The sequence below is a fragment of the Lycorma delicatula genome, chromosome 6 (assembly GCF_047948215.1).
Source record: "Lycorma delicatula isolate Av1 chromosome 6, ASM4794821v1, whole genome shotgun sequence".
NCBI lineage: Eukaryota > Metazoa > Arthropoda > Insecta > Hemiptera > Fulgoridae > Lycorma > Lycorma delicatula.
The window spans coordinates 15,775,254-16,262,840 of record NC_134460.1 but is presented as its reverse complement, the minus strand read 5'-3'; the positions used below and the strand labels follow the sequence as shown (position 1 = coordinate 16,262,840).

The 487,587-nt window shown below is 31.8% G+C and overlaps 5 protein-coding genes across 9 annotated transcripts; 1 reads left to right on the top strand and 4 right to left on the bottom strand.

Moving 5' to 3' along the window:
* Positions 1–207: 207 nt before the first annotated feature.
* Positions 208–29,431, bottom strand: LOC142326649 (uncharacterized). The gene is made up of 5 exons (XM_075369245.1): positions 29,292–29,431; positions 22,138–22,260; positions 17,511–17,765; positions 9,660–9,883; positions 208–660 (listed from the first exon to the last, which is right to left on the bottom strand). Exons 1-5 carry the CDS (start codon positions 29,292–29,294, stop codon positions 210–212), a joined length of 1,056 nt encoding a protein of 351 aa, XP_075225360.1. The 5' UTR covers positions 29,295–29,431; the 3' UTR covers positions 208–209.
* Positions 29,400–57,433, bottom strand: LOC142326648 (superkiller complex protein 3-like). The gene is made up of 8 exons (XM_075369244.1): positions 57,295–57,433; positions 51,072–51,385; positions 49,612–49,785; positions 46,250–46,401; positions 40,750–40,885; positions 38,143–38,327; positions 35,083–35,271; positions 29,400–29,513 (listed from the first exon to the last, which is right to left on the bottom strand). The coding sequence occupies exons 2-8, from the start codon at positions 51,345–51,347 to the stop codon at positions 29,495–29,497; spliced, it is 1,131 nt and encodes a 376-aa protein (XP_075225359.1). The 5' UTR covers positions 51,348–51,385; positions 57,295–57,433; the 3' UTR covers positions 29,400–29,494.
* A 7,048-nt stretch (positions 57,434–64,481) lies between these two features.
* On the bottom strand, positions 64,482–173,091 carry LOC142326651 (uncharacterized). Its single transcript, XM_075369249.1, has 8 exons — positions 172,968–173,091; positions 161,375–161,608; positions 140,598–140,729; positions 139,076–139,291; positions 79,525–79,782; positions 71,622–71,747; positions 69,186–69,386; positions 64,482–64,723 (listed from the first exon to the last, which is right to left on the bottom strand). The coding sequence occupies exons 5-8, from the start codon at positions 79,744–79,746 to the stop codon at positions 64,625–64,627; spliced, it is 648 nt and encodes a 215-aa protein (XP_075225364.1). The 5' UTR covers positions 79,747–79,782; positions 139,076–139,291; positions 140,598–140,729; positions 161,375–161,608; positions 172,968–173,091; the 3' UTR covers positions 64,482–64,624.
* Positions 173,092–173,435: 344 nt separating this feature from the next.
* LOC142326652 (WD repeat and FYVE domain-containing protein 2-like) lies at positions 173,436–217,734 on the top strand. 4 transcript variants are annotated; one of them, XR_012756825.1, is made up of 3 exons: positions 173,436–173,656; positions 174,207–174,338; positions 216,874–217,734. XR_012756825.1 is itself a non-coding variant. In XM_075369250.1 (2 exons), the coding sequence occupies exons 1-2, from the start codon at positions 173,496–173,498 to the stop codon at positions 174,259–174,261; spliced, it is 216 nt and encodes a 71-aa protein (XP_075225365.1). In that variant the 5' UTR covers positions 173,436–173,495; the 3' UTR covers positions 174,262–174,912. The 4 variants fall into 4 exon arrangements, 1 of the variants encoding a protein (XP_075225365.1); XR_012756824.1 differs by lacking the exon at positions 216,874–217,734 and adding an exon at positions 184,299–189,133; XR_012756823.1 differs by lacking the exon at positions 216,874–217,734 and adding an exon at positions 182,142–189,133.
* LOC142326650 (glutamate receptor ionotropic, kainate 2-like) lies at positions 212,231–283,066 on the bottom strand. 2 transcript variants are annotated; one of them, XM_075369246.1, is made up of 6 exons: positions 282,949–283,066; positions 280,522–280,745; positions 232,556–232,770; positions 225,632–225,796; positions 215,608–215,708; positions 212,231–212,764 (listed from the first exon to the last, which is right to left on the bottom strand). In XM_075369246.1, exons 2-6 carry the CDS (start codon positions 280,620–280,622, stop codon positions 212,669–212,671), a joined length of 678 nt encoding a protein of 225 aa, XP_075225361.1. In that variant the 5' UTR covers positions 280,623–280,745; positions 282,949–283,066; the 3' UTR covers positions 212,231–212,668. The 2 variants fall into 2 exon arrangements, with proteins under 2 accessions (XP_075225361.1, XP_075225363.1); XM_075369248.1 differs by lacking the exons at positions 280,522–280,745; positions 282,949–283,066 and adding an exon at positions 273,886–273,989.
* Positions 283,067–487,587: the final 204,521 nt, after the last annotated feature.

Genomic DNA, 487,587 nt, shown 5'->3' with positions numbered 1-487,587 from the left:
TTGTTCAACATTAGAAAAACCTGGCCCGGGCACTGGGTTCGGAAATCTTGGTCCTGCATTATTAGGACCACAAAACCTAGAGTTTGTGTTTGGAAACTTTGGTCCTGAACTATTATTTTGAGGTACAACATTTTCATCCTTTTTTGTAAGATGCTGTTCCGTTTTTAATTCAGGAACTCCTCTTTTATCATCTTCATTGGGGAGACGATTCACAGATTTCTGACTAGTGATTTTAACCCCGATGTTCCCTGGATGAATTTCTGGTTTAGTTGACATTTAGGAGGCAATGGAGGTGGCATTATTTCACTGAGTTCAATAATATTTTTTGGAGGAGAAGGATTCAACTTATGTAAAGGTAATTTCTTCTTAGGCTCTTCTTTTTCTTTCAAAGGAGACTCTGTTAATATTTTATTTGCTACAGATATATTAAACGATATGGACTGGCTCTGCCCACCAGTAAGAGGTTCCAGTAGACTACGTAAATCTGATTTATGAATTTTTCTGTTCAGCTGATTTTTCTGCAATGATGTCAACAATGTGGGAGGTGGTGGTTTTAATTTTACTGATGTAAAAGACCCTGGTAACTGAGGATCCTCTTCATCACTCATCTCCATATCAACACTTTCAACTATGTTTCTATTATCTGGCAATGGAATTTTCCTAAAACAGATAAAAAAATTTATAAATCACAGATTAATTTCAATAATCATGAAATCAGTTTAGAAATGAACACCTAATAAAACTGGCCAATAATATCATGCATACATGCAGTGACTTCTTTGACTTGAAAAACATTTGAGGTCAATTATCATACATCATACAACCTGCCATCTCAGCAATTATAAATATAAATAGTATATAATAATAATTTTTTAAATAATTTTCATTAACCTTCATTTCCAGTAAAACTTTTATATAGTAAACAGATCTTCAACAAGTCTTACTAAACTAATTTTATTAATTTAATTAATAAATTATAAATCTTCCTAAAACAGATGCCCATTTAAAACAAGCTTTTTTTATATGGTCCCAAAATAATTGTTACATATAACCAAATCTATGTTATTTGGTATAAAATGAAAAAACAGAATTTGCCAAAAGTCTGTCACAAAATTAAAGCCTACACTAAAATAGAATTTGGATCAAGATATTCAAGTTCCTCTCTTATCAATAATATAGCCCTTGATTATGGAAAGGTTTCAACTCTATATAGATTTCATAAAGACGGAGTAAACTTATTGTTTTAATGCTTCTAAAATGATGGTTTTTTTTTTTTTAATTTTACAAGTCAAAATACTGTTAAACAAAAACAAATTCCATTTTATAATTTGCACACTGAAACGGTTTTTTGTTATTATTATCAATAATAATAATAACTAGGAATTGACTTTGGTCATCAGTTTGTGTTTGCTACAATATAATCAGATTAAACAGCATTTAAGTAAAGGTACTTTTACATAAATTACACATATAAATACTATGAAGGCCAACCAGAAAATGGTACCAATTTTATGATAAAAAGAAAATCTATCAAATTTTCTGACCGGGGCAATCCTGTATCATATTCCTCTGTTCCCAGTTCACCAAGATAGTAGTCACTGTTTTAAGTCTTATCATTCTCTCCCAAACATTTTCCTCCAAAAAAGATCTTTCAGTTTGATAAACAAATGATAGCCACTAGGGGTCAGGTGAGGGGGTACAGGTTGGCTGGTTGAAAATTTCCTACTTCAGTTTTAAAAGCAACTGATGTATTTTCTTATTGGTATGAGACCATGAAATGTAACAGAGGAAACAAATGCTGCTAGACAACAGGCTTCTCTACAATTTCAAACAGTCTACCACAATTTTGTTACTGTTTTACAATGTGCATCAGTATTTACTTATGCTAAATGGACCATAAACTCAGCAAGGAAGGACGTTTTTGGTTCCAGAAGACAGTAGTCGTAACTATTCAAGTACAGACTCCTACTTAAATTTGTTTGGTTTGCATGGTGAACAAGGTAATCATATACTGAAGTTTACTCTCTGGTATAAAAATTCAGCTTTCATTCCCAAAAGGGTGATTGCACCCAAAATGAGCTAAATGTAGTATTTAGTTATTTCAGCAATTGAGAAGTTTTTCAAGGCAGCAGCTCAGAGGTAGAAAAGACAAAAACCAAAGGTTGTTCGCAAGATACAATGATAGGACCCTTACTCTAGTTTGTTGAATTCGATTCTTTGATGTGGTTCAGATTAATCAATGGGTTTGCATCATCACTTATACAGATGATGAGCTTTTGTTAGTTAAAGAAATTCATGGAGTGAGATTGAGTTCAGGGCTTCTCAGGCTTGTAACATATTCCAGTTGTGAAGATAACAGCATAAGATGGTGTTCAGCCCAGAGAAAACTATTATGATATTGCTCAAAGGGTGACTGGTTGCTACACAACAAGCTCGTGTATCAATGTCATGTCATCCAGTTAGGTATGTCCTGCTTCAGAAGTATCTACATGTTATCCTAGATGAGAATTTTCAATTCAAGAAGCTCTTTCAATATGTTGCCAAGAAAGTGTGATGCTGCTTTCTTTGGTATTTGTAGAGTAGCACAATTGGAGATAAAATTTTAGAACTAAGCATGATCTTTAAACAGTGTTTATGAGGCTATAATGCTGTATGCTGCACCTGTCTGGGCTCACCAAATGATGTCTGGGGAGCCCAGTGTCTCCTATAATTGTCAGTAATTGGTGGCTATACAACTGCCTCTTGCAAGGCAGTACTTGTTATTCCGGATGTTAAGACTACTGATATCCTTGCCACTGAGTGCTAACTACACTATGATGCCAAAAAAGATAGGCCCCACCTGACCTCCAAGCACAAATGAGAAATTGAGAACCAAGGTTTCTGTTTGAACAGAAACCCATTCCATCCTCAAGGTAGGTCAGATGGGATGAATCGTCTAATGGCTGTCACGTTCATGGTATTTTCCTGTAGAGTAGTCATCCTGTATATCTGTCCAAATTACAAGTCTGTATGTACTAGAGTAGTAAGGGAACTTGCAGGAATTAATGCTGATTTGCAAGTTATTTGGAAAACCTGATGGGAATCGAATATACTTACTTAGGTTTCTGACCCTGCAGAGGATGGCTGAAATTTGATGCTCTAATAGCTAGAGCAACCTGGGTGGCTAGGAACCTGCTTGGGTGCTTTCTTCGCCAAGATAAGCATTTTGGCATCAAACCCTGGTCAACTGAACTTATCATTTTTAGGATGAAGGTAGATTGTATTAGGAACTCTGTGAAGACATTTGACTCACTCTCAAAAGTAGACCAGCACAGAGAGAGATGGTAAATACGTTTTGTTAGAATTTCATGAATTTCTTGTCTGACAAATTAAGAGTTGGATTTGGGTATCTATCTGTAGGACAAAATTGTTGTTGCAATCAACACTTGTTTAAGGGATATGGAATTAGAAATTAGATGTTTCTAGTAGATTGAAATGAATAAATTTTTTTGATAGTACATCTAGTTTGAAATTTAGTTATGGGAAATGGTTGTTTTGTGTTCATGTTAGATATAGGCGCGGAGATCGCATTTCCATAAACAGTTAATCAGTTAGTTGAAAGTACTACAAATTAAAGCAAGTGAGAGAAATTGGAAGAAGCCTAATACAAAGATGAGAACAGAGTTGAGTAAACACACAGATGGAAATGTTTGCTGAGGCATTTGCATTTGCATCGGTGACATTCTGAGAGAGGCCAAACTGATGACAGTGTTATGTAATCAGATTTAGAAGCTCTAAACGATGACCTCCGGTAAAGCCCATCAGTGCTAGAAATAGAGAGAGTGGTGTGTGGCAACTGGGATTGTCATGGCAGGAATCTTCTCTTACAGGGGTCAAAATGTCATGATATGTGTAAAGAATTCATCTCCATCTTTTGCATAATGATTAAAAAATTACAATGCAGCATCTTAATGGGGATTTTTAAATGTTTAACACCAAGTCTGCAAGAAACCGCACCTTGCATAAATTTTTTTACAATTGAGATGAATAGTGACAATTCCATGGATAATGTTGGAAGAAGCAAATGAAAAATTTTCATTGATTTCATCAAATAAAATGCTGATCCTGTTAGAAGAATTCATCAACATAGTACAACAAATCATTTATAATGGTGTCTTCAGCATAAACTTCCTAGATTTAATGGCAAATACCATCAACCTTCAACAATACGGAAGGTATAGTAGAAGGAAAACCTTCTACATTAGCGATTTTACAGTCTTTTAGGACCTAAGATGTGCAATGCACTATCAAGAAATATTACAAACCTACAGAACAGAAAAAAGTTTTGGCATTATTTAAAATATGGGTAAAAATTTAGACAGTACATTTACAAAAACTGAATAAATAAATACATTGGATTATTGGACATCATTTTTTTGTTCTTATTAAAAAATAACTTAATTTTTTTTTAACCAACATAAAGAGGAATGTTCTGATAATTTAGCAAAATTACAATTATGTATTTTTTTTTCTGGATTAAATTTTATTATTATTATTATTGTATTTTTTTTTCTGTGAAAATAGATATATTGTGGATTACTTCTTGTACTAATTATATTTCCATACTTGGGGCTTAAAATCTAAACTGAAAGTTACTTCAAAATTTAATAATAATATTTACATTATGCATGTGAAAAATGAACATATCCACGTGTATATTTATTTATAAATCAATATTAATTGAATAGTGAATCCACCTAAGCGGTAAAATATACCAAAGTATTCAAATCTTAATAATCCAAAATATGAATCCAATTAAGCAATAAAATGCAACAAAATGTTCTTACCTTATTTTGATCCATTATTTAATTGTAAATTAATATGGATTAAATTATTAAATAGAAACAGAGCTATGAAATGTTAAATAAAGTCTGAATGCTATACACTTTTATTTGCATACATTATTGTTGTATACAATACAATAATAATCTATTACATATATTACTGATGTACACGATACATCAATAATAGCATCAATTACAAAAATGGAAAATGTATATGATTCAGACCTTTTTTTTAAATAATTTAGATTGAAATATATACAAAAAGTCGAAACTTTAAACCAAACTACACTATAAATCTTTTATTTTGTAAAAAAATTATAAAACAAAATTAACAATCCACAATAAGTAAAAGAAAAATAATTAAAAGCTTACTTAAAAGCAGTGAATTAAGTTAATCAAGTTACAAAATAATAAAAAATATAAAACTTTCATATTAATAACAGATTATAAAAATGAGATATTTAAACAAAATTTCATTTTATAAATTTGCCAATTAACTTGTAAAAATTATCTGGGTGTTTCAGAAAGTAACCTCCATTGTAGCTTAGCGCTACTAGTAATGTTAGTGGTGCCACTACTGAAACATCAGCGTACTCTCTGAATAAGTGCGCTTCCAGCTGTGTTAGTGTGAGCCGTGTACTTCAGCGCGTTTGCTTGTTATAACCTAAAAACATGAGCACTGCAATAAAAAATCCTATAAAATACAAGGTACATGCTACCATAAGATTTCTTTAGCACAAAATGTTTTGCATCAGACATCCATCATCAGTTATGTACTGTGAATGGCCCAAACGTTATGAATGACGCGATGTAGTGTGGCAATGGGTATGATTTTTTAAAAACTGTACCCTCTTTTTTGATACATGGATGTTTGTTTGAAAGACAAACATCCAGGAAGAAGAGAAGTGTGTTAGGCTTTCTATAATGTGAATGATGATCTTTTCAGTGAAACTGATGAAAAAATGCATCAAAATCGAAGATTTAACATCTCTGAACTTTCTGAACAATTCCCGCACATTTCTTGTATGGATTTGTACAAGATTGTCACCAATAAATTAGGCTACTGGAAGTTCTGTGCTTGGTTCCAAAAAATGCTCACAGAGATTCATCGAACCAAACAAATGGGCTCTGAATTAGACTTCCTTTCAAACTATGACATGGAAGGAGAAAGTTTTTTAAAGAGAACTGTGACCGGGGGCGAAACTTCAGTGGCCTACATGAACACCAAAACAAAACAATCGATGGCCTGCAGCCATTACCAGTTCTCCATGTATACCAAAAAAACCAGCCAAACTTTGCCAACGAGGAAGGTTACAGCTACGGTTTTTTGAAATGCCAAGAAAGTTCATCCAGTCCATTTTATAGAACATGGTATGACAATTACTGCAGCAGTCTACTGTGAAACTTGGAAAAAACTTAAGCAAGCCATTCAGAACAAATGTTGCAGTATGCTGTCATCCGATGTGTTGTTTTTCCATGACAACACTCGTCCTAAAAGCGCTCAAGAACTTCTGATCAATTCAAATGGGACATTTTTGTTCATTCCCCTAACAGCCCAAACTTGATATAAAGTGATTTTCTTCTCTTCACTCACATGAAGAAATGGCTTGCATCGCAGCACTTTGATAATGATGACGAATTTCAAAATGCCGTGAAAGGTTGGCTAGGTACTCAGGCGACTGAATTTTATGAAGGGAAGATATTTGTAAATTAGTGAAGCGCTATGACAAATTCTTGAGTCTAAATGGTGAGCATGTTGAAAAATGGTTAAAGTTGTAATTTTAAGTTGTATATAATAAAATATTTTTATTTATACAGGTTTTTTATATGTAGGTTACTTTCCAAATCATCCTCATACTTATAAAAGTAGGACGGTAATATTTTACCATTGGAGAAGAAATCAGAAAGAAATATTTGCTAACAATAACGCAAAAACAAAGCATTTCTGAAACTATATTTATAGAATAAGTAAACGACATGAATCCTTCCCATTATTCAGAGGCCTTAAGAACTTGCCACTGCGTCATATATATTTCTATAGAATACTAATGACATATTATTAAGGCTGTAAACAGGATAGGATCCTTGGTACTCTGGCTATGAGGCCTTTGCGGCAAGCAGTTAGACTAGTTCCTCCTAGGCCAAGAATTGAATTATTTAAACAATTTTATTCATAGGTCCAAAAACATTTAATCACTTACCCAGGGAATTTAAATCCATAGAAGACTCTAAAAGGTTTTCACTATCATTTTATGATTGGTTGTTGTCAAATGAAGATCTAGAGAGTTTTTTTAATTGATTGGCCTGTGATTGTGGGTGGAATCAATGACTCTAAAATTTTCATATTTTTATTAATTTTTATTTTTGTTATTATTTTTGTTTCAATTTTTTATCTAGGATTAATTTCATTTTCAATTTTATCAATGTATTCTTGTATTGTATTTATGGTTCTGATTTATTTAATCTGTATGCATGTACATTTATTTAATCTTATCACTAGCTGCAATTTTAGTACTGCAAGATCTGTATTGTGTAATTATTTTTTATATTCACTTGGAAATCCATACTTGACCATTATTCAATAAATGGTTAGTTTATTATTTTGCTCATTGAAAAATAATGGATGTTAACATACAATACAATTATTACTATAGGGAGTACCTAGTTCCACAAGATTATGTAAAAATTGTTTACTTTTATTATTTTATATTGTTTGGTTGTATGTCTACTAAGCTTATGTATTAAGAATTTATAACTAAATAATTTTATTTTCATTTGTAATCTGTTTATTTTGTGGAATAAAGATTATTATTATTATTAATTCTTTTCTTTACTCTCACCAGCCTAACATATCTTGGAATTATTTTTATTTCCTCATGAGCAATATAATAATATGAAAATCATAGAAATTTCAGATTTATTTGAAAATTAATAAGTTGTTCAAGCAGGAATATATTTTTAATTAGTTATAGAGAAAGTGACCAAGTCATCACAGAGGTATTCCTTTGATGACTCATACTTTTCAATTTTTTTAATTTTTTTAATTGAATTAAGGGTAAAATAATAATGTATTAAACGTAGTAACGTAAGTATTTTTGTAGAATAAAATTAACAAATTTATCATTAATGCAAAAAAAAAATGTTTATATCTTTTTATAATGTTACAAGCTGGTTTATGCTTTGATTTTATTGTTATTTCTTTCTTTTACTGTAAGTGAGCTAGAAAAGCTTTAAAACAAATACTATATGTTTTGTTTTAGAAATAAAATATAATTTACTTTACTACACTAAGCTGTTTAATTAATTATAGGAAAGCAAAAGAAGTAAATGGTAATAATTCAAATACAAGACGAGATAAACAATTTCTGATGTCATTCTATTTACAGCCTCTGAATCACCAACAATAAGTTAACAAAATTTTAAAGAATTGATTAGGTTATATACATAATAACCCAAGGACTTTCACTAATCAGATGAATAGCTCTTACAATATTCCAGTTAGTGATTTTTAATTTTATGTTTGTATGTTAAATGATTTCTTGGAATGTGTCCTCAGAAAAATTTCCAAGTCTTAAAATGTGATTTTGCATCCTACACCTTCTATACAATCTAGCAAAACTTTCTCTGTTCTATTTTGTTTTTGTTAAAAAAGTACATTAAAATTGTTTGTTTTTTTAGAAAGTAAGGTAAAAACTTGGGTTGTGACCTTATCTACTACTCCCAGATACTGAATTACATCTATTTGATTTCCTAGTAAAACTCCACTTTCAAGATTTGATTATTTTCCAGAATTTTCTTTTCTTCATGATTATAATCTATGTATAATATTATCATTTTTTTGTTGTAGAATAAAATATTGCAGCACAGTTATAAACTAAAATTGGACATTCTTCATTCTATTTCATTTCCTTCTGTATCTTTACAGGTCTAATGGAAGCTAGTGTTCTTATTTTTTTTCATTTGGTTTTAAAAAACTTGATAAAACATGAAAAAAAAATTACATACCATAACAATTTTAAACTTGTTTCATAAATATACATAGTAAGAAAACCCATGTCATTCAAACAAAGAATGATACACGCAATGAAAAAAGTTGGATCATGTAACATACACCATAAAAACACTGAAAAATATACAACAAAGTGAACAGAAACTAACAAGATGAACAGTTCCCTCACCAAAAACCCTGTTGGGTTAACAAAGTAAGAATTGGTCACAAAAGAAGATGAAAACATTAAAAAAAAGTAACAATAACAGCTCAGGGCTAGAAAGAGGTCACAGGGTAAAAGAAGAAGTCAAGGAAAAATGATCATTATAATAAAGTGTGAGCTTTAGTGCTTACAAAACATTTTGGTTTGTAAAATTGGCATACAATTTTGTATGCCAATTATAGTAAAACAATTTAGTCTAACGAATAAATGTAAGGAAAAGATGTATATTGGTAATTACTTAAAATAATTATTAAAAATATTTATTAACTTAAAAATATTAACTTACTATATTATAAATAATAAATAGTATTAAAATCACATTATTCTAAATTCATCGTAAACTTTTCACTATGATTCCCATTGCTAATCTCACCATAACTGCTGTGTAACAGCAATATTTTCTTCAAAAATTCATTAATTTTTTGATAAACTACAAAATTCTCTTACAATGAATGTAAATTTTGGAACTCACAGCAGAGTATCCAAATAAAAAAAATAACCCAAAAATCTAAAAATAAGACTACTGCTACTAAACAAGTTGTATTTAACCTCGTGCAAATATACTTCGTTCAGAGAAATTATTACTAAAGATAAAATTGTATTAAATTTTAAAATTAATTATTACCTATAATCAACATCAACAGGTTGTGGTTGCCATTGGTTATTGTCATTATTCAACGGAGAACCAGTCAGACTTATAAGATTTCTGTGGTCAATTTCAACTGCTGGTGGAGGCCTCAGCACATCGTCTTCACTACTATCTTCTGGTACTGGAATTTCATAGTCCAATGAGTTTCCAAAACCCTCTTTACAACCTGGTGGTGAATTAACACCTTCTCCCCAACTTGCCTAAACAAAAGTAATGGTAAGTTAATATGAAAAAAGAAACCTAAGAAAGGAAAAATAAAATATCTTAGCCATCTAAACAAACCTCATGTTACCAATTTGCTTTTCCATAATCTCACAGGCTAATATTTTAATATATCACATTTGCTATTTTATTATTCTATTAAACCAGATCACCAGTGGTGATACGTTATAAGCTGAACTCTCTAAAATGATTAAGCACAAAAAAGTAATAAAAAGTAAATTCTTATAAATTAGGATTAGCTACAGTGATTAGACAATAGCATATTGGTTATTTACTGTAAATAAAAATGGTAATACAATGTTATCTTTAATGATAAGACAATCTTTTATTTGAAAGCAGGCAAAAATTTATTTATTTTAAATAAAAAAATATATATATATAAAAACAGAAAAAATACCAACAGCAATGAAAATTTAATCTCAACTTGAAACTGCTTTGAAGTAGGGAAATAGTTATAATTAGAGGCTTTTCAGTAGGAAATCAAAAACATCCAATAACTGTAAATAAAAAAAGTACAGCTGCTAAATTAAGCTACGTTAATGGTCGAATAAGAAAATAAATAATAGCATTACCTTATTTACTTTTTTAAATTATGTAGATTATTTCATTTTCAAAATGTAAGTACAAATTTAATAAGCAAGTGAACTATTAATTTATACAATGAATTACTCTTTAATTTACTAATCAAGACATACACACAGGTACTTTTGATACCTGCTGCATGCTCTATTGGGGACTGCAAGTTCACACACTCGTATATAAAAACTATATATATATATATATAAAAATCCCCTACACTAATAAAATATTTGAATTTTCAGAAAATTTATATAAAATTCAATTTTTATATAAAGAATTAAATAATAATAAATTATAACATTTTTAATATTATTAAAAATAGTTATTATTAATATTATATATATATATATATATAAAATTTATAAATAAATATATATACATATAAAATATAAACAAATAAACATCTAAATCCACCAGTTACAGTTCAATAAAAGGTAAGAATACTTGCCTATTTGTCTGTAGCACTTACAGAGCTTAACTCCATCATTAGCAGACCAATTTTTGTAAAATTCAAAATTATAAATAAAATATATAGTTAAAAATAGTTTTTTTTTAAAAAAAAAAAAACCATAGTTAAAATGTGAGATAGTTTATTTAACCATGGTGTGAACATAAGTTTTAAATATGATAATAGTATATACCATCATACTAATAATAATTTTAAAATTTTAACTTTTTTTTTTACAAAAATAACTATATTTTATTTATAATTATGTGTATTCTTAAAAATGTCTCTGATGCTGATGGCACTGCAGACATATAAGTGAGTGTTCTTACCTTTTATTGAACTGTGCATTTAGATATTTATGAGGGTCATTGATATGTAAACCAGAATTGTTCTGTGTGGATTGAGGAACAGCAGTAAATGTGGTAGGGCACTGTGGGTAGTAAGGTGGATATGTGTGGAGGGGAACAACTGGCCAGCCACATTCGTAGGTAACATTCCTGTCAGTAGCAGAATATCTGAGCAGGAGGTATCATCATCAGTTGTGTAACGAATTAGCATCTTTTGAGCAAAACTTAGCATTTTTTGCCAACAAAGGTGTCAAATTCTCTGAAATTTTGACTCAACTCTAGGCACAGTTTGGAGATGCTACCCTGTCAAATGTTTAACCGAGCCAAAAAATTTTGAGGTGGCTGTGATGCAGTGGAGAACAAAAGTCACGAATATAATCTGCAGACCATTGTCAATGATTCAGGAAGTTTATGACCTTGTGGAAGATGACTGTCACTGAAATTACATCAGAGGCGGGTGTAAGTGTTGGGAGTGTGCATATAATGTTGTCAGACACTCTTGGATGCCCACTGGGCTGGTTTAGTGGTTAACTCATTGCAAATTAGTTGATGTCGAAGTTGAGAGTTCTAAGGTTCAAATCCTAGTAAAGGCAGTTACTTTTATACAGATTTGAATACAAGATTGTAGATACCAGTGTTATTTGGAGGTTGGGTTTCAATTAACCACACATCTCAGGAACTGTCGACCTGAGACTGTACAAGACTACCCTTCATTCACATTCATATATATCATCCTACGAAGTAATACATTACAGTGGTTCCAGAGGCTAAACAGAAAAAAGAGAGACACTCTTGGATACAAAAAAGTGTTGGCAAGGTAGGTTTCACGTATGGGTATGTGTGGGTTCCATGAGACATAGAGAAATGTCCGAAAAGATATCTGTCAACAGCTTATGAATTGCTTTGAGGTGAAGGGAGGCATTTAATGGCCGTACTGTGACCTGCGACGAAATGTGAGTTCACAACTGCACCCCATAAAACAAAAGAACAGTATGGAGTGTTGGAAAAGTGAGAGGAGCACTATCAAGGCCATAAAACACTTCTCAGCTGGAAAATTTCTGGTAACTGTCTTTTGGTAACTAAAAAGGTATGCTGCTGATTTACTAACTGCATGAACGAAGAACCGTAAATTCGGCATATTACTGCCAATTGTTAGATGATGTCAGGGCTGCTCATAGCAACAAACGGTGCCGGCAACAGATTCACAACATCCTCCTACTCCATGGCAACTCAAGACTCACGATAAACTCACTAAATTCATTGGACACTTCTTCAACACCCACAGAAAAGTCCAAACTTGTCACCAAGTGATTTCTACATGTTTGGTATGCTGAAAGAAGCTTTAGGAGAGGAAAGATTTAAAGACTATGCCGCAGTCGAGCATGCATGTGTGCAATTGGTTGCTGAGGCAGCCATCATGTTTTTTTGATGAAGGAATCAGGAAGTTACCTATCCAGTGGAGAAAATGTGTTCCTATTGAAGGAAACTATTTAGAAAAATAAGGTATTTATTTGTAATTTTATCTAATATTAATGAAGCTCTAAACTATATTTGAATGACCCTCGTATTACTAATTGTTTGATATAGTGTTATACAATGTTCAAAATACACACACACACATATATATATATACAAACACACACATACATATTATATATATATATATATATACACATATAAAAAAATTCTGTATTTTTTAAAAATTGGATAATAAATGAAATAAATAAATTCAGAGGATTAAATTCTATTTATTATTAGAAAATTAAGGCAGATTTGTGGGAGCAGGCATCCCATAGAGTTTTATCATAGGCCCCACTTTATATCTCACATATAGATCAATTAATTAGTAACTAGTTTAATTCAAGGTAATTCTACTTACTTTATATGAAAATAGATAATGTACAGACATAACTGAACAACGATACACCAATCATCTGTTCAGGTAAAGCTTTATATCTGCAGATCACGAACTGTCACCTTTTATAATGAGTCTACGAGCAATGTACATATAAGTAGAAATTGACTGAGCAAGAAAAATTTTCCTGAATTTTAAAATAAATATAACAAGAATACAATTTACAACATACACATCAACAATAACACACCAAATGAAAATGTTAGCAGTGAATTTCTGTGGATTACCACAGACAAATATTTTCACAGGATAGATACATTAATGACTTCTATGATGTGTATTTGATGTATATGAAACATAGGTTACACGGTGATGCAAAATAACAAACGATGTGATGATGCGGAATATAAAGATTGTCTAATTTTTACATTCCGAGCAGTGTTATTTCAACAATAATAAAGAAGGGTAACCTTAATACTAAAATAGAGGAAATAAAAATCAACTTTTCAAACTCAAATCTTCAACTGAAATTGTAGTAGCCAGAACAATCAATATAATAGTGGCTGAAGTTCTGTATTGTGATAAAAACTCTTTTAGTTATGCTAATTAGTATGGTATAAGCAGCTATCAAGTTTTATTTCATTAAAAATTATTAGTCAGAAAAATTAAATTTAAAAAAAATAACTTCTTTGACAAAATAAAAGATATTAAATATAATTTAAAAAAATTGTTTCCTTTTAAATTAACAAAAATTATTTAAATTTAACACACCCAATCCCTTGCACACGCACAGATAGCCCAAGTTTTTATATTTGGCCTTTAAATGACTGCAAGGCTACATTCACACAGGGTATTTCACACATTCCAATCTGTTTGGATTCGATGCTTGGTATCTTCTTCAGTATTTCTATGGCATTTTATTAGCAGTACTGGAATAAAGAATGTTCTTATTTGTTTGCCCACAGCTTAGGTGTAACATCAATGTAATTTTATCATTTGCTTTTAATTACATTATTTTTTTAATGTATTTAAGCGCTATTCATTATTTTCGATAAGTCATAATAATTCATTGTTTAGTTGCTTTTCAATATTTTGTTACTAAACAATGCAAGGACTATTTACATTCGCACGATTAGATTTTTGTATTTTATAAATAATCACAATTTTATTGTGAATAAAAAGATTGATGCAGAATATTCATGTCTGGTTAACAGTAATAGCACATTATGAGTTGGTACCTGATAGCATTCCTACGGGATCTATCCTTGGGCAAATATTATTTCTGATTTATGTAAATGACTCGCCGAACTCAATATGTCTGTTGAGGCCAATTACCTTTGCTGAAAATACTACAATGGCTTTTACAAATCTAAATTATTCCATTTTCTCCAATTTAGTTACTATTGATCTTATCAAAATGAATGAATGGTTTTTGGCTAATGGCTCGCTACTTAATTCCAATGAAACACAAGCAACAAGGTTTCAATTGAATCATGGAACAGTTACTGATACCCCATTGAAATTTTCAAGCTCTGCTTATTTTTTGGGTCTCACAACTGATGATGCCCTTACTTGGAAGGTCTAGGTCCAATCTCTGTCATCTAAATTAAACTGGACTTTTTCAGTTGTACTTACACTGTCATGTATAATGAACAAGAGAATTCTATTGATGGTGTATTAAAACATATGTATATTCCCTTTTAAATTATGTTGTTATTTCTTGGGGTAATTCTGTTAATAGCAAAAAAGATTTTATTATTCATAAAAAGATCATTCATGTGATTTGTCAACTATACTTGGCGATTCATGAGAGTTCTTTAAGATATTTTAGAACCCTCACTCTTCTATCATTTATATTTTCCAGGACTGTACTATTTACTGAAGATAAGCTATCATCAGAACTGAAACATAACTCCGACTTTCATACTTGTAACACCAGGCACAAAAATGTCCTGTCCTCTCCAAACAACAGGAAATTTTACGCATAAAAAAAGATGCTGGGTACTGATTTCACAGTATATCTTGAACAATATTACTGTATCTATTTTTTTCAAACATTAATAAACATATATGCTAAAAAATTACACTAATGAACTAATCTATATTTTCAATAAACAATGAATAAGTAAACAAGAAAATGTACTGCAGCTAAACAATTTTTAAAAACATCATCTGTAGTCGATTGCCTGCCGTCTTTTATTAGGTCATTAATAAATCTCAAATAGTCATAATGTTAATGAAAATCTCCAACGTTAAGTTGGAGTTTCATTTCTTAGGGCTTCTCATTCTTCCTATTTGATCTTACCGGTAGAATTTCTTAGCAAACACGTCTATTGTCTTCACTCGCTTCTTCTTATATAACTTTCGATGTAGAAGATGCTTCATAAGTATCTTTCTCCACGCGTTTTACACAACACTTCCACAATCATTTACTACCATCCATTTGCATGATAAAAGAAGTCATCTTTTTTTCATATCCAGAAGCTGTATACTTTTTCCAAAGATTCTTCTGCAATTATACCTTCTCAGCTTATAGCGGGAGAAAAATAATAATAGCAGTCAAGTGGGGATTCCAATAAACAGAATATTTTTAGATTATTTATACCGGTTGGTGAGGTCTTTGAAAAAATTATAAAATTAACCATTTTATACACGATTATAAAAAATGTGGCCATTGTATGTTTGTATAAAACAGCGACTGCTTTGACATACTAGAAAAAACGGACGGTTATGTACAAAAAACTTAATAGAAATTTCTTTTTGTAAGGTGTCAACAAATCAGCTGTATATAAGTAAGAAATTATATACTAATTGAATACCACAGAAACTTACCGGTTTACCAGCCCATAAGCTTGTTAAAGACCGGGGAAGTGAAACTGTTATTAAGAACAGTTCTTATTACAAAAATTACTTTTAAGAAGATTTAGAGACAAAGCGTTAAATTTTAAAATTACCAAAACTTTTATTCTGTGATTAGTTTTCAATATTTAGTTGAACTGTACTGAATGACTACATTAGTTCATTAAATTAAATTTATGAGGGATAGGGTGCCTGGGTTTACCCAGCAGCTATCTCAGCCTTGTTTGGTTTTTACACAATCCCTAATTAGGAAACAGTTCATAAACATGGAGTATCACGACCCCATAAAAAAGAGGCTCCTCTTCCAGAAATCTAGAAACCGCTAATATAATATCACAAATGGAACCGGCAAGAGAAGAATAAAGGAAATAATCAACTCACAGCAACTGTCTCTGATCACAATAGTTTACCTTCTTCCACAAGACTATTAAGAGGTTATACTTTTGTAATGGGATATTACATAGTTATAAAATATTTCTCATAATGTATGGAGCATTTCACATTTTTCTTGTTTTCACTCAACAATGTAGATATTCCATCATATCCCTGGAATGTTGAGCGGGTTAAATTATATAAAAATACACAAAAAAAAAAAGGACATAATATTTAGTAATTAATTTTTTTAAGATAGTGTAATCTGAACACATGTTTATCATTTGGAAGGGAAAACTTATAACTCATTCACTGTCAAAAAAAAAAAAAATCCCACATCAGCCATAAATGACAAAATATATAATTTTTAACAGTATACCTAACTTATTGACTACAAAGAACACTTTTAATCAAATTATTAAATCGTAAGTATTTTCTTTCGATGTAATATATTGTATTCTGTCAAAAAAAAATGTTATTTAAAGTCAAGTTACTATCTGACCACAGTCAAATTTGTTTTAGACCTATATCACAGTTTTGGTTGATGAATGAAGATATTTTCAAATTTTAAAAATAATTATTTTTTTTAATTTTAAATTAAATTTTTCATACAGGTTTGCAGTATTTACATTTTTCACATGTTAGAAAAGTAGGAGTCATTATTAATGGCAATACATACTGCTAAAACGGTACAATGAATCAAGCCTTGTCGCTCTCTTTGTTTACTGTATTTAGAACAGAATAGAAGCAATAGCATTATATATTCATAGCATTTGCTTAAAAAAGAAAAAAAAATTCATTTTACTAAAATCAATTTGATATATTAATAAGAGAAGGACTGATTAAAACCATTAAATTAGATAGTGCTAAAAGTTTGAATTACAAGTAGTATTTTTATATGTTCATGACAGTGAATGGGTTAATCAATCGGGACATAAAATATAGCTACTTGTGAACACTCGTGTAATAATAAACACATATAAAAGCTGTATTTAGTGGTAGTCATGTAATAATAGGAGATGGTATCAAAATTCAAGAAAAGAATCCACACTGACAGTGTTAAGTAAAAGTAATAAAAACTGATTAAAATGACTCGTGACTAAATAAAATAATCATTTTGTTAAATGAGTTCAAACAATAAATACCTGTGAATCACTCCACGAAGGAAATTTAGGAGGAAGGTTTGAATTCAAAAGTTTTTCTTGGAAATTTTCATCGATATTTGGTGGAGGTACTGAAGTATCAATTACAGGAGTGTCTATACCAGGCGGTTCAATTTCATTGGATGTAACTCTATTCGCTTGAGTGTTGTCTTGCGATGGCATTAAGGACTTTAAAAAATCAGCTAAACTGAATCCAGTATCATTCTTTGTAGATGATATCACCTCTATTGGTTTACCCTTCACAAAATAACATACAACAAAAATTAAAATTTAAAAAAATAAAAATACAAAACAATATGATTAATTTTCCAAAAATCTCAAAATATTAAACGTATGAAAGTGAATTAAATGACAAAAAAAAATCTTACTACTTATTATAATCCTGTTTTAATATATAGAATAAGAGTAATAACAATGTTATTTAATTTTTTTTACTACAGAATTACAGTAATCCCTTGATCTATACGAATTCAAATTTTCTATTAACACCATTGTTATATGCTTTAATTTTTTTTTTTATTATACATAATAAATTGTTTACAATTACAATAGTCAAATGAAAAGAAAAAATCTGGGAATTTTGGAAAATATTTAACATTAAATCCTCTGAAAATGTAATCACAATTACATTTGGCTATATACTGAATATTTTGAGGTAATTAAAAAACAACCATCAATTATTTCCTTAAAAACCATTTATATTTTATAAAACACCATTTTCTTGTTAACCAGAAAATGGTTAACCTAATTTCTAATGAAATTAATTAATGACAATTAATAAAATTGTTCTCCCACTATGAATCATAAGACCTTGCCGACAGTGAGGGAGCATGAGTGCTCAGTAATACAGATTAGCTGGACCGAAGGTGTAACCATATCAGAGAGGTGTTTGAGAGCCAGACTAAGGAAAGATTCCTGAAAGAGGGCAGCATCTCTTTCAGTAGTTGTTAATGGTGTACATCAGCAGCACTTAAACAGCCATATCGTCACTCAATCTTCTGATTACTGCATAGCTGAAGCTGTGCAGTACTCAGCTCAATGGAAAACTACAGCTGTTTTTTTTTTCAAGGAAATGCAGCTCTCTGCTTTTTCATTTAAAAGAGATGGAAGCGCCTTCCTTGGTAAAATATTCGGGAGGTAAATTAGTCCCCCATTCAGATCTTTGGGTGGGTACTACTAAAGTAGGGGTCATCAGAAAATTAAAAAATAACATTCTACGAGTCAGAGCATGGAATGTTAAGACGCCTAAAAAAGTATGGAAGGTAAGAAAATTTAAAGTAGGTTAAATGTAGATGTAGTAGGAATTAGCGAGGTTTGGTGGGAAGGGAAAAACGACTTTTACTCAGGTGATTTTAGAACAATTAACTCAGCGTCAAACAAAGGGCAGGCAAGAAGAGTATATTTCATAATGAAAAAGAATATACGGCAGACGGTAGAGTATCTCAAAAAATTTAGCAATAGAATCATTATAATCAGGATAAAATCAAAATCTACGCCGACAACAATTGTTAATGTCTATATCCCTACAAGTGCCCAAGATGACAATGAGTTAGAGTGCGTAGAGAAATTGATTAAACAATTAAACATATAGAAGGAGATGAAAATTTAATAATAACTGGAGATTGGAATGCAAGCATCGGAAAATGCAAGAAAGGAAATATTGTGGGCGAGTTTGGGTGGGCAAAAAAAAAAATTAGAGGGGACTGATTTATTGAGTTTTGCACAAAGTATAGTTTAGTAATTGCTAACACTCAGTCTAAAAGTCATAATAGAAGAATAGTGGAAAAAGCTGGGCGATATTGCAAGATATCACATAAATTATATGATGGTTAAGCAAAGTTTTAGAAATCAACTCGTCGACTGCAATGCATATCTCCAGGAGCAGACATTGATAGCTACCATAATTTAGTGGTAATAAAATGGAATGGGTTTAAAAACCTCAAGAAAAGGTGCCAGATGAATTGCTGGAATTTAGAGAAGCTTGAGGAAGAGGAAGTAAAGAAGATCTGTGAAGAGGACATTGCAACAGGTCTTAGTAAAAAAGATAAGGTAGAAAATACAGAAGAAGAATGGAAGAATGTTAAAAAGGAAATACTTTTTGAAATCTTTTGAATCTTGGAGAGCTGCAACAAAATTGATGACTAAAAAAAATTGTTACTCTTTTGAAGAGTATTGAGTTTTACAAATTAATGTGTAGAACATAAAACGCTTGTTAAGAATTTATGTTGATGCTTGTTCTGAATTATTGCTTAAAAGTTTTTTTTTGGATAGTGGACTGCATAAATAATGGTTATGAATACCAATTGTAAATATATAAGATTTGTATTTTAATCACAATTTGAAGTTTATAAGTATACACACACAAAGTCTAATAAAGTATACATTGAATGCGTAGGAATATAGACTAAAAAGAATGCACATTTCAATATATGACACAGGGAGTATAAAACACCAACACAATGATTCTCCAGACACATACTGCTGAAGACCAGCAACACTCACTTCCACATGAAACTAACCCTCCATCATGAGCGTGCACATACACACACACATGCACATGCACACACATACACAAACCCTAACATAACTGAACTTCTGCCCTCCTTAAAATGCTTAAGCCAAACACAGCACTGTGTTCGACTCATGCAGTCATCCTTGTATGATTGGTTAAGCATTTAGAATGTTTCCGTGAAAGTTTCCCCAGTTTTACGCAAAATTTCACGGAGGCGCATTGTTCCTCCAACTCCTTCATTTTTGCTTTCCACTAATCTGATGAGCAGCTTATGCATGACCTCACTCAACTGATAGTTCTCAATAACTAACGCATAGATCAGAACCCAGTAAAAGACAATATGTTAGCAAGATATGCAGCTAGGTATGCACGGTGGTCGGAGTATGCAATTTAAAAAGTTCAGCCAGTTTTTGAACAAACATCGTATATTCAGCTGCTAGAATGCAATTTGCTTACTATTTATTCATATAATATCGTATAAGTAAGAAACAGAATAACACAACTTTGAACACAAAAAATATTTTGAGACTTATGGTCAGTTTTATATTTATTAACAGTCAATTTATTTAGTTAAATAAATAATTAACAAATAATTAATTTAATAAAATTACATTAATTTTATTTATTTAATTCCATTTAAATAATGTAATTTAAATAATTATAATAATCATTACCATAAAACTATGAAAAGTTTTTTAATATTGAACTTGGTGACTTTTTCATTTCACAATATTCTCTTGAATTAAATAAAATTCAATTTACACAATAACACTGTAAATGTATTTATTCATGCAAGGTAAGGAATTTAGTTTACAAATGCAGTACAAAAAATGTTACTTTCACTAATTTCTCGTGCAAAGACATTTCTTGCACTACTAAGATCTTCATAACAGTTATCTTTCAACTTTTCACTAAATTCAATACACTACAACAGGAACTAAAACTAATGGAAAACCTTAATGTAAAATATATACTTAAAAGAGCTAATATTACTGGACTATTGTTAGAATGGTGATTTGTTTTTGTACCATCATAATAACAGAATGGCTGCTCTGATTTCTATTAGTAATCAATCATTTTTATAACAAATATATACAAGTGACCAAGGAAACAAAACACTCTGGAAAAATAGAACGTCAACCTATAACCTGTATTTCTCAAACTGAAAACCAAAATTATTCAACATACATCAAGCGGAGAATCAAATAAATCTTGAAAATAGAACCGAACGTTAAAATTATTAAAACAGAATTTAAATATAGATTGTAAAATATTATTTTGTTTAATTTTCATGAATATTTCCAGCACAAGTTGCTTTTGTTATCTATTTTGGTATAAGTCGTACTTCTTATTGGATTTTACTTAACAATTTTCTAAGATGAATTAGCTGATATTACTAAATTTTTATCTGTTAAAATATCAAAAGAGCATGTACGTTAAAAAAAAAAGACCACATTAGCAAAAAAAAAAATGTTGTTTCACCATGACAATGCACTAGCACATTTCATCAGTCATCACAATAGCTAATATCAATGAACTAAAGTTCAAATTGCTTGCTCATCTGTTGTATTCACCAGATTTAGCACCCAGAGACTTATTTCATAATCTCAAAAAATGCTTTCATGGACAACAATTTAAAAGAAATGAAAAAGATACAGATGCTGTTAAGTTGGTATTTTGAGGAGCTTGACAAATAGCATAATAAAAATGGTAAAACTAAATTAAAGCAGCGGTAGGAAAGATGTATTAGCTTTGTGGAGATTACATTGAAAAATAAAACCAAAAACATGCTGTTTTCTTCCCTCCCTTGTAGTTCTAATAGATCATTTAAAATGAATAAATTTCGTTACAGATATCTAGAGTACTGGTGCTTATAAAAAACTTAAACCAGAAACACATGGAACTATGTTTTGCTTCAACTCAACTATTTAAATGTTCAGAAAGAAATGTTTTAAAGTCTATAATTCACAAAAAAAAATAAAAACAAATCTTTTAATTTAATTAGTAACTGTTCAATTTTATAGTAACATATCATACTAAGCTTTTCTACATGCATTTAGGAAAGGAGATACAGATAATACTGTAATTGTAAATTACCTCTTTTGAGACGTAACTAGATGACAATTCATCAGAAAGGCTATCATCAGCTAGATTTTCAGGAGGTGGGGATGCTGGTGTATCAAGATCGTTTTTCCCTACATCATGTGGAGGATCATTTTTCTGTAACAAAAACAATACATTACTATTATTATTAACAGCACAAAAAATTTATATGATTAAAAAGTTTTATTCGAGTAGATAAATATTATGCCAATTGTCTAAAATTAACAAATCTTTTACAAGTTTTCACAAGGACTGAAACACTGACAGAACTTAAACTGGACGTCAACATTATTACGAATATTTGCAGTCCACCACTTGCCATATTAAATTATTTTTTTATAAATGCGCATTAGCTGTGATAAATACAGTTGTTTATGATAAATCTTGTCCGATCAACAAAGGATCACGATCATTCTATCATATATAATCTTTTGTTGTTATTCATGATATCTCATGCGGATTAGATATTATGCTGATAATAGACCTTTATATTGCTGTTATTTATTTTGATTCTACGCTACATCCAAGAAGTCCCACATCCCACCCAGCAATTAACATGTTGCTACTGTTTTGAAAGTAACACAGCATTTGGTTCCTAAGAAATAATTTGTTTGCTATGAATGGTATCCTTGCTCTCATGATTGTGATTGAAGCTCTCCAATCTTGAAGTTGTGCTGTGTGGAGCAGATTCATCCATTCTCGTGTTTCAGTTACAAATCGTGGCTGATGAACTTTCTCTTTGTTATAATTTCTAACTTGATCCTTTCTCATTTTGTCCATCCTCTTTTAGATGCTTTACTTATTTTGCTTTCCTATTTATTTCTCAAAGTCACACAGTACTTAAGAAGAAACAGACTGATTTTTTTCTAATAAATATACTTTTCATTATTAAATATATATATTATATAACTGTATAAATGTTACTCATTTTACAAATATAATATACAAACTTTAGTAGATTAAATTCTAACTTTTTTAATTCGATCATCTCCTCTTCTTTCAGTCTCTTCTTTTATTATACCATTTTCATGAATTATTATTCCTAAATACTAGTAACTTAAAATCTATTCTAGTGTTACATCTTTCTACTTTATAATCAATTCCTCATTCTCACATCCAATCCTGATTACTTTAATACTCCCAACGATAACTTTTATTCTTCTACGTTGTAACCCTACTCTAATACTGCTTCCTGAACATTGTTTAGTTTCTTCTTAAACAATATGATGTCATCTGCATAAAAAGAAATTGTATTACACTAGTTTTAAATTGCAATTTCCAATTGTATAACACTTAATTCCTCTTTTGCCATTAAATTCATGAAACTAAAAAAAGTGAGCTCAAAATGTCATCTTATATCATTCCTTTTTCCAATCAAAATTTTCTGTTTTCTTTACTATTAATTATGATTCTACAATTTTTAAATGAACCCTGGGAGCATATCCAGAAAAGGTTTTGGATCCGGCAAATAGAGTGATAATGTGCAAAGTTGTCTAATATTTGCATTGTAGCTAGTTGAAATCATTCAAGAAAACACATCAAAATACTCACACTTCAACTCTAAAACTTGATTTACAAAAAAGCCACACCTTACTCCTCCTAAGCCAAGTAGCCCAGCAAAAGGTTGGATAGCCAACCCTAGCACAAAACAGAGTCAAGGACTTTGTTAAAGGCTGTAAGATTTGTTCTTCAGATTTCTGTTATCATCAGAACTATGCTGGATAAAAAACCAGGTCAGCAAATTCTTGTCTTGACAGTTATAAAACAACCTGAATATCTCAGGTACATAAACAAGGATAAGTTGAAAAATTCAAAGTTATTCGGGAGAAATTATAAACTTTGGTATTATTATACATTTAGGATTGACTCATAAGTATATCAACAAGATCAATAACACAAATTAGGATTTATTGTTACAAATTCTGCTAATTTTTCCAAAATTGAAGTAATTATAACATTATTTAATTTTTTAATGAGAAGTAAACTACAAAATTTATTTATTTATAATCCTAATATAAATTACGAATAATTAAATAATTCAAAACAAAATGCTTTGGTATTTGAATTAAAGATATTATCTATCGCTGTACATAATTTTTCTGTTATTAAAGAAATGAATTTAATTTTCCACATTTTTATTTTATGAATAAATAAATCTTTAATCCTTTATTTTTTTTTATTATTATATTTTTATCTTGCACAACATAAGATGATAGCTTTTAATGAAAACGGTTCATACAGCAAACCAGGTGCCAATTAGCCCAGAAGCTCAAAATAAAATGAATTTTAATAAACATAAAGCTGAATTCAATGGTTTTATCAAAAAAATAATTAACACTATAAAGAAAAGAATTGACAAAACATTGAGCAAATACAGCAAAACAACTTTAGTTTCTCAAACATGGTACTGCTGATAAATTAAATGAATAAATTAACAATTAATATAATCCACCTTAACAGCATGTTGATATGTACTCTAGATCTTTCGGCTTACATGGAAGCCATCATCAGGATTTAAAATTAGTACATAAGTCAAAAGTTTAAAAAATCATAGTTAAAATTTAAAAACGGTCATGACTGTCCCTGTCCTAAAACAACTTTACTTAAAAATAATTGAGCAGCAGGATTGCAGAAAATGTGGACAAAAATTGCATATTAGCCCCGTTTATATGACAGCAAGGTAAAAAGATCTTTAAAAATCTCAACTTTAATGTTCGGCTAGGTCTATGAAATTAGCCTCTGTCCTTCAAAAGCACTAAGATAAATACAACCATGTCAAAAGAGCAGAGCATATACAAATTAATTTGTAAGGAAAATAATTTTAATTTGGTATATACAGAGCAAACTAAAAGAAAGACTGAGAATATAATAATAGATTGGCTTATTACTGATATAAGACCAGAGAGATTAGCTTAGTCCAGAATTTCCTAGAAACTGGTCACATAATTATTTATTATTATAAAATTAAATACTGAAAAATGCCTGCAATAAACTGGATGGGAAACTTACTTTATCCACAATGTTGTGAAAAATTCATTGCTGAATAACAACTGCCAACACCCTTTACTAATGTTAAATTTATAAAAAAAAATGTGAACGTTTCTTGTGATTAGTTGGTTATTTCTTACAAATTTTGTTCAAACAAGGTATATCTGTTTGACTAGCTTAAGGTTAATGGTTCTACTCTGTCATTCTTAAGGTACATTTTTATTTTATCCAACCTATATAAGAATTATGCATTATGGTGGATGATCTTAATTGGAAATTTCAGTACTTTAAATATTTTTAAGATGCGATTCCCTAAACTGACAACAGTTGGTTTTGTTTGTTCTTACTCTAAAATGATTGCCAAAACACTCTTTTTTATTGTTTTGTGTTATTCCAAATGTTGCCTGCTTGCACAATTTTTCCCTTCTACCTGTCTCTCCAATATTAAAACGACTATTACAGAATGCCTTAATATGTGGTAGTTTCTTCATCTACTTGCTTCAACACCTCTTCATTTTTCACTTTATCCACTCATCTGATTTTTAACATTCTCCTACAGCACCGCATTTCAAAAGTTTCTAATCTTGTCTTCTCAGGTACTTTAATCATCCAAGTTTCACTACCATATAAAGCTACACTCCATACATATACTTTCAAGAATTCTTTACTGACGTTTAAATTAATTTTTGATGTAAACAAATTATATATCTGAATGAAGACTAGTTTCGTCTGTGCCATTCAGCATTTTATATCACTCCTGCTTCATCCATCTTAGTAATTCTACTTCTGAAATAACAAAATTCTTCTACATCCATAATCTTTTCTTATTTTTATATTGTTCTTGTTTATTTTCATGTGGTAGTTCTTGTGTAGGACTTCATCCATGCCGTTCATTCCTCCTTCTAAATCTTTTTTACACTCAGCTGGAATTACTATATCATCAACAAATCGTAGCATCTTTATCTTTTCACCTTGTACTGTTACTCTGGATTTAAATTGTTCTTTAACTTCATTAATTGCTAGTTCTATGTAAAGATTAAAAAGATAACTAGGATTGAGAACATCCTTGTCAGACTCCCTATTTTATTACAGCTTCTTTCTTATATTCTTAAATTATTACTGTTGCTGTTTGGTTCCTGTAAATGTTAGCAAGTGTTCTTCTATCTCTGTACATGAACCCTAATTTTTTAAAAATTCTGAACATTTTATTCCAGTCTACATCATTGAATGCCTTTTCTAGGTCTATAAATGCCAAGTATGTTGGTTTGTTTTTCTTTAATCTTCCATCTACTATTAATCTGAGCCCTAAAATTGCTTCTCTTGTCCCTATAATTTCCCTGAAATCAAACTGGTCTTCTCCTAACACTTTTTCCACTCTTCTCTCAATTTTTCTGTACAGAATTCTAGTTAAGATTTTTGATGCATGATTAGTTAAGCTAATTATTCTGTATTCTACACATTTATCCGCTCCTGCCTTGGTATCATGACTATAATACACACCAGTTTGTATAATCTATCTATCGCTTCCTCTCCTGCACTGCGCAGTAATTCTGCAGATATTCGTCTACTACAGGAGTCTTTCTGCCGTTCAAATTTTTTAATGCTCTCTTAAATTCATATCTAAGTATTGTTTCTTCCCTTTCATCCTCTTCTTCCTCTATAACACCATTTACTAATTCATTTCCTCCGTATAACTCTTCAATATATTCCACCCAACTATCAATCTTTCCTTTCGTATTATAAATCGGTGTACCATCTTTGTTTAAGATATAACTGGATTTTAATTTACGTACCACAAAATTCTCCTTAATTTTCCTGTATCCTTCATCTATTTCGCCAATTATCATTTCTCTTCCCACTTCTCACAAATTCACTCTTCTTTCACTAGTTTGCTCTTCCTTTTTATAGTATTTCTTAATTGTCGATAGCTCCTTTTACTTTCTTCATCATTAGCATTCTTATATTTTCTACGTTCACCCATCAGCTGCAATATATCCTCTGATATCCAAGGTTTTCTACCAGTTCTCTTTGTTTTGCCTAAGTTCACTTCGGCTGATTTAAGAATTTACTTTTTAAGATTTTCCCATTCTTCTTCTACATTTTCAACCTTATCTTTTTTTACTCAAACCTCTTGCGATCAAAAAATTTCTTTACCTCCCCTTACTCAAGCTTCTCTAAATTCCAAAAATAGCAGCTGTAGTTTTTCCATTGCTTTCAGCTGTGCAGTACTCAGAAAATTGAGTGATATTGATATGTCCATTTTGAGTGATGTTTGATGTCCTGACCTACACCCATAACAAATACTGAAAGAGCTGCTGCCCTCTTTCAGGAATCATTCCTTAGTCTGGCTCTCAACAGATACCTCTCTGATATGGTTGCACCTTCGAACCAGCTACTTTGTATCATTGAGCATTCAAGCCCCCTCACCATCAGCAAGGTCTCATGATTCACAGAGGGAACTTGGTACTTTAAAGGAATTTATAGTTTGAGTGTACCTGTCCAAATTATGTACAGGTACAGATTATGTTTCAACACACATAATCACATTTTATTTCAAACTAAACATAATTTAGAAAAATTATAGTTTTTCTTTTTCTTTTAACCTTTTGTAAGCAGGAGCGCTCTTCTCAAAATTCATCTGCTCTAAATACATAGTTCTATAAAGTATTACTGTCACACTAGATTGATGTGACAAAGAACAACCAATCTGAAGAGATGTCAGTACTTTTAGAGTAACTAAAGTATTGGTAATGCACATTTTGATTCACGTCTACAATAGATGCTAAAATACTTTCTCTAAAATATGTATTAATACTATTAAATAATCCTCAATTTGAAAAACTGCTGCAGCCTTAGAGAGCAACCAATAAAGGTATGCTGTGAAGCTGTCCTGTATATTCTTATATCAGTCTGTTCATGAGTAATCAATAAACTAGTTGCTAATACCTCTCATTATAGAGAAGTCATATATATATATATATATATATATATATATATATATATATATATATATATATATATAAGATACCTGTATATTCCTATATCAGTCTGTTCATGAGTAATCAATAAACTAGTTGTTAATACCTCTCATTATAGAGAAGTCATATATATATAAGATACATTCAATAATTAATGAAACAAACTGATGTAGAGATAAAACTGTTCATTCAATGATAATGAGACTTTTTGAGGGTCAAGTTGGTAACCTTTAAAACACATTTAAAGGTTAAACACATTAATCTAAGCATAACCCCTTTTGTTGATTTCAGAATGTCAGCTCCACTTGAAATATGCATGCCATATCAGAGGTGTGGACCAGTGAAAATTTACTCATGAATGTTGAAACAGACTGTGAAAAGTATTTAAAACGCAGTAACATGTATAAGTGGGTGGAACAGTTTAATTTGGGCAGAACAAGTGTGATTGATCTTGTTCTGATCACTCATTGTTTGATCGTCTGGAATACCAGTTGAAGTTTTGACTACCATGCTTAAAATCGTATAAATGATCTTATTCATGAAGATAGGGGAGTCAAAATTTCCCAAATTGCTAGTTTATGTAATATTAGTGTTGGAACCACGCATTCAATCATTCATGATGTGCTGAATTATCACAAAACATGTTCAAGATGGGTTTGAAGACAGTTGACTTAAACCCATAAAGACCCAGATTTAGTTGGGAGGTGTTGCCACATCCTCCTTACAGCCCAGACCTTGCCCTGTCTGATTTTCATTTGTTCGACCTGCTCAGACGTTTTACACAACAGGAAGTTCGACGACAACGAACTGGTCAAAAAAGTGGTACATGAACGGTTCAAACAGCAAGGTTAAGACTTCTACACTGCAGGAATCACAAAGGTCACAGAATGGTGGGAGGACAAATGTCTAAATGTTCCTGGAGACTATGTAGAAAAGTAGTGTTTCATTGTCACTGAATAAATTGTTTTTTCTCTACATCAACTTGTTTCATTAATTATTTAATGTCCCTCGTATTATGCTAACATTATTAGTATCCTGAATAAAATCAGTACCATATAAAAAAATAAGAGAAAAGAGATAAAAATGTAAAAAGAACAGCTAATATATTACCAGACAGATTACACACTAACAAAAAAAACTATTAAAAACAATAATAAATACCAATAAATGTAATATTATTACCATTCAATTTTGCAATAACTCCAAGCAAATTCCAATTTTCCCAACCTTTTGGTTCAAGACTAATACTTTTTTTAGCCGCAAGAAATGCTGTTTGCATCAATTGTTTTTTATCTGTACTATCAAGACTTACTCTGGACTGTAAACAATAACTGGCTGCTAAATCATGCCATAAAAGGCTGCAATTGCCAATTTTTCCAGCAACTTTAAAGCTTGTGTAAATACCTGTTAAATGATTTTAAATACAAATTTAGATAAAAATGTTCATTCAATACATATCTACTTTATTTAAACTTATCTCAATACAGTTAATAACTATGTTTTTTTTTTTATAATTGACATAATAGATTAATTTGTGAGATGTGAATAATACTTCTATTCATCTATTTACAACAAAGTTAACTGAATTACAATATGCTGCCATCTTAAGAGTAAGACAGGAAGGCATCAGCAGCAAATTGCCTTTATATGAAGTTTAAAAAATCTACCAGAATGCTTGGATCATTAAATTCCACACTTATTTAATCTTGGAAATGTACCAGTTGGGTAGACAGTGATTTATGGTCATCATTTAAAAAAGTAGACCCCAAAAAGCTCAGCAACTAACATAGGTAATGCATTAACTAAGCTATTAACCTCTGCTCTACTTTGGCTGACAGAATAATGACATGGGCAGAGACTGAAAATGTACTTTTAGAAGAAAAAAATGGCTTTGAGGTAGAAAACATCTTTGTGTTATTCTCAACACTGAATATTATACCTTCTGAAGGGAACAACCTACATGATGTTTATAACTTTAAGAAAGCCTTCAACACCATTCACTGCTTGAAGCTATGATCAAAACTAAAGAGTATAGAGCTGAGTGTGAAAATAGTTGCACTAATTACCAATTTATATGATAAGAAATTTTATCATGCTGAATGAGAATTCCTTGAAATCAGCAAAGATTGATTACAGAGGGAGTTGTACGGAGCATCTCTTTAAGCCCTCTTCTCTTCTCTCTGTTCATTAGTGATATATATGCTTCAGAGATTTGAGCACCATTTTGCTATGAACGACCTGAGACGACTGAGAAATATTCTGTATGTGGAAGGTATTTCTAATAGCTTAATATTAAGGCAGTATTTTTTTTGTATTAAAAAAAATATATATATATAGCTGGGAACAAAACATATCAAATATGTAAATTAATCAAAAATAACAACCAAACAATTGTAAAAATGATAAAACACTGAAAATTTATATATTATATTATATATATATATATATATATATATAACCATCTATATTTTATATATATTTTATACCATATATATTTTAATATAAACCATCTAATATAGAATATTGAAATAAGACATAGCTATCTTAATTTTACCAAGAAAATTCTTTCATGGGACCTCCTGAATCTAATATCATGAAATAATTTAGTTAAACTGCATAATAAAAATACTGAAATAATTAAAATTGCATATTAATTTATTATACCAGCGCTGCTATCTATTGTAGGTTTTCTATAAGACTGTCTCCCCAAACACTGTCTGATAGTTTATCAAATTTAAATTTTGTTTATATTTATATATATGTAATATTTTACTAATTTAATTTTGATATCTTTATTAATTTCTAATATTTCTAAATTTGGTTTAATAACAGAAATAGAATGTTTATTGCTTATTGGATGCTCTGCCATATTACAAGAGGTTATCTCTAAAGTAAAGATCGTTTCATTGTAAAAAAAATTTAATCTGAAAACTTTATAAATATTTTTATTTCTCTTAAACTACATATCTTATACTACTTATCTATATAATTGCCACGTGAATTAAGACATTTATCATAGCAATACACCAGCTTCAATATACCCTCGTCACATTCTTCTGCCACCAGTCCATTTAGCTAGTGATTTTTAAGTTCATAGTCACCCGTGAATTGCTTACCACTCAAAAATTATTTCAATTTCCCAAAAAATTGATAATCAGAATGAGCTAAGTCCAAACTACATGGTGGGTGATCATAAATTTCCCATCCAAATATTCTCAGTAAATCATACGTCAGATCAACAACATGTAGACATACATTATTGTGCAGTAGGATGATGCCGTCGGTCAGCCAACCACATCGCCAATTTTGAATGGCACGTCGTAACTTATGTAGAGTTTTGCAGTAGGCTTCTACATTTATAGTTGTTCCATGTGGCATGAAATCAATCAGCAGTATGCCAAACTTAACCCAAAAGACTCTGGCTTTACGTCTATATCAGTTTACGTCCATATGGCTGTGGCTTGACCTTTGTTGGTCTGGTTGGTGATTGAGGATGGCGCTATTCACTTGACTACTATTTTCTCTCTGGTGTGTAATACAAAATCCATATTTCATTGCTGGTAACGATTGAATTAAGGAAGTCATCGCTATGTATCGTCAAAAATTACAAAGCAAATCCCATTCCGATTTTTTTGTGACGTTCCATTAAGGCAGCAGCACCCAACATGCACACAAACCTTTCTGAAGCCTAAATATTCATGAACAATGTGACCAATAACAGCTCTTGAAATATCAGGAAAAAGAAGGGCCAGGTTGGAAATCGTTAAGCGACAATCTTTTCTAATTTCATCATCAATGCATTTCAACAAGCCCTCATTGATTATTGAGAGCCTCCTCAAATGTTCTTCATCATACACATTAATTCTGTTACTTCTAAACCTTTCACATCATTTTCGGATGTTTCTTTCATTCATTAAATTATCACTGTACAAATCCCAACCCCGTAGGGGGAAGACAACCACCTTGTGACATTACCAGTCACCACACCACTCGCTCTGTTCCGAGCCCTGAGGGGCTTTACTGGAGGTCGTCTTTAGACCTGCCTTCTAACTGATTACATCTCACATATCAACCAGGTGTCGGTCAGGATGCCACCAATGTTGTGCCTCGGCAGACATTTGCATCAGTAAAAATACATATCAAATTTCACCTTCGCTTAGGCCTCAAACGAACATCTTCACATCCAACCTAACATGATTCCCTCAAACTAACTAACCAAAACTAACTAGGTACGAATCCCAAACCTAGTCCAGATTTGACAGCACCATTAGTGACTGTGAATGCCTCAGAAAACAAACGAGTTTAAAGTTAAATCATTGCTACACTCATACCAATCAAAATTATGTCTTACGCAACATAAATTCAGCCCTACACCCAAATAAATCGACCAATTTAGGTCACCTAACAAGGGGAACGTCACCTCATTCTGATCCATACAGGAGCCACGAACAAACCTCGCATCCCCACCCAGTCCCACCATGGTATCTTGCGTGGCATTACAGTCATGATCATGACTGCCACCGGTCATTGTACACAGCAACCAACTGCCTATAAATTTCAGCCGGCTTAACAGTTTGATGATTTAAAAAATGTATGACTTCAAGTATTCCAGTCGGCAACAACATCGATTTTCCTACTCACTTTATAACATAATAAGTTACATGTAATCTAAGATACTACAATGCAACAACTTACAGACAACAATGCAGTGTGTACATTACTAGCACGGCCATGAACGACACAGGTTCACCAACCTTAAGGAGAGAAATTTCCTTGCGGTCTTTACTTTAGAGATATCCCTTGTAGATAAAGCAAATTTATTATTTCTGTAACTTGTATCACGATCAAGAAATCTAGTTTTTAAGAACCAATTTGTTTCTTCTGTATAAGTACCATCACAATCATTACAATTAATTTTATAAAAATTGCAATAATTAATTCTACTAAAAAAATAATAAATTAGTTTTATATAATGGCAGACCGTCCAATAAACATTCTATTTCTGATATTAACACAAATTTAAAAATATTGGAAGTTAATAAAGATGATATAAAATTAAATTATCAGAAAAATATTTCACATATAAATACAAACAAAACTGAAATTTGATAAACCTTCACACAATGTTTGAGGGAGACTGTCTAATTACAACTGATAAAAAATGAATTATTAAGACTTCACTGAATAAATGAGGTGGTAGTGCTACCAGATGCAGGTTTTATGGAAAACAGGGTGTGGTATAGTGATACCAGAAGGAGGATACATTCCTCTCAGTGGCACAACTGTTTTTAGCTTCAGTATAATGAATGATAAAAATATGTGGAAAATGGATTAATTTTTGTAAGAATGAGCACACACGCATGCATGCATGGGTGTGACCTTTTCTTAGGTACAACATTCAATTTTAGTGGCACACATATTTAAGCTTTTTGAATTTGTTTTATCCAGAAAAGACAATTCACCACAATTCTTTTTCAATTTAATTTTATTTAACTTACTTGTTTTAAGTTTATAATTATATTAGAGTATAATATACTACACAAATTATGGCTTATCAAATTACCACATTGCTTCTAAGAATTTTAAAATTATAGAAAAATGTCATCAAACAGAAGCAGGTGAGTTATGTTTTATTTGATTTATTTATATAATCTGTTAATAAATTTTAAGAATTTCTAGTTTTATAATTGTCAAATGCGTAAATTCTCAAACACTGAATGATGAAATATTCATTCACAATGAATATATAAGAAATAAAAAGAAATGCCTGACTTTAGGAATATTTTAGATTGCATATAAAAATATATAGATTGCAGTATTACTATAAAATAATAAAAAAAAAGAATATCTTTTTTTTATTATTTTATTTCAATTATCAAAACAATTTATAAAAAAATTGATTGTGGTTACCAACTATTCCAACAATTTAAATAATTAATTATTCAAATACTATAGATGAAAGGTAAAATTAAGAGTTAAAAAGAGTTAAGTGGTAAAACTTCAACATAAAATCTGAGGCAAAAATTAATATGAAAATCAACCCGAGAAAATAATTAAACTTAACTAAAACCATAGACTAGTAACTTGAATCTAATAACACATATTTATACTATTTTTACAAGAAAAAATACATTATATTGTTATACTTAGATAGCAAAGGTGGTTATAAAACAAATTTTTTAAATATTTCTTTATTGTGATTTACACATGAGCATTTTTAATGATAGTTTTGGCTACTTGTTGCAAACCCAACATTCATATTTATGACGCATGTATCCGTTTTATTTATGTATATTAATTCTCCATCAAAATGTTTTTATGTGTTTTTATCATACATATTTATATGTTTTCATAATAGATCACATTTTCTTATCTTCAATTTTTTTAGCTGAGCCAATAAATTAGATACTTACTTTTAATAATTAACCATTTTTAAATGAACACATATTCACTAAATACATACAAATAAAACTTTCTTTTATTATTATATTTCTTTTTAAACTTCAAGCAACACATCTCGAAATACTATACATTTAAAAATTAAAAAGTAAACATAAATTACGAGCCATCAAATTAATTATGAGAGTGATGGATTTCTTAAGATGGTGACACTGTTAGAATAACGGCATCAATTTTTCTTCCACCTCACTGTTTCAGCATTAAGAAAATATATATAAGAAAACCATTTACACTTTCTGTCTTGGTGGTATCATTAATCTTGTTATTGAATATTTTAACAGAGCAAGGATGTTTAATATAAAATTTTATACATATAAAGTTAAAAGTTTTTCTACCTACCAAAAATATGTTGTGTATCCATTGAAGCATGTTATAATAAGTAACCACTGAAGAGATGTATGAACACCTACAGCACAGAATATGATATGACAGAGATATTACTTTCTAATTATTAATTAACTTAAGATAATAAATAGTTTACACTTATTAAAAAATTAATCAAATCATATCTTACGTAGAAGCAAATTTGTAACAAGAAAATTGTGACTTGATCGTTATCCTGTCACCAGTCTGATTCTGTTGTGGACTAAACCAACAAGGAATCAATAAAAATGCCCAAGTTGGAGGTAAATTACCAGCTAGTGTAAAAATATCCCCTAACAGTTTCCATAAACAAGAAACATCACTCCATTCTTTTAATGCACTGAAACATAATAAAAATCATTTAATAAAGTGTATAAAATACATAATGCGTACGGATATATAATCCAACTTGATCCACCTAAGTACAGAAATTATACCTTTTTTTTTTTATATCTTACAATAGTGCTTTCGTAGCAACCCACATCTTCAGTTATAATTTGCTTTTTAAGTGTTTATATCAAACTACATATTATACTCAATACAATTAAATATAAAAAAATTCTTTAATAATATATTTTTATAAATTTAAGGAGATTTTAAAATTTTTAATTTATATATTTTTTAAAAAAGCTTTTAACTTGTGATTTTTAAAAGAATTTTTATATTTTAATTTATAAAAAAAAAATTATACATTACAAAACAGTTTTTTATACAAATCGTATTGAGTAGAATACGTAATTTGATATAAACTAAACACTTAAAAAGTAAATTATAACTGAAGATGTGGGTTGCCACGAAAGCACCATTGCAAGATATAAAAAAAATAAGGTAAATTTCTGTACTTAGGTGGATCAAGTTGGATTATATATTCAATATATATATATATATATATATATATTATATTATAATATGTTATTATATATTATTTAATTTATGTTATTATATAATTAATTATGTTATAATATATATTATATTCTATATATATATAGAAGATGTGAATTGCCACAAAAACGCTATTGTAAGATATGAAAAAATAACATAAGTGTCATCTTATTTAATTTATAATTTCTGTATTTAGGTGAATCAAGTTGGATTATATATACAATATATATATTAGTACACAGGGATGTAGTATTGAAAAGATTGACTTTATAAAAATTATCATGAATGCTAACCAGACAAAAATTATCATTTAAGTTTTACAAATTACATATTCAACTTCACAATATAATACATTCAATAAATTTTAATAAAGTTTGCCTTAAATTAAACATAATTCTTTAAATATGCTAGGATTAACATTAAGAATTCTCAATTTAAGAAATGTATAATAAAAACAAAATACTTTGCAGAAAGATTTAGGATGAAGCAGGGAATCATATTATAAATTAGTTATATAACACACACTTTCAATTGGTGCAAGTTTTGGGCATTTAATATTTGATTATGTATTTAATTTGATTAAAACTAATATTGAAATTCAAAAAAATAAACTTAATGAATCTAACTATAATAAAATTAGTAATTAGATAAAAAGAGGAAATAATAGTAATAATAATAATAATAATAAAAGAGGAAATAATAGTAATAATAATAATAATAATAATAAAAGAGGAAATAATAGTAATAATAATAATTACAATTGTATTTGCATGAATTATAATAGTAATAAGGTTTTGGTTATTACAGATTACAAGGGGATTCTGTAGCGAATGGTGGTTTTGAAGATTTACATTTCAAAGATGTACAGGTGGATTCAGGTTCATTTACTGATCCTTGTTTTGATTTGATAAATTTGACAAATGTCAAGCTTGATGATAAGGAACAGTTTATTGGGGCTAATGCATTTAAATTAAATTTGAATGATAGTGATAAGAATAATATTAATAAAAATATAGCAGTTGATTCTGAAATAAATATTAATAAAGTAAATCCTAATGACAAAGAACAATTATGTAATTAATATCATTAGTAGTAAAATTCATGAAATTAAATGTGAAAATTTAGCTCGCAAACCAATTTTTAATAATAAAAAAGTAATTTACTATTTGAAAAACAAACTAAATAAAAATAATTGTACTATTTTAAAATCAGATAAAACTAATACACTTATCATGAATATCGAAAAATATAAATAATCTGATGAAACAATAAATATTAGAAAATAATTTCAAAGAAATAAATGATCCCTCTAATAAATTTTTAAAAATAACTAAGTTTAATAGCAAAATACCATAATATTTTTAATTATAACAATAACTTAAAATATCACTCCAGATTATACCCTTCTGAACAAATTGCACCAAAAATTAACTGGAACAAATTTCCAAAAATATATAAACCTGGTATCCCTATGCGACCTTTGATTAATTATACAACTGCTCCATATTATATATTTCCAAAATAACATATAAATTACTTAGGATAAAAATGAATTTAAATTATAATATAAATAATGAATTTGAATTTGTAAATAAGTTGAAAGACTTAACAATTGAAGAAATACTAGGATGGTTAGCTACGATATTAGTAATATGTATTCTAGCATACCCATAGACAAAACAGTTCACATAATAAAAAATAAATTAATATATAATCACAAAGACCCTTTGTTTGTTGATAACATTATTACTATAATTACAAATACGTGCCAACAAATCTACATTAAATTTGCTGACAAATATTATATTCAGGAAACTAGCTTACCAATGGGTTTTCTTTTGTCAGCCATCATGTCTGAAATTTATTTACATGATTTTGAAAATAAAATTATTTATGGCATTATTCATACTTATGATATTCTATTATGGACTCGGTATGTCGGTGATATGTTTGTTGTTTAGTACAAAAAAGACCATGAAATTTTTCTAGCAGATATTTATTTTTTAATTAATCCAAATTCTTGTTCTTATTAACTTATCAATGGTGAGGTCAGTTTAATTCTTATTTACTTTAAAAAAAAAAAACTTAAGCAAAGGAAAATAAGTAAGTTTATTTTTTCTAAATGAATATATAAAATACCTTCTTATATATTATACCTTCTATATATATTATATATAGAAGGAATTATATATACAAGGTATAATATATTATACCTTCTTTTCCATCTAAAAAAGGGCAGTATTTTGTGAAAAAATGTTGCTTTAGAATCTGCCATGTTTATGAGAAGAGTAACCCCTCCTTTTAAATTCAGAAAAATAAACAAAATTACCTGGTAACAGCATCTACGGCTTCCTGAAGGCTATCTCTCATACGACCTAATAATCTCTTTGAGTGAAAAATTTTTGCTGATTGTAGACAAGCTTCAGCAAGACCTTTAAGGACAGGAACATCCTGAGGATATTCTTCAGAAAGTTTTCTGAACTCAGGTATGACATCCTCTGGTTCTTCAGTAATCTAAACATTAACCCCTTAAATTACCAATCTTTTTTCAGCTAAATTTTAAAATATTACCATATGTATAACACTAAAACCAATGTTTTTATAATAAATCAAATTTGATTCAAAGTTAACAGACAGTTTAATAACAAATTTTCAATGATATTTGCAGTTTTGTTATAAATGACATTTTTGTTGTTGCACTGTTATAATTTTTCTGTTTCATTAATGATGTTTTTTTTTCAAGACACATATTTATGATACCACTAAAAAAATATATTTGTATTCTATTAATTGTAATTTTGTATTCAATTATGTTTCAGGATATTTAAATTTATTTCTTCAAACTTAGATATATAGTACTTCTAGCAGTCTAGCAGTAGAATGTTTTAGCAGGTTCATTTACAGATGCATTCTGTATTTTTTTTCTGGAAAAAATATCCCCAGAAGTAAAACCATGATTAAATTAAGAAAATGTTTCATTAATCCAATTTCTTACATCATCAACATCCCTGCCGAAGCAGCAGGCCTGGCCGGCCAGCCGAGGGAGCTGCTTGGTGCAGACGCTACCTTCCCAGCCCAACCACTGGGCTTCAATCGCTCTGGCCGTGGACTCACCAGCAGAAGCCAGCCCAGCATGGGATCGCTCCAGGAGAACCACCTCAGCTGCGCCGGCAGTAGATGACCAATGCCAACCCGACAGTACAGGGATCTGGGGGCCATCACTGCCACGTTATAGTGGGGACCCAACTGAACTGCCGCTAAAGATAACTCAATCTGATTTAAACGGACAAGCTGCAACTCCCTGAATACAGCCGAGTCAACATCACTGAAGACCAGCTTCTGCACCGAAGAGCTCTTCTCAGAGCTAATGCAAAATCGGCCCTTTTCAGAGCCACCAGTCCAGAAACCTCAAACAGTCCTTTTCAAGGCTACCACAAGGTTTCAAATGGCAACGTGCCGTTGAAGCCATACGGTGACAACAATAGCCCTTTTCTGGACTACCATAAGCTTTTAGATTTCCATGGGTCATAAAAGCCATTCGGGGACAACTACAACCCTTCTTGGGGCTACCATAAGGTTTTAAAGTGCCAAGTTCTGTCAAAGCCATACAGCGACAATGTCTACATAGAAAATAATTAGTAAAAATTAAAAATTAGTAAACATTCCACTCTCGATTGTAATTCTAAACAAACGAAAAATCAATCCTGAAATTCTAATTGAATTCAATGTTTCATAATTCTACTAACATACATCAGAATTTCATCTAAACCAAATCTTTATTAAATTGAAAGTTAATTTTATATTTGTGTAAAAACCTTTAAATTATATAGAAATGTTTACAAGGTATAATCAAATGTAAAATATACAATGAAAGAACTTGTTTTAATACTTTTAATGTATTTAACTCATTTAAAGATTTCATATGCATGATGGTAATTTCTGTCACAGACTGAGCAGGAAGATTAAGAAAAAATACTATACCATCACATTGAGTAATATTAAAAAAATAAACATTAAAAATGTTTATTTTTTTAAATATTAATTTCTGATAATGTCAGTCATTTTATTTTATTCTAGCTGTTATTCTGGTATGCATAATTAAATACTATGAAAGGTAAATAATTGATAAAAATTACTGCAAAGAGAAAAAATATGATGCGGACATGACATGACTTCCTTGTACGCTTATTAAATTACATATACACATTTTTTTTTTATTGAATTATTATTTACTGTAAATTTTTTTTTACAATCAGAGGTTCATAATTATTAGTAAATCAATATATTTCAATTAAAAAAAAAGTTGGAAAAAAGGGATAAAGTCTGATTCAAACCAATGTGCCTTGTATGATCCAAATATTTCATTAATTAAAATTTTATTTGGCAATAACTCTGGAACCAATGAAAATAAGTACCGCTTATGATATATTGTTGAAAAACTCTCAATGAGGGTTTATTACTGCAGTTAAGAAAAAGTCTAAAATCTACATTTTTTTTGGATTTTGGGCTTTTTTAGACACTTTTGGTTCAATCAATTGCAATCAAAAGGGAGGTGCACAACTAGATGTTACAACAGTCCTACATCTGAAATTTTAAAATCCTGCAGGTAATCGTTTCTGAGTTATGCGAGATACATAAGTACAGATGTCATGTCAAAACTAGTCAAAATGGACATTTCTGTTGAAATCTGAAAACCGAAACTTTTCGTGATCGCAATGCTTCATTTACTTTGTACGCTAAGTAAAAAAGAAATTACAAATAGAAACAAAAAGATATATAATGTAATGTAAAATATAATATAAAACTTCAAACAATACTGTATGATAAATGCAAAGAATGAAAGGCATAATAGAAAATAACTTATTAGTATTAACATTTTTAATCCCTTGTATGTGAAATAAATATGAAATATATATTTTTTAATCAAATTACAAACCAGTTTAATTCGAGCTATTTGAAGTTGTGGATACAAGGATCCTGGTGTTAACTGAACAACCTTCTGATAAGATTTCTGTGCAGCAGTATAAGCTTTTCTAACCAGGTATGCATCTCCTAAGACCTCCCAACAGTTACTAAAACAAAATAAATACTGTATGTATATAAACATAATACATTAACTAATAAATATTCGTTTTTAATGCATTAAGCAGAAAATACAACTGTATGAAATGAAGACATATTTATATTTTAGGATATTTTTACATCCAACAGATTCTTCAGCCATTATACTTGCTGGGCAGTCAGTGATCCTTCAAGAAGATCCACCCACAGGCTGTCACTGCCACCTGATTATAAAAAGAATATATATATATATATATATATATATATATATATATATATATCAACTATCTGATCTACAAGAACTACTTTATGAACTTGGCTTATGTTGCTGGCATTCTGTCTTTATAGTTAGCACTTTTTTTAGGATGGAAGAATATTTTAGATGAAAAAATTAATTTTAAGAGGGTTGCACCTCATCCTCATCATCAATATGATGATAGAAGTTATAAATAAGAGCCTAATGATAAATATATTTTGGTATATGCCAAGAAATTGGTTTGTCAAATTTTCCATCTCATAAAATTTAATCTAATAAGTCTCTGTATTGCAGAAAGAGATACTGACAGGCAGCATCAAGAAACAAGATATTAATTGCTGAATATTTACCTCAAATCACCGGTTCTTATTACTGAGTCTTTTGTCTTAATTTGTCATTTCATGAAACAAATTACCTGAACATACAAATAAAAGGTAAAAACTTACCTTTACAACTTGATTTTATATCATGCTGAAAACTGAATACATTTGTTCTTGTATGGTAAATTTCAAAACAGTTTTCTATATAATGGTATTTTGCATTTTTTACGCTGATAAATTGTTTCTTTTCTTAATCTTTGGCTGGAACACAGTTTACACCTCTTGGTAGGTTTAGACTTATTAGTTGAGGAAACCTTTTCTATAAAATGGGCCCAAAATTTTCCATTCAGCCAAAGAGTAGATATCCCTGAAGTTGACGGTCGACCACTGGTGTGTCCCTATCTTAGAGGTGAATTGAATTTGGGATCTGCTCACTTAAATTTCAATGAAAATCATTAAGTTTTATAGTTTTCCTGTTATATTTCTATAATAATAATGCTTGCATTATACAAGGTGACATCAAAAAGATAAAACAATAATTTTTTATACCCCTTTGCAAACCTCCTCATTACTGGGAGTGACACCAACCTTTATCTACCCCTCCTATATATATATTTGTTGTAATCAAACACTGCATTAGGTTTCAGGGTTTTTTAGGGTTGAGGTTTCTAATTTCTCGCTGGCTCACAACTTCTATAAAGTCGTATTGTCCATGAAAAGTAGAAAGCATAAAAAACAACTTGTATAAGATGTAAACACACAGCTGATCTAAAAGTAATGATAAAAATAAAACTATCGAAATAGAAATGATAGCAAATGACTGCAGTTGATATAAAACATCTAAACTTCTCTATAAGATAAAAAACCCGAAACTATATCTTGCAGTAGAATGTACATGCTCAAATATAGTGATAGGAAGAGTCCATCTTTCATAATTACGCAATAAAAAAAACACGATGCACTGTGTTCATCTTTTGTGATGAATGGGTTAATGCACCCTTCCAACATTACTAAGTAATAAAAAATTGTTACAGAAAAATAAAAAACTAATTTTTATTATCTTTCTTGATCCGAAACTTGTTCTTTCCATTTTAATGAATGGTGCTTACAGTTACCCATTTACTTTCAACCCAACACAACTTTTGTTGTATTTTATATCCCAACAATTTTAACATGAATGAAATTTTATAGTAGCGATTTAAAATGTTAAAAGTTTCTATTTTCTAATATTTCCTGGCCTGCTTGGAAACATTTTTTACAATATTTATCCAAACGTTTTAGTCAAACAACTCCATTATTGTGTTTCGGTATTTTTTATAAAGTATGAGGTTATTTTATGTTTTTATATTACTTAATGTCAATCATAGTTATGACATTTGTCAAATAATTACCAGCATAATTAATAAATTAAACATGTTAAGTTTTAGTGAATAGTAGAAAAAATGAAATATTTTTAATACTAACAGAATCAGATATGACAGTAGAAAATTACCACATAGTTGACTGGAATAACAATCAAAATCAAACAATTTATATTTTTCTTAATCAACAACTGTATTGTTAATATTTCACACATTAAAATAGTAATGGAAAAATAAGGAGGTATTTTTTATTATCTCTGCAGAGTACTGTTGACATCATGTCTATGACGTTACTCGATAACCTGGCATTACATAAATAAATAATCAAGGGTTACCTGATTTAGTAGAGTCCGGTTACATTAAATATAAATGAAACTACAAATACTTATGATTCTGTCACTTTAAAGAATCTTAATGCATTAGCTAAAGTAGCCTAAGAAGAACAATGCTCATTTGACATTAAATGTCAATGAAACTGGCTCTACTATAAACATTTTCATTACAAATGTGTACAGCCAAAGGAAAAAAAATTACATCTGCACATTTTTTAAAATAGAAGCAAATCATATTTGACAAATACAATGTTCAAACATCACGTTATACTGTTGCAGGATGTTCATATTTGTTATGTAGGTGCGTATTGTTGCCACATGCTGTGTTTACTATCGGCTAGCACAATATTACAATACTAGCAAGTAGATGTAGGGGGAGTTTGTAGTTCCCCTGCATGCCTGCACACAAGCTCCTTCTACCAAAATAGCAGACGACTGCACAATGACCCACCATGCGCCAGCAGCTTTATAAACAGCAGCATGGCAATACAAGAGCATTCACTCTCAGACCACCACCAGAAAAGATTACCCCAACAACGTAGGGGAAGACACCCACCTTGTGGTGATTCCGGTCACCACACCATCCCCTTCGTTCCTAGCCCTGAAGGCCTTTACCGGAGGTCATCTTCAGACCCTCTAACTGATTATATCTCATAGTCACCAGCCAAGTCTCAGTCAGGATGCCACCAACGCAAATGCCTCGGCAGACATTTACATCAGTAAAAACCAATAACTAGCCAACACTTTCACTTTAGGCTTCCTTCGAACATCTTCATTCACTTTTCCTATCCTACAGCATCACCCTCTGAACTAGTTAACTGAGTTCATGGAAGTATGAACCCCACTCCTAATTACAGTATAAACGCTTGTTACTGTAAGTGTTTATACTGCTAAACTATAATAATAATACTATTTACTATTATAATAAAATAATACTATAATAATAATAATAATAATACTATATACTATAATACTATAGTATACTGCGTCATACTATAAGCCTCAAACATTGACTAAGCAACAAGTTAAATACAAAGCCAAACTCACACCACTCAAATATTTGTTATACATACAACAAAATTCAGACCTACATTTCAGCACCCACTACAAAATACACAAATTAACTAATTTAAGAAAAATGGACTCCAATCTGGTCCACAAGAGAGTCTGGGACAGACCTCTTACTCCCATCCAGTTCTATCTCAAGAGTCCTGTGTGACATTTACTTTGTCACACTTGGAGACCACTCTCTGCAAGACAGCGCCACACCTCAAGGCTGCATGGACTACCATGCCCTCGGCATGGAGGTGACATGGACTACCATGTCACCTCCCCACCAACAGCAGCTCTGCCACTCAACTTTAACAATTACTGTTCTAACCTAACTAACTTGAGGCTCACTACCAAGACACCTACTTCCATCCAATCAAATGTCCCAATTTGATAATGGGCAACCGGTAACTTAGTCCATTTAAACACCTTCAGCCAACCTACGTAACGCAAGAAATGGAGGAAACTATACTGAGATAGGGACTCTCTATACTGGGGCATCCTATGGACAGGGTCTTCCCTACTTCTGAGCTGCCATCACAAAAAGCAAAAGAACCAGAACAAGAAGAAGAAGAAGAAGAAGAAGGAAGAAGTTTCTTGGCCAGCCCAATGTGGGATCTCTCAGCAGATGCAAACATTCCTGCCAGAGCAGAAGGCCTGGCTGGCCCAGCACAAAGCCTGCTAGCACCAGCAAGCACTCTGTCTTTACTGTAAAGACAGAGATAGACGAGAACCATCTCAGCTATGCTGGCATCAGATGATCTGGGGGTAATCCCCAACCATACTGTAGTGGGGACACACGTCTGATTCCAATAGATGAGCCATAACTCCTTGACTACAATCCATGAACCAAGGTGACATTGTCAAAGATCAGCAGCCAAGGCAACATTGCCAGAGACCAGCAGTTGTACTCAACAGCCCTACTCAGGGCTACCTCATCCAACATCAAACAGCCCTTTTCAGGGCCACTATAAAATCTCAAACAGCCCTATTCAGGGTTACCACAAGGTTCTAAAATGACATATGTTGCCAGGGAAATATGGCGACTGTTTGTCGAATGTGATTAAGTAGTGTACTGGATCTGAATTGTGTCTATTTATGAAGTAAACAGCTAGTTTTCTTATAAGGGTAACTAAAAATCTTATGAAATAAGCTATTAAAAAACACTGTATTTATCAAATTTGGTCCAGTTTGTCATTTCCAAATTTATGGTTTTAAATAAATTTTCACATAGAACTATAAAGGGCAAAACATAGCTAATGGAAAAAATTTTCACCAGGTTTTAAGTTTGCGACAGACCTCAATGCAACTCCGTCCAACTAAAATAAAGGAATTTTATATTCATCTACATATATACAGAAGGAATATCTTCCTGCAGTCAAGCCTGCACAATCCAAAGGGGTTGATTTACAACCACTTTTCAGGAACTGATAGTCACTGCAGCAGGGATGCAGTAAAGTTCCAAACACAGGAATATTCAGTGAATCAATCTTTATAGCACAATGCCTTTGCTAACACAAACTTAATAAGGTCCAGGTTAAGATAAAAGCTGCATTCCTTAAAAGCCAGAGTCTAAAATGACCTGGAATATTTTAAGGAATAGAGAATCCTGAAAAATGAACTTGAGAAATAAGGATAAATGCCAAAGCCAAAGCAAAGTTTAATAAATCATTTTCTACAGATAACGAATATTAAACAACAGTGAATACAGTTGCACTGCATGCTGCTGGCATTTATTACTGACTAATGAATATAACAATTGTTGATGCTGCATAATATTTGTATTGAAAATAAATATATTACGTCTATCAGCCATACATGATAGTCACTTATTTACTTATGAAACATTTTCTGATATTAATAAACATCATTCACCACATAACTGTATTTTTTAATAAAGAAATATCAAATTTTCATGACCTAACAGAATGTATGCATTTCAACAGAAAAACTAAGTACTGACAAATTAATAATTCAGCAAATTCTGTTATAACATAATAGTTTTAAAAAAACATAGTTATCTCTTATCTATAAAACTAAAAGAACATAAACATACAAGTCTTCCACATCAATACGAATAGCAGCTAGAAGGGATTTCACAGCAGCACCAACATCTTGAAGTTCAAAATGTTGAATACTTAATTGTAACCACGCCCATTTGCTTTGTGTTGTTTTTGTAACAGCAGTTAATAATTCAATATTTAAAGCCTGCAAAGAAAATAAAATAAAAAACATCAATAAATCCATTAATATGAGAGGTGGATCAAAAAATAAGTTACACCCTTACTGTGTTCTTGAACTGAAAAGGATATATTAATGTCTTACAGTGGCAGCACTGGTTGTGCTGTTGTCTTTAAGCTCCCCCAGCAGCAATTCTGTACTCAGTACATGCGTAGTGTCATTGTCAAATATAGGATGTCCTTTAGGGGTTTTGTCCAGATTAGAAGGGCATTCAGCAGTCCGATTTTTGTAGGCAAAAAATTACAATTGTGAAATTCATCGCCAAGTTTTTGAGGTATATGGTGGGACTGCAATGTCACATCCCATGATCACAAAATGGTGCCAAATGTTCAGAAACGGAAAAACAAATGTGAATGACAGACTGCGTGCTGGCGTCCTTCAACAGCAAACACAACGGGTAACACGGAACATGTGAATGAAATGATCTTGAGTGACTGGCATATTAAAATTAGAGAAATTGCAAGTGAACTTAACATCAGTTTGGTAGTTTGATTGTGATTATTCACGATCAGCTTGGTTACCGTAAGAAACCAAGCACGGTGGGTGCACGATGGGTGCCAAATCTGTTGACTGACAACCACAAACATAAACATTTTGCATCTGCTCTTTCTTTTTCTTCAACGTTATTCCAGGACTGGTCCACAGTTTTTGAAACAAATCATCACAGGGGATGACAGCTGGGTGCTTCATTACAGTCCTGAGACTAAACGAGCATCACATGAACGGAGATACTAAGATTTGCTCAAAAGGTTATGCTGACATCTTTTTCAATTCCGAGGGAGTTATTTACAGTGAATTTATGCCCCGAGGAACAATAATCAATGCTGAATCTTAACGTGAAGACTTTAAAAAAATTGCGTAAAGCCATTAAAGATCGAAGACCTGGAAGACTGAGCAATGGTATCGTTTTTCTTTGCGACAACACTACTCCTCATTCAGCTCATGTGACAAAGGAGTTACTGCAAAAATTCAAGTGGGAAGTGTAGTCTCATCCGCCTTACAGCCCTGACCTAGCACCCTGTGACTACCACCTGTTTGGTCCTCTCAAGCGAGACCTGGGAGGGGAGCGCTTCGCTAATGATGAACTGAAGGAAGCGGTAGTTAAATGGTTGAAGGAAATTGGACGAAATTTTTATGAGAGTGAAACTGAAAAACTTGTCACAAGGTATGAAAAGTGTTCAGAAAAACTTTGTGATTATGTCGAAAAATAGATGAAAATGTGTAGTTTTTTGTTCAATAAAAAAAAAATTGTCTTATAAATATGTGTTTGTTTCATAGAAGGGGTGTAACTTGCTTTCTGATCGTCTTTTAATTAAAAAAAAAAGTGGATAAAATATTGACTTATAAGTCAATAAAATAATAGAACCATCATAACTTTCAGAAATCATTCTTTTCAGAAATATCATTTTAAGAATACAGCAAATAATATTTATGACCATTAAAACCTAAATAAGTAACATAATATGTAATTAAAAGTAAAATCATTATATAAGTAATTAATATAATTGATTTGGATAAATAATCTTATTCTACATTAAAAAAATAGCATTATCCAATATCATAATAATTATTATTTTACAATAGAGAATTTACAGAGTTAAAATCATTATTTTATACAAAAACTTTTTTGTATTAAATTAATTCACTTACATAGGTAAAAAAAAAATTATATCTATGATAAAATTCACAAATAATATATTATCAGAATATTCAGAATAAAAAATAATAAGTTATCTCTTTTAAATCATTCATTGACTTATTTCAACTCGCATGCAATATAGAAAGAGCTCCTTGACAGAGCAAAAAGTTAGTGTATTAATGCTCAAAATCTGAACATTATAATAATTTATAATGAATTTGAAAGGATTCTTATTTAATATATATATATATATATATAAATATATATATATATATATATATATAAATTCTATTAAATAAACCACCTGGTGTAGAATAACATTTATTATGCAATAACAGAATTATTTCAATCCTGACTAAGGATGCGGGATCCCATGAAAGTATCTTAATATTCTATACTAGGTGGTTTGTTTAATATAATTTAACAGCACAGAGGAATAATATTAATTTTGAAAAGATTAATTTCAGTAATACACATATATATATATAAATAAATAACTTGATCCACCAAGTACAGAATAAGATTAAATTAGATAGGATGACAATTACCTTACACAAGAGTACTTTCACAATTTTCTCGCATCTTAAGTTGATCCAAACTTATGATTGTTCACGTAAAATTACATACCATAAATACACAATATTAACAAAATAAAATCTTGATAAATACAATAACACAAAATTTGTTAAAATTTTGGATATAAACTTTAAAATCAATTCAAATCAAAATGGAATTAAAATTTTTTTTCCTTTTATATTTAAGATTTAAAATCAAAATCAAAAGTTAAAATTAAAGTTAAAAATTCCATATATAAAAAATATGTTGTCAAATAATAAAAATATTAATTAAAAGTTAAAATTATAAATATGTTAAATAAGGAGTGTGTATGTGTGTGGTTTGGCTAGCCAATATTATGTTACTGTCTGGATAGTAATATAATATACAATGGACATGTAATGTTCATTGTATATTATATTACTATCATTTGATATTATATTACTATCATTTGATTCAAAACACTAGTGTTTTGAATCAAATGTAATACGTCAAACAATCGATAAAAACAACACTTTAACAAAGTATGATGTACATTTTAATAACCACAATCTCTTAGTAATGTGTGAAGTCAGTTGTTACAAATATACTTTCATCACTTCTACAACAAAATTACACATCACAAAACAATATACATAATAATCAATAATACTAAAAAAATTTGTGATTGGAATAAGCAACTAACTGTGTTAAAATATTTTTGTAATTATTACATTTGAAAAAATAGATATTACAATAAAAAGATATCTCAATCGCATTATAAATTATTGAAAAAAGGAAATGAGCAACAGTTTCAGTTTTTACAAGTAACAGTAGGAAAACATGAGTTCATATGTTGTTATAAACATAAGCAGAAAGGTGTCTTAATTTGATGTCAAAAAGTTAGATCACTCTTACATTTTCTTTTCATGAGCATTCTTTTAACAATTTAAAATAATAATTTTCAAGCACACAAGACATAAATATTAATTTAAAATACTTACTGTCTCTCCCTGAATCCTGTATATATCACTAAGAGCCATTGCCACTTCAGAAGACCGTTTATTAAGATACAAAGCTTTTTTGTAACAACATCTAGCTTTTACTAAATCATGAGTAACATAATAATTACCCAGTTCTAAGTAAACTTTATACCAGTAAGGCGCTAATTTTCCAGCCTATAAAAGTAGAACAAACCATAAACATATTAAATATCTACTAGTTAAAAAAACATCCTAAGTAATCAAATAAATATACCAGCACAGTGGCTGGCTGTCATCAGACCAAAATCCACATTTCATTTACAAAATATTTAATTTGATAAGGAAAATTTTCGACCGACTAAGAAATTGCAAATGACATCGGCATTAATGATAGTTCTGTAGAACTAATTACATGATTTTAATGAATGATTTGAGCATGCACAGCGGTTATGAAATTTAAGCCAAAACTGTTTTCATTTGAATAGAAGAAAGAAAGAAAGTCACCATCATCCTCAACACCAATGCAAACAAAACAAATGAAGAGCTAAGTGAAAGTAATGCTGACCAGTTATATTTTTTATTTTTATTATATTTTTTATGAAGTTGTGGATATGAATACCCACCATAAGGCCAAATTTCCAACAAACATACTACCTAGAGGTTCTGCATCATGATAATTACAGCCCTTTCTTCATATGTAATCCAGGATTTCTTGGTCAAGTATGGAACTCCTAAGATCACCAGACCCCTTACTTATTAGACATGGAATTTTGTGATTTCTGGTTGTTCTCCAACCCGAAAATGGGGGTAAAGGAGTTCCAATTTGACAGCAGTGAAGACAGCACTATGCTGTTGCATTGACCTATTATGAATGCTGTCACATTATGTTTCACTGTTGCAAATAATCTAATTAAAATGTTAATATAGATAACTTTCTAAAAAATTTTCTAGAAATATTTCTTACGGATGAGTTTATCACTCTTTTGAATAATCAGATATTTCAGTTGTTAAAAGTGATATCACCTAGTATCTTTTGGTTACATACACTTCTGCTCTCCAAACATTTATATAGAAACATGATAATGTTCATCTCTTGCAAATTACAAACTAATGAAATTTCAACTGATAAATTGGATAAATTTCTGCAATCTAATTCATGGCAAACAACATAACTGATATACAACAAAGAATGGATATTGAAATGACAATGGTGTATCACAAAGTTATTTCATCTTTCGCATACAATAACCTGAGTACAGTAATGGAGACAAATAGTGTAATATACAATTTACTCTTGGATAAATTATAAATCCACATTCAAAAAATTGGATCCTCTTCAAAACACTCGTTGTAATAATGCACTAAACCAAATAATAAAACTAAATCAAGGTTTGCACACTATATAAAACAATAAATTTCAATAAACAAAATGGAAAAAGTATATTTATCTTTAATATAAACATGAATAAACAATAAAGTACCTTAAATAATGCATTAATGCATTGTTGAATCTCATCTTCTTCTAAACAACGCATACCTAGATGATACCAAGCATCTGGTGAGTCAGGATGTTTAACAGTAATACCAAAAAGTATATCAAGAGGTGGCATAGCCTTATCGGCTAGCTCAGCTAATTGAACTCGAAGTAATATAGCAGTAACCTCATTATCACTACTGGTATACATAGTTTCCAGTTTTGCTAACAAGTTTTTGCTATATCCCACTTTTCTAAATGTATATGAGCTCTGCACATACATTCCAAAGCCATTGCATTATTTCTGTCTTCTATTAACAACTGTAACGTTTAAAATCATAACAATAAATTAGAATTATAAACTTGCCAACAATTTCTACCCAATAGTAAAATTAAAGTTACAATCAAAAAGTAATTGTGTTGCTCCCTGTTAATATTTCAGAACTTGATAAATAAATAGAGTAATTTGTTTACGTTTAATAAAAATCTTCATTAAATTTTTGTACGCCATAAAATACAAATTAATATCTTTCAGTTCTGGAAAATGTAATTTTGTTCAACAATATATTTACTATGATAGCTTAAGATGAGATATCAGTCTGCAACTCACCACACAGGAGAAGACACCTTCTATGTGATGGTTTCGGTCACCTCACCACCCCCTCTGTACTTTGCCCTTATGGGCTTTACCAGAGTTCATCTTCAGTACCTTGGCAATGACATCTTTCAGTCTAGCCTCATCATAGCCCTGTAGGGGAAGACATCCAACTTGTGATGTTTCCGGTCGCCACACCACCTCTCTGTTCCTAGCCCCGAGGGGCTTTACCAGAGGTCCCTCTAACTGATTACATCTCACAGTCATCAACCAGGCCTCAGTTGGGATGCCACCGATGTAAATGCCTCCGCAGACATTTACATTAGTAAAACACAAATCAAATTTTGCCTTCACGTAGGCCTCAAACAGACATCACGGTCAACCTAACATGATTTCCTCAAACTAACTAACTGAGACCGCAGAAGCGCGGACCCTGTGCCTAGTCTAAATTTGACAACACTGGTCGGCCTAGCCTTGTGACTGATGAACTGACGATGAAAATCAACAATAAAATTCATGAAAATTGCCATATTATGGAACATCGCTCTTTAACGTCAAACAATACTCTGCAAGCATTATTTCACTCCACTGTCACTGGTACCTGTTTGCCATGACTGAGATTTGATGGTGAAGATATTATCAAAGCTCATCACTGATGCCATCGAGATTGTCCAGAAAGAAATCCAGGTGTGAATCCAAAAAATGAATTTTTATTATAACCCATACATGTTTTAATTTTGTTAATTTACTGTAATAAATACACCCATAATGTCACAGTAGTTGGGGGATTTATGATTTTATAAAATTTTTTTTACAACTAAATGACATCCATGCTGACTTTTCAATTTACCTTATCAGTTCTTCCTTTTCTTTTTCCTTTCAAAAATGTATTACTTGATTTTAACTTTTTCTTTCAAATAATGAAACCCAGAACATTTTTCCCCATTGCCTTAAATAAGGTTTTGAAAAGCCCAAACTTTACATGTAGTTGAGGTATAAGAATTATTTCTTAAGTTAACTAGTGGGGAATGTACAAACAACATTGTTCTGTCCAGGCATAAGTGCTTCACCTTTCGCCCATTTCTTTCTGATAAAATGATTTGTTTTGTCCCTGGTGTCCCAATCACAAAAAAAGCAAAAACATTTAGTAGCAGAGATGGAAACCCATTAAATGCAACTTTTAAATTACAACATCTAGTCTAATGGTAATTGTTTACTGATTTATTTCTAACAGGATTATCATACTGTCATACTTTTTTTTCAAGTTAGTCGCATAAGATATTGGATCAGAAGAAAGTTTGTTGCCACTGTATTAAAGGACATCCTTTAAACTAGTTTTCAAACAATCAATGAACAGTTTCCATTCTCCAGCTATGTTCATGATGAAGTGCATCTATATCAACCCTAATATTGTTAAAATACACTAAATTATTTTCTTCAGAATATAAATCTTCCTGACAATTATGAAAGAAACAAACTTCAGTGTCAGTATGGAGAAGATTTCAGCTTTTCAGCCTAGATCACAAAAGCTCTGCTTGTTTCTCCTGAAAAAAGTTATTTAATTCAGTTTGAGTTATCAGATAAGATTTTTCGACTCTGTTTCAAAAGTAGGATTATCATACTCCTCATAACAAACTTTAGTGGCTACCTTGTATTCCAATTCATCTTCTAAAGTTACATGTATTGGAGGAGGATATGATAATGGCCTTGGAGACAGTACCAACCATAAGCCTTTTACCAGATGGCAAATTCTGGTACTGCACTGTGTTTGGAATTATTACTTATTTCTTTTATCTTTGTAATACAGAAATCTGACAAATGATCTTGTGTTCTGACACCACACATTCATCAATATGGCAAAACTCATGTGACAATTGCGCCTTGCAAAGTCTATCAGACATTTCACACAGATCAAACAGCAGGTGTAAGGGACCCAGTTCCTATCCTGAACCCCAAATTTAAAGCCAAAGTATAGTTCATAACATTTTTTTAACAAGTGGAGTCAAATTTCATCATTGTTTTTTAAAGTCAAATTCCCCACATACGATAACAGAAGCTATCCGGATCATTTACTTCCTTGGCATATTTATTCACTAACACAACACACTTGACACAGTAACTATAAATCACACAACTAAATGAAACCACAGGACATGCCTTCATAGTGAATTTTTAACATCACACTACATATTAAAGTACAATGCTGGTGTGTTAACTGTATAACTCAACAGACTCCTCAGCAATAACATATCAGAACCTGCAGTAAATTAATCATCATGCATTCATGCGTACAAAGCTATTGTCTTCATAATGACATGTTTATACCCCACCCACTGTTAGAAACCATTCATAGCAAAATCATCTTTGCAAAATCTGTGTTTCTGTGGATGTTGTTTACATATTTAAAAGTTATCTGTTGATTTTAGTAAGGCATGGTAGTTACATGATTTAAGACATCATCCAAATTTCAATATATTGCAATTTTAATGCTACAATTACATGTATGCAATTTTAACTAAATTAAAATTGTACTATTTACTTATGAAAGAGATTTAAAAATAAACAACTATTTTTACGCTCTGTTCTTATAATTTGGAACAAATCAACAGTAACTTAAAAAGTTTCTACACTACATATAGAAATAAAAGATATTGTCAAAGCTGCATACATACAACTCATTATATTTAATGCTGTCATCAATTATGACAAAAAAATACATGAATTTAACTTAAACTCTTATGTAATGTTTAGTGCATATATCCTCCTTTGCCAATAAAGTTTTTTGTGTTATGTAGTTAAAGTAAGAACACAAATTTAATTTTTTGTGAGAATATTTTCACGTCTATAACCAAGAAAACCAAAGTTTGGTGTAGTTCATGTACAATGCATAAAACTGTATATTGTATTGACTCATGTAAAACACACACCTTTTTTCTTAAAAAGGAACATGAAATTTATGGGTGCATGTGACAAGCTGGATTTCCAAATGAGGGTCCAATATTTGTATTTACTACTGTACTACGTATTGTAATATAATACACAATATATGGTAGTAACCAAAACAAATTGTAGCATATATTCTAATTACTTTTGATTTCACATCATTAATGCTGAGTCACATCTGTTATGTAGACTATATCATAATTGCCTGTTTATAAACAAACTTTTGTCATAAGCATTTTGTTTATCTCTGCATTTTCAGTTATTATAACATATGTTATTATTAATCATCTTGTAATTTTATATAAAACACAAGTCATTTCAGATAAACTTGTAACAGTATTCATTTTGTTTTAGTTGAATGAAGGAAGATTATATATTCAGTTATACTAAATTTTTTCAATTAGTAAACTTTAAGCAAACTAGTAAAAATGAATTTTATAAAAAATTTTAAATTATTTACAGTAGGCGAAAAATTAGTTATTCGCTTAGCTGAGGATGTCTGTAATTGTGCAGCAGGCTGTAACTATGATATTCCAGAATCATGTATAAGAAATCGGAGAAAGAAAAAGAGAAGCAGTATCTTTTTACAGTACTACTTTAGTATTATCTGACTGAATTTGGAACTTCCCTCAAGTAGAAGAGCAGTAGTTTTCTTACATTCAAGATATATGCGAGCAAGGATTTGCTGTTTCAATAGATGACCCGATTAAAAGCCGCACAAATTGTGAGGAAACTTCAAATACTGAATTTTAAAGCAAGTCTAGGATAGTTAAATTGTTTTATGTATAGGTATGAACTATAAATAACAAAACATACATCTGCATGTCAATGTTTGTCAAATACCTTTCAGGAAAAATTATTGGCCTTTTAGAGTTATTTAATTCAGCTATGACAAGAAAATAGCTTTCTAATGGGAGAGATAGCAAATGCCAATCAAACATCAGTTTACTTCCACACGGCAGCAGATTCAACAATTAACTCTGTCAGTGATAACACTGTTTGCAGTTTGACTTTGTAAAACAGTACTAGTGGTTATGTAAAACAGCAATGTACAATCATGTTGATGATACTTGTAGTTGGCAAAAATTTCTATCATTTATTGCAATTAAAGAAAAAACTTTCCAAAGAGTGTAAAATGACTTGTTGCTATGTCACTGACAGGTGCCAAGAAAAAGGATGGATGGCGAAAGCACTTGTTTTAAAGTGGGTAAAATGTGTGGGTGCAGGAACCTGGTGCTCTTTTAAAATTACCGTCTTGTTTCAAAAGAAAACTTGAACTATTGTTGGAGAAGTTTTTACTGTTTCAGTGAGTATTTTTTATTATGTAATATAACGACATAAAATTTAAACAAATCAATTTTAAACAAATTTCTAATTTTAATCAAATCATATTTTTATTTAAATACGCACTATTTTTTTTACTACTGCTTCTTAAGTATTCTGTAAACATAATTCTGTCTACAAAAATAAATAATTAAATTTATGTTAGATACTGATCATGCTCCTCCGTTGATGTAAGGTCCTGGAGTTTTGCCAGGTCACTGCAAAACCTCATTGCAGTGGATAGAAAAAGGTAGAACCTTACATAAGCAGGTCCTACCTAACAAAAAATGTAGACGACTATTCTCTGGTCAAATGGATGAGAATGTACAATAACCTAATAATAGTACAACTAAGTAAAAATATGCATTGTAATAAAAAACAGACCTCTCCAAATGATTGTAACATAAAATCATTCAAAACAACATGGCCTGTATCCCTCCATAATCAATGTAATGAGAAAAATCAAAAACTGCAGATTTGCAGTAGAAAAAGCGGAAAGAATTTATATTTCCTGTAGATCTACAGGCTTAATAGCAAAAGTGTTAATTTTAAGACTACCTATTTCAAGAAAGCATTCAAAATAAACAAATGCAGATACAAATGTTATGTATGTACCAAAGGACCTTTATTTTTACTTACATCAGATGGTATAAAAAGCTTATACCAGCTTTTTAATTATAAAAAGCTATCAAGTTACAAGACTTAACCAAAAAAAAATCATAAATTTAACTCCTAGATTATTTTTAAATAAACTGAAGAAAAACTTTCATCTGACTGAGAAAAAAACTAATAAAAAATACTTATAACCAAACCCTCCCCCCCCCCATGATCAGACTGCACTGCAATAAAACATAGACCTCTCAAGTACTATATTGTAATATATAAAATCATTCAAAATAACCTGCCCTGCATCTCTCCATAATTAATGCAATGAGAAATATCAAAGACTACAGAAATGGAGTAGAAAAAGTGGGAAGGATTCATATTCATGCTTTCCTGCAGATCTGCAGGCTTAGCAGCAAAAGTGGTAATTTAAAGACTACCTATTTCAAGAAAGTGTTAATAAAAAGATATCCATAAACATCAGTATTTAAAACAAAACAAGAGTAAAACCTACAAAACAAGTTTATTTATAAATTAATTAACAACAGATCTTTTACATCTATCTATTTCATCTTCTACCCTTTGTTCTAAAGCATTTGATTATAAATAAATTTAAGAAACAAGGCCAAATCTTAGGGAGTGCAAAAATGTGGTAAAACGCTCTAGCTTCAAGTAAAAAGTTTGAAATCATCTAAGATAAAATTTAACTATTTTTATATATGGTATATGTAGCAACCAAAATAAAATCTTAATTAATACTACATACTTGTTTACAGATGTCAATACTCTGATTCCATTTTTTTTCATCTCTTGAATGCACTTGAGCTTCAGCTAATAGCGTGTCAATAATACTCTTAAATTTTGGATCTGGATTATACTTCTTAGCATTTAGCACATATTTCAGCATCATAATAACAAAGTAATTTCAGATGAGCTTTGCTAAGCATACACTGAGCATGCCAAGAACTGCTGTCTTTAGTAATACCTGTTAATGTACAAAGAATAAATCAATATAAATCTATTTTTTGGTGAAAAACGGTCTTGTCAACAACATTCAAAATTTTTAAGTTATCGTGTACAAGAAATCTTTTTCATTTCATTTAATGCTTAAAGCTACAGGATAGAATAAAAAAAACAACTGTGTCGAAGATACAATTCCTATGCAGATTCTTGACAATACTACTGTCGATAGACTTATATTTTTATAGCTTTAACTTTTTTAATTTGAGACATATCAAATAAGCCTTTTGAATCTCCTGAATTTTTCTTTAGATAACAGCAGATAATGTATATTTTACAATTAAAAAGTATGCATTACATAAAAAAGATTTGTTTGCTAAATTACATCTTTTTAAAATACAATGTCATTAATGACTAATATAAGGACACAAAATTATGTTATGCTAAATTAAAATTTTGAAAGGCTGTAATTATTGAATAAAATTCTAGTATTGTTAATAGTTGCATTCGCGGAATTATAGCAAAATACATTTATAACTTTATAATGGTCTATTGCAGTGATTCTCAACCTTTATAAGGGGTAGATAAAAAAAAGATGGATTAGATAAAAAAACAACCTAAGTACAGGAAGATCTTATTTGCCCATAGGTTAACCATCAGAACCCAAGAAATAAAATAACTTATCACAAGCAATTGCCCGCCCAGAACCCCTTAGAGTTCGAGTTCTAATTACTGGAATATTACTCTCCCTGAAATAGTCACAGTACTTTGCTATTTCTGTGAGTTTCAAGCTAAATAATTCTCACTGTATTTGTGTAGCGAAAAAATAAAATATTAATAATAACAGATATCTTGAGACTGGACTTAATTTATCCCATAATCACTTTTAACGGTCTTAAGCAATTTCATTTCAACAAAATTATCTTAATTCCCTTATACCTGCCATCATAATAAGCCACATCTATACTGCTTTTGACTTTATGTTAACATAAAAAGCACAAAAAATTTTTTTTTTAAATATGGCTTATTAACTCTAATAACTAAACTAAAACCTTTTTAAAAATAAACTGAAATATCTATAAATGCACAACTTGTTTAGTTTGATCCATTTTATGTCTAGTTACAGGAATGTTCTTTTTTTTATATTTTGCTATTATTTCCCAAAACTGCTATTATATAGTGTATAATATTGTTACACTATGCTGTATTATGATAGAATAGTTTAAAAAAAAATAAATATGGATCTTCATTGCCTGTAGGCTGTATCATATTTTTTTTTTTTAAGCCAATTCTGTTACTATCTATTATATCAGTCACGAGCTTGGTTCTGATTCCTGATGAATAACATAGATTCCACTGTTGCTTACTTATTTTAAAATAACAGTAACAACGGCACATTAACAGTTAGTGATAAGCAATACATTCAGATCTAACTACTGCTTAGATTAGGTATTTATCTATTATTAATTAGACATTTGTCCATGTGAGATAATGCTCTTCAAGAGCATATTGTAAAAATTTTAAATCATAATTTTCATAAATATGAATACTTGCTTATTAACTTTTTTCATTTGCTTCCATCTACTGAAAATAATTGAATGTAATGAACAAATAACTGATACTCTACTAATATTTAATGCACCAGTTCTGCTGATACAGCCCTAAGTTTTACCATAAGTGCTACCAATTCTACCATATTTTGCAGTAACCTTGCTGCCACATAAGTTACGATCAATCATCAAATTTTGCAATGTCTACAAAAAATTTTCATAAAAACAATTTCTTTTTTCAGTTTTTAGATAAGAAATACATCATAAATGAAACAATGAAAGCTAAAACATATCCCAAAATAATATGATTTCCTTAGGAAATAAACAATGATTATTAAAAATATATATATCGCTTATAAATCTCAGAATCGATCAATTGAAACTTCCAAATGAGTTTTTGTTGAAAATTCCATATAATGTTATGGACTTTTTTAATTACATAAAAAATACAAGGTAAAATTTTTAAATTAAAATTTTGAAACAAAAACAAGAATGCTGCTTTGAAATTCCCTATATAATTTTTAAAAATGTTGTAAATTTATTTGATATTTTTATAATTTTAAAATTTGTGAGGGTTGAACATTCAACAGTGAGAATGGATTAATAACAACAAGTCATACAATTACTATGTGGATGTGACCACATTTCCTGTATGGCCACAGTTAACAGTGCCCATTTTAACATGGTTAACCAAGTAAAAAACCATGCATTAAATAAAAATTTTATGGGAATCAGTTTCTTAACATCAATTAAAGCGTACTCCAAATAAATCAAGTTTGGTTTATAACAACATGGAAAAACGGGAACACAAGCATAAAGCTGCAGACTACTACTGCACTACCACGATAACAGGAAAAAGAAATCTGGGTAACCAAGGAAACAATGTAGGGAATCTGAGAATACCACAAAAAGCCTCAAGTTTATCCTACAAATAAAAGAATACACTTAAGTAGAAAAATGAATAATAAGGAATATTCATCAACACATTTACTGATTTTTGTGGCAACTATATGAAATTTTTTCTTAAGTATCTGGGGTCGTCCAATTATATAAAGATGAAGAAGAAATGAGGCAACAAAATGGGATCAAAGGAGGAATCAAAAAACTTATTCTTATGAAAGATCCTTGATAAAATTTAGCAGATTATTCACCTTTTGAAATTAAAAGTAAATCAAAATAAAATGTGTATAAAGAATTTTATAGCAAATTTCTTGTTTATAAAAAAGGCAAAATGTAGCTACAACATCTAAGTATCTGTAATATGTTTCCTTTTATTTGATTTTTATATTTACACAAATAGTAGAAAAAATTCTCAATTTGTTTCAGTAACAAATCTCATGCTTAATGAAAAGAAAAATAAGTTTTCTACATGTAAAACAAAAGATTTAGGCTGATTTTTAGAAAGAAATGTTCTAATATTTAGCAATTCCATATTTTAATGCCTCAAAAAAAGTAACACATAATATGAGTCATGACTACTGTCCGTTTAAAAATTAAGTACTTTTCATGTTTAACAAAAAAGTCAGTGACATTATATTAACTTACTATTTTATTTTTATTTTTTAGCAAACTTAACCAACTATTACTCTGAGAAATGTAACTTTTGATTTCATCTTCTTCTTCTGCTGTTTTATTTTTGTTTACAATTTGATCATTATCTCATTTTGTTTCTTTCTTCTGTCCAAATGTATCCTGATTTATTTTAGGTTTTCTTATCCCTAAAAATTTGTTACTTTTTTAAAAGTTTTCCTATTCAGTATTTCTTCAATTTTATTTCCTTTCTTCCAGGTTTTGTTTGACATCTGTTTTCCATTTTGGTTTAGTTTTTTTTAGCGGTCAAAGATTCTTTTTATCAACCTTTATGGAATCATTCTAATGTAGTACCTATAAAAACAGATTCTCTTTTTCCTTACCGTATCTGATAATTTTTCTGTTTCCTTATAAGTTTGATGACTTTCCTGAGTTTTTCATTCATCTTCAATTTTTCTTAATTCAAGAATCCTTCTTTCTTTTTTCCATTTCTTCCAGAACCTTATTCAAAGTCAGGCATGCAGCTGCGTAGACTTTATAATCTGAGAGTTGTAATGCCAAATTTTGGATTTTACTGAAAGAGCTTCTGTTTTTTTTTAGATTATTAGTTACATTTCCATTTTTCTTGATCTTACTGTGTTCCCTTCTTTAATTAAACTTAATGGGCTAAATGATTTTGCTTAAATACTTATATTTCTTAACTGGATTTTTCCTTATTTGTTTGCTGTTTCCTGAGTTTTTAAAGTTAATCATGTTTTCTCAAAAGATATAAACTATCCTCTTTTTTGCCTCTACTTTTTTTAATGTGATCTTCTGAATTATCATATTTTTTTCATTTTCTGCCAGTAAAACCAAATCATCTACAAAGGCTAAATAGTCTACAGTTTAATTGTACTTTTGTAATCCAATCTTACTTGTAACCTAGGTTACAAGTAACCTTGGTTAAATTCTAGAATTTAACCAAGAATTTCTGACCTTTTCCTCCACTCCTTCATAATCTTCTTGAGAACACGAGTTTAAAAACATTGGTGAAAGTTCACCACCTTACTTCATTCCTGTTTTAATTCTGAATAATTTTGGATTTAGTTTCTATTAAAATTCATTTTATGATTTCCCTTATTCTCCTGTCAACACCAAATTCCTCTAGATCTTAAATAATATTTCCCCGTCAAGAGTCATGCTTTTTTAAAATTCACTGATGTTATTTAGTTTCAGACTTTCAAGTCTAAAAGTAATAATATTACTTTCAGATTGCAATTTGTTAAGCACGTTAACTTCCCTTTCTGAAATCCTCTACTTTCCAATTTTTAGTTCAACCTGTTGTTACAGTGTGTTCAAAAGAACTACATAGAGAACCTTGTAAGTTACAGGCAATCCTTCTTTAGATGTTAACCTCTTTCTTGTGTAAACTGAAGCAACAGATCTTTCCAATCTTCTGGAATCTTATCTTCAAACCAAATTTTTCTCAACTTCTCAATCAGTTTTTCTAATATCTCCCCATCCACATTCTAGCTATTAGCATGTTTTCACTTTGATTTCTTACTTTTTTAATTTTCTTACGATATATTGAATTTCCTGCTTGTCTGAAGGATTAGCCAGGTTAGTGGAAGTAGGTTTTATCTTATCAAATTCGTATTTTGGTTCTTCAGAGTTTAGTAGATTCTGAAACTTTCGATAATTCCACAGTTTTCTTCACTGTTTAGTACAATTTCTCCATTTTATTTCTTGAAGCACAGACTTGGTGGTTGGTATTTTGAAAGTCAATTTATAAGATTTAAAAAAGGTTTCTGGTGTTGTTTATTCTAGTCACTCTGTGTTAACTGATTTTGCCTGTACTTTTTGTATCTTACAACCTAGGCTGTTTTGCTTTCTCTGTCATCTGAGGTAATGTTCTTATTTTGCGATCAAATACTATTTTTTTCAAGTTTTAATTTATTTGTCAAGTTGATCTCCACAAACTTCATTCCAGCACCAATGATTTTTTGTTCGCCTGTTTGCCATGACTTCAATTTACTGGTTCTGTGATTTTGTCTTGTAAATTCTCTGAATTTAGGTTTTTCTATTCTAACCCACTGGGTTGATCTAGTGGTAAACGCGTCTTTACAAATCAGCTGATTTTGAAGTCGAAAGTTCCAGTGTTCAAGTCCTAGTAAAGACAGTTACTTTTATACGGATTTGAATACTAGATCATGGATACCAGTGTGGTATCTTTGGTGGTTGAGTTTCAATTAACCACACATCTCAGAAATAGTCGGTCAGAGACTGTACAAGACTTCACACTTCATTTACACTCATACATATCATCCTCTGAAGTAATACCTGATGGCAATTCCTGGAGGCTAAACAGGAAAAAATAAAGGTTTTCTATTCTATTGACTAGAGTAAAGAACTTCTCTGTTTTGTTTGAGTTTTCTTCAATCTGTTCTGAGAATTATGCTCTCTTTCTGTTTTGGAATGACTTTTATGATAGACCTTGCTCATATAATGTCTCGATATTTGTGAGTTTAATTACTTTTACCTTCATTATTCTTTCCTCCATTTGTAGGAAACTGTTAAGTGATCCATTTGAAATTCTTCAAGGTTTTGGTTGGGAGATCTCCTGGATCTTCGTTTGCATACAATGTTTTTGAAATTTCTGGAAAATAACTCAAAATTGAAGACACTGTACAGGCTAATCAACCTCACACCATTCTTGTCCATTCTAAAATGAGCTTGAAGGTTTTCTACAAGGTCTTTTCTTTTCTGACCTGCATTTTTAAGTCTCAAAAGTAGAATTTTAGCATTTTGTTCTAGAAATTTGTATATTTCTTGTTCAGGAAGTTTCCAGAATTCTTTGACCTTCTCTATGATTTTCTTTTGCTGGGCTGTTTGGGGTAAGGCAGTTGATCAGAGTGTAGTTTTTGTTTCACAACTATTGTCAGAAGAAAAAGCCTTTCAGAAGAGGAGAAGTTTTTGACTACGTTTAAATTTTTTAACGTTAAATTCCTTTTAAAATGCTGTAATTTTCTGATTCTATTGTATTTTCATCTGTAAATACAGTTTCCAAAATTGCTATAATTAGAATTTGTTCTTCATAAAAAATTTTAGTTAGTATTTTAATTTTCCTACTTTAAGAAGAGAGTTTGTGTTTAAAGTTTCAAAGAATTCTTGTGTTTTGATTAATTTAATTATTGTGTGTTTTCAAGAGGTTCCAATTTCTCTTTGCATGTGATCTGAGATCGCCAGAATCCACTGGCCTTGTTGCACCACTTATGAGATGGTGGATTTCAATTCTTGAGTTATTTTCTTATATATATTAGCAAATTTACCACCTGGCTAACTCCATTATCACAAATATCACAAGCATCTTGAGTTATTTTAAGCTGTTTTTCTTGTTTGGAAAAACAGAATTTATTCTACCTAAAGTTTACAAATAAAACTGAGTCCTACAGATTACTCTACTCTTGTTAAGTCAGAAATTTCTTTCTTTTTCAACCCAGGATCACCATATGAAGCCATTTTGGTTCTAGTCAGAAGATACTTGAAGAAAATTTTCCTCTACATTTTCCATGTCAGAGAATCAAACTCAATTATAAGAAAGATCCCTTATAAAATAAAAAAAAAGAACCAGGGAAGAGAGTCTTTTAAAATCTGACACTCTCACATAGTGGGAAAAGAATCTAAAAATTATAATTCTGTTTGGCCCCTCAAGATTTAACAAATTTTTTTTTTTAAATGAAACACAACACATTTATATTGTGTAAATATAAATAAATAATAATGAAAAAATAAGCAATATTAATGTAAGTTAAAAAATACAGCTAGATAACAAAAAAATACAATCACCTGTTTCTATTAGATCTCTGGCATCAGAATACAAAGAATTTCTTATTAATTGTGCAGCTTTAGCTAATAAACCAGAATAAGATGCAGGATTTCCTTTAAGAAGTTCATCACACCAAGGCGTAATATCACTCTCAACATTACGTATAATATTAGGTTCTTCAATGCTCAGTTCACCAAACATTTTGCAAGCTAATTCCTTTAAATTTAAATCAGATGTTTCAGCAGCACAATCTATGATTTCATTAATTTTTTTAAAACTGTAAAGTATTTCCAATAATTTCTTTTTAGCTTTAACAGGATCCCTTTCAGTGATGACCAAAGCTTCAATAACTAAAACATACGATTTAAAAAATAATCATACACAAGTACATAAAAATATAATTCTAAATTCTAAAACACTTAAAATTCACTTATCAAAACCTTTCCCTTTTTATCCTACTAACATTTTCTATAAACCACATTTATCATACAATAAAAAATAAACAGCAGGAAAATGTATACAAACATATTTTTTATGAAGCTATTTTAGCAAGTCAATAGTTAGGTGGGTTACATAACTTGGAACACAAGTGGGTTAGAATTGTTCTACAGTAGATATCTGAAGGGATCAAGCATCCCAGTAGAAGGCGACTATGTCATATAGGCCAGACTAAAGAAACATGTAAAGAAGTGAATAGGAGTTAATAGTTTAGTTTTATCCATAACCAATTTATTATTAGCAGTAAAAAAAAAAACTGCTTTATAAGAGTGATATCAGTTTTTCTATGTTCATTACAATAATAAGAGATAGTAACACAAAAAACATGAAATAGACAAAATTTTAATTGCAACTTCCTCTATTTCTATCCTGAGAAAGACTTATACAGACTAAAATAAAAAAAAAATTGCACTGCAGCAATAAAATCTTTTCAATTACTGTACTAAGCTCAACAAAAAGTTCATGAAAGTGTACAAAATTGGAAAAAATATAGAAAAGTTGAAGGACTAAAGACAACCACAGCGATTCATTTCCAATTTTAAGTTAAGTTGATTGGAATAACTCTGAAAGAAAATGAATGTGAATTCATTGTAATAATGAATGCAAATTGGAATAAGAATGTGTTATTAGAATTTATATAAGTTGAATTAGAATGTTCTGAACAATTAATTACACTTCATTATTACTAATAATAATTTATACAGAACTGATATAAATTTCCGGAATTTACAAAGTGTGTTCAAAAAGTAATGAGAATTTTGAAATTTCACTGGATGTATTAGTCAGATTCTCTGCATTTTTTCACTGTTGTATTAGTAAACACGTCTGAAAAGTATCTGTAAATTTTTAGCCATACTGGATGTTTAGTCTGTTGTAAGCTGTCAAAAGGATAACACATGTTTTGGTACAATCAAAGATTTTTTATTTTTATAGATAATTGATCAGAGAATTTGTGTTAAATTTTGCTATTAGAATGGATTAAAATGTAGCAATGTTTTAAAAATATTAAATATTACTTTTGGTGAGTCTGCTGTGAGTAAAGCAAGGGTTTATGAGTAGTATAAGCATTTCCAAGAAGATCGTGAGACCTTCCTTCAACTCAAAATGCTTATCCTTCAACTTAAAATGCTCTTTGAAGAAGAGCGTTTGAAGAAGACAAATGCCCTGGGTGCCCCAGAACATCAACAACCGATGAAAACATGGAAAAAGTAAAAGAAATGATTATGAATCATCACCGAATCACAATCAGAGAAGTAGCTGATGATGTTGGGATATCAACTGGCTCATGCCATGAAATTTTTTCAGATGTTTTGGGTATGAAACGTGACAGTGAAATTTGTTCCAAAATTGTTGAATTTTGAACCAAAACAATGGCGAATGGAAGTTGCTCAGGAGTTGCTAAATGAAGTCAACAACAATGAAGAACTACTGAAACGTGTCACAACAGGTAATGAAACATGGGTTTACAGATATCATGTCAAAACTAAGGCTCAATCATTCCAATGGAGGCTTTCTGGATCAAGACCGAAAAAAGCTCGACAAGTACGGTCGAATGTGAAGGTTATGCTCACAGTGTTCTTCGATTTTAACGGCATAGTGCATGATGAGTTCTTGTCACAAGTTCAAACAATCAACGAGTATTACATAATGCCGTTTGCATGAAGCAATCTGAAAAAAACACCCAGATGTGGCGAAACAATTCATGGCTTTTGCACCACAATAATGCGCCTGCTCACAATTCATGGTTTGTTCATCAATTTTTAGCAAAAACAACACTGTAATGATACCCCAGCCACCATATTTGCCAGACATGGCCCCGTATGACTTTTTTTCTATTTCCAAAGATAAAGAGAACCTTAAAGGGCCATCGTTTTACAAGCATAGATGAGATTGAAAGTAAATAGCTGAAAGAGCTAAACACTATTCCAAAGATTGAGTTCCAGGTTCCAGAAGTGTTTCGGGGATTGAAAAAAGCACTGGAATAAGTATATATCTAATGGGGATTATTTTGAAGGGGATAACATTATTGTAGACAAATAAATAAAATTCTTTCCAAAAAACAAAAATTCTCGTACTTTATGAACACACCTCATACACCAGTAAGGTGATCAACAGAGCAAGTTGATTATATTTTTATCAACACAGTAGTAAGTAGATATATATTTTTAACTTATATATGTACATTATATACACATTTTTATGACAAATTTATTTTTAAATTAAATTTCATAAAATTTTATTAAAATTAATTTTAATTCAAGCATTATTGCCAATAATTTATTTACATAAGCAATAAAGGTTAAAATTATAAAGAACATTTTGATATATAAACAATAAAATGCTTAGAGTGTAATGAAGTAATATGAGATTATATTACTTCGTTACGTATTACGTTGATGAAATATACAAATCTTTGATAAAATGTTTTAAGAGTTTAAAGTGATATTCTAGTAAAACTGTTACAAGGCAGGACCAATTTAGTCTGCCTGGTAGACTCAAGCAATTATGGGTCATAGCAGTAGGGATATTTTTATGCACGATATTTTTATTTAGTGTTTATGCACGCTTTTATTTTAACTAAATATTTTCATTACTTTTCATTTTAAAATTTAATAATTATTACATTTATTTATTGGTTATTTATTAGACATTTATATAACTCATTTTTTACTTTTCAGTGCATTTTTATATTTGTTAATATATTATATTTTTTTGTTTAAAATTCTCAATTTGATTTAATTCTTATTTTTTACTTTTTAGAGGGTTGTCTAATTTGTTTGCCTTTTTTTATTAATGTTAATATTAATATTAGTTAAATAAAAGCTTTTTTAAAAAATAATTTTTTATATGTAATCAAATATATTATTGTAATTTTTTTTTTTTATTTTTTACTTTTTAGTCTTAATGAACAAAAGCTTTTCATATCCAAAAAAAAATATTCTTAATAATATTTATATCTGAATATTATTGTTTGTTCAAGCTTGTTTGGTTTTAATATTTGAAAACATTACTCAAATATAAGACACATGATGTGAAGTTAATATAAAATTAAATATAATATTAAATATTAAATTAATATAAAAAAATTAAGTTAATATTAAATTTAATATAAAATTAAATATAAACTTGAAAAAAAAATGTTCAAGAAAAACACATTTAAACTTGTGATTTGGACAAAAGTCTCACTTGAGAACTTTACACAACTTTTTTACGCCAAATTTTCTGACTGCCATGGTTCAGGGCTTAAAATGTTCATAAACATACTCATCATATACTATAAACTACAGTAATATACAAATCTGCGTTTGAGGCAAACAAGGTAGAAATTCCCCGCCTTAAGTTGTAATATACAAAAATGAGAAAAATGTAACGTTAAATTATAAACATTAGAAAAATTTTGTCATACTAGTTTTAAATTATACACATATTAAAGAATGCTATTACTTTTTTCCTTAATCAATTTTCTTAAAAGGTCATAATGATTCTCTAATAAGGATATTGTTAAGATGTCTTTCCAAAATATAAATCTGATCAAAAGATTTTTGATAAATGTTACAAATATTAATTTTTTTCTTTAAGTGGAAATTAATATGTGTTTTAAAATCACAACTGCAATTAAAAGACTTTTGGGAAAATTTACATACATACTTTTCCTTTTGGGATGTAAATTAATACGCAGCTTTAAATTAGAAAAATGATTAAACATCTTCTGACAGAAGTTATAAATTAATTTTTCTCTTTTGTATGAATATTAAGATGTCTCACTAAATTGTATTTAGTATTAAAAGACTTCTGACAAAAGTTACAAATATAATTTTTCTCTTTTGTATGAATATTAATATGTTTGTTTAAAGCGCTTTTATTATTAAATGACTTTTGACAAAAGGTACAAATATAATTTTTCTCCTTAGTATGAATATTTAAATGTAATTTTAAAGTAAAACTATGATGAAAAGACTTCTGACAAAAGTTATAAATATATTTTTTCTCTTTTGAATGAATATTAATATGTCTGTTTAAAGAGCTTTTGCGATTAAATGACTTTTGACAAAACTTACAAATATAATTTTTCTCTTTTTTATGAATATTAAGATGTCTCATTAAACGGGATTTACTATTAAATGACTTTTGACAGAAGTTACAAACATAATTTTCCTCTGTTGTATTAATATTATTAAGATGTCTCTTTAAAACATTTTCAAAATTAAATGACTTTTGACAAAAGTTACTATTTTTTTTTTTTTTAGTATGAATGTTAATGTGTCTCTTTAAATAACAGTTACATCTGAATCTTTCATTGCAATATTCACAAACCAATTCTTTTCCTTTTTGCTCGAACAACTTGTTTTCACTACTTATATTCTCTATTAAATTTTCTATCGTTACATCACCGTATGCACAATTACATTCAATGGAGTTTTCATTTATAATTCCATCATTTAACGAATTATTTATGCTCTTATAAGTAATAAAATTCTTGGTACTTCCCTTGATGGTTCCTTTGTCCATAGCAACCTGTAAATTAAGTTATTTTTTATTATAATTATAAATTAATAAAAAATTATTTTAATTACAATAACATTAATAAGTGTTATCTTTCAAAAAACCACAAAATATGTATAAAAAATTGAATAATTTAAACATATATTCATAATCAACATGGTATTGAATATTAATTAATCAGAGTTAACTTCAGTATAATAAGGAACTTTACTTATTTTATAGTATGTTTATAATCTTGAGTGAAGCTTTATTATGAAATGCATGTTTTAAGAAAACCAACAAAACTAATTATTTAGCAAATTTATAACAGGTCAATATATTTATTACTTCTACATTCATATTGATTACATCTACAAACCCACACATTTTATATACACGATGTCTGGGGTGAAGGTATCTAAAACTAATGGCCCTATTCAGGAAACCAGTTCTTGAAATCTCTTACAACATAAGCTCAAACGACAGGATATATCCCCAAGATTTGTTCAGTATACTCTCAGATTCAGCAGAATACACAAATGCAGACAAGCCAACTCCAATGCAACTGTCAAGATACATGCTTTGGTTAGTAGTTTCAATTAGTTATGCATGTTCAACGGCTTGTACAAACTGAATTAAATATCAATTCTCCTACATCCAAGACATCATATTCCAAACATATGACTTCAAGAGAGACTGGAAGCTTGGTTTCACAAACTGGAAATCAAAAGGTTTTTTTAATTCCAAGAGACTGTGAATCAAGTAAGCAATGAGTTCACTGCCAGTCTAGGTAAGTCTATTAGGTGGTCTAGTTATGGACTGCAAATTCCTCCATTTGCAAGTGTACAAGTTACAAATACATCACATTAAACCAAACGTTCGTTGCCAATATCAGCTTGTAGCAGAGGCAATCATCATATTGAAAACAATCCTAATTATAATGATATTTTATTTAGAGATGAGGCAACTTTTCATACATTTGGGATAGTTAAAGACACAATTGTCAAATTTGGTATAGTGAAAACACCACACAGGAATAAAAAATTAATGAGACATACCGAAAGTCAGTATCTGTTATGATGAGAAAAGATGGCATCATTGGGCAGTTTCGTTCATGAAGTCTGAAAGGGAGCAAAGGTACCTGCCTTTCTAACGGTTTTCCCTGATTCTTGAACCAAAACCTTAACCTTTCCAGCCCAGGTCGATGGCTCAACTTGCGACTTATCCTCCCCAGAAGAGGAGGAAGAGCCAGCAAGCTGCAACACCTCACCAGGTTTAACCCACTTGGGCTTACCCTGTTTCTTAATGTCAACTGTGTCAGACATACCCTCGATCAACAATCCACTATACAGTGAACTAAATGGGTAAATCCACAAGTACAAGAAATTCACACCACTTAACCCGTGTTGGATTGACTACATGAAAATTCAGGTAAGAAAATTTTCACGTAAAATCTCAGATTAAAGTCTAATAGACATACAAACAGTCATTATCTTTTGCTAAACAAAGTGGGTGCACAATAATAAACACACAATACAAATAAAAACTATCAACACAAACAGTTGCCAATATGACAGCTGTTCAAATTAAACAAATGTATGAAATTTCAACAAATTCAAAATTAACAGACCACAAATTATTAAAGATAACAAAAACCAATAACAATAAATAAAAACTGACTAATAGACAGTCCCTGTGCCAATAGAGTAGTTCAATGAAAATAAACCCACCCACTCCCAAAAATTTGAAATAAAATACCCAAAGATAGAAACCAAAAACAAATGCCAAACCCTTACAAACAACCTAGTATAATAACTTCTGAATATTTTCAGAAACATAGCAAATAGTAACCAACTAGGTGGAACCCACACAAACCAGACTGTTTCCGCTGGCGTTGTGTGTTTCTCTCTGTGTCAGGTCCATTTTAAATTGCTTACCTGGTAAAATATTCAAATTTTACAACCGGAACAATTAAAAACAAATCACCTGGAGCTTATTGAAATGTGAATTGTATCAACAGATTATAATACATACATTTAGTTATCACCAAATTTTCAAACAAAAATTTACTCTCACACACTGATAATTTATCATTTACATATAGCATAAGTCAGTATTAATTAAATAGAACTAATAGAAATAAAAACATTTTTTTTTTATAACAGTAAAAGTAATAAAATATACATATATACAAATTACATACATATATTTATGAAATAAACAAGAGAGAAATCATGTTTATTACATGATCCAGTAATTAATACTTACATAACCTGGATAAAACCACATCTCTTCTTCTATCTTCATCATGCATAAATCATTTATTTGTTCATTGGTTCTCATATTAAGATTAGGTTGTGATGAAAGGTCATCATTCAACAAGTTCTCAGATTCCTTTAAAAAAAAGGATAATGAAAAACCTTAAAAAAAAATATGAAAACGAACTAATATTAAATCATTTTTTTTATTCTACCTGCAACTTAATAATACCATTATATACATCATAAGATTCAATTTAAAATAGATATTTTTGGTAACAAATACCATTAAAAATCTAAGTCTAATTGCTAAAAATGATACAAAAATCAAGAATTAAGACAGAAATAGACCAAAAAAAGGAAAAAAGTTGTTTTAATTAATTTTTATATAAATTTTAAACTAGTTATATACTAGTATATATACTAGTATATATAATACTAGTTATAATATAAATAGTTATAATATAATATAACTAGTTATTAAAAATGTATACAGGTTTTATTTTCTTAATGTGTAGGTTGCAATTTGTTTAACTACAGAACATAAAATCAACACCACCAAGGCCAAATGAAACGCGGATGATATATATGTAATGAAAAGATAAACAGTGAGGCCCCAAATTTCCAGACGTCAAACTAACTGGACTTTTTAAATTCAGACTCGGCAATTTAAAAAAAAAACAAATACATTATTTGAAAATTTTAACACTATTCAAATCGATCTTTGCTTCAATGGGAAGGTTTTTATCAATCTTTATTTTACTGGGTTTTTTAACAGACTTTTCTTCAATTCATTTGCATTTATTGTTGGGTAAAGTTAACAAAAATAAAAGAACACACAGCTCGTATTTGCCAAAAGAAATTGGACTTTAATTAGAAAGAAAACAACTGAACTTATGTTAAATCATAACCTTAAAAAATTAAAAGAAATTATGAAATAAACATAACTTAATTCTATATAAGAAATGTCAGCTGAATCAACATATGAATAATGATATTAAATGAGAAAATAGATGAATATGCATTTTTCAAATACACATTTTGAAAATCAACAATTTAACAAAGCCTGAAAACAAGAGAACATAAAACACCCTATTTACAATTATATACTTAGAAAAACATGACATCAATAAACATAGTATGACTGGAAAACTATTTGCATTACTGACATATGCTGTAATATTGAAAAATTAGCAATGAACAAATGTCATTAACTTAGAAAAATAAACTACAGTACATCTTATTATTGGCACTGGCCTTTTCTGAATTATGAACATCATCAAACTTAACATTAAATAATTAAAGCATGTAATTCTAGTTTAGTATAGAAAAAAGGCCACGATTATATTTCAGTATAAAAAAAGAGTTAATTACAATAATCAAATTGAAAAAAGTGAACATATAAATAGAGTTTATTTTAGTAAACAAGCTTACTTGAAAATATAAAATTACAAAGAAGTCCAAAAACGTAACTTCACATCAGGAGTTATTTTCTTTAGATTAATCTAAGAGAAGTAATATGAATTCAGTTCATGAATAGATAATAATTAATCTCTGCGATTAACGAATTACATTAAACTGAATGATAGAGTCAAGTACAAATATAAACAAATTGTAATAAGTAAGCACATAAAATATGTTTGCACATGACATAATAACATAACCTTATATAAGCCACCTGGGCTGCCTGTACTGAGTGCACTTAAGTGAATAAATGGGTTTTTAAACCCAACTTGAAAAACATAATGTACGATTTACTGAATGTTTCACAAATTTTACTAATAGCGTAACTGTTTACTATAATAAATAATGAAGGATTTGAACATCCCTTAATAACACACGAATATCGGTAAAAAATGAACTCGTGAAATTAAAGTGCACATATACATACATAGTTTTCCTTGGCGTAGTCTGTGATGGCGAATAAAAAATAACAGAGGTAACAATTTGTGATTAGAAGTTGAATTACGTAGCACCTCAGATATGTAGCAACGAATTTGGAGAGAATCTGCATCGATGAAAAAAGAAATCAGCAGCTGGAGAAGATTCGGCAGTTTGTAGCGATTGAAACACTTTCCGGAGAGACGTAATATACAGAATTTGAACTTAACAAAGAAACGAGGCAAAACAAAACATAGAGATCGGTGAAGTCACGAAACACTGACGAGTTGAACTACAGAATATTTCGACGGAGAAATACCACAACGTTTATGAGAGTACGAAGACGACAAACGTATTTAAAAACATGAAGTATGAGAGAGAAAGGTCACAGTCGATCGCACATGGTGAAAGTCTGATCTACTCTGCCGAAAAAATGGCGTAAGTGAAAAGAGGGGGAAACCAAACCTAGGCAGACCTAAGAGAGTGTGTGTTGGCAACAAGAATAGTGTCTAAGTGTTAGTATGAGAACGATTAGAGAAAACGTGTGGAATTCGGGAATTGAAGACATAACAAAAATTATTACATTATAAAACAACGTTTTAAATAGTTTAAAATAAAAAGAAGAAATGACAAAAAAAAATGTTTAGCCGACTTACCGGTACTGCTTAAATGTGTGGAAATATACTCACAGAAGACGTTATCGAAATTATCCACCTTTAAGAGATAACACAAGTTTTATATCTGTTAAAAGTTAAAAAACTCGACTGCAAAAAAAAAATGGCCCGGCCAGAGCAGATCATTAAACGAAAGTGTTATGCAGAATTCCAGAGCCCCTAAATTTATATATATATATATATATTTATTGACTTATATAGCCTATGACACTTCCAGTAACATAAGAATTCTAATGCGCTGTCATACATCTAAATCAGTTCAGCCTGATAAATATATACACTCACACACCCTAAATACATTACAATCCATTTTGAGCAGTCGTGTAAAAACTAAATTAGCATATGCTTAAATAATATTTTGTCAACTTTTCATTATTTTTAGTGGAGAAAGGTGATCATCCAGAGATTGTAACAGATTAGCTTTCAAAATAAATATAATGCTGTGGGTTCTTATAGATTGAACAATCCCATTGAAAAATCTTAAACTCGTAATATGAATTTTTTCATTATTTTTAATATTGTTAAATAAATATGTCTACTTATTTATTGTGGTGGCAATTTGGCAAATGTGTCAAACAGATAAGCATTCTTGGTTTTCACTTGCCGCTCTACCTGAACCAGACTATTGAGGTGCTATATAAGCGTACCTTAATTTTTATTTCTTTATGTGTGGTCGCCATATTTGCTTTTTATGCTGACTGTGGGTACCATCAGTTGGATCCGGCCATTTTTTTATCATAACTGGCGACCTACAGTTTGCAAGCACCCAGGCATTTTGAATTCATTTTATGGAAGGAACATGGTTCGATTAATCATTTAAATTACCCTCTTAATGTTTCAGTCAAGTCCTTTTCAAATGAATGCTTACTTAGTCTCTGACAGATTTTTCTGAAAACTCACTTGTGTAAAAAATGTCCAAAGTTTTATCTTTGCATTTTGCATGCATGATTTCATCAATCTTAACAAATTTATCCATACACCATACCATATTTTTAACATAATTACTGGTTCCAGGGCCAAAATAAAATTTCACTATGGTACATCGATACATTTCATAAATCCTATCAAGCTATGTTGATTTCCCACTCTAGATTAACAATTTCTTTGCTCCAGAAATATAGGAAACAAAGCATTGATAAGAATCTTGTCTTTCAGAACTATTTCCTACTTTAAAAACACTTCTGAAACATTTTTTCTTGCTGTATTGCCTAAACAGGTATAGCTTGAAGTAGTCTGCAAGGATGATTATTGCCATACATGATATTTGTGAAAACAATATACTGTTTTTGGAGAAACATAATAAGAACCGATGCCGCTCAACAATTTACTTATTTCTGGATTATAGATTATCAAGTGCCAAATAAAATCAAAATAAAGATAACAGTAAGTATGTCATTTTTTATTTTAGCTTGTTGTACTTGGGGATATGTTACACATGAATTTAACAAGATATGCGGTGATGAAATGTGAGGTGAAAAGAAATTTAATCTTTGCCAGGAATTGATTACAACACTAGTTTTTCTGTAACCTAATACTTTAACTACTACACTAAACCGGTAAGAGTGGACATCTGTCACTGAGGGCAGCATCTGGGAATGTCAAATCAATGTTACATAACTTCAGAATGGAATATTTTCCCTGCTTAAATGCACTTGCAGTTTCATTTTGAAATTAATGTTTGTCCATTCGTAGGTTAACATATGGAACAAATTTCAAATTATACTCGTTAAAAACATAATGAATAACAATAATTAAGTTCCAAAGTGAATCACAATTTTACTTGATCGGTTATTAATTTTATATTTCTATTTTTTACAGATATTCAATAAAATGAAATGAGCACAACAGAAAAAATAAAGTTGAGCAAAAGGAACCCAAGACAAAGAATATGTGACTTAAGCAAAATTCTGACAGCTTTTGAAAAAGAGGAAAAAATTCTTAATTATTGACCTCAAAATCAATAGGGGATGTAATGAGAAACACATATCTTGCTCTAATAAAAGCCTTGGAAGAGAGAGGTAGAGTAACGAGATTGATTCAAAACAGCCAGATTTAGATAAAACAGAATACCAAGGTTCATCAGAAGATTCTGAAGAAGATTTGGATGATGATTTACCTGATCCAGTTCAACAAGACAAGCCAAAATATACTAAAATTATAGATGATGTGATTCACCTACAAAATATTGGATATATGAAGTTTAACCAGGCATCAGGAAAAGCAATCATGTCAGAGAAATAGTACAAAGAGGGTAAATTTATTTTCAGAAATAAAAAATTAATTTTTGCTTATTTTAATAGTATTTATTAATAAATAAATAACTAAATATATATATAAATTACTATAATATAATATTATTATTATATATATAAGTTACCATTTACTGTGCTTAAAAAAAACTTTACTTTTTCTAATAATTATGAATTTCAGTGAACTTGTAATGAAGCCTGTTACAGAAAATTAGTAATTAAGAGCCTAGGTAATGAAAAGGATGAAATAATTAATTCATGTAATCATTTCTGCTAAACACTTATTTACAGAATAATACTACTTTTGTTAAAGGGAATCTTAATATAATTTTAAATAAATAGATCAGACGATCTTTTGCATTGTTATTTAATTTGTTAAAAATGAAAACTGGATTGTAATAAGCTCTTTTCTCATGACCTAATTTATATTTAATTTACTATTTCAGTGACTAAAGAAATATACCTAATCAAATTCAGTTTTTTACCTAGAGGATCAGTTGAATTTTCAGCAGGTACAAACAACATGTTCAGCTGGATTAGGATTTAAACTTTTTTTATTTTTTTTTTAATATGAATAAATTCCTATTTTTTTTCAGTGCATTTTAGTAACTGATAGTTAACTTTAGTTTACAATAATTATTCATACCAATAGGTAAAACATGTATCTTTTTTTTACTAAAAACAGAAATATAATAGAGAAATGACTTAAAGGACTTTACCAAACAGTTATGCAATTGCCATATTTTAGAAAGCACGGTGTTTTATAAATATTTATACAACACAGTGCTTTCTAAACTATGCAAAGTGCATTAAAAAAAACCTACGCTTTGAATATGTAAAGCACATTTTTAGGAGCAGTATCCTTCAAATAAGAGAAAAAATTTCCAAATAATAATTAATAAATCTGCTTTTTTCCACATGAGGTTATTTCTTTAACTTTATTATATGTACGAGTCAGAAATTCCCTCAACTGTACACAGTAACTAATATATGATATATCACATAATGGTAATTATTTAGGTAACTGAAATTTTGTTACTATGAAATGATGACATTTATAGCAATTTTAAATGTATAAGTTTAAAAATAAAAGTAGATTATGTACAACCAGATAACACTTGTAAATAATAAACTTTTACTTAAATTGCTGAAAATAATAAGATAAACTGTATTAAACAACTATCTGAAACCTCAAAATGCTTCTGTATTAAATGAGCTATGCATATCAAAACTTAAAGCTAAAATTTTGATAATTATAGCATACTATTTTTGATTGTTGGTATGACTATTAATAATAGTAATATTTTTGTTGCCAGTGAGTCTTAAATCAAAAAAGCTCCACTGGATATCAGAAGACTTATGTAATAAGTGGATAACAGTCAACCATATTAATAAATCATATTTTAAATAGAGATTTAAAACGTTATATGTATTCTATAGTTAAAAGAGAATACATTTATCTTATAGGGAATTTTTTAGTAGTATGGAAAATGCTTTTCTACATAATTAGTTATATGTTTGAATTTTCAATAATAAACTATTGAACTTATTTTCACTCATTGATGAAAGTGAATCAATTATTTTTTTATTAATTAGTTGAATTATCACTATATTAGCTGAATGCAAATACTTGTGAACTCCCCATGTGAATGAGTAAGGCAAACAAACAATAACTGAACCTGGACTTAACACTATGCGGTTCTATAAAGCCACATACAATCATGTAGCAAATTCAGTCTTGAGCATCCAGTTCTCTGATATGCAAATGAGGTTATACTATTATAAAAGAAAAAAAATTAATACAATTCAGATACATGAAATGTACTGTTAGAACTGTAATGCAGTTTCTTTCCACCATGATGTTACAAATTAGAAATAATACTAATTTTTGAGAAATCCATTTAGTATCATTCAAATAGTTGTATTTGATTTGTGTATGTCTAATAAAGACATTTTTCAATGCGTTTATAAATTTAAAGTAGTTCAAATGAATTGCAATTACACTTATTACATTAAGATGGTTCTAGAAATTATATACTCATATACATAAATGTGAAAGTTTATTGCGGTTCTGTTCGTTTGCAACAGGATCACATGAGAATCAATCGACCTTTGAGGATACATTTGTGTTTTCCCAGTTAAGCTTTTAAGCCATAGATTGAGCCCCGGCCTCCTTGGGGGTGAACTTGAGAATTTTCTTCTTGGAAGACGACCTAACACCATTTTTGATTTCATTTTTCCACATAAAAATAATAGACTATGCATTTTGAAGTATATTTGATTTTCAGCTCTCTATCTTGGTCCCTTCCCAAGAGATAGGAAATTCTAGGGTAAAGGAAAGGGGAATCAAAAGAAATATGTTCATCTACAGCAGGAGCACATCAGAACTTCTATGTCAAGAACCAGGGAAGTGTTAGAAGAAAGAGAAATTTTCAGGCTTTAAGTTATTTATCAGTATTATTTTCACAACCAAGAGGATTATGCAAACACATCAGAGGTCCAGGGGGTGGAGCCCTGACTTGCTAGTATATATATGTGTGACTTTAATGTGATACAAGTAAAATATTCAAGTTATGTTAGTATACAGATGCAGTTGATTCACTTGACTTTTTCTTTTGCTGATTAAACTTTTAATTAATTAAACCAGTTTTTATTTATTTTACTGTATCTGTGGGTAATCTTTAAAGTTTTCAATTCTTGCTTTCAAAGAAAGTGATCATATTTACATAAACATACACAAATACGACTATTTATAAAATATAATGTATAAATGGAAAAAAAAGTGTAGCAATCGCTTTAAAAAAAACCCCAGATACTAATCTCAGGAACATACAGGCAAATCTTCTGCTGTATATGGTTTTAAACACTGAAAACAATTTCAGTTCAGAAAAATATAACTAATAACAGCACATCTTACTGACATTTGACTGTTTAATAATTAATTGTTCTGTAATGATGTAATAAATTGTAACTATCTTTGCTAAATAAATAAACTTTGTTTTTTAATGTCAGAAAATAAAAATAATTTATAAGTAGTAGTATTTTGTTATAATTAATGCACATGTTTTATTGATAAGAAAGCACGACACAGCACATAAATAGTCATTACCTTAGGATTCAAATCAGACCCTTGTTGCATAATAGTTCCAATAGTAAACCAAAAGCTGTTGGCGAGAGAAAATGGATTTTCTATCAGGTCATTTTCAATATCGCATGGATGTGGATTTTGCCATTCATATGGAGAAAATCTGGCAACGATGAACATTGTTATGGAAACAAGTACGTAAGCCGCTAACACATACAACCAAATTTCAACAGCCAAAGGATTCATAAAAGAAAATAATCTTGTTGGCTGAGAAGTCGGCACCTAAAATAAATTTCATTAAATAAATTATAAAATAGTTTTAATGATAATTTTAAAACAATCAAGTACTTGATTTGCTCTAGGAACTCAGCATTTCCGTTTTTGAGTAGCTGAAGAAGACATAATTAGAGTTATAAAAATTTATAATTTATTCAGTTAGTAGAAAAGAAAATGCAGCAACAACTGTGTACATTGAATATAACTGAAATTAATATTGATAAAACCTTTGAGAAACACAAGAGTGTGACTAATATCATCAGTTAAGGATAAACTAGGAAAACAAAATAATCACTACAACTTTAAATGTTTATAATTTTCCTTGTATATTCATGGTAGATTAAAAGTGTTTTAACTTCTACAGTAATAACAGTTTAGCAGTTTAATTTGTTTTGTAAATTTTAGAACTGCTTTTAAGAATCAACATGTATGAAAGAATGATTACGTGGATTATAAATGATGAACAGTATATTTTTAGGTTAAAATAAAATGTTGAGCAGCATGATAAAGTATGAAAACACTTTAGAATTATTAAAAATTATAAATAAGTGTGAGCAGTTCTTATATGAAAACTACATGCCCAACTTGAAGTATTCATTGGAGGGGAGGGCATAGTCTCTAAACAGCACATACCTGCATTTCTGCTTCTTGTAAACTACATGTAAAGATTAACTTTTTTGGGAAAAACAGAAGAAATAGTAAAATATTAAGAGGTAAGACAGAAGTTGTGTAAATATAGTTTTCTGGAAGGAGTTGTTTAAATTCAGTTAAGGTGGTGCTGGTACCTAGACCAAATGGATGGATACCAAATGAAATGGGGAACAGAAGAAGGATTTGGATGGATTCAGTTAAGGAGGAAATGCATAGAAGTTACCTTTGAAGACTAAACAAAGTCTTCCAAGACTTCTCAAAGTTTGTTTATTCTGAAAGTGTTTTTGAGAATAAACAAATAGTTTCTGCAGAGGAAAACATTAGAATAAATTTTTGACAGCCTACTAGGAACAGGGAAACAACTAAAGAAGAAGATAGATTATAAATGAATATTTTTCAAATTACATCGAAATTGTTCTTCCAGAGGATCTTTTGCAGCTAATTACATAATTCCTTCTAAAGAAGGTCACCGATGATGGACTGCTTTTAATGATGCTTATGTTAAAGTGATTAGTAAACATTTTTAGTTTGTACTCAAGTAGTATATTCAATATATGTTGTGTTTGTTCTTAAATATGCTTTTTTTGTAAGATTTATTGTTTAAATTTTGTATGATTCAAATATACTGAGATCTAATGTTTTGTGTGCTGTGTATACAATTATGTGTAATAGTTACTCTCTTTTTATGAATGTCCTGCTTCTTTGATGTGATTTGTAAAACTGAAATACCAGAATTAATCTTTGTAAATTACCTTATAGAAACTTGATGTACAAACAAAATACTAATCACAACTAGCAAATTTTGCTCACAGTACATAAAAACCTTAACATGCTTGAACAATATGAAATTTACTAATATACTAAATTTGACAAAAAACAATAAATTATAACAGATAAGAACAGGTATTGAACAAGTGATAACATATATTGAAATGGTGACATTCAGGATCAAATAAGATTGTAAGTCACATAAATATATTCAACAAGAATTTTGAATGAAAAATATAAACAGTATAATTTACCAGTATATCTGGAATAAGGATTATGAAGAAGCGTTTGATTCTATAAGGCAGTGTCCTATGTATGAGATATTAACATTGATTAGAAGGAAAAAAAAATAAATGTGAAATGTGGCCGCTGATTAAAATAACAGTAGAAAGAAAGATGAAGAAAACAGAGAGGAAAATAGAACGAATTGTATTAGGAATAGATGGTTAAGGAGATAAAGAAAAAAATAGCCGAGAAAGAAAAATGTAAGAATGCAGGTGACTTCTTACAAACTAATGAAAATAATAGAAGTAGAAAGATTAAAAGATATGGACAGAGAAAATGGTTCAATGGTACAAATATAAGGTGAAAAGAAAATCTGGTTGACATGAGAGAAAGCACATTAATGTTAAAACTGCTAAAATAGAAAGAGTTGTCTAATACAGAGCAAGGTAAAGATTTTACAAAATGCTTATATCATGAAGGGAGTAAGAGATGACTGTTAATTTTAAGTTTTGAAGATAAAGAAGCAGTAGGAAGATAAAGAAAAAATACTGATCTTATTAAGATGGAGGAAAGAGAAAGAGAAAGAGAAAGAATTGTAAGAAGGGAAGTAGGTGGCAAGATAGAAAATGCAGGAAAAAACCTGAGACCAGTGTATGGCAATATTTCCCATATGGAAACATACAACTGACAACCTTAAAAAAAAAGGTTTTTTTTTACTGCAGCTAATTATTTATTATTAGCTATAGTAGGCTACAAGATTATTTCTAGGGATTTTTTTCTTATAGAAGAATTTTCAATAAAAAGAACTTAATTAATAAAACATTCAATTTGTAATTTTAATTACTAAGTTACTTTTTATGTCCCAAAAATTTGTTGCATACATTTTTTTAAAATTTCAAATGACTTTTATTAGCTAAGATGAAACACACCTGAAAATAAATGATTAATTAAAAAATATAAGATAATGTACAAAAATATCAATATGTCATTCATAACCTTTGGATTAAGTCCAGCACCCTGACGAGGAAGAGTTCCAGTAATAAATAAACCTAAACTGCAGCATCAGAATGTAATTTATGATTTGAAAGAGATTTTTAGCAGTTCATTTCTTACAAATAAATTTTATTTCTAAACTCGCAAGTAAATTTCCTTTCACTACTGAACACTGCCATGCTAATGAATTTTGAATGAAATTAATAAACCATATAGAAATGCTTTTCTGGTTTTACAGCCTTTGATGGTTTCAGCTTTTAATTTCTGTGATACCTGGAATATCTCTCAGGTATTACAGAAATAAAATATTATATTTCAATGACCAAAAAATATTTCTTTTCCCGCATTGTTTTCACACAACTACTTACTATTCTGTAATTGGCTTCACAAGTAGCTGCTTCGTATTATTATTTTTGTCTGTACAGAAACAAAAGTGAAGTGATTCTTCACAAGAAATGTGAAGAATCGAGATTCTTTATCGGTCGGCACCTGATGTCACACAATATACAAAATGCTAGTACAACTAAAATTAAGTAGATACATTTCATTAATTTAAATACTAAAAAGCTAAACATGCAATATAGATTAAGTATTATTTCACTGTTCTACGTTCTGTTTTTGAGGACATAAATAATTTTATTGAAAATATTTGTTATTAATATTAATAGTATTTCTGATTTATGTCAGAGTAGCACTTGTGTGCAGTTAGTTTTTCCTTGTGAAAGTTAGGAAATAGTTTGGCCTGGTCAAACTAATTGTGATTTAACATTAATGCCTCCTTGATACAGTTTTCTGGCCGCTATTCTGTTATCTGATTCTGATTGAAAACAGATCCTGGTCTGTGCTGCAAAAATACAACAAACTATTGTTACAAACATTACATGGACAAGAATGCAAATAAATGCATCCTGGTGGGCACCAGGATCTTTCATTCTGGTGGATTACTTCACCAGAATTAAAAATGTTGCAGAAATATCTTGAGATTCCTGGAATATCATAAAAATCGATCAATCAATTCAATAAGTATTTCTATGATGATGATTAAATATAAAATATTTCATATAATTAATAGAACTAATAATAATTATTTCTTCCTACAGGTATTACAAGAGTATATCCGTTTACTCTATACCAAAACTTTTATATTTACTTTCTTGTGTGAGGATGATTAAAACTGAAGTTTTACATGTGGGATTTTGATGTGAGAATTTTATAATTTTTGAAAAATGGACAAGGTAACTCGGATTCAAACTAGAAACTTCCAAATGAAAAGCAGATATGCTACTATCCATCATATGGTTAAGAAATTCTTCAGTAATAATATTGTAAGCATTCACCAGAATTGTTTTAAAATGCTCATCTAATGTGTAAATATAAGAAATTAAAATGAGTTACGGTTAGAAATTATAATATGACAATAACTTACTTATTTTTCATAAATTGCATCTCTGTTAAGATTAATTAACAACAACAGAGAAATATAAACTGTAATAATTAGAATAAAATAAATTTAAATTGTATGCTTGCATATATTAACAGCAAATCTCAACTCCAGTGGAGCAAAGACTATGAGCAGCAATTCCTTAATTGATTTGAGATGGAAATACTCTAATCATGCGGCTTTCAGTTATGTTTTTTGTGTTCTAATTGATAAACCATAATATCTATATAAATAACCTAAACTGCAGCATCAGAATGTAATTTATGATTTGAAAGAGATTTTTAGCAGTTCATTTCTTACAAATAAATTTTATTTCTAAACTCGCAAGTAAATTTCCTTTCACTACTGAACACTGCCATGCTAATGAATTTTGAATGAAATTAATAAACCATATAGAAATGCTTTTCTGGTTTTACAGCTTTTAATTTCTGTGATACCTGGAATATCTCTCAGGTATTACAGAAATAAAATATTATATTTCAATGACCAAAAAATATTTCTTTTCCCGCATTGTTTTCACACAACTACTTACTATTCTGCAATTGGCTTCACAAGTAGCTGCTTCGTATTATTATTTTTGTCTGTACAGAAACAAAAGTACTCACAGTAGGTGTTTCAATAATATTTCGTTATTTAACAATAACTTACTTAAGTTTATTCTTTTACAATATTTTTCATAATTTCAAGACTTACATCTTTAATACAGTATTAGTATTTTAACACTCCTTGTCATTATAGTAAGAAGTCAACCAGGTAAGTCAATTATTGCTCACAGTTGTAGTTAGCTGCTGCATGGCCTCATCAAGAAACCACAAGCTAATCGTAGGTTTATATATAAATGGGTCTTGTATAGTATATATGACGTCACACTAATTTTTTCCAGAAAAACAATAGTGTGTTGTATTATTGTTTGATTCTGAGCAAAACGTGAAATAAAAAATACTTTTTCTTTTTTTTACCATTTTATCTTATTGCTTTCATTATACAGAAATAGTTTCTCCTGTTTATTCACGTAGCATATTTGTGCTTGTACTACAGAAGATTTACATCAGTGATAAATGAAAATTTGGATTTACCACATAATGAATAAGAAGTATTGCATTTCTTCAGAATAAGAGTTTATTTTTTTGGAACGGTTTAGAAATAACCGTATAATGACTGTTAAGCTACAATACATCGAGAGAGTCATACGACGTTGTAACAAACCACGGATGAGTCCCACGAAAGTCCAGATGCGAGTCTGTTATTGGCCAAGATATTCCCGAATTGATTTCGTGACCATAATTCATTTTATTTATTAATGGGACAGTGTAACGGCAATCAAGGCTCATGAGAGGGAGCTGACAGAAATTTATAAAGATTTACAAAGAATAAATGATGAGACTCCAGACACAGTTGACCAAAGTACGCAAACCGAAAGTCATGGCAGGAACGAGATGTCAGATATTCTAGATGTAGAGCTGACAGATGAACAACTGATAGACAGATTACCCACACGATGGTCAACCTGGGTAATGAACAGGCTGACCCAGGAGAAAGATCTAAGACCAGGAGATGACAGCTGTTTTTTCATCGATTTAAATGGATTAAAGCCATCCAGCCGGTATGCTGGGACGGCACCTGGGGCAATGATCTTACAAGACTCCACCATCCTCGAAGATGGAAAGATCACAAATACCGGAACTAGGTACACGGTAATCTATGATTCTAGAGAAGGAGATAAGATAATGGCCTCTCGTATTATAAAGGCCTTACGAAGAGCTGTAGGTAAGCTGGAGTCAGTTGTCTTTGTGGTTCCCAGTGGTCCAGCGGGCATCATAGTGAGGAAAATAATAATATACATGATGAGGAAGGGTAAGACCTTGCCGAGGATGTTACTCCCCAGCCTGAGCGAACAAGGGAGAGCAAAGTCGAGGTCGGTATCATCAAGAAGGGAAATCCCCTCGGTCGTTGAAAGTAAAACGGTCGTAGTAAGGGCCCCCGGTAAATCTTATGCCGATCTGTTGAAAACCATGAAAGAAAAGGTTAAGGTTGAGGAGGCCGGCGAAATACTGTCAATTAAACAGGGAAGGGATCAACAACTAGAGGTCCGAATTAGTGGGGCGCAGAAGGCGGGGGAGTTTTCCTCCCTGCTGAAGAACAGAGCAGAGGATCTCCAGGTGGATATAAGAACAAGAGGAGACCGTAGAACAGTTGTTCATGTAAAAGACATGCTAGGCGACACTACTGAGCGAGAGATCAGGGAAGCGGTAGAGAAGGTACTAGGACAAGGAGAAAACTTTCAGATCACATCACTAAGGGAGGCATTTGGAAACACAAAAAATGCCACGGTGGTCACAAGTCAAAGGAATGCAACGAAATTAATTGCAGCAAGGTTGAGAGTAGGGTGGGTGAGTTGCAGGGCCTACATCCGGACGGATATAGAGAAATGTCATCGATGTTGGGATGTCGGTCACAGCAGAAGAGACTGCAGAGGCCAGGACCGTTCAAACCTCTGCTTCAACTGTGGTAAACCCGGCCATGTAATTAAAGATTGCAAGGAGGCGACCATATGCCTGGACTGTGGAGCCACTTCACATAGGACCGGGAACCCGTGCTGTAACAAAGGTCATGACTAAAGTAATACTAATTAATAATAATAGAAGTCGCTTGTCTTGTGATCTGTCTGAGGAGATTGCAACAAGGTACGATGCCGACTTCTTGGTGGCCACGGAACCAAATGTGTACTTGGCGGCCAGGGGACATTGGGTGACTGACAGGAATGGGGATGTGGCCATCAGAAGGATTGCTGGCAATGTGAACTACAACCTGTATCATAGGGGTGATGGTATGGTAGCCGTAGAGTTAAGCAATATAATAATAATAGGAATTTACATTAGTCCTAATTGTACTACGGAAGCCTTTAAAAATAGACTTTTTGACTTACAGCAAGTCATGACGCGCTCCTGTAAGAGAACGCTTGTCCTAGGCGATTTCAATTGTAAGACAGCGCTAGCTGGTGCGGCCTACACGAATATTAGAGGAAGAATACTAGAGGAACTGCTTGAGGCTAATGGCGCGAATTGTGTTAACGACGGGACCGCCACTTATAGCGCAAGAGGGCATAATTCGATAATTGATTTGGTTATAATCGACAGTAGGATCCGTACTGACTCAATCGACTTCGAGGTCCTTAACGAAGAAACTGCTAGTGACCATAGGGCCATTTTAGTCACCCTTAGAGAGTACCCACCAGGAAGAAGACAGTTAAACATCTTCAGTAGAATGACAGAACAACAGATTCACCGCGTTACCAACAACGCAGCAAACAGAATCAAAAATTGTCCACAAATAACTCCTGAGGCGTTTCAGGATATAATTAAAGAGGAGATAACTAAAATACCGCCGAGTAACAATAAATATCACCCGGTTTATTGGTGGTCTGCAGAGATAGAAGAGCAGAGAAGAATCATGCAACGATACAAAAGAGCAGCTCAGAGATTACGCGCTAGAAATAGAACGGAAGAAGAAGGGCGTCTTGCGATAGAGCAATACAGACAAGCTAGGAAAATACTTAACTTCCTTATCAAACAAGCTAAAAAAAAGAAATGGCTGGAGTTGTGTGAAGAGCTTAACGAAGATCCCTGGGGAAAGGCATTTAGGATGGATTCCCAGGCAAACGCCTGGGAAGATACGTGCCGACATTGAGTGCTGAAATGTCGGCACGACAGGTTAAATTGCTATTTTCCAGAATAGAAGATCTCAATAGAGAGGTAATTGAGTGTCAGGCTGGCAGGTTCACTCAAAAGGAGGTTTTGGAAGCCATCATGAAATTAAAAAATAAAAAAAGTCCAGGACCGGATGGCATACCTGCCGCCATCATTAAAGACCTTGCCAGGATCATACCCTGGGAATTAGTGGATGTTACAAGTTATGGCTTACAAAACCGTAACTTCCCCAATAGTTGGAAAGAAGCTAGAACTGTTTTCATTCCTAAAATAGGACCAAATCAAGAACAGGTAGGATACAGACCAATCACACTAATATATAACATGGGTAAGGTAGTCGAAAGATTACTAGAAACCCGACTCAGAGAAGAAATCCGAGGAAAAAGGTTGTTTACACGCGGAGCAATATAGTTTTAGAAAAGGCCGGTCTACGATAAACGCGATCGACAAAGTTAAGACCTGGGCATTAAATATTAGAAACGGCACGTGGAGAACTAGGAAAATCCCACTTATTATAATGTTGGATATAAAAAATGCTTTTGGATCTGTTCCTTGGAGAGCCATTATCGCAGCATTACAAGCCATGAATATAAGTGATTATCTAGTCAACCAGATTAATCAATACCTTTACCGTAGATTCATTGAGGTTAAAACGTTAGAAGGAAAATCCACATTTGAGATATTTGGAGGAGTTCCACAAGGATCAGTCCTTGGGCCTATACTGTGGAATATTTTTTATGACAAAATTTTTAGATTAGATTATCCCGAGGGGGTTGTTGTTGTTGGATATGCTGATGACATTGCTATCCTAGTAGAAGACAGAGAAGTTAATAACCTAGAGGATAAAGCAAATCAGGCGTTACGAATAATTGATGAATGGCTGGTAGGAAGCATGCTACAGATATCCCCTAACAAATCCTGTTGTTTGGTGTTTTCACGTAGAAGACCTATTAGAAACCTCAATATAAACATTAGAGGAGAGAGAATTAAGGAGGTCAAAGAAGCAAAGTATTTAGGGGTTCTTTTGGATAAAAGCCTAAGATTTAGCAAACACGTAGAGATGATTTGTAACAAGGTCACCCCTTTGATTAAGGCATTGAGGACTCTTTTCCAGAACCATGGTACACCGAAAATGGTAATAAGGAGACTGATAACTGCGGCTACCACGTCAGCAATTTTATATGCGGCCCCGATATGGGGAGATACAATGAATATTCAGAGAAACAAAACAAAATTAAAAAGAGTAAACAGGTTTGCTTTACTGCGTGTAGCCGCGGGATACAGAACAGTGTCATACGACGCGTTGTGTATACTAACGAAGGTTCTACCCATTGATTTACAAATTAAACAAAGAACATTTAGATATAGGGGTATGTCCAAAGATGAGATCGAACGGCTAATCGATCAAGAGTGGCAGGATACATGGACACACTCTAGAGTTGGGGATTGGACCAGGCGACTAATCCCCAACATAAATATGTGGACTAGTAATAGAATAGGTAATGTAGATTTTTATACGACACAACTGTTGACGGGGCATGGCTCGTTCGGCCATTATCTGTTTAGAATTGGAAAAAGACCTACCCCACAATGTGTGTACTGCCCAGAGACTGATGATGCGGAACACACTGTGTTTGTATGCCCAAGATGGGCTCCAAATAGAAGAGAAATTTTGGACAACGGACTTACACCTGAAAACCTCTTAAATTGGATGGTCTATAGTGACGATAACTGGGATTGGTTCCGTAGGTTTGCCGGGGAAATCTTACGCACCAAGGAAGAAGAGGACAGAAGAAGGGGTTTGTGAAATTAGGGTAGGGAGGACAGTCCCTCCGTGGAGGGCCCGTACGCCGTGGTGTGCGGGTTCCTGAGAAGGGGGGGAACTCCTGGGGAGTGTGGGACAAATAAAAGATCGAGTCCCGGTTGGCGGTGCCGCTCCTGCGGGTGCCTCGGCGCTTAGTGGGGGCGGTACCGCTGATTAGAGGCAAAGACATAATGACCGAGACCCGGTTCCCTGCTGAGGGGATGGGAGGTGGCGTAGCCATACCCCGTCTCCGAGGCGGGGGATTAGAGGCAGGCGAATAAAATAAAATTAAAGATCCGAGACCGGGGGAGCTAACCTGCCGTGCCGGGTGTACAACCGGTGGGCGGGGGACACTCCCTTAGAGTAAAAGGACACTCTCCCCGACTGAATATACTTAAATGGATATCCGGTCGGGGAGAGTAGGGGAAAAAAAATAATAAAAATATTTATTAATGGGAACAAGATAACATCACGTGAGTTGTATGTCCGTGAGTTTGTGTCATTCACAACTGATTGGAACAATTATATGCAGGAGATTAGTCGATCGTGTCGAAAATGTGATAACAGAAATTACAAAAATTGGCGGTGTCAGAACAATAATAAAAATCGATGTGAAACTATTTTAAAGATGGGAAATTCAATTTGGCCGCATTTACCGGCTGCAGAGAGTATTTGAGGGTGAATTGTTTTACATAAAAATTCTCGACCGATTATTCTAAAACTTCTTTAAGGGCGGAAATAATAAAGCATGTAATACTACTTCATATAATACTACTTAAGAGGATGATATCTATGAGTGTAAATGAAGTGTAGTTTTGTACAGTCTCAGTTTGACCGTTCGTGAGATGTGTGGTTAATTGAAACCCAACCACCAAAGAACAGCGGTATCCACCATCTACTATTCAAATCCGTGTAAAAACAACTGACTTTACTAGGACTTGAACGCTGGGACTCTCGACTTCCAAATTAACTGATTTGGGAAGACGCGTTCACCGCTAGACCAACCCGGTGGGTTAGAATGACAACACTTAATATTAGGATGTACATCAAACTACGAACTTGAAGGCATACGATTTCGAACATTTTAAGGTGACTACTTATAATTTCGTTCATCCGGACACTTTAGTACACACCCAGATGATAGAAATCTTATCGGGATTATTAAAATTGACATAACAAAACGATCGTGGAATTGTTAACTAAAGTTATTTGTCCGAATTTATCTGGCTACGCCGTACCATAATGCCGACTCATTTGACGGCATATAGGATGATATCGGAAAGTGTTAGACTCATTAACATCAAATATACTCGATATAACAAATATACTCGATAACAAATTACTTACCTCTTTAAGCTACGAGTATATTTGATGTTAATGTTGATGTTATGTTTGTAATTTTTATTTTATTATGTTTTTGAATTTGTATACATTTATTTTGTATTAATTTCATTATATCTACTGATGATAATAGTTTAATAATCTGTTAAAAATCGATAATCCCTCCGATTATAAATATTATTTGATTACGTTTACCATTCCCTGAGGTACAAATAGAGTTTAAAATGATTGCACTGCAAAATTTTCTAGCGATGCCAACTATTCGCCGGCTTTTTTATTACTTCCTTGTATGAAGTAAAGGACGTATTGTAATCGTGAAAAATGCGGTTTTCAGATTTCAACGGAAATATCCATTTTGGTCAACCGTGAAACCATTTTGAGTAGTTCATGCGTGACGTCTCTACTTACGAATGTATGTACATATGTAAGTACAAACATACCTCGTGTAACTTAAAAACGATTAGCCTTAGCGTGTTAAAATTTTGGATTTAGGACTGTTGTAACATGCAGTTGTGCTTGGATTTTGATTGCAATCGACCTGACCCAAAAAGCGCAAAACGCAAGCAATTTGGATTTTGGGCTTTTTCTTAACTGCAGTAATAAGTGCACATCGGGAGCTTTTCAAGGATATGTCATAAGTGGTACTTATGATATTTTTTAGCAAAATATTTCATTTTAGTTAATGAAATATTTTGATCTTACAAGGGTAATACACATCGGTTCGAATTTGACTTCATTCCTTTTTTAACTTTTCTTTTTTAATTCAGATATATTCATTTATTAATAATTATTAACAAAAGATTATTAGGAAAAAGATGTTTACAATAAATAATAATTCATTGTATAACAAAAAGCAATGTTCACAACAGCGAGACTACCACACCCAACGCACACAGACAGCAGACTGGCGACAGCTAATGACGACATTCGTACACAGCTCAGAACAATAATAATAAACAACTTGGATTGATAAACCCAGTCCCCTAATGCAAAATCAGCAACACTGTGGTTTCTCTTAATAGTAATATTTTTAACTATTTCTCATACATTTATATAAAACAAAAAAAATAGAATGCTTAAAAAAGCCTTTTTTTACTTCAGTGCTGTAATATTGTAAAGAAATATTTTTTATTACGAGTATATTGTAATATACTCACGGGAAAATAATTTTATACAAGAATGTTTTACGTATTTTTTTGTTTGTTTTAAAAATTTAATAAAGTTTCTTACATTTCCAAATGTACACAAGGGGTTGTTTTTATTTATGTTGTAAAAAATAAGGTGACTTTACCAGCCATATGGTGACTCAACCGTAATTTTCCATCGGATTGTCTTTGATTAGAGGGATATTACTTCAAATTACATTCAACGTAACGTCACCATTTCTTATCTGTTAAATACACACACACAAATATATATATATATATAGTACAGTATGTGGTTTTATTTATTTGTAACTGCTAATATATTAAAATGTTCGATACTACAAAAAAGGTAAAATATATTTTATAGGTATCCCGCTTTAACTTCTGTTTGCTATATTTTAAAAAAGGGCGTTATACATTATTTATATTTATTTTTTAGCTTGAGCGTGTAGTTTACATTACTTCTTTTTTTTTAAATTACGTGCTTCTGGCATACATTAGTACATAGATAACAGGAAAGTCAGCCGGTAATAAAAGATCCCGCTAAATCTCTCTCGGCTAATCCAAGAAAATGAAAAAAAAAAAATATAAAAAAAGACAATATATCGAGTAATATAAAACGTTTTATATTACCCGACCGGGGGAAAAATATCACACAGACAAATCCCAAATATACGTGTGTTCATCGCATTATAAATTTTTGCGCAGTTTTTACGAATACGATAGTAAAATATGTGCCTGAATCTTAAAGATGTTACTAGGTAAACGTAAATTTGAAGATAAAAAATTACGAACCAATAATTCAGTTTATTTTCATATTAAAAAAATCCGAATCGACGTTGTATAACTTTCTCGGCATCTTCATCGACAGCGTTTTATTTCAAATACGCTATTGCGTATTTACATATTAATGACTGTTATTTATTCTTAAACTCGGTCTTTCTACCGTTTAAAAATGTAATAAAGATTAGAAAAGACCGAATGACAAATTTTGAAGCAGGAGAAAACCTACGATATAAAACGGAACTGGAAAAATGGAACTCGGCAAAGCAAGCAAACTTGAGTTTTTACAGACTACGTCGATGAAAAAGTAGCAAAAGAAATCTTTCATTTTAAATGTCGGATGAGCAACATAAAAAACGAATCCGCCTTATTCGATCGAGGAATGCGTTGCTATAGTGAAAATGTATGTGCGTTTTAGATCCTAAGCGGTCCCATGTTCAAAATCTAAATTTTTAAAGTACAAAAAAATGTTATTTCACTAATAACTTCTGATTTTTTTCATATATACTTTTTTTTTAATTTAACTGTTGTGTTGACCGTTTATCCTTTTTTGCTCTCTATTCAATACTTGTTGATTTATGTATATCTTGTAAAGGACTTTGCGTGCATTTTTAGCAAGCGTGCTTTCTAGAAATGCTTTTTTATAAATTAAACATTATAACAAAAAAAATAATAAATATATATATAATAAAATATGACTTAGAAAATTACAATTTTTCAACTTTATTTCATAATTTAATTTTTATTAAATTATAAAAAGCTAAGAAATTATGAAGAGGTAAAAAATTTCATGTATCCGGAAAAGAGCGTAAATCTAGGTTTTCTAAAGACTTAACCGACATTTTTCTTAGAGTTTTAAAAAGTACTTATTCTATTTCAGAAAAAACCCTGAAACCTAATGATAATCTTTTTTAATTATAGAGTTTCGTAGATATGAAATCAAAATTCCAAAAAAAACAACGTGCATTTAAATTTGCTGTAGAGTAAGCAGACAAGAAACGGAATCTTTGTAAAACCTCCCGAACAGATTTCAAGAATCCGTTAGACTTTCAGATTTCGATGTACTCATTTCATTATAAAGAATCTAATCGGTTCAAAACAAACATAGAATCGATAATGAGAAAGAAGGGATTAAGAGTAAAAAAAAAAAACTGTGATGGGTAGCGAGGAAAAAACAATCGAACTTAAGAGAAACCACATTATATAAAAAAAAACCAACTACTCGGAGTAATGTTTAAGGTTTTGCTCGGGTTTCAGACACCCATTTCGTTAATTATTACTTTGGATATTGAAGAACTTTTTCCGAGACGGTTTGATTTTGCGTCGACCGGTTGAAACGCATGCTACAGGAAAATATTATAATCCAGGATATAAACCGTTCTTTATGATAAACGATAACATCTACTGTAAGCCGGTACTCTATTCTCCATAATTTTTATATATGATTTTGATTATAATCTGGATCTAATAAATATACTATATTTCACTCAAAATTACTGAATAAACTAGGACAGCGGTTCCCAAACTTTTCGGAGTCGCGGCACCCTTTTTCGATTAACATTTTTCCACGATGCCCTACCCCTAAGTAAAAGTACGACTACTCGTAAGTAAGGGATAAAAATAAATAAAACGTCTGAATTTTCGTTATTTTTTTACCTTATTAACATTAAATTAATAATTTTAAATGTCTCGATTCAATTAATTATGAAGCTTTTACAATATTTCGCGGCGCCCCTTTTAAGAGGCCGTGGCTCCTCGGAGCGTCGCGGCGCACAGTTTGGCAATCATCGAACTAGGATATTATGGTATAAGGATATTAAGGTCGCATATCTTAAAAATAAATTCTGATTCCGTTAACATGTAGTTAAATTATATTACGATTTACCACAGGGAACTGTACTGTCACTTATTTTCTTCAAAATATATGTAAACGATCTTCTAAATCTTGATGTATAAAACGGTATAATTATTTCGTTTCGGTGGTAATTTTTTCAGAATATTTATAAAAGAAAGTTTACTCTTCGGCTAAGAATAGTCGATTAACGATAACGGATTAGTTGAACGGTAGTAGTTTGGGATTGAACGTGAAGAAAACAAAATATATCACGCTTAGTCTTTATTAAGACAAGGCGACCAAATTTAAATAAACCTCTAAAATTGCATATTAATTACATTAATTTCTTAGGTAATAACATATGTAATTGTTCCACGTTAGAGAAGATAAACGTAAATAAAATATCTTGGAATAATGATAAATTGAAACCGAAATGGGATCTCTATAAAAACTATATAGAAAACCAATATATATAAAAGATAAAATTCATCAATCGGTTCTGCAAATACGGTTTGGTAATACGAGTTGGAGCATTTCACTTTCATTTAGTGGACTTATTTACACCGCTGAAACTAATTATAAAAACAATACCTAAATAAACCAAGAACGAATCCGACTTGAGGTCTTTTCTGTTTTTCCCCCGCAACGGTATTTTTTTCACATTGCGTATTACGTATTATATTTCATATCTTTTTCTTTCAAATCGGTGCATATTTGAAGGTATTTGTAGAGAAATTATAAATATAATCTAACCGAACTTAAAAAACGCTCGCTAACCTATTTTTTTTTATTTCAACTCGACAATTTTTTTTCAAATATAGGTCTTCAAATGTACCTGAGAGATACCGATATAAGCATTACGTTAATAATTATTATAAATATAATTTTTTTCCTGTTTAGCCTTCGAGAATTACCGTTCAGATATTACTTCAGCGGATGAATGAGGATGATATATACGAGTGTAATCTTGTACAGCCTCAGTTCGACCGTTTCAAAATGTGTGGTTAATTGAAACCCAACCGCCAAATAACACCGGTATCCACGATCTAGCATTCAAATCCGTACAAAAGTAACTAACTTTACTAAAACTTGAACGTTGGAACTCTCGACTTCCAAATCGGCTGATTTGGGAAAACGCGTTCACTACTAGGTCAGCCCGGAGGATTTATAAATATAATCTAACTAAACTTAACCTACGCTCGCAAACCTTGACTGGCGAGCGTAGCTTAAATTTGGTTAGATTCCTATCTAATTTTTAATGTCAATATGTATGCAAGTTACTGAAAAATAAGAATTATTATTTTCTTAATGCGTTTAGATAGTTATTCTTAAAAAAATCATTGTAGGGGTGAAATAGAAAAGATGCATAATATTTAAGGAGTTCAGTGTCATGATATTTAAGGGTATCTTTTGAGTATAATTAATTTTTTTTTACAACTATAATAATGAATTTGAATTATCATATGACTGTATTTATTAATGTAACGAAAAACAATTATAAGAATTTCAGATATTATCTACTTAATTTCAAAATTATTAGAAGAAAGATAATCTGTATAATTGAATTTTTATAAATTTCATTCCGTTTAATTTAAATTATAATTTAAAAAAACATTTAATCCACTATCATTCATGCGATTAACAAATTTTTTTTTCAACTTGTTTTCATATGAATCTGTTGCATCATAATTCTTTTACTTTTTGTATTCTATTATTTTAATATGTTGTAATAATAATTAATTTAGTAATTAATTAGTTATACGCTGGCAAAATTTTAAACAGGCATGATTAAAAATATAACGACTTCAACCAACGAACGAGTTTTTCTTTTGTTGGATGTCGACTTATTTATTTATAAACATTGTTATTGTAATGATTTTTACCTCCTTGTACAAAATAAAGAAAGTATTGCGATCGCGAAAAATTTCGGCTTTCAGATTTCAACGGAAATATCCATTTTGACCACTCCTGAATCCATTTTGATTAGTTTCGGCGTGATGTCTGTACGTACTACGTATGTATCTAGCGTTACTTAAAAACGATTAACCGTAGCACGTTGAACATTTTTTTTTAGGACTATTGTAACATCTAATTCTACACCTTCCCTTTTGATCGCAATCGACTCGACTAAAAGTGTCCAAAAAAGGGGCAAAATTAAAAAACAATTCGGATTTTGAACTTTTCTTAATCGTAATAATAAGTCCTCGTTTAGAGATTTTCAACGATATATCGTAAGTGAAATTATTTTCATCGGTTCCAGAGTTATAGTCGAATAAAATTTTTATTAATGAAAAATTTAAATCTTACAACGGTAAACACGTCGGTTCAAATCAGACTTCATCTCTATTTTTTTAACATTTTTTTTAAAATTTAAATATACTGATTTATTAATAATTATTAACCTCTAATTGTAAAATAACGTTTTACAATAAATAATGATTCAGTAACAATTAAAAGGGATTCCATCCTTGGCTCTTGTAGTGAAAGGTTGTGTCTTATTGTGCTCTGTGATTGTGAGTTGTAACCAGTCCAGCCAGGTGTTCAACAGTTCTTCTACCTGCGTCGCCAGACAATGTGAGAAGGGTCTGCTAGGACATCAGCCGGGCGGCCAGCTACCTGGATTACAGGCCAGTTACATTAAGAAAAGGATAATCCTTTTCTTAATTTTATTTCTATTCTATTCAAATTTCTATAATAATGTAAAGTGAACTCTTGTAGTCATTACGAACACATTAAGTTAATAGCCTATTATTATAGGACTATTGTGCTGATTTTAAAATAATTTTATTTTAAATTGTTTGATATAATCTGTACCTATTTAGGTCTACAGGTTATATCTTGTTTTGATTTTTCTTGTCAGTGGTTTTATTTTGCAGCAAGTGTACATTAAGAAGTGTTTAATTAAGTTTAATTTTAATTTTTAAATTTTATTCTTTATTTTTCCTCAATGGAAGGAAAAGTAAGGCCTGCCCCGCCCCGTTCTCCCACCCCGGAACTGTCCGTCGGTGGAGAGGAAAGCGGGTCTGGCGCTAGGAAGCGCCAGAAACGCCGGGACTCCGCGCCTCCTATGGAGACGGAGCCCGTAGCGGGCTGCAGCAAGGCTGCAGCAGCCGCCTACCCGCAGGCTGATGATGGGGCCCCATCACAGCCTGCTACCGTCAGGCGGGAGAAAATCCCGCCAATAATGCTGGACTGCCCGAAGGAGTGGCCAGCATTAGCGCGCGACATTAAGTCGCGGATCGGGGGGCGCCTGGTGGCTAAAAGCACCGGGCTCTCGATAAGGCTGCAGCTGGGCAGCGAGGCGGATTACCGGGCGGTGCAGAGTTTTCTGCACTCGAAGGGAATCGCCTTTCACTCCTTTCAGCTCCCGAAGGACAGGGAGCTGAAGGTGGTTATACGGGGAATCCCCTATGGGGCTGCCCCGGAGGAAGTAAGGGAGGAACTGACCTCCCTTGGCTATGAGGTGGTTTCGGTTAAGAAGCTCCTCACAAGGGACGGTCGGGAAACCCCGACCTGCCTAGTGGCCCTTAAGAGGACCCCTTCGGCCCGGACCATTTATGACCTTGGCAGTATTTTTTACTGCAAGGTCGCAGTGACTGCGTTTGTGTCACGAGGGGGGCCACCCCAGTGCCACAGATGCCAGAAATTTGGACACTCGTCCAATTACTGCCAGAGGGCCCAGCAATGTGTCAAGTGTGGTGGGGACCACGACACTGCCACATGCGTTAAGCCGCGTGAGGAACCAGCCTCATGCGTTAACTGCAAGGGACCTCATCCGGCTAATTACCGGGGTTGCCCCTATTATAAGGAGCAAGTCAATAAGGTCAAGGGCATTAAAAAGCCCGCGACTGTTGACGGCCGCAGCTGGGCCCGTGTTGCCGGTGGGGGAAAATCAGCCCCCAAACCGGAGGTGCCGGCACCTGTGGCCAAGGCGGTAGTGAAAAAAGGGGAGGTACCCTCCCCAACACCCGCCAAGCCAAAACCGGCGGCGACCACCAAGAAGGTGGTGAAACAAAAGGCGGCGTCAAAGCCGGCCCCGGCGAAGAAGGCCAAGCCTTCCTCGACGGGAAAGGCCAAGCCTTCCTCGACGGGAAAGGCAAAGCCTGCTCCGGCTGGGAAGGCCAAGCAGGCTGTTAAAAACACCGCGGCCCCTGTGACCCCGCGCCCCACCAAAAGGGCGGCCGCGCCAAAAGGCACCTCCAGCGGCAATCCGAAACCGGCTACCCCGTTGGAGACCACTGGCATGGACTTCCTGTCGCAGATGACAGTGAAGGATATCCTGCCACATATCATGATGGTTTTGCCACGCCTGCTCCAGGCAAAATCTCTCAAGGACTGTATTCAGTCCTTAATAGAGTGCCTCATGGCTGTACTGTCCAGGTATGGTTAGGCCCACCCTCAGACTCTTGCAGTGGAACGCCAACTCAGTAGTAGGCCGGACGGAGGAACTATGCCGTCTGGCCGAGGATCTACTGATAGACGTGATACTGTTGTCTGAGACGTGGTTGAACCCAACCAAGCAACTGACCCTTCGGAACTATTTTACATATAGGACGGATAGGCCAGTTCGACCCGGATCTCGCACCTCTGGTGGAACTGCGGTTTTAGTCCACAGACGCCATATGCATACGCGCGTTGTTCTTCATACAAACGTGATGGAGCAAACGTGTGTGCATGTGGAGCATCTGGGCACGGTGTATCGGCTGGTTTCGGCTTATAGCAAGCCGAACGACGCGGTAACCGGCGCAGATCTGGATGCCGTGCTGGAAAATTGGGATGGGCCCATGATACTCATGGGCGACCTCAATGCCAAACACGTGTCATGGAACAGCATTCTGACAAATCCGAATGGCAGATTGCTGTACGAAAGGGCGAGAGCCCGCCGCTTGGTCGTCGTAGGCCCTGAGGTGCCCACGTTCGTGCATCGCTCAGGCAGATCTAGGCCTGACGTGCTGGATATCGCAGTCATGAAGGGGGGTACCCTCCCATTCATGATTGAAACGATAGAAGACCTCAGCTCGGACCATTCCCCTGTCCTGTTGGAACTAGGTCAGGCAGGGGGTGGCCGAGATCCCCCGCCTATACCCCGAAGGTCAGTCAACTGGAAAAGGTTCTACGAGACCCTCCAGCGGGAGTACAGGCCGGTAAATCCTGAGCTCCTGAACACCCCGGAGGAAATCGACGACACTGTCGGGCGCGTCACGTCGTCAATGACTGAGGCCCTGGCAGGCAGCTCATCGGCCAAAACTCGAGCAGTTGTTCGAAACGACCTCCCTCCTCATATCTCCGAAGCCATAACGGAGAAACGAAGACTGAGGAGGAGATATCGAATCACCCTGTCCCCCGCTGATAAGCGGGCCTTTTATAATCAAACGGACAGGGTAAAACAACTGCTGACAAGCCATCGAGAGGATTCGTGGAACGAATACCTCGCCTCGGTCTCTGACGACATCTCCTCGGTGTTCAGGTTGAACAGGAGACTGCGAGAAGGGAAGAAGCCTCGCCATCCGGTTGTGGGGCAGCGAGGTTTTCTTGCATACTCGGAGGCGGAGAGGGCCGAGGTATTCGCCGATACCTTGGAGGAGCAGTTCACTCCAAACCCCCCTCCCTCCCCGAACGACGAGCACACAACCGAGGTGGAATCCTTTCTTGTAGATTATTTCTCACAGGTGGAGGACGCCCCTCTAGAGATTGACCAAGTCACTGAAGCAGAAGTTTCCGCAGCCATTAAGGCCACAAGCCCCGACAAGGCCCCGGGTGTCGACGGGATCAGCGCCCGTGCATTCCGGAACATACCGGCCTCCGTGATTACAGCAATTTCGGTGATATTCACGTCCATTTTGTACGTTGGATATTTCCCGAATTGTTGGAAAACGGCCAAAGTCGTATGTTTACCCAAACCGGGGAAAAGTTTACTTTTCCCACGGAATTATAGGCCAATCTCCCTGTTACCGGTATTGTCTAAGTTGTTCGAGAGGATTTTTCTTGAAAAACTGAGGCGATACATGGAGGGAGAAGTGCGGCCCGAGCAATTTGGGTTCAGGGAGGGTCACTCAACCACCCTCCAACTGGTAAAAATAATAGACGACCTTGTCGGAGGCCTGAACAGGAAACGGGTGACTGCAGCCGTTTTTCTGGATGTGGCCAAGGCCTTTGACAAAGTTTGGCATAGCGGGCTGCTTTATAAGCTAGCGCGATCGGCGATCCCCTACCGCTATGTCAGACTGATGCGGTCATATCTGCTAGACCGACATTTTGTCGTGCGCGTAGGGGAAACGATTTCCTCCACCAGAGAAATAGCCGCTGGGGTTCCCCAAGGAGCAGTACTTTCCCCGTTCTTGTACACTTTGTACGTGAACGATATGCCGCTGTCGGAAGGGGTCAAAACGGCCCTTTACGCAGACGACACGGCATATTTCTACGAATCCGCAAATGTGGATTACGCGGTCCGGAGGCTCCAAAGGCAGCTGGACTTAGTGGAACCGTGGCTCGACATGTGGAGAATCAGGGTCAACGGTGAAAAATCGGTGGCCGTGATGTTCACATGCAAGACAAGAAAACCGACCAGAGAGCTGGAAATCTCAGGGGAGAAAATCCCTTTTGAGAAAACAGTTAAGTACCTGGGGGTGGTGTTGGACAGGCGGCTTACCTTCGGCGAACATGTAAATTATGCGACCCGGAGGGCTAAGGCCGCCAGAGCCTCACTATACCCAGTGCTGAACAGTGCCAGCCCATACCCACTGGCAACTAAGCTTCTCATTTTTCGGCTGTACGTACTGCCGATTCTAACATATGCTTACCCGGCATGGGGGGCAATGTTGAGCTCCTCGCTTCAAAAGAAGATCGAGGCCGTCCAAAACATCGCGTTGCGGACGATCTTTGGAGCTCCGTGGTTCGTCAGGAACGCCACTCTCCGATCTGATGCGAGATTTCAATCCGTGTCCGAGGTGGGGGTGGCGCAGGCGCGCAGACTGTTCGGGAGAGCGGCTGTGTCCGAACACAGTCATCTTCGGGACATCTGCAGAGAGGACCCAACTCCGACAGTTGTAAGGAAGCGGCCTCACGCCGTACTGGACGAACCACCGTGATGGTGCGGTGCGGTAGCCGAAAATCGACAAACCAGGCTTAGGGGCCTCCATATCGCATGAGCCATAAACGGAATAGTGCGTCAGACGCGTTTCCGGGGTCGCGAGTGAATAGTTTTTTTCGCGAGTTATATAGTTTGAAGACTTCAAATACGGTAAGTCGCGCACAAAACAAAAACGCGGTCTAAAAAGGAAAGAAAGGAGAAAGAAGGGGAAAAACGCGGGTTTTTTTTTTTTTTTTTTTTTTTTTTTTTTTTTTTTTTTTTTTCTTTCTTTTTCTCGCGTGTGTTTTGTTCTGTTTCTCTAGTTTCAGAAACGGGAGAAACGTGGATGTGGAACGACGCGTCGTGCCGTCTCATCCTGCCAGTCGAAAGGAAAGTAAAAATTAAATTTTTTTTTTTTTTTTTTTTTTTTTTTTTTTTTTTTTTTTTCTCGTGTAGGTGTTCTGCTTCTTTTGTTGCAGATGCCAACAGCCACCACAAAAACAAATGGTTTCTTCACTGCAGCCACGCGGTCCCCCCAACCCCTTCTCAGACACACGCGTGTCTGAAGGTTAATAAATTACGTGGAAAGAATAATTACTGTTTACTTCTTTCCAGAAAATCGCCGCCCCAAAACCGCGATCGCGAATAGGTATCACCATCTGTAAGTTAAACTTACAGTAAGATAAAATAACCCAGCAATTGCGACTCCTCCGGAAAAGGGGACACATTGCTCCCTCCTTATAGCTAGTGCCCCGTTGTGGCGTATTCCTGCTAGCCTATTAAAGAGTTAGCACCGAAAGGACTTCAGTGGACGGTCTGAAGGGGAATTACGTCGGGAGGACAGGCTTTATAAGCCTAGCCTTCCGCGGTCGGCCCATGAAATGGGTTCGATAACGCTGGTTTAACAACGGATTGGAATGCAATTAAATCCGTCTTAAATTCACTAAAATAATAATAGACAAAACTTGAAAAATTAGATCCGAGATTAAAAAAAATAACCCTTTTAAAAACAAGCCCGATTAGAAAGATCCAGCAGCAAGGGACTCTGTCCAGGTTCTGCGATAAAGTAGGGAGTAATAGACTCCTGCCAACTTTGCATTCCATTCCAACAATTAAAAAAAAAAAGAAGAAAAATATCAGAAGTTATTAATGAAGTAAAATTTTATGTACTTTTCATTTAAAAAAAAAATATGTATATATAATTTAATAGGCGTACAAGGAAGTGATATGGTGTCCACATCAGATTTTTAAATTTATAGTTAAGTAGTAATTATAAATAAAAAAATTTATTAATAATCTGTTATTGAAATAAATGATTAGACAGATTTACTATGGAAAAGTGAATTATTTATTTCGCTTCTAGACAGTAATGAAAACGTTAGGAAACTAAAACTACTACAGGTTTTGGTTCTCGTTGATTTCATGTGATTTTAGTTTCAGCTGCATCAACCGAGTGTTAGCCATCAATCCATTACTTGGCTTCATTCAATTTTAGTTATTCATTCGTTATTAACTTTAGTTTTATTTTCATTTTTTTCTCTGCGTTTCATCGTATCTCTTGTTTATTAATGCTGCGATTGAGCCGCTAACGGTACTGTTTTCTGACTTAACTTTTACGCGTACATATATCGATGTTCTGTATAGAAATATTAGTATTTAATTAACGATGAACTTCTACAGAAGCCTCTCTGCACCTCATTTTATGTGATCATAGTTATTTACGGTTTCATTAACATTTAACCGATTGTAAATTTTATTTTAAGACAAAAAAGTCTATTACGGAAAAATAAATTCAATTAATATAGCGAATAAATTTAATCTTTTCGCAACGATAAAAAGCTCCTCTTTAAACTAAATCCTCGCTTATAAACGTATACTTTTATGCTAATAAGAAATATTTTTTATCTATCAAAAACCTTAAACCTTTTTATCTATTAAAAACGAGATAAATCTATTTCTAATTAGATTTAATAAATAAAATTTCAATAACAACAAAAGTACGTTTATTTCAAGTAAATTGAATAAGTATATAATTACGTAGTTATCTTAACGAAACACATTTTCTAATTATTGTAAAATATAAATCTGAATTAAACCTTCATGAGACTTTACAAATATATAACGACATTAGTGTTGAAAGAGAGATTTTCAAGCAAATGTTTTAAAACGATAAAAGACTTATCAAACCGACTATTGTGTTCATTTTATCCCTGGAAAACATTAAAGATACAGAAGAACAAGGGACATTCTAAAATCATTACCCCAGAAAATTCTTCATTGTAAAGAGATAACTATAATATCTTAACCGATGTTAAATTAGTAAAACCCGTCGTATTTATATTTCGCATTGTATTCACCGCCTTCTGCATTACAGGTTTAAATCGATTTAGATATGAACATTTTTAAACGCTTTACGTGAGAACAAACAAAACGGGTGCGTATACGTACGAGCGCGTACGCACACACCCATACGCAGTAGAATACCCATACCAAACGCTAAAATCTGCTCGCTTGTAAACTATCACAGCATAAATTTTAATTTTTAGCCTTCTAAAAGATAATGCTTGTCGATGTATTTAGGGATTATTTTATATCGGAGCACTTAAAATGAACAAAACAAATTAATTACGTGGACGGGCGCGTGCAAACACATATATACCCGTACAAACAGATGCGTTTCCATAATCCTTTCTCTTTCATTTTTATACTAATATTTACAATACAAAAATTAAAATTATTTTTTATTACCGACAAGAAAGGATGTCTGTTGTAGATTTTCAGCCGATTAAAAAAATACATTACGTTTATCTTCATTCTTTTCTATTTAATTAAAATAAACATTTACTTAGTAATTGTAAAATAAATACTAATTAAATATCACGATAACTTCTGAAATGTCACCGGTGTAAGCTCAATAGAAAAAAGCTAGAACTCTATCCTTACTTTTAATTTCAATTTTACTAATTGTAATACTTAAAACGATAGTTTCATTTAAAAAAAAAAAAACTAAGTGCAATAAAACCCAGAAAAGATTCACTGCAGGATTAACAAAAACATTATAGTAATTTTTAAACTTACAGTTCAATAATAATTAAAAATCACCATATACGAAATTACAATTTCTATCAGATTAAACAAACTTTTATCGATGTTTAAGATTGTACAAGGTGACTGAAATAAAAAAAAAAAAATACTTTCAATATAATGGTGTTTAGTTTAGTTATAAATAGTAAACTGTAGACGGCAATAAAATTTACTCCGATTGTGTCTAGAACCGTAAGAGAGCGTTTGTTAACAAATAAATGCTTTCTTCGGTTATTGAACTTTGTCCTTGAGCTCACTGAAAATGGTTAGCTCGATACACCCTAAAATAAATAAACTCTATATTCAATATCGATGTTATTTAAAATATTAACATATAATTTACAATTATCGTGAAGTTTTTCTGGTGCTTACGTATTAGCGCCACCGCAGCTTCAGCTTTAATTAAAAACAAAGAAGTCGATCGGATTTCGGTGGAAAATGGGCCGATATAGAGTTTAACATAGATTCAAAACAGTCTCTTTATTAATTTTAATATATTTAGTTTATAAATATAATTTAACCAAACTTAACCTACGCTCGATTCGCTCGCTAACCTTGACTAATTTACACCGAAAGTTTTTGAGTATTTATTTAATAAATTCAGTAATTATTGCAATTATTTATTATTTAAATAATCAAAACACTCCTGTTAATTAGTCAAGGTTGGCGAGCGAAGCGAGCGTAGGTTAAGTTTGGTTAAATTATATTTATAATATAAATAACCGTTTCTTAAAATTAATAGACTCGATAAAATAAATAGTAAATTTTAAATAAAGCTGTAGCTGCGGTGTCGTTAATACGTAAGTACCGTTTTTCTTATCGTTAATTAAAAAGGCGAATTACTTATGCGAAAGGATACCAGAGTTTTGAATTCTGGATAACATGAAAACGGACTTTTACAACCTGAAGGTTTAGATTTTAATCGGAAAATCTTGAGGAAATCTGGAAATTTAAAAATGTAAAGTAAATCTTAACCAGAATCGCGTTTAATAAACCGATTCGCATAGATCACCGAAGTTAAATCGGGTGAGTTCTACTTCACGGTAATATCATTTATTACCACGAGCAGAATAATCGATGCGATTTAAACATTATTAAAAAAAAAATTAACCGTAGTCTTAATCGGTATTTACTCCTAAATCTGACCTACCTGTACCGGTAGGTAGGTACTGACCTACCTGATTTGAGGCGCAGGAATGAAACGGTTGTGACTTCCATTAGTCCAGATATGTCGGTTAAAGTATGACGAACTGCCCTATAAGTCGGTCGAGTGCCGCGTAACGGAAGTTGTTCGCATTGAATATTGTAGGAAAAAGTGTAAGAGTTACTCTTTCGTTTTATCGGTTATTCATAACCGAAAGTCAAAGTTAAGAGATATTAAATAGTTTTAAAACTATAATATTTTTTTTTTGTACACCTGCGTTTTTACTGCCGAGTTTAAAATGTTATAAATTCACTTTATTTCATAATAATTGTAAAATATCAAGAGCGGATTACTTTATTTATCGTACACACACACGCACGCGTGTTAAAATATCGGGTACTTTTTTGTTTTATGCTACCCAAAAATTCTTGCCGATATCAACTCAAAATTTTATAAGCGTTATTGCTTTTAATTATAGATATAAATTAACAAAAGTTAACCTACGCTCGCTCACCTCGACTAATTAACAGTAATGTTTTAATTATTTAAATAATTATTGAATTTATTAAATAAATACTCAAAAACTTACGGTGTTAATTAGTCAAGGTTAGCGAGCGAATCGAGCGTAGGTTAAGTTTGGTTAAATTATATTTATAAAATAAATAAATGTAAATGGTTATTTCAAATGAGTACATCTAATGACATTGAATTTAAACGGACGTGATAGGTGGCTATGCAAAAAATGAACTTGTAGATCAGAAATTGGTTTACGCAATAATACATGGTTATAAGATACGCAAATCTAATAATGTGTTAAACAAAGATGGTACACCTATATATAATACGAAAGGTAAAGTCGATAGATGGGTGGAATATATTGAAGAGTTATACGGAGGAAATGAATTAGAAAATGGTTTTATAGAGGAAGAAGAGGAAGTTGAGGAGGATGAAATGGGAGAAACAATACTGAGATCTGAATTTAAGAGAGCATTAAAAGATTTAAATGGCAGCAAGGCTCCTGGAATAGACGGAATACCTGTAGAATTACTGCGCAGTGCAGGGGAGGAGGCGATTGATAGATTATACAAACTGGTGTGTAATATTTATGAAAAAGGGGAATTTCCATCAGACTTCAAAAAAAGTGTTATAGTAATGATACCAAAGAAATCAGGGGCAGATAAATGTGAAGAATACAGAACAATTAGTTTAACTAGTCATGCATCAAAAATCTTAACTAGAATTCTATACAGAAGAATTGAGAGGAGAATGGAGGAAGTGTTAGGAGAAGACCAATTTGGTTTCAGGAAAAGTATAGGGACAAGGGAAACAATTTTAGGCCTCAGATTAAAAGTAGAAGGAAGATTAAAGAAAAACAAACCAACATACGTGGCGTTTATAGACCTAGAAAAGGCATTCGATAACGTAGACTGGAATAAAATGTTCAGCATTTTAAAAAAATTAGGGTTCAAATACAGAGATAGAAGAACAATTGCTAACATGTACAGGAACCAAACAGCAACAGTAGCAATTGAAGAACATAAGAAAGAAGCCATAATAAGAAAGGGAGTCCGACAAGGATGTTCTCTATCTCCGTTACTTTTTAATCTTTACATGGAACTAGCGGTTAATGATGTTAAAGAACAATTTAGATTCGGAGTAACAGTACAAGGTGAAAAGATAAAGATGCTACGATTTGCTGATGATATAGTAATTCTAGCCGAGAATAAAAAGGATTTAGAAGAAACAATGAACGGCATAGATGAAGTCCTACGCAAGAACTATCGCGTGAAAATAAACAAGAACAAAACAAAAGTAATGAAATGTAGTAGAAATAACAAAGATGGACCACTGAATGTGAAAATAGGAGGAGAAAAGATTATGGAGGTAGAAGAATTTTGTTATTTGGGAAGTAGAATTACTAAAGATGGACGAAGCAGGAGCGATATAAAATGCCGAATAGCACAAGCTAAACGAGCCTTCAGTAAGAAATATAAGTTGTTTACATCAAAAATTAATTTAAATGTCAGGAAAAGATTTTTGAAAGTGTATGTTTGGAGTGTCGCTTTATATGGAAGTGAAACTTGGACAATCGGAGTATCTGAGAAGAAAAGATTAGAAGCTTTTGAAATGCGGTGCTATAGGAGAATGTTAAAAATCAGACGGGTGGATAAAGTGACAAATGAAGAGGTAATGCGGCAAATAGATGAAGAAAGAATTATTTGGAAAAATATAGTAAAAAGAACAGACAGACTTATAGGGCACATACTAAGGCATCCTGGAATAGTCGCTTTAATATTGGAAGGACAGGTAGAAGGAAAAAATTGTGTAGGCAGGCCACGTTTGGAATATGTAAAACAAATTTTAGAGATGTAGGATGTAGAGAGTATACTGAAATGAAGCGACTAGCACTAGATAGGGAATCTTGGACAGCTGCATCAAACCAGTCAAATGAGTGAATATATAGGACTGAGGAATATAATGACTGAGGAATATATAGGATACATATTCCTATATTTATATTTATATGTATAATATAGTATAATTATATGTATATTTATATTTAAAGTAGTAGTTTAAAAAAAATATATATATATATTAAAAGCTCTCTCTATACAGAATTCATTAACATGAAAACTAAAATATTTCTTAAATTTACTCGTAAAAGTATAAATAAATATTTTATAAGTGCGACTTATAAAATAACATAAAAATTAAATATAAATAATTATTTATTTAAATCATCAGTTTTGAACAAATTAATTTTTATTATTATTATTATTATTATTATTATTATTATAACGACACAGCAATTTTACAATTTGTTCAGCAAGATAATTGAATAAGTAAAAATATCTATTTGAACGAACATTAAGTAGCCACAGACCCGGCGGCTTGTGACTTAATAAAAGACAAAAAGTGTAACAAAGGAATTATAGTGAAAAAAAAAACAAATTTATAATAGAATAAGTTACATTATGTAGTAATATTTAGTTGTGGAAGCAATGCGTGTGGTATCATTGTAATGGAACATCTGGACAAATAAAGGTTATTTGTAAAAAACAATATATAAAAAACACACAGAGACAGAGAGAAGACAGAAAGAGAGATTTTTTAACTCTATTTTAGTCCTTGTGGAATACGGCATAAAAGAAATTATAATATCACGTCATCTTTATTTTCTAATTTTTTTTTTTTTTTGTAAAGTTTGTATAAAAGCAAGTTAATCGGTGGGATCTGCTTTTGTAAAAAAAAAAAACAACATGGATATAAAATTAAATAATTTAAACAAACGATAAAAGAAATTTTTTTTTTGGAAGTCTCACTTTAAATTAGTTTTAAGAAAGGTGTTTCGGATATGAAATAAAATTTCACTGTTTAATATGATTAAAGCGTTAAATAATTTTACCTCAGTTATTTTATCATTACAATACGGAACGAGTTAGTTAAACTTCTATTCAATATTATCGATAAATTATTATTTAAAAACCAAATAAATTAAAACTGAAATAATAAAAAAGAAAAAGTCAAAACAACTAATAATAATTTTAAAATAATCCTTACCGTGTTTTATGGAACGGCTGCACTAATATATTTTTAATATTTATCGTTTCATACGTTATTTTAAATTATGAACTAACAAATATACTAACTAAACAATGCCGCGTATTAACCGACGCGACTGACCGCATGTGTACTCTTTTTCTCTGTGCGATGCGCGTACAGCTATCAAAGACTGCAGAGCTATTCAACAATAACAACGCATTCTGGGTACAACTGTACGACAGCCACATAGCAAGTTGTTGTCAAGAAGGTTTAGACGTTACGTATTTTTTTTCTTAACTTAATGTTACTGATTCTTCACGTATACTGTTTATTTATACAATTACTGATTCGTAATGACTCATATCGTTTCATTATTGAAATTTTATTAAATGCTTGTTTTAATGTAATACTTTTAATTCGTGTTTTAAAAGTCTTAATATTAAAAATTAAAATATTCAACGATAAATTTTAACGTACATTTCATCATAAAATTTAAACATTCTCCAAAGTCAATTAAAGTTTGTCAGGAAAAATCGATCAAGAATAAATATTATTAATCGTTGTGCGACTTATAAAATAACATATAAATTAAATATAAATAATTATTTATTTAAATCATAAATTTTTAACAAATTTATTTTTTTTATTTTTTTTTTATTGTAACGACACAGCAACTTAACAATTTGTTCAGCAAGATAATTGAACAATAAGTAAAAATATCTATTTGAACTAACATTAAGTAGCCACAGACCCAGCGGCTTGTGAAATAGAAGAGCACTCCGTAGGGCCAGACCGTAAAATCACCTAATTGAAATAAGGCAAACCAAGAATATTGTTCCTCAGTAATCTTGAAAAATCACACCGATCGTGTTATCTAATAAACTGACCGCCAAATAATTCGGGTGACGATCTAAACGATTATGATACCTTACGCTGATATGAGAGATTTCCTGCCGAACGGTTTGCAACTTAAGAACTATTGTTTATGTACCAGTGTATATTGAGAATTTTCCGCAGCGTTTTTGTCTGGTAGCGTTCAAGTATATCAATACTGGAATTACAATTCCAGTAAAAAACAAAAATAAATTTAAAATGTGAAATCCGTTGTCATAAAATAAAATATTTTGATTAAAGAATATAATTGTTACAAATCGTTTTTAATGTTAAATAAATTTGACTAACATAAAAAATGTACAAGGATATGTTGAGCATTTTCGGCAGTGTTTTTGTCCGGTAGCGTTCAAGTTCGTCAATACCGGAATCGCATGCCGTACCCCACAATTCAAGCCCTTAAGTCCAAACAGGCTTCATCCAAACGGATTTATAAATCGATACTTTACTTTCTGTTGAAAGCAGAGATCTACGTGTTATCAGCCAGAACATGTATTTAAACTTCAGATCCAACCGTTTCCGTTTAGATGTGATACGCTAAGCTTTAGTAAGTCGTCGATCGAGTTGAAAACCCAAATATTTACGGTCTTGAGATCTCGGAATCGGAACATCGATGATAAAAACAGGACAGTGTTCTTTACGAAGGGTGAACATGACGTGCTTTGATTTTGTTTCGTTTATTTCTATTTACCAACATGTAAGCCAGAATTCGAGAAGAGAAATATAATCTTGAATAAAACGAGACGCAAAAATAAATACGTTTAATTATCTGTCTTTAATGTAAAACAGAGTGGTCTCGACCTTTCATCCGGAGGTCCCGGATTTGAATCCCGGTCAGGCATGGCATTTTCACACACGCTACAAATCATTCATTTCATCCTCTGAAGCAATACCTAACGGTAGATCCGACGGTTAAACAAAAAAAAAAAAAAAAAAAAAAAAAAAAAAATGTAAAACAGAGAAGACAAGAATCGTAATTTCAATTTCATCTGAACCTTTCCAAAGAATACTTTTTTTTTTGGTTGTGGGCGAAAAACGCCTGGGCGTTATCATCGCCCGGTAGATATTAGTAAAAGGGTAAAATAACTCCGAAATAATAAACTATACAAGGTGTAAACATAATAATATTAATCGTATAATAAAAATTTACTAAAACAAGCCAAGAAGGCAAAATAAAACTCAAAACCAATACTACAGACAAAGTTGATAAAATATAAAAGTTAAAATAATAGATTAAAGAAAGTATATAAAACTTACCTAACTCCGATGGGTTGTGCAAAAATCCCCTCCCCGGATAGTAAAATTAAATATATACAACCAAAAACCAAATTGAAAATAAAGGTTAAAATTAAAAAAAAAAAAAAACTGGGATAAACTTAGACCTCTTTTAAGAAAAAATTAATTAGCGGTTAAAACGTAAAATAGTTAATTTAATAAATTTTCGATCGTTTATTTTGAATAAATCTTTATCGTTTTTTTTTTTTATAACTGACGTATTTAGAATAAAAAAAAATATTTTATATTCTAAATATCTTTTGCCGATCTCCGTAGCGGTGCGGTACGGTTACAAGCTTTCACTCGGAAGTCCCAGGTCGGGCAAATTATTTCTCATACTCTACAATATTCCGTTTTCATAGGACAAAATGATCAAAGCAGTCGGTGCCCGTCTTCTCAAAAAAGAAAAATTATATATATATTACCGTAATAATTTTTTATTTTGTATTTACTCGCCTATATTTTTATTTAAAAATTCGTTTTAGATATTCAGAAAAAGGTTTTCACAAAGTCGTGTGACTGAAACAGAGTTTTGGCGTTAACAGTCGGATCGATTTTGATATTTTTTATATATTTATACAATATTTTGGCGTTTTTGACGCGAAACTTCTTTAAAATCACACCGAAACATACGGGTACCAGAACAGAAATTTGTAGCGTAACGAAAAGGTCTATATCGTCCTGCCTTAATAACTCCCTAACTATTAGTCTCGTGCGGTGTTATTTTATAACTTACACGGTCAGCTCGCCGATACGACTTTGAGTTTGCGTTACACGGTGTAGCTGACGATTTAGATGTGATAGCGCGGTGATTCGTGTGTCTGCGTTTAGAGTTTTTCGAGATAGATCGATTTATGTAATAATAAGTGTATTTTGGACAATATTAACGTGTAAAAAGTACAAAAATTCAATATTTCAGCCTCAGCCCGCGTAAAAGCCAGTCGGAAATATAAATTACGCATATCGTCGGAAAGTGAAGGTTATGGGCCGCGCACAGGTACCGCAGTGTCCGCTACTGAGAAAGCGAAACAGTTTCGGGAACGTCGCAAAGCCGACACGGCGCGCTCAGTGAACGACACCGACGGCGCGAGCACCTCTACCGCTGCTTATTATACCTTATGCCTCTTACTTTTCATATCACAGACCGATGTTGAACAAAATTGTCGTCGAATATTAATCGAAATAAATATCGTGTAACATTTAGCGTATGTTTCATGTTAAAATTAAATTTAGTACGCAATCGATGTCTCCTCGTTTTTGTTTCGATCCGATATACTAAAAACGACTCGCTGACACACAGACCGACTAATTTATCTGTAGAGTCGGCCAAACGAAGGGACTAAAATTTTCCATCGGAGTCTTTCAGTTTTATTCAAAAGATACGACGGTGGCTCTCCCCTCTCCCATCGGTTGGAGGAACTTCATCCAAGGTCTGTAATGGGTGTGTCCAACGATGGCACGGGGGACCCTCAAGGGTGGACTGTGGGCACGAGGCCATCGGGTAAGCGCAATGCATGCCTGTAGTCAAGTAGGTTGGACCGGGAAGGGCAGCCTCCCTGCAGAGAGGCTTTTGGCCCTCCCGAACAGGCGGTCAGATTGTTCTTATGGCACCGGGAGGACCCTGAAGGATTACGTCCTACGGGACTTTTATAGGGGGGGAGTCAACTGCCACGGCATCCTGAGGCGACTGATATGCTGCTTAACGGCGGTTCTGGTCGCCCCGAGGGTGCTTAAATAAATAAATAAACGAGACAGGTAGAATGAGATAATGGTACTGTAAAGACTTGTATGTTCCATTTACGTTCTTTGAGATATTATCTCAAATTTTAAGATCGAGGCTCTTTACATCCCATAAGTGTTGTTTGTTTATTGTTTTTAGATAAACGTTACGTGTACTTTGTGCTTTTAAATAAAAATGTAAGGGCCCTTTACACAGTTACATATGATGTCCCTGACGGTGACGCTAACCTCTTTTTAATAATGTGACAAGGGCAACGACCTTAGCAGTTGATGCCCGTAAAAAAAAATAATAGTAATAATAACAAAAACTTACAAATTAGAAGCAAACTTATCGGTCTACCTAAAAAGAACTTTTCTTCGTTATCAGTTATTAGAATACTATCTCTGGCAGTTTTAACAAACAATGAAATTAATAATTGCCATTCAATTATGGTATTGATATACCATAATTACCATATTATTATATAATATTATTATATAATTACCATATACCATAATTACCATATTCAATTATGGTATTATGGTATTGCCATTCAAACCCCCGTGGTTGGGACACTAAAAAGTTTAAATGGAAAGGGTAAGATTACACGTCATTTTTAAAAAACATAGTAAAACATTTCAAAATACAAAAGATACTGATAAATCGTATTTTATCTTTTATAAAACAGACAGACTGAAAATATTTGCAGGCGCTTACAAATAATCTATATTTAACTTATTTTGAATTTTCAGAACCGTTAAAATCAAACATAAGGTAATGAGGCTTTTGACACTTTTAATCGTATAAAGAATACAATAAAAAGATGGTAATCATAAAAGCACGGAGGAAAACATTGATACCTGGATAAGTTTCTAATTAAAATCATTCTCTCAAATTTTAATTAAAATATTGGTAAAAGAACTGTTCAGATCACGTCAGTGGTTGTTGAGTTAGGATAATCTGCACACGCGCGTGCCCACACACACATGACACATGTGTATATGTATATATATATATATATATATATATATATATATATGGTTTGTTACCGATTTAACAAAGTTATTGGGAAGAAATATGGCCGGTTTAAATACATTAGCAAAGAATAATATGAAGCAACTATAAAAAAAAAAAACTGTAACCGGAAGAGAGACATTAAAGCAATGTATCTATTTCTTTTTATAGTAGACAAAACAATGACAACTGTCCAGTGTAATATTAAAAAAAGTCAAGGTTAAAAGTTTTCATATCTCACGTACATGTGTCATACGTTTTAATATATATATATATATATATATATATATAATATATCTGTATAGAGAAAGAGAGAGAGAGAGAGAGAAGTGAGAGCGCTGTTTCTCGACATAAAGGATTTATTACATATAACTAAGAAATCTGTTCTCTTATTTTATTTCGTCCCTTTCGATGAAATTATGTCTATGCGATCTAATTGTGTGTCATTCTGCTTCAATACAAACACACGCACGCGCGTAAGCAAATCAAATAAAATGTTTAGACAGCAGAGTTTAAAGGAAAGGACTATTATAATAATTTTAATACTATACGAATATAATTTTATAAATGTGTCTTGATTAAATGTTTTTAAAAATTTCGCATTTCCAAGCGTACAACGTAGAAGGGATAAAATATTAAAAACCGCTAATTTTAATTAATTTACTCTTATTATTTTTTATTAACAATATTTATTACGTTTAATTGAGGAAACAAAAACAAGCAAAAGTTATCACCTTGCATTACGGTGCAAATGTGTACGTATATCGGGTTACTTGTTTGCAATAACTCGATTGTTTGTCAACGGAGTTTTAAAAATGGGGTATCATTTTGTTCAAAATAAAATCCTTAATAAATCTTTTAATAATTAAACATTTTATCAAACAAATAATTACAGACATTGAAGAATAAATAATTAAAATAGCCTCCGTTTTGGAATTTTTGACGTGACGTTTTCAGAATATTTAATTTTTTAGAATAAAAAATTAAGTTTTCTAAATTTAATTAATGCAGGTTTACCCGCTCCTGAAAAATAAATTTTTTGTTGAAAATCACAGAGTGGCGTCCAGAAGGCAAACAAGGCAATATAGGACTTGTGTCGACATGAACGTTTTTGCTCCTTTTGGCGCCACTGAATCGGTTCTGGAGTTGGGCGAATACGTCCCGCAGCACCGTACGTATGATCTAATTATAAATATAATAGAGAGCTGTATATTTGTTATTTCAGTAGCCGATAAAAAATGAACTGACCTGTGCTCATAATTAATTTACGAATTTTTATATTCCACTGAATATTTTACATTCAATTTATACCGACGTGAATACATTTTTCAAATAAAATACATTTAACTAATTATAAAATCGATTTTAAAACTAAAATAATAATAATAATAATAATAATTAAAAAATCGGTAAAATAATTAATAATGAATCTTAATTCTAATATATTTAAATTATATGTAATGTTTATAAAATATAATTTGAAGGCAAAAATTATAAAAAAAACGATATAACAAATAAACCGTTTTTAGAATCATTTACAGAAATGTTGAAAATGAAATAATATATATATATATATATATATATATTCCGACACATTAGGAAAAAATAATTACCTACTTTGAAGTAAAATATCAAGGAAATTTTTAAATAAATAGCGAAAAATTAAAATTCTTTACTGTTGAAAAATATAAATAAAAGAAAAAAAAATTAACCACGAGCCTAATTCTCTTAGCGGAAGGATGTTCAGCGCCGTACTCGCTATGGAAATCACACCGAACAGTAAATACGAACTCACGCTGTGTGAGAACAAGCGTGATTTCTGTCGTGAAGTCGCCATTTTTTCTAATGTTGAAGCGAACGAAGTTCTGGAGCTACCCGGCGACAACCTCGTAAAATTCGAGAGTTCCCGCTTTCTAACGGTACTTTGCTCGATCAAAACGGACTAAAAGCTAAATAGTTATGAAATTTCAAAATCGGATGATCTTTTAGAAACACGCATATTATTTAACAGAAACTGTACTTACGTAAGAAGATATTAGAGTTATAGAAGAATCTTATGTAGAGTTATGTTTGGAGTATGCGTAAGTACGGATGATACACCGAGCCTAAGAAAGAAAAAGAGGCTTAGGAGATTTCAAATGTGAAATTGAAGAAAAAGACAAATTAACAACGAATCTGAAATCTTTAGATCTGCTGTCTGATGAAATAAGATAACAAAATGCGTCTCAAACTTGACTTCCGTAACAGAAAGATAATGAATATCTCAGCTTTTCGTTTGGAAAGTACTGAATTCAAATTCCGGTCAGGATCGATTTTTTTTTTCTTATAAAATTTCAATCGTTTATTTTCACGCTTATATAGCTAATTAATTTATCGACTAAAAAAATAATAAAATCTTGAAAGTAGAATCGTATAATCTTCTTATCGACATAGATAACAAATTTTTCAAAATTTGGGAGATATAGGAGAGGGGTCTTTTAGTTTAATGAAATATAATCGAAAAAATAATCGGTCACGATTTATTTAATGTAGAAATGAATTTACAAATAATCTACATAGATAATCTATATTATTTAATTTCCGATGAAATATAGCATCTTTCATCAGAAATTTATAAATTGAAATCGCTAGAAATTAACTTGAAGCTTTCAATTAGTTATCATTTTTTATTTTAGCTAGTATTTAACGAAGAATTCGCTAATTAACTAAATTACATTAAAGCGGTTGTTTTTGAGAAAAAAATTACAGCATATATTTAGCATAACACCGATTATGTAAAATCAAAGAGTGCGCCTAAGAAGTTCTGTTCCTATCCCGATGTAATTAAGTATAAAGTTGTTTTCGTCTAGACAGTAAAATTATTTCAGACGGTGACAGGACAACAGACCTGTATTAAATCTACAAATATTTTGCACTGATAATGCATTATACAATTAATATCAAGGAAGGTTAAGGATGGAAATACATCGATAAAAAAATAACTCTTATAATACCGGATAAATCAAAGAAAATAGAGGTAAAACTTTAATTAGAGCTACATATAAAATAAAATTGGATGCGGTGAGTCTATATTAGTTCTTAGAAATATTAAATATCTGCATAGATGATCGGTAGATTAAATAAAATTCAAAAAAATAAACAGCTAAAAGGCATTGAGCGCATATTACACAGCGATGAAAAAAACGAATTAAAAAATCATTGAAAACGGAATATTATTTTTTTCTGTAAAAGAGAATATTTTAATTAAATTAACGGGGAAAAAGATTTAACTAGATCTTATTAAGAACAACAGCAGAAAAATAATTAACTCCTTTCTTGTACTCCAAAGAACAAGTAAACTGTTCTATAGCCCGATTCGATAAAATACAGGTAATTTTGTTTTTTTTTCTTTAGAATAAGTGACTACCGAATAGTGTGATGTTAAATAAAGATACAAGGATAAATTAGAATTGATCGTACAACGGTAAAGATGTTTGTTACTTACGAGCGCAAAAGAAAGAGCACACGGGATACATTTGTTTCTTGAAAGCCTTTCATTTTGATGAAAAAGGAATGAAATAAATTTTAATCGATACATTTAGGTGATTTTTCTTACTCGTCAGATTATTTTTTTTACAGAAAATTCTGCGAAGAGGGTTAAAATTAACGATAACATTTTGAGGCAGATTATTAATAGGCGGTTAAGAAAAGCAAAAGAACTAAGGGGGTTTCCTACGTTCTATAATTTGGAGTAGGGACTACATTTCTATGGATGTTATAACAGAGAAATAAAGAATATCTGATGTCAGTAATGTGTGACCGTAATCGGTTTTAAGTAATTCCTTTATTATCGTAATAGCTATGACGACTTAACAATAAGTCATAAATCTTCGGTAGAGGGACGGCTGAGAAGGTTAATCTTAACACAAATTTTGAGTTAGGAGTTTACCTCCTTTATAACTAATTACCTAAAAGGAGGAGAAAATACACCTCGTATTGTTTGCTTTCATAAGACTATATTTACATTAAATATATTTCCTAGATAGGCTTGACGTTAAGATTAATTATAATTGTTACGTTTGAAGAACCAGACACGGACACTAACATCACAAAGCAGTGATTTTTACTAATCCACCGAATCGGTCTAGTGGTGAACGCGTCTTCCTAAATCAGCCGATTTGGAAGTCGAGAGTTCCAGCGTTCAAGTCCTAGTAAAATCAGTTACTTTTATACGGATTTGAATACTAGATCGTGGATACCGGTGTTCTTTGGCGGTTGAATTTCAATTAACCACGCATCTCAGGAACGGTCGAATTGAGACTGTAAAAATACCTCATTTACAGATACATATCTCTCTGAAGTAATACCTGGACGGTAATTCCCGGAGGCTAAACAGGAAAAAGAAAGAAAAAGATGGGTTACCCGAAAATGTTCGTTATTTATAACGAATCCTACGATTAGCCGTAGGATGTTGAAATTTTAGATTAGGGCTGTTGTAACATTAATTGTGGACCACACTTTTCGATTGCGATCGAAATTAAAATAAAATTTTAATTTATGAAATGTTTGGATCTTAAAGGGAAGGCTCATCGATTCCAATCACACTTCATAACGTTTTTTTATTTTAATTTTTTATTAATTTTTTTAACTTTCATTTTTTTTAGTTTAAATATATTGCTTTAATAATTATTAACCCATTATTAAAAAAAATAAAAATTACAATAAATTACAATTCAATAATAATATATATATATATGAAAAAAAATCAGAAGTTATTAGTGAAATAAAATTTTATGGAATTTTAAAAACGTGTATATCTAATAGATTTGGTGAAGTGTCTGATTATTTAATATTAATTGAAAATTATAATTTATAATCGTATTATTTTTGGATTTTCTACTGTAATTTCTGTTTAATTTTATTTACATTAATTAAAGTTAATTACAGACTGACTGAAAAATAGACAACAACATATACATATATAATAAGAACAACAACATATACACTGAGACATGCATGCCCGATCTTTAATAAGGTGCAAAAAATTTGTATCTTTTAGTTCATTACTCTTCTGATATTGTCGCACAATATTCTTGCCAAGTCGGAGCTGATCGTCATTTCGTTTATTTGTTTTTTGTTGGCGATCGTTTAATCGTTCTTTGATTTCATATAATTCGTTATATTATACTTAAAAATTTACGGGCGATGTACTGTATATAGATATTTTGAAATAAAATTAATAGAAAAATGAAGAACGGCAAAGTTAAGATCGTCCAAGGTGAAACGATAATCGACAGAAAAATATCATTATCGGCCATAATGATGCACCGTAACGAAAACTAACAGAAAATTTTGAAGAAATGAAGCTTCAGTACATCGGTAACAAACACGCGGATGAAAAATCGCTCGATCAGGAGAGAGAGTTAATAGATACTAGGTCGATAAGGGGAAAAGCACAGATCAGGAATATTCTAACATCAGGGTATGGAGTAGGGAAAATTAGTAATCTCAGTTAATTTTTAAAATTTCAAAATACGATTTTGAGTTCTAAAAATTCAAAAAATAAACGATATATGGGATGTATCTTATTTAGAAAAAGGAGGGCTAAGAGAGTAGGATAATCGACTGTATGAATAATATGTAACTGATATTTTATGCGACTGGAATAGTATCAACAAAAATTAGAATAAGGAAAAACAAGTTTTTTTTTGTCTTCAGTCATTTGACTCGTTTGATGCAGCTCTCCAAGATTCCCTATCTAGTCTAGTGCTAACAAAAAGTAATGGAAATATTTATGTTCATTTGAAATAATATCGATCGAGAAATAAATTGTGAAGATTTTATTATTTAATCTAGCGATACAAATAAGAATTGTAAATATGTTTCTTTAGATGTTAATGAAAATTTAATTAAACGGATATAACAGAGATGCAGTATTTATTGTCAAGTGTGCCGCAAAAGGAAAAAATAAAAATTATTAGATTTTGTGGTCAAGGACACACGTCGCAGACAGCAACGTCGCCAGCAGAGTTGTCGATTTCGCAATACCGGGCTAGAATTTGTCAACAAATATAATAAACGTTGTAATACGAGTACGTTGTGCAGTGTAAATGTTTTGTTATCGATAAATCATTGCGCTAAGCTCTTTACAAGATTAAAGTATCTAAATATTTTATTTAATTCTGACTTACTGTTCGCGGCTGTTTCTGTGTTGTCGGAATGTAATAAAAAAAGGTAAAATTAGATTTTATTATTTTTGTATTTGCAAATATAATGTGTGTTCGATGCAGAGCGTAATATTTTCAGTTTAGTCTTCTGTTCTTGTAGCGTAAATGTTATTTACCGTATTGTTTTCCTTTATTATAGTTGACGCGTAAACTCTTCTTGCGATTCTGGTATATAATTATAAATTTAACAAACTTTAAATAGCGTTTATGCGACTTATTATTTTTTATTTTATCTTACGTAACCGCTACCCGATCAGACCATTAGGAAACGATAACGAAAAGACTTTAAGGAATAGGAACGTATCTCATCGACCCCAATAATAGTAAAATTTTATATAGAAATAACCCACTACTTTACGCAAGAAAGAGTTGCAGGAATCCAGATTTTTAGACGTTAGCGAATTAAATTTTTATAAGGCTCGTATTTTTGTATTGTATTGTAATCAGCAGCTCCCGGGTATATTTGGGGGAAGGAGGAGTTAGTATTTAGCATATGCAAGCGTACTCCTGGAATAGTAGTAATTCTAACAGATATTAAGTTAAAGTCTAGGTTTTTTATTTTTATATAATTCTTGCACTAACTACGTAGCAATGACTGAGATGCGCAGAGCAGCATGGCGCATCACGTGTCCCATCTGCACCAATAGCAACAGAGTAGGGAAGCGCAGCTGGCCTGGCAGCACACACGCACACACACACACACACACACTTAACGAGAAAGATGGCGTCATCGAAGTAGCTATACGTCATTTATTATAAACATTTAAATGGCTATTAAAAATTAATATTAAAATTAAAAACCGTAAAATTCTACAATAAATCACAGAATCGTCCTAAAATTGATCAAATCACTTGAAAATGTTCACAAAAATATACTCTATGTCCTAATCAACTAATCAAGTAAATATTTAATTAATAAATATTTAATAAAAACAGAAAACTGAGGGACGCGAAAACACGTGGTTTTAATACGGCCCTCTTACCTAAAATATATCCTTCTTTACACGTGAAAAAGATATTGTTTTAAACGGTTAATTACTTAAGAGTTAAAAACTACATGAAGTTAATAAACGAACCCGTAATTTAAATGTAAATCGGAAAAACAAATAAAATAAATTCGCGTGATGTACACATTATTAAATATATAATCAACTTTTTAATTTAACCCTTAACTGGGCCCGCAAAGGGTAATCTTACCCACGAGTGCGTGGGGTCGCTTTCTTTCATTAATTAAAATTTTATTGGGGGCTATAACTCTGGAACCGATGAAAACAAGTACCGCTTACGATATATGGTAGAAAACCTCTCGATCAGAGCTTATTACTGCATTCAAGAAAAAGTCCAAAATCCAATTTTTTTAAATATTGGCTTTTTTTTACGCTTTTGGTTCATCCGATTCTAATCAAAAGGGGAGGTACACAACTAGATCTGTTACAACAGTTTTAAATCCAACATTCTACGGCTAATCGTTTTTGAGCTACGCGAGGTAATTACGTACGCAGCACATACATATGTACAGACGTCACCAGAAACAAATCAAAATGGATATTTCCGTTGAAATCTGAATACCGAAATTATTCGCGATTACAATACTTCCTTTTACGTAAAAATAAAAGTTGTAAATTATAAGTAAAAAATAACTAAAACCCTTAAAGGAATATATCTTATCCATCTTAATAACGGTAAAATTATATAAACAAATAACTCACAGTATGCGATGAAAGTCGCGGGCATCCAAAACGATAATGAACTAAGTTTTGAAGACTCGACGCACAGCATTTTTCAAAAAATAACATTTCAATGGATATAAAATTTATTTTATTACGCAAAAATAACAAAAAAACTTAAAATATGAATCCGATTTACCTATCTTTAAATAATAATCGCAATCTTGACGGGTAATTTACAAATAATATCTAAGTTTTCATCTAAACTATTACTTACAACCAGCTCGAACAATATTTATCGTTAAAATTACGGCTTGTAAACATTACAATTACTTTCTATTTTAACTTTAACTTCATTGTAATTACGGCAGCTATCCTATTAATTTTGTCCGTAATTCAAACATAATTTTTTTTCCGAATTTAGAAATAATTGCAAATAAAATTACTATTACTCGCAGACGACAATAAACCGATGAAAACGTTACTAATATGACACGATGGTGGATAAATTGAGAAAATGAAGACGGAAATGATCATAATTTTATAAGGAATACGTTACCGTTCGTAATTTCAAAGAAAAATTTGTTGTTTAATTGAAATCCATCCAAATCGTTTTCGGTAAACCGACCGGGTGTTGCGTGCTGAACGGATTTTGATGTCGGTTTTGCTTGCATTGTTTTATAAAGGTGTGATATTTGTTTGATACGTTTACGACCGTCGCCTATCAGTTTTACGTACCTGTAGTTTACAGAAATAAAAATTAATTTTTTATACTGTATTCATTTCTCTGTACAGCGTTTAAAAAACAGCTGTCAAAAATGGGAAAATAGAATACGGGTAGAGTTGAAATTTAATAAAAATAAAATGTTGATACCAGTATTTTTAATAATATTAATTTTTTTTTCTCTTTCCGTAGGGGGAGGAAAAAGCTCTGCCAGCCGCCGTCAGGCCAGCACTAATGGCAGTGCGGGGTTCTCCCCCGCTAAAAAAACCTGCCCCCCTATCGTGCAGGGTCCGGATCTAAGCCATATGATATGTACAGTCCCTGCATGATCACACAGGCACTCTACTATCCGAATCCGTATGACCGGAAGGCGTCCCCAGGGGGCGATCGAGGAGCGACGACTCCCGAAAACATCTATGTCAAGACAGGAGCCGGGTAAATTCGTAGCCTGTGTTCCCGTGCTTTCGCTCCACCCAGTTCCTGACGTCGCTTAATAATATTCTCAGTATGTACTGTTTTGATACGGCGTAAACAGTTAAATATGTAACGTTAGAATTATAAGTAAATATGAAAAAATTAAGTAATTTCAGCGATTAACATTTCTAGACCGATAACGGAAAAGTCTACTTCGTCGAAATAAAGTTCAAATATAATTTAGGCAGACCAACAGGTCCTTTCGCCAACCGCGCGAGAAACCGAAAAAAGGATATTTTTATCCCTTTATAGGGGATTGAATAATACCGGAAAATATGTTCGCTAGGAAACATTTCTGCCCTTTGAATAAAATTTTGAGATATAGGACCTTAAGGTCCATATCTCCTTGCCTGCTACACCTATCGTGACAAATTAATCGCCGTCACGTACAAAAAATCATCGTGCCGATTTCATCCAAATCGGTCCATCCGATCGAGAGATACCCGGTTTCTGGAATTCTTCATCGCTGAAATCGTGTCGTTTGGTTAGAAACAGACATGAACGGTAGCGGTTCGTAGCTAAATTTAACGAGGTTGATTTTCTTAGCCTTTTCAAGGCCGCGGTTAAAGTTTTGTGTAAAATAAAAGAACCGAAAACAAGAATGAATCGATAGCAGAAAGCAGGATAATAATCTAATTCTACACTTTATTAGATTCAAGAATACGGCCCACCGTTTCTAAGCATATTACGCTTAAAAGGCCTATTCGGTTTAATCGAATTTTTTTTTTTGTCTTCAGTCATTTGACTGGTGGTCGCTGGACGAACTAATGTATTGTTATTAAAAAATTGTGATTGATTTAAGCCGATAATTAGTAAATTAAAATTTTTAGTTTAACCTTTTATTTATATTATTTGTATATCCTGTCTGTATATAGGGTTTTTTCATTTTCAACGCAAAAAGTAAAATTTCTATAAAATAAAAAATACGTCTAATATCAACCAATCGTGTTCTATTTCGAAGCTTACAATGTTACATTATGTCCAAAAATCAATATCAATCGTATGGCCTCCACGGCTTTGCATGACATAACCAAAGTCTATATCAAAATTTTGCATAATTCGTTCACTAAATCAGATTGAATTCCATAAATAATAAAACGAATATTTGCTTTGAAATCATCAAATGTTAGTGGTTTTTGCTATAGACTTGCTACAAAACAACCCCCACAAAAATAACTCTAAAGTAGTCAAATGAATGCTTCATATATAAAAGTAATCTGACCGAATTTGGTCAAAATCGGTCCAGTAGTTTTGGAGATATAAAGTAATTTAGGGGCCGACCCCAAACACATCCGAAAAATTTACATCCAGCTTTTTGGTTTATTCGGTTCCTTAGGTATCAAAACGTCAAGATCCAGTGAAAACCGCGTATTCCCAAATCGGACCGATTACAATACTTTCTCTTCTATACCTATAGCGCTATCTAAACGGGAAAGTAAAAATGGAGATGTATATGATTTGTTAGATTTCTTTGAAAAAACAATATCATAGATTTTCCTGACGGTGTGGTAGCATCTCTGCCTTTCACCTACAGGTTCCGGGTTTTAATTAAGCGCTAAGTTTTTTTAACACAGTGTTTGTCAGTCAGATCTTGTGATAACGGCCTTAAAAGCGGTGTAAACGCTTCCTGCTGGCGCGTTAAAATATCGACTTTTTTGAAATATAAATTTTCCTTTGTTATTTATTAATTAGCTTTTATCTCGATTAATTTTGAATTATTACTCTTCCATTTTATATGAGAATAAAGTTAACGCGTCAAATTAAAACAGATAAACACGCAGGGTCAGCCCTAGCGTTTTTGCCGCCGTAGGCAAACCCCAAAAATTCCGCCCCCAAGCTTAAAAAAAATTAAAAAAACAGACTTATAAAAAAAAACCATGTTAGCCAGAAAAATGGCATATAACTGAATTAAGACAATAATACTAATACGATTTACGGAAAATTGTTTTATCGAGAAAAAAAATTACTTTTTTAACGAGTTTACAACTAAAACTAGTACCTACTATTTTCAGAGATAATTTAAATATACTTTTTAAAAAATAAACAAAACTACTAATAAATAGTAAATAACATTATTGTCTAGATAAAAGTAATCGAAATATATTTTTATGAGTTGTGTTTATTTTTTTACTAAAAAATAAATTTTGCCGCCGTAGGTAGTCGCCTACCTTGCCTAACGTGAAAAAATAAAATTTTACCGTTTATCGAAAAACAAACAGAATTTTTCCAAACATAGTTTACAGAAATATACGAAGAAAAAAACAACTTTTTTCAGAACATTGATACGTTTGCTAACGTAGTGGTATTACAAATATTGCAATTGAAAATAACTCATTGTTTGAAAATCTACTTAGATATACGCTGTCACTAATTTAAGTATAAATTAAATTGTAGTCTCTGTTCTACATTTCACTGTATCACCGACTTGGACGTGCATAAATCAACAAACAAAAACACAAAACAGAATAAACCTTTGTAACCATTCTCGTGGAAACTGAATTCTTACATAAAGTTACCGACCCGCCGTGCAAATCCTAACTTTAAACTTTAAATATGAAAAAGTTTGTACGATCCACTTCTCAATAAGAAATAACATTGCTAATTGCATAAATATTATTCCCATTAATAGTAACATTTCTGTAGTACATTATGTAAAATGTTTGGACCGTCTAATTAAGTAGCAAATTTTCATGAGACGACTAAACCGATTTCATTACAGCGAGTCAAATCACACTGTGTTTCTTTCAAGCGTTTTAATGAAATGCTAACCTTGCATCATCGTTATCATTTATTACGTTTATGAATGAATACCCTATCTAAAATAAAATACTATGTTTTGTGATTATTTGAAAAAGTAAAAAAAAAAATACTAAAATGTACAATTTTATTTTATTTATTGTAAATATATTATTTACGCTATATTTTAAAAAAAATTCAGATTAAGTTTAAAACGATATGTTTAATGATAAATTAATAAAATATTTTTTTATAGTAGTAAATGTTTTAATAAATAAAAAAGTTGTTCAATAGCCGATGATAAATACAATTGGTAAAATTGTATCGATATACGCTGAAAGAGGACTATTTTGTAAAGAGGAATTTTAGAGGTAATAATTTTTTCGTTTCATTTTTTTTAGTAGCTGGACACATAAGAGATTTGTCAGTCGGTGACTAATGCGACGATGTTGTGGGGGTGAGAGAGGGGTTACAAAGGCAGGTGGCTTCCTTCGCTGTGATTGGCTACCGTAGGCCAGTACTACATCACGCGATACAATTTAAATACAACCGTGTAACGGTCAATATTGCTATGCGGGAAACATTGTTAGTAGTCCTATTTCTTATGTAGACATTCGGTATAATTAAATTAAATTAAGATTAGTCTATTATTTTATACTAATAACATTTTATAAAAATTATAATTAATCTCCTTTAATTTTAATAAACATATTAAAAATATTACGATAGTTTATCCGTTTTGTAAAGTAAAATTTTAATATTAAATAATAACAGATAAATTTTTCCGGTTTTATTTACAATACGACCTCGTAATATCCTACACGTATATTTTAAGGAATATGAGGTTGATGAAATTAATGAGATATTTAAAAATTAAGCCAAATTCTTAAACTATATCTTACTACATTAAACTATATCGACTGGTCGGCCAGTTTTTAATACGATAGAATGTTATAAACTAATTTATAAAATGAAATAAAGCATTAAAGGATAAAAAAAGTAATCGGTAAAACTTGTAATTAACTCGATTAAATTTAAGGTTCTAATACATAGAAGTAAGACGGCCAGATAAATACAACATTGCGTTAGACGCTATAAAAAACCTACATTCCTACATTTATGTAATCCTTTTATGTTTATAACTACAAAAAATATAATGTTATTTAATACTTCAACAAGCATCGAGACAACTAAATAGTGTGCCGACTGACCTCGTTAGGTGGGATCTTTCGTCCGGAAGGTCAGGGTTCGAATCTCAGGCGCGGTTGGAATTTTTAATTTAATTTAATATAATGTATATTATAGAATCGTTGAATTATTTATCAAAATATGAGTTTATATTGTAGCGTGTAAAGCATGTGTTTATTGAAGGCTGTTCTAACGCTCTACGATTAGTCTGTCGGCGAGAAACCGGCGACAGAAGGGCGGTGTTGTCTCCATAATAAAGCGGCTACCAACGGTTAATAATCGTCGCATATTATGTTTGTTAATTCTTCTTATATATATTAATATCTAATACGTTTTTTTATTTTTTTATTTGAATCGACAATATACCGACATCCAGTTCATTTACTTTTATTTTTAAATTTTAATAAAACGTATAAAAAAGCCAATTCTGACCGGAATTCGAACCCGGTAGTACCTAGTACTACATTTTAACTACAGTAAAAAATTTTTTTTTTTTTTTTTTTTTTTTTACTGTTTACGCTCGTAAATACAAGTAATAACATTATAATTTATCACTCTGCTAACATTTAAATATTTTAAAATGTGAGATTTAATATTTCACTAGCGAATAAAATGAAATACAAAATACTGTAAAAATTTAGTAAGAAAACGTATACTTATTTAGAGAACACAATTATAAAAGTAAGAGTCGCTCTTGGAAAGTAAATGTAACATCACAGTCAGTATCATCACCCCTTGTCTTAAACAGTAGTCTACCTCAGACAGCGCGAGAATTCTCTCGCTCATGCTCTCACTCTCTCTTTGGTGCGTGTGGGTGCCCGCAAATTTTGAGGGGTCGAAAGATCATTTAATTCCTTACTAAAAATGCACTGCAGCAATAATTTCGTTATCGGACCTTCAGCATATTTATACCGATCGTAGTTCTGTTAAATATTATAAGGAATAAATATAGCCAAATCAAACTTAATTTTAATCTGACATATTTTTTATGAACCGTGTACCGATTGTTTGAAATTATTTCATAAAATAAAAAAAATTATATTTCTCACTGCGACAGGAGAGCAATCCCATCTAGATATTTCTAAACGTTCAAGTTCATCGACGCATTGAATTTATAAACTTTATTCAAACTTTTAGTTAAGAAAATATCTTCCCGTAAATGATGTTTTTAAAAACAATAAAAAATATAAACTATAGATTTTATATTTTAATTTATGTAATTATATATACATATACCTACACAAAATGATATAGGAAGAAAGTGAAAAAACTTGGGAACCGATTCCAGAGCTTGAAATTAAGAAGTTCTACAAACTTATGTCCGAAAACAATTTGTTATAGAGTTACGGCTGGCGAATTCGCTAAGGAGAATTAGGAAGAAGCAGTTTCACGTAACTACCCTTTTGAAAACGGAAATGAAGTTCAGTCGTACAAATGACAACTTTACTTCTTTCACCGCAGGGAAGGGTGTATATACCTGTACAACAATTCCAGCCGCGGAGTAATTCGTTGGTTGTGTATACATTAAATAACTGCCGGGTAACCAAGTATCTTACTTGAAATTTACATTGAATTAATCATTCATTATATTGTTGCAATAGTTTCATACTTTTAATTAAGTTCACATTTTTAATTGTATATTAAATATGCTGCCTAGCTAGAACAGACGTAGAACTTACTAATGTTATTTCTTCAACATTTTAAAGGAAATTAAGATTCATACATTAATAATTTTAACAATAATTAAGTTCGTTCATTAACAATTAAGAAAAAAATGACAGATGTTTACATTTAAACAAGCGGACAAATGAATCGTACTTTATTTATGACTAATCATGTCTCTGATAAATATAACAATAAAAAATAATACAATTTATTATTTTTTAATTTCTGAAATTAAAAAAATGATAATAATAAAAAATTTATAAAAGACAATTTTATAAGATGCCAAAAAAATCATATACACCGGGCCCCATAAAATATTATTGGAGGAGACAATCATTAATTTTTAAAGTTTAATTCACTTTTAATAAAATGCCTACAAAGATTTTATGACTTCCAAATTACTTTCCTGTAATCTTTATTTTTATGAAGGAACAGCCTGAGAGTGTAAATGCAGAAAAACGATTTTGTGAGCGGAACAGTCGAGGAATCGATAATTATTTAAATTAACGGGTTGGCCAATTAGCTTTATTTTTGTTACGAGTTAATAATTAATAAATGAATAAAATACAATGAAAAAATTTCAGCCTATAACTAGCCCAAATATAAAACAGAATAATAGCATTTCCTGAATGATGCTGAGGAAACACGTACGACGGAGAGAGTAGTAGCGTCAATGGAAAGTTCTGGGTTTATTCCCAGCAAGATTTGGTATTTCTCATATCCTACAAATCTCGAATGAAGGAGAATGAAGGAGTGATAAGTTAAATGTTAGCACATTACGCCATTATTTACCATCGGCTGTGAAATTACATAACTAATAACTTCGTTATAAATACAAACTTGTTTAAATCTGAGTCTTGGTTAAACAAGCGATTTTTTTTTCAGCATTTTAATAATTATTTTTCTCTCAGATTTCTCACCGCGTTTAAGTCACATAATGTTTGAGGTATGGAGATCCGAATATTAGACAATTTAATAAACATTAATCTCAGATTATGTTTAATTTGAATTATAATTAATTTCTGAATTTTGTTGCAAGAAGATCTCTCTGATAATTCGAGTACTTAAATCAAGCAATGATTTATGTAAATTTTACGGATAAATAAAATATGTAGGTCCGGTTAATCAGGAGATCGGATATATAAGATCAGTGATCATTTTACTAACTGTATTATACAAATTAAAAAATTACCATAAACAAAAACGTTATTTAAGATTTATCAAAGTTCTCTTAGATTTGTCATCGCTTTTAAGTCGCAAAATGTTTGAGATATGGAGGTCCAAATAATCGACGTTTTAATAAACATTAATCTCAGATTATATTTAATTTGAATCACAAATTATTTCTGAATTTTGTTACAAGAAAATCTCTCTGATAATTCGAGTACTTAAATCAAGCAATGATTTATGTAAATTTTACGGATAAATAAAATATGTAGGTCCGGTTAATCAACAGATCGGATATATAAGATCAGTGATCATTTTACTAACTGTATTATACAAATTAAAAAATTAACATAAACAAAAAAGTTATTAAGTATGATTTTTTTAAACTTTTTAACACTACTACATAAACGACAAAATCATTAATAGTACAACCATATTGTTGAATGAGAATTTAAGACTGACTTTTTTTTTTTTTTTCATCTTCCTTACTGGTTGCAAGATTTATTATGTAAAGGTATTGAATAAGTCAAACGCAACGGAGTAAAATAAGAGATGCCGATTTTGGCGGGTGAAGAGTCAACAGGGAAGAAAAAAATCAGTATAAATGGCAACATAGCATTTGTCAATCACAAAATGTTAGAATTGTTTCATATACAAGCTCCCTCCCTATTAAGAATAGTAACCGAAGCGCGCGCGCACAATTTTAATTATATATAAATACTGAAATATACTGTTCTATATAAATATAATTTTTTTTTCTCACTCAAAATTTGTTATAGCAAAACCTTTGTAATTACAAAAATTAAATCAGATAAAATTTTCAAATTTTTGAGAGAGAGCACTATTTAAAAAATACACTATTCAAAAAATATCACTATTTACAAATATTCACTATTTCCTTCGCTATTTAAAAATATTTTCTTGAGTGACAGAACAATGATAAGTTCGTCAAACTACCTATCCTCTTAAATCTATTCATTTATGAATATTTAACGACACGAATGAGATCGGTGAACAAACGGTAAGCTACTTGGGAATCGAACTAAGGAGCTCCAGTAAATCAGAGTATATTTTTGATAACGATACCGATGCAAATTTTTTCTTGCGTAGCACGTTTCATTCTCGTTACCCGACTTAAAACTTGTTAATATATCTAAAATGAAATATTAAATTCGATACTTAAAAACTCTCTTTTTCCTCGTGAAATACATTTTGCTTATATGAGACAGTTAATTTGATACACAATATATTTTACTTTCCTTCTTAATTAATGGTCGAATAACCTAATATATAACGTGATTCGTTTTATTTATTTTTTCGTCACAGTTTCACTGCTATTTAGATACATTATTAAGATAAATAATTATTAATTTATTTCGTAAAAATAAACAAGTGTAAACTGGATTCTAACATTTTTAATTAATAAATATTTTTAAAATGGAATATTGAGTAGATACTAATTTAGTAAATACAATGACAGTAATTGTGTGTAAATAACGAACAGAATAAAGACGGTTTATCGGGTGTTACATCGCACTCAATAATCTCAAAGGGGAGGTTTAATAAAATATTTTGTGTATGTGTTTATGTGAAATTTTATTTAAGGTGTATTTACATTATACTGAAGTGCTTTCTTGTTCAGTAATTCTAATCTTTATACGAAAGAATTTTTGTTAAAAATATTGCTTAATTTACTCGTATTTTATTTGAATAATATAAACAAAGAATAAAATAACTGCAAATAATTGTTTAAAAAATTCTAATATTAGAAAAGCAAATAAAACTTACCTTAATCAGTAATAAGGAATATACCAATAGAGATGTACAATGGATGCGTTGATTAGGTTATGTTAAAGAACACTGTTGGCTAGAGGCTTTAAAGGTACGGTGAATTGAGTAATTATATCCGACAGTTTCCCGCCAATAATGCAAGACTAAACAACTGCCTGTATTTCTTTAGTTTACCATCATGACGTTTGTCTTCCTCCCCCCCCCCTTCTCTAACGACCATCGCCCGTAAGACACAACAACCACACTTTTAAACAACAAAATTATTCCATCTAAAATTTAGTTCGCAAACTGCTTCTTTCACCCTCAATTTTTTTAACTAGACCATCCATTATGCGTTGTCTAATACTAAATTACTGTTGTTATTTTTAAAATTTATTATCAATCTTGCGGAACTTATATTAATGAGAATAAATTTTCACTTACACTATAAATGTACGTATTACTCTAACAGCCAACCAGACACAAAGGGGTTATAATGAGATTTTCACTTATTATTTAATTACACCTAATTATCAGTTTATATAAGTAATCAAATACATGTAAATACGGACCCTCACCCACGCGTACATTTTTTATTATTAACTATTACTGTGTTTGTCTAAATATGAAATCAGGGATTAAAAAAAAATAGTATTATTTTTTTTAGATGTAACGTGACCTGCTAGACTAAATGTTCCGGATTCGTTACTCGGTTAGGATGTGGAAAATTTATAATAGCGCATTCTCTAATTACTTTAATAGTTATCAGCTCAAAAAGAAAAATAACAAAGCCATATCTGTTATGACAGATTATAAAAACTACAAATGGTACGTAAAGAGGTAATGATTAGTATTATATCTAAATTTCAAAGTTATCATATCTAGCCGATTTCGGTACTTTACTGTTAAGCCCGTCTGCAATATCAAAATCAAATGGATATTGTACACCCACAGATCTATTTATTAATACACTTTATTACACGTGTAAATCCTAATTTAATTTTATTTAGATCTTTTAAAATATATTTCGTCGTTCTTAAATAATACTTGGCTCTCGATGAATGAAACAATCCAAAAAATAAACTGAAAGTTCATTAAATAATATGGAATTAGATTTAGTCGGATTTCGGATTTTGTAATCTATTTTGTCATCTCCGTAACAGAAAAACCGAATGATATACTGAGGGTTTTGGGTCCGATTCTTGGCTTGAACGATAGCTGACATGTTTAATGTTTTTCTGGGTATTATCAATTAAAAAAAACGTTACCCTTAGGCTGAAAATCTAAGAGTATTTCTCAGCTTGGCGAAAGTTCGTAGCGTATTATGCTTATCCGGCTATCAGTTTTATTCATCACATTAAGACCGTGTAAATGAAAATAAAAAAAGTTAAAAAAATTCAATAAAGTCGAATTCGAACCGATGTGCCTTCCCCTTGTAAGATCCAAATATTTCATTAATTAAAATTTATTTTGGCTATAATTCTGGAACCGATGAAAATAAATATCACTTATGACATATCGTTGAAAATCTCTCATCGAGGGCTTATTACTGCAGTTAAGAAAAATTTTTAAATTCAAATTTTTTTGGACTTTATTGGTTCAGTCGATTGCAATCAAAAGGAGAGGTGCACAACTAGATGTTACAACAGTCCTAAATCCAAAATTTCAACATCCTATGGCTAATCGTATTTGATTTATGCGAGATACATACATATGTACGTACAGACGTCACGCCGAACTAGTCAAAATGGATATTTCTGTTGAAATTTGAAAACAGGAATTTTTCGTGATCACAATACTTTCTTTATTTCGTACAAGGAAGTAAAAAAGCCTAACAATTTAAATAAAAAGATGGCTTCTTAACAAAGATAGAGTGAAAAAAAAAATTACTAACTGATAACTTTGCTCATAATTTTGATTGTGAGAGGGAGTGTACGAAGAAATGGCACAAGATAGCGTTAGTTGCTATGAGTGCATTCGACCTCTCCTCCTTCGACTTGGTTCGTCAAAACAACTGGTGTGTCAAACTATTTGCTACGTTGATAAAAAATTATATTTGATTATAATATTATTAGCTCCTTTCATTATATACGGCGATTATAGTGAAAATAAACAAAACTTATATAGCATATTATGTGATATTTTCTTTCTGATAACTTATTAATCTAATGTAAGTGTTATTTACGATTAACGTTGTCAAATACAGTAATAATATGTATTTCTTTACGATATGTAGTACCGTGTTTAAAACCGTATCAAATTTTGTTTACTATCAAATTTTATGTGAATCTAAACGACGAATTCCACATGTAACTAGGTAAGTTCTTTGAATACTTCCTTTTACGTAAAAATAAAAGTTGTAAATTATAAGTAAAAAATAACTAAAACACTTTAAGGAATATATCTTATCGATCCTAATAACGGTAAAATTATATAAATAAATAACCCACAGTATGCGATAAAAGTCGCGGGCATCCAAAATTATATAATGAACTAAGTTTTGATTAGTCTCGACGCACAGAATTTTATATAAGTTTAAAAACATTAGAATTAGATAAAATTAATTTGTCACCTGTTAAAAAGAAAAAAAAATTATTACTAGTGAAATATCTATTAGAATTTTGTTATCGCTTGTAATTTTAGTAATCGTTAATTGTGTAATGTAATGTAGAATATTTAAATAAAGATCACTCGCTACCAGAAGAACGTTTATTATTATTTATTAAAAAAATGTATTTTCAACGGAAAATGTTAACACACTTAAAAAGCGCGTAACATTTTTTAATAATAAATAATAGAATCCGTATTTATAATTTTTCAGATTTTTCTTTCAGCGGTAAATCTATTGGTTCTCTGATGTGTGTAATTTTCACGCGAATAAATAACAACCGACTTCGATTTTTCAAAAGGGGTGAAGGAAGGTAAAGAAAAAAAAAATTGCCCCTGCCTCCGGTTAATTTACTAAAAAAACATAAATAAAAATAATAAATTTAACGAGATACGATGTACTGCCATCTCCAAGATTAAAAGAACCGAGCCAGGTTGAAACATAAAGTTCGATTGTTTTATAAATATTTCCGTTTGATATGCAGATTTCTTTAATTTCTAAGGCGCTATAAACATTTTATAAAAACTCGGAATTCGCAAGCAAAGAAATCTACTTTTTTGCACCGCTCAAATTTATTCGTTATTACGGGCAATTTTTCTTGAAATAGATAAAAACAAATTACGCCTTCCAAAAATTTACTAAGTATTTTTCAAAAAATAACATTTCAATGGATATAAAATTTATTTTATTACGCAAAAATAACAAAAAAACTTAAAATATGAATCCGATTTACCTATCTTTAAATAATAATCGCAATCTTGACGGGTAATTTACAAATAATATCTAATTTTTCATCTAAACTATTACTTACAACCAGCTCGAACAATATTTATCGTTAAAATTACGGCTTGTAAACATTACAATTACTTTCTATTTTAACTTTAACTTCATTGTAATTACGGCAGCTATCCTATTAATTTTGCCCGTAATTCAAACATAATTTTTTTTCCGAATTTAGAAATAATTGCAAATAAAATTACTCTTTACTCGCAGACGATAATAAACCGATGAAAACGTTACTAATATGACACGATGGTGGATAAATTGAGAAAATGAAGACGGAAATGATCATAATTTTATAAGGAATACGTTACCGTTCGTAATTTCAAAGGTTAAAATTTTTTTTGTTTAATTGAAATCCATCCAAATCGTTTTCGGTAAACCGACCGGGTGTTGCGTGCTGAACGGATTTTGATGTCGGTTTTGCTTGCATTGTTTTATAAAGGTGTGATATTTGTTTGATACGTTTACGACCGTCGCCTATCAGTTTTACGTACCTGTAGTTTACAGAAATAAAAATTAATTTTTTATACTGTATTCATTTCTCTGTACAGCGTTTAAAAAACAGCTGTCGAAAATGGGAAAATAGAATACGGGTAGAGTTGAAATTTAATAAAAATAAAATGTTGATACCAGTATTTTTAATAATATTAATTTTTTTTTCTCTTTCCGTAGGGGGAGGAAAAAGCTCTGCCAGCCGCCGTCAGGCCAGCACTAATGGCAGTGCGGGGTTCTCCCCCGCTAAAAAAACCTGCCCCCCTATCGTGCAGGGTCCGGATCTAAGCCATATGATATGTACAGTCCCTGCATGATCACACAGGCACTCTACTATCCGAATCCGTATGACCGGAAGGCGTCCCCAGGGGGCGATCGAGGAGCGACGACTCCCGAAAACATCTATGTCCAGACAGGAGCCGGGTAAATTCGTAGCCTGTGTTCCCGCGCTTTCGCTCCACCCAGTTCCTGACGTCGCTTAATAATATTCTCAGTATGTACTGTTTTGATACGGCGTAAACAGTTAAATATGTAACGTTAGAATTATAAGTAAATATGAAAAAATTAAGTAATTTCAGCGATTAACATTTCTAGACCGATAACGGAAAAGTCTACTTCGTCGAAATAAAGTTCAAATATAATTTAGGCAGACCAACAGGTCCTTTCGCCAACCGCGCGAGAAACCGAAAAAAGGATATTTTTATCCCTTTATAGGGGATTGAATAATACCGGAAAATATGTTCGCTGGGAAACATTTCTGCCCTTTGAATAAAATTTTGAGATACAGGACCCTTAAGGTCCATATCTCCTTGCCTGCTACACCTATCGTGACAAATTAATCGCCGTCACGTACAAAAAATCATCGTGCCGATTTCATCCAAATCGGTCCATCCGATCGAGAGATACCCGGTTTCTGGAATTCTTCATCGCTGAAATCGTGTCGTTTGGTTAGAAACAGACATGAACGGTAGCGGTTCGTAGCTAAATTTAACGAGGTTGATTTTCTTAGCCTTTTCAAGGCCGCGGTTAAAGTTTTCTGTAAAATAAAAGAACCGAAAACAAGAATGAATCGATAGCAGAAAGCAGGATAATAATCTAATTCTACACTTTATTAGATTCAAGAATACGGCCCACCGTTTCTAAGCATATTACGCTTAAAAGGCCTATTCGGTTTAATCGAATTTTTTTTTTGTCTTCAGTCATTTGACTGGTTTGATGCAGCTCTCCAAGATTCCCTATCTAGTGCTAGTCGTTTCATTTCAGTATACCCTCTACATCCTACATCCCCAACAATTTGTTTTACATACTCCAAACGTGGCCTGCCTACACAATTTTTTCCTTCTACCTGTCCTTCCAATATTAAAGCGACTATTCCAGGATGCCTTAGTATGTGGCCTATAAGTCTGTCTCTTCTTTTAACTATATTTTTCCAAATGCTACTTTCTTCATCTATTTGCCGCAATACCTCTTCATTTGTCACTTTATCCACCCATCTGATTTTTAACATTTTCCTATAGCACCACATTTCAAAAGCTTCTAATCTTTTCTTCTCAGATACTCCGATTGTCCCAGTTTCACTTCCATAATTAATCGAATAAATAATAAAATGTCAACCGATAATATTTTTTTAGTAATATTAGGCGATAAAATCTCCGCTTAAAAACACTATACTCCAACGGCGGTTAATTTCAATTTCTATGTACGCAGAAACAAATACGTTATTAGTTTTTACTAATTACCTTCTCTTTAGGTAATTTACCTTGATTTGGCGATCAAAGAGTCCTTGCTTTCAGCAGTCTTCTGATCGCTACTGAAAAGACAAATAAACACTTTCGTATTCCTTCCGCAGATGATCGAAGTAGAGAAGCGAACGAAAAAGGAAGTTTCCGTAAACACGTGGCGTAAAAGAAAACTATTTTCCGCCGGCACGCCAGGGTGGGCTCTGCGGGAGCGACAGTGCTTTCTCTTCCTGGCAGTTTCCTATGTGCGCATGCGCACAACAGCTAAACACCACGCCGCTGGAACTGTGAAGCGCACAATTCCGTACAAAGATTTTCGTATCTTTTTCATAAACTGGGGGATGGCTACTGACATTAAGCTTAAGGATTAATAAAAATAACCGATTATTGGGGATTTTTCTTAAGCCAGAAATGCAACACTTGCTTATCGCATTCCAATCACACGGGTAGGCAGCTAGACGGCGTTCCAAGAATCTTCAAAAGGTTTTCAAGCTCTTTTGCCAGGGTAGTTCTAGAAAAGCGGATGAACTAAAAAGAAAAGCGCTACGTCGTTTTTAGTAATAAAAAATTACGCGTATAGAATTTTATTTCGAAAATACAAGTACATCGTTAAATTGTTAATTACATTTTTTTTTAATTTCGGTGCTCCTTTGATCAGCCAAAGAAACATAGTTTTTTTGTAATTTTTTTATTTCGCGTCGTTTATTATTGTATGTAATGAATGAAATGAAATGGTAATCGCATAAAAATACCGAACCCAAGTTCAGAATCGAACACAGGAACATCAGACGATTGTTATAGAACCCGACAACTAATGTGATTTTTTTTTTCTCTTAGATTCATTTAAAAAATCGTAACGAAAAATTTCAGTCTACATATTAATTGTTGGATTTACATTTAATTTACACCATTATGTAAGTTATTTGAAGACACAATTAGTTTATCCTGGATAATCTCAAGATTTTTTTTTTAACCTCAGATTTTTATTCCTTCTTAAACACATAATTAACTAGATGAATCACGGCTAATAAGAATCGCTAAATTCGTGCCTGGAATCAAACCAGAACCTTCGACATGTTAGCAGGTTGTTTGATCCAGTCGACCTACTAAACCGATTTTTTTATGCCTTATAATACACTTTAAAAGGAAAATTCAATTAAAAGATTATCGGTAAATATTTTTTAAATGTTACGAATAGAATTTAAAATATTTTAACGCTCGTTCCGAATATTTTCAAGTAAAAATTAATCTTCGTGTAATAGACGGTAAGCTATTTAGGAGTCGATCATTTATTTTGTAAAAATAAACTAGTGTAAACTGATTTCTAACATTTTTAATCTAATAAATATTTAAAAAATGGAATATTTGAGTAGACACTAATTTAGTAATTACAATGACATGTAGTTTTTTTATCGTGTTTATGTGGGTGTAATATCGCACTTAATAAAATCTTCGGTGTCTGAAATTTTATTTAACTTAGCTGTTCATTTACAGTACGTGTCTTTACAATAATTCTAACCTTTTTACGAAAGAATTTCTGTTAAAAAGATTGTTTAATTTAGTCATATTTTATTTGAATAATACAAACAAAGAATACAAATTATCGTTTCAAAAATTGTAATTATATTAAAAATTTAAATAAACTCACCTTAATCAGTTATAATAAATATCTCGATAAAAATATGTAAATTGGATGGTTACGAATGGATTAGGTTACCACTTCCCTGGAAGCATTGCGTAATATACCATGACTTCCCGACAACAGTGTTGTCGGATTTCATCAATTTTTTCTCTATATTCACTTTTCTCTGCTTCATCTCAGTACGGCAACGATCTTCACCGATAACATCTTCCAACTACCCTACTTTTAAACAAAAAAAAAATAATGAAAAATTATTCCATCTAAAATTTAGTTTACAGACCATCAATTTAGTTTCAATCACCATCAATTTTTTTTTTTACATTATACGTTGTCTAATATTAAATTATTTTTACTTATTTTAATTGTGATTGCGATACGTTTCGGTTTCCAGATTTAAATGGAAATATACATTTTGACCATCCCTAAATCCATTTTGACTAGTTTCGGCGTGACGTAAAAATATAAAATATTTTGATCTTTAAAGGGAAGACTCATCGGTTTGAATCAGACTTCATCTCCTTTTATTTTTTTTTTCAACTATTTATTTTAATTTAAATATACTGATTTAATAATTATTAACCCGTGATTCTAAAAAAAAAATTACGATACATAATAATTCAATGATAATAAAAAAAAATGAAAAAATAATTAGCGAAATAAAATTTTACATACTTTTAAAAATGTGTAAATTTAATTTAATAGGTATTACATACGTGTGTATATGTAATTGATGTTCGTGAAACATCTGATTATTTAATATTAATTGAAAATTATAATTTAAAATCGTATTATTTTTGGATTTTCTAGTTTACTTACGTAACAAACATCTGTAAATAAGGAATATTTGAGTAGACACTAATTTAGTAAATACAATGATAGGTAGTTAAGTTATCGTTTGTGAACCAACGGAATAAAGACGGTTTTCGAGTGTTACATCGCACTCATTATCTCAAAGGGGAGGGTTAATAAAATCTTTTGTGTATGTATTATGTGGGTTTACGTGAAATTTTATTTAAGGTACCTTGAAGTGCATTTACATCATACTGAAGTACGTTCCTCTCTAAGTTAGTTTAAGTAAGTTTAATCTTTACACGTAAGGATTTTTAGTTAAAAAGATTGTTTAATTTACTCTTATTTTATTTGAATAATACAAACAAATAATAAAACCACTGGAAGTTATCGTTTCAAAAATTGTATTAATATTAAAAAAGTAAATAAAACTAATTATTTAATCAGTAATAAGTAATAAAAAGATTTACATTTGATGCGTTACAAGTGAATTAGGTTATGTTAAACTGTTGGCTCGAGGCTTTAATTATTTTTTATAAACATTACCCCAGACACAGATGAAATTACTCAAATAATGGGGTTCTATGTTATCTAATAGTAACCCTAAAAAAGTAAATAAAATTTACGCTAATATAATGTTTCAAACAAATACATAAAATTAAACGAAGTAATAATAATACTTATAATAATAATAATAATATTTTAATTATTTATATAATTTAAAAATATATATATTTACCCGTCGATTTCCGTGGTGGAGTGGTAGCGTCTCGGTTTTTTATCCGGAGGTCCCGAGTTCGAAATCCCGTCAGGCATGGCATTTTTTATACGCTACTAAATTCCATTTCCATATTCCCATACATAAGCTTCTCTATAAAACGTCGTAGTAAATTAATTCATGAAATAAAAAAATAAGTAATTAAAAAAAATAAAGATAAATTTAACTTAATAGTAATGCATATATTAAAAAAAATCCGTTTTATAATATGTTACTTTATAAAAAGGTAGTCTGTAAAAATATCTCTCCGACGTAGTTTATGAATTCTGATGTAACAACAGATGTCGTATGTAGCCAGCTTCGGGCTTGAACGAATGTACGCGGAAATTAACGAACGTCAGACTGAAGGACAACCTTTCTAGACGCTTGTTGGTGCGTTAAAACATGTACATTTTTATTAAATCTTGCGTTCGTTTGAAACATCATAAATTGGTTTTATTATATTTATTATAATGTGAAATATTATTCAGGAATATGTTTAACAGTGGTATTACTATTAATTTGTAATTAAAACTAAACTTGTATGTAAGGTAAGTACAAAATTAATCGGGTTTTGATAAAAGTTCAATGCAGCAAATTACCTAGTTTATATATTTGTGTGTCTGTCTGTCTGTGTGTGTGTGTGTGTGTGTGTGTGTGTTTTATATATAAATAACCTTTATTTATCCACATGATTACAATTAGTAATACTAGATGAAATGTTTCTTACAACTAAATATTAGTACATAAAATAACTTTTTCTATACTATCATCCACATTTCATTTTAGTTATATTTGTAAATCTTGTAAAATATTTTAGTGTAACTGTTCATTTTAAAAAAATCTTGTACTAAGCTTTTAATATTTTCTTAACTTACACTTTAAGTATAAATATAGTCTATGTAACGTACATTTCCTATTATAATGCAATTCTTAAATATATTCTAATGTATAATTTGCTCTTTTCTCCTAAAGTGTACATTACAATATATTCAACGAGTAAATAATAAGCAACCCTCCATGACCCAATGATATTTATGACATGTAAATGAGGTGACTTAGGCTGACAATTCCCGAGACCTGTGGTTAATTGAATTTCAACCGTCAAGTATTCTGGCATTTACTGTCTAGTACTCAGTTTCATATAAAAGTAGCTAACTTGTACTAGGCTTTGAATCTCATAACCTTTGACTTTGAGAATCAGCTATTAAACAACTGATTTGTGGTGAGTTAGTCAGTTCTGTGGGCTATCCAATATGAGTTTTTATACAGTAATTTAAAAAAGAAGTTTACACAAATTATATATTTGTAAGTACACAGTATTCAAAATAATTTGTTTACAAATTCTCATAACAGATTTTTAATCGCGTGTAAAATATTCTAATGTGCATATACTTTGGATCTAAATTTCTTTCATTCTACCAAATCGTTTAAATGGAGAAAATTATCATATTTTTTTTGAAACTCTCCAATTAAGAGGAAATATGTGGTTTCACCACGATGGAGACCCAGCACATTTCAGTCGGTCGGTATCAGATTTCAATAAATCTTGTTTTATATATATATATATATATATATATATGTACATACACACATATAAAAAACATGACGTAAGTCAATCATAATGAACGCCCATTAAAAACTACTGAAAATCGTGACGGGAAACACAAGTAAACCAAACAACACGAACGAAGATGCGATCTTCGTTCGTGTTGTTTGGTTTTATATATATATATATATATATATGTGCGTGTGCGCGTGTTATGTTACCATTTGTTCCTGATGCGTTCATACTGTTATATGTTTTACAAGTCCGATTCTTTGAGAGAATAAACACGTATAAAATTCACTGGAGCGAATAGTTGTCAGATAAATGTATTTCTCTTATTTCATATATATATTACATACACACAAACACACACTCATACTCACAGTGCAAAAAAAATAATCCTTGTTCCATGAAATTAAAAGGAAATTTTAAATAAGAATGCTCTTTAAACATTAAATAACCAATTTTTTTATTTGCGCTGAACATAAACCACAAGATAAAATTAATCTTGTTTTAATGAATGAGTATAAAAATTGTAATAAATTTACAATTTAATACCATTAAATGATTAAAAAAAAAAAATAATTAAAAATTTATGATTAATGTAAAAATATTATTAATTTTTAACAACATGGAATCTGATGTTGACAACACATGATTTTTTGTACGCCTATTAAATTACACTTACACTTTTTTTAAATGTAAATAGGTAAAATTTTATCTCATTAATAATTGTAGATATTTTTTCTTTTTTTTGCTATTGATTTATTATTCATTGTAATTTTTTTTTATAATGAAAGGTTAATAATTATTAATAAATTTAAAAAAAAATAAAAAAAATGTAGATGAAAAAGGAGATTTTAACCGATGTGCTTTCCTCTTTCAAATATTTCATTAATTAAAATTTTTTTTGGCTATAACTGGAACAAATGAAAATAAATACCATTTACGATATATCGTTGAAATCCTTTCAATGTGGGCTTATTACTGCAGTTAGAAACAAGATTTTGGGGTTTTTTGGACACTTTTGGTTCAGTGGATTGCAATCAAAAGGGGAGGTGCACAACGAGATGTTACAACAGTCCTAAACACAAAATTTTAACGTCCTACGGCTAATCGTTTTTGACTTATGCCAAATACTTAAAGTACATACGTCACGCCGAAAGTAGTCAAATTGGATTCAGGGATGGTCAAAATGGATATTTCAGTTTAAATCTGAATATCGAAATTTTTCGCGATCACAATAATTTCTTACTTCGTACAAGGAAGTAAAAATGAACTAAAATTAAAACGGGTATTAAGAAACTATTTTTTCATGCATTTTGAATTATTTATTTATTAACAAAATGGATCACTTTTTACGTTTTTTTTTTATTTTTTAAGATAAATTCTCTCTAATGATCATCTTATAAGTTTTTTCGGAAATTTTTATTAAATGACTTTTTATTATAATTTTTTTAATTTAAAAATACACAGAATATATGTATAAATCGATCGAAAATATTTTTCATTCTATTTTCCTGGCATAGATCTAAAGGTATACTGCAAGAAGGAAAAGTATGATAATCAGTCAAAAAGGGGTATGGTCTTTTTTTTTAATTTCTCGAAGTTTTATGTCTGAGGAATCCCAAAAAAGAAAAGATAAAGTGTTTTGACGGGGGGGGGGAAACCCCCCCACCGTCAAAACGAAAACGAAAAGACTCGTTGCAACAACGGGTCTTTTCCCGTTGTTGCAATTTTCATTCGTTTTACTTATTTAATTTTAAATATTTAGTGATATGCGATATCAAATTTCTATTCGCGCGCGTGCGATTGTTTTAACGTGCACTTTTGTATTAATAAAAAGTCACCTGATTTGAGGTTTGTCCGAAATGGAACATTAAATAAACGGTAACTATCAGTTCTATTTTATTTATCGTAAATACAGGGTGATTTAGGAAGAAAGGGAAATAATTTGGGAACCGATTCTAGATCTTGAAATAAAGGAAAAAGTTCACGTACAAACATATGTCCGAAAACGCTTCTTTGTAAAGTTACGGCTAGCGTAAATTTCGCTCGGATTTCAGTTCCCCTGTGAAATAAGTCATACTGAAATTTTTAAGGCGTTATATAAGGGGTAAAATTGATGGTTTCTTATGTTTTTTGACCTGTAAAATAGAATTAAAAAAAAACAGTACCATCATCCCTTATTTTCACGATATCCAGCGTAGAACAGAAAAGTTCAGTGACGAAAAACACGTTTTTTTAGGTTTGAAGTAGAATAACTCTGTTAAACAAACTTGTAGAGTTTAACTTAAATTCTATTATACCGTATTTAAAAATCTAGTAGTTTCTGAGAGTCTGTTTTTCACGCAAAAAACTACTAAACCGACTTTTCTGAAATGTTACGTAACCTGGAAGGACCATATGATTACTGTAATCACGAATGTTTCACCGTTTCAAAATTGTGGGGGATTAACTAACTTACGGTAACAACCGGATTAGGTCCTTTTCGTTTCTTGCCCTTCCGTCCATAAGTTTGCAAGTTTCTTGCATGGAAATATCTCAAATAGTAGGAAATATTTTTTTACCCGTACGGAAGACAGGTAACCGTTAAGATGGAAACCGACTTTTTTGAAACCCGTATACTTCAAATTATTAAAAGTTTCGAATCCTGTACTAAGTATTCGGTGTAGTGACCGGTTAGTATTGTAGATGAAAAAAGCCAGTAGCGTAATATTCGTTGAAATAATTACATAATGATTAAAATCTATCATATAAAAAGAAAATAGAGAAAAAAACTTTTAGAGGTAATTATTATTTATTAAAATTTTTGGAGGTAGCTTTGAGATGAATCGCTGGAAAACATTTGTCGTTGGGGATATATACTATATTTTTGTAATATATGTTTTATATTTGTAAAAAATGTTCCAAGCGATGATACTGACTGTCTCACCTGAATTTGCGTCAGGTGTCGCAAGAACTTTGACAGCAACGTTTTGCACATTGTTGTCAAGGGCATTGATTTCTGTCGAACGTTCGCCTTCAGTTCATCGATACTGAGGGTTGTAACATTTGATAAGAAGTTTATTAAGTAAGTAATTATATATATATATATATATATATATATATATATATATATATATATTGAATGTTTGTCTGTCTGTGTGTCTCTTAAGCCTTTCTAAACCGTTCATCCGATAGCATGAAAATTTAGGGAACGGTTGGACGCATGCCAGGGAAGGTTTCTGAATTAGTTTGGACCCGCTAGGTAGCGCTTTGGTCGAGATATTTTGAAAAATTGTATTTATGGTCCGATTTGCCTCGTATTCAGAATACGTGTTACTTAAATGGAAAGAATTATCCCCGCAAAAAATGGTCCCGCTAGTTGGCGCCGGGGTTGAGATATTTAGAAAAATTATATTTATGGACCGATTTGGTTCGTATTCAGAATATGAATATTAGTTACGTGAAAATAAATATTTTTGCAAAAACTGTACCCGCTAGGTGGGGCCGGTGTCGACATATTTACGAAACAAACAAATATTCAAATAGACTTTTTTATTCTATATATATATATATAAAAAATGCATGTTCGTATGTGTGTCCGCTAAAGATAAAAAAACTAATGGACCGATTTACGCGCGGGAAAACGTGGAAAAGGTGGAAAGAGAAAAGGGGAAAACGGGAAAGGCTAAAAAGGAAACTGGGTGAGCGATGATGGAGAAGAGCGAAATAAAATAAATTTCTTATAGTAACAAATGCTTTAATAATAAAAAAAAAAAAAAAAAAATAATTAAATAGTTCAAGAGATAATGATAAAATAATACCATAACATAATTTATAAAATTGTATAGTTTATACGTTGACAGAGGACTTTTGCTAAGAGGAATTTTAGAGGTAAATCTTTTTTTATTTAATTTTTTTGGGATGAGGCAAAATCAGTCTAACTAATGCGTCGAGGGGCGAGAGAGGGACGGGAGTTTTAACAAACGCAGCTGGCTTCCTTCGCTCTGATTGGCTACCGTCAGACAGTACTGAACAAGCGTTGTACAATTCAAATACAACCGAAAACATGTGTACATGTGTGTGTGCGTACGTATGAGTATATTGCTGTGCGAGTAACACGTTAATATAGACGTTTTCTTATAAAGACATTTCTTATATAGACGTTCGATATAATTAAATTAAATCAAGATTTGTCGATTATTTTATATTTATTACATTTTATTTAAAATAATAATTAATCTCCCTTAATATTTATAATTTTTTTTTTTAAATATTACGATAAAGTTTATCTGTTTTGTAAAGTAATTTAAAAAAAAAAAGATTCTTATTTAACTTATTAAAAATAAATCCATTAAAATAAAAAAAAATAGATTGTAATAAAATCTTTACGAAGCTATATAAATATATTACTAGGATGAAAAATTATGATGCAAGTGTTATCGCACATAAAAACATATAACAAGACGGTCAGGAACCGCTTTGCTGGCCGTTCCCGTGTTACTAGAGAGCCTCCTAAAATTTTTAAATTTACCATCTGTTAAAAACAATAATTACAATTACTGTTTTTAAGATGCTTTTTTTCTAAACGGCAATTGCAATTATTATTTTTAAACGTTGCATATCTTAGGTTAAGCTGAGAGCGGATGATACTCGGTCCGGTCACAGTCTTTCAATAGATTTCAATGCCTCGGCACAAAATGAAGAAAAGCCAAAAACTGTGACGCTACATTAAAGACTTCACAATTTATCATTAAAGCTAAATCGTCTAGATGAAAACCCTTTTTTTTATTTATTTTATCGCTACGTTGCTTAGATAGGGAGATATGCAGCGTTAAAGACAAAAGTGGCCTTTTACCTTTAAAATGGAACATTTCCGTTTAGCAAAATCGGAAAAAATAAATTAAATGTAAAATTTTAAGATTTAAACTATTTTATTGCAGTTCACTTCTTTCTTTTTCCTGTTTAGCCTCCGGTAACTACTTTTCAGATAATACTTCAGAGGATGAATGAGGATGATATGTATGAGTGTACATGAAGTGTATGTAGTCTTTTACAGTCTCAGTTCGACCGTTCCTGTGATGTGTTAATTGAAACCCGACCACCAAAGAACACCGGTATCTACGATCCGGTATCCAAATCCGTGTAAAAATAACTTACTTTAGTAGGATTTGAACGCTAGAACTCTCGATTTCCAAATCAGCTGATTTGGGAAGACGCGTTCACCGCTAGACCAACCCGGTGGGTTATTGCAGTCGCTGATAAACTTTATTTCCCCTATGGGCTCGATCAAACGCGGAGAAATACTTTAAAATTTTTTTAAATGTTTTTTCTCGCCGATCTTTTTTTTAATTTGATTATTTTTTTAAATCTGAAGTATACGGTCAAGAAGATTATTCAAGCTTTAATTTTTTATTTATTCGCCTTTTTAGACCTGTCGGTTGCAAAATTAAAGTAGTTTGATCAGAATCATTTTTTATCGTGACACATAGGTGTCCTTGTAATTTTTACTCCTTGTACGAAGTAAAGGAAGTATAACGATCAGAACAAATTTCGGTTTTCATATTTCAACGGAAATATTCATTTTGACTAGTTTTGGCGTGACGTCTGTACGTACGTATGTATCTCGAATAACTCAAAAACGATTAGCTGTAGGATGTTGAAGTTTTGGATTTAGGACCCGTGAACAGTCTGCCAAGCGGTTCTCTTATGACAGGCAGTAGATGGTAAAAAATATCCGGGTCAAGTCGGTAAATAAGTACTGTATAGTACTTATTTAATTTTTTTACGGTTACTGTTCAGCAACCAAAAAATGTAGTTTTAGATTTTAATTAATTTTTTCTTTCCCGTCTGTATAGCAGCTATAGCTATATAGAAGCGAAAGTATAATAATCGGTCAACACCGGGCATATCCGGTTCTCACCGAGTCTTGACGAAGTGACCCCCTAAGGATACCAGAAAACCGAAAGATGGCATCGAAACTTCCGTAAAACCGAAATTTCCGCGATAAAATGTGCGCATATATGTATGCATGTTGGTGTGTAAATCGCCTTATATCTCCAGAAATACTTGACCGATTTTCACCAAACTTGACTATAATATTATTATAGAAGGGACATCGGCGCTATTAAATTTTCAATTAAGAAGGTCAGCGGATGGGAGATACAGGGGGAAAAACGAAATCGTCTCCCGATTTTGCATAATTAAAGTTATATATATATATTTTTATAATTTTGTGAATATCAATAAACAATTTTGTAAAAAAAGTTTTTGCTAAATTACCACCACCTCTAAAAATAGTTTTCGGTGCGGCCTATAAATCACCTTATACTCGTAACTCCAGAACGGATTTTTTTTTTTAATTTTGAAGAGTTATTGAAAGCAGTACAAGGGGTGATTTTCGTTGCAGGTTTTTGTCGATAATTTTGTGAATATAAATAAACAAACAACTCTTGTAAAAAAAACTTCAAAATTAAAAGGATTTTATTTTAGAATTTTTTTTTTATTTGATTATAGAATTTTTTTTTTTTTGGTGTTACTTTTATTACAGTTTACGTTTAATTTATTATTTATTTTCTTCCAATTCTTTTTTTTCCTTATATTAATTTTTGTTACAGTTTTTTATAAATATTTCTCTTCATCAACGTAACACATTTTGACACACGCAGTTCTTTTTTGTTGACGAATTATGGCGCGAATCCGATGGAGGACGAGAGTCGGAACATTCGAGAAATTTTGCTATCTTGTCGCATTCACGTGCACACTCCCTCACACAATCATAACTACGTACAAAGTTATCACAGGAAGTCAATTTTGTTTAGAGCCATCTTTTTATTTTACTAATGTTAGTTTTTTATTTATTATTACTTCCTTATATTAATAATATAGATTACTGCATTCATTAGTTTTAATTGATGGAAATGATGGAAAAAATGGGGTTTTGAAGACAAAAAAAATCATACCTCCCTTAATAGGCACAATATCGAATCTGTTTAAAGTGATCGTTAATCCTCTAAACATTACCTAAAGCTTTTGTCTGAAACAATTTTTGATATGACCAACCCTTACGGCAAGGACGACCAAAATATTACCGGAATTGTAAGATGGGCTAAAATTGTCGTACGCTAAACGTGTGAAATTTTTTTTCACGTGCAGTTATTTTTGTATCGAGTAAATATGAAGTTTTTCTTAACTTTAAGGTGGAAATCATTTTTATCCCATACTTAGCACCGGTAATCTACCTTCGCCTTCCGGTGTGCCGAAAGGGTTTTTTTTTAAATATTATAACACTTTTAAACTACTTTCAATATAATTTATTGTAAACGTATTTTTTAAATGTAATCAATAATTAAAAAAAAAAAAATGCTTTAATTTTGCTATAAACTTTTATTTTCTTTTATAATTACATTATTTTATGTGAATTTTTTTTGTGGTTTTCCGAGAAAAATAAATTACGATTATAAAAAAGTAATCAAGTATACTAAGTATAACCGGCCTCCGTGACGCGAGTGGTAGGGTCTCGGCCTTTCATCCGGAGATCCCGGGTTCAAATCCCGGTCAGGCATGGCATTTTCACACACGCTACAAATCATTCATCCTATCCTCTGAAAGTAATACCTAACGGTGATCCCGGAGGTTAAAAAAAAAGAAGTAATAATAACTATGTTTCTTTCCAAACCGTTAACTGCCATCCTTATTTCATAATTAAAAAGAAAAAATAACTGGATGTTAAGGTTGTCGATTGATATTAATAAATTATTTAAGATAAAATAGATTATGAATATTTGTTTTTATAATGCGTGATGAAGATAAAAGTTCGTTGCCGCCCTGTCTCATCAGCGTTTTGTTGCTGTACACAGTTATGTAACCGTTTTTCACTCCAATCACGCACGTTCAAGGTTAACAGAGTCTTATCGCTTTTATATATCCCTTTACCCAGTGGCAGGAAATAAAGTCAAAAATATAAAATAAAACAACTTAAACCAACTTTAAGCTTTTTGTTTGTTTTTGAATTTCTTGTCGGGTTAAGAATTATTTTTATGTGCAAATTAAGAATGAAATATTAAAAAAAAAAAAAACAAAAAAAAAAACGTTAATTCAAAGAGCCGAACCCAGTACCTACAGTTTTTTTTAATCGGGTTAACCTTTTTCTTTTTTTTCTGTTTAGCCTCCGGTAATTACCGTTTAGATAATACTTCAGAGGATGATATGTACGAGTGTAAATGAATGTAGTCTTGTACAGTCTCAGGCCGACCATTTCTGAGGTCCTATTTTCTAGATGTAACCGGGTATCGAATCTGGAACTTTTAGTCTAGCAGGTAAAGTCTACCTTTACCTTGTTAGAGAGCTACCTCTCTAACAGCACGGAAGTCATGTTACATTTACAATCATACATGTCATCCTTCTTTTTCCTGTTTTGCCTCCGGTAACTACCGTTTAGATAATTCTTCAGAGGATGAATGAGGATGATATGTATGAGTGTAAATGAAGTGTAGTCTTGTATATTCTCATACCTGAGATGTGTGGTTAATCGAAACCCAACCGCCAAAGAACACCGGTATCCACGATCTAGTATTCAAATCCGTGTAAAAATAACCGGCACATACATATCATCCTGTGAAGTAATACCTGAACGGTAATTTCCGGTGGCTAAACAGGAAAAGAAAGAAATATCTCATTTCTTCCGCTGAAAAAACCAAAATTTAAGAAAACGATACAGATATAAAAAGGTAAGACACTACATTTCTATTATCAAAATCTGTTCAAAAATACACGTTAAATATAAATAATCTATAAAAATAAAAATGTAGATGTTCGTTTGTTCAAAATCATAAATCTCCGAAAGTTCTTCACCGATCGTTTTGAAATTTTGACACAACGTTACGTTCGAATACGCGCGTGTTTTTATATACCTAATATGTGACAGGTAAAAACAGCGCTATCTGTTGGACGTAAAAGCAAAACACGCTGTACTAAATTTTTTACTATTCAGTTTCAGTTTTTTCGATATATATATATCCAGTATAGACTAAAAAACTACGGAACCGATTTACGCGCGGCAAAAAGAGAGAAAGGGAAATAGGGAAAATCAAAAAGGGGAAAAATAAAAAAGGAAATAGAAAGGAGAAAAAATAAGGCGTAGGGGGAAAGGAAAGGGATAGGGGAAAATGGGGTAAAAAGAAAGGGATTATGGTATGGACGTACAATGAGAGTGCTGCTTGACTGTGTGCCACATCCTTGTGGATTACATTTGTTATGCGGCCTTGCATTGTAAATTTAAATTGTCCAGGCAGTAATAAAGAAGTTTTGGACTGGGTATTTTTATTTCTTCCAAGTATTAGTATTTTACATATTTTTAATAATAGTATGCTTAAATTTTTTATGTACAGTAGTTGTATATTTTTGTGTTTCACATTTTAGTTAAAGTTTTTTATTTTGTCATTGCTTTCAGTATTTTAGTTTGAATTAAAATTTTTGGTTTTAAGTTTTTATTTTATTTTAATTCTGTTGCTGTCTTATTAGATTTTATACTTTATTTCTATATTTCATTTTTTTCCCTGGGCATCATAAAGAAAAACACTGAAGCAAACGGGTCCTCTGGTTTGATTACTGTATTTTAGTGCCAAATTTTGGCATCTACTGAAATGTCCTTTTTGTTCAAAATATCTTTTGTTAGTTAAATATCTTTAAAATTTTAGTTTTTGTAAGTAGTATTATTATTATTATTATTACTATACTGTTGGTGTTGTTATTTTCATTTATTTTTATTTTTACAATTATTCGCAATATTTCTATCAAAGACATCTACATAAAAAGAATAACAGGTTACATAAAAGCATTAAAATCTTATCGGTAAACATTATACATATTATTAGAATGCTGAAATTTTTTTAAAAATCTGTAAAAGCGGTGGCAAGCAACCACTTTTTCTTAAAGCTACTGTTTGATTTCAGCTTTCCTCCAGCTGTTGTGGTAATTTTAAGTACCACAAAAGGGAGATAAGTTGTGTTATCTATTATTACTGCACTCCCTTCTTGTAAGTTATTTGTACTTCATTCATAAACCAATTTTTATGATAAAAATAATAATTTATGATAAAATATACGTCGACCACCACTTGACGCTTTTAATTTGTGAAATGTCTTGAAACCAATTTTTTTCACAATACGACGAACGGTTATAGATGATAAAATTTGCTTTCAGTTTTTCCCGTATTTCCTCTTTGAACTTCTTAACGGTAAGGATTTCATTCTGAACGGTAGAGGTATTATTGATATATGTTTCTGCACAATACATGATTGTTAAAATTGTCCAGTAACAGATTTCCATTCTGTGTCCTATTTTTCCCTGGCGTTTCAAACTGAACGCAACTATTGTTGCTATCGCACTCCTTAGCTGTCCTACATATCCTTTGTATTGATCTCCAACTAATGCCGCGTGTTTCAGCATTGAGTTCACGAACTTTATCAAAGTAAATCACGCTACGGAATTCCAAGTCGGATAGCTTTTGAAAAAATTTATATTCATTGTAGATTACATTTCTCGAACTACTTTTAATTGTATGCCCATGTTGACTGGAAAATGAAAGTGTTTCCCTCTCATTCATATTACACTCTCACACATATTACATAGTTACAGAAAAATTACAAAAAAAAAAATCTATAACTTAAAACCTGATAAAAAAAATGCGAATTAACTTATTATAGACTGTCTTTGGCATAATGCAGCAGTTAAATAAAATAAAAAAAAAACAGCATGAACTGAACATATGGAAATAAAATATCATATACCTTGTTAGATACCATAGCTAAGGGCATAATGAACTCATCAGACTGAAGACTGGCATTGCAATTAATTTATACTAATATACAATGACATAATATCAATAATATACTGTAATCAGTATTGAGACTTTCTGCTCACTGAGACTGCTTCTTCAATCCTTATATTATATTAAAATCTATTATTATGATCCTCACCATAAAATACTAATGTTTATTAATTCAGCTCTATAAATAAAAATTCTAAAAAATTACTGTCTGATATTATTGAAAATTTATTTTTTCTAATTGTTTAATCTACTTTCAAAAGTAGAAAATTTTTATCTCTATCGGTTTGGATTTTATAGCAATTTAAGTCGACATTCTCAACAAAAAAACTGCAAAAAATTCGTTTTTCGTGCCTCTAATTTTCAGAAAAATGACTGTAACTAAAATTGGCCGAATCCAGGTAGTGAAAAAATAATTGCATTTACTGATGATACCTTAATTTTTATTGTGGGATTTTTAACTTGGATGCAGTAGTTTAAATACTAGCCCCGTTTTTCATAGTGACCACTGTAATATAATTCCAATTTCTCGCAAAAATTTCTGTATCATGATTAATATCAAATTCTGGTCAGGCAATGTAATATTCTTATGCTGCAAACTTGCATTTCCATATTCCACACAAGCTTCAAGGTTATGTAGCAACATAACAAATAAATAACTATTGTTTGGAATTTATCTTTCAGTCAAAGAATTTGAATCTTACATAATTCCTATTTTTATAATCTGGTATGTATTGTTAGATATGAGATAAGAATTCAAAATTTTAGGTAACATTATCTTTAAAGGTATATTTATGACTAACAAAAATTTTACCGTAGACAATATTAACACCAATGTTTCTAAGATTAGAAAAAACTAAATGAGGAAAATTACCGGAGCAGTTTAACAAATTATTTGATTGTAAAAGATTACAATTTGTAGAATAATCTGTAGTTGAGTAATTTGACATTTTTAACATTTAAATTCGGATGATAAAATTTGGTGTAAGAAACATTTTCTAGGTTCTTCCATACAAAATTTGGCTTATTAAAGTCATAATAATAATAATTTGACTGTGGCTGTACTGTTAATGTGTGTGGTAAGTGAATTAGAGGTACAGATTATTTTTTTTTTTTCAAATTATACAAAAAATTATAAATATTTACTTTTTTAGCATTTATTGTTTTGTATTGCAGCAGGTAGATTTAGTACAACTGAAAGAGGAACCGTTTAATATGATTAATGGTGATATTCCAAAAGATCCTTTATCAATTGAAGAGACCATCTCGGTTAAATCAAAAAATGTAAAAGTGGAAAATGAAATGGTAAGAGTTATGGATTTTGCATACAGTGGAATACCAGTTATCTAGATTGACCTTTGCTAGGCCAGATCTGGATAACTGGAAAGACAAATTAAAAAGTTTAATATACACTGGACATATCATTCTAATGTTTAAAGGGGTAAAAAAAAGTATTAATGTAGAAGTAAAAAAAAGTCCCTAAAATAAAAAAGAAATTTGGAACATGTACAGTGTAAGAAAAAAAGTAATGTGACACATTAGTATAGTGTAAAAAAACAGTGTGTAGAAATTTACTTTTATAATTAGTTTAACAAATCCCTTAATACAGGGTGAGCAACATAAAATCACTCGTAATGTAACCGCTGCAGAATTGGTAGGTTATTTTGGAATGAAATTTGATAAATGATATGAATAAATTAAATAAGAAAAACATAAAACTTAATTTAAATGTTGCATTTATATACCTTATTGTTACAAAAGATGTTTAACATGGCTACCTGGGCATCACTGCACTTTTGTGCTCAACTGTTCATATTGAGTGTTGTCTGATGCAAAATGTCATTTGTGTTGATATTTTGTTAAATGTTCACCTTCAGAACGTTTGATGTGTGACAGGTAACTCCATCTTTTTGGAAGAAGCTGTATTCTTTTTCATTATCAGTTACTTGTGCATAGAATTCTTTGAAAATTGCGAGGTAACTTGTGTATTCACAGTCTGGTCAAATAATATTGTTCCCATTATACAATTACCGCAAACGGTTTGTAACACCAATTTTCTCATCGTGAAGTGAACGCTCGAATATCTTGTGAGGATTCCTTGCCATTTAGTACTTTGTGATCTGTGAATTAATATTGTCTTTTAAATGAAAATGCCGTGCCTCGTCTGACATGAAATACAACATGGGTCTAAATGTCGCCAGCAATGTTTTTGAGAAGCTGGTTGCAATAATCAAGTCGTTTCAGTTTGTCTGTCTCCTTCAGTTGTGTCACAGTTGTAATGTGGTCACAATTGGAACACAATTGTAATGTTACAATTGGATTCACTAACTGTGACTAACGACTTATTGTTCATTTTCCTCAGCTCTGAAATAGTGGCCTTAAGTGAAGCAACCTGATCAGACAACATCTGAACAAGTTTTTTCAGCTTATTGCAAGATCCACACTGCTTAATACCTAAATTCATGGGAGCTTGTTTTGACGCAGCAGTGGCAAAAGATACATCTAAATTAACAAGGTTCTGTGAATTTAAGTGTTTTTCTGTATTCTCTGCATGCAGCCAGAAAAGATAGCTTGTGCTCGCTAGAAAGTCTGAGAATCGCCTTTTCCTCTTTAAAAATTAGGCAGTCTCAAGAGCGGGCTGCGTGTGAACCACTATAGTTAACACATTTTTCATCCGCATGGCAGTCTTTGTCATTGTGGCCTTCCTGAGCACATCGAGCACGGATCTCCATCTTCGAGCAAGATTTTGATGCTCCTGGTATTACCGGGAGATTAAATGTTAATATAAGAGATGGCATTAGTTCTTCCGACTCGCTCTGCCATTTCTTGATACAATTCACACTTCTTATTACTTCTTGGATTCGAAGTTCATCAGAGTAATTTCGTCAAAAACCGTTAAGGGGGTTAAATAACTAATATCAATATTTGATGTCATAAGTTACACAATCTATGTTTGATTGAGTTTTAGTTTTAATCTCGCTTGTTTAATCAAATTGATTTTATGTACATGTTATTTCTTTTTTCAGTTTCTTTTTCTTCCATATCTCCTTTTTTTATTTTCCAGTTTTACATTTTTTCTTCTGTCCAGGTAAGAAATATTTCTTCTATGGTTTTTTCTCTCCTGGAAACCTGAAATATTTTGAAATTCTTTCCCATAGTAAATGTTCTTTGATGTTTTCTTGTATTATTTTCATTTTTTCTCTCTTTTTCAGTTTCTCTGTTTCAGTTGTTATTAGTTTCTAGATTTTTATAGTGTATAAATACCCTGTTGGGGTGTTCATTCTTTGTAGATGACCATAAAAGGCGATTCTTCTTTTTCTGATTAAATCTAATATTTTCTCCATGTTCCATGTAAAGTTCATTCATTATTGTGTCTTCTTTTCTGTCTTCGATGGGCTGAAAGACTTTTTCTGAGTATTCATTTTTTGTTAATTAGAAGTTTGTTGTCAAATGTCAGATGTTCAGTTGGATATAGAACTTCCAATGAAATGATTGTGCAGTAGTGTCTTAGTCTTTTTTTTCATCCCTTCCTCTTGGGACCAGACCTAGACCGATGAAGCACGACTCAATCCCAAGGGTGCCTTTGCCTCTAACCTCCTGAGTGACAATGTTGGACCTGGCTATGTCATTCCCAGCACCTGGTAGGCCAGGACTGGGTCTTTCCTAATGCCTTGCCTGAAAGAGGAGGGCCCCCTAGATGACCTTTCACCCGGCACTCTGGTTTTTTTCATTTTAACCCCTTAACAAATCCCCTGGAATCCTCATTCACTCATCGGCTGTAAGACACCTCGGCATTCCATGCCTCCAGAAAGGGGCTATCCACCTAACCCGTAATCTAGAAACCCCAAATCTCCATTTCCCTATCATCCTCCTCATCTTCCAGCTCCTCCCTAGCTTTAGCTCTCATTATATCGATGACCATATTGCAAATGGTGTCCCAATTTTTCCGATTAAAAAACATTGTTTCCACCACGCTATCTGTGGTGATCACACCAATAACATGCTCCATCTATCTCCTCTCCATCACCCATCTGACACAATGGAACACTGTGTGCTGCTCCACTGCATCACTCCGTAGAAGAGGCACCCATCCGACCTCCTCCTCTTTCTGTTCCACAGATGCTTGTTGAAGCAGCCATGACTGGACAGGAACTCCATCATCTCATAGGCTAACTGCCATACCTTCTGCCCAGCCATGGTTTGATCTGTGAGATCAGCCTTCTTGTCCAGCTCCGTATTTGCGTCCTTTCCCAATGAACGTATCTTGCTTATCTTGACCTTTTGGCACACCCGCTGATCTCTCCACTACTTCCTTCGCTAACAGATCTAAAGTTGGCATGGCCGCTATTACTAAAGTTGCTTCCGTCAAAACTGTTCGGTACGATCAGTTTTGAGACCAGCAATCTCGTTCTCACAATCTTCTTATCTAATGCTCTCCTCCAGGCTGGAACAATGTACAAGACAACGGACCTAGCCACTGATGCTAATAATCTCTCTTCGGACTTTTCCGCGTACTGATTTTCATCACCGCACTTCTTAATTCCATCTCACAAATGGAGGAATCTCTGCCGCAGCAACCACCTCCAATACCTCACATGGCCTCCTGGGGAACAGTACCTCCACGCAGTCAGGTAACAATTCGGGTAACGCTCTCCTGAACGTTTTACTAACAATCTTGAAGGCGTCTCCCCATATGTCGCTATCAAAAAAATATGTCGTTATCAAGGTGATCACACAACCCCTGCCACTTCTCTCTCTTACTGCTCATAATTTCTTTCTTAAAAGCTTTCCGACACCTCTTTAATTCTTCCAGTGCCAAATCAATCTCCTCCATCGCATCTCTATGATTTGCTTGCTGTAGACGCTTATTACACCAAAACAGGCCTTCTAGCTGCCGCTACCTCAGGCAACCACCAATATACAAGTTTATCTATTGGTCATGCCTTCTCCAGCGGCATATGGCAAGCCTTCAAAATTACCTCCGTTAAAAACGGCGGCGAAATGCCACTGAGGTGATCTAAACACTCTTGTACAATATGTTACACCCTCTCAATGCCCAACACACTAATCACTCTTCTTACTTATACATCAACCCCTCATGACCATGAGGCCCCCAGTTCAAAATAGATTACTTCATGGTCGCTAAGCGACTGTTGCTGCTGAAGCACCTCCCAACCTCTAGTCTTAGTCTGGCATTGAGTGATCTTACCTTTTTACTGCAGGTGTTTTTAGTTAATGTAAATGGCTAGCCATTTTACTGATTTTGGAAATTTTGTAAGGTTTTTTCTTTTATCTTATTTTTAAAGGAATCTGAGATCTCATTAAATGATGAAGTTTCACCACAGTTTAAGCTTAACATGTAAAACGATGAACTTGAAATTAATTGTTTACACTCTGTGAAGATAGAAGAAGAGATTGAATATCCAGATCATGTAAGTATTTATAATTATTGGATATTGTAACAAACATGCTTTGTCTCTTGTTAATTTCATGAGAGAGAGAGTGAGAGTGTGAGTGTGTGTGTGTGTGTGTGTGTGTGTCACAACTGTTATTAATCTGTATTGGGTCAGGTTGTAATTACTAACCTGATAAATATGACAAGTGAATATAATTAACAACCCAGAGCTTATTAAAATGAGAACTCTATCAACAAGTTAAACTACACACATTTTAGACATCACTGAAATTTAAAAATTAACCATTCATCATTAATCAAAAATACATACATATATATATATATATATATATTTTGCTATTTCAGTGTGTTCTGTTATAAAAAAATTGTTTCTAACTCTATTTATTTCTATTTCATTTATATAGATTTAAGTTGTGTGTGAATGATAAATGGTTAATGTGCGAAGGCAAATGTTTTTAAATTTCAGTGATGTCTGAAATGTGTTTCTTTAACTTGTTGATAGAGTTCTCATTTTAATAAGCTCTGGGTAATCGGTTGTTAATTATATTTACTTGTCATATTTATCAGGTTAGTAATACAGATCAATACATTTAATACAGATCAATCACAGTTGTGACATATAGTTTTATTAATGAAATGAAAATAAAATAAAATTTAATTTTATATTTACATTTGGAGAAGTTAAACATATTACCATATTATTACATTTTGATCTTTTAATGAACTGATCTTTTAGATCAGAACCCTGATCTAAAATGATCAAGATCATTAATGATCTTTTTGATCATTTTCATCTTTCATTATTACTACCTAATATTTAAATTTTGGATTACATACAGTTCGTTTCTTAACTCATATATATAACTTTGCGAAAATTCAATTAATCATCAACATACTGACCACTATGACAAATTCTCAAATAACAGGGAACAAAATTCACCAAACACAGTAACAAAAACCTAAAAAACTAATACCAAAAGTTGACTTTTATAAGATCCTGCTTCATCAATCAGTACAAAAATCCAAAACTTAAACTTAACTCAGTGCTAACTGGAATGATAATCATTCCACTTGTTGTTCAAGTTTCGTCGTTATTAGGGTTTATGTTTCCAAATTTTTAGTTTTTATTTATTTATTCATTGTTTGATGTAAGTTTGGAATTTTGTATTGATTGATGAAACGGGATCTCATGAAAGTCATCTTTTGGTGTTAGTTTTTTTGGTTTCTGTTGCTGGTTGGTGGTGGATATTTTTTGTTATTTGAGATATATACGTAGATTTAGCCCACCAGGGTGGTCTAAAATCAGTTGTTTAACAGCTATTTTCGATGTTGAAGGTTCTTAGGTTCAAATCCTAGTAAAAGTTAGTTGCGTTTGTACGTATTTAAAATCTAAAAGAGTGGATATCGGTGTACTTTGATTGTTTGGGTTGAGTCGACCACATGCCCCAGGAATGGCCACACATCTGTACAAGACTACCGTTTGTTTACATGTCATACATATCATCATCAGCATCATCAAATTGTGCCTTGGTGAACTGAGTTGATATGAGGGTGACTGAAGGATGTAAATATACATCTTCTGTGTATATTTTTTCACAATAAAAAACATATCAAAAAGCATTAAAAAAATAACTGCAGAGGACATAAACTAATAATTCTTATTCCTGCTAATTTTTATTTACAGCAGAGTGAACAAAAAACTCGTTAATGAAATAGATGATTGGATAATGATAAGTAATGTATATGAATTACTATTCGAATCATGTTTTTGTCATCCATTGTAATTGATACATAATTAGTTATTTTTCTAATCCATTCTTAATAACGTTGTGGTTTTTTTATATAAAATCCTGTAATGGAGCTAATCAAAATCAAGGAAGGCAAATTTAAGGGTAAATTTATAATTATAATTATAGTCATTGACACTAAGAATATTGGGAATTTTTTTTTGTATTATTTAAATTGTTACAAATTAGTGTTAACAACATAACATCCATAACAATATTCATTTTTACAATATACTAAGCATAAAAGTGTATAGCAAGATAAATGTTATTTACATATCTGTATATTCTTGTACCTTCTTCATATAAATAAATCCAGAATTTTAATGCAGAAGTACGGGTGGTCATTTGTTAGCCTTCATGGAGAAGATTAATCATGTCTGCGCAGGTCAAAAAATGTAGCTGAAAACACAGCTGTGTTTGTATTAAGCACTGGATTTAGGAATGAATCAATTTTGTTCAGTCTTATTACTGTCTTAAGTTCGTTAAGAGTGCAGTGTGATAATGCCTAAAAATTGTGTAAATGATGTGGATGCCTTTTGTTATATATGTGATGAGTTTACCGTAAAATCAAATAGAAAAAATGTTACACCTTTAATTAAAAAAGCATGTAATTTGTACTACAGTATAAAATTGGTGATCAGGATAAGACGTGGGGTTCTCATATAATATGCACTAATTGTTCAGTGTATTTAAAGAGGATGGCAGCTGAAAGGCACACAGAAGGCTTTGCCATTTGGTTTACCTATCTGGAACTGATTGTTACTTTTGTTTAACAAGTGTGTCTGGAATTTCTAAAAAATCTAAACATACTGTTAAATATCCTTCATTGCAATCTGCAGTCGGGCCTGTACCTCACTGTGAAATTATTTCAGTTGCTGTGAAAAATTTCTGTTTCATGATCAATATAAAATACCAGTCAGGTGTGATTTATCATGATAAAAAATTTAAACAATTATTTATTTGATTGTAAAAGATTACAATTTGTAGAAAAATGTGCAAGATGAGTTGCAGCATTTTTTTATAACATTTTATAAAACTTGGCATATTAAAGTCACCTAATAATAATAGTAAAAATTTAATTGCGCACTATTTTTGTAATTGGTAAGCGAATTAGAGATACAATTTATTTTTATTTCATAAATTATATAATAAATCATAAACATATTAACTTTCTAGCATTTATATTTTGCTTACCCAACTCAATTTTGTTACATCTATTCATCCCAATATTTTCTTCTGTTCTTGATTTCTTCTTCTGAGATGTTGAGTCTTTCCAGGTTATCTTGTGTTTCTTTTATCCAAATGGACTTGAATTTACTGGCCTTGACAATGGTGAAAATTTTCTTAGCGAGTCTGTCTTCACCCATCCTGCATAAGAGTGATGTATGTTTTTGCTAAATGAATTGCAAAAAAAGTCGGTTGAAAACCCTGTAAAATAAAGATCACTGAATAAATTCCTATTGAAACAAAGATTTATTTTTTCAAATAATGTAGTAGTTTATTTTTAAATTGCCTAGTTTGGATTTAAGCAGTCCAGTTATTCTGGAAAATTGGTATCCTGATGTGTTATTTTTCATTATTATCACCAAACTTGTAAATTTTGGATTGCATGCATTTAATTTTTTAATTCGAATATATATATTTGGGCGTAACGTGTAGGACCAGACTTTGTAACTTTTCTCCAAAATAACAACTTTTACAAAAGTCAGTTTGAGCCTCCACGGGGTGAGCTTGGATATATTCTGGAACAACTAGGAGAAATTTGTCTGGTGAACTGAATCTAAACAAACTTTACTGCTCCATTTGTCATCAAATCACATCTGGTGTTGTAACTCGGGACTTAGTTCCACCGCAGATGACCCCTTGACAATCATCCCTGAAAGGTCTATTAAGAAATATTTCATCAGCTGAACCAAGCAACACCAGAGTTCAGAAAAGGGAGCATTGGAATGCCCGAACAATATACACAAATAAGAAAAATAGTCCAAAGTAAAACATATATATTGTTTATCTTATTATTTATAATATAAAATTATATATTATAAATAATGTTTGCTTAGTTTTATCATATATATATACAGGGTGTTTCATCTAATTGTATAGTGTGAAAATGTAAGTGTACAGCTTATATTAAGAGAAGCGGGTAATATAATTTATTTTTTTTTTTTAAATAAACAACAACTATCCATGTTCTAATGTAGGTTATTCAACTTCAGCGTATGCACCTTTTGTAGCTTGGCAGACATCTAGAACAATAACCTAACGCTTGGAAGATGTTTAGAAGCATCTGCAGCATTATTAAACCATGTATATATGTTCCTTTACCAATATTTGTTATAAATCACAAAAACTCAACTTTTATTTTGTACAACTTATAATCAAACCCAAGGAAAAAGTCCAAAAGAGTCAGATCTGGAAGATCTAGGTTGCTGTGCAGTTCGACTCATCTGATCCAATCCGGGAAGCGTTATTCAGGAACACAAAAATACATTAGTCTTGTAACAGTGGGCTCCATGAAAAAACAGATTGATTGTGCCAGTTTTATTCCGTCATAATCGGACATTGATTTTTGATTTGTCTCTTTCATTTGCGATTGTAATTATTAGTTATTTTTAATTTGACAGGTTACCGTCAGTAAAGAAACCATCTAGGGAAATACCAAGCATTGTATTACCTGCAAGAGATGCATAAATAGTTCTGTGCATGATGGAATTACAAAAAAAAAATTGAGTGTAAGTGTGCATCTGGTGATATAACGACAGAAGAAAATTTAGTCGAGAATGTAAATAGTGAAAACAATTTACCTATCCAGAAAGGAAAGAAATTGGTTTGTGACTATTGCGATGAAAGATTCAAATGTAAATGTTATATAAAGAGAAACATTAACTTTCACGGTAAAAAAAAAAATAATAGTAACTTTTGTCAAAAGTCTCTTATTCATGATAATGATATTAACCCACCTTATGCATAATGAAGAGAAAAATTATGTTTGCAGCTTTTGCCAGAAGACTTTTAATCAAAGTTCTAATTTAAGATTACATAAATATTCATACAAAAGAGGAAAATTATGTTTGCAATTTCTGCCAAAAGATTTTTATCAACCTTCTAGTTTAAAGAAACATCTTAATATTCATACAAAAGAGAAAAATTATGTTTGCAACTTTTGTCAGAAGACTTTTAATCAAAGTTCTAATTTAAAATCACATTTAAATATTCATACAAAAGAGAAAAATTATGTTTGCAACTTTTGTCAGAAGACTTTTAATCAAAGTTCTAATTTAAAATCACATTTAAATATTCATACAAAAGAGAAAAATTATGTTTGCAACTTTTGTCAGAAGACTTTTAATCAAAGATCTAATTTAAAATTACATTTAAATATTCATACAAAAGAGAAAAATTATGTTTGCAACTTCTGCCAAAAGATTTTTATCAACCTTCTAGTTTAAAGAAACATCTTAATATTCATACAAAAGAGAAAAATTATGTTTGTAAATTCTGCCAAAAGACTTTTAATTTTCTTTCTAATTTAAAGAACCATATTAATTTACACACCAAAGAAGAAATTTGTTTGTAACATTTGTCAAAAATCTTTAATGAGAGTTATACTTTAAAAAATTACTTCTTTTTGTTGTAATGATGCTGTTTGTAAGGCAGAGATTATGTGCGTTCTCAATATTGTACAAATTAAGTTATACTTAAGTTTACGTGAAGATATTGGTGCAACTTTTAAAATTACTTTTCCTGATAGTTGTATAGTGTCAAAATTCCAGCTTGGAGCTACTAAATGTTCCTATGTCATCAATCATGTTCCTGTACTGTATTCTGATGGCATTCTGCAAATACACTGGACTAATAATGACAAATTATTTTTCAAGTAAATATTAGTAACGTTTGTTTTCTGTACAAAATAAGTTGTGATCATACATATATTTTTTTGTTAAATTGAAATCTGTTTATTTTAGAATTTTTATGCAAACCAAGTTATTAAATATTGTTTTCTTTTTACTTGGCAAAATAATGTAGGCTAGTTTTTGTGAAAAAGTTTAGCAATCTTATGTAGTGGCCAATTATTTCTAAAAATTGCTTTAGTTAGTTTTTATTTCTTATCTATGTTACTTTTAGTTACCGTGATCATTTTTGTGCAAGAAACTTGTTAAATTTTTTTTTTGTACTTCAGTGTAATTTACTGAAACAATTTATCACAAAAAATGGTTAATTTTAAATGTATATTGTAAAAAAATCAATAAAAAATAAACATTAAAAATGAATGTAATAATAAATAATGAAAGGTGCGAGTTGGGCAGCTACAGGGATGGTAGAGGCTGCAAAAAAATAAAATGTTTGTTTTTTCAGAGTAAGCTGTGATAGCATACCATTGTGAGAGTCAGGAAATTTTTATCAAATTGGTCAGTAAAACTCAGGGATAACAAACCTTAAAATTCAGTGGGAATCCTGTTTATAAAAATTTTTACATTCCTTCTTCTTAGAGATCCTTTTTATCTAATTTACTTTGGTTTTTTTTTTTTAGCAGAAATCTGTTAATTTTTAAAGCACAAAATAATATTTAAAAATTGTTGCCATCAGTGTAGGTATACAATTTACGATATTAGGTACTTTTCTTTTAACATAAGGGGGGCCCACTTGCTTTTTTATTTGTGGATTTTTGCTTCTTTCTGTTACAAAGTAAACAACTTGGTTTAATTAGGTGGGTGAGGAAATGTAACTGACGATTCAGAATACTGAACTTTGTATCGTATTACCATTGCCTAGCTCGTTAACCTTGTCTAATTACATAAGCCCGCGATGGATGTGTTTTTTAGTTTTTGATAATTGTTTATGTATTTTTTAGCGCTGAATAGAAAATAACCATCATTTTTGTTTCATCATGTCAGGAATGCAAATTTCAATATTATCAAAAAGATTTAAAATTACAAATATGTGATACAATAGAATAGACATAAGTTTATTTTTTAATAATAAATTAATATTATATATGTAATATTATATGCTTGTTTGGCTTATATTATGCATTCTTACAGCTAAACAGTTGAGTGGTGTGAAGAGTGGAAGGGGGTAGGTTGGGTCATTGACCCCTTAATTTCAAATGCAAATTGCCATAAAATAAGCCTAATTTCTATTATAGTGGTTAATTTTTATGAGGTATGTAGTGCCTTAGGAAACCACTCCCCCTCTTCACCCACCTTTCATGATGAAGTATGTAACTTTTATTCCAAAATCGAAGTTTCTTTGGACGGCTTATACTCTGTTTTGCGCTCTTCCTTCTATGTTCTCTATAAGGTTCATCTTGGTGTAACAGCCAGCAGTAGTCTGCCATCTTTATAGTAATCCATTTTCCTTGATACGTTCTTTCCATTTCTTTCATGTCCTGATGAAATTTCTCACCCGTCTCTTCACTAACGACACCCAGATTTTCAGGAAAATAGTTCACATGTGAATTTAGGAAGTGAACCTCTTCAAGCACACAGAACAGCCTAAATTTTTGTACTTCTGCAGCATGCTCTCAGCGATTGATTTGAAGTTCAGATTCTTCTTATTGCCCAGAAACTTGGTTAGTACTTCTTTAAATTCTCCCCAAACTTCTTTTTCTGTAACTTCCATTTGTTTCTCAAAATTACGTTGTTTGTGAAGTTTTCTAATATCAGGACCAGCAAAGACACGCCTTTATTTAGCATTTTATGAGACGGGAAATTTGTCACAGATCTATTTAAAACATTTACCTTCTTTCGGTAAGGCTTTGACCAAGCCTAACTTGATACGCAGAGATGGAAGAACTTTATTCCGAACCGTTCTACATACATCGGTGCAGAAGACTAATTCTCCTTCTGTAAAATGTGTAAGAGAATCCTTTTCTCTGTACCTGAACCAGGAAGTAGTAGGTTATTCAGTTTAATCTTCAAACCAAGCAATTCTGAATTTTCGTTGATCAGATGTAATTCTCGAAGCAAATCATTTAGTTCAGACTGTGAATAAAACTCTGGTGCATAGCTATGTCCAGGTTCATACTCCTTGACATTATCTTCATTTAAATCGCTTGAGGAACCATCCGTTTCAGTTAAATTTTCTGATGGAATTGGCACTGGTATGTCTGTACCTTGAGGAATCAGACATAAAGCGTATGGCGTATTTGGATAAACGATTCTTTTTTTATTCTTCAAATTGAAACCGTGTACACCAGTTCGAACAAAAGTAACAATCATCGATGTAATTTTGTGACTCCATTAAAACTCCAAGTCTGTACGCTTCTTGTTCCCTTTGACCACCGTCTAAGTCCTTCAACACATGTGCAGCAAACTTATTGGAATGCCCAAGTTTTGTCTTGATCTCCTATTTTCACCTGAAATATGAGAGGTACACTTGTCAAACGAATTATATTTTTATTTTTTTTTTTGCCTTTTCACCATTAAAAGAATCTGCAGCCTCTTGAAGCCATTTAGAAAATGGAAAGTTTGCTTTATGGCCTGGAAACATATTTTCCACTGACAAAAACACGTTTGATCACAGAGAGCACAAAAAACCTCGATTTATGCACGCTGATGGTTGAAACAGCACTGATAGTAGTTGCACAGTGGCGGATAGCTGCCGATAAAGTATTACATCCTAAGTCTTATCACAACCTGTTGACCAAGCTCTTCCACTGTCTTGTCATTTTCAAACCCCCCCCCACCACTATTTTCAGACGACTCATCTGCTTAGCTATAAGAATGCATTGTAAAGGCCAAAAAAGTGAATATGTTTTTTTATTTTTTAATAAAAAAATAATGTTTTGTGTCTATTTTATAGTATCACATTTTCAACTTTTTACAAATTTTGAAATTTGCGATTTGATTCTGACGTGATAGAAAAAAATGAAGATTATTTTTGGATTCAGCGTTTAAAAATACTTAGGAATTAATTGTCAATAGTTAAAAAAACATTCCTCCACATCCCAAATTTTGCAGGCCTGGTGTTATATATCCAAATTTCATACAATTTATTTATAAAAAAAGCAATAATTAAACCAAACACAATAATAAAATTTTAAAAAACCAGTAAGTAGTGAAAATCAAATGGCCCCTGTTAATACAGATATATTTAATACTTTGCAGTACAACGTTAAGTTTTTAACAGGTTTTCTTTTACGATTGATGTTTCTGTATTGTTGTTTTTTTTATTACATTGTTGTCTGACAAGACCGTGCATGCTTGTAAGTAAGATTTATTCTTGTGATTTTATTTTTTAGATTTTATAATCTGTACAATCTAATGTATTAATTTTATAATACAATCTAACCAAAACAATAAATGAAAAAAGCAGTTTGATTTTTTGTAAAACGGTTGGTTGTAGATTTGTCATATTATGTATATGGATAAGTAGATATGAGTTATAAGCTGAAATACTTGGTTTCTATTTACTTTATAATTAAAAATAATACAATATAAAAATTGTTGTTTTAGGTCTCTCTGATTATATGTTTACGGATAGGTACATTAATGTTATTTTGTGATAGAATAATAGTGAAATTAAAATTGCTGGAAAATGATTAATGTTCAGTAATGACACCAATTTATATAATATCAATGAAATATTAGCAGTTGATAATATGTACAGTCTAATACTTCAAAACAATAAATAAAAAGTTGGGGATAGATTATTTTCTTTTTAAAAATGGATGTTTAGACATAACTTCCTTTCACCCAAAATTGTTGTCAAAGATCTCTCTCATATTATATATATATATATATATATATATATATATATATATATAGATAGACAGATAAGAGTTCAGTAATACACAGAAATACATTTGGTCGCTATTTATTTTATAAAGTACTAGCTGACCTGTCTAGCCAGAAGCTGGACCCTCAAGACTCAGGTCAGCCCAGGCGAATGCAGAGCCAACTCTGGGGCTCTTCTTTCAGTTAGTTCTCACGTGATGCAATAACAAACGAACAAACTATATATATATATATATATATATATATATATATATATACATTTCTGAATAATCATGCCGATTTGTTACGATTGACAGTGTACTTGATGCATGTAAAAAGTTAGCCTTCAACATACTAACAAATTCCATGATTGAATTTTGAAAATCTGATGACTTTCCAGAGATATTAGAGGACCATCCTATTTCACTTACCAAAACAGAATACTGTTTGTTACCAGTTGATGGTGATGATTCGTTTAGCCACCCACAAGGTGCTTGTATAGCTCACCACTTTAGCCTTACAGCCAGTACCCATGGGAAGCCTGTTATTGTTAAACAGAATTTTTTTTAATTTATTTAATATTACGAGGGTAAACCAAATGTAAATGGGATTTTATTTTTTTTTTAATTTATTTATTGAAAAATAAAAGACAAATATAATTTATTTTCTGCATAGTTTCCTGCTTTAGAAATACATTTTTTCCAGCAAGGAAGGTTTTTTATCATAGCATCGTAGAATGAAGCTGATTGTGTTAGGAGCCAATTGGGCACAAATCCCTCCAAGCCCTTGTCATCCAACTTGGCTCCAGCTGACTATTTTCTGTTCCCGAAACTCAAGTTGAAAATGAAAAGCAGCTTTTTCGACGACATTTTGGCCACCCAAAGGGCTTGCACCGAGCAGTTAAATAAAGGTGATCCCACAAAGTGATTTCTCCAGAGCGTTTGACGGCCTCTACCGGCACTACAGTTGTATAACTATTGAAGGGTTCTACGTAGAGGGCTGATGTGAGTAAATTCGTTTATCTTTAAATTTGTATTTTTACTTGATTTAGATCGGGAACTTTTCAGACATACTGTGTAGATTTGCCTGACCAAATGAGCTCATATTCCACCAGCCTTGATGTTCAATCAAGTGATATAAAAAAATCATTTTTGAAATACTGTTTTCGTCAAAAAACATCAATTGTCAGTGCTTGGTTTTCATACAACCCCCCTGTTATCAAAGAACAGAAACTTTCAACGAAAACCCAAATATTTAGGGAAGAATTGACTTTACATTTTTTACGGATGTTTGACAATGATGTGCAAACTGAAGTCAGTCAAGACGCATCTACAAAAGAAACTTCAAGAGTAGATAGGCTGATCAACACTGAAGGTAAGAAGTTAACAGCAAGACAGAGATGCAGTGGCTGCTACAAAATGAAGAGGTAAACAGATGATAGAGAAACCTCAGCAAAAACTATCAAAAGGGTGATGACAAAATGTTATGTGTGTGATGCTTTCTCTTATCTTAATTGCTTCATCTGTTGACTGATTTTGTTATCTCATAAAACCTTTGATTGAAACGTTATTGATCATGATTTTGTGTAAAAAAATCTGTATTGAATTATTTATAACAAAATTGATAATTAAAATGATAGACATAAAGAATAGCATTGATGAAATGTTATTGTTTTCTGTAAATAGTTTTTTATAACATAGTTGATGTAAGTTATAATAGCAATAGTTAAGAGATGTACATAGGTAGTAGTTTCCTTAAGGGTTATAAATATAACTTTTTTTTTTAATATAAGAATACTTTGTAAATAATATTAAAATTTATCAAGTGATCCCTCTAAGGATTACATGGATCGCACAATCAAAAATTAAAGAATATCAGGAACAATAACTTTTGAATAATGTGCGTATTTGTTACAATTTTAATAAATATTACATTTAAATGATGTGTTAAAGAAGATAAGTCTCATGCCCAGATATCGGTTTTATGCATTACCTAATGATTAACGTAGTACAACAAATATCTACTGGCAGTCAATGTAAATTATATAGAATTTTAATAATTAAAAATAAAAGAGTGAAATTATGTGCAAGCAACTTAGATGCGATATAATGATGTTATGAGAGATTTAATCATTAATCATATAAATTAAGATAAAAACTTTATAACAGAATACAATAAAATAATGATGACAATTATGTTAAAAAAATTAGTCTGATTTTAGAATAAATATTTTTTTTAATATGCTCACACTAATAAACGTTACCAAAAATGGGGTAAACACCAAATGAGAATTAATCAGATTAAACAGAATTCAAAAAAATGAACAATGCAAGCTTGTTTAGGTATATAAATGTAAATAGGCACAAGTTTATGTAACTTTCATTTATTATATTAGTTTTGTGAAAGACTCAAAATATTGGTGTGTACATCTTTGTTTATTCATATCTTAGTTCAACTATCTTATACTTCGCTTATAATCATGTCATATCAAATGATGTATATATATACAGATTTTATAGGAAATTTTAGATTTAATAAATAAATTATTAAACTTTAATTAAAGCCAGATCACTATAAGTCTCCTAGAACCCCTCAGGAAATAGTAGCACTCACTTTAGCGATAACAGATTTATTCAATTCATCATCGTTTCTAACAACAAAATTTATGTAACATATTAAAAAATAATAAACAAGAGAAAGAACTAATTATAAAGGGGTATATTAATATTTATATACAATGTTCATACGTTTTACATACATCACTTTCAAATATTTATATTTCTAATTTTTGTGAGATGCCAATTAATTTCAGAGGCATTTTAATAGAATCAATAGTTTGCGTTATTATTAAGTAGACGTATGTATTTAGTTAGCTATGAAGATGTTTTTATTTCCTTTGTTGAGTGTCAAAACAAATAGTTTTCTGAAACCGATCTCAGATTTTTTTAGCGAGTTTTACCAAACATAATAGGTGAGCAGGCAATTTTTATTAAACACATTAGATGAGAAATAGACGTGTGGGTTTTCCCTTTATATTGTTGTAAATATAAGTTTATGGTTATCAAGTGATGGGGTGTTTTTTTTCTACATCTAGTTGGCAATTATGGAATATTTACTGACGTCAGAAGAAAACAAAATTGAAAAACTTATGAGCAGACATGTTCAGAGCAAAATAATATTTTTGTCAAGTTGTTAATAGAACCTTTGAAAAGAGGCCAAGAAAAGAATTATTCTTTCTCTAGATAGAAATTTTTTATTAGGTAGAGTTACATCTTACTGCCCACAAAGAACGGTTGAAATTAAAACAAATCTGACATTCTTCTTGCAAAGTACAATGAACTTCAAATGAAATGACACTCGTAGACAAAACAATATTTGAAGATGACATGTGCAAGGCTTTAATAAACTTTGCCTCATGAGTTTTATCCCATTTACATCACATGGCATGACTTGCCAACAGAAGACATGGTCTGAATTGCAAAACTACTTTTAAATATGAGTTGGGATTAAGAAACGAAACATCTTTAACTCAAGGTTGATTGTCAACCCAGGAAGCATGCTTCTAGATCAAACTTTAGCAAAAGGGAGTCATGCTAAGGCTAATCACAATGGCAAGAAATGTTTTTGTTGTAGAAAATTGGGTCATCTCTCTAAAAATTGTTAAGTGGGACTTATTTTTTGTAAAGGTAAATTATACGGCGTAAATCAAAATGAATGTCCATCTAATAAAAAAAAACACTTTGCTATAATTAAATCAGGCATGGAAAAATTAATGCAAGTGTTAACATTTTATGGCGGTATCTTATACTCCACAACAATCTACAGCAGCTGAGAAAGAAAACAGAATCATTTGTGAGGTGGCAAGATCCTGGTTGCATTCTGCACTCAACACCCAAATTGCTTAGGAGTGAAGTAATGAAGCAGTCCATTCTGCTACATATATAATAAATAGAACAGCACTGACAAAAGTGAAAGGAAACGCCTCTGTTGAGTTGTAATACCTCTGTTGTAGTACTTATTTATAATTATTATTTTTGTGAGAAGTTGTTAAGATGATTTTCTTCCTTTGTTCTGTGGCACAATAGTTTTTTGTAAACTATTTCAGTTTAGATGGTTCTACCAGACACTACTAAAAACGATTGAAGTTTGCTATAAGTTAACATGAGACAATCTGTTTTCCATTAATTGTAACATAATCGAAAGCTTCACAGTATATTACAAAGCTGTCGACTATCAACTGTTCTTTTTTTATTAGTATCGGAGAAAAACGAATAAAAAATAAGTATTATAATTTCCAATTAACGGAAAGAAAATTATAGCAAAAAAAATAGTCAAAACTTTTCTGTTAATAAGTTGAGGTTAGCAAGCGAAGGTTAATTGGTTAATTTATATATATAATTATAAACAGCAAACTTTTGGGTTATAGTTAATATCATCCAATATAACCATTATTATTTATTTTATAAATATAATTCAACGAAACTTAACCTACGCCAGCTTTCTTTTTCCTGTTTAGCCTCCGGTAACTACCGTTTAGATAATTCTTCAGAGGATGATATGTATGAGTGTAAATGAAGTGTAATCTTGTACATTCTCAGTTCGACCGTTCCTGAGATGTCGTTAATTGAAACCCAACCACCAAAGAACACCGGTATCCACGATCTCGTATTCAAATCCGTGTAAAAATAACTGGCTTTACTAGGACTTGAACGCTGTAAGCCTCGACTTCCAAATCAGCTGATTTGGGAAGACGCGTTAACCACTAGACCAACCCGGTGGGTAACCTACGCCAGCTAACCTTGCCTTACACCGCGTGAGTAATAACGTATACGATACAAAAGTTAAGTTGGAACAAACTGCTTACTTGCCAAAATTACTAATTAAAAAACAACTAATAATAATATGGCCACAATATGTGAATTTTTTAATGTGCTGCTTAAGTAATCGATTTTACGTCGAATTTAAATAAATTTACATCGCAGGCCAAAGCTACACTTTCAATTCATAAACACAAAAAATTCAAACTTAAATTCTATTAATTTATGTTAGAATGGTATAAAATTACTTACTTAGTCAACAAAAGTGAACACAAATAAATAATACTGATATTACAATACAGATTTCACTTTAACAACGCTTATAAACATATGATCCCAATCTACAAAACAGTGACGCCAACACATGTAATTGTACAAAGTGATTCAAAGAAACGGGAAATTTGAAAAATTAAATAACACTAATGAAAAATTTTTTTTAGAAAATGAATTTTATTTCATGTAATTGTACAAATGTTGCCATTCTAGGATACATACATTTTAGTTTATTTTTTTAGAAGAAATTGTTAATAATATAAAATTTCAACATTTTATATAATTTTACTGTTTTATGCTTTCTATTATTTTGCTTGCTGTGTATTAAACGAAAGAATAAACTAACTATGGAATTTAAAATAATGCAAATACGTGTGATTTAATTAAACTTTCATTCGATACATTTTTTAGTGTTTTGTTGTTGCTATTTGAACACGCGTACAAAAGACGAATGAAGTGAATAAATGTTTGTGTTAGGGTTATCTCTACGTTTTCGATTTGTTGAATATGGCAGCCGAAATTAAACCTGCTACGAGTAATAGTGGTGATAAATTTAATTCGACAAAAAAACCTGTTCTTTTGTCTAAACTTGAAGGTTGTAATGATGATATTAATCAAGCAATTATAATACCTGGACAAGATGGTGTGATAAGTGTTTCAGATGACAGGTAAAGTTAGGCAGTCTCGATGTCAAAGTTCTTATTTATTGAATAGTTGACTTTTTTTTAATTTTTGGAGGCCTATTTTACGTTGAATTATCATTATTTTCTACCTTGTGTAGTATTTTTTCTGTATTTTGTGTGTTGTTAGCTTAATAACCATTTATATTTTAGTTGTTTAGGAAAATACATTTTTTACAATTTTGTTGTAAAACTTTGTGAGTTCATGAAACAGTTGAATTATCTTTATTGTGTAAAATAAATCAAAGGCCTCCACAGTGAAAGTACTGCCCTAAAAGAAAGAACAGGTACACAAACAAGTGCAGAGCCCCTATTTATAAGGAGCCAGTATCTAGGGCAGTCTTTGTCTGCTTTGAATGTGTCAACAAAGACAGTGAGTAAATAAAAACAATTTATAAGTAATTATTTTCATTTTTTTAAAATTTAAAGTAAAGCAAATTGTTTTATGTTTCTAATATGCAAACAACAATAAGTAAATATTGATTACATGTAACTTCTATCATACTATTTTTACATAGACCAATTTTTTTTTTACCAGCGATGTTAAGTTACCATTCCTGGCTCGCAGCTCAACCGAAAACCTTCTTTTATAAGGGCATCAGGAAGCTTGTGCAACAATGGACCAAATGTATTGAATTGCAAGGGGAATATGTTGAAAGATGATATACATGTAAGTTTCCTATTTGTCAATAAGATTTATAACTACATTGCAGATAATAATTGACTTACCCTTGTAGTTCTTCAACCAACTACATAGTCCTCTTTCCCTATATTTCAGACTAATTTTTCATAAAATTTTGAAAAGTTTTTCCACTCTACATTAATTGATATCTCAATATTTTCAAAAGCTATGTAGACAGCTTTGTCTTAAGGATGCCTTTCAAGGTGTTTTTGAAATTTAAATTGTCTTCATACTGTATTGCATCTAACCCTCTTCTACATACATATGCCTGTAAACATCCTAATCTTGTTTTTCAGTGTACAAAACATTAGAATTCTAGTTCAATGTAATAATTCAATGTAAAAATTATAATTTTAGAAGATTCAGTTAAGAACCCTATCACTTGATTTTTTAAATGCTTTAAACTTCTATATCATATTCCCTTTATTAGACTGATGTCAGAAGTGGCATTAGGCTACAAGAAGGATTGTTACTTAATCACATAAAATCCAGTAAAATTTGGCATGATAGATAAAAAATATTATTTTTAATTAATTTCGCCACTAAATAAAACTATTTTTAATTATAACAACTTGTATCCTGTTTCATTTGACTAATGGTAATAAAGTAATGTATTATTAATTCATTAATTATGCTTCAGACACTCTAAATATTCCAACTCATCAAATCCTTTTTTTTTAATTAACACTAACTATATACATTAAATGTATCTGCCAGCATTATACAGAATAATTGTAAAAGGAAGCCTATTCTGAAAATCTCTAGCATTCACGATTCCTATATGGGACAGAATGATCCCAGCATCATAGATACAGAATCAGGAAGTGGAAAAAAAACAGGTTTCAGGAACAAAAAGGCTTTATTTTTTAGTTTCAACTGAAAACAAGACTATTGATCAATTATTTCCAACTATTAAAGGAAGAATCTACACAAAGACTATTACAAATAAAACTATCAATCATGCATGGAATTTTTTAATTCTAAATCTAGGGACATACATATACAAAAGAGCATGTCAAACATTTTAGCCTTTTTTATCACATTATTTTTATGCAACTTTTCTACGAACCTGTGATATTAGGTTTACAGTTTTTAACATGTATTTGGTTATACTATTTTAATAATTATTAACAGCTTAAACCAATGTTAAATCAGAAAATTAACTCATGTTGACAAAAAATTAAAATCTATATGCATGTTGTGTTATATACATTTATTAAATTTTCATAACAACAATAATAAATTTACCTGGGGGATAATAAGCAGGTTTCCTGGTATCAATGTATATCAATAAAATAAATATAACAAGAACTATATAAAATATCATGTTGACTGAAAAACAAATTTTAGATTATGAGCAAAGAAAATAAATTACCGGTCACAACAGCTAAATATAAACTAATTGTTAAATAGTTAAAAAGCATATCTTATACTGCTACTCTCTTATACTGCTAGCATAATTAGAATCTGAGTGCTTAAACTAAGTTTACATTTTATTCAGTATAAGTTTAACTTATACTGTTAATTTCTTTTAAAGGAAGTAAAATTATGTTAGTTTCCTGAATTTAAATATGATTATGGTTATCTACCAAATTTATAAGGTTATGGTATTTCTATTTTTGCCTCCTAAGCTGCAGACTTTAAATACTATTAAATCAGACAACAAAAATGTTAATTTGAAAGTGTCAGGTAGCAATATATTGTTTGATCCTTGGTCGATGACAGAATTCATTTATTTATTTTTTTTAAATAATGATTTTTATTAGTTTAATAATAAAATAAATTTCAAAAAGCCAAATTTGATGTTTTTCTGAAAGTATAAAGATTTCCATCCATGTTTACTTATTTCTGTACACACTGAATAATTTTTTTGTTATTAACTTGTCCGTAACATCTATTATTTGTTATACAATCACACTTATTGAGTCTGCAAGCTGAGAAACCTCCAACAAGATGTGCTTTGAATCACCTTTATTAATACAGTAAAATTCTTATTTATGGGAATTTGGTCTGTCTAATTTTTTTTATGTGTTTTTTTTAAGCTGCATCACTAAATAGTTTTACTACCAAGCAAATATTTTCTTTTTAGAAGGAATGTTTTGGTTAAATTAAACAAAAGGTATACTTCATTATATAGAGAGTGCAGAGGAGTAATGCTATAATGGTCTGAAAATCAAAATGTTGAGAAAATTATTGTTACGAGACATGAAATTAGTATTTTTAGCTATTATTTTATTATTATTATTATTATTATTGGATAATTATAATAAAAATATTTATTAATAGTTGAATTAAATATTAATATACAGTTGAAGTTTATTATTTGTTATAAACAAGAGTTAAATGAATATAATTAATTTACCAATAACATGAAAAATGACGCATAAAAGTGAGTGTCCATAATATGTAACAAATGAGGTATTAAAGTTACATTAAGAGCATGTACTTGATATTGAAAATAATCACCTCTCTGTTCTTAAATAATTTTTATACTAATGAAAATTCTTAAGTAAAAAAAGGAATGATGGCACACAATAGGTTTACATAATATTTAGCTATCCAGATATATAGACTGTTCATCATCAGGGGCTATTTTCTTAAATTCTGAAATAAGCTTATGTCTTTCAGTAGAAATGGTATTTCAAAACACTTTAGCAGTATCAAGCTCTAGTTAACCTTTTTTTTTTACATATCTTGTAATTTTCCTAATCAGTTTCCTTTCCTTGGTACTAGCGCCTGTATATTTTTCATAGTTATCTGTCATAAAAATAAATTATACCGTTAAAAAATAAACAAAAAGCTAACTATAATATAAAAGAATATAGAAGAAAAAATAAACTAACTCGCTTTCATGCCAGACAAATATATATATATATATATATATTTAAAGGTATTATTTATATTTTTTCATTTCTTGTAGTTAGTATTGTGCTGATGATATCTACTGTTATCGGTCTTAATTATTGTTATTCGATTCTATTTGAATGGAATCACTTTAATGATCTTCTCAATGAATAGTTTATAGTTAGATCTGTTACTTCGACTGTTCACAAATTCTGGGATCGGAAAAATCATATGTTTGTCAAATCCTATTTGTTTTGTGTGGCTGTTTAATATCTGGAGGAATATACATTTTTTTATAGCATAAATCCTGTTTTGGGTGAAACTATCTGATCGTCCAAGGATGTCGTGTATGGGATGTCTGTGCGTGACTTGAAGGGAATCTTAAGCTATCATCTATGAAAAGATTGTCTTTTCTGCATCCATCGACTCTTTTTCTTATTCTTAATTTTGTGTTCTGTTCATGTATGTTGGACCCTACTCTATCGTAGAGGTTGCTAGGACTTATGAAGCCGGTGCATTCTTAGTGTGATCTGGAGGAGAGGGGAACTGCTTGAGGACTAATTTAAGGGCTTGTTTAATTATTGTTTAGTATCTTGTGGCTCCACAAAAAACCAAATAGATAACATACTTATTTGGTAAAGCCAAATTTCAACTATAATTCAATTAAAAATACTGAATATATGATTTAGAAGTCATAGAATATATAGATTTATCTAATTAGATTCTAAGTTATATCAAGTTATGTTATAGATATACTACTATATGTTTCTGAGTTTTGTGGCTTTAATTTTATATTTATATTTCTTCTGAATAGAATACCACTTTTTTCTCATTTAGTCTTCCTATTTAAGTCTAATGGATTTTTTTAGCTTCTTCCATAAAAAATGTACAAGTACACTGATTACTTGTTTAGAATAGAGCACATGTTTTTTGGTAACTATAACAGATTGTTATTGGAAAAATTGTGCTTGGTAAATCTTGTTAGAATTATCAATTCTTTTTAGTTTCAAAAATATTTCACTTCATAAATTGCATAGTCCTTTTATGTCAATGATAAGCTATTTTATGAAGAAAAATTTGACATTAAAAATTTGAAGTATAAAGGATACATTTTAAAATACTTATTTCTCGTGGTTAACTAGCAGAACTGTACTAGAAATATTTTTCTCATTCTTAAGTAATACTGGACACTCATTTGACAAGTAATATTAAGTAATGGAAAGCCATTAGAAAAAAATAATTGTTTTTAATTTTTCAGTCGGCATGTAAAATCCTTTTCCTTCTGAAACGTAACAATTATATTTAATTATATTAGATAGAAGTATTATAATTCCAGCAGTCGTGAAATTATAAAATTAATTGCAAGTTATTAGTTTACTTTTAAAGTAAATAAAAAAAAAAAAACTCCTGTATTAACCAGTAGCCAACATTAACCAAAAAGATATTAATAATTCAGTTTTTGTCAACATAATTTAAATGTTTTGTTTTAAACTATCCCTTGAGTTTATATTACACTAACAAATATTGAAATACTATAAAAAAAATAGGAAGAAAAAGAAATTACATTAAGAAAAAAACTTTTGTATTTTGCTTAAAACTATCATCTATTTGCTTAGAATGAATTGTTTATATTATTTGTAGATGTCATATCTATTTCCCTTTTTATAACACACTAACTACATTTTGTAATATATAGTATGTTATACTATATATTATATGTTTATAGTATATATATATATACATATACCTTTTTGTAAATATATGATAAAACTCGACCAACATACAAGGGTTATCTTAGAAGGAAGTAACAGCTGTTAGTAAATTATTTTGTAGAATTTGGTAAATTTAATTTAAATCTTTGGATTCATGGTCAGCCAGTTTGTTTTATTGTAGATTACCACTTTCTATGTGTTTTGTTATTTTTAAGAAGATAAAACAGAATTACTAACTAATGTTGAAATTTTACTCTGGTATAGTTTATGAATTTATAAAATGTATTTGAACGAAAACACAGAGGCATGATTTTGAGGTTTTGTGTTATGATTATTTAAAGAATTATAAGTTTTATTGGGAAGTAAAATTACTAAAGATGGACGAAGCAGGAGCGATATAAAATGCCGAATAGCACAAGCTAAACGAGCCTTCAGTAAGAAATATAATTTGTTTACATCAAAAATGAATTTAAATGTCAGGAAAAGATTTTTGAAAGTGTATGTTTGGAGTGTCGCTTTATATGGAAGTGAAACTTGGACAATCGGAGTATCTGAGAAGAAAAGATTAGAAGCTTTTGAAATGTGGTGCTATAGGAGAATGTTAAAAATCAGATGGGTGGATAAAGTGACAAATGAAGAGGTATTGCGGCAAATAGATGAAGAAAGAAGCATTTGGAAGAATATAGTTAAAAGAAGAGACAGACTTACAGGCCACATACTAAGGCATCCTGGAATAGTCGCTTTAATATTGGAAGGACAGGTAGAAGGGAAAAATTGTGTAGGCAGGCCACGTTTGGAGTATGTAAAACAAATTGTTGGGGATGTAGAATGTAGAGGGTATACTGAAATGAAACGACTAGCACTAGATAGGGAATCTTGGAGAGCTGCATCAAACCAGTCAAATGACTGAAGACAAAAAAAAAAAAAAAAAAAAAAAAGTTTTATTACAGTAGAATTAATAAATATTATAAAACACCTTTTAGGATGATCCTCAATCATAACCAATTACTTGACGTGCAGAGATTGTAAAATAAGGTAAAAAATTTCATTAGCACTGTGGTCATATTGTGGTTTTTTATCGACTACAAATAAATTAATATAAAATTTACAAGTGTTGTAAGTTAAGAAAGCATAAACATACAAGTCAATGCGCAGGGTGGTGATGGTTGGTATGTACTGCTATTATATTTATTGTTGTTCAATCAACTATATTTTTTTTTTTTTTTTTTAAATTGCTAGATTATTTAGTTTTTTAGTTATACAATTACAATTTTTATTTCTTTTTGAAATTTCATTTATTCTTTACAATTTTTTGTTTGTTTATTTAGTTAACAGGTAATTAGGGTAGATTAGGATTTTTTAATCAAGCGGCTCAATCCCATCTATATCATCAGATCTCACATTGTTCGATGAGTATGACTCATTGGTGCTGTCAGTTTGCATGTCGGCAACTCCCTATCTATTTCATAATTTTTTTCTATTGTTAGTCCATGTTTGCAACATTCCGCTGGCAGTTCAGAAACTTTTTCTCAGGAATTTCTTTTATATCATTTATATTTCTCCAATGAAAGACATTTTTGTTCGCTACCTGACTTTATGTTCGCTCAAACCAACTCAATTGGGTTAATTTCAGGACGGTAGGGTGGCAATCTTATTTATTATGTTGTGACCGTGATCCTGCAATATTTTATCGAAGTAGTACTCCGTACTGGGTTTGTTAATTTGCACTAATTCGTACAGTTATGTTTTTAACATATCTGCTGAGTACAGAACATTTCTCTCTCGAAACCACTATAACAGTTTATGTTTTTAGCCGATTGAATTTGACACCTTGTACAACTTTATGTTCGGTACCAAGCATTATCTATTATAAAAACCGATCGATGTGGAAGATTTGGGATTAGCTTTATTCTGTCATTTTTTTGTAATTATCGGCATTCATATAGTTCTGGTATTCTCCTTTTTCTTTGGCACAATGTTAAAGAGCATTTTGAATTTCTCCTGTGTTAGAGCCTTTTTGTTTGAGCCATTGGTGCAACCATAACTTTTCCCATAAGTAAGTGAATATAAGATTCATCCGAATCGGTCTTCCTTCCCATTTGTAAATGTTTATTTTCTTTAGACAGTCTATTCATTTAATATGTATATATTTAATATGTTTTTATTTTTTTATTAAAATTTTCCTTTTATTTTCAGTTTACTTTCATCTTTTTAGATGAAAGTAAAGTATAAGTTTTCCTATCCTACTAAGAATTTTTCTTAAACTTTCATTATTGCAATTTATCTGCAGATATGAGTGTTTGGTTTTAAAACTAATAATTGTTTTTCAATGTCGGTAGGGCTTTATGTTGTATTTGAAAATTGCATATGATTTTACATAATGCACATCTTTGGAAGATGTCGATGTTAATTTTCATTTTCATTCTATTACGAGTTTTTCCCGGTGTACTAAAATTCTCATTTTCTGCCAGTTTGATTCTGTTATCACTTGGTATTTAATATGATCAGATACTTCAAAAAGGTCTCGTATGCGAGCTTGATTTCTGCATGTACTGGTATTTGCATGTGCTGGTATATGATTTCTTTGACTAGTTTGCTGTAGACATTTTATTATACATTTACTTTGGTTTTTAGAGGTATTGCTTTTCCCAATCTAAGCTGCATCTTGGATGAATCAGTAAGATACAGTATTTGAAAATTTGGTTAATGAAAAAAATTAATATTGAAAAAACTTTATAATAAAAGTATTAAAAAATACCGTTCATAAAAATAATTAGTATTGAAAAATACTGATAATAAATATCAGTAACAATGAACAGTGAATCAATGTAACTACACGAATACAATAAGGCAACTGAATTTCTGCTTCTAATCAGTCCTTGAACGCATCACACCATCACCCTACTAGCATTGCCCATACCACTTCACTTATGCCAATCGAGTTTCTGAAGATGAACACCCAAATCTGCTAATGAATTGTAATCAGAAAACTCTTAAGGAAAATTGTGAGGAGTAAGGGAAAAAAACAAAAAATTAAAGGAACATTTTAGTAGAAAAACAAAATATATGTTTAATACCTATATTTTGTTAAGTAACTTATCTACAGAAAATGATCATTTAGAGACGGGAGGAAGACCAATAATGTTTTTGTACTATCTTAACTTAGAATAGTTATATATTAGCTTTTTGACTCTCATGGAATGTTATCAGACATTTATCATAGTGTATATTACAGTTCTGAAGACTGCAACCATCCATTCACATAATTATAGAAATTTTTGGGTGGTAACAGTTAAGTAGGTGATTATTATTTAAAATAAGCTTTTTCATGGTGGTTAAATGATCTACTGGAGTAGAAGTGCAACAAGACTATTATCAAAGTTCATGAATAAGTTTGACACACGCCTCGATATTGGTTGCTATTATCAAGAGGAGATGACTAATGAATGTGTTTTGGTTTTGGTAAAAAAAAAAAAAAACAATAAAGGTTCATCGATAATATTTACATGTTTCTAATTTTTATAATTAACCTGTTTTTCTTTCAAGAAATCACTTGTATGTAAAAAAATATTGAAAAATTTGCAAGGGAAACTTATCTTGTTTGTATTTAATTATGTATAACCAAAAAAATTAAAAGCCTTTAAAAACAGACAAATAATAAACATGTATACATATTTCTTTATATATATTTTAAACTATTGTTGTAGGTTTTCTGTGTTTAATGTAAATTTCTTCTTTTTTAGTTTTTAATTAAATTTTGTTGACAGGTCTAGTATTTAATGTAAGATTTATAAAATATTTACTGATAAGGAGGACTTTTATTTTTACAAGAACATATCCACATTTTCTGATGTGGATATAAGTAGTGTATTTTTAAAATTAATTTTCATGTAAACGTGTGTTTATTGAATTACTTATTAACTTATTTTAGGATAATTGTTTAATATAACATAACGAGTAATAAATATTGGTAATTCAGGATTTCAAATCCCATAGTAGTTTTCCTTTTTTAAACCAGGAGGGAGGTATCTTACATTTTAGTAGTTCAATTTTTATAATTACACATACAGATTAAATATGTGTATAAAATTTGTATTCTATTTATTTTCCTTTTCAATAATTTTTTTTTAGTTAATCTATCAAAGATAAATATAAAATAAAGCATAGAAGAATTTAAGTTATATTAGTTCCCAAGTTGTCTAATTCATTGGCATTTGTCTTTATTAATATTGGTTCCTTTATTGGAGTCATTTCAGATACTGTTTCTATTAATATTCTTAGTAGTAGTTAGATGATCTGCTGTTAATGCAATTCAAGTTACAGACTTCATTAGAACACATAAGGTTGTTAAGTAAAGAATATTCTGTGACATACTAACACTATGGTTCAGTATTTATTATTATTTTTTTAAATTATTAGGATTAGAAAGGTTTTCTTATAATTGGGAGAGATAGTTATAGCAGTTACTCTTATATTTAAAAATATAATAAGTTCATAATTTGATTCATTTGTTGTCGCTTCATCTTAAAATAATGTATAAATTTTTTTTTAAGTACCTATGTAAAATATTTTATCTTCTAATTATTTTCTCTAGCAGCAGTGCCCATGAAGATTGACACTGCAAAGATTCTTTGTGAAGCATCTTTTCTTTTTTCCATTTAGTCTCTGGAACCAGAGGATGAATGAGGATGATATATGTGAATGTAAATGAAGGTTGACCGTTCCTTAGATGTATGGTTAATTGAAACCCAATCACCATATAGCACCGGTATCTATTATCTAGTATTCAAATCATTATAAAAGTAGCTGCCTTTACTGCCTTCGTAAAAGTTTAGCCTTTGTGTAGCATCTGCCATGTGAAATCGGAAATGTGATTCCAGTACAAATCCCTGAACATTGATTTCTCTGTATACTCAAATAAAAAGTAGCATTCCCTTTCAGTCTTAATAGTAGGTTGTCAGCTCTTAGTGAGTTATAATTTTGATCAGCAACAGTTTGAGTAAACGCACTTTATTAACTGATAATATTATTGAGAAAAAATATTTCTAATCCTTTTTTAAAATTTGTTTGGTAGCAGTTATGTTTTATCGATAAAATAATGATGTAAAGCAGTATCTTCAACTTCTAAAAGCTTTTGTTGACGCTCGTTTAGATAATTTATCATTAACAGTGATAAATATTCTGATATAGAGGAGCGTAGAAACTCTGGAGACTACTTTATACCATTACCTTATATGCAGTTGTTAACTGCTATAAAAGAATAGACAAATTGAAAATAGAATTGGATTTATTTTTATGAATGATAACAATATGCCCTTTAATATCAAATTATTAATATGTTTATCATGGAAATAGATGTATTTTTCACAACTGTATTTTGTTAATTTTATAGGCTCTCATAATTTCTTACAGACTTTCACTAACAATGAAAGAATGATACAATTTATGATGCTACACTGTTAACAACGAAGACAAATATTTTTGACTGTTTTTTTTTATTAATAAAATAAAGGACACGTGGTCTTTATTAATATTGGTTCCTTTAATGGAGTCCTTTCAGATACTGTTTATATTAATATTCTTAGTAGTAGTTAGATGATAATCTGCTGTTAATGCAATTCAAGTCACAGACTTCATTAGAACACATATGGTTGTTAAGTAAAGAATATTCTTATATATTTAATTTTAAAGTTTTAGTTACAATAAAGAAGTTAAGAAGCAAAGGAGCTTAAAATTATTTATTTTGTGTAATAGTGACTTGTAACTCAGATTTAGATGAGGTATTTTCTATTGATTGTGTATATTTGCTTTTGTGTGTGTGTTTCATGTAATAATTTATCTTTCATTGACTGGAACTCAGTTTTGTTAATGTATTAAACAGCTTTTGTTTATGTAATTTATGGCAGGTAATTTCTTACCAGTTTAATTTATTTTTGTGAGCTATAATTAGTTTTAAAATTAATTCATCCGAGAAACTTAAAATATAAGGCTCTGGCTTCAATTGTATAAAACTTTAAACAAAGACAATATAAAATTTTCAGTCTGATGTTTCAAAACCTTTCAGAATTTGAATTACAGTTTTAACATTAAAATAAGAAATTATTGGATATCAGGTATTCTGTATCGGTAACTAATGCTAAAAGTTTTAAAACACAGTAGATATGTTCAGTTGTTTCTCCTGAAAAAAGAGAAAAAAAATCTTTACTCTTTATCTTTCTACTTAAATACACTGGTTCTCTTCATTATTCTTTTTCACTTGAAAGGGGGACAAATGGTTAAACTGTGAATCTTGATCTGTCAAAATATTTTATGTTTGCTAACATTTAAAAAAAGATGAAACTGTGGAAATCTCAAAAGATGTCTATTAATCTCATCATATATTACAAGATCAAATTAAATACAAAAGTATTTACATCAATACTTCTGCTATAACCTCTGAATGGTGGATATCCATTAGGTTTTCGCTAATTGGTCATACTTTAGAGGTAACTGCATTTTACAAGAAGTTCATGAATTTCAAGATTTCATTGGAGACTCAACAAAGTAATTATAACTTCTTGATATATCAGCTTTTTAGTATTCAGGATATACTATTAATTTTTGAAGTAAGAAATTATGAAATCTTAGGTAATCCCTGAAAATGCCTAATCTTTAAGGAATGAATATCTTCTGTATATTTTAGTGCTTAGGTCCGATTCATTTCTGAGTTCAACTCGGATCTCATTCAACTTATTTCTGAGTTGAATGTAATATATACGTTATACAAATTTATATTGATGTATAATTATTAGGAATAAGCGATTTACTTGCCCATTAACCTTTGATTAGTATGCCTTACCAGTACTGCCTATATTTTACCTGATATAATATCTGTGAGTGTCATGGTTTACTCTGTATATATTTGCTGAAGTATGATAACCTAAATTCCAAATTTTCATTTAACTAATATAATTTATTTAATGATTACTAGAATGTAACCTCCACGCAATTTTAGGGATTATTTTTCTGCTAAAGGATTTTTTGCTATATACTTAATATACTTTTCAGGTTATTCAGTTTCATTTTTTGAAATAAATCTTTTTAATTAATTTTTATTTTATTTAAAATTATTAAAGTAAGTTCTTATTAATTGTTAATTCATTTGAACTGTATTTTCAAAATATGCAGCACTGTAGAATGTATATTACAAAATTCTCAGTAATTCAGTTGTCTCTCCAATAAAAAAAACATGATTGTGCATTGGTTTGCTATTTATGCTCAGATTTTTATTGTGAATGATAATAGTAACCATCTAGCGGGAAAAAATGAACTAACAACTTTATAATAAATTGTATTATGTACTATAAACAGTACGTTATTTACGTTAACATTTATTATACTTATTTTATTTGCATTTTGTTAAAATAAATATGGGTAGACATTTTTTTTAAATTTCATAAAAATAAGTATAGAAGCACTATGCTTCTTAAAACGTATTTAATATGATACATACATCATACATATTTAATTAATACATTTACATACTTATAAATGTATTAACCCTTTTTCTTCATTATATTTTTGTCACAATGGCAGCAGAAATGTAATTAAGTAAAGTTTCTAACATTTTTTTCTTTAATGAATATCTGTAAAATACTTAATATTCTCACAAACATGAGGATACGTATACATTGAGGATCCTGGCTAGATAGTCAGGCGAGCAAAGTGAGCCCTGAACGTTTAGCCTGTCAGTTATATACATTTTTTTGAGTAATTTTAAATATGAATGCAGAAAAAAAGACAAAGAAAATACTATAAGATATTGTTATAATAAATTTTATTTATCATATATTGTTAAGGGATGTTTCTACCTCTATGCCTCAAAAATGGGCAATTTAAAAAATATATATATAAAAACTAATAAAAATAGTTGAATGAAAGTAGTTGAGTAAAAAAAATTCACAAAATTTTTTTATCAATACAAAGGTAAGGAGAGCTGGCCAAAGTGGGCTTATTGCTGAACTTGATGGTGGTGGATGATAGTGGAATTTTTAATTATTGAAGGAATTATCTGAAATTAAGAAATCAAAGTTTTATAAAAAGTAAACAACACAAAAGTAGACTTCAATGGAATTAAAAAATTAATTTTGCAGAGTTATGGCTATAAACAAAAATATTGTTTTTTTCTCAAAATGTTTGATTATGTTTTAGAGTAAAACGCATATAAAGTTCACAGTCAAATTGATCTTGAATGCAAAGCCTTGTTCTGCTTTTATATAAAGATTCACCTCACTTTCACATTTCTTACTCTTTAGTGATGTTTTCAATATATAAACAAACGTGAAGTGTGTAATATTATACTTCCATGCATGTTGTCGACAGTGACCTCAAATCTTTATTAATTTTTTTTGTTCCAAGTACTGACAGTTCTTTCTTTCATGTGTTGATTTCTGTAAAAAAAAATTTATTTTATTTTTTGTACTAAATGTGAATTGCCTTCACTTTTTCCTTTCATACTAACAGAAAATGTTGTAACCGTGAAAATAAACAAAAAACTCTAATGAGCGTCCTTTGCTACTAACCTTTTTAAATATACTGAAATAAAAACTTTGAAATGTGTGTCTGAAACCATTATTCTAATACTTCTACTATATTCTCGATATATTCTGTTCAAAGTAAAAACATATTATGGAAAGGGTAGGACAGCTGCAGACCTGTTTAGGTTATGGCTGTCCTATCTTTTCCAAAACCTTGTACTGTTTATTAAGAGGCTTACATTTGAGATGCCAGGTCACTCATCATGCTCTGAAATTTTACCTGCATCTCTACTACATTGATTCATAATGTTGGAAATATTACAAGTTTCAACTTGAAAATTTACAGTTATTTTTGTAAATATATATATTTTATAAAAAAAATTTTTTATCTGACAAGGTAGAAACTTCCCTTAGATATAAAGTTAAAAGTTTTGTTTACTTTAATTAATTAATTATTGATATAGTTTTGAATGTTGGCTAATTTTTGTATTAAACATTGCTGTGGTTTTTTTTTACTACTTATGGTAATAATAATAACGTTAATGTTTAATTTTAAAATGTTGTATAATAATAAAAACTAAATTATTGCTGTGTATGTAAGATTTTTGTAAATAATTTTAAATATATATATATATATTTTTCAAGTATTAAATTTCAGTAATTGCTGATTGACATGATCATTAATTTTATATTAATGACTGGTTAAATAATAATAGTCAGTAAATACATTTACAAATATGGTTTAATAACAGAGTAATATCAGGAAAAATAAGGTTGTATTTTTTTATTATCAAAATTACTTTTTTTATTATTTATTACTATTTCATTAATTCTACATTTGTAATTAGAAGTTTTTATTTAAGTTATACTTTCTAAGTATGTATTTATTTCAAATAAATTTAATTGTATTTATTAAGAGTATTTTGATATTATTAAGCGATGTCTTCAGTAAAACTGGTATAATGTAGGACTCTGATAGGAAATGCTCTGGCTAATAAAATTCTTAGTCTAATGCAACTCTTAGTATCATTGTACAGGGCTTTGTGCCAAAGTTAATATTTGATTGTGTTTATTTGGAAAAATATTTTATATTAACATTTCTGTTCATGCAAGTACTTAATTCTTTAAATTTTTATTTTAATTATTAATAACTTATTTTTTCATTTTTAAAGTAATCATAATGCATCTTAGTATTATTTTTAATAATTTGTCTTCCATTTATTTAATATCTGAACTGTTTTATGTAGTAACTAATGTATTAAAGTTTAATTTAATAATATAAGAAAATTTTAATTTTAAGGACAATAGTTTAAAAATTATTGTCCTAAAAATTAAAATTTTCTTCAACATAAGTTTGCTTAATATATGATGCAATTTTTTTTTTTTACTTTAAGAAATTAATAAAAGAAAGTAACCATTCCAGATATTTTAACAATTTTGAGAAAAAACTTGTTAATTTAAGGTTAACATTTTCATTTCTATTTTTACTTCTGAATTAAATGTTTTGTATTTGGACATATTTGTTTATTTATAGTATTAGTTATATATTGTTTTAAATTGCATTTCTTTGCAATTGTATTATGCCTATTTCCTGATAAAATAATTGTTTATCATGTTTTTATTGTTCTGTTGTTATATTTTGCAGTTACCACTTGTAGCTATGATTTGTCTTGTTTTTATATGATATGAACAAAATATAAAAAAATGCATAAATGAAGATGATGATTTTCTCTAGTATATCATTTTTTATATTATACTATATGTGTATATATATATATATATATATATATATATGTATGTGTGTGTGTGTGTGTGTGTGTGTGTGTGTGCACAATTTACATTTGCTCGGTAAGTTACTGTTAACAATATAATTTTTTTATTATTGAATTTCGTTAAATATTTCAGCAATTTGCCTTTTCTCTTCTGTACCTTCAATACGAGGATAGGTGTCTGGGTGGTTTCCTTTAGGAATCTCTACCTTTTTCAGATGTGTTTTTAATTTTGGAAGGTATAAGAATTTTTGTTTCAGTAACATGAAACAAATTGTTGGTCAGCTCTCAAATTGTTGTATAATTTATGTACTATTCCCACATTGGAAAAAAATCTGATGTGGGCACCAGATGACTTCCTTGTACGCTTATTAAATTACATATACACATTTTTTTAAAATGAAAAGTACATAAAATTTTATTTCATTAATAACTTCTGATATTTTTTTAAATTGTTTTTATTGAATTGTTATTTGTCATATTGTTACAATCGGAGGTTAATAATTAGTAATAAATCAATATAATTTTTTTTTTATTATAATGTTACAGTAACTTTACAATCTGTTCAGAGATAAAATTGAGCAATAAGTAAATAAGCTAAATTTAGAATGAACATTAAGAAGCTACAAACCCAGTAGTTTGTTACTTAAAAGTTAACGATGAAAAGTAATGAAATTGAGGAGAATTTCATAACGCTGGATTATAAAACCACTTAATTGAATCGATATGTCAAATCAGGATATTGTTTCTCAAGAGGCCTATAAGATTTAACACCTGTTGGTTCTTTACCCGGTTTTGGTATAATAATTATTTGTGAAATTGATGACCAATTCAAATAACAGCATTAAAAATTACAGTGACTAAACAAATTGCTTGTCGACGTAATGCTTGAAGAACCTGACCGGTGATTACATCATATCCCGGCACCTTTGTTGGTTGTACTTCATTGTTAATCACTGAAGAAACCTCCTGGATTGTAAAACGTTTAATTGGTAAGGACATTTGAAAAGAAGAAATTAAAAATTCTGGGAATTTTCCTAATTTCATTTGGATCCGATTCATTATTATTGGGCTGGAACACGCCTGAAAAGTGCTCAGCAAAGAAGTTCACCTTATCTTGAAAACTTGCCCACGCTCTGTTATTTCTATGGAGAGGAGGAATAAACTGCCAGGGTCTCTTGAATGTCTTTGTAACTTTCCATAAAGTATATTCAGAATTTTATCAGACAACTCATTAGCATTCCAGATTGCTATCTGAGATAGTTGTTCATTTTTTCTCAAGATGATTCATGAATAGTCCAATTATTCTATCCATCATATTTTCAAGCATTTGCTCAAATCTTTGAAACATATGGTACACGACATTTATGAGCCGATGAAAATGTTGGTTATCAATAGTTTTTTGATCATAGGGACTATTCATTTTAACTTTTTCAGCATAGGTAGACCAGAAATATTCACCCTATTATTATTGTTATCGCTAATATTACTATTATTATAATTATGAAAACCATTGTTACTAGAGTTCGTTACACAAACATCTCTTTTAATTCTCAAATTGTTATTACTGATGTTAGTATAATTATTACTATCAGTAGAATAGCTATTAGTTGCAATTCTGGAAGATAGGGCGGGTTTGGGAGAATAGACCTTAGTTTCTGTTGATAGATTTTACACCCTTTGTAACTTGCTGGGTGTTGATCGCCGCAGTTGATGCAGAAGGTTTGAACCTGTGGAGCCTTAGAACAGACTGTTGTGGCATGTTTTGCACCACAGTTTACACAACAGTGTAAACTGTTGTGTAAACTGCATAGATTTTTGGAATGCCCAAACCATTAGCAACGTTTGCATTGGATCACTTCTTTTTAACATCCAGAGCTTCAAATTTTACAATTGTATAGCTGAGAGATCTCACGTCAAAAATTTCTTTATTATTAGATTTGGGCTCCAAATCTATGAAATAAAGTGGCAGCAATTCCTTCGTTTGACAATGTAGAACGTTAGTAATGTTTCTAACCTCATGGCCTAACTTCATTAATTCATCAATGATTACTGATTTATCTTCCATGTGATGCATGCCTCACATGACCACTCTATATGCTCTTTCATGTTTAAGTTTATATGTATAGTGACTGACATTGATTTCTAGCATTTTTGACATAATAATTTTATGTATTTCAATATCAACTGGCAGAACTTTTACCGTATGGCTCGATTTCATTGTTGTCAATTTATATTTAATAACATTACAATTGGGAAATAATTGTGACAGAAAATTTTTCAATTCAGTTATTGCATTAACGCCTGTTGCAAAAATAGGCTCAAGTTTTAATACTTTTGCATGACAACCTTCGTTGTCAGCATTGTTTTCAAGAAGACTAAATTTATTTGATGTAGAAATGGCAAAAGTAGATGGACCAGCTGATTGTATGTGAATATTAGGTTCAGTATTATTTGTACATTGGCATTTTTTTGTCAATATAATTAAAAAAAAAGGAGATGATGTCTGATTTGAACAGATGTGTCTTCCCCTTCTAAGATCAAAATATTTCTTTAATTAAAATTTCATTTAGCTATAACTGGAACCAATGAAAATATACCATTTATGATATATCGTTGAAAAGCTCTCAATGGGGCTTATTACTACAGTTAAGAAAAAGTCCAAAATCCAAATTTTGGGCACTTTTGGTTCAGTCGATTGCAATCAAAAGGGGAGTTGCACTAGATAGTGTAACAATTATAAATCCAAAATTTCAACATCCTACAGCTAATTGTTTTTGAGCTATGCGAGATACATATGTACCTACATACAGACATCATGCCGAAACTAGTCAAAATGGATATTTCCATTGAAATATGAAAACTGAAATTTTTTGTGATCACAATATTTCCTTTATTTTGTATAAGGTAGTAAAAAGTGAGTCTTGAACGATGTTCTCTGGGCAGTTGCGTGAAGCTGGGGTTTAATAAACCCTAGCAGTACGACCACTTCAGCAGTATGTGCACGCTCTGCTGAAGTGGTCGTAAAATCACCGGTACTCATGGAGACCACATGGTAGTTCCAAATAAAAATCTTTTAGTGATTATTGGTCCACTTGAAAAAAACAACTAACCAGGGAGTTTGAAGAGACTTCGATTGGCGTCAGCTGAAGATCCATCTAATCAAATGGATACAAGAGATGTACCAGGTAAGTTAACAAATGTATGGTTTCTTGTAGTTAAATGCAACGAGGGAGGTAAATCCTTTGCAAAGGTTCCTCCCTTTCTAATAAATATATGCTTGATAACAGCCTGTGGGTCTCTGAAATCTGTTACAAAGCTTAGGATTGGTGCACAACTGACTGAATTATGTAGTGAAGACGAGTGCTGAAAACTCCTAGCACTATGTTAGAATACACTCCTAGAATACTAGGATATTTGATTGATATTTCAAAAACAAGCAAGCATGGTGTATGCAAGTAACAAAAAAAAGAAAAGAACAGTTATAATACTTTCCTGCATTTGCTATTTACTCTAACGTAGGGAAAAAATAATTATACATGAAAAAAGTTTCCTAAGATTTGTTTTCTGGTTTGGAGGTAATTATGATGAAGTTTTTTTGTAAAATTTATCATCTTGTATTTTAATAAACCAAAAAAAGACTTTTAAAGATTTCAAAAATTGGTATTTTTTATATTTTTTCTTCCAAAAACATTTTTTTGGATTCTTCTACGTTTACTGTATTAAATGGAAGAAACTAAAAAAAACCTACAAAAAAATGTACAACCTATAAAAAGTTATATAAGATTTCTTTTTTTAGGGATGGGGTGAATTATCTGTTAAAAAATATTCAGTAAATAAAAAGCTATCTGTTTGAATTTGGGGAAATTGTTTTTTAAATTGTAAGATATCATATATTGAGCTTAATAAGTGGAGTTATATTTGCAAAATTTGGTGTTAATTGACCCCCAAACCCCCTATCCAACCCTTGGATTTATTGACTCCAAAATGTTTACCCACAAATTGCCCCATATATACGAATTTCTGTACAAAAGTTCATCAAAATCAGTTTATTCAGTCAAACATATCTACTAATGCTAGGGGGTAATGTTCTACATATAAGCATTACCTGCTATTTTTTCTGTTTTGTTTTTTGGGATCCCTTGGTCAGAAAATGCAAAAAACTCAATATTTGTGCCAAAAAATCTGTGGCCAATTTGTAACAGATTTTATCTAAATAATGTTGAAACATGTGGTCTAGAGTCTGCTACTGTTTTGAGGAACAGAATGTTATACAATTTCTGTTTTTATTGCCTTAATATTTTAACTACTTTAAAAAGAATACGATTTGTATGAACAAACTACAGATAAAATATGCAGAGTAAGTAAACCATCAAAAGTTGTAAAAAAAATTAACAAATTATTCTTTTGTGCATTAATAATGCAACAATCGCTGTGTACCAAATTACTACCAAGAAATGATTTACAATTACAAAACAGAAACAACAAATATAAAAAGTATTTACATTTAACTCTGCATCGTGCGTTCACTGTAACATAACAGGGCACATCGCAAATTTTTGGACTTCATATCATTTCTTCAAAATTTCCAAAAGATTTAGATCAGCATGATTAAAGAACAAGGCAGATTTATTCTCAATAACATTAGTAATTACAGGTACTCATTTTTATTAAAAACATAATACAAGATTTTTTTATCTTGGGTATCTCAAAGAAATAAAATAGAAATATTTAGAGAAATAACTTGAATTTGTACATAAAACTAGACAAACAAATCATATAATTTTTACATTAGGCAACTCAAGGTACTAACATGTAAGTTATAAGTACAAAAAGTAAAAAATTAATTCTGTAAAATCAGGTCGCCAGAGATCATTCGTGAATCAAAGGATTCAAAAAGTGTTTCCCTAGTATATTCAATTTAATGATAAGTATTGCTACTAGTACTATCTGAATACCTTTATTTTATTTTAGATAAAAAGTTTCATGATTGTATGGTTTATTCAACTCCTGTTAATCAGGATCTGCTAATGGGATTCTGCAAGGATTCATCAAAAGGATTCATCTAATATGTATTAGATGTGATTAATTGCCTTTTTGTGAATCCAAATCTTACCTTACAAATACACAAATGTACAATCAAGAATATATCTCTTTAAATATTAGAGTTTATTTTTAAAATATCTGTGGATATATTTTAATTTTCTAGTTACCCAAATGGAAATGTACATCAATTTTATTATAGTTAGCAGATTTTCTCCAAGGAATGGGTTTATAAACCAGTTTATTTTAATCAACAGTTTATTTAATTGTACAATTGTACCTTCGCAGGTAAAATGGAGAGCAACATTATAAAAACATATGTTTCAGCCCAAACTAGGTATACTATTTTGGTGTAAATCTACAAATTTTCCTTCTGTAAATCTGTTTTATGATTTCTAATGATTATCTCACACCCAGAGTCAGTATTTTCCTAACTATTCCAGAAACAACTTTACCAATGGCCTCCAAATAATGAAGTGCTGCAGTTGACCTTATCAACCTTACCATTGTACTCTTATCCAGATGAAAAGAAATTTAAGATTAGGGAAGGCTGAGGTTGAAGAAAAGATATGATTAACACGCAAAGGCATTTCCTTAGGTTGGGATATTTATTGTTTTCTCCAGGACTGTATCTTCCCTTACAGGAATCCTAAAAGTAAGAAAGGTTTAACTTACTATCAGTATTTCTTCTTGCACCGACGTAATCAAAATCAGAATTCAGTTAAGGCCATAACTTACTTACCCTTTTTCACATATCATCTCATCATCACGTCATATTTTTCACAATCATCAAATTTCTTCCGTCGATCAAAGTCAGTTTAGTTTATACTTTTTCAGCCTAATTTCATCTTCATCTAATTTCCAACATTCTGCTTTACATCACCTTTTAAAAACATCACTAGTTTTTTCTGCTTGTATAGTTGTTATGCTTCTCTTTTGTAATTTATTACCCATCAAAGTTTAGAAAAAATTAACATATAATGTGCAGTATTTCCACATGAGGTGTCTAATGTAGAGCTGAAACTGCTCATAAAACATTGGAGGGGATAGAGTGCCATGACAGGTCACCATAGGTAGCAAGAAGCCAGTCAGAATCCATCTACAACCCTGCTCAACTGAGCTTTCTAAACTTTGATAAGTAATATTATTTACCATTATATTAATCAAAGAGGTAGTTTTATTTATTTCCTTAAGTACTAACACCCCAAATACATTTACAAATGAGAGATGAATCTGAAATGTATGAAATAATCCAGTTCTGATGAAGATAATTCAAAAAATTCTTTTCTATTCCAAAAATGTGATGTTTGATTAAAAACTGTTTACTTGAAAAAATCTGCTTTTGATACCTTTAGGTATTTAGGTTATTTATCTCATTTTTAGGAATAGCAAGTATATTTTATTGTTTCTTTTTTAAATTGTTATAAAGATTTGACAATTAAATAAAAATTATACGGTGTTAAAATAATAGAAACTGAATAATGGATATATAGAACTTATCGCATTCCATGAATTAAATTTGTATTTATACTTCATCTACTTGTTGCATGTTGATACCACCGAAGAAAATATTCTTTTAAGGAACCTTAATGAATTATTGTACAATTTTTGTAAACTACTTTCTTTACTTTTATCTTTAATTTTTTGGATGCTTTTGTGGGTAGCAAGTAAAGAACAATGTTTATTCCTACATATTTGATAAAAACTACAACCAAGTTGAGAACTATGTGTTCTCTCATTAGAACTATGAGTGTTCTAATGTGAGAACACCAGTAACTCCCAAAAGTATCATAGCCCTCCTCATGTGCAAGTCCTTGTCATGTACAACAAGCTCATTCCAGGCTTACTAACAGAATATTATTCTCTCCTTGATTATCGGTTTAAAATAAAAATCTACTATTCTTAACCGGGTAGTATTCAAAATTTTTAACAATAGTGTAACTTTTAACAATGATCCAGTACTTGTTTTCAATCTTTGACAACAATATCTTTATTCTACTATTTACCAAACATATACTTTCAAAAATCTTTTCCTGACATTTAAATTAATTTTTGATGTAAACAAATTATATTTCTTACTGAAGGCTCATTTAGCTTGTGCTATTCGGCATTTTATATCGCTCCTGCTTCGTCCATCTTCCCAAATAACAAAATTCTTCTACCTCCATAATCTTTTCTCCTCCTATTTTCACATTCAGTGGTCCATCTTTGTTATTTCTACTACATTTCATTACTTTTGTTTTGTTCTTGTTTATTTTCATGCAATAGTTCTTACGTAGGACTTAATCAATGCCGTTCATTGTTTCTTCTAAATCCTTTTTACTCTCGGCTGGAATTACTATATCATCAGCAAATCGTAGCATCCTTATCTTTTCACATTGTACTGTTACTCCGAATCTAAATTGTTCTTTAACATCATTAACTGCTAGTTCCATGTAAAGATTAAAAAGTAACGGAGACAGGGAACATCCTTGTCGGACTCCCTTTCTTATTACGGCTTCTTTCTTATGTTCTTCTGTTGTTACTGTTGCTGTTTGGTTTCTGTAAATGTTAGCAATTGTTCTTCTATCTCTGTATTTGAACCCTAATTTTTTTAAAATGCTGAACATTTTATTCCAGTCTACTTTATCAAATGCCTTTTCTAGGTCTATAAACGCCAAGTATGTCAGTTTGTTTTTCTTTAATCTTCCTTCTACTATTAATCTGAGGCCTAAAATTGCTTCCCTTGTCCCTATACTTTTCCTGAAACCAAATTGGTCTTCTCCTAGCACTTCCTCCACTCTCCCCTCAATTCTTCTGTATAGAATTCTAGTTAAGATTTTTGATGCACGACTAGTTAAACTAATTGTTCTGTATTCTTCACATTTATCTGCCCCTGCTTTCTTTGGTATCACTACTATAACACTTTTTTTGAAGTCTGGCGGAAATTCCCCTTTTTCATAAATATTACACACCAGTTTGTATTATCTATCAATCGCTTCGTCACCTGCACGGCGCAGTAATTCTACAGGTATTCCGTCTATTCCAGGAGCCTTTCTGCCATTTAAATCTTTTAATGCTCTCTTAAATTCACATCTCAGAATTGTTTCTCCCATTTCATCCTCCTCAACTTCCTCTATAACACCATTTTCTAATTCATTTCCTCCGTATAACTCTTCAATATATTCAACCCATCTATCGACTTTACCTTTCGTATTATATATTGGTGTACCATCTTTGTTTAACACATTATTAGATTTTTAATTTATGTACCCAAAAATTTTCCTTAACTTTCCTGTATGCCCGTCTATTTTACCAATGTTCATTTCTCTTTCCACTTCTGAACACTTTTCTATAATCCACTCTTCTTTCGCCAGTTTGCACTTCTTGTTTATAGCATTTCTTAATTGCCTATCGGCAATTAAGAAATTCCTTTTACTTTCTTCATCACTAGCATTCTTATATTTTCTACGTTCATCCATCAGCTGCAAATATCATCTGAAACCCAAGGTTTTCTACCAGTTCTATTTATTCCGCCTAAATTTGCTTCTGCTGATTTAACAATTTCTTTTTTAACATTCTCCCATTCTTCTTCTACATTTCTACCTTATCTTTTTTACTCAGACCTCTTGCGATGTCCTCCTGAAAAATCTTCTTTACCTCCTCTTCCTCAAGCTTCTCCTTTTACGTGTTTAATTGCTTCATCAATCTCTTCGTATACACACTTTACCTCATCATCATCATGGGCGCTTGTAGGCATATAGACGTTAACAATCATTGTCGGTTTAGGTTTTGATTTTATCCTTATTAAAATGATTCTATCGCTATGCATTTTGAAATACTCTACTCTCTTCCCTATCTTCTTGTTCATTATGAAACTTACTCCTGCCTGCCCATTATTTGAAGCTGAGTTAATTATTCTAAAATCACCTGACCAAAAGTCGCCTTCCTCTTCTCACCGAACCTCACTAATTCCTACTACATCCACATTTATCCTATCCATTTCCCTTTTTAAATTTTCTAGCCTACCAACCTTTTTTAAACTTCTAACATTCCACGCTCCGACTCATAGAATGTTATTTTTTAATTTTCTGGTGACCCCTTCCTTAGTAGTCCCCACCCGGAAATCCGAACGGGGGACTAGTTTACCTCCGGAATATTTTACCAAGGAAGGCGCCTCCATCATTGCTACATGAAAATGCAGAGAGCCACATTTTCTTGGAAAAAAAGCAGCTGTAGTTTTCCATTGCTTTCAGCTGGGCAGTACTCAGAGGACTGAGTGATGTTGATATGGCCGTTTAAATCATTGTGACTCACGCCCCTAACAACTACTGAAAGAGCTGCTGCCTTCTTTCAGGAATCATTCCTTAGTCTGGCTCTCAACAGATACCTCTCCGATATGGTTGCACCTTCAGTCCAGCTGCTCTGTATACCTGAGCACTCAAGCCCCCCCCTCACCAACGGCAAGGTCTCATGATTCATAGAGGAGGATTTTTTCGTAAGTTAATATAATTTTGTGAGTTGTTAATGTGTTTTCGCGTTTTTATTTATATAAAAGTGGTTTGGTGCTAAAAATAAGTTGGTCGAAACAAAAGATACATTGTAATGAGGCCTTAGTATTTGTTTAATGTAGTAGTACTTAAAGACTGTACTAGGTTTAATTTTTATCCATGGCAGCAATAATAGGCAATTTGTCTTATAAAATCGAAGTAACTACTTAATGAGTATTATTCTGTGTACTTAGACGATTAAAACTTAAAATCATTTAAAACAAAAAATGATTGACTTTTGTGATTGTTATAATTTAAGATAGTGTTTATTTATTTTAACGAAATATATGCCGATTTAGTATGTAGACAATAAAAAAAAAAATTATAAAAAACAATTTTATTTATCTGCTAATTTAATTTAATTGATAATTAAAAATTTGTGTAACTTTGTAAAAATCAAGGTAAAGTATTATAAAGGAATCTTTACAACAGCAAATTTTATAGTTCTCAAAAGTTGTATAAGTTACTGATTTTTTATTTAACAAAAAAAAAAAATATAACAGTATAACTACTATTTCTGATGGAAAATAACAATAAATGTTTTTATTCATATTTTATTTCTATTTGGCGATCTTAATAATGTTAGGATATTAATTCTTGGGCATTTGCGCTTAGAATCTGAGTGCTTAAACTAAGTTTACATTTTATTCAGTATAAGTTTAACTTATACTGTTAATTTCTTTTAAAGGAAGTAAAATTATGTTAGTTTCCTGAATTTAAATATGATTATGGTTATCTACCAAATTTATAAGGTTATGGTATTTCTATTTTTGCCTCCTAAGCTGCAGACTTTAAATACTATTAAATCAGACAACAAAAATGTTAATTTGAAAGTGTCAGGTAGCAATATATTGTTTGATCCTTGGTCGATGACAGAATTCATTTATTTATTTTTTTTAAATAATGATTTTTATTAGTTTAATAATAAAATAAATTTCAAAAAGCCAAATTTGATGTTTTTCTGAAAGTATAAAGATTTCCATCCATGTTTACTTATTTCTGTACACACTGAATAATTTTTTTGTTATTAACTTGTCCGTAACATCTATTATTTGTTATACAACCACACTTATTGAGTCTGCAAGCTGAGAAACCTCCAACAAGATGTGCTTTGAATCACCTTTATTAATACAGTAAAATTCTTATTTATGGGAATTTGGTCTGTCTAATTTTTTTTATGTGTTTTTTTTAAGCTGCATCACTAAATAGTTTTACTACCAAGCAAATATTTTCTTTTTAGAAGGAATGTTTTGGTTAAATTAAACAAAAGGTATACTTCATTATATAGAGAGTGCAGAGGAGTAATGCTATAATGGTCTGAAAATCAAAATGTTGAGAAAATTATTGTTACGAGACATGAAATTAGTATTTTTAGCTATTATTTTATTATTATTATTATTATTATTGGATAATTATAATAAAAATATTTATTAATAGTTGAATTAAATATTAATATACAGTTGAAGTTTATTATTTGTTATAAACAAGAGTTAAATGAATATAATTAATTTACCAATAACATGAAAAATGACGCATAAAAGTGAGTGTCCATAATATGTAACAAATGAGGTATTAAAGTTACATTAAGAGCATGTACTTGATATTGAAAATAATCACCTCTCTGTTCTTAAATAATTTTTATACTAATGAAAATTCTTAAGTAAAAAAAGGAATGATGGCACGCAATAGGTTTACATAATATTTAGCTATCCAGATATATAGACTGTTCATCATCAGGGGCTATTTTCTTAAATTCTGAAATAAGCTTATATCTTTCAGTAGAAATGGTATTTCAAAACACTTTAGCAGTATCAAGCTCTAGTTAACCTTTTTTTTTTTTACATATCTTGTAATTTTCCTAATCAGTTTCCTTTCCTTGGTACTAGCGCCTGTATATTTTTCATAGTTATCTGTCATAAAAATAAATTATACCGTTAAAAAATAAACAAAAAGCTAACTATAATATAAAAGAATATAGAAGAAAAAATAAACTAACTCGCTTTCATGCCAGACAAATATAACAATAAATAACATTAAAACAAAACAGAAGTAGGAGGAAGCTGACTTTACTAACTGAAAAGCAGTTGGACCTTCATCTTTCTTACTGACATTCACAGGTGTGGTGGTTGCCCATCTTTCTTTCCTTTAAATATATTATTAAAAAGGACTCTCATCTCTTTTCCCATTTCAAAATATAGAGAAAAATTCTACATTAAAACTTGCATATGACAAATATCTTTTAGTCGAGATCAAAAAGTGTACATTTACATTTTTCCCTTGTGGCCTTGAAACTAGTTATACTGAAAAAGGTTTGCAAATACGTTTATATCTTAAAAATAATGGATTTGCTTTTAGATTGAAAGAATGATTAGGAACTTCCAAAAATCAACAATTCTTTATTTGTTAGTAAGTGAATAATAAAATATTAGTTATCATTAATTATTTAGGATCAGTTCTTGTTTGAAATAACTTATGAGTTGAAGATAATGTATAGATTTGGGTGAAACTTTGTGATCGTCCAAGGATATCAGGTATGGGATGTCTGCGTATCGCTTGAAGAGATTTTTATGTAAGTAAAGTAAAAATTTATAAAAGTGGCTGACAGGAGGAAGGGTAGAAGAATCCTGTGTTTGTTATTAAAAAAATAAACTTAGCTGTCAAAGTTTCACTTGTGCAGTTTGTTCTATCTACTGATTTGAATTTCAGGATCTTCCTAACAATATTTATTGATTTATTGAACAAAAATTTTTCTTAAACAAATGTCTGTTATTTATTTTTCTAAAAACTACTTTACATCGATGTGAATTTTATAAACATTCATTTCAAAAATTTTAGTTTCAGTTTCAATCGATCATAATCAGCTATTTTGTTACTTTTCTTTTTTTTCATTTTATTTACGTAAATTGTTCATTTTGTTAATTATTAAAATTGAACTAAATAAATATTTGTTTATTTTTACATTTAATCTGTTACTACTTGGCTTATGAATGTCTGTAGTTAATAAGCCTACTGCTGTATAAACTTTGATATAATTTTAGTTATATAGATTTATGATTTAATTATTGTAGTAGTTATATTTAATTGAAAGATCTAATTTTTTTGTCTAATGTAAACAAGAAAGTAATGTTAAGAAGTACGGGATTAATTATATTAATTTGAATCGCCTTTTTTTATGCAGTTAAAAATATTGTAAAAATTACTGTTTTTAAAGGTATTATTTATATTTTTTCATTTCTTGTAGTTAGTATTGTGCTGATGATATCTACTGTTATCGGTCTTAATTATTGTTATTCGATTCTATTTGAATGGAATCACTTTAATGATCTTCTCAATGAATAGTTTATAGTTAGATCTGTTACTTCGACTGTTCACAAATTCTGGGATCGGAAAAATCATATGTTTGTCAAATCCTATTTGTTTTGTGTGGCTGTTTAATATCTGGAGGAATATACATTTTTTTATAGCATAAATCCTGTTTTGGGTGAAACTTTCTGATCGTCCAAGGATGTCTTGTATGGGATGTCTGTGCGTGACTTGAAGGGAATCTTAAGCTATCATCTATGAAAAGATTGTCTTTTCTGCATCCATCGACTCTTTTTCTTATTCTTAATTTTGTGTTCTGTTCATGTATGTTGGACCCTACTCTATCGTAGAGGTTGCTAGGACTTATGAAGCCGGTTCATTCTTAGTGTGATCTGGTGGAGAGGGGAACTGCTTGAGGACTAATTTAAGGGCTTGTTTAATTATTGTTTAGTATCTTGTGGCTCCACAAAAAACCAAATAGATAACATACTTATTTGGTAAAGCCAAATTTCAACTATAATTCAATTAAAAATACTGAATATATGATTTAGAAGTCATAGAATATATAGATTTATCTAATTAGATTCTAAGTTATATCAAGTTACGTTATAGATATATTACTATATGTTTCTGAGTTTTGTGGCTTTAATTTTATATTTATATTTCTTCTGAATAGAATACCACTTTTTTCTCATTTAGTCTTCCTATTTAAGTCTAATGAATTTTTTTAGCTTCTTCAATAAAAAATGTACAAGTACACTGATTACTTGTTCAGAATACAGCACATGTTTTTTGGTAACTATAACAGATTGTTATTGGAAAAATTGCGCTTGGTAAATCTTGTTAGAATTATCAATTCTTTTTAGTTTCAAAAATATTTAACTTCATAAATTGCATAGTCCTTTTATGTCAATGATAAGCTATTTTATGAAGAAAAATTTGTTTTCCTTTTTGATAAATAAGGTATTCAATTTTATTTTATAAAGAACCAACAAATAATACTATTAATTATCAAACTTAAAATAAAATAAATAAATGGAAAAAATATAGAATCATTTCAGTTAAAAGAAAATAATGAAGTCGCTTGATATATATAAACATGTTATTATGCAGTTAAACCATTACTAAAATAAATGTTTGCGGCTTATTTATATAGATGAATTTATTATAACAAATTAATCAAGCGATATAAATTGTAAAATTCAATAAAGTTATTTATGTTGGCCAATCATTTGAATTGATATTTTATTTCTTGTAGTTATTAATTTAAAAAATAAATTCTTTCTATGGATATTTTTATTATCGCAAACAGTTCTATTACTCCAGTTAGAAATTATAGCTACAGTGAAAACAAAGTGTAAAATGTGCACAACATTGTTGTAGAAAATAAAAATTATTTAAATGGTTACATTTTGAAATAAAAATACTGAAAAAGAAGTCTAAAGGATACATTTTAAAATACTTAATTCTCAAGTTAATAGCTGAACTGTACTAGAAATATTTTTCTCCTTCTTAAGAAATTGCTAAGTAATACAGGACACTCATTGTTGACTTAAGTAATATTAAGTAATAGAAAGCCATTAGAAAAAAATAATTGTTTTTAATTTTTCAGTTGGCATGTAAAATCCTTTTCCTTCTGAAACGTAACAATTATATTTAATTATATTAGATAGAAGTATTATTATATATTATAGAAGTAATTCCAGCAGTCGTGAAATTATAAAATTAATTGCAAGTTATTAGTTTACTTTTAAAGTAAATAAAAAAAAAAACTCCTGTATTAACCAGTAGCCAACATTAACCAAAAAAATATTAATAATTCAGTTTTTGTCAACAGAATTTAAATTATATGTTTTAAACTATCCCTTGAGTTTATATTACACTAACAAATTTTACACAGAGAAAAATTTACATTGGTTATTAGAATTAATTGTTTATGTTATTTGTAGATGTCATATCTATTTCCATTTTTATAACACACTGTAAATACATTTTGTAATATATAGTATGTTATACTATATATTATATGTTTATAGTATATAATATTACAAAAAGGTATATGTATATATATATATATATATATATATATATATATACATATACCTTTTTGTAAATATATGATAAAACTCAGCCAATATACAAGGGTTATCTTAGAAGGAAGTAACAGCTGTTAGATGCTCAACAGTGCACTGAATGCTCATAGACACATAACATCTGACTATTTCCCTTTTGTTATTTTTATTTATATTTATTGTTGTTCAATCAGCTATATTTTTTTTATTTTTTTATTTTTTTATTTGCTAGACTATTTATGTTTTTTTTTAGTTATACAATTACAATTTTTATTTCTTTTTGAAATTTCATTTATTCTTTACAATTTTTTGTTTGTTTATTTAGTTAACAGGTAATTAGGGTAGATAAGGATTTTTTAATCAAGCGGCTCAATCCCATCTATATCTCACATTGTTCGATGAGTATGACTCATTGGTGCTGTCAGTTTGCATGTCGGCAACTCTCTATCTATTTCATAATTTTTTTCTATTGTTAGTCCATGTTTGCAACATTGCTTTCAATATTCCACTGGCAGTTCAGAAACTTTTTCTCAGGAATTTCTTTTATATCATTTATATTTCTCCAATGAGAGACATTTTTGTTCGCTACCTGACTTTATGTTCGCTCAAACCAACTCAATTGGGTTAATTTCAGGACGTAAGTAGAAATTAATTAAATCCTGTCATAGTATGAATATGGGCAGGTATATGTTAGAAAAAAATAAAAGTATTAGATTTTACACAATGAAACAACGGATTATTTTATATTAACTGGAACCTATATACTGAGTTTGAGTCAGTACACGAACCCACTCTCTTTCTCACTCGCTCTCTCTTTTTCTTTAACTCGCCCCTTATTATTTGAAAATTACTTACCGTGCTATCCATACGGCGTTTGCTATTGCAAGCGTACACTAACATCCAAATTTCATAAGAATGAGTAAACGTCGTGTTACGTTGATGAACTTTTAGGTCGAGTATCCTGCACGCTTGTGTGGCTTGGAATTCAACCTCCTTCCACGATTGTTGATCGGCCAGGAAGAGCCCATCGTCAGCATAAGCCACTGCCGCTGAGCAACCTCAGTTGCAGAAGTGAATGAAATTGCACCACTCACAATAACGGACCCGACACACTGCCATGTATGTTAAAGCGATTGCTATAATGCAAACTTTCATCAAACAGTACACCAATGTACTTCTGAAGTTTTACTCGGCTGTTTACACAGGCTTTACAGTTAAAGTCTGTAAAGCCTGTTTACACAGGCTTTACAGTCGTGGGTTACGGTTCTATGATAATTTTTCTACCCCTTTTTGAAACATACACTTCGTTTTGGGCACACCCAAGAGTAGTATTATACAGCAGCAGCACGGCCATCATCGAACTCAAGACTTCCGGTTCAATAGAAGAGCTGCGAAAATTCCTGAAACTAGCTGCGAGAATATATCCCAGACATCGGTAATGGACAGACGCCCAGACTGAGAATTCGAAATATACAAAGAAGCTAGTTGTAGTTGCCGAAGATTTTGAGGTAAAGGTATATCTGACTTCCTCGATGTAAGTTAAACAGACATGACAGGAAGAGACGTCCTCTTGGGTCATCGTGTATGATATTGATGGACGTTTATTTGTGGAAGAGTTAATGTTTCTCATGCCGGATCGGATAACCCAAATGGCAGAGGCCGCCTTCAACCTCTATTGTCAATTGTTATTCATGATGGGTAGGCGTGAAGCAGAGCGTTACCATGTGTTCTTCCAGGTGAGTTCTGAACTATTGTAAGGCGTCCAGTCTGAGGATAAGTTGTTTACTGTCTTCTCTTCGTGTAAGGCCAAAGAATTTGTAGATGTTCATCGTTGCTAAAAGTGCGACCAGTTTCGACTCACAGCTGAACTATGTAAAATCTGGTGGTAGTGTGCTTCCATTTTGGTGATGGGAAAAATAAACGAGAGCAGTATCCGAAGTAGTCGGTGGGCCCGACATGTGTTAACTGCAGACGTCTTCAAAAATACCGTAGCAATCTATAAATAGTGAAACTTGAGCATGTTATAAGAGGTCTAACGTAAGGTATTACAGTTGAATATCGTAAGATGGTTAAAATTTGGCAATTAAATGGGTAGGGCGCTTACAATGCGCAGATTGAACTTGGCGAGATCGCCATAAGTAGGGGGTAGATGTTGCATTATTGCAGCATTCTATGTTGTTTAAAGGGTCATCAATATAAGACATCGTTTAGCTCAGAGAACCCCTCTATGATGGTTCTCAAAGGCCGTTTGATGGTGAGGGGGCGAGTCGGCGTATCGATGTCGCGAACACGAAAAATAGTCGATGAAAGGATGCATTTTAGCAACCATTTTATCAAACCGGACAGTGTGCTGCGTCCCTTATTGTAAGTGGTGGAATTTGATTCACTTCTGCAGTTAAGGTTGCTAAGTGGGTGTCGCATCGTGGCTTATACTGACTATCCAAAAGTCATCGACCAATTTGTAGCTGTAATTGGTGATATGAGGAAAAATAAATTAAGGTTTTTGTAGTATTTTTTTTTGTACTATTTTCCTTATTTATTTTATTTGGCTATTTCTTTACTTTTGAGAGTTATGAGCGAGTGTGGATTACGTTTCAGCGACCTCTCATTCTTTTAACCTATTTAGTTATTTCTTTCTTTCTCATACCTCTGTTTGTTGGTCTGAATTTATAATTTCTAGTGGTGAATTGATCACTACATGATCCATTTCAATACAGGGATTGGTTTTCATGATGATAAGTTTTATTAGGAGTACAGTTTTTTATGATGTTGACCCTAAAACTGGAAACTGTTATGTAATCTCAGAAACATAGTTCCTGCTCCATAAGTGGACATGACATATTTATATACAATGCTTGCTTATTCATTCTCATATTTTGAATTGGCAAGTTTTTCACTTCATGTTTTGGCCCATTGTACCTGATATGTGCCATATATATGCAACTGTATTTTTGGTTCACTAATGTAAGCCTGACATGGAATACTTGCTGTAATAAAGTGACACACCAAACCACAAACTGTATAATATGTTTTTGAACAATTACCATTTTTAGTGAAGTTGTCACCAAGATGACTGAAAACATTTTATTATAAAATTTAGTTCAGTTGTCATTACTAATGTTTTATATCTCAAATTAATATAAAGGACAGTTTCACAGCAGTGGGTGGTACAATAATTGATTGCTTGTAATTATTTGTCTCAGTTTTTATTGCATTTTTAAAACACAAGAGATATCTGCCAGAGTTGCTTTCTCAAAGAGTAATCACTTTACTGCCAGTCTTTGTGGTGAACACAATAAAGGTGTTACTTGTAGGGCTAAATAATGCCTGCATTTTATGAGAAAAACTTCTGTTGCCTAGTTTGGTGTGAGATGTTTGTTATTCTTGGGAATGACCAAGTAATTTTTTTAAGTGACTTGTGACTTATGTCAGGTTTCCTACAACCATTATGGTTTTATATATATATCTTAATACACCTATTCAAATTATTGATATATATTCATTTCAAACTCAACTTACAGGTTCTTTCGTTTCTTTCATTCATTACAGTACCATACCATTGTACACAGCAATCAACTGCCTATGAATTTCAGCCGGCTTAATGTTTTGATGGTTTAAAAAATGTGTGACTCCACGTATTTCAGTCAGTAGCAACATTGATTTTACAACTTATTTTATAACGTAAAAACTCACATGTAATCAAAGGTACTACAATGCGACAACTTACAGACAACATTGCAGTATGTACATTACTAGCGTGCCATGAATGACTCAGGTTCGCCAACCTTAAGGAGAGAAATTGCCCATTCCCATCGGTCTTTACTTTAGAGATATCCCTCGTAATAATATTTTATCAACAGCTGAATACATTAAGAGGCAACACTGAATATGTAGGATGAACTAAGTGAGGTACTTAAAGGTGTTACAAATCTCTCTTATTTAAAATCACCAATTATTTACAATCTTTCCTTGTAATTGAAAAAAAAAACAAAAAACAATACATGTTACTATTATCTTACCTTTACAATACCTTTCACTCTTTTGATAAATTAATGCTTCACTCCTGGGCTTTTCCCTAATGCTTAGTGATTTATAGAAGTTTCAGTTTGTTAGAAGGGTCTTCCAACTGATCCAGACATCCTTAAGGACAATCTTAAGGAGAGACATTTTCCAGCGGTCTTTACTTTAGAGATATCACTCCTATAATCATCTAGATTAAACTAATCAAGATAATCTATAATCATTAGATTAATGTTTGAAAAGTTAGAAAATTATGTGGAATAAGTAAACAAATGTTGTTTAAAATAAAAAGAATCTGACTGAGGGCAGTTTTCAATCTTCCGCAAAACAATAACAAAAAATAAACAAATACAAAATAAGTGAAAGAACTAAAACTGGTAAACAGTTTAGAAAACAGAATTTCATCATTTTTTCACAAAACACCATCAATGCACTTTACCCTAGAATGATATCACTTATAAAAGTTAAATTTATGTTTTATCAAAAAGAAAAATTCTGTTGAAGTTGTCTAGGTCATGATATTAGCAACTAGATTTTTTTATGGAAGTAAATATACAATAGAAAGAAATTAAGTATATTTTTTATTGTTGAATATTACAATAAAAACAAAAAAAGATTTAGTATTGCTCTGTCACAAAAAGTTCAGTGTATCTGTTACAATAGATCTTAGATTAAGTTTTGGAAGTTTATGAGAAATGAATGAGCCAACATTTAAGCATCTCATGAAAGTAGAACAGTATGATTTTGAATATAAGTTTATAAGACCAATTCTTATAAGTTGTGACAAAAAATTTGATCTTAGAATTTTAAACATCTTTTACTTGACTATTATAAAATAAAAATGAAATAAAATAGACATTTACAACATTTCACATGTTGTTTTAGGTTAAAAAAAGTATATTAATATTTGTTTATTTCAAGATTGGGAATCTAACTATGAAATTTCATTACAAATATATATTACTGTATGAAATATCATCATTTATCTGATGATAAAATCAATTTTGGCTTATGCTTGCTCATAACCTCTTTCCAAGTATTCTGACTAATCTGTACATTTTATTCTTTTCCTTCACATCATTTGAAAATAATTTTTGTAAAATGTCTATTCATTTCCTTTATCATGATGGTGAGTAGTGCATTGGATAGAACACTTTCTTGTTTTAATTTTTTACATATCCTGAACCATTTGGTTTTGTGTCCGCAATATCTTGGGACAAAATTATGTGACTATTCTCAAAACACATTTTTTTTCATGTCTTCTTTTAATTTCAATCATCCTTATTAAGATGTAAGCTTTACACAATTGAACATTATGAAAAGAATAAACATAAAAAATGCATAAATCAATATATACTTAATGAACAAACATGATTCAAACTGCATGTACTTTTCATAATTGAGAATAATTGAGAACTACATTCTCAATATCTGTCTAATTAAAATATACTACCAGTAGAAACTGATTCTAATGTATTCAGTGTAATTCAGTATAATTGATTCTAATATGAAAACATCAGAACCAATCAGTGAGGATGGTCACAAATTTGACTGAAAAAGTTTTGAAGTAAGTTTTTAAAAACACTTTATGTAACTGGGTCTGTTTTGTTAAAGTTTTAAACAAAAATGTTGTTCACTCATGATCTCTCTGCTCTGTTTATTCATATCCACAACCTCTCAAACCTTCCTTTCAAAATTTGCCAATAAATTTCAATAATTTCAGTTATCTAACTGAACCTGTTTCACTAATGCTCTTATACTGGCACATTCTTTTTTTTTATGAATGGAAGAACATTTTGAATGGAAGCTACATATAATCCACCTTTCATTTTTCTGGTGGATCATCCTTTGTGGTGAAATGAGTAAAGGGCTAAATATCACTTGCATTTTGGTAAGTTTAACATGCTGCAGCAACATATTACCTTCGTAAAGAAGCTAGTGACAAATCACTTCACTGATTTTCCTTTTGAAGCCTAACATGCGGTGGTAATTATTTTTGGAAATGAAATATGGTATTTTAGTGAGTGACTTGTCTTTTACTGCTGTAGGTTTATGATACCCACCATACAATGGATGTCTCTATATAACTGGACACCAGTGTTTATAAAAATTTAATTAATTGTATTCAAATAATAGTAATAATAATAGAAACAGGAATAATACTAACAACAGTGAATTTTTATTTACAAAGAATCTGAATATGGCCACCATTTTCCTCTATGCTCTCCTGAACACATTTCAACATGTTTGAAAATACATGCTTATGGACCAAAGGATCAATTATATTTAACAAATTCAGTGATGCTATTTTTCAGTTTATCCAGGGTGTGAGGATTATTCTTTTAAACAGATCCTTTCTTTGCTCCTCATAAATAAAAATCTGTATCTCAATGTAGTCAGATGTGCTTTGAAATGAGCCTATCTCTGAAAATAAAATCACACTTACATTTGGGATACTTATTATAATGAGTTTGTTTCTTTTTGGAATCAGTACAATTAGTTTGCCACTGTATCCTTCTCAAGCATAATAAAAATAAATTAATCCAGAATTCTATTATTTTAAAATATCATCTAAAATAGCTGTTTAAAATTTTTCTATGATAATATTTTTAGTTCGTATTTACAATAGTTGCTACACCTATAATTTTATGTATATTAACTTCTACATTCTTTTATAGATTTCAGTTTTGATCCTACTATTTTGAATAAGTTATTTGAAGTAAGAGCAATTCTATTTATATAATTTTCTTAATCAGACAAATGCTAACATCATTATTGATTTACTTAAATTAATTTAATTTGATGTAGCCCTTCACTTGTTTCACTCTTTTTAATGAATAATGCGAATAATCTCTCATCCACTATCCTGTTTGAAATTGTAATTTACAAAAAAATTACAACTGTAAACATATGTAGTTTAAAAGGATCACTTTGAAATTAAATTAAATTAAACTGTTGGAGAATTATCTGTTAATTAAACATAAAGAGTTTACTGCAATTCAATTTTTAAAATAAAAAATAAATTGGTGGCACCAATAAAAATAACCAGATTATAGTTACTGAAATCTAAGTAAGAACAATAATTAGTCAGTTTTTACCATAACTGAATCTTATAATTGTTTTAATTTTAGTTTGTATTGTCAAAAACTTTGCTGTTTAATTTGTTAGAAAGATAAAGCCATAAAAAATAAATGTCATTAATCAGTAAAAAGTAGATGAGTTACGTTTCTAACATCAATCCTACTAAACAAACCTGGTGTACTAAGATCATATTAGCAAATCATTAATTAATTTGTTTAAAAAATAAAACTGCTATGATAAAACTATTTTAAAGTTCAATTATAGTTAAATAAAACTGCATATTCTTGTACAAGATGAGGGATTTTAATTACTTGTTACATTTAAGTGACTTGCCAAATGTCTTCAAACTAGTGGATACTTAGTTTATTATAGAAGTGAGTAATTTTTTGTTCACAATTAATTCTAAATTTGTTAAAAAAAAAATTATAGTATGTGGACAGGATCAAGTGATCTTGTCAATTTGATATCCATATAAGTAAACAGCAACTTCATGCTATTTTGTATAAACTGTTGCTCCAGCAAATAAAGGTAAAGATCTCTTACCAAGGATCCAGTTCAAAAGTATAACAATCGAATGTGGGATAATGCTGTAGTTTTATTAATAAATTTGTTTCACACAAAAAATTAGAGGTGCTGCTGGTATTGTAAATAAGTAATATTTTTTTTTATATGACATTTTTAATTATGGCGAGTTAAGGCAATAAATTTAATTTTTATGAACAATATAAATTTAGGCTATAATATTAAATAGTAATATATATAATGTGTATTTCACCATTAATATATTACTGTATTTTTTTTCTTACATAGTGCTCCTAGTGGACATCTGAATAAGCATTATTTATCTCCATAAATAAAAATCATTAAAAAATAATATTACAAACATAAACAGTGACATTATATTAATATATAAAAAATGATAACACAAGTTCTATTTTCAATAAAATGTATATTTACAAATTTTAATTTTGTTTTATAAAACTGTATGGTACTTAAAAATACAGAACATTTTTTGTTTAATAATTAATCGCATATTTACATTTATGATTTCATCAGAGAAATGCAAACAAAATAAAAGAGTGAACACAGTTTCAATATTTAGCAGCTAAATTTGGTTTTCTATTGCTTTGTCTACAAAATAAGTATACTGTTGTTTTGCTATTTTACATTCTATTTACGTATATAACATACTGTTTTAAAAAGTATACATTTTCAACAATTAGTAGGTTATTAACTATTATTAAAATTTGGATTAATATATTAACTACTGGGATAATTCTGTACTCTCAGTACACAATAGCTATAAAAATAAATTAAAAAATTTTTTTTTATTTCTGTTATCACCGGATTCACAAATATTTTACAAATATGGTAATTCAGTTTTTTCACAACAGATTGAAGCTGTAGATCAAGATCACAGTAAGAACAGTTAAGAGTTCTGATGAACCTTAGGAATTTCAAGATCGTTATTTTGGTGTAAATGTAGATCAGGTGGTAATTCTAGGGAAACTGCCATGCTGCTTCTCTGAAACAGTAGTCAACCTGAAAAAAGCTTTGAAACATGGTTTTAATATTTTTTATTCACTAAACATAAGAAAACTAGTTAATTTCTCATATGTTGTTATTGGTTAATTTTTTATAGTTGGTATTCAGGAAGTAAAGATGTGAAGCTAAAAGAGGTAAAATATATTATTTATTTCACGGTAGGCTGATTTGCTATGTATGACATTGTTCATGTGATGAGTATGGTTTACTAGGCCTGTTTTCACAACATTGTGCAGGTAGTGGTTTTTTAAAATAGCTGTATCAAATGTAAATCCTATTAAGAATGTACTAGAGCATTTGACAGATGAAAAGGGAATGAATGGTATCATGAAGGTACACTGTACTAACCATTTGAATGACCTGCTATTCTTACTGTTCTATGTGAAAATGGTTGCATTTGTTAGCTCTTGGATAGGAGATCACCTTAATGAAGTTGCCTTCAGTATAAAACTATACTATTAAACTACTCATAGTTGTGCTAAAAAAAAAAAAACATTTTATATATTAAATCTGTTTGTATGACATGAAAGATTTCATTTTTAGAATCCTTCAAAGACAGAGTTGTTTTGTCTGAATAACTTCAAAATTGATGCAAGAAATCATTTAACTTAACTTTATCCAGTTGGTAGGTGTATTTATAGGCAAGGTGGAAATAGGAGTTTTGATAAGAGTCATTTAAGACAATGTCATCTGCGAACTTAAAGAATATACTAGTCTTTTAAACTGAGATATTTTCAGTTCTTAGATGCATTGTGAAAATAAATTTTGAACCGGTGGCAGTAATTTAAAGCTTTTAACCTAGAATAGATCAGTTTTTATTAGTCTAAGACTGTTAAAAGATATTGCTGGATTTCTCATCCCTCAATAAGATCTATGTTAATGTGTAGACATTCAGGACCAAGAGGGCTGACTTTCTGGCATGGTAAAAAACAATTTACATTTAGTGTGTAGGTGTGCTGATAATTTAATCGTTTGCATTTCTTTCCTATGGCTTATTGGGTTCTCATAGTTAGTATTTAGAAAAATTAAATTAGCTTTAAATCCTACTGCCTGGAAAATGTAAATTACACATTGAAGAATACTGAATTTTTACTGATTTTAGTTTGCAAATGATGATTAAATTTCAATATTTGTTAATGCACAGTTACGTAAATTATACAGGTTTTTTTTTTCATCATTTACATTAATAATGACATTTTCAATTAGTTTTCAGAAACAAGATGTTTCTATTTTCTTGACATGGTTGTACCTTCGATTTTTATTTAGCATTAATAATGAATTTGCTCTTTCTTCAATTAATGCAATAACATCACCTAATTAAAAATTAACATTTTTTTCACAACATACTCTTAACTGCCAAAATTTTTTTTTTAATCGGATTTACTTTCAGAGAATGAAGAGGTAATTTCAATACTCTGTGACCCTTCTTGGCTAAAACAGTAACGATTTTAGATAATGTAGCCCGTGGCTTTGTAGTTTTATTAAACTGTACAGTTCTGGTTTCAACATTGTGCTTGTAAATGACTTTTTTTTGCATAAGTCAATTGATCATGTTTGCTTTTTATGTTTGTATTCGGAGCACAGTTCAATTGCACCAATTTTCTCATTGTGAGGTGGGCACTCGAATATCTCATGAGAATTCTTTGCCATCCAATACCTGGTGTTCTGCGAATTAACATGGCCGGATATATGAAACCATGTCTCTTCTGACATAAAGTATGACATCAGGTCTGTCTGCTCAACAACAATGTTTTCGAGAAGCCAGTTGCAATAATCAAGTCATTTTGGTTTGTCTGTCTCCAGTTGTAATGCGGTATGGTTTCAATTTTAATTCATGAAGAATTTTATGACAAGATGTGTATTTAACACCAAATTGTTGGGATAACTTGCGTAGCGATTTTTTTTGGACTGGCAGTAATTCTCATTTCAATATCAGCAACAGCCTGTGGAGTCCTAACAGAAGGTTGCCTATTTTGTTTTGTATTTGAAACCGAACCTGTTGTATGCCATTTTTTAACTAAATTGTGTTTGCTACTCTTCGTTGGAATACAGGCATTCGGAAATTTTCCTAAGAATACTTGAGGTGAATCTTCAAATGATCCAGAACGAATATAATAGGGCATTTTACACAAACACAACTACACTCCAACAAAACATATACTGCACTGACACGTAACCAACTGAAAAACAGCAGCAACAATCAATAGTAACATATACATCCACTAGTCGCGCTAGTTGTGTGAGAGTCTTTCATAAATAGTGTTGGGTAGCGGTTTCATCATGGGTTCGATTTTATGTTGCTCACTCTGTGTAATATAACTTAATATAATAAATATATTATAATTATATATATGTATATATTATTATATAATTATTAAATTATATAAATTACTATTTATTAATTTATATAATTTGTTTAAATTTATATTTTATTTATCCAGATAAGAATATACAATAATTTGTTGATGACTGATAACGTTTACAGTTTTAGTTTCCTTTTATGTTATCATGAACATAATGATAATATTTTATTTGTATGTTTTTCATTGTGTATTGTGTGAAGTTTTTCAAAACGTTTCAGCAGGGAGACTACAAATGAGTAAATCCACTATTAGATATAATAAATTGAATGTTTTAAGCCATTAATGTTGTATGCTGGTAGTTTCTTGACAGTGTAGAAATTAGTTATATTTATGGATGCAAAATGTTATGTGGAATGTGTACATTATTAATTTTTTCATTATATTTTTGTGATCATTATATAAGTATTGTTTTCAAGTGCTAGATATACCTCTGACAATGTATAATTTTAATTTATCTTACCCTTTCCATTTTTGTGATTTGTTTTGAATTGTAGCAGAATTCAAATATTGCAACAATGACTGCTATAGCTAAACCACAAAGAAGTACAACAAAAACTCCTCCTGCAAAGAAAATAAGGTTGTACAGTTAATATAGTAAATCCAATAATTATTAGTTAAATAATAAGCAATATAATTACTAGGTTAATTACTAGGTATGTAATAAAGTTGAGTTGGGATGGGTTACTGGAAATGTTGAGCTTCACAGAATTGTTGCTGTTTTTATTAAAAACTGATATCAATATCATGATTATTTAATAAAGCAATCAAAATTAAAAAAAAAAACAAAACCATAATACACATGATGATACATTTTAGTAGGCTTTTGCAATTTAAATTAAAATCAAAGAATAAACTAATCATGAAACACGTCTGGAATCAAAATTAAAATTATAAAATTTGTGCAATTTAAATAAATTCAAAAGAAAAATAACAGAGAAAAAATTTATTTTTCCTTGCCAAGGTATTTTATAATTGGATTTCCTATTCAAATTTATTTCTAGTTCCTAATGCTTAGGCCTTAAACTCAACTTAGGATTAATGTGTGTAAGTAGGTGCAAAGTGCTGCATAAAGGAAAAATACTTTCAGATCTGTTAACATCAGAATTTGTCAAATTGATATGTATTATGAAATATTATGTTCTTGAAAACTGATTATAAGGATCACTACTATACAATCAAAAATATTTAATGTAAAAAAAAAAAAAAAAAAAAAAAAAAAAAATATTAAAAGAAAAGAAAAAATGTTATCCCTGATCATTTTTGCATGTAACAGTAGACTGAGTATCAAGTTTTATTTTCAGATCTGGGTTTAAAAATGCAAATTAATTATAGCCAGGATAATAGTTTAAAAAAAAAATCTCTTAGTGTTTTAAAATCTTAAAAAATTGTTTGGTTCATTAAGAGTGATGGTTCATCATTTTTATGTTTGTTATTTTGTATTTGTAAAAAATAGATTTTATGAAATTAGATCGTTTTGAATTTTAATTTATGTTAGTCTTTAATGTGTTCAAAGAAATTTTGATTGACAAATAAATTCATCTTACCAGTATATTTATGTATGTAGCTATAAAATTAAAAACTAGGAGCTTGTTGGTGATGAAAGCACTTTATTGCAGGCTAATAATTTTTATGTTTTTTTCATGCAATTCTCAGTATTGTTTAGATCTAAATAATTGTAAATTATATTTTAAAGAACTTGAATTAATCAATTATTTCATTATTTTAGAATGAATGAAGCAATGAGTAATAGATAGAAAAATTTTAAAAGGAATCTAGGCATAATTGTAAAACAAGAAATGGAACGAGTAGTCTATGGAAGTCCTTTATTAGAGTGTGAGATATCTTATGTAGAGAAAAGTTCTAGAGGAATTACCTCTGATACGACATTCATATCTGCGAGGTGGAACAATCTGCCTGGTTGGTTTAGAGGTAAAATTTGTCATTGTAACTCAGCTGATTCTGAAGTCGAGAGTTCCCAGGTTCAAATTCTAATTAAGGTAGTTTCTTTTATTCAGATTTGAGTAATAGATCATGGGATACCAGTGTTATTTGGTGGTTGGGTTTCAATTAACCACATATCTGCGAGAAGAGAATCAAGTCTGTGTGTGACTTCTGCAAGATGTCAGTCTGCGAGAGAGTATTTTGCGAGGAGGTTAGTGAAGGAGCAAATTTTTAGTGTGTACAAAGTTGTACGTGATTAAGGTGATGTCACAAGTAATTCCAGTTCACTAAAAAAAAGAAATGGTTCGCTGAGTTACTGTTAGACTATAAGTGAAAGAGATAATGTACTAAATCTTATTCATAAACTGTTAGGGTAGTTTTGTTTGTGAATAGCAAAGGTATTTACAGTGAAAGAACTTTAAACTTGTCTTATCTGTTGTGCTATTGTAGTCAATACAAGATTAGTAGTTAAAAGTGTTACGACTAATGATCATACTAATGTCTTTTGTCAATGGGACTGAATTATATTTAACGACCTGTAAATAAATCTTGACAATTACTATACATTCTGTTTTGAATGTAATCACTGTCTTAGAATATTGTTTTATTCTTAATTTCATTGTCATTATTAATGATTTGTCTTATGTTATTTATTTTCTTACACTAATAAATTGTAATTATATAAACATTTTCAATTTTCAGTCTTTCAATATCCTGATTGAGCCATGTATATATAATATACACATACCAATTACTACCACATTTGTCTAATACTTAATATGTATATGTATATATTATTATTGAAATATATATATATACATATATCTTTTTGAGATTCATATTATTTCTCTGTACTGTTAAATTATATTTTTGATCTTATTAACATAAACCACCTAGTACAGATCATAGAGATAAAACAAATCTTACCTTGATTTTACGATAGTACTTTCACAGGATTCCGCATCCTCAGTCATGATTGAATTTATTTAATTAGACTTTACATAATTATGTAACAAACATTGCATCATGTACATGGTTTATTGTAATAATATAGTATATTTTTAATTTTTTTAATATCTTTATTTAAGTACAATTTAATTAAATGAATTCAATCATGACTGAAGGTGTGGGATCCTGACAAAAAAATTCTTATATCAACTAAATTGTTAATTGTACTTAAAAACCAGTAACATTATTAAAGTTTCTATTATATCTAGCTCTTTTAAAGGTGAAGAGAAATTAGATACTCCTGAGAAAAACCTAAATAGGAGTTTCTATTTTGTTATTTTAATTGTATTAAATGAATAAAAAAATTAAAAAAATAAGTAACATAAAGGCAATGTGTTACCTGTAGCTAAAGTAAATGAAATAATATCATACTTATTACTTACAATAAGAATTAACATCCAACCTATGCCAATAAACCTAGATACCATCAGAATTGTATAACAATAGAAGTTTTGAGTATTTTATCACTCCAAAATACCAAATGAAATTTTCTTACAACATTTAGCAAACATAGTAGTTGCTGATATTTTGAACAAGAATATTATTCTAGATTAGTTATGTGGAGGATATATTGGTCACATTCAATCTATTTACAAATGGTGAACATATCACTATTTTAAATGTACTTAATAAATATAATAATAACTTAAAATTTACTTTGAAATGGAAATTAACAGGAAAATACAATTTTGGACATTGAAAGTGAAATAAACAGAAACAGTATTATAGAAACAGCCATTTACAGGAAACCAACCATAAATCACACCGCTACACAAAAAGAATCTAATCATCTATGGTCACAAAAAACTGGCACATATAAAAATTTCATTTTCAGTGTTCAATACACAAAAATAACCCAGATAAACTCAAAAACAAAATAAATACAATAAAATAAATAGCAGTTTCCAATGGCTTTGATAATTGAATTGTCGAAAGAATTTATAAAAAACAAACAACCAAACATCAAAATAGTTTTACTTTTCAGTAGAATTATAATAAAGAACTTACTAATAACTATTTCAGACAATACATGTATACGAATAAGATCATAGAAAAAGATTATTGATGTTTATGATAAAGATAAATATAAGAAAACATACAAACCTAACAACCATATTTTAAAATATTTAAGGGATTATAATAATTATGGAGAAAATTTAAGTGGAATATATAAGATTAAATGTAATATATATATATATATATATATATATATATATATATATATATTTATATGAGGGACATTCAATAATTAAAGAGACAAATTGATGTAGAAAAAACTGTGTGTTTTTACAAAATGAGACTTTTACTACTTCTCTACATAATCCCTACCAACATTAATACACTTGTCCCAACGATGAACTAGTTTTTTATACCTGATGCAAAGACGTCTTTGTCTTTTGTTTGAGCCACTTTCCCACAAATTCTTTGACCTCCTCATTGTTGCTGAACATTTTTCCATGTAATGCCTCCTTGACTGGATCAAACAAATAAAATCCAAGGAAGCCAAATCTGGACTGTAAGGAGGATATGACAGTATCTACCAACCCATTTTTCCAATGGTTTCTTGGGTCCGCTGGGTGGTATGAGGGTGAGCATTATTGTATACCAATATCACACCTTTTCTTTGAGATCCACGATGTTTTTCTCTCATTACTGGTTTTACTTCATCAGCATGTCTAAGTAGTAGACACTATTTATTGTAAACTGATTTTCCAAATAATCACAAAAGACGGTCAACATGACTTTTTCCGCTGATGCTTGGATTCTGAATTTCTTTCGGACAGGTGAGCTGGTGTGCTTCCATCCCATACTTCGTCTTTTGGACTCTGGTTCAAAATGGTAAACTCAAGTTTCATCATATGTTAAAATCTTGTTTAGAAAAGGGTCACCTTCCCTTTCATAGCGTTCTTTCAAGTCTGTACACACTTTGAATTTTGTTTCCTTGTGTTGTTGTGTTAACTCTTTCAGGACCCACCTTGCTCTTGTTTTGCTGTACTTGAGCTTGTTACTGATAATGTTATGAACTGTGCCAACATTACTGCAACTGTTTTTGTTGTATGTTCAACTGTAATACGTCGGTCATGACGAATAATCATCAATGCGGGTTTCAAGCGAACGAGTTGACACTTCAACTGGCCGACCAGGATGATGCTCGTCAGTCACTAAGGTTCAACCATTTTTGAACTGTTCTACCCACCTATAAACATTTCCGCAGTTGATACAACTTTCACCATACTGTAAAATCATTCGAGAAAAGATTTTGACTGGTTTTTCACCTTCAGAAAGCAAAAAAATGGATCACTGAATGTTTTTTAACTTATATGGAAACTTCAAGTGGACATGCCAACGTTAAATGCAATATTGAAGTTATAAATAAAACAATTTTTATCCATCAGCTGTTCTCAGCTCATCGCAGCGATGCCAACCTAAAGTCATGAAAGTACAAAACTCCTCCTACAAACTGTTTCATTGCTACATCAATTTGTCTCTTTAATTATTGAATATCCTCCATATGTGCACGTGCATATATGCGCGAAAGCACACATACAATCGTTCAAGCATGGGTACTATTGAAGTCATCATATTGTGTTTTTTACATTCTATTTAAATTATTTACATTTTTATTTTTTTTCTACTTTATATGTTTTTGTTTGGTTGTGTCTAAATGTACAAAATTCTTCTTATCTTATATGTAACAGATGTTATTGTATTATCTAGTATACTATTCTGTCTGAAGAAAAATATTGGATTAGTTGGTTAACATTGAATTCAAGATTTTTGAGATTGGAGCAATACTCTTGGATTTCAGTAAAGCATTATGTTAATTCTGCAAAAGCAAACAGAAGCTGATAAAAATGAGAAATGTTGAACATTTAACATTTAACATTTCGTGCTTCCAAGTTAAGTACAACTTACTGAAGATAAAACTAGACTAGAAGTGGAAGTTATGTTGGTTGAAGACCAGTTCTCTTTCAGAAAAAACAGAATACAAGGAGTAATCTTAGTTCTCAAATTAAGTTTGGAAGGCAAGTTAAAAATACAAAAATATGTTCATAGCATTTATAGATTTTGAATACAGCAACAAGTTTGTCCTTGAAGCGTTTCCATAGACAAAACACATTTTCAGAGGTGGGGGTATGCATTCATTCAGTTGCTTCTTCACTATTGTAATGTGCTTATTACTGTGTCTGTGTGAATGTATTATATTAGCTTTAAAAGATTAGAGCTTTGTCATGGAAGGTGAAAGTAGTGGGGTATACAAGAAAAAGATTACTTATCCACAACCAGACAAGAGAGGTCATGTTTAATGTTTTTAACATTATGACAGAAGAGGCACTGGATCTTCTTAAGTTCAGTAACATGTCCCACAAGCTACAAGAATTTCATTCAGTAGGATTCAAAGATTTTAAATGAAGCAAAAACTAATCCCAACTACTAAAAAAAAAAATAATAAATCAAAATGTCCGTGAATAACTTTGATAAAACTGTCATTCGTGAAACGATTTATAATTTTTACACTGATAAAGGTGAACTGGTGAACTCATTATTGTTCAATCTCTATTACCAGTCGCAAAAGAGAAAATCAATTTTAAAGGAAGTCTGTGGTCTTTATGGCACATTATTAAAGACTTGGTTTAAATGGTAAAAATTTAGTAGAAAAATTAGAAAATTGGGATCTGAGAGTACATTACTTAAGAGCTATTATAGAGTACTATAACTGAAATAGACCTATAGTTTACACGGATGAATCCTACATGTCAGTTATAACAAAAAAAAATATTGTGGAATGATAGCTCTGACCACAACCTTGGTGTTCCAATTTCTAAGGGCAAGCGTTCTTGCATTTTTCATGCTGGTTCTGAAAATGGTTTTGTCAAAAACCCGCTTCTTATATTTAAATCTCACACATAACAGGAGATTACCATGATGATATGAATTATGAACATTAATTAAACAATTAATTCCTAATATTCCCTCTAACTCATTCATCATCTGAGATAATGCTTCATACCATAACATATATCTAAATTGCACTCTGAATTTGAACACATGAAAAGCAGTCATAATTGATTAGCTTACGCAAAATAACGTGTCATTTACAAGTATAATGTTGAAACCAGAACTGAACAGTTTATAACAACTGCAAAGTTGTGTGTTACATTATTTAAAATCGATACAGTTTTAGCCAAGAAAAGTCACAAAGTTTGAGTTTACCTCTTCATTCTCCAGAATTAAATCTGAATGAAACATTTTTGGCAGTTTTAAAAGAGTATGTCGTGAAAAAAAAAAGTTAATTTAAAATTAGATGATGCTATTGCATTAATTGAAGAACAAGCAAATTTATTACCAATGTCTAATGAAAATCAAGGTGTGACCTATGTCAAGAAAATAGAAATATCTTGTTTCTGGAACCTTTAATGCCATTGAAATGTTATTAACGTAAATGGAGATACTAAAGATAGTGATTTAGGTGAGAATTATGATTTAAATATTAGCTGTGATGATATTAGCGATGATCAGTTATCAGGAATTGAAACATTATGATTTAATTTGGTAAGTAGCAGTTCAGATCAATGTTTGTAGGTAATATAGTACTTCTTGCGCCACTCTTTGTTTTCTCTTGCGTTAAAAATATTTATGCCATTAATAATGAATGATTAACAGGTGATAATAATGAGTGATTATATGACACCATAAACATGGTGGTACATGATGGGGGTAAAAAACAAAAAAAATTCAAAATGGGGATTACAACTTCACTACTAACTCAGCTTTTTTTTTTATTGTCCATCAAATTTATTTTACTGCTTCTGTTTTAGTATGTTTTCTTAGAATTTTTTTATTAAAAATAGAATTTCAACATAAAAGTTATGAAACAAAATTTCTGTTCTTATACAAAAAGTAGAATGAATTATTAATTATAGAATGAATGATGAAAATTTGTTATTTTCAAGCTTTGAATCAAATCTAGGCCTTTTGACAGTAACTTGCTCTCTCATCTTTGTATATTTTAATTGGATGTATACTGGTTTTTAAAAAAAAAAATATTTTAACTCTCAATTAAAAGTGAATATTGTTGTTTAATTAAAATAAAGAGGGTATTTGGAACAAATGTAACAATTTTTCTCTTGAATCCACAACCTATCTTTTAAAAATACATTACACCCAAAGACATTTTTCTCAAATTAAAACAGGCTTAAAACATGCCAAATCATTAATTTCATAAACAAGGATTTATTAGGAAAAAATGTTGACTACATAAATTGATTAAGCATTAAAAAAATTACAAAGTAGTTTCTAGTTATGTAATAGATAACATCTCCAATTACAACATCGCCTGATTAATACATTCCACTTGATTTAATCTCAACTTTTACTCCTCAATAAATGTTAATGTAAACCTAGACTTTCCTTAAAATACTTACTTATTACAAAATACTGTTACAATTTTCCTTACAAAAATTTATTTATTTTTAAAACTCAACATGATTTTGTGCATTTAATGATGAAGAATTTTAAAATTTATTATTTTCAAATACAATTATTTTAGAAGGCTAGTGTAATGAAAATTGAATGAATATAAATAAAAAAAAAGGAAAGAGCTCTGCTATCTTATTTTACCTATGAGATAAGAGTTTTTGACCAAAAATTGATTACTAAATTTGGTCATTCTACTAATTCATCTGACTTAGACTGAGATTTTTGGCTATTTTCAAAACTGAAGACTAAAAGGATGACATTTTTCTGCCGACATTCTTCATAATAGGAAAAAACTCAAGAATATTATACCAAAAAAACGATTTTAGAAATGTGGATACTGTCTAAACTAATGGATAGATAAGGGAAGTACTTTGAAAAAGACAGTGGTCATTAATGTGAAGTTGAAAATTCAAGTTTTCACAAACTGCATTGAAGGAAGTGAATTGTCATGTCTCATACACAACAATTATTTATATAAAATAATTGGGAATGATGCATATTCTTCTAATACATCCTGATTGTTTCACAATATCTCAAATATTTAGGGAGCTACATCCTACAAAATTTAAGGATGTGAAATAAGGATAAAACTTGAGATTTCATTAAGTGATTCTTTTGAAGTTGAACAATACTAGCTGCAATTTCATTGCATGGTGTTATCACATATGGAGGCTAATGACCAATAGCAAATGATACTATTTATTTCAAAAATGGTAATTTTTATTTTAAAAATTATACAATAATTATTTTGTTCAAAACTAATTTTTTTTTTTTTACTTGACAAAATTGTCATAACTATATACAGTCTTCATAAAATTAAGCCACCCAAGTTTAAAACAATTCATTTGCTGGTAAAAGATCAATTCTATTACACAGTAAAATATAAATTAAATATTAAACTATTTCCTTAGATCACTCAACATACAGTGTTTACTGTGAGCATTAATACAGGTATTAATTTGTTTGTATGCTTGATGAATCTTTATATAGATTTTCTGAAGTTTAGTTGTGAATTACAATATTTATTTTTCAATTCATCCTTTGGATGAGGACTCTTCTTAAAAACACTGCCTTTCATGATTCCTATAATAATAATGTGAAGGTAAGAGATTCATGGAATATGAAGCAGTAGACTCTACAAGACACTTACAGAGATTGAAGGATTCAATTCTTGATAATGTTCAACAATTAATATTTCTGTGAAAAAAATTGTTCTGACTACTCCTTACCAAGAAATTGTACAGTACATAATGATTTACAAAGTTAACATAAGTTTTTTTCTGAAAAATAATGGGACTCTCAAAAAGTCTTAATCAGTTGTTTTGTATTTGGACTGAAACCATGCTTCATCTGAATAAAATACATTGCCCAAAACATAAACATTATTACAAATGAAAGATCTAAAACTGCCTTTAGTAACTGCCAATTTATTTTAAGTTCATATGCTACTTGAATCTGATATAAACATAACTTCAGCTGCTTTGTAGCTTTATGAGCAATATTGAAAAATGTTTACTGAGATATTTTCTGGATAGTTGTACAAGGAAAAAAGTTAACTGTGGATTCATTCTGAAATTCTTAATAAGACTGAATCATCAAATAATGTTGTACAAAAGGTATGTGCTATGAATATTAATGTTTGTTCTAATACTACGAGACTACTAATCAGATTTAAGTGTGATATATCATAAGACGTACTTGTTTTGATCTTCATTTATATAACAGAAACCTTACCTAGAATCATGTAATTACATTACTAGTTAGTTCCATACCATTTTAGGGCTGCATGAATTTATAAACATTCAGTGCAGTGGATATTACTAAGTTTGATGAATAACTATTTACTAAGTCATTTATTTAGTTGAAATAAATTTTGATAAAAAGATAAAAAAAACATGTGAATATTATATATGTAATATTAACACACACACACACACACACACACACACACACACACACATATATATATATATTTTTATATATATATATTTCTGAAAATTGATTGATTTTTTTTATTGAGAATAATATAATAACAAATATTCAATTAACTATACCAATATTATCAACTCCTAAAGCATTTGCTTTAGATTCTTTTCCTTTTTCATTTCTGGTGCAAGTATCACCAGGATTCTTCCACCACTTATCATAAAGCGTCTGAATCTCACCCTTTTCTTGTAATTCAAGTATTGCAAGGGAAATTTTATCACGCCATGGAGAACCTACAACATCAAAAATTATTATTATTATTAAAAATGACTTCATAAATTACATTTTATTTAGATTATTTATCAGATCATTAAAAGAATATTGAGATTAGACATATCTTACCTTAATTTTTCCATGAAAGTACTTTTGCAGGATCCCGCATCCTCAGCTATGATGGAAATAATTCCATTATTGAATAATAAAAATTAAAAAAAAAAAATTCTAAAATAATGAAAGTTGCTATTAATTTAAACAAGTGCTGCTTTCTGTTGCAGTTTTTATAAGGCTCCTTCATCAAACATTGTCTGGTGGTTTATCAAATTGAAACTTTGTTTGAATTTGAGAAGCTTTTTTGTAAAACTTAACATCTCCAGCAACTGTAATTTTTCAGTAGACACAAAACACCCACAGCTTAACAGCGTTAATAATACATTTTCCACTTTTTTTTGTTAAAATTATTAGTCATTTGTTCTTAATTCTGTACTTAAAAATTTACTTAAACAACATATGAAATGGCTGAGAAGTTAATAAAAAAAGTTTGGAGATGTTAATGAAAAAAAAATCAAGGACAACTTAACTTTGGTAAATAAAACAAAAAATATAGTTGACTATTATTTAAATTACTATATTTTAATAAACATTATATTTTTTAATATTATGATAACATAATCAATAAACAATATTTTAAACGTGAAGACCGTAATAGTCTGTGAGACTCGCAAGTAACTTCATCAGTAGACTCATTTTCTGCATCCACATCATCAAAATTTAAATTTTTATACCAAAGAAGTTGTGGAATAAAATCCCAGTCTTTGCCAAAGTGTTTAATTAGCAAATTCAACACAGCTTTCTTTTTTCAGGAGATATTTTTCATTTTAAATCCCACTCACGCAAAACCACACTCCCTTCTTTTTTATTTTTCTTAAACTATAAACATACAATTTTGAAGTTCAGCAGCTGACAAAAACTTATAATTGGTAAAATATTGTATTTTACTAGCAGTTTCTCCAGTTTTTAACTTATGTTTTGAAATAATGATTATTTTTTCTTCACTAATACCTTTTACTTTAGTATACACATTTTAAAGAACTTTTATATCGTAAACCATCCATTCCTTCTCTGGCTCTTTAACTTTACCAACTTCTTTATAAAATTTTACATATTCATCTGCGGATTTTATTTCAACTCTCCCAAAACATCAATCAGCCAGAAGGAATGAGTGGTCATGAATTGGGCAAGTCACTTGAATTCGTTTAATGATCTCTGGGAATTCTGTTGTCAACCAGTGATACAATGTATGCACATTCTGATTTTGCCATGCGCAGCCATCACAAAAAATCAAAACTGAACCATGGTTTTTGCTAGGAACATGATCTAAATTGATAACTTTACTAACTATAAGTATTCTACAAGCTGGTAGACCCAAAGCAAAACAAAAAAAAAACTTCTTTCAAACTGTTATCATTTGCAGCTTTTTAGTTTTTAAAAAGTAAGATAATGAAACAGTCTTAGGTTTTGTACCATCTTTTGATCTTTTTCTCTTAAGTTAACTGGCAGAAATATACTTCTTAAGTAACATTTTATCTTGATTATTCTTACCTTCTGCTGCGTAAATCTGATTCTGATTTATTGATATATCTGAATACATCACTTTATTACATTTAAACAACTTTCTATCATGGTTACATGCTCTGCTTTATTTAAGAAACGTGAGGCTAGGATCACTGTTGCAGTACTTTTTATGCTTTTCTATCTTTTTTTTGTGCACCATAGTTTATATTGGACACTAAAGATGGTAATTCCATATTAAAAAACATCTTTTTCACTTTTACTTAAATAAATAAGCTTTATTTATCATGGTGGCATGTGTTCAGGCACTGTGGAACTACAAAACCCCCTATTTCTACTAGATATTATCGATAACATTTAATATAATGAATTATTTTTTCTTTATATTTGTACAATATATAATACTTAAGCTTAATGTAACTAGCCATCCCCCAGTTTATGAAAAAGATACAAAAACCTTTGTATGGAACTGTGCGCTTCACAGTTCCAGCAGTGTGGTGTTTGGCTGTTGTGTGCATGCGCATATAGGAAGCTGCACATGTGGCTGTGAGGGAGAGAGAGAACTGTTATTCCCGCAGTGCTGACCCTGGTATGCTGGTGGAAGGCAGTTTTTTTTACTCTGCATGTGTTTTGTTTAAAAACCATGTACCATATTCTTGAATGTTATAAAGTGTAGAATTAGATTATTATCCTGCTTCCAGCTATTCTATTTGATTCTTTTTTTTTCAGTTCTTTACTTTGCAGAAAGCTTTAACCATGGCCTTGAAAAGGCTGAGAGAAAATGTTCTGGAGCAGCACTCCCACTAATTTTAGCTGTGAGCTGCCACTGTTTATTCAGTTAAATACACGCACCTATCAACATTCAAACTAAAGAATAACACATGATGTGCTAATAACCTCTATGCACAGCTGATGTAGCAGGCATTGGCGCACACCGTGACCAACATAACATTTCTTTAATGTGATCTATTTAAAGGAAGGTAAGAATGTGCTGAAATCTGGTGGGATATTTCAGAAATAAAATTAAAAATACTCAAGAAACAAACTTCTAATGGAAATAGAAAAATAATAAATTAGGTTTAAATAAAAAAAACAGATCTAATAAACAATAAACATTCTATTTCTGATATTAATACACATTTAGAAATATTATAATTAATAAATTTGACATTAGAAAAATATTAAATATATAAATAAATATGGACTATAAAGAATTTAATTTAAATAAATTGATAAATATATAAATTCAAACATAATTTCAATTTGATAAACCATGAAACAGTGTTTTAGGGAGACAGCCTTATAAAAATTGCAACAGATAGCAAAAAGTAATAAGCAATTTTTATTATTTTAGTATTTTTATTTTAAAATTTTCATTATTCAATAATGGAATTACTTCAATCATAACTGAGGATGCGGGATCCTGTGAAAGTACTTTCATGAAATATTAAGGTAAGATAGGGCTTATCTCATTATTCTGTACTAGATGGTTTATTTAATAAAATTTAAATTAATTTAACAGTACAGAAGAATAATAGAATCTTAAAAAGAATAAGTTCCGTAAAATAACATTAAAAGAATATAGGATTCTACTGAGAAAAATCAACCTGACTAACCTTTATGTGTAAATAAATATTGTATAATGTTCTGTGTGAAGATTTTATATTCACACACTTTATTTCCAAAACGTAAATCACAGATACATTACATCTAGTAAAAACACGACCAGAACATTCTACCTGATGCATTCATTATTTATACTCTTAGTAATTAACTTTTCATCATAATTTAAATTTTTTTATTTTTTATTATCATCTTTTAACAAACTACAATAAATCAAAAGCATAAATAAAAAGTTATTCTGTTCAAGTTCACAAAAATAATGAAATAAATATGAATTCAAACTCAAATAACTCTAGTAAATAGAAACAAAAATTAAAATAGTATATTAGAACTTACACTCCAATAAACAGTACGTAGCAGTTGACTTAGAAGTTGAAATGAATCATAAATTAATATTTTGCATATTCTGTTCAGGAATGTTACAACTTTTTAATTGACTTGTGAAATTCCATCTACAATATTGTGATATTCTATCTACAATAAGAGACAGATCTAAAAGGATTTAGGCATGAACCAGAGGAGCATGCTGTTGACAAACATTATCAAAATACATATACTCACACACACATGTGTGTGTGCATCATGCAGTCCTTAGCCATCCAGTTGATATTAAACTAAGTTAATTATAAATTCTTTCAGAATAAGTTCACAAAGTAAACTTTTAAATTATTAATGAGTTTTTGTTAATTACTTTACTATTACAGTCTGGGTTTAACAATTCTGATTCTACTGAATCCAATTTTTTCATTTATATTTGTAGGAATTTAATTTATTGACTCTTTTGTTCTTTTCAACAACATTAATTACTATTATGGACATTTATTAATTTAGTTTTGTCATTAATAAAGACACTGCAATTAGTAATAAATGTAATTTTTTAATTCTAGGCATAAAAAGAAAAAAATGAGAAAAATAAAATTTACTAATAAAATAAGTCAGTTTTATTAAGAATTCTCATTTTCATATGCTATGTTGAGCATATTTAAAAAAAAATAATTCTTAAAATTTATAAAACTTATTAATAAATAATACATCACTACACAGAAGAAAAAGGCACTGCATGGATATGTAACCATTTCCGTCCACACCTCTATTTCTCTTACAAGCCATTTCAAGATAGTGCTTTTTTCCTCTAAACTTCAACCATTTTATAAGCACTATATCCAAATAGTGCTTTTTCATTCTTTATTATTGAAACTATTATGCATCACTGCAGATAGCCCTCTTGTAACATATCCATCAAAACTGTCTTTATCTTTGTTTTTATATTTGAGGACATTGGGAACAGTGGAGTTTGTATGGTTTGGTAATTTTGTTTATTTATAACTAATGTTGCAGTTTTATAAGTATGATATTAAAGTAATTAGTGATAAATTTATATGTATATATATATATATATATATATATATATATATATGTGTGTGTGTGTGTGTGTGTGTGTGTATGTGTATGTGTGTGTTTTAAAGCAACTGATATTTGAAGATGAATTTAGAAAAGTAAATTTGATAAGAAAATCTAGAGTAATTACTGAATTCCCTAATCACTGGAAACCATTTCTGACAGATGAAAGAAATTTCTATCAAAAATATAATGACCTTATATCACTTTACAATATTTGCCAAGGGAATGTGATGATTTTTATAAGAATTTACGCCACTCCACAAATGCTTCAGACTTTCCAGTGGAAGATGCACATGAAGATGACAATTAACTTCTTAATTATTATAATTTAGTAAAAATTTTTTCTTAATACATATTTGTTATTTTTATAAAAATAATTCTAGTTTTCATCTTTGTAGTAAAAAGGATGCGTTATTGTTTGTAAATTATAGCACGCATTTTTACTTTATTTGTTTAAATTATAACAATTTTTCATATTATTTTGTTGTAATATTTTGAAAAAGTTTTTTTTAACTTGCTGTTTTACAGACGATTGTGTTTACTAATACTTTTACGTAATAGTTTTACTTTTTAGAGTATTTACCATTTTTATTTTTATGTAATTTTTCATTATGATGTTTTGGAAATATATTGTTATGATTTTGGTCATATTTTTTTTTGGAGATGTTGAGACAATCAACATTTTTTATAATATGAAGAATATAGTTATATTTTTGTATACTTGCTTGTTTAGTATTTAAATAAAATAGTATTACATCTTTTTAAAGGTTGTCTTATTGTACCTTAAGTGATTATATTTAAATTTGTATGCAATTTTTTAATGAAGATACTTATTCATTATTTATATTATTTTGACATTTTTTAATATGAAACTTAGTTATTAATTCTATTATTTTTCCAATTTTTCATTTCCACTTCTAGTTGTTTTTTCTAAAACGTGCTGTTATTTACTAACTTGCTATTGTTCTAAATTAATGAAAATAATGTACAACCATTTTAAGACATTATTTTATTTTATATCAGATCTAAGTTTTTTTTTATTTTGAGTATAGATAACAGAGATACTATTTTCTGTTATAATTATATTTTGCTCTATCTCTTTGTTAAACACTTGGCTATTTTACACATTGAAAATAAATTACAATGTTTGATAGTGTTGCAATGCTTTAAATATTACCAGTCCTTTACATTACATAGGACATAGTGCTTATTGTGAATAATGTAAGTTACATTACTTATGGATATCCTGTTGGAAGAAAAGGGCACTATGTCCAGTGTCATAAAAACAAAAAAAAATAAAAAACAAAATAAATGGAAATGTAACCTATTTATACTAATAAATAAATTAAAATCGATTAAATTAGGATAAAGAAATAAAGGAAACAGGTGGATAGAAAAAACAAAATAGAAAAGAACATAAAACTAATTTTCTTTTTGCCATTCTGTAAAAGTTATATGACACAGTGCCCCTTTTCTTGCGGACTACAAAGTTGTTAACAGCCATGTGAACTTAGTAGACAATATTGTATAATGTCCTCTCAGCAAAATTAAAATCAGGTCCTAGCTCACTATTACCTTTTGTGCTGCTAATTGTTTTGTGAGTTTTGCGGATTTGGGATCTGTAGACAGTTGCGTAGCCCTGTTTTCAATAATGAGTGTAACTGTAACTTGTTACTGTCCTGGATTGTTGGGCTTGGATATGTTTTTAATTAGAACCTAGCATCAAAATAATTGCTGGAAGACAGATCAAGGATTAGTGGTAAAATATAACTGGTCTGGCCAGGCCTTAGTTGTCTGCTACTCCCATGGAGAAAAGAGCGATCTAAACCACTCCAATGCACAATATTGCAGTAATGTCAATTAAGGGAATTAAAATGTAATCTGTAGGAAGGTAATATTGTTTTTTTTTTTTTTACCAGATAATGCTAGACACTTATCAGTCATACAATCATTAGCTTTATTTACTCTTATTAATTAATCTGGGATTGAATGGAATGTTTATCGAAAAAAGATCTTTTTTAAGAGGGAGTAGGAGGCCTACCTTTAAAAAATAAAGGTATTATGTAGTAGAAAATTAGACATGAAAATGGTATATATGTTCTTACAACAAAGTAAATTTAATTAGTTAAAAGATACACACTTGAATAGTTAAGTAAAACGTGCAGAAGATTTAAACTTACCCATTGGTGTAGCAATACCATAGCCTTTGGTATCTAAAAGACCACCAATTTGTGTCAAGTTGCAGTCCCGCTGCACAATATAATCAAGCATAGTTGATTCCATGAGAAAAGCATAGTTGCCTTCAAGTACTCTTCTTATTCCTTCTTCATATGTAGGCACAAAAACAGATGGTTTCTTGTTTTCCATAATCCTCCACATTTTTTTATATGGAGTCCTTCAAATAAAAATGTTAAAACAAAAGTAAATTACGAGACTAATGTATAAAAAAATATAGCTTTTTGTTTACAAAAAATTAGTACTTTTGTTTTCATGCATGATACTTATGTATTAATATGGAGGGGAGAACTAGTTTTTTCTTTAAAGTATATTGTGTGACTGCTTCCATAAATTACATATGAAATGAAATTTTTTTCTGACATTTACTTTCGTTGTAGCTTGATTGATGGCAGGCATAAATATTTCATAGCAAAGAGATTCTCTGAAAAGGTCATTCTTGACATGCTGTTGCCAATTAAATTTCAATAATTTTGTTTAACAAATAAAGTTGCTGTGATAAAAAAGGTATGGAGTTCATACTGTTAAAAAGTTACAATTCTCCTACTAGTTGGATTTCAATGACAGTATAAAATAAACGGCAACCTTTTTTTGGAATTTGTAGGGAATTCTTTACCTGACTTCACAGAACTTTGTTATCCCTGCTCAGTTCTATCTTATATTTTTAAAAGTTATATTAAAAGTTCATTGCAAACTGAGAGTTGTTCAATCTTCTTTTTATTTTCTCCAGGAAAATATTTTTCATTACACTGCTTACTTACCCATGGAAATGCTATGAAAGTTCAAGTGGGACATGCTACTCTACTCTCCATATAATCTAAATTTAGCTCTGTCAGAGTATCAGTTGTTCAGTTCTGGCTTACTTAAAATATTTAGAAGGAAAATAAGTTTATGTCAAATGGATTACTGATAGTTTGCAAGAATGGATTGATATTTAATCAAAAACTTTCCTTTCCTGTGGAATCTAGAAGCTTCTTGAGTACTGGAAAAAGTGAATTGCAGTGGCATGAGTTAATACAATGAAATTGTGCAAGTTACCTTTTTGCACTCAGTAAATAAATTACAGTACAAAGTTTCTTTTCTTATTTGAACTCTCCTTGTACATAATAATCAAGTAAACAGGATATATGACATGTATCTACACTGTACTATATGAATAAAAGTACAAATATCTCCATATGGATAATTAAAATATGAGTATATTTCACAGTTAAAATTTAACCTATCAGTATCTGAAACCTACAAAGTTGAAAAAAAAAAATACATCAACAATATTAAAAGTATACCACTTTTTGTAATAGGTAGTTGAATTCTAAATATGAATATTAACATCACTAATGAAATAAGAATTCCAATGTACTTAAATGAAAATGTATCAATGCTAATCATAAAAGTTAAGACTTATTTATGCTAATCAGACGCATAGCGATAGAGTCATAGTAATAAGGATAAATTCAAAACCTAAACCGACAACGATTGTTAACGTCTATATGCCTACAAGCGCCCATGATGATGATGAGGTAGAATGTGTATACGAAGAGATTGATGAAGCAATTAAACACGTAAAAGGAGATGAAAATTTAATAATAGTTGGAGATTGGAATGCAAGCATTGGAAAAGGCAAGGAAGGAAATATAGTGGGTGAATACAGGCTGGGCAAAAGGAATGAAAGAGGGGACCGACTTATAGAGTTTTGCACGAAGTATAATTTAGTAATTGCCAACACCCAATTTAAAAATCATAATAGAAGAATATACACTTGGAAAAAGCCAGGCGATACTGCAAGGTATCAGATAGATTATATCATGGTTAAGCAAAGATTTAGAAATCAACTCGTGGACTGCAAAACTTACCCTGGAGCAGACATTGATAGCGACCATAATTTGGTGATAATGAAATGTAGATTGGGGTTTAAAAACCTGAAGAAAAAGTGTCAGATGAATCGGTGGAATTTAGAGAAGCTTGAGGAAGAGGAGGTAAAGAAGATTTTTGAGGAGGACATCGCAAGAGGTCTGAGTAAAAAAGATAAGATAGAAAATGTAGAAGAAGAATGGGAGAATGTTAAAAAGGAAATTCTTAAATCAGCAGAAGCAAACTTAGGCGGAATAAAGAGAACTGGTAGAAAACCTTGGGTTTCAGACGATATATTGCAGCTGATGGATGAACGTAGAAAATATAAGAATGCTAGTGATGAAGAAAGAAAAAGGAACTATCGGCAATTAAGAAATGCTATAAACAGGAAGTGCAGACTGGCGAAAGAAAAGTGGATTAAAGAAGAGTGGATTAAAGAAAAGTGTTCAGAAGTGGAAAGAGAAATGAATATTGGTAAAATAGACGGAGCATACAGGAAAGTTAAGGAAAATTTTGGGGTATATAAATTAAAATCTAATAATGTGTTAAACAAAGATGGTACACCTATATATAATACGAAAGGTAAAGTCGATAGATGGGTGGAATATATTGAAGAGTTATACGGAGGAAATGAATTAGAAAATGGTTTTATAGAGGAAGAAGAGGAAGTTGAGGAGGATGAAATGGGAGAAACAATACTGAGATCTGAATTTAAGAGAGCATTAAAAGATTTAAATGGCAGAAAGGCTCCTGGAATAGACGGAATACCTGTAGAATTACTGCGCAGTGCAGGGGAGGAGGCGATTGATAGATTATACAAACTGGTGTGTAATATTTATGAAAAAGGGGAATTTCCGTCAGACTTCAAAAAAAGTGTTATAGTAATGATACCAAAGAAATCAGGGGCAGATAAATGTGAAGAATACAGAACAATTAGTTTAACTAGTCATGCATCAAAAATCTTAACTAGTATAGGGACAAGGGAAGCAATTTTAGGCCTCAGATTAATAGTAGAAGGAAGATTAAAGAAAAACAAACCAACATACTTGGCGTTTATAGACCTAGAAAAGGCATTCGATAACGTAGACTGGAATAAAATGTTCAGCATTTTAAAAAAATTAGGGTTCAAATACAGAGATAGAAGAACAATTGCTAACATGTACAGGAACCAAACAGCAACAGTAGCAATTGAAGAACATGAAAGAAGCCATAATAAGAAAGGGAGTCCGACAAGGATGTTCTCTATCTCCGTTACTTTTTAATCTTTACATGGAACTAGCAGTTAATGATGTTAAAGAACAATTTAGATTCGGAGTAACAGTACAAGGTGAAAAGATAAAGATGCTACGATTTGCTGATGATATAGTAATTCTAGCCGAGAATAAAAAGGATTTAGAAGAAACAATGAACGGCATAGATGAAGTCCTACGCAAGAACTATCGCATGAAAATAAACAAGAACAAAACAAAAGTAATGAAATTTAGTAGAAATAACAAAGATGGACCACTGAATGTGAAAATAGGAGGAGAAAAGATTATGGAGGTAGAAGAATTTTGTTATTTGGGAAGTAGAATTACTAAAGATGGACGAAGCAGGAGCGATATAAAATGCCGAATAGCACAAGCTAAACGAGCCTTCAGTAAGAAATATAAGTTGTTTACATCAAAAATTAATTTAAATGTCAGGAAAAGATTTTTGAAAGTGTATGTTTGGAGTGTCGCTTTATATGGAAGTGAAACTTGGACAATCGGAGTATCTGAGAAGAAAAGGTTAGAAGCTTTTGAAATTTGGTGCTATAGGAGAATGTTAAAAATCAGATGGGTGGATAAAGTGACAAATGAGGAGGTATTGCGGCAAATAGATGAAGAAAGAAGCATTTGGAAAAATATAGTTAAAAGAAGAGACAGACTTATAGGCCACATACTAAGGCATCCTGGAATAGTCGCTTTAATTTTGGAAGGACAGGTAGAAGGGAAAAATTGTGTAGGCAGGCCACGTTTGGAATATGTAAAACAAATTGTTAGGGATGTAGGATGTAGAGGGTATACTGAAATGAAACGACTAGCACTAGATAGGGAATCTTGGAGAGCTGCATCAAACCAGTCAAATGACTGAAGACAAAAAAAAAAAAATGCTAATCATAAAGGTTAAGACTTTAATAAATTAATTGATGAAAATATTATCAAGATATTTTCAGAAGATCTAACTTTAACAATATTTTTAGACATTGTATTATTTGTCAAAAGACAAATAATACTGAAGAGACAAATAATAACTGGAAAATTTTACATGCAAATACAAAATCAATTTCTCAATTTTTTTTATTAAATAAGTTGAAACATGAATACACACTATGCTTTATGCATTAAACTATTTTTTAAATTATTGGATGACCTACACTTATTCTAGTAGTTTCGTAAATTTTGAATAAAAAAATAAATCATCACAGTTTTCTGATTTGTTATCTTATTTCTTACTATTATAACTGTTAATAATCATTACTGTTAAGTCAAAACAATATTATTATTAAAAAGGTAAAAGTTTTTTTAAGTTAAAATTTTGTAAAAATGGTTATATCAAAATGAAATTAAATGAAAAATGTAAATAAATAGTTTTTATTAATATTATAATATTAAAGGAAAAATGATAAAACTAATGGCTGCCATTTTTTTTCAGGTGTGACACATAAATATTACGTTAAAGATATAGTTCAAAATTAAATTAAATTTATATAAAAGTTTAAATTTTGGTTTCTACCTAGTATTTTTTAGATACAGAATGGAAATGCAGGAAATGTCCTATACTTTACCGACCGCATCAGTAGAATTGGATTCAGATGCTGTTAAACTAAAAGGAAGAAAAAAGGGATTTAGATGGAAGAGAAGTATTAGAATATAAACTGCTGTAGATATCAAACGGAAGGTAATTTAGGAAGAAGATATTAAGTTTAGAAAATAGGAAACTCTGTTCATTCACTAATATCTTCTTATATGTAAATTGCTTGATGTTATTGTTGCTTTGATTCTCTTAAAAAAAAGAAAATACTATGGTTTAAAAATACAGAATGATTTTTTTCTATATATTAACATTATGACACTACAACTTATGTATGAAATATATTGACTGAAGAATCAGTCAAAAAGATGATTAATTTACATTTTTATACAATAACTAAAGTCAAAATTTAAGTAAAATTTAATTTCAGTGTGATAAACATTATTTTACTTTGTCCATTGTTATTATTTTAATTACCAATCACATTAAGATAAATGTACTTCTTAGTAAATACAATAAGACAAATAAAAATCAAAAGTTGCTTAAACATTCTGAACAATGCGATTTTAAAATGAAAAGGCTTTGATCCAAAAACCATCCTACTCCTCTAGTACAGAGATTTTAGGTGGAAAGAGGATGCACCTCTAATTTACTATGAAATTCAATATAAATGTGCCAATTTACCCTGCCTTTGACCTTCCTTAAAATTTATTTTTATCTAGAGAGACCATAAAGGCTGGGATACTATAAAGGACACTTTGAAGGCTTCCCAAATATACAACAGGTAGTTTAATAATTAATTAGATCTAGAAAAACAGATAAATAAATATTTAACCAGATTAGTACATAATTAAAAATTATATAGATCACATAAGGAACTGGCATAAGCACTAATCCATTGAAAAACTATTTAATGGATATTAATCAAATTAAATTAATTATTCATGATACAGAAATCAGAAAATTCTGCTTCTTTTTTAAATTAGCATTATTTTAAAACATAAAAACAGAGTAATGTTGATTCTGTAAAAACAGCCTTTTATTTCATTCTAAATAAATTGGGGAATAGGTTACTTAAAATGATAAACTTATTAAAAATAACAAAGGAAGTAAATAATAAGATCCTTTCTTGAACACCAATGTTCAAATTTTGCAGAGATATAGCAAAAATTTTAATATATATTTGCAAAAATAGTTCGGTTGCCACATTTTTTGAGGTGGATATTGTCTCTGGGTTTAAGTACAGAAATACATACAGAGTGATTCAGGAGGAAAGAGAAATAATTTGGGAACTGATTCTAGAACTAAGAAAAAAATTCATACAAACATATGTCCGAAAACAGATTGTTATTGAATTATGGCTAGCGAAAAATTCTCCTGGTGATATTCAGTTCCCTAGTTTTATGAGATCATACTGAAATTTTTATGGCATTATATAAGGGGTAGATTTGATGGTTTCTTATGTTTTTGACTTTGAAATTGAATAAAACAGTCCCAGAAATGTATTTTTTGCAGTTTTCATAATATACAATGTAAAACAGAAAGATTTGGTGACAAAAAATATATTTTTTCAAGTTTGAAGTACAATAACTTTCTTGATTGATCAATAAATTCATAAATTATATTATCTAAACTTGTAGAGAATTTAATTCTGAGAAAATTTATGAAATAAAGTCTATGAAAAGCAAAAAAAAAATCAATTTTTATTATTAAAATCAAAATCAAAACAGAACGGTATATGGTAGAAGAATACCAACGTTGGTATAATGGATGAGTAGTTTCAAACCATAAATTATTTGTAGAATTTTAATGATATTTGTGAGAATATTACCCTTCTTGGCGCTCAAGTTTCAACTGAATGTCAGTACAAAACTTCTTGAAAAAAAGTTTTTTTGGTGATAAAATAGAAAACATTCTTCAGGTGATACAGCTTAGTTTTGCAACGAACATGCAAACAATTTCTACATTCCACAGAATATGGAGGATATTACATGCTCATGGACTACATCCTTATCATGTTCAGAAAATTCAAAACTTCTAGATTGGTGACCGTGCCAGATGACTCCAATTTTTTTAATTGATTAACAATAATAACCACTTAATTCTGTTCATACCATTTTCAAACAAGGCTACTTTTATCCATAATGGCATAAACAACACAGGAATTCACATCAGTGGTCTGAAGAAAACCCACGCTGTAGTTAAATCAAATTTTCAGCAACGATTTTCTTTAAATGTTTGGTGGTGTGGCACCCCCCTTCAACTAGAACAATTTATTTATTGGTTGTACTTACATTAATTTTCTTAGAATTAAATATTCTTCAAATTTTGTTACTAAATCTTCCGCATTTATTAATCATTTAACAAAGCTATTTTACTACCAACCTAAAAAAAACTTGTTTTTTGACACCAAATTCTGTTTTATGTCGAATATCTTAAACATTACTGGAGTTACAGTTCTGGGACCTGTTTTATCCTATTTACCAGGTCAAATTACATATGTGACCACCAACTTTACTTCTTAATTTGGGTCCCAAAAATTACAGGAGGGATTTTTTTATTAGAAGAGCAGAAATCTGGGTAAAATATTTTGCTAATCCTTACTCAAAAATAAAGCATTTCCAAATCTATGCTTATATGAAATTTTTTCATTATTTTCCCCAGTAGAACATGTCCTGAAGGTTTATCTGTTTCTTCATGAAATCAACAAATATACATAATATATTTAATAAAAAATTTTTATTCATAAAAATAAAATCAAGGGTAGGTTAGAATGTATTACTAAATAAAGTACACAGTCATACATTATTTTCTAAATGAAGTAAAACTACATGATTCATAATCATTATTATACTTATGGGTTCAACAGCGATCTGATAGTCCTTTTCTGATAAAATAGTATTGCAAGTGGAGTTTTAATAAAATTCTTCACTCTTCATTTCAAAATGAAGACTTTTTGGAGTAAAAATCAACCTGACTGTACCATAAAAATGAAATCATAATCAGATGTTTGTTTTTAATTTTATAAATACAAATTTTATAAATGTTTGGTGGTGTGGCACCCCCCTTCAACTAGAACAATTTATTTATTGGTTGTATTTACATTAATTTTCTTAGAATTAAATATTCTTCAAATTTTGTTACTAAATCTTCTGCATTTATTAATCATTTAACAAAGCTATTTTACTACCAACCTAAAAAAAACTTGGTTTTTGACACCAAATTCTGTTTTATGTTATCTAAACTTGTAGAGAATTTAATTCTGTGATTATTTACAGTGCATACGTCTATTTCCTTATTGACTATATCCATCAAAGACTGTCTGAATGTAATATGTTTGTTTACCTTCTATTATAAATTTTACCTTAAATAACCTCAATGTATTAAATATCTTTTGTAATTTAATCTTAACGTTAAATTTTTTTTAATAACAATGAAATATGACGTGTGGTGGTCTTTGCTTATAGAAACTGGTGAAATTATATAGACATATTCATGTTACTGTCATTTATTCTTAAATAAAAAGTTTACATTTTGTGGAGTAGTATACAGTTTAAACAAAATTGTTCACAGTAATCTGGCCAAAATTCTAATCAGTTGTATGGTAATTAGGTTTATATATATGTAAAAAAAACGTTGATGTTTTTAATCAGTGATAGATGAGGTAAATTAGTTTGGCAGATTTAAGAATGATAGTTGGCTTACAATATAACATATAAATTTTAAAGCTTGGTCACTGAAATTAAATTTACGACAAACTATATTAAAAATTTTTGTTTTCTGCTTGATATTAGCACATAAGCTTGTAGCTTGTGCGAGAGATATGAAATTTAAATTCTGTAGTCCAAGAAAAATGCCATGCCTGACCAGGATTCAACCCTGGGACCTCCAGATAAAAGATCAAGATGCTACCGCTCTGCCAGACAGATGGGTAATAAAAATTTACCCAAAGTTCATATTCAACTTTTTTCAAGGGAATTCAGCTCCTGGTAAGAGAAATGTATTTTGGATTTTTTTTAAACTAAGAACTTAAAATCATATAAAATACTTCTACTTAATTGTTTTGGATAACAATGTTACTATGATAGCACTGAATAAAAAAAAAATAACACGAAACAACAGAATAATGCACATTACTTAAGTTTTATAAAACCTCTGCCAGTTCTTCTCTAAAACTCAGAAATGGCTCTCATTCCTGATAAGAAACATAAGTTCTTTTCTGGAAAAAACAGAAATATTAAAACAGAAGATAACTATACATAACAAAATGAGATTACTAATGTCAGTACTGAAATATTACTTAATAGATCTTTTGAAAAATAAGAATATAAACCAATCAGGTTACTAACATCCTAATTCAAAAGTAGAAAGCTAGAAAGAGCATATGGGATGAGTAACATAGTTACCTGAAAATTCATTGTAATTCATCAATATGTAATGAAAATAATTTTGAAACAGTTAAAGAAGACTGTTGCCCTATTATAAAATGAAATTAGTGAATTAGGTCTCTATTTATTCATCATAAAATCTAAAATCAAAATCTACTTAGTCGTAGGCATGGTAGGAAACCACCGACTGAAGCATGTCTAAACAGTTTTTATAGGTACAACAAAGATTGTTCATAATTAAAATGTAAAAAGTTGTAAAATTATAGGCCTAATAAGTAATACAGGAAAATAATTTGCCTTAGTAAGGAAAAAACTTCACATGAATAAACATAACATATTTTGTCATTTGAATGAGGGATTCTTGTTCAAACTCTACCTGTACCAACTAAGTGTGGATAAAAGAAAAAGAATAACTTTTACAGTAGTAAAACGTTCCTCAATACTATTTTATATATATATATATATATAGTGCATATGTCTATTACAAAAGAATACTATGTATTTATATTATTAATACTTTATATGAATATTACAAAAGAATACTTTTTACAGTAGTAAAAAGTATTTTTCTTTTATCCATATACAGCCATTTTATCCATTTTTCTTTTAAAGCTTTTCACTTTTTATAAATGTAAAAAGTGAAGTTTTGTATGAGGGTAAAATGTTATTTACATTGTATAAAGCTAATTCAACGTGTTTTTTAACAACTTGCATGATAAAAGATTTGTACTATTAATCATACAAATAACACTTAATTATTAAATATATTAAGGAAATAAAATTTAATTAAATTTTTCGACATCCTTCACCCCCATATGGGGAAGAAATCCACCATATGACAGTTGCAGTCACCACGTCACCCCCTCCATACCTAACCCTTATGGGCTTTACCAGAGGCCATCTTCAAAACCTCGAGAAAAGGCATAACACATCTTATGTTAGTCTCAAACAAGACTGAGTAAACAAAATAAGGAAAGGAACTGAAATCCACTACCTACCCGAAGGTAAAAGAAGCGAGTTCAACATGCAATTAGAATAAAACAAACCAACAACAGAAACTTAACATTTACAAAATAAACAAAAGAAGAAAGTGGGAAAGCCCAGGTGGCACCCTGAATGCTCTTGGCAATTCTTTTTTTTTGGCCAAATAGTGTATGAAATTCTCAACTATCATCCACTCGGCCGGGTTTCACCAACCGACACGAAGATCCAGCGCCGACGCGATAATATCGAACCGACAGATAATCTCCGTGCGTATCAACTCATACTTTCAAAAAATATACAGGACAAGATGTACATCGTCCAATTGTCCGCATTGTGGACACATTTCTGAGTCCACTAGGCCGAACCTCTGCAGCTTGTCCTGGAAAGCGTCATATCCAGAAAAATATTGCGTCACGCACTTATTCGGGTGTACTCCAGAGGCGCCCTGTAAACTAACTAACATCAGGAACAGACCATGCGTATAACGTCCACCCTCTGTCTGGACAACCACTCTATTGACCACTATTGATGGAGGACGACCACTCTGGTCGTCCTCCATCAATAAGCCACGTGAGGTTAACCTCTCATTTATGCGAAAGGACAAAACGTTTTCAAAGATAACCGGTAGTAACGTCAAGCGCCTATACGACGAACTATTAGTGGGATCCTTGTCGCCACCTTTAAACCACAATTTAACAATCCCTTTCTTCCAACAAACCAGGAAGCATCCACCAAACAATTTATTAAAAGTACGCGTGATAATTCTCACGCTTACCCCTACTGAGCGAACAAGAAGATCTGCCGTTATTCCACCAAAGTCCGGGGCCTTACCCCTACCTAAACTATAGATGGCTTGACGTACTTCGGTATCAATAATCTCCAAAGACAATGCTACTTTACGAAAATGAGGAATCTCACGCCGCACCGCAGATGGTATGAGGTCTCCCCGGCTTCGTCGTCGTGAGGCAGTAAATCGTCCAGTAATCTGTGCAAGATTCTAGATGTATCTGAAATCACACCAAGCTTGGTCGAGAGAGCAGACAGAAGAACGGCCTTCCTTTGTTTGTGTCCCAAAACCCCACAACTCCCCAGGGATCCTTATTTCCCTGCTTATGCTCAAAGAAACGCCAGGAATCTCTCTTCGCTGTAAGAACCTTATAAATAATCAGTCGATGATTGGCTGAGCAACCATCCACTACCCTCCAGTTACAGACATTAACAGGAATAAACCCACCAACGGCAACATTGATGTTCGTTCCACCAAACAACCAACGCCCATCTACGTCACCTGCATAGGTGGGTAACTCACAAAGTACACTGAATGCCTGTAGACTGTATCGGGCTAAAAAGCCCTCTATTAATTTACCACCGACATCGCTGAAGCCGCTATGCCACAGTAGTGACTTAGGGTTCACATCCGCACCAATTGGTATTGGACTGGTACCAGAGGATAAAATCGTAGGATTTTATTCCAGATCTCAAGATGGCGATCAGCAGGGTCTCTATACTGAAAGTATAAACTTGCAACATATAGATGCAAGTTCCGAACAACCACACAGACAACATGATGATTATTAGAGATCTGTCGAATGAAGGTGCAATCTACTTCCCTTCTATACACAACAGCGGACATACTATTAGAACCACAATAGAATCGCTTTCAAGAAGAAAACCCTCGCAGTTATCCGGATACAATATATGGATGCTGCAATAAAACAAGATCCAATCCTCTATGATGAGTGACTTCATCGAGCTCAATCTGAACAATGTAAACACTCTGTGCATTTAACTGTCCAAATTTAATCATTTAACACTAACGAATCCGAGTACATAACATAGAGATAGCTTTCTGATAAAAACCACATTCCTTGCTATTCCCAGAGTGCTTGGACTTCTTCCGAACACGCTTGCAATTAGGACAAATCGGACCCTCCGACTTCTTCGGACACTTGTCATGCTTGGGACCCTCGTCACCACAATGAGCACAGGCTGCAGAATGATTACAGAACTTAGCCCTGTGACCATACCTGCAGCATTTGAAGCACCACTGGACATCTAAAAACTTCTTGACTTTACACGAAGAAAAATCCACAAACAATCTGCTCTTGTCGACGAAGCTGAGGAAAAGAGTCGGACTAACCTTGAAAATTCGGTAGTAGCACTAAGCCTCGCGCCTACCCAGTTTGAACAATAGTCAACATTCAGACTTGAAGGTATCCTCAGTCAAATGAGTGTTTTGCTCTCTGAAAAGTCATTAACTCTTCCTCAAATAATTGTCGATCTATGTCATACACAACAATCCTTGGGCACCTCTTATGTCAGCGTCGACTTTCATGTCAGGACTATCGATCTTGAGCGAATCTGAGATGACCTGCACGATCTCTTTGTCCTCAGCAATGATGACTAACCCCTTATTTGTTTATTTTATATTTCAAATTTTCAGGCTTGACCTCGTTTGTTTAAGGGTGACCTGAAACTCGTCCATCTCTTTTGCAGTCTTAGTAGTTGCCCCCTATTTTAGGTTAACAAACAAAACTTCAGGCTGTTTCTGGGACAAACTAGCCTTCCTTTTTTCTTTTAATACCTCAGCATTTCGTTTACGCTGAGGCACTGCCAACTGCAGAACTGGAAGAGGGACGGGAATAGTCTCCCACACCTCCACCTTTCTAACCTCAGCTGGTTTAGCAGCCAACCTCTCATAACTTGCAGCCAGAGATCAAAAAATGGTACCTCATTAAAGCAATCGTACCATCAACCTTCCAACTGTCTTATTAAACTCATCAATCACTTTCAACACCGGTCATTGTGTCACCCCAGATGTTCCTGGTGTGACCTTCTCCTCACCTGAGAAGGTAGAGGAGTCATCAAGTCTAGGTTTCGTAATAGCTTGTGGAGTCTTACCTTGTTTTGACTTGCCCAACCTCTTCTCTTCAGTGTCTGATATTTTTTTTCACTTAAAGGAAACAAAAAAAAAAATTAAGTAAATGAAAATAAAAATAAGATAATAGTTTGTTTACAAACATATGTAAACAAAAACCAACCAGTAGTAATGCCTCTGCCTCTGACAAAGCGACTGACCAATAGCAAGCCACCCAGTATAAGCAAGATGGTTGCCGATGGCAACACCAACTAAAATAAACTCAAAATATAATAAAAATAATAATAATAAATGGCAGAGATTGAACAACTACAGAACAATATAACTAACAACAAAAATAAGAAAGAAATAACAGTCCACCCCCTTGAAAGCAGTTAACTGCTTTCAAGCAGGAGGACCAAGCTAGCCTAGATAGCCAGTTAGGCTACCTACACAACTAAATATATTAATATTACTATAATATTCAATCAAAAGCCCTTATTAACACAACAAGAACAAAGAAATCCAAACTGTAATGATCACTGATCAAAAAGAAACTATAAATAGTTAAAAATAACACAATTTATGAATCAGTTAATGTAGCCTATATAGACACAACCTCCCTCACTTGCGTTGCGTGTTGAACTCAATCTTTTATACAGCAATGAATTAATGTGCTTTCAGGTTTTGTTTCTGTCTAAAGCTAAGTTCATTGTGCACTCCACAGACTGCATATGAATGCATAAGCCATATTGAAATTTAGCTAGTTGTCATGCATTCATGTAGAAGTGGTGTGTTTAATGTTTTAGTTATTCTAACCCAGACTTTGTTATGACTCTGATCCATAAAGAATTCCTACAGCACAAAAAGCATCAATCAGTGTTGTATTTTCCAAAAGTAATACTATATTCTGAACAGTCTCTGTGGTGAAGAAAAGGAAGTGTTAATTGTAGTGTAGAACAGCAGCTGCATTTTGGTAGACTAAGCATGTTGATATGCAATAAATTGAGTGAAATCTCTTAACTTCTCACTTTCCCTAGTGTGATTGGCAGGAAAATTTGTTATTCTTGAGAATGGATATGCTGTTCGAGACTGGGCTGTGATTTTTTATATTATGTCACCTTACTCCCACTAATTATAGTACTTAATACACATATATGTTATACAGATTGGAAACGAATAAACATTTCCTTTGTAAAATTGCATTTAGTGACAAATATACTTTCCATAATATGTAAAGAAATTATGTTTGGGTATGCAGTGATATTTCCATTAAGATGTGAAAAACTGTTTTTGGGATTAAGTAAAGGTAAATATTCTTTGTGCTAGTGTTTTAAAGTCATTGTTTTAAAGTCATTTGTGCAAAGTTTTAATATACATGATCTTTTCTTTTCTTGTTCAACCAACTATTGGTCAGCAAAAATTGTGGCTATTAGTGCTTGGTCATATGTGAACAATATTAACCCCACAATTGTGAATAAATATTTAACCCCACAATTACAAATAAATATAATCGACAAAATCTATTTTTCAGCAAGAAATCAATCTGTTACACTTTGTTGAGAGGATCCCTTATCTACTTTGGATGAATGTTTGCAATGTGTAGGATAAAACATAATTTTTCTATAAGTAAAGATTTAAAACATGTGGTTTCTCTGTGTTGGAATACATTACAGAAAAAATTATTACAGACGGTTCTTATTCAGAGAATTTGGAACAAAATTGCTTACAGATGCAAACATTTACTGAACTATACAGTTCACATTGAAGTTAAAATTATATTTTTACTTAGTGCTGTATTTAACAAAAATCATGACTTTTATTTAATAATTCTTTTGTAAAACCAATTTACAAATGCTCTGCGAGTGTAATAATGAAATTATATAGAATGATATGATGACAAAAAAACGTGAATCTGTTACCATATACGTAATTTGGTAGATAAATATTTTATGAAGATGTATTTTAGCAGCAGAATAAATATGTAAATAAATAATTTTTTGCTTTTTTTTTACCTAATTATTTATTTTTTTTAGTAGTTATTATTTATTTTTGTAGTGTTTTCAACAGCAAAAAAAAAAACAAAAAAAATATATATATATAATTTTTATTTATTGACATAGTTAATGCAGTACTTGTTTTCTTTTCTTAATTGTACTACTAGTAACATTAAAAGAAGAAGAAATATTTGTTATTGTTGATGAAGTAGCATATATTAACAAAGCTTCGCAATAATAAATAAATTTTTAAAAAATTAGACAGAATAAGAGGTAAAAAATACCATTAATTGATCAATTATCATTCAATTTGTCTGAAACAGTCATAGTTTTAGAACAAAGCATGACAAACACATGAAGTACGTACATGTCAAATTGAAGAGACTCAAAGAATCTTACCTGTTCACTTGATTAAATATGTGCTCCTTTGGATGTTCTGCATACATCAAAACAATATTCAACCTCTTGCTGCATCAGACAGAGAACATTTGGTGTGATAGACAAAACAACTTAAGCATCCATTATTTTAAATGGTCCAAATTTGTTGTTTTAACAGAAAATATTTTTGTCTTTACATAATCCCCATAAATAAAAATCCATAGTAGTAAAATCTGGAAAGCATGTTGCCAGGCTGGCTATCCATCCATCTTATTCAACCCTTGTTTAGTAAATGTTTCTTTTAGGTAATCTTGGACGAGTGTGGCAAACTGTGGGCAGCTCTTTCTAACTAACCCACTGGGTTGGTTTAGTGGTGAATGCATCTACCCAAATCAGCTGATTTTGAAGTCGAGAGTTCCAATGTTCAAATCCTAGGAAGGCAGTTACTTTTATACGGATTTGAATACTAGATCATGGATACCGGTGTTCTTTGGTGATTGGGTTTCAATTAACCAGATGTCTCAGAAATGGTCGACCTGAGACTGTATAAGACTACAATACTTCACTTACACCCATACATATTATCCTCATTCATCCTCTGAAGGAAAAAAAAGCTCTGTCTAATTGGAGAACTGCATTTACTTTTATTTGTTATGTTGCACACACTTATAACATATGCAGTTGATTGTTTCCCATTACATTTTTTTTTAGCAAAAAAGAAGGGACCAATAACTCTCTCATGCAATTGCAAAATACACATTTAATTTTGAAATATCAATTCCATTGATATTTCATAATGATTTGCTGAGGTTCATACTCTCTAATTCTAACTTAACTACTACTATTTGTATGCTGATATAATCATCCTGAAACATTAAATGTAGGTTCAACACTGAAAATAAACTTAATCTAACTTATCCAGAATGTCTGTAGTGAATTTAAATCATAGCGAACATATTTTACATCAGTAATACTTTGCCACTAATATTAAACTAATTTAAAAAAATTAGATAAATAAATAAAATTAACAATCTATCTTACCTGTAGTTCTGTTAAAAATAAATAAAACAAGTAAATACTTCTGAAATAAATTTTGAAAAATGAAACACAGGCAAAAAAACTAAGTCGACACCTTCTACTTTTGGAAAACGTTTAGTATTCATTGAACATTTTTACTTATTCAAAAGTTTCAAGTGAATATCATTAATATAGATTTTTACAGTTTTTCTACAGTTTATTAGTTGGCATCACTTAAAAATGTTTATCTTTCTTTATAAGTTGAATATGACTATATGAGATACATTGATATGTAAATATCAATGTAAATTTTTCAGTCAGTTGCTTTATCACAGAGAATTTAAAAAAAAGGTTTGATCAATTACGGTCAGTTCTGTAGTTCTTTAAAATCATTAAAGTTATGATCATTTTGTTAGAAGCTGGCTAAACTTCTATCAGAATTATAGCCAAAATTTCTGACAAAGTAGTGCAGGAAATAAGGTCGAAACTAAAATAATTGTAAATAAATAATAAAGATAGTGGCAATGAAGGCAAAGGATTTCGGTAACAAAATTAGAAAACCTGCACAGTGCTGTTAAACAAATTTAGAGCCATTATTTTGTGTATGCACTAGAGTTAATAATTTTTTAGTTTAACTATCATATATATAAAATATTTTTATTTTCTTTCTTTTATCTCTTATTTATTCAGTCAGGTTTTTTATGTATTCTTTTCTAAGGCCTTACATAACTGCCATTGTATTATAATGTAATGTTGTAAGGCACCTTAAACAATGGCAGATGAAATTTTTTGTGTAAATTTTTAAATAGTATATAACATTGGTTAATAAAAGAATATTTTACATTAATAATTTTTACTAGATAAATGTCTTTAGTAGGACATAACAGTTTAGGGATTCAATTCTTAGAAAGAATGTGGATTAACATTAACAAAATAATTTTTTCTGAAAAAAGTGAAAAATGAAAATGCTACATTTTGAATAGATTTTGAATGAAGCATAAAATTTCATAAAATATTTTTCAATTTCTAAGGTTGCTTAAGTGTTTAAATCATTTAAGTGTTTAAATGATTTTGCAGTGTTGCAATTTAATAATGATATACACAAATTTTATTTTCTTCTTACTTTTTTACTTTTCTTCTTAAAATACATGTTTAATTTTATTCTGTGGATATTATTACACTTGAGTTTTATAAGCAGTGAAAGGTAGCTGTTTTTTTTAAAGGCATTGTAAACAGTTGATTTTGGAATGCCTAACTCAACTGAACACTTAGGAAATGATTTTTTTGGACTACACAAATAACTTTTAGTTTTTCATAGTTTCAGAGGTGTCATCTGACACTGATGGTTGTCCTGATATGCTTCCATATCCTGACAGCTTCAGTAGGTTCCATGTTTCTCTATTTTTTTGTCCTATTGGTAACTGTTATTTTTTTTGTAATAATTCTTCATTGAACACATGACTATTCACAAATAACATGTATAACCACTAAAACTTAGCAAACTAAACAAGTTAAACCTTTCTCTACAACATAATCATGGTGATTAATGTGACCTTCATGTGTCTATTGGTCTTGTAAATTACGTGCCGTTTACATATCGAAAACTTAGTTTCTCTTTACTTTGACATTTTCTTTATATCTCTGTCATGCTTTGCTTCAAAACTATGACTATTTGAAACCCCACCATTATTTTACAGAACATAATGTCTGTAATAGAAAAACTTATCAGAAAAGAAATCGTAGACCAATCATCATTCTAAAGAATTTTTGAGAGATATTTAGATAACCTGATTTGTGGCTAGATAAAAAAGCTACTTTGTAAAATTATTATTACATTAAAAATTAAATGAATTTTATTTTTAAACAATTTTTAATTAAAAATTGTTACTTAAAATGTTATTAGTTTTTAAGTTTTATAAAATTAAAGCATGAAATGACAATGTATTCATCTGCTGTGTCCTAAAAAAAATGTATATCAATGACAAAAATTATGTAAATTTAATATCTAATGCAAGATACCACAGGATTGTTATGTGAACTAGAACATGCTCAAGGCAGTTAAGTGATTTACAAGTGTACAAATTATGCATAGCTGATATAAAATTAATATTTTTTTATTCTATTTATTTTTAATTTATGATCTAGTATTAAATAAATAAAACATACATACATACATACTTAACAAAACAATCACTACTAAAAATAAATAATTTATTCAGGAAAGAAAGTAACAGACTAAAGAATCAGCTTTACATTGTTAATTTAAAATAAAAAGTAATAGTTAAGACAAATAGTACAGTGAAACCATTTATTAGAAAACAGAATTAGTGATCTGAAAACTGTCTATTAATAAGAGTTTTACTCTTCTAATTGTTGTAGAATGTAACAGACATTCCAGGTATTGTGGAACCACTGAGTTGTAAGTATGCAGTTTACTGCTGTACAAAAGAGTTGATTTGAAAGAGTATTATTTTATTTTATTTTCCTTACTACACATAAATGAAGTTTAATCTGGATGGAAATAATTTTCAACCTCTATCACTGGGGAAAGAATAGATTTTTAATTTTTTCAAAAATCAATTTTTGTGTAAATAACCCTAATTATTGTAGTTTGATTTCTTTTGTTTTATAAGGGATGGTGTATTTTATTATCAAGTTTAACTGGGCTAATTTAACAAGTTGATCTAAAATCAGCTTCATTAAGTGGTAATTAATTTTTCGGGACTGTACAAGGAGCTACATAATTAATGCCATAATGATATTATTCAACATGGGTCATTAATTTTTAATACTTTAAACAAATTGTCACATTTGAACATATTGTTAATGAATTCTTCTCATAATAAAATAATAAATAAATGAGAAAGTAAATCATGTTTTACGGATAAAATTCGACTTTATCACCAGGGTTCTACTTTAATCTTTATGCAAATGGTGGGAAAGTTCAACCATCAGTGCCAGCTACTTTTTTATTTTAAATAAAAAACATATTGAGGATATATATATAATAATATATATTGTTAAAATCATGTTGATAAAAATAAAATATATTAATTAAAATTAATTAATAAAATTATATTGGTTTATACATAATCACATGGTACTGTAGTATATATTACATCTATTAGTATGAAATCCTTATTAGTATGTATACTTATATAAGAACTTTTGTTGTTGGAGTTATTGTAGCAGATCCTGTCTGTTATGATAAGCAGACAGGATATTTATGTATTCAGGATAAATTAAGAAAATTAAACTTAAATTCCTACATATGGTTGCTAATTGATTAATTTTAAAATGGTTCAATGATATTTTGTTTTATGTTGTTGCTTGAGAAGGCTAAATAGTGAAGGATAAATTTTCAAAGTTGTGCTGGCAGTGAGTGCATCATCCATAACTAAAAATTAAATTTAGAAAAATATGAATAACAATTTCATTCTGGTTCAATCAAGAACTGACTGAGTAAATGGTATAATGTAAAATAAACCTTAATAGTTGAAAATAAAAGTGTCTGCAATTTTTTTTTTATATTTACATTCTTTTTAAATGTAAATATCAAATATACTAATTTAATTATCAGAACTTCTGTTTTTTAAATATTTTGAACAACAGATTCTTCCATAATCACAGAATGTACAGTTATTATTTGTTAAAAAGTGCTTTTATTATGATTAAAAGAACATTCAACAACAAAGAATGAAAAGAATTCCTGACTAATTTTACTTGTTCATCATTAAAATATGTTAAGTTATTTGTATTTTGATACAAGATTTTTGGACAATAATAAAATCTTCCCAAAATATCAATGCTGTAATGCAGACTGATGGAGACCATATTGACTATTGACAAGTCATACTGAGTTACCAATATGCTCATGAAAAATAGAGTCTTGTGCTATTTTACTTACATCTTTAAGCCTAGCAAATAGTTAAAGACTCTACCCTAAATTCTACATCCAAAACTTTACAGGAAATTGCTAAATACTTCATAAATGGAGTTTGGAGTTTACGTGAAGTTAAAAGTAAAATAACAAAGATGTTGTTTAAAAACTATTATTAAAAATCTATGGGCTTTTTTCTCTGATTCTTTGTTTATGTACATTAAAGTGACATATTTTTTATTTTATTTATCTTCATTTTTATTTTTATTATTTTGTGTAGGAGTGTGTCAATGAGCATATTTGATACTTTTGTGAGTGATGGGTATTTTAATAAATATTTGAGTAGAGATAGTTTTCGGGTGACATGATTTTATTGCGTAATGTGTGGATCATACTTTTAAAAGATAATCTGTGTAAGGTTGGGTGGTTTGACATGAAAACAAAAGCATTTATTGTTGGCTTTCTGTATTTTTCAATTATATTTTTCTTGGTTATTTTTATGTGACAGTGAGAGATGAAGAAAACTTATTTGTTTATTGTGTTCATACTCACATTTAAAGTTTAATAATTTGTGATGGATTTTGTTTACATATATTTGTGGTAGTTCAGATTACTTTGTCTTGCCTTGGTTCAAAATTATACCGCTTATACATCTGTGCCAGTAAATTATTTTGTGAGCTCATTTTCTGTTGTTGAGTTTGTGTTACAGAAAAATTTCTTTTTAAATGGTGGAAATATGGATGGAGCTCATAGAAGAGCCATCAAGTTGTGTGTATTAAAAAACAGAAGCACAAGTCACTAAAGATGGTTGCAAGAGCAGCAGAAAATGTTTTTTATTTGGTTTGCTATTTAAAAATTGTCAAGTTTTAAGTAGTTTTCATTGCTAATTATCATAGACAAAAACATTATTGATCATTGATTATATATTGTTACTACTTATTTATTCATCATTGATTGCATGCAGATTAAAAATAAACTACAAAAGATTTTATAAAGAATGATCACAGTATAAACTGTAAGGTGGAAAATTAATGTAGAAAGATTTTAAATAAAGCTGTAATTATTTAATTGCTAAGTGTATACTCATTCATAAAAAAACTACTAATTATAAAACTTTTTTGTAAGCTTTCTGATCTTTCCTACTCAGTGTTTAGAAATGGATCACACAATGGATTTAATTCTTTTTCTCAGAAATTCCTTTTAGTATGAAGATACATACTAGGTAGACTGCTTTATTCTGTTAAGCCAGGATTACAGATAGAATTTTGTAATTTTAATTCACAATTGTTTTTAATCCAGGTTTTCAGTACAACAGATAGCAATTTCAGAAATATTCAAATAAACTATTGATTGGTCTTAGATTAAAAGATTCTGTTATTAATTAATAAAATGTGTTGTGTTTACATCCACTACTTAGAGTATCTAACATTGAAAGGGAATAAATCCATTTCAATTAAAATAATTTTTCTGCAAGCATAATAATTTTGTTTATTATTCAAATCAAAGATGTGAAGTAGTGGTTTCAATCCACTACAGCCAACTCCAACAAAAAAGGAATAATTATTATAGAATACAGTCCGTTCGGAAAGTTGCTGTGCAGTATGCTGTAGAATTATGTAGTGCATACTGTTCTTTCAGCATTAGGTTGGTTGCCCTGTGGGCTTGTTGGTAATTATTCAGTAATAAACCAAGACATCAGCTGCTGAATTGTGATTGAACATTTTTTTTTGTTTTGTGTTGTTTCTGATCAACTATTGATCAGAATCAATAGTTGCGTGAAACATAATGGTTCTTTTTTTAGAGGAACACATTTTTTTTGTTGAACATGTCTTTCATGAAGGTGACAGGTGTACTGATTTAGTGAAGCACAAGTTTTCTGAAAAGTTTCCAAATACTCCTGTTCTTCACTGCAATGAAGTTTGAACTCTTATCAAAAAATTCTGGCCAACAGATTCTGATCGAAGTGGACATAAAGCTTTAAGAAAAGAACTGAAACTTTTCTCCTACATAGTGATGTGTGTTCAAGAACTGAAACCTACAGAGCATGCCAAAAGACTAAATTATTGTCAATGGTTTAAACATTTTGTTAACCAAATTTCTGTAGGTATTCTCGACGTTATGTATTTTACAGTTGAAGTGTGTTTTATCTGGGAGGGTATATTAATTCACAAAATACAACTATGATTGACAATAACCCCCATGAATTACACGAACAATTTTTACACGAAGCGAAAATTGGAGTCTGGGTTGGTGTGAGTAGAACACATAGAAATAAAGTAAATACTGATAGTTATTGTGCTGTTTTAACAAACGTCATTAGTCGGTTAACAGAAGGGGAAATCAATCACGGTGGTTCCATCAAGATGGCACCACACAGATGTCGCACATACTTAACATGACTTTTTTACTAAATGTCTTTGGCAAATGAATCATTTTGAGGGGTTTGTTCCCTGCACAATCGCCCATATGATTATCCCAGATTACTTTCTATGGGAAGGGGACAGAAAAATAAGCAGTGTATCACAACGCAACAGACGATGCACGATTGATGAACTAAAAACTGCAATAACAGCATACTTGAAAACAAAGTGAAACTTGTGCAGTGTTGTGTTGATGTTGAAGGAAGTGATTTTCAACACGTTTTATTAAGTATTCCAGTTATTGTAATATCTATTTCTATAAAATAATGAAATAAAAATACAAAGTAATAGTTAAGAAAGTTTCATCATTACACTTCCATCAGTAACTTTCCGATCGCACTGTATAATTAAAAAAAAACATATAGAAAATTAGTAATTAGAAGAAAAGTACCACTGAGTAATAAAATATGTTTAACTTAAAATAATTATAGAAAAATAATTGAAAAAAAAGTTGGATTATAGCATGAACATCTAAAAGAACTACCACACAGATTTTTATAAATACGTAAAATTTAACAGTGACATGCACTGAGATTTACAAGTGTATAATCATAGCAGCTACAGCATATAGTATGTAGACCTAAATAACAAATGTTACTATCTTGATCACATTTATTATGCGATGATACAAATACACATTTACATTGCAATGAATAAATTAACTTTTAAAAATAAACATCTATTACAAACATTTATTATTAATGCAGTTTTTAGTAATTGTCACTACTATTTAAAGCATGCACAGTGCATCAGTATGTTTTTAATGTTACAAACTTGAAAAATAATAATGACAATTGATTTATGATATTTTTCTTCAGAAATTCATTTCTTTATTCAGCTTAAATATAATCAAATTTCTAAAAATCCTATTCAGTTCGTTCAGTACATGGTAGAGTTTAATAAAGGGCAACTTCATGGTGGTTACTCATTTAAATGCATTTATGGTGGTGAATTTTATTTTATTTTTACAATAAATAAATCATTCAAATCAGATTGCACACTTTATTTAGGTCACCTCAAGAATAGTTTGTTTGCTACTCCAGTGAAATAAAAAAGAACTGCTTCAGAATTTATATGGAAAGGTCATTGAAAATTTAGAAAACTCTTAATTAAGAGCAACGTACGAAGGAAAAAATTAATGAATAAAGTAGAAAAGTGAATGTATTTCATTAATATATAAAATAAAAAATGGTTTTATGAGGTAATAGTGTTGCATCTGTGTAAATATTATAAATAAACAATATTTCTACAGAAAAAATAACAATCATGAAGGTTTTAATTGATAAATTTGAGTATATATTTAATTATACCTTAAATAACTTGCACATAAAATTAAAGTTTATCTAATTAACATTCTTTAAAAATTTATCTATAGAATATTATTGTTTCTGAAAAAATACTTTTAGTTTAATTTTAATAAATTGGTCAGAAGATCTTTTAAATCATTAAAATTTAACTATACATTATACTATATTATATTAAAATTTAAACTATATAACTATACATGAAATTTAAGTGCTATAAAGTCCTTTCTTGTATGCCAAAGAATTATGCTACGTGTATGTAACATAAAAATATTTCTCTTGTCTAACAGTTTGACACAAGTGAATTGTTACATTAAAAATAAATGACTCCTTTTTTGTACATTCATAGATATACATGCAAGGAAGTATCAGAGATTTTAATTAATTTAAAATCAATCTATATGAATCACATTTGTTGGCAGACAAATGTTATACTAACAGGTATAAAACCAATTTTTATTCGTAAAACACTCCTGACTTTCTTCAGTAGACCCGAGTCATATTATATATCAGGTAGGAGTATGTATAGGCATACATATATATTTAATAATTATAATAAGTTAAGAAATAGATAAAGATGTTTTAAAGTGAAACGTTATGGTTTACTTTTATTGAAAAACAATTATTATTGTGTAATTACTTTAAAACAAAATTTTATAATAAAACTTTTAGGTACACTGGCCTAAAATAGATTGCACTATTTTAAATTATACTTCATTAAAAAACTACACAGATTTAAAAATAAATTATTAGTTTTTTAAACTTTACTTGTTTGAAATTTATTGATGTAATATATTACAAAATTTATAGACATAACATTTCGTTTATAGTTAGGGAGGTTAAGTTCGGCAATGGTAATGTTACAATATTGCAATACCTATTTGCACGATCACTTTGCCCAAGTAATTAATGCAGAAAAAAATATAATATAATACATGAAAAGTGCTTATTAACATCCTACAAGATAAATAGTTTCTCTCTGTCCATGTATATGAATTTGTGCAAAATTTTATTAAATTTTCACACAGTCATATTATCTCTAGCATTGATATTATAACTTTAAATTAAGATATAGACTTGACAAAGGTGTTGTTTTGAAGCTACTAAAGTGCTCCGACATTATTTTAAGAAAAGCTTATTAAATATCAGAAGTATAAACAAAAGCCAAATGAAAAAAATTAAGTTTTATTCAAATGTCAAAGTTAACATTTCCAACACATGTAAAAACAGAAGTCATCTAAAATGAATCCACCTCAAGAAGATAATATACTAAACACCAGTACTGAGCAGATGCGGAAGTACAAAGCATCTCAGAAGGACGTGCATGAGGGATACATAGAGTTGTTGCAGTTTTTGAACTTCAGCATTGAATTCATATGTCAAACTGCAGTTCACTTCAACATTTAAAAATGAGGTGAATAAAGCAAATTAACTTTACTAACACAAGTGAGTGTAAAGAATCTGGATCCATAAACACCTACTTTGTGCCAGTTGCAGGATTTGGTGCTAGTTGAATCTAAGGAGGATTGCTACATTTGGTCCAGTTGTTACCAATGGGCATACTCACTTGCTAGTGGATAGTTTGAGAAATTTTATCTCAAGAAAGACTTTTTTAATGTTTGTGGTTTAATTATGATTTGAAAACTGTGTTGACTCACACATCAAATTGCTGCAGCGGAATTGCAAGGAAGGCATGTTTCAGATTTCAATATATGGACCATTTGTAAAAAAAACGGATAGTAAGCATCAATATTCAGTATCCAGAAATATTGCTGAATTCAACAAATAAACAGAGAATGAAACTTGAAATATACTCATGTAGTCCAGTGTCATGTGACATGTGACATGTCTTTGACACAATTCCAATGATTTTTAAAAAAATAGATTCAGTCTGGGTCTTGGATAAGACTGCTTTCCTTTCAACATGGTGCCTTCACAACATCCAGAATGATTGAGGAAATAGCAGTCTGGAAATTGAAGAGTGTGAAGTAAGAATGAGTGTCAATCAGCAAACTTATAACAATTCAGATTTGTATAGAATTGTTTCACAGAATCTGCAGAAATGGTTTTTACAGATCTCCAAAGTAAAACAATCTTATCAAATGAAAATTTTACAATTTTACCACAAAACAATCATCATTGCAGAAAATAAAAACTATTGATGCGAGTCATAAAATTTAAGAAATAAAATGTTAAAAATATACAAGTTTATAGAATTAAATTGACTCTATTAGAATGAAATGCATAATAAAAATGATTAAACCTTATTAATTAAACTAAGCTAACTAAACTAAATAACTGAAGTAAAATTTGTTAATTTTATTAAATCATCTAAAATTAGTTTCTATGATTTATTAAATCATCTAGAATTTATAATCATCTAGAAAATGTCATATAAGAATATGTTTAAAATGATGACTGCAGCAACATAAATATGTTCAGTTTGAAAGCAGATTTGTTTTATACTAATAGAATTTCTAATCTTAATTAAACCAGATAAAATTCTCTCCGATAAAATAATATCACAGAACATATGAGAGATCTAATAAAAATATCCATATTGGATAAAGGGAACTAATTTTTGATATTATTGCTCAGGTCTTATTTGGAAGAAGAATCTTTTGAAATTACACAGAATTACTAGCGGTTCTTTTATTTTCAAACAATTTTAAAACATTAACTTTACAAAATCTAGAAGCTTACTTTCATATCTTGTACAGTGATATCTGTACATTTAAAGTCTGATACTAGGTTATAATTCTAAGTCTTTATTACTTATGATTCATTACTCCTTACTAATTACATAATTTATAACCAGTTATTAATTGCTCTTCATGAAGTAGTTATCTTTAATCAAAAGAAATGTGTTTCTAATAAAAGACATTTGTAACAATTATTTCAGAATTACACATAGCAGCAGTAATTATGGCTTCTTTGACTTTTCAACTTTCTACAAATGTTATTCTTCTGATAATCCATCTTTCATAGATGTAATTAAATAAATTCATATTCATAATTTTCTTAAACTTATCAACTTTTACCAAATCAGTCAATAGCATTATCAGGTAGTCTTAAGTGTGAGTGGCAAATTCTCTGACAATTGTTCACCCAAAAATTCTACCCGATTCCATTGCTATTTATTCTTTTTCAGCCTGTTGATTGGTTAACTAACCTGGCTATTTGTTGTGCCTACCAACAGCAGGATAGTCAACCCATTCACTTATGAATTTTTCCAGAGTATGGTGGGAAAAATTCAAAAGTAATTTTTTTGCAAATAACGTATGACTGAATAAAATTTTTTTAAGGATTAATTAATTCCCTAGTATAAATTATTGAAGAATGTTTTCTTATTTTAAAATATGTTTCTTGAATATACCAATATGATTTTAAGAGTAATTATTAAAAATAATATCTTTAAAATGTTCAACATTTTTTAATAGGCATTTTACATGAAACATGCAAAATAAAAAAGTTGTTAATTTATTATCACGGTTATTGGTATTATTTTACTGTGAGCCAATTTAGTACGAGAGTGATATTTTGATGAGTTTGATGAATTCAGGGATTGTGTCACAGCAACTATTCATATTGTTATTCTGATCAATACTCTCAGAACCAGTCACTCACTAGGCTGCCATTTCTGCAGTCTGGAATTATAGCTAGATCATGTCTGCATAGCCAGGCCAGGAAATAGTAAGTAGGGAGAAAGCCATTTTCTGACTTCAAGGAGCTACCAAAGCCAGACCGGCAGCAAAGAAAGTAACTTTGGGAATATTGCATCATCCCTATCCCAAAACACACTTAAAATAAAAAAAGCTGCCATATTATAGCCCAAAAGGCTTAATTGCGAGTAGTTCACTCCAATTAGAAAAATTTTTTCCAGTGAGTAGTTATTTGCAGATAGTAAATCTTACTTATTTTAAAAAATTAAACTTAACATACCCAAGAACAGTAAACACTTGGTATTAACAGTAAAAGCTGTTAGCAATTGAAATACTTATCCTTAGTAGGATAGAGTATTTATACAAGTAAATGGTGATCCAAGGAGACTCAAAATACACATTCAAATCCATGTGAGTTTGCAAATGATTTGTTAAAATATTTAATTTTATATCTCATCCAGAGTAATTTAAGTCATAAAAAACATCACTGAATAATTATTTTTAGAAATACTGAAAACATTTTTTATGTAATCAATATGTATAAAATCATATAAGGTTAAAAGTAATTTTTTTTAATAATGTTAAAAAATTATCACCATAATTATAACTTCAAATAATACAGAAAATCTTATATAATAAATGTAACAAAATAATCGACAGGATCAGTTAAAAAAAATTACATTAATTAAAAATATCTACATAAAAATTCTAGCTAAAAACATTTTTTAATAAGCAGCAACATACTTTGCCAAGGCAAATGTTGAAGTGTTCAGCTCATTCTAAATCATATAGTATAAATACTATTCTAATCAAAGTTATCTGTAGTAAAAATTAAAACGTTAATATTTAATAATTATGAGAATTAATAAAAAACACCCTTGAAAAATTAGTTTCTTCATTTAAAAATTGCTCCAATTATAAATCTGAATGTACTTCAAAAAAATTGAATTACCCATTTTTCCTTCAGGTTTACAAACAAAAATATATTTATATTGATGAAATTAATCTTTTAAATTTTTATTATTCAATAAGAGAATTATTTCAATCATAACTGAGGATGCAGGATTGTGCGAAAAATTTTGTGAATATTCAAGGTACATATCTTATCTCAATATTCTGTGTTAGGTGGGTGGGTTATAATAATAGAATTTAAAAATGTATTTACAGACATAATTTTCTTATAAATAATTACTTTGCGTTACAGAAAAACTTTCAATAATATTTTCTATTAAAACTTTAGTATCTATGGAATGGATTCCCTGATTTTGACAAAGAAAAGCCAAGTAAAAATTCACAGTATCTTCTAAACTTCACTTTAGAAAATTGTGCAAATTGTAATAGAACATGACTTTATTGTCTTTTTTGACGCGCCATTGTCTTTTTTTGTTTTGACTGGTCAATTAAGTACAACACATTCTTGATTTGGAACACTATTTTATCAAATAAGGAGTTTTCTTATAAAATCTATGTCTAATTCTTTCTCTAAGTAATCAAAAAGTGTTTTTATTTTTCAAAATAATTAAAAGTTTAGTAATAATTAAAAAGTATTATGTTAATTCATTATAAAAAATTTTGTTTATCAATTTATAAGAATTGTGAAACAGAAATAGTTTCTAATAAGTATTTGGAGAAAATTTTACCTGATTTTGATAAATTAAATAGATACCAAAATAAAATACAGTACATTTTCTAAATATCTAATATACTCGTATCTAGTATAATTTCATGGGAACTACATATGATACGGAATCTTGAAGAATATGACGGTCAGCGACTAAATACTGTTTTGCTATAAAAAAATTACAATAGAATACTACATTATTTTGATTTAAGCTATATTCATCTAATACTACAATAACTTTGATAAATTATACCTAAAAATCTTTCTCCAAGTTAATTCAGTATGTATGGTAGAAAAATAAAATTTTGAATGGCCTAAGATTTCCAGAGTTCTGAGCAAACATTAGCACAAACAAGCAAACATACAAATATTCTGATTTATTCATACAGATAAAGAGAAACAAACACTTGCTAATGCAGTATTCACTAGTTAAAATTAAACCACACTTTTCTCCCAGTGACTGTACTATTAAAATATTTTATTTCTTTTAGTATTTAATAAGAAAAGAAATGCAATGTCTAAGTTTGAATTAATTGTAAACGAATAATGTAAGAGAGAAATCATTTAATAAAGAACTTAATGTAAAATATAAAGCGGAAGACTAACAGGTGAGCCACAATGAAAACATTACAAAAATAAGTAAAAATTGTAACATATTACATGTTAAAAAATTCAAGTTGCAACCTTGTTGAAATAAATACGTGTTAAAATAAATATTTTCGAAAGTGAATATCATAATTATTTACAACCAATGCAATTTTGGTAAAAAATTAAATAAAAGATTCTATTGTTGACAATATTTAAAACAAAACTAATTAGTTTTTAGTTCTCAATGAAATTAACGTAACTGAAAAAAATTACAAATTTTATGTTCTGTATATGTTACCTGATATAAAGCCTTATAAAAAGAAAATACAAAATAGAACTTAACGTCTGCTTTTTATATGTAAAATTTTAATCCAGTTTAAAATATTTTGATGTTTGTAATGCATTGTAAGTTCATTAATTTATCAAAGTTGGCTCTTCAATATGGCTTGATTATAAGAATTATTTAAGAAATACAATGCTGAAGTCTAAAAAAATAAAACTGAATGTCTGACTTAAAAGGATAATTGTGAACACAATTGGCAAATTAAATTTAATATCATTTCATCTGGTTTTTGGAAAGAAAAAAAAATCCATTTCTATATTTTACAAGAATGTATAAGAAGGATTGAAGAAGAGAAGGAAAGCTAAGAAAAAAAAGATTTGAAACACATTTATAGCAAACTAATTAAAGCAGATTGGAAAGAATGACTAGTGGTGAGAGGTGAACAAGAAACATGCTCAGAGGAATGAACAGAAAGTATGATGAAGAAACTTTCAAGAAAATGGAAGAAAGTAAATAATACAAGGAAATCGACAAGAAACTGAGATTTTGTAAGGATTTTCAGGTATAAAGAACAAAAAAGGGAAACAGATGAGAAGGGGACTTCAGTAAGTATGAAGAAATTTGATAACTTATTGAACTGCAAATTATGAAGGTGTAGCACAAGAACTGTTTACAATTTACATTTATTCTAGTTCACAAATGGAGGAAGTAAGTAACAATTAAGAAAATAAAAAGGCAGAAAATAAACCCCATATGATCAATATTGATATTATATATTTATGACAAAGGAATTTGTTAACTGGTTATAAAAGTGCAGAAGTACTCTTAAAAAAAAACTTCCAAAAGAAATTCAATCAAAGAAATGAAAGAGGCAGTGAAAATACATATTTGACTTTTGAGATTGTTGATTAATCTAAATATTTGGAAGAAATAGTAAACAATCAAAACACATAGAATATTATACACTGATTAAATACAACAGAAAAAAATGGCTAAGACTAAAATTAGTAACTCTTACTTTCAAAACTAAAATAATATATAAAATCATAATTTGACATACATTAATAATCGGAGTAGAAACTTGGATCTGTTTTAAATAAATTAAAAAAACTTCTGGTGTTTTTTGAGAATAAGTTTTGAATAAAACCTTAGGGCCAGTTACAGAAAGAAAGATGCCAAGACTGTAATTATTACTGGAAGTAAGAGTAGTGAAGTTGCGATGACCTCATCAAGACAGCAGCTGAGTGAAAGAAACTTGAAGAGGAAGAGAAGAAATGAGTAGACTACTTGACAGAACAAGGCTTAGATGAGAGAGCCAAATAGAAGGATTTCAGGATAGTGAAAACAAAGGAGAATGTAACAGTAGACAGAAAAAGGTGACAGAAACACCTCCGTAATAAGGCCATGAATTGAGGTAGGTTCATAAGGCCTGACTTGTAACTTTTTTTTTAAACAAATCATGTTTCTTATGTGAAGTAAGCAGTGAAATTTGTAGGCTTGCAAGTAGCTAATCTTAAATGTTGCATTCTGAAGTTTATTCTTTTCGATCAATCTAAAATTTAAATAAATCCAAATTAAAATTAGTCTAAATTTGAATACAGTAAGATAAATAATGTTTTGAATGTGGACAAAAAGAAAATTACATAAATCTTCCATAACCATAGGAGTCAAGAGTTAAGATATGATTCATGTACATCATATTTGAAATAATTCTGTAGTATGCAGTATTTTTTTTCGTAGATAATGGGAAATTTAGTAAATGACAATCAGAATCCAGTATTAGCCAATGTATTACATGAGGCAATGATAACTGGAGAAATGCTTATTATGAGCTGGTTGTTGAAAGGCTGAAGCAAAGTGAAGCAAAGGTTACCTGAATTATAAAGGTAGTATTGAGTCTGGAAAAAAGGTTTACGAAAATTGCAAATTCTTAATTGTAAAATTATCTCAAAAACAGTTAACTACTACTCTCATAAGAGAGCAACTATTAAAGACAATTGTAGCAAATAGCATTGATGCAATTCCATTGTTGCTATGAACATTTTACAGAAATGGGTAAAGTGTACTAGTCATAAAAGTATAAGATCCACAACAGAGCAGACTTAAAGCCACTCAGTGTTATCTCACATCATGAAATAGAGTTACATATATAGAATTGGGTAGAATTTTGCAATACTTTTGAAACTGAGATGAAGGAGGTTTTGTGGTAGATGATGTATTGTTAGACTAGATAATTTGGTGATCAAAGTACCAGAATTACAGGATTTGGTTACTTTTTGAATTTTAATTCAAATACAGAAATATTCATTTCCTTCAAAGCGAAAGAAAATAAGCGGATTGTCAAAGGTGAGGACAGAAAAATTAATATTTTAGAAATGTAATTATATAATATAATATAACCCTATTTTTACAAGATATCAATATTTGTTTTAGTCGGACTCAAAAACTAGTTTCTCCATGAAAAAACTTCATTTTTAATGACAAATGCAACATGAATTATGCTGGAACAGTACATTGATATCTTTGAAAATCATGAATGATTAGTGGACCTCTTGATTGGATTGTAGTTGAAAACTTGAAAGTTCTCAAGGCTGTCTAACTGATTCTCTGAAAATGACAACATCTGGTTTGGAGAATATGTACTTAAAAACATACATATTACAGATTGGCATATTACAGCTTTTCTTCTTAATGCGAGTGGAAGGATACTGACGGATCTTTTGAATGTTTATTGTCATTCTATCCTAAATTATTTTGAAAAGTTGTAGTTTAGGGAAGCCAAATTGTAGAGATACAGCATCCTAATACATAAAAAGGATTATTAGGAGTGAATGTGGCTAGATTCACAGTGTTATCTATTTTGTTAACAGATTAATAGATAAAGACTATGAGTAAATTGGTATCTAGCTAAATAAATTTCTGAACTGAGTTGTGACTGGGAAAAACTTAATAAAACAAAGTGATTCTGATGAATATAAACATGGCAACCAATCTTGGTGAGAACATTTTTTTCAATTTATCAAACTGGCAGTTTTAGACAAATCAAAATATTAAATGCAGTGAATGTCACATTATATTTTATTATATTTCCATTTTCTTAGGAAAATGAAATTAAAATGAAACATGGAATTTTATTATGTTCTGTCTTCAGACAGCAATAGAAAATGTTTGTGCAGTGGTTTACTTTATTCATTAAGAATATGGAGTTCTTCACAAAGCAGAAAATATTACTCTTAGTACTTTATCAATATTAAAATTATACTACTAAATGTAGTAGTATAATACATTTTCTTTTACTAATATTCCTCTCTATCTCAAAGAAATTAGTCATTACTGCTAAATAATAATAGACAATTTCATTATACCAATAATGTTAAATTACACATAAGTTCTTCTCCCAAACATGTTCTAAAGTGAAAAAAAAATTACTATTTTATTATATACATACATATTTACTTTATAATTAAGTAATGAATATAATTAATTATTCATTAGCTTATTAATAAAAACTGTAGCTCATATTTTTATTATTAATAATATCATACTTACTACCTATAAATAAATAAGTAAAAATTCTTACGCCAATAAATTTTTTTTTGGTTGAATAAATTTTCTTTTCTTATTAACTGCAACTGTTTATTAACATGTAGTGTAAAATTCTCAGTTATTATATGAAATTAATAAAACAGATATTTTACCCAGTTATATGTATAACTCTAACTTCATTAATGATAATTCTAATAAATAACTATATCTACATTTTTAAAATAACTGAATGGAAAAATATGTACATATTTTAGATTTTCTCATGCATACATAAAGATACTTAATAAAGTTTACATTACAAATACAAAGTCAATTAGTAAGAAAGGATTTACTAATATGTATACTATCTTTCAAACCAATTGTACAAATAGATGACCATGCACTTTAAACTAAAAATAATGTTGGGTGCTTATTTTATAGTGCTATGTATTAAAATTTGTTACTCAAATAAATAATAAATGAATCACAATAAGAAAAAATAATGTGTGTATGCATAGAATTTATATTTAGTTAAATTAACTTTGCCACTGAACAGGAAGAAGTCTAAACGATTGAAGTGGATTGAAGGAATTTTCCTTTAATAATTTTTCCTTTATTTAAAGAACATAAAACTTTTATATCAGCTGTTACACTTATTTAAATGAATGCTGAAACATATAAAAGTGATGATATATCATTGTTAATTTTGTTGACACACTATGAGAAGGGTATCACGAGAGAATCAAATCTGAAAGGGTGAAATAAAAGAAACGATCTGATACTTATATGAATAAGAAAATTCAGTACAATGAAATAGCTAAGTTGACAAGAAAACTGACAAAAACTGTTTAAATTGGGAGTTAGCTACTTAGTAAAGAATGCAAGTTATTCATTAAGAAGTCTTAACCATCAATAATCTACAATCACTTTAAAAAATTGGCAAATCCTTTTAGTATGTAAATAATGATACATTCAATCTGTGTTGTGTTGATTCATTTAATATATTATTTTATAATATATATTTATAAATATCATATACTGTTCAAATAGATTATGATTTTATGTGTTGTGTTTGTAAAGTCCAATCCCGAAAGAATGGAGGAATGCCTTGATACACACACTCCAAAATAAAGGAGACAGGACAGATACGAACAATTACAAAGGGATCTCACTTCTCCCAATCATCTATAAGATCCTCTCTATAGCCCTGCTGAACTGACTTGAACCCCAAGCAGATCTGCAGATTGATGAGTATCAGGCAGGATTCAGAAAAGGAAGGTCCTGTATGAACAAATCTGGGACCTCAAGACCATACTAGACATCAGATCATCTCGGAACACCACAGTTGCATTTGTCGACTTTAAAAAAGCCTACAACTCTGTCGACAGAAAAACCTTGTTTAACATCCTACAAGAATTTGGAGTAGATAGAAAGACCAGAGCCATCATCCAGGAAACATTATCAGGAACCATCTCAAAAGTCAAATTCACGAGGGAAATCACAAACCCATTTGAAGTTCACACAGGAGTCTGACAAGGGGATGGCTTATCACCACTTTTGTTCAGTATCGTCTTGGAGAAGGTGATCAGAGAATGGCAGAAGCAACTCAAAGGCATCCAAGTTGGAAAACAGGAAGGAATAGAATTACCATGAGATGCTTAGCCTTTACAGATGACCTGGCTGTATTAACAAACAACAAAGATGAAGCTATTTTTGCACTTGAGAAACTGCATGAAATATACTGTAAAACCAGACTTTTTTTTATAAGAAGAAAAGACACAATACATGGATGCTAAATCAACTGGAAAATTCCGGCTGCAAACACAGTACGGCAAAATCTCACAAGCACCCCACTTCAAATACTTGGAAGAAACCATCTAATCACGGGACTGAGTACAATATCCAACACAGAAAGAATACTCAAACTGCAAAAGGTGTACAAGCTTACATGGAATCATTATAACAAAAGGGCAGTGTTTAACAAAGTGAAACTATGACATTACAACACAGTTGCCTTGTTGGAGGCCTTATATGTAGCAGAAACCACAGTATCAGAGGAATGACCAAAATTCATGAAATTGAGAAGCAAGAAAAGAAAATCCATGGTGCGGCTTTCAGAGACGGAACCTGGATCAAATGACCCAACAAAGGAATTATATGAAAACACATACTCCATCACCGATAATTTTATGAAAAGATATCTACAATTCTATGGACAATTATGCAGGATGAGTGGAGGAGAGGAAGAAGAAACATAGTGAATGGATGAAGAGGTTATGGGAAGAAAAGAAAATAGAAGGTGGTAAAGCTACGATTGACTCAAGTTCATGCACTCTCCTGAAGAGGAAATTGGAAATAATAATAGTTCATTATCATCAATTATTTTGCATCAGATTACTCATAATGACAGTTAGGGTAAATAACTACATGAATATAGTGAAATTATGCATGACACATTGGCTAGGATAGCATACAGTTGTGAATGTCCTTGCAAGGTGAAAGGTAAAGAGTGAAATGCAATCAATACCACATCTCCATGTGCCAGTTCAATTCAGCTTGTACAAAGTATATTATGAACATCTAGTACAATAACTTTCAAATCTTCTAATAGGATGGATGATATTTCTGAATAGATGCAAACAGTATATAAGAAAAGATAAAAGAATGTTAAGGTTAGGTTAAAACACGATGACGTGACGAAAGAATATTTACTGACTGAAACAATGAAATTAAAAATTAATGAGAGAATAATGTTTCTGCCATTATTGAATAATTATGGAGATACTCCTACAAAATTGCTGATCCTTATTACAATAAAATGAGGAGAAGTACTGCAAAATAACATTGTGCAGGTCACAATATGTAAATAATAATATTATCATACATTAATACTTCATGAAATGTTAGGTACTACTGGTAAGTAACGAGTGCACATAAAATGGTAAAAAAATACATTTTAAATAAATAGTCTAAATTATGAGAATATTTTTACATCATTCTGATGAGTTATTTTCTTCTATCAAGAAATTTAACAGCTTCCTGTATTGAAATAGTTTAGAAGTTGTTACCATATATAATTTTTTGAATTTTGATCTAATTAAACAATATTCATCATGAAGGAATAATATTTTCTAATTCTGTTCTTAGTTATACATTACTATTTTCATAAATATTTTTCCTGCTACTAAAATAAATATACGTAGTCACTGAAGATGACTGCAAAAGTGACTGAAATTACTATGATGTAAATTTCTTAAAACCTTATATTTTATAAATTTTGTTTGCTTTGCCATAAAACTGCTTTTATATAAAAGTTAAAAGCTTTATATAAATTCATCAAATTGTGATTCACTTATCTTTAAAAGGCAATCTTTCAAAATACTACTGCAAAAATTCTACAAAATTTTTTAACTAGTAAGAAAAAAAGAAAAAGAAAAATTAATTTTTGCTTATTTTAATAGTATTTATTAATAAATAAATAACTAAATATATATATAAATTACTATAATATAATATTATTATTACATATATAAGTTACCATTTACTGTGCTTAAAAAAAAAACTTTACTTTTTCTAATAATTATGAATTTCAGTGAACTTGTAATGAAGCCTGTTACAGAAAATTAGTAATTAAGAGCCTAGGTAATGAAAAGGATGAAATAATTAATTCATGTAATCATTTCTGCTAAACACTTATTTACAGAATAATACTACTTTTGTTAAAGGGAATCTTAAAATAATTTTAAATAAATAGATCAGACGATCTTTTGCATTGTTATTTAATTTGTTAAAAATGAAAACTGGATTGTAATAATTTCTTTTCTCATGACCTAATTTATATTTAATTTACTATTTCAGTGACTAAAGAAATATACCTAATCAAATTCAGTTTTTTACCTAGAGGATCAGTTTTTTACAGCAGGTACAAACAACATGTTCAGCTGGATTAGGATTTAAACTTTTTTTATTTTTTTTTAATATGAATAAATTCCTATTTTTTTTCAGTGCATTTTAGTAACTGATAGTTAACTTTAGTTTACAATAATTATTCATACCAATAGGTAAAACATGTATCTTTTTTCTACTAAATACAGAAATATAATAGAGAAATGACTTAAAGGACTTTACCAAACAGTTATGCAATTGCCATATTTTAGAAAGCACGGTGTTTTATAAATATTTATACAACACAGTGCTTTCTAAACTATGCAAAGTGCATTAAAAAAAACCTACGCTTTGAATATGTAAAGCACATTTTTAGGAGCAGTATCCTTCAAATTAGAGAAAAAATTTCCAAATAATAATTAATAAATCTGCTTTTTTCCACATGAGGTTATTTCTTTAACTTTATTATATGTACGAGTCAGAAATTCCCTCAACTGTACACAGTAACTAATATATGATATATCACATAATGGTAATTATTTAGGTAACTGAAATTTTGTTACTATGAAATGATGACATTTATAGCAATTTTAAATGTATAAGTTTAAAAATAAAAGTAGATTATGTACAACCAGATAACACTTGTAAATAATAAACTTTTACTTAAATTGCTGAAAATAATAAGATAAACTGTATTAAACAAATATCTGAAACCTCAAAATGCTTCTGTATTAAATGAGCTACGCATATCAAAACTTAAAGCTAAAATTTTGATAATTATAGCATACTATTTTTGATTGTTGGTATGACTATTAATAATAGTAATATTTTTGTTGCCAGTGAGTCTTAAATCAAAAAAGCTCCATATTAATAAATCCATATTAATAAATCATATTTTAAATAGAGATTTAAAACGTTATATGTATTCTATAGTTAAAAGAGAATACATTTATCTTATAGGGAATTTTTTTGTAGTATGGAAAATGCTTTTCTCTACATAATTAGTTATATGTTTGAATTTTCAATAATAAACTATTGAACTTATTTTCACTAATTGATAAAAGTGAATCAATTATTTTTTTATTAATTAGTTGAATTATCACTATATTAGCTGAATGCAAATACTTGTGAACTCCCCATGTGAATGAGTAAGGCAAACAAACAATAACTGAACCTGGACTTAACACTATGCGGTTCTATAAAGCCACATACAATCATGTAGCAAATTCAGTCTTGAGCATCCAGTTCTCTGATATGCAAATGAGGTTATACTATTATAAAAGAAAAAAATTAATACAATTAAAATACATGAAATGTACTGTTAGAACTGTAATGCAGTTTGTTTCCACCATGATGTTACAAATTAGAAATAATACTAATTTTTGAGAAATCCATTTAGTATCATTCAAATAGTTGTATTTGATTTGTGTATGTCTAATAAAGACATTTTTCAATGCGTTTATAAATTTAAAGTAGTTCAAATGAATTGCAATTACACTTATTACATTAAGATGGTTCTAGAAATTATATACTCATATACATAAATGTGAAAGTTTATTGCGGTTCTGTTCGTTTGCAACAGGATCACATGAGAATCAATCGACCTTTGAGGATACATTTGTGTTTTCCCAGTTAAGCTTTTAAGCCATAGATTGAGCCCCGGCCTCCTTGGGGGTGAACTTGAGAATTTTCTTCTTGGAAGACGACCTAACACCATTTTTGATTTCATTTTTCCACATAAAAATAATAGACTATGCATTTTGAAGTATATTTGATTCTCAGCTCTCTATCTTGGTCCCTTCCCAAGAGATAGGAAATTCTAGGGTAAAGGAAAGGGGAATCAAAAGAAATATGTTCATCTACAGCAGGAGCACATCAGAACTTCTATGTCAAGAACGAGGGAAGTGTTGGAAGAAAGAGAAATTTTCAGGCTTTAAGTTATTTATCAGTATTATTTTCACAACCAAGAGGATTATGCAAACACATCAGAGGTCCAGGGGGTGGAGTCCTGACTTGCTAGTATATATATGTGTGACTGTTGGGTAAAGTTAGAAAATAAAAAAAACACACAGCTAGTATTTGCCAAAAGAAATTGGACTTTAATTATGTAAAACAACTGAACTTATGTTAAAGCATAACCTTAAATTGAATGAAATTATGAACTAAACATAACTTAATTTCACATAAGAAATATCAACTGAAATCAGCATATCAGTAATAATATTATTAAAATGAGATTTACAATTATATACTTAGAAAAACAAAACATCAATAGACATAATATAACTGGAAAACTATTGCATTACTGACAAATGCTGTAATATTGAAAAATTAGCAATGAACAAATGTCATAACCTTAGAAAAATAAATTAAAGTAAATCTTGATTGGCATTGGCCTTTCCTGATTTATGAACCAAAAACTTAACGTTAAATAATGTAAAAATGTAATTTTAGTTTGACGTAGAAAAATACACAATAATATTACAGTACAAAAGAATTAATTACAATATAATCACACTGAACTTAATTGAGCACATGAAATGGGTTGCAGCTGAATTGACAGCCTTCTGTAAGTGACCTGTCGTGACTGTACTAAAGTGAAATTGAAACTTGAACGGCATAGGTAGGATGAACGGGATGTTCCACAAATTTGAATGATGACATAAAGGTTTAACGTAATGAGTAAAGAAAAACTGAACTTGCCTGTAGCAACCAAATATTTGCCAGAGATGACCTCGTAACAGCAAGTACGGAAGAATACCTCTGTAGTCCTGGGCGTAGTCCGCACGGTGAATCAGGAATACAGCGGCGTGATGTGGTTTAGTGGTAGAGTGAGGCGCGGAATCTCAAATGTGTTGTGATGAGTTTGAAATTCTGCTTGAGCGTGAATGTTAACACAGATTTTGCAGGAGAGTATTGCCCGAGGCGACTGCAGTGGTGAGATGTTGGAGGTACTCTGCCGAAAAGATGGCGAAAAAAGGCGGGGGTAACCAGATCCAGGTAGTGTACAGGAGAGTGTTTGTGTATGTATTAGTAAGGGGACGAAAAAATAACGGGTGTATGAAAAGGTTGGTCAGAAATAACTCGAAAGAATAAGGGGCGCGGTCGCTAAGGATGACGGGGGGAGGTTCGCACGAGAACAATAATAGAGACAGGTGGACTTTACCGACCCAGCAATACGAAACCACGTGGAATTCAAACATTCCTTGTAACAAAGCAACGGGACCTACCCTAGCTGTGAATTCGTAGAAATAACGGAAAAACTTTATGCCAGAATGGCGTAAACAGTGACTTTAATGTGATACAAGTAAAATGTTCAAGTTATGTTAGTATACAGATGCAGTTGATTCACTTGACTTTTTCTTTTGCTGATTAAACTTTTAATTAATTAAACCAGTTTTTATTTATTTTACTGTATCTGTGGGTAATCTTTAAAGTTTTCAATTCTTGCTTTCAAAGAAAGTGATCATATTTACATAAACATACACAAATACGACTATTTATAAAATATAATGTATAAATGGAAAAAAAAGTGTAGCAATCGCTTTAAAAAAAACCCCAGATACTAATCTCAGGAACATACAGGCAAATCTTCTGCTGTATATGGTTTTAAACACTGAAAACAATTTCAGTTCAGAAAAATATAACTAATAACAGCGCATCTTACTGACATTTGACTGTTTAATAATTAATTGTTCTGTAATGATGTAATAAATTGTAACTATCTTTGCTAAATAAATAAACTTTGTTTTTTAATGTAAGAAAATAAAAATAATTTATAATGCAGTAGTATTTTGTTATAATTAATGCACATGTTTTATTGATAAGAAAGCAGGACACAGCACATAAATAGTCATTACCTTAGGATTCAAATCAGACCCTTGTTGCATAAGAGTTCCAATAGTAAACCAAAAGCTGTTGGCGAGAGAAAATTGATTTTCTATCAGGTCATTTTCAATATCGCATGGATGTGGATTTTGCCATTCATATGGAGAAAATCTGGCAACGATGAACATTGTTATGGAAACAAGTACGTAAGCCGCTAACACATACAACCAAATTTCAACAGCCAAAGGGTTCATAAAAGAAAATAATCTTGTTGGCTGAGAAGTCGGCACCTAAAATAAATTTCATTAAATAAATTATAAAATAGTTTTAATGATAATTTTAAAACAATCAAGTACTTGATTTGCTCTAGGAACTCAGCATTTCCGTTTTTGAGTAGCTGAAGAAGACATAATTAGAGTTATAAAAATTTATAATTTATTCAGTTAGTAGAAAAGAAAATGCAGCAACAACTGTGTACATTGAATATAACTGAAGTTAATATTGATAAAACCTTTGAGAAACACAAGAGTGTGACTAATATCATCAGTTAAGGATAAAATAGGAAAACAAAATAATCACTGCAACTTTAAATGTTTATAATTTTCTTTGTATATTCATGGTAGATTAAAAGTGTTTTAACTTCTACAGTAATAACAGTTTAGCAGTTTAATTTGTTTTGTAAATTTTAGAACTGCTTTTAAGAATCAACATGTATGAAAGAATGATTACGTGGATTATAAATGATGAACAGTATATTTTTAGGTTAAAATAAAATGTTGAGCAGCATGATAAAGTATGAAAACACTTTAGAATTATTAAAAATTATAAATAAGTGTGAGCAGTTCTTATATGAAAACTACATGCCCAACTTGAAGTATTCATTGGAGGGGAGGGCATAGTCTCTAAACAGCACATACCTGCATTTCTGCTTCTTGTAAACTACAACATGTAAAGATTAACTTTTTTGGGAAAAACAGAAAAAAAACAGAAGAAATAGTAAAATATTAAGAGGTAAGACAGAAGTTGTGTAAATATAGTTTTCTGGAAGGAGTTGTTTAAATTCAGTTAAGGTGGTGCAGCTACTTAGACCAAATGGATGGATACCAAATGAGATGGGGAACAGAAGAAGGATTTGCATGGATTCAGTTAAGGAGGAAATGCATAGAAGTTACCTTGGAAGACTAAACAAAGTCTTCCAAGACTTCTCAAAGTTTGTTTTTTCTGAAAGTGTTTTTGAGAATAAACAAATAGTTTCTGCAGAGGAAAACATTAGAATAAATTTTTGACAGCCTACTAGGAACAGGGAAACAACTAAAGAAGAAGATAGATTATAAATGAATATTTTTCAAATTACATCGAAATTGTTCTTCCAGAGGATCTTTTGCAGCTAATTACACAATTCCTTCTAAAGAAGGGTCACCGATGATGGACTGCTTTTAATGATGCTTATGTTAAAGTGATTAGTAAACATTTTTAGTTTGTACTCAAGTAGTATATTCAACTTACATTGTAGATCCCTAACAATTTGTTTTACATAGTCTAAAATTGCCCTACTTGCCTAATATGTTATTTAAGTCCATTGACTGGTTCTATGCAGCTCTACAAGATTCACTATCTAGTGTCAATTGTTTCATTTTAGTAAACAGTTTACATTGTAGATCCCTAACAATTTGTTTTACATAGTCTAAAAGTGCCCTACTTGCCTAATATGTTTTTTAAGTCCATTGACTGGTTCTATGCAGCTCTACAAGATTCACTATCTAGTGTCAATTGTTTCATTTTAGTAAACAGCTTACATTGTAGATCCCTAACAATTTGTTTTACATAGTCTAAAATTGCCCTACTTGCCTAATATGTTATTTAAGTCCATTGACTGGTTCTATGCAGCTATACAAGATTCCCTATCTAGTGTCAATTGTTTCATTTTAGTAAACAGCTTACATTGTAGATCCCTAACAATTTGTTTTACATAGTCTAAAAGTGCCCTACTTGCCTAATATCATTATTTTAGTCCTTTGACTGGTTCTATGCAGCTCTACAAGATTCAGCATTATCCAACTCCTAACTTTATCTAATTCCCTATGAAAATAAAAATGAAGTCAAATTATTAAATTTCCTTTTAATAAAATAAAGTAAAAAAAATTTTATGAATAAAGATTTTACTAAAGCCACTGTTACTGTAATTGTAGTCAACAAAACAATATTTCAGAGGTGAAAATGATTTATAGAAAAATAAAATACATAAAGGTGCTCAAGAGAAATCAAAATTAGCAGAAAGGCAATAAATAAAAAGTGAATATGAATAAACATGGAGAGATTTGTTTTAACACAAAAGAATGATTTTGTTACGGTCGAGTAACTTACACAGTTTCATAGAAATTATACCATAAAAAAAGTGCTTTTTGTGCAATTTAAAGTAAATTTCATTGAATATCCTACATTTGCACAAATATCTTCTTCTTTTTTTTTTTTTTGTCTTCAGTCATTTGACTGGTTTGATGCAGCTCTCCAAGATTCCCTATCTAGTGCTAGTCGTTTCATTTCAGTATACCCTCTACATCCTAGATCCCCAACAATTTGTTTTACATACTCCAAACGTGGCCTGCCTACACAATTTTTCCCTTCTACCTGTCCTTCCAATATTAAAGCGACTATTCCAGGATACCTTAGTATGTGGCCTATAAGTCTGTCTCTTCTTTTAACTATATTTTTCCAAACGCTTCTTTCTTCATCTATTTGCCGCAATACCTCCTCATTTGTCACTTTATCCACCCATCTGATTTTTAACATTCTCCTATAGCACCACATTTCAAAAGCTTCTAATCTTTTCTTCTCAGATACTCCGATTGTCCAAGTTTCACTTCCATATAAAGCGACACTCCAAACATACACTTTCAAACATCTTTTCCTGAGATTTAAATTAATTTTTGATGTAAACAAATTATATTTCTTACTGAAGGCTTGTTATTTCTACTACATTTCATTACTTTTGTTTTGTTCTTGTTTATTTTCATGCGATAGTTCTTGCGTAGGACTTCATCTATGCCGTTCATTGTTTCTTCTAAATCCTTTTTACTCTCGGCTAGAATTACTATATCATCAGCAAATCGTAGCATCTTTATCTTTTCACCTTGTACTGTTACTCCGAATCTAAATTGTTCTTTAACATCATTAACTGCTAGTTCCATGTAAAGATTAAAAAGTAACGGAGATAGGGAACATCCTTGTCGGACTCCCTTTCTTATTAGGGCTTCTTTCTTATGTTCTTCAATTGTTATTGTTGCTGTTTGGTTCCTGTACATGTTAGCAATTGTTCTTCTATCTCTGTATTTGAACCCTAATTTTTTTTAAATGCTGAACATTTTATTCCAATCTACGTTATCGAAAGCCTTTTCTAGGTCTATAAACGCCAAGTATGTTGGTTTGTTTTTCTTTAATCTTCCTTCTACTATTAATCTGAGGACTAAAATTGCTTCCCTTGTCCCTATACTTTTCCTGAAACCAAATTGGTCTTCTCCTAACACTTCTTCCACTCTCCTCTCAATTCTTCTGTATAAAATTGTAGTTAAGAGTTTTGATGCATGATTAGTTAAACTAATTGTTCTATATTCTTCACATTTATCTGCCCCTGCTTTCTTTGCTATCATAACTATAACACTTTTTTTGAAGTCTGACGGAAATTCCCCTTTTTCATAAATATTACACACCAGTTTGTATAATCTATCAATCGCTTCCTCACCTGCACTGCGCAGTAATTCTACAGGTATTCCGTCTATTCCAGGAGGAGCCTTTCTGCCATTTAAATCTTTTAATGCTCTCTTAAATTCAGATCTCAGTATTGTTTCTCCCATTTCATCCTCCTCAACTTCCTTTCCTTCCTCTATAAAACCATTTTCTAATTCATTTCCTCTGTACAACTCTTCAATATATTCCACCCATCTATCGACTTTACCTTTCGTATTATGTATTGGTGTACCATCTTTGTTTAACACATTATTAGATTTTAATTTATGTACCCCAAAATTTTCCTTAACTTTCCTGTATGCTCCGTCTATTTTACCAATGTTCATTTCTCTTTCCACTTCTGAACACTTTTCTTTAATCCACTCTTCTTTCGCCAGTTTGCACTTCCTATTTATAGCATTTCTTAATTGCCGATAGTTCCTTTTACTTTCTTCATCATTAGCATTCTTATATTTTCTACGTTCATCCATCAGCTGCAATATATCGTCTGAAACCCAAGGTTTTCTACCGGTTCTCTTTATTCCGCCTAATTTTGCTTCTGCTGATTTAAGAATTTCCTTTTTAACATTCTCCCATTCTTCTTCTACATTTTCTACCTTATCTTTTTTACTCAGACCTCTTGCGATGTCCTCCTCAAAAATCTTCTTTATCTTTTTTACTCAGACCTCTTGCGATGTCCTCCTCAAAAATCTTCTTTACCTCCTCTTCCTCAAGCTTCTGTAAATTCCACCGATTCATCTGACAACTTTTCTTCAGGTTTTTAAACCCCAATCTACATTTCATTATCACCAAATTATGGTCGCTATCAATGTCTGCTCCAGGGTAAGTTTTGCAGTCAACGAGTTGATTTCTAAATCTTTGCTTAACCATGATATAATCTATCTGATACCTTGCAGTATCGCCTGGCTTTTTCCAAGTGTATATTCTTCTATTATGATTTTTAAATTGGGTGTTGGCAATTACTAAATTATACTTCGTGCAAAACTCTATAAGTCGGTCCCCTCTTTCATTACTTCTGCCCAGCCCGTATTCACCCACTATATTTCCTTCCTTGCCTTTTCCAATGCTTGCATTCCAATCTCCAACTATTATTAAATTTTCATCTCCTTTTACGTGTTTAATTGCTTCATCAATATCTTCGTATAGACACTCTACCTCATCATCATCATGGGCGCTTGTAGGCATATAAACGTTAACAATCGTTGTCGGTTTAGGTTTTGATTTTATCCTTATTACAATATCTTCTTTAAATAGTAAATTTCCCAGTTTGAATTGAAGACACACACTGGATTCCATTCCATTTTTCCCATATTATCAAATTCATATCCCATCACTAACGTAATTAATATTAGGATATTACTTGTAATTAAATAAATAAATACATATAAGAAAAATATATATTGGGTGTATCTCTCTAACTATGGCACATTACTTTGGTAAGTGGGGAAGAATTTGTGTGACAGTAAGAAGCAGACAGGAAGTAGTACTCTCTCTAATATGCAAATCTGTGGGTAAGCCGCACTAATGCTTAAGAGGATAAGCAACTATACATTACCGATCATACCAACACACAAAAATAATATCATGCCAGACAGACTGTACAAAAGTTCTTTCTTGGAATATATTTACCTTAAAAAATTGTGCATATTAAAATTCAACTAAAATTTTCTTTAAAGAAGTTTCCTTTGGCAGAAATACAGGTGGCACAAAAATCACTTGACACTTATTTATAAAAGTACTGAATTTATTTCATTTTATTTATTATAGACAATTATACTTTATGTTCAAAATATTTTCAATCTTCATTAATACATTTTTGCAATCTTTTGGGATTACTGTTACACATTGTATGACAAAGTTCTCTAAACACTGTCCAAATCATTGAATGCGTCGTAAATGTAATCTTTCAGTTCGTCAACAGTACGAGACTTTCTAGAATAAGTAGCTATTATTACAGTAAACAAGAACATAACGCTGACCGCAATCTGATTTTACAAATGCTGCTAAATTATGAAATTGAGGTTGTTTCTATTCACAATTACACAAAACAAAATGCATGGATGAAGTAATAGAATAATTTAAAAGATTTTTAGCTTGGAGTACACTCACAGGACAAAAAATAAAAATACTTAATTTCATCAATGATACTGTTCTAGCTGACTGGTTCTGGAAATGTTTTAAATATTAATAAGAATAGGTTCAATGTCAGGGAGAAATTCAATCTGAAAAAATAATAAAAATTTGATGATGAGGAAAATAATGAGATAAACTCAAAAAAAAAATTAACAATATTCATTTAGAGCATGGCAACAAAATACTTATCAGTAGTATATACAAAAATACATGAAAAATATTAACAACTAAGAATAAAGGTTCTTGTAATCTGGCGATAATGATAATCTTCAGAAATATGTTTTTTGATAGCATTATCTACAGAGGTTTTAAAAAGAATCCATGAGAAAAAATTTAGAATACAGTTGAACATTAAAGCATACTGATTATATTAATTTGGTTATAGAAACCATAAAGGAAGACAAAAATTAGAGGTAAAAAAAGTGAACTGCAATGGAAGATTACCAAGGATGAAATACGTACTTCTATATTCTTCAATAAACCTACAACTGCAATAAACCAACATATCTAACTAACAGATATAAATCATATAACAGTTTCAGAAACTAACTGAATTGGAATGGAAATGAATTAGCTGAAGGTATATAAGCCAATCTACATAATAACATCTGTAAATAGAATTTAGGAACTGTATGTGCAACACCAAACTTAATGGTAGCGGATAAGACTTACACTTAATATTTGCATAATCTCATAAGTCATGTTATCATTAACAAAAAAATAATAACAATAGTAACAACAATTAGGAAAAAACACTACAATTAAAAGAATACATAAAAAAATTTACTTACAAAGCAAACTCTCCACAAATCCAAGCAGCAGCATAAAGTACATCAGTCATTTTTGATCCTGGTTGTGTAAGTATGTGTGCATCCTCTAACAACTGAGCCATTTTTTGTACAGCAAATCCTCTTATAGCCGTACACGCACTGCAACAACTAACATTTGAGCAGCTACTAATGGGCCATGTTGTGTACCTTCCATTCTAGTTAAATCTACCAGTACACTTACGTACCTGTTAAAAAAAATTAAACAAGTAAATACCATAACAATACCGATATGAATTAAAAAATGATATTGAATCGTTCCACAAAAACAATCTTAAATATAAGATCCTAAATGCCAATAGCAAGTATGGAAACTATAATCAGGTAATTTAATGTCAGCAATCTACTGGAACCAGTTTATTAAATGAACAATATAGGAAACACGATGCTTAAGAGTAGACTTACTAGTTTTGAGGCTACAATTAGCAAAAAAAATGTTGCAGTCTTGACACAATACTGTTAAAACGAAGTATATTGCAAAGTTTCCCTTGTATTCTAATTAATCAGAGCAATACTGTACCGGTAACTAGCCTACTAGTTTTCAGAACATAAGCCTCAATAATAGTTTTTTTAATGCCAGACTTTTAATAATGGTTTCATCTTAATTTTTCTTTACAAAAGTGCATTTGAAAAATAACTATCCATGCATCTATATAAACATATATACTGAGGCAATTTTTTTCCTTGTACTGCGATTAATGTTTTTTGTAGTTTGGTTATACTGCGTTGTGTGCAATTTGCTTCTGTGAGCCAGTCAGGCCGATGACCTTGAAATGAGAATGTTTGTCATGTTCTTCGTTATTCATTGTGTGAACACACAATGAATGAAGGTGGACGAACGTCCACCTTTAAATGACTGAAACCGTTTCTTTTTCTGTTTTATAACAATGAATATTTCTTGTTAACTACATCTTCTGTGAGAACAGTAGACCAGTATTCTGTTTGAATTCCAGGTACACCAGTTCCTAATCAATATAGTATAAGGGTATTAATCGAGAAATTTAGGAAGACAGGAGAAGTAAAGGAATATAAGTAAATCAGTAGAATTACAGTACTCAATGAAGAAAAACTGTAAGACATATCAGCTAGTATGTGACGTAGTCCCAACAAGTCCATGTGAAAGTCGCCCTAACAGAAAAACTGCAAGTTACAACTGCACACAACACATAAGGCAGTTCATAAGAAGCTCAGTCTCATCTCATATAAAGTGAAACCGGTTCAAATTTATCAACTTCAGACTGTGGAAAATGAACTCAATTCTGTGAATGGTTTAAACTGTTCCTACAGACAATTCTAACGATGTTTTGGATTATGTTTTCTACACTGAAGAGGCATGGTTTTATTTATCATGATATACGTACACAGAGAACTCGTATTTATGGTCTGCCAACAACCCACAACCATACATGAAAGTCCTCTACGTGATCAGAAGATTGAGGTGTAGATAGCAATATCCATGAGAAGAATAGTCATTACAATATTTCTCTAGAAACAATAATTCAGCTCGTTATTGTGAAACAGTTCACCAGATAACAGGAAGGTAAGCAAGGATGAAATTTATAAAGTTTAGATTCAACATGTTGGCACAGCTACACATACAGCCAGGCAATCCATTAAGTTGCTGAAGTAGGTTTTTGGAGATTGAATCATTTCTAAGGGCTTGTGGCCACTACATTCTACGGACTTAAGCATGCTGGATTTTTATTTCTGGGGTTATAAGTATACAGTTATAAGTATTTCAGATATATACAGTAATGTTTGTCAAGGAAAACCTCCACACCTTCTTGGAACTTCAAACTGCTATTCGTGATTTCACCAAGAACAATCCACTAAACAAAACCGTGACAGTCTTTGACAACAAGAAGAAATGAGTGCAGATATATCTGGCTGTTCATAAAAATTATTTCCAGGTGCATTAGTGTATGACGGGTGTATAGTTACTTTTTGAACACAATGTATATCAGTCAAATAGAGCAGGTTAATTATTAATATCTAACTAGCACCTTCAAACAATAAATTTTCAGGTATTCCAGTTGGAACACATAATTCTCAGAAAATAATTGGATTACAAATTAATTTTTAAACATCTTTAGAGCTCAATAACATAAACAAACCATAAAGAATTAGAACAGCAGATTATTCAAATGAAAATGCCACAAATCAAATTTGTTTTAGCATAATTACATTATAATAATAATAAATGTTCAGTTTTCAATAACAGACACATGGAACACAATTAAAATGTCTACAGAGTTACTTACAGATAAAAAATTAAATATCATCAAACCACCATTTAGTTACTGCTATTATTGTACAAACTAGTAAAAATCATTATGTAAGACAGTTAATTAAAATAATAAAAATTAAACTACCATAAATAAACATACCTACCATTCAAAATTAGTAATGTATTGGTAATTGTTTTGTGAGCAGATGTCAATTATTTTAGAAAGTAATTCATCTCTATACGTTGCACCTTTAGCTTTATCCATATGTACCATTAACTTTTTAACTATTTCCATTAGTTTTCTTTGAGACCTAAAACAAAAATTTTTAATTAATAACTCCCAAGTTTTTATTTTTAATTTCATTTGAGTACAAGTTATCCATAATCTTTGTCTAGAAGAAAACAAAATTAGATTTACATCGTATCAAAAATATTGCTTCGCATCAGAATATTATAAATTCTTTTCTATTTTTGCAACAAACATTCTGAAAACAGCAAGGATCAAAGACAGATTCATCGATCAAATATAAACATAAAACTACAAGGCTTAAGAAGCTGGAGAAGAAAGATCTTATTAACACAAAAAGTAACTGATAAAAACACACTTTCCGCTTAACTTGTCATGATTATTAAATATTTATTATGCCTACATATATTCTCATAAAAGTATACTGTCATCTCTTGGACCTCCCACAAAAAGTCAGAATGAGTTTTTAAGATAGAAATGGGCTGTCAGACCATTATCTTGGACTGGCACCTGTACTTATGAATTATATAGACCGATATTTAGAAAATTAAATATGTTACTTTATCCTTGTTAAAAAGAATGTTCAATTATTCTTAAAAAAAAAAGAAGAACAATAACAACCGCCTTTAGCAAACCAGACAAAAAACTGTTTTCATGTAACTCAACACAAAATTTCAGCATAAGAGAAATGGCTTTATTATATTTCTGTTACCATTTTTAATAGATTACCAAACCGTTTGAAAAATTTCCAACCTATTTATTTGGAATGCAAATAAAAGATTTTCTTTCACACAAAAAGTATTACTCTGTCGATAAACTTTTAAATAGTACTATTTAAAAATAAAAGCATGATGATCTATCTACACCCCATTCAATGTGTACATAATATGTGATCAAAATAATTTTCAATAGCATATTCTGAATTTTGAAGTTTTTTTTAATATTTAGTAACTTCTAGTATTTAATTAAAAATTTCATGTATTTTTATTAAAATATTAATAGACTTTAATCATTTTTTTCTACATTTATAATTTATCTTTAATGATGTGATCCATATATTATTATGTAACAATCAGATAACATTTTACTTATTTACCCCACACAGTAACAACATCTCATCTTACTCATTGACTCACTATTGCATAAATTAAATAAAAATAATAAAACAAAAATACATCACAAAAAACAAAGACTGGAGAAAATAGCTCGCTTTCATATACCATTCAGAACGTAAAGGGAAACAATAAGTTAAATATTAAACACAATCACCAATTAAATATAACATCTCTGAAAATAGAACTGCTCTGACAGCACATTTTACTGAAACAAGATCCAGCTTCAGAGGTGTAATGAATATTAAAAGTCCTCCTTGGAATATAACAATCATCATTTGAGAACTGTCTCGTAGATGCATAACATGAATCTACCGACGTTAACAAGAACCTTCACATTAACTACAAAAAGACCACACTAAAATGTGCTTTAACTAATATATAAATATACAAAAGCACACCATACAACTAAACGAGCGCAGATCCAACACACTTTCTGACCGATTTCTAAAGTGTATCTGGCTAACACAAAAGAAAATTCCTACCGATAACATCAACTGAAGCTTGCAAACAGCAGTGTCAGACATTAAAAATGCCACTATAGCATTTTCTTAATTAAGCTATGACATAACTTAATGTTATGATTTAAGTTTTAAAACTGAAAATGTTATGATAAAAGTTTCAAAACTTAATTTAATAAGGTCTGTTTGATTTGCCATCAAAAATGTCAATAGATATTAATTACCACCGATCATGGAAAAACAATCAATATGTTGCAATTAATGTAAAAAAAAAAAAAAACTGTAATAAGCAAAATAAATTTCAATAATAAAAAAAGAAAGAAATGAGAAATTTTCTACCAACCAACAGAGAATACTATAATTCTATAACCGAGACACAATTCATTCTAAATTATGCTGATTATAAAAATTATAACAAGAGAATCGGTATAAAAGGGCAGTTATGGTGACTTATGAAGTCTGTTCAGAAAATAACTGAACATTTTCAATTGCACGCCAAGGAATATATTTAGTGATGAGCAGTTGGCACCATTGTGTTCCGTATAATCTCCTCTATAACCATATGTTCTTGAAATGCTGATATCTCGTTTAGTTTTCATGTTATTATTATTTGAGTGGATCGTGTTTAAGTGCTAGTAGTGATTTTTGTAATGTGTGATTTTCGAGAGCAACGACATAACGTAAAGTTTTGCGTGAAATCGGGGAAAACTTTCACATGACATTTCAACTTTTGAAACAGCTTACAGAGATGATGCTCTGGGTCGTACGTGATTTTACAAATGGTTTTCACGATTTAAAAGTGGTCGTCAGTCAACTGAAGATGACCCTCGACCAGGAAGCCCTTCTACTTCAATTGATGACACCCGTGTTTAGAAAATCAATGATCTGGTATGTGCAAATCACCGATCGATTGTTAAAGAACTTGCAGAAGAGGTTAGCATCTCAATTGGATCATGCCGTGATGTTTTGACTGAAAAATTGAAGTTTACCCTTAGGTAAACTACTGATGTCGGTTCAACGTAGCAACCGCACCAAGGAACTTACACACGGTCCGACAATGCGGCTCTTGCCGCTTGTGAGTGGCCAATTTTCCTCTTGACCTGTAAGTTCCAGGGGGGCCCGGTCTCTGCCCCCCCCCCACCAACAAGAGCAGGGCAATCAAACATCAGGTGTTCATTTGACTCGACCTCCACGCAGACACATAACTCATCAGCTGCCAGAGGCAACCGAAACAGATATTGGTTTAAATTAACATGGTTGGTGAGGAACCGGGCACCCGTTGCCCTTAAAAACACGCTCCAGGCAAATCATCCCCCCAGATCCTGTATAAACTTATACAACGATCTTCCCTTAGTCGTAGTGTGCCATTCCAGCTGCCATGCTTCCATCATGAGGCTCGCAGCTTCTTCCACAGGCGGGAGACGGGTTTAAATGAACGAAATTTAGATCCGCTGCATTGTGATCACCGTTCCGCTCCGGTAATGGCCCGGCTTGAAACCGCATCCAAGTATTTCGGCTCCCGACTTCTTCGCAATCTCCACATAGCTGCCCGAACTTTCACCACTAAATCGACTAGAAGATCCTTTCCCAAATGGTGGTACCCTGGTAGGAGATTGTTTTAAAAACACCAGTGCATACAATTAAGGCTCTGCGCTGGGCACTCCTTTAATTCTGACAAGTGCTCTCTCTATTCATATCCAGCCTATGCGCCCAAACTGGCGCCGCGTATGAGGTCATGCTTTCGAAGACTCGCTCACTTGTATTTCGAAGACTCACACTTGTATTACATTAAATCATCGTAGAAATAACAGACTGAATCTCACAGGGAACATATAGTCGAAAGTACAAGTTACTAATTGTCTGAAAGGAACTCGTGGAATCTGAACAGAAAAGTATGTGACGATATGTTTGTAATTATATTTAAGCCTTATTAATAGCATACAGCTCTGCAAAAAAACACTGACGATGCTGGTAAGGCCAAACATGTATGTTCTATGTCAATAGATATGCTTTTGTAGTTTGAAAACTACAAAGCACATCCAACAGAATTACATTTCATTTCTAAATTTTCTACTGTAAGTTTTTATCGACAGTTTTAGCCGTGGTACTAGTTAGTTGTCAGTTATACTGTGATATTAGTTTTTATTTAGTTTTTAGTTTTATATGTTACGATATGTTTGATCCGGGCGATAATAACACGAAAGCGTTCTTCGCCCAAAAGAAAAAAAAAATTCCGGCACGTGCGTTCTGTTAAGCAATCAACATCATAAACTTCAGATATCTCTTTGTGAATTTCGGTAGCTTTCTTGGCCTTACCGAAATAAAAAAGTAAAATGTGTCGAAAATGTTCGTTTTCGCACTCCATCTTAAAATTGACCGTAAACTGACAGATGCGAACAAAATTGCGAGCAATTTCCTTCTAAAGTATGCTAAAAGTGACAGCTATCAAATGCCAAAAGAAAAAAAAAAATAACTTTGACAAAAGCGCTTCAAAACAATGATAAAGTTATTTGTGAAAACCGAAATTACTTTGTTTCCGACCTCCATATTTCAGTTTTTTTTTTTTTTTTTTTTTAATAACCGACCAAATATTTATAATGAATCATTAGCAAGTAGAATATTCTCTTCTGCTTAGCAGAATATTCTATTTTCTTTTAAAGAATATCAAATCAGCTGATTTTGTTTTAAAAACCATACGCGTTTATTGAAAAAAACGTAAACATTTAATACAATAATATGTAAAAGAGTAAACAAAAATTATATTTGTTTTTATGATTTTAATTCCGATATTTTCTCTTAAAATAAGTACTCTTTTCATGATTTGCATAATACAGTGTCATTTTTGTGAACATTATAATGTTGCCGGTGAACCTTTTGATATTTATAACACACCAAATGTAAAAACAGTGCTTTTTAACGAAGAATATTTAATAAGATCTTGTTGGACTATCGAAGATATCGGTTTGTTATTAAATCGTTATATATTTCAAAGTTTATTACCGGTATGTAAACCAAAAAATTATGAACATTTTAAAAACTATATTGATTTTTGTTTTTATTTACTGAATGATTCTGTCGAATCAAAACATGCAAAGTACGTATTAACGGAATCATTTCTGGATACTTTAGGAGGTTACACGCAATCTCATATAATACCGATTGTAAACAGGAGATATTACGAAGGTATAACCGACTTAGAGACGGCTAATTATTATCAAAATTTACAAAATAATATAAAAAATAAATTAAAAACGGACGGCGGTTCTTGGTTACCACCGCTAAAAATAAAATCCTCGAATTCTATCGTTTTACCTTTAAATATACCGGATGAAAAATTTTTATTTAACGAAAAAAACGGTAATTTTTGTGATATTATTGTCTTTAATAAATACGACGATGAATTATCAAATAATAATTCAAATAACACGTATAACGATAAAATAACCATACCGTTGCCGTTTATTGATGACTGTGAAAATCCCCATGCGCTGGCAGTACCGTTAAAAGGTTGCAGTTTATATAGTTTAACAGATAAAAGGTCCAAAGGAATATTAACAAAATATTATAATATATCTGTAATGTGTTTATATTACACGTATATAAAAATAAATAAACCGGATGAGAAAAGTTTGGTAGACTCCGTTAAAAAATTTAATCGAAAATTTTACTACTGGTTATCGATAAACGTGTTACCTAATTTAAACGATAATAAACTGTACCCGGCGTATTATGAAGTATTAAGATTAGTTAAAACTACCGTTATATCTTTATATCAGACAAATAATTTCAACTTAAAAGCGATCGATAACCGTAAAGAATCTCCTCTGCATAAAAACTTTGCGCTTGATTTTCGCATTCCGATTTTAGTTATATTTTGTTTAATTATATTTTGTTTATTATATAAGTTTTGTAGCTGTTCATTTAATAAGAATTATCCTACATACTCTGTTGCTAATAGTGAAAAAAGTAAAAATTTACCGGATACTTCGGCGGATTTTAAAACGGCAGAAAAATATGTTAATTTTACCGATGAGGATGATGAAGTTGAAATTTCCGAATCTAACCTGAATAAAAGTACCGATCAAATTGTAATACCGGTACAAATTAACTCTAAAGGTATCAAAAACTTTAGTACCGATTTAACTAATAAAGAAAATTTACAAACGAACAAACATAAAAAAGAAAATAATAATAATAATATGAGAAACAGCGATCGTAAAATAGAATCAAACAGAATTAAAACGCTATTTGATAATATATACACAAAAACTGATAATAATGAAATAAGTTCATATTTTTTTGAATTAGATAGAGATAATTATGGCGAAGCTGATAATGATCAATTTTATAGCGGTAAAGATTCAACGTACTCTTCAAATGACAACCCTAAAACGTTTTCCCAATCTATTTCGTCATCATCTGATCAAATATCATCTGTAATAAAATATAAAAAAAATAAATTCTAAATAAAAGAAAATTTATAAAATTTTATTTGTAAATTTTATTATAAATTTATACGAATTGTCCCCGACGGGGAATCCTACTCTTTAAGGTTTTAAGGGTTGGCGTCCCCACGGCCTTAGCCTATCCAGCCTTTCTTCCTACTACACACTGAGCTGTTGAACTCTTTACACTGTACACCTACACTACACCAAGAACACTAGACAGATTACAATATATACCCTTACAACAACTTCATATACCGTTTCTTCTTACACTTACACTCAGTGGCATTGCGACAGCTTACGAAACTCAACCGTAACGCAAGGTGGAAACTATCCTTCCGATGGATGGATGGCTCTACGTACTGAGTCTCACACGATTTCCTTTGAGCACCTAGGTGAATGCAGTTGTACGTAGCCCTAGCTCTAGTACACGCCCGCTCTGCTGAATGGTTCGTTAAATCGCCGGTACTCGTAGTAACCGTATAGCAGTTCCAAACAATAATCTTTCGATGGTTGTTGGTCCGCTTGAAAAAAAAACAACAAACCCGGGAGTTGTAAAAGCTATAACCGACTTTGTCAGCCGAAGAATTAGTTTGTAATAAAAAAAAGGAAAACATTACAGAGGGGGTTGAATTTTTGTGAACAAGATTTCTTGTTGTGAGGTGCAATGAGGAAGGTAAATCCTTTACTAAGGTTTCTTTCTCCCTGATAAATAAGTGCGTCACAACAGCATGTGTGTCTCCGAAATCTATTAAGAAGCTTAAAAGTAGCGTTCTGTTGAATGAAGTATATGTTGAGGAGCGACGTCAAAAACCTTTAGCCCTAAAGAATGCCGGGAAAGACGGAGTAAGAGCTGCCCCATAAAACGCTAAATTTCAGCAAGGGAATTATCTTTGTCGTGACTTGGCTGACGTTGAGTTAATTGAAATATCAGAAGGGCTATTGCCGCAGTCAGTGACTTTTGTGCAGAAAACTGTGAAGAAGGAAAACGGTGTTGATGTGCCAACATCTTCATTTATTGTACCCTTTTCTGCTACAATTGTTCCTGAGAGAATATGAATTGGGTATCTCTCTGTCCGTGTGCGACCGTACATAACTAACCCGAGTCGCTGCTTTTAGTGTCAAGGTTTTGGTCACAACAAAATTAGTTGTACCAAGGAGCATATTTGTGCGCATTGTAGCTGTGCAGGTAATGTAATAGCGCACGGAAAGAAGCTGAAAAGTGTATTAACTGTGAGGGATCATATTCGACCAGATCTCGAGAATACGTTGTTTATAAGGAGTAACAGGCTATATTAAGAATTTTATTTAGCAAAAAGTATCCTTTCCTGTGGTTGGTCGGGAATATAAAAAATACCTCAACATGAGAAATCCTGTAACGCTCGGTGTTAGTTTTGTCTCTCTCTAACAATATGCAAAAGAATAACGAGTGCGTATCGTGCAAAGAACTAACCAAATCGGTCCAGGCTTTGTTAGATCAAGTAAAATCCCTCACCTCTGCTATTGCATCGTTGAGAACTGGCAAGAAGGATAGTCTTGGTGGAAAGACCGACAAAGGTGTACAGAAAACCACTTCTGGTAGTATACCAACAAATAAAACTCCCGCGCACCAACAACGCAGCAAACTACTAAAATCCCATTGAAAAAAATCTAAAAAAAAGTCGTCGCCTTCTACGGCATCTCCGGTCTCCCAGGCTTCTAAATCACCACCACCACCATCTCGAGGTCTCTTCCGAGGATATGGAGACGGAAATGCCCAAAGAAGCAGTGCACTTCCTAAATGTTATAAAACCCCAAAAAACTGGATAGTATTTAATAAGTAATTTGCACGCAAAGATATTATATATAACAAGAAAAAAGTATTTTCTATGGCTACAAATATTACTCAGTGGAATGTTTGCGCCGAGAGGATACTGAAATCCTACTAAAGGAAGAAGATCCTTTAATAGTATGTCTGCAGGAGACTCACCTTCGTCCGCTAGCGACAAACATACATGCAGACTCAGAGAAGATATTAGCGCCAATCAAGATAAATATCTACAACTTATATCTTCTTCCAAACTGTGATGTTAGTGAGGATAAACTGTCCCAGTCTGTTTTCCCAGATTCCTTTACCCTGCCTAATAACTGGTGATTTTAACGCACATCACTATTCATGTGGCTCCTCATCACTTTCTTCCCGAGGCACTGTAGTTGATCGACAGAGCCAGGACTAAGATGTCTGCATATTGAAGGATGGATGGTATACATTTATGTCTTCATCAGGTACGTTTTCGTATATCGATTATCCTTGTGTTCAGTTACCTTACTCCCACGTCTTATCTGGTACGTTTCTGAAAACCTCTTTGGTAGAGATTATAGGCCGGCTGGTAACAGTGATTTGTCTCAGAGTCAGCCACGCAGATGGGTGGTTCAAAAAGCGGACTGGATCGGATATAAGTATTCCTTTGTCCAATATGACAAGAGTGGTAGCGTGATCCACCGACTAGCCAAGTTTACTCACCTGATTCTCGGTAGCGCAAAAAAATTCATCCCTAAATCATCTGGAAAGCCAGTTCTGTTCTTGGTGGGATGAAAACTGCAGGCGTCACTAAGGAATCGGCTCAGGGCTTTGCGTAATTTCAATCAATGACCGGCGACTGAATCGCTCTGCGTATTCCGAACTTGAGGGCTGTTTGCCGTCGAGTGTTTCGTTGTGCTAAACGAACAGCTGCGGACTGTTGTCACGTTGGGGCTTGTCCAATTTCTGATAGTAGATAGCGAGATTCGGGTAGGTTTGATCTAGCGACAAGTCCGAAAGTGCACAGAAACTTAAGCCCAAGCGGATTAAGGCCACCGAAATCTGGGTGGCGCGGATTGATGATTCGTTAGTCTCCTCCGGTGAGAATGAAAGCTAGGCAGGGACTTCCACCCGTGTGAAGGAGGATGTTGTTGCGATTTTTTAAAATCGGCCGGCAAACCCGTTAGCTTCATGTCCTTGATAAGAGAGTTCGAAGAACAGTTTGAACAGCTGATGGTCTTCTTGGAGAATCCGAGAAGTGCCTCACCAAGTGTAAGAGCACGTGTCACTCCAAAATTCAGAGAGTTCAAGATTTTTATGTCTGCTCTTGCAGAAGGGTTTGAGGCGTTGGCCTCTAAACCCATTCAAGTAAAGGAAGTGATAGTCAAAGAGGATGTTCCTACGTCGGTCGTTAAACCCTCTTAGGTTCAGATGAGGCGTTATAAAGGATAAGAAGGATACTAGTTTGTCTCGAAAGCAACCAGAGGTCTGGTTTGTCAGCATGAAGCAGGGTTTACTAAATCCAGTAAGGAGATGAGGGTTGACTTTCAAGTTTTCCTGCGTTCTAAGAGGTCGAACCTGAGAATTCGGAATATGAGGCAAAGAAGAGGCTTGTCGTGGTAGCTGACGATAAGGAGACAGCTAAAATAATTTCGGACTCTTAAGGTTGAAAAATTTTATATGAGAGCCGATCCTAAGAGGTGCCCTAGGATAATATTCTACGATATTGACCGCCGTCTGGCAGAGGAGGATATTAACTCTTATTAGAGAGCAGAATACCAAGTTGGTGAGGCTGCTTTTAAGGCAGAATGTCGATTTTTGTTTAAAACAAAGCGCTACCATGAAGTGCTTGAGGACTTTTACCTTCTGTGATGAGAATTTTTATTACTGAGGGTAGGCTGTTCATCGATTTTGCTTCTTGTCGTGTCAGCGGTGTTTTAAGTGTTGCAAGTCTGGCCACAGGGCTAAGTTTTGTGATCAGCCTTCCATTTGTGTTCACTATGAGAAGGGAGACGGGCATAAATCCTCCATCATGTGTTAACTGTAAATGTTCTAGGAAAGAACATAAAGAATGTGGAACTTACTTGAGAGCTGTTGAGATGCGTTTTAATTTCCTCGGTGGTTAGTTTTGGTCAATTAAGCCCATAGGTTGCTTATACGTATCTAAACGTAACAGCTTATATTAAGAAAACCAGTAAATATAATTTAATAATGTTTTTTAATAAACACAGCACTTCATCAAGTTTTAATGTAGGCTAGTTAAATTCAGAGTATACACATTCTGTAACTCGGCAAACGTCTGGACGATAATATAATTCTTGCCAGGTATTCAGGAGCATCTACGACGTTATTAGGCCAACAACTTCAACAGTTATCTATTTTAAATTGTTCAAAACTCAAAACCTTTTTTTGTTTAACACTACTTTCAATAAATCCCTAAACAAAAAAGTCCAAAGGAATGACATATGGAGATCTAGTTGGCTGTTCAGTTGGATCTCTCGACCGAACCAACATCCGGGGAAAGTGTTGTTCAAGAACATGGTAACTAACAGAACGTGGTTCAATCCTCCGCGTCGCATGTGTTGACATTCAACACAGTCGAAGTGGCCAGAAAAGATAAAAGCTGTCTTTCACAGACTAGACGTCCGACCGTTCTTTGCGATGCTTTGGATGTCAAAGGTTGGGACACACAGCGTCACGTTGTACAAGGAAATAGATCTGCGTTTGTGGTGAACCTCTGCATCTGATGAACCATTCAGGTATCCACCTGTCCCGTCAATTGTCACGGGAATCATTCAGCAAGATCTAGAAACTATTCAATGTATAAAGAGAAGGTAGCGATCCAAGAAGTTTAGACGATTCAGAAGGTGAGCTATTTCGAATCCGAATATTTTGAAGGCCCGGAGGCTTTTAAGTGAGAGGGCGAAGAATTCAGCCACCCCACAAGCTTTAGCGGGGAGTGCATCGAGTTCTGACTCTGATGCAATACTGACCGCAGCATCTTAGCTGTTATCGTCCAATACCGGTAGCAGAGGATCCTCCGTGCTTTACTGAGAGGATCGAATGATTCCATTTTCGAGGCCTCATATACCTTGGAATTCGACGTCAAGGCCTTTAGGAAGATGGAAAAAAAAGATGGCTTTAAGATAAACCCAGGCGATATAATTTAATAAGAAATTGGTTTATGTGCTTTTTAATTAGATTTAATAAAAGGTGTATCTTTTAATTTTTGTTGACATGTAATGTTTTTGGTAGAACACCTTTTATTACAAGTGATTTGTGTGTTTTTAAGTGGCAAAGACCCTTTACACCCTTGTCATATTAACAGTTTTTTGTTTAACGTGTCTTAATTTTTATAACACTGTGAAGTGTTTTTAATAGTTTTGACATTTCGTAAGAAACGGTTTGAATATTTTTAAATGTCAAGGGCTACTTGTTATTTTGAGTTTTCGGGGTTTCAACATTCTTTGACAAGTTTATTTTTATATGATTTGTTTCGGCAAGAACAGTCTACGTCGCTAGTGTTTTTATCGGGAAAGGAAATAAACTTTTTTCTTTTTTTTTATGTTGAGGTCATGTTGAGGTTTATGTTTTTTTATGTTGTGGTCATCACAGCTTAGTTGACCACAGCTTAGTTTCCACAGTTTTTCTCTAAATATAATGTATTTTATTTAGATAAGAAAAAGAGAATTTAAAAAAAATCTTTCTGCATTTTAGGTCCGAAGTCTATAATTTAAAAAAAACTTTAGACATTTTTTGATAGCTGTGCAGTATACGAGGTCAGTAAATAAAGTAATTAGACTGTTTCAGAAAAATCTTTTATTTACAATTCAATTATACATGAACTATATCACTTTCGAAATAGTTCACTTGGGAAGCCACACAACGCTTCAAAGGGTTTTTCCTCTCTTCATAGCAGTGTTGGAACTCAGAAACCGGAATATCCTTCGGACGATCGGTTAAAATTTTTTTAATGTTTTCTATTGTTCCAAAATGGTGTCTATGAGGAGTTTTTTTATAGTCAAAAACAGGAAAAAGTCGCAGGGACTCAGGAAGTCAGGTGAATAATATGGTTGAGGAACTACAGGAATGTTTTTCTTTGCCAAAAACTCATTAATTGAGAATGCAGTGTGACAAGGTGCATTGTCATGATGCAGCATTGTCTTTGATGGCTGGTCTCACGTGGGCAACTCTTTTCCGCAGTCTTTTAAGAATTTATCAGTAAACATATTGATTTACAGTCTATCCTGTAGGCAAAAACCCGTTATGGATAACGACATTAATATCGAAGAAAAAAATTGGCATGATTTGGATTTGCTCATTTTTGCTTCTTTGGAACGTGGTGAGTTGAAGTATGCCACTCCTTGCTCTGGTGTTTTTTTTCTGGGTCGTACTCAAATATCCAGGATGAACAGTAATAACATTTTTTTTAGAAAATCAGGATCAGATTCAATTTTCTCTAGAAGAATCACGGCACACCTCCATCCTGTTGTTTTTATGTTCAATAGTGAGGTTTTTTGGGACCGATTTTGTACAAACTTCTTTCACGTCCAAACCGTTTGTCAAAATTTGATCGACTTTGGTACGGTTCAAATTCAATTGTTTTGCAATCATTCTGACAGTTAATCGCCGGTCGTACCGTATCTAGTCTCTGATTCGCTCAGCGTTGTCGTCACTTTTTGACGTTAACGGTCTTCCAGAGCGTGGATCGTCCGCAACTGATTCCCGGTCATCGGAAAATGCTTTAAACCAACTAAACACTTGGGCTTGTGACAGAGCGTCATCTCCATACGCCCTTTTCAATTTTTAAAAAGTTTCAGCACCATTCTCACTGAGTTTAACACAAAACGTGATTGCACAATGTTGCTCATAATTATTCATTTTTGTAACGCATAACAAAAACTAGTTTCACAAAAAGTTTGTTTACGTCTCACGTTGCAACAATAAACTAAAAATATTAATGTTTAATATAAATCTGCTCTTCATATAACCATATGTTTTCTAGTAACTTTACAATGTTGCCATTTTGACTGCCAAAAATACTAGTCTCACTTTATTTACAGACCTCGTATGTCAATGTGTTAAAAGTCGAGGTTAAAGAATTAAACGCGTATCAGTAAGGTTCTAATTCTGCAGCACATTTTTCCACTCGACAAGCAGCTATAGAATTCAGATACTACAGTTGCAGAATATACTCGGAAAACAATTTATATTTAGCGAGAAGGTGTAAAAGGATCTGTTTTACAATAATATATTCTTCCTAATTCCCATAATCTAAAGGTTCTGGTTACAACTGTTAATTCATTAATGTTGTTGTTCATTAATTACGTGTATTTTTAATACGTATATATCTCGATTTCCATAATCTTAATAATATAGAAGATGTGGCATATGTTAGGAGTGCTACCTAAAAATGGCGTAGCCTTTCCCAAGAATGACATGAGAATTCTCCTGGCATGAGATTATTCTCATGCTAGGCTTATTAAAGAATTACTCAGGTTATTTTAATTTTTAGAAGGAATAATGCGAGACTAAAAATCTGAATTAATATACGTACTCGCATTTTATAATATTATATTTCATCAACTTAGATGACGATCTTTACATTGCAACTTGGAATTTTTTTAAAATAAATTTTTTAAATATATTTTTCAACATTTTTAAAATTATATCTAATTTTCGTTTTAGTTGAATCGATTTCCAACTTCTTATTATTGTGTTTTTTTTTCTATTGATTTGTTGTGCTTGAAAAATTGTTTTAAATATATTACGCTTGCATTTCTGGAAAGAAAAAAAATTATCTAATTAAACTGTAACTGTAATAACGGGGTTTCGGCGACCTATAACAATTTTTAAGCAGGATAATTCATTAAAATTATTTGTTGGTAAAAGGATTATGTGTGTGTGTATGTGTGTGTGTGTGTGTGTGTGTGTGTGTGTGTATTATATATTTATAATTTAATAAAAGAAAATTTATTCATAATTTTTAAAAATGAATAAACCCATAAATTGAAAAATATTTAATCTAAAGATTGTTGAAAACGGAATTTTGATTAGATAAAAACAAATAAATAAACTATATTCCTTTATAAAAGATGCTTAACAATTTTTTGACAGAAGAAGAGAAATTATACGAAACGGAATAGAGGCTAAAGCCTAACGGTAGGAAATATTCGGGAAGTATTCTATCCCTTAGGGATATATTAAGTGAATTTACAAGAAGGAAATCCCATAACCGATGTCATCTCGCATCTTGGCTGTAGCTCTAAATTTTACTGAGTATATTCAGAAAAAGAACGGATTAGAATTGAATCAAATTTCATTCCTATAGTTCCAACAATAAAATTGTTTCTGTTGACTATTAATCTTTTTGTAGTGTTACTTTTATAATAATAATAAAATAGCGTTTGAAAAAAGCATTGTAATAAACTATTATTAAAATTATGCTTAACTATCAAATTAATAAAACGACAAAAAATTCGATGTTTGACGGTTTTCACTGTGGCTTTCTCAAAATTGCTGAAACACAATTGCTGAAATATTAGTTTTTATTAACTTTTTTTATTTGTCTTCAGTCATTTGACTGGTTTGATGCAGCTCTCCAAGATTCCCTATCTAGTGCTAGTCGTTACATTTCAGTATACCCTCTACATCCTACATCCCTAACAATTTGCTTTACATATTCCAAACGTGGCCTGCCTACACAATTTTTCCCTTCTACCTGTCCTTCCAAAATTAAAGCGACTATTCCAGGATGCCTTAGTATGTGGCCTATAAGTCTGTCTCTTCTTTTAACTATATTTTTCCAAACGCTTCTTTCTTCATCTATTTGCCGCAATACCTCCTCATTTGTCACTTTATCCACCCATCTGATTTTTAACATTCTCCTATAGCACCACATTTCAAAAGCTTCTAACCTTTTCTTCTCAGATACTCCGATTGTCCAAGTTTCACTTCCATATAAAGCGACACTCCAAACTACACTTTCAAAAATCTTTTCCTGACATTTAAATTAATTTTTGATGTAAACAACTTATATTTCTTACTGAAGGCTCGTTTAGCTTGTGCTATTCGGCATTTTATATCGCTCCTGCTTCGTCCATCTTTAGTAATTCTACTTCCCAAATAACAAAATTCTTCTACCTCCATAATCTTTTCTCCTCCTATTTTCACATTCAGCGGTCCATCTTTGTTATTTCTACTACATTTCATTACTTTTGTTTTGTTCTTGTTTATTTTCATGCGATAGTTCTTGCGTAGGACTTCATCTATGCCGTTCATTGTTTCTTCTAAATCCTTTTTATTCTCGGCTAGAATTACTATATCATCAGCAAATCGTAGCATCTTTATCTTTTCACCTTGTACTGTTACTCCGAATCTAAATTGTTCTTTAACATCAATAACTGCTAGTTCCATGTAAAGATTAAAAAGTAACGGAGATAGAGAACATCCTTGTCGGACTCCCTTTCTTATTATGGCTTCTTTCTTATGTTCTTCAATTGCTACTGTTGCTGTTTGGTTCCTGTACATGTTAGCAATTGTTCTTCTATCTCTGTATTTGAACCCTAATTTTTTAAAAATGCTGAACATTTTATTCCAGTCTACGTTATCGAATGCCTTTTCTAGGTCTATAAACGCCAAGTATGTCGGTTTGTTTTTCTTTAATCTTCCTTCTACTATTAATCTGAGGCCTAAAATTGCTTCCCTTGTCCCTATATTTTTCCTGAAACCAAATTGGTCTTCTCCTAACACTTCCTCCACTCTCCTCTCAATTCTTCTGTATAAAATTCTAGTTAAGATTTTTGATGCATGACTAGTTAAACTAATTGTTCTGTATTCTTCACATTTATCTGCCCCTGATTTCTTTTTATTAACATCAAATATTTATACAGTTATTAATTCAACAACTTTACATTAAATATTAGGATAGAGGAAAAGTCCCTTTATTACTCGTATTACTATTTTTCTTATCTTTGTGAGTTGTTGATTAACAAAAGTTTCAGATTTCTGGGTGTCGTATAGCTAAAAAGTTAATAATAATTAAACTATTCCGTTTAGTGAACTTGTATACCGGTTACAAATGTTAATTTTGTCCTAACGGTGTAAAATATTCAGTTTTTATTAATGGATTATTTGGTGAATAAGCAAAAATGAAAAAGAAACAATCATACAGGAAAAAGAAAGTAAACATGAAGAAATATATCTCAAAAAAAAAAAAAACGACAAGAAGATGAATATGAAGAGGAAGAAAATGTTAAAACCAAAGAAAGAACAAAAAGATTACGAGGGATGATGAATATAAAGAAAAGAAAATATGAAAACAAACGTGTACACAAATATAGAGATCACAAGAATTATATCAAACCAAAGAGCGATTAAATGATCGGCAACAAAAAACAAATAAACGAAATAATGTATGCCTCATGTATATTGTCGCTGAATGGCTTCGACGGCAAGTGGCACGTAATAACCTTGTAGTAGCCTATTGAGAAGGGCTGTTGTCGTCGAATGGCTTCGACGGTTCGAAATAATCTTGCGGTAACCCTGAAAAGGGCCGTTTTTTGCATTAGCTCTGAGAAGAGCTGTTAGATCCGGAAGCTGGTCTACGGCGAAGTCGGGGAGTTGCTGAACGTCCACTGAAATCAGACCGGGCTTCCTCTCAGCGGCAGTTGGTCCCCCACTACAGCGTGGCAGGGGTGGCCCCCAGAGCCCTGCAGTGTCGGGTTGGCGTCGATCGTATTTCGCTGGCGTGGCCGAGGCGGTTCTTCCTGAGCGATCCCACGCTGGGCCGTCTTCTGCTACTGAGTCCGCCGGCAGGGCGATTGAAGCCTGGCGAGCTGGAGCGGGAAGGTAGCGTCCGAGTCCAGCGGCTCCCTCGGCGGGCCGGCCAGGCCCGCTGCTCCGCCGGGAGGTCCCACGTTGAGGCGGCCAGGGAACATCTGTCTTCTTCCTCTTGGTCTTCTCCAGGTGGTGGTCAAAGATGAATTAAAAATTCACTTTCGTGCACGCTCTTTTATTGGAGCCTGTGAGTGGTGGGGTCACTATGCTGGCAGAACTGCGCGGCTGGAGTGACGCTTGTACCAGCGCGTACGTATTCTGTGCTCCACCTAACATCTGAGCTGTCACCGTTGTCGCCCGCCGATATTAAATTAGGCATATATGTGGTAACAATATGTTGTTCTTATGAAGGTCTATTTTTCTGTCACTCTGTAGTTAACTTTAATGTAGATAAAATTAAACAGAATTTCCAGAATAATTAAACAAACAGAAATTAAACTAGAAAATCCAAAAATAATTCTAAATTATAATTTTCAATTAATAAATTAATAATCATATGTTTCACCAAATCTACTGCACATACACATTATGTAATATGCCTATTAAATTACATATAACAAATTTTAAAAGTACATAAAATTTTATTTCGCTAATAACTTATGATATTTTTTTGTTGTTATTGAATAATTTTTATTGCAAAAATTTGTTTACAATAACGGGTTAATAATTACTAATAAATCTTTTTTTTTTCTCAATAACAATTACAATCACAATCGGCTCTCCCGCGGAGCCATAAGTAAGTTTCCTGACAAAAGCACGTGATAGATAGGGGGGTCCTTAAGGAACCCCAAAATAAGTAATCCACAATAAATAGTTGCAAGTAAACTTAATACGGAATTTCAACCTCAGTCGTAAATCACAAAACCTTAATTTCAGCACTACATAGTCCACAAGAACAAAAATTAGTAACAAAGAATAAAAAGTAAAAAGAAATAAATTTAAAAAAATGGAGATGAAGTCTAATTCGAATTTAAGATTCGAATATACAACGAATATATATATATATATATATATATATTCGTTATATAAAATATATATATAATATATATATATATATATTCGTTATAAGACTTTATAACGAAAATAATACTAGACATAGAGCCTGTTAAAAACCTATTTTTATTATAACTGCATAACATTGTAAGGTATGAAACGAAAATTATGTCAAGTGTATGAAGTTGCGTGTGTATGTGTATGATATAATGGTAAATAAAATACATAACTTATGTTATCATCCATCATCCCTGATGCCACAGCAGTTGAAAGGGTGGGGTCTTAGCATCCTATATATATTACAGCTCTCCTTTTACTCCAGCTCTAGTTTTCTTCACCTCTAGATATGGATTTTCTTCAATTTCTTTTCAACATAATTCACTCTACTTTTCCAATAACTACGTTTTTTATTCTGTTTTTTCTTTCCGACTGTTATATGAGGGACCTGCTTCTCATAATAAATCTATTGAATACAATATTTAAATACGAGTTAAATTCATATAATGTTTATATATATCGTAAATTATAATTAATGTAAAAATGAAATTTTGTGGCCGAATTTCTCAAAATTGTAAAATATTAATTGTTGTCATAAAAACGACCAATATTTTATATCATAAAAAAAATATGGGATAATAGTAAAAAAAGCTGACAACACAGTCGTAGGACTTTCCCGTCTCGCGGTTATTCTCTGATGCACGGCTTAGACATACAACTTAATTTGAAATATTTATTTATCATCTTACTTAAATACAATATTTTTTATTTAATTCAATGATTCTAACTAAAGCGCGCGCGCATACCGTATTTCATTGGCGCGGGTGTGGCGATACTAGCGGCCACTTCAAATTTTTACACAAACTATTCTTCATTTATTCAATTCTACTGCCACATGTGACGTCACAACATAGCAGATGACTACTACAGCAGTAGTCCGGCCGCTAAGTGGGATATGTAGGATGTGTAAGGGGCGAATGGCTGGGTTAAGATCCATCCCGCTTTGATGGTGGATCTAACGAGATGCTAATAGAAAAAACTGTAACGAAAAAGACCCGCTGTACTGCCTTCTACAACATATCAAAATTATTACTATTTTTGGGAGTGGGGGTGCAATTTAGCAAAAAAGTTTTACACAAAAGATGTTTTTTTTTTATAATTGTTCAAAAAACTATTTAAAAAAAGTAATGCACCGAAAATCACCCCTTGTACTGCCTTCAATAACTCTTCAAAATTAAAACCATTTTTAGGGGTGGGGGTGAAATTAACAAGATTTTTTAAATAAAAGTTGTTTATTAATATTCACAAAATTATTTTAAAAAATATATCCTTAATTACGCAAGATCTGGAGACGATTTCGTTTCCCCCTGTATCCCTCACTCTTTGACCATTTGAATTGAAAATTTAATAGCATCAAAACTATAGAAATATTATGCCAAGTTTGGTGAAAATCGGTCAAGTAGTTTTGGAGATGTAAGGCGATTTATACGTCACATATATACGTACCCAAATTTTGTCGCGGAAATTTCGATACCATTTTTCGGTTTTCTGAAGCCTTTAAAAGTCAATTCGTCAAGATTCGATGAAAATTGGATATGCCCAAATTTGACCGATCACAATACGTTCCCTACATATGTTGCTATAGCTGGTATATAGACAGGAAAGTAAACGAAAATCTGTAAAAGAATAGATGTAAAAAATTATTAAAGAAGCGAAGTTTAGATTATACGTATTGTAGAAAATAAAGGAAACATTTTCATTAAGAAATTATTTTACCCGGGTTTCATACATTTAGAACCGATCGACAAGAAGCAAACAAGTAATTTATCCCGCATTCTATCTCTGAATACCACGAATCAAAAATCGTAACTATCTGAAAACATTCATCGAAAGCCAGATTTTAAACATAATATCTCGATATATAATTATCATCTTTGCTTATAACATGAAAAGAAATAATGTAAAAGGAGCAGATAAATTCTTTATTTTAGCATGAGCTTTGTTTTTACCGATATATTACAGTGTAAATGAACTGCGTAAGAAAATAATAAGTTTGAGCAGTACCTTTGAAACAAAGAAAATAAAATTTCTCAGGAGCGAAGATAGAGTAAAAATAGATGTGGATATCTGAGTCGTGCTGAACCGATGAGGAAAGAAACGATGTAAGAAAAAATGTTGAGAATTGTAGAGCAGAACACCTAGGAGATCGCGTCAAAGGTGGATAGATAATAAATACGATTTTCAAAACAGAGATGAAAAATATGAAGAGATGTTGCTTATAAACGAACAATAAGGGAGAAAAACACTGTTTTTTACAATTATGAAACACAAGGGCTTATAGCGTTACCGATTAAAAACAATAATAAATACGAGTTTCCTGTACGTTTATAATATTTATAATAGTCTTGTAATATGCGTAACATTACGAATTTAAGAGCTATCCTGTAATACGTTTGCAGCCTATTATATATATATTCTACAATAAATAAGTTGATTTTTTTTAACAATTATTTCTTGTTTGCGTATGCACTTGATCTATCTAATCATATGTTCTATCGTTATTATTTTACATTATACTGTGAATTATTTATTAACCATCGACCGGTATGAAGTAAAACCGACTACCTGTTTGGCTACATTAAAGAGGAAAGTGTGGTGATAATGTCAAAAAAGGGTTATCACGTTTTTCAAATTTTTCCGTTTTAGGATCCAACTAGTTCATCTAGATCAAAGCCGTGTACACGGCTTTAGGCTTTGTATTACAAAATTGACTGAATCGGTTTTCTTCAAATTTGCCTCAAATATTTCTATTTACGAGGCATTGAAAATATTAATACTTTTTTTTCAGAATTTGTTAGGAGGTTGAGAGATAAAGCGAAAAAACTAATTTAGATTTTTTTTTAGAGGAGTTTTAGAGAAAACTATTAAAGAAAATCTGTTACCTACGAGTACATACATATATAAATAATCCAAAAAAAAAATTTGAAAAAATCAACTCCAACCTGTTAAAACTGAAATATTTGTTTTTTGTTCTTTTGCTCTATCTCTCTTCGATTGAAATATTTTTCAAAAAATTGTTGAAAGTTTATACTTCATATAATATAAAGCTAGCTGTAATAACACGTCTACAGTTTTTTAAGTTACACATCTCGGATCTGAAAACCAGAAAAATGTTTTTTGAAATTTTTTTTACTTATTTTTTTTTAGCTTTTATTGAAAAACGTGTTAGATTTAGAGAAAACTTTATTTGCTAACAAATTCGCTTAAGATTTGTTAAAAAATAACCATTTAATATTTTTCATACCTAGTTTCAAAGGTAGCCTGTAGTATAAAAGCATTTTTGGTTTTTTTACTACCATTTTTAGTTTTTCTTGATGTTTAGTACTTTAGCAAAGATCTCTACTTAATCAGAACCTTTTTTAATATTTTAGTAGAAATATAGTAAAAAAGTACACTTTGAACTGTTTTAAGTACGGTTTATTATTTTGTAATTTATCTTCTATTGCAATTTAATACTTAAACTATAATTTAAAGTTAAGAAAACAACAACTTTATATTTTTATTTTTGGAAAACTTATTTATTTTATAACTGGAAAACTTATTTATTTTATTTTATAAGAAAGGGAGTCCGACAAGGATGTTCCCTATCGCCGTTACTTTTTAATCTTTACATGGAACTAGCAGTTAATGATGTTAAAGAAAAATTTAGATTCGGAGTAACAGTACAAGGTGAAAAGATAAAGATGCTACGATTTGCTGATGATATATTAATTCTAGCCGAGAGTAAAAAGGATTTAGAAGAAACAATGAACGGCATAGATGAAGTCCTACGCAACAACTATCGCGTGAAAATAAACAAGAAGAAAACAAAAGTAATGAAATGTAGTAGAAATAACAAAGATGGACCGCTGAATGTGAAAATAGGAGGAGAAAAGATTATGGAGGTAGAAGAATTTTGTTATTTGGGAAGTAAAATTACTAAAGATGGACGAAGCAGGAGCGATATAAAATGCCGAATAGCACAAGCTAAACAAGCCTTCAGTAAGAAATATAATTTGTTTACATCAAAAATGAATTTAAATGTCAGGAAAAGATTTTTGAAAGTGTATGTTTGGAGTGTCGCTTTATATGGAAGTGAAACTTGGACGATCGGAGTATCTGAGAAGAAAAGATTAGAAGCTTTTGAAATGTGGTGCTATAGGAGAATGTTAAAAATCAGATGGGTGGATAAAGTGACAAATGAAGAGGTATTGCGGCAAATAGATGAAGAAAGTAGCATTTGGAAAAATATAGTTAAAAGAAGAGACAGACTTATAGGCCACATACTAAGGCATCCTGGAATAGTCGCTTTAATATTGGAAGGACAGGTAGAAGGGAAAAATTGTGTAGGCAGGCCACGTTTGGAGTATGTAAAACAAATTGTTGGGGATGTAGGATGTAGAGGGTATACTGAAATGAAACGACTAGCACTAGATAGGGAATCTTGGAGAGCTGCATCAAACCAGTCAAATGACTGAAGACAAAAAAAAAAAAAAATTTATTTTATAGAAAATTTTTTGGGTATACTTACACAAAGTTTCATTAAAAATATCTCAATCCGACCTAATCAAACAAATTTTTATTAAAAAAAAAAACACAAAATGGAAATCCGAGAAAAATGAAGTGAAATACAGCATTTGCTTACATGAACGTTTTTGTAAAAGTCAAAAACTAAAAAAACGAAAACTATTCTTCCTCATTTTTTTAATTTTTTTTAGAATTTAACGTGATCAATGATGCCCCATATACAGAGTGTATCACAAAATTCTCTCGGGACCTAATCTACTCGTGTTAATAATGGAAAAACGTTCATATAAATATGTCCTAAAACGCTTCGTTTGCGAGTTACGGTTAGTTAAAGATTTCGCTCGGATTTTAGCTACCCCCGTGAAATGAGATCGTACTGAAATTTTTAGGACATTAATTAAGGGCCAGAGTTAATGATTTCTTATGGTTTTTGACCTGAAAAATCGATTAAAATAGTTACAGAACTATTGCAAATACGGATTTGCAGTAGTTTTTGAGAAATCTAGGGTGAAAACCAATAAACTGAAATAAAAAACCCTGTTTTTTTTTTTATTGACGTACAATAAGTTTGTTAAATGTGTTATAAAAAAACAAAAATTTTAAATAAAACTTGTAGGGAATTTAATTTTGAACATAATAGTGTAAGGAAGTTATAAAACTATGAAAAGTTTAAAAAATCGAGTTTTATTTAAAAACAGTACATTACTACAGTTGTCAGAAAAAATACTTATTTAAAGTAAACAAAATCAAATTCTTTTTTCGTGATGAGAAAAATTTGTAAAAAGAAAATTTATTGTTAAAAATTGCTGTTAAAAAATAAAAAAAAACTGGAAATTATTATACAACAATTATAGAATAAATAAATAAAAATTACTTGGATAATAATATTTTTATTAATGACAGAAAAACAATAAATTATTTGAAAACGTATTATTTTTAATTTGGCAATAAAATAACGGCAGTTGATCAACAATGCGCAATAGGGTTTAAGTCATTCTGAAAGGTACATTAAGTATATCGGGTACCGTAAACTGTGCTGCCGTCAGCGAAGTTTTTTTTAAATTTTAGTTAGAACCGATCGGATTACCATTGAAGTAATGCCGTACTTATTTACAACAGAGGAATACGCTGATATGATATACATTTTTCAAGTATCTAATGGTAACGGTACAGTTGCTGCAGTAGAACATAAAATACGTTTTACGAATCGCAGAATTCCAGATCCCAAAACAATTAGCGCAACTTTTCGTAATCTTCGGGAAATAGGTTCACTACCAGCTACGAACGATCTGCCCATCACGACGCTTTATCGATGAAATTATTATCGGTGCGGTTTAGCGCACTCCAGGCATCAATGCACACCCACCGGGTTGGTCTAGTGGTGAACGCGTCTTCCCAAATCAGCTGATTTGGAAGCCGAGAGTTCCAGCGTTCAAGTCCTAGTAAAGCCAGCTATTTTTATACGGATTTGAATACTAGATCGTGGATACCGTTGTTCTTTGGTGGTTGGGTTTCAATTAACCACACATCTCAGGAATAGTCGAACTGAGACTGTACAAGACTACACTTCATTTACATTCATACATATCATCCTTTGAAATATTATCTGAAAGGTAATTACCGGAGATTAAATAGGAAAAAGAAAGAAAGGCATCAGTACACGACGTATTTACAAGCGGATTGGGGTTTTGCATTCTATGGTTTGGAGGATACTTAATCAACAACACACTGGTATAGTGTACTGCTTCTGAGTAAAATTCGAATTTTTCCAACTTTTCTTTGTTTTATTCAACTTATCTTACACCATTTTTTCAGAATTAAATGCAAGTTTTGTTTAAAACTTCTATGTGTATATTACCATCTAACAAAGAATTGTACGTAAAACATAAAAAATAGGGGTTTTTATTGCAATTTATTGGTTTTCACCCTATATTTCTCAAAAACTATTGCAAATACGGTTCTATTTTAAGATACGGACCTATTTTAATCGATTTTCAGGTCAAAAACCATAAGAAATCATTAACTCTGTCCCTTAATTAACGTCTTAAAAATTTTAGTACGACCACATTTCACCGGGGTAGCTGAAATCCGTGCAAAATCTTTCACTATGTGTAATTCGCAAAAAAACCATTTTAGGACATACGCTTATAAAAACGTTTTCTATTATCTTTACAGGTACATAGAATAGGTTATGAAAGTCCCGGAATAACTTCGTGATACACTTTGTATAGAACCTTTTTGATCTACTTTCAAAACATCTATGTTGAACTAATCCGGAGATATTAACCAAAATCCAGGCCAACATAAGTACGAACATAAATTTTACTGATATTTTTATAATCTATTTGTGTTTTGATAGATTAAGAAGGGAGGTATTGAAATGTCGAAATTTGCGAAAACTCCGATTATCAAAATTTTAACCGATATTTATACTTTCCCTTTACGATCGTTTTACTTTATTGATACAGCAGCGATAAAATCATAGCCGGGTAAATAATAGAAGGTTAGCCGGTAAATGGGCATCAAGCAGCATATAGTTGGCAAAATAAATAGATAAGCATTGAGATATAGTAAATAATTAGGCCGAATAAATATTAGTAACAATAAAAAGTACTAAATTATAGCATCAAACCAATAAAATAACTAATAAAAAAAAAAGTAAGCGAAAACTTTACGTCTAAAATATTAAAATCTAAAATATATTAAAATCCAGACCAAGAGGTCTACAATAATTTTCTAGTAATTCTGATTAGTTTGTGGGTTGCTGTCTTTGGAGAATAACAAGAAATCTGACCTGCTGATCTTTCTTTTTCCTGTTTAGCCTCCGGTAATTACCTTTCAGATAATACTTCAGAGGATGATATGTATGAGTGTAAATGAAGGGCAGTCTCAGATTGATCGTTCCTGAGATGTACGGTTAATTGAAACTCGACCACCAAAGAACAGCGGTGTCCACGATCTAGTATTCAAATCCATGTAAAAATAACTGACTTTACTAGGAGTTGAACGCTGGAACTCTCGATTTCCAAATCAGCTGATTTGGGAAGACGCGTTCATCACTAGACCAACCCGGCGGGATTGGCCTGCTGATCTAGAGGCGAAATAAGTTTCAAATCAATTCATTATGCAAACAAGGGACGCAGCTGCCTACCGGCACCGAATCACGAAAGTTGCATTAGATGGTACACTGTAAAAATTAACAATAAAATACCATAAAAGGAATTTAAAAAAAAAAAACCGAAGAGCAACTTGTCAAATCTTCTACAAACTAATATTAGCGAAGCGAATTAATGATTAAGCTGAAATGATTTATTAAAGTTACTTATAAACTTGTAGTCTGCAGTTACATATTAACTCGGTAAAACTAACTGAAACGTTATTGTCCTATTGTCATTTCAGTTTATGATGAAAGCAGATGAGACCAGAATCCATTTTATTTATTTTCAACCGGATTAGGCGAGCGTGCAATAGTAATGTTAGAAAATGATGTATCTTGCTCATCGGTTTGAGACTAATGATTCAATATTATTAATAGTCCCAGTAGTGAAGGATATTCCATCGGCAGGTAGCAGTAGCGTTCACCAACACATCTCTCCCTCGTGCGTACGCACAACAAATATATTCGTAAAACGTTTGACATATGCTGCATTCATAATTAAATTTCACCGATTCAAACATGTTATATCTTTTCACAAATCTCTTTATTTATTTTAATCTTTGTATTTAATAAATTTGATTATTATAATCTTACTCGGTTTTCCTTATTTGCTTAACTTTAGTAATAAAGTATTATCACAAAATACACAATTAATCGAAGGCGAAGAGGTAGCGTCGAGGCCTTTCATCAGGAGGTATCGGGTTCGAATTCCGGTCAGGTTTCTCGGTAGACTTAAGGTTGAAGCGTTTTTTATTTTAATCATAAAACGATTAAAAAATAGATGAGTTTAAAGTTTATATTATTTATTTAAAATATAATTAATGAATAATGTAAAAATAACCTAAAAAGCTTGTAAGCTACTGTTAAATCCATTACGAAAAATTCTTTTGTCTCTTATTAAAAATTTTAAAATTTACTAATTCAATCATTATTAAAAAATAAAATAATTATAATAAAATCCAACAAAAATTAAATAATTAAATAAACTAGTTTTCATCTACAACGAACTTCAAATACATGAAAATACTAAATATAAAAAATAACTAAAAAATAATTCACAATTCAGAAGGCGTTAATGATTTTTTTTTTTTAGCTCATATATATAAATATGTTCATTTGTAATACGTTTACTTATGTACACTGAAATTCATTTTTTATAACTAGTGTTAATTAAAAACTAATCTATAGAGTAATATTGTTTTTGTAAAAGAAAATCTTTTAATTGTGTTTTAAATATACCGGAGCGAATATTCTTTAAACCGTTAAGTAATTTATCAAAAGTGACAACGAAAGTATAAAATCATTTTTTATATAAGCCAGAGTTTTATGTTATGTTACACTAAAACAGTTCTGTTGGATGATTTGAGAGATGGATATTGTTATTTTATAAACGATAGATGACTTTTTAGCAAAAGCTGCAAATTCCAAATTATAAACGCAGTTGATAAATTAACATTTAACATTTTTTTTCTGCTGTTGCGGGAGAAACACGTATTTAGCGAGTTCTACTAAAATTTTCTTGTTTTGTGTAATAATTTACGGTGCAGATTTAAGATCTGGTAATGCATTGCAGATAATATTACCTTTTATTTTATTTAGTTAAATTTAAGTAAGACTTTAATCGGTCTCAATTAGTCTAATTAAACAACATAACCTATTGTTATGGATCGGCTGCTAACAGTTCCTGATAGCAACAGCGACACGTTAACGCTGATATACAGGGTAACAGAAAGCGAGAACCTTTAATGAATTCAAGCAGAGACCCTAGAAAAACAACACTATGTAAACTAATTACAGATGATATTATCGAGAATATAAGTTACGTCTCGGAAAGTGAGACTGAAAATGACATTACGGATTCACATAGAGATAATCTACTACGGCAGACCGTACCGGTAGTATTGCTTACACTTACAGTGTCGAAGATGAATTTTACATATGATTTATCACAATGCAGTGAATACGAATACCTATCGATGGAAGAGGCTAGCGAGGAAATTAAACAGTATTTTATAGTATTACTAACATAATAAAACCTTATGAGTAATTAAAAGAATTAAATGGCAGAAAGGCTCCTGGAATAGACGGAATACCTGTAGAATTACTGCGCAGTGCAGGTGAGGAAGCGATTGATAGATTATACAAACTGGTGTGTAATATTTATGAAAATGGGGAATTTCCATCAGACTTCAAAAAAAGTGTTATAGTTATGATACTAAAGAAAGCAGGGGCAGATAAATGTGAAGAATACAGAACAATTAGTTTAACTAGTCATGCATCAAAAATCTTAACTAGAATTTTATACAGAAGAATTGAGAGGAGAGTGAAAGAAGTGTTAGGAGAAGACCAATTTGGTTTCAGGAAAAGTATAGGGACAAGGGAAGCAATTTTAGGCCTCCGATTAATAGTAGAAGGAAGATTAAAGAAAAACAAACCGACATACTTGGCGTTTATAGACCTAGAAAAGGCTTTCGATAACGTAGACTGGAATAAAATGTTCAGCATTTTAAAAAAATTAGGGTTCAAATACAGAGATAGAAGAACGATTGCTAACATGTACAGGAACCAAACAGCAACAATAACAATTGAAGAACATAAGAAAGAAGCCCTAATAAGAAAGGGAGTCCGACAAGGATGTTCCCTATCTCCGTTACTTTTTAATCTTTACATGGAACTAGCAGTTAATGATATTAAAGAACAATTTAGATTCGGAGTAACAGTACAAGGTGAAAAGATAAAGATGCTACGATTTGCTGATGATATAGTAATTCTAGCCGAGAGTAAAAAGGATTTAGAAGAAACAATGAACGGTATAGATGAAGTCCTACGCAAGAACTATCGCGTGAAAATAAACAAGAACAAAACAAAACTAATGAAATGTAGTAGAAATAACAAAGATGGACCGCTGAATGTGAAAATAGGAGGAGAAAAGATTATGGAGGTAGAAGAATTTTGTTATTTGGGAAGTAGAATTACTAAAGATGGACGAAGCAGGAGCGATATAAAATGCCGAATAGCACAAGCTAAACGAGCCTTCAGTAAGAAATATAATTTGTTTACATCAAAAATTAATTTAAATGTCAGGAAAAGATTTTTGAAAGTGTATGTTTGGAGTGTCGCTTTATATGGAAGTGAAACTTGGACAATCGGAGTATCTGAGAAGAAAAGATTAGAAGCTTTTGAAATGTGGTGCTATAGGAGAATGTTAAAAATCAGATGGGTGGATAAAGTGACAAATGAAGAGGTATTGCGGCAAATAGATGAAGAAAGTAGCATTTGGAAAAATATAGTTAAAAGAAGAGACAGACTTATAGGCCACATACTAAGGCATCCTGGAATAGTCGCTTTAATATTGGAAGGACAGGTAGAAGGGAAAAATTGTGTAGGCAGGCCACGTTTGGAGTATGTTAAACAAATTATTGGGGATGTAGGATGTAGACGGTATACTGAAATGAAACGACTAGCACTAGATAGGGAATCTTGACTAGCTGCATCAAACCAGTCAAATGACTGAAGACAAAAAAAAAAAATGAGTAATTAGAAACAGTTGCGTCTAAAACTGGTTATAGTGTGTAGGTTATAGAAATAGAAAATGAATTACGCATCGAAAATTAGTTATTCTAGAGCGTCTCAAGGAACGCAGAACAGATTCTTTGACCTAGGTCAATAATTTCCCGGTCAATAATGATTCCGGTTATCGTTTGAATATTCATATTCGTTCCAATAGTAATAATAATATGCTGAGGCAGTGAGAAATAACAACCGTAGTTGATTATGTTACCGCAGATAAATTTCCGAAGCTGACCTCTTACATTGAATTCTTTGTGCAACAAATCGGGAACCTACCAGCTCTGCTCGAAAATAATTTCTGAGATCTGTTAACGAGACGTATTTGAAAATTGCGCCACGGAACATCAACGATATTACGAATCGAAGAGAACTGAAAACGTTGATTTTTACCGAACTATTAGATTTTGTCTCCGAAACGCATTTTGCTGACCGCAAATATTTGAATATTCGAGGTTATTTAGTGTACGACTAACCTTCCCGATAGTTGAACGCATGGAGGTACTGCGGGTCTGACAAAAAATGGATTGAGGCATAATCAGCTCCCACCATTCACCAGCTATCGGTTTAAAAATTTATTTATTTAGTGTTTTACAGATCAAAAATAATGTGAACAGAGTTCATCGCTTGTATACATAAAAGTTGTTGAAAAGACTAATAAAAACTGTTGGAGACCGGATGACGAAGATTATAGATAAAGAGTTTAGTTTTAACGCGACTTAAAAGCGTATTAAATCAATAAATGTCAAAAGTAGCACGAACAGGATGGAGTGAAATGAAGAATATGAATTATATCTGATAGCAAGGTGTAAAAATCTAGACGCCTTATTCAAAAAAAGAATGTTTATGTATGAGCTTGAAGCCGAATCGAATCGGTACAAGTCTGAGTTTATAATTTCTGTTATAAAGGAAATTAACGTTTTTTCTGCATACCTGAACAACGCAATAATACTCGGATACGCATTAAAAGCGCGTAATAATGCGATTATAATAATTAAATTGTTAAAAAATTGTAAAAAGGATAATGCAAAATTAAGCCATTATAACGGAACGGTAAAACGAGAAAAGTACAAATTTTTTTTACGTAAATTTTTAATTTACGTACTGAGATATTTTTACGTTTCACTTAGTTTTCCTCTTAAGTATTGAACTGTCAGGTCGAAGTCCTTGGCATATAATTTCCGTGAAGTCGAAATAATTATGCAAATTTCTGACAGATTTGTTTACAGCTTTGATGTACGGAGAAAATATTAATTAAATTAGTTTAACTGAATGATACGTGTGTGTGTGTATGTGCGCGCGCATGTAAAAATGCATTGTTAGCTGAAAAAAAGCACATTAATCAAAGGAATAACTAGTTAAAATCGCTATCGAAATGTAATTACCAGTACACTGTAGCGGAGTAATAACGCCTCCTCTATTCAGATAAAGATTTGAATTTGAACCCAAGTCAATGTCATTATTATCAATTTAAAATAGCTAGGTGTCAGAGGGGCATTTAGCGCCGCAAAAATTTTACACGGTTAATGTTTCATTACACATGATTTTGTTTTCGACAACGAAAAGCTTCAAAATCCTGAGAGTTTTTAGCTGTTTCTTGAATTGTGATTTTTTTTTTAACGCAGCTCTAATATCAATGTTTTCCTTTTTTAACCCCAAAACACAAAATATAATTTTAAATAAATTGTTCGTATATAGCAGTATAAATCGTTCGAGAAATATAAAACGTTCGTGCGCTGCGCGCAGTTGCCCAGCTTCCTGGCGTACCATGTAGTCCGATCTGCGCCAATAGCAGTTAAAATAAAAGTGTGAGCACATACATCGACTAAACAAACCCGCGCACCATCTTTTTTTATGGGAAAGGATAATTTGCGCGGTGAAGAAACGCAAAAACATAAAACTGTTGTTCCGATCTGTAAAACAATCGGTACGGTATAATTTTGGTAAATCTATTTTCTTAAAATAAGTAACTATTTCAAGAAATATTTTAATCTCATAATAAATACTACAACTACTTTTTTCAAGTAGCGGAAGATGTGAGAGATTTAAATTTGTAACAAACAATATAACGGAAATTCACAAACTGATGTTCCATTTTTATATTTCAAGTTAAATTGTTTCGTAACACTGGTTAGTATTTAAAAACCAACATTTTTTATGGCTAGAGTTTTATATATATATATATATATATTTCAATCTATACCAAGCATTCCGTTTAAAGATTTGTTTTTAACAATGTTGTACTGATATATTGTAATGGGAGAAGCTTTTCATTCTTTTAAAAGCGGTGGGTTAAAACATGATTTATTGTTAAGGGAAAATGAGACTCTAAAGAGTGTGACTTAATTCCCGTACCCTTTATAACTAGTCAAAAGCAATGTCTTTAGAATTATTATATCGCTCTCTGTGCGTTTCTTAACGTAACTTAATTTACATATAAATGCACATTCAAATTACGATTAAATAATGCATAACTTAATGAAATATTTCTATACTCGTATTATTTTATGTGAAATGCGAGATAAGAAAAATTATTGTAGCAGAAATTTAAAGCTATATTCTTTAATATAAAAAAAAAGAACAAATCATTTCCGTTTATTGCTGTATTTTTAAATATTGATATTTTTACTACCTTATAGTCATTAAATAATTTTATCTCAAAGTCGTTATGAATCAAATTAACAATCGAAATCGAATTAGATTTCATCTTTGCTAAATAAAAATTAATTTTTTTTATTCTCAAAAAAAAAATACTCCGGACAAAATCCAACCCGCGTCTGGGAGGGATGACCGTGATCTGTTTTCGCCGACATTGAGCGGAGTGCGTACGGAAAGTGTTTATTTCTCTTTCCGATGGTGGAAACCGAGTTGAAGGTGAGCTTGCTCACCCGGCTAATGTAAGGTTGCTCTGCCGAAGTATTCCAGCTAAACGCGAGTCAGTCACTTCGGTCCTCGGCAGGAATTTTCCTATCCACGGGTAAGGGTGTTAGAGCTTTTACTCTACGTGGGAGATCTGGGATGTCGGTTTTGTAGGTCGAGCCCGGTCCGGGTTAAATCTATGGAAGGCGGCTGATTGGGGGAACCCAGGCGGATCAGTGATCTGAGGTAAGCCCAACCGCCTCTCCGCCCACACCTTGCGATAGATTAAATAGCGTCCCGTCATTCATGGAGACGTCAACTTCCACGATTTCTGTGGCAGAGGATCCATGTCCACGTAATACCCTTTATCTTCACAAGCAAAGCGAAGGAAGAAAGTTAAGCTTAGTGATGTTGAAAAGAAGGATCGAACTAAGTTTCAAACGAAGCGTTGCTAAAATATTTGTTGATAAAGGGGATAAATATTTTGGTGGATTCGTCCAGGGATCCGCCGGGTTGTATCAACTACCACAGGCATGGTAGTTGGTAGAGAAAGACCATACCACCAACTCAAACGGTCAATACCACCACTCAAATTGTCAGCTACTTCGAAGCTAGAAAAATTGTGCAAGACAGATCGCAGAAGGTTGTGTCTTGTACTCGGTTGTTGCAGCTCCTGACGCTACCTTTAAGTCAGAAGACATAATTTCTGATCTGTCATCGGTTCTAGCGAACATAGACCAACGTATCATTTATGACAAATTGAAAAGTCGAGACCGATTAGAGAAACTAGTCCAAAACCGACGCAGAAAAAAGGAGATGTCTCTACACAAAAACTACTACTTAAGCGAGGAATGAGCAGTCAAAAAAGGTGACGGAAAGCGAAGCTAAACCGCAGAAGTCAGAAAATAATGCGCCGATTGTAAAAGTTGAAATCGAGAAAACCTACATTCAGGGAATTAACAAAGAAGATGACGTGATGGTAGTCGGAAAAGAGAGCGATGTACAAGCAACAATGGAGCACGTGAAACTTTGAAGGCTTCTAAAAGAGAGGACGAACTCTTTACCCTCTCCAAAACTTTTATCGGGGAGTACGTCAAGATTAGACTGATATAATGCTCACCGCACCATCTATATCGGTATCACCTGATACCGGTAGCAAATCATCCTCCGTTATTTACTGCGGAGGATCGCAAGATTCCATCTCCGAAGCCTTGACACCCTGGAAACAGCGGTGGGGTAGCCGTCAAAACGATGGATAAAAAAAGAAAAACGGATGGTATAAAGGTAAATTTAAGCGAAAGATGATATAATTGTGGTTTTTATAATTTTTCTGACTGAATTTTCGTTAACAAAGAGTTTTTAAGAATAAAGGGATTATTACATCCGTTTTGACAGATATGAAAACGATTTATTTAGAAATGGATGTGTGTTTTTAAGTGGCATGGGCCCTATACAACCTGGTAATTTGGTATTTATTTTTTTGGGGTTTAATATCAAAGACAAAGTCCTATTTCTGGATGATTTGATTGTTATTTAATCTTTTATTTTTATTCTTGAGTAATACTTCGTAATACTTTAGCGAACGAGAAGAGCTCGATAATATTTTTTAATAAATTATCGACCAAGTTAAAAATATCTTCCCACCAATTTATTTTAATTAAAACAATTTTCTTTTAAACGATCAATATTATTCCGTTGAAGGGTATATAAATAATTCGTAATAAAATTTGTACATTAAGGATGTTTGATAAGTTAAGAATTTTGATAAAGATTAAGAAGACAGAAATTTTAGTAAACATGGTTTTTATTTCTCAGTCTCCGTTTAAGTCTATTCATTATTATACATTATACATTATATATTATACATTATTATTATTATTATTATTATTATTATTACGGTCCGTAAAAATTCCTCATGATCTTTTGGTTATGGTTACGGTCTTCAAAATTGACAAACGTTTCAGAAATAACTACATTATTCTGCCCAAATCTCTTTCTAGCAAGCCACTTATTTACATTTCTAGACAGATAATACTCCGAAGATACTGTGTCTGGCAAGCAGATTACTACCGGGATGTCGGATTACTGCAGGGATTACGAGATGTACGACTGTCCCGCTCCCCTTGACCTCTAAGTTCCAGTAGAAAATTGGCCGCTGATAAACGGCGAGTCGGTCCACACTGTCGGACGGTGTGGAGTTCCTTGAAGCAGTTACGTTGTTCAACCGGCATCAGTAGCTTAGTTAAAGGAAGACTCCGACCGCACTGCTGGAGGAAGTTATACCGTTGAGTAACGATCGGTCTTCGATCTTGATCTGGCTAAGCAGTTATAAAAGGATCGACAGATACTTGTTGTCATACAGCGACGTAGGTGCAGCAGCGAATCGCTGTCCTTTCTTAACTTATAAATTTCGAAAAGGTAAATTTTTATAATTTACGATGCTCATATATTTTATTATAAGACGGGGTACGCTTACCCGTTTAGGAAATATATGACGAGTTAACGTCTGAACACAAAGCAACTGGTGAGATAGACAGTGCTTATACCGTTCTCGCGATTAGGTTAGCTCCAGGAGCTATTAGGAATCAAGTCGCTTAAATTGTTTCGAGGTTCATTAGCCCTTCGAGGCACGAACATTTGGTCTTACACTTTAGTGTAACTGAACGGGATGGTGGCGGGAGAAATGCCAGTAAATTCAAATATTACAGGGATTGGCTTCTGGTGGCCAAGAGTTAATAGCGACGTCGCTTTTTGTCCTTCGATATCGGCTCTTCCTATCATTACGAAGTAGAATTTGTCAAGGATTGTCATCCGCCGATAGGGAACGCGAGCTGGGTTTGGACTTATATTAGTTTATTCTACTTATGACACGTCGTTGTTTTAGTAATCCTACTCGGTTCGAGAGGCACCGCAATCTCAGACATTTTGTTCAAGCGCACAGCCGTGGGGGTGACGGTGCGAAGCTACCGTCATCTGCTTCGGTTAGATTAATATGCTACTTTATTAGGCGTTGCTCCTCGTGTGGCACACGTGGCAAGTTTAACGGCCACGCGGGGGCATGATCTCGGAGGCGGGATCATGCTTCCGCCGGTCTCTGCCCGTTCGAACGGCGTAACATTGGTAACCGTACGAGAGTTCGATATAGGTACTCAAAATCGCCTAATCCGTTGGATATCTCGAGCCTGCATTATTACCGGGCGCGTGCAACCGGCAAACATTCCTACGCGTGGAAGGAGTGCTTAATAAGGATGTTTGGAAGGAGTATTATTCTTTAACATCTATCTGTAGTTATCTCTGGAAGTGTACAAGTTACATTTTTAATTAGGGTATTATTATTTATTTGTGTATGTTCTTATTTAATATTTTCTTTAAAAAGTCAATGAAGAATTCAAAAATAGAAAGGGATAGTGTAAAGGTCGGAAGAGCTTCTGAAGAAATTTACAAAGAGTCAGTAATATACTGTTATGAAATATAATAATGAAAATCAAATCGTAATTTAGTTATTAACAATACTTAATTATTAAATAAATTTAATATATTAATTAGAAAAAGAGAAATAATGATTCTGAAAAAAAGTAGACCTAAGAGAAAAGAAATTAAAAATAAATTACTAAATATTATCCAAAGGGTAGTAGTTTCTATACAAATAAAAGGCATTAAGTATAATTAAAAAAACCACATGGATGCTGTATTCAGCGTATTGAATACACAAGTCGTATTAAAAGGAAAAATTTAATTCTATTCGTATAATAATCATTGTAATTTAACTTCATTATTTTGATTACTGATAATAAGCGTAGTTGATATTTTTAAATCCGCTTTTACAATTTTACTGTCGTAATTAATGTTTTTTTCGTTAGTCCATTACAATTCGATATTAATTATTTTACTTTACCGTAAAATAAAAAAGTAACGATTTTATCAGCTGAAAAATCTGTTCCTCTTATCTATTTTGATTCACATTAACTTGTTTTTAATAATTCTTTATTCAGCTGAATTTTGATATACGATATACATTAAAATACTCATAAGCTGTTAAAATTGAATATAAAATAGAATTTATAATTTAATTTTTTATTCATTCGTTATTCATAAAATCTACATTCGATTTTGTCTCCTTCGTGGATTACCTCTTAACATCGTGCTAAAACAATCGAAGCTATTTTAACAAAACTTACAGAATAAATTTATCTTAACTCTTAATAAGATTTTAATTATGTCGCAACTTTTTATTTTGTTTTGTATAACGCGTCGTATTATAACGCGAGCTTTTTTTGTATCTGAAATTGTTACGGGAAGTAACCGAACTTTACTGTTTCTGGATGACTAAATTATTATCGATAGAGAAGTAACCTTACGGCGTGCAATACACATACTTCAGATGGTAGCGAAAAAATATGACTTAAAATAATATCCAGTGAAAAATCTAAAGTAATGACATTCTGTGATTAATTTTCTGTACGTTCAAAAATATTATAAAAATTATAGTACAGCAGAACAAGTTTTCGGGATATCCAAGTAGGTGAAACTACGGGTATCCAGATAGAGTAAAGCCGGAAGAAATATTGTAGTACCAAAAGAAAGGCTACCTACAGGCTCTGATCTAACTTTTATTTCTACTATTATGGACCTTTGAGGCAGTAGATTAAAGCCTTTAGGCTACAATATATTTTAATCGGATAAGAGATAGTATATTATGTAAGTTAAAAAGCTAAATATTATCGGATAAGTAAAGAATCTGTTTAACGAGTACGATGCTAAAACACAAGCTGAGATTTGGATTCGGAAGTATCAGATAATATAGGATCATCGGCGATCGAAATTCAGGAAAGGAAAATACTGTCGAAACCTGCCGTTAAAAATCTAGGGATCTGGTTTAATGCTCATCTGAGGAGGTTTGGTAGGCCCCCGAAGACACTGAAAAGGCGGAAGGCGGAGAGGGTAATGCGATACATAGCCGGGATTCTGCTAAATCGTGGAGAACCAGATCAACAACGGAGGAAAACACTGACTGGAGTGACCCGTGCCACGCTCTTATATGGTGCAGTCCAGTCGAACGAACATATGATGTTCGACTGGACTGCACCAGTCGAGCCTATTTATTTAAATTTGGACTCATATACGGATAGTTACCTTGTTTGTGGAACTGAAGAGACGTCTTATCATGTCCCCGTTTTGAACTATAGCGTGGCTTGGACACGTTGGGCAGGAGGGATATATTTTTACCTGAATACTACGAGCAGATTATGTTAGCGGAAGAAGAGAACTGGAACGCAGTGCGAGATTTGCCAAAGTAGTTGTAGACAAACTGCGTGTCGCTGAAGAAGGCCGAAGGGTTGCTGTTCGGCGGACAGGGCTGCGATTAAGTGTCTAGGGGCCCCCCCCCCGGACCTTGTAGGGGTCGACTGGATGCAATGAAGCCGTGGTCACTCCGCTGGCACGGGTCCGCAGGTAAGTTCTCCTCTTCTGAAGCTTCTAGATCGTCGGGTAGGTTGTAGAGAAGCCGTAAAATATTGTGCCAGTTCTATAAATCTCTCTCCTCTAAACGAGGAGACCAAATCGATTTTCGGTTTGGTCAGTCCTGAGATGAAGGCCAAAAGCAGTGCGACATACAATCGTACTCACATATTTATCTGTGTGTGTGTGTGTGTGTGTGTGTGTGCGCGCGCGCGCGCGTATTTTTTTTAGTCTAGTTGGACTAAGTGGACTCTAAAACACTAAGACTTGCAAAAAACCTGATATCCCATTTTTGACATTATCGTACTTTCTCCTTTGATCCTTTGCACTCTTTTGTCCGATACAGTTCGACATCATACAATAGCGGTACCGCTATTTTGTCGAATATAAATCGATAATGAAATTTACACGTAGCACTCCTTTGTCGAGTACGGTTCGACATTTTTTAAACTAACCGGGATTATGCGCAGAGATTCAAAAACGAACTGACATCTGTTTGTAAGATCGTAAAATCTACGTAAGATCGATAGAATCGAAAGTAGCTCGTTTTACTCTTAATTACGTTTTTGATGTGAGGTTATGTATTCCGTGGAGTCGGCACGGCATATACCTTCTAGTAGTTTTTAGTAGTACGTTTCTAGTAGTAGTCTATCTAGTAGTTTTTTAACCGATTCTGATATTGAAAAAGAGTTTAATGATAATAGCGATGAAGATCCTGACTATAATTTTGAAAAAGTAATCAAAGAAATGCTATTTTGGACAATTATAGTGAAAGTGAAGGTAGCGATGATGAAATAGATGGACCCCAAGGTATGCCTACTCCTAACGTTCGTGCTGTTTCTCAGTCGTTGTGGTGTCTGTCAAATAACGTTAATTTTTCCACATTTATGAAGATAATTTTCATAAGTTATCGTAATTGACATGTAAGTCCTATTTTTTGGTTAAATGAAGGTATTTTAAAAAGAATTTGATTTTTTTTTATATATGCAATTTTACCATACATATAAGATAACCAACCGTAAATTTAATTATTAGCCGACAGGGAACTAAACGATTAAAAAAACTGGAGACGCAATGGCACTACATAATCGGAAGGTAAAGGGTTAATAAATCTATTCTAGCTATATTCGTCGAAAGGAATTCAGAAAACTCATTAATTTAGACACATGCAGGTTTGTTTTTTACATTTCTGGAATACCGCACTTAACACGATTCTTTACGAGTGCATTATTATAATTATATTACGTTCGGAGCAAGATATTTTTATTAATTTTAATAATATTGAATAACACATAAAACTTGGTAGGAAATATATATATTTTTAATTAAACTAGCTGGTTGTCATATTTTTGTTCTATTTTTATGTATCAAATAAGTAAAAGTGTGTTAATACAATCACTTTTTTTAAAGTTTAAAAGTTCATACAACGTAAGAAAACACCTGTGTTCGTAAAGCTATATTTTCATAACATGTTGATAAATAAATTGTTTTTTATACATTATTAAAACTTGAAGCTTTTCGTATAAGTTCCAATTTATTTATTTATTTTAAAAGAATTTTTAGAAATTACAGAAAATTATTTTTAATTTATATCACGTCTTTCATCTACCGTTTCTTTTACGTAATTTAAACGTTCCTTAACAGTATTAAAATACTTTAAACAAATGTGTATAGTACTGTGTGGTTTTTCATATTTTTAGATAACGTAAACATTTTTGCGATAATCATTTTCGAAATGATTACTTTTCAGCACCGATTTTGATTTTTTCTTACGGTTAAGAAATTTTTTTTATAACAGTGAATCGATAATAATGTTACGTAATTTTATAAATTCAGTTAAAAAAAAGGACGGAAAAAGTTAGGTTTATTTACGAGTACATTAAACCTAATAAGAATCTAGATTACCCGTTAGATTACCCGAATATAGTCTAATCAAATCGAAACAATATGCCATTCCTGAGTCCCCACTCCGGGAGCTAGGACTCGGTCTTTAAGCCAACGTCTCTAACGAGGACACTCCGAATGGAATATTCCCGCCAGGACTCGGGAATTCGAGAGTCCACTCACGGGGTTCGAGAGTCCCCGTGCCTCATAGCTACCGCCCACTCGTGCAAGCACGAGCTAACGGCAGAGAGTTGTCCCTCATCCCCGAGTCCCCTGATCCTTCTCCTAAACAACCCTCGTCACGAATCCTAGCGCGGTCATCCGCTCACTAAGGTGAAGGCTTTGTATCGTCATTGTCGTGCCGGCGAATTCGGGAGACTGTGCGTTAAAGCCTTCGGCTACCAGCACACGTCGACCCAGCACCTAGTCACCTCCTCCTCCAAACTGTCAAGAAATTCTACAAAGTCGTCGATCCCGGTGTTGGGCAAGTGGTAGCAGCTGAACACCACCAAGCTAGCGAGGTCAGCTCAAACAAAGCCGCTCCCTCCTCCACAGCCGAAGACTGGTACACTGGATAAAAGGAAACCAATGACAGCCTTGGATGTCGGATTCACCATCCACCCAGGCTCTCCCACCACCGCCTCGTTGGGTTCATATCATGACTATATCCACTGCCTCTCGCTGGGCCATCTCCCGGCAGAGGTCCATAGCTCATCTACTTCGGTTGAAGTTAAATTGCAGGAACCTAATTTTGTGGTCGCATATCCCCTAGCTCGGTGGCTCTCCGCACCAAAATACGCGCATACTGTTGCTCCTTTTCATTGCTCCATCCTGTGCCTCGGCCGTCCACAAGGACGAAGAATAGGTCTCGCGGGTGCGCTGTAAGTCCTCGTACTTCGAAAGGAGAATCGACTGAGGATTTGCCCGCTGGCAGTAATGTCGACAATGTCCATCCGCAACGCATACGATTCGCCAGGAGGCTTATACGGATGACTTCAACACGGTCCTTCAGGGAATAGTAGCACAGGTCAAGAAGCTGAAAGCCCTGTTGGGGGAAGACCAGCAACACTAGACGACAGATTAAGGCCTGCTCTAGGACTTTAAGGAAACTGGCGAGGAAGATGGAGAAGGTGACATCGGCTGGGCTGGCAACTTCCACACCGTCCTGTGTGTTCCTGTGAGCACGGTTTTTGAGTAAAGTGGAGGTAGCCACGCAGACCTGAAGGAGGGAACAGGATATGAAGAGCGTTTTGACACGATTGATGTTTGGTGATGAATTAATAGAGGCAGCGGATTTGAGCTGGCCGACCGAAGTGATGAGCAGACTGATGCGGGTGGAAGACCTTTCGGCAATTCAGGATTTGTCAATTCCGTGATTTATCGATGGCTCGGTTCTCTGGTGGTCCGTCGAGGTTGTGAAATGGCATTAGACCGAGTGACGTTGTGGAAGAGAACTCGAAGATCCTGTGGCGAGATGATGAGCCGCCAAGACATAGGAAATTCATTCTGTATTTTGACTCATCGGCAGGAGACCTGCCCGCCCTAAGGGTTATTCTACAGTCCTTGAGGAAGATCCAACATGAGTCGCCGACGCGGATTTTTCTGCCGCCGGGTGACAGAATTGGACAGTGTGTTCAACCGCTAGCCTTATTATGTGTTTGGAAGGACAGGGGACCAGGTCAGGGTCCTGTCCTCCTGCCGGCAGACCGCTGGTGCCCAGGGAACTACAGGACCGGGGATCGCGAGGTCCACTCCGGCAGTTGGTGAAAGCCGCACGATTGTGCTGGCTAGCCGGGAAGACCTACGCCGACTTATTTCGAAGGATGAAGGAGTCTGTATCGCAGGAGGAGGCCGGTAAGGCTTTGTTAATAAGGAAAGGAGTTAACGAGGAGCTGTGTATCAAAGGGGTGCAGAAGGTGGAAGAGTTGAGGAGCACTCTACAGAATAAAGCGGCCGGCCTCCAAGTTCATCACGGGGAGGTAAGAGGGCGGTTGTCCACGTACAGGACATCTAGCTCGGGACAAGTGAGCCTGCAATGACCAAGTGAGTCTGCAATGTCCAAAGTAGTAGGAGACGCAGAGGTCTTTAGGATCACGTCGGTGCACCCGGCGTATGGCCAAACTAAAAAATAAATTATTATTGATGTCGATTATTATTAATATTATTGATTTGTTTTATTCTATATACGTTTTTAAATTAATAAATTGTAATTATATAAACATATTTAATTGTTAGTCTCTCAATATCCTGATCGAACCGTGAACAAGCCCAACACTTCATACATAATAAATGTTTAATTATGATGACAAGCTTAGAGTTTCGTTAAGATGGCTCAGAAGAAAACAGTACGGTTTGATTTTTTTTACAAACTAAATCAATTTCATCATCCCTCGAGAATTTTCATAAAATAAAACACTTTGTGGGTACAGAAATATTATCGTTATCATTAATAGGAATGCTATCCACGCGATCAGCAATGCTACGACTAATTAATGTTGTACTGTAATTGCTTTTGTATTCTTTTATTATTGAAATAATAAAAAATGTAATGTTCTTTGATAAATAAGAGTATGTTTTCTGACAAGGAAGGACGTCAGTAGAAAGAAAATGAAAGCGCCTTTTACACGGATAATAACAAGAAAATCATTCATATATATTTCAGTTATTTAATAACACTAATGCGAAAAATACTTTTTAGCTTTTAATAACATTACTTAAATCAATTTAAGGTAAGTAATATTTATGTTTAAATTGCTGTAAAATATTTTTTTAAATAAAATTAATGGAATGAAATTTCAAAATAAGAACTGCGATGCAAAAATAAAACTACATTATAGAAAATAAAGACAAAATAAATGTATGAATAAACTTGTGGTATTTTTCATTAAGAAAACAAGCGTATAATTCGATGTATTGAACACATTTTTCCCTCAAAGCTTCTCGAACAATTATTTTTAATCTTAAGAAATATTTTTTTTCTTTTGAATAATTTTCACCAAATATAAACACTTTTATCTTTAATTTTATATAATTTTGTAAAATGTTAAAAGAATATAAACAAGTTGAAAATAAATAGAATAACAGAATAACTAAATGACAAAGCAAATTTAAAAAAAAAAATTGAGGTAATTTATTTTTTTTTTATATTCAAGGTGAAAAAATTACTCGTACAGACAAAATTAATAACTCTCGTCAACTTTTCAGTTCGATACTGATGGCATTATAAATACACCAAAAAATCACGCGCTATTAAATTCAATTTAGTCATTGAAAACATTTTTATAATAAAATCTAATTCTACCTTAATCTTTTTTTTCTAATTCAAAATTTTCATCGCTAATGGTACCGTTGAGGTTTACAGTTGGAAACTTTTTGAAATAATAATTATTACTAGGGAAAATTATAATCCCAAAGCAATGTAAATTGAAAACCAAAGGAAGATAGATTTAAAATTTTATTTTCAACAAACTTTTCGTTTATCTGTAAAAAAAAGGAGATAAACGACTTCCTCAACGTTTCTATCGCATTGTAAAATTCATTTCTTACCCGGTTCGTATATAGAAAGTTTCTTCCATCATTTACGTTCCTCCATAAAAGCTTGTAAATTGTAATAATTTAACGAATTAAAAATTAACTTTACGTTACAAACAATAATTAAACTATTTTCTATTTATTTTATTATATACTTTTTCTAATAAGCAACTGGTTACTATAATTTAATTTAAATATCATTTGAAATTTTACGGAATAGCTAGATTTTATACACGGCTTCGCTTGGATGCAACATATTGTACATTCCACCTCAATACACTAAAATAATTCATGGCAAAAATTATGAAAACAAAGATTTGACTGTTTTACAAAAATATTTTTATATAACTATTCTGCGTAATTTTATCCAAAATTCTAAAATTAAAATGTAATAATAAAAACAATTATAAAAATTAAAAAACACGACTGCCCAAAAAAAAAAAAATTAAAAAAAATAAATTGAACTAAAAAAATGACAATAAATCCAACTAAAAAAAAAAGAAAACGAGGTATGGAAACAAAGAACTTTCATTGTTATCCAGTATCTAAATAAATGAAATAATGGGTGACCAATCAGACAGTTTTAATTTGTTTAAATATATTTTCCATATTGTAGAAATAGCAGGCATTTAAGATTGTCTAATGATTTAAGTTCTCACCAGGTCTTACATCGATTAGAAAATTCTGTCCTTCAATAAAAATGTCTAAATGCAGTCGGGTGGCTCTGAATAGTTATTGTCCTATATTGAAGTGCTCTGAATAGTAATTATTCTATATTCAAGATTCCCTCGACTGCATTTTAAGTATTTCCGTCGAAGGACAACATTTTCTTATCGATGTAAGCCATGGTGAGATCTTAATTCATTAGATAATTCTAAATGCCTACTATTTCTGCTTTTTTTTTTGTCTTCAGTCATTTGACTGGTTTGATGCAGCTCTCCAAGATTCCCTATCTAGTGCTAGTCGTTTCATTTCAGTATACCCTCTACATCCTACATCCCCAACAATTTGTTTTACATACTCCAAACGTGGCCTGCCTACACAATTTTTCCCTTCTACCTGTCCTTCCAATATTAAAGCGACTATTCCAGGATGCCTTAGTATGTGGCCTATAAGTCTGTCTCTTCTTTTAACTATATTTTTCCAAATGCTTCTTTCTTCATCTATTTTCCGCAATACCTCTTCGTTTGTCACTTTATCCACCCATCTGATTTTTAACATTCTCCTATAGCACCACATTTCAAAAGCTTCTAATCTTTTCTTCTCAGATACTCCGATTGTCCAAGTTTCACTTCCATATAAAGCGACACTCCAAACATACACTTTCAAAAATCTTTTCCTGAGATTTAAATTAATTTTTGATGTAAACAAATTATATTTCTTACTGAAGGCTCGTTTAGCTTGTGCTATTCAGCATTTTATATCGCTCCTGCTTCGTCCATCTTTAGTAATTTTACTTCCCAAATAACAAAATTCTTCTACCTCCATAATCTTTTCTCCTCCTATTTTCACATTCAGCGGTCCATCTTTGTTATTTCTACTACATTTCATTACTTTTGTTTTGTTCTTGTTTATTTTCACGCGATAGTTCTTGCGATAGTTCTTACTCCGAATCTAAATTGTTCTTTAACATCATTAACTGCTAGTTCCATGTAAACATTAAAAAGTAACGGAGATAGGGAACATCCTTGTCAGACTCCCTTTCTTATTAGGGCTTCTTTCTTATGTTCTTCAATTGTTATTGTTGCTGTTTGGTTCCTGTACATGTTAGCAATTGTTCTTCTATCTCTGTATTTGACCCTAATTTTTTTAAAATGCTGAACATTTTATTCCAGTCTACGTTATCGAAAGCCTTTTCTAGGTCTATAAACGCCAAGTATGTTGGTTTGTTTTTCTTTAATCTTCCTTCTACTATTAATCTGAGGCCTAAAATTGTTCCCTTGTCCCTATACTTCTCCTGAAACCAAATTGGTCTTCTCCTAACACTTCTTCCACTCTCCTCTCAATTCTTCTGTATAAAATTCTAGTTAAGATTTTTGATGCATGACTAGTTAAACTAATTGTTCTGTATTCTTCACATTTATCTGCTCCTGCTTTCTTTGGTATCATAATTATAACACTTTTTTTGAAGTCTGATGGAAATTCCCCATTTTCATAAATATTACACACCAGTTTGTATAATCTATCAGTCGCTTTCTCACCTGCACTGCGCAGTAATTCTACAGGTATTCCGTCTATTCCAGGAGCCTTTCTGCCATTTAAATCTTTTAATGCTCTCTTAAATTCAGATCTCAGTATTGTTTCTCCCATTTCATCCTCCTCAACTTCCTCTTCTTCCTCTTCTTCCTCTATAACACCATTTTCTAATTAATTTCCTCCGTATAACTCTTCAATATATTCCACCCATCTATCGACTTTACCTTTCGTATTATATATTGGTGTACCATCTTTGTTTAACACATTATTAGATTTTAATTTATGTACCCCAAAATTTTCCTTAACTTTCCTGTATGCTCCGTCTATTTTACCAATGTTCATTTCTCTTTCCACTTCTGTACACTTTTCTTTAATCCACTCTTCTTTCACCAGTTTGCACTTCCTGTTTTCTATTTCTGCAAGAAAAATATATTTAAACAAATTAAAATTGTCTGAAAGTTGGTTACTCACCCGTTATTTTATTTAATCAACTACTGCATAATAATGTAGTGCTTTATTAACGTACCTTGTTTTTTTTTTTTTAATTCGGTTTATTGTCGTTTTTTTAGTTAAATTTTTTGGGAGTCGTGTTTTCTAATTTTTATGATTGTTTTTATTATTTAGCACTTTGTAGTGATCATCGAGAAAAATTGACTTTTCCAAAAACGATAGATATACGTTTTTAAAGTACTGAGCCAAATAGGAAACTTAAACGTTTCAATATATTTATTTAATTGGCGTATACCAATGTAAACTTACAGATTTTTCAAGCGATTGAGTTCCTCGAGAGACTTTTTATCGTACGGATACAGCAATTTTCTGGGATCCGAATAACTAACGGCTAAACTTTCCAGTTGTTTTACGCGACTCAGTGCTACGTAGGCTTGGCCCTTTGCAAAGATGTGAGTGCTCAGATCTACGGGAGCTCTATCTAGGGTAGTCCTTTGCAGTTTATTCACCGTCCCAGCCCTACACAAAATTAGCGGCAGCATACGCCGTTTAACTTGTCCTAAAGCATACGCCCTATCAGACAAATTCAAAATACAAATTCGACAGTAGCGGCCTAGATCCTCGATCCGATGCTGACAACATTACCTCTAATCGAACTGTCATCAAACTGTACAAAGACGGTTTGTGGAAGCTCACCGGTCTCAAGCTGGTCTCGGCGTAGCGCAGGCCACTCGACTTTTCTGAGTTTACGGTTAATTTTTTGTTCTGATTTGGTTCCTTCGTGATTTTGTATTATACTAGCAAATACCCCGTTTGAATTTTGAAAATCGGAAGATTGGTTGCGAAGAAATGTTATTCGGAAACACTTATGTTATTCGGCAATACTTGATTTCATAATCGGAGGGTAAAGGGTTAATGTAATTTTCAAATCTATTTACTTTAATAAATTACGGTTAACATTACGTGAAGAAATTATGTTGAAAATAATAATAATAAAAATAGTAGTAGTAGTAGTATTGTAAAAGTGTTACTAAATATTTTATTAGTAGCTAAAATTTCCTGGAAGAGATTTTACGGAAATTAGTTGACGTTGTCAGCGGAAAGGATAAATGTAAACTGTAATACCCTTCACCAACGAACACGGTGAGGCTTGTCGTTATCCACATATACTCCCGTCCATCCTTTATACTGCTATATTACTTGTTTAAATTTTATCGTATTAAATTTCATTGTTATATTAATATCTTTTTACTTTATAAAAGCAAATCTAAACAAATTTAATATTATGAAACGCGTCACTTTTAACTGTCATCTAATTAATTGATTTTAATATTCACTAATTACAGCTATAAATTTTATTAAATGAAAAAAAAAAAAATTTTTGAGACTATATTAAAACTATCGAAACAAAAACAAGCGTAATTAATCTTTGGAGGGGCAGATGCCTGTTGACAAACATCGGAACGAGGAGATTAGAAGAACTGAAATAAATTTTTTTTTTTTTGTCTTCAGTCATTTGACTGGTTTGATGCAGCTCTCCAAGATTCCCTATCTAGTGCTAGTCGTTTCATTTCAGTATACCCTCTACATCCTACATCCCCAACAATTTGTTTTACATACTCCAAACGTGGCCTGCCTACACAATTTTTCCCTTCTACCTGTCCTTCCAATATTAAAGCGACTATTCCAGGATGCCTTAGTATGTGGCCTATAAGTCTGTCTCTTCTTTTAACTATATTTTTCCAAATGCTACTTTCTTCATCTATTTGCCGCAATACCTCTTCATTTGTCACTTTATCCACCCATCTGGTTTTTAACATTCTCCTATAGCACCGCATTTCAAAAGCTTCTAATCTTTTCTTCTCAGATATTCCGATCGTCCAAGTTTCACTTCCATATAAAGCGACACTCCAAACATACACTTTCAAAAATCTTTTCCTGACATTTAAATTAATTTTTGATGTAAACAAATTATATTTCTTACTGAAGGCTCGTTTAGCTTGTGCTATTCGGCATTTTATATCGCTCCTGCTTCCTCCATCTTTAGTAATTTTACTTCCCAAATAACAAAATTCTTCTACCTCCATAATCTTTTCTCCTCCTATTTTCACATTCAGCGGTCCATCTTTGTTATTTCTACTACATTTCATTACTTTTGTTTTGTTCTTGTTTATTTTCACGCGATAGTTCTTGCGTAGGACTTCATCTATGCCGTTCATTGTTTCTTCTAAATCCTTTTTACTCTCGGCTAGAATTACTGTATCATCAGCAAATCGTAGCATCTTTATCTTTTCACCTTGTACTGTTACTCCGAATCTAAATTGTTCTTTAACATCATTAACTGCTAGTTCCATGTAAAGATTCTGAAATAAATATATTGACATAATCGAGACCGGTGAATCGAAACGGGTGCTTTGATACGGTCATATACTTAGGAAATTTGATTGAAAAGTATCGGCTATAGAAAATGCGGTGTTATAACGCATTCCAAAGATGACGGAGAGGAAAATCTAGAAGAACGCTGGTGAAGGAATTGAGAGTTGACGTACAATCTAGCGGTCTCTAGGAGGTACGGTCTAACGGTCAGGAGAACATAGATGCAGAAGGCGTTCAACGTACAGTCGAAATCTCTTAATTTCTTTGATTAAAAGGTACGAGGAGATCCGGTATCGCTTGATTATGTACCTGAAACAATTATTTGGGGTTTATTGTAAAGCCGAGGAAAAGAAACATTCCCGGACGGTTCCATCGAATCTCCGATCATTAATATTTAAAAACATTACGGAGTATTAGAAATTTGTGATCGGCAAAGCCCGAAAGTCACCCAAAACTTTGCCGGTTTTAAAAAAAAATTTAATCGGGTAAAAAAGAAGGCTGAATTCTCCAGCATGGAGTTGAATCATTTTAGAACTAAAAAAAAACAAACGGTTATTTTTTATTTACAGATATTAATAAAATCCTTATTTTATTACTTAAGTAAAAGTCAAGGTCGAAAAATTAAGCTCAATAATTTTCAAATCTATTACAGAGAAACTGTTAGAATTTAACTTATGTAAATTAAATTAATAAATTTACGAGTTTTAACGAAAAAAAGCTGAAAAAAAAAAAATGGTATAAATTTTGAGTCCTGAATGATCGAAAGTAATATTTATGAGCAAAATCAATAATCTACAATAGGAATAACAAATAAATATAAATAAGTTATCGCATAACATGGAAGGAAATTGCAATTTCCTTTTATTTCACAGGAGTGATTTTTTTCTTATCTCTTACCTGTCGGCTCTACATATTTCTGGCCTTTCGCACTAGATTTTTCCAGTCTTTCAAACACCAGCATCCTCCTTCATCTCCTCGCTGCCATCAACCTCAAATCATCTTCCGATCGTCTCTTTCACGGGGTTTCTCTCCTTCTTCCATCTCTTTTTCCCACCAAATACCTAACTGCTCTATCATCTGAAATTCTTTGAACGTTTGCAATCCGCCTAATTCTCTCTTGATTCATCCTCGAGACGATATCGAGTTTTTTCCAGACGATTGCTCCGACTCTACATTATGTACGGTCTTCCATTCGTTTCCCTCTTTTACTGGGGATCGTATATTTCCTTAAAAACCTTTCTCTCCTACCTTCACGAATAATGCTCGTCGATCGCTCTAAATGTCCACGGTTCTGATCCGTAAATTACTACGGTTCTCATCATAATTTTTATATATTTTAATTTTCGTGTTTTGGTTTTCAAAACCAACGTAGTGGCACGCACTTATTTCCATCTGCAACCTTTTTATTTGTGTCCGTAATCATCATATTCCACTTACAAAAATTTTCAATGAGGTGAGCCTTCATACATCTCAGAGAATATTAAAAGTGTAGACTAATATTTACTTCCCCGGCAAATATAATTAGAATAGCTACGTATATTAAAGTTGAAAGAACGATATTAAAAACAAATAAAATGTCAAAAATCGGGTATCGGGTTTTTTCAAACCTTTACATTATAGAGTCCGACTGGTTCACCTAGACCAAAAAACACATACATACATATCTATGCGGGTATGCATGTAAGTATGTGTCGCAGTACTTTTGGCCTTATACCACAGGATTAACGCAAGAGATTTTCTTCATAGTTGGCTCAAATATTTCTATATGTGTCTTGATCATATTAATTTTTTTTCAAAATTTGTCCACGGGGTGAGGGATTATCTCAGAAGAAAACAATTTCGATTCTCTTAAGAGGCGCTTTAGAAAAAAAATTACTTTGGCAAATTCGTTACCTGAATGTCATATATAAATAATAATAGAAATTGTAAAATTAACCCCCGCATTTTAAGATTGAAATATGTGTTTGTTTTTTTTCTATCTATCTCCCCTCGGTTTTAATATAATTTTTATTTTATTTTATACATCATAAGTAGGATTATTAAATATGTGCACGTTTATTTAAAATCGAAAACCCCGGATCTTAAATGCAGAAATGTTTTTTGAAATTTTTTATTTTTTGTTTCCAGTAAAAAACAAACCAACATACTTGGCGTTTATAGACCTAGAAAAGGCATTCGATAACGTAGACTGGAATAAAATGTTCAGCATTTTAAAAAAATTACGGTTCAAATACAGAGATAGAAGAACAATTGCTAACATGTACAGGAACCAAACAGCAACAGTAGCAATTGAAGAACATAAGAAAGAAGCCATAATAAGAAAGGGAGTCCGACAAGGATGTTCTCTATCTCCGTTACTTTTTAATCTTTACATGGAACTAGCAGTTAATGATGTTAAAGAACAATTTAGATTCGGAGTAACAGTACAAGGTGAAAAGATAAAGATGCTACGATTTGCTGACGATATAGTAATTCTAGCCGAGAATAAAAAGGATTTAGAAGAAACAATGAAACGCATAGATGAAGTCCTACGCAAGAACTATCGCATGAAAATAAACAAGAACAAAACAAAAGTAATGAAATGTAGTAGAAATAACAAAGATGGACCCCTGAATGTGAAAATAGGAGGAGAAAAGATTATGGAGGTAGAAGAATTTTGTTATTTGGGAAGTAGAATTACTAAAGATGGACGAAGCAGGAGCGATATAAAATGCCGAATAGCACAAGCTAAACGAGCCTTCAGTAAGAAATATAAGTTGTTTACATCAAAAATTAATTTAAATGTCTGGAAAAGATTTTGAAAGTGTATGTTTGGAGTGTCGCTTTATATGGAAGTGAAACTTGGACGATCGGAGTATCTGAGAAGAAAAGGTTAGAAGTTTTTGAAATGTGGTGCTATAGGAGAATGTTAAAAATCAGATGGGTGGATAAAGTGACAAATGAGGAGGTATTGCGGCAAATAGATGAAGAAAGAAGCATTTGGAAAAATATAGTTAAAAGAAGAGACAGACTTATAGGCCACATACTAAGGCATCCTGGAATAGTCGCTTTAATTTTGGAAGGACAGGTAGAAGGGAAAAATTGTGTAGGCAGGCCACGTTTGGAATATGTAAAACAAATTGTTAGGGATGTAGGATGTAGAGGGTATACTGAAATGAAACGACTAGCACTAGATAGGGAATCTTGGAGAGCTGCATCAAACCAGTCAAATGACTGAAGACAAAAAAAAAAAAGTAAAAAGCTGTGCAAGTTATTGTATAACTTGATCAGGGTAGGCGGGAAATAATAATAGTAATAATAATAAAAATATTAGTTTTATTTAGATAAACAATTTAATGGTAGAATGAAGAAATTTAATAATACCCTTGTTTTATCGATGCGGGTTTTTACATTTTATTGTTTTTAATTATATATTATATATATTTTAATTAATTATAAAATAGTAGCATTTTTTAATTTATATTTTCCTGTTTTATTTATTAATGAAGCCGCTAAATTTTAGAATAACAATACAAAAGTTTTATTCACTCTTTAAAGAACGACGCAAGAAAATCTTTTGTAAACACTCATTTCCCGAGATTTCTTTTAAGCTTCTCTCTTTTTATAAATACATTTTTATTCTTAATGAAGGTATGAAAATAACTTTCTTTCCTTTTTACGGTTGTCTTTTAAAAATAATCACCTCATTATTATTTATATAAGTAACCGCTACTTAATAATTTTAATATTAGAGATTTTTAAGTACAGTTTAAAATTTCTTAATTTAAGTTTACAAAAAAAACTTTCCGATCAAATCGACGAGCGAAACGTTTTAAGTAAATTTTTGTGGTACGTCTTTTACTTTTATTTTCTATTAACGTAATATACCTTTTTGAAATTATTTCACGGCATTTTAAATAAATTTATACTACACCGCAATATACCTTCGTCAAAGTTCCTTCAAAGTACGAGATATATATTCGTAATATTTTTTTTTACAGTTAAAGAATTTTAAATATAAAATAATTGAAGACTGACAAAAGGCTACACTTTCGTCAGTGTCGTCAGAAAATCAAAATTATTTGAATCTCATTATTATTTTATCTAATAAAATAATTATAAATTTAATAATTTAAAATAATATTGTTTGTATATAATATGGTTTAGTAAAAATAGGGATGAAATAATTAACTACAAAATTAGAAAAATCTTAGGGCCGATGATATTTAATAAAAATAATCATAAAAAAACGGGAATCAAAAAATTAAATAGGATCTATCTCGTTACCGGCTACTACTTTTAAAGTTTAAATTACGATTAGACGCTACTAAAATGAATGAAATTGTACATAAATAAAAACAAAATTAACTTTATGAAATATAAATTTAAAGCTAATATTTTCCTATGTCAAACAAATCCTTCCCGTCGTGTCGCATAAAATTGTAAGTACGAGTCCAAAAATGTTCGGAGAATCCAGAACATTTCATGTTAAGTCATTAACATAATATACTAAGTCATTATTGTTATACAAATATCGTAAACTCAAATTTACGAAGGATGATACTCTTTTTAATTAATAATTATAAATTTTAAATATAATTTTAATATTTTCAGTATCTTTAACCGCGGCTCTTTCTCAACTTTATGTTCATTTTTAAAAAGCTCGGAGTAAATGTTTTTACATCGGTAAATAATCATCGTTGCTCCGAGCTCGGAAATTGGTGGAGAGTAATAAAATACGTCGATGAAAGGTAGCATGTCGTAATAAAAGATGCTAAAAAAGCCGGTAAACGGGCTACGAGAAAAAACCTGTTATATTTACGAAAGCTAATATTTAAACCGGTGTAAGGTTAACGACTTTTATTGTCGAATACTGGAATTTTTTTACGGTTTGGAACAAAATCTCCTGAAATAGAAAATAAACGATGCAAATGTAAAAGAAAAAGGGAGACCTGAATTATAAAAAAAGGAAATGATTTTATCGTTACTTCAAAAAATTACGTACTTTCAAGAAATATCCTAACCGAATAAAGCGCAAAGACAAAAGACAAGCGTTTCTCAACGACTTCCAGTTGTTTACGAGCAAAATAATATATATATATATATATATATATATATATATATATATACGAGTACAACTTCCCTACATGTATGCCTTGTGAAAATATGGAACGAAGAAAAACTTCCAGAACACTGGACCACAGCCCTCATCCATCCATTACATAAAAAAGGGGATAAAACTAATCCTGAAAACTACAGAGGCATATCTCTCCTGGATTGCACATACAAAATCCTGTCGAGAATCATATACAACCGATGCAAAGACTAACTTGAACTGGAACTTGGGGAATACCAAGGGGGATTTAGGCCATGGAGAGGTTGCCCGGAGCAAATAATATCCTTAAAACTTATGATGGACTTATATAAAAGACGGAAAAAACAACTAATAATCACCTTCGTCGACTTTAAAAAGGCCTATGATTGTATACACCGACCATCCATGCTGAATATTCTGAGAAACCTGGGCCTTCACCCTAAACTCGTAAACATGATAAAATTAACTTTAACCGATACCCAGTCCAGAGTGAAATTCAGAGGTGAACTCTCTCAACCCTTCTACATAAAAACTGGATTGAGGCAAGGAGACGGCCTCTCACCACTCCTTTTTAACTGCGCCCTCGAATTTGTCATGAGAAAATGGTATGAAATAAATCCCAAAAATATAAAAATGGTTACTAAGAAAAACTCCATCACACTAAATCGCCTAGGATTTGCAGATGACCTCGCTCTTTTAGCAAATAATATTCAAGAAGCCAAAACACAAATCATGAGCCTTCAAAACCTAGCACAAAAGATAGGGCTTCATATCTCTTTCGAAAAAACTGAACTAATGGCCATAGATCCTCTGGTAATAGAGCGCATTACGGTAAACAATCAGAAAATTAAAATAGTAAAACAATTTAAATATCTAGGGGAAATAATAACTTATAATTTAAATGAAAAAGTGACATGGCAAAACAGGACAAATAAAATGATTAAATCCCAAAAATTTACTTGGTCAACATATAACAAAAAATGCCTTTCTGCTAAAACAAAACTTAAACATTATAAAACTGTAGTACAGCCAGAAGTCACCTACGGAAGCGAGACCCTTTTCAAAATCACTCAGAAAAACCGAATTGAAAAAATTTTGAAAATAGAGAGAAGAATTGTGAGAACGTGTATCAATAAAAAACACCAAAAAGAAGGCCGATGGTGGATTGTGCCAAATGAGGTGGTGTATCGAGAAATAGAGCCTGTTACTGATACTATGCGGAAAAAAAGAATCTCTTTCTTCGGTCATCTCATAAGGACACCGCAAACAAGACCGTCAAGAAATATCATTGAAAAGCTCTGGTTCCAAAAGCTAGAAGTAGGATGGATCAAAGAAATTAGAGAAGATATGAAAGAATTGGGAATTTCCCTGACCGACCTACAGAATAAAACTGGAAAAATTACAAAGCTAAAAGATAAAAGCATTAGATTTAAACAAAAGACAGACAAACGACAAAATACAACGAAGAGGGTGTTTACGGATGAAGAAAAGAAAGAAAGATCTGAACGGATGAAGAAATACTGGGCAGCTCGAAAGAGTAAAATAACACGCTTTTCTCAGAAAAGATCCAACTAAAATTGACTTACGTGGTCCCATGTTGGCCGTAAAAGCATAATAATAATAATAATATACGAGTACATTATAATCTTAGAAAAAGAAAAAAACCTATTATTTTCTTAAAATAGAAAACACGAATCAAACAAATTCCGGTACATTTTTAATCGTGGAAAAAAGATGAAAAAAAAATTAATTTAAAACGATGATTATGAAAATCTAAGATGAATGTGATGCTATAATTTACCACCGACGGAGTAAAATTATTTCCTTATAATGAAATTTAAAATGGAGACGTGTTAAATGTAAGCTGGATATTCTGATCAAATCATTGTTGTCTTGTTTTGATCGCTGTATAAATAATACATCGAATAAAAGCGCTGTTTTTTAAGTGCTTTTCGGTCAAGTTTTGTAATCTAATTTTTCCGTTCCATAATTTAAATTACGGTATTTACTGGTGAGTGAGGGCTTGCACGAGTTAATACAAAATTGATTAATTTAACTCGTAACATGTAGTTTTAACTTTTAATTTTTACAGTATAAATTACAAAAATAAATCCTTTAATACAAAAAAGAGATTCGGTTTAAATATATTTATTTTGAAATATTCATATTATTTTCAATTTTTTATTATAAGATGTTCAAATGCGTCCGAGAAACCTTATTCCCGAGCAACGGAAGAGACTAAGTTATCTTAATTTGGCTAAGGATCGGACGCACCAGGCTTACCCACGCTCATCCATTTAGCTCTCCTCAGCAGATGTGCGAGGCGTGCGAGGTCAAATGGTCCGTGCACCACCTGCTTTTTGATTGCCCAATCTTTGGAACCGTCCGACAAAACTTAGACCTCGGTTCTACTAAACCGGAAAGAAGGTATAAAACGTCTATTGCGGTTCCTCTCCTACAGTGGAATGAAGAGTGCAATTTAGTGGTTTTTGTCTGATTTATGTAATTTAATTTGTATTTGTTATTTCTTGTCTTTATTTATTCTTTATTTTTTTAATTTATGATCATGTTGTGTTATTTTAGTTGCTAATGATGACTGCTATTGTTTATGCGACTAAGTAAAAACATTAAAAAAAAGAAAAAAAGGCGTTCAAATTTATTTTAATAATTTTTGTATTTTCACGATAATTTATAATTTTTTTTTAAATTTTTCTATTCATTTTCCAGGCATAATATTGTAATAGGAATTCGATATCCTCCTGAGACCCGAGTAATTTTTTTTTTAATACGGTTTCTTTTAGTTTTTTATATTCATTAGTAAGTACGCAACTAAGAAAAAATGAAAAAAAATTTTTGCCCCCCATATATATAAATATGAGTATAGTATGCTGTACTTTAGGTTCACCCGAATGCATAACGATCCTTCTAATTTATAATATATTTTTTCTTCGGCTGTATCATAACGTTTGAAAAAAAATTCTGGCTACAGCAACCCTATCCAAAATGGAGGCTATTTAATGTTTTTTTACAGACGATTTCAGAAACGATCTATAGTACCCCTTAAATAACTGATCGACAGTGAAACACTAAAAAATAAAGCTTATAAAATTGTCCTACCGTAAGACAATTTACTTTTCAGTATGAGAGAAATAAATTTAGTTTTTTTTTTTTTTTTTTAGCGTATACTGTAGGGAAAGTTTGAAACTAGCTATGAAAAACACTTAAATAGCCTCCGTTTTGGTTACGGTTGTCGTAGCCCAAAGATTTTTACTTCAACATTTTTTTTTAATACCCTTTAAATAATGTGTCGATTCTATTCTTTTTTCATTTAGAAAGTTTGAGTCGTTTCTCGTAGAAGTATTCTAGATAGCCTGAGATCTCATACCGAAAAAATAATCGTTTCTAGGTTGGATCGTTGAATTAAATATATTTCTACTTTGAACGATCGAAAAGTTATTCAACGATTGTAATACTTTATGAACGCTGTATATCTATATCATCTATATTTAAGAATATTTTAAGAAAAAGTTTTAAAACTTTAGCGGAAAACTTTCAGGAAAAAAATACATACTTCTGCATTCCAAACACCTCATTTACTTCCCCCAAGATAGTAATTATTTAACATTGATTCTCTCGATTAGAATTTCTTATTTTTATTAAAATACAGTATTCTCGTCTTTTTTACATTTATTGTGAACGGTTTTATATAATACGGACGGAGTTTTTTTTTGGTTTATGTCTCGCCGTCGCCGTATTTTTAATGAAAATCCGGAATGTCTTGAAAATTACAGTCTTTATTATGAAAGTAGAATTTACCTTTAAAAGAAAAAGTGAACTCGACTTCAAAGATTTTTAAATTATCGTTAACTTAAAAAATTGTCGTTAGGTTTTTAATTTGGCCCTTAATTCATAATTTAAATTCGGATTGAAAAATAGTTTTTGTCTTTTATTTGTTACGTATTAATGTTTTTTATCTCAAATTCAAGCTATGAATAATAAAAATGGAACCGAATGGAAAACATTTAATATCCTATTCAAAAATATAATTTTATTTAATTACCGGGGTTGTTAAATAATGAAAAAAACAAATAGCATCAGCGGAAAAACTATTAAATAGAATAAATTTAAACTGTCTGACGTTCATGTCGACAGTCCTAAAATACAAAATTATGAGCTTTTCGAAAAGACTTTCTATTATTACAACCACTTTTATTTTAAACTGACGGCTTCGCTTGAAACGGGTACCGAGAAAAAACAGCCTACTGTGATAACATTTATATTTTATAAAGGTATAAAACCGGCCGAGATTCAGTAGTCGATGTTAAAACAGCTCGGTAAAAAGTGTGCAGTTATTTATAAGAGAACCGGTCAATTTAAACCAAAAAAAGCAGAAAACGTGTAAGCGAGTTTCATTATAGAGGATGACCGGTGGAAATTTAGACTGACGTTTTGCTAAAAACGCATTAATGATATTATTCGTGTAGTTATTATTTCTGGACTGATAAAAATTTCAGAAATTGCTAAAATTTGTAGTCAAGTATCGGGACTGTTCGTTTCATTATTCATGATTAGCTAAGTTACCACAAAATGTGTTCAACACGGTTCTGAGATGGAACCAAAATCACAAAATAGCTTCATTCATGTTTTTCGGAACTTAAATGACGGTTTTTAGAGGAATGTTTTTTTTTTTAGATGGCTTTGTGGGAAATTGGTGGCATTTCTCCCACCACCACGCCATTCGGTCGCCCTAAAGTATAAGATCGAATGTCTGTGCCTCAACACGGTTTAGCGACCAATATCCTAATTAGTTCCTAAACCTTACCTAACAGCGTGAGCGGAATAAGCGTGGTGCCCTACACCACTCGCTTGCGTGTCCCACCGCTCGCTTTTCATATATTACTAAAATGGGTAGGCGTACCCCGTCAACATAATAAAATATGTGACTTGTCAATAAATTAAAATTTATTCCGTCAAGACAACAATTCGCTACCACGCCTAGGTCGCTGAATGTCAGCAAGTACCGGTACACCATTTTAATGCGCTTGGAGCTTTAATCGGCTGGTGGTCGATCATAATTCTCGGGTAGCTTCCCACAGCAGCGGGGTAGGAGTCTTTCCCTTAAATAAACTACTGATGCCGGTTGAACAAAGCGACGGCATCAAGGATCTCCCACACGGTCCGACAATACGGCTCACGCCACATCGACTCCAGTTTTCCCCTTGACCTCTAAGTTTCAGGGTGGCCTGAGTTCTGGTCTCCCCAAGAGCTGGGCAATCGAACATCATGTGTTCGTTCGATTGGATCTCCCCGCAGACGCACTGCTCATCAGCTGCCAGGCGGAATCGAAACAAATATAGGTTCAAATTGGCGTGGCTGGAGAGCACTTGGGCTCCCGTCGCCCTTTAAAACGAATTAGAGGCGTACCATTCCCCCAAGAATTGTATAAATCTATAAAAGGACCTACCCTCAGTCGTGGTGTGCCATCCTTGCTGCCGTGCTTCCGTCGCGAGGCTATAAAGCCTCCTCCGCAGGCGGCAGATGGGCAACTATTCGAAATTTAAAACCATTTCACCGGTACATTGCGATCACCGTTCCGCTTCGGTACAGGCCCGGCTCGAAACCGCATTCAAAATACCTCGGCCTCCCTATCTCTTCGCAATTTCCACATGGCCGCTCGTACTTTCACCGCTAAATCGATTGGCAGAACCTTTCCCAATACGGTGGTACCCTCGTAGGAGGTTGTTTTAAACACATCAGTGTATACGATGTGTTTGGCATTCCTTACGTTTTGAATAAGTGCTCGATTTCTTTCCAATCTATGCGCCTAAACGGAAGCAGAATAAGAGGACATACGTTCGAAGACACCTCGGTACACCGCGTACAAATGACGGCCCGACAGCCTGTAATCCTTCCGTGCAATCCTTCTAAGTTTGTGCATCACGGAGATGGCGTCTGCCGCTTCTTGCCTAATGTAGTTGCTAAACGGAAACAAAACACCTAGATATTTTTAGGTGTTTTAGATGGCTTAATAATTTGTGATAAAACTTACATTCATGAAAACCAAACGTCAGAGGATGAAATGGAATAAACCAATTCACCCGCCAGGAAAAAATTTAAACCCACGTTAACAGGTAAACTAATGCTAACATATTTTCGTATTACAAAGGCCGGATTTATTGTAATTAAATGGCAGAACAACGTATAATCAACAGAGTACTATTGCGATACGCTAAAAAATTAAGTGATATACACAATAAATAAACAAATTCCTGGTTCTCTCAAAAATTATAGTTCTTCTACGCAGAAGAACTATACTATGAGGGCGGGCGTAATCGCATGATTACACCCGCCCTCATACCGCTCAAAACACACGGAAAGCTATGCAAATTCTAATCGGAAGGTAATGCCACATCAATTCTACAGTCGCGATCTCATACGGTCAGTTTTTTGTTTATTAGTTCCTCTGAAAGGAACAAACAAACAAAAATCGGTGCTCTGATTTTTGTTGGTTCGGCAAAAATAAGCGTCTCAAGAATGCAGTACAAGAATCGCTCGGACACCGAAGTGAATATTTCTTTAATACGAATAAAAAATAATTCACAACGGAATAAAAACCTCACAAGGTGGGTCGAATGCCTAAATGTATCCCGAGATAATGTTTTGAGAAAAGTAGTATTTTTTTGTCATCAAATAAATAATATTTTTTAAAGTCATTTGTTTCTTTAATTATTGAACGACTCTCATTCTAAGCAGAGATTTATCAATAGCGATCCTGTTTTATCTTTAATCAAAATTTAAATATAATGGATTATAAATTTAAATAAAAACTTCGTTTTATATTACAAAGTCGGTTAATTAGAATAGGAAAATTAAAGGTTTTTAAGTAAAGCGAGGCGGGAAAGAATGAATATAACAGAAACCGAGTAAAAAAAATACTATGTGTGCTGAAGAATACACGTTCCATACAAAAGTAAAACGTTAGCGCATAAAACAAACGCTTAATTTTTTTTCACGGAAGCACTTGAAAATAAGCCGAAATATACGAAAGTTAAGATTAACGGAAATAGGGAGAGTTATTCTAACAATGAAGGTATTTGCTTTCTCACTTGCTAAAATAACTTTCAGTTTTATTACTTTTCCGAAATTCACAAAAGGAGTATTAAATAATTAACGATATACAAAGCATTTGTTTAGTAACTTTTATTAAAATCCATATCAAAAAAACTTTAATAATATTCTTATAAAAAATGTTTTTTATTGTTTACTTTCCTTAATTCAAAATAAAAAATGTTGTATTATTTGTTTTACATAAACTACCTGGTTTAACCGTAATGTACATTATCATAATGTACCGCAGATGATTGAATTATTATTAATATTACTGGAGGATAAAAGGAATTTATTAAAAATATATGTAACCTAATATTCTTTAAACAACGGTACCGCAAAATCATTATCTGTCGAATCGCCCTCCACAATTTTTCTTAGTATTAAATATAGTCTAATTCAGTTTTATTGAAACTTGTATCGGCAAAATTATCAAATCTCTTTCCTTCTAATTTGTCGGTTCTGTAAACTATTCCCAGATCGCCTCGAATTTTTCATAATTCATTTTCTTAATCCAAATGAATTCATTCATTAAAATCTAAACGAACAATTTATATTACCGTTAAACATTTGACTTACAATTTCATAAATCGACGACGTTATTCCTGCAGGAATCCGGTACCTGTTTTATCGTTTGACTTTGACCGAGTTATTTTAACCTCCAACTAACTTCGGGTTATCGTCCTGCACAGTATGTTATCCCAAACCGGGTTATGTTCCTGCAGTTAATTATTTATCAGGGAAGAGCTTCAGCACACCCTAATCGGGAAGCCGGAGCCGGGTGATTTATACTAAGGGAGCCTACTTGCGCATTTTTAAGGAACAGATGATTAAATGAACAATTGACCTTTGTTCATTTAATATGCCGTTCATACCACATATGCCGTCTGCACTCCACCCTTCTTTGGGGGGGGGGGGGGCGAGAAACGTTATCATCGCCCGGAAAACAAAAATATGAAATATAAAAATAAAACTTAATTTCTAATAAAACAATAACGAAAATCAAAACAAAATAAAAACTTAAAGTAGATATTAAAAACAAAATTAAAACTTAAATATTAAAAAAAACAAAGAAATAAAAAAATTAAATGAAATATTAAAGAAAAAACATACAACTACTGTAAAAAAAATTAACAACACTATTTAAAAGTATGGAAAATACTAACACTCCGGGGAAATGAAAACACCCGATTCAAAGCTTCTTTATTATTGTCCAGGATTTGACGAAAATTCTTGGACAATTTAAATTTACGACGCAACGCCCCATAACATATGCAATCCGCGAAGATTTGTCGCAGAATGAAGCATCGTACGCATATCGCTAAAAATAAGGATCTGACGGTATTCGGGTGAATGATATTCAAAGCCTTATTTATAACGTATAGTTCAACAGGCAAGATATCCGTAATACCGGGTAGACCAAACATACAGGTTCGGTCATTAACAGTAAATGCGCATCCAACGGTATCGTGCTGTTTGAATTCATCTATGTATACTACTGTGTCTGGGTTTGTCTTAGAGGAGAATATGGTGAAACATTTGTTTTTGAACTCCACCCTTTTGTACAGTACTTTGCCACCTTTTAAGCGATCTAATTTCCTTATTAAGAATTATGTTAGAATAAGATTACAAATTCAGATGCCCATTTTAAATTCATAAATATCGAGTGCTATTTTATCATTTATATAGTCTGAAATTCTTAATTTTAGTTTTCATCTTTATTAATACCATAAATCAATTATTAACTATTATAGATTACAAGAAAAACGTTTTTTTATAGAAAATTCGTCAACGATTCTGGTATAAAATCATTTTAAAAGATATTTTTAATTATAAAGAGAAATAAAGTATGAAATTACATACGGCACATTATGTGCCGTAACGCACAGTCGTAAAGTACAAAACGGCAACAATGAGGCCCGTACAGCACAAGAGTTAAATAACTTACCGTTAAGCACTGTACTTTTTCTCTTTCCTGTTTAGCCTCCGGTAATTACCCTACAGATATTACTTCAGAGGATGAACGAGGATGATATATATATAAGTGTAAATGAAGTGTAGGCTTGTACATTCTTAGTTTGTCCATTCCTGAGATGTGTGGTTAATTGAAACCCGACCGCCAAAGAACACCGGTATCTACGATCTGGTTGGCATTTCTCCCGTCACTACCCCATTCATTTGCCTTAACCATACGACCAAATATCTGTACCACAAACGGCTACTGAGCCTCGCACAGTTTAGCGACCAGTATCCTAAATACACCGGCTTACATGTCCCAATCGCTCACATGTCATATATTTGCTAAAATGGGTGGGCGCACCGCGTCAACTGCTATATGACATCCGTAAATTAAAATTGATTTCGTTTAGATAGCGATTCGCTGCCACGCCTAGGTCGCTGAATGCCAGCAAGTACCTGTCCACTATATTAAAGCGCTTGGAGCCTTAATCGGCTGGTGGTCAGCCATATATAAAGCTTCCCACAGCTTCCTACAGTGTGTAGAAGTCTTTTCCCCTTAGGTAAACTACTGATGTCGGTTGAACAAAGCAACCGCATCAAGGAACTCCCACACGGTCCGACAAAGCGGCTCTCGCTACACTGACTCGACGCTTGTGAGTAGCCAATTTTTCCCTTTGACCAATAAGTTCCAGGGTGGCCCGGTCTCTGGACCCCCAAGACCAGGACAGTCAAATGTCAGGTGTTCATTTGACTGGACTTCCCCACAGATGCACAGCTCATCAGCTGCCAAGCGGAACCGAAACAGGTATTGGTTTAAATTAACACAGTTGGTGGAGCACCTGGGCACCCGTTGCCCTTAAAAACGAGCGTGAGGCATATCGTCCTCCCAGGTCCTGTATAAATTTATATAAGGATCTTCCCTTAGTCATCCACGATCTGGAATACTAGATCCACGATCTAGTATTCAAATCCGTATAACATCAGCACTGTACTGGAATTACACAAACGACAAGAGCACAGCAACTCCCTATTACGGCACATACATGCGCCGTACCGCGGCGAACGTGTTAATGTAAAAAAAAACGAAAGTTCACTGTAAGTTAAATTTAAGTTTATTCAAACATTTAACTTTAACCGCTAAACGACTCATTGGGATAATTGGATAGAATTGATATTTATTAGCATATAGATAGTGGAGGTAGCGAGAAAAGTAATCTTACCTGAAACATAAGCAAGATCACATGCAAATCTATTATTTTTATACAAAAAAAAACTAATGCTACTCAGCTATTTTCGAGAATTACTTCTATCAAACTTTCTGTAAACTACAAAAAGTAACCTTAAAAGTTTAAGGTAAGGATGGTTAAAAGTTTACCCAACAACGGTTCTCATAATGTGATCAAGAAAAACTTCTTTCTTTTAAATTACGTCGATCTTAAAGGCAAATTCTCCGTTATTCATCTAAAAGATTTTAGGTCCGAATTCCGGTCCGGCATGATATTTTTTAATATACTCAGAATTTCCATGCTTAATTCCTACAAGTAGATGACATTAGATTAGAAAAAAAAACTAATAGTTCGAAAAAGAGAAATTAAATTTCAAAAGCAGAAAAAACACAATTTTAAACAGATTAAAACTGCTTAACCAAAAATCGCTTAAAGCAAGAAAAAATATAATCTTCAAATTTAAAACAGTAGCACCTTTTACCGAATAGATTTAACAGAAATTAATGTCGGAAACCTAATTCACTTGAGCTATTTGTTAATAGATATTAAAATTTTTCATTGAATATAATTAAGCTACACTAAATTTACAAAAAAAACAGTAAACACTTTTTTACAAAAACCCAGTTGTTACATTATCGAAATATGTAATGTAATTATTATATTACAGTGGCATATAAGCCTTCAGTTTGGAAGGTTCTAGGTTCATATCCTGGTCAGGCTTATAAAATTCATCTTTCTTTAATTAATTATAAGCGGGCGGGTAGCCGGTTGGAGTCGCTAAAATAAATAAATAAGTAATTTATAAACCTTAGTTTTTATTCTTTGCATTTTTATAATTTATTTAATTAATTTTTTCCTGTGTAATTTTTCAACAAAAACTCATAATTCTTCTGGAACGACGATCAGGAACATTATCTTCCAGTAAGTTTTGTAATTGTAAATGAAAATATTTACAAACATATAAATATAAATAAATATTAATAACAATAACACCGATAGACAAAAACGTTTTTTTAAAATGTTTCTCTAAGTGTGATACCATTTCTTGAATTGCTTTTTTGCGTACATTACAGATCTGTAAATACAATTTTTCTATCAACCCTTAGTTTTAAATAAATTATGCTTAAAAAAAAGGATAGAAAAGAAGGAGGATTTTTATAATACTTATGCAACTGCTGCACATGCATTTAATACTAATATAAATAAAATAAAGAACGTATCTATGAAGTTAACTCGTTTTCCTATCGAGGTAAAGAAAACCAAAATGTTTCTCCGTAGTCTGAAAGATAATGTTGTTACATCGTTTGCAGAATTTTATTTATTTAAAGCGAAACGCAATTCATTTTTGAATTTTATAGTAAATGCAGTTTATAAAAATTAAATAAAAGAAATATCTGTTTTAGAAGGAGTGAATTTAACGCAATGTATTTTTTGTAAGATTAACTGTGCTAAATTTAACACAAATACCTGTGGACATCCAAGTTGTATTTCTTGTAAAAAAAAAAAAAAAATAGTTCTTCCGATTAGTTGTTCGATATGTGATGACAAAATCTTTTTCTTTAATAAATGCTTTTTTTAAAACGAGTGTATGTTTATTCTGTTATTTTTATTTTTTTCAGCACGGATGTGAAACAATAGATGGCTTATATAACATTTATCCTTGTATGAAATTGAATGAGTTAATAGAAAAATTTCTAAATAAAAAACTAGAAAAAATCATGAAAAAAGCGTGCTTTTTTCATGATTTACACACTAGCGTGTAGGCTGGCGTACAAATATTTCAAAGCGTACTTAAACCGAGTCCGAAGGTTACCGCGTTTAGTAAAAAGTTGAATGGCTTCCCTGGAAGGCCACTAACGGATCATTGCGGAGATCGCAGAGATTCGCAGGAGTATTAAAAAAAAGCACGCCGAATTGACAGGAGAAAGGATCGAATCCGATCTGAAGCTGCAACACGGTTTTAAGCCGCTTACTGAATCTTTGATTAAGCTCGCTGAACAGATCGGTTCTAAAGAGAGCAAGGCAAAGCGACTGAAAAAAGAAATTTACTAGAAGGTTCGTCCGCCACCGCGGTAGTCTGCCCGAGCAGACTACCGCGGTGGCGGTAGTCTGCCACCTTTTCTTTTCCTCAACTCTTCAGTTGAGGAAAAAATAGAAGCGGAATTACCGCGATTCGAAAAGAAGTTCCACATGGGCGCTATGTTCGATCAGTTGATTGAAGAAGATAGGATGAATTATGGTAAACGGTCGACAGGCGAGGTCGGACAAACAGATAAACGGTCGTTTAGCGAGTTACACCAGAAGATGGATACTTCCCCAGCTTGCTCCTCCTGGAATTAGTCCCGCCGCCTGACACGGCCGACGATGAGATGAGCGGCTTAGACGACGGCATGAGATTTATTCATTACACAACTCGTCGGATCTATAAACTAAAAGAGACTGAGCCGCGATCAAGAGTTGAATACGAAGAATCTTTCGAGACTGAACCCAGAATCGAACAGTTGCTGCGTACACCTGACGGGAAGATGAGACCGAGCATGTCTGTTAGGTCTAATCTTAAAAAAGTCCTAGCGCAAGACTATATGCTTAACACCATTTTGGACACGGAAAACAACATGGACAACGTCTATGGCGTTTACTTTGACGGGAACCAACTGAAAATCGGTGATGCGATCGTAAAAGTTGATGAAAAAAGCAATAGCCTCCTAAGAGAAGTGAAGTATCCGAAGAGTGAAGGGCTATTTGAATTGCTCTTTAAGAAACGACTCACGATGTACGCGGAAGAAGACTTGAAAGAATATAAACAATTTTGATCGCAACAAATGCACACAGAAGAAATAGTTCTGCTCTGGAACGGGTGAAGACCATACCGGGTTTCAAATTTGTAGATAAAATAAGCAAGGTGTTTCCACCCATCGCTTCTAAAAAACGAGGAAAAGGTTTAGTGCGTTCTGCGATGATCTTGAACGAATCGTAATGAAATCTGCGAGAGGTTAAAACTATTGATGGCATCAAAGACCGGCAATACGGCTCGATAATGAAATCATATCGATAATCGAAGAACTGAAGGAACGAGGAACGAGGAAAAGATGAGAGCATACGTAAACGAGTCATTTGAGAACTTGCCAATCGATAAGTTAGGTCAGACAGAATTTAGCTCGAGGGTCCCGTTCGGGATCACGGACAAAGGCGATATCGATGCACGCGATAAAAGAATCTGCAATCTGGCGTGTGCGGAAAATTATGATGACGCCGTCAACAGACGATTCCATGTACTTCATCGAGCAGTAGGCTAACGATTGTAGTTTTTTAGCGCGTGAGGAAGGGAATCATTTTAAAGTTGTAGATTTTAAAGGCGCTTGCGCTAAAATCGCAGCTCATCTGGACGATGAAAACGATCTGATAACGGTGAGATATGCGCGGTTTCTCGTTCAACAGAAATTCGACGAAGTAATTACCAGAATCGAAAGTACGATTGAAAAAACGAAGAACCCCTTCAACAAATAAAAATGCAAACGATCCTGCTGTTCGACAGTGGTTTGACGAAACTGCCTCGCGATTGGAAAGTGATAACGAAAAAAACGTTGGAATCCAGACTGAAATGGAATCGGTTATAAAAACGGATGATTCATCCGAAGAATTTTAGTCGAGTATAAAATGATGAACGCGAATAAGCGGTATGTTAGTGAGAAAAGAGGACGTGGCTTGATAAGTTTGGTTGCAAGTCTACCGGGTAAAGCATTAGACATCGCAGGCGACGTTGCAGGAACTGTACTCAATCGGGCGATAGATGTGCTCACCTTTCGAGGCTCACATACCGTGGTACCAGTACTGCGGTTCTGGAACCAAACTCAAAAAAAGAAAGGAAAAAGGTAATCCGGCTATAAACCTGCTCAATAAAGCGCATTATATAGTGTTCAGCATCTACAGCGATTCTCAACGAAGAGCGCAGGTTGATAAAGAGTTAGCAAAAAGACTTGGCAGAGGGTGTCCGCACCTGGTTCTAGTTACAGGGAGAACGCTTCTTCCGCGTGAGCTCGTAACAAACGCCGTGAAATTAAAAAGCAAATTCAGTGGAAAACTTGAGAAAAAAGGGACGTGGAAAGGAACCGTAAAGAAAAAAGGGAAGGGTGTTTACCTCGAGTCGTACCGTTCATAGACTGGATGCGGTTTAAAAAAAGTCGGCCCGCAGACTACAGACGACAGTACCGACGCCGCCGTCTTCGTCGTCAAAGCGAAGGAAGGCGTTAGAATTACTGCGCAAGCTCTCCAATCGCCCTTTGTCGAACGTAGAGCCGATGGGGTTTCCGTGGAAAGTTCATATATCATACTTCAGAGGAGTTTCCATGCGCGATACTTTACCGGCTAAAATAAACGAATCCGAATCGGGAATAGTGAACCTAGACATCATCATCAATCCGGTTACACATCGGGTTTGTTATAAAAAACGAGGTACAGACTTGGTTTATATCGATAGTTATGGAAATCTACGTTCGCCTAAAGAGTTAGTTCGTTATCTTAAATGCGGCGGGGAGAAGACCGTTTCAAGAATCTTTTCATCTTTCGTTTAACGGGGAGTTGAACAGTGAGATCATAGCCTTCATGCGCGAGCCCCGGTTTACCAGACATGATACCACACATAGTCTCAAGAATCGCGTGGAAAAAACTAGAACTGAAATGGCAATACCAGTGGGCAACGGCTGAGATGATGGAATCGGCCAGAATGGCGTTTGAGGAGCGGGCAAAACACACATCGCTAAGTTTTAGACATGATTACTATGGATATGATATCGTTATTTCAGACAAATACGGCATCCACACATGTGCTAAAAACAAACGAGTTCGTTGCTCGAGAAAACTCGATGAACCGGGAGGTATCTTGGGGCATGCGTTTTTTTCCAACGCGGCCGACACACCCGTAGTGATCCACGTAGATGTAGAGGAGGATTACAGTTTTGATCTCGAAGGTAAAGCGGAAAAAGTAAGACCAGCTTGTTGAGAACGTTGACGCATGAAATCGGACACGCCTTGGGTATCTGTCACTCTTACATTAAGGATGCGCTCATTTATCCTTTTCTAAACAAACGTGCAAATTTGAGCGAAGACAACGTACTAGCCGTGCAATTACTTTACGGCAGTGGGAAAGCAATGACTACTACTATCAGACCAACTCGGAGACTTTTTACACCTTCCGCTATTTCAACAGTCATTGACGAATGTTTAATAAAAAAAAAGTGATAAAATTCACACCTGCCGGTCAATGGAAAACTCCACTTGATCTTCAAGAAACAGTTAAGGATAATAAACATCACCGACGACGGTAAAACTGAATGAAGCTAAGAGTAGTAACTCTTACGATCACCGACCGGTTAACGATCACCGATCACCGATCGGTTAAAGTTTCTTTCCAGCTCGTTCCAGAAAGTGTATCACCAATGGGGATATGGTGTTGTTTGCAGACCAAATGTTACATGTTTAACCTTCACACACAAAAATTTAACGAAGGATATCCAAAGAATATATGTTTACACTTCAACATCGCTCAACCCTGCGATCAACAACGAAGACTACATGTCAGAGATAGAAGAATGTTCTTTCACTGTGGCCAGGAATGACCTGGTTTCTAATCTGTTCCCGGAATACCGGTAGACATAGAGGAGGTGACCCGTTTCAACAACAGGATGCTTTATTTTTTCAAGAACGGAAACTACTACCGGTTTAACGAGTTCTTCTAAAAAGTGGTTAGAATCGGGAAGAAAGATTACGAACTTTTCGGATTACTGTGTTACAATAAAATCATCCTAAAATAATTCATCGAGTTTATCACCAAATATAATGTTTATCCCAAGAATAAAGTTTAGAGAGGATAAAATGATTTCAGTATAAATTCAATAAAGTGTACTCTTTTGAGTACACTGAAGAAAAGGTGTCAGGTGAATCGGTGGAATTTAGAGAAGCTTGAGGAAGAGGAGGTAAAGAAGATTTTTGAGGAGGACATCGCAAGAGGTCTGAGTAAAAAAGATAAGGTAGAAAATGTAGAAGAAGAATGGGAGAATGTTAAAAAGGAAATTCTTAAATCAACAGAAGCAAACTTAGGCGGAATAAAGAGAACTGGTAGAAAACCTTGGGTTTCAGACGATATATTGCAGCTGATGGATGAACGTAGAAGATATAAGAACGTAGAATATAAGATGAAGAAAGTAAAAGGAACTATCGGCAATTAAGAAATGCTATAAACAGGAAGTGCAAACTGGTGAAAGAAGAGTGGATTAAAGAAAAGTGTTCAGAAGTGGAAAGAGAAATGAACATTGGTAAAATAGACGGAGCATACAGGAAAGTTAAGGAAAATTTTGGGGTACATAAATTAAAATCTAATAATGTGTTAAACAAAGATGGTACACCGATATATAATACGAAAGGTAAAGTCGATAGATGGGTGGAATATATTGAAGAGTTATACGGAGGAAATGAATTTGAAAATGGTGTTATAGAGGAAGAAGAGGAAGTTGAGGAGGATGAAATGGGAGAAACAATACTGAGATCTGAATTTAAGAGAGCATTAGAAGAATTGAATAGCAGAAAGGTTCCCGGAATAGACGGAATACCTGTAGACTTACTGCGCAGTGAGGGGGAGGAAGCGATTGATAGATTATACAAACTGGTGTGTAATATTTATGAAAATGGGGAATTTCCATCAGACTTCAAAAAAAGTGTTATAGTTATGATACCAAAGAAAGCAGGGGCAGATAAATGTGAAGAATACAGAACAATTAGTTTAACTAGTCATGCATCAAAAATCTTAACTAGAATTTTATACAGAAGAATTGAGAGGAGAGTGGAAGAAGTGTTAGGAGAAGACCAATTTGGTTTCAGGAAAAGTATAGGGACGAGAGAAGCAATTTTAGGCCTCAGATTAATAGTAGAAGGAAGATTAAAGAAAAACAAACCCACATACTTGGCGTTTATAGACCTAGAAAAGGCTTTCGATAACGTAGACTGGAATAAAATGTTCAGCATTTGAAATAAATTAGGGTTCAAATACAGAGATAGAAGAACAATTGCTAACATGTACAGGAACCAAACAACAACAATAACAATTGAAGAACATAAGAAAGAAGCCCTAACAAGAAAGGGAGTCCGACAAGGATGTTCCCTATCGCCGTTACTTTTTAATCTTTACATGGAACTAGCAGTTAATGATGTTAAAGAACAATTTAGATTCGGAGTAACAGTACAAGGTGAAAAGATAAAGATGCTACGATTTGCTGATGATATAGTAATTCTAGCCGAGAGTAAAAAGGATTTAGAAGAAACAATGAACGGCATAGATGAAGTCCTACGCAAAAACTATCGCATGAAAATAAACAAGAACAAAACAAAAGTAATGAAATGTGTAGTAGAAATAACAAAGATGGACCGCTGAATGTGAAAATAGGAGGAGAAAAGATTATGGAGGTAGAAGAATTTTGTTATTTGGGAAGTAAAATTACTAAAGATGGACGAAGCAGGAGCGATATAAAATGCCGAATAGCACAAGCTAAACGAGCCTTCAGTAAGAAATATAATTTGTTTACATCAAAAATTAATTTAAATGTCAGGAAAAGATTTTTGAAAGTGTATGTTTGGAGTGTCGCTTTATATGGAAGTGAAACTTGGACGATCGGAGTATCTGAGAAGTAAAGATTAGAAGCTTTTGAAATGCGGTGCTATAGGAGAATGTTAAAAATCAGATGGGTGGATAAAGTGACAAACGAAGAGGTATTGCGGCAAATAGATGAAGAAAGTAGCATTTGGAAAAATATAGTTAAAAGAAGAGACAGACTTATAGGCCACATACTAAGGCATCCTGGAATAGTCGCTTTAATATTGGAAGGACAGGTAGAAGGGAAATATTGTGTAGGCAGGCCACGTTTGGAGTATGTAAAACAAATTGTTGGGGATGTAGGATGTAGAGGGTATACTGAAATGAAACGACTAGCACTAGATAGGGAATCTTGGAGAGCTGCATCAAACCAGTCAAATGACTGAAGACAAAAAAAAAAATTGACTAGACTACACCGAATATGTCACTAATGTTCTGTCAGTGGGAGAAAAATATTATGTTTTTTCTTTGTTTTCTTGTTGTTGATAGGAGCTAATGACCAAAATATTGATGACCCTAAAACCTCAAAAAACTATTAATAATAAATAATGAAATATAAATATCATAATATACAAAAAAAGAATGAAAATCGGTCTGTCTGTTTGTTAGTATCACGTCTGAATTGCTCAAACGACTTTGATGAAACTCGCACGGGCGAAACCGGGATTTATCTTGACCCAATTTAGGGGTTTTAGTATATAAAAAATATCGAATAATTGTCCAGGGGCCACAAAAAAATGAAAAATTAGAAATTCAAAAAGATTGATTAATATTATATTTGGTATATTTATTAAGTACGACCTAAAATGTTGATTGCCCGTTTCCAATCCATCAAAGTCTCTTGGCTACAAAATTAGAGGGAGTTTGTTTCAAAATTCAAAAACGTAAAATACGTTCAAATAAAATATTCCCCTTAAATTTATTCTGTTAAGTGAGGTTATAATGAGGGCATCAACTTTAGTCGAGTTTAACAAGAAAGGTTTTATGAATTCACAGAAATATTTGGGTTAGAAGTAAGAAATAACCCGATTTAAAATAATAAAAACATTAAAAATGTAGTAAAAATTAAAAAGTCTTTAAATCTTAGTTATTGGAAACTGAGATTTAAAGAAAATTTCCCTAACAAGAAAACCTTCTTGTTAGGGAATAAAGTTAATTATGTAAAATATTTTTTATAATTTGGAACCACTTTCAAAATGTTTAAATCTGAAGAATCTTAGTATTTTACAAATTATTTTAAAATTAATTTTAATTTTTTTTATTATTCATTATTATTTCTATTAAATGATTTTTTTTTAGATTTTATAACTATTTATTTCATTCATAATACTGTTTGTTTATTACGAAATTAAGTAATATATTTGTAAAATCCAGTTTTTTATTTACTTTTATTTGTAATCGCATTAAAAAGTTGCAGACTCTTACTATTGCTCGATTTCAAAAAGAAGCCGGCAGTGAATTGCATAACTTGACCGGGAAAGTTATGCAATTCATTATCAAAAGACAAACTGAAAAATAACCTGAAAATCTTTTCATCACAATAATTTAAGCTGTATTTGTATCTTTATGATAAAATAATCTCTTTTTATTGAAAAACAAATTGAAAATTGAAGAAAATTTTTTTTTCATTTTATGTGCTTCCATACTCAGTTTCCACTGAATGCTAATTTTACCTAAATGATTTTGTATTCGGGTAAAATTAACTTTTAATAATATACCTTAAGCGGTAATAATAATTTAAAAAAATATTTAATTGTTTGAAAATACAAAGCTGTAGCCATAATTCTAAACAAAATTGTAAGTTTCTAGGAACGGGTTGAAAAGTTTTGGCTAATTTTTTTCCTAAAATATTAAACAAAATGGGCTTGCAAAAATTTAACAATTTATATTTTAAATTAAATGAGTGACGTTCGAGATGGATTTAAATTTAAAACAGATTAAACGTTTCCTTTTTTAATTAAAAAAATATATTTTGTTACTACAGACCATTAAAGTAGGATGGGCAAAAATGTATAAAAATTGTAATTAAATTTATAAATCACTTTTACTTAAAATGTCGTGATTATCAACAATATATATTCATAAATATAGAGAAAATTTTATTATATTTTACGGAAACATCAATCAATGCCGTTTCCATCTTTCATCTATCAAAGATCGTTTAACAAACATCGTTTGATATCTGTTGCATTATTTTTCATTACGCGGAAAAAAAAAATACTATCCGTGTAGACTGATATAGATGTTTTAGTCATATAACAACATATCATACACAAATCGGCGTGAAATTTGATTGGTGGAGACCAAAATAAAAATTATTCATATGTTAACTCGGTTAACATATTGTTATTTTGAACCGTTTTTATCGAAATTAGTGTAACTCTGAAATCGCAAACCAAAATAATGTGCGTTATTGTATTTTTATAAAAATTTTTTTTTTGTCTTCAGTCATTTGACTGGTTTGATGCAGCTCTCCAAGATTCCCTATCTAGTGCTAGTCGTTTCATTTCAGTATACCCTCTACATCCTACATCCCCAACAATTTGTTTTACATACTCCAAACGTGGCCTGCCTACACAATTTTTCTCTTCTACCCGTCCTTCCAATATCAAAGCGACCATTCCAGGATGCCTTAGTATGTGGCCTATAAGTCTGTGTCTTCTTTTAACTATATTTTTCCAAATGCTTCTTTCTTCATCTATTTGCCGCAATACCTCTTCATTAATATTTATAAAAATATTAATAGTTTTTGTCTTGTTTTTTTTAATGAGTTAATTATATTTTGGGAGAAGAAACGTTAAATTTTATTTATAGTATAATTTTTCTTAGGTATTTTTATAAAATGAATGCAGCTAAAATTCAGTTGTTTTTTATTTATTTTTTAAACACATTATAGTACACATGAATCTTTCGGATAATAGCGTCAGATTCCGTTTTATAATACTCGTATATAAACAATTTAAACTGCATACGCGAATTAAAATTTCTTTCCCTGATTGAACTAATCGCTTACCCTCATTTATCTGATATTCATATATTAAAAGTTTTAATTTCGATTTAATTGAAATGTATAAAACTGTCTTATATGCTAAATATATATATATACTCACACACACACCTAATTACTTTTTTCATTACATTTGGTCAAAACTAAATATAATGAAAACAGCAACATGAATATAATCAAAACATAACATGATCCATAGATCATATGTTCTTCCCCAATGTAGTGTGTTTCACTGAAGCTTTACAAAATTTACAATTTTACGGGAAATAGTAATAATAATCAAATCTAATCTCTGTAAAAATTTTGTCATCTATTTTAGGATCATATTAAATAAATAGACATAATAAAATGAATAATACATGGTGTGTAAACAATAGATGAACTATTTGACTTGCCTTTAAAGTCTGATTTGCCTTTAAAGCGTCAATCAGCAAAAAGTTACAAAAATTTCATTCGTAGTTCTTTTAAGCCTATTTTTAAAAAGATAACCCGATTTTAATCAATTTTTTACCGTAATTAACTTTCAGATCTTTGAGAATTTACAAAGAAAATAAATTTCCTTCGCAACAGAATTATTACGTATTTTTTTTGGAATATTAGCGTAAATTACAACCTTCTTGTAAAAGGGGTAAGGGAATTTCAAAAGTTTTATTTATCTTTTTTAAATTTTTGTTTCTGTAAAAGATAAAATATTCATTTTTAATTCGGTTAAAAAGCTTACTTTACAATAAAAATTAAAAGAATCAAAACATAAATCGCAGTATAATCAAATAAAATAATATAAACATATAAGTGATTTTTTTTAAAAATGTTGATAAATTATTAGTTTTATTTTATCGAACGAGGAAATCTGACTAAAAGTACGAGCTGAATAAGCTTTTTATTCCAGAAAATTATCTACAGTACAACTTTTATTAAACAGCAGTTTTATGTAATTATAAGAAGAAAGAATTAAAAATTAGGGGTAACAAAAGAATTCCTATCCAACGAATACTTCTCTTTATGTTAGATCATTAAATTTCCCCTTTAATCCAAAGAATGTTTAGCAACGATTTTCCGTCTCATTTTACCTACTTTTGGACACAGTTTCGTAACTTTTTTCATACATATACTTGTGTTCCTATATCTTCACTTACGAGTAACATGTTTTTGGTCTATTTCTTCTGTCCTTACCTTTCAAATTTTCCTTTAGTATGTTCACCGTGAAACATTATTTTTAAATCCTGCTAATAAATAGTCAGATAAAAGATGGTTTTTTTTTTTCACGTGTTGTTTGGTTTAACGATCAAGGGAACAATAAAGCCGGGCCACAGGGATATACACCCACCAATGATCTGGAAAAAGAAAGGTTTAATCTTTTAGGTAGGAAAAGAGTCGGTGAGTTTCGTTTCCAGTAAGTAACTACCGAAATACCAAAGGAAAGTTATGTTTTTTTTTGTAGAGGGAGGGCGATAACCGCTTTTGCGTTGTCACCACCTGGAATAAATATGATATAATATTGCAAAAGAAAACATATTTAAGTAATTTTTAAATAGTCGAACAGATGTGTGGCCTTAAGAAACAACAAGATATTCGATAGCGTGATCGTGTTGTTTTCTAGAATATCTTGGATGTTAGCTCCTAATTTAAATTTATGACGCAATGCTGTATAACACACACAGCCCACAAGTATGTAGTGTATCGTAAGCGGCAGTTGCACCGAACACAAACAGGGGTACATCGGTTTGAATCATTAGGTGTGCATGCGTAAGATTAGTATGCCCTATTCGGAAACGGCAGGTCTTCTCTCGAAGGCTATTCCGGATGAAGAACTCCGTGACAGCACAGTATCCTTAATGTGTCGGAGTATATTATCTACTGTAATAATCCAGACACCTTGCCACCTTCCTCGAAAAATGTGTTTAATAGAATTAAAAAAATCGGTAGCAATATCACGAGCGGTTGAAGACGGTTGGCTACATGCGTCTTTAGCAGCGGAATCCGCACGTTTATTTCCCGGGATTCACACACGGGTAGGGATGCAGCAGAAACTCACTTGCGTGTTGCAACGGTTCAACTCAGCGATCGCATGATGAATTTCGGTGACGGTAGAATTTCTAGAATTCAAATCTTGCTCCCAATACTATAACGTAGAGTGCACCACACGAATCGCTACAAATGAGGATGTGACGGTATTTTGGGTTAATGATATTCAAAGCCTTATTGATCGCGTATAGTTCACCGTTGTAGACACTTGTAGTACCAGTTAGATCGAACATATATGTTCTGTCATTTACAACAAAAGTTGGCCCGATGGTATCATTGTGTTTCGACTTATCTGTGTGTAGTACCGGTCTGGGTTTGTCAACGATAGAAATTGTTAAAACGTTTGCTGAAACACAATTAGGAGTTTTAGTTCTTTTGTTATGTACGGTGAGATCATAATTAAAATTCTTCGGGTCGAGTCTCTACGGAGAACATAAACACGGATAGGTTGGAAAAATGAAACTCTTGTTGGATCAGAATTTAAATGGTATAGTAAAGGCCGGGCACGAACACCCGTTACTGCTGTACAATGAGGATTTCATATCGTTGTAAATGAGAATTTGCGAGAACTGCTTTAAAAACCGGGTGATTTAATTGTCCTTTACGAAGGGCAGAGTAAGATCTAGCAGCTGGTCCCGTCTGTCCCAAATTGATGGCTCACTGCAATCAACAAGTATGCTTGCGACAAGGCTTGATCTAAAGCACCAGTGGCAAGACCAAGAAAAGAGTGGTGTGCAGCATCTAGCATCTTAACCACTGTAAGAGACGCTAAAGAACAGGCAATGTAACCGTATTCCAGGGAAAAGGTTCTGCGGCGTAAAACATTCTTATTCGGAAATCTTTGGTGATATTCTCGCCTTGCAGCTCGTGCGTTTCCGTTGGAGAATACATAAACAAAAATGATGTCCAAGTATTCTCTATGAAAAATTTATAAGACATTGTTAGATAATGACATACACGTTATTCCATTCAGTTACTTAAATGTTTTTTGTTCCCGGCTACTACAGTCGAGTAAGAAGTAGGTGAAAACATTTATACGGTTTTATTTAAAAGACCGCAAAATATTTGCACGCTCATACTACGTTCTTACTTTGCCAGATTATTCTGTTACTGCTCCATTATTTCTTCATTATCATCATAAATATCTTCGTCTTTGTTATACAGGTGAGAAACAACATTTAATAATTAAATAGAAAATAATATTGTATTTTGCCTGTAATTCTTTACGTTTATGTCTGTAATTCTTAATTATTTATGTCTTTATTTTTTGCGTAAAATTTTGTTAAATTCCAGCAATAATAATTATGCAAATAATTTATATTCATATAGTTAAATTTAAGATCTGTTTAAATAATATTTGTATAGAATATGTTTTAATAAATTATTTGTATTCATTTAATTCTTTCTCGTTTAAATAGTTACATATTAGTAAATAAAAATGTTATTAATAATCATATATGCGCTGTATATATTTCTTAATTCTTATTTTATTACTTAGAAATATAAAATTGAATCGAATGAATATTTCCTACTATTAATAATAAAATTCTTTTTTAATTTCAGTAATTTTTAATTGTAAAATAACATTAAATTATTAGTTTTAAATATATTTATATATTTTATTAGTTCGTTTATTTATTTTAAAAAGTTATTAAATACTAGAAAGCTAAATATTATTTTTTATTTTTCAGGACATAAATTAAAATAAATATTATTCTCATTCTACATTTCGTACGGAATTATATCTAATTAAAAGTAAGTATTTCTTTAAAAAACTATTTGTTTAAATATCTATTCTAAACACGCTATTCTATTAGATTTAAATATTAAATATATATTTTTTTATTTATTCCAGTATAAAAACTTGCTATAAAAATTATTAAATGTTAGAAAGCTAATTTTTTTTCCAGGATATATACAGTATATCTTTATATATAAAAATGTTAAGTTCGTTTGTGTACGCTTCAAAAACTCAAAATGTTCTGCACCGATTGAGATCAAATCTTAGCACGATATATAAACCGCATCAAAGATTGTTTTTATCTATTTTTCGCATCAGTCACATACCGGCGACCGCGAGAAAACAGTTTTTTTAACGGTAAGTTGTGTACCAGTGACCGCGCCATCTGCCGGAAGCGAGGGTAAAACTCGCCATACTAGCTAACGACAACCGCAGTCACATATGAAACAATACCGGTTCTGAATTACATTGTTTATTAACAAAAAAAGAAAAGGTATCCACTTGCATCTGATTCAGATTATTATACAATCTGAATTAAATATTCATTTTAATCGAGGTACTTTTGTGTGATCGTGTCGGGATTGAGCTGCACCTTTCACCAAGCTCTGAATTTATTAGAAAACGACCAACAGTCGGATATATGTATTAATGACCCGTGCAACACTGCACATCCAAACCAAATTTGCGCATTATTCGCAATTATATTGACCGCTTGCTTCCCTTCATCTGCCACAGAGTTATGGGAAAGATATCGATCGCATATGGCTGAAGATATTTTGCATAGAGTACTCCTAGAAAATACCAATATGACCGTGGAATTTACAGAAGGCATTTACAACGAAGCATCGATAAATATTGAAGACAAGTGCTTAGCTATTGCAAATAAAGTTCTTAGTCAATCGGGAATGCCAGCACCCACCCGAGCTGCGATTGCTTCATTTGATGTGGATTTACGCCGTGAACAGAGTTACAACATCGGTGATCTTCAGTCATATATCCGATCAAACATTCCTAAATTAACGCGTGAACAGAAAGGCATTTATGATCGCATAATGGAAATGATAAATGACGGAGTTGGGAGACCTTCTTCTTGGATGCGCCAGGTGGAACTGGAAAAACATTCCTCATTAGATTGATTCTAGCAACGGTTCGATCAAAAAATGACAATTATCCTGTTGCGGAATATTAATCAGCCAAAACTCTGCAACTTTTGAGTTTAGACTTGCAGTTAAGAAATTGATGACTAACGTAGTGGAAGCAACGATTTTAACGGGGCCTTTCAAAGGTGAAGATGTCCTCATTCCTCGAATACCCATAATCCCGACCGATACACCATTTTAATTTAAAAGATTGCAATTCCCAATTCGATCGGCATTTGAAATCACAATCGATAAAGCTCAAGGTCAATCTTTAGAATTGTGCGGTTTAGATTTAGATGCGGATTGCTTCTCACATGGGCAACTCTATGTTGCGTGTTCCCGAGTCGGCAGACCAGATAGCCTTTATATCTACGCAGACAGTGGAAAAACAAAAAAAATATTGTATATCCACAAGTATTGCAAAATTAAACTTCTATGAAACGTATGCTTTGTTTTGTTTCTTATTTCTCATCCATGCAACCACAATATGCCACAGCGAAGCGTGGCGGGTAGAGCTAGTATATATATTCAATCTCAGTTCACTATTCAATAACAGTATATTTGATTAAAACTGATTAATAATATTTGAAGTGATTGAAAAGTATGTGTTTAAAAACTACTTTTTAAATGCGAATACTAACTCACTATTTTATTATATTTAAATATTATATATATATTTTTTATTTTATTCCAGAATAGACCTGTTTTAAAAGCTAATGTTTATTAGAGAGTTAATTCTTTAATTAACATTTGTTTTATTGTAAAATTATTTAATATTTACATGTATTATTTTAGTTGTTCTATGTAAGATTTTATTCGAGTTTGAGTTAAATAGTAATACATTCGTCGTATTTATTTTTCAATCAGAACCTTCGAACCATTCCCTAAATCGGCGTGGGGTGTTGGCTAACGTAGTTTCTTTTTTATTTCAACAAGAATCTTCTATTTTAAAAGTAAGTTTATTGTAGATTATCATTTTTTTTATAAAATGTGTTTGCAAACGAGAAATGAATTTTGCGTAACGAATATGTGCGTAGATGATGAACAGAATGATGATATAATCATGATAATGATATGGATGATGATGGATTGATCCTAATCAATTCTGATTGTCAAACCGTGTGGGACTTGGTCCCAGATGATCCTTCTTGTTTACAGAATCTATTCGATGACTGTGAACAATTATTCCCTGACTATTTAATAGATACGGTATTTCATCCTTTGCATCTTGAGGAATATGAATGTTTTGATCTAGAAGAATATGAAAATGAAGTGGAAATAGAAGTACCTTTTGCAGTTAGAATAATAATGGAAAATCCCATTCCATTTTCGGAAATATGCCATCTGTTACACTGTGACAGTTGGAGTGGGATTACATTTTTTTAACAAATAAGTTAAAAAAAATTCAGTATTAAATATTCAATATTTGTTAAACTAATTCTAATTAATAATTTTTTTTAGTACTATGCTCTTCTGTTTAGAATCGTGTCAGAATGAAACAATCGCATTTTATGATGAAACTTTAACTTCCAATAGAGTATTTTTTAATTTATTAAAAAAACAACAGAAGTTTACTACAAGAAAATTTCAAAAATTAATTTAAATTTAAATAAAAATAGTTTAATTTATATTAAAAATTGGATAACAGATGTTTGTCATAAAAAAATATTCTTATTTCAATTTATCTTCTACTGCTATTATTTATTTGAATGCGATTTTATCAAAAGAAAAAAAATGAAAGTTTAGAACCGAAATTGTTGGCTTGCCCTTGTTTATTTATAAGTTCTAAATATATCGAAGCATATAATTATTTTTAATAAAAGAATTAATTAGTCTTACTAATGGTTTATAATCCATATTTTTAATTATGAAATAAGAGTTTTGAAATGCTTAAAGTAGAAAATAACAATTGTAACTCCGCATAGTTTTATACTTCAAATTATAATTAGGAGTAAGAATTTAAGTCAGTATAATATAACAAATTTAATATAATTATCACATGCTATTGCTCCTACGGGATTGGGATGTAGGTGACGTTTTATATACTGATGATTACAATCATATTTTGCACATTGAATTTACTGCTGCATCTGTTTGCGTTTCTGCTAGTTTTTGTATTTCGTCACTTTATATCTTTAGTTTACTTGATGAATTATCGATTCAAAAATGAAAGGTGTTCTTACAAAAATAATTTTAAATAATAAATTCGTTTTTAAACAGATGAGTCGTGCAAGAAGAATTATTATTTCCGATGTTGAAAAGAAAACACAGGTAATCGGCCAAATCAAGATTAACGCCATTTTACGTGGCATGGAAGCTGCTGAGCCGCATACCCAGTCGGAAGGTAATGTTGAACCTATGTGAGGGCTATCCGGGATGTAGCATCCACCGGCTGGTGAGCAGATACATCTCGTTTCAAACGAGCCTAAAGTTACTTTACTAGATATAATTATGTTATTTTATACATATGGGTTAACGTTTGTTGCGCTCTGGCAGGATGCTCTGCGTAGAGCAGAAGAAACAGGGATGGATCATCCTTGTCTTAATATAAAATCTATATTTCAAATTTAAAAAATTTATATTCAAGGTGTAAGAACTAGGGTAGTATTACCATATGCGTATGATGATAATCAGTTAATTATTGAAGATGAGTTACTGAGAACATTACCCTGTAGTGAAATCCTGTCAGGTGCTAGAGGAAAGAAAAAAAAAGGTGCTAGAGGAATTGAGAGTTCTAATAAACCCCAATTTTTAAGTAGGATGTAGATGAGATATGTAGTTATACGAAAACCATTAGTAAAAAAGAACCATACATGATGTTTGTAATGAAGAGGCAGTTCCTCCATGCGAATTTTTACATACTCTCAGTTGATTGAAATAAAACATAATGATCGTAAATTCTTGACCTGGACACCGGCTAAAAAGGGAAAATATTTGGTAAATTAGATTTGTTCAAGACGAGTGAAATAGAAAGTTTGTCGTTTAAGGACAGGTATAAAAGAACAAATACCAGATTGGAAGTAGTTCTTAACGATAAGGATGAACAAATAGAATTAGCAAATTTTATATCACAGTCGTGTGATATATTTAAAAAAGAAAAAAGATGAAGAAAGTAGTGATACCAATTGCTAAGGTTCAACTGGACCAACCAGAAAGGTAATTTTTTTAATAATGATATTTATTTAAATTTAATATATTTTACGTAAATAGATTTTATTTCTTTTTCGTATAATTAATACTTGAAACGGGAAAGTGGACAATATATATAAAAGAGCTAGGTTGGAAACAGTCCAGCATGTGGGAGAGTTCACTGTCATTGAAAATGCGTTGCATGCAATCTTTTAACCTATTATTATAAAAATGATAATGATGTGTGTTCAGATGGATGGATGATATTGAAAAATGACAGAAACGATATCGTTTTAATATTGACAGAGTATTTAGCCCGTTATGGTTCTGTAAAATTTAATATATTGATAGAGTTAACATATGAAAAACCAATGACCAATGATGTAAAAGAATTTAAAACAAAAAATTTCGATATACGTAGCATAAACGATGTAAACAATTCAATTTAGGGTGCAACTGACCAGTTGCTTCAGAAGGAAGCTTTTGAAGGCGAACATAATGGTTGGACTCTTTATCACATTAGATAGAATATTAGTGAAGGTGAATAAATTTCGCCCCTTAAGAGGTTCATGTTTTATCACGTTACCGCCCAAACTTCTTCAAAAGGGCGCAGTTATTAATATTAAGAATAATGATAAATTCAGTTTTAGATGGTCTACCCTCTGTCGTTTCGTAAAAGATGTCCATCTTGAAGAGTAGATAAGCGGTATTTCGCTCTTTTACATCAATTTTCGCGGTATAAATTTTCCTACTCCGTTAGATGAGGTAAAGATTTTTGAAGAGAAGATTAATGTTTCTGTAAATGTATATTTATTTGATGAGACTAGAATAATATTTCTATTTAGTGTGCTTAAAAGAACGGAGAGAACATTCTGATTTACTGCTTTTAACAAACAATTAAGTTTTTCATTATATATATAGTTGATTTTGAAAGACTGATTGGCCCACAATTAACCAAAAACAACCATAGAATTACTATTTCAAAAAGATGATTTTTTTTTTTTTTTTGTCTTCAGTCATTTGACTGGTTTGATGCAGCTCTCCAAGATTCCCTATCTAGTGCTAGTCGTTTCATTTCAGTATACCCTCTACATCCTACATCCCCAACAATTTGTTTTACATACTCCAAACGTGGCCTGCCTACACAATTTTTCCCTTCTACCTGTCCTTCCAATATTAAAGCGACTATTCCAGGATGCCTTAGTATGTGGCCTATAAGTCTGTCTCTTCTTTTAACTATATTTTTCCAAATGCTTCTTTCTTCATCTATTTGCCGCAATACCTCTTCATTTGTCACTTTATCCACCCGTCTGATTTTTAACATTCTCCTACAGCACCACATTTCAAAAGCTTCTAATCTTTTCTTCTCAGATACTCCGATCGTCCGAGTTTCACTTCCATATAAAGCGACACTCCAAACATACACTTTCAAAAATCTTTTCCTGACATTTAAATTCATTTTTGATGTAAACAAATTATATTTCTTACTGAAGGCTCGTTTAGCTTTTGCTATTCGGCATTTTATATCGCTCCTGCTTCGTCCATCTTTAGTAATTTTACTTCCCAAATAACAAAATTCTTCTACCTCCATAATCTTTTCTCCTCCTATTTTCACATTCAGCGGTTCATCTTTGTTATTTCTACTACATTTCATTACTTTTGTTTTGTTCTTGTTTATTTTCACGCGATAGTTTTTGCGTAGGACTTCATCTATGCCGTTCATTGTTTCTTCTAAATCCTTTTTACTCTCGGCTAGAATTACTATATCATCAGCAAATCGTAGCATCTTTATCTTTTCACCTTGTACTGTTACTCCGAATCTAAATTGTTCTTTAACATCATTAACTGCTAGTTCCATGTAAAGATTAAAAAGTAACGGAGATAGGGAACATCCTTGTCGGACTCCCTTTCTTATTACGGCTTCTTTCTTATGTTGCTAAATTGTTATTGTTGCTGTTTGGTTCCTGTACATGTTAGCAACAGTACAAGGTGAAAAGATAAAGATGCTACGATTTGCTGATGATATAGTAATTCTAGCCGAGAGTAAAAAGGATTTAGAAGAAACAATGAACGGCATAGATGAAGTCCTACGCAAAAACTATCGCATGAAAATAAACAAGAACAAAACAAAAGTAATGAAATGTAGTAGAAATAACAAAGATGGACCGCTGAATGTGAAAATAGGAGGAGAAAAGATTACGGAGGTAGAAGAATTTTGTTATTTGGGAAGTAAAATTACTAAAGATGGACGAAGCAGGAGCGATATAAAATGCCGAATAGCACAAGCTAAACGAGCCTTCAGTAAGAAATATAATTTGTTTACTGCAAAAATTAATTTAAATGTCAGGAAAAGATTTTTGAAAGTGTATGTTTGGAGTGTCGCTTTATATGGAAGTGAAACTTGGACGATCGGAGTATCTGAGAAGAAAAGATTAGAAGCTTTTGAAATGCGGTGCTATAGGACAATGTTAAAAATCAGACGGGTGGATAAAGTGACAAACGAAGAGGTATTGCGGCAAATAGATGAAGAAAGAAGGATTTGGAAAAATATAGTTAAAAGAAGAGACAGACTTATAGGCCACATACTAAGGCATCCTGGAATAGTCGCTTTAATATTGGAAGGACAGGTAGAAGGGAAAAATTGTGTAGGCAGGCCACGTTTGGAGTATATAAAACAAATTGTTGGGGATGTAGGATGTAGAGGGTATACTGAAATGAAACGACTAGCACTAGATAGGGAATCTTGGAGAGCTGCATCAAACCAGTCAAATGACTGAAGACAAAAAAAAAAGCAGACCTTATACTTATCTGTACAGGAATTCAACTTTAGAGTATTTTAGGGTAATTTTTATGAGTAATAAACTGTAATTCCTACAGGTTTTTCTGAAATAAATTAAAAGTATAAAAAATAATAAGATTATATCAAATTAATTTTTTTTCCTTAAGCGACTGTTAACAAACTTTTTCCTCCCTATTTAATAAAACTCTTTTTTTTTTCGCTGAAATGATAAAATAAAAAAAAAAAAAACGCTTCGTTCTTTAACCTCATTCACATGTAACTCATGTTTTTTATTCCATTTAATTACTTAAATTTATAAATAGTATAGACGTCAGTTCTAATTCTAATATCCGAACTCGTATTGACACTGCAGGAGGATAATAAAATAAGACAGTAGGCCGTCTAGAAATCCATCCCCAATCTGGGTGTCAACTGATCTTTTTAAAACTTTGACGAGTAATAACTTCAGCCCGTTTCCCAGTTTTTAAAAATTGTAATACATTAAGAAATAAGATGAATCGGCGTAATTCAATTAGGGTCCTAAAAGGGGATTTATTATAATTTCTCCTTTTTTAATTTTAACATTGAAATAAGCATTTTTTTTTCAAATGAAAATGTACCGTAAAAAACAATTACGTAAAACTTTAATTTTTCTTTTAACGGTGATATTAATTAAATTTTTTAAATAAGAATCTGTAAATTTAGATATACGACAATATTTAAAAAATAATATTTTAAAATTTATTTTAAACAATAAATTATCTCCTTAGAGTGTGCCTTTAATGATTTCTATATACTCGGAACGCTAATTGTATTTTGTTAGCGGTGTCGTTTAGAACTACTATTATTCATTTGCTTTCATACCGCAACTTAGACGTTCCAGAACTTCTATACTACCTTACGCCAAAAGGACAATGAATTTTCTATTCAAAGAAGCTCTAAATTTCTATATCTGGAAGGGAATAAATTAAATGTAATTAAAAATATAGAATGTACGGTTCATTAATTTATCCGAATAGAAAATATATTACGAGTTAATATAGAAAATTAAATTACTATATCTTACGTAAAAATTATGGCCAGGTGCGAGAGCAATGCATACAAATCCAATAGTTTTATTAACTACTCTTATTCTTGCCTTTTAGAGTGTACATGTACGTAAGGAGAGAGGTAAAATAGAAAGAACCGCTTTTATTATCGAGTACTAACATAATAAATTAGATGAAAAAGAAGTAAAGTATTCTGTGATGTAACAGAATTTAGAATTTTTAATCGACTATAAAAAAGGGAAGTTTTCAGTTTAATAGAAAAAATAATTAGGGGTCGTTGAATTTTCTGTTTGATGTTTTTAATTTTATTCGTTTACTAAGATAAAATTCTGGAGAGTCTAAGCGAATAAATTTTTCTACAGATGGTTGGAAAGAGGAAAAGAGGGGGAAAATGTGCTTTTTTAAAAATATATACTCAAAAACTACAAAGAAAAGGACAGTTTATAAATGGCGTGACACTATTTTTCACATTTTTTGGCCTCTTCTTCCTTTCGTGTTACATTATGACATTTCTCAATACCCTCTAATAATATCTTATTTTTTTTTTAAACTCCCCAAGACGACCAACCCACGTTAAAAAGCTTAACACAGTCGCCTCAGGGTGTCGCGGCAGCGCAGTCTGAGGCGACTGCGCTCCCTAGCTCGTCCGAACTCGGATATCCCATAGGGATCTCCCGTGCCTCCTCGAAAACATACTAATCGCCACTTCCGGTGATCCGAATGTTTCTCTACAGGGGAGCTACCCTTCCCGAACCTATTATACCTGATCGACACGCATTTCGTTTACCCTTCACAGTTATGCGTCTCCTCATGCACACCTCGAGGGTCCCCGATAATATTTGGGAAAATTTAACCACCCCTCGGGTAAAAGACATACACAAAATTAGAAATTTTAATTAATTCGTAAATAGTTTTTTATATTTAATAAATATATGTCAACAGTGAAAAATAATTTTTTTGTAATATTTAATTGTTTTTAACCTAATTCTGTTATTAAAAAATAATATTTAATTCTATTATTTACAAAAATTATGGAAAGAATATTGATAGCGAGTATGTCTTTTAAATATTAAATTTTATACTTTTTAGAACTGTTTAATATACATTTATTATTTTTATTTAGTTTTAGCTGCGTACCCGGCTTTATCGGGTTTTTTCTCACCTCAAATATTTCTATGGATTCATAAAAATGTTTTTTGTTAAATTTACAAATTTAATTAAATTTGTTAAATTTAAGTTTATACATGTCTTATAACCTCGCTTGGGATAATAAATTTAATTAGGGGTAAATCTTATATGAATATATTCTATGCGTAATACTGAATCGATAAATCAATGGTAAGAATAACTGAGATTAGGGAGAGGTACAGTTTGGATTCAGGAAAAGGAAAGGAGCCAGTGATGCCATCGGAATATTAAGGAAGGTTGGAGACAGATATTTAGAGAGACAATAGAAAGGAAAGACTGAAGGTTAATTACAGAATTATATGTGAAACAAACAGCACCGATGAAAGTAGGTGAAAATGTGATTGACTGGTTGATGGTTCTGTGTCACGGTGTTAGGCAAGGATGTTGCCTCTCACCGACAATATTCAACATTTACATCGCAGATGTGATAAGGAATATTTTTTTTTAAGAGAAAAAGAAATATGTATAGAAGGACGAAAAATAAAAGCATAAGGTTTACGAAAAAAGAGAAGGATGCATAAGGAGGACCAAAAATAAGATGCATAAGGTTAAGAAGATGCGATAATTCTACCGATGGTACACACGCGTTTCAAAAATTATAACAGCTCTCCAAGAAGGAATGAAAGACAGAGGAATAACAGAGGACAAGTGAAAGAAGAATAAAAAAAGTAAAAAAATTACAGATATTTGGGAACTATGGTGAAAGAGGACCGGAAAAGCGAAATAGAAATAAAAGGATGTCAAACGAAACCTTCAAAGTAAGAACAGAAATTACTACGTACTGGTACTAGTAATACTTACTATGTAGGATAAACTTTAAGTTAAGGAAGAGATTACCAAATGCTACTTATGAATTGTCTTGTTCGCAAATGAAGCACGGACGACGAGGAAGAGGAACTAAACTGAGGCTTTTGAGATATGGATATGGAGAAAGTAAGATGGATAGATAATTGAGAAATGATGAAATAATGCAGAGGATTAAAGAAGAAACATTACTTATGCGAGAATTTCACAAAATAATTGGAAAAAGTGAAATCTTGACCGATAAAATCTGCACCGGAAGGGCTAGTAGAAGTAAAAAAAAAAGAGAAGTAAGAAGAAGGCTGAAGTTAATAGGTGATGTAAAATTCGGAAATTACAAGAGGACAAAGGAAAGGATGAAGACAGGAGTGAGAAAAGGTTCTGCCGTTAGGTAAAGCACATCAGGTGATGACCAGTACCCACCGGGTTGGTGAACGCGTCTTCCCAAATCAGAATTTAATTTTGAGTTGTTTAATTTATTTATTGCCTTTCATATTTATTACGCGTTTATATATATATATTTTTTTTTTCTTTTGTCTGCCAAGGTTAATGTTTTCAAATACATAACTTTTGCATTATTAAAGAGTAAAAAAATCTGATGTGGCCATCAAATTACTTCCTTGTACGCCTATTAAATTACATATATACATTTTTTTTTTGCTGTACTTCATTTAAACTTACTTCATTTGAAAGTGAGATACGGTCCTCCAATTCTTTAATAAAGTGGACAGTTACACAATTGCATTGTGGTGGACAACACATTGCATAACATTTTTTTGTGGTATCCGCATCAGGATTTTATGTGAGTATATAATCGTATATTAATTTTGTTTCACGACGCTTACTAATGTAAGTATACATTAGTATTTACATACTAATTTTACATACTTGTATATATGTATGTATATACATACGAACCCCGAAATGTGTATATGTACGTTTACGTAAACGTTTGTATGTGTCATGTGTCGCACTGTTTTTGACCTTATATATCACGATTGACCGAACCGATTTTTTTCAAAATTTGGTTCAAATATTTGTACGTATGGGACACTGATTACTTTAATTTTTCTTTTAAAATTCGTTGAGAGGGTGGGGAATGTCGCATAAAAACCAATTTTGTGTTTCTTCAGAGGCACATTAGTGAAAACTTTATTAAAGCAAATTTTTTACCAGAAATGCATGTATAAATAGTCCAAAATCTAAAAAAAATAATTAAACCCGCACCTCATAATATTGTAATATAAGTTTTTTGTTTATTTTTCACTACCTCCCTTCGGTTTAAATATTTTTTGAAAATTTATACTGTATTCGATTATATAGAGCTATCAAGAAATGTCTACAATTTTTAAAGAATTATAAACCGGACGTAAAATGCAGAAAGGTTTTTTGAAAAATTTTTTTTCTTATTTTATCCTTTTTTAAATGGGATGTTAGATTTAGAGAAAACTGTATTTAGGTAATTTTTTAAATCTTAACCTGTATATGAATATTTTTAGAAAATGTTTCTTAAAATGTATTCCCCATCTCTAAAGAGGATATATTCTGTTTTTTGGTTCTAACTTGTTTAATTTTTATCATTAATTAGGTGTGTAATATTTATGAAAATGGGGAATTTCCATCAGACTTCAAAAAAAGTGTTATAGTTATGATACCAAAGAAAGCAGGGGCAGATAAATGTGAAGAATACAGAACAATTAGTTTAACTAGTCACGCATCCAAAATCTTAACTAGAATTTTATACAGAAGAATTGAGAGGAGAGTGGAAGAAGTGTTAGGAGAAGACCAATTTGGTTTCAGGAAAAGTATAGGGTCAAGAAAAGCAATTTTAGGCCTCAGATTAATAGTAGAAGGAAGATTAAAGAAAAACAAACCAACATACTTGGCGTTTATAGACCTAGAAAAGGCTTTCGATAACGTAGACTGGAATAAAATGTTCAGCATTTTAAAAAAATTAGGGTTCAAATACAGAGATAGAAGAACAATTGCTAACATGTACAGGAACCAAACAGCAACAATAACAATTGAAGAATATAAGAAAGAAGCCCTAATATGAAAGGGAGTCCGAAAAGGATGTTCCCTATCTCCATTACTTTTTAATCTTTAGATGGAACTAGCGGTTAATGATGTTAAAGAACAATTTAGATTCGGAGTAACAGTACAAGGTGAAAAGATAAAGATGCTACGATTTGCTGATGATATAGTAATTCTAGCCGAGAGTAAAAAGGATTTAGAAGAAACAATGAACGGCATAGATGAAGTCCTACGCAAGAACTATCGCGTGAAACTAAACAAGAACAAAACAAAAGTAATGAAATGTAGTAGAAATAACAAAGATGGACCGCTGAATGTGAAAATAGGAGGAGAAAAGATTATGGAGGTAGAAGAATTCTGTTATTTGGGAAGTAAAATTACTAAAGATGGACGAAGCAGGAGCGATATAAAATGCCGAATAGCACAAGCTAAACGAGCCTTCAGTAAGAAATATAATTTGTTTACATCAAAAATGAATTTAAATGTCAGGAAAAGATTTTTGAAAGTGTATGTTTGGAGTGTCGCTTTATATGGAAGTGAAACTTGGACGATCGGAGTATCTGAGAAGAAAAGATTAGAAGCTTTTGAAATGTGGTGCTATAGGAGAATGTTAAAAATCAGACGGGTGGATAAAGTGACAAATGAAGAGGTATTGCGGCTAATAGATGAAGAAAGAAGCATTTGGATAAATATAGTTAAAAGAATAGACTTATAGGACACATACTAAGGCATCCTGGAATAGTCGCTTTAATATTGGAAGGACAGGTAGAAGGGAAAAATTGTGTAGGCAGGCCACGTTTGGAGTATGTAAAACAAATTGTTGGGGATGTAGGATGTAGAGGGTATACTGAAATCAAACGACTAGCACTAGATAGGAAATCTTGGAGAGCTGCATCAAACCAGTCAAATGACTGAAGACAAAAAAAAAAAAAGTCATTAATTACTGGGAAAGTCATGTAATATTTTTCCTGCTTTTTATCGACTTTTCGATGAATCGTACGGTATTACTTTCGGTTGCATGGTTTGATATTGGGGGGCTAGAATGAATTTTCTTTACGTTTTGAGGTATGAGGGGAGTACGAAAATACAATTTACTTAAAATCGGCTTTCCTTATGTAATATATATATATAGGACTATGAATAAAATATTGTGGCTCGAAAATCTCCAAAACTTATAAATCAATTTCGTTGAAATTTAGATATGCTGTAGTGGTGTATCTGAAGTTGGTATGCGAAAATTTTATTAAGAATGGTTGAGTCGTTCTTCAGTAATGCTCAATTTAACGTAAAAAAAAACTAAGGTTCTGGTGTACTTTTCATACGCGCTTATACAGTTACTTCAGCGGTGAGCGAGTTGAAACTTACTTTTTTTTATTGTATTGCTTTATTGTCGTGGATTATTTATTATGGATCAAAGGTTTTTCGAAAAAATCGATACTTTTTCAAAAGGAGACAAAAAAAAACCAACAGTCTGTCTTCTTGCGCCAAACTGCGCAAAAATGTTTTGAAGTTGGCGCTAAATTAAAAATTGGAAGTTAAACTTTTCAATAAACAACATCAAATACTAAAGATTAAAAAAATAATTGAAAATAGATTTATTTTTTGTTTGCTTTTACAAGTCGGTTTTATAAAAATGTAATTTCTTTAATTACTAAGAAATTACATTTCTTAAGAAAAAAAACAAAAAAACAGTTTAATTATATATATTTAAAATAAAGATAATTAATTTAATTACTCTTTGATGTAAATATCATTTAATAATAAATGATAAGTTTTAATTATTTATTTATTCTGCATTATAATCGGCAGTAACTAGATTGTCAGCTGGGACGTTAGACTAATTTCAGTGGTCACATCACGTATATACAAGTAATTACTATCCGTCGCACGTATATACAAATCAGACAGTACAACAGGATGATTATAGAATGAAACATCGCCCTAAAATTTACCCTAGTTAACGATTTAATTAAATTAAAAATTGTATAAGATACTATTACTTTTTTAAAAATCATTATAGGATCCTATTAAAAAAAAAATATTACATTCTGTAGTAAATTTTTAATTAAATTGTTTTTTCGATGAAAATATATTTTATGTTCATAGAATATTTGTCATAGTAGGGTTGTAGTGTAAATTTAAAAAAAATTCAATTTATATTTTAATACAAAACATAAAGTAAAAGAAATATTGTGATCTCGAAAAATTTCGGGTTGCAATTTTCAACGGAAATATTCATTTTGATCATCCCTGAATCCATTTTGACTAGTTTTATCGGCGCGACAGACGTCACACCGAAAAAAATCTGACACTGTCAAACCATCAACGAATAGAGAACATGAAACAGGTGGTTGCACACATTTAGTGTTACTGTTGATGGTTATAGTCAATAAGGTGGCACTTAATACAATTCCTTGAGGCACTCCATTATCCAAGGTGAAGATGCTACTCGAAACAGAATTTCCAACACGAATATGAAATGAACGGTCATTCGGGAAACCCCTAACAAAGGCAAGCATATTATCCACGACTCCCCATTCTTTAAGGCTATTTTGAATCCTCGTCATCAGGCTGTGTCGTACGCCCTTATGATGTCAAAAAAAAAAAAAATAGCGAAGAATTGCTGGTGAAACAGAAAGGCATTTTGGATAGCTGTTTCCAGTGATACCAGATATCACTTGGGAAATCGCCAAGGATGATCTTCTATTGATCAATGGAAGATCGTCCTTGGCGGAAACCACATTTTCTGGAGATATCAGAGTATGCTTCTCTAAATACCAGGTAAGCCATCGGTTCACCATTCTCTCCATCACTTTGCACAAAACGCTCGTCAAAGAGTCATGGTAGTCTGAGAGGCGTGTTTTGTCTCTTATCAGTTTTAAGAAGTGGTACGACAATTACTTTCGACCTGATGGGTGGGAAGACTTGCGAGGAGAAGAAATCATTATGTATACGCAGTAGATGATGACGGAACGAACTGTGATGGTTTGAAAGCATACTGAGACGGATGTTATCAAGTCCAGGGTAAGTGTAATGTGAGTTTTTTAATGCACGCGACAACTCGTTGAACGGAAAGGGAGTAATTAATTCTCCGACCGAATCACTAAATCTCTATCGGTATTTTTTCCATTCGTATCTTATACCTCTGAAATTCATCAGTATATGATGAAGTTACGGAAACCAAACGAAAACAATCAGCCAGGTTAGTTGTGACTGTAGAAGTTGACGTAAGGAATTCTCCTTCGTGAATAAGGCCGAAGATAGACTGTTTGCGGGAACCAAAAATCGCACGAAGTTTTCTCTACAAATCAGATGTGGGAGTGCGTGTGAGAGATGGTATCTACGTAAGAGCTATGATTCTTCCGTGATGATGAAGACCGTGGGGACGCCAACCCCCAAAAGTCTCAAATAATAAGACTTCCCGTCCGGGTTTACATTCATATATATCGTCTTCATTTATCCTCTGAACGAATGAATGGAACGGTGGTTCCGGAGGCTAAACAGAAAAATCAAAAAGGCATTAGTGCAAGCGACAAAAAACAGTACTTTGGGGGAAGTTTTGTGGGTAGGGAAACCTCCAAAGTTTACAATATCAATTTTTTGAAGTTTTAAAAAGCTTTTTCGGTTTATTGAAACTATAAATAATAAACGTTTATTAAAAATATTATAATAATATCTCATCATAATTCACTCCATCCCCAAAAATAAATCAGGTAACTTTTCATCGGTTGTAAATTTTTTAGTAGAATTTTTTTTTTAGTTTCTTCCATTTAATATTGTACGTAGAAAAAAAATCCTATGACGGTGGGGGAGTCGAAAAAAATTAAAAATACAGATTTTTTGAATTTTTAAAACTTTTTATCCATTTCTTAATACTTAATGAGATCCTCAAGACTAATGTTGGTCTTATAGGAAATACACAATAAAACTTCATCAAAAACTACTCCACTCCAAAAAAATAAATCTTAGGCAGTAGTTTTCATGTGTAACCATTTAAATAACCGATGCCAGGAAAGTATCACAACTTTGTTGCCAGGTTTTTTAAAAATATTATACTACTGTAAAATTACTTGACTCTTCTCATGGCCTGGTGGTCATAGTTAATGTCTTTAGCTTGGTCGGTTAAAGCTTTTTTTACGTTTTATTTTTTTGAACATAAATTTTGTATAGTGGTGTTAGCTGAAACAAAAAAAAAGTAAATAAACGAATTAATGAATCGATAAACAAATAAATTATACAATATAAGGATTACATCAATAAAGATAAATTTTAAATTAAAAATTGATTTAAGTCCATATTAATCATTTAAATACAAATGTATGACGTCATGTTAAGGTAAGTACATTAAATATAAGAAATATCAAAAAATAATTTACGATTCAGAAGCCGGAATTTAAAAATTAATTTTAAAACATATTTATGTACGCGTTAAAATCGGGTTCTTATTTTTAAATTCTTTAATTAGTATTATCTAAAAATTTTTCAGCAGAGTAATATTGTGTCCTTAAAATGAAATCCCTCCTCTATGAATCATGAGACCTTGCCGTTGGTGAGGGGGCTTGAGTGCTCAGGGATACAGAGTAGCTGGACCGAAGGTGCAACCATATCGGAGAGGTATCTGTTGAGAGCCAGACTAAGGAATGATTCCTGAAAGAGGGCAGCAGCTCTTTCAGTAGTTGTTAGGGGCGTGAGTCAGGACGACTTAAACGGCCGTATCAACATCACTCAGTCCTCTGAGTACTGCGCAGCTGAAAGCAATGGAAAACTACAGCTGCTTTTTTTCCAAGAAAATGTGGCTCTCTGCATTTTCACATAGCAATAATGGAGGCGCCTTCCTTGGTAAAATATTCCGGAGGTAAAATAGTCCCCCGTTCGGATCTCCGGGTGGGGACTACTAAGGAAGGGGTCACCAGAAAATTAAAAAATAACATTCTACGAGTCGGAGCGTGGAATGTTAGAAGCTTAAAAAAGGTTGGTAGGCTAGAAAATTTAAAAAAGGAAATGGGTAGGACAAATGTGGAGGCCACATACTAAGGCATCCTGGAATAGTCGCTTTAATATTGGAAGGACAGGTAGAAGGGAAAAATTGTGTAGGCAGGCCACGTTTGGAGTATGTAAAACAAGTTGTTGGGGATGTAGGATGTAGAGGGTATACTGAAATGAAACGACTAGCACTAGATAGGGAATCTTGGAGAGCTGCATCAAACCAGTCAAATGACTGAAGACAAAAAAATAAAAAATAAAATCATTTAATTACATGTTAAATAAAATGGTGGAAAAAATTTTTTAAATGGTTCTACAGTTTATTAAAAATGATAACGGAAGTATATCTCTTAAGGCTAAGTGTCGTGTAGAGTTATACGAAAGCAAAGGTTTGGCAAAGGTGGATATAATTATTTTTTATGAATAATTGACCGTTGTTTTTAACAAAAATTGCACAATCATTAATATAAATATGAGACATTTATTATTATTAATATATAAAAAGAAAATATAATACTAAACATTAAACAATCTAAATAGCTGAGAAATTCAATGCTAACTAAATGTAACAAACTGTAAATTTTTTCTATATATATATATATATATATATATATATATATATATATATATATATATATATATATATTTTTTTTTTAAATATTAATCTAATATGTTAGAAAAATTTGGCTGAAAACCTATTTCCAGTCCGTCTGGGCGTTCTGCTGGACGGATCTTTTTTTTATTCTGCGTGGAATGATCGATTCATATGTCATAAACCTTCCTCTGAGAATTCCTCAAAAAAATCTTCGTTTATTACTTAATTAAGGAAATTTCCAAGATTTCCAAGGAAATTAAAGGATTTTAAGGAAATTTCCAAGACTCGCAGGAAAATCACTTTGAAGGTCTGTCGATGCTTAATACCATATGAACTACTTATCTGCGAGCCATTTCGAAATGAATAAAAAAAATCTGCCCGATCCGTCCAGAAGAACCTCTGGACGGAATGGAAATAGGTTTTGAGCATGCATTTTACCTGTGGTAGGATAAGAAAGAAAAAAGCAAGGTGAGAAGTGCTGTGAATGAAACAGGTTTTTGGCGGTTTTAAAAAAAAAATATAACGTTACTTTGTAATAATAACGCTTTTATTCGTACTTATTTTGTGCAAATTATGAATAAAATAAAGCTTATTAAAATATTGTTTTTCTATAAAAGCGAGGCGTACATTATAAGCAGTGTAAAAGACTTTTTTTTAATACTTTGTACGGTAGAAGTATCATGCAGTCAAAGAGTGTATGCAGCACATAGCTGAACTTTTTAAAGCGAGTTGCACGTTTACGAGTATATTATAAAAGTTGCAGGGGTTTATATCCTCCCATTTCCCTTACCGCATACCGTAATGTCTGTTTTTCTTTAGCATTATACGTCATTGCAATTACAGATTATCTACATTTGTGATTCATGAAGCTCTTTAGATTAAACATTATTCTTTCGCTCTATAATCTTTTTTAAAAATTAAAAAATTAATGAATTACTTTCTTTTTTTTTCAAAAAAATATTATGTATATGTTTTCTAGAATTTTAAAACGAATACGAATGTGTGTATCTGTTTGTGTGCCGTTAAAAAAGTATTTATTCTGAAGCACCTATTAAACTGAACTTTTGTGCGCTTAAAATTACAAAAAAATTTAAACAAAATGTACTTAAAAAGTATATAAACTACAATAAAAGGAGGAAATAAAAAAAATATAATTTATTATCCAGAATTTTTTTCATAAACTAGAATATATATATTTATAGAAAATAAATTAAGATATTAAAAATTCTTTAAATACAAAAAAATAATGGCACTGCGTAATTAATTAGTAGATAGGTCACCCTGATCCTGACTGAAATCTTTTCGGATAATCAAACTGATCTCGTTTACAATAAGACCAAATTGTACTGTATTACTCTGAAACGTTAAGCTTGTCATTGCTATTAAAGATTTATTATATTTACCTATATATTCCCATCTGAAGTATAATATCATTTCTTGGAGCTACTTCAAAAGCAGGATTATTTTTAAAAAACGAGTCGTCAGGTTGTTTTACTCGTATTACCGAAGAAATTAATAAGATAATAATGCAATCTTAAAAAAATAAAAATTTTATAATAAACATATAAAGTAAAAATTAAACAGATAAATATTTTTTTTTGAATACACATTAAAAAATTTTAAGCAAATTTTACATTATTACGGTAAAATCAGCTTATAAAATCTTATATTAGAATTATAATAACATACATAAAGAAAAAAACAGAAAGGAAGATAAAAAGCGAAATAACAAAAAACAAAAAGTTTGGTTTACTGGAAAAGTATGAATACGGGAGTTCTTAGATTAATCCTGCAAAGAAGGATAAAGAAAACTAAGCTACTTATACGTTGCATATCTATAAAAAAAAAGATTTAGTACACTCGAATCAATTTTTTAAACTTTTGTTCATAAAAAAACCAGTTGTTACAGACAAAATAAATATATAATATTAAAGAAAATATAAATTACATATAATAAATTCATAAAATAAAAATAATTTTTAGTTTTTCTGTTCTGTGTTGTAGAAATATATTCTGATAAAATTAACAAAAGGTTATTTTTTTTCCTACAGTCATTTAACTGATTTGATGCAGCTCTCCAAGATTCCCTATCTAGTGCCAGTCGTTTCATTTCGGTGTACTCCCTACATCCTACATCCCTAACAGTTTGTTTTACATATTCCAATGTTACCTGCCTGCAAATCATCAAATCCATCTACCTGTCCCTCCAATATCAAAGCGACTATTCCAGGATGCCTTAATATGTGAACTTTAAGTCAGTCTTTTCTTTTAACTAAGTTTTTCCAAATGCTTCTTTCTTCATCAATTTGCCGCGACACCTCTTCTTGTCACTTTATCCACCCGTCTGATTTTTACGATTCTCCTATATTTCAAAAGTTTCTAAGCTTTTCTTCTCAGGTACTCCGATCGTCTAAGTTTCACTTCCGTATGTTTTCATGACGTATAAATTAATTTTTTATGTAAGCTCATTTCTCGCTGAAAGCTCGTTTCGCCTGTGCTATTCGGCATTTTATATCGCTCCTGCTTCGTCCATCTTTAGTAATTCTACTTCCCAAATAATAAAGTCCTTCTACCTCCATAATCTTTTCTCTTCCTATTCTTATATTCAGCGGTCCATCTGCACTATTTTTACTACATTTCATTACTCCCGTTTTGTTCTTGTTTATTTCCATGCGGTAGTTCTTACATAGGACTTCATCCGTACCATTCATTGTTTCTTCTAAATCTTATTTTCTCTCGTCTAGAATTATTATATCATCAACAAACCGTAGCATCTTTATCTTTTCACTTTGAACTGTTACTTCGGATCTAAATTGTTCTTTAACATCATTAACTGCTAGTTGCATGTAAAGATTTAAAAAGTAACATGCTTGTTGGACTCCCTTTTTTTATTAAGGTTTCTTTCTTATGTTCTACGATTACTGAGAGTTGGGTCCTGCAAATGTCTGTGATTGTTCTTCTATCTCTTTACTTGAACTCTAAATTTTTTAAAATGTTGAACATTTTATTCAAGTCTACGTTTTCAAATGCCTTTTCTAAGTCTATAAATGCTATGTATGTTGGTTTGTTTTTCTTTACTTTCTTTCTACTATTAATCTGAGTGCTAAAATTATCTCCCTTGTCCCCCCCTACACTTTTCCTGAAACCAAACGAGTTTCCTCCTGACACTTCTTCGACTCTCCTTTCAATCCTTCTTTACAGAATTTTAGGTAAGGTTTTGGATGGGCGTATAGTTAACCTAACTGTTCTGCATTCTTCACATTTATCTGCTCCTGCTTTCTTTAGTATCATGATAATAACACTCTTTTTGAAGTCTGACGGAACTTCCCCTTTTTCGTAAATATTAAACACCACTTTCTGTAATATAGCTATCGTTTCCTCGCCTGCACTGTGCAGTAATTCTGGAGATATCCCGTCTATCCCAGGAGCCTTTCTGCCACTCAGATCTTTTAATGCTCTATTAAATACAGATCTCAGTATTGTATGTCCCTTTTCATCCTCTCCGACTTCCTTCTCTCTTCTTCTCTCCTCTCTTCTTCTACAACAGCAGTTTTTAATTCATTTCCTCCTTATAACTCTTCAATTTATTCCACCCATCTATCGACCTTTTTTTCGTATTATAATTTGTAATATGAATCGTGTACCATCTTTATTTAACACGTTATTAAATTTTAATTTTTGTACTACAAAATTCTCCTTAACTTTCCTGTATGCTCCGTCTATTTTACCAATGATCATTTCTCTTTCCGCTTCTGAATAGTTTTCTTTAATCCGCTCTTCTTTTACTAATTTGCACTTCCTGTATTAGTATAGTATTTCTTAGTTGTCGATAGTTCATTTTACTTTCTTCTTCACTAGCATTCTTATACTTTCTACGTTCATCAATCAGCTGAAATATATCCTCAGATATCCAAGGTTTTCCACCAGTTCTCTCTGTTCCATCTAAGTTCGCTTGTGATGATTTAGAATTCTTTTTTTTTTCCACCCACCGGGTTGGTCTAATGGTTAACGCGTCTTCCCAAATCAGCTGATTTGGAAGTCGAGAGTTATAGCGTTCAAGTCCTAGTAAAGCCAGATATTTTTACATGGATTTGAATACTAGATCGTGGATACCGGTGTTCTTTGGTGGTTGGGTTTCAATTAACCACACATCTCAGGAATGGTCGAACTGAGAATGTACAAGACTACACTTCATTTACACTCGACATATCATCCTCATTCATCCTCTGAAGAATTATCTGAACGGTAGTTACCGGAGGCTAAACAGGAAAAAGAAAGAAAGGATTTGAATACTAGATCGTGGATACCGGTGTTCTTTGGTGGTTGGGTTTCAATTAACCACACACCTCAGGAATGGTGGAACTGAGAATGTACAAGACTACACTTCATTTACACTCATACATATCATCCTCATTCATCCTCTGAAGAATTATCTAAACGGTAGTTACCGGAGGCTAAACAGGAAAAAGAAAAGAAAAAAAAGATTTCTTTTTTTTAATATTCTTCTATTCTTCCATTCTTCTTCTATATTTTCTACCTTATCGTTTTTACTCAGAACTCTTACGATGTGTCCTCAAAAAACATCTTTACATCATCTTCATCATGCTTCTCTAAATTACACCGATTCATCTGACACCATTTTCTTTATATTTTTAAACCCCCAATCTAAATTATGGTCGCTATCAATGTATGCTCCAGGATATGCTTTGCAGTCTAGGAGTCGATTTCTAAATCTTCGTTTAACCAAATTATAATCTACCTCATATCTTGCAATATCATCAGGCTTTTTCCATGTGTACAGTATATTCTTCTATTATGATTTTTAAATTGGGTGTTGGCAATTACTAAATTATACTTCGTGCAAAATTCTATAAGTCGGTCCCCTCTTTTATTCCTTTTGCCCAGCCCGTATTCACCCATAATATTTCCATCTTTGTCTTATCGGATGCTTGCATTTCAGTCTCCAACTATTATTAAATCTTCATTCCCTTTCATGTGTTTAATTTCTTCGTCCATCTCTTCGTATACACATTCTACCTCATCATCATCATCATCATGGGCAATTGTAGGCACATAGACGTTAACAATCGTTGTCGCCTTAGGTTTTGATTTTATCCTTGCTACAATGATTCTACGGCAAAGCATTTTGAAATATTCTATTCTCTTCTGTATCTTCTTGTTCATTACGAAAACTACTCCTGCCTGCCCTTTATTTGACGCTGAGTTAATTATTCTAAAATCACCTGACCAAAAGTCGTTTTCCTCTACCCACCGAACCTCGTTAATTCCTACTATATTTGCATTTAACCTATCCATTTCCTTCTTTAAATTTTCTAACTTACCAACCTGTTTTAGACTTTTAACATTCCACCCTTCAACTCGTAGTATATTATTTTTTAATTCTCTGCGGACCCTTCCTTAGTAGTCTCCACCTGGAGATCCAAACGGGGGACTAGTTTACCACCGGAATATCTTACTACGGAAGACGCCTCCATTTTTGTTACATGAAAATGCAGAGAGCTACATTTTCTTGGAAAAAAAACAGCCGTAGTTTTCCATTGGTTTCAGCTGCGCAGTTCTCAGAAGATTAAGTGATATTGATATCACCGTTTAGATCCTTCTGAACGGCGCCCTTAACAATTACTGAAAGAGCTGCTTCCTCTTCAGGAATCATTCTTTAGTCTAGCTCTCAACAGACACCTCTCCGATATCGTTGCACCTTCGGTCCAGCTACTTTGTATCACTGAGCACTCAAGCTCCCTCACCATCGGCAAGGTCACATGATTCACAGAGGGAGAAACAGACTATTATAATGAAAGAATAATAAGGTGTAATTTATTTCAGTTTAATTTATGCGCAGAAAAAAGTAGTCATCATAAAATTCCTCAATGTACGAATTAAAGTTAAAATTTCCCCAGTGATAAAGCTGCTGTTCCCTGTCCAAAGTAATTTATTCCAAAGTTGCAATTCGGTAATTATGTACAATTATTATCGTACATTTTATCCTCTTAGCTAATGCATCATACAGAATTGCCGGTCGCATAAATAATGAAGTCAAGAAAATATTTGTAAGTTAGACAGTAATTTTGTTTAAATTGAAAAACGTTTTAATATTTTAGTATCTCTAATATATAAACTCTTGCTAGTAAAGATTTCATGCATTATTTAAAACTTTAGACAGGCTAATTTTAGGATACTAAAAAAAACTATACATATTACTCGTTTAGAGAATCGTTTAAGGCTAAATAAATAAAGAACAATACGTTCGTGAATAATCGGATTAGGAATAATAAATGATTATACATTCACGGAAATCTTTACAAAATAAAGAATAAATCATTACTTGATTTCATGTCTGAACATATTTAATACTTAAAAAAAAATTAACAATTAACCCGTGCCAAGCTTAGCAAAAAGAGCGACGAATAAAGTAGATTTCTATATATTTCCTGGAAGAATATACTTATTGTACAAAGTTAGCGCAAAGTTACGCAACCGTGAATTCATTAATCCAATGAAGTGGAAATTCGCGTATAGGTTGGCACTAAACGGTGGGTCGGTTAACGCTTGACCTTGTAGCAATAACGTATATACAAAGATCAAGTAATTTCTTCCTATTTAGTCTATCAATGGCACGTGTTATAAACAAAGAAAAATGCTACCCGCTGGTTTGAGGCAGGCGAATCAAAAGATCCAAACCGGCGAGTCGACCTGCCGTGCCGGACATACTGCCGGTAGGCGGGAAGGCTCGTTTGAGTTAAATAATACTCTCTTGGATTGAGTTAAACTTGATTGCAAATCAGATCACAGGAAAAACTTTTCTAATTTACGTAAAATATAAATGCGTACTGGACGAAACTTTACAAACAATTTTTTTTTTCAAACTAGTAGTCCTGCAAATAGTAAACGTACCGGTTTTGTACCGACTTAGACAAATTGAGTTCTGTAAAGAAATTAATTAAGTAGAATTAAAATAAAGCAATAAACGGAATTTTCGATCTTAATTCACGGAGAAAGATTTACCTACGCCAAAGTTAATGTTATTGTATTAGCAATATCTTTTATTAGCTAATACGTACAACCGGTACTGACTGATGACTTCTAATATTGAGTACCTAATAGATACTTTCATTACATGATTTTTTTGTATTTAAAATCTTTTTTACAAGTTATCTAATCAAATAAGAAAATCTTTCTAATTTTTTAAATAACTTATGTGAGAGAACAGTTAAAGGTAAATTACAAATCCAACTCGAATTTTTAATCCAACGGTTAACAGGGAACTGAGTCACGCAATTTGCTGTAATGTACGTCTTGACAAACGTTAGGGATAATAATAGATATAAAAAGTAAGTTGTATCTAACATGTTGATGCTGAGAGAGAATGGAAATGGCAGGTGACGTCATGAACAATTATCATTGGAGGAAAAAGTAAGTAGTGATGGGAAGGCTATTTGATTGGGGATGGAAACCTACTCTGAACTCTGTCAGTAAAAAGTAAATCAATCACTGTAAGTAAATCATTCACTGTAGCCGCCATTTCTAATGGCGTAAATCTACATTTACGTTGTTTTACTTAATAGTTAGAAAACTTAAAACAAAAGTCATAAAAGTTGTTAAACGTGTCATACTGTAACTGCATCTCTCTCTGTTACACACACACACACACACACACACACACACACACACACACACACACACACACACACACACACACACACACACACACACACATATATATATATATATATATATATATATATATAGAGAGAGAGAGAGAGAGAGAGAGACGATAAGAGTTAAAACAGGATCTTGCTTCATCCTGTCATACGATTATTTGTAAAGGTTTAAAAATAAGTAGAATTATACAACCTACTAAAAAAGAGAGAAATAGAAGAAACGTATATGAATAATGAATAATAAAGAAACAATTTTTTCTAAATTCCACATATTTTTAGCATCTCTTTTTAATTCCGTGTACGAAATAAAGGAAGTACTGTGATCGCGAAAAATTTCGGTTTTCAGATTTCAATGGAAATATCCATTTTGATCATCCGTGAATCCATTTTGACTAGTTTCGGCGTGACGTCTAAAAACATTTGAATATGGGACTTTTTCTTAACTGCAGTAATAAGCCCTCATTGAAAGGGATTCAACGATATATCACAAGTGCTACTTATTTTCATCGGTTCCAGAGTTATACTCAAATGAAATTTTAATTAATGAAATATTTGCGGATACATCGGTTCGAATCAGACTTCATCTCCTTTTTTATTAAATTTTTCTTTTAATTTAAATATATTGATTTACTAATAATTATTAAACTCTGATTGTAAAAACCTTTTTACGATAAATAATAATTCAACAATAAAAAAAAAAAATCAGAAGTTATTAATGAAATAAAATTTTATATACATTTCATTTTAACAAAGTGTATATGTAATTTAATAGGAATACAAGGAAGTAATGTGTTGTATTGATTAAAATTAAAATGATTAAAATTACGGTTTTAAGAAACATTTTTCACTTTTTGCTTAGTTGAATTAATATAACAAATTTAAAAATATGTTAATAATAAATAAAAACGGTTTGAAGTCAATTTGTTAATAATTGTTAACGTAATTAACTGCCATAATATTATCAAATTTAATTCAGATATGAAATGCACATTGTAAACCAGTAGGAATATAATGTAGTACCCTATTACGTATACACAGAGTGCATTATGCCAAAGGGTAAATGTCGGCTACATTCAGAATAATATATGTTTTGCTATTACAATACACACACAGATTTATTGTTTGAACGGGCATGTGCGTGTATGAGAGCGCGAGCAAAAGACACACACACAACGCCCGCGCGCATTGTGTTATATGATTTTGAAGAACATAGTTGGTATGTTATTTTATGTACGAGTAAATTGTATGACTATCGTATAAATACCATACTGCGTTTAATTAATCAAATAAACAGTTTTGTATGACGGGTGAAGTGTTCCGAAGAGTAAAAAAATTACACGCTTTATGCAATTGCGTTATATTACTACAAAGACCTAAGGTAGAAGCTACCGTTGTAGTAATAGAAGTATACATATACTCGTATATCTATTTATTTATTTATTATTAACATATTACGGAAAGGATCTTTCCTCCTTTGCGATGAAGGATAAATTCAATTTCAGGAGCAGTATTAGGATACAACAAGGGATTTTAATTTTCATATTAATTTTAGCAGATTATGAAAAATATTTACCTAAACGGAATTTATTGATATTAAAAAAAAACATTTTACAGAGTAAAATGAAATAGAGTCAAACAGCTATAACAACAGCAGAAGAGTTAAGAAGGGTAGAAAAAGACAGAATCTCCGTTATTTTTTAATTTAAATGGACTACAAGAAATCAGGACTGAAGAATTGAGAGGAGAGTGGAAGAAGTGTTACGAGAAGACCAATTTGGTTTCAGGAAAAGTATAGGGACAAGGGAAGCAATTTTAGGCCTCAGATTAATAGTAGAAGGAAGATTAAAGAAAAACAAACCGACATGCTTGGCGTTTATAGACCTAGAAAAGGCTTTCGATAACGTAGATTGGAATAAAATGTTCAGCATTTAAAAAAAATTAGGGTTCAAATACAGAGATAGAAGAACAATTGCTAACATGTACAGGAACCAAACAGCAACAATAACAATTGAAGAACATAAGAAAGAAGCCCTAATAAGAAAGGGAGTCCGACAAGGATGTTCCCTATCTCCGTTACTTTTTAATCTTTACATGGAACTAGCAGTTAATGATGTTAAAGAACAATTTAGATTCGGAGTAACAGTACAAGGTGAAAAGATAAAGATGCTACGATTTGCCGATGATATAGTAATTCTAGCCGAGAGTAAAAAGGATTTAGAAGAAACAATGAACGGCATAGATGAAGTCCTACGCAAAAACTATCGCATGAAAATAAACAAGAACAAAACAAAAGTAATGAAAAGAAATAACAAAGATGGACCGCTGAATGTGAAAATAGGAGGAGAAAACATTATGGAGGTAGAAGAATTTTGTTATTTGGGAAGTAAAATTACTAAAGATGGACGAAGCAGGAGCGATATAAAATGCCGAATAGCACAAGCTAAACGAGCCTTCAGTAAGAAATATAATTTGTTTACATCAAAAATTAATTTAAATCTCAGGAAAAGATTTTTGAAAGTGTATGTTTGGAGTGTCGCTTTATATGGAAGTGAAACTCGGACAATCGGAGTATCTGAGAAGAAAAGATTAGAAGCTTTTGAAATGTGGTGCTATAGGAGAATGTTAAAAATCAGACGGGTGGATAAAGTGACAAATGAAGAGGTATTGCGGCAAATAGATGAAGAAAGAAGCATTTGGAAAAATATAGTTAAAAGAAGAGACAGACTTATAGGCCACATACTAAGGCATCCTGGAATAGTCGCTTCAATATTGGAAGGACAGGTAGAAGGGAAAAATTGTGTAGGCAGGCCACGTTTGGAGTATGTAAAACAAATTGTCGGGGATGTAGGATGTAGAGGGTATACTGAAATGAAACGACTAGCACTAGATAGGGAATCTTGGAGAGCTGCATCAAACCAGTCAATTGACTGAATACAAAAAAAAAAAAACAAGAAATCATCGGATCAAATTTAGGTACAAAAATATAAACGTAAAGATTCGTTTACGATATGATTACATCGATTGCATATAGGTCCAAAGATTTTTCAATAATTAAAAAGACGCATGACTATAGAAAAATTATAATTTCTTCAACAATAAAATTAATGCTACTTTTCAACAAAATCTCCGACTACATTTAGGCATTTGTTCCATCCAACTATATACTTTCAGCAGTAAAGAAATGTTCACTACGGTGTCTGAGCCGCCAATCTTCTACCGTATTCTTTGACCAGCAAATATTTTCTGAACTAAAAACACAACGTGCCACGTAACAATTCTTTGACAGAAACAAACAAAAAACAAAACTTTTACGGTGAGAGATCGGGACTCTACAGCAACACCGTCCGACAAAATTTTGAATACGTTTCCGGTCTTTTGAGCGATAAGGGGGAGGAAGAATTACGCCTTTTGGTAAAGAATCAGAAATTTTTATTTTCTAGCTTGTCACAATACTACTCGCTATTCATTGTGCACTGTTCTTGTAAATAATTGCAATAAATTGGGCCTTTACAGTCAGTAAAATAATCAAAAGGAGTAATAATAAAAACTTCTTTTCGATCGGCCGATATTTTCTACGCCAAGCTTGCCAATTTCAAAGTCGGTTTTAGTTTATTCTATTAAATAGTTTTTCTGCTGTTGCCGTTTTTTTTTTAGTTAATGAATTTGTTTCTTTAATTAGGCTTGAGCGGTTGAAGTGGTTACTAGGAAGGAGGTCCTTGTTGTAGATAAATAACAACCTGTTGTTATATAAGGCGTTTTTAAAGCTAGTATGGGCCTACGGGATACAATTTTGGGATACGGCAAGCAATAGCAATATCGACATTATCCAAAGGTTCCAGAACAGAGTGCTGAAGAACATATCGAGGAACAAGAAGAACCAGGATTACCTAGGAATGCCATCTATTTGTAAGAAATTAAACGGTTCAACTCAAAGTTTATACTTAAGTTCAACAAACATGAAAACCATTTGGCTGTTAATCTATCGGGTAACAGTTAGGATGTGATCCAAATTCTAACACCGTAGTATTGTATTGTCATCGTAGTTACATAAGTGTACCAAATTTCATTGATTTCATACGATAGATCAAAGGATATAGCAGTTGCAAGATTTGATTATTACTAAAGTAAGTTAAATAAAAGCTTATAATAAGTTGCGATACAATTTGTTTATCACTTCTCTTTTGTTGAGATCTAGTACGTATATAAATAACCCACCGGGTTGGTCTAGTGGTGAACGCGTCTTCCCAAATCAGCTGATTTGGAAGGCGAGAGTTCCAGCGTTCAAGTCCTAGTAAAGCAAGTTATTTTTACACGGATTTGAATACTAGATCGTGGATACCGGTGTTCTTTGGTGGTTGGGTTTCAATTAACCACACATCTCAGGAATGGTCGAACTGAGAATGTACAAGACTACACTTCATTTACACTCATACATATCATCCTCATCATCCTCTGAAGTATTATCTAAACGGTAGTTACCGGAGGCTAAACAGGAAAAGAAAGAAAGAAGTACGTATATAAATAGTTTCCAAAAAACATTAGCTCAACATAAATATGTTTAGACATATAACAATAAGAAAAAATGTCGTATATTGAAACGTAAAAGAACTTTCATGTAGTAGGAAAATGATCGAATGAAAGTTTAAACTTGATAGAATGCCGTTTGATTTCATTTTCTGCTAGAGTTGAAAGTGGAATTGTCTATAGAGTTTCATGTATAATTAATAAAAATTATCTTATTTTTATCGAATTAAAAATATTTAAAATCATGAATCTTTATTGAAATAAAAAAATAAACTTTACGTAGCAGGCAAATTGTCGAATGAAAGTTTAATTCACTATGTATTGAAAATATTATAGCGCTAATAAATTATGAAAAATATTTGACAGGATGTATTTGATTTCATTTTATCACAGTGTTGTATTTGAAAGTGAATTGCAAATAAGTTACTGAATTTTATAGAGCATCATTAGTTCGAGGTAAAACATAGTCGACCTCAGAAACAAAGTTGATTACCATATATGTTGTATGGACGTTTTATTTACATACATGCTATGGAAATGCAGCTATTAAAATAGCTGTAAATACAACTTTTTACCCCTAGATTTGCCTGTTTTATTTTATATTAATAGTTGAGAGGTTTAAACTTTTTCTTCCTTTTTTTCTCTCATGTATAATACATATATCATCTGATCAGCTGATCGGTTGGACCAATCACAAGTCTGAAGTCTGAATTTTTTAGTTACTGTGGGATATTGATGCGCTCCAATAAAAAAACAAGAATGCTAATAGAAAGTTTTGTTTTGCGCATAAGATTATATTTTATTCAGTATTCTTAAACTTAAGAAAGTTCTTTTTGTTGGCTTCGAAAGCCCGAAATTTTTGTATTTCTTTTGAAGTAAATTCCAACCTTGCAGTCTTTATCCTAACAGTTCAGCTTGATTTTTTGATAAATTTAAACCCCTAACGCAGCGATATAGATGTAGCTTATTGGAAGATAAAATCAAAATCATTGTTGTCGTCCTCAGCACTGCCTGATTCTTCATCGCTGCTTTCGAAACATACATTTACAGGTGGCTCAGGAAATGGAATAATTTCACTGTGAGGTACAGACCTGATTGCAGATTGCAATGAAGGATATTTTACGGTATATTTAGATTTTTTAGAAATTCCAGACGCATTTCTTAAACAAAATTAACAATCGGTTACACTATCCTTTGGTTCACGCCAAACCACAGGTACACCAAACGGCAAAACCTTCCTTGTACGTTTCAGCCATCCTCTTAAATATACAGAAAAATTAGTGCATACTATATGAGGAGCCCACGTCTTATCCTGATCACCAATTTTACACTGAAAGTACAAACGATATGCTTTTTTAATTAAAGGTGTAATATTTTTTTCTATTTGATTTTACGGTAAACTCACCACATACATAAAAAAAGGCATCCGCATCATTTACAGAATTTCCAAGCATTATGACACTGCACTGTTAACAAACTGAACAAAATTAATTCATTCCCAAATCCAGTGTTTAATACAAAAAACACAGCTGTGTTTTCAGGTACATGTTTTGACCTGGACAGATATGATTAATCTTGTCGATGAAGGCTCCCTCTTCAGTATTAGATATGATATGATTTAATTCTTTGTCTAGTATTGTTTCTTTTAGCTTATAAATTATGTTAACAAAGTTAAACAATAAAATATGAGCCAACAGAATACAATACAGGAGCTTGAAATGCTAACTATACGTTGAAAAATGGACAAAATCCTTTAATTAAAATTAAAACATTTTTCAAAAACGGTGGGTGATAAGATTCTGGGTTCATATTCGTTTTCAGCATCAAAAATCAGATTAAAATCACGTATCGCATGTTAGGAAACAAAATATTACGTTTAAATAATATAATAGTAATACAAATAAATAATTAAATATAAATAATAAGTAAATATAAATATAATAAATATATTAGGATTACAAAGCCGGTTCAAAAAGATGTTTCTTAGTTTTATGCGTATAAAAGTTTATAGAGAATGGATGATAAATTACGAGAAGGCAATCCGGGTAAAGGTCAGATGCAATCGATTATCTTGCATAGATCTCAAACTCCGAAGAGGAATACTGTACAACAGGACAAGCTATACCGTTACAAATCAGTACACGGATGTAACGGCGTGGATATATCCGGAATGGGAAATAGAGTACCGTATGTTAATAATAGAAGGCGCAGGTTTAATGTACGGTGAGAGATAACATTACGCCATCGGGTAGACGTATAGGTACAGTTAATGCAGTCTGTAATAATAGAGGTGCTCAAATTTTGATATTACTGTTTTCAGGCAGCGGGTTACTTAATTAATAGAATAACCAAGTACGGGCAAAGTAATAGGTGTAACTATTTATTCGTATTTTTATTAATTTTAATATTTATATAGATTCTATTATCTCTATTTAAATATTAACGGTTTTTAAGAATGAATATTAACAGATGCCCTTGTTTAAATATGTTATAGTATAACTGAATCGCTAAAGACTAATAACTCGATTATGGAATACGCTTGTAATTCCGTATCGGTATGATATAATAATGAAAGAAAAACGGAACTACAACAACGATATGGTAACAATACGTTGAAAAATGAAAAAAAAAAAATTTTAATTCAAATTTAAAAATTTTTCAAAAATGGTTGGCGATTGATTGCGAGTTCATATTCGTTTTCAGCATCAAAAACCAGATTAAAATCATACAACGCGCGTTAGGAAACAAAAATTATGTTTATCGTTGTTATTTTGGTAATTACCATTTAGTGGCATTAAAATTAAAATTTGAAATTCACTGTAAAAATAACAACAAAGAGAACCAATTAATTATAACAAATATTAGAAACATTAAATATTTCTAATTTTAAAATGCGATAATCCGAGTATTAAAATAAACGATCTAGAGAATGCAGAATGAAGATTAGAACGGGTGTTAACAAAATTAATACTTATAACATGATGTAATTATTAAAATCTTAAGGGGAAAAATTCGGAAAAAACTGGTAGAAAAAAATTATTTCGATTAAGAATGTCTTTCAAAGAAAAATTCAATATTTTTAATATATAAACCGGCTTTCACATATTCAATATAAATTTAAAAGAGGTAAAAATAAAATAGAGCATTAATAGAGTAGAAAAGAAATTAATTTAAGTAGAAAGGAAAGACAGTATTTATTGCGATGAGCTGAGCCTCGCTAAATATTTTGTGTGAGCTCAAGAATAAAACCCGACGATAATTAAGTACAACAATTGTTTATACAGGTTTCAAACATAAGTCGAACGACTAACAATATTAAATAAAAGAATCGAAATATTCACACTTGAATAAGACGGTAAAATTTTGAAAAGAAAAAAAACCGTTGCAGATTCTAAATAATTAATTTGATTTGTACGGCGTGTAGTCGGATGATTAATTGGTTATTGTCAGTCGGTATACTTCAACGAACGGCTAAACAGGTTCTTTTAAGAAAGAAAAATCTATTTTCATTTTTACGGGAAATTTTTTGTTTTAATATGTTTTCAATTGGATTATCTGTATTATAGCGAGAGGGCTGTTTGACTTGGAAATGAGAATGAAATTACGTAATAAAAATGCCAGACCATTACAATAGAGATTAAACTAACAGAAGAAGATTTAAATAAACAAAAAATAAATTTCTTGTTGTCATTATTAAACCCGTTTTAAAATGTTTTTTTAAAAAATTAATTCTATTTTATTACCGTATGAGATTTAAAACTCATTAAGATATACAATTGACCGAATTAATAATTAACATTTGACACCGATTAGTTTAACAATTAGTTTAACTAGTCATGCATCAAAAATCATAACTAGAATTTTATACAGAAGAATTGAGAGGAGAGTGGAAGAAGTGTTAGGAGAAAACCAATTTGGTTTCAGGAAAAGTATAGGGACAAGGGAAGCAATTTTAGGCCTCAGATTAATAGTAGAAGGAAGATTAAAGAAAAACAAACCGACATACTTGGCGTTTATAGACCTAGAAAAGGCTTTCGATAACGTAGACTGGAATAAAATGTTCAGCATTTTAAAAAAATTAGGGTTCAAATACAGTGATAGAAGAACAATTGCTAACATGTACAGGAACCAAACAGCAACAATAACAATTGAAGAACATAAGAAAGAAGCCCTAATAAGAAAGGGAGTCCGACAAGGATGTTCCCTATCTCCGTTACTTTTTAATCTTTACATGGAACGCAGTTAATGATGTTAAACAACAATTTAGATTCGGAGTAACAGTACAAGGTGAAAAGATAAAGATGCTACGATTTGCCGATGATATAGTAATTCTAGCCGAGAGTAAAAAGGATTTAGAAGAAACAATGAACGGCATAGATGAAGTCCTACGCAAAAACTATCGCATGAAAATAAACAAGAACAAAACCAAAGTAATGAAATGTGTAGTAGAAATAACAAAGATGGACCGCTGAATGTGAAAATAGGAGGAGAAAAGATTATGGAGGTAGAAGAATTTTGTTATTTGGGAAGTAAAATTACTAAAGATGGACGAAGCAGGAGCGATATAAAATGCCGAATAGCACAAGCTAAACGAGCCTTCAGTAAGAAATATAATTTGTTTACATCAAAAATGAATTTAAATGTCAGGAAAAGATTTTTGAAAGTGTATGTTTGGAGTGTCGCTTTATATGGAAGTGAAACTTGGACAATTGGAGTATCTGAGAAGAAAAGATTAGAAGCTTTTGAAATGCGGTGCTATAGGAGAATGTTAAAAATCAGATGGGTGGATAAAATGACAAATGAAGAGGTATTGCGGCAAATAGATGAAGAAAGTAGCGTTTGGAAAAATATAGTTAAAAGAAGAGACAGACTTATAGGCCACATACTAAGGCATCCTGGAATAGTCGCTTTAATATTGGAAGGACAGGTAGAAGGGAAAAATTGTGTAGGCAGGCCACGTTTGGAGTATGTAAAACAAATTGTTGGGGATGTAGGATGTAGAGGGTATACTGAAATGAAACGACTAGCACTAGATAGGGAATCTTGGAGAGCTGCATCAAACCAGTCAAATGACTGAAGACAAAAAAAACAAAAAAAAACCGATTAGTTGTTATAATAGTTATAATAATGCAGTCAATCCCAAAGAATAAATTAATTAAAATTATATACGGCTATCTTAATATTTAATTATTTTTTTTTTAAATTTTTCAATTAAGAAACCTGAATAAAGAATAAGTCGATTTAAATCCGGATAATACTTACATCTTATATGCATGATGTATATTTTGAGAACATCTATATATTTTGAGAAAATATTACCCGACGGAGTCTTTATTTTAATTTCTCGTTGAGGTATAGTAATCCCTCGTTACTAGAGTGTGATACATTCCAAAGATTTACAGCTAATAGTAGAAATTAAAAAGAGGGAGAACCTTAAGCTCATAAAAAAAAGGTTGCGTTCCTTAATGAAGCAGTAAGACAAAATTAACACATTTTATTCACAAGATAATTAAACGTAAATGTATTTAATGAGGTTGCTCTCACTTACAATTATTTATATACGTGTCTACAAATGTACAATTCTTTATTGCTCATTATACATGTTCTTACAAACATCGTTATCCTAATTACTATTGAATTTATTACAGACTAAAAGTAATACTTTAACAGTTTTTTTATTAATATTTCGGTGATCGTAACTAATATTAATATATAGTTATTAAATTTTAATTTATTTTTGGAATCGAAAATATTAATATAATTTGTCAATAGAGAAATAATTTGATATTAAAATATAACTATACAGGAAGAAAAACTGGGATTTATAACATAAATAACTGACTATTTAATAAATACCGAGTACCCGAAAAAACAATCCGCATCAAATATCAAATCCGTATCAATCCGTATCAAAATAAAATAAAAGCAAAACAGTTAAAAAAGGATAGTTAGCTGTAAACTATCTTGAGTTATACACTCGATATGGTTTTTACGCTACAATATTTTACTCGTATCTTGAAGGAACAACAATTAAGTCGTAATTTTATATTCTTTATCAGACAACAGCTGCGTTAGACTTTACACGGGCCAAACTATTATGCGCCCGGACTTCAGTACCGCAAGAGAAAGCGCAGGCGTGAACCGGTTCGCAGACGAAATCGGTGACTGTCGTGTCATAAGTTTTACGCAAGCCTATTTTAAAAAATCTCCGAGTGACAAAAGCATTTAGCGGTGCGAACAGTTTTTTCAAACCGGAAGCGTTTTGAAAGTACTCTAATCGGATAGGCATACAAGTGGCGAAAAACAGACATGCTGCGATTGTATATCCGAGAAAGTCCAAAAGGTTGAGTTCGTATCGTTAGTCGTCGAGTTAACGTTTTTAAAACACTGTCGACGATATTATTCGGGGAACCGTTTTCACTTTGACGTGCTTCCATCCACTGTTAGTAAATGTATCGTCCGCTGTTATAAAAGGTCAAAGGAACACAGCGGTGCTTTTAAATAAGTCTAGACACCCTTGAGAAGTGTTCAGCGGAATGTGTTTTCGATCGACTGTTGATAAACGCGGAACCTATCAAGCAGAAAACTTTTTCACGCCTAAAAAATCGTGTAAAATGTAGCGAAGACGGTCTATCAAGATATTTGCGATATCAGCCAACTCCTTCTATTTATAATCGGCGATCATTTAATTAGAATTGTGGATTTTTGTGACGATTTCATCGTTCGTAGCAGTTTACAGGGACTCGAAGGTTCATCATCTTGAACGGACGGACGACTACGTTTAAATTAAGCATCCCATTATTTTTACCGTCGAAAACGACGAGTATTAATCGTTTAAAATCGAATATAACTCTTTTTGTATATCCGTCGGAGTTAAAAAAAAGTACTTTATAAGAGATCGAATATAAATTTTATCCATTTTTCAGAAAATTTTAAAATTTGTTGGTTTTACACGATAAATAAACGCACGAGATAACTTCGCAGCATATCATTTCAAAGATGTTATTTGACAATATCATAGTCGTTCGGTCGTACTCTCACCAGCTCTGTGTTCGGCCGAGAACCTTTCTAACGACCCTATTATATATATTAACGTACATATATAATTACATAATATTACATTTTACTCACATATATATTAAAAATATATATATATTTAGGAGATGTGATACTTCATATATTGCCCGCAGCCGAAAAAAAAAAAAATTTATTATAATTAAACACAACGTTGACGTTTCAAGCTAGTTTTAATTTTACGTTTTATTCCATCGATAGATGCACCTCAAAAACTTTAACAGAGAACTGCTTCGCTAAACGTAAAACTTCATTTACACAATCCTAGTATAATTAGGTTAATATTCATTATCAGCATCTCCATCGTCATCATTCTTACGCTTTATACTAAAATCCTGCATCGTTAACTTTTCCAAATATTTCACCCTTGAAAGTTCTTCCGATAGATTACTTCTTCTTCACTCACAGTAATATTCAACAAGCTGTCGAAAATCGGTAAATTAAATATTCAAATTATCGAACTATAAATAAAATAAAGAAACGACGCACCTAATAAATTATTTACTTACGATTGTACTATACCGATTCAGCGTGGAAAAAATACCGTAAACATAGCTTATTTTTAATTGACTTCTGTTTACCAATATTTAGAGTATAAATAATTGAAATCATGAATAATTTGGAATTACTGCACGTAAAACTTCCGTAATTAGCAGATTTAAAAAATCCTCTAAAAAAAAAAATTGTATTCTAAATGTCAGTTAATGGATATACAGACGTCTATAAAAAATAGGTTAAAACATTTCTGTTATGATATTTCTATACTGTATATATAGATTTTGGCAAAAACTAATATTGGCCGATTCAAAACTACAAACAATAAATGAAAACAATAATGAAACTCGTTATTTGTATTTTATGTCTTCACTATAAACAGAATGATTCACGAAGAAAGGGAAATAATTTGGGAACTGATTCTAAAGCTTGAAATGGACGATAAAGTCCATACACGCAAACGTCCGAAAACTCTTTTTTATCAAGTTAGCGAAAAATTTCGCCCAGATTTCAGTTCCCCGAGTAAAGAAATGTTAGCCGGTGACATTTTTAAGGGGGGTAAACTTGATGGTTTCTTATGTTTTTTGACGTAAAAAATAAATTAAAAACATGTCTTAGAACTGTATCTCACATAGTTCTCATTATACCAAACGTAAAACAGTAAAATTCGTTGACAAAGATCACGTTTTTTTTTAGGTTTGAAGTACATTAACTTCGTTAATTGACTAATAAATAAGTAACCTTTATTACGATAACTTATAGGAATTTAATCCTGCGAGAAATGATGTAATAAAGTCCATGAAAATAAAAATAATCAACTTTTATTTAACTTATAATTTAAAAAATTAAAAACAGCTTAGTATAGTAAGTAAAGACCTCTGAAAATTTAGATCGCTACACTAACTGTACGCTTCGAAATTAACTTGAATACGAGTCATTTTTGTCATAAAATTGTGGTAACGTGTTTATAATACACGTTAGGCGGTTTAGTAGTTTTTGGCATAATTTTGATTGTGTTTAATTATTTTTGAGATCAAGATAAGTAGTGTATTGTATTTATTGTACTATAAACTGTATCTAAGTTTTCCAGTTGAATCTAAATTTAAAAAAGTGAATTCCGTTTTGAATTCTTTGTTTCAAAAAATGTCGCATCTCTTCACTCGAACAGAATATGCCGATATGATTTTTGTGTACGGCTTTTGCGATGGAAGTGCCTCTAGCTGCGGTGAAAAAATACCAACAAAAGTATCCTGGACGAGTAGTTACAAACCGTAAAGTATTTTGACTAATTTTTAATAATTTTTGTGAGAACGGTACATTTCCCAGCGCTCATGTTTCATCTGAATGTCAACCGGCACGTGGAGATGAAAGGGAAAACATCTTCAGGCGGTACAGCTTACTCCTACAACTAGGACGCGAAGAATTTGTACACCACTCAACACTCCACGAAGTAAAGTATGGAGGACATTACATCCTCACGGACCGGGTCCTTATCATGTTCAAAACGTGCAACACTCCAGCTTGCGACCGTGCAGTCGACTGCAGTTTTGTGAATGAGTTAACAATAATTATCACTTAATTCCGTTCACGTTATTTTCAGACGAAATTTCTTTTACCCGAAACGGTATAAACAAAATAACGGAATTCAAACCGGTAGTTTGAAGAAAATTTACAATCTGAAGTTGATTGAAATTTCCAGCGACGATTTTCGGTGAACTTGGTGTCAACCGATCAATAAACCCTGTCATATTAGAACAATGTGTAACGGGGAGAAATTATCTGGATTTTTTAAACGATGAAATTCTTACGACGCTTGAAAATTTCTCATAGGTGAAAATAATTGAAATATACAATCACAGCACAGACACATTTAGTGTGCTCCATCAAATGTTCTTGATGAAGCACAGACACATTTCACGAATGAAATAAGACAATTCTTAAATGAAAGATTTACTGGTAAAATAAATTGGACGTAGAGGGAAGGTAAATCAAACACCTACATCACCGAACCTTACTCCCTTAGATTACTGCAAAACGTAGACACACGTGATTAAGTGATCGCTTTCATTCTCCATGCTCCTACCCTCATCAAGTAACGCGAAGATATCATTAGATTGGCAGCAAAGAATGTAAGGAAACGAGTCGAAAGGTGCATCAATACTACCAATGGTGGAATTTTCGAACATTTATTGTAAATTATTACAGCGTTAACCACAGCAAACATTTTTTCTTTTAAAGTAAATTAAAAGTATTTAATTTTTCAAAGGGCTAAATTCATTGTACCAGAAACAGCTGTTTATAATTTTTACAAATTCATAAGATTTTTCTCTTAAGTCTTGTTTTTAACAATAAATAGTCTTGTTTTTTGGTTTTTCATCATTTATGACATCATTTTTCTCAGAATTAAGTTCTCTACAAGTCTTGATAATAAATTTACGCATTTATTAGTTATTTAACAAAGTTATTGAACTTGAACAAAAAAAACGTGTTTTACCGAATTTTTCTATTTTATGTTGTTACGTTACGCAATTCTGGGATCTGTTTTGTTTGATTTTTCAGGTCAAAAACCTAGAGTTTTAACCATACTGAAATTGGTATGGCGTTACAAATGTAACGCCATAGCAATTTTATTTATGATCTCATTTTATCGGGGGAAATCTTTCGCTAACCGAACTCGATAACAAAGCATTTTGACGGATGTGTGTTTGTATGAACTTAGTTCTTATTTCAAGCTTTAGAATCAGTTACCAAATTATTTCACTTTCTTCGTGAATATTTCACGCTGTATATTTCCAACTTCGATTCTATGTCGATATTCTATATCGATAACGTTATCGATCGACAAGAGTCCCAGATGATATATTTTTTCGCAAAGTATACTATAGAATACACATCCAAAAATCTTTCAATATCATCAATTGTGGGGGTAGAGATCATACAACATTACAAACGAAATCTAGAACTGCTTTCAACTCCAGAAAAAAAAAAACAAAATTTTATTGTTTTTGTTTTAATATAAGAATATAGTAATCGTTCAATAATTAAATACAAAAATGACTGTAGACAAATTATTACTTATACAACGATAATGAAACTAACGCTACTTTTTAACATAATACACGGCTACATTTAGGAAGTCGTCCCATCTACCTGTGAACATTCTTATTTCATTAGTCAAGAATTGTTCACTGCTACATGGGATAACGTCTCGGTCTTCCATCCGGAGGTCCCTGATTCGAATCCCGGTCAGGCATAACGATTTTCATACGCTACAAAATATTTGTTAAGTAAATAAGAGTTAATTTTTAAAAACAATCTCTAAAAAATAACTTTATGTTTTAGAAAGAAACATTTTTCCTGATTTCGTTTAAACATTTTTTCATTTTAACTTAAACATTATTACATAATATAATAATTAAATAACGATTTAAAATAAATTATCTATTCTTGCATCATACCACATGCGTTCATCGCCGGATAAGTTAAAATATTTTGAGAGTGATAGTAAAACGTAAAGAAACAACATACTGTTTATGGTTTTATTTTCTAAGTTTAACAACTGTTATTGAATATACTTATAGATATTCTATCTTATCTGACCGTTTAAACTAAAATTAAAACAATCAGTGACTTAACTATTGAAGAAAATAGGTTTAAAACGATTTAACCTTAATTCTAATCAGTAATTCCAAAAGGTCATGAATAAACAGGTCTCATTATACACATGCATATCTATACGAACAAATTGCGATCAAACACATGTTAATCACCCAAAAATCTAAGTTAATTGGAAAAGTAATTTTCACCCATTTTATTTTGTAATAAGTATGTAGAAATCATTATATATTAATTACATTTTTCTATATTATTTGATAAAAAAACTCATAAATTTTCTCTAGATGTTCTAATTAAGTGATTGCGCGCGCGCACACGCACACACACACACACTTTATAGATAATGAAACATAATAGTGAATTTTAATGATATTATAACAAATGTGACTACGCCTCCCTGTCTGCCGTCAACAGTCCAATACGTTGTCTATTTATGTACCTTTTAGCTATTAGTCATTTAAGTATTACTACTTTAAAATTTTGATAAATCTATATTTCTCAACAGTTAAATTAATATGTTTTTGATTTGCAAAAGGAAGTAAAATTTCGTTAAAATTTTTATTTTTAATTTCTACGATTAGTATTTGCAAGTATCGCATTAAACTTTTCATGTTAAAAACAGAATGAGAAGTAGTGGATCCATCCACAAAGAAGTCATTCTACCTTTTTTCCCGTTTATTGGATTGAATTTTTTTATTAATGATTAAAGTAGAAGCGAGAGATTAAAAAAATTACGCTGTTAATAATCGTCTTCAAAAGTTTCACGGTGAAATTTTTTTACGAAAATGCAACTACCTCGAGACAGCAGTGACGGGTTAAAGGAGAGGAAACACTACCGCCTCGTTCGATTTTTATAAAAATATAATAGCATCGATGCACTATACGCAAGAGTCACCGTATAAATTTTTTATTATTATACTTTTACCGGTTTCAGACATATACTAAGTAAAATAGACACCGACATACACATCTACACAAATGGAATTGCGACCTTCGCCCTAGTTTTCTTTTTATGGACTCGAGGAAAATTAACAAGTACTCTGTACTCAGAAAAGTAATAAAAATATAAGCCTATAAGGATTTACTAATAAAATTATTTAACTTTCTTTTTTATATACACCGTTATTAATTAAATAGGATTGTGGAATTTTTTTACGCTACTTTGGAATATATTGTAGAGCAGTGATTCTCAACCCCTGTGCCGCGGCACTTTTGTGTGCCGCCAAATTTTAAAAGTGTGCCGCCAAATTTTGTAAATATATAATAATGTTAATATTAAAAAATTATTTAAAAAAAATAAAAATATATTTAACATGAATTTAAATGCACAAAAAAAAATTATTTTATTATTTACTTTGCAAGGCGTTTTTTCTTAGTGCCGAATTGTGATGAAGTGGCATGCATAGCAATAGGAATTGTCTTCAGTTGGCGCACGCTTGTTATTTCTGCGTATAAACGTGTTGTTTTAGTGATAGTTGGAATTTACAAGGTGTTGCATAGTAGTTACTGCACCTTTTATTTCGTTAAAATTAGCAAACGTTATTATTCGGTTTATTATTAATTAATTTGCATATAGTTTCAAATTATAAATTTGTAAACTTATTAACTTTGCAGTACACATATCCATTGATTTACAACGTTTCCTTTTTGTTTTTATCGCACTCTACGAAATACTACTGTGATTGAATACGTTCTCTGTGTACACATCTCTCAAAAAATCCCGAGCTTACGTGCTGAATTGCTGCACGCATACAGTGTCCGCATTTATTCACATAAAATTTAATTTTTATTTACGGAAAATTGTATTTGAGTGAAAGTTATACAATTTCAGAAAGGTTAAATTTTCCATATTCATAAATTACAAGTTATCGCATAATTTTGATAATTATAAATTCAAATGTTATATTTGAACCATTTTTTTTTAATTTTTGGACAATATTTTTTTTTATTTTTTCAGACCCTTCTAAAAATGGACAAATGGATAAAAAGAAAAAAGTGTAATGATGAAAATAGAGATAACGATGACGTTCACGACCAAGTTAATGAACCAACCCCCGAAACAAGTAAATATACACCTTTCTCAAAAAAGTACGTTGTCCCTCGGAAATATAATGATGATTTTTTAAAATTTGGATTTACCTCGTCAATGGAAAATGACATAGTTGTTCCCGAGTGTGTAATATGTGGTTTTAAATTATCAAACAGTGCTACGGTTCCTAGCAAACTTCAACGTCACTTGGTGACTAACCATCCTTCGCTTTCAACAAAAGAGAAAAGCTACTTTGAAAGTTATTTATCATCAAAACTTAAGCGAGGAAAAAATTTTAAAAAACAATTATGTGTGTCTGAAAAGGCTCAAGTCGCTTCTTATGAAATCGCTGAATTGATTGCAGTAAAATTAAAGCCTCATAATTTGGCAGAAGAAATTATATTACCTGCGTGTCGTAAAATTGTTAAAACAATGATCGGTGGATCTGCTGATATTGAAATTTCCAAAATACCCCTTTCAAATGATACAATACATCGCAGGATAAAAGACTTGTCTGAAAATATTGAACAGAATACTGCAAAAACTCTTGCAAATTCGAATTTTGCTATACAAATAGATGAAACAACCGATATTACAGGAAATTCTCAATTAATTGCATTTGTTAGGTTTATTCACGAAAATGATATTATTAATCAATTTTTATGTTGTCGAGAGTTATCTGATTTTACAACCTGTAAACATATTTTTAATGTAATCGATTCATATTTAGAAGAAATTAAAGTTTCTTGGAAGACATGTATTGGAATTTGCATAGATGGTGCTCCAGCTATGACTGGACATATAAAAGGATTTGTTGCACACGTTAAAGAATTAAATGAAAATATATTAGTTACCCGTTGTTTTTTGCATCGAGAAGCACTTGTAACAAAATTTTTGCCATCAGATTTAAAAATAGTTCTGGAACAATGTGTAAAAATGGTTAATTATATCAAATCTAGACCATTAAAAAGTAGATTATTTAAAGAATTATGCCAAGCAATGGAAGCCAAGTACGAATCTTTATTACTCCATACAGAAGTAAGATGGTTGTCCAGAGGAAAAGTTTTATCTCGTGTTCTGAAATTAAAAGATGAAATGAAAATTTTTTTTGAACAAAATAAAAATCATGAATTTGTAATACTGTTGGAAGATAAAATACGGTGCACTAAACTGGCTTACTTATCAGACATTTTTGTTATTTTTAACAACATCAATTCAAGTATGCAAGGGCCTAATGAAAATATCTTAAACTCAACCGATAAGCTGGTGGGACTCAAAAAACAAATAACTTTATGGAAAAATAAAGCTCAAGAAGGCAATTTAGAAAAGTTTGAGTCCGTCCCTAAAGACAGTTATAAAACAATTAAAGTAATTGTTCTTGATCATTTGACAGCGTTAGAGGAGAGAATTGTTCATTATTTCCAAAAATTAGATATTAAGAAATTTGATCGGGTTCGTAATCCATTTCTCATTACGGACACTTCTGTATTTGACTTAACTTTGAATGAAGAGGAAGAACTTATTTTGCTTTCCAGTAATCGAGATTTAATTTTAAAACATTCAGAAGAATCGATTAATTCATTTTGGATTAACATCAGATGCGAGTATCCAATCATAGCCAAAAAAGCTTTATACATTTTATTACAATTTTCCACATCTTATTTGTGTGAATTCGGATTTTCAGCATTAGCCAACATTAAAACTAAAAAAAGATCAAGATTGTTAAATGTAGCATTGTCATTTTTACGACCAAATATAAATGAAATTATCAAAAAACATCAAGCTCAAATTTCGCATTAAAAATATTTTAATTTAATCACGTAATAAAGTTTAGTTATTTTTAGTTTAATTTGCATATTTAACAATTTGTCATAAACTATATTTATTCAGTGTGTTGTAATAAGACAATAGTTTTTATTGTTTTCTTTATGTGCCGCCAAATTTTGAAATCGTTTAAAATGTGCCGCAGCAGAAAAAAGGTTGAGAACCACTGGTCTATTGATTGGTTCAGTTCTATACTGAAGTGCTTTTGAGAGGACTTTCTAGGTCACAGGTAACAGGTTAATTCCGTAATAGTTTTTTACATTTTTTTATCTCATTTTTCCTATTAGTGCACATTTTTCCTTTATTTCTTTATTATTACTTTCTTCAAATGACGGTTTAATTATTTTACCGTTAATTCAGTTGATTTTATAAGAGGTGTAAGCATAAATGGAATAAGAGGTTGTAATGTTTGTATTATTTTTATAAGCTATTTATTACGGCAATCATTCAGTATTACTTACGCAGTCATAAAAACACTAGCTGTTGTAGTCGGCTTCAACCACACTCAAAGTAATGTTTTCTTACCGCTAAAATCAACAGTAAATTGTTTTGTCATAAAACATTTCTTTCCAGTATTCCTCAAAGTTTGTACAATGCAGCTCTTTCTTACACGTTAATCTTTCCTTCTGCTTGACATTACATTATCAACGCAAAACAGCTTTTCAAGTAAAAAAAAAAGTCTGTAAGAGTTTATTGAATTAACTTTTTGATAGTTTTGTATCTAGTTTTAAGAATCAAGAATTCAAATTAATTCGATATTTATAACGGCTTTTCCATTTTTCTCCATTTACTCCTTGAGAAAGGACCATATCAAAATTTTTCAAGTGTTTCTACTTTCAAGATTATAGGGAGGAAACGTTTTTGGATTTTATTATAAGTACAGATTTTATTACAGATCATAGCGAATAATTTCCAAGTAATTAAAGAGAGTAAGTAACTCTGTTAATTGAAATATATTTCCCGTCGCAATTAAAAATTGGCGGGAAACAAAATTTTAACAGTCTGGTTACTTGTTCGCATCTTTTTCCAAAAAATCCAGCCTCCTGTTTGACAACCGAACGCAACTCGACAAAACGGCCGGCAGGGTGACGGGCTTGTAACGGAATTATTTCTTACTAATAAATTTTTTTTTTACTTCTTCTTACAGATTTACTTTTTGTTTACCGAAGATCGTAACTTTCATAAATTGTTGTACGCAAAGATGTGAGTTATTATATGCGATTCTTAGAAAATGAATACATAATTAAAAACTAGCAATACAAACCTATATTTGATTAATGGATGTTGGAAGGCAGGACAGAATACAGACCACTGTAACAACTATTATGTATTTCTGATGGTTCTGAGTTTCGACCGATGAGAAACCCTCTTCGCGATTGAATCTTTCTGGCCTAAAATTTAATTATAATAAATATTATGTGGGATATATATAAAGTACAAAAATGAACTCTTATGTGATCGCCGAAACGTGTTTAAAATTTCTGGTTGAGAATGGGGTTCCGGTCACTGGAACTAGAGGAAAATTTTAAATATCTTGGGGTTACTTTCAATATTCTGCCGCAGCAGAAAAAAGGTTGAGAACCACTGTTGTAGAGAGTTCATTAATTGCAGTTAATCATAAAACATTTTATGAAAAATCAATGTAATTTTTTTTTCATTTGGTTCTTTATTTTGTATATATATCGAGGAAATAATCCAGATATTTCACAATTAATGAAGACAATAGGCGAAGAGAGTTTTGAGTTGAACTGAACTGAACCCTTATTAACATTTTAATGGCAATCATTCTTAGAACAATGCGATAAACTTTTGAATGGCAATCGATCAATACCCGTTGTTATTATTATTACTATTGTTATTACGTTTACCGATTCATAACTTTCCGATAGAAATAAGGTACTTATCGGTCATACGGGACCCCTACTGAAGTCCAATTGTTTTTTGCGTTTTACTTGTTCTAGTATTTGCATCATTTTTCTATTAGTTTATTATTTATGTCATGAATTTAGAAGTGTAAGGTATTAATTATACATAAACTTTGTACGAAACTCGACACGATAAAACTTTTCTAATAAAAATGTCAGTATACATTTGTTTCTAAACTAATCATTTGATAGTGTGCTGCGCATTCCATTTATCGTTACTTGTAGTGCTATGTAAAAACATAAAATAAAAATTTGGGAATTACCGAATTCTGAGCAGCAAGCTCTGCAATTTCGGCCGTAAACTATTCGCGCTTCAATACAGAATAGTTTTGTAGTAGTGCTTTCTAAAACGTCTTATTCGATCGAGGAAAGGGTTTCTATAGCGCAGTAAATCTCAACCTTTTTAGCTCCACGACGCACAAAAAGTAAAAAAAGATATATAATGAACATTTTGTGACCCCTCAACCGCAACCCAATCAAACTTAGTTAAAATTATTTAGCTGTGTTGATAGCGACGGGTATGAAATATGTAAGTATGAAGTGTAAAAAAACATGAGCAATTTACGGGTTCCAACTTCATTCTCCTTGATATTTGGTCTGCTTGCATAATATTCGCTGTGAGAACGTCACGTTCGAACATGCATACGATACGTTTGAACACGTCGTGTTTCCAGTTGTATAAAAGAAACGTAAGGAATGTGATTTTACTTTTATAAAGTCTGGTGCCTTTATATAAGTTTTTAAAACCGCAGTTTTATTGAAAATAATAACGATAACTGAAGATTCGCTTTTTTTTTAGTGTGCGACAAAACATTGTAACTGAATTTTTTTTCAATCAGATTCTTACGCAAAACGGGTAAATTTGTGAAAAAACGAAGTGAGCCATCCACATCCAGTGAATCAACTGGTAAAAAGACAATATTGTACAACGATGGCTATTTAAATTATGATTTTACTTTACAGCGCGTTGTTTACTTTTAAGTCCTTTCCGATGAAAGCAAACAGCCATGAAAATTAATTCGACAGTTGGAAACTAAACATCCGGACCGTAAATGCAAACCCTTAAAGTTTTTCGAAAGAAAATTATACAGTTTGAGAAATCAGCATGCTTCTACTTGTAGAAGCAGTACTGATAAAATTAATTAAAACTTGTCAACCGTACTGATAAATTACGCTTGAAGCATCTTATCTCATGCATTAAGAGTAGCTAAGATGTTCAAACACCATACAGTTGCAGGAAACCTCAAATTGCGTGCTGCAATTGATACGGTCAGTGTTTTAATAGGCGCGGAAAAAGTAGTAAAAATTGAAAAAAAATTGCTTTTTAACGACACGGCAACAAGGCGAATCGATGACTTGGCTGCAGATGTTTGCGATTAAATAATTCAGCAAGTGAGCTCAAATGAATTTTTTAGTATTAGGTTTAACGAATCAACAGACGTGACAAACATTCTCGGTTCTTATGTTTTGTGGGATATGAATGCGATAGGGACAAATTAATCAATGAAAATATGTTGTTTTGCAAATCGGTACCTGTGATGCAACATGACAGTATTTTTGATATTTTTTATGAAGCTATTATTGACTATAACATTGATCGGTCAAAATGTATTGCAGTATCTAGTGATGGTGCAAAGGCGATAACAGGAAAGAATAGTGGATTTCTGAAATAACTAAAAGATCGCCTTATACCAAAGGCGCATTGCTTCCTTCGCAGACGTAAAACTTATGCGGGAAAATCTCAAAACAGATTAATTGTAAAGGTGTAAATACGGTTAAGTTCCTTAAAAGTCGACTAGAGAATAGGCTGTTTGCTAAACTAAGCGATGAAATGGGCGAAAAAAATCTCATGTTTTACATAGAGAAGTCAGATAGTTATTTTGGGGGAAAGTGTTAACCCGGTTATTGGAAATGAATTAATATTTTTCCAATGTTTCTACAGAATAATGAGTATATATTGCTGTTGACTTACTCGGCTGATGTATTTTCGCATTTAAATGAGTTGAATATAAATATACAACGACGTGATAAAAATGTTTAATTAATTACAGACAAAGTTCATGCTTTCATTAAGAAACTTCATCAGGATTATTTTCCTTCAAAGCAAAATTTTTGATACGTTTCCACTCGCTTCCGATTATATTGAGAAAAATTTGAAAGAAGAAGACGCTATTATTCACCACAGTTTGGATAGCATGAAGATGTACTACGTGGAGCTAAAAATTCAGTTGGCGGAGTATTTCTCGGAAGATAAAAAAGATTTCTCGAAGAGATGGGGGATGAATCTATTTAGTGAAAACGTTTTTGCAGCTGCTAAGTTACCGGGGTTGATATTCACGACCATCGTATTATTTTCCAAGTAATTTTATTCCTATACAGGTGATATTAAAATTGAAAGATATAAGGAAGTAGAAACAAATGCGGATCTAGTATTACTGAATTACTTAATTGATGCTATTATATAATTTTCTAAATTAAGAAAACAATTTCTATAATTACAGAAATAATTGTTGTAATAATAATAATAATAATGCAAAGACCAACTTGAAATCCAAGGGGGATTTAGGCCATGGAGAGGTTGTCCGGAGCAAATAATATCCCTAAAACTTATGATGGACTTATATAAAAGACGGAAAAAACAACTAATAATCACCTTCGTCGACTTGAAAAGGGCCTATGATTGTATACACCGACCATCCATGCTGAATATTCTGAGAAACCTGGGCCTTCACCCTAAACTCGTAAACATGATAAAATTAACTTTAACCGATACCCAGTCCAGAGTGAAATTCAGAGGTGAACTCTCTCAACCCTTCTACATAAAAACTGGATTGAGGCAAGGAGACGGCCTCTCACTACTCCTTTTTAACTGCGCCCTTGAATTTGTCATGAGAAAATGGTATGAAATAAATCCCAAAAATATAAAAATGGGTACTAAGAAAAACTCCATCGCACTAAATCGCCTAGGATTTGCAGATGACCTCGCTCTTTTAGCAAATAATATTCAAGAAGCCAAAACACAAATCATGAGCCTTCAAAACCTAGCACAAAAGATAGGGCTTCATATCTCTTTCGAAAAAACTGAACTAATGGCCATAGATCCTCTGGTAATAGAGCGCATTACGGTAAACAATCAGAAAATTAAAATAGTAAAACGATTTAAATATCTAGGGGAAATAATAACTTATAATTTAAATGAAAAAGTGACATGGCAAAACAGGACAAATAAAATGATTAAATCCCAAAAATTAACTCGGTCAACATATAACAAGAAATGCCTTTCTGCTAAAACAAAACTTAAACATTATAAAACTGTAGTACAGCCAGAAGTCACCTACGGAAGCGAGACCCTTTTCAAAATCACTCAGAAAAACCGAATTGAAAAAATTCTGAAAATAGAGAGGAGAATTGTCAGAACGTGTATCGATAAAAAACACCAAAAAGAAGGCCGATGGTGGATTGTGCCAAATGAGGTGGTGTATCGAGAAATAGAGCCTGTTACTGATACTATGCGGAAAAAAAGAATCTCTTTCTTCGGTCATCTCATAAGGACACCGCAAACAAGACCGTCAAGAAATATCATTGAAAAGCTCTGGTTCCAAAAGCTAGAAGTAGGATGGATCAAAGAAATTAGAGAAGATATGAAAGAATTGGGAATTTCCCTGACCGACCTACAGAATAAAACTGGAAAAATTACAAAGCTAAAAGATAAAAGCATTAGATTTAAACAAAAGACAGACAAACGACAAAATACAACGAAGAGGGTGTTTACGGATGAAGAAAAGAAAGCAAGATCTGAACGGATGAAGAAATACTGGGCAGCTCGAAAGAGTAAAATAACACGCTTTTCTCAGAAAAGATCCAACTAAAATTGACTTAAGTGGTCTCATGTTGGCCGTAAAAGCATAATAATAATAATAATAATAATAATAATAATAATAATAATAATAATAATACATAACACGGGTGATTACAAATGATTCATCGGATTTTAAAAATCTGTATTTAAAAAAGTAATACACATAAAATTATGGATAATACATGAGAATAAAGAGAAATTGTCCAAGTTTCAGTCATATCTTCAGAAATGTTCTGTATAATCTCCATTCGTCACACTAGACACATCTATTCGGTAGTCCAGTTCAGCCCACATATACGCGCTCACATATTCCTATTGATGGTCATAAATGCAGCTGTAATGCTTTCCTGTAGCTCAACCAAAGTTGTTGGCTGTAGCGACACGTAAATACAGTATTTAACATATCCCAAAAAAAAAAATCACTAACCGTGAAATCAGGAGATCTAGGAGGCCACTTTAAGAGCGCTAAGTCATCATACGCACATCTCCCGATCCAGCGGCGCGGGAGTTCTTTGTTTAGAAAGTCTCGTACTTCGGCATGCTAGTGAGACGGAGCCCCATCTTGTTGAATACATAATTATTGGAGTCGTCGTCCTTCAATCGAGGAAACAACCACAATCATATTGAGATATAACAAACACTGCATCATATTGAGATATGAACTATCACGGTATTCTCCGAGAAGAAAAACGGTCCATACACCTTTCTTTTAGAAATTGCGCCAAAAACATTAAGTTTTGGGGAATTACGTTCACGTTCTACAGAATTAGGTTGTTCAGTACCCCATAACCTGACGTTATGGCGATTCACCTTTTCGTTCAAGCGAAATGTCGCCTTGTCATTAAACACCAGACGGTTAGCAAAATCGTCTTTCTCCAAAGCTTCCTGCATGTCATTACAAATTTTGTAAGGTTTGTTGAAATTATTTGGTCGTCCGACTTTTAAATAACTTTATACGGTACGGTTTCCGTCGTAATCGAGATCGCAAAATCTTCCAGACAGTCGGCTGCGGATTATCGAGTTCACTACTAGCGCGTCGAGTTGACTTCTTTGGGCTACGAACGAAACTAGCTGACTCTCTCCACTGTTTCATCCGAAACGCTTGGGCGTCCGGTGCTTTTACCTTCTACCAAAAACCGGCTTCTTTCTCTTTCAAACCGTCTCCGGAATAAACGCTGCACGGTAACAACGGATAAACATTTCTCACACTCTAAGACACAGAATGCTTTCTGTTGCATAGACGCCATTGTAGAAACCGAGCTTGTACTGCTACTTGCCGGCGACCACTTTAAACCTACCCTGAAACTTGGACAGTTTCTGTTTATTTTCATGTATCGTTCATAATTTTATGTATACTACTTTTTTAAATACAGATTTTTAAAATCCGATGAATCATTTGTAATCACCCTATGATATAATATAATTTGTGGCACTACAACAGATTAAATGGCTAAGTCAACTGATATTATATACTTTAATTATCCCAATATTTTATTTATTTTTTGGCTTGATGATTTCGCCACACAAGCATGAAAGTTGGGCGTGGAGTGTGGGAACTGAATTTTCTAGCGTATGAAAAATACCGTACCTGACCGAGATTTAAATCCGGGCGGGACCTCTGGAAGAAAGGCCAAGTCGTTACTACACTTTTAGAGGATGGAGAACGCACATAAGATTCCACTATACTCTACAGAAATGCGTCAAATATTAGCAGAAAAATCTATGTACCAGTAAAGAGTAACATCCATGATTTTATTTAAAAAAAATGGCGTAAAACGTGGTCGGTTTTAAATGTAAATTTAAACCCTAAAGATCTAAACGTAAATTATCACAAAAAAGTGTAAAGTACACATCTTGCATAAAGATTCTGAATAATTTAAATTTTAAACCGCATCGTACAACAATTGAGTATCAACTAAAGAAAACAGGCAAACTGAAACGTCTTAATTATTGCAAAAACTATATCCATGAAAAGATAGACCCTATACTGTATTTTACGCGAGACCAGACCGGTTTCGTTTATCTGGACATATTAATTCGTACAACACCTTATCATAATAATGTATACAGTGCGTTCACTTCGAATATCTTTTGTAGAAATACGAGTATGTAAAATTCTTTGTAATACGGTAAATATAAATATAAGCTTTTACTAATGTAAATACAGAATTTCATTTAATTTACGTTTTAATTTCATTCGTAAAACATTACATTCCCCAATTGTGTTTAGTTTGTTATAGTGGTTCAGTTTTTGTTGTTCGCTCTGTATCCTGCTGAGATATTTCCCAATTAACGTTTTGTTCATCCTTCCAGTTATTGTTTCCGATTTTTCATTTGAGAAATATTTAACTCGCGAGAAAAAAAAAAATTTTTCAGAATATAAATAAAAATAATATCAACAATAATAATGAACGATTATTATTACACAATTCATTTTTTTTAGTTATAAATTTTAGTGAATCTGTATTTAATGAGCAATTTTATATTAAATGCAGTCAGTCATGAAATAAAAAAAAAAAAACATATTTTATTTTACACGCTTTTAATTAATTAATTAATTATGAATCGATAATTAATTCATAAAATTAATCATGCAAAATGCCAAAAATAGATAAAATTAATACGATATAGAGCAATTTTCTCCTGCTATTTAGTCAGTCATTTATTCTCTAGATATTTACTCGTATCTGTTAAATTATAGAATAAAACAGTTCATATTTTATTGAAGGTAAAGTTATTTATTTTGTCCAACTACAATATTTCCTACATTTTTAAAAAATTAAAACCTGAATTTTTTTTCTCTAACTCGAGAATTACGATGTGCACGCCTATTTCTAAAATTAAATGAAATTTTTAAAATTACCAATCCCAAAACGAGAAAGAGTTCTTTTAACAAATTAAAAAAAAAATAACGAAGTCACGGGGTTAGAAAATATTTCTTTTTTATATAAGTTACGCCAAACGCATATATACATCTGGTTCCAGAGTTATAACTCTGGAACCAATGAAAATAAGTACTAATAAGCAATAAGCAATATATATATTGCTTCATAAAAGGAATTACTGGGGTTTTTTGCATTCATATTTTTACATCGACAGGTCTTTAAACAAATAAAAATATCTTTTGCCCATCCCAAAATAGTCTCTGGTAACAAAAAAACGTTTTTAATTTTTTAAATATTTATTTTTTTAAATTTATTTAAGATTTAAATCCATATCATAAGTTACTCAATGCATTTAAAATGTAAAATTCTTAATTTTTTTGATACTCTTAACTGTAGTACTTCTTGAAAAAAAAACAATTAGCCAAACATTTTCACCTCTAGAAAATTACAACTTTGTTTAGTTAGGATTATGGTGGTATCTTTATATTTTTTTAACAATTTAAAAAAAAAAAAATTTTGAATTTATCACCACATTAATTTTACTCGAATGCTTTCCCTTGAGAATGTAAGTCCTCAAAACGGAATAAAAATTGTTTTGCTCGATTTCAAAAACAAAGAACTAGATCTGTCTGTTCCGTACATTCTCGGGAAGGAAACAAGATGCGGTGCTTCTTGGCTGCGCGCAACTCTAATGATCGATTATTTACCATCTATAAGACGCAAACGGGACTCATATTATCGATCTGCTAGGGACTGATATAGCGAGATGACTACGAAATACAATGGGTACAAACACATTTATACAGACGACTCGGTCTGTTCAATAATACTCCCTGATAACGAGATTATATACACGGTATAATAAACTTAGTGCTTATTCTTCTTTGTTCTTTGCGAGGTCTACGCGATTTAATCTGTCATGAAAATGATTAAGACCCGGAGCGATGGCAGTTTCCCGATTATAAATGACTTTTTGAGTGTACTTGAGAGCTTGAACTGCAGACGATCTGAACCGATCGTTCAAATAATCTAGGACAACCTCTCAAGAGTAGAGAAGACAGCGGTATTCGTACGGGTCCCGGGCCACTGCGGCATCCTCGGGAACGAACGGACTGATGAGGTTGCCCAAACAGCGGCAACTAATCTCTTCCGATTAGAATAAACGTGTGAGAGCGACTTCTTGAAGACAATCCGTCTCAACCGACGTACTCAGTGAAATAAGTTCTGGCTGCTGATTCCTCCTACCGTCTTACATGGCATTCGGGAGAACATGTTCTAGAAACCTTTTATCTCAATCAACAGAAGAGACTAAGTCATCGTAACTCCTTTGGGCACACTCAAAGGATTGAGTGTGCCCAATCCTTTGTGAGGATTGGGCACACAAAGCTAACTCGCGCCCATCTACTTGGCTCTCCTCAGCAGAACTGTGAGACGCGCAATGTAAATCGGTCCGTAAACCACTTACTCGTACATCGCCCAACGTTCGGGGCTGTTCGTCGTTAACTAAATCTGGGTTCAGACGTGAAAGGTTTGTTCAACCGGAAGAAATGCATCAAAAAACTGTTGCGGTTTCTCTGTGATAACGGGATGACGTACTCAGTTTAGCGGGTTTCTTACTTGGGAATACTGTGTGGGCAGTGAAAATAGTCTAGCGGTGACGTTTTAATTATTAGCCTTGTTCCAGTTTTTTTGGTGATTATCGTCTAATTATTTATGATCACGTACTTTTATTTAAGTCGCTAATGACTATTATCGTTAATGAGACTGTAAACAAGCTATGAAAAAAGAAATAAAAAAATATGCTTAAAAATATAAAACCATTTAAATAAAACACTTTTAAAATGTAAATGAAATGTTTTTACAATTCTTATATCTTGATAAAATATTGTCATTAAACTGTTCTTTATATAGAAAAACAAGTGTGAATTAAAATTTTAAATAATTCATTTTTAATAAATAACATGATGTAATTTTGCAGTTTTTCAAACGTTTTTATAACTATTTAGTTTAAATGCACAAAAAAATGTTATATACTGTTAGCGAGGAATTTTAGCTCAGACTATTTAATAAAAATTTTATTAAAAAATTGTTGAATATTTTTATGATTATATCATTAAAATTAAATTTAATTTCTAAGTCATTTATTAAAGTACCCATCGATGTAAAAATGTAGATATTAAAATTTTGAGAGAAAATTTTCAGATATAAATTACACCAGTGGCGAACCCTTCACAGTAACGTGCACTGGTGTTTAATAATTAATGATAATGATTTTTTTGTTTGTCTTCAGTCATTTGACTGGTTTGATGCAGCTCCCCAAGATTCCCTATCTAGTGCTAGTCGTTTCATTTCAGTATACCCTCTACATCCTACATCCACAACAATTTGTTTTACATACTCCAAACGTGGCCTGCCTACACAATTCTTCCCTTCTACCTGTCCTTACAATATTAAAGCGACTATTCCAGGATGCCTTAGTATGTGGCCTATAAGTCTGTCTCTTCTTTTAACTATATTTTTCCAAATGCTTCTTTCTTCATCTATTTGCCGCAATAGCTCTTCATTTGTCACTTTATCCACCCATCTGATTTTTAATGTTCTCCTATAGCATCGCATTTCAAAAGCTTATAATCTTTTCTTCTCAGATACTCCGATTGTCCAAGTTTCACTTCCGTATAAACCGACACTCCAAACATACACTTTCAAAAATCATTTCCTGACATTTAAATTAATTTTTGATGTAAACAAATTATATTTCTTACTGAAGGCTCGTTTAGCTTGTGCTATTCGGCATTTTATATCGCTCCTGCTTCGTCCATCTTTAGTAATTCTACTTCCCAAATAACAAAATTCTTTTATCTCCATAATATTTTCTCCTCCTATTTTCACATTCAGCGGTCCATCTTTGTTATTTCTACTACATTTCATTACTTTTGTTTTGTTCTTGTTTATTTTCATGCGATAGTTCTTGCGTAGGACTTCATCTATGCCGTTCATTGTTTCTTCTAAATCCTTTTTACTCTCGGCTAGAATTACTATATCATCGGCAAATCGTAGCATCTTTATCTTTTCACCTTGTACTGTTACTCCGAATCTAAATTGTTCTTTAACATCATTAACTGCTAGTTCCATGTAAAGATTAAAAAGTAACGGAGATACGGAACATCCTTGTCGGACTCCCTTACTTATTACGGCTTCTTTCTTATGTTCTTCAATTGTTACTGTTGCTGTTTGGTTCCTGTACATGTTAGCAATTGTTCTTCTATCATTCTATAATGATAATGATTAGACGATCGAAAAATGTAAAAAGTGTTTGATTTTAAAGCTAGCAACACCGTTCAAAGTAATTTTTTTATTTTAGCCGAATGCCCAGAAAGAATATAATTCTATTTTTGTTTGATATTTGTATGTTACTTAGTAATAATGTTAATTCAGGTTTTTAACAATACTGGTGATTGGATTTAAACCAGTAAATTATTTGTAAACTGATAAATGGCATCGTTACAAAACTGTTAAATATTCCGATGTTCGCAAAAATTGAATCATAGTATCGGTAAACGTTTGCCTGAGATCTTAGAGTAAAGGAGACCTGTAAACAGAGAAAAACGAAATGATAGAAAAGAAACTATTACAAATAGTATTAAATAAAACATTAAAAAATAAAATGTATTTAAAGCAATTTAGGTCTCTATAGTAGAAGAGATATTTATTTGCTTTATTTAAAACGAGTATGTTTTTCATTGGGACATTGCGGGTTTTAATCGTTTTATACTGTTATCTAAGTTTTTATGTTTTCGTGTTGTTTGCTTAAATTGTAGTATAATATTTTGTCCGGGCGCTAATAACGACGCTTATATTAAAGAATACAAGTAAATATTTAATTATATTTATTACTTTTTATATAATACACAATAACCGAAATACAATAGCAATCTTTTCTTTCAGTGCTTTTGGTATAGACGAAATCGTAAGGGATTCTCGTGGGTTCATTCTGGTCAGTAACGATTAATTGGAACTCTCAACTCAATCGACCGACAACTTGAAACAATAGAACGTTTTTATTGTAGCGTAACTAAATTGAAGTTTTAATTCCAAAAAGAATAAAATCGAATAAATAAAAAAAAAAAAAAAAAAAAAAATAGAATAAAAACTAAAGATGTCATGATGGTTATTTTTAAAGCCAACGCAAAAAAAAATCAAATTACTATCTAACCTTAACTTTCCGGTGACTTTCAAAAGATACAATTTTAAAAAGAAGAATTGAAAAAATTATCTTTTTTTATTTTTTAGTAATTTTTTTATCCATTTTACTTACAAATTATTTTTTTATTTTTTTTTTACGTATTAGCTTATTTCTATTTAAATATGATAAGCTTTACAAAAAATACCACCAGTATTAAAAATGCTGTCCGCATGAAACGTAAAAGCGAGAAACTCTTGTCTCGAGAACAGAAGACAGAGAAACTACATAAAGAGTACGTATAAGTTCAGATTTTCTGAAATTCATGAATATGTTTTTTCTATCCTAAATTTTCAAACTTATTTTCTTCCAAAGAATTTTTGTTTTGAAATACTTTGAATATCAGAAAAAAATAAAGTTATTTGTAGTTAAAATTAAAATATCACTGATTATGATGATGATGATGATAAAAAAATCGAATAATATTTTGAGCTAAAAGAGATGAAACATCTTCTATCGTAAAATTAACTTTACATTTTCGATTGGGATTGCCTAAAACCGCTCTTTCTTTTTCCTGTTTAGGTTCCGGTAATTACCATTTAGATAATACTTCAAAGGACGATTGAGAATAATATGTATGAGTGTAAATGAAGTGTAGTCTTGGACAGTCTTAGTTCAACCGTTCCTGAGATGTGTGGTTAATTGAAACCCGACCACCAAAGAACACCGGTATCCACGATCTAGTATTCAAATCCGTGTAAAAATAATTGACTTTACTAGGACTTGAATGTTGGAACTCGACTTCTAAATCAGCTGATTTGGGAATACACGTTCACCATTAGACCAAGCCGATGGGTTTGCCTAAAACCGCTAGCCGGTTTTAGACAATCCCTATAAGAACTGCTGGAAAAGTGTTTAAGTATGCAATACAATGAATTGTACACTGAAGTGTACAATTGTTTAAGTATGATAATGTGTTAGCAGTAGCTTAGTTTTTCAGGTGGTTTTTTTCATTTTTTTAATGCCTTTTTTACAGGCATTGAAAAAAATAAAAGTTTGTATTTTTATTCTCTATCTAAAAATACCTTTAAAAATACTACTTCTTTACTTTTATAATTATTATTTATTTATTTATTAATTAATATTAACACTACTTCTTCATAGATTATTGGGAATGATTATTATTTATTAGTCGTAAAAGATATCTAGTTTTAGATTTTATGTAAACATTTTTGCGAACGGTTTTTAAGAGTTTTCTTGTTTTAAAATGTTTTTGATAATCGATTAGCATAGTTCTTTTTTTGTTCATTCCATATAAATTTCAGTAAATAGAATAGTTTAACGGTATAAAAATATTAAAACCTTGGCACTTATTATAAATAAATAAAATCAACTAATAATAAAATGAAAATTTTTTTGTTTGGTCTTCAGTTATTTGACTGGTTTGATGCAACTCTCCAAGATTCCCTATCTAGTGCTAGTCGTTTCATTTCGGTATACCCCCTACATTCTACATCTCTAACAATTTGTTTTACATATTCCAAACGTGGCCTGCCTACAAAATTTTTTCCTTTTACCTGTCCTTCCAATATTAAAGCGACTATTCCAAGATGTCTTAGTATGTGGCCTATAAGACTGTCTCTTCTTTTAACTATATTTTTCCAAAAAAAAAAAAAAAAATTAAAATAAATACCTTAAATACAAAATATTAGTAATTAAATAACGCGTAATAAATATTTAACAGACTTTTACGGCATTAGTTTTGACTGTATACCCTCAATGCGAGTATGTAAAATAAATATAATACGAAGAAACATTCCCTCAATGATATCAATAAAAAAACACATACGTATGTTAATACTTAACACAGAGATAGTATCCTTTATAATAAATAAAATTTATTTATAATACCCAGTTCTAAGATTGAGAATTTCATTGCAAATAAAAATATCTTGTTTTTTATTAACGATTTTGAAGACTAAGATATATTTTTTTATAAGTTATATATATTTATTAATGTGTCGATTAAAATTTTACAGGTATACGGTCGTAAAATTAAATAAACATGTTTTTTATGTTCAAAGAAACCGGAAAGGTCTAGATTTAAAATGAGTTTTCAGGTTTTCTTTTATTTATCGTGCCGTGAAAATCGGTGAATAAATTTTTCGGAAAAGAACAGCAGGCAGATGAGTTTTGTTTTGTAATAATTTGTCATTCTAAAAAAATACTTTACTAATGTAGAAAAGTATTTTCTTTTAGGAATCAAAATCGTATGGAAAATTTATCAAAGCGACTAGATTTTTTTTTTTTACACGGCGAGTTAATACAACGTATAAGAAATATAACCCTAAGAAAAAAATTAATTTATTTTTAGAGACATACGTTGTTACATCGACGAAGTTAATAATATAAAATAACTAAGTAAGTTAGCGGTCGTCAAGTCCTTTTTAACAGATAAACAGAACCGTGTTGTTTATAAGTACGACAAGTAAATTGAAATGAAAAAAACAAACTCTACACTGTATCATACACTTACGAAAATAAAATTAAAAGGCACTTTTTTTTACGGAACGAATAAAAGCTCTCATTTATATGATGTAACTTCAGAAGAGGCAGACAGAAAAAAATAAAGGAGAGGGAACGAAGAAAGGGATATTTTTAAAGGGATAGAGGGAAAGTTAGGACCGCTGTAATTATTTTTCACTTTTCTCTGACTCCAGTACACAAATTAAAAAAAATAAAAAAAACTCTGGAGTAGTATATAAAATTCTGCTACATTATAATTTTCTTGAGTGCAATTATTATGTTACAATTTTAGACGTCCGCCAAGGTACTTCGGCCAGTAGTATCTGACCGATAAACTAACGGTCCCGCATTCGATTCTCAGCTAACGGACTAGATTTTCAAGGTGAGATGCAAATATTACAGTGAAAAACCATCCGCAGAATAAAACACTTTAAATCTTTCAAACCGATTAATAATTATTATTTGTTAACCGCTTAGCCGATGTAAAAATTTATAGAAAAATACAGTAGGTATTAAGTAAGTCCGTTATTAAAAAAATTAATATTTTATTAACAAATTTTGTTTTCAGTATATCAGAAGTGTTCTTAATTAACTTCCATAATAATAATAATAACCGTTATTATTATTTCACCGTTCCATGGTGGAACGGTGAAATAAGTGAACCTATTAAAAGAAAGAAAAAAGCATATAACGCCTTTAAGAAACGTCCTAATACAGAAAATCTTATTGCCTTTAAGAAATACAGAGTGAAACAAAACGTCTCATGATAGATTCTAAGAAACGATCCTGGCAGAAATACGTGTCATCCGTCGACAAAACCACTACTGCATCGGATGTTTGGAGGAAAATGAAGGCGATTTGTGGGCGTAAAAATTTTGCTGCCATAACTAGCCTTCAAGATGAAGATGAAATAAAAGACACTCCATATGAAATTGCAGAGCTATTATCCAATCACTTCGAAAAGGCCTGCAAAACGGCCAACTACGAAGAAGATTTTCGAACCAAAAAAGAAGAACTTGAAGGTCTACTAAATTTTAGAACTGAGTATAATTACTCATATAATATACCATTTAATATGGAAGAATTCGTGAAAGCGTTGGAAAAAGCAGGCAACACAGCTGCTGGTCCGGATGAAATCCATTATAATATGATCAGGCAGCTGAATACCACTACAAAACGCAGATTATTAGAATTGTATAATCAAATATGGCGGGATGGAATGTACCCGCAGCAGTGGAAAAAAGCTCATGTTGTTCCAGTACCAAAGAAAAAGAAAAATTTAACAGATCCCAATAGCTATCGTCCTATCTCCTTGACGTGCGCAACGGGAAAATTATTCGAAAAAATGATTAATAATCGACTCGTTTGGGTTTTGGAAAAAGAAAACCTGATATCACCATATCAAGCAGGTTTTCGTCAATACCATTCTACCACTAATCAAATGATTAACTTAGAGAATGTTATATATAACAGCTTTATTACAAGGAAACATTGTGTCGGAGTCTTCTTTGATCTTCAGAAGGCTTTCGATATGACCTGGCGTCATGGTATAATGTTCCAGATACATGAATGGGGCATTCGTGGTAAACTGCCAATCTTATTGAGCAACTATATGAATGACCGTACTTTCCAAGTACGTCATCAACGTATGTCAACAACGAATATTCATCTATAAAAATCTTGTAAAATGGCATACCACAAGGTTCGCCGTGGAGTGGTACCTTGTTTATGATCGCCATTAATAAATTGATATTAGCCATTCCAGTGGAAATCAGCAAAAGCGTCTATGTTGATGATTTGGCAATTGTGTATGCCAGCAACAAGATTGCTATGGTGAAATACAAACTGCAACGAGCGATTAACGCTCTAAATGAAGTTGCGAGGAATAATGGATTCCAATTTTCACCAGAAAAAACGTGCTGTGTACACTTTTGTAGGAAGAGAATTCCTCATCAAAGTCCTACGTTGACAACCGGCAATGATCCAATACAATATAAAGAACGTGAGATTTTTATGACTAGTATTGGATAAATCCCTTTCATGGGGATTACACATACAGGACTTGAGTGTTAGATGCAAAAAAGCCCTAAACATTATCAAATGTTTATCGAATATCAATTCGGGCTCAGATAAAGAGATATTATTGAGACTGTATAAGGCATTGGTTCAATCGAAACTAGACTACGGATGTATTGTATATTCATCCGCTAGAAAGTCGAATTTAAGAAAGTTAGACGTAATTCATAATAGCGGAATTAGATATGCGACAGGCGCTTTCCGCACAAGTCCGGCGACAAGTCTAATGTCCGAAGCCGGAATACTGCCACTACATTATAGAAGAGAGATCCTTTTGTTAAGATATGCAGAAAACGTATGGGCTTTTCCTGCCCATAAACATTAAACTTTCATGAATCATCCAGTGGCTGCAGTATATGAACATCGTGCTACCTATTCCAGACCAGCCGGAATTAGGTATCACGAATTAAGAAGAAAATACGAAATTGCTATTCCAGATACAATAGCAATTTTCACAAGAGAAATACCGCCATGGCTTTTGCCAGCGGTAATACAAGGTTGGATCTCTCTCAGGGACAAATAAAAAAGAAGCCAGCAGTGATCATCCAACAGGAATTTTCGGCAACCGTCAGTAGTTACGAAGAACATATTAGAATTTATACTGACGGTTCTAAAACCGAACATGGTGTTGGATGCTCCATATATGTAAATGGAGAAGCCCATTGTTGGAAACTGCCAGATATGGCCAGTGTTTATACGGCAGAACTTACTGCCATTAAGCAAGCTCTTCGCTTCACAGAACATTATTGCGAAGAGAGAGTGCTAATTTGTTCCGATTCTCAAAGTGCACTTGTTGCAATTCGGAACAAAAACATTAAGGATGTCCTAATTTCAAATATCCTGTCTATCTTATACGTTTTAAATCAACGAGGACAGCGATGCGTATTTGTATGGATTCCAGGGCATGCTGCTATTACAGGTAATGAGAGCGCAGACGAAGCTGCCAGAAAGGCAACAGTCTGCGATGATTTGGATGCATTTCCTGTAAGAGTGGCAGATGTTAAAAACTGTCTAACTAACGTAGTTAAAAACAAGTGGAATACTGAATGAAGGAGTTTAAATACAAAATTAAACTCAGTTAAAACTTCTCCATATAAAATGGAAAAGCGACGTGAAGTTGACTCGCCGAGAACAAGTAGCTGTGACCAGACTTAGAATCGGTCACACGCGATTAACAAATTCATATTTGTTAACCGGCGAAGAGAGACCAATGTGCGGTCTTTGTAATAAAGCACTGACAGTCAAGCATCTAATAGAAGAGTGTACCATATATGAGGACCTCAGAAAGAGGTTCCGTCTTAGAAATGATCTGGATAATGGAAATGAAGAAAAGATAGTTGCATTTTTACACGCCAGTGGACTTCTTAGAAGTCTGTAAAAGTGAAAAATTTAAAGCTGTGATAAAGAGTCTTTAAGAGGTAGTTTCATTTATTTATATATGGGAGTCTCGAAGCGTGGCACGTATAGTGACGGGAGGTAGACCTCTTGCCTAGGCCACCCTGGCTCGTCTGGATTCAAGAGCAGTGAGTCGGGGTGTGTCCGATGATGGCATGGGGGACCCTCAAGGGTCGAGTGAGGGCGCGAGGCTAAGGGTAAGCACAATGGCTGCCTGTAGCCTGTTTATAAGGAGTCAACTGCCACGGCATCCTGGGGCGACTAATATACTGCTTCACGGCGGTTCTTGTCGCCCCGAGCGTGCTAAAATTAACAACTAAACGAGACGGGTATAAGAAAATAAATGGTATGGTATGGTATTATTTTTATAGTTTTTACTTTTATCTTCTTTGAGAATTTTATCTCAAATTTTAATTTTGGGGCCCTTTACACCCCATAAGTGTTGTTTTGTTTTTGTTTTTGTGTAGTGTTTTAATGTTTCTGTGTAGTTTATGTTTTTAAATAAAATGTAAGGGCCCTTTACACCCTTACATATGACGAACCTCATGGTGATACTAATTTCCTTTAAGAATGTGACGAGGGCTAATGACCTTCGCAGTCGATGCCCGTAAAAATACACAAAAAAAAAGATAATAACACTCTTATACTATAATTACGCGCAGCTATCGTTATCAATCATTCTAAATAAATTTATACTAACAGAAAGGAACTGGCTTGTAATTACACAATTCTTTTCTACGTACTTTAAAGCCAGATAGGTTTCTTAAAATTACATCTAACAATAATTAGTTTCACGTTAATTATTTTTGTGAAGTTTTTTATTGTCTGTTAAACAATTTTTACACTCCGGTTTAGTGTTAAATATTTCTTAAACCGCTTCTTTTATCGATATACGAGGGTAAGTCAATTATTATCCGCAATTTAGTTATATTTTTGTTTACGGTGGTAGTACTGTCGTGTTGCGTAGACGACGCATGCATGGTTTAATTGTTGTTATGTCTGTGCAGGTTTGATGCTGCTAGGTTAGTTCCATTGTCGCTGCCCTGCCGTTAACCATGGCTGCTCCGCTTTCTGTTTGCACCAAAGAAGAGCAACGTTCAGCGATCCGTTTTTTGTGGTCGGAAGATGCATCAGGGGCCAAAATTCATCGAAAACTTTCGGTGCAGTACGGGAACAGTGGGTTGCCCCAACGGAATGTCTACGAACGGATTGAAAAATTAAAAAACGGTCGCACAAGTGCTGTGCACGACGAAGGAGCCGGACGACCGTTTACCGCCACAAACGCGGAAAACATTGAGCGTGTACGTGACACGGTTTTCTTAGACAGACGAGTAAATATCGATGAAGTGGCACATCGTCTGCAAATTAGTCACGGTTCTGCCTACGACATCATCCACAACGGACTTGGGTTTCATAAAGTCTGTGCAAGATGGGTCCCAAAAAAAAACTCACACAATGGCATAAACAAACGCGCTTGGACAGCTGCCAAAAAGATTTGAATCGCTACGGTAACGAACGGGACATCTTCTTAGACAGAATCATCACCGGTGACGAAACACGGATCCATCATTACGAGCCGGAGAATAAACGGCAGAGTATGGAATGGAAACATCCAAATTCGCCCTGCAAAAAAAAAAAGTTCAAGACTGTTGAACAGTCAGTTTCAAGTTGGGTTCAAGACCCAACCGTCCGCAGGAAAACTGATGCTTACAGTTTTTTGGAACTCACAAGGCCCATTACTGGAGCATTATGAGGAAAGGGGCACGACAATAAACAGTGTGCGTTACAGTGAGAAGCTTACCGCCAAGCTGAAGCCTGCAATTCGAAGCAAACGCCGAGGACTGCTGTCGAAATGTGTTGTTGCACGACAATTCCCGTCCACATACTGCTGCCCACACTACTGAAACGCTCCAGAAACTCGACTTTGATATACTGGCTCGTCCTCCGTATAGTCCTGATTTTGCCCCTTCTGACTAACACTTGTTTGGTCCATTCAAAGAGGCATTAAGAAGCCGTGATTTTACCTCGGACGAAACAATGAAAAAAGCAGTGCATTCCTGGCTCGCAGCTCAACCGAAAACCTTCTTTTATGAGGGCATCAGGAAGCTTGTGCAACGATGAACCAAGTGCGTTGAAATGCAAGGGGGCTATGTTGAAAAATGATGTACATGTAAGTTTCCTAGTTGTATTGCAATACAACTGCATTGCGGATAATAATTGACTTAGCTCCGTAAATTATAGGTCAAATGTCCACATCATTTCTGTTTTATATGATGCTAATAAAAAAATTGTTATTAGTTTATTGAAAAATATATAGCGTACATTGAAAACTATAAAATTTAGAAAGCGAAAGAAAATTCTATTTTTCAAATTCTAATCCAATACTTTATAATTTACCAAAGGCCAATCTAAGAATTCATCCTCGTATGGCTTACATGTGATTAGTGAAATTATCATCTACTAAACTTTTTACTAAGCCTTTACATATATATATTTTTTACCTATAGATATTGAATTTCAGCAAATCCGCCAAATATAGAATTAAAGAAACATTCTTACCTCTTTCCTTTACATTACAGTGCTTTCGGGCATAAGTCCAACCTCAGTAATATTTTCTGATTTATCTTTATTTCTATATACACATATAACTAATATGCAATATTTTTATACTTGTTTGCACTTTTATAACTCCGGTTATTGAGCAAAATATAAAAATCTATAAACATTTACAGAACATACATTTGTTCAATTAAAATTAAAATTCTTTTTTACTAAAATTATTTAAAATTTCTTTCGATATTACTTTAATTTATTAGATGTTTTAAAACCCTTCTGCAGGTGCAACGCACCGCAGCCTTGCGAGTCGCTTCCGCGTATCGGACGGTCTCCGAGCCTGCAGTACTTGTGGTCGCCGGCGTCATACCCATTGCTACTTTAGCAAGGGAGCGCCAGGCGATCTACGGGAGGCGGCGGACAGGCGGAGACGGGGTGACCATTGCCAACGAGGAACGCACTCGCACGTTCCTCGCATGGCAAGAGACCTGGGACCACGAGGCCAGAGGACGATGGACCGCAAGGCTTATTCCTCTGGTCAGACCGTGGACGGAGCGACGGCATGGAGAAGTGGAGTACTACATGACCCAATTTTTAACGGGTCACGGGTACTTCCGCGCTTACCTCCATGTCATAGGGAAAGCGCCGTCCCCCGACTGCCTGTATTGTCCCGGTGTACGGGACGACGCTGAGCACACCTTTTTCAAATGTGCTCGGTGGGCGGCAGATCGAGGGACATTAGAGGCGGATCACGGAGCACTGAGTCCCCACAACGTGGTTGCGATGATGCTCCGTGACCTGGGCAGCTGGGAAAGCGTAGCCCGATTCGTCGGCAACATACTCAGGGCCAAAAAGGTTGACATGGACAGTCCTGAAAATTAGGTAGCACCTAACAGGCTAGTATAGGAGGACTCGACCGGAAGTAATGTGATAAACGATTCCGGGTCGAGCCCTGGTAGAAAGGAGGGTGGTTTTAGTCGGTAGTCCGCTGATGGTGATTGGATAATACCATCAGCGGGAGCCCGACACTCCCTGCGTAAATGCATTTCCACCTCCCTCCTCAAAAAAAAAAAAAAAAATGTTACATATTTTGAATCGCTTGGTGTTTTTTACTTCCTTGTACTTCCTTTTTACTTCTGATTTCTATACATTTTTAATCGGACATATTTTCTCATATGAAAAAAAAATGAATGACTACATTTTTAACATTTTGAAATACTGGCTTTCAATTAACGTAATGTTAAAGGTATAAAATAGTAGAAAATTAAAAGATGTAGATATAGAAAATCCTTTTTTAAGGGTTTTTTTTCAAATAGCACAAAATATAATTGTGTTTTTCATTAATTTGAATTTTACTTTCTTGTACGAAATAAAGGAAGTATTATGATCGCGAAAAATTTTGGTTTTCAGATTTCAACGGAAATATCCATTTTGACCATCCCTGAATCCATTTTGACTATTTTCGGCGTGACGTCTGTACGTATCTCGCATATCTTACGATTAGCTGTAGGATGTTGAAATTTTGGATTTAGAATTGTTGTAACATCTATTTGTGTACCTTCCATTTTCATTGCAATCGACTGAACCAAAAGTGTCCAAAAAAGCCCAAAATCCTTAAAAATTTCGATTTTGGACTTTTTCTTAACCGCAGTAATAAGCTCTCATTGAAATCTTTTCATTGATATATCATTAGGTGGTACTTATTTTCATTAGTTACAGAATTATAGCCAAATGAAATTTTAATTAATGAAATATTTGGATCTTACAAGGGGAAGGCACATCGGTTCGAATAAGAGATCACCTTTTTCTCTTTGTAACTTTTTTCTTTTTTAGTTTAAATATATTGTTTTAACTTCTGATTGTTACGTTTTGACGATAAATAATCATTCAATAATAACAATTAAAAAAAACGTAAAAATCAAATAAGTTATTAATGAAATAAAATTTTATGTACTTTTCATTAAAAAAATGTGTATATATGATTTAACAGGCGTACAAGAAAGTTATTTGGTGTCTACATCAGATGTTTTCATTGATAATTCCTTCTTTTGGTAGAGAAGGGTCGATAAGTGATTTTTACAGTTTGGTTTATATTTAATTAAAATAATTAATTATACACGTTAGCAGTTATTTGTGAATACCTTATGAAATCTTGTTTAATAAAACTTTGCATTTTTGTGAACTTTAACAAATCGTAATTCTTCTATTATATAAAATAATTATGAAAGACAAAGGCAAACTTGTCAACACAAAAATGGAATTTATAGAATTTCTAATTCATAATTTAACTTTCCGCTTTGCCTTAATTACCCCGGGTTCATTCTTCCGCCGAAGTGAATTTTATTAATTCCAACAGAAAGTAATTTGATTTGTTTTAGATCTCTTTAGGAATTATTTCATTTTATCATATTTAGATAAGTTTTCATAAAATCCGTGTTAATTAATTATTATCTAATACTGATAAATAAATATACAAACGCAAATAGTTTACCGTTGTACTCTTTAAATAATTGACGTAACGTTTTGGCACCTACGTCTTATTTATGTTCTTTGTAGAACTGTAATGAAATAGCAAAACCGACAACCCTTTTTTTTTTTTTTTTTTTTTTTTTGTCTTCAGTCATTTGACTGGTTTGATGCAGCTCTCCAAGATTCCCAATCTAGTGCTAGTCGTTTCATTTCAGTATACCCTCTACATCCTACATCCCCAACAATTTGTTTTACATACTCCAAACGTGGCCTGCCTACACAATTTTTCCCTTCTACCTGTCCTTCCAATATTAAAGCGACTATTCCAGGATGTCTTAGTATGTGGCCTATAAGTCTGTCTCTTCTTTTAACTATATTTTTCCAAATGCTTCTTTCTTCATCTATTTGCCGCAATACCTCTTCATTTGTCAATTTATCCACCCATCTGATTTTTAATTCCATCCTTGGCTCTTGTAGTGAAAGGTTGTGTTTTGTTGTGCTCTGTGAATTGTCAGTTGTAACCAGTCCAGCCAGGTGTTCAACAGTTCTTCTACCTGCGTCGCCAGACAATGTGAGAAGGGTCTGCTAGGACATCAGCCGGGCGGCCAGCTACCTGGACTACAGGCCAGTCACATTAAGAAAAGGATAATCCTTTTCTTAATTTTACTTTTATACTATTCAATATTTCTAATAATGTAAAGTGAACTCTTGTAGTCATTGTGAATACGTTAAGTAAATAGCCTATTATTATAGGACTATTGTGCTACTTTTAAAATAATTTTATTTTTTAATTGATTTTCTTGTCAGTGATTTTATTTTACAGCAAGTGTAGATTAAGAAGTGTAAATTAAGTTTAATTTTAATTTTTAAATTTTTCTTCCTTATTTTCCTCAATGGAAGGAAAAATAAGGCCTCCTCCACCCCGTTATCCCACCACGGAACTGTCCGACGGTGGAGAGGAAAGCGGGTCTGGCGCTAGGAAGCGCCAGAAACGCCGGGACTCCGCGCCTCCTATGGAGGCGGAGCCCGTAGCGGGCTGTAGCAAGGCTGCAGCAGCCGCCAACTCGCAGGCTGATGATGGGGCCCCATCACAGCCTGCTACCGTCAGGCGGGAGAAAATCCCGCCGATAATGCTGGACTGCCCGAAAGAGTGGCCAGCATTGGCGAGGGACATAAAGTCGAGGATTGGGGGGCGCCTGGTGGCTAAAAGCACCGGGCTCTCGATAAGGCTGCAGCTGGGCAGCGAGGCGGATTACCGGGCGGTGCAGAGTTTTCTGCACTCGAAGGGAATCGCCTTTCACTCCTTTCAGCTCCCGAAGGACAGGGAGCTGAAGGTGGTTATACGGGGGATCCCCTATGGGGCTGCCCCGGAGGAAGTAAGGGAGGAACTGACCTCCCTTGGCTATGAGGTGGTTTCGGTTAAGAAGCTCCTCACAAGGGACGGTCGGGAAACCCCGACCTGCCTAGTGGCCCTTAAGAGGACCCCTTTGGCCCGGGCCATTTATGACCTTGGCAGTATTTTTTACTGCAAGGTCGCAGTGACTGCATTTGTGTCACGAGGGGGGCCACCCCAGTGCCACAGATGCCAGAAATTTGGACACTCGTCCAATTACTGCCAGAGGGCCCAGCAATGCGTAAAGTGTGGTGGAAACCACGACACTTCTGCCTGCGTCAAGCCGCGTGAGGAACCAGCCTCATGCGTCAACTGTAAGGGGCCACATCCGGCCAATTACAGGGGCTGCCCCTATTATAAGGAGCAGACAAACAAAGTCAAGGGACTTAAAAAGCCCGCGACTTTGGACGGCCGCAGCTGGGCCCGTGTTGCCGGTGGGGGAAAAACAGTCCCCAAACCGGAGGTGCCGGCACCCGTGGCAAAAGCGGTCGTGAAAAAAGGGGAGGTAACCTCCCCAACACCCGCCAAGCCAAAACCGGCGGCAACCACCAAGAAGGTGGTAAAACAAAAGGCGGCGACAAAGCCGGCCCCGGCGAAGAAGGCCAAGCCTTCCTCGACGGGAAAGGCAAAGCCGGCCCCGGCGAAGAAGGCCAAGCCTTCCTCGACGGGAAAGGCAAAGCCCGTCTGGGCTGGGAAGGCCAAGCAGGCTGTTAAAAACACCGCGGCCCCTGTGGCCCCGCGCCCCACCAAAAGGGCGGCCGCGCCAAAAGGCACCCCCAGCGGCAATCCGAAACCGGCTACCCCGTTGGAGACCACTGGCATGGACTTCCTGTCGCAGATGACAGTGAAGGATATCCTGCCAGATATCATGATGGTTTTGCCACGCCTGCTCCAGGCAAAATCTCTCAAGGACTGTATTCAGTCCTTAATAGAGTGCCTCATGGCTGTACTGTCAAGGTATGGTTAGGCCCACCCTCAGACTCTTGCAGTGGAACGCCAACTCAGTAGTAGGCCGGACGGAGGAACTATGCCGTCTGGCCGAGGATCTACTGATAGACGTGATACTGTTGTCTGAGACGTGCTTGAACCCAAACAAGCAACTGACCCTTCGGAACTATTTTACATATAGGACGGATAGGCCAGTTCGACCCGGATCTCGCACCTCTGGTGGAACTGCGGTTTTAGTCCACAGACGCCACATGCATAGGCGCGTTGTTCTTCATACAAACGTGATGGAGCAAACGTGTGTGCATGTGGAGCATCTGGGCACGGTGTATCGGCTGGTTTCGGCTTATAGCAAGCCGAACGACGCGGTAACCGGCGCAGATCTGGATGCCGTGCTGGAAAATTGGGATGGGCCCGTGATACTCATGGGCGACCTCAATGCCAAACACGTGTCATGGAACAGCATTCTGACAAATCCGAATGGCAGATTGCTGTACGAAAGGGCGAGAGCCCGCCGCTTGGTCGTCGTAGGCCCTGAGGTGCCCACGTTCGTGCATCGCTCAGGCAGATCTAGGCCTGACGTGCTGGATATCGCAGTCATGAAGGGGGGTACCCTCCCATTCATGATTGAAACGATAGAAGACCTCAGCTCGGACCATTCCCCTGTCCTGTTGGAACTAGGTCAGGCAGGGGGTGGCCGAGATCCCCCGCCTATACCCCGAAGGTCAGTCAACTGGAAAAGGTTCTACGAGACCCTCCAGCGGGAGTACAGGCCGGTAAATCCTGAGCTCCTGAACACCCCGGAGGAAATCGACGACACTGTCGGGCGCGTCACGTCGTCAATGACCGAGGCCCTGGCAGGCAGCTCATCGGCCAAAACTCGAGCAGTTGTTCGAAACGACCTCCCTCCTCATATCTCCGAAGCCATAACGGAGAAACGACGACTGAGGAGGAGATATCGAATCACCCTGTCCCCCGCTGATAAGCGGGCCTTTTATAATCAAACGGACAGGGTAAAACAACTGCTGACAAGCCATCGAGAGGATTCGTGGAACGAATACCTCGCCTCGGTCTCTGACGACATCTCCTCGGTGTTCAGGTTGAACAGGAGACTGCGAGAAGGGAAGAAGCCTCGCCATCCGGTTGTGGGGCAGCGAGGTTTTCTTGCATACTCGGAGGCGGAGAGGGCCGAGGTATTCGCCGATACCTTGGAGGAGCAGTTCACTCCAAACCCCCCTCCCTCCCCGAACGACGAGCACACAACCGAGGTGGAATCCTTTCTTGTAGATTATTTCTCACAGGTGGAGGACGCCCCTCTAGAGATTGACCAAGTCACTGAAGCGGAAGTTTCCGCAGCCATTAAGGCCACAAGCCCCGACAAGGCCCCGGGTGTCGACGGGATCAGCGCCCGTGCATTCCGGAACATACCGGCCTCCGTGATTACAGCAATTTCGGTGATATTCACGTCCATTTTGTACGTTGGATATTTCCCGAATTGTTGGAAAACGGCCAAAGTCGTATGTTTACCCAAACCGGGGAAAAGTTTACTTTTCCCACGGAATTATAGGCCAATCTCCCTGTTACCGGTATTGTCTAAGTTGTTCGAGAGGATTTTTCTCGAAAAACTGAGGCGATACATGGAGGGAGAAGTGCGGCCCGAGCAATTTGGGTTCAGGGAGGGTCACTCAACCACCCTCCAACTGGTAAAAATAATAGACGACCTTGTCGGAGGCCTGAACAGGAAACGGGTGACTGCAGCCGTTTTTCTGGATGTGGCCAAGGCCTTTGACAAAGTTTGGCATAGCGGGCTGCTTTATAAGCTAGCGCGATCGGCGATCCCGTACCGCTATGTCAGACTGATGCGGTCATATCTGCTAGACCGACATTTTGTCGTGCGCGTAGGGGAAACGATTTCCTCTACCAGAGAAATAGCCGCTGGGGTTCCCCAAGGAGCAGTACTTTCCCCGTTCTTGTACACTTTGTACGTGAACGATATGCCGCTGTCGGAAGGGGTCAAAACGGCCCTTTACGCAGACGACACGGCATATTTCTACGAATCCGCAAATGTGGATTACGCGGTCCGGAGGCTCCAAAGGCAGCTGGACTTAGTGGAACCGTGGCTCGACATGTGGAGAATCAGGGTCAACGGTGAAAAATCGGTGGCCGTGATGTTCACATGCAAGACACGTAAACCGACCAGAGAGCTGGAAATCTCAGGGGAGAAAATCCCTTTTGAGAAAACAGTTAAGTACCTGGGGGTGGTGTTGGACAGGCGGCTTACCTTCGGCGAACATGTAAATTATGCGACCCGGAGGGCTAAGGCCGCCAGAGCCTCGCTATACCCAGTGCTGAACAGTGCCAGCCCGTACCCACTGGCAACTAAGCTCCTCATTTTTCGGCTGTACGTACTGCCGATTCTAACATATGCTTACCCGGCATGGGGGGCAGTGTTGAGCTCCTCGCTTCAAAAGAAGATCGAGGCCGTCCAAAACATCGCGTTGCGGACGATCTTTGGAGCTCCGTGGTTCGTCAGGAACGCCACTCTCCGATCTGATGCGAGATTTCAATCCGTGTCCGAGGTGGGGGTGGCGCAGGCGCGCAGACTGTTCGGGAGAGCGGCTGTGTCCGAACACAGTCATCTTCGGGACATCTGCCGAGAGGACCCAACTCCGACAGTTGTAAGGAAGCGGCCTCACGCCGTACTGGACGAACCACCGTGATGGTGCGGTGCGGTAGCCGAAAATCGACAAACCAGGCTTAGGGGCCTCCATATCGCATGAGCCATAAACGGAATATTGCGTCAGACGCGTTTCCGGGGTCGCGAGTGAAAAGTTTTCGCGAGTTATATAGTTTGAAGACGTCAAACACGGTAAGTTGCGCATAAAACAAAAACGCGGTCTAAATTAAAAAAAAAAAAACTTACAGTAAGACAAAATATCCCAGCAATTGCGACTCCTCCGGAAAAGGGGACGCATTGCTCGCTCCTTATAGCTAGTGCCCCGTTGTGGCGTATTCCTGCTAGCCTATTAAAGAGTTAGCACCGAAAGGACTTCAGTGGACGGTCTGAAGGGGAATTACGTCGGGAGGACAGGCTTTATAAGCCTAGCCTTCCGCGGTCGGCCCATGAAATGGGTTCGATAACGCTGGTTTAACAACGGATTGGAATGCAATTAAATCCGTCTTAAATTCACTAAAATAATAATAGACAAAACTTGAAAAATTAGATCCGAGATTAAAAAATAACCCTTTTAAAAACAAGCCCGATTAGAATGATCCAGCAGCAAGGGACTCTGTCCAGGTTCTGCGATAAAGTAGGGAGTAATAGACTCCTGCCAACTTTGCATTCCATTCCATCTGATTTTTAACATTCTCTTATAGCACCGCATTTCAAAAGCTTCTAATCTTTTCTTCTCAGATACTCCGATCGTCCAAGTTTCACTTCCATATAAAGCGACGCTCCAAACATACACTTTCAAAAATCTTTTCCTGACATTTAAATTAATTTTTGATGTAAACAAATTATATTTCTTACTGAAGGCTCGTTTAGCTTGTGCTATTCGGCCTTTTATATCGCTCCTGCTTCGTCCATCTTTAGTAATTTTACTTCCCAAATAACAAAATTCTTCTACCTCCATAATGTTTTCTCCTCCTATTTTCACATTCAGCGGTCCATCTTTGTTATTTCTACTACATTTCATTACTTTTGTTTTGTTCTTGTTTATTTTCACGCGATAGTTCTTGCGTAGGACTTCATCTATGCCGTTCATTGTTTCTTCTAAATCCTTTTTACTTTCGGCTAGAATTACTATATCATCAGCAAATCGTAGCATCTTTATCTTTTCACCTTGTACTGTTACTCCGAATCTAAATTGTTCTTATCATCATTAACTGCTAGTTCCATGTAAAGATTAAAAAGTAACGGAGATAGGGAACATCCTTGTCGGACAACCCTTGTATTATTTATTTTTATTTTCCGATAAATTCGAAACGTAAAAGTCGCACGCATCATATAATACGGTTTAACATCGAAAGTAATCTTTACTTAGTCCACTATCATTTTTCTTTTAAAGTATGTTTATAATTTCAATATTTAATTTTCTACATTTTTAATTTAATTGAAAAAAATAATTAAAGTAACAAAAAACAAATAAAAGTATCTTTTTTTTTATTACTTGACTTTTCGTTCTTGCAAAACGAGAAAGCAATTTAAAAATACACACCTTATAACAAATTTTTTTTTCATTGTCCTCGCCTCGATGTAGCGCATTTCTGTTTACTAAAGGTTTAACGGTTATCGGGCAGTTTGTTCAGATTAAAGAAATATGTTAAGTAATTAATAATACACGCTGTTACCTTCCGAACGTTTTCTCCAAGAAATTGATGAAGCGTTAGTCAATGATTTTAATTTTTAAAATAAATGTTAATGTTAGAAAAAAGTTGTAAATTGTATGCGAATAAATTTTACACCTAAAACTCTAATAGATGCAAATATTTACAAAATGATAAGTAACTCCTTCTGAGAAACAGTCGGAAAGAAAAGAAATTCTTAAAATAATAGATTTTTTTTAAAAGTTGGTAGTAAAACGTAGATATAGAGCGAGACGTTTAATTCAACGTTTTTCTGTTCCGTATTTGGAACAGAGTTACATCCAGACACGTTTACCGATTTTAATTAAATATTGTATTAGGGTTTAGTGTTATCTGGTGGAACGATATATATGTAAAAAACTTTTAACGGATGCACAAAAAAGGAAATAGAGGGAATGGATCGCAAACCTATCGTCAAATGATCTCTATACTACTGATAAGTGATATTTATTACACCTGACGTTATCTACAATTAACTATCAGTCCAATGGTTACGCGTTAAATACTTAATTATTTACGTTTTACTCCATTTCTAAGCGTAAGGTTTGTCTCTGTAACCGTTGTTCTACTGTACAGTCCGATGCCTTTTTATAGAACATTTTTAAACAATGAATTTTAGACTGATTTACGGGATACTTAATACTTTTTATATAATTTAATTTTCGGACCCATTATTTACGAAATAATTTGAAAATTACAACAAAAAAATCGGTTATATTGGAAATACGCTTCGTCATCATCGGTCAGTAAAGTGTCAGGCGGTCCTTGAAATGGATACTTAACGACGCTGATAATGCAGCAATATTATTTTTAACATTGGCATAGGCTAAATGTTACACGATTAATTACGATCAACTGTTCCGTATTTATTTTCTTTGTATCTATTTTATTTTTCCTGTGGTTAATTAAAAATGAACATTATTTTCTCGATATCATTGTAGAGCAAATTTAAAAAAAATTTAGTATCAAACGAGCGAGGTTTACCCTTTACAGAACTATTAGTTAAGACTGTTGACAAATCGTTCATCGTTTTATTAAAGCAAGTAGAACTGGATTCTTCAGAAATAATCATTTGTTTCATATTTGAGGTTATTTATCATTATAAAGAGATGTTAAAATTCGATAAAAGTAAAAATGGAACCGAACATGCAACTTGGTACACCAATTTACGATATCATGAATAACACTTTAGCTGGGATCGGAATTACTGTCCGCAAGTTATCGATTTAATTTTTGCACGTTAAAAATATGTTTTTTTTTAAGCTTAAATCGATAAATCTTTATTTTAATACTGTTACATTAAAATATTTAATAATAATCTGAATCGGGTTGTTTTTTTTTTTAAATAAACATAACCTTTGTAATGACTCACTGCATCCTTCCAACATTTTACATTTCGGAATCAACCGATATAACAAGATTATGAATAAAAAAAATTTTCGAATAATATATTACACAAAAATTGGATAACATTTACGTCGTTCTAGAATACAATTAAATTTCTACCTGAGTGAAGTAATAAAATGTGTTATATAGATTTTACCTCTATTTTTTTTCGTCTTCAGGTACTTGACTGGTTGGATGGAGCTCTTCAAGATTCCCTAACTAGTGCCAGTCGTTTCATTTCGGTATACCCCCTACATCCTACATCCCTGCACAAGTTTTCCCATCTACATGTCCCTCCAATATTAAAGCGACTATTCCAAGATGCCTTCATATGTGGCTTATAAGTCTGGCTCTCCTTTTACCTATGTTTTTCCAAATGCTTCTCTCTTCATCAATTTGCCGCAACAGCAAAAGTTACGCTCCAAATATATACTTTCAAAAATGTTTTCCTGACGTTTAAAATTAATTTTTGATGTAAGCAAATTATATTTTTGACTGAAAGCTGGTTTTGTCTGTGCTATGCGGCATTTTATATCGCTCCTGCTTCGTCCACCTTTAGTAATTCTACTTCACAAATAACAAAATTCTTCTACCTCCGTAATCTTTTCTCTTCCTGTTTTATATTCAGTGGTCCATCTACAATATTTCTACTACATTGCATAACTTTCGTTTTGTTCTTGTTTATTTTCATGCGGTAGTTCTTGCATAGGATTTCATCCATGTCGTTTATTGTTTCTTCTAAATATTTTGTACTCTCGGCAAGAATTACTATATCATCAGCAAATTTTAACATCTGTATCTTTACACCTTGCACTGTTACTCCGGATCTAAAATGTTGTTTAATATCATTAACTGCTAGTTCTATATAAAGATTAAGAAGTAACGAGGATAGGGAACATCCTTGTCGCATTCCCTTTTTTATTACTTCTTCTATCTTATGTGCTTCGGTTATTACTGTTGCAGTTTGTTTCTTTAAATGTTAGCAATTATTCTTCTATCGCTATACTTGAATACTAAATTTTTTAAAATGCTGAACATTTTATTCCAGTCTACGGTATCAAATGCTTTTTCTAAGTCTATAAATGCAAAGTATATATTGTTTTGTTTTTCATTAGTCTTCCTTCTCTTATTAATCTGAGTGCTAAAATTGCTTCCCTTGTCACTATACTTTTCCTAAAACCAAATTAGTCTTCTCCTAATACTACTTCCACTCTCCTTTCAATTCTTCTGTACAGAATTCTAGTTAAGATTTTTGATGCATGAGTAGTTAAGCTAATTGTTCAGTATTCTTCACATTTATCTGCTTTTGCTTTATTTGGTATCATAACACTGTCTTTGAAGTCTGACGGAACTTACCCTTTTTCGTAAATATTACACACAAGTTTATATAATCTATCTACCGCTTCCTCACCTACATTCCGTAGTAATTCTGCAGGTATCCTGTCAATTCCAGGAGCCTTTCTGCCATTCAAATCCTTTAATGCTCTCATAAATTCAGATCTCAGTATCGTGCAAATGAAACATCTTTTCATCCTCTTCTTCATCTATAAAACCATTTTCAAATTCATTTCCTGCGTATAACTCCTCAATATATTCCACCCACCTATCGACCTTTTCTTTCATATTATAAGTAGGTGAACCATCTTTGTTTAACAAATTATTACATTTTAATTTATGTGTCACAAAATTCTACTTAACTTTCGTCTCTGCTCCTTCTGTTTTACTAATGATCATTTCTATTTCCACTTCTGAACACTTTTCTTTAATCCACTCTTCTTTCGCTAATTTGCACTTCCTGTATTAGTATAGTATTTCTTAATTGTCGATAGTTTCTTTTACCTTCCTCATCACTAACATTCTTATACCGTCTACGTTTATCCATTAGCTTCAATATATCCTTTGATATCCAAGGTTTTCTACCAGTTCTCTTTGCCTAAGTTCCCTTCTGCTGATTTAAGAATTTCCTTTTTAACATTCTCCAATTCTTATTCTACATTTTCTAATTTATCTTTTTATTCAGATCTCTTGCGATGTCCTTCTCAAAAAACTTCTTTACCTCCTCTTCATCAAGCTTTTCTAAATTCCACCAATTCGCCTGACATCTTTTCCTCAGGTTTTTAAACCTCAATCTACATTTCATTATTACTAAATTATGGTCGCTATCAGTGTCTGCTCCAGGATAAGCTTTGCAGTCGACGAGTTGATCTCTAAATCTTTAACCATGATACCTATAATCTATATGTAATCTGTATAATCTATCTGATACCTTGTACTATCAGCTGGCTTTTTCCATGTTTACCTTTACAAGGAATGAATAAAAAAAAGAATTAAGTAGTTCGATTTTTATATATTTTTCAACCTTCCTTCAAAAAAAAAAAAAAATCTGATGAGGGCACCACATGATTTCCTTGTACGCCTATTAAATTACATGTATTTTTTATTACATTTTTTCGTTACTGAATTATTATTATTGTAGACGTTTTTTTACAATCGGAGGTTAATAATTATTAAAAATTAAAAAAAATTAAATATTATAGGTAACTTTACAGATACTGTGCATAAATTCTTTTAATATCTTCTCTGTAATTTATGTCATTATTATAATTATAGATATAATAATAATAGTATTATATTCATAGAATGCAACGAATAACGTTACATATTCATAGCGTTACAACAGTATATCTTTCACCATCTCCAGTATCTAAATAAATATTAATATCTTATAACTTTTTACTTTTACATTAATTAACAAAGAAGGTATAGGTTATTATAATTAAGTAAAACATTTAAATCTTAATGATATATAACATAATAATTAGATAACTATTTCGAAGAATTTTGGGGAAATTGTTACCCAGTTTTTAATTACTCACTTTAAAACACAACCGACTAAAAACGGTTAAGAAAATCCCGTTTGATATATATTTTTTTAAATATAAAACTTTTATGCTAACTTTTACATAAAACTAAGATTTTATAAATAAAAGTTTTAAAATTTAGCCCTTAGTTCAAGAATTGCAGTAAGGATTAATTTTATCGAGAGCGTAGAAATCAGGGCTAAATCTTTCGCTAACCGAGCGTTTCTGAAGCTATATTAAGAGTACATGCCACTCATTTCTTACTTTCACCAGTGGAATATGTTCTCAAAGTTTGTTACATTCTTCGTGAATCGCGTTGTAGTTAAAACACGTATTAAATTCACATATTTTACGTATTATTTAAATTTAAAATTTGTATATTCTAATCAATATATTGTATATATATACTCAATTTTATGAGGTAATTAGGAAAAAAAAAGTTAATTCTGTTACGCGTCTAATATTTATACGTGTTCTTTTTGCTACAAATGAATGCGCACCTATCTACGGAATTAAATATTTAATATCTCTGCAGTTTATAATATTGTTATTTTGTTTGTAATTCTGAAAGCGACTCGAATAATATATTCTACAAATTTGGCTATATCATATATAATTTATCTTTTAAGGTACGCTAATGTTACATATTTTAGTACGGTTTCCGGCAGGGTCGGTCGACCCTAGACGCAATTCAGGAGGTTGTTGAGGCAGTGCGGCGAGCAGAGGACCACAATCATTTTTCGCGACGTGTGGTCCTTCTCGTTACGTTGGACGTAAAAAACGCGTTCAACTCCGCACGATGGAGCGATATGATTCGGGCCCTGGAGCATTCGTTCCATGTGCCTCAATACCTTCTGAGAATGGTAGACGCATACCTGAGGAACCGCGGTCTCATTTACGAGACCGCAGCGGGCTGGCGTAGGACTACGATCACGTCAGGGGCGGCGCAGGGGTCGATTCTCGGCCCCGACCTTTGGAACGCCGTCTACGATGGCTTGCTGAGGCTGGAGATGCCTGAAGAATCTGCCTTGGTTGGGTACGCTGACGACGTTGGGCTACTTGTCGCAGACCGCGACGTGGAGCGCGCCCAACTGAGGCTCAGTCGGGCCATGCACAGAGTCGGTGCCTGGCTGAACGGTCATGGATTGTCTCTAGCTCTCAGCAAAACGGAGATCGTAGTTCTCACGAAGAAACGTATCGACACCCTTCTTTCCCTGCGGGTCGGGGTAGAGGTTGTCGAGACCAAGCCGGCCGCAAAGTACCTCGGTATGATGATTGACCGGAAACTCAGCTTTGCTGAGCAGCTTCGTACAGCCGCCGACAAAGCTGCGAGAGCCGTAACTGCTCTCAGCCGGCTTATGGCGAATGTCGGCGGACCGAAGGCCAGCAGACGGCGATTGCTGATGTCCACGGTACATTCCATCCTGCTATACGTGTCGGAAGTGTGGGCCCAGGCACTAAGAGTTGCGAGAAACCGGAAGCGGCTCGCGCAGGTGCAACGCACCGCAGCCTTGCGAGTCGCTTCCGCGTATCGGACGGTCTCCGAGCCTGCAGTACTTGTGGTCGCCGGCGTCATACCCATTGCTACTTTTGCAAGGGAGCGCCAGGCGATCTACGGGAGGCGGCGGGCAGGCGGAGACCGGGTGACCATTGCCAACGAGGAACGCACTCGCACGTTCCTCGCATGGCAAGAGACCTGGGACCACGAGACCAGAGGACGATGGACCGCAAGGCTTATTCCTCTGGTCAGACCGTGGACGGAGCGACGGCATGGAGAAGTGGAGTACTACATGACCCAATTTTTAACGGGTCACGGGTACTTCCGCGCTTACCTCCATGTCATAGGGAAAGCGCCGTCCCCCGACTGCCTGTATTGTCCCGGTGTACGGGACGACGCTGAGCACACCTTTTTCAAATGTGCTCGGTGGGCGGCAGATCGAGGGACATTAGAGGCGGATCACGGAGCACTGAGTCCCCACAACGTGGTTGCGATGATGCTCCGTGACCTGGGCAGCTGGGAAAGCGTAGCCCGATTCGTCGGCAACATACTCAGGGCCAAAAAGGTTGACCTGGACAGTCCTGAAAATTAGGTAGCACCTAACAGGCTAGTATAGGAGGACTCGACCGGAAGTAATGTGATAAACGATTCCGGGTCGAGCCCTGGTAGAAAGGAGGGTGGTTTTAGTCGGTAGTCCGCTGATGGTGATTGGATAATACCATCAGCGGGAGCCCGACACTCCGTGCGTAAATGCATTTCCACCTCCCTCCTCAAAAAAAAAAAAAAAAAAAAAAAAAAAATGTTACATATTTTGCATCGCTTGGTGTTTTTTACTTCCTTGTACGAAGTTTTAAAGGAAGTACTGCGACAGCAAAAATTTCGGTTTTCAGATTTCACCGGAAATATCCATTTTGACCATCTCTGAATCCATTCTGACCAGTTTTAGCGTGACATCTTTACGTAAGTACGTACGTTTGTAACACGCATATCTCAAAACTGATCAGCCACAGGATGTTAAAAGTTTGAATTTAAGACTGTTATAACATATGTTATAACAGTCTTAAATTCACCATTCCTTTTGACTGCAATCATCTAAACCAAAAGTGTCAAAAAAAAAATCAAAATCAAAATTTGGAAACCAAATATTTGAATTTTGTACTTTTTCTTAACTGCCTAATAAGCCCTCATTGAGAGTTTTCAACAATATATCATAAGTAGTACTTATTTTCATTGGTTTTCAGAGTTATAGCCAAATAAGATTTTAATTAATGAAATATTTGGATTTTACAAGAGGAAGGCACACCGCTTCAATCCGACTTCATCTCCTTTTTGTTTTTTAATTTTTTTTTATAATTTAAATATATTGTTTTATTATTAATTATTAACCTCCGATTGTAAAAAAATTATTATAAATAATAATTCAATAATAATTTTAAAAAAATATCAGAAGTTATTAATGTAATAAAATTTTATGTATTTTTCATTTACAAAAAATATGTAATGTAATTTAATAGGCGTACAAGAAAATCATGTGGTGTTCACATCATATTTTTTATCTATTTACATCTACTCTGTATTTCATATAAAATACTGTTTAAGTGTTAACGCGAGTTCATCTTAATAATTCGGTTTTAGGAGTGTATTTAACATCTAGTGTAATATAAAGGCGGTTATGCGGTGTGAGATATTAGAGTCTCTGTTAATCGTGTTAATTTTGGGTTTTTGTATATTTTAAAAGCGGGCTTATCGTTTAATTCTGATAGATTAAAATTTAAGAAGTCGAGGGATTTGCTATTTTTATGTTTACCAAAGAAATTTAAGCCGAGTAATAAATTTTTTACGTAGATACTGCTTTATGTCGCTTTTATATCTTAAACGTAATGGATCCGGTATAATAAAAGGGCAATATGAAACTTTTCATACTTTATTTTTTATAATTTATTTATTTTTCAGGCTTTATATTTTACAATTTTTCAAAATAATCTCCACCACACGTTATACGTTTCTCAATCCTTTGAAATCAATCTTTAAAATATTCCGGAGGTAAACTAGTCCCCCGTTCGGATCTCCGGGTGGGGACTACTAAGGAAGGGGTCACCAGAAAATTAAAAAATAACATTCTACGAAGTCGGAGCGTGGAATGTTAGAAGTTTAAAAAAGGTTGGTAGGCTAGAAAATTTAAAAAGGGAAATGGATAGGATAAATGTAGATGTAGTAGGAATTAGTGAGGTTCGGTGGGAAGAGGAAGGCGACTTTTGGTCAGGTGATTTTAGATTAATTAACTCAGCTTTAAATAATGGGCAGACAGGAGTAGGTTTCATAATGAACAAGAAGATAGGGAAGAGAATATTTAAAAACGCATAGCGATAGAATCATTGTAATAAGGATAAAATCAAAACCTAAACCGACAACGATTGTTAACGTCTATATGCCTACAAGCGCCAATGATGATGACGAGGTAGAGTGTGTATACGAAGAGATTGATGAAGCAATTAAGCACGTAAAAGGAGATGAAAATTTAATAATAGTTGGAGATTGGAATGCAAGCATTGGAAAAGGCAAGGAAGGAAATATAGTGGGTGAATACGGGCTGGGTAAAATGAATGAAAGAGGGGACCGACTTATAGAGTTTTGCACGAAGTATAATTTAGTAATTGCCATTACCCAATTTAAAAATCATAATAGAAGAATATACGCTTGGAAAAAGCCAGGCGGTACTGCAAGGTACCAGATAGATTATATCATGGTTAAGTTACTTCATCTGAACGGCATAGATGAAGTCCTACGCAAGAACTATCGCATGAAAATAAACAAGAAGAAAACAAAAGTAATGAAAGGTATTAGAAATAACAAAGATGGACCACTGAATGTGAAAATAGGAGGAGAAAAGATTATGGAGGTAGAAGAATTTTGTTATTTGGGAAGTAGAATTACTAAAGATGGACGAAGCTGGAGCGATATAAAATGCCGAATAGCACAAGCGAAACGAGCCTTCAGTAAGAAATATAATTTGATTACATCAAAAATTAATTTAAATGTCAGGAAATGATTTTTGAAAGTATATGTTTGGAGTGTCGCTTTATATGGAAGTGAAACTTGGACGATCGGAGTATCTGAGAAGAAAAGATTAGAAGCTTTTGAAATGAGGTGCTATAGGAGAATGTTAAAAATCAGATGGGTGGATAAAGTGACAAATGAAGAGGTATTGCGACAAATAGATGAAGAAAGAAGCGTTTGGAAAAATATAGTTAAAAGAAGAGACAGACTTATAGGCCACATACTAAGGCATCCTGGAATAGCCGCTTTAATATTGGAAGGACAGGTAGAAGGAAAATATTGTGTAGGCAGGCCACGTTTGGAATATGTAAAACAAATTGTTAGGGATGTAGGATGTAGACTGAAATGACATGTAGACTGTATACTGCAATGTAGACTGTATACTGAAATGTATACTAAATGTAGACTGTATACTGAAATGAAACGACTAGCACTAGATAGGGATTCTTGGAGAGCTGCATCAAACCAGTCAAATGACTGAAGACAAAAGAAAAAAAAACTTTAAAAAACCCTATCGTGTTTCGTCGGAGATTTAGACGCACTCATTGTCACTTTCAGCGTGTTCTTCACCCGGGAAACAGCGCGAAATCACATGGAGCGAAATTAAGAATGTAGGGAGTGTGATTTCAATAATTTTATTCCAACGGCTGGCCAAATACTCGGAGCAAACTTTGAAGCAGTGCGCTGGAGCGTTATCGTGAAAAAACCGTGCGTCCATCCTTGAGTTCTTGAAAGCTTCGTCAATCTTAGGCAAGCATTCCTAGATATACTACTTCCTTGTAACTGCCTTCTGAATTTTTGACAAAACTCGCTCTAAAACCCCTCTCGCGCTACAAAATACGGTTGCCGTTCTCTTCTTTACTGATTTGGATTTTTGAACAGCCACAGGAGTGTCCTCAGCTTCCAACACCCGCACTTTATTCTGAGCCTTTGACGAGATGTCACAATAGTACAGCCGTTGGTAGTAATCAGTATAATATTGTGACAGTCATCCTTTACAATAGTATTCGCATACGAAAATTTCCCGTTTTCAATCTTTTTCAAGAGGAGGAGTTTTACGGCACACGTGAATGAAATACGTAAACGAGCTGAATGCACGGGCAAAAATCTTAGCAGATTACTCGGTAATATGACAGGATCCAGAACTGCGAAGCGTAAGATTTACGCTCACGTAGTTAATTCCATCTTACTTTACGGTATACAAGTCTGGGAAAGAGCTCTGCGTGCCGACAAGAACAGAAGAGCCCTTGAAGGAATTCAACGGCGCATGGGCTTAAGAGTGATATGCGCATATTCTTCAGTCTCCACCGAGGCAGTACTCGTAATTGCAGGAGTTCCTCCGCTTAAACAACTGGCGGAGATGCGAGTGAGTATAACATGTGGACAACCTTCTAAAGAAGCATATGAAGAGATGCTGCGTAATTGGCAACATCGTTGGGATGTAGCCAACACGGGACGATGGACACATCGTTTGATACCTTTGATCCGACCGTGGATAGAAAGGAAGTTCGGGGACATAAATTACTGGATAACGCAATTTTTTACAGGGCATGGGTCGTTCAGGTCCTATTTATGTGCGAGACTAAGGGTAGATAACAACAACTGTCCTTACTGTGGGGCTTATGATTCCCCTGAACATGTAGTATTTGAATGTAACCGTTGGACTGAAAGCAGGCAATCCTGTGTAAGACGTATAGGGCCATTATCTACGGAGAATGTGGTGGATAAAATGCTACTTAACGAGGATAACTTTAATGTGATCTCGTCGTTTATAACCGCAGTTATAAAGAAGAAAGATGAGGAAGCTCGTCAAGAAGAAACCGCTCGCTGATAAATAAAAGAAAGCTCGAAATAAAAGAGCTAACCGGTGAACTGACCTGCCGCGTGCCGGACATACAGCCGGCGGGCGGGGAGGCGAGCTAGAGTAAAGGACACTCCTCTGGCGCGAGTCAAACTTGATTGTAGAAAAAAAAAAAAAAAAATTAGTTTCAGCGTTTCACGGCACAATGAAACACGACGTGCTATCTGATCGTCGGTCAAGTTATTCGGCATTCAAAGAGTACAAAACTCTCCAACTCGAAAGTGATCTCGCAGATTAGCACTTACTGTCAGTAAGTTAATGCCCAAGGACGCCTCTATTCTGTGGTAGGTCACACGACTGTCTGTTTCGATCATATTTTGTACTGCAACAATGATTCACTCAGTCGGATAAAGACGGTCGACCTGACCTTGGATCGTCAGAAAGATTAAAATTTCCTCTTTCAAAATCTCGATACGATGTAAATATCGCACGATGAGCACAATTCTCCTCAAGCGCAGGAGTCATTTTCTCTAAACATCGATTAACACATAACACACGAGCAAAATCGCGGCTACAGTGCAGTTTGGATCTTGTCTAAACACGCGCTAACTTTTAATCGCTTGTAATGATCCGTTATGTTGTATTTACAAAACTTTCCTAGCGCTCTGTATTTTGTCTAGCCGTTAGATATTACGTAGAATAAATATATTTTTTAAATAATTTAATGATATTTCAGCCATTACGTTGAAACCCATCGTTATACCGAGTCGATTATAACATTTATGTGTACATACACATTACGCGAAATAATTTTACTTAATTAAAACTCTACATTAAGATTACGATTTCAGTTACGTATGATTTTTATCGTCATCGTACAGTACTCAGATGGTAGCAAGAGTTTAAATGAGGAAATTTTGGCTTCGCTAATGCTCCAAGGTCAGGTCGACCGTTTCTATCTGTGACTAAGGGAAACATTACTGCAGTACGAAAAATGCTCCAGATAGTAGGCATGTGATGTATTTTTTTTTTTAACGAATCCTGTAATATATTGATAACTTCTCGTTCAGGTGTGTTAATATAAAGACCGTTTACCCTAAAGGATCCGATAAGCAGATACCACTCTTAATTTTGTCTACAATTGTTTTGCGTCCTTTTATTATGTTAAATATGAAATACCGGTTCTGTTTAAAACTGTTAACTAATTTCTAAGAGTAGATTATACTACAGTTAATAACGAATCGATTAAAGGTTTCTAGTTTAAGGTTTTTCCTTCTTTAATTTAAATAATTAACTATTTATTTTTATTATTATAGTAGTTCATTGATATATTTTAGGTCGTAAATCTTTTATTATGCGTTTGTCATTATACCTTAATGTAATATATTTTAGTACGACTAGTTTCTATTTCTATGAGATGCAGATTTTTAATTCATTACATTGGCGAGATTTTTTTGTCGTGCGATAAAAAGAAAATTTGGTTCTGTTTGTTAAGTCGTCACGGTTACCAGTACTAGGGTTTATTCTTTCAAGAAGTATTTTTAGGGTCGAGGGCGAGTTTTGCGTGCGTTCTATTAATATTTTTATAATTTTAATAGTATAAAAAATCTTTTTTCTCTAGAGTTAAAACGAACAAAATACAATTAAAAGTAATATAATATTTGATAACCTTCTAAAGTAATTGTTTTCTAACGCTTCAAAACTATTAATATTAATGTAACGATCTAAAACACAATTTCTTAAGGAACTGAATAAATAATTGGTTAATTCTTGATGTGTACAAGAATTTAATATAAATTAAGATTTATAAACGTACGCTACGCACATAAATATACATGCATATGAACATGTACACAGATTTAGCATTTTTTTCAAATCGTTTAAATAAATCTAAATATTAATTAATTAAAACAAAAAAATATCTCAAATATTAAATCTTTTTTTAACGCTGAAAAAATAAAAATAAAACTATTTATAATAATTTTCGGTATAAATTTATTTTATAACATAAAACAATATTTTATTAATGGTCATAATTAAAGTAAATTATATGATTAACCGGATTACTCTCAGCGACACGTTTCAGCTAACACAAACAAATAGGTGTGTGACGAATTACGTAAACATAATTTTACCTTATAGTCCCGGTATAAAATAGATTTCACTATTAATATTTAATTAGAGCGGTTTATATGTGAACAGTGAACATTATTTTCGTCTAAACTACATCTAATTTGTTAATCGTTTAATTAAAAATAAAACTAATATTAAAAAACTTTAAACACCGAAAATTTAAAGAAAAACAAGCATAATTAGTAGAGACGATACGGTAATCGACCGTTATTTCTAGTTTCTTCACACGGTTACCGTAATAGAACGCAAAACATTTCACCTTTATTAGAAGTTCGAACGCATTTTATTACGACCCTGTGTCCTCGCTTATCTTAATCTCATCGTGAAAACAGTAAAGGGCCGCCGAGAAGGTACGATCGATTCCCCGCGCGAGCAAGAAAAATGGAGGTTGGTCCTTGCATCTGGCGATCGGGAAAGATCGGCAACGTTCGGTAACAAGGTCAGGCGGAACGTTTGTAGGCGGGGGCGGCTCAGCATCCCTCAGTGACACAGATTCCACCGTACGGTTCGGGTCGTGCTGCTCGCAGCGTTACTCGGATTTAATCGGATATATTCGGGTTAAATATTTTGCCAGGGGAATCGTACCCGTAAGATCGGCCGAGTTCGTGCGTGCCCGTTACAAGGTCGAACCCGCAGCATCCGACTGCGACACGATTTCTAGCGTAATAAGAACGTATAGATACAGAATAAGTCGGATGTTACGATTAAACGCGATGTCGCGGTTTTATGAACGGCGAGTTATCGAACCCGCTTCGATTTCAAAAGTTAATTTAAAAGAACTCTTTTGTCAAACGATCCGTATATTCTTACGAAGTTTTGTAAATTAACCTAAATTAACGTTAGACGTACTAAAAACTTATCGTACTAAAAACAATTATATCATCATCGTATTTTATTAATTAGGATTTATTAAAATAAAAACAAATTTTTTACCGAAACGAACGTTAATAAAGTTGTATAAAAAAAAACTTTTTTCCAATAAAATATATATTAAAAAAAAATCTTTAAACTACAGCCGATATAACAAACAAGTGATACTAAATAACTTTTACAGTGTTATGGCGGATGTTCATGTGTACTGGACGTTATGACAAACTGATATTATTTAAATAGATTTACGTGTTATTTTCTTAGATCAACTTTAAAGGTAAGTTCTGCACGGTAAGAATAATTATAATTATTATTATAAAAAATCACGCGTTAAGAGTTATAAATTATTTGCTTTAATCGTATAAAGAAATTTCTATCGATAAAATTTAATTTGTACTTTAATAATTACAACAATCTTTTAAATTAAATTGAAAGGGTATTCGTTCATTAAGGAACATCGATCTTTTTTTTTATTAAAATAATAGCAATAATTAATCAACTACCGTTGATTCTCCTTACTAGTTAAAGGAATATTTTAATATATAAGTAATATTAACCGATTTACAATTTTACATTATTTTATTCTGTACCGATTCTATTTAATAGCCTGGATTATAAATATAATTATTAATTATTATTATTTTTATGTATTATCTAAAATAAACTATAACCTAAACTAATAGTTAAATTTTTTAATACCGCTTTCCGATTTCCTAAATATCTATGCAAATGAAGTAGTTCCTTTTTATTACCCGTAAAATAATACCATTCCCGGAATCTCCGGTAAAATTCCTGATATGATCTATTTTAAATGGATAATTAATTTTCTTATAATGAGCTCAATAAAATATGTATTTATTTAAATTAACCAGTTTTGTTTTTAATGAAGCAAATAATTTTAAAACGTATGAAAGATTTTACTTATTAAAAATAGATTTAATTTTATAAATTGATATTATTTTTAAATTTGTTGTTTCTGGTACACACACACACACACACACACACAAACAAAAAAATCTATTTAAAATTTTAATTTTTAAATAAGTAGTGTAAAATATTTCTTGTAGTATTAAAATCTTGAAATTAAATATACACACGTCTTAAAGATTTAGTAAATACATATGTTTTACATTCTTTTCTTTAGATTTAAAAAAAAAATCTTTTTCTGGATTTTATGTGTTTTCAAGGAGAATTTTAGAAAATTTTTTTAAGTGATTTTATTATACGGAATATAGAAATACATAATCTGTTGCCTTATTGAGTAAAGATTTAGAGAGATTTCTTTTCTGGTTTTTTGAATATTTTTCTGAAAAAATTTGTCGTATAAATTAGTAACAAAATATTATCGATTTCCGAATAGCAGCAGAGTTAATCACATAGTCGTTTATCCAGCTAAAGATATATATATATATATATATATATATATATATATATTATATATATACAAACACACGCATTTATTTCTTTAGATATATTTCGGCGAATAGCTGCTCTAGCTATGTTTGCAAATTTTTACGTTTTATTGATATGAGTATTATTTTCTGTTATTCCTATCATTATCAATCTAACACTCATAACTGACGCGTTTCGGAGTACCTTCGTTTTCAAAACTACTTTTACCACTCGGGCAGAAAATAACAAATCAATTAAGAAAATCCTATCGGAAATATAAAATACGATGAAAAAAGGGTTCAACTAGTTCATCTAGACAAAATAACCAAAATATATATATATATATGTCTGTTGCACTGGTCTTGGCCTTACATTTCAAGATCGGCGACAGAACCGATTTTTTCAAATTTGACTCACATATTTTTTTGGTTCACATTTGGCATCGATCGTATTCAATTCTTAAAAAAAAAACAAGGGAGTAGAGGATATCGCAAAAAAATCAAGTTATATTTTCTTAAGAGGCGTTTTAGAGAAAACTTCATTAAAGCAAATTTGTTACCTACAATTCATGTATAAATAATCAAAAAAAGTATTCAAAAAATCAATCCCCATTTCTAAAAATTGAAATTCTTGTTTTTGTTCTTCTGCTCTATCTCCCTTTGGTTTAAGTATTTTTCAAAATTTTTGAAACTTTACGTTTCCTATATAGCGCTATCAAGAAATTTTTACAATTTTATATAATTATAAACACCGGATCTAAAATGCAGAAAATCTTTTCTTGAAAATTTTCTTTTTCATATTTAGCTTTTATTGAAGGGAATGTTAGATTTAGAGAAGACTTAAATTAAGTAAATTTGTTAAGCTTAATCTACGTATGAATATTTTTAGAAAATCTTTTACTTTTTTTTTGTTAGCGCTCACTTCTTTATAATTCCTAAATTTTTCCCACCGAGTCAGGAAATCCCTAAAATAAAAAATATTTTTATTCGTAATTTGGAAATCTTTCTGCTTAAATCATATTTTGGTAATCATTATAATCTATAAAAAAAAGTCCCCTTGATAAAGCTCCCAAATTTTTAAAGATTAGGAAAAATGTTTTTTTAATTTTTACGATCTCAATTTTAACAAAATTAATTTTTGTGAATATTAGCGTTATTAAAAGTCTTTTTAATACGTCAAAATTACGCAATAAAGTTTTTTTATGCTATTTTTTTACAGTTTCGTAGAATTATTTCGACTTTATTTTCTTACAACTAAAAAAATTTTTTATTTTACAATATTAATTTTTTACTACTTGTAAAACAATATTAGACCGCTGACCGCATAGTCGGGAAAATCATACACTGGCAATACTTTGCCAGCTTTATTTAAATTAAAAATAAATATAAATAAGTTATATTCTTTAATTATTCGCAACTAATTAATCTGTCCTCTCCTGGAAAAAAAAAAAATAGTTTCCATCCAAAAATACTTTAATAAAGGTAAATTTATTTCATTTAAACTTGGTTTAATTTACCTTTTTGGCTGAAGTTGTTTTTAAAATGCATCTTTTTTATCTCTAAACTTATTTCTGGGTTTATCCGGGAATGATTTAGCGGAAGTTTTATTGCTAGATGCTTTACCTGATTCTAACCCACTATAGAAAACTAAGAGCTCAAGCTGAAGAAAAAAAGATCATTCGATGCGTTTAGCAATCGCATCTATTTTTATGTAACTTCGATCGATTAATATGAAACTGATGCATTTACACGTCTATGGTTTCCCTAATTTTTAAAACTAGTATAAATTATTTTTTTATTCTTAATAATTAATTATTTTTTAATGTTATTTATACAGTGTAACAAAAAAAACAAAAAAAAAAACTATATTACTGGCAACTCTTTAATTTAATTTTTCTTGACTGATTATTAACCTTTTTACATAATCTGAACGATAAAAAAAAAAGAACTCCCATCTTACGGTTACTTGACCGAAAAAATTAATTCTGAAAAAAAATTACTTAGATTTTGTTAATTAATTCTTAAATAATATTACTTTAAACAGAAAAATAAACCAGTTTCATTCGCTGTACAACTTGGCTTAGATATATATCTAATCGTACAATCAAGTAAATATACTAACGTATATTATCAGATACCAAATTTTAGACGTTCATTATCATTTAGTAACACAATGCCTTTTAAAGGCTGCTTCCTTTACCGATTTTGGGTAGCGTAATGCAAACCTTAGGAACCGTTGCAAAAAAAAAAAAGAAAAAAAAATTGAAAAGTAATCGTTGCCAGTGAATTTCAGCCATCAAGTTATGATAGTTAAAAAAACGTATAGCTACCTGAATTTTCCTGTAAGCGATAACGTAAATAGTTTTATGTATTCTTATTACTGTAAATTTTTACAATGTACAGATGTAAAGAAAACGCGGCAAACGTCTAAGAACTTTCGAAACATTACTAAATTATAACTTTTAAATACTTTTCGTACGCAATTATTTTACTATATTTACCGTATAGTGAAACCAATTATTACAATATTTTTAATAACCGGTTGCGTTAGATCAGTTATGGTAAATGATTCTAATAAAAATAAGTTGTATTTTATTTAAATTCGTCTTACGTAAAAAATGCATCGATAAAAGTTTTCAGTCTAAAGTTATACGTCGTTTTGTTTGTTTTTTATAAGTTTTATTAGCGTCACTTGGAAATTTACGGTGCAATTTATATCATCGTAAAACAAAAAAAAAAGTTCGGTATTTTTTTTTTTAATTTTTATCACGGAAAAAACTGAATAGAGAACATATGTTAATGGATGCCTGTTAACTTATATAACTGTTAATATTTCATACAAGTCGTGTAATATATTCCTAGTAAAGACTACATAATCAAACAAATATGCTCGTACAGTCTAGAAGATTTTGTATACAAAGACAAATGACTTTTTGCGTTTCCTGAATTACCCCCACGAATTAGATTTATTAGTTCGATTATAAAATATATATAAAATGTCAAAACCCTCACAACTGTTTCGAAATAAAATGAGATAATAAATCTCATTTATTATTTAGTAAAAAAAACTATCTCTTAAGAGCGAATATCAAATATCAGACGTACTTTTTTTTTTTTTGTCTTCTGTCATTTGACTGGTTTGATGCAGCTCTCCAAGATTCCCTATCTAGTGCTAGTCGTTTCATTTCAGTATACCCTCTACATCCTACATCCCCAACAATTTGTTTTACATACTCCAAACGTGGCCTGCCTACACAATTTTTCCCTTCTACCTGTCCTTCCAATATTAAAGCGACTATTCCAGGATGCCTTAGTATGTGGCCTATAAGTCTGTCTCTTCTTTTAACTATATTTTTCCAAATGCTTCTTTCTTCATTTATTTGCCGCAATACCTCTTCATTTGTCACTTTATCCACCCGTCTGATTTTTAACATTCTCCTATAGCACCGCATTTCAAAAGCTTCTAATCTTTTCTTCTCAGATACTCCGATCGTCCAAGTTTCACTTCCATATAAAGCGACGCTCCAAACATACACTTTCAAAAATCTTTTCCTGACATTTAAATTAATTTTTGATGTAAACAAATTATATTTCTTACTGAAGGCTCGTTTAGCTTGTGCTATTCGGCATTTTATATCGCTCCTGCTTCGTCCATCTTTAGTAATTTTACTTCCCAAATAACAAAATTCTTCTACCTCCATAATCTTTTCTCCTCCTATTTTCATATTCAGCGGTCCATCTTTGTTATTTCTACTACATTTCATTACTTTTGTTTTGTTCTTGTTTATTTTCACGCGATAGTTCTTGCGTAGGACTTCATCTATGCCGTTCATTGTTTCTTCTAAATCCTTTTTACTCTCGGCTAGAATTACTATATCATCAGCAAATCGTAGCATCTTTATCTTTTCACCTTGTACTGTTACTCCGAATCTAAATTGTTCTTTAACATCATTAACTGCTAGTTCCATGTAAAGATTAAAAAGTAACGGAGATAGGGAACATCCTTGTCGGACTCCCTTTCTTATTACGGCTTCTTTCTTATGTTCCTCAATTGTTATTGTTGCTGTTTGGTTCCGTACATGTTAGCAGACGTACTAGAGAATGCGTTAACCGTATGGATTTCTCGTTACCTTTTTCAAACTAAACTGTTACACATTACTGCTCCTCTATATTCATTCTGTTTACCACAAGGAGCCGTCTATGTAGGTGAACATCATTAATATCAGGGAAAAAAACTCTAAATAAAACGTCTTATAATGTAGGTAACGCTACATATCTTTCACAGCCTAATTATAACCGGAAGTAATAATGTAAAACAACTTATTATTATCTTCTTTTTTTTCTTGGGAGATAAAATATAATTTCAAATTTCTCCCTTAACCGATTTAAAATAACGCATATAATAATAATGCATTATTATTCGATAGAAAGCATGCGTTGTATTGAATTATTCCTTACAAGAGGGACGACTTATATTTACTTATTAAGTTTACTAATATTCAATAATTCCTACGGTGAAATAAATGAATACATCGCATAAAATACTAAATGTATAAATTTCACTCATTAAAATGCGGTATTTTAGTACACTTGTCAATCTAGATAAAAGAGATAAGACTGCTTTCTATATAAGTTTGAATATAGACTTTATTCTTTTCTATTTTAAATAATTTATATTTTATATAGTAAAAAAAAATGTAAAAATAAATAGATAACTGAAAAAAAACAACTCAAATCGTATTCAAATTTACGGCTAAAGTTTTCAATCTTCTCTTTTTCTACACGATTAAAAAAAAAAGAAATAATTTCTTTATATCGTGAGAAATTTACAAATAATCTAAAATTACTTCTATAAAAGGCCGTAGGCAGTATATAGAAATTGATTTATTTCAGTCGCAACGTAAAATAACAAATAATATATATGAAGACAGAAATTTATGTAATAATACAAGGTTTTTAGTCAGGTGAAATTTGCTACGTTTACAATGAAAAAAAAAATATATATACAACGATATTGAGGTAAGTTGTAGAATTTATTTAGTGGTCGTGAAGGCACCGGGCAGTATCACGGCCTGCAAAAGCTACTTCAAGTCACGCAAACATAGAGCATTCAACTTAGTGGATATTAGGCTGGGCCATCGAGCTATGCAGTGTATATACGAATATAAATATCTCTTAATAATAGGTAAGAAATACACGATGTGTATGATTATGAAATATACGTTCATTAATTTTATTGTACAAAAAAATTCTTTCTGTAAGATTTATTTAGTAGAAAAACAGTTAATTAATTAATAATATAACCGGGGATAATAAAAGTAGCTACATACACGTATTTAATAAAACTATAAAAATGAAAAAAAAAGAAAGAAAGATGGAACACAATAAACAATTCAGTATTGAACGCAAAATAAAAATCAATTTACGAGCTGTTTTTACAATTTTTATTCATTTAATCAGAAAAAAAGAAGAGGCAGATTAAGGATTACGTCTTGTTGTTTTTCAACGCAAGTGACGGAGAGATAGAAATTATGTGAAAAGGATATTAAGACGATATTTCGAGGGTTTTTAATTCGCTTCAGTAGAAAGATTCCAGTGAAACGTAGTAACAGTATTTTGTTGAATCTCTAATAATATGTATATTATTTTATTTATTTTCCTAAAAAGAAGATTAAAAATAGATTTTAAAATGTTTTAAATATATCACTCTTAAAATAAATGATATATTAAAATATTACTTCTATCTTTCGTTGCTGTTTTAATTTATTTAACCGGTTTGAAGTTAATCCCCATTCCTTTTTGTTCTGTGTTTATCTTTTAATTCGATGATAAATTTCATTTTATATCTCTAGAACCCATTTTTTTTTCTTTTTTTTTATATTTATATTATACCCTTTTTTCTGTGTAATGTTACGGTAAAAAACCCGACACTATGAAATAATCAACCTTAATCTGAACATTAAAGCTGGCAACGAATCGCATAACTTTGCCTTTTAAAGGTATCGCATGATTTCTCTTAATTTTTTAAGAAAACTAAAAGAGTTTGAGCTAAAAAACTCTTGCGTAGTTTTGCGCAAGAGGACCAACTTTTCGTTTCCGACGCCTTCACTATTTTGCAGTCAGAAACGTACTGATTTTAGAGTACAAATCCCTAGATATGTTTCGATTAACGAGTACACCGTACAAACAAGGATCGAGTTTCAACTTACCATTGCAACTCACTACATATGAAAGAAGAAGAATATGAATGACTTCATTGAGGTTATGTTGTCTGTCGTCGACCTTAAATTAAGCGTAACTGAAGAACGACTCAACTTACCTTTATCAAATTTTCACATGCACAACTTCATATAAAGTAATACAGCTAAGTTCAATGAAAGATCTAGTAGTTTTGGAGATTTGTGAGCCACAAATTTTATAAATAGGCATATATATATATATATATATATATATATATATATATATATATATATATATATATACAGAGTATATAAAAACCATTTCAAGAATTCTGGGGGTGATTCTCCACATCCAAATAAAGAAACAAAGATTTTATATCAACACATATCCGTAAATGCTTAGTTTACCGACAATTTGCTACTTTGCATTTTAACATAAAAATTAATTTCTCGGAAATGATTAATTTTATCGAGCTGAAATTTCGTGTAATGCTTCTCTACGTAGTGGTTTACTTGAATAAAATTAATTAACCGATTTCTCAATCCATTTCAAACTGGCAGCCATGTAAACTTAATATCTTTGCGACCGCAGGTTTATTTAAATGTTCCGTTACTACAAAAAATATTAAGCGTTTTATTACAAAGAAATTAATACCGTATATATTAAAATCCGTTCATAAATAACATAGTTACGGCAAAACATTCTAAAGTAAGTCATTCTAGATTAAAAAAACCACTTTTCATCTCCTCCCCAATAAAATCAAATAACTCGACACGATCTCAACCGGTATAACTTTATTAATGTTGTCACGTAATAAATCATAATAATTTAACGATATTTAAAATACTACAATAAAATAAAATATTATTGAAACAGTGAAAATATTATAATAATAATATTGGAAAAGAATTTGCATTTTAAAAAAATGTTGAAATAAACGATTCATTATTGTAAATAAATAATAATACCTAGTTGTCTCTGGCTATTGACCGCGCGGATACATTGATTTGTGCTGCACGAGTTAATTATTATTTTTTACCATTATCTTACTCACCACGGCAGATAACCTGAATCAATTTGTACTACTTAAAAATGGCTGCTACGCATTTAATGTACGGTCTCCCGCGTTGCAACACTCTTGAGGCGAGACGGCCGTATCAGGAACACTTTCCCAATAGAGTGTTACAATCTCACACGATGTTTTTTTATCCATTCATCCGGCTCGGAGACACAGGAAGCTTAAAACCTGAAAAAACGTGGTAAATCAGGACGTCCAAGTTCAATACGTACACTCGAATTCGAGCAAGATCTGTTACATGAAACATCTAACCGTCCCAAAAAAGGTATTAGAGAGCTGGCCTTTGAGTTCAATGTTAGTAACGCGGCATTTTGAAAGGTTTTGCACTATCAGCAACTCCGTACCTATCGCTATCAGCGGGAACAAGCTATTTTACTTCGAGATTATATTCACCGTGTTCGGCTGTCATCGAATTATCCAAAAATGTACTAATCCGAATTTTTTTATCGATAGTTTTTTACTGATGAAACCAAATTTACAAGATCGGCCATTCTTAACACTAATAACACGCACATGTGGTCGATTAAAAACCCTAATGCCGTTTCAGAGAACGGTCACCGATATCGGTTTTTGTGTAAACGTACGGGCTAATATTCCGGATGACAACTTAATTGCCTGATTTTTATCTGAAACGCTCAATAGTGAAAGATGTTTACATTTCTTGATGGTTGATCTTGACGGGGCTCCGACTCATTAAGATTACAAGTTAGATTGCCTAAATGAAGCATATCGAAACAGATGGATCGGTCGAGGAGGCCCACTAGCATAGCCTGCAAGGATTCCCGACCTCAATTCTCTCCACTTTTTCTTATGAAGCGATTTAAAGACACTTGTATACGACCACTCCACGGATATCGCAGAAAAATTGCGCAACAAAAATTCCAAATGAGATTAAGAGGATCTGTCAGACACCTAAGAGCCGGCAGTCGATGAAAAACGCCTGGATTCACGTATTTTTAATAACGGCCGCCATTTTGAAAAGCTTTTTTAGTTTCTTTCATTAATATTTTATTATCTATACGATAATTTATTGTTGTTAAATAAATTTTAATTTAAAAAAAAACCGTTTTTTTAATAATCAGTGTTTGTTTATTAAACGCGTAATTTTTAATTGTATTGAGAGATCAGGTTCATTATTTTTATACAAATAAAACTCTAGGTACTCTAGCGTATATGAAATTTCAGCTCGATACAATACTATTCCTGAGAAATAAATTATGTTAAAAATATAAACCGATGAATAGCCGGTAAACAAAGCGTCTCCTGACGTAAGTAGATATTAAAGTTTTTTTCTTTATTTCGATGCGGGGTAACATTCCCTGAATTCTAAGACGATTTTCATAAACACCACCACATATAAGGATATCAATTTTAAGTGTGAACGGTATTTTCGTACTCCTCATACCTCAAAACAACAAAAAAAAAATATTTAACCCGCCCCCCCCATCCCACAGTAGGATCGAACGTAATACACTTTTCTTCGGAAAGGTAAAAAAACACAGAATATATATAGGTTTTAGAGGTGGGGAATAAATTTTAAGAAAAATTTTTATAATATTCATATGTAGTTTAGATTTAAAGGATTTACTGAATTTTCTGTAAAGCTAACGCCCCTTCAATAAACGCTAAAATAAGAAAAAGAAAATTTACAATAACTTTCTTGCGTATAGGTCCGAGGGCTATAATTTTAAAAAATACATAGACAACTGTTGATAGCTCTATATATGAAGTATAAATTATGAAAACGTTTTTGAAAAATATTTAAACCGAAGAGAGATAGAGCGAAAGAACAAAAAAACATATTTGAATTTTAAAAAGTTGCGGTTGATTTTTAGAAAAGGTTTTTTTTTTTTATTATTTATATATATATATTTACGAAACAACTTTATCTTAATAACGTTTTCTCTAAAATGTCTCTAAAAAAATCAAATTTTTTTCTCTATATCTCCATCCCCTTAACGAATCATGAAAAATCTGATGTGGACATCACATAACTTCCTTGTACGCCTATTAAATTACACATATACAATTTTTGCTGCACTTCATTTAACTTATTTCATTTGAAAGTGAGATACGATCCTCTAATTCTTTAATAAAGTCCACAATAACACAATTGCTAAAATATCAGTTTTTATTAACATCAAATATTTATACAATTATTAATTCAAAACCTTATCAGAAATATTAGGACAGAGTAAAAGTCCCTTTATTACTCTTTAAATGTGTTATGTGTATCTAATATTATGTTTTTTTAAATTATTATGGTTTAAAATGAAAACCATAATGAAATGGGAGAAACAATACTGAGATCTGAATTTAAGAGAGTTTAAAAGATTTAAATGGCAGAAAGGCTCCTGCAATAGACGGAATACCTGTAGAATTACTTCGCACTGCAGGTGAGGAAGCGATTGATAGATTATACAAACTGGTGTGTAATATTTATGAAAAAGGGGAATTTCCGTCAGACTTCAAAAAAAGTGTTATAGTTATGATACCAAAAAAAGCAGGGGCAGATAAATGTGAAGAATATAGAACAATTAGTTTAACTAGTCATGCATCAAAAATCTTAACTAGAATTTTATACAGAAGAATTGAGAGGAGAGTGGAAGAAGTGTTAGGAGAAGACCAATTCGGTTTCAGGAAAAGTATAGGGACAAGGGAAGCAATTTTAGGCCTCAGATTAATAGTAGAAGGAAGATTAAAGAAAAAAAACCAACATACTTGGCGTTTATAGACCTAGAAAAGGCTTTCGATAACGTAGACTGGAATAAAATGTTCAGCATTTTAAAAAAATTAGGGTTCAAATACAGAGATAGAAGAACAATTGCTAACATGTACAGGAACCAAACAGCAACAATAACAATTGAAGAACATAAGAAAGAAGCCCTAATAAGAAAGGGAGTCCGACAAGGATGTTCCCTATCTCCGTTACTTTTTAATCTTTACATGGAACTAGCGGTTAATGATGTTAAAGAACAATTTAGATTCGGAGTAACAGTACAAGGTGAAAAGATAAAGATGCTACGATTTGCTGATGATATAGTAATTCTAGCCGAGAGTAAAAAGGATTTAGAAGAAACAATGAACGGCATAGATGAAGTCCTACGCAAAAACTATCGCGTGAAAATAAACAAGAACAAAACAAAAGTAATGAAATGTAGTAGAAATAACAAAGATGGACCACTGAATGTGAAAATAGGAGGAGAAAAGATTACGGAGGTAGAAGAATTTTGTTATTTGGGAAGTAAAATTACTAAAGATGGACGAAGCAAGAGCGATATAAAATGCCGAATAGCACAAGCTAAACGAGCCTTCAGTAAGAAATATAATTTGTTTACATCAAAAATGAATTTAAATGTCAGGAAAAGATTTTTGAAAGTGTATGTTTGGAGTGTCGCTTTATATGGAAGTGAAACTTGGACGATCGGAGTATCTGAGAAGAAAAGATTAGAAGCTTTTGAAATGCGGTGCTATAGCAGAATGTTAAAAATCAGACGGGTGGATAAAGTGACAAATGAAGAGGTATTGCGGCAAATAGATGAAGAAAGTAGCATTTGGAAAAATATAGTTAAAAGAAGAGACAGACTTATAGGCCACATACTAAGGCATCCTGGAATAGTCGCTTTAATATTGGAAGGACAGGTAGAAGGGAAAAATTGTGTTGGCAGGCCACGTTTGGAATATGTAAAACATTTGTTGATGATGTAGGATGTAGAGGGTATACTGAAATGAAACGACTAGCACTAGATAGGGAATCAGATAATCAGATTTTTCACCAACCTCATGACTTACTTGTACTCCTATAAATTACATATATATATATATATATATTTTTTTTTTAAATGAAAAATACATAAAATTTTATTTCATTAATAATTTCTGATATTTTTTCAAACGTTTTTTTGTTGTTATTATTCAATTATTATTTATTGTAAATTTTTTTACAATCAGAGGTTAATAATTATTAGTAAATCAATATATTGAATTTAAAAAAAAAAAAGTTAAAAAAAAGGAGATGAAGTCTAATTCGAACCGAAGTTCCTTCCCTTTGTAAGATCCAAACATTTCATTAATTAACATTTTATTTGGGTATAACTCTGGAACCGATGACAATAAGTACCACTTTCGATATATCGTTGAAAAGCTCTAAATGAGGACTTATTACTCCAGTTAAGAAAAAGTCTACAATCCAGATTTTTTGTATTTTGGGCTTTTTTTTGACACTTTTGGTTCAGTCGATTGCAATCAAAAGGGAAGGTGCACAACTAGTTGTTACAACAGTCCTAAATCCAAAATTTCAACATTCTACGGCTAATCCTTTTGAGTTATGCGAGATACATACGTACATGATACACACGTACCAAACTAGTCAAAATGGATTCAGGGATGGTCACAATGGATATTTCCGTTGAAATGTGAAAACCGAAATTTTTCGCGATCACATTACTTCCTTTACTTCGTACAAGGAAGTAAAAAAAAACAATATGATAAGATGAAAGTTGTTTATTTTTTTTTTGAATAAGAAATGAATATGTCCCATATATATATATATATTTATTTACATATAGAAATATTTGATCGAAATTTGAAGAAATTCGGTTCGGTCAATCCCGAGACATAAGGCCGAAAGCAGTGCGACACATACTTATATACGTATGCACATAATACATATATTGTTTTTTGTTTTTTTCTAGATGGACTAGCGAGACTATAACGTAAAGATAAAAAAAATTCGATACCCCATTTTTGTTATGATACCGTTCATACTTTCCCGTTTACATAGCCATTCTAGTTGTTTTCGCCGGGAAAGTAATCTCATTAAAAATGATCATATAAACTTGAGAAAACCACACTCAAGGCTTCTGATGGGAAATTGATCTCTCATGGTGGAAATTTAACAGTTTTAAATGAAAATAGTAGGTTTGTCGGATATCACTTTTTTTTTTTGTCTTCAGTTATTTGACTGGTTTGATACAGCTCTCCAAGATTCCCTATCTAGTGCTAGTCGTTTCATTTCAGTATACCCTCTACATCCTACATCCCCAACAATTTGTTTAACATACTCCAAACGTGGCCTGCCTACACAATTTTTCCCTTCTACCTGTCCTTCCAATATTAAAGCGACTATTCCAGGATGCCTTAGTATGTGGCCTATAAGTCTGTCTCTTCTTTTAACTATAGTTTTCCAAATGCTTCTTTCTTCATCTATTTGCCGCAATACCTCTTCATTTGTCACTTTATCCACCCATCTGATTTTTAACATTCTCCTATAGCACCACATTTCAAAAGCTTCTAATCTTTTCTTCTCAGATACTCCGATCGTCCAAGTTTCACTTCCATATAAAGCGACACTCCAAACATACACTTTCAAAAATCTATTCCTGACATTTAAATTCATTTTTGATGTAAACAAATTATATTTCTTACTGAAGGCTCGTTTAGCTTGTGCTATTCGGCATTTTATATCGCTCCTGCTTCGTCCATCTTTAGTAATTTTACTTCCCAAATAACAAAATTCTTCTACCTCTTCTTCACTTTAAAGGGAATTAAAAAATAACATTTTGATATAAAAATGTTCAAGCTACAATAACCATATCCGAAACGGTAGGAATTTAATATTTTATTTCCATTTAGTTACGGTGTAGTGTACCTCTTAAATAAGTGTTCATTAGAGAAATATTAAAAATTTTAAATTTAACAAATGCTCATATCTCAAAAAGATCTGGTTCTCTTTTCCATTTAAAGTGGGTGTTGGCCCGGCATGAGGGCTTGAGGTGTGGTAGTTCCACATCGAAAAATAAATCTTAAGATATGAGCATTTGTTAAATATTATTTTTTTAACGTTTTACTGCTGGGCAGTTTTGGTTTTATCTCCCGGGTCCAGCTAGTGGAACGTTTCAGTCGTCATCGCTGTTGATCAATAGATTTACTGCCGGATTATTTACATGTTTGTCTAACCTCAGTTTTATGCCGGCTAATTTTTTTGGATCTCTTCGTAAAAGAAGATAATCCTAGATAGTCACGCTTTTTCTACTCCTAACAAACCACAACACCTCTGTTACGGTTCTCTCGTATTTATTTTGGTGAATAAATAAAAGGTTTTAAACAAGATTAACTTCTACATTTATGAAACTGAGAATATATGATATTCTACAAGTCATAATGTGTTATAACGTCACAGCAACTTTACCATCTGTTCGGTAATAGATCTACTTGAACCGACATTAAGTAGCCACAGGCCTAGTGGTTTTTGACTTAATAATAACGAAACGAAAGATCCAAATCCAGTTCAGACAACCCGTTAGCGTTCCAGATTGCTAATGTGAAAGTTGTTCATTTTTTCTCAAGAAGATTCAGGAAAAGTCCGAACATCTTGTCCATCATAATTCCCATTATTCGCTCAAATCTTTGAAACGTATGGTCTACGATATGCATGAACCCATGAAAATTCTGGTTATCAGTAGTAGTTTGCTGACCGTAGGAACCACTCACTCATCTTAACTCGTTAGCGTAGGTAGGATCGGAAGTATTCAGCCTATGTTTATATTCATTATCATTGTTATCAGAGGGTCCACACGTTGTAACCTTCTCAACGTAGGTAGGACCAGAAATATCTAGCCTATTAACAAAATCAGTAATATTGTTATCATTAATATTATTACTGTTACAAACACGAGAATGATTGTCACTCGAGCCAGTTACCCATACATCTCCTCCTTTAGCACGCAAAGTGTTATTGTAGTAGCATTAGTATTATTGCCATTCGAATTGCTAGTAGTTATAACACTGGAAATAGGGCGGTTTGGATGGAGTCTTGTATTAATAAATTTTACACCCTTTGTATCTCACTGGGTGTCGGTCGCCGCAGTTAACGCAGGAAGTTGGGACCTGTAATGCCGTAGAACAGTTCATAGTCGCATGATCTGCACCACATTTTACACAACGGATTGGGCGATTACAATGATTTTTTATATGTCCAAAGCGTTGGCAACGTTTACATTGCACCACTTCCCTTTTGACGTACGGAGCCTCAAAGCGTGCAATTCAGAGATTTCACGTAAAGATTTCCTTATTATTAGACTTTCTCTATAAATCAACAAAATAAGTGGCAGCGGTTGCTTCGTTTGATGATGTAGAACGTTAATAAAATTTCTAAGCTCGTAGCCTAATTTAGTCGATTCATCAATCATTACAGTTTTATGCACGCCTCGCATGACCATTCTATATGCCCTTTCATATTTAAGCTTGTATGTATCACGATTGACATTGTCCTCAAGCATTTTTGACCTGTTACGGTAGAAAATTTACCGTGTGGCCCGAACTCATTGTGGTAAAGTGTGTTTCGTCAATTCAGTTATGGAGTTAACGCCTGCCACAAAAATAGGATCTGGATTCAATGTTTTTGCATGAAAACCTTCATATTCTACAATGTTTTGAAGAAGACTAAAATTGTTAGATGTAGGAACTGTAAAACTAGATTGACCGACTGATTGAACGCGAGTAGTAGGTTCTGTATAATGTATTCGTTGCCGTTTTTTCATCACCGGAACTTCATCGGTCTGCCAACTGACCATTTCGGTTTGCATGCGAGGTACTGCGTGGCAGAAAGGGGTGCCTTACTAAAGTCTGTAATGTCTGTAATATTACCTTCACTTTCTGTTCCTGATACGTCACTCATGTTGTCGGCAATGATATGTCTAATCGACTTACGTCGCGCCGGTTTTCTAGGGTCCCTGTTCGACTATTTTAGCACGCACATCCTGTTGCTTGACACGGTAGGTTCGCATGAGGTAATGTGTTGTTATGGAGCTTATGATTCCCCTGAACATGTAGTATTTGAATGTAACCGTTGGACTGAAAGCAGGCAATCCTGTGTAAGACCTATAGGGCCATTATCTACGGAGAATGTGGTGGATAAAATGCTATTTAACGAGGATAACTTTAATGTGATCTCGTCGTTTATAACCGCAGTTATAAAGAAGAAAGATGAGGAAGCTCGTCAAGAAGAAACCGCTCGCTGATGACGGCTTGTCGTAGGTGGAATTTCCACCTACGAAATAAAAGAGCTAACCGGTGAACTGACCTGCCGCGCCGGACATACAGCCGGCGGGCGGGGAGGCGAGCTAGAGTAAAGGACACTCCTCCGGCGCGAGTCAAACTTGATTGTAGATCCGTTCCAGAGGAGTAGGTGGAATATTTAAAAAAAAAAAAAAAAAAAAAAAAATGTGTTGTTGCCTACATTCGATGATTCGCCGTTGCTATGAGTAACAGCTTGTAGCTGGTCCATAGCGACGCGCTATTGAAATAAATAAAATTATACTGAATTAAATACTTAATAAAATAAAAGGAAAGTAAAAAAGAACACAAAACACGAAAAGAGCACAAAACAAAGTATTTTTAGCACGCGTATCATGTTGCTTGATAGGGTAAGGTTCACATGAGGTAATAGTCGTATGTTCACCCGAAGGTCCTGGGTTCGAATCCCGGTCAGGCATGGCATTTTTCATACACGCTACAAAGCATTCATCTCATCCTCTGCGGAAAAAAAATGCTTAACTGCGGACCCGGAGGTTAAACAAAAAAAAAAAAAAAAAAAAAAAAAAAAAAGTATGTTGTTGCCTACATTCGATGATTCGCCGTTGCTATGAGTAACAGCTTGTAGCTGGTTCATAGCAACGCGCTATTGAAATAAATAAAGTTATACTAAATTAAATACTTATTAAAATAAAAGAACCCAAAACACACAAAAAACGAAAACTTATTAAGAACCAGAAGAAAAACACGTCTGCACTGTTACACATCAGCCGGTTAACTCCAGCCTCCACGGCGCGAGTGGTAGCGTCTCGGCTTTTCATCCGGAGGTCCCGGGTTTGAATCCCTGTCAGGTATTGGCATTTTCACACAAGACAAAATTTTCATTCATGTCATTCTCTGAAGTAATACCCTAACGGTGGTCCCGGAGGTTCAAAACAAAACAAAAAAAAACAAGTCATATCGTGAAGTAATATTTTTATGTTAATTACTGTATTATTCCCTTTACGATGGATGAAAATGAAGTACAACTATCTTCCTAATACACCATACTTCTTTCTAGGGATAAAACATTTAGTTCCGAGAAAAAGAATTAAATTCTTTTAAATTTACAACCTATATTTTACTAGAAAGGAATATTACAATTGTAATACTACTAACACATAAGTCAACTGTTATTTTAATTTGTTAAAATTTCGTTTAAAAAAAAATAATAAAATAACGGTCTATTATATAAGTTTAAATTTACTTTACTTATAAAAACATTATATAGATATTATTTTTAACCTCTGAATTCAGTTGTTGCGTGAATAGTTTTTTTAAACGACTTCGCATTGACAGCATTTAATTTACCGTTAGCCAATAGAAAACACCTATAACTTGGTGGTGTTTTAATTTGCTCAGTTAACGATTTTATTTTTGTTGCTTTTTAGGTATTAAAACCCACGGAATACAAGGATAACGGGAGATACATATTTTCCCCATTAATCGAAGAGCCTGGAAAACAGTCCCTTGCTGCTGGGTCTTTCTTATTATCAGGCAGGTATTTGTTTGTTTAATGTCGGTTAAATATATGTGTTTTTTTACGGACAGTAGTGTGGATTGCGTTCCGATCCGTACAGATCAATTTTAAATCATTACTTGGACTATCCTCGGGAAACTAGCCGTGAGTTTGCGTCTTTCATCCGGTACGATTCCCCTTCAGTCCGTTCATTGAGGACCTATCGATACTAATGTCTTTCGCTAGCAGGAATGCTCGTGTGAAAATAACTCCAATAACCCTAGTTATTGGAGGATGCAACCCACTCCCTTCGCCGGAGAATGTCGCGTGCGCTAAGGTTAGTCCAATATTATAAGGTGGAAAACTCGCCGGATTGGTCGCAAATCAGCTGATTTCGAAGTCGAAAGTTCCTACGTTCAAATCCTAGTAAAAGCAGTTACTTTTATACGGATTTGAATACTCGATCGTGGATACCGTTGTTCTTTGGTGGTTGGGTTTTGATTAACCACACATCTCAGAAACGGTCGACCTGAGACTGTACAAGACTACACTTCACTTACACTCGTACATATCATCCTCATTCATCCTCTGAAGTAATACCTGACGGCGATTCTCGGAGGCTAAACAGGAAAGAAGAATATTGTAAGGAAAATACTTACAACATATTTTAATCCTTATTGATTCGCTTAAAACGCATATGTATATTTGATTTATTGAAAATACGTTGGACCATTTCCAATTTGTATTTTTACAGTTAATTTTTATTTTCCCGTCTAGAGGTCTACTGCTGTGCTATAGCAGTATACCTTTAAAGGGTAAGTATAGCTTCCATCAAAATTCCGGGTATTCTGATTTTTGCAAATCTTTACGATTCAAGCACCCCTTAGTCTAAAAAACGTAAAAACCTTTATAGAAATTTACTGAAGTTTTACCTAAGTATTTGTTTTGGGTTCTTCTTTTTATTAATATCTTCGAACTGGATCCAAATAAATTCTTTGAAAACGGGTCAAAAAATATCTGTACGTAGGGTATTAAAGTGTTTAAATTTTTAACAAAATTAAAAACGGAGGAGTAGTTTTCACCATTATTAATTTTTGATATAGCGGTCGTAGAAAATTGAGCCTTAGTGCGAAAAAAACCCTTATTAAATGATTTAAATTCTAAAATTTTAAATCAACGGATGTAAGAATAGGGATATTCAACATTATTTCTAAACAGTTTTTGACTCGTATTCCGAGAAGTCATTTACCAAAAAATATGAAATTTAGCATAAATGTTTGGCTAAATATATATATACCAAATAAATTATACCGTGTGTTTCAAAATGAATATCGGGGTTTTTAAATTATGTAATATTTATTAAATTTACTTACATTGATAAATTAAACAGGAAATGAAAAAGCAACTCAAACAGTTTTTCCGATAAGTGTTCAATGTGAATAACATTCGTAACACGGCACACATCCAGCCGATAAGAGAGCTCATCCCATATTTTAATCAGAAAGTCTGGAGTAATTGATGCAACAGCTGCTTCAACCCTGTGTCAAGTCAAGGATCATAAGCTTGATTCTTTATTAATCATCAAAGAAAAAATCGCACGGGGTCAGATCGGGCGAACGTGAAGGCCTGTCATCTGGTACCCGGCGACCGATCCAGCGGTCGGGTAGAATTTCATTCAATCGACCACGTACAGCGTTATGTCAGTGAGGAGATGCGCCATCTTGTTGCCAAATAAAGTTGTGTGGTACGTATTGCAGGGTAGAGCCTTAGTTATAGCACGTCAAGATAGTTCGTTCCAGACACACTTGGACTCACAATTATTTCGTGAAAATTTTCTGATCCCAGATACGCACATTATGAGAGTTTACTTTTCCATTAACATGAAATGCCGATTCGTCACTGAATAAGACACGATAAAGAAAGTCTTTATCGTCACGGTGTATCGTTAATTTCATTTGCGAATCTAACACGCAAACCGTTAAATGTAGGCTTTAGAGCTTGTAATAGCCGCAAACGATATGTACGCAGTTGCAAGCGTTTCCTTAAAACCCTCCATACAGACGTCACTGGAATCGCTAATTCGCAGCTAGCCTTCATAATGGACTTTCTAGAACTACACACATAACTCCGTTACACGTTCGACTCGGTCGTCCTGTACTATTTCCTTTACAAACACGTTTTTCACGCGTTTTCAAATTATTTATACCATTTACGAATATTATTTTAATTCGGGTGATCACAACGGAATTTCAAACGGAACGCACGATAACCGGCGATTACAGAATCACACTTTGCAAACTGCAAAACACCGATCGCTTTCTGTCGGTCGTTCGCCATCTTTGCTGCTAGCGCTTTCAAGCGGAAGGTTCAGGAAAGAGTATATGCGCTTGCGCACAGCTAAGACTGTTTGAGTTGCTCTTTCATTTCACGTATCAATTAATGTACGTGTAACTTAAATTTTTTTTTTTTTTTTGTCTTCAGTCATTTGACTGGTTTGATGCAGCTCTCCAAGATTCCCTATCTACTGCTAGTCGTTTCATTTCAGTATACCCTCTACATCCTACATCCCCAACAATTTCTTTTACATACTCCAAACGTGGCCTGCCTACACAATTTTTCCCTTCTACCTGTGCTTCCAATATTAAAGCGACTATTCCAGGATGCCTTAGTATGTGGCCTATAAGTCTGTCTCTTCTTTTAACTATATTTTTCCAAATGCTTCTTTCTTCATCTATTTTCCGCAATACCTCCTCATTTGTCACTTTATCCACCCATCTGATTTTTAACATTCTCCTATAGCACCGCATTTCAAAAGCTTCTAATCTTTTCTTCTCAGATACTCCGATCGTCCAAGTTTCACTTCCATATAAAGCGACACTCCAAACATACACTTTCAAAAATCTTTTCCTGACATTTAAATTAATTTTTGATGTAAACAAATTATATTTCTGACTGAAGGCTCGTTTAGCTTGTGCTATTCGGCATTTTATATCGCTCCTGCTTCGTCCATCTTTAGTAGTTTTACTTCCCAAATAACAAAATTCTTCTACCTCCATAATCTTTTCTCCTCCTATTTTCACATTCAGCGGTCCATCTTTGTTATTTCTACTACATTTCATTACTTTTGTTTTGTTCTTGTTTATTTTCATGCGATAGTTTTTGCGTAGGACTTCATCTATGCCGTTCATTGTTTCTTCTAAATCCTTTTTACTCTCGGCTAGAATTACTATATCATCAGCAAATCGTAGCATCTTTATCTTTTCACCTTGTACTGTTACTCCGAATCTAAATTGTTCTTTAACATCATTAACTGCTAGTTCCATGTAAAGATTAAAAAGTAACGGGGATAGGGAACATACTTGTCGGACTCCCTTTCTTATTAGGGCTTCTTTCTTATGTTCTTCAATTGTTATTGTTGCTGTTTGGTTCCTGTACATGTTAGCAATTGTTCTTCTATCTCTGTATTTGAACCCTAATTTTTTTAAAATACTGAACATTTTATTCCAATCTACGTTATCGAAAGCCTTTTCTAGGTCTATAAACGCCAAGTATGTTGGTTTGTTTTTCTTTAATCTTCCTTCTACTATTAATCTGAGGCCTAAAATTGCTTCCCTTGTCCCTATACTTTTCCTGAAACCAAATTGGTCTTCTCCTAACACTTCTTCCACTCTCCTCTCAATTCTTCTGTATAAAATTCTAGTTAAGATTTTTGATGCATGACTAGTTAAGCTAATTGTTCTATATTTTTCACATTTATCTGCCCCTGCTTTCTTTGGTATCATAACTATAACACTTTTTTTGAAGTCTGACGGAAATTCCCCTTTTTCATAAATATTACACACCAGTTTGTATAATCTATCAATCGCTTCCTCACCTGCACTGCGCAGTAATTCTACAGGTATTCTGTCTATTCCAGGAGCCTTTCTGCCATTTAAATCTTTTAATGCTCTCTTAAATTCAGATCTCAGTATTGTTTCTCCCATTTCATCCTCCTCAACTTCCTCTTCTTCCTCTATAACACCATTTTTTAATTCATTTCCTCCGTATAACTCTTCAATATATTCCACCCATCTATCGACTTTACCTTTCGTATTATATATTGGTGTACCATCTTTGTTTAACACATTATTAGATTTTAATTTATGTGCCCTAAAATTTTCCTTAACTTTCCTGTATGCTCCGTCTATTTTATCAATGTTCATTTCTCTTTCCACTTCTGAAAACTTTTCTTTAATCCACTCTTCTTTCGCCAGTTTGCACTTCCTATTTATAGCATTTCTTAATTGCCGATAGTTCCTTTTACTTTCTTCAATACCTTCTTTTCTAAAAAAAATTGAGATTAAATAAAATTCTATATCACAAGAAAAATTTTATTTTTAATGTAATAAAAAAATATTAACAGTATTTTCATATCGTTGTTTGATATTTATCCATTCCTCCATGAATTACCATTATGACATTAGAAATTGCTTTAAATTTCTTTGCGAGACAAAAACAACGTTTATTATTATATTGTTTAGTACAACTTTAGTTCACAGAATCTTATTTCGAAGCAGCATCTTATTGCAATCAGGAAGCGTCAGTCAGTTTAAGAAAATTCACACAACATTTTTTTTTCTAATTATTGAATTATATTCTCATTATAATCACTATAACTCATCGTGTTTTATTTCAAATTAAAATAAATTAGGCTTAATACATTCATTGTATAGCCAAATGTCATCCGCTAATGACCCACAAAAAACCTTTATAATATTTAAAAGATATTATTACGAACAGGGACTAAAACTTCTTAGAACTTTGAATTTGTTCCTCTACTCCGCATTGCAGCTTTTCTGAACACTACCAATGACCGTTTTCTTTGTCCAAAATAGGCACAAAGTAATTTCAGATTCAGGTAAAGCGGTGCATGTTAAATGAAATTTTTATTACGCGCGTTCGAAGCAACATTTTTCTTTCGTATATTCCTAATCTCCTAAGCGGCAAAGTCTATCTTCACCCTCGAAGCCTACATTTTCTGTAATATTTTGGTCATTACTTTCATAAAAATTTTCATTCTCTTTTACTGAACAAAAAACTTTTATTACTTTTCTCATTCAAATTTCGTGAAGTAATATATTCCCTATATAAGTTGTAATCGATCGAGCTTTATCGGGAATCAAGTAAAGAAATTTTTCAATGGAACAAGAAGAAATACTTCGTAAGCAAGATTATCGCTGTGGTACTGCTTTTTAATTTTTATTATATTTTTTTTTTAGGAGGGGGCAAAACTCAATATATCAAGTAAGACTATAATGGGCTTCTGTATTTTGTAAACCTAAAAAGAGGAAAAAATTATTTCTATGGAGCTAATTATTTACTGCTTGAAGGTATTTACGGTTACGGAGCAAACTAAAAGAGCTGTAATACATTATGCGAGTTTTCCATAGCCCAATAGTTGAAATAAATACCCGTAACGCTTTATAGGTATTAAAAAATTCGGGGGAATAACGTAAACGCTTAATAATAGTTACTAAAAATTAATGTACGATCAGGATGCAATATAAAAATTTAAAATTGCACTTAAAAATATTTTACGTCTAATATTCTTAATAGAATATTGAATGCGCGTATCGATATTGAATATTATTGGAAAATGTATTTCTAATGAATATTTAACTACATTCCGATGGAGTCGATTATATTCGACTTGTTATTATAAATAGCATATCATAACCTACGTTTACAAGTAACAATCGATTCTGTACAGTGATTGTTAAAGCAAATTTTCTTTTTCTTAACATAAGGTCCTCATCATTTCCACTCATAAGAAAATCTGATATGGACACCACATGACTTCCTTGTACGTTTATTAAATAAATAACATATATTTTTTATTACATTTTTTCATATTCTTTTTTTGTTATTATCGACTTATTTATTGTATAAAAGTTTTTTATTACAATCATAGATTAATAATTGTTTTTAATTAAAATTTTATTGGGCTATAACTCTGAAACAAATGAAAATAAGTACCAAAAATGATAATCGTTGAAAAGCCCTCAATGAGGGCATATTACTGCAGTTTAGAATAAGACCAAAATCCAATTTTTTTTTTGGCCTTTTTTGGACACTTTTGGTCCAATCGATTGCAGTCAAAAGGGGAGGTGCACAACTAGATGTTACAACAGTCCTAAATACAAAATTTCACTTCCTATAGCTAATCGTTTTTGAGTTATGCGAGATACATAAGGTGCCGAAAAACCTCACAACGGAACTGAAGGAAAATCGAAGAAACGTGTGCGTTGATCTTCTTGAGAGGATTGACAATGACCAAGAATTCTTCAATCGTGTGATCACTGGTGATGAATCCTGGATATCTGAATACGTTCCTGAAACAAAGTGGCAAAGCGAAGAGTTGCACACTCCGTCATCTCCTCTACCGAAAAAATGTCGAATGTGCAAATCAAAGATCAAAATCATGCCGATTTGCTTTTTTGACAGTAGGGATATCCTGCATAAAGAATTTGTTCCTCCAGGACAAACTGTCAACCAAGTGTATTACAAAGGTGTCCTTGAAAGGCTCAGGAAAAGAGTGATTCGCATGAGACCAGACATTGCAGATAAGTGGTTGCTTCATCATGACAATGCCCCGTGTCACACGGCCATTTCTATCAGGGAATTTTTGATCTCAAAACCATTCTTACGGTTCCTCAACTCCCCTATTCACCTGATTTAGTCATTGTGTCTTTTTTCTTTTTCCGAAATTGAAACGTTTCTTAAAAGGACGTCATTTTGGAACTCTGGAGAACATTCAAAACACTGTGACCGACCAGTTAAAAGCCCTACCGGTTGAAGCCTTCCAGCGCTGCTACCAGGAATGAGAACAACGACTCCGCCGGTGTATAGCTGCCCAAGGGAACTACTTTGAAGGGTAATAATATTTTTGTTTGAAAAAAATAAAAACTTTGGTAAGTAAAAAATCAGACTCATTACTTTTCTCGCACACCTCGTATGTACAAACTAAATAAGGTGTTTAATAAACATTTTTATTTGTCACGATTAGATATTCAATAATTGTGAAATAAAAATATTTTACGAACTTTGTAATTTAATACACGTATTAAAGTAAAAAGGAGCTCATTATAACTCACAGGTTATACAAGAGGTTTTATATATAATTATACCAACATATATATTTGTATGAACACACCACGATAAAGTATTTTAGTACCGTAACTAATTTGTTGTATTAGTTAATTAAAAAGTTAATTTATACGTTTCATTAAGTTGAAATAAATTAAATACTCCAGCGGAATATTTAATTCTGTGTATCTATATTTAATTACTTTAATTTAGATTAATTTTAACTTAGTTATATCAGTATTTTTGAAAACATATTTAGTCTATAGAAAAATTTATTCAGTTATAAGGAAGTCATTTTTCTTCTTGTAATAATAAAAATAATAATAATAACAACTGTAAAAAAAAACTTCAGGGTGTTTTATTCTAATATTACATTTTTTTTGTCAAAATTTTATCTCAATATTTGAATTTTTCTCCATAAAAAATTAAGAAACTGTTGGAAAGAAATAATTTTGATTACTTTTAAGCGAAAAATATATATGTTATTAACTGCTAAATAAGCCGTCATTTTTATTACTTAACTCGTTCATTTTAGTAATTTTGAAAATAATCGGTTTCTAATATCAGAAATCGTTCAAATATTAGTTATTTCAATTAGAAATAAGTTATTCTGGAAAATTAAACAAAAATTCGTATGCTCGTTTTTTAATCTGAATATGAAAGTTAAACTTTCATATTTCATTTTTTTATTGCCCAATCTTCTGTGTGACACCGTCTTATACAGGTCATCTACATCTATTAAGGTTCCTTAAACGCGCGCGCACACATACACACAGAGGAATTTTTTAATTTGTTAATTATTGTGAACTACTTCTAATTAAGCAAGACAAATATTTTTTTGCAGATGTAACTGCATTAAAATAGTCTGAACTGACGGAAAATCACAGTTTTATTTACTAAACATAATTTCAACCGGGAATAATGGTTGCTTTTTGCACTAAACATTTTTTTCTCTGTTGTAAGCAAAGAAAGCTTTTTCCGCATTAATAAAAAGTTACTAAAATGAACGGTACAATTTTTATAATTTTCGAAAAATAATCATTGTGAGTAGTTATTATCTAAAAAAAGTAGTTTGTAACTATAAAACTCTAAGGTTCGAAATCCTAAATGAGAAAAGCAAATTTCGTCGATTTGTATAACAAATTGATAGAATTACAATCCGTGGTTTCCCACGATCTATTTGTTATTTTACGTTGCAATTTTTCCTATGACTACGAAACACGTAAATCGTGTTAGATATTAAGTGCGATGAGCTTTCTGAGAGTAATGACGTTCATTACATAGCCATTCATTATAGTTAACAGATTTAAAACTGTCAGTGATAAATATCACCCGAATTTCGGGAAGTACTAGTATGTAAAAATGTAAACGGCTCAGGGAAAAAGATAACGGGAAACCACTTCAATCTTCGTTTTTCTTTATAAGCACAGCAGAATATGCTTATATTATTCTTAGAATGTCTATACTAATTTTGATAGCGACTTTGTTTCATATCAGATCGCCTACAAGTATTAAAGTTATGGTTCCTAAAATAAGCACGAACGTACTTTACTTACATGTACGCATCCATACAGATGACAGAGCTATACAGAAAAGCAGTAGTTGTGAAATAAAATACGACTATCCTGAAATTTTCCCGTAATTATGAAACAAGTTAGTATACTGTTAACATTTGAATTTGATTTGTAAAGATAAGAACAACCGATACAAACAGGACCTCTATATTTTTAATTTATGAAGCGAATTTGTACCGATCTAAATGGCACAGTGTTAGCTAATTTTAATACAGAAGATTCTGGATTTGAATCAGGATCGTGCTTGACATTTTTTTACACACACCAAATTCATATAGTATAATAAAAAAATATATACCTAACCTAAATTGTCCTTTAGTTACGGGAAAGTAAATAAATATATAATTGATTAGGATTTCAAAGAATAGTTTAACAATTTTATTACAAGACGAAAGGTAGAAGAAATGTTTTTGTAAAAGTCCATAGAATAACATTTTTTAGCGTAAATCTTTTCAAGTAAAACTAGAATTCATATCATAATTCATATTCAAAATCGTTTTAGTACTACCCGTACAAATAAAAATTTTCCGAAAAATCTAAAGTTACAAACATTTTTTTTTCACATTAATTTAATAAAATGAATAATATATGTAGAGTTTGAATAGTTTAAGAGTAAGCTAATAAAAAAACCTGTTTACAATTTTTTTTTGTAATGTACCGAACGCAATATTACTCAAGTTTTGTACAGCTGAAAACGAATTATTAAAACTTAATTTCAAAACCTTTTATTCGTTTAAAAATTTTTATTCTAATTTTCATCTAAAATACTTAGTAGAACTAGATCATCGGATGAGATCTTTTGGTAAATAAAAATATTTACCCAAACAGTGGATTTAGTAGTTCTTAGATATGTTTTATCGTTCAAGTCCTAGTAAAGCCGGTTATTTTTACACGGATTTGAATACTGGATCGTGGATACCGGTGTTCTTTGGCGGTTGGGTTTCAATTAACCACACATCTCAGGAACGGTCGAACTGAGAATGTACAAGACTACACTTCATTTACACTCATACATATCATCTCTGAAGAATTATCTAAACGGTAGTTACCGGAGGCTAAACAGGAAAAAGAAAGAAAGAAGATATGTTTTATACAGTTATAGGCCACCAGTGAGCATTCAACAGAGACGGTGTACGCGTTTGGGGTCAGGTGTTTTTTTGTGTGTGTATGTCTGCAACCATTTTCCTCAAAAACTACTGAACCGATTTCGACGCGGGTTTTTGTATTACATAGGTATCATCTCATCGCATTAGATAGTGAAACCACTAAGAACCACTCTATGTACCACTAAGAACCTGCTCTATGTACCACTAAGAACCTGCTCTATGTATTAGAGCAAATTCTTAGATTAGTTTTACGATTATAAGCCGCCAGACGGCGCTGCTATAGATATATTTATTGAAAACGGCTTCGTGGGCTTTTTAACATTTTTAATTATATCACTTGTTTAAATATACTTTATTAACAGAAGATCGATTTCAGTATTTCCATAAGTTGTGCTAAATTATCAAAACTAAGAGTGAAAATAAATGCAAATAAACAAAGAAATAAGAAAACAAAATGGTGAATTTTAATATCGCGAGAGATGATTGAAAAAAAAGATTTTAAAATAAAATACAAGCGACCGGTAGTATCATAGATTTTTATATAAAATATTGCAAGTAAGTAGGAAAAATAATAAATATGATCGAAAAGAACATTCAATGTGAAATAAAAATAAAAAACCTGTCCTGTAGCCAAATAAATAAAAAATACTAACGAACCAACCGGTGAAATATTTCTATGCGAGATAGTTATTTATGATATTGGAACTTGGCCGCTAAAGGAAAAAAACATTATTGGCCTCTGCAAATTAGAGTAGACATATTTATATAGAGAAGAAATTGAAACAAGGACTGTTTTATTTATTACCGAATTAACTAAACGCGGGTGTCTTAGTGCATTGGCCACTTATCCGTTTTTGATCTGTTCGTAAATTTTCCTTGAAATTTCTCTCCTCTTCATTTAATTTTAAAGTTTTTTAAAATCTTAAAACTAACCTACTTTTCAACATTTTCCTGTAACCCTACATTTAAATTTAATTATTTTTTACTTTTTATTTTCCCTACCGTTTATATTTTACTACCGTAAAGCGCTAAATTCCGAACGAATATTTTCAAGAATTTTTAACGGTTATCGGCAGATTTAATTTTGCGTATCTCCTCTCTATTATATTTTCTCTTTGTCGAATAACATCTCTATTTTAATCCTACTTATTTTTAGACTGAAAATAAAGCCTGAGGAATGTTAAAATCTTCATTATCCTTTAGTTTGTCACATTTCCCTTTATTTATTATAAAATTTCTCTCCTAGCAATAAATCTACGTAAGTCATTTTCTTCTAAATTTTGGTTTCTGCAAAAAAAAAACAATGTTATCAGCGTATATTTTTATTCTTTCTTCCTGTAAAATTAGTAGAATCTCAAATTTTTCCCTTCAATTCCCGCATTGCTTTTTTTACATACAAAAAAGTTTTAAAAACTGATGATGACAAGCTAGATTCTTGCGTCACACGATTCAAAATCAAGAGTCTTTCAAAATCTTTTTCATCTTCTACGTACTTTTATAACTAACTATTACCTCATTCTTAAACAGGTTATAACTTTTTCACTTTATATTTTAACACGAATTTGTTAAAATTTTAAAGATTTTATACCTTTCTACGTTATAAAATCTTGTTCTAAATCTATAAATGTCACGTAGTTCATTTTTTCTTTTAAAACAAATGTAAGGGATATAATGGAATCTACTCTTGTATCAACGCACTTTCTGAAACCTAACCGGTCTAAATTTAATAGTATATTTTCTACCGATAATTTTTGCATGTGATATTTACCTACAAAAGTATTTTATAATTATTTTCCGTAAATCATTATACGGTTAAATTGATAATGTGAAATTTCTTGCGTTTATTGTTCTTTTTTCTTTGCTATGTTAACAATTACACTTTTTTTTTTAAATTTGAGGATGTTTATTCGATCACATAAACGTTTAATTACACCGATACATAAAGCGTCTCCAATATCATTTAACAATTATAATGATTACGACGGCATATTAACAAAATCTTACTGCTTTATACTCGTTTAAATCGTTCAGAGCTCTGTAAAATTCAGACTTTTGAAACCATCATCGATTCCTTTCACTTTCTTTAAAACTTAGCTAATACTTTTTCTCTTTATATATATATGTTGATATAATCAAATTTAAATTTCAGCTGATAGTTTTAAAAGAAAATCTTTTCTAATACATTAATCGTCGTAGATATTAATAATCGCAATATGAAGTACAGAATTAGGAACGAAAGGAAAACGCCAATATTAGCGATATTAAGATCTATTTCCAAAATAAATGCAAAAGATAATAATAATAATAAATAGATAATGGATAATAATAAATGCAATAGTGCAACTAGTATATTATTACTGAACACATACAATAATATGAAATCTCTCGGTTCTGAAAAGTAAACAGAGCATGTACGCGTTGAGTATGTAGTTTTACATACTACAAAATTATTATAAAATGCCGTTTCAATATACTACACAACTACACAATCATTATGAATTTTGAAGTTACATACGTGAAAATGTTTTAGAGAATATTTAAATTGTTTGTCAATGTATTATGTGTTTTCTTTCTATTTATAATTCTCTATTTTATTTTACAAGAACGATGTTCCGAAATGCAAATATAATACCTAGTGTTTGAAAAGAACACCGTTTTTAAATTAAATTTATTCTATTACATTTAGAATTACAAATATAAGGTTTTATTACGCGAAAGCAGAAAGTCTAGTCTTTTATACCTCTTAATGTAACTCAATAATGAACGCAGTTCACAGCCCTAGAGACGACAAACCGATAATCCGCTTCATTCCACTAACTAGCGAGCATATCTGTAGAATTCGGCGAAGGTTATCCAGCGATTAGATTCTTTCTCGTTAGATGATTTTCTTTTTACCAAAAGAAGATATCTATCTTATATCTTATATATAGAAGATATCTAACTCCAAAAGAAGATATCTATCTTAGTCATACCGGAACTTCGCGGCGGCCGAACGACGGGAGCCACAACAAACCCGACCTTTTGGAAACCTGTCGTCGAGAGCAGTCTGCGCAATATCTGCATTTTAATCTGCCAAAAACAAAGTTTTCTATCACGTCTGAGTATACTGTGCTCGTAATAGTTTTTTTTTTTAAACCTCCGGGACTACCATTAGGTATTGCTTCAGAGGATGAAATGAATGAAATTTCAGTAGCGTGTGAAAATGCCATGCCTGACCGGGATTTGAACCCGAGACGCGGGATAAAATGCCGAGACGCTACTACTGGCGCCACGGAGGCCGGCTCGTAATAGTCAGTTCGCGGAAAAAAATGGACCAAAAATTCGATTACGCAGGATACCGCACCGGATATTCACTTTCGGGGACTGATTCCACAGATTCGTGGGGATTTTCTGAGCCCCGTATTTGATGTCGCTTCATCAGAAAATAAAATGTGCCGCAGGTAGTTTTCATCAGCCGTAATAAGGTCGAACACGTGGTTAGAAATTGAACTCTTTGTGGTAAGCGTTAAGTTTAATTTCACGAAGTAGTTGCAGTTTACAAGCGAGGAGTTTCAATCGTTTGCGAAAATCATAGACGGTGCTTTTAGGAATGTTTAGTCGACAACCAGTTAAACGTTACGAACAGTTTTGGACTTTACAGGAAAGTCCGTCCAACTATTTTTGTATTTTCAGAATTTATTTACGGCCTACCTAGCGGGTGTCTTTTCAAAAAGCTTTCAAACACTGTTTACACCATTTACGTATGTTCGCATCTGTCGAGAATTTCTACGGTCGACTCGCATTAATTTTTTTGTTGCGTCACCGCAACGGTACTGAAGCCCGGCTAGTAACAGTTTGGCCTGTGTAACGGCCTACAACAGTTGTTATCTGACGGAGTGTTTGTAAATTAAAACTTAATTGTTGTGCTTCAAAGTTACGCGTAATATAATATTGAGTGCTGCAAAATATTACTTCTTAAAATCCCGGACTCCTTTTTTGGACACCCAGTGTTACATTTCTTTATAAAAATTTCAACAACTTGAAATAATTTTTATTTACATAATTTAAATATCTGTAATTTTCGTAGAATTTTGCCATAATTTTGCTATTTATACTTTTTTTTTATCGCCGATAAATATATTAAATTGCATTGTTTTATTTAAACGAACTCAAAAGAAATATCGATTAACATAAACGCTATTTTATTAAGAGAAAACTGAATTTTACAATCAATGTTCCTGATTATATAGTTCATTCGTAGAAACGAAGTTATTTACAGTTTTTATACGTTCAGAAAATGTACTTAAAATTGATTAAATGATGTCTTCAATTACCACCTTGTAGATATCCATAAAAAATTGAAGTAGGTTACAAGAAAAAAGGATGTTCTACTACAAAAAGCGGCATCCTTTTCACACATTATTTCTATTTGCCGAGTAACTTTGCGGTCAAGTTTTTAATACGGATGAAATTCTGAATAAAATAAAAAATAAAACCGAGTTGAGTTTTAAAAATTCATTAATTAATAATCATAGGTTTTTAGCGCATAAAGAATCGGATAACGATTACATAAGAGGAGATGAAAAATGTTCGTTTAATTGGCGTTGCTTTAAGGAGAAAACTGAATAAATATTTTTATTCGAGCGCATCTAAGCTTTGCTCGCCATGTAGTTTGAAAGAGGAAGAAAGTTTATCGTATTTTGTTCAATACTGAAGAAATTTGTAGAAACTTTTTCGGTAAGGATCGCTAATCACTGCAGGAGGTAATAAACTATTTGAATGAAAAACATTAAACTGTAATACATAAATATATATGGTAATAAAGCGCGTAAATGTAGCTAAAGAGATTATGGAGTTTAATTTTAATTTTATATATTCAAAATTATTATTATTCAAAAGCCTTCACGTGCCGGACCCGGCGGAGGAGTCTGAGTGACTCTTAGGCTAGGACGGCATTCCTTAAATAATGAGCATCTTCTCTATGCCAGATGAAGGGCCTAAATTCCATCATAAGCAAATTAAGTTACCGTTTTGTTTTTATTTTCCTTTGTCCTTTAATATTATTTAAATTTTTTGTTAGGGATTTACGGATTTTTGTATTTTATATGAACTGAATCTATTCAAGCGCATTTATAGAAACGAACTATCTTCTTACGTATTTATATATTATCTTAAATTTATATAACAATTGAACTATTGTATGTTTTATCGAGGGAATTCATCGGAAACTCGTCATCAAGCGCTTATTGTAGTAATTTTGATTTACTTATGGTTCCTTTCAAACGATTGTAAATAAACGAATTATGATAAAAAAACCTATTAAAAATAAAAATGGATGTACCATTTTATTATTTTTTTCCTTTTTTTAACGAGTAGGTAAAACATTTTGTTGAGTTTTTTTTATTAATATCAAACTGTCTTTTTATTTTAATTGTTTGGTAATTTCTGTTTTCTGTCAGTTTTTTCTGGGAAGAAAGAATAATTGTAATTAAGCTACAGGAAATTTTTTTAAAATGTTTTTTTATTAATATCAAATTTCTGCATTTTGTTTTACAATATAGGTTTTTATTTTACTTCATGGTTAAATCAACCAACCTCTCAAACCGTCTTTGATTATGAGTATTTTCTGTCAAATTTAGTTCTAGATAATGTAATATTTTTCGACTAAATAAAGATTTAATAATAATTAACTATTATTACTATTGGTTAATAATAGGCAGGCAGGAGTAGGTTTCATAATGAACAACAAGATAGGGAAGAGAGTAGAGTATTTCAAGACGCATAGCGATAGAATCATTGTAATAAGATAAAATCAAAACCTAAACCGACAACGATTGTCAACGTCTATATGTCTACAAGCGCCCATGATGATGATGAGGTAGAGTGTGTATACGAAGAGATTGATGAAGCAATTAAACACGTAAAAGGAGATGAAAATTTAATAATAGTTGGAGATTGGAATGCAAGCATTGGAAAAGGCAAGGAAGGAAATATAGTGGGTGAATACGGGCTGGGTAAAATGAATGAAAGAGGGGACCGACTTATAGAGTTTTGCACGAAGTATAATTTAGTAATTGCCAACACCCAATTTAAAAATCATAATAGAAGAATATACGCTTGGAAAAAGCCAGGCGGTACTGCAAGGTATCAGATAGATTATATCATGGTTAAGCAGAGATTTAGAAATCAACTCGTTGACTGCAATACTTACCCTGGAGCAGACATTGATAGCGACCATAATTTGGTGATAATGAAATGTAGATTGGGGCTTAAAAACCTGAAGAAAAGGTGTCAGATGAATCGGTGTAATTTAGAGAAGCTTGAGGAAGAGGGGGTAAAGAAGATTTTTGAGAGGGACATCGCAAGAGATCTGAGTAAAAAAGATAAGGTAGAAAATGTAGAAGAAGAATGGGAGAATGTTAAAAAGGAAATTTTTAAATCAGCAGAAGCAAACTTAGGCGGAATAAAGAGAAAACCTTGGGTTTTAGACGATATATTGCAGCTGATGGATGAACGTAGAAAATATAAGAATGCCAGTGATGAAGAAAGTAAAAGGAATTATCGGCAATTAAGAAATGCTACAAACAGGAAGAGCAATGATGGTACACCAATATATAATACGAAAGGTAAAGACGATAGATGGGTGAAATATATTGAAGAGTTATACGGAGGAAATGAATTAGAAAATGGTGTTATAGAGGAAGAAGAGGAAGTTGAGGAGGATGAAATGGGAGAAACAATACTGAGATCTGAATTTAAGAGAGCATTAAAAGATTTAAATGGCAGAAAGGCTCCTGGAATAGACGGAATACCTGTAGAATTACTGCGCAGTGCAGGTGAGGAAGCGATTGATAGATTATACAAACTGGTGTGTAATATTTATGAAAAAGGGGAATTTCCGTCAGACTTCAAAAAAAGTGTTATAGTCATGATACCAAAGAAAGCAGGGGCAGATAAAGGTGAAGAATACAGAACAATTAGTTTAACTAGTCATGCATCAAAAATCTTACTATCTGCTCTTGTGAGAACCACTTGCAGCGCAGCAAAAATCATTGAAGAGTGCAATATTCACACCGATCTCAGATCCAGATGCGGTCTGAAAGACAACATCAAAAAAGATCTTGCCAATAACCGGCTAACAATCGACCAAACTCTTAGATTTCTAAAGGCTGCGAAACAGTTTAGTAGCGTGTAAATTTCTGTAATTGAAAACAATATAACTTTTTCCTGCAACTACGATTAAGTGCAATAAATAAACTATAGGCGAAGCCTCAGAATTTAAAAGAAAAAAGAAAGAATGCGCCCATTAAGTATGAAAAACTTTCTGAAACAGGTAATATATAAAAAAATACAAAAAAAAAAACATGCAACGGAAGTAGCTCCTCGACAATCATCAGTTAAAGAAGTTCAGAGACCCTGGAAATTGTACTTACGATATTGTTAATACAGAGAGAGAACGTTTGGCTAAACTTCGATTTTTGACAGCGGCTGAAACTAAAAATCAGCTGCGATCACGTAGGTGAATTACGAGAATTTCTATCACGTTGGTCGTTAATTCCGTCCTTCACTTCATTTTATTAATTAAATTTCATTACGGAGAAATTCAGTACGAAAGGTACAAAAAAATATTTATTAAAATTTTCAAAAATTTTTAAGTCGAAAGAGTTAATCAGGATATTCAGAATATGTTACCTGCACGGATGCAAATAAATGGTCAGATGGTTTGCCTTTCGTTCAATTTTTTTTTCAACGTTCACCAACAGTGAATGCTGAATGCGGTGAATTTGATTAATGGCCTCCAGTGTTGGAAAATAACATACATAATTTGTATATTTAACGTTAATTAGACGAGCTTAGGTTACGTTTGGCTTAAATCTTAACTTCCTTTTTTACCGGAGTTTCTCGTAATCTAGTTACCTTAGAGATTGTTATCGGGTGATGTTTTTTTTTTTTAATTTCTAGTTTTAGTTTCAAATCCTACCAGAGTTTGTCTGTGTTTGCCGAAGTACACCGCAGAAAGTCCGAATAAGCAAGTACTTCGGTCTTTCACCGACGTATTCGGTATGTGTCGACATTCACCGGAGAATATTAACATTCTCTAATTTCAGTCTTTCACGGTAACATTTAAAAATACATTTTTCTAACTTCTGACTTTATACTTATAGGTTTGAATTTAAAATTTTAAAATTTTCTAAATGAGGGTTGCACAATCCGTAATCAAACTTCAAATCTTATCAAATAACTGGGAATGAAAAAGAAATCCCTACAAAGACGAGTTACGTAAATTTATCTAATTTTTTATTGTTTCGCCTTAACTGTATTAATCTGTAGTTCATTTCTACATATCGCTATGGGACTATTTTTTAACCTATCGCAAATATACCAGGAACATACATTTTCTAGGCTAATTTAAAAAAAGTATAATTCAAATATCTAAACACAAAGTCGTTGAATTAATTGTAATCGTGTTTAGTTAGGGTAATATACCTCAAAACAAGGTTGCACTTATACGAATTTCCAAAATTATTTACTGGAAATCGCATTTGATATTTTATTACTATTATTATTTTCCATTATATAAAAAAATAAGTTATGTTATAAAGCTAACCATAATTTTCAATTTTATCACGAGAGGTGATATAATATTAATCCCCTTCATTCTCGATAAGAATGTCTATAACGTTCCGTAACATTTCTTTGCCTCCATAAAATACAAAAAAAAAAAATATTATTTTTGTCACAAGTTATATTATCGTAGAAGATATATAAAGTGCTGCCAAGGAAATAAATTGGAATAACCGAATATACGTGTTCACGCATAAAATTACTTATACATTTATTTTTAAGATAATACACTTCTCTTTTTTTTTTTAAACGGACATCAGAAAGAAGAAGGTTTTCAGTTCAATCGTGAATAGATTTTTTAATGTATATTCAAACCTTACTAACACTAAATGTGCCGATTATGGTTTTTTTATCTTGTAAAAAATATGAGCGTATCCGTTCAATATTTTTCTTCTAGATAACACCGGTTGAAGATATTTCGGATGAAAAAAAAGCCGGTGATAAATTTATAACTATTCTGGCTACGTCAGTCCAGTTCTGCAATTCATTTTTCATTTCAGTCATTTTAAGATCTATCTGTACCTTTAAGAAAGAATAACCAAAATTATGAACTGTTTTTTACAACGCAGGAATGTTACAAAATATCAACCAAAATGTTCAATTAGCATGCTTCAGTTATTTCTTCATCGAATGTAAAAAAAAAAAACATGTATCATAATAGATTTTACCGTAACTGATTAAAATTTTTTTAAACATAAAATTACTCGTTTAATTATATTTAAATCATTTAACTTTTGAAGCTAAGATGCTCAACAATATAAAGCGATACCCAAAATTTGTATTATTAGTATTACTATTCAGGCACGTAACTAGAAATTTTTTTCGGTGGGCTAAGAGGCTGATGATGATGATGATAAAATAATAATAATGAAAATCATTTTATAATGAAACGGTTTTTTATATTTTATTGCGTTTGAAAAATACAAAATATATGCTTAGATTTAATACATAATTTACCACGCAAATAAGAATCATAATGTTAGTACATAATTTTTTCATAATCCACGTCTATACTTCACACTCACACATTTTCACTCCAAAAGAAGTTATGAATTATTAGAAAACTAGGCGTGTACTTTTCTTTCTCGGCAAAATATCTAAAACTTCATCAGGATTAACAGTAATATCACTATGCACTGGCAAAGAAACTAACGAACTTAATCTTCTATCCCCGACGTTTTATACGCAACCGTGACTCTTCGTTGTGAAGAACGAACGTACATGTTGTTAGCAGAGAAGTTGCTAAAATTTGCAAGAGATAATGGATATTCGGCAAATATTCTTCACTGCAGCGATCCAATATTTCAATCGCTTCTAGATCGCATTTTAAATTTAATGACTTTATCTTCTCGCACCAAATAAGATACTCCGCTTGGAGGACAGATTCACAACATTTATT

Coding starts and splice junctions, on each gene's coding strand:
- LOC142326649 (XM_075369245.1), bottom strand. Junction 17,766..22,137: donor CTAGTTACGTCTCAAAAGAG/GTAATTTACAAT, acceptor TATTTTGTGAAG/GGTAAACCAATAGAGGTGAT. Junction 661..9,659: donor CCTGTTGATGTTGATTATAG/GTAATAATTAAT, acceptor TATCTGTTTTAG/GAAAATTCCATTGCCAGATA.
- LOC142326648 (XM_075369244.1), bottom strand. CDS start 51,347: ATGTATGTGCAGAGCTCATATACATTTAGAAAAGTGGGATATAGCAAA. Junction 49,786..51,071: donor GCATTAATGCATTATTTAAG/GTACTTTATTGT, acceptor CTACTTTTATAG/GCTGGAAAATTAGCGCCTTA. Junction 40,886..46,249: donor CGTATTGATGTGGAAGACTT/GTATGTTTATGT, acceptor ATTTTGTTTTAG/TAACTGTTGGGAGGTCTTAG.
- LOC142326651 (XM_075369249.1), bottom strand. CDS start 79,746: ATGAATCCTTTGGCTGTTGAAATTTGGTTGTATGTGTTAGCGGCTTAC. Junction 71,748..79,524: donor GGTCTGATTTGAATCCTAAG/GTAATGACTATT, acceptor TTTTTTTTAAAG/GAATCTGAGAACTTGTTGAA. Junction 69,387..71,621: donor TGTGGTTTTATCCAGGTTAT/GTAAGTATTAAT, acceptor CTTAATTTACAG/GTTGCTATGGACAAAGGAAC.
- LOC142326652 (XM_075369250.1), top strand. CDS start 173,496: ATGGCAGCCGAAATTAAACCTGCTACGAGTAATAGTGGTGATAAATTT. Junction 173,657..174,206: donor ATAAGTGTTTCAGATGACAG/GTAAAGTTAGGC, acceptor TTTTTTTACCAG/CGATGTTAAGTTACCATTCC.
- LOC142326650 (XM_075369246.1), bottom strand. CDS start 280,622: ATGGCTCAGTTGTTAGAGGATGCACACATACTTACACAACCAGGATCA. Junction 225,797..232,555: donor TGGTATTGCTACACCAATGG/GTAAGTTTAAAT, acceptor TTGATGTTGTAG/GTTCTCCATGGCGTGATAAA. Junction 212,765..215,607: donor AAATCACAAAAATGGAAAGG/GTAAGATAAATT, acceptor CTACTGTTTCAG/AGAAGCAGCATGGCAGTTTC.